At 35.9% G+C, this 576,716-nt stretch overlaps 1 long non-coding RNA gene across 3 annotated transcripts; it reads right to left on the bottom strand.

The window, feature by feature from the left end:
* Nucleotides 1–109,061: 109,061 nt before the first annotated feature.
* Nucleotides 109,062–490,307, bottom strand: LOC309631156. Of its 3 annotated transcripts, none has more exons than XR_014246106.1 (4): nucleotides 469,330–490,307; nucleotides 446,715–446,769; nucleotides 327,451–327,502; nucleotides 109,062–109,742 (listed from the first exon to the last, which is right to left on the bottom strand). It is a non-coding gene; the product is annotated as an uncharacterized lncRNA (long non-coding RNA). The 3 variants fall into 3 exon arrangements; XR_014246107.1 differs by lacking the exons at nucleotides 446,715–446,769; nucleotides 469,330–490,307 and adding exons at nucleotides 415,570–415,695; nucleotides 415,888–416,426; XR_014246108.1 differs by lacking the exons at nucleotides 446,715–446,769; nucleotides 469,330–490,307 and adding an exon at nucleotides 415,570–415,877.
* Between the last annotated feature and the right edge of the window lie 86,409 nt (nucleotides 490,308–576,716).

Genomic DNA, 576,716 nt, shown 5'->3' with positions numbered 1-576,716 from the left:
CATTATTCTAAGTGAAATAAGTCTGACACAGAAGTACAAATACTGCATAAATTCACTTATATGAGGTACTTAGAATAGTCAAATTTATAGAGACAGAAAGTAGAATGGTGGCTGCCAGAGGCTGGAAGTGGAAAGAATGGAGAGTTATTGTTAAATGGGTACAGAGTTTCAGTTTGGGAAGATGAAAAAGTTCTGGATGGTGGTGACGGTTGCACAACAATGTGAATGTACTTCATGCCACTGAACTGTACACATAAAATGGTTAAAATGACAAAGTTTATGATTGTATATCTTACTAACATAAAAAAATCAATCTTAGATTCAATATGATTCCAATCATATCCATATAGGATCTTTTGGTAGAAATTGAAAAGCTTATTCTAAAATTAGCATGAAAATGCAAAATCTAGAGCAGTCAAAACAATTTCAGTAAAGAAGAATAAATTTGGAGTATTTGATTTACAGATTTACTATAAAGCTACAATAATCAAGCTAAGGTGGTATTGGTATAAAGATAAACATATAAATCATTGAAGCAGAAGAGAGAGTCTAGATATAGATTTCTAACTAAGGAAGCCAGGTAATTCAATGGAGAAATGATAGTAAATTCAAAGAAAAAGGAAAATTAAGGGTGCATGGAAGACCTGAATATTCATATAAAAAAGGAAATAAATATTGACACTTACTTTGATCCATGTAAAAGAATTACCTCAAAATGGATCATATTTAGATCTAAACAAAAATGCTAAACTTATATAACTTCTGGAAGAAAACAGGGAAGAATATCTTATCCTTATCTTTTCCTTATCTTAAGGAAAGCAAATATTTCTAAGATAAGATATAGAATATAGAATATTAACCATAAAAGAAAAAAGAAAGAAAAAAGTCAAATAGGACTTTCTCAAAAGTAAAAAATTCTACTCTTTGAAAGGTATTATTTAGAACATGAAAAGGCAAGAAAAAGACTGGGGGAAAATATTTGCAGAACACATATCTGATAAGTAACTTCTTTCCAGAATATATAAAGAACTCTTAAAACTCAGTAATAAAAAGACAAACATGACTAAAAATAAAATGTACAAAAGATTTAAAAAGCAGATATATAAATTGTACATAAACATCATAAAATATGCTTACTATTTCAGGTTGGTAAAATGCAAATAAAATTCTCAATTAGGTAACATCACAAACTCACTAGGATGGGCAAAATAAAAAAGACTACTAAGACCATACTAACTGCTGGCAAGAATTTGAATTACTGATACACTCACATTGTTGATGGGAAGGAAAAGTGGTATAGTCCTTTTGGAAAACAATTTTACAGTTTCAATTTTTTTTAATGTTAATCATATATTTACCAAGCTACTCATCAAACCCACTTCGAGGTATTTACCCAAGAGGAATAAAAACATATGTCCCTACAAAAAATAGTATGCAAATGTTCATAGCATCTTTATACATAATAGCCAAACAGTTGCAACAACCAAAGAGGCTGTCAACTGAATGGAAAATGGAAAAATGAATTACAGTATATTCATACAATGGAATAGTACTGAACACTTTAAAAAATGAACTACCGATAAACACAAATGGATGAATCTCATTAGTGTTATATTAAACAAAAGAAGTCAGACATGGAAGACGATATACTGTATTACTCCATGCATATGATATTCTAGATACAGCAAAACTAAAATGACAGAAAGCTGATCAAAGATTGCTGGGGTCTATGGTGGAGGCAGAGGATTATTGGCAAAGAGGCTCAGGGGAACTTTTCATGGTTAAGGATAAATTCTACATCTTGACATAGAGACATATTGAATATACTAATCAAAATCCAACAAAGTATAAACATAAATTAAGAGGCTTTTATTGTATGTAAATTATACCTTCATAAAGCTGAGTAAAAAGTAAAAATTTTTGTTGTGCTTGAACACACATATATCTAATAAAATTATGTTGGATGCAGGGTACTGATTAACACAAATGCAGAATAATGGTAACTGGGACGTAAGAGGGACAAATAGAGTTCTTCGCAAGTCGTGGTAATTTTCTGTATATGCATCTGGGTACTGGGTACATATAAACTCATTTACTTATTTTCATTTATTCATTTGTATGTTTATTCTAAATATTATGCTGTAGGGATATGCTATATATATTCTTTTGTACATATGATACATTTAACAGTGAGAAACAATAAAGAAGTAGGGAACTAAAGAAAAAGATTACATAACCTTCTAGAGATGGATCATATGACAAAACGGTATTATTTAAAGAAAGAACAAATTGTCAGGAAGACAGCAGTACCTCCAAAAACTGTTTTAGTAGGAAGCGTGGTATGGCAAATGCAGTACTACTCTTAGAAAGCTGGATTCTAGGACACTTCCTTGAATTCTACTAGGAGTTTGGAAGAGGGAAGAGGAAGCACAAATCTTACAGAGGTTGCTGGCTGTCAAAAAGAGAAGTAAGGCACCACAAGAGAAATACCCAAGATTTTTGCTTATCCAGGAAATCAGAGGTCTAAAAGAGCAAAGTACCATAGATTTATAATTCAGCCTGATTGCATATGTGCAAATGTGTTTTGTAAACAGATTCAGGTTACTATAATTTTGAACTGTCTAAAATTCATTTACACTTGCCTGCATTAGTTTTCTTTCTTCCCACCCATAGAAGAATGTATACATGAACAGAATAAATAAGTGATTAGGAATATGCATGTCTCTAAAACTCATGGTTATTCATTCAATACGTTTCATTTATATCATGTAATGACAATTATCAAAGACATCCAGATGTAAAAATCTCCAGATCTTTCTGTCTACATTATAGTTGATCATCTTACTAAAAATGAAAAGACAGAAAACAAAAATAAAGTCAACAAACAAAACTATTCAGTAATATCACATAGATCAAAAATGTCAAATAGCTTTCATAGATCCATTTAGAATGACTGCATAGAGTTCTGTTTTGAGACAGACTCTGGTTCAAGTCTGCGTTTGGGAACAAAATCTCTTATTAATAGGTTAGGAATGTCTGCCCTTGGTGGAGAAAGAGAAAGAGGCATTGCATCTGCCAGGCATTACCATCTTTATTGTAGGCGATTATATGACTGAAATCAAACAGTTTAAAAGTAATCATTTAACAAACTCTCCCTAGACATCCCCTACTTCCAGGTGGGAACGTATCCAATAAATTCTTAACCAGTAATTTGATGAAAGTTATGATTTCCTTCCTTCCTTCCCTCCTTCCTTCGTTCCCTCCTTCCTCCCTCCCATCCTTCCTTCCTTCCTTCTTTCCTTTCTCTTTCCTTCCTTTCTTTCATTTATTCATTCCTTCATTCACTTAACAATTATTTATTGTACTATGAGGGAAGTTGGATATGGGGTTATGAACTAACCAGATATTGGTCTAGCTGACATGAAGCTTAGAGTGGATATGGTAAGAAAATAAAGAGCTAAACAAGCAAATGCAAAGGAAAGCAATCAGAAGTTGTGATTAGTATTGTCAAGGAAAAATATAAGGCACAGAGATGTAGAGTAATGGGGTAGACTCCTCCAGATAGGACTTGAGCGTGAGAAGCAGCCAGGGGAAAGAGTACTCCAGCCAGAAAGAACAGTCCCTGGGAAGATTCTGTGAAGGGAAGAAATTGGAGGCTTGAGCAATGTGAAGGAGGATGGTGTGATGAAGAGATCTGTGCAATTTCAGATTTTTATACTAAAAAGTTCTGTGATCTTGGCTGGAATGTTGAACTTCTTATGAGTCTCAATTTTATCGCATACATATTGAGAACAAGTTACTAGGTAATCTCAAAGATTCCTTGAGATTAAAAACTAAAATATCTTCTATTCTATAAAATAGTTTGTCATCTCTAACCTAATAAAATCTAGTAAAAACATAGTCATTGCAGCTGTGATCGGAAGCATTCAGTAAAATAATGGAAATTTGGTATAGATGTTTTTTCTTAGATTTAACTGAAGGGAGCTCTGTGTACTTTAAAGAAATTCAGAACATGTAGAAAGGAAAAACAGTTTGTTTTTGTCTCACAGTGAAAATAAGAACAGAATTAAAAAAGCATTCTGACTTGCCACTCAACCAAACCAAGGTTAAGAATGTGAGAAACAATTAACAAGTAATTAAAATTAAAGAGAGTTTGGGAATATATTCTCTCATAATCAGAGCAAAAAGTAATGTTGCACAAATATTTGGAGCAGAATATGAAAATCAAGCTTCAGAATCTTATTCAAGTGATCTTCTCTGCCACAGTTTACCAGTCCAGCAAATGGGTATATGCAAATGTATATTTCTTTTTTAGAGAATCATTTTGTAACTATTTTTTTTATTATTATGATTTACAGAGTTTTAAGTCTCCACTGGATTCAGGATAGAAGGGGTGGGTCATTAGGTTTTCTGCCTCAAGGAAATAAGTCTCAGCATGCCACCAGCAGAGCTCAAATAGTGGTAATAAGGTCATCAATTATCTTGGCCTGGGCATACTTTGAAACCCTGGGAGGTGAAACTCACACCCAGAAAAAGATACATTACCTTTCTAAGGGATTAAGCAACATCATCCAAGACAGGTGGTTTGAGTGTCTGTCCAATATGGTACAGGAAAATGTCTCAGAAGAATTAGATAATGAAAACTAACACTCCATCCTCTGAGAAGTGGAATTGTTTAAATGCCCTTAATCAGTACTTACTTCTTGTACACCAAAACAAGATTTACTCATGTTGATACGTATTTTTAAAAAATTAATTTGCTTAGTTAGGTTGCCTTTATTGATATATAAATAGGTATAACCTGCATGATAAATACACATGCAAGCACAATTTTAAGGCCAAACAAACAGATATAACAAGCAAAATAACTTTCAGAGATATATACAACAAGAAAAATTAAATTCATTAAAACAACAAATTAAAATACCATCTTCTAGAGCCACTATCCTAAGACATAACCCCTTGGAGACAGACCAATGTAAATAAGTGGGCTCTATACTCTGCCCTTGGATTCTTCCAGGGCAGGGTGGTCAGAATATTCCATAAGGGTCTTGTCAAGAAGGCCAGTTTACTGGGGATGCACTCTGGCCAGTGGGATCTGTCCTCAACTAATTAGTTGAGAGGTAGTGATTTCCCACAGGGGTCATTGTATCTACACACAAACTTTCAATACTTAACACCACACCACTTACATGTCCTTAACTGTTTGCACACATAAATGCTTTACTTAGCTTTTGCATCAGTGCACTCTGTCCTTAGAGGGATGCTTGGCTTTAATTCTATCTCATATAGTTAACCTCAAAGGACCAGGAACTTGCTGGTAGATATGCAGAGGTACGGTGAATTCTGCTGGTGCTGGCTTGTGAGAGTAGAAAATGAAATTTTCAGGAACTCTGTAAGCCAACTGTTAGATACCACCATTATTAACTAACTGATTACATAAACATTTACTTCAATAAATTATATTAAAAACAAAAGTAATAAATACAATTCATCAATTCCTAATTATTTTACTACATTTCACTATTATCTATATTCTTGAGATTATTTAAGTGTATTTTATCTGTATGGTGAAAATGCTGTAAAATGATATGCTACTAGGCACCACTTACCAGCTCTGTGTTCAGTGATGTCACATTAATAGCTTGTAGTTGACTGGGGTGGGTGTATTTACATGACAAAAATCAGCTAACATTGCAAAACAGAGCACCCATCCTCCACCCCCTTCCCCACAGCCTCTTGTTAAAGATTTACCAGCACACCATGGCAAACTGCTTTGTACAATAACTTACCTAGGGATAGACCATCAAAAGACTTTAAACATTACCTGTGATAATAACACTGACATCATCAGTACAAGGTCATGTGCAACCTCTTTCAAGCAACCATGGATGAAGGGTTGATGAGTAGAGAGATCTAGTGTGTATACAGAGCTTGCTATGTGAAAGATGCTCCACTTACATCATCTCCATCAAGCCTCACTGCAATCAGAGGTGGCACATTCCCATTTTACAAATGCATAGATTACAGTTTATAAAGGCTTATGATATTCTGAAGGTAGAGTGGTGAGAAGTGGTAGAGTCTGGATCCTCAACCAGGACAGACTTCTTGAGCAGTAACTCTTTTCCACATGCCACACACAGAAGCTCAGGGTACTTAACTCTCATCAAAGTTCAAGACCTAGGAAATCAGTAACCTAAAATCCTCATTCTGTCTTAGAGAATTTGAACACACATGTATGTATGCATCTGAAAAATCAGGAGGGAGCAGACATCACGTGTCCTTCTCAAGAAAGAAACAAAAACAGATTAAGTAATGAACAAATACTCAAAGCTTCTGGAGAACACAGAAGATAAGAGAAATGCTAAAGAATTCACCTTCAAATATATTCTATTACTCAGAGGATTAAATGACAGGAAACAAAAAACATACAAAACTATTCTCATGCCAGAAGGATTTGATAAAAACTTTACATGTATTTGTAATTTTTCATTTTCCTCCTATGGTTTTATTATACCTGCTATAAACAAAAGAAAATTGTTCATATTGAAATAATGCTGAAAATACCATTCCCCAGGGAGTTGGTACTAATGCCTATCCTTTACTCTTTACAGAATAAGTATGTAACAAGCATTCATACTAAATGCCAATGTACTTGGAAACTGACATGTTGATTATCATGTTTGGATATTATTCATTTTATTTATCTTTGAAAGTACAAACAAGCAAGCTCATTCTATAAATATTATCTCCATTGGAGAGCTACTGCTAATAAAAAAAATCTACATATTTTTGGCTACCAAATCCACTGAAACTCACTGTAAACATACAGTACTCATTATAATAACATTTTTTCAGTACACACAAAAGACTATTGGGAAGAAGGGAGAGGCAGTGTGGGGAGGGGAGTGGATGGGGTAAACCAGTGGAAAGATGCAATTAGAGCTGTGTTGGCTTGGCAAAGCCCTATTGAACAGCAAGCTTGGATTTTTTTTGTCAAACCACTCCAGGCTCCGTGGGGGGTCCCATGTCTGTTAAGAGGGTTTGATTCCAATAAGCAGAGGGAATCAATAGGAGGGAAATAAAGATGTAAAAAGAATTACCAAACTAAAACCAACATGCAAGTGCACACACAGGCATAACACACATAACTCTGGGTGGAAAACGCACTCAGTGGGAAATATTTGGTCTCGCAGGAAATATTACCTTGACTTTGTGTGCCCCATTTATGGTAGGAGCAAATTAAGAAATCATCAAAAATAGTAACCTGAGATAATATACACTGGGTTTAAAAGTTGGAAGCTTTCAATTGATATTTTAGCACTATGTTGTTCCAGCTACGATTATGGTTCAAAAAGAAAGGTTATCATAATTAGCTGTACGATTGTTTAAGCATGCTCATTGGGGGCTCACTAAATTGTATTTTGAAAAAGATATATGCCCAAAATGAAGTAGAATGGTCAACTTCTGCCATTACAATGGCAATATCATCTTCGTCATAATTGCCATCATCACTATCACCATCATCAAGAATATCATCTTCAATATCATCACTAGCAATTACTGAATGTCACTGAGCCAAAAAAAAATGTGGTGTGACATGTACCTGATTTTTCCTTGCATGTTTGCTTTTTAGGGGAGCTGGAAGTTTTATTCAGGTTGAGAGACAGACACCCATTGAATTGGCACAGGGATTGGTCTCATTTTTGGATACACGTTACAATCACCTGCAGGAGGTTTCACAAAATACCTCTTAAATTTTAAAGCTAGCCTGCTTTTTTAGTAGCCACATGAAGGAAATAACCAGCATGGTGAAGAAGAAGAAAATTTGTTGGATTTTGAATTTACTAGAGTGTGCAACTAAGGTATTTCCCCTACCTTCCCCTGAGTGGTACCCAGAACTCCTTTGGAGCTTTTTCAGGTGAATGGTAGGTCTGCCTCTTTTTCACTTTTGTTCTGCAACTTGAATCACATAAAGTAAGAGGTAATCACTCAGTTATTGACATCATCAGGTAAGAGAGAATCAAGAGTAGGAATTCTAGTAATAAGATAATAGAAATGTTTTTCAGAAACAGACTCACAGACATAGAGATCAGATTTGTGGTTGCCAAGGGGAAGTGGGGGAGGGAGAGGGATGGATTGCAAATCTGGGGTCGGTAGATGCAAACTATTACATTTAGAATGGTTAAACAACAAGGTCCTATTGTACAGCACAGCGAACTATATCCAATCTCCTGGGATAAACCATAATGGAAATGAATATTAAAAAAAGAATGTATATATATGTGTAAAACTCAGTCACTTTGCTGTACAGCAGAGATTGGCACAGCATTGTAAATCAACTAGACTTCAATAAAAAAAAATAATAGAAAGGTTTTTAAGGCTTTTTTCATATTATGAGACATAATAGGCATCATGATGAAAATGATATACCTTATATACTTTAAAGCTTTATAAATAGTTACTAAACTCTATTAATAATTACAGTGATAATGATTTATTAGTCTTAAGAAACAGAGACCATCTAACACAATCAATTTAAATAGTTAAGCATAACATGTGAATGCATAGGGGTGGCAGGGTGATGGAGATGGGATTGCTGAGAACTTTTGCTTTCTCTGGTGTTTGACAAAAAGCACACTGGTTTCAGCTAGCATTTTAGTGAACAAAGCTTGGATTCAGCAGCGTCCTTAACTGGTAGGTGAGTGCTCTAAGTGGGTATTCTTGACACCCTGACGAAGTGATATTTTAAAAATGTCAATCTGAAGAAGCTAATCCACTGGTTAGAATTTCCCTTCTGCAAAATCATTGTAAGCCCTCTGCTAACGCCTCTCTTGTCAGTGCGTGCTTCCCACCCTTTCCCACAACCTTGTCATGCACACATGCACACATATAAACTCCATGCATGAAATGCTGAGCACTGGGCCTGGCTCACTGTCACCACCTCCAAACAACGCTTCCCTCTGCCTTGATTAGCCAGTCCTTGCTTCTCTGATCTATATGGTTGACTCTAAGAAAGCATCATCTCCTGTGTTTGGCATATGGTTAAGGAAAAGTTTAATCATCCATCCCCCTCTTTACTGTTCCTAGAAATTTGTTTAGGTATGTCTAGAGTTGATATTTGTTTACCATTCAGACCTATCTACTGGAATGCAAATTCCCTGAAGGTAAGAATTCTGTATTATTCATGTAGTTTCCCAATGTTTAGCACTTAGGCCTTAATAAATATTCACTGGAAGACTGAATAAAAGAATGTCAAAGATATACACAAATAATATTTTTAACAATTAAGGATCTGGGAATAGAGAAAGAACATTGGGAGTTATGATTAATTCATGGAATATTATTCCATCACTAATCTTATTAATATCTTCAGTGAATGACACACTTGAGGGTGATGTCATAAAGTCAGAAGTCTAAGAAATATTATAATCTAGCTGGAGAAACAATATATATTCATTGATAGTTACATTAAGAAGCCATGTTGGATAAAATATTATTAAAGAAAAATTAAGAATATATGTATCTCTTTTTTCTATGCTTATATCCTTTTCCATTTCACTCTATATGCATTTGTTCAGTTAATTGTGGTCAATGTCAACTTTATCAAAGCCAACTGCATAAGTATCAGAACAGTATGGATATCACCACTGAAATCAGCATTTGACCAGTTATCCAAGTGGCACCATTGCTATACTTTATTTTATCATATAATAAAATGATGATGATGGATGACAACTCTCATTTTGGAAATAGATATCTAACAAATTATAGGTCAACAAACAAATTATTTGGTTCATTTCTTTTGCTCATAAAATTGCCTGAACCAATTATTTTCTCCTTTTGTAGGAATGATATAAATCATAGACTCATATGTAGAATGATAACATCACCTAGTCTAACATTCACATTTTACATATGAAGAACTGAAAGCCAGCAAAGTGACAGGAGGACTTGTACAAGGTCACACAATGGGGTGAAACAAAGGTTAGAACCTAGAGTTCTCTATTTCCAAGTGAATATTCTTTGAAGATGTTTAGAACATTTTAAGGAATGAATCCAATATAATAGACATAGTACTGCAACTAAATCATTTCAGGTTCTTTCATGGACTATCTATTTTGGTTCTATCATTAAAATAAAGCACTAATTTGATGAATCGTCAACCCTGTCTTAATATCTTAGGTCAAATATGATCTTTTTTTGTGGAAGTCTATTAATATAACAGATATTTGACATAAAAGGAATGGCAGCAGGAGGGCAGTCCTCAGTTCCTCACAACCTGCTTTTCAGAGAATATGTCCTTGCCCTCAGCAGCTTCTGCATGGGAGTTGGGCTAGGGAATTCAGTTATTTTGGCCTCAACAGATTTGATCACGAGTGGACACTTAAGGAAAGAAAGTTTTACTGGCTAGGCAGAGTGAATTGTATTTTTTTAATTGATAACTTAAACGGAGATGACGGTCCTGTTCTGGACTTCTAAGGTCCTGTGGAGTTAAACAGAGAGATGGCATCATTTATTCATTAACTCAGCAAACGTTTATTGAGAGCCTGCTATGTGCTAGGCACTCTTTGAAGCAAATGGGACACATCAGCATATAAAAGAGATAAAGGTCCAACCCTTGGGAGCTTAGGATCTAGGGGAGAGACAGATAATAAACCATAAACTTAATAAATAAGACATGATGCAATATATATGAGAAAGTGAGAAATCCTATGAAACAAAGAAAATACAAACTGAATAAGGGGTGACATGATTGCTGGGGCAGGGATGAGGTGAGTCACAGTTTTCATTTGGTAAGATGACATAAGAACAAAGACTTTGAAAGATATAAGAAAGTTTTATCCAAGCAAATATATAATGGAAAGAGCTTCAGGCAGAAGGGACTCCCAACAATAAAAGTCAGGCTGGCATGTTCCAGGAATATCATCAGCAAGGAGTCCAGGGTAATGCAAGTGGAGAAAGCAAGCAGGAAATTGCAATGATGAAACAGGGAGAAAGTGGAGGACTTGTGCATCTAAGACATTCTGTGTAAAATCATGACAAAATATTCCTCATATAAATCGAGATTATGAGACTGCAGAGAAAAATATTTGGGAAAAAGGAGAATGAAATTGATTTGCAGAGAGAGGTTAAGACCTTGTGACCCCAAAGAGGGGAAGTTGCTGTGAGTCTTGGCAACATTTTCCACAACGTGTATCTTTCAGAGTACCCACTAGTAAACCCCTTTATTCACCAGAGTTAGCTGGAGATGGTTTGCAATAGAACACCTTGGATTAGATGGCATTCGTTTTAAACAAATATGACAGAAACAGCTACTTTGGCGTGGGTTTTCCACATTCAGTAAGTATATATCATAGCAGCATTTTATATCAGGACAAAGGACAAAACTCTAGAGTGACATTAATGTTAATATTCCTTGATTGTTCAAAGTAGAGGTGTCTAATATCTTGAATATATATATATATATATTTTTTTTTTTTAATTTTATGTATTTATTTATTTATTTATTTATTTATGGCTGTGTTGGGTCTTGGTTTCTGTGCGAGGGCTTTCTCTACTTGCGGCAAGTGGGGGCCACTCTTCATCGCGGTGCGCGGGCCTCTCATTATCGCGGCCTCTCTTGTTGCGGAGCACAGGCTCCAGACGCGCAGGCTCAGCAATTGTGGCTCACGGGCCCAGCTGCTCCGCGGCACGTGGGATCTTCCCAGACCAGGGCTCGAACCCGTGTCCCCTGCATTGGCAGGCAGATTCTCAACCACTGCGCCACCAGGGAAGCCCCTTGAATATATTTTTAAAAGTAAAATTTTAAAAGTATTTTGCAATGGTAAATTTGGATGGACTATTAACCATGAGAGATATGACTGCTTAAAGCAACAAAAATTTATGTATATTAAAATAATAGTTTCTGCATTAATATTACAAATACATTTATGATACAGGCTATAATCTTGGCAAAGACAGTATATTTAGGCAGCTCTGATCCAGGATGGACTAACTTTGTGAAACTAATGGTGATGAAGGAGGCATAATAGGACAAAATGACTAAAAATCTGTATTAATGCTGAAATAATAAAAATAAACACTGGGAAAAACGTAAACCCCCTAAAAGAAATATGAGCCATAGAAGTAGTTGCCTTCTGAGATAAGAACAAGTCAACCAATAAAAGAGAAAGATAATTAAATTAACTAGTTAATTGAGAAATAACAAATTGGGACTAAATAGTTCTTAAGGTCCTGTCTGGTACAGGTGTCTACGTGACACCCAAGCACAGTTACCAACTGATTCACCAAAACCTTATAGGAAGGTTCTTCTCTAGGACAACCAAATGGGTAAAAAACCAAAAGAGTAAAGCCTCAAAGAACAGAAAATGGATAGAATCCAGGGATTATGAGACGCTGCTTGAATGAAAGAGCATTTGAAATACTTGAAGAGCCTCAGTACCTCAGCCACTTAGAAGACATGCTGATATGCCACCAAGAAATCTCAGCCCTCTGTGTTGAAAGAAAAATGACTGAAAAACTTGACCTTTATTTTTACAGCCTATAGAATTTTTTAAAGTGTAAGGGGACTGCAAGATAATGTAAAACAAAACAAGACAACCACAGAACTCCCCCTATAACAATAAGAAAACTGTAACTCAGAGAGATTAGTGAGTCTTGTTCAAGGTCATACAGTTAGTGCCAGAGCTGAGATGTGAACTCTGGTCTCTTGACACTCACTGCAGAATTACTTAGCTTCCACAGCAATTCCTTAGCTTCTACAACAATTCCTTAGCTTAAGAGCACACACCTCACACAAATCCTTATCACTGAGTACAACTACCCCTTAGCTACGTCCCTGCACCCTGTGGCTTATACAGAAAGATTTTCAATGTGGAGAATGGAGAAAAGTACACATTTTTAAATTGGAATTCATCGTTTAAAATTCTGAAATATAAAAATACAAAAGTCACAAAAGAAGTCACAGATGAACATTAGTTGGAATCCCATCATGAGTCTTGGCTTTAAATGAAGGGAATTCCCCCCAAAATGTTGAGAGATGACTCTGGGATAGAATTCTGAAACCTCTCAACTTTTTTGGGCTGGGAAATTTGCATATGCAATTACTACATTTATATGCCTAATTACCCCACAGGAAGGCACATATGCCAATTGGCCTTTGAAAATGTGTTAACTGCACACACAGAAGGGTGGCCCTTTAGAATGTTGGCCCTAGGAATCTAATCGTTAAGAACGGGTCATGTGAGTCAGAGTGGGCAGAAAAAATGGTCCATTTTGAAGCAATCTGAGCATATCCAGTTTGGATGCACACAGGAATTGACTGATACACAAGTAGATGAAAAATTGGGTTTTCAGAAAGTACTTTCGAAACCAGCGGAATTCGCAGGGAAAGCATTTCAGGCATTAGCTAATTGGATTAGCTGTGGTGTTTTCTGTGGATTCTAAGGAATTTATAAGCTATAGATTAAAATCGTCACACCACTCTGGTCACAGAGGTGAGGAAGATTTTTTCTTGTGTTAGTAAACACTCAGTCCTGTAGACTATAAGTATATTCAGCTCTCTACTTCCTCTAAAGCAGATGGAATATATTCCATGGAGTTTGGAGTGTATGCCTTTTTTCTCCTGCGTTTTGTAAACAAAAATCCTTGGAGAAAACAAATCATAATTTTGAATCCTTCACTGTGGTAGAACAAAGATTGCCTGTTCTCCCAGAATTGTGTAACTTCCTCTCTGCAGGAAACAATGGGGTATAATCAGTTTCCTTGTTTCTCAAGCCATTTCCTCAGCGCAGGATAACCCTATTTAGCAGTCTTCTCTCTCTGCCATGCAAAAATAAGGATTTGAAGATTCCTGCAGGGCCAGATGCAACCCTTGGAAACATACCAAAGATTACAAATCACTAGATCCCTTAGGATATAGGAGTAGAACAGGTTGGGGGCATGAACTCCAAACATGATATGGGCTGGGGTCCAAAAATACCTGATTCTAAACACTCTCAAATTCCACAGTGGGGAGTTTACTTTGGACTCTTCAGATATCATTTAGGTGGTTTTTGGATTTGCCTAAGCAAGTCACAGACACATTGTATCAATTAGATCATTGAAAATAAAAAAGGGAGAAACTGAATGGTGTTTTAATATTCCTTGCCTTTGAAATACTCAGTGTATTGTATAAATACCTTTTTGTAGTGACTTTATGTACATATATTTTGTAATCCATCCTCCTAGGGGATATGTCTTTTTAGATGAGGACTCAAAAGTACTTTACTACCCACATCATCAAATCTTATTCATCTAACTATAGTAATTAAATATAAGTGAATTTACAGGTCATCAGAATGCTATTTTTCGAATTTCATTGCCTGATTAATCTCAAAAAAAGAAAACAAATCTGAAACAAGTATTGAATGCACAAATACTTCCATTAGTACTCTTTTATAAGGGCATAATGGAATGATAGGCAACACTGTTCTGGGAATGTATAGATCTAAAGTCTATGAAAATACTAATGGCTACCATTGCGCCTTATTCCAATCCATGCTCAACTCAAATTCAATTAATACTTTTTACCATTTGCATCCCATGCATGAATCTCCACTGAGAGACATCTTCCTGACCACCACATGGAAAGTAGTCTCCCTGCCCCTATATTCTTACTGTCACTACATCTAGTTCCATAGTGTTCCCGGTACTTTTCTGGTTCTCAAATTGTCTTTCTATTTTTATTGTTTTGCCTTGGATCATCCAAATGACAAGAAGTTCCATAAGAATAAAAGCAAAGTTAATACTTTTTTGTTGCAACACCCTCACCACCTAGAACAAAGCCTGATACATTTTATTTACTCCATGAATATTTGTTTAATGACTCCATTGAACATCTAATACACGCCAGGTAATTTTTAAAACATTATCTCATCAAATCCTCAACACAAACTCATGGGAAAATACAGTAGTCCCCCTTTATCCATGATTTCACTTTCCACAGTTTGAGGTACCCATGGTCAACTGTGATCCAAAAAATATTGAATGGAAAATTTCAGAAATAAACAATTCATAAATTTTAAATTGTATGCCATTCTGAGTAGTGTGATGAAATCTCGTACCAGCCCACTCCTTCTCGCCCTGGACATGAATTACCTTTTTGGCCAGTGTTTCCTGCACATTAGTCACTTAGTAGCCTTCTGTTTTCAGATCCACTGTTGTGGTATCGCAGTGCCTGTGTTCAAGTCACCCTTATTTTACTTAATTCTGGCCGGAAAGCACAAGAGTAGTGATCCAGCAATTCGGATATGCCAAAGAAAAGCCATAAAATGCTTCCTCTAAGTGAAAAAGTGAAAGTTCTCGACCTAATAAGAAAAAAAAAGACTGTATGCTGAGGTGGCTAAAATCCTTGGTAAGAACAAATCTCCTATCTGTGAAATTGTGATGACAGGAAAAAGAAATTTTGCTAGTTTTGCTATTGTACCTCAAACCGCAAAAGTTATGGCCACAGTGCATCATAAGTGCTTAGTTAAGATGGAAAAGGCATTAAATTGGTACAAGGTATTTTGAGAGAGAGAGACAACGTTCACATAACTTTTACTGCAGTGTACTGTTATAATTGTTCTATTTTATTATTAGTTATTGTTGTTAAACTCTTATTGTGCCTAATTTATGAATTAAACTTTACCTTAGGAATGCATGAATAGGAAAAAACATAGTATATATACGGTTTGGTACTATCCAAAGTTTCAGGCTTCCACTGGGGGTCTTGGAAGGTATCCCCTGCACATAAGGTGGGGACTATTGTACTGTAAAAGGAGGCTGAGACTCTGAGGAGGTGAGCATTGTGTCCAAACTGGCATAGCTAATAAATAGAGGAGATGGGTTTAGTTTTCGGTCCTACTACAAAGACTGTTTCTTTCCACTACATGCTGTTGACTCTATTCTGATCTGTGTCAAAATTATAAAGGTAGCCCTAGATAAATAATTTATTGTGGCCAAATATTAGTTATTTATTCAAAAAGGGAAGGCTTTGGACTACACATTCTTTTACGCTCTCCGAAAACTGCAGAACTCCATGACTTTATTATTCCTATATTCTCCATGCCAACTATCATACATTTATTTTCTAAGGGACAAACATACCTATTCAAAGTGCAGGCATACACTTTGATTTTTTTCAAAATGTATTAAATGTAAAGTGTTTTAATATAAAAATTGTTTCACTGTATTAAATTTTGTCAATTCAGAACTATTCTTCTGAACATGACTAAAATTAAATTTTGTCAAAACAAGCAGACTAAGAAGAGGAGGCAATGATTCTGAGAGACTCAGCATCAAACTTTTAAGGAAAACTTTCTGAAATTATATGAATGTCAGAGCCTATTTTTTGTCCTCTCAGATGAATTTGAGTTGAAATCAAATGCAATCCTATAAGAGCTGTACTATTTTCTTCATTTTTCAAGTATGTTTTTGCCAATGCTGTTTGATCTTTTAATGACTCCAGTTTTGGGGGGTTTTTAAAAATATTTATTTATTTATTAACATCTTTATTGGCGTATAATTGCTTTACAATGGTGTGTTAGTTTCTGCTTTAGAACAAAGTGAATCAACTACACATACACATATATCCCCATATCTCCTCCCTCTTGCGTCTCCCTCCCACCCTCCCTATCCCACCCCTCTAGGTGGACACAAAGCACCGAGCTGATCTCCCTGTGCTAGTGGCATGGACATATATACACTACCAAATGTAAAATAGCTAGCTAGTGGGAGGCTGACTCCAGTTTTTAAAGAATGGTTAGACCTAAGAAATCAAAATACTGGTTCTTTTGGGAATTCTCTTTGCTGAAAAGAACTACCAAAATGCAAATCAGTTTGCCCTCTTGGCTTTAGTTAAACTCTTGTGTAAAGGAAATATACAAATTTCAGTATAATTCATGATACTCTATGAAGTCTGGAATAAAGTTTTTAAAAGTAAATTAGAAGCAATTATTGATTTTTAAAAAGCTCACTTTATCCAACAGTTTTCTCTCTCTTGCTCATTTCCTTATGTAAAAGAATTTAACCAAAGAAAGTCAGCATTCTAATTCAATTTCTCCTCCAAAGTATATAATTTTATTTTGTCATAATGGCTGCTTTTATTTCCAGGGTCAGATTTTATTTAAATTTCAGTCCATTAGGAACAAAAACTTGCCATTTTCTGATAAACAAAATCAGCAGGGGAGCCTCTTCAAACAAGAAATGTGTTTCCATCAACCTTTGTTTTATTTGATCTAAATGACAGGTATATACCACTTTTCCTGTGTTTACTTTGAAAGATTCTGAAAAAATGGGGGTGACATTTTTAACAACAAAACTAGCAATCACCCCAGTAGTCCTGTGACAGGCAGATGGAAGAAATGATAAAAAGATGTAATCCATTGCTTTAGACCACCAAAGAGGCCTAATATGAGTCATTAGCTGAAAACCGTTAATTTTCTTTTTTCCCTATTCTGACTGTTGTTTGTAGAAGTGTTCAACCTCTTAGGAACTGGAACATTTAAACATTTCTTGCTATTTTGCAAGAGGGAGGCCAAAGCATTAACAGAAGGGAATTAAGGAATGTGTCATTATATCGTTTAAGAAATCTGAGTGATGTAGGTAACATTTTAGAGGTTCTTAGATTGAGATTGATAATAGCTAATAAAAAGAATGAACACCAGTAAAGCACAGTTAAGATTATAAAAGGTTTTCACAAATAGTATCTCATTTCCTAGACATCCTCACAAAAAATTACGAGTCTCAGACAGTCAATCATGTTGAAAATAGAGAACTAAAGTCCAGGTATTTTGATTCCAAATTCAAGACTATCTTAATCCATACAGACTAATAGAAAATATTATGATATTCTAATCTAACAGGGATAGAAGTAATCACTTCCCCCCAGTTTGCTCTGCAAAACAACAGTTTTCTAAGATACTAAAAGTTGTCAATTAAAGGGTAAAGGAAAGGATACATGGATATAGATATTTAGATAGATAGATAGATAGATAGATGTATATATTTCATGCAGTGCTTCTTCAAGTTATAACGATCAAGGGAACTTTTACTCTGAGGATCTCTAAAAGTTAACCAAAGTTAAAGAAAACTCTTGATTAATGAATGCTATACGAGAATCTCTACTCTTGTGGACCACTCTCCCCTACCCTCCACATCAATGATATATCATATCAATGATATAGATGTAGATAGATACAGAACAATAGATACACACATTTATGTATGTATATACATGATATATAACTATATAGTTACGTATAAATATATACGCATTTTATATATACACACATATGTATTTATACATTACATATTTATACATATGTATATATATATTTCTTCTCATTGAGAAAATTTATAGATTTATTGTGGACTGGCTTTTTTGCAACCAGTTTTGAATATGTGAATGTTTCCCAGTCACCCTGATATGACAGGTAATTAGTAATATACTTCAAAGCACTGTAAATCTTAGTGCTTTTTCAGTCAATAAAATTGTGTCAATTAGTGTCAATGTTTGATTTAGGCATGTTTACTTTAACAACCTATAGGGTAGTTAACCAATTCTTTTTTATAATTACATGAATCTGATTTGAAACAATGGTTTTAAACGTGAATTCATGAGGGTAACTTTTGTAAGATAACAAATCGTTGGTTTAATTATGTGAGTCAAGATACTGAATATCATGGCAATTATAAAAAATTCACTGTATATACTGTATTACTCGAGTTCTCAAAAGACCAAATCCAGCCTCATTATATCTTTAAAAAAACAAATCAAATAAGTTATTCCCATAACTGAGATTACTTCTTATGTACAGAATTTTTTTTCTCATTTTATTTATATTCAGAGATGATGCAGAGATTATAGGTGCCTTGTTTCTTGAGATCAGAATAAGGACAAAATGAAACCTTTGTAGAGAACTGTAAAGGAGTTACCCAATTTGCAACTCTCTTTTTCAGACCTATCTTGTCATCCAAGAGATTACGAAGATATTACATCAAGCAACTAACATTTGATTTCCACTTCCTTTTCCACAATACATACAGATAGCACTTTAAATATGAATAAATCAAACATTATACATTTAGAGGGAGGTGTGGATGAAACCATGATCTTTTCTTTCAGCTCCATATGCTCAGATTGTTTTAAAAATCAGTTCAAAGTTCTGTAATAAGTCAGGCCGTCGCAACTTTTGAACGGTAAAATTTATGGTTTTGAAACAGACTGTGGAAAGCAACTAGACGGAAAAATAAACTTTCTCTTAGAAGTTTATAATATGTTGCAAACAGGAAAAAGTGGAATCCTTAAAATAAGTTGAAAACAATTTCGAATACATCATTAAGTATCTAGACAAACTCATAGATGATCACAACAGAGTCTAAGGAATTCAGGGATTTGTGGGAAATCCACACAGTTTTGCCTTTAATGGTACAAAATATATTCATGCTAGAAAGACTGTCCTAGTTAGGGTAAACACTAAATAATTACTGTCTTGTAGTCCACAGCATCTGAATACCGTATTTTACCAGCTGGACCATAAAAACTAGATACTAGATCAATAATCAAAATTGTATGAGGACCACTTCTAACATTTCCAAATAATTTGAAAGGATGATGTGGTTGAATGTATGACAGCTTCCCACAGGTAACTCTGTAATATTTTTTTAAATATAGAGAAAAGTAAATCAATCCAATTATAGCATATACAGTTGACCCTTGAACAACAGGAGTTTGAACTGCAAGGGTCTACTTATATGCAGGTTTTTTCCACTAATTACGTACTACAGTATTACACGATCTGCGATTGGTTGAATCTGAAGATGCAGAATCACAGTCCAGAAGGGAGGGCTGACTGTACAGTTATTCATGGATTTTCAACTATGTGCAGAGGGTCAGCACCCCTAACTCCCACATTGTTTAAGGGTCAACTGTATTTTCAAAAATATAACATTGCAAGTGTTATAACCCAGTGGTGCTGAACCAGGTATGATTTTGCAACTCGCTCAAAAACGTGGCAATGTTGGAAATTTTTTGGTTGTCACTATTATAAAGTACTAATAGAATCTAGTGGGTAGAGGCTAGAGATGTTGCTAAATATCCTACAGTGCACAGGACAGCCCTCACAGCAACGAATTATCTCACCCAAAAATGTCACTAGTTGCCGAGGTTGAGAAACCCTGACCTAAACAAAGACCACTGGTCAGGTAAATATTTAGTTGTACACAAAATTTTCCACAAAGAAATTACGATGTCTTGGGCAAAAGTGCATCAGTGAAGTAGAACATACATACACACATATATCACCATTCAAACAAAATACCAATGAGAATTGCCTATCAGAACTCGGGACAAGAATGAAGTTAGGTGGAGTACGGTCTAAGACTGGGAGACATCAGTGAGCCCTTGCTTTCCCCATGCAACAATTAAAATCCCTTATTCTCTAAGCCAAAGTTAAGGCTTGAGCTTTAAACAACAACAAAATTTCCCCTGCTCAATCTCAGGGAGTGCACGTACTTCATGCTTATTCTTTTCCCTTTCTAAAATGGGAAATGGCTTCCATTCTTGCTGCACTTTGTTGGCTGCCATTCACACTTTAGGGTTTTTAATGCAATATGATAGATTTATTTTTAAATGCTCTGAGTTTGCTTTTCAATTTAATGATTTGTTACATTATTTACAGGCTAATTTAGTGAACCTACATAAGATTAATTTCATGGTCTTTTAGGACACGTGACAAATCATTAAAAAGTGATAAAACCAGGCAGCTGAAAAACAAATGGCTTGTGACATATGAATGGAATCCCCGGTACTGTTTATCAGTGCATGTTTTTGTGAAATTTGTTGTAAAATCTACCGCAATACTAGCTCAAAATTGAACATAAGATTGTACAATATTTGAAAGTAAGATATCTGGATAACTCAATAGACCAAACAGAGTAATGAGCTTATTTTTAAAATTAGAAAAAAAACTCTGACATACAAATTAAAAAAAAAAAGAAAACTACAGTCTTTAGTGTCATATTTCTTATAAGAAATAACTGACAAAACTATCTTAGGGGAACTTATTTTTAATTTGAAAAGAGCAAAATTCTAAGTGCACTTTTTATCCAGCTTGTGTTTCAGAATCTAGATAAGGTCCATGTTAATAAAAATAAAGTGTGTTTGCAATAAAGTTAGATTCTGCAAGAAATGCTTTGGGGGAAAGAGGGAGTGTTTGTTGCATATGGTTAAATCATCTTGTCTTCTATGTAAATATAGGGAATGTCTATGGGTAGCCTTCTGGCATGTTTGGGGTAATTATTTGGGTTGCTATGCTGGGGTAGGAGGAAGAATAAAATGTATTAATCTATATGTTAAAAAAAAAAAAACGGTGCTGCATTACGAGTTTTATGTTCAAACATGTTTGAAGCAATATATTTAACACACATTCCCTAGACCTCTTTTAAGCATCTAATGGGTGTGAAGTACAGTGACTATCCCAGTATTCCCAAGGCTGAGGGACTTACCAGGATGCCAGACAAAACCAGGATAGTACTAAGCAGCAGGACTGATTGCTCACCGTAGTCTTAGTACTAAATGTTATGGAAGATTCCTGGCACCTCGGTAACTGGAATTAGACGCGAAGCCAACGAGATGTAACAACTATAGTATGGAATTGGATACGTGCTCTAGGAGAGTGTATCAGTAAGAGTTCCCTCGAGAAACAGAACCAATAGGAGATAGATATAGATCACATAGACATAGATGATATAGATACAGGTAAGAGAAGATTTATTATAGGAATTGGTTCATGCGATTATGGAAGTCCCACAATCTGCTGTCTGCAAGCTAGAGACCAGGAAAATCAGTGGCGTAATGTCATCTGAGTCTGAAGGACTGAGAATCAGGAGGCTGATGATTTAAATCCCAGTCTGAGTCCAAAAGCCCTAGACCCAGAAGCGCTGATGTCTGATGTCCAAAAGCAGGAGAAGATGGATGGCTCAGCTCAAACAGAGAGAGCGAATTCACTCTTTCTTTACCTTTTTGTTCCATTCAGGCCCTCAGTGGATTGGAGGGGATGCCCACCCGCATTAGTGACAGTGCACTTCTTTACTCAGTCTACTGATTCGGAGGCATGAGAAGCCCGAAGTGGCCGGGCGGCAGTCTTAATTTTCAGTTCAATGGAATCATTGCTGTGTCTCCGGGTGGAAGAACTCCTCTCTCTGCACTAAGACTTCTGAGCCAACAAACCATAAATTAGAGGCAACAGAGAGCAAAAATTGTGCTAGTGGATCACTAGTGGTAATAGTGAGTGGGGCCACTCCTATTTCCACCCCTTAATTCCTGGACCCATGAAGCTGGGCTACTGGAGAAAGAGCGCTATATGTTGGATGCTGATTCAGATTACATACAGCCTTCGATGGAGTTTACTCCTTGCTTTGGTCGGCATTCCCAAGCAACCTGACACCGGGAAGACCAGGCCCTGCAAGCTCACACTATCCTTAATTGTTTCACACCCTGTTAAACTTCCTCTTAACATTTTTTTCAATTTTCCTCCATCATTTGTACTGACCATGGATCTCCTGTAGGTATTTACACACATTGAAAAAGGTGATTTATTTATTAACTCAGTCTACCAATTCAAATGCTAATCTCTTCTGGAAACATCCTCACAGATAAACCTAGAAATAATGTTTTACCGGCTATCTGGGCATTCATAGCCCAATCAATCTTACACATAAAATGGGTTTTCTTATCTAGGCCTGTGTTCTGATATACCATAAAGGCTAAAGGGCAGACCTATTTGAACTGCAGCCTAGGTCAGTTAGACAACCTTCCTTAGTCTGTGCTTTTCTCAAAGATGACAGCTGTAAAGCTGATACAAAATGTCTCCTCCAAATCCACCAGGTGCTATACTTCTTTCTTAGAGGTAGAATGTGTGAGGTTCAGCAATTTATTTTTCTCTCTGTGGCAGGAATTCCAATATGACCTAGCCCACTAGATGCAATAAATCTCACAAAAGTGGCATGCCCCTTAATTTTCATAGGGCTTACCTCCCACCCTATGGCACAGAAATGTCTCACTAAGGCATCATATCCATCTACTATGTGATATCATATTGATAGAACCTGGTGAGCAGTAAGTTGCACATGCCATGACCCAACCAGGCCAGCTAACCAACTCCAAATCCCCATCCTTGAGGAGCTTTTATCTGCAACCACTTCTGTATTAAATACTATATCAACCAAAGTTCGCTTTCAGATGACATAGATACTGCAGCTATTTTATTCAGAAAAGCACTTAAGATTCAGCCAATTGAATATTTACAAAATAAGTAGAAGGAATAGAAGAGCAGGCTATATGTTGAGAGTATGGAAATGATTCCCACTACACTGGGACTAAAGTGATCCCCAAGGAGAGTGGATAATTCTACCACGATGAGGAACCTGGAAAGTCAAATATTTCAGCTTCAACTTGTGGCTCCAGGAACAGGCTACCTAAGCTGTAACCTAAGGATCACAAAGCTTCTAATGATGCTGTTGGCTCCAGAGTCAAATCATATGAGCCAAACAAATGGATATTCCCACTGTACTCAGTTACAAATAAAATCTCATGGGAGTGCTTTGTTTGAAAGGACCTGATCATATTCAGACCGTAGCCAAGAGAGAGGCTGGGAGATGCAGATTCTACTTTTCAAGAATCTATAGCAAGAAAGGCAAATCAGAAAGAAATAGGACAGGTCTAAAGCCAATCTACTGTACCTAATATAATGAAAGAATGGTTTATCATGCATTTGGGGTTCTAGTAATAAACATATAAAAATTTTTCTATATTAGGTATATATTTCTATGTGATCCTAAAAGAAACTCAATTAGCTAATCATTCTTTAAATTGTATGTTCTGTGTTGAAATTATTTTTTTAACCATCCACAGATTCAATGTACTCCCACAGAGCTTTTTCAGACTGTAAAAATAATCACTGACCTAGAAAACTTTTAGAAAATGTGAAAGAGGAAAATATCAGAGATCGAGTACATACAGATAGTGAAGCATAGTCATGGAAAGCCAAAAGCCAACATTTTGTTAAATGGCAAGAAAAACATGTAAGTTACACAAATATCTGACAGAAGTCCTGCTTCTAGGGTTATCATATTCGAAAATGCATTACAATGACAAAGGACAAAGACACTTTCTGGACTTTTTCAATAATACAAATTGGTACAGAGAGGCCAATGAACTGCATAGTGACACAGGTGGTGCCTGAACGCCAGGCTTTGAATACAGGTAGTTTTACTTCAGACACCATCCACATTACCACTACAGGCAGACCTTGTTTTACTGTACTTCTCAGTTATTGTGGTTTGTTTTGTTTTGTTTTGTTTTACAAACTGAAGGTTTGTGGCAACCCTGAGTCGAATCAGTCTATTGGTGTCATTTTTTCCAACACCATTTGTTCACTGTTTGTCTCTGTGTCACATTTTGGTAATTCTTTCCTATTTAAAACTCTCCACCAGCCGAAAGATTATGACTCACTGGAGGCTCAGGTGATGGTTAGCATTTTTTAGCAATAAAGTATTTCTTTATTTTATTTAAGGTATATACATTATTTTTATACATAATGCTATTGAACACTTATTAACACTATGGTACAGTGTAAACATAACTGTTACATGCGCTGGGAAACCCAAAAACTTGTGTGACTTGCTTTATTGTGATATTCACTTAATTGTGGTGGTCTGGAACTGAACCCACAATATCTCTGAGGTCTGCTTGTATACTACTTCATCTGCAGGATTATTATGTTGTACCTGTGTTAGGGTACACACAGTATTCATAGGAAATGTGTGAGCATTTAAGAAAACTATGGAAATTTTCTAAAACTTTTTCAAATGAATTTCCTTTAATCACCTTTCATCCTCACTTAAATTACTATTTCATATTTTGCATCCCCACCTTCTATTTTTCACGAAGTATCAAAGGTGACCTTAATTCTCCTGCTTGAAACCACTCGATTAGTTCTCTTTGGCATCAAAATAAAATTCAAATGTCTAACTTTACAGCTCTACATCAGAAGTCATCAAACTACAGTCCCCTGGACAAATCTAGCTTGCTGTCTCATTTTGTAAATAAAGTTTTATTGGAACACAGCTGTGCTTACTTATGTATGTATTGTCTAGGACTGCCTTCCACTATATACGTTGATTGAGTAGTTGCGACAGAGACCCTATGTCTTCACTAAGAATGAAATATTTACTATTTGGCTCTTTACAAGAAAAGTTTGCTGACAATTGTCCTATATTATCAGGCATCTGCTTATTTTTCCAATCTACCCTTCACTCACTAAGTTCCAACCATGTTTGTATTCTTACCATCGTCGGAAACAATTAATTATTCCCCTCTTTGAACGTGCTGGTTCCACAATCTAAAATGAGCTGGACTCTTGCAGGACTAGTTCTCTCTTTACCTTGAAGTCACTTCTTCAAAGGAGTCTTCATTGATTTCCCCTGTTATTCTCTGTCTTTGTTCCCTTCACAGCATTTATTATAACTTGCAGCCACCTTACAATTGCTAACATCTTGATATATTTTCTTTATCAAATATCTATCAGTCTGTCCATCAGTTAACCCACCTTATTTTTTAACTTTTTATTTTGAATAATTATAAATTCACAGGGAGTTGTGAAAGGTGCAGAGAGGCGCCATGTGTCCTTTACCCACTTTCTTTCAGTGGTTACGTCTTATATAACTACAGTAAAATATCAAAACCGTGGCACTGATACAAGGTGTACATAGTTCTATGCCACTTTATTACAAGTATAGAGTCATGTAACCACCACTGCTATCAAGATACAGAACTATTCCATCACCACAAAGATCTCCCTCATGATACCCCCTTACAGTCACACCTACCCCCTCAATATCCCCCCACACCATCTCTAACTCTTGACGACCAGTAACCTGTTCTTGGTTTCCATAATTTTTAATCTACCTTAATTTTTGATGCATGTTTTTTTTTTTTTTTTTTTTTTGGTTGCACCGGGTCTTATTTACTTATTTATTTTTATATTTATTTTTGGCTGTGTTGGGTCTTCGTTTCTGTGCGAGGGCTTTCTCCAGTTGCAGCAAGCGGGGGCCACTCATCATCGCGGTGCGCGGGCCTCTTCACTATCGCGGCCTCTCTTGTTGCGGAGCACAGGCTCCAGACACGCAGGCTCAGTAGTTGTGGCTCACGGGCCCAGTTGCTCCGCGGCATGTGGGATCTTCCCAGACCAGGTCTCGAACCCGTGTCCCCTACATTAGCAGGCAGATTCTCAACCACTGCGCCACCAGGGAAGCCCTGATGCATGTTTTTTTACTTTATTTTGATCTGTCTCCTCTACCAGAAATTACGGTCTAAAAAGGTAGGGACTTAGTTGTATTATTTTCCCTGTCTTACTCTTTCTTCTCTACTCTTTAGAATCCAAAATTGGTCTCTTTTGAGGTTATCTGATAGATTTCCTTAATCCAATTTCAATGTTCTATTTAAAACCAGGGCTGGTTTTTTTTTTTTTTTTTCTTTTTCTTTTTTTAAAGAGGAACTCTCAATCAATTCAGTGTCCTGCCAAAATTTTCAAAATGGCTATTTTTATTAATAAACACTCTATTATTCACTAGCAATAGGCAGTGAACATTATACGATCACGTCGATCAATGTACTGGAAAAAAATGCACCATAAATGAAACAATAAAGTTAAAGGGGCAACTATTTAAATATGCAGAGAATCATAATGTTTTACAAGAACCCTATCATGTTACAGTGTTTTGAAAGTATTATTTATTTGTAAAACTTGCATACTTTGTGAATAGCTATGTAAAATTAACAGCTGGATGGAGTTTCAGAATCGTTTACCAACCAGTCTTGTTTCAAACAATTGCTCCAAATGCATTTACTTGATTTTTAAAAGAGCTTCTGACAACTTTGTGAAGACTTTGAAAAGCATTTTATTCAAAAACAATTCTCCTAGGACTGCATATGATTTCTGTGTTTATTTTATCTGCCTTTTATTGACAGTGTATTTTTGATTCAATTGTTGACTTCAGAAGTATTTACCATCCCTTGGAAAAATGATTTGCATCACAGCAGCCTCTTTAGCTGTTAAGACTTCAACTGCCCTGCTACTTAGTTGTCTCTTGACATCATCTTTTGTGTCTGAAATCAGGGCCATTTGAAATTGGAATGATTGTAACATCATAACTCAGTAAAAAATTGGAGGAAGATGTCAATTGTGTTCACCAGCCATTAATTCTATTCCTAGTCTATGCTGCATTTATAAAGCACCCATTGCTTTATCCCAAGGATCACTTACAAATTGTATAAGCATCTTTATTTTCCTCAATAATCCTTGTGAAGATGTAGACACTGAAGTCCTAACAAGCACTTAGGTTATAAGCAAGTTCGTTTTTTAGCAAAATAGGATACAAAAGTCCCAAAGTAACTCTTTATCCTTCGCAAAAATATTTTCTCTTATTCAAATAATAAAAAAAGAAAATACTTTGCATGTAAATATATATATACTCCAAGAAAAAAAACTGATAATATTGCACATAGTTTCATTTAGGCAATTTTGACAAATATTATCATGTAAAAAATTTTGACTTAGTAAGAACTATGACAAGAATGTCTGCAAGTGAGATCCATCATAACTTTATGAAAAGAGCTTAAGTATAAAGTAGGACTGTGTAGAAGCCATACCTGATGGAGACATTATAAGGTAAACTTCATTGTCACCTATTAATGATTTACAATAAAAGCAAAAACATTAATAATATATGTATTAAACACCATTAGGTAATGTTGCTATTACCATTTCTTTTGAATACACCATTAAGCCTTAGGAAGATTTATAAGCCCTATTATTTTTTTCCAATGTGTTTCTAGTAAAATCTTATATTTGTTCAGGTGAAATATCTGGAGGAGAAAAGTCTGGAAGGTTCCAAAGCTAAAGAGAGAGATAAGTGAGAAAAGTATCAACTGAAAGATGAATGATATATCTAAAAATGTTTCTGAACTGACACCTTACTCAAATATTTTGGCCAATTTTTGTTTTAATATCTATAGAAATCTGTCGTTTAACTGTTCAAAAGGTTTTTCAGTATTGCCTGTTTTCTATCTAATGATGTAGAGGTAAAATAATGTTTCCAGAGTTAGAAATAAATGATATAAAATTCTTATCCTTGACACCAATTTTAGCTTACTGACTGTCAATCTGACTTCTAATTTGGAATACTAAAGTATGGGTTTGGGGATCATCAAGATACACTTAAATATCAATTCCAACATTTTCTGGTTAATTGATATTGGTCATATTGCTGATCAACTCTGAGACATACTTTTCTTATGAGTAAAATAAGAATATTAAACTTTGCTCTCTAGAAATGATTGATGTTTAGATTAAATGAGAATATGTATATTCACAAATACTAGATGCTCAATAAAATTTCCTTTATTTTTCACATATCCTTTATCATTTTAACATTCTTCTCTGGATGCTTTCCCATCACCACTTCTTTAATGTTAATATTCTTGAAAATTTCTACCAGTCTTTTAGAATTTCTTAATCCTGTTTTTTACTCATTCTGCATTTTCTCCCAGAAAATCTCATATATTTCCATGATTTCCATTACCAGTAAAGGCCTAAGTCCCCAATACAAACATCTCTCTCCTAACACCAGCTCTCTTCTGATCTTTAGCTCCTTATTTCCAGCTATCATCTCTAAATGTCAGAAGGCACCTCAAAATTGTCATATCCTAAAGCGCAGTAATGGTCAGATCGTCACTCCCCAAACCTGCTCTTCTCTCTCTAGCCTGCATCTCAGTTGTTGGAAGCACCATTTTCTCAGTCAGCAAAACGTTTCAGAAACACTCTCCTCTTTGTCCCCTTTTCACTCGATTATCAGTTTGTCCCAGTCCCATCTCTGATTTATTTTTTCCTGTCCCCCATCCATGTCACAATTTCAATCATCACCTCAGCACCCATGATATACTTCCTGTGAATGAGTCATCAGAAATGTTTACCAGATTTTTATTCTTTTAACAATGCCTTTCCATAATCTGCCAAGTAAAATTGAAATACAGAAGACTCCATGTAGTTTCTCTCTCATCTTCGTCTTGGGAATACCCTACGGACCAGAGCCACCATTTGCTCTTCCATTTCACTAAATATATTGCTCCCTTTTCTTTGTAGGTAATAAGCCCTATTCATCCTTCCAAGATAACTGAAGTATAAAAGATTTTCTATTTTGGAAAGCCTTCATGATATCTCACAAGCAAAATTAGTTTTATCTTTCTTTGTTCTCTATAATAGTGGTTTTTTGACAAATTTGGATTATTGCCCTTTTCCAATCATACCGTACCCACTTGTCTATAGTTTTATATAAACAATAAATGCTACGTTTTCCCACTACCTGGGCAGCTCCTTGGAGTCTTGGACCTTGTTCACTTGTGAGTTACCTTTGTAAACTCTACTCTGGAAAAATAAGAAGCATTTATCATGTCGATTTATTGAGTAAATGAATGAATTATGTGGTGTCCTCTTGGTCTGACACATAGAGGTACAAAATAAAGGTTGATTGACTTTAATTAAAATAAGAAACCATGGAGAAAACCAACAGCTTCTTATTGTACATAGAACTTTATGTCCTAGGTGCTGATTACTGCTTATTTTTCAATGTGTATTTCAAACCTAATATATTATAAGCTTGTATTTGGGTGACAAATAATTGATTATCCCTAGAAAATCTGGCATATGTCTCAGAACTACACTTTACAAAATATTTACAAAATAACCAATATATATTAAGCATTTATGGATCTGAAGATAGCCTTCTAAACTTGTCAGGAATATTTCTCTTGTGAATATTTATACACCATTGTTTTTCAACTCAAACACTGTATAAGCAAACTTTGGAATCTCACATCACTAAAGAAAACAGAAAAATTCCAAGCCGTACAGAACTCCAATGCTTAACCCTCCTTCCTGCAGCCCCAAACTCCTCATATGCTGGCTTCCCAAAAGTAGCTCTAAAAAGCATCACTCTCAAAACAGAATGAATAATTTAGCACTCACTGTTATACGGGACCATCATCTATAGCAGATGTTCAGCGATTTCAGGAGCAAGAAATTGCAGTGAGAGGGGTGGGCATTTTAAGTGGATTAATTTATTTGGTTATGAGTTAAGTGTGTATCTTTACTATCTTTTATACAAAGTCTTTTTCTGTGCTTCAACTTCTATTCTCTCTTGTGCCAACTGGCTGTCCAAATCCTTCAATTATGATCTATGTTAATCTAGTTTGTTTATGAAAAGATAAGTGCCCTGCAGACATCCATAAATGCATTTGAACATGCCCTGGAAATTTTTATTTTCATTATTTCAAAAATGTTGACACTTGGTTTTTATTTATGACCTTGATTTTATCTCAGATGTGGGCAGATTCTATGAGGATGAGACAAACAGGTAGGATAACTTGTGCATTATCAAATAGGACATAAAAACATTGAAAATATTCAGGAAAAAATAAAAAGTAATCTATTACAAATTCCCTGCAGCTCTGGGAAAGACAGAACATTTAACATATCCTTTTAGGATATGAATTTTTATTTTATGGGTTAATCATAATAATTTTTTCCTTTTTTTCTCTTTATACAGATTTCAGAATTCTCTTTATTCATTTTACTTATCAAATAGTGTTTGCTGTGATCTAGATCTGATTCTTTAGGGATACAAACAAAAATCTCCAGCTGCACAGGGCTTGTATAATATTTAGTGGTGATAACAGATAATAATAAATAAAGTAAAATATAGAGGGTTTTTTTTTTTTTAAGTAATTAATTAATTTATTTATTTTTCACTGTGTTGGGTCTTCGTTTCTGTGCGAGGGCTTTCTCTAGTTGTGGCGAGCGGGGGTCACTCTTCATGGCGGTGCGCGGACCTCTCACTATCGCGGCCTCTCTTGTTGCGGAGCATGGGCTCCAGACGCGCAGGCTCAGTAGTTGTGGCTCACGGGCCTAGTCGCTCTGCGGCATGTGGGATCTTCCCAGACCAGGGCTCGAACCCGTGTCCCCTGCATTGGCAGGCAGATTCTCAACCACTGCGCCACCAGGGAAGCCCTAGAAGGTTTTTTGTTAGTAATAAATGCTACCTATAAATTGGTGTCAATGTAGTCATATAAAGATTTCCCTACGTTTCCCATTTCAACCTTAAAACGTTTAACATGCTTTCACTGAATTTTTCTTAATTTTCCAAATACTATAGGCTTCTCTCTATGTTCTTTACTTTTATCTGTGATTCTTCAGCTACTGCAGCCTATCTTTCTCTAACAATTTCTCTCTTTAAATGATTTGTGTTCCACTGGCAGCTCTGTGCTAAAGAAAGTGATATATCCTGATGAAGCCATTAAGCACTGTACTACAGACATTAAGGGGATGATATAGGCATGATTTCAATCATGCAAAAGGGAACTACCCTAGTTCTGAGACGGAAAGCACCAGAGAGCTTAACCCACTCTAGTCTACATTTTCATTTCATTAGATTCAGATTTGGGGATGTCAGAACAAATTAACACTTTTTCCCCCCACAAGGCAATCACTGTAAGTATCATCATTAGATTCATGTTGAGCACCTGCAGGGAGAAGGGTTGGGGCTCAGAATATGCAGCACACTGGAGAGAACCAAAGTACAAATTGAGGATAAATGGGTTGATAGTACAGAAAATATGTTAAAAGAAGGCTGAACTTTTCACTCTGTGCTGTCATGAAGATTTCGTTTAAAAATTGATGTTACATAGAAGTCATAATATTGTTCCCAACTTCTGTTCCCCAAATTATATTTAAGAATCTGTTTAATTACCTCAATATTCGATTTTCTTAGGTATATCATTGTAATTTGCTTTATGCAATAGAGCCTTAAAAGGAATATGTATTTTTGGTAAATCAAGTTTTACATTAAGAACAGTGAAAGACAAAGGTCTATGAGGAAATGTGATTGCTAACTGCAAAATTAGAATAATTGTACTTTAATTTGATATTATTGTAGGGATGAATGTGAAATAATAGTGTTCAAGACACTTCACTTGTATTGTCTCTTTTGCTAAGGTTTGATTTTTTTTTTCATTGAAAAACTTCTAGATTATATTGTACATGGTATATGTATCATTTAGTGTAAATGATATCAAATTAAGTTCTGTAAACCATATGATATTTTGGTAAATGATTCATAAATCCTGTCTAACAAACAGATGTCTGCCTTTAAAGAGAGCTAGTCCAATATGAAAAAAAAATAATAATTGCTTTAATTTCTTTAGCCAGTACTTACTAGCATTTTATCAAAACCTATGTTTTTCATAATGACAAATTCTGGATAATGGAATGTATATCTTTTAAGCATAAAACAAAAATAAGCATTTGAAATTAAAATCACACCAAAATATAAAATTCACCTATCTTCTTAATGGTAATTTAAACTGTGTGAACACTAAGCCACAGACTTTCACCACAAATCTCCTATTTTCTCTGAAAAAAATATTGAAATACATTTCAATATTTTATTGGTGCCCTAGGTTCGTATTAATAATGCCAATTATTTAACTGAGCTACATTAGCATGAAGACCTCAGGGCCTGTGGGCTATGAAGGGCCATGTGCCTCTACCTAAAATCACACTGAGCTGCTCAGCTTTAAAGATTTGAGAGCCTGCTTTTCTTAGCTTATTTTCCCATCTCTTCCTTCTCATCATATTGAAAGCTTTTAGTTTTCATTGCCATTTCTGCAGCAGATAAAATATCTCCTTTCTTTGTAGTTATTAGACTAAATTAATGTGATCTTGGAAAGTAAAACCAATCTCATTAGAATTAAGTGTAAACTAAGCATAGATAGACCTTTGGGTGAGGATCCTTGGGTCTTCTCTTTAAAATATATAGAGATGATGAAATTGCTTTGAACCAATCATTTTGTGTGTGTGTATGTATGTGTGATATATTACTAATTTGACTTATCTTAATAAAAAAGAGAGGTCATTATCTGGAAAACACAGAAATTAGAACACATGAATTATAATTAAAAATCTATCAGAATTTAAAGCAGCACTAAGTTCTGATAACTGGTTGATGTGTCAAACTTGTTTTCATATTTACTCTTTTGAAATTATTAGTTTCTTTTTTGATAGGTGATATTTCTCATACAGGTGAGATAATTTTACATGTGCTTAACACCAGACTAAATGATTTTCTTTTTGAGAGGAAGGGACCAACATAAGGAATGGGCTCTTTCATAATGAACTTAAATGCTAACTGGGGAACGGGGAACTACATAAGTGAAAAGTTGAATAGTAACACCATTAAGAGTCAGTGTTTTGAATTACAGTGTGGGAATTTTCTACTCAAAGTGTGATCTGTGGCCTAGCAGCATCTGGTTCACTTGGCAGCTTGTTAGAAATGCAGGCCTGTAGGCCCCACCCTACATCTATCAGAATTTGCATTCTCATAAGATTCCATGTAGTTCATATGTTCATTAACATTTGAGAAACTTTTTCATAGTAGATCATTATAGATCTATTCTGACTATGAATACTTCCCCGCTACATGGAAGATGCCATGCTAACTGTAGTAGAAACACAGGAAGGAGTATACATCATAAGAGGCTCTTGATCTCAAAATCCAGATAGGGGTAACTCGATATCTAAGCACAGGAAATACACACCTAGGGAGACTGTTTGGGAGATAGGAAAGGCTGCATGATCCCTCAAATAATCTCCCGGTGGTAAATTCTTGATATTCTACTAGGTTTAAACTCTTTTCTTTGAGGAGAGAACTCTTATTACAGCTAAAATGTGCCCTAATTAAATTCCACTTCACCTTTCTAAATTATACCAGTCTTTCAAAGCTGTTTGTGGTCCTTCTCCTCTTTGAGATCTTCTTCAGGCAACTCAGTTGGAAGGAACTCTCACTCTTTAGAAGCCCCAAAGCAAAATCCTATCTGGTTTGGACCACTTTTTTTTAAGCTGATTTTCTTTATCACAGTGCTAGGTAGGGTTAATTGCTTGTGTAGGACTGTCTAAATATGCTTATGTGTATCTAATCCTACAGCATGAACCAGATTGCAAGATCTTTCAAGGGAGCAGCCACAGCATATGATTCTTTGCAACACTGTCAGTTTTTAACACAGTGTCTGTCTAATAAAGGCTTGAATAAAAGAGCTGAGAAGAACATATAATACAGGACAGCATGAGAAACCAGACACCTGGAACTGGAGGCTACAATGAAGAAGATGGGGTTCTATCGTTCTCTATTTTGTGTAGTTGTGCTCAAGAGTACTAATAATCCCACTCTTCCTAGAGTTCTTTGGAGAAGCCTGCAAGAATGCCATGAAGGGAGAACATAGCTATTGATTTACCTAGCAACTGTGGAAGCATTCAAGGGCTAAATGTAATTTTTGTACCTCTGTTATTGGCCTGCTTTTCTTTTTATCCATCCCCAGGTGAACTCTTACTTGCTACTCTGGACATTCCCTGTATGCTTTGGCATCAATCTTTGGCATTCACTGTTATTTCAGACAGTAAATCCTTCTCAAAATCAGATTGAGAAAAATTAAGAAGCATCCTGGACAATTTACCTTGAAGTCAAGTGGATGCTGTGGTTTTCTAAGGCAGAGCAGCCAGGATCTTGGCTAGCCTAGTTTAAGGGCCAGATGAGGTGGGGAGAGAACAAGACTAAGTAGGATGAAAGGTGTCCTTCTTAACAGCAAGACTTCATTCAATTTACCCCTTCCCTTCAGTGGCAACAAGAAAGCATGCAAACTTACTAAACTCATCATCCAGAAACAAAAATGAAGTATGTCTGTAATTTTCACATTAAATCTAGTTGGATTTTCATTGCTCACATCTTTGTGCACTGTAGTAAAAGTAGTAAAATTTTTTTTTAAAAGTAGTAAAATTTTTAACTTGATTGACTATGTGATATAAGGAGTCAGATTCTGATTCAGTCACATTCCTGGTTGGGCAAATTCCTGTCTTCTATTTTAGCTAGCACTTAAGTGTGCAGAGTAGCACCTGAGGAGTGTATAAAAAGGCAGACCCTTTGGTCCCAAGTCTCAGTCATCATAATTTCGTAGGTCTAAAAAAAAGTGTGCATACTTGAACTTTTAATGGGAACTGTTTGTTAACTCTGATGTGGAGAAAGACTCTCTTATCTTTGTTACAAACGAGCAAAGTCAAAAAACATGATTTGAGCTGCCAGCCAATTCTTTAGAAATCAGCTTAGTCGCTTTTCAAATGCTTCTTTTTCCTTTCACAACTTTCTCCCTTTCTCCCTTACTCCTGAAATGAGCAGCAAACAAGGTAAAATACTCAAGCATTCAGCCTGTTCATGTGTATTCAAAAACAATCTACTAAAGAGGGTACCCATACGGCTCAGTTGCCAGGACAGTCCCAGTTTATGCCATCTGTCCCAAAAATGCATTTTCTATCATTCCCAAAGGGTCCAAGTTTGAAGAATGAGTCACATGATCACCCTAATCCTGTATTAACAACTACAAGTGAGGGGCATGGAGAAATGCATTTGTATCTAAATAATTCTAATTTTTGCAGTAAAGATCATAAATGCCATTCAAAAAGTGTTTTTTTCAAAATGAAGGGATTATATAACTTTTAAAAGGGTCATGGTCTCCAAAATGTATTCTTAATAATAAATTCTCCACTCTGATCCTTTTTGGGGGGCATTAGGAAAACTATGTAATGTCAACAACTAAGATAAAAAAATCTAATGTCAATAAAATGTCAAAACATAAATCTAAAAATAATTTAATTTAAAATAAATGAAACCATCATTTATATAATTCCATTAGGTTTTTCTGCCAGACCCTAATTCGAAATGTGTAAATTATTAACCACATTACATTGTATGCAGTTCTTCATTTTTCACTAATACGTGGCTGCCTAAACTTCTACAGTTGCTATAATTTTTCTTGAGAATTTATAGAATTTTAATATTAGATTACATGAAAAAATACTCACTAGATTTTTTTTTTTAACCTTATGTTTTTACTCACCCTGTTCAACTACTAAAAATCAATTTGTTAAGAGTGAATAAGCAGCTAGAGAAAGCAGGGAACTCCGCTGCAGCTGCTACAAACCCAACCTTCTGAAAATTGGAAATCTCTTGCAGGATCTTCAGCTTCCATACTTCAAAACCAACTGGGAAGCAGACTTGCACTATAAATGTGTACCTTTTCCTCTTAGAAATTCAGGGACCTGTCATTAAGAGACTCTTGTGATTCTAATTTTACTTAAGAATTTCTAAAAGCCCTGTGCTAGCCTTCAGGACTTTTCTATCTGCCTGTCTTTCTACCCGCCTGCCTACCTATTTATTTTGCAATCCATCACCCCAAATTCACTTACCAAGGATCCTGAATATGTCTACCCACTGTGAAGCAAGCCCTTCTGCCTTGGTTCCCCCATTTAAGCTGACTTCACTCCTCCACCCCTTAGCATGATGTCTCATCTTAAATGCCTGAATCTGGCCATCACTCCTCCACTCTTAGGAAACAGGACAGGAGAGCACCACATTCACTCAGGTACAACTAGAGATGGAAGCACTGTTTACCAAGATCTGGTACTTAAACATAGTAGGAGGTGGCACTGAAAGTCAACTCCCCAAATCTGTTTGTGCGGCTGAATCAGAGTTGAGCTATACCAACCACAGCAGTATCAGTGGAATGGAGATAAGAACAAGGTGATATCTGCTAAGAAGATGATTTTTTAGAAAATAAAATGTGTTCTTATGTTGGAAGAAGAGGCTAGTTCATTCTCCATCTCTAGCACCTCAGTTTCAGTGATTTCCAACATCAGAGAATCAGGGTTCGTCTGAAGCCCATGCTCCCTCAACCTGCTTTCAGATTCCTCATCCTCCTCTTCGTCCTGTGTACAGAGATCTATCCTATGACCTATATTCAGTCTCAGATTACACTCAAGGATCTCTGGGCTCAAACTCCTGCTTGTGGGATGGTGAATCTTACATGACTTGTAACCATCACCAGCTTCTTGGACCAAGGGCCACACTTAGTTCCATGGGAACCAATGCAGTCACCACCTTCAGGCTTGGATTTTAACTCAATCCACTGATTGCTTGGGTTAAAATAGCCAAACTACCTCCTGGAAGATAAACTTCACTGCTGCTTGGATTAAAGATTACATATACTTGTGGAAATTCCAGATTTTGTAAAAACCTATACCACTTTCTCTGTGTGTAATATTTAAATGTATTGGGTTGAACGTCCCAACTTTCACCAGTATTGGTTAAAAGAATAAGATAGGATTCTGTTCAAACTCATCTTCTGATCAAAGCTTGAGGCAAGTCTAGAAGGAAAATTAAGAGCTTTGTCTATTTCTCAAGGCTGCTTGAAGGGTGTTTCAAGCAGCCTTGAGAAATAGACAAATTAATCTATTTAAAATCCCTGTCATATTTTTAGATCATTAGTTTCCTTGACATGTTAAACACCCAATGTAAAGATCTCATGCTAATTCAAATACCACAAAAACAAATCAAATCAAAAATCAAAACTGGGAGGGAAGGGAGAAAGGTCATAACATCCTCAAGCAGAAGTTTTCTAATATTTCAACAAAAACTTGTTTGAATCTTAAGAATGAATAATGTTTCAAACTCATTCACGTTTCATGAAAAACTTTTAGTTGGCACTGAAAATAATTTTCAGGAAAGTATGAATTGTCAGCTGATCATTCTACATGGACTGCTATATTTTGATAATAATGTTCATGAGGATCTGTTTAAAAGATAATCAGTGTGCATTTATATAAACGGTGATCAGGGCTACCATTTAATTTGTGCTAGATCTCAAAAAACTGTGATCTTCTATAGCATATACCACCTTGAAATCCACTTGCAGGGGTTCTTCTGTGGATATACTTACAAGCAAAATTTAGAGCAACTGAGTTCGTACCTAAAAAGTTTACCTTAGGCGGGAGGTTAAGTTGCACTGAAACTTTACAACACATTGTCTGTGGAAGCAGAGAGTGACAGAACAGAGAAATAAAAGGCCACTAATGTATGTGTAATATAATACCCCAATGTTCATTGCAGCACTATTTACAATAGCCAGACATGGAAACAACCTAAATGTCCATCAAGAGGAATGGATAAAGATGTGGTACTTATGATTCAGTATTAGAGAGACATTTACATTTTTTATTTCATTTAATCTTTGTGAATCATCTATCCTCCACAGATGAAGGAATTGAGCCTTGGAGAGACCCTGTGATTCACTCATAGAGCTGGAATGAGTCAGGCCAGAGACTTGTAATCTGGCTTTATGTGTAAAATCTAGATACCTCATTAATTAAGTATCTCATTACATAAGTTTGCATTTGTTTGTTTATTTGGGGGCCTGTTCGTGCCTGGGAATCTAAGTAGAGCAATATTAACAGGTATGTATACAAGCATCTAATAGAAGCAACAACAACAACAATAACAATAACTAAAAAAAGAACGAGTGGTAGTGATGTAAATCAAAGGAAAAGTACAGGGACTTCCCTGGTGGTGCAGTGGTTAAGAATCCGCCTGCTAATGTAGGGGACACAGGTTCGAGCCCTTGTCCGGGAAGATCCCACATGCTGCGAAGCAACTAATCCTGTGAGCTACAACTACTGAGTCTGCGCTCTAGAGCCCGCACGCCACAACTACTGAAGCCCACACGCCTAGAGGCCGTGCTCTGCAACAAGAGAAGCCACCGCAATGAGAAGCCCATGCACCACAATGAAGAGTAGCCCCCGCTCACCACAACTAGAGAAAGCCCACACTTAGCAACAAAGACCCAACGCAGCCAAAAGTAAATTAATTAATTAATTAAAAAAAAAAAAAAAAGGTAAAGGAAAAGTACAAAAGATAAATCAGGACAGAAGTATACCAGAGCTTTCACTCTGATGTATTATATTTAAATATACTAGTTGAATTCAGTGCAACACTTTCAAAAAATACCTATTCTAATTCAGGCAAAACTCAGTGTCCATGGCTACTAAAAACGTTTTCAAAGTAAAGTGCTAGATCTCAAAACTGTGATCTCTTGTATCCAACCTTGAATTCTACTTTTGTAGGAGTTCTTCTGTGATTTTAAGTAGGATATAATTACAGGCAAAATCCAATAATCCAAGTTTTTGTGAGTGGGCAAAGCTACTGAAAAATACTTTTAGCACAGCACTCTCTGATAGGGCTTTCTGCAACAGTGGAAATGTTCTATATTTGCATGGTCTCTATTTGGCTACTGAGCACTTGAAAGGTGGCTAGTGGAACTGAGGAACGGATCTGCTAATCTTATTTAGTTGAATGAATTTCATTGCAATAGCCACATGTGGCAAGTGGATACCATATTGGACAGCGTAGGTGTAGAGCCTTGCAACTCAGTAAGTGATCTAAGGACCAGCAACACCACGATCTCCAGGGAGCCTGTTAGAAATGCAGAATCAGGGATCAGGGGGCTCTGAATCAGAATGCGGATGAACAAGTTCTCCAGCTGATTCTAAGGCACTTTTAAAGTTTGAGAAAGAGCAATCTAACAGTATTGTCTGTGTTGCACAGTTTCAAAATTTATTAGAGAAAACATCAGAATAAACCACGATATCCATTTTAAGGGTAAAGAGTCTGTGGCTATATCTACTGAGGACAAAATATTTCTATCAACCTCACAAAGCTAGGCAATGAGTTGATTTCCAAATATCCAGATGTTTGGCATTATGTTTCCAAAATATAAAGCCCCATCCACCTTTCATACGAAAATTTGCCTCCAGATGTCTGGCATCATATAGGTGCCAGTATGTCCTTCAGAACTGCTCATGACTAACTTGCTCACTGTACTCTTGTGAATTTCCATGATGATCTGCAAAGAGAAACAAGTGCTGTTTTTCCAAAATGTTTTCTGTTATAAGAGGCAATTAAACTCATTAAGGGAAAGTGGCCACCGAGGTGTAGTGTTGTGCTTCTCTGCTTTTGCCATTTCTTACACAACAGACCAGAAACCTCAACTCCCCAGAGGATAAGTACTAACACGGACTGAAAATGGAGAACAGATTATCTCCATCTAAACTGCATCTTTTCCCGTAATGTATTAGTTTCGGGGGGTTTTAAACATAGGCAGCTGTAAAGTAGACAACTTGTAATATATTATCTCCAGCAGTCCATTGGCGAAGAAAAAATACTTCTATCCTGCTTTCATTAATCTGCTAACATAGATTGTTTATTCAGTTAGTTTATTTGACTTCGGAGGCATGGGAAACCAAGCCTGCTTCTAATAAAGTGGAACTGAGCAAGGAAGTTTCAAGCAGAGGAAGTTGGAAGGATGATGGTATACATGACTGGGGAAGTGTCCGTGTACCCTGGAGAAGAGTGAGCTGTGGGTTAGCTCATTGGAGGACTCAGCCATGGAGACGGGTTCACTGCATGTGTGCAGTCTCACACTCAGCTGACCTCCAGAGTTGCCTGCAGGTCTTTCTGTTTCCCTTTGGTCACCCTCTTCTCCCATTCGCCACAAGCAAATTCAGAGCTTTAACTCTCTCAAGCTCCCTTCCCCAGGATCACTGCTATCCTACTCTTTTTCGAAGCCATTAAGTGAGAATTCCTAATTCTCCCACCCTTGTTTGGCTTCTTCCTTTTCCTTTCCTGCCCCTGTCATTCCCATACTGGGTTCTCCTAGGAGCATTTCCTTAATAAATCACTTGCACATTAACCCTCTTCTCAAGGTCAGCTTCTAGGGACCACCAATTAACACAACCACAGTCACAGGCCTTTGCAAATGGTATTTCCTCTCCCAGAACACTCTTCCCCTCAATTTTTGTCCTTCAGATAGTTTCTGACCTTGCAAGTCTTAGTTAACATCATTTTATTATTAAGGCCTTCCCTGATCACCTAATTATCAAACGCCCTATTTTTTTAAAATTTTTTTCAACTTAAAAAAAATTATTTTTATTGGGATAAGAACAGTTAACATAGATCATAACAGATAGTTCAGTGCACAATACAGTGCTGTCACCTACGGGCCCGACGTTGTACAGTAGATCTCTAGAACTTACTCATCTTGCATAACTGAAACTTTATACCCACTGATTAGCAACTATCCATTTCCCCCTCCCCCAGCCTCTGGCAACCACCATTCTACTCTCTGCTTCTATGAGTTTGACTATTTTAGATACTTCATGCAAGTGGAATAAATGCAGTATTTATCTCACTTTCTGTGACTGGATTATTTCATTTAGTATAATGTCCTCAAGTTTCATCCATGTTGTTGCATGTAGCAGGATTTTTAAACAATACGTGAGTTCCTCAAAAACTAAAAAGTAGACTGTCTTATGATCCAGCACTCCCACTTCTGGATATTTACCCAAAAGATCTGAAATCAGGCTCTCAAAGAGATATTAGTACTCCCCACAGCCACTGCAGCCGTATTCACACTAGCCAAGAGGTAGAAACAACCTAAATGTCCACTGATGAATGAATGGATAAAGAAAGGGTAGTATATACATAAGATGGAATATTATTCAACCTTATTTATTTTTATCATAGCTCTTGCCATAGGTTGTAATTACTTTTTGTCTCTTCATATTTTTTTAGTGAGAATCTCTCATACTAGACTGAATTTCCATGAGGGGAGGCATTATGTTGCTTTATTTGTAGCATCTTACATATAGTGGACATTCAAATATCCACTGACTGGATAAATTAAAGACTTCTAGTTTTAAAGGAAAGAAACACAAGTTGAGTTCACAATTCCTAAAGAAAATCACTGCATAAACCATAAAACTTTTTGATGCCTAATTATCCCCACAAAGCGTCTATCCCCATTCTCTGGTAGGCATAAAAAAACATAAGGTGTTTACATAAAGGTGATCATTTCAACATATGCTCACATAAGTCTGCATTTTTGTATAATGAATATGCTACAGTAATGAAGTTTTCTCAATTATTTTCCATGTTAAACTTATCAGGTGGCTGATTTTCGTATTTTAATATTCCCTATGTTTTTTTGATTTTTTAATAGTAGAAATCTACAAATCTGTTGTGATGGGTTGTTTTTTCTCTCACATTATAATTTCAGGGGAAAAGAGCAATTAATTACTGGTTCTAAATAAAGGGGAAAAAAAACATAAGTTCTTTTGTAGATTCTTTTAATAAAGGAGTAAAAAATAAGTCAATGTTAAAATTTAGTGTCAGATAATGGCATATGCCATCTTGTGGGTGCCTAAGAAAGCACCTTAGCTAGGAACTGTAAGAAGTAAATAACTAAACAGGCAACAGAAAATCGAAGGATAATGAAGTGTTCACCATATAAACAATTTTTGGTAGCTTTCTAATATACAATTTATATTCATATGTATTTCAATAAACAATTTCTGCCTCTTGTGCCTTTCATAGAAGATGTATTGAATATGTTTCTACTGAATAAGTTATTTTTCATTTCTAGTGAAGCCTAGTCTGTTCTTGTCTTTGGCCTGCCTCTCTTTTTTTTCTTTTTTTTTTTATTCTTTTGAACACTCACTCCAGGCAACTAAGATTCTTAAACCTGTACTTAGAATTTCTAAATTTTTCCCCTAGTATCATATTTACCGTTAAAAGTTCATTGCTTACATCCATTTCTAGGTCAGATTCATGTTATAGGTAGATTGATTCTAAGTATTAAATATAGTAGTTTTAAGTGCATCCTTCAAAACTGCATCTCTACAAGAACAAAGACATGTTGTACCAAAGACTTTTTAGATTCTCATTGTTTTCTACTTGCAATATCTGCATTGCAGCTCTTATCTACCCATTAACAAGAAACTTCTGGAAATTGATGTGGAAATTCTATACAAACATACTACATATATTAAAGTACATATTATATATATTAAATATATTGTGTGTATACATACATACATACATATACACATATCAAGCTAAATTTTTAATAATGAACCAAATAATAATTGATGTTACAAGTGTCAATTTTTATATCTCAATGTAAGAGTTCATTTCCTTTGCTGATGCTAATCTAAGATAAAATAATATATTAAGATTTTAAATTTGATTAGAAAATACATTAGAAATTACCTCAAATGGATATATAATATCAAATTGCATTAAATTCTTTGCTTTCCTAATTACTTTATAACCATCAATTTTAGAAAATAAAGCTTATTAATAGTTGAATAACTTTTTTATTATTATAAATCCTAATGATACAAATTACCACACTGGATCAAATCAAATGATCCACCTAGCCTAGTATTGTAACTTACTCTAATTACTATCATAGCATTTGACCTATGATACCTACTCAATTGATATTAATTGAAGTGGTAAAATCTTACATGGGGCACTGGTCAAAAACACTGTCCTTTATAAGATATATCAAGATTCTTTGGGTTGCAAGTAAACTGAACAGACTAAAATATGACTGAGATAGGCAGCGATTTATTAGACCACATAATCTAAGTCAAGTAGAACTGGGTTTAATGAAATCATCAGGTCACTGACTCCTTTCATTTTTTGGTTCTGACTTCTTCCGTGATGTATTATTCTCAAACTTAATGTGGCAGAAGGATGGATAATAACACCTCTAGGCCTATAATATACTAGGTTCAAATCCAGAGAAGGAAGGAAGGAAGGAAGGAAGGAAGGGAGGAAGGAAGGAAGGGAAGAAGAGAAGAAGGAAAAGAAAACATGTCTTTTTTCCAACAGTCAGATCAAAACCATTAGCACTTAATCTATTTTATTTTCTACTCTCAGCCATGAAGGAGTAGCCCTCCTGCCATAAACTACATAATTGGACAAAACATATGAAATAATTATAAGAGTTTTATTAGGGGGCAGTGCAGGATTATGATTTCTTAGAGAAGGGAAATCATTAGGGGGAGCCCCACAATTGCCCTGGCTTTTTCTGTGGTGACACTTTCTGGCCCATGGAATACAGAATAAGGAAAGCCAACAGGGCACATTAGTATCCAGGAGGTGAGAAGACATAGAGATCAGAGTTTGAGATTACTGAGGTGGCTGGGTTTTGTGGTGCAGTGTACTTCAGAGAAGGGAGCTCTGGAGAAAAGGAACTCCAGAAATCTGCAAAGGCTACTCTTACAACTTTGGCTAACTACTAAGCCTTGCATGCTCGGGGTAAAATTCCACAAGACCAACCAAAGAATCATTACTGGTGAAAGAAATGCCACCGGAGAATGAATAACTTCTAGGACATCATGAGCTGAATAAATAGCTAATTCACACGTGCTTGGAAACATTTAGTTCCAAAGGCCAAAGCGAGAGACCTTCTTACACACTCTGGACCTTCGGTAGAGATCCTAGAAATGTCACATCCTAGAAGCAGCAGGGTAATTTAGTCCAAAGAGAAAGGCTAGTCTGGATGAACTATAATAAAGAAAAAAAAAAAGAAGTTTCAAAAGGATCAGGCTAATCTGCAAGTAAGTTTACTATATGCTGTAATAACATTCAACACTTCATTAAGGAAGACAATCCAGACATATGATAATATAGACTCTATAATAACCAACATCAAATCAAAAGTTACTAGATATAAAAAGGACAGGAAAATATGACAACAAGGTGGAAAAAATCAATCAATAAAAGCCAACTGTAAATGTCAGAGATGACAAAATTAGAACATAAGGGTTTTAAAATAATTGTTATAGGGCTTCCCTGGCGGCGCGGTGGTTGAGAATCTGCCTGTCAATGCAGGAGACACAGGTTCAAGCCCTGGTCTGGGAAGATCCCACATGCCACACAGCATCTAGGCCCGTGAGCCACAACTACTGAGCCTGCATGTCTGGAGCCTGTGCTCTGCAACGAGAGGCCGTGACAGTGAGAGGCCCGCGCACCGCGATGAAGAGTGGCCCCCACTTGCCGCAACTGGAGAAAGCCCTCGCACAGAAACGAAGACCCAACACAGCCAAAAATAAATAATAAAAATAAAATAAATAAATTTAAAATTATTTTAAAAAATTTTAAATAATTGTTATAAATATATGCAAGGATTTAAAGTTTAATATTAAAATAGAGAGAAAATCACAAATAGCAATAGAGAAACATAAACTGTAACAAGGAATAGAATGGAAATTCTAAAACTTTACACTAAAATATCTGTAATGAAAATGTCATTGGATCAGCTTAACATCAAGTTTGATTGCAGAATAAAAAGTGGGTACATTTAAGTAAAAGAAAAAAACTATCCAAACTTAGGAGGAGAAAACAAAAAGGCTGAAAGAAATTAGCAATGAAAACCAGGTTAAAAACCCATGTAACTGAAGTACTAGAGGAGAGGAGAAAGAGAGTTAAGGAATAAAACATAATGCTTGAAAATGTTTTAGATATGATAAAAACTATAAACCCAAAAATCTTAAGAATGCAACTGGGATAATCACAAAGAATAATATACCAAAGAAATTTTTGAAAATCAATAAAAAGGAAGAAAAATCTTTTTTAATATTCACTAGATTGCTTTATTTTTTAGATTCCACACAGAAGTGATATGATATAGTATTTGTCTAAAAATTAAAACAAACTAGTGAACATAACAAAAAAGAAATACACTCACAGATATAGACAACAAACTAGTGGTTATCAGTGGGGTGAGGGAAGGGGGAGGGAGTGAGAGGTACAAACTACTATGTATAAAATAAATAAGCTACAAGCATATATTGTACAACACAGGGAATATGGTCAATATTTTATAATAACAATAAATGGAGTATAACCCTTAAAGATTGTGAATCACTATGTTGTACACCTGAAACTTATATAATATTGTACATTTACTATACATCAATTAAAAAAAAGACATGAAATCCAAAAAAAAAATCATAAAAGCAGATAGTGAATAAAAGACACATATCTTACAGGGGAACAACAGTAAGAAAACCAAAGACTTTTCCTCAGAGACAATGCAAGCTAGATGATAACACAATGGCAACTTTACAGTGCTGAAAGAAAAAAAAAATTACTCTAAATATCTAAATTTGACAAAAAAATAAACACTTCAAATAAGAATAATTATCTAAACAAAAACCAAAACCATGCGTCACTGGCAGATGAACACAGTAAGAAATGCTAAAAGTAGGGATTTAGACAGAAGAGAAATAATTCCAGACAGAAGTCTGAGAAAACACAAAGAAATGAAAAGCACAAATAGATGGCTAAGTTGAAAGATAAATATTTTTCCCGGTAGTTTCTTAAGTTCTTTCAAAGCTAATTGACTGTTGAGAGCAAAAATAACACTACCCTATGAGGTTTAAAACAAAACAAGAAGGAAAATGTATAATGTGATAGGACAAAAGATGGGAGAGGAGACATGGGAGAATATTGTTAGGAAGGCAAAAACATGAACAGACACTTCATAAAAGAATATATATATATATATATATATATATATATATATCTAATTGGTCACAAGAAATAGTGCTGAATATCATTAGTCATCAGGGATATGCAAATTAAAACCATGAGATTTTATTACACTCACACTAGAATAGCTAAAATTAAAAAGAGTTTCACCACACCAAGTGTTGGTGAGAATTGGGAGCATACAATAACACAAACTCTTTGGAAATTTGTATGGCATCTTCTTGTAAAGTAAATCATACACTTATCCTAGCAATTCCATTATGTGATAATGGAATAAAGATAAAGATAAAGGAAAACATATGTTCACAAAACTATTGTAAAGAATGCTCATACTAGTAGTTTATTTATAAAGTGGTAAAATCTTACATCTTTATTTATAAAGGCCCCAAACAAGAAACAACTCAAATGTCCCTCAACAGAAGAAATAAAACATTTGTGATATATATTCAGCAAAAAAAGAAATAAATCGGTGAAACATGAAACACCATAGATGAAACTCAAAAATGTTATGCTGAGTAAAAGAAGACAGAGAGCAAATACAATACGGTTTCATTTATCTGATAACCTAGAAATAGATTAACTATTATGTGCTGATCTAGATGACCTAGAAACTTGTCAGAACTATTCAGAAAAGACAAAAACATTAATCTACTGATGAAATGAGAAAACTGGTTGCCTCTTTTGGGGGCTTGGAATGGATTGACCAGAAAACACAAAAGGCATTTTTCTGGTTGATAAAAAATTCTATATTTTGATAAGGGTATGAATTAAATGGTATATGTAACCTCCCCCTCCACTCTCTCTTCCTCCTTCTCATTCTTTTTTTCTCCTTCTATAATAAGGAAGAACAAATTTGACTCCATATTGGATCTATTTCTTTTACTTTAATATTTGTATTCTGCTGCTTTTGCTACAAGTTAATCACTAAAGGTATGTTGCCTATAGCTTAAAGCATACAAAATGGCCCATTTCTAGGAACCTTGCCTCCCATGCCTGAGCATTCAGCTAAAATACCTTTGTTCAGCTCACAGGAAACATCCTGACCAGGCCCACCTGTGAATGGCTGCAGGAAAAAGAAATTAACACATCTCCTCTGGAGTCTGGTCAGAACCAGGAATATTTGCGACAACTTCTCTCCTTTCTTACTTTACCTCCTCACTTCCCCCTCTTTGTTCCATTAAAAAAAACTAGCATCCAAACCCTGGGCAAATGTTTCTTTGGGACACTAGTCCACCTTCTTCTTGGTCTGCTGGCTTTCCGAATAAAGTCGCTATTCCTTGCCCCATCAGCTCTCAATTTATTAGCCTATCATGCAGCAAGCAGTGTGAGCTTGGACTGGGTAACATTTCTTCTTCTTTCTCTCTCTCATTCTTGCTCTCTTCCTTTCTTACAGTGAAGTAGAATAAGATGTTAATTATTGTTCCTGTTAATGTTTGACTTATTATTATGAGTAATATGCCAATTGTATCTACCTTTTCCTCAAGGTAATTTTAAAAGAATATAATATTTTAGGGCATAACTTTTAATTCATGGTAATCAAATTATGCATGTGTCTATTCCATGACTTATTTAACTCTTATAGTTCTGAATAGCTCTCCATCTGTCATCTTTGTTTACCTAAGAAGAGCATTAGTTTCTAGAAAATTGGGAAATCTTTTTAACGTTTTGCCTTTAATGCAATGAAGTATAAGGAGTATGAAATTTCCAATCATAAATGCTTACAAATATTGATTATAAACAATAAGTAATCATTTTACTTCTACTATATGGTACTACGGAAAAAACAATGTTATGCCTCTGTCAACTGTGCACTATTGGATAGGTCACTACTGGTCCTTTTCTCCTTCGTTTTGTAAAATAAATATGTTTAACTAAAATATTTTTATGGCTCTAAACTTGTTATGAATGCTGTTCATTATAGCCTTATTTATATCTAAAAAATAAAGCAATACAGAATTAGAAGTTATTTTATCAGCAGGTATATCATGCCCGACTTATCTTACTTGCTCTCAAAGCTCCTACTGGAGAGCTTACATTTTATGCTGTTGCTTTTGAAATTATGGGTCTTCCCTGCTAAACTATAAGCCCTATGAGAACAGGAACTGCATTCATCTTATTAATCATTGTATCCCTGACATCTAGTACATTTTCTGGTTCATAGTATGTAGGTAAGAATAATACTTATTGCTACTACTAGCTTTTTTTTTTTTTTTTAATATTTTATTTATTTATTTATTTATTTATGGCTGTGTTGGGTCTTCGTTTCTGTGCAAGGGCCTTCTCCAGTTGCGGCAAGTGGCGGCCACTCTTCATCGCAGTGCGCGGGCCTCTCACTGTCACGGCCTCTCGTTGCAGAGCACAGGCTCCAGACATGCAGGCTCAGTAGTTGTGGCTCACGGGCCTAGATGCTGTGCGGCATGTGGGATCCTCCCAGACCAGGGCTTGAACCCATGTCCCCTGCATTGGCAGGCAGATTCTCAACCACTGCGCCACCAGGGAAGCCCCTACTACTAGCTTTTAAATTATGCCCTAATTGCTCAAAACTGTATGCGAGGGGCTTCCCTGGTGGCGCAGTGGTTGAGAGTCTGCCTGCCAATGCAGGGGACGCGGGTTCGGGCCCTGGTGTGGGAGGATCCCACATGCCGCGGAGCGACTGGGCCCGTGAGCCACAATTACTGAGCCTGCGCGTCTGGAGCCTGTGCTCCGCAACGAGAGGCCGCTACAGTGAAAGGCCCGCACACCGCGATGAGGAGTGGCCCCCGCTTGCCGCAACTAGAGAAAGCCCTCGCACAGAAACGAAGACCCAACACAGCCATAAATAAATAAATAAATAAATAAAATAAATAAACCCAAAGTTTAAAAAAAAAAAAACAAAAACTGTATGCGAGGCATTTTGCTAAGTGCTTTTAGGACTGCCATGTTTCACAGTTCCAGGAAACACTTATTTACATTTTATTCTATGTATTCTATCGTCTACCTAAATTAAATATTCATGGTGACCCTTGGAGTCTTTCAACACATTGGCCTTGATGAACGTTGTATAGAGCTTCTCATTTAATCCTTAATATAAACTTATGAGTTAGATAGTAGTATTGCCTTTCACTGGAGAAGAAACTGAGGCGCAAACAGGTTAAGTAAGTGTCCATGATAATTCAATAACAAGTAGAACCAAAATGTGAACCCTGGTAGTCTGATTCTGGAACTCTTAGCTTCTACCTAACACTGCTTCCCTCATATACTGTCATGAATAAACAGATGCCTTTCACTTTTACCATCCTTAGGCATACATTATCCTTACCCACATTCAAGCAATCTCATGCTTGTTTCATTTGCCCCTCAACTCTCCATGTGTGTCTAGTTTCTAACTTTAGGCAGAAGAAAACACATAAAAAATAACAATGTTACTTAATTATCTCAGGAATAGGTTTCTTAGCCAAGGGCTGAAGGGCAACTTCACAGGTTTTTCGGAATTAATACCAATTTTATTTTCTACTTTTGAACGAGTTAGTTTCTCCCAACAGAACAATGACATGCCTGGCAGGGCTGCACCTCTTCAAGCCTGTGCTTTTTCCTTTTAGCATAGAGAAGGGGAGGATCAGGAATCTTACAGCAGTCCATTCGTGGAAACTTCCTTTCCACATTTTGTACACTAAAGAAATTCCGATAACCATCAAATTTCCAGATATTTCTCCAAACAAATTTCCTATTAAAAATATGCCAAGCTGGGCAATTTATTGACAGGGGAAATAGGGAAAGGAAAAATACACAATCTTCTTGTCAAAAAAGGACACATCAAGACAACAGAGCAATTCGTTCCTTTATAAACATAGTAAGAAAGTGAATTATAATAATGATATACGTTTCTACAGAAAGCATATTAGCACTCTAAAGAAATAGCTGGATTCTTCCTTTGCACTCCATGTCTCATCCTGTGCAATGTCAAGAACAGAACAGGGCAGCATGAGGGAGCATAAAAAGATCCAGGCGAGTAGACACACGACTCACTTTTCCCATAAAATAGACTACTTTGTGGTAAGTGTTTTATTACAAATATTAGAGATACCAGATTGGATTGCAGCTGGACCAAGAGGTTTTTAGTTCTTTGTGTTTTTTTTTTTTTTTTTTTTTTGCCTCAGGCTTAAATTAAAACCTGGAGGGAAACAGCTTCCACCCATTCCACTCCTCTGGTCTTCATAAACTAAGAAGGGAAGAAGGAAGAAGCATATTTGGAAGGATTACTTTAAAAACATCAAAAAGTTATCACGAATGGAACAAGAAGTTCTAAAAAGGAGAATATTTTTTCTCATAGAAGCATCGGGTGGAATCTAGTTAAGCAGAAATTAACAGTCTACAATCTTTTAAAGAGTAAAGTGTTCATTCATTCATTCAACCATTCAGTCAATGTTTACTTAGCATCTGTACAAGGTAATGTGGATAGTATGGAAATGGATGGCTTGCTGTCTCCACTCAAAGAACTCATTTTCTAGTGGAAATTTTTATGGACCAAGATTTTGAAAATGATATAGCTATGACTATCTCATGTTCACAAATTCATTAATTTATATTTTGGTTTAATGCCCAAGAATAGTTATTGTAATGGAGTACAAAATGCCATTCTTACCTCTCAAAATAGTATAATTACACATTATAATATTATAAACTTTGGGAAAATTATAAAATATTGACTTGTCCTGTGGTTATTGGTATAAGTAATATCTGATAGTATAAAAAGCTCTAAGATGTAAAGAAGAGAAGCCCTAGATCCACCTAGGATAATTAAAGAAGACTTCCTAAAATATTGTGAAAAGAAACTTGAATAGGCTCAGAATTTGAAATCATGTAAGGAAGGGCAAGGAGAAGGTCCATGTTAGGACTCATTTCAGGCATAGAGTCACACAGTAGAATCAAGGGGATTTGAAGAATAACAAGTTGTCATAATTACCTCAAGAACATACTGTGTGTGTATCATTGACTAGAAAATATATTCTCTGAGCCCAGGTACAATTTCTGTCTTATTTCCTACTTAATTTCCAATAGCAGCACAATACCTGGCATGGAATGCCAGGCTCAATAACAGTTTGATGAATTATAATGAAGATGATAATGAATAAGGACAAGCAAAATTTAATAATCTTTGAATTATAGGGAAGGGGAAAATTATGGTGAGCTATAAAAGCAAGATGTAGAATTTCAGACTTCATGTATTAATAGCAATAAAATAGAAGAATGTCATGATATAATCAAAGTGAACCTTTTGGAATATTAGTCTGAAGTGATGTATAACTTACAACAATAGGGATGAGATTCTATAAGTAGATAAAGGAATATTGCCAACTACCATTCTTTATCATACTTTATCATTGTTACACAATGTTCTAGACTTTAAAGTCTAGAATTAATGAAAAATTAAAACCACACATTGAAGGCCTCCATTTATTTTTGTAATATCATAATTGGCCCAGGAAGTCCTTATATATTGGAAATTTTGTGAATGGCTGCAAATGTCCATTTCCTATGGAGAGAGGGTACATGTTTTGACAGATTCTCAAGGAAATTGTTACCCCAAACAATTTAGGAACATCTGTGTAAATTAAACAAAACTTTAAAACAAAAGAGGATATGCCAGTGTGTAGAATGCCAGCTAGAATATTACTTCCACTATCAAACTTGCTTTTCCCTACCATAGACAGAATTATTTTCCTATATATTTAGATAGCTATTTGTTCATAACTTTATTATAAAAGTTATTACAATTTATTTTTAGTTGGTTCATGGAGTTGCTATCTGCTAGCTTTTCCCATTATACTGAACTCTTGAAGAAAAGGAAGTTTGAGTTATTTATTATCTAAACCCAGTATCTAACACAGAGCTGGCCCCCAAATCTGCCTTTTTATTTAAGGTACTTCATTTAAACAGCCAATATTTTTTAATGAACATTTTTATGACCTATTAAGAGTCACAATACCTTGCTTCCATATGGATGCCATTCAGAATCTGTAGGGCATTTCCACTAAAGGAAACAAATTTTATCAACACTGTGGCCCGTAAATAGCACTGTTATCTGCCATGTATTATAGGAAAGAAAGCCCTTTCATCAAATCTCTTACATTGTGATTTATCCAAACCTAACTCTGGCGGAATTGCTTTAGGGAAGACTTCATTCCATTTATAGTCTATGTTCTCAAAACTCTTTTTGTTTTAGTCTTTATTCCACATCATCAGCATACTATCCTAGTAATTCTTGGATCCTAATTTTAGGTCTTGTTTGCTAGGCTCCTCTCTACTCAACCCTTCTGGTTTTATCCTAAGCTTCTTTGCATTCTAGGTAAGATTGCCTATTTCCTTGGCTTCAGTTATTATCAATAAGCTGACAGTTCTCCAACCTATAGTCCTAACCTTAACCTTTTTCTTCAGTGCCAAGTTTCTACTGCTGCTTGATTGATCACTTTCTCCCAGAACTGCTCCTCTTCCAGTGTCCCTTGGCTCAATAATTCCTCCATGACACAGTATCTTATTGCAGCCAGATATGGGATTCATTCTTGAATTCTCCATCACCCACACCTCCCCCATTCAACAGGTCAAAATTCAATGTTGATTTTCCTCACAACGAGTTTGCTGCTTTTGTTTTTTACCACTAGCATCACCTAAATCTTTTCCTTCAAGCTCTCCTTGCTCAGTGAATGTTATCACCAACTTTAGCCAAAACATTAGGAAACATCCTTAAACTTTTCTTTCTCTCTTACGTAACTAATTCTTACCAAACCCTATCAACTTTAGCTTTAGAATTTATTCTGAATTTGTTCAGTGATTTTCATATCTGCTAATACCACCCTTAACTAGAACACCATCATTTCTCCTCCCCCGCCAACACAATCCATTCTATGCACATTAGTCAAAATCTTCGTAAACAACTGAAAACAGCTACCTGTAGAAAGAGTAAAAAGGAAAACATTTCAAGCAGAAGAGACAGTATTTGTTAGGATCTAAACTGGCAAAAATGTCAATGTGTTTTCAGAACAGAAGAAGGGAAAATGTTGATGTGCACTGAGAAGTGGGGAAAATGACTCAAAGTGAAGTGAGCAATGAAACGAGGGGCCAGTTTGCACAGAGCATTGTAGTTTCATAATCTTATTTATTACCTTAAGACATCATTCTTGTTACCAGGAAGAAAATGGATTATGAATGAGGAAAGGGCAAGAAATTAAGTGGAATTAGTTAGCAGGTAAGAGATGATGATATCAAAGAAAAGGTTATGGATGTTGAAATAAGGAAAAATGCCTGGAATTTAGATATACTTTGGAGAATAAACAGAGTTGTGTGGGGGACTGAATATGAGGTGTTAGGGAACAACAGAGAATGACTACTATAGTTCTGGCTTGAGCAACTGGGAGAATATTGGTGCCATTTATGGAAGTAGAGAAAGATTTCAGAGTGGGAACATTACAAATCAAAGTTCCAGGGCCAAACACATTAAAGTCGAGATACTATGAGACATTCAGTTGAAATGTCATAAAAGTGAAGAGTGAATAAGTTTCCCTCTGATTTCCATAGCATCCTGGTACAATCCTATTACCAGGTAAACAGAAGAACTAAGAAATGTTCTGGTTAGGTTCTGAGCATATGCAGAGGTGGCATGCAGAGCTTGGGGGTAATTATCAAGATGATATATAGTAATTATTAACAACCAAAATTTGAAACTCAAATTGCATTTCTTAGAAAATAAACCTTACAATTAAACAAAGGAAATTAATGCATGGTGAATGGTTTTAAGGTAACAATCTAGCAAGTGAAACTGACACAGTCAACTATAAGGCAAGACAAAATGATCATTCTAAAAAAAATAATAATAATGCTTCAGTTACATAACATGTAAGGCCAATAATGTAACCAGTGTATTTCCTGATCTACCCCAGATATGGTCATAGCTCCCATTAGAACATGATAATGCTGATAATAACAAGAGGTTTCCACCAAGGTTTAGGATTCTGAGGCCTATATAAGAACAAATGAGTTATTTATCTTAAGTAACTGAAAATAATGTAAGCAATTTTGAAGGAGGGGTGAAGTATTACACTTGAGGGAACTTGGAGATCAGAATCAGTTAAATAATAACACATATCACACTTAGGAGAGGAGATGAAATCACAAACAGAAAAAATAAAATTAGAATCCAGAAAGAAGAAGAAATCATAGTGAATACTCTGTACAGATCACATGAACAGCAGTAGGACACTGGCTATTATAGCTTTGACACACACCTGCCTTCCTCCGAAGCAGTCATGGCCATTTGTGCGGCTACTGGAAGCTAGAAAAAATAAAGCCTGTTCATAGTAACTTGGGAACATCCATTAACTGAATAATACCCATACCCTTCCTCAAGCTCATTTCAAACGGATGTATTCTTGGACTTCCCTGGCATTCCAGTGGTTAAGACTCCGCGCTTCCACTGCAAGGGGCACGGGTTCAATACCTGGTCAGCAACTAAGATCCCGCATGCCAGGCGGTATGGCGTAAATAAATAAATAAATAAATAAATAAATAAATAAATAAATGCATGCTATTTAAAAAAAAACAAAACCAAAGGGATGTATTTTGATCTGGGTTTGTGTAGCACACAGGACTATGGTGTGTGGAGTTAAAGATTCTTTAAAATTACATGTAAGAGAGAAACAAAGGTTCTAATCTGGTAAAGCTGCAGGATGATGCCCTAAAATAATGAGATTAGTGTCAACTGGGAATCTTTTAAAAAACATGGGTACTTGGGTTCCACCCATACAGAATCTGAGTAAATCACCCTGAGACATACCACTATGGCTAAAAACTCCTGAAATGGATTAATGAAATAAAAGAAGAGTCTATGCAGATTTCTGGGCATTTAAGACATTTTGTCCTAATATAATTCAACCACCTTATAAAAAATGGTTGTATAAGAAAGAATTTTGAAGTGTTCTTTCTTGCCTGCACTGAGTACTATCTTCAATTTTAGAATTAAATGTCTATAATCTTAACACATGTTAACCCTGGAGGTTTGTTTTAATGTGCCAGCTGCATGATCTGGAGTATACTAGTCAGGTTAAGTGGGACCATAAATGAATAAACAGATTCTAAAACCCAGATTTGGGTTTGAGCAAGGGATGAAGGAAAGGAAATTTTTTTCTTCTTCGTACTCTTCTTGCCTCCTTTTCCCAGTGCTACATAGACAAGAAGTTGGAAATATTATAACTTGACCAAGAGGAACAGAAAAACCTAAGCAGAGGTGCAAAAACACAAATAAATATTGCTTTTATACTGAAGATACTGTTAAAAGACTGTGTAAAAAGGAGGGTTTCCTAAATCAACATAAAAATTCAAATTAGCAGATGGGTGGTTGACTTCTCAAAATGGATTACTGAAAAAGAAATTTTAAGATTGAATCTACAGTGAAGTAATATAGAATTAGCAGAATCTTCAGAGAGACTGATTATTTTACAAAGAGTAATGCACTATTGAGAGAGAAACGCCATTTCACTTTGTCAATCCAGAGCTGCAGGGAAGTTTCTTCTTTTAAAGAAAGAGAGGAATAAGCACCCATTGCTTTATGTATCTGCAGGTCACAAGTGCACGATCATGACCACAGATGTGCTGAAAGTTAAAAAAACAGTTGACAGATGACTTTTTTTCCAACAGTCACATACGCACAGAAATGATTAAACAGAGTGTTACTAGACATATCCTCTCTATGGACAAAAGCTATATCCTTATATTCAAAAAAGAGATTGGGAAAATCTGAATAATTCAGTCAAAACAACATATTTATATAAAACACAGGCTAAATTACATAAAAGAGACCACTGGATCAACAGATGAAGTACCTAAGTTCTTGTTCCTAATTAAGCCACTAATTATACATACAAGACATTCAAACCCTGTGGCCTGGGGCACAATTTTCTCAACTAAAAAACAAACACTTCGGACCAAGCAACTTTAAAGATCTCATCCAACTGTAAAAGACAACAGGAGATTGCGAAAGGGAGGCATCATGGCCTTGTTGGTGAGGACACTAAGCCTAGAGTCTTACCTCTACCACTGTTAACAATTTATCCCACTTTGAGCAAAACACACAAGCATGCACGCATGCATTCATTCATTCATTCTTTCCACAGGTATGTGCAGTCGCGCAGTCGCCTGCTATACCCTAGCAGTGTGTACATCGCAGTAGGGGAGAGAGATTAACCAACAATTAAACAAGGTAATTACCAATTTGTACAAATTTTTAAAAGCCAGTGAATGGGGCTTCCCTGGTGGCGCAGTGGTTGAGAATCTGCCTGCCAATGCAGGGGACACGGGTTCGAGCCCTGGTCTGGGAAGATCCCATATGCCGCGGAGCAACTAGGCCCGTGAGCCACAACTACTGAGCCTGCGCGTCTGGAGCCCGTGCTCCGCAACAAGAGAGGCCACGATAATGAGAGGCCCGCGCACCGCGATGAAGAGTGGCCCCCGCTCGCCGCAACTAGAGAAAGCCCTCGCACAGAAACGAAGACCCAACACAGAAATAAATAAATAAATAAATAAATAACGCTAATTTAGACATGTCATATTAAAAAAAAAAAAAAAAGGCAGTGAATGGAAGGGAGCACTTTGTGGGAAGCCTCTCTGAGGAGGTGAGATCTGAGGGAGAAGGAAAAGCCAGTCCACGGGCAAGCTAGGGGAAGAGCTTTCCAAGCAGGGAGGACGGCAAGCGCCAAGATCCAGAGGGGGAAGGCTTGCCACATGCTGAACAAGAAAACCCTAACCTGGGCCTCAGTTTTTCTATGGAGTAAAATGGAAGAGGTGAGCTAGGTCAATGGCTTTTACCTAGGGAGAGTTCAGATAATACAGACTCCAAGGTCTCACCCCAAGGTATTGAATCAGAATTTTGGAAGGGAGGGCCAAAAGAGCTGTATGATTTGAAATCTCAAATTATCCTAACGTAGTAGAGTTACAAACTAAATGGCCTTAAATGTCCTTTTTTTATCTCCAATATTTTACAGCCCTATAAATAATTATTTAATTCTCTATTTAAGCAAGCACACATAGATTGCATCCACATTATAATATATATATATATATTTAACATGACAAGGCACTAAAAAGAAAGAGAACCCAATGTTACAGAAAGCACAGAATAATGATTTATAAATTGTCTGGATCAATGTTTTATTGCAGGGGGAAAAATCAAAGGAATCTAGGTATCTACTTGCCTACCACCCCAACTAGAAGGTAATCTTTACAAGGGTATCCACAATTCACTCCTAGAAGAGTGCCTGGCACATGGTACTTCTTCTGTATGTGGCTGTTGAATAAAATATCACAATGTTGAACACAAATCATAGAAGAGTTCATCGATTTGCCCAGGTGTGTACAGTGTCAAGGGAGGGGGGATAGGGAGGAGGCACAAAGACACTCAAGTCATCCAACTCCTTGTTCCTTTCCCTGGTTTGCAAACTGAATCCCAAAATTCTAAGAAAGTCAAGCTTATTTACTGGCATTAATGACATTGTTCATCAGCCCCTCACTCATTAGTTTAACAGAAATGGTCAATACATCATAGACCATCCAAGATTCAAAATGTACAAATAAAGCCTTAGAGAAAGGCTCTGGAACCAATATATTTATTTGAAGAGTTGATATTATACCTGGGATTTTGCAGGATTCTGAGTGAGGTGGTGGGGAAAAGGGGAGGCCAACAAGCATGGAGCAAAATCCTTGACTTCAATGAACTGAAACTAGTGAGTAAAAGCCATACTTTAGCAAAAAGACAGAATTTATACTCTGAAATTACATTGAGAAGAACATAATTAACAGCTAATGTGTATGGTACAGCAAATACCACAATTTCCATGTTTAGGAGAATGTGATTTAACAAATCATTGAAGATATAGAATATGAGGCTGTGATTCATTATTTTAGGCAAGCAGTAAATTTCTAGGTTAGTTTGAGCCTGAAGAGAAATAAAACAGGGCTGGTCATGATGCTTTATGTTTGACCATTTGGAGTAGATAGCAGACATTTGGCTCATGCCAAAATGTCCTTGACATTTGGTCCTGTCAAAAACCACTTGGAATGGACCAAATATGCTCATGGATGTTTTTGACAGGACCAAATGTCAAGGACCTCTTGGCACGGACCAAATATCTTATGGACGTTGTGGGGAGGACCAAATGTCTTATGAGGACGTAAATGTAATGTAGCTAACTTCCTCGTGTTCTGCCTATCTTCGAATCATACGCTTCTCTTAAGTGTTCAACTGTGTATTCTTCATTCATTTCCCCCCTCTTTTTCAAGACTAAAGTGTAACCTTTATTAAAAAAGAAAGTTTCTAATGTGTCATGTGATCGATAGAAGAACCTTCATTTTTTAAATTAGTCTAAGGCTATTTTCCTTTTACTGTTGTATAAACAGGGAATTGAAGGGTAAAATAGTTAAAACTTAATGCTATAGTGCTAATGTGGCTTTTAAATCACGTCAGCTGCAATCACTGCATTATAATTAACAATTTATTGAACCAGCAATAAAATGAACATCACATTACTTCTTAAAGCAGCAGAATAAAATGGCTAATAAATAGCATAAGCCAGACAAATTGCAGAGTAATAGAAATTTTCTTAAGATTTATGGTGTGCAGAAAGATGGATGTGCTATTAGTAGGAGCTCCAATACTTGACAAAATTCTTTTACAAAGACATTGTTGCCATGCATGTCAGAGTTCACAAGTCTAAGTGGTTTATCCAAATTTTAGCTCTCTGCTCTTACAGTGGAAAATAGTCATTACAAGGTTTTGAAACTGCAAGCAATGTGTACATTTGCCAACATTCAAACTGCTACTGCCAAAAAGATACTAAAATATTTTATAAACTGTCAAATAACAAGTCTGCTAGCTTAATCTGAGTCTATTTTATACTATACAGACTGTAAAAACTATTACATTAATTCGCTTCCTGCAAAACTTTTAAAGAGCAGAGAACAGCCCAGTACAGGCTAAACAAAATAACTGATTTTTACCTTTTGAACCCTCTGACTATGTCATACTTCTGTTGGGAAAGCAGCATTGTTTTCCTGAAATGCAATCACACCTCCCTTAACAATCAGCCATAATAAAGGAATCTATGAAATAAAGTGAGATCGCAGAAGCAGTCAAATTAGAGTCATGCTCTATGTCTCAACACTACAAAGGAGAGATATTGATGGGGAAATAAGATATTTTCAGTGTTTCTGCTGATAATATGAATTGTGATGCTTTGTTTCTCACATGGAGTACTAAGTTCATAATTTAGATTAAAAAATTAAACCTTTTATTTTGTGACAATATGCAATAACAATTAGCAATACCTTTTAATGAATTTTTCTTAAGTTTTAATTTTAAAATTAGTAGTAGTAGTAATAGTAGCAGTTATGGCAGTATTAAGCAGGTTCAACTTCCTACTAAAATGTGGAGAGAGTTGGCTCCTCAGATTTTTGTCACTAATTAGTTTATTCAATAATGAGGATCATTTTTTCATATGTAAAGTGAAATATATTTATCAAATATCCCAGATCAAAATCTAAATACTTAAAGTGAAATGTATAGTAATATTTGTACTAACTACTTGCTAAACACGACTGCTGTAGTTAAATTGCATAACACTTTCTAATAATGTGTTCTTAATATGTAACTGTAGGAGTTAATAAGATAAGAGGACTGTTACCATCACAGAGGAAAATATAATACAAGGCTAAACTTAAACAGAAAAAAATCATTCCTACATTCGGAAAGATGCACTGAACTGTTAATGTGATATCCCAAAGCTCCCATCCATTCCATATTTTTTCCAGTTAGATTCTGGGAACAAAGGCTTACTGTTTGCCTTGTAACCTTTCTTGGTCCCTAGAACTATGGCATATATGAGGTGCTCACAAGATACTTCACTGAATGAATATTTCTTTTGTGAGACAATCCTCCTTGGGCTTCTCATACTTTGTCTTGTCTTATGAGCAGAGGCACTGAGTATCTTTCCTTCAAACTATTAGTACAGATAGTGGCTCCCTTAGGAGTGATGGGCTGGCATGCTTACTATTCAACATAAAAGATAAAGTTCCCTAAGCTCAAGGTTCCTCTCCTGTATTACAACTGACTGTGCACCATACATCTGAGCCTCTTTACGTTTTCCTGTGGAAATTTGGAATTAGGGAACATGTACAAGAAAATCCTGATGGTCTTGCTACTGCTATTACTTTGAGTAGTAAACTGTCTCTTTTTTTTTTCTTAACATTTTTATTAGAGTATAATTGGTTCACAATGGTGTGTTAGTTTCTGCTTTAGAACAAAGTGAATCAGCTATACATATATATATATCCCCATATCTCCTCCCTCTTGCATCTCCCTCCCACCCTCCCTATCCCACCCCTCTAGGTGGTCACAAAGCACAGAGCTGATCTCCCTGTGCTATGCGGCTGCTTCCCACTAGCTATCTATTTTACATTTGGTAGTGTATATCTGTCCATGCCACTCTCTCACGTCATCCCAGCTTACCCTTGCTCCTCCCCACATCCTCAAGTCCATTCTCCACATCTGCGTCTTTATTCCTGTCCTGCCCCTAGGTTCTTCAGAACGATATTTTTTTTAGATTCTATATATATGTGTTAGCATACGGTATGTGTTTTTCTCTTTCTGACTTACTTCACTCTGTATGACAGACTCTAGGTCTATCCACCTCATTACAAATAACTCAATTTCATTTCTTTTTATGGCTGAGTAATATTCCATTGTATATATGTTCCACATCTTCTTTATCCATTCATCTGTCAATGGACACTTAGGTTGCTTCCATGTCCTGGCTATTGTAAATAGAGCTGCAATGAACATTGTGGTACACGACTCTTTTTGAATTATGGTTTTCTCAGGGTATATGTCCAGTAGTGGGATTGTTGGGTTGTATGGTAGTTCTATTTTTAGAGTAGTAAACTCTCTCTTGTCTCTGAATCAGGCACCTCATGTCGTTGGCCAGAAAGTTACAGCCTAAATAGCTAATTTGCAAGTAAGGTAAAAACCTCAAATCTTTCACGGTTGTTGACAATTTCAAGAGGAGACAGACTAAAACATTTTAATGCAAATTAGTCCTTACTTAAAGTCCCTACCTTAAGGTCCTTAACTTGCTTACAATTGTAGGTTAGAAAAGTAAACTATGCAAATGCAAATAATACAGAGCAAAGAGAAAAACAAGCCACATGAGATCTATAAATTCTGCACGATTATCAGAGGAGGAAAATATCACATGTAGAGTGATCAGAAAAGCTTCAGAAAAGGGATGATATTTAAGGTCAAATTGAAAAGATGTGCAGGATTTTGAAAGGTGGATGGAAAGGAGGGAAAACAAAATGCCAGTCCCCTCTAAGGACACACATCTGAGAAAATTTCAAAGACGGGGGAATATGAAAAACGTTGGCAATGGCAGGGTGTCTCATTGGCTGAAGAGTGGTTAGAAACAATTAGATAAGAGGTTCGGAAATACAGGTAAGGTGATGTATGTAAACTGCAAGAAGAGTTTAAACTGTTTTCAATAAATTTGGGAAATAATTTTCAAATATGACATGTATTATTACTTTTATTTATCTCCTAGAAGATTAGAGAAATATGTCTCGTTTAAGTACTACAATGCTAGGAAGTCAAAATTAAACTCATATCTTGTGTCTGAAGGCCCATTATTCTACAGTAGAAATCTTTATTTTTTCTTTTTTAACCACACAACTTTGTGCTAAATAAAATGTTAGTAATTACCATAATAAAAGCTAGTGTTTCTCTGATAGAAATAGGGAAATATGACAGATCCACACGTGGTCTTTTCTCTCCACCTCTGATCCTTCACCTCCCACATAACTTTTTGATTGCTGAGGTACTTATAGAGAAATTTGGGTTTTCAGTATACAATTTAAAGTCACTAGGATACATATTAGGATTTGACCCAGTATGTGGTTTTGGCCTAAGACATCATGTCAATAAACTCAGCACATAATATTCACACCAAAATACATATTTTTAATCTTGTCCATGGCTACATCTGCCCACCGCTAAGTAAATAAGGAAAGGCACAGCCAAACATAAGCGCATACATCCACACTAAACTATAACTCTTTTTCTGCTCACTTAAATATACTAACTAACGAAAACTAAAATAATTTCAAAGAATCTAAGAACTGATCATTGAAAGTACTTGGGATATCCCAAAGTAAATTGCTGATGCCCACGTGTAGCTCCCCACATTCTTGATCTATTTTTATTTAGTGCGTAACTGTCAATTTTTCGGCAGCTTTCAAGTAATATATGGATTTATTGATAATAATTAAACTCAAAATGCCAAACACTAGAGAATTTCATTTCCTAAATTATTTGCTTCAACTATTTTGAAAAACAAAATGGCTACTGTGCCTTTTCCTAAAGACTTAAAGTGAATTTTGGCTTTGTGTTTTCATTCCTTATACTCTAATTCAAGCACTATTATTTATTGTCTTCTATCAAACAACATTTGGTAGAGATTTTCTTTGCTAATTGGATTTATCACTTAAATTTCTGATGAACTTTCAAAGCCAGGATACCGGTGAGAAACTTACCAAATACAAACAAGTAAAGTCAAATATGAGGTGGTTAATAGGATTCTTCTTTTATATTGAAAAACAATTTTAATTATACAGAATGGAAGAGTGTGATCATAATCAAACCCAAAAATCTAATTCAAGATTTACAAAATAATGATCATGATGAATAATGATTCCTGCACCTCTAATAAAAACAACAGTAGCCCTAAAACATGTATTAGTATACTAACATGTATCAGATGTGCATCTTAAATTACTGTACTCCAAACCAAATTCAGTCATGATACTCCTTGAGGGAGGCTGGTACACTGATTTTGTAAATATTAATTTTGCTGCTAACCAAAAAGAAAGGTTGCCTATTTAGCTTGCCTAGATAAAGGACCTTGAAAAATGGAAAGAAGTCCCCCTACACATAAATAAACACACCCACACACATACCCCTTCTAATAGATGGGACAGAATAGGACAGAGTATCTCTCCCAGGTTCTTTCACTGACAACTGATGACCCTGATATTGCTGCTAGGCTTTTCAAGCAAAGATCAGCTTCAGGTATTCCAAAATTTCTAAAAGCCCCACTTCCCCAGAATAGAGCTACATTTTACCTCTCTGACAGTGACCAATCATCCTTATTTGTCTGGGACTGAGGGTATTCCTGGAACAGAGAACTTCACTACTAAAAGCAGGAAAGTCCTAGACAAACCAGAACTACTTTGTAGCACTACTTTTAAACATAGCCCAAGAACAGCCTCTGGGGTACCTAATAAGGCCTAGAGATACTTGAATCATGCCAGGAATAACTTTCATCAATCACCATTTCTACTAAATATTCTGGAAAACTTTTATCTGTTTTCTGCATCCAGTAATAAGTCCCTTGTTCAAGAAGTCACTTATCAAAGATCTATTTCCTGGGAGGACCTTCAAGATAGCGGAGGAGTAAGACATGGAGATCACCTTCCTCCCCACAGATACATCAAAAATACATCTACATGTGGGACAACTCCTACAGAACACCTACTGAATGCTGGCAGAAGAGCTCAGAATTCCCAAAAGGCAAGAAACTCCCCATGTACCTGGCCGTGTGGCAGACAGGGTCTTGGTGCTCTGGCTGGGTGTCAGGCCTGAGCCTCTGAGGAGGGAGAGCTGAGTTCAGGATGTTGGATCACCAGAGACTTCCTGGTCCCATGTAATATCAATGGGTGAGAGCTCTCCCAGAGATCTCCACCTCAATGTTAAGATCCAGCTCCATTCAACAACCAGCAAGCTCCAGTGCTGGACACCCCATGCCAAACAGCTAGCAAGACAGGAAGACAACACTACCCATTAGCAGAGAGGCTGCCTAAAATCATAATAAGTTCACAGACACATCAAAACACAACATCACATGTGGTCCTGCCCCCCAGAAAGACAAGATCCAGCCTCATCCACCAGAACACAGGCACCAGTCCCCTCCACCAGGAAGCCTACACAACCCACTGAACCAACCTTACCCAATGGGGGCAGATATCAAAAACAACGGGAACTCCGAACTTGCAGCCTGCAAAAAGGAGACGCCAAACACAGTAAGTTAAGCAAAATGAAACGACAGAGAAATATACAGCAGATGAAGGAGCAAGGTAAAAACCCAACAGACCAGACAAACAAAGAGGAAATAGGCAGTCTACCTGAAAAAGAATTCAGAGTAATAACAGTAAAGATGATACAAAATCATGGAAATAGAATAGAGAAAAAACAAGAAACGTTTAACAAGGACCTAGAAGAACTAAGGAGCAAACAATGATGAACAACACAATAAATAAAATGAAAAATTATCTAGAAGGAATCAATAGCAGAATAACTGAGGCAGAAGAACGGATAAGCGACCTGGAAGATAAAATAGTGGAAATAACTACCATAGAGCACAAAAAAGAAAAAAGAATGAAAAGAATTGAGGACAGTCTCAGAGAGTTTTGGGACAACATTAAATGCACCAACATTCGAATTATAGGGGTCCCAGAAGAAGAAGAGAAAAAAAAAAGGGACTGATAAAATATCTGAAGAGATTATAGTTGAAAACATCCCTAATATGGGAAAGGAAATAGTCAATCAAGTCCAGGAAGCAGAGACTCCCATACAGGATAAATCCAGGGAGAAACATGCCAAGACACATATTAATCAACCTATCAAAAATTAAATACAAAGAAAAATATTAAAAGTAGCAAAGGAAAACAACAAATAATACACAAGGGAATTCCCATAAGATTAACAGCTGAGCTTTCAGTAGAAACTCTGTAAGCCAGAAGGGAGTGGCAGGATATACTTAAAGTGATGAAAGGGAAAAACATACAACAAAGATTACTCTACCCAGCAAGGATTTCATTCAGATTCTACAGAGAAATTAAAACCTTTACAGACAAGCAAAAGCTAAGAGAATTCAGCACCATCAAACCAGCTTTACAACAAATGCTGAAGGAACTTCTCTAGGCAGGAAACACAAAAGAAGGAAAAGACCTACAATAACAAACCCAAAACAATTAAGAAAATGGTAATAGGAGCATACATATCGATAATTACCTTAAATGTAAATGGATTAAATGCTCCAACCAAAAGACATAGAGTGGCTGAATGGATACAAGAACAAGACCTGTATATATGCTGTCTACAAGAGATCCACTCCAGACCTAGGGACACATCCAGACTGAAAGTGAAGGGATGGAAAAAGATATTCCATGCAAATGGAAATCAAAAGAAAGCTGGAGTAGCAATTCTCATACCAGAAAAAATAGACTTTAAAATAAAGACTATTATACAAGACAAAGAAGGACACTACATACTGATCAAGGGATCAATCCAAGAAGATATAACAATTGTAAATATTTCTGCACCCAACATAGGAGCACCTCAATACATAAGGCAAATACTAACAGCCATAAAATGGGAAATCGATAGTAACACAATAATAGAAGGGGACTTTAACACCCCACTTTCACCAATGGACAGATCAACCAAAATGAGAATAAATAAGGAAACAGAAACTTTAAGTGACACATTAAACAAGATGGACTTAACTGATATTTATAGGACATTCCATCCAAAAACAACAGAATACACTTTCTTCTCAAGTACTCATGGAACATTCTTTAGGATAGATCATATCATGGGTCACAAATCAAGCCCTGGTAAATTTAAGAAAATTGAAATCAGATCAAGTATCTTTTCTGACCACAATGCTATGAGACTAGATATCAAGTACAGGAAAAAAAAAAAGTAAAAAATACAAACACGTGGAGGCTAAACAATACACTACTAAATAACCAAGAGATCACTGAAGAACTCAAAGAGGAAATTTAAAAAAACCTAGAAACAAATGACAATGAAAACACGACGACCCAACACCTATGGGATGCAGCAAAAGCAGTTCTAACAGGGAAGTTTATAGTAATACAATCCTACATCAAGAAACAAGAAAAATCTCAAATAAACAATCTAACCTTACACCTAAAGCATTTAGAGAAAGAAGAACAAAAAAATAAACCCCAAAGTTAGCAGAAGGAAAGAAATCATAGAAATCAGATCAGAAATAAATGTAAAAGAAATGAAGGAAACGATAGCAAAGATCAGTAAAACTAAAAGCTGGTTCTTTCAGAAGATAAACAAAATTGATAAACCACTAGCAAGACCCATCAAGAAAAAGAGGGGAAAAATTCAAATCAACAGAATTACCAATGAAAAAGGAGAAGTAACAACTGACACTGCAGAAATACAAAGGATCATGAGAGATTACTACAAGCGACTATACGCCAATAAAATGGACAACCTGGAAGAAATGGACAAATAATCAGAAAAGCACAACCTTCAGAGACTGAACCATGAAGAAACAGAAAATATAAACAGACAAATCACAAGCACTGAAATTGAGAGTGTGATTAAAAATCTTCCAACAAATGAAAGCTCAGGACCAGATGGTTTCACAGGTGAATTATATCAAACATTTAGAGAAGAGCTAACACCTATCCTTCTCAAACCTTCCAAAATATAGCAGGGGGAGGAACACTCCCAAACTCATTCTACGAGGCCACCATCACCCTGATACCAAAACCAAAGATGTCACAAAAAAAGAAAACTACAGGCCAATACCACTGATGAACATAGATGCAAAATTCCTCAACAAAATACTAGCAAACAGAATCCAACAGCACATTAAAAGGATCATAATCAAGTGGGGTTTATCCTAGGAATGTAAGGATTCTTCAATATACACAAATCAATCATGTGATATACCATATTAACCAAGTGAAGGATAAAAACCACATGGCAATCTCAATAGATGCAGAAAAGCTTTCAACAAAATTCAACACCCATTTATGATAAACACTCTCCAGAAAGCAGGCATAGAGGGAACTTACCTCAACATAATAAAGGCCATATATGACAAACCCACAGCCAACATCGTTCTCAATGTTGAAAAACTGAAACCATTTCCACTAAGATCAGGAACAAGACAAGGTTGCCCATTCTCACCACTATTATTCAACAGAGTTTTGGAAGTTTTAGCCACAGCAATCAGAGACGAAAAAGAAATAAAAGGAATCCAAATCGGAAAAGAAGTAAAACTGTCACTGTTTGCAGATGACATGATACTATACATAGAGAATCCTAAAGATGCTACCAGAAAACTACTAGAGCTAATCAATGAATTTGGTAAAGTAGCAGGATACCAAATTAATGCACAGAAATCTCTTGCATTCCTATACACTAATGATGAAAAATCTGAAAGAGAAATTAAGGAAACACTCCCATTTACCATTGCAACAAAAAGAATAAAATACCTAGGAATAAAACTACCTAAGGAGACAAAAGACCTGTACGCAGAAAATTATAAGACACTGATGAAAGAAATTAAAGATGACACAAACAGATGTGGAGATATACCATGTTCTTGGATTGGAAGAATCAACGTTGTGAAAATGACTATACTACCCAAAGCAATCTACAGATTCAATGCAATCCCTATCAAACTACCAATTGCATTTTCACAGAACTAGAACAAAAAATTTCACAGTTTTTATGGAAACACAAAAGACCCCAAATAGCCAAAGCAGTCTTGAGAATGAAAAACGGAGCTGGAGGAATCAGACTCCCTGACTTCAGATTATACTACAAGTCTACAGTAATCAAGACAGTATGGTACTGGCACAAAAACAGACATATAGATCAAAGGAACATGACAGAAAGCCCAGAGATTAACCCATGCACATATGGTCACCTTATCTTTGGTAAGGAGGCAAGAGTATAAAATGGAGAAAAGACAGCCTCTTCAATAAGTGGTGCTGGGAAAATTGGACAGCTACATATAAAAGAATGAAATTAGAACACTCCCTAACACCATACACAAAGATAAACTCAAAATGGATTAAAGACCTAAATGTAAGGCCAGACACTATCAAACTCTTAGAGGAAAACATAGGCAGAACACTCTATGACATAAATCACAGCAAGATCCTTTTTGACCCACCTCCTAGAGAAGTGGAAATAAACACAAAAATAAACAAATGGGACCTAATGAAACGTAAAAGCTTTTGCACAGCAAAGGAAACCATAAACAAGACGAAAAGCCAACCCTCAGAATGGGAGAAAATATTTGCAAAGGAAGCAGCTGACAATGGATTAATCTCTAAAGTATCAAGCAGCTCATGCAGCTCAATATCAAAAAAGCAAACAACCCAATCCAAAAATGGGCAGAAGACCTAAATAGACATTTCTCCAAAGAAGATATACAGATCACCAACAAACACATGAAAGGATGCTCAACATCACTAATCGTTAGAGAAATGCAAATCAAAACTACAATCAGGTATCACCTCACACAGATCAGAAGGGCCATCATCAAAAAATCTACAAACAATAAATGCTGGAGAGGGTGTGGAGAAAAGGGAATACTCTTGCACTGTTAATGGGAATGTAAATTGGTACAGCCACTATGTAGAACAATATGGAGGTTCCTTAAAAAACTAAAAATAGAACTACCATACGACCCAGCAGTCCCACTACTGGGCATATACCCTGAGAAAACCATAATTCAAAAAGAGTCATGTACCACAATGTTCACTGCAGCTCTATTTACAATAGCCAGGACATGGAAGCAACCTAAGTGTCCATTGACAGATGAATGGATAAAGAAGATGTGGCACATATATACAATGGAATATTACTCAGCCATAAAATGAAACGAAACTGAGTTATTTGTAGTGAGGTGGATGGACCTAGAGTCTGTCATACAGAGTATAAAGTAAGTCAGAAAGAGAAAAAAAATACCATATGCTAACACATATATATGGAATCTAAAAAAAAAAAAATGGGTCTGAGGAACCTAGGGGCAGGACAGGAATAAAGACACAGATGTAGAGAATGGACTTGAGGACACGGGGAGGGGGGACAGTAAGCTGGGGCGAAGTGAGAGAGTGGCATTGACATATATACACTACCAAATGTAAAATAGATAGCTAGTGGGAAGCAGCCGCATAGCACAGGGAGACCAGCTCGGAGCTTTGTGACCACCTAGAGGGGTGGGATAGGGAGGGTGGGAGGGAGACACAAGAGGGAGGGGATATGAGGATATATGTATACTTATAGCTGATTCACTTGGTTATACAGCAGAAACTAACACAACAATGTAAAGCAATTACATTCCAATAAAGGTGTTAAGAAAAATAGTAAAAAAATAAATAAAAACAAATATAAATTAAAAAAATAAAAGATCTATTTCCCTGTCTTCATGGATCCTCCTACTTCCAGCTTTCATTTTGCCCAAGCTGGTCCTTTTATGTCTTTCTTCCCAGCTTCTAGGAGCTTTCTTGCCATTTGCAAAAAGTCTATACATAGGAAAGCATCTAACAGACTCATTCATAGTAAGGTATGTCTGCTCACAATCTAATACATTTCCCAGCAAACACTGAATTTTAAGAGGGAAAACCTGTTGCAGGGATAAACACTGAAACTCCAATTATCTAATTTCACATATAAGAAAATCAAGTTCGCCACGCTCTCTCTTTATTCCCCTGTCCTGACTTTATCAAATATTCTTATATCAAGGCCTCCTGATTTCCCTATTTAGTGGTTCATTTATATCCCAGTCATCAGGCCAATCCAGGCTTTGGTGCTACTGTTTTAAGCAGACTCAAAGTCCATTCCTCATGCTTAATCCCCATTACAGCAAGGCTTATTGTTTTGTTCTTCCTGTTAGGCTGACCCTACTGTGATGCCCCATTGCAGGCCTTTGCTGTCCTACCTAGTGCTCTAAACTGACAATCGACAAATCATACTCATTTGCCTTTTTGGAATTCTGATGAGGAGCTATCTGTGCCTATGTGCTGAAGCCCAGTTCATAGGACTATTACCCACAGCATATTCATGTTCTCATAACTGATATATTCTTTTCAAAGAATACACATCTGCCTCGTGTTAGTATTCTTTGATCTGAATCTGACCCTAAATTCCAGGGCCACATTTTCAAACTTGGGTTTTGTGTACATACTAAAGAAAAATGCTGAATATCAGGCTCCTGGTGCTCTTAAATACCACACACGTGTACCACCAAATCATGTTTAAGAAACCTATTGTATCATCTTGAACCATTTGGACCAACCAATTGTTAGAATTGTAAAAATTCTGGAGTTTTATTAGTCACTGATTAAGGTGCTTGAATGATGAGCTAAACTTCCATTACTCAGATGTGGATCCATTCAACTATCCAATTCCAGAAGTATACCTGGTACAAAGATGAAAGAAACATTACGTGCTCTATGTCAATAGCTCACATTTCTGTGCCCATGCAGACATCACTAATCAATCACAGGACACTAAACTGCTGGGTTTAGATAAGGTCTTAGAGTCCTTTTGTCCACATCTCTCCAGGCAGCCACTACAAATCAACTAAACTTGGCAGCTAAGACAAAACCTATCTGCCATTCTTAATCTAGTGGCATGCTTCACCTTTCTAATGACCTACCCTACTGTGAATAAATCATCATGCCAGGCCAGTGGCTGTAACAGCTCCCTCCATGATACTCTGAGGATGGAGATATTTCTCCAAAAGCTGCATGCCTTCCCCTTTATGAATTCAAAAATGTTTCTAAGCTCTCTCTTCCACCATTCACTTTTAATCATCTAATTTACCCAGTGTCACAGTTTTCTAACCAATTACGCTTTACCCAGATTGCCTTTTCTGCCAATTCCATCAGAAGGAGAAATCACCTAGAAAACCTACCCAGATACAAATTTGATGTTTCCTCAAGCCCACCTCTTGGATTTCTCCTTTAGCTTCTTACTCTATAGAACAGAAGCAAGTAGCAGCTTTCCACCAAGCCTGACACAGACTCCAGGGGAAAAACACTAACTCAGTTGCTAATGACTATGAGTAAGAGAGATCAGATGAATGCCAAAATAGGACAAAGGATATGGGCCAAACTGGTACTACATAGGTGCCACATTTACCTACTAATGAGGCTGATATCGATGTCTCTCATTAAAAGTCTTAATTTACAAAGCAGCTTAGATCACTTGGGGGGGGTGTGTGTGTGTGTATGTATATATGTATGTGCACTTATTTATATTACAAAAATAAGTATTCTAGAACTCCTTGTACTAAAATCACAGTTTGATTTATACATCATTATGGATTAAATATATATACACTACATGAAGTAAAATACCAATGACATGTCAAAATAATTATACATATTTGTGAACAAGTATCCCTCTTCTGCATCTGTGTAGCTGAAAAGAATGATGTGAAGCTATCATTTCCAAAAGGATTTATGAATGTTCAGTAGTTTCAGTCAAGAGTTTTAAATTTATATTTAAGCTAACAAGCTCCCCAGTGCTTTTTACTTAAAAACATTTCCTGCTGTATATTTGAGTTCTGTGATCCAGGTTGATCTGTCTCCTGAGACCCTCATAATACACTTCGTAGGTGTGGTTCTACTGATCAGTTCGTCTCCCATTAATAGCTCCTTTCACAAGTCTAGTCCAACTAGCATCAATTTTTACTGGCTATATTTCAAAACCCAATAGATAATAAACCTTTCCTCCATTGTATTAAATAATAAGTATGATTCATAAGTGATTCTGATGAACCTTCTAGACATATCTTTAGGGAAATTACAAGTCAGTCTAATATCCATTCCAAAGGTGACTAGTATGACTGGCTGGTAGATTTTCATTTTTGTCTTAAGTTTAATAAATCATTTGCTAAGCATTCTGCCTGACAACCTCCTGACATACATAGACACACAAAGAGAGAGAGGTCTTTAAAATTTGCTTTCCTCTTTTTTGTGTTAAGCTGTATATCATCAAATGGTGTGAGGCCTAGGTAAAAAAATCCTCAGGAATTGTTATGGTTCTGTATGAACGCTGAGAAAACTTGTATAAGCAAAAACTGTTGCTGCTGTGAGTTAGCAAGTGACTTTGGTATTCTTCAGACTTATCTTAGGTCGATAGGACCCAAGTACACCAGGAAGCCAGATGTGCTCAGATGATCACGAAGATGAGGAAGTGAGGAACGTCCCATGTAGCCTTCAAATAGTGGAGCCCTGTAACCTCCTGAATCCAGAAGCTAATAAGTGCCACAGAGAAATCTAATCCAGATGAAAATCATATATCTATCTTTTTATCATTATATTTTACTACCTTTAGATGACATATTTGAAAACAGGATAAGAACACAGGAAAGGAGATACATTTCAGTTTGGGATTCCTTCTGGAATGTTCCTGCATTTTAAGTGAAAATGCCCAAGGCAAACATGTGGTAAGTTTACCAGATGGGTGCATTTTTAAGACTGCAAGCATAATTAGTTATTCCAAATCATCTGCCTAACTGATTGGCAACAGGATATGGTTGAAAGCTCAATGAGAACTGAAGCAGAAGTTTGGATCTGTTTGGAAGACTATGTGTTTTAGGTCAGACTGACCAGTATTTGACTCTCAAGTCTGCATTTTTTTTTCTTTTCTTTTTTTCCTTAACTGTGTAAACATAACATAAGCATCATTTTTTCATCGATAAATATCAGAATTAAATGTGATGATGTGAGTTGTGTCCAGCTCTCTACCTGGAATATTTCAGGCTCACTACAAATGTTAGTTTCCTCTTTTCTCTTACTCATGTCTCATCTTCTATAAACCACTTCATCGCTCTGGGCCCATTTATTTATCTAAAAAAAGCAAGCCTTAATTTGGATGACCTCAAGTTATTCCCATGTTTGAAATTCTATGATTCTATGCTGTACAACTTTGGATAGATGTGGTTCATCTAAGCAGTGGTTGTATCAGGCAAATAAAACCAATGTGTTGTGAAAGACAATGAGGAATGATGAACTAAAGAATACACAGATTTGCCTAAAACAGTAAAAATTTTAAAACTTTAAAACGGTGTATCTGCCAAACAGAACTTAGTCTTGGGTCAAGCATAAATTTTTGGGTCAAAGGTTTCCAGTGTTAAATCTAAAGCTTTTAATATCGATCTCTATCATCCTATCAGCATCCCAGGTTGTTGACAGGACTGACAGAGAATGGATCAATCGTAATTTTAAGTCAAACTAATTAGTTACTGTCTGTATAAGAATTTTTCATGAAAGTTGTTATCTCTGGAAAAATATACTTTTGAAACTACCCAGATTAGCCCAGAAAAGATAGGAGAGCTGGGAAGACCAAATCAGAACAGAACCAAGCAGAGTGTTTGTTTCTAGCTATACTGTGCTTTGGCTGTGAAGAAATGACCTCTCAGCATTCTACTGAGAATCATGACTTTATGGCAGACGTGTTTTTTCCCTCCTCTCTGCCATGAATATGTCTGAGAAACCGCAGAATAAAAATGCAAAATAACAACTATATTTAGATACACTCCCACACAGACTCTAAAGCTTAATATTTCACTGAACACCACATAGAAAGACTGAATTAATATCCATAACTCTTCCACATCACTCATGCTTCAAAGTTCTGTTATTATAGATTTCTTTGGCCTATACAGTTGCAAAATTAGCTAATGACAGTAATCTTTCTTTAACATTCAATTGTACTTCTTAAGAAAAAAAATGCATTGGATTTATTTCTCTTTTGACTCTGTATATTCACAGAATTTTCATTGATGTTGCAATAAATGCCAAATTTCTATCAAATAAAAACTAAACATGAGTGATTTTTGGAACAATTATTTATAATTCAATTCTAAGTATCATAAGATAATCATAAGATCAAAATCATTTATGATCTAGTCTTTTCTCAACTCTATAACTAACTAGTTAGATCATATTGCACAAATCATTTAACTTCTCTGACCCTCATTTATTCTCTGTAAAATGCGGGGTTGGTGAAAGTGACTTTGAAGTTTATTCTGATTCTCACATTTTGTGATTCTTAATGGAACATATCTCCAAACTGATCATTGAACAGAGCTCCCAAATTATCAGAGACTGAAACCAGACAAAATTGAGGAAGGCTAATGCATCTATAGCACAAGAACTTGAACCCTTATAGCTTTGCATCTTTATGTCATGCAAATATTAGACTATTTCTTTTTATATGAAATGAGAAGCAGAAATATTGAAATATAGCTTAAATTGGAAAAAGTAAATTTCTATAAGAATATGCATTAAATGTTATCAGAGATTATCAGTGGGTAAAGGTACAAAATAGTTTCCCCCCCATCTATAAATATCAATTAAAAAATTATTTAGCCTTGACTACCAAAATTAGTCTCAAGTCTGGGGAATGTTTAGAGAAATGTCATTAATAATAGGCCCTACATTATCATACAAATAGAATAAAATGTAAATTCTTATAAATTAAGTCATATTTCTTAAAATCATCTTATTATTCTATATTTTTTAAGTTAGTGTGAAACAACAGTAAAAACAAACAACTTTGAGCAAACTTTTTTCTACATTGTCCTGAGGTCAAATTTCTAGAAAGGGGTGAAACAGACTCTAAAATTCTAGCAACACTAAGGAGTATTCTAGAACTGCTAAACAAATCTCTATGTGGAATTTTATGTTTTTTGTAATTAAGGCATTGTTTTAAATACATACCAGTGTTTGAACATCAATGTTTTCTTATTGAATCAGATCCTACTTTAGATATGTAAACAAGACTCTGTCATTTCAAGGAACCACATTCATGCATTCACTGATTCATTTAATAAGCACTTATAAGCACTGTTACCCTTCACAGCATTGGGTGTGATAATATCCATGAGTTCTCTTAAATTACTGCTCATGAGATTTATAATGTTTTACAAGGACAGTGCCCTGACAGTGCCCAAATAGCAGTTCATTCTTCCCAAAGAATGATGTTTAAATGACCCTCCCTTTGCCACAGCTCAGAGGAGAATTCTGATAAATGGCAAAGAGAATAGAGTAGCAAACAGTGATGTGTCTTGGGAGAAAAAGAGACAGAGAGCCAAAACAGTTCTCAATTTTCTCTTACTTATAATGGAGGAAGTCACAATTTTGCACAGAATATTAAAAGAAAGGAAATGTGGCGTAGAAATCAATCTATTAAAGACCTAATAATAAAAGACTGTTCTTTGAGCAAGTGCATAAGCAAAGCCTAGGGCATTTTCTCAATTAGTAATAAGGTCCTTAATGCAAGAAGCAGGTATTGCAGCCCAGATGCCATAGTATGGCATAAAACAAAAGATCACTTAGATTTTACCCTGACATACTCTTTTTTTTTTGTCTTAGATGATCTTTAGTGATGAGAAAGTGAGAATTTATAAGAAAACAAAATGAATGACTATATGTATATATAAATATAGACTGAAGGAGAGTTTAGGGTCCATTTTTTTCAATATATAATTTTGTCAACCTCATAAAGTTCCATTTTATAGCAACTGTCATGACCTTATAGGCTCATGGGAAGCAACTTTTTGATTATTATACTCAAGATTATGGTGCCATGAATGGGTATATCAGATAGGTAGTACTTCTTACTGAATCCTACAAGTTGGGAAGGAACATGATAGATTAAGATAACATTTTATGGCATTTGGATAGATGATGCAAGAAGGCCTAAGCCCTATTCTTCCAATCAATCCTCCTAAATGGAAGTTGCTGCCAAGGCTATACACTTAAAAAATCATAGCAAAATGATAGAGATATTTTTATTTTATTATTAGCCTGGTCAAGGCCTGATGATCATGATTCACCAATTGTCCCAAAACCCAAACAAGACTCCCTCTCTCAATTTACTTAACCAACTGCATAAAGGAAGCAAGAGAAAGAAAGAAAAGGGCAGCATGTAAGTGTGTGACCCTTTCGAATATATTGATTCTACCTACTGGTTACCATGGTCTAATTGATATCTTGCAATGTCATTCTCCTCTGGGGATTGGCATGGACAAAGGAGTTGAATTCTTTCTTTCTCTTACTGCTTTAAAGAGATATATTTAGGTATAGATATACTTTAACTGGTATTCTGCTAGATAGCAAAATTATACAAAATAATACATTGTGATTTCCTGCTCACGTTCTGGTCAATTTTGAAAATCTAGTGAAGCTATTATTACTCCACTTTATTAAAATTCCTTGTATATTTTATAATACATAGAGCAGGAGGTGCGTGTTCAAATGACCAGACAAGTAACATAAGTGTGTATGGAAACAGGGAATGAGAGGTCTGGGGAAAGCTTGCCAATTTTCTGCCATATTCAAAGAGGATACATATTACTCAGCTTCAGCCAATTGCTGTCATGTGAAAATGCTAAGTATTTTCATATCTTTTCATTTTTAAGAGAATCTAGAAATCAACATATTTTATATAAAAATTCCATGTTTACAAATATAAACTTATTCAAATTAAAAAATAAACACTATGCATGCCAAACAGAACTATAATCCACATATTTAATTTTAGAGCTAGATTATAGATGATGTTTAAAAACTGTGTAGTGAATTAATGACAGTATGTTCTATGGATTCTTACTAAACAAGATATATTAAATAGAAGAAGAATTTAAAATAACTGGATCATATGACTTTCTCTGAGGTATCATCAAAGAATTATACTGATGATGATGATATTATAATTTAGATAAATATGTTTGAGTGTTTTGCACCAGTTTAACAAATCAGCTTAATTCTGTAGTTCCTATAAGCACATTCAGGTAATATTATAAAGATGGCTAATGTTTGACCACAAAACCTGTGAATTCAGTAAATTATTGATAATATGTCTGGACTAGATATTTTTATATGCCCAGTCTAACCATGTTCTCTGCAACAGAGAATCCCAAATGTTGGTCCTCGAATCAATACTGGAATAGGTATAATGAATTACCTGGAAAACTATGAAATATATACATTCTCAGGCTCCATGTTGAGTAAATCTGATAGTATATCTGGAAGTTTTGTTTTGCTTTGTTTTGTTTTGTATAAAGTTCTCATGTGAGTCTGATGGGAGCCATAATTAGGATTCATAGTTTTAGAAGAAATATAAGACATCTGCCATGAACTCACAGACCTGATGCCTCCACAGAAAATATGAAGTGAACACATATCAAAACATTAGGACAAATAAAAGCTATAGTATCACATTATATCACCATATTTAGCATAGACAATACTTAGGAATTCAGAGTGAGGTCACTATGATCAGGAATGTCTGCTTGGACTACATGGAAGTGGGGTGGATTTTTGCATGGCTGTTTGAATGTGGGTATGTGAGGTGAGAGTGAAAGAAATTTTCATGTTACAGAAACATGTCTGAGAGTCTCTGAGCATAAATGAATATTAATATGTTAATAAGGTAGTAAGAAAATCAATCCAGGTGAAGAAGGAAATCTTGTTTGATAGTTTAGAGACTTTGAAATTCAGAAAGTGGTTTAATTATATTAAAAAAAAAAAGAAAAGAAAAGAAAAAGAAATAACAGGCCAAAATGGAGTCACTTGTGCTAAGTCCAACATCAGCAAACCAAGGCTTAATACATGACCTAATTTGCAGTTTTGGGCCCTCCCAAGAATTTGAATCTGAAATTACCTGCGCAGCACTAGTGAGGTAATCTGTCTGACAGACCCCACCTTCTCCACAAAGGAAGGTGACCTTGCCTGAAACAATCCATGCTTTGCTAAAATAACTTCCTTGCTCTGCCTCCTTCTACCTATAAAAGTCTGCCATTTTATACAGCTCCTTGGAGCTCCTTTCTATATGCCAGGTGGGATGCTGCACCATTCATGAATCATTGAATAAAGCCAAATAGATCTTCAAATTTACTCAGTGAATTTTGTTTTTGTTAACAATTACATGGTAGGAGGTAGTATTTGAGGACAATGAAATTGGCCAGCTTATCAGGACAGATTCCAGGATCATGAACATGTAGATTAAAGGAAAATAATTTAGAAAAAGGGAAATAGAAGAAGTTTGGTTCAATTTTCAGATGAAAGACAGGTGACAAGAATGGGTGACTGATTTTATTTAATATTTAATAAAATGGAAGTTATGGTTAATTTAGCAGCCTGTACATATGGACAATGGTTTTTCTCTATGAGATTTTCTTATACCAATCTCAATATTTTTGTGTTTGTTTGGAAATTTCCACAATATTTTTGAAAACTATTCTAGTTTGCAGTCTAGTCAATAGACACCAATAATGGTAATGAAAGTATCAGAGGGAGCACAAACCTGCATACACTTCTGGGGATACTGCTGACATGCCTAAAGAAAGCAACACTGAGGAAGAGGCGGGCTATACCACCACCCCTCGCACATGTCCATACAAGACTTCTCTTTTCACTTATTTGCAACTTCCGAAAAAAACTGGCTAATGTGACCTAATCTATCTCTCCCTGGTGGTTGTCTGGCTCCTATTAGAGGATCCAGATGAGCAGTTGTTCCCACTGCACATTGTGCGGAAGTAGGAAAGGTGTTCACTTCTCAGCAATTCCCAATTTACAGGCTGCATCCTCCTGAGACTGGAATATTTTCACCTCTGGGGGTGAGATAATCTATTGAAGAGAAAAAAAAAAAAAAACTGCCTTTACTAGCTATCTTTCTTAGATTTGCATTCCCATTGGAAACTCAAATATTTCTGTGCTCCCTCCTGGTATGGTGGATTTCTCCTTCACAGTAGGGGAGTACTGAAGTTTTCTGTACTCACTGGTGGTCTATGGGTCTATGAATGGGTTGGTTCAATTCTGCACACTCTCTCTATGGGAAACCCCAGAAGGAGAAATAATTAAATTATAAGATTGAGTCTCAGATTCTCATTTAATCCATGCACAGAGAGGAGACCTATTTGAAGGATCTTGACATTTTAGATAGTCTTTACTCTTTTCCTCCCCCACCCCCAATGCAATGATTACATTACGTAGTGTCCCAAAACAAAGCTTAAAAAATTATAAATGTTTCATCTATTTGATTGTTTGTTATTTGGTGATAAATACTCAGCTGAAAATTTAGGGGATGGGTTTATCCTTTTATCCCTCTGTGCTACCTTCTTGTTAAAAGACTTTAATCCCAGTGCATGGTAATTTTACCACAAGCAATCATTAAGTCTTCATTACAGTTTTTCTCAGTAAACCCTTTCACTAGGCAAACATGTATTAAGGGGCTACCATGTTCCAGGCCCTGTTTTAGGCATTTGGAACACACCTCTGAACAAACGAGACAAAGACACCTGCCCTCATGGAGCTTCTATTCTATCAGAGAGAGGATGACAACACATAATAAATTAGCTGCAAGTTCATAGAAGGTAGATATTTTTTCCCAGCCTTCTTATGATGAAAGTATTCAAACATAGAAAAGCTGAAAATTTTTGCAGTATGCACTCATAAGAATTCTTTATTTAACATACAGATTCTTTAACACTTTATGGTATTCGTTTTACCATGTATGTATCCATTTATCCATCCTTCTGGAAACAGACTTTTGAATACCATATTTTGGTGCACTGCTCAAATGTTTTCTGACCCAATCTTAGAAGATTTTCTTCTTAGTAGGAGGGGATATAAGAATATTGATGGTCTAAATTGGAATTATAAATATAGGATAAATATAAATCATAATAAGAAGAATATAAACAAGAAGACTAATAGAGAAAAGCTGGAGAGAAAATCAGCTCCCCTCCTATATCAAGAGTACCATCCATAGCTACAAATATGGTTAGGCTAGACTGAGCAGCCATGAAGGTGACTTCAAGGAGGAGAGCAGGAATATTGTCAAGCAGCCAGTAACAATCCCTACATTCCCATCTCAATGACAAGGACAAAAATTTGAGCATGCTTCTGGGATCTAGAGAAAGGGGCTCTTTTGAAATTTATCCCAGAGTTATGTCTTTGAAATGGATACTCTTAAATGTTGAGCAACAGCAGTGCTCACAACAGAGGTAGATTAGGACTGGAGAGTCAGACGGATCTGGCCACATAATTGGCAATTCTGGACATTTGTTTGAACTTCAATTTCCCAAAGCATAAGGTTAGAATAATAATGCTTGCCACAGGAAATTTGTTTAAAATTAAATGGGATAAAACTATTAGATAACAGTTAATGCTTAATAAGTAGTAGCTATATTAATATTGTTATTACTATTACTAAATTCCTATAGAAAAATCACGTAGTCCGTAAAAAAAAATCCACTGATGCTTAGAAATCCCTGAAGACAAAGTACCCATAGAAAACCTTCCCTCATTATCCATGGGAGTTCCAGGACCCGCTGCAGATACCAAAATTAGAGAATGCTCAAGTCCCAAAGATGGCCCTCTGTATCCACAGTTCAGTAACTGCAAATTCAAACAACCTTGGATCGTGTTGTACTATACATATTTATTGAAAGCAATCTGTCTATAAGTAAACCCATGCAGCTCAAGCCCATTTTGTTCAAGGGTCAACTACATTTTAAGGATAAAAAAAGTCATGGTTAAAGACTGGACCACAGCTTCAATTAGATTGGGCTAGATACTGGTCCCACCATTTAATGATTATGGGGTCTTCTGCAAATTACTTCTCTGTAAACCTTGGATTTCTATCTGTAAAATATTATCTACCTCAAAGTTCTTATTGTATACATTAGACATACACTGTATCAGAACTCTGTCACTGTGTCAAAAACTCACTAAATGGCACCTATTATTCTAGACATACTATGTTAAGTAATATATGCTGCATCACCCTATGAGAGTGTCAACAATTTCTCATTAAAGAAACAACCTAGTTCAGCTGCCTAAAGAGCAATAACTGAAATAACAACAAAAAAGACATTGGATCATCAACAGTGTTTTAACGTAGGTGATTGTATTTTGAAGTATTTTTCATCTTAAAGGAAAATTAAATAAGGGTATGTTGGAGCCTCTAGATAGATTTCACAAAATTTCTTCATAAATACTCAATCTTAGATCTATTTTGGGAAAAATCTACATTACGTTTATTACCTAGAGTTTAAGTGTAAAGACACATTCCATTTGCTTTCAATTTTTTTTTTCCAGTACTTTGGTCCATTATATCTGGTTTGCTTATTTTCTTGAAGTTATAGAAATACCAAATTCCAAAAATCTAAATTGCAGGTCATACTATAGTGGTTTGGTGGTAGTGTTAGCAGCAAATGATCATTATTAACATTTCTCTTTTTCACACACACACACGGAGTTTATTTCTATTTGTGACACTTACTCTTCTCCTTACCATGTCAGAAAAATTATCCCCAAAATCGAAAATAGGCAACGCACATATATGCACACATATACCCTTATGTGCTATGCTGGTGCTGTGCTGAGCTTGACTGTTTATTTCATTTATTTTTCATAAGGTACAGATAGCAAGGATGGAAGCTTTTCCTGATGTCTATAACATTTTCTTTAAAAACTGACTTGAAAACTCATTGCCCAGATATGTCTATAGCATACTCCCTCACTTCATGAAGGTTTCTGCTCTATATGTCACAATGTCAGCATAGTCTTCCAGAACCACCTTATTATATTCATTAAGTACCCCACCACAGCATTTCTTACCCCCTTACTCTGCTCTATTTTTATACATTCATCTTTTAAACACAGTTCTTCCTTCCCATGTCCTTTATTATTATTCAACTCTTATTCGGCAGGATTTCATTGTCAAGTCACTTTTTTCAAGAAGACATGGGTATTGTCTCCCTGGAGTTATTTATTGTTGAAAACATCTGCTTGTTGCCTTTTACTTGAACAATATCTTAGCTAGTACAACATATAGGAAGACATAACCCATTCTAGGATTTTTTGTTTTTTGGATTGTGATGTCTCTTATATCTGTTTTTTATTTTTTTTCCTAACCAGGATCCAATGAAGTTTTTTGTTGTTGTCATTTTTTTCTTTTTAATATACCAGTGAGTGGAGCTTCCCTGGTGGCGCAGTGGTTGAGAATCTGCCTGCCAATGCAGGGGACACGGGTTCGAGCCCTGGTCTGGGAGGATCCCGCATGCCGCGGAGCAACTAGGCCCGTGAGCCACAACTACTGGGCCTGCGCATCTGGAGCCTGTGCTCCGCAACGAGAGGCCGCGATAGTGAGAGGCCCACGCACCGTGATGAAGAGTGGCCCCCGCTTGCCGCAACTAGAGAAAGCCCTTGCACAGAAACGAAGACCCAACATAGCAATCAATCAATCAATAAATAAATCTTTAAAAAAAAAAAGAAATATATATATATACCAGTGAGTCTCAAACTTTAATATACATATGAATCACCTGGGGATCTTACAAAATATGGATTTGGTAAGTCTGAGGTGCAGCCTGAGATCTGCATTCCTAATGAGTTCCTAAGTCATCTCACTTTAAAAAAAATTCAATTTAACAAAAACAAAAACAGTTCACCCTTTTCTCCCACCCTCCACTTCTCTCCTTTGGCAACTACCAATCTGTTCTTTGTATCTATGAGCTTACTTTATATAGCTATAGTTACAGATACAGATATAGATCCCACATGTAAGAGAGATCATGCAGTATTTGGTTTTCTGTCTGACTTTTCACTTAGCATATTGCCCTTAAAATCCCTCCATGTTGTTGCAATGGCAAGATTTCATTCTTTTTTGTGGTTAAACAATATTCCATTAATATATTCCATTGATATATATATATATACACACCACAATTTCTTTATCCATTCACCCACTGGTGGACAATTAGATTCTTTCCATAGCTTGGCTATTGTAAATAATGATGCAATGAACATGGGGATGCATATATTTTTTTGAATTAGTGTTCTTGTTTTCTTTGGATAAATACCTAGAAGTGGGATTTCTGGATCATATGGTAGTTCTAGTTTTCTATTTTTGAGGAACCTCCATACTGTTTTCCATAGTGGCTGTGTCAATTTACATTCCCACCAACAGTACAGGAGAACCTCCTTTTCTCCCCATCCTTGCTAACACTTATACCTAGACTTTTTGATAACAGTCATTCTAACAGGTTTGAGGTGATATCTTAAATGTGGTTTTGATTTGCACTTCCCTGATGATTAATAGTGTAGAGCATCTTTTCATGTACCTGTTAGCCATCTGTATATCTTCTTTGGAAAAATGTCTATTCAGATCTGCCCATTTGTTAACTGGATTTTTTTTGTATTAAGTTATATGAGTTCTTTATATATTTTAGATATTAGCCCTTTATCAGATAAATGAGTTGCAAATATTTTCTCCCATTCAGTAGATTGCCTTTTTATTTTCTTGATAGTTTTCTTGATGATTTCGATCTTATATTCAAGTGTTTAATCCATTTTGAGTTAATTTTTTGTGTATGGTGTAAGATAGTGGTCTAGTTGCATTCTTTTTCATTTTTTGTGTATGGTGTAAGATAGTGGTCTAGTTGCATTCTTTTTCATGTGGCTGGCCAATGTTCCCAAACACCATTTACTGAAGAGACTGTCTTTGCTCCATTATATATTCTTGGCTCCTTTGTAGTAAATTAACTGCCCATCTATGTGTGGGTTTATTTTTGAGTTCTCTATTCTGTTCCATTGATCTATGCATCTGAATTTATGCCAATACCATACTGTTTCAGTTACTATAGCTTTGTAGTATATTTTGAAATCAGGAAGCACAACGTCTCCAGCTTTATTCTTCTTCTCAAGATTGCCTTGGCTACTCAAGTTTTTTTATTCCATATAAATTTTAAGAGTTTTTGTTGTGTGAAAAATGTCCCATTGACATTTTGATAGGGATTGCATTGAATCTGTAGATTGCTTTGGATACTATATAGACATTTTAAGAATATTAATTCTTCTAATCTATGAGTATGGAATATCTTCCCATTTATTTGTGTTTTCTTCAATTTCTTTCATTCATGTCTTTAGTTCCCAATTTACAGGTCTTTCACCTTCTTGGTTAAATTTATTCCTATTATTTTATTCTTTTTGATGGAATTCTAAATCAGATTATTTGACTTTGTATTGACTGACTGTTTTATAATTCTTTAGGAGCAGAAGTCAGCTTGTACATTGTTATCTAGAGATATGCAAATAATTCCTGTCTGGTGGAACAGGAAACCCCAAATGTATAATTCCCTGGAAGACATTAATAAGCCAGTTTTGTATATAATCTGCAAATGTATCATAGTGTTACTTTATATCTAACTTCTCAAATAGTATTTGAACCAGTTTCAACATTTTACTGGTCCCTTCATTAATTATGAGTTGAACAAAATCTTTGCCATGTGCTGTTTTTATATTTGCACAAGTCATGCTTTTTGACCTCTTGAAAATCTTCCTTTAACACTTGTACATATTTATTACAATGCCCCCAAAGTCAAGATCTGCGGTTCTCTGCTTCTTTTGCAATATGGCCTAAAAACTTGTCATTGTAACTCCTCATGAAGCTCATAGAATTAAAGTTTTGAGAAACCCAAGCAGTCAAATGAATAAGTAAATGCTAAATAAATAGCGTAAGGCTGAGAAGATACTCTGGTTGGAAAATCACATCAACTTGTTTTGCTCAAATGACAGTTCCATAAAAGCATAGATTCTGTTATCCAGATTGCTACCTCCATTCCCATTTTTTCTCTCCAGTGCTATGGACTCTAACTTTTTAAAAGTCTAGAAGTCATCTTTCTTAATTACTCACTTTATCTCAATATACATCTATTCAAATTAATCTAATTATTTTCAACTAAAGAAAGCTATGTTTTCTCAAACAACTAGATTAGTTAAGAGCATTCCCCAGTCATTCAATCTAGAAACAACCTTAGCCACATTTGTTCATGGAGCAAATATTTATAGAGTATAAGCATGGGCGATGCATCATATTGGGTTCTACGGGTATACTGGCATAAAAAATAGAAAGAGACATTGAAAAAAATATATGTATATACTCTTGCTATTTACTAATTATTAAAATTAGCATTTTGAGGAGAATATTCAAGATACTAAAATAAAATAGCAAATAACTCATGGTGGGAAAATAATTTAGATAAGATAATCAGAAAAGGCCTCTCTGAGGAGAGAACATATGAATGGATAACTAAAGTATAAGAAGAAAATAGACTTGAGAAGGACATTTTCTCAGTTCTGGGAAAACTTGAGTTTGACTGAAGAATTGTATAATGCTTGACATGACTGGAGATTGGTGGGCTAAAGAGAAATGTTGCTAGGAGGGTAAAGAAGTCTATTAGGTGTGTATATGGACGCCATATGACTTTCAAAAGTAGTTTATCAGAGAATATTTCTTGAAAATCACCAGTGTATATGACATGGTTCAAGGTGCTAGGGATATAAATAATGAATGAAAATATATATGATATGATATGGTCTCAGATCTTATGGTGTTTATAGTCTACTCTAAATAAAATATACCAAAATTCTTGATGCTCAGTGATCAAAGCCAAGCAAATCAGAAATGACAGAATTTAAGCAAGACAACAAACCTAGGAGGTAGATATTTATCTGCATTTTACCAATAATGAATAATGTTAAATAAAATCCTTAAGGTTACATACATAATGAGTGGCAGAGCTGGAGTCAGAATCCAGATGAATCTTGATTCCAAATCAAACAGTTTTGTCTGCTATGCCATGTTGTTTCCCTAGATCTCACACACTTCTCTATGAAATGGATTTATCTATACCAAAGAAAAAATTTAAAGCTATTGAAGTTCTTAAAACATAACATTATGGTATCTCCTACACATTGTGGAATCAAAGGAGGTTTGCAGCTAGACAATGTAAATGATTGCAGACGGCCCCGTGCCTGCAGAATTACTGCTCCTGTATGTGGTCAGTGCGGGGCATCTAACATGGCTCACGAAAAGTAAGAACCACTATAGCTGGCATCTCAGGTTTCCAGGATCAGGGCCAATGATTTTGTTCTATACTCCTGCTTATCTTTTGCTCTATATTCTTATTTTAAGTCAGAGCCACACGTATCACGATTAAAAAAAGGGAAGACTATTGCTATACAAACTGTGGTCTACAGACAGTAACAGGAAACTTCTTTAAAATGCAGAATACAGATCTTTTGAATTGGAATCTGCATTTTGAGAAATCCTCAGATAATTAGCATGTATGTTAAACTTTGTCAAACACTAATTTAGAGATCTGAAAATGGCCTAGTTGCATTTAGAGTATACAAGCCGCCTTTTTCCCCCAAATCCTGTCTTTGAAATACCACTTGCTAACCTCTTCTGTAAGGCTAACCTTGATTATAACATTCCTTTGAGACAGATAATATGCTAATTATTCAAACTGTAAAAATAAAATATAGAATTTAAGGAACGTTTCATCTTCATAAGAGAAATACAGGAAGCAAACAGGAAGAAATCATTTCTGTGGTTTATCAAATATGCCTGGCTGTAATTTTTTCTACTTTGTACATTTATTTTCCCTGAAATTCACTTTTATATTAAAACTAAACCTATGCACAGGTAAAGTCAGAGGGTTTCCTCATTTGGACCAATAGAAAAAAGCTAGAAACTTCCCTTTGAACACTGGTATATCAATTCAAACCTATAACTAAAAATTAGCTAAGAGATTCATAAAAGATCAGGGGTTTATTCTCAATATTTTCCACATCATTGTATTTTCAGAGTAGAATGGAATGCGAATGCAACCTCATTTAATTTTAACATTTAAACCATATTCTTCCTTCATAAGACCGTGAAAAAAAAGAACAACTTCCCACATACATCATCTGTAAGAGGACATGCTCATTTTGGGTGCCTTTTTGGCAGTGACTGCCTACGTGATGTGATGGGGAGAATAAAATTTCCTATTTGCTTTCTCCACAATATTGACTTTATACAAGCTGTTTTCAAATGTAGTGTTTCCTGGGACTCAACCAACAAAAGGTATAGAATTATATATTTGTTCTTTAGCTCTTTAATTTATGTAAATAAAACATCCTGAAGCTTTTAGCTTTACACACCTCAGCCAACTTTGGTTCATCTTACAGGTAAGTATAAACATAGGAGATAGCACAATTTTACTCAACTCATGGTAATCTATGATTGCTAGGGAAGAATACGGTTGTTAAACTGAACCAGCCGTTCAAAGTAATCAAACCAAATAAATTCCTAGAATATTCCATAAGAGTAAAATGGTTTTCTAATCTGCACTGAGATCCTATTCAATAAGGTCATTTTATTATCAAACTATAAGTTTGGGAACAAAATATTGTATTTTAACACGGTACTATGAGTATTTTAATTCTGTTAGGACCAAAATAATGATAAACATGGATAATAGTAATAATAATCCCTTTCCCCAAAGAGTCCTAGAAATCCTAATTTACTGACTGGTAGCTACTTTCACTAAATAGAAATCCAGTAATTTAATAATCTTAGCATAGCAGTTTTCACTAAAGAAAATTAACTAATTCATTATTGCTTATAATTTGCTGAGGCATAGCTGCCATATTTGTAAAATCAGCAGGTCCTGAAAAAAATACAAGTTTTTAAATGAATGTTCAATTTCCCCCAAACACATAAATGATACAATTACTTAGCTCCCTCTAGTGCCAATTTCTAATATAAACTTAATAACCATATTCACCGTGCAATTTTGGAACAAATTAAAATTTTACTTGGCAATAAGTAACAAGTAAACTTTCAAAGGTTTAGTAGATTGGGATCAGAACTAAGCAAGATTTGGCTGATGACACTGTCATAGGTAGGCTCAAGGCTGCTGTTAAAATGATGGTATTTCTTTGCAAATTTCATTTTATATGTTTCAATTAAAAACAAATAAACAGTAGTAAAAGAATGTTGATAAGAGAATTATGGCTTACAGTGGAACATCTTTGTATTCCTCAATTCAGCCGTAATAATCTCATTTAATTGGTGGCTTGTAGTTATCATTATTTAAACAAATTATAAAATCCAAGAAGAAAGACACCTCAATGTTTCCATCAAGGTATATAGAAATAAAATTTAATTTCCAAGTGTACATGAAAACAGAGCAGGTAGAGCATAAGAAGTTTTTAAAATCCTAATAACCAAAATATTTAATTTAATAAAATGACTTACACATATATTTCCTTAGGATTTCCCTTAGACTAAAGCATATAAATTAAAATTTTTACTTCCAACCAGAAGTAACATATACACCTTTTAATAGGTAAATCACATTGTGTTGAGTACATTTGAAGACAAGGTGACACAATTTGGAGGAAGAGAGGAAATAGTCATAGATAGAATTTCACTCAATAAAAACCTGCAATAAAACTAATGAGTTTCACAAGGAAACTAAATTTTTCGCAACAGTTTATGTATTTATTTGTTTATTTTGTAATATAGCATAAGGGTTAAGAGGGACAAGAGCAAGGATTCTGGAATCAGATGATACGTGTTTGATAAACAGAACTGCTAACTGTAAGTCTGGGTAAAATGTAGATATTGCTTCCTATTAATAGGGTTGTTACGAAAATTATACAGGATACCGTATATGTGAAACACAACTGAACAATGACCACTAATAACTTTTTTCCAACAGTTGGTAATAAAAAAAAGTTCACAGAAAAAAATAATATATAATTGAATTATAGTTGCAGTCATTGAGAACATAAACTTCATTCTTAACTGCTTAGAAATTCCTAAGAATTAGCATTGTAAATTTTATCTGGTTTTTGTTTAAATAAACTATTTTGTGTCCCAATAAAAAGAGAAAATTTCTTCTTAGAACAATTTTTGACATTTTTACACTAAAAAATAAATAAAAATGATAAGCTGTCTTTTCTCTAAGCTGAGTATAAAGATGTTGCAGAAAAGATTTTGGAAAATGTTTTTATGTATCTGCAGTTTGCTGTGCGTTTACAAACTCAGTGAAGAACATTTTAGAAATATTTTTAAATATTTCAGAAATTAGAATAAATAAGTAAACATAGTATTATGACTATAGGCTTCTAAACTTTTTTATTTCTAAATCTTAACAGATAAAGCCTAGTAACTATCTATTGCAACCTAATTAAATGAATAATATTTTAGAATTTCGTGTTTCCTCCTCATCCTTGATTCAGTGAAAGAAACACTTATAAGTTCCCAGAAAAGTGAAGTTTTTCTTCTCACTTGTTGAAAACTAGACAGTAGCTTTCCCTGTATATTTTCAAAGAGGTAGTTATTTCCTTGTCTTATTTACTCGTAGCCACAATCACTTGACCAATTACACTGTCCACTGTTCTAATTCCTCCCTTCTTTTTTACTCAGTAGATATGGGGGGTGGGCTTTCAAGAATGAAACTAAATCTGTATTTTTTAAAAAATCTTCCATTATTTAGAACTGGAAATACATGTTAGGTTTATTTTCCAGTGGAAAGCTGAAATGTGATTTTTTTTTTATACTCCTGGGAAATTTAACTCCCAGAGAAGAACCATCAACTCTCTCCAGGCTCAAGTACATTGAATGTACAAATTCCTAGCAAAAGAAAATTCATTTAGGAGAAAAAGCATCTTTAACGTAAGAGCAATCTCTTCCATTATCCCTGATTTTTAGCCTTAAGAAATTTCAGATCACTTAATGTTGAAAATGAATCATTTAATGAAATGAAAATGATCATTTAATGTTGAAATTGAAGAAAATATAAAGAACCACAGTAAAAAAAGAAGGCCATGCCTTTGGTCAGAGGCTGTTAGCAGAATTAAGTAGTGGGAAGATAAATTCCATGGGTACCTATAGTAAACTATCAATAGATTGCTGTATTCTCTATCTCAGCAGAAAGCCAGGTAATCCCAGTCTATCTATGGATAGACTAGACATCAACAGCTAATGAAGTGACTACATTTAATCAGAATCACCCGTCAACCAAGTCCCACTTTTCTTGGTCCACCCACCTTGTCTACAGAGTATGGTTTTAACTATAATCAGAACCTTTCATAGAAAAAGTTCACTTTCATTTATAGATATGAGCCACATGTTTAGAATTGTCCTAATTAAACAGTAAGTTATTGCCCAGGAAATAAATCTACTCACTGAATGTTTAGAGGGAAAATTATATATTTTCTGGAAGAAAATAAATTTTACTTCACATTTCCAGGTTTTCTTTGAGACCTCTATTATTGAAAATACAGTTAAGTATTATGTATATAAATAAGAATTATGCTTTGAAAACATATTTGGGGAGCCCATTTTCACAGTCTTCTTCTGTCACTGGTTCAAGCTTACATCACAAGAAGTTGAATGGAACAGAATATGGTCACTCATTTATAGCTGGATTACAAGCTAATAGTAACAGCAACAGCAAAAGCAATAAAAATAGCTTTTTTGTCTCCTGTTCTCAGAGCTTTCTTTGTATTAACTCAGTCCTCCCAATAACCTTAGGATTTAAGTATTATTATTATTATCTCTTTTACAAATGAGGAAAATGAGGTACAGATCAATTGAGTCATTTGATCAAGTCTACAAAGTAGAAAAGTTCTGAAAAACTTAGACAATATGATTTCAGAAATGGAGCCTTTAGCTGAGTGAGCAGTACTCTGTGACATAAAGGCCCTGATTAATAACCCAGCAATGATACAAATTTACATTTCTTTGACAATTGACAGTTTCAAAGTGATGTCAATCCCTTTATCTCATTTACTCCTCACACATAACTCTTAGACAAATACATCTGTCATATCACTTTTCTTAAAAATGAAGAAACAAGTGGTTCTGTGACTTTCATAGATCACACTCCTAAAGGTCTGAGGAGTAGGATAAAGAACAAAGGTGTTTTTACTCACAAATCACTAGCAGTTCACACTTGCAACCATAAAGTTGTGCTATTTTTAATTCTATTAAGGGGTTATCACTTTGAAAACCAGAGAAATCTACTTTTAAATGAACCTTCAAATCAAAATGCTTAACATTTAAATCTTAGCCAAAGCCCATAAACCAAAATGTTTCCAACATATAATGCTTTCGTCTGTTCATAGCAGTGCCCTTTCTAAAAAGTTACCCCAAAGCAAGATACAGTAAATAAAGTTCCTTCCGAGTATATGATTTTTATGTAGTTTTTTCACATCACAAGAGCAACATCAAAAATGAATCTCTCTCTAAATGCTTTCTGAATAGTACAAAAGTTAACCTAGGTAACAAAACAACGATCTTATTAGCAACTAATTGTATTTCCTGTGCTTCCAATGAGTTTATCTAATGAGCTGATGGATATTGAAATTATAAATTCAATTAATTATACCCATAATTATAAATTATACCCATAATTTCTAAAATATGTACTATTTTTTCAATATAGCAGTAACACCTGCTGCTAAGTACAAAAATGATTAGCCACAAAGCAACCTACTATAGAATATCAAAATGCATTTGCCCAATGAAGAACTAATGGGAATTATGCAGATTATATTTCCTTTCCCGCTGAAGGCAACCAAGCTTCACATCAATAGCAAAATGAAAATATAACTCAAATATGAAACAATATATACACAGAGATGTAACCAAATCTATTTCTGATTATTTTTAGACATGTTTATTTTTCATGTAATTATTTGGTAATGGACTGAAATAAAGGTTTATAGCATTTGGTGGGTACCTGAATAGCTCGAAGTATTAATCAACTAAGAATATTATTCTGATACTTTATACCAAAACACACATTCAGAATTATAATGTAGATTGTGTGTGCTAACGGAAGCCAATTTTTTACAATACCTTATCATAATTAGATTTATTCTGTAAGTTTCTTTTAAGTGCTATTCTGCTGATAACAAAGAACTCAGAAGAATAAGATAGTAATGCACTTGTTTGATCAACTTTGGGAAGTGAAATGAATGATCTAAATTTTTCTGTAGTACTAACTGCTAAATAAAAATCTACTTTAAAATTATTTCTTTAGAAATTCTGTGATTGAACAATTCATTATAAAGGTAACTGTTTTGTAGTAGATGCCTTTCCTCTGCAGACAACTTTATTCAAGAGGAATGCAGGGATGAGACATTACTTTGTCTCCCAACCACCATCTTTTTGTAGATGAGCATCACTGGATCTTTTACAATAAAATATCTATTTTCACTCTGAGCGACTGGCAAAGAAAAGAAAAAGCATCATTTGAAACTGAAGATATTCAGCATACATTTAAATTTAGTTTAGATTACTAAATTAGATATGTGTTTCTATTGTTGAAGCTTCAGGACATATTTGCAAATTTTAAAACCGCCACCTAATCATTTTGCTGAAAAAGCAGCAATAGCCGGACACTGCCCAAATCACAAAGTCCCCTGCACAAACTCTGAGAACAGTCTTGTCTGCATAATCTTTCCTTATGCAACAGCAGGGATAAACAGATGGGCCATACCATGTTTTTAAATGCCTATAGGTTTGGATTCTGTTTGAAAAGCTGGCAAAATTTTTTCTAGAAAAAAAATGACAATTCCATTGAATGTCATTATGATCATTTAGTCAATGGTAGAATGAAAATTAACCATTCTCCATCAAGTAAACAAAAAGGATTGTAAGATCAAAACAGTTTGCAGAGACTACTACTATTTTCGTATTGTTAAACCATCAAAATAAACGGATATAGAGAAAAGTGTTGTTTTTTAGAATTAGAAAGATAGAGGACACAAAAGATAACAGAGCAGTGTCTTCTGAAAATATGACAAATAATTTTATTTATTGGCTAACTGTAATCTCCTCCTCTGAACTGTATTGAGTGATTTTCTGTTTGTATTTGATATGGACATTCTACACATTTACTGTACAAATTTGCCTAACTAATCTTACATTTAAAAGTATTTGGAAATCTAAGAACTAACCAATTATAAATCACCAACCTTGAAATGTACAGTTGACTAGTAAGCTTAAGAATGCACTATGAGGTTCAACTGAATCTCACTAAACACCAACATAATTCATTTGATTGTGAACAATCCACTCCAGCAATAGGAAGTTTTACACTCATTGTACAGGACAACTTAGATCATTTAAATACATTCTTAATAATAAAGGCTGACTTTTAACTAGTTTCTACAAACCAACTTATTGAATAGCAGTTGCTGCATCAGTGTATTGGCTGTTCAATTTAAACTCTTAAGCAAAAAGTATTCTTTGGTTTAAGCCAACCCACGGAGGACAAATCAGCCAGATGGCCATGGTGCCGATTCGGCAAATACTAAACTGCTTACTGGAATGAGTCAACTGCAGAACTGATTAATTGATTTAGTCACATATTCAAAACTTTTGCTTCTTATCCCATTAAAAGTAGCACTAATGAGCGGTGGCTACGACCTTCCAGTGAGAAGCCACAAGTTCCACAACCCCTCAGTATTTACCACCCAAATTTAATCTTTTTAATGGACACCTTAAAAGGGATCTGATAGAAAATACTAAGAGCTGCTCAGATACTAAAACACTTAGGGAGGCTTTTGATTAATGTTGCATGATTAATCAATTGATTAATATAGTTTTCAATACAGATGTTAGGACACTGTCTACTTTAATCAACCATTCTGAAAATAGTGAAGATAAATGCCATACTTTTGTGTCTGCTTAAAAAAAAAAATCCTTTCTTTAAAGGTTGTTAATTATGACATAAGCCTTATTTACCACACTCAAATTTTATCTAATGTTGACATTTTTATACATAGGAACCATTAATGAGATAAGTGGGATCCTTTTGGCAAAGCCATATTTTAATCTCTTTAAAAATAATTTATTTAGCCAATTTATGGACATTTTCTTTAATGAGAAATTAGTTTAGAATGATGTTGCAAAATGCATTAAAATCTTAAAGTTTTATTATTATTTTCCAAGACTGTTTGTAATTTGTGATGATGCTTTCCACCACACTAAAACTGAAATCTTTATTCTAGTCAAAAATAATCACCCTGTAATTACTGTGACAAACTGCCCAAGCTGTATCATCGTGGCCATTCCAACTAATGATATTGTATTAGAATGCCTAGCAATAGACTTCAAATGGAAAATATAATTATGTGCATTAGTTTGTCTAAGCATTTATAAGATCACATATCCATCAGTTTTCAGGTCTCATAAAGAAAACCATACATCACTGTCACTGTGAGTTTTGTTATTGAAAGCACAGGCCTTTACAAACTGAGCTTAAGATGTGTATCTTAAATTTCACTTGTTTTGTGGACCACTAAAGTCCCGTAAGTTAAACCAGCATAATTGAGAAGAGCTTTTCCTCGGGTGATGGAGGAACTCTGTGGCATAGACCCCTTCACACTCTGACCAAATGGAAGATTAGCCAACCCGAGACAGCTTAATCTAGCTTTTCCACACCTCTTAAATCTGTGGGAGTCTGATTTGGCATAAAAGACTATGGAAAGGCTTTTGGGAAAGGTATCAAATTAAGGTTTCATACTGTTGGCTCCACTGCCCTGAAAGAAATTAAGAGGGAAAAAAATCACACAAAACAAAATGTAAGTGTGAGTTGGGTGGTGGAGAGGAACAAAGACAGTTCAACGAATAATGTGTAATAAACTTAAATGTATTTATAATGAATGATAGCGTTAAAAATACTGTTAATTAATTGACTGGACTGGAAATATGGCCCTGACTCTGCACACAACAAACTTTGCAACCTTGGGAAAGTTGTTCAGACTCTTTATCTCCCAGTGTTCTCAGTTGTCAAATGAAGAGATAGATGGATCCCTTGATCCTCTCTAGTTTCAACTTACTAAATGATATGAGTCAAGGCTCAATTTAGAAAATATTTGTTCTATTAGTTCAAATGAAAAAATGCATTAAAAAGCGAAACCTACTTATGGATAATCAAAGAATTAATTGGTTACAGAAAATAATCTATCAATAGGTGTATGACGTTCCTCTCCTACCAGGAATAATTGTTACAAAATATTATACCCCATGTGCTCAAATTAGAATGCTTTAACTTCTCATGCTGTGTGTTCATTGTATGTAGGAAGTGATAATTTGTGTGTGGTTTCCTCCTAAAATGTGTCACCTGTGTATGATGCTGAAAATGTGCTCAAATATATTCTAGCATCTTTAAATCAGACTTATACTAGATCTGAAATGAGAAAATTCACCTCTATATCATATGTCTAATAGAGGTGAGTTTCTCAAGGGAAGCAATATTGACATCTAGGACCAGATAATTCTTTATTGTGGATGCTGTCTTTTGTATTATAGGATGTTTAGCAGCATCCTTAGTCTGTATCCATGAGATACTGGTAGCACCCCTTCACCATGCACAGTCATGAAAATCAAAAATGTCTCCAGACAGTGCCAAATGTTCCTGGAGGAGGAAATCTCCCCTGGTTGAGAGCCACTGTCCTGGTGGGTAAGTGACTAGTAACAGTACTATCTTGACCAAGGAAAACAGAACGGTCTTACATCATAAATACATGGACTTTGACATAATTCCATGGTCATTTATTGATTTTGTTTCACCACCTTGTACCAAAGCATAGGAAAAGATTTAAGTAACACAAATATTTTCTATTGCTGGATTTCAGGATGTTCTTGAAGTCTTGCCTCTGAGAAAAATTTTAAGTAGGAGTGATTACTTAACAAAATTTAAATCTCACTGGGAAGAAAAGGTCCAAGTCAAAAAAGACCGAAAAATAATAGATAAGGTAAGATTTGTTCCATCCACAAAAAGGCAGGGTTCCTTTTTTTTTTTCTTTTAAGAGCCAACTGATTATCATGATTGCACAGCTCAGTTAAGGTCGTAATAGCTTCATGTATGTTTATGACAATTGCCAGTTGTCATAAACATACATACATATATGTTTATACTTCACGTTTTAAATCAATACATCATCTTGATAAGTTAGGCAATACCTTTTCTATTCTATAGATTAGAAAATTTAGGCTTGGAAAGGTCAATATTGCCATTAAGCGGTGGAACTAATATTCAAATCTAGGTTTTCTAGCTCAGTAATACGTGATCTTAATCTTACTCTTCTCTGCTAGGATATTTTATTAAATTCTGCTTTTATTTTGTACAAATATAAATTGTACGTATTAAGTGAAAATATGGGTCAGTTCTATTTACTTCAGTTGTCTTCATGCCAAAAGCTAAGAAATAAACGGTTTTACGGTCGTTTTTGTAACATGATTTGCCTTGATTCATAAGTAGACAAGAATAAAGAAAAATTAGTCAAATTTTTTTACTCTTGAGGCTATTAATCCACCAGTTCATGGTCTATAAAAATGACGCTAAACTCTATGAAATACTGCCACACTGAAGCCATTATTATTAAATCCCCAAATTCCAGAATTTAGTTTTGCATTTCCCTGAGGTATTTATCCAAAACTTCATTTTTTGACTTTATGAGATCTGGCAGGGTTGTGGGCCATATAGAACATGACAGTCATCTTAAGACTCCATGTCAAAGAATTATGTCTACCATTGTAGAAGAACATTCATTTTCTTCAATAGGAAATGTCACTATTCCTTTGAAAATCTCATGCTATGCTAACATTAAGTAACACTTAGCAAAATTCAGCCTACATAGTATTATTTCCATGTTTTGGCGCTGTATACATTTGTCTATGCTTTCAACTCAGAAGTTGAGCAATATTGATTGCTGTATTTTGGTGCCAGCATAGATTTAAGCCATCCAAACAAGACTGTGTATTTGAACTGACAGAGAGTAAATGATTTGCATCTGGCATAACTGATGGTGGTGTCAAAACCTTGGAAGATAATTCACTGGTAAACATATTCCTCTGGATGCCTAGCCACACATGCCCAATTTCCTATTAAGGGATAGAGCCAGATCATTGTCAGAACAATGAAAAATATTTCATAGAGATAAATATTTTGTCTGAAAAGTACAATATAAATTATGAAATATTTTATTTTATTCACAAAATAAAAATATGAAAATATTTTTCATAGAGATAAATACCTCTATAAATATTTTATAGAGATAAGTATCTCTATAAATATTTTATAGAGATAACTCAAGAGATTTTGCTCTTAACAGAAAACAGGGGTGGGGAAACGTGGTAGAGTTTTCCTCATTGATGAGACAAGGTAATTTTTTAACCTTCATTGCAGAAATTAAATTTCATGTGAAAATGGCTTTCTGACAACTGTGGAGTTGATGAACTAGTAAGAATAATCACAAACAGCAAGCTAAAAAAAGTCTAATCTACAATTCCAAGATGTAATTGGTGGAAAAAAATACTTGAATCAAGCCAGGACTAAAAAAAAAAAAAAAATGACAATGAAAGAATACAGCTTTAAGGCCTTAAAACATGCTTGAACTATCCAGACCTCTTGAAAGAAATAGCTGTAACTCTAGATACTGTTCTCAGTTCATGATAAGCTTCCGGTTCTAGCAGTAGTTTTATGTTAGTAGCCTTTTGGGATACACAAGCTCAATGGAATGCACATATTTTAATCTTTCTATTTCAGTTCTTGAGGAATTTATACATGTACTCAATCTGATATTTGCAAAAGGTATTTTCTCCAAATGATCACAGAACTGAGTTGAATTAAGTACTCCATTGAAGAATGAATATATGCCATATGTAGGGAATCAATTTCAAAATAATTCAAATTAAATACATCATCTTGCTATTAAAATATATGCATCATAATTTAATCTTTCTTTGGTCATGTAGGTGACCTTTCAGGATCTTGTGGCTTAATCAAAATTAGCTATTAAGCACCTACTCTGGTATAGACTCTGTGCTAGGTAATGGACATGACATAAAGATGACTAAGATATGATTTCTTTCTCTAGCTCATGGTTCAGACAGGATATATAAGAAATTTACTTTAAAAAGAATCGTGATGGTGTAACACACTATTCAAATTGATATGGGCACAGATTCAGCCTGGGTCATTTCAAAGAATGCTTCACTGTTAAGGTGAGGATGAAGATGATTGTTATGGACTGAGTGTCTGTGTCCTTCCAAAATTCATATGTTGAAGTTGAACATGTGAAGATAGGTTTAAATGTGACACATTATTTTCAAGGGTCACATTTGTGTGGCTGGTGTCAATTAGTTATTATGATGAAACTGTAAACAATGATGAGGCAGCCTTCTAATGTGCCTGTAGCTAGAGATGGAGCCTGTAAGGAAGTACGTAAGGTTAAATGAGATCACAAGGCTGGGACCCTGATCCTATAGGATTTGTGGAAGTACGTAAGGTTAAATGCAATCACAAGGCTGGGACCCTGATCCTATAGGATTTGTGGAAGTACGTAAGGTTAAATGCGATCACAAGGCTGGGACCCTGATCCTATAGGATTAGTGCCCTTTTAAGAAGAGACACCAGAGACCTTGTTTTTTCTTTCTCTATCTCTCTCTCCTTGGCACACAAAGAAGAGATTCTATAAGGACATAGTGAGATGGTGGCTGCCTAGAAGTCAAGAGAAGAGGTCTCATAATGAAGCCTAGCTTGCTGGCACTTTCATCATGGACTTCCCAGTCTCTAGAAATGTGGAAAAAAATGAATTTCTTTGCTCACGTCACCCAGTCTGTGGTGTTTTGTTATAGCAGCCTGAGCAGACTAAAACAGTATTTCATGTGCAGTTTGAAGGATGAATCAAAGTTTGCCTCCACAGAGGGAAAAACAAATGGAATTAGAAACAAGAGGATGGAGAGAAGGAGCAAATGGAGAAAGGAGAAGAGATAAAGAATGAAGCAAGGACCAGGAGCAGTCTGAGCAGAAGAGCCCTGGGAAACAAAGCAGGGCCACACACATACACTTGGTCAGAGGTAGAAAGTGAGGAATATGGCATGTAATTTTTTTTCTTTTTCAATCTTTTGAGTTAAGGCAGGTAGGGATAAATAGATGAAGGAAATTATAAAGGTTTGAAATATTTGCCACAAGGAAAGAAAAAGTAAACTGAACACACATCAGTGACAACCAAATGGCATTATTAGGGTTAGGCTGGGGTCAGAAACAGGTTACTAAGGGCCAATTAGATTCTGGTGGTGGTAGTGGTGGTATTTTCCATGTGGAACAAAAGTGGAGTGAGCAGAAGATCGGATTGGCCAGGTATGGAAGACTGACAGGGCAGCTGTGGCAGAACCAGGAAGTGGGGCTGTTGACACAGCAGAAAGAGGACTGCTGGCTAACCCAATGACTTGGGGGTAGTAGCAAAGAAAACTGAAGTAAAGCAAGAGAAAGGTTAGAGAGAGATTGGGAAAAAAGAAGAAAGGAGGAATCTGAATAAAGGATGGAGGAAAAAGTGAGAGATATTATTTTATAGAACTAGAGCCAGAGAGAAATTTTGAATGAAATGAGAATTTGTTTTAACTTGATTAAACACAGCAGAGACTAGTGAGCTCTCCAGCATACCATTTTTTTTTTTCCTTCTGAGTACCATATAAATCACGGTTCCCATATGGCCAATGCAGTATGGGAAGAACTTATATAAGCCACATTTAAGAACGGCACCCCCTGCAATGTGATTCTCACATTCTTTGCCTTGCTATGGTGACCTTGGAAACCATGTGCTGAAGACACAGAAGCACAAGATGGAAGGAGCTTCAGAGCTACTTACAGATCAGAAACACCTCTTTTGATCAATGTTGCTTTAATTAATACAGGAAGAAATACAAACATATTTGAGATATTCAAGTGGAATTCATCTGCAGATATTATAAGAATACCTTTCAATTTCTACAATAGAAATACTATCAACTGATTTCACAGGTACTCTAGTGATGTCATGACTACACACATCTCATTTGGGAATTGCTGTATGACGTTTTCATACGAGATCTTTAGGGGGTTTAAAAGAGGGTACCTATGATGACTATGAACTGTTTAACCAAGTATAATGACATATTTATCGACAAATACTTGTTGATTTTTTAACTCAGAATGCACATACATATCTTCCTAAAACAGTCCTTGCCTTCCAGGCGTCCCTCCAAACGAGGGTGGGAGCTGAATTGTGAGTGTAGAAGAAGGGATTCAGTGAGGCAGAAGTTCTGAGGAGAGATTTATTTACCTCAGCTCCACTTCTAGCTGCTCTGAGTAGAATTTCTCCCCTTTCTGTTCTCACCACGCCTTTGAGTGACATAAACAAAGCCACTGTGTTAAATCAAAACAAAAAACTGCAATAGTCTCACAACCATTCTTACTTTTAGCCCGTTAAGTGGTTTCCTAAGGGTATTTTACAGCTTGTTCCTCCAGATAAAAGGAGAGAACATTTTTTTAAAAAGCAGCCTCCAGTCCTGAGGAAGTGAGGGAGGGTGTAGCTTCAGCCAGAAGACTATTTGTGAACTTCAGAGAGGAAGACAAATTCTGCTGACAAGGGGCCAAGCAACAAGGCAGGAGCTGAAGAGGACAGTGTACTTTGAAAAGAACTCGTGCTTTAGAGCCACTCAGATCTAAGTCAGTCACCTAGTTCTACTGTGTTCTCTATTAAAGGCTGTTGCTTTAGGTAAACTAGTATTCTTCCCTGAATTGACATTTTTCCTCTCTAAACTGTGCAAATATAATATCCACTTCACATACTTGCTGTAAGAATTAAAGGTCATAAAGGTAAGCAATGCACAGAGCCTAATAAGGGACTTACTAAAAAAGAGAACAACTTGATTAGCCAAACAAAAGATATTTGAGCACCCTACTATATGTGACACCAGCTTCTTTAAATTAGCAAGGAAGTGTTAGGGAAACAGACTGATGATATATGGGCATTCACTGTACTATCTTTGCAACTTTTCTGTAAATCTAAATATATCCCCCGCAAAAGCATAATAATATATTTATTTTCCATGCAGTTTGCCAAAATAATTTACTGCTAAATGTGGAACCTGAAGTGAAATTTTGCTAAGACTTGAGTACAGGTGTTTCAAATAATGCTCACAGCCAGTAGACTTTTAAGTCAGGCCCAGACAAGTTGGAAACAACCTGTTTGGGTGGGGGTAGTGGTGGGAGTAGGGGGAAATCTCTAGAATTTACTACAGATCCATAATCCCTTTATCTGAAACTTTTCTGACCAGATGTGTTTTGAAACTCAGAGTTTTTCAAATTTTAGGAAGGAATTACAAAATATTCTATATGAGGTCTGGAGCAGCACCTTGTATTTGATCACATTAGTGATTCTGCAGTGAAATTATGAATATTCAGGTAAATGAGTTAAAGAATGTAAATAGCCTCACATTAGGTCAGGGTCAGTTTTTGCTACCTAATGGGGCATTTATTTCAGCTTTCAGAGCTTTCAGGACTTGGGTTTCTCAGATAACAAATTATGGATATATTTACTAAGAAAAATCCCTAAATTATCGCCAACCAACCTTTGCTTCTTTCCTCACCCTGTACCCCACATACAATTTCTTATCAAGGGAGTGGCTTTCACCTCAGAAGTAGCAAGAAACATACTCTATTTACAGATTTTTATAAAGGAAAACATGAAACATAAAAGCAAAAATCATGTTTCCTTGTGCCATTATGACAACTTTGTGTCTTTTGTCTTCCTGGGATTAATTACTCGTCTCCTCCCCTTGCGTCTCCCCGCCTTGCATCTACTTCCTAGATGTGTCACAGACTTAGTCAAGCCTCTCTTGCTATAATGAAGAGGAAAAACAAACAAACAAAAAAACCACATCACTATATTTTTCTGAAATTAGACTTTCATTGGAGACCATCTTATTTCCCCAACCATTAAAGAATACTTCCTTAGTCTCAATTTTTTTTCTTTGATTTTTGATCTCTCAGTTAAAATTGGTGAGCCAAATGAATATTTCAATTTGAATAATTTAAAAATGTTTGATTCCAGCCTTCTTCATAGATAAAATTAATTTCGAAATAGCATTATTGAAACCAGGCATTCTTTCTAAACTAAGAATTCCAGATGTTTTTAGTCGCTGCCTATGACATTTCCACAATCAGAATAAATTGTGTTTCCCGAGTAATGTAATAGATAGAAGTGCTGAATAAATCTCGTGCAGTTGAGATGACAAAATTAACATGCTGATGACATTTTAATGTTTCAATATAATCAAGGGGGCATGGATCATGCCTCCACCAGTTCTAATATAATTCTATTCTTTAATCTTTTTCCAAGACAAAATAAAATATAGATAGATTTCAGAAAGTATATAAGCAGAGTGTGCTTCAGTCTTCAGGCGAGCTGTTTAGGATGCATCTGAAATGCTATTTAGGTTCAGCTTTGCCAGTAGATATTTTACCAAAGCAATTGAGTTATATACAAAAATCCTGGATTGATTAAAAAAATATTTTGTTGTTCCCTTTCTGAAGGTTGCTGTTGACGCTTCTGCTACAATTACCATATTTAGGCAGAAAATTTGCTGATTTAAACAGGGAAATCAATATATTTTGATTGGATCCCATAAACAACTGCTATTCACCTAGTCTCACAAAAATATATAAACAAATAAATACATACATACATAAACTTCTTAGAGGCACAATAAGAAAAAAAAGACAAATAACTGGTAATCATAAAAATATGAAAGGTACATTTTTTTTCTAGCAGTGTAATGCAAACTGAAATCTTAGAGCCCAATTCTTCCCTGGAGGAAACAATAACCTGACTACACAAGTGGGTTAAAGATCCGTGTTGAATGTTGAAAAAGTTGGATAGTCCTTGCTCAGTGGCATAGGAGAGGAGAAGAAAAGACAACAAGATGGAATGGCAGTACTTCTTTCCTCATCCTCCCCTGGAGAGGGTGGTGATGACAGGCTAAATGAGAACAATAAGCAGTGATGGCCTTGCCAGGAGTCAGGTGTAGATGGAAATGGATGACACAAGATAAGTGGTTTCTTGGCCACTCGTGTTCACTATAAAACAATTAAAGAATGAAGACATTGCTAAACAGTAGTTTTCAATCTAATATTTAATTGTACACCTCTTTATTTTTCAGGCAAAATCTCATTCAAAGACATACTATATTAAACTGATAAGAGAAGAACTCCCTGAGTAGAGCAGGGGCCTACCGGTTGGCACCGATGTGGTTTCCTAGAGGACAATATTAAACTTGCCACTACAGATTCACCTAAAAACATGGAAGAGGCACAATTTTTCCCCAAGATTATATTTTTCTATTTCAGTCACTGCCAACAAACTGATCTCTCTAAGACATATATTGAAATACATACAATTTTTCAGTACTTCTACCTTTCTTATCTCTACCCCAATTCGGAGGATGACAACAAGGCCATTTATGCCAGGCCCCTGCTTAACCTATTTTCCATGTGTTCTCTGTGTCAGAGTGGATGATTTCAGCTGCAATTAAAAGAAACCCTATTCAGAGTGGCTTCAGTTATGAAGACATTGATTATTCCTGCCCTTGCATTAGGGCATGTCCAAGCTGGACAGGTAGAATGGCTTGGGGACGTCATCAGTGGACTTAATTCTCCCATCTCTCTGGTTTATTGTCCCATGCCTGTTTCTCCTAGTAGTCCTAAGATGGCTGGCAAAAGTAACTGGGGCTCCTCTTGTTCATCTTTAGCAGGAAAGAGAAAGAGAGAGAGGAGGGGGAGAAAGAGGAAGAGGAGGAGGAGCAAGGGAGCAAGGGGGAGGGGAGGAAGAAAAAAGAAAGGGAAGAGGAGAAAGAGGAAGAAGAAAAAGAAGAAGAGGAGGAGGAAGAGGTGAAGGAGGAGAAGAAGGCAGGGAGAGAGGGAGGGAGGAAGTGGAGAGAGCAAGTCTCTAACCATCTAACCATGGAATATAAGCCTTACTTAGTCTTGTTGCCCCAATCTCAGAACAATTTACGGTTGGCAAGAGAAGACCAAGAGTCAATTGGCTGAGGGAGAGGAAGGGGGCATTGTGCGAAGGCATCTGTGTGATTCTACCACTACTGAAGTCTGTCCTGACAACAGAAGTCTGTCTCACAATCCCAAATCTGGTGGTCTAATAGAATAATCCACGTTTAACTGCCAAGATAAGTATTCAGAGAGGCTGAATACTGAACCTGAACAACACCTCTGGCAGCAGAGACTGGATTAACATGGCTATTTTGTTTCTGTCTCAGCTAGGGGGCTTTATGAAGTATATCAAGTATATCATTCGAAAAAGTGGGCTTTAATGTCACACACAAGGGATCCAAATATGTAACGTACAATTGTGTTCATTTCTCTCTCTTTCTCTCTCTGTCCCCTGAGATACCTTGAAGGAATGAGTGTACTCATACGTTGACCCTCACAGTAAAGGGCTGAGAAATCTCCAGAATGTACTGTTTTACACCAACAACTTAGCACCCATCCCAGGCATCTACAAAAGCACTCCAAGCTGTCAGTTGCTTTAGCAGACTGACAGCTCTAAAAACCTCCCATAAGCTAAGATCTGAGGTTCCTTGGTGGAGGTATGGTCAAAGGATGTCTCTCTTCCAATCTTGCTTATTGAATTTGCAAACTCCATAGCTTTTTCTGTTAAGGAAGCTGCTGAAAAGAGAACTGTTATAGAAATGAGATAAAAGAAAAGAATGAAAAAAGTTTAAAATAAAGATAAATGTAAGCTAACTTTTCATTTCAACACATTGACAAAAACTAAATATATTTTTACTGAAAAATTGGGGGAGGGTCTGTTTTACATAATTTCTAACCTCAGAATACTTCTAATCACTATTGCAGTTGCCTAATACTTTACTTTCACTAAGAGAAAAGTAGTAATTCAGAGTACTCTGAGCTTGTTTCAATGATAATGGTACAACTGTTCACTTTTCTTTCATTAAAAAGTGAATTATTAGTGCATTTCTGTTATTAGGGTCAATGCAAGTTGAATTTTTGATGGGGACAGAATTTCTTATGGTTACTGTCATTCTTTCAGGCACCTTCAAATAGAGTTCTGAACTGTCCAAGAACCCCACTGCATAAAACCATATAGATCTCTGGACCTTCTCAAGCTTCTGTGCCCCCTAAAATCAATTTGTTTGTGTGTACTCTTTCTGCTACGTGATAATATGTGTTTAGGGATTAAACTTAATTATAAATAAATTTTTAAATAGTAATTTCTAAAACTATTAACATAAGACCAAGGTAATACATTGCTCTTCTGATAAAATGTAATGCCTTATCAAGACAAAATGTAGAAATTCCTGGATGGCTCTCCAACAAAAATTTTTACAGTAGACATTTTAGAGATATTTTGGTAGGAGAGTGAGAAAAATATTTCAATAGACACATTCCTAAAATTATGCCACTTAAGCATTGCCTACATTGTCTACATGTTAATCTGGTTTACAAAAGAAGATTTCAAGATGATTACTCTCAATTCATTTTTACATTTCTTATTCAAAAAAGCATTTTGAATATTGGAAGGAGTATTAGATTTGGGGGCTCTTTAGTCTCACACTGGTTGCAAGATTTTGGCCAAAGTATTTGAAATTTTTAACTTGTCGTTTCCTTGTAAATGGAATTAGTGACCCCAGGAGGGTCTTACTGTATGGATTAAGTAAGAGAGTAAACAACAAATTCAAATACAAACATGCCTCAAGGGGCAAAGGGGTAAGAGCACATATAAAGAAGTTTAAGTCATGGTTTCCAGTCAAGAAAGAGACATTAGACACAAACTGGGATATTTTGAGAAGGATTTATGTGACACAGCCTACAAGACAGCCCACAACGATCTTTGCCTCACTGTATTCTTGTGCTTGTGTAGTCACCTCTTATATTGAGCCGATGTGTTATCCAATGAATCCAATAGGATATGGTAGAATTGGAGATGTGACATCCGAGGCCAGGTCATAGGACATTGAGTCTTCCACCTTGCACTCTCTTGGATTATTCACTCTGGGAAAACTAGCTGCCACGTTGGGAGGATACTCAGACCAGCCTATGGAGAGTTCCATGTGGCAAGGAACTGAGGTCTCTTGACAACAGCCAGCATCAACTTGCCAGCCATGTGGGTGAGCCACTTTTGAAGCAGATCTTCCAGCTCCAATCAGGCCTTCAGATGACTATGGTCCTTGCCAACACCACGACTGCAACCTCACGAGAGACCCTGAGCCAGGACTACCTGTCAGGAACTGTGCAGGGTCTAAGATTTTACCCTACTTGCCAACTAACACATCAGCCTGCCTCATTTTCATGGATACTTGCACAAGACACAATGTTCCTGGGTTAGAGAGAAAGAGCTTTATTATTCAGAGCAGGAACAATAATCACAGTATTAGCATTTTCTTGCACTGGTTTGAGTCTTAATTCCCACAGAGCAATGTGAACAAGGCCAGGTGACACCTGCACTTACAGAGGACTGCATTACCTGACAGGAACCTGAGCTTACAAGTCTTTTATAATGGACAGTAAGGATGCCTATATTTGCTTAAGTGAGAGACAGAATATCTCTCTACCAAGGCAGATCACTCTATAAACATACTTGAAAAGAGAGCTTAGAATAAAGGCAATCAGTGATTTTCTCTCAATAAATGCAGAAATGTGAGGGAACCATGCTGTCTTTCAAATCTACCCAGCTAAACCACACCTGAATTCCTGACCCATAGAAACTGTGAGATAAAAATTGTTTATTACTGTTTTAAGCTTAGAGTTTTGAGGTAATTTGTTACACAGTAACAGATAACAAATATAACTGGTTAACAAAGAAGGAAAAACCTAACTGGAAATCAGTAATTATTAAGTAATAACTAACTGCTAAGGAATATTTAGGGACTCTAGGACTAGTGGCGGTAGCATTGTTACCACACCAAAAACCGAAGAGATGATGGAGGAAAAGCTCACTGAAACCAGAGGAAAGCAAGAATCACATAGAAGAGACCATCATTCAATGAGGAGTAACCTTTAGCTAAGGCAGGAGACCTTCCATGGAGTTCATCCAGGAGAATAAATACCCTGACTTCTATCTTCTTTTTTTCCCCCCATTTACCCACTGGCTAAAACCAAATGGACAGCAGAGGAATGGAAGTCCTGTTGATGTCATTCATACAGGTGAGCCCCCCAGGCAGAGAAGGACAGAAAGTCAATCTGGGGAGCAAACAGAAGATATCCAGTATAATCTGCAAATAAGAGAGCTAATGCATACCTCTTCTATCAGGGAAAGTTCCTACTCAGTACTAAATGGTTGTTTTGTGGTTATTCAACTGGAAATGCAGGAATTTGAGAAGCATCACTGAGGGTAGGAGGTGGAGGGAGGGACTTGAACAACGGGCAAAAGTGAATAAGCGACTGCATGGAGACTCTGCCCAGGGTCAGCAATAGAAAGTCTTACTATGTAAACTCATTGCAGTCAAGCTCAACAACACTCCCTCTGCCCACCTTGTGTTCTCCTCGGTGTCAGAGCCAAATGTGGAGACGTTAGATTCCCTCAACCCAAATTCCTGACTGGGTTTCAAACCTTCTCCATAGGCACGACTTATAGATAATTAAAACTCTTTTGCATGTTGTAATTGGATGCAGGCTACCAATAGTCAACTTGTGGTATAGGTAAAAGTGCTTTGTAAATTATCCCATAGAATGCAAAATAAAGTGAAACACTGTGAATCCTATTTACAAAAAGACCATTTGTCAATTTATAAAAGTCTTTAAAAGCACTCAATGACTTTGCACGATTTCCAGGAATTCAACAACACTGGATTTCTAACTAGTGTTTAAATTTAATTTAGACTTACTTGTATCTACAATTCATACTCAGGATAAAAGGGGTTGATAGATTTATTAAATCTACCAAAATTCATTAAAATTTTACAAGATATACTAAGACGTAACTACAAAGTAGAAACCATACAATTCTCTATAAAACAAATATGAATAGTTTTATCATTCTGACCAATAATTTAGAAAATATATAACTCCATCCATAAAAAGGAGATAATAATTTTAATGTAAAATAGGATTTATTAATTAAAAAAACTATTAGATTAAGATAATAATAGGCAACAGGATATTAACTAATAATTCACCGAATAAACTAAACCAAAAAATAAGCAAAAAAAATGGTCAACATGCTTATAGTCAAATAAATACAAAAAGGAAAAGATAAAAACATCAATTAAGTAAACTTTTGGTTGGACTACATGTTAATACAGACTTTCTAGAATGCTCTTGGGCAATGTGTAGTAAGAATTTTTTAAAAGATGATTTAATTTGATGTAAAATTCCATTGATAGAAATTTATTTTAAGGAAATAATCAGATATTTGAGAAAGATTTATATAGAAGGATGCATATCAAATAATTGTTTTTGATATTATATTAACAAAATATTAACAAGTATTAACAAAAGTATTTGGAAACATCTCAAACACCAGTTAAAAAATGATATATCAAATTCCCATATACCCATAATTTTGAATATTGCTTGACTATTAAAATGAGATATTCAAACAGATTTTCATAATTTTGGGATATTCTCACAATATGATAATGAAACAAAATAGAGACAAGATTGTATGCTGTATGATTGCAAGTATATTAAATATTCATGTATATATGACTGAAAGGAAATATGCCAAAATATAAATATTAATTAGAAGAGGATATCAATGTTTAGAAGGATTATAAGTGATATTATTTTACTCTTTATACTTTCTTTATTTCCCAGTCTTTCCAGTAATTATGAATATTATTAACTTTTCAAATGCTCTTTGTCCTTATTTAAAAAGCCCTAATGAGCAAATATTGGCCAAGTGAATAACATAAATACACACTAAAATACCTTCTACGTACTGTCAAAACATCCTCCTAACCTACTATTAAGAGAGGGGTTTTATAATAGAAATTACTGTGTACTTTTTTTATGACTCTATTACTAAAGGTCATCAATCATATCTGTGACTTTTCACCACACAAAAGAATATATACAATGAATTCAGGCCAAGTGATTACTAACTTGTGTTTTAGAGTAACAATTCATGCCAAGTGATTGGTAACTGATATTTTAGAATGAAAATTCAGGGAATTCAAAGTGATAGGTTTCACTATAATTGTAACTTGGCCTTTTCCACCTCATGAGTGGATTGGCCCTTAAAGTCCTGCTTAAACACAAGCTGAAGGATGTGTAATCATCATAGGGAAGGGTTTGTAGACAGCACAGTCTTTACTATCTTGGAAGAGGGAAGGAAGATAAAGAAATATGTTTGTGCTAAGACAATTCTTCTGCACATCTTTGTTTCTTTGATGAAATGAAACGATGGAAGGATATTTTCATTTTATATTACAAACACAGTAAGACCTGAAGGCTGCAGAATCCTTGACTTTCGGTTTAATAATCTTAGGTTTCTATAAATCTCTTAAACACTAGTCATGGTAAACTTTTCATAATACTCAACAAACAACTACTTGAAAGTGTTCATTTCAATTATCTAAGGAATATTTCCTATTTTGTATATCTGATTCACTAATAGCACAAAACACAATTTGATCAACTCTTACCTGAACTGTTTCAATAGGCCCTTAAGTGTTGTCTCATTCCCTGCTTTGCCTCATTTCTTCTCCATGTTGACTTCAACATTACTTGCTGAAAAATAAAACAAACATGAATTATGTTTTCCTTGCCCTCAAAATCCCTTAGCATGGCATTCAAGGTTCTTCAGAATATGCTTCAGCTGACCTCCTTGCCATTTTCTGTACATGCCATGAATATTCCCACCTCCACAAGTTTATATCTGCTCTCCACTCATATTCCCCCTGGAATCTTGTAGGACTCTGCCTATACTTCCAGCGTCACACTTCACTCATTTTCCCATTTTTTTCCCTCCTTATTCTGTTTTGCCCTTTAGATTGCCGGCAGTTAAGATACTTTTTCTTGAGTTCTCTATCTTGGCAGGATTTTCCATAGCGCTTTGTATAGAGTTTGCTTTTTCTAACTGTTGAATGAACAAAAGGCCAGCTGTTGACCAAACTCAAAATTCTATTTCAAATGTGTATGTCGATCACTGCCTGTATGATTCTCCATGTGTCTGAAACCTTGGTTCTGGAGAGTCACTTTCCTCTGCATTGCTGTGTACCAGTGTGGTATCTGTGAGGTTACCATCTTTCCCCATAACATTATGACTCTAGCACCTCCTTCAGATACTCTATCTAATTATGACTTTATACAAATATATTAACTCATGGACATTTTAAAAATAATTTCTATGTACCAGCTCTTCCAAATGCGGACTAAAGGAATTGAAAAATAATCATTCTTCATAAATCTGTCTCTCCTTCCTTTCTCCTTTGAACAAATAATTACTGTGCAACTCCTAGGTTCCAGGCATCGTGCTAGGTAGGCACCAGGGACATAATGCCCAATAAGGCAGATGCAGTCCTTGAGAGGTGATGGACCTCTCAGGCATGCAAAAGCAGATACGAGAGAAAGACTTTATTTTGCATTCACTGCAACTGCATTAAGTGCTAGGAAGAAATAGATTCTCTTAGGGGAAAGTTTATTTGGAAAACCTACCAAATTGGGGTAGTTAAGAAAGGTCTTCAAAGAAAGCTCACATTTCAGCTGAGATTTACAGAATGGACAGCAATCAATGCAATAAAAATCAAGCAGGAATTATCCCAGCTAGAAAGAACAAAGGCCCCAAGGTTCTTGCACTAGAAAGTGCAAAGGCCCTGAGGTTGGAAAAGACATGAAGAAATGGAAGAAGGCCAATATGGCTAGAATGCAAAGAAGAAGTAGGATTTATCCAAGAAAAATGAGGCTGCAATACCTCCCTGAGAGTTGCTCTATTATTGCTATTAATGATAAAGAATGGATGCAGTAAGACAACAAGGATTGTAGCCTGGTGACTAATTCCAGCCGACTTCCACTTTCTTAGCATGATAAATGAGAACAGAGCCTTCAGATAGGACATCTCTGCATTTCCACATCCTTGACCAACCAATCCTGCACAAAGTTACTGGGCCAGAAGTGGGTGCGGGTAGCTTTCAAATATACATCTTCCATCTTGATTTAGAAAACCCTGTTAATAGATTCTTTATAAAGAACCCATAGCAAAGAACTTAGATTCCTTCACTTGAACTTTCAAATTATTTTCATAAAAAATGGAAGCAGTAGAAAGAAGAAACTAGTAAGTCAGAGAATTATAAGGTAGAGACCCTTAAAAGAGAAGAAGCACTGCAAATTTTAAAATCCAAGCAAGTATTAGCCACCACAGAAATAAGATTGTAACTCAGGCAAACTAAATTTGATTAAAGGAAATACTTTTTTTCTTAATGTGCTTCCTAGTAACCATTTATTTCTCTCACTTTTTAAAAACAAATTCCAGAGTTGCTCAATCTTTAAAAGTTTACAAGTATATTAAAATTAGCCTTGCAAAAATATTTTATGGAAAAGGCTTTGAAAATGTACAGAAAAGTGCCAATCATTAAAAGGACTCAGGGGCTTCCCTGGTGGTGCAGTGGTTAAGAATCTGCCTGCCAATGCAGGGGACATGGGTTCAAGCCCTGGTCCGGGAAGATCCCACATGCCGCGGAGCAACTAAACCTGTGCACCACAACTACTGAAGCCCACACACCTAGAGCCCATGCTCCACAACAAGAGAAGCCACCGCAGTGAGAAGCCCTCACAATGGAACAAAGATCAGTCTCTGCTCGCCGCAACTAGAGAAAGCCCGTGCACAGCAACAAAGACCCAACACAGCCAAAAAAAGGTCTCACCAATACAGAATGTCTTGTTAATATGAGTGATCCAAAAACTCATAAAATATACTGTTTACATATAGAAAGGATGCTTTTTGAAAGATATAATTGCTTTTACATTGAAGTGGCCCTTGGTAAAAAATGGTCTACTTAGATATCTTTGAAAGCACAAACAAAAATTTTACAGCCATATATTTTATTACAGTGCATTTACATTAACATGTATGAAGAGTCATTCTTTACTTCATTATTTTGATCTTTTCCAGATAGAATATGCTTCTCGAGAGAGAGAAAATATAGTTAAGGCTAGTAATCCTGGCTCTCTGTTAAAAAAATGCTAACCTTACAAATAAAGTCACTCCACCAACATTGTCTTTACATCATTTATAGCAATATTATATATGTGTATTTGTTGGGTTATATAAAAGTGGCAGATCAATGAAAACCCAAATTGATAACAGTATCTTTCTCCCGTGTGGGGAGGACTGAGAGAGGATGGAGATGCTCTGCTCTAGAAATTGCCCTCTGGTGATATCCTTAGCCTGCATGTAATTCCAAGCATATTTGGATAAATCAGGGTCTAGTCATCCAGATGAACACCCAGGTCACAGCAAACACTAACACCTAATTAATAGCTATGCACAGAGCAACCAGCAATACAGTTATCTGATTTTTTTTTCACCTCTCTTTCTATAAGACCTTGTTAGCGTTCATGTACATATGAAACATGAGATGCAGAGGTTAGACCATGGAGATTCAGGTTTGATGAAAAGAGAGGAGAAAGGAGGAAGGGGAAAGCCAAAGCAAAAAAGGGAGGAATGGAAAGGGGCAAAGGGATGAATAAATTATGGCTAGAAAGACAATGATAAAATATAGCCATGAGGAAGATAAGAAAATGAAGAGAGGAAAGTGCGGGGAAATGAAATATAGCTGTTGAATCCGAAGTTCAATTAAATGTATTTCAATGAATAGTCTTCCATTGTCTTCTAGCTCCAAATTAGTCAAATTCACAATAATTTAACTTAGGCGTGAGGTAATATGGAGTTTAATAAGTTTTACATATTTTGACCATAACATCACTTTCAAAGGTAGCATCTAAGCAAGTGACATTATGTTTATAATATTCAGAAATAATACAATTCAAACTCACATATATCATTTAAAATGTACTCTAGTTCTCTTTAAAAAAATGACGGTTGCAATAGAAATATTCAAGATAATGTCATATTTCCACACCTCATCCTCTCGGATTCTTTCTCCCTATGCTAAGTTATATTTTATTGAACCTATCTTTTCATAACATTTGTATCTGGAGATCTAGTTGCCTCTTCCAGTTATATTTAAAAAAAAAACTTTTTGTTTAAGAAAAGATTTTGTCCCAAGTTTTCAGAATAGATTCCAGATTTTAACTAAAGTAATCATTCCTGAGCTCTGTGATATAAATGAGATTCTTTTCCTCCTAAGTTGAAAAGGATCAGCAGTTAGACAAAAAACAAAACCAAAAACAGGTTCAAACTACAAATGTGGACTTCAGTTTCTCACAATGTTATTTGGCTACACTCTGAGGGATGTGTCTCTTACTATAAATTTAAAAGACAATGTGGGATATATTTTATTTTCTGGGTAAGAATTCCTAAGACAATCAAAAACAAGTTACAACTTGCTACATTGTGATAAATATGTGAGTCAAGTTCAGCATCCTTTTAGCTTCCACCCACCCTCATCAACTTCCAAATGCACGTGCCACTGGCAAAGTCCCTCCATGGCCGCTATTATGTGTTCCCTATAATTTAATATCTTTTGTACACTGGTTAGACACTGCTTGACACAAATATCTATACATAGTCTATGGAAGAGATCACAGAATTCAGGGTCAAGCTGCTAATACTACTAAGTACTGCTAATCACTCTGAATATAAAGGTCTTAATTCTGGATTCTAATCCACTGCCAGAATAAATTATTCTGGGAACGAGTCTCAGAGATATTCTAATAGCACTGCAGTTATGTGAATAGTCCTGAAGTCCATAGGAGTCACATACTTCTGTTTTACTTTTCAAAAATATGTGTAAAATTCAATATATATTGTTCATATAAATTCATATATATTTATGAATATTTACAATTCAGTATACATTTAAAATCACTTCCGAAAGAGAGATGACTTTGATGGTTGCAGGATACACTTTTCCTGCAACTGATACGTATTAAATCATTATAAATGACTTTTATTCTAGGATAGGGTGCACTTTGTCTTGTAACATTTATTGCTAATTTCATTCTTCACATCCCACTCATTAAATATCATTTGTAGCATAAAACACTAGGGGTTTTAGGGAATATAAAGTAAGCTCTTTTTATCTTCAAATTCAACATAAAGTAATTGGGTAAACAAGACGTCTGTGAGCTATTTCAGCTATAATACGTATTCATTCATCCAATAACATTTATTCAGTTATGACTATCTTTTGTATGCTGTTAGATGCTAAGGACAAATACAGAGATAGGTAATATTTACTAAATGGTACTGTGAATGTGTGTTACATGAATTCATTTATCTACTTCTCACAACCACCCTATGAGACAGGTACAATTTTATATTCAATTTTTTTTGTAAATCAGAAAATAAGGCACACGATGGTGAAATGCCTAGGCCTGAATCCCCTAGGCAGTAAATAGTGAATCTGGGATTCAAACTCAGGAAGTCTTTTCTCAAAATCTACACCTTTAGCAGCTATATGTTATTGCCCCCCAAATACAAATAAAAGGGGGGCAATAGCATGCGTTCAAATTTACAACCTTGTTGGAACGCTGTATCTGCAAATATAAACAAATTTACACCTATTGCAGATAGGAAGTGAACAATTTTGGAACAGCATAAACACAACTGAATTAGAGAATGAAGTATAGTACAGATGGCCCGTGGATTCCTTCAGAGCTTGAAAACTCTTTCTGGGAGTAAACACTTGAATTTGGAAGGAAACACCTAAATGTCTAATTTGAAAGGACAAAATTGCCCCCAAAATCAAATAGAGGGACAGCACAATCTGGAAGTTACCCGGCACATCCAACAACACCGGCTGGGATTGCACCCGGTAGAGCAAAATTCCTGGGCTGAAAATGAATACTTACAGTCCCCAAATTAACTAAATTTACTATTCCTTACTCATTAGACCTCTGAGTTGTTGTTTTTAATGGCAAAGCTCGTCACAATTCAAGGACGTATACACTAATCGCTAGTGAAATACAAATGGATAAATCATGAAAGACTTACTTAGAGAGTAACGTTTGAAACTTGGTGTCTTCAGTAAAGCATTAACTTTGATTTACTAATATAGTCATCTCATGTTAATTGAACAGTACTATTAGGTATATACAAGATATGAGTTAATTATATGTCACTTAAAACAATTATATTGAGGATACACAATAATGGATTCACTATTGGCTTATAGCAGGTATTATTAATGCATCCTGAGGCCAAGGCCATTTGCAGTGACAACTGTTCGTGGAAAGTTCCAATGCAGAAAAGGAGTTATGATCTGAGATCATTTAATACTCCTTTTCCCTCAGTAAGTCAAAGTTCAACTTTATGTTTGTGAATCTCCCCTCTTTCTCTAGCCTTTTATAATCTTTATATTATATGGAATAACTTTTACTTTACTTTATATTCAAGTGTTTCATGTACTTTGAGATATTTCCATCTACTACCTTTAACATAGAAAAACAAACACTAGATCTTAAGGATTCACTCATTTATGCTTTGGAAAAGGAAGTTATAGATTTCTGGCATAGCCAGGGAGAAGCCATTCTGTGGTAGGGCAGCTAAGCAATCAAATTTATTATGTCGTGACACCTTTTTAATCCCAGGACTCAAACTGAAATTTTCCCCAATAATGATCTGTTATAATTTGCAGCTACTAAAAATCATATTATAAAATAATATTTGAGAAAAAGTATACTATAAAAGAGTATATATATTTTACTAAGACACTGTATACATATGTATGACAAATTACCAAAAATTCATATGCCAAACATCACCAATTATTAGATTTTCATATCAGAATTACTAATAGTAACTTTCTTTCCCAGCTTGGTCCTTTAGTATTTTAAAAGATTTTGTATTCACTATGAGATACACTTATATTTCACTAAAATATTATTCTTAAAAACCTATTTAGTTCTCATTTATTTGCATTATTTGTTATGCATTGTATGTAGAATTATTGAGTTGCAATCTCTGACTTATTTATTCCTTCAGACCATCCTCCACCACAGTGAGCTAATATCAAGGTGCTGTCAGCAGGGTTTTTCTAACTACAGGGGGGAATCCATCCATTTAGTGGTCAATTTTTTGTGAAACTTTTTTTTTGTTTTACATGTATGAAAATATGTTGGTATGCATGGTAAGATGTATTTCTTACTATGGGACTAGGTCAGGAAAGTTTGAAAATGACTGCACTGAAACAACCTATGTAAACAGAGGAAGAAACATAAGTACAAAGGGATTAAAACAGCTTGCTCTAGAGTTCACCTAAGCAAGAAGTGGCAGAAACAGGAGCAATATCATGTATGACTGTCAAGTGTTTATCTTAATCATGCTGCCATAGGGTGCATTATATAAATCAAAGAACAGCAGCTAGCTACAATAACTGTACCCCATATTTCAGAACTTTTTATCCTTATCACTCAGCAGCATTCCTTAATGTGGCAAATATGGAGCACTCTAGAAGGAAAAGAAGGAAAATATAATTATTTACATAATTAACTCGATTACTTTAACATTGTTTCTAATCCCTATAAAAAACAATGATACCAAAAAAAATCTACACTTTGCCTCCGTTAGTATCAATTAGTAATATAGTCATTTCTCAATTATATCATTACCTACCATGCATGTATCCAATAATCTAAAATTAAAATCCAGTACGCTGTGCCATTCTCATTAAATGCCTTACATCTAATCTGTTGCACTTGAGCTAGTGAAGGATATTGTTTTGGAAAGGTAATTAGCAATATTATTCCTTACAACATTCTATCTGCTACAGTAGAGAGTTTTAGAAGAAATCAGCATATATTCTAATTGAACTATTCATTTGACATAAGCATTCGCACTGATACTGTTAATTATTATCTGCTTTAACTGGTCAATTAAAACTGTAAAAAGGATGGCCAGTGTGAGAGTAGTGTTTTTAAAATGTTGTCTCCTCATCATTTAACTCCAATAACTTAACAATATCACTTTCACCAAGTGAATCAAATGCTTCAAATGCACATATCTTTCTTAAAATATTAAAAAAAACAACAAGTAATAGTCTGTGTCATACGGTGACAAGTACAGTTCAAAGTGCTATTATCACTGTTCTCGTGGTGATAATTAATCCTTTAGTCATTATCATAATGAGAAACCATGTTCAGAAAATGCTGATTGAAAAATTCAGATATCAAACACAAGTCACTCGTTGCCTATCAGCCAAATTGATTCTTACACTTATGGCAGATTAGCACAGAGCCTTCTAAATAATTTATCTAGCCTACTACAAATTTTTCTAGCCTCCTTATGTTTCACTTCATGATTTTTTAAGTGGGCTGCTCTAACATGAAGCACCAGCATTACACTTTTATTTCTTAATTTGTGATGGAACTTTCATCCTAATCAGAATCATTTCCTGATTTTGTTCTTAATATTGTCTATACTTCATCCCTTAACTGAAATAACTGGAATAAGTTTGCAACTATCTATGGTCAATTAAGTCTGAAAACTTTCAAATTTTTAAGTATAACTTCAAAAGAACCAGTAGTCATTTTCACATTGCCCAACGAAAACCACAAGCAAAGTTAGTATTTCAAAGGAATCTAACTCTGACTTCATCTAGAAGGATACAGATACAGAAAAAGATGCTGGTTTTTTCCCCAACACGCAGAAACTCTAAGCACTACACATTATTAAGTGTGAAATAGTTTTAAATGAATGTTGATTTTTATCTCAAATTTCAGTCTTACATAGACCCACTGGACATTTCCATGAAGATGTCCTGTAATAGCCTGAGGATACACCCAACTGGCCCAGTTATATCTTAATCCTGCTTGCCCTCTTACCTCACTTTCCCCAGTATTTCTCAATTTCGAAATGTGAGTGTTATATTGAAATCCATTTTTTGTCCTTGGCAATCACACCCAACTGGCCACACACACATGGCTTCTCCAGCTTCAGTCATGTGTGTAAGACCACACACATACAACCAGTAGTCAGGTTACACTGCAGCAGCCCTTGACACTTTTTTCTAAGATCCCACTGAGTCATGGGTGGCATCACAGAATAAGAAACAGAGAAAAAGTGTGCATTCAGAGTGCAGCACTAATAAGAATAAAACATGGGTGGCTTGGAGCAAGGGGTAGGTATGTTCACAAGACAAAATTTCAAACTCCCTCAAAGGTGATCGTACATAAGCTTAACTACACAAATATCAATACTATTATACCAACAGGACCATTCTAAAAAGAAAGGAAAAATTAAAAGAAAAAAGGAGGAAAGGTAAAAAACAAAATAAAATCATTGGTTCGGTTATACTCCCTGAGCCAATGAGAAACAAAAATTCTATGGTGTTTGACTGATGGTTCCAGCATCAGGAATCAGAGCAGCATAAATCATTGTTGGAAGATTTCATATTCTTAAGCTTACCATCCTTTAAAGATCTCTGCATGTTAACCAAAATTATAATTATTACTACACCAGAATGACAGCAATATCACCAGTTCAGGCAAAGCATCATTCATAGGAATTAAGGATTGAGATCATTGCTTCTCTCTGAGCCATTTCTCTAGGAATACTTTTACAATTCAAAGACTTGTTCAATATGCCTGTTTATTATCACAATCTAATAGTGTTCTGTGTCAGCTTGTGGATTAAGAGTGTTATAAATTGCATTTACATCTTTAATCAAGCTGCCTAGGTTACTGATTACTTAATAGTAAAACCTATTTCCTTACTTACATGGGATATTTAAAATCAAGTTTGATAATAGCTATTGCTCTCTCAAATATGCTGACTCATCAACGCTGACCACCCATGCAACTGGAATTTCAAATTTGTGGAAATAAGAACTTGAGAGGGGTTCTCTCCAAGTTAATAGTAACTTTTCATATTCTAAAGATTCCTTAGTTCTCTATTCTAGCTGTCTTTTGCATGTAGTCATGTATTAACATGGGACAATTTTGACAGCCCTTTGGCAAGGCAATTGGGAACTGGCCATTCTACCTCTTGGGTCAATAAATTCTGCCCAAAACATCCTGTCAAATTCAGCTAATGGATACGTAGAATATGTAGAGTTGAGAAGACTGTCAAACTGGACAGCTGGGGAATCATTATGTACGGCCATCATAACCAATCAAAAGTCTGGAAGTGGGGCTCGAATTATTGGCTGCTATTATTTAGATGACTATCTTCCTCTGCTACTATTAAAAATATACAGACCGCATTTCTGTTCTTCATCCAATGTCTTGCTCACCTCTGGACATTTTCACAGGCTATTCCCTAAGCTGACAATACCTAATATCCTTTTGCTTGTATTTGCTCCTTTTCCTTCTAGTGATTTCCCGTTACCTATTTGATTTGATTTTCTTTTAAAACATTATACCCCATATTTCTGAAGGGCATGGACACACTTAGTACACTCTCACAGAGAGTCAGTGAAATTCTCCTAACAGCTCTCAGTGTAAGCAAAAAATAATGAACAGTTTGCCAGAATGACCATAATTCGCACAAATAAGTAGGTGAGTTGATGAACATATAGTGCTTTTACTCTTCTTCTCTCTTTCTATTCTGCTCTCTTCCTTTCCATTTCTTTCTTAGTCCTTTCCCTTCTAAATTAGTCAGTCCCAAAACCTCTAGGTGCAGCAGAACAACTTACTGGTGAGTGGATGGAGAAGGGATATGTGGGTAGTGGTCCAGAACAGGTTGTGGGTGCCTAAGCAGAGTAAGGAAGGCATCCACATGGAAGGGCAGTCTAATCGGAGATGCCAAATGTCAAGGAGGGTAGACTTACAGAACATAAGCCCATCATTGAACATTGGAGGCCAAGCTGTGTCAACAGGGGCTCCATGCCAGGGAACAAGTACAGTGCAGACAGTAGTAGTTGGTGTACCTACAGTGGTTTAATCAAATAAGTATATTTGAGGATAACGGGAGGCGGGTTTCTCATTGTAGAACTGATTTCCAAATATGGAAAAGTAAAAAACTAGAATAAACCCTGTGGTAATAGATTGGAATTGGAGTCGTTGGTGGGAATACACGCATACACATATACACGTGCACACATACATACATATGCCATATATATATATATATATATATATATAGTTATATGTTGAAAATATAGATGTAAATCTAAAAGATATATATTGGATATAGATCAGTGACAGATATCAACATAGTATATGTGAAACACATACAGAAACATTCTCTAGCTTCCTCCACTGAAGGATCTGAGAGCAGTGATACCCCAATAGCAACAAGGAATTACAGAGAAACTGGGCCTTGGCTTCTAAATATCACTCACTATTGAAAAAATAAACAGAGCCCCTTGGAAAAAGGGCTGTTTCCAGTACTGGAGCAGGGAAAGTGTGAGATAAGCCAAGATATCTTAGTCTGCCAAAAAACAACAAACAAAAAAGAAGTACTCAGATAATGATGGGACACAGAAACTAGCTTGAAGAGCTCCCACTAGACAAGTGAAGGTAAGTGATAGTGGTTGATTAGAAGCCGTTGAATAAAATAGAAAACCATGAGTCCAAACACATATGAATAAAGGAACAAACAAACAAATAAATAAGGAGCATATTACATACTTTGAAGTACTTTCTCCACAAAACATTTTTTTTTTAATTCCAAAGGTAAAAATGGTGAGGAGGACTTGCAAGATTTGTAAAGACTCCTCTGAATAATTGTGCAAAATCAATGGTGAAATGCATGATGTATGCTTACTTCAGGAATTCTGACAACACTACTTTGGTAAAGCCATAAAATGAATAGCGTAAGTAATAGAATGAACAAAAAAAATGTGATCTACTCAATAGAATGTAGTGAGAAAATACAGCATTGATACTTTGATATTCCTTTCAGTGTTATATAATCTAGATATAATCATGAAAGCCAATCCAAATTGAAAAACATTCTGCAAAATTACTAGCCTGTAATCTTCAAAAGGTCATGAAGGTCAAGGGTTGATGAACTGTTTTAGGCTGAAGGAGGAGACTAAGGAAATATAATAACTATGTTTCTTGACGCTGACCTGGATCCTCTGAGAATTAAATGGCAATGATATATCAATGTTAAGTTCCTGATTTTGATGGTTGTATTGGTCATGTAGGAAACAAATACTAAAACATTTAGGGGTGAAGAGACACCAGGGCAGCAATGTACACTCAACTGGCACAGGAAACAACCAAAAAGTTATGTGTACCATACTTGCAACTTTTCTGTAAGTTTGTGATTAAATAATTAAATCAATAATTAAAAATTTTGTTAGGGAACTGAAGATAATCAAGCACTGATTACACTATATCAGTTTCCTGGCACTACTCAGTCTTGTATGTGCCACTGCAAATCCGCTTACCACATTGCACTGAAAAAAATGTGTGTAAGTAATAGTTCTCCTGTGATCTACTCTATGATATATATTTATGGCTCCACTGCTTAAAAAAGTTGATAGCTATGGTTTAGTAGACCATGTTTTCATCATAGTTGGATTATAAATAATCAACCTTGGTTTGTATTCTTTTTTCCATAGAAGAGAAAAGTTTTGACATGTATTAAAGAAGATAGAGAAACGGGAAGCAAGTCTCAGTGCAGAACAAAACACATATGCATTCCACCAATGCACAGAGTAACTGCACTGGTTTCTTAGAATTATTCAGAGAATTCTTTCCAAATCTTGCAAGTTCTCTGTGACATCTTCTAGAAAATAGGTGGATAAATCATTTAAAATTATTTCTTAAAAGGGAGTCAAATGTAATAAACGAATCCCCCAAACTTGTAAACTATGCTGAAAATTTTCTAAGAAGCTTGTTTTAGTTGCACCATACTGATCAGGTAATGTTTCCACTCTATTCTTCTTTTTGCTAATTGGCAATCCCTAAGATTCCTAACTTTACTGTTTATGGTTCTTTCCCTTGTTTATCTTGTTCAAAACTCTGATGCAACTGGGGCTCAAATTGACTAGAACTCATATACACAGGAAAAAAATATTAATTTGCCTTTGGGACATGAAATAATCTTATAACTTTAATACAAAATTTTAATAGTTAGCTGCATTATGTATCCTTCTTCAAATAAAAATATAGTCAAATAAAAATATATATATATATCATGTTTTATATAAATACTATATACGAAATATCAAAACATGCTGAGGGTAGGATAACTTTCTCTGCTTCCCATTACATTTCTCACCTTGCAACGAGTTAAATAATATGGTTTGATAGGTTCAAGAATGGAACGTTTTCTGTCTTGTATGCCTGTTGCTTATTTTAAGTTAAACATCTTTAATACCCTGATTTTCTCACTGCAACTGCAGTGGATTGAGGAAAGATTTACAAGCTTAAAACTATATTCAAGTCTAATTTTGAGTTCAGTTTCAGTTGTCTCCAGCCCCACCCCTACCTCCTGCATTATCTCTTCTCGTTTCCATGGACTATTTTATTCTAAGGTACTGTGTAATATTAAATTACAATAATAGCAATCAAAGTCATGGGGAGCAAAGGATTTTCGATTGCAGCCCATGCTTGGCTCTCAATAGCCGGCAGAAAGAAAGCCTGAAAAGCTCAACGATTCAGAGAACTTGCCAGCAGACCCCATTGTCCTTTCAGTTTCTAATGACACTGAAGTACTTCCATGATTAAAATTTAAAGGCTTCCCAGTAACCAAGTAATTTGCCCAGAACTCCTTATCTAGCACTCACCAAGAAGACTATGATTTTAATATACTATTAATCAAGCTCCAGCCAAGTTTACCACTGATACTTTCAATTACAGAGAGACTAGCTTCATCGCTCTCAGTATGTATGGATGAGGGGAATTTTTTTTTTTTCTGATTAGTCAGTTATCCAGCAATGAAATAAACAGCAAACATGGTTTAGACACACATTACTAACACATTAGTTGTAGATTTGCCAACAACAAACCAAAACACTGTAAACAATTTTAAACTATTAATCATTTCTAAGAATGATTACAAGTCTGAATCCCTTGGTGTTCACTGCTAACAATGAATTATTAGTATTTTAAAACCTACACTCATTAAGAAACATGCTGAAATATGCTTTACAATAGAAAACTCAACTAAGGAATTTATTTCAAGAAAATAATGATGGATATATGCAAATATTTCTGATTCAGTGTTGTTCATAACACCAAATATTTAGAGCAACATAAATATTTAAATAGAAAATTGATTATATAAATTATGGATCATCCCCCCCAAAAACTGAATATAAAAATACGTTTAAAAACTTTTTCTTAATGAGAAACATTTTTATTATATTAAGTGGAAAAAAAGCTGGTTTATTTTGTTAAAATATATGCAAGTACCAAAAACACAAACAAAAAACCTGTAAGTATAATCATTTACATATGACCAGTCCTTATCTTTTGATGATCATGAATCATAATTATTTCCTTAATTCTGCATTCTCAATATCAAATACACATTGCTTTGCAGCCAGATAAATGACATTAATTCATCTCATTTTGCAGTTAAGAATGCACCTACACAGCCAAGGAAAAATGGAAGTATGTTGTCCTATCTTTTTTCCTTCAATGTTTGTATAGTATCATAATGACCATTACACTAAACTACATAATTCTTTACAAAAATAAGATCTGGATAGCTATTGTATAATAGTTGATGTTTGTGACAATAATGTAGACTCTACGTACATGTGGCTTAGTGAATGGTGAAGATGATCACCAAGTTACCTTGGTAAATTCAGTAAAAAAAACAAATTATAAAAATGTTGTTGATTTATTTTTTTCCATTCAATTTTTGATTTTCTACATGGGAGAATTATTTTTTAATAAAATTAAAGCCAAGGAATTTTACTATATGTCTTACATAAAATATAGGATAACTCTATACAGTAAGTAACTACGTGGCAGTACTGTTTGCGAGTGAAAATAAGATGAAATTAAAAATTGGCTGAACCTGCATAGCTTGAGTTAGAAAATTTGATAATTATATATTATCTTATATTTTGTTATAATATAAATTAAATTTTGATTATTTATACTGACAATGATCCATACAATAATACAAGAGAAAAATTAATTTTCTGATAAGGGTTTTAGCCAAAGAAATGAGCAACATCTAATTCTGGAGTCATATGATCTTATTATTTTTATGCTAAGTTGGAAAAACAGTAATGTAATTACAAAATCAGGATTTTATAGGGAGAAGTTATTCATTAGTACGTTACTGATAATAGCTTGTATTTGTATAAGATTTTACAAAGGGCTTTTAAACAAATTATTGCAAATAAATCTCAGAAAATAATCACTGAACTTTATATTAATAACCATTTTACAGATGAGAAAATTGTTCATCAGACAGTATGTGCGAAAATGTTCAACTTTAATAATGAGAGGCAAGCAAATAAAAACATGCTACTTTTAATTTTAACCTACAACATTAAAGATTTATTTTTTTATTGTTTTGATGACAATATCTGATACTGTTAGAGATGTGGTAATCTAAGTTTTCTCGCATATCTAGGGAAAAGTACAACCATTTTGGAAAGTAATGAAGCACAGTGTATCAAATTTCAATGTATTCATACCATTTAAGTAAATAACACCACTTCTGAAAATCAGGCCTAAAGAATTCAACTGAAATACAGGAAGCGTTGATGAGTAAAGATGTCCACTGCTTTATTATCTATAACTAAAAGAAAAGGATACAACTTAATATGTAGTAACATCAAAATGAGCAATTAAATTTTAAAACCATAAATTTATTAAAATTATATTAATAGTGATTTTTAATAGTGAGCCCATTTTTCATGTTATGTAAGATATTAGTACTTATAACATGGTGATGTTTTTAAAAATATGTAGAACAAAGATGGAATAAGATGAATAACTTAACTATAGTTATTCTGCAAAAGTGATATTGAAGGTGATTTTTACAATACTTCTTTGTTGTAGTTTTTAGCTTTTCAATAGTGGGAAAATGTGTTTTTAAACAGGAAACATAAAATTGATTGTGTTTTAAAACTGTGAATTACCTAAATATTCACTGAATTTACTTTACATGGAGCTTGATTTGGCACTATTTATTCACTCCAAAGCAATTTAATTTCAAGATGACTGAGACCAACAAAGAGTTAAAGTAAGATTTTCTATAAATGATAATTTAAAATACTTCAAATATTTGATTTAATTTTTCCATAAATGTCAGGTTTATAGAAATCATATTTGGAAAATTTTAAATTTTACCATGGAGCGAAAAACTGGAAAACAATCATTTTGCAGTTTTAGACATTCATGATGCTTTTAATCTATATGACTACAATGATTTATTACCCAGGTGTGACCAGTAACTTGGATTTTAGAAATATTCTGCAGTAGAGGATTCATTAGTCCTATTGCAAGTAGACTCACTTTTAAGATCTATTTAGGCTGCGACAGGCACCTAAATGAATTTTATTTGTTTTTCAAAGCTATAGTCTGAGATTAATAATTTTCTTTCATAATTAAATAATAAGAAGGAAATAGAATGACACATTTTAAACAAATATAAATACACTTTTCATGTGAGCATATATACATGTATTTAAAACATGTAAATGCATAATTGTCAATATTCCTTAACACTAAGGAAACACCATGAAAGATTTCTTGGACTTTTCTAATGAATTCTATACAAAGTAAAGAAAGACTTATTTTTCTGTGAGCTTTTGTTTGACATTATAACAATGTACAAACACCTGTATATAATAGTAGATGAAAAATCCTTAGTTCTAGTGATTAAAAATGTCCAAAAAATAGATTGGAATTAAACTGAAGACATAAAATCACAGATAGTTTGGGCCACTTCCAAGGAAAAAAATTGCAAATTTTACAATTATTATTTTTATTTTTATTCCTTTAAGATACTGGTAACTTTACCTGAACACCAAAAAATAGATCTCTGTCATTTCTCAGGTGATTTAATTATGTATCCTACACTTAAACTCTTTTATCCAGATCTTCCTTTAAAATGTAATAACTAGCTATTTAACTATTTAAAAATATTCTCCATCTCTAACTTCTTAGAAAGTTAGAAGATTATCAGAAGCTACCAAAAGAGGCTACAAATGTGTTTTATATCTACCTTATATAACAAATAAGTAATTACACAAACATGAACACAAATATTAAGTAAGTAGGAATGAGGACCTGTGACCTGAAAAACACGATAATTTAGTTCTATTTTTTCTATTTCATAATGAAAACTCCTTTCGTATTTTACATATGTACTTGATTAAGACATATTCAAGCTGGATATTTCACAAAAAATTTGAATCCCCCTATGAACTGAACCTTCACCAGTATGCAGATTTACTCTTCACGAAGGGGAATTCTCAAGTTTTAGAGTGCTAAGTAAATCTTACAATAGAATATTTAGGCAATTGTCTACAGTCTAAAATAACATTGAGCTTCACTCTGTATTACCTTCCCCAAAATGCACAGCATTAACCAATTCTTTTCTGTCAACTAGCAATTTTTGGCAGATCCCTTTTGCATGATTCATGAAGGACCAGTAAAAGGCTAATTGTTCAAATTAATTTGCGTAAATGACTAAGCAAGAGATAACAAAATTACATCTGCACTTGTTTGGCAAAGATTCAATAGCAGAGGCCCTGTACTGCCAGCTGCTTCCAGACAACACTCTTGCAGAAATTAAAAGCTACAAATATTAATTAATACACTTTTTTGGTACGTTAATTTGCACTGAAAGGTTCCGGAGTGCAAAACTGCTGAGAAGATGAACCATGATAATTAGAATTAATGGGATGGATGCATGTTTTTTGCAGCTGAAGTTTTAAAAACCCGTGAATGGAACTGGGAACTTGAAACTGACATTCCCATAAATCTCTATGATAATGCAGCTATTAGTATTAGAAGGATTAAGTACTATGGCTCCAGAGTTATCCATCACATGACATGTTATATCCCATCTGTCATTGCAGTAGCTAAGACATGATAGCTGTCCTTGAGGAAGCTGTATGAAAAGCTTTGGGAATTCAAGGAATTGTAGTGATGACTGTCAGACTACAAAACGAATAGCTCAAATCTCTGACTTCCAAACAAATAATAGCCGGCACTCTGTATTTGTCAGCTTAGTACTTTGCAAATACCCTAACCCTCATATCTATATTTAAGTTTAGTTAGGCAATCTGTATTATAGATAGGTCAGACAGGAAAAAAGAGTAGTAAAATATCACATATTTTATCTTTAATTCATGTATAACTTTAGGAGTGAGTTCCCTGTAGAATAGTTTTTACTGATTGCATTATTAATTATACATAGAACAAACTAGGAAAATCTTACTGTTGACGTACTAGTAAATATGCTGAAATCGTTCTTGATGCAAAGTGACTAAGAAGGGAAAATTCAATGCTAAGTCAAACACTGGGCCTTCAGTTTTATCTATTGATTTAAAAATTTTATAGTTCAATAGCTGGCAATAAAATAGAATATCACTTTCAACATGGAACTTCACAAATAGTGCTAATGTATGCTACACAACTAGACATACAAATGGAGAAATTTACTCTTTTCTGCTTAAAAAATACAAAAATGGAATTTACATTGCTTACAGAATAAATGCAACACAAATTAAAGGACACAGCATCTCAAAGCTAGGAAGTAACTGTTTTACAGTATTCTACTTTGACACTTTCTAGGAATGCTGTAACCATCTTGGAGTTCTGCATTTAATGAGAGGTTATGGGTAAATAAAAAGGAGTTTTAAGATTTAAATATATATAGTATTTAGAAAATAACATGCTTTAAACCAGGCTGACCTTCTGCACATGGGTGAAGGGAAAATTCTAGATCTAAGAAAATCTCTCCTCATTGATACCCAGAATTACACTCTAACATGTTTATTCATTTTATTGTGTGTTTTTTAATGCATATTCCTTGGATAGCTTTCCCAGATACTGTCTTTCTCTAAAATTTTGTGGAAAATTGTATGTATTTTTCTCTTCCTCAAGAAACGCCTGATTGCATTATTATACTATATTCTCAAAGGCGTTAAGACCCAAGTTTAAACTCAAGGCTTTGATCTCTTTTATAGTGGATATAATATAAGCATTGCCAGAAAAGCAGTACTCGAAATTGCAAACAGTCATTTACTGTTCTTGGAAAGAGATTTCTATCCTTCCTTGATAACAGTGTACAAGAGGACACTGATGTAATTTCAGGCAGACAGAAAGAAATGTCCACAAGTGGAGAACAAGGATGCAGAATCAGAAGCCTGAGAACCCCTGGGTAAACCTTGCCTAGCTTAGAGTTGTGCTTAGGTCTTGTGTTTCTTTTGAAGAATAATAAAGAACACAAGTAATTTACTCAGGGGATAAAAAGGTCATGCAGTAACGTAATAGTTTTAAGTATTTGGTAACTCACTGTCATAAAGAGACTATGTATTTGACTTTATAGAGAATGTCTTAATGACAGGTTGATGAAGCCTGATGAAACAGCTCCAAGTATGGAATCAGAGAATGTTGTTCAGGGGATAAAGTAAAACTCAGTCATTTGCCTGCTCCAAATCACAATAAAAACATTTCAAATATTTTTTTCCCCAACAGAGGAGTTTATAACTGTAAAAATAGTTTATTCAGATATATTAATCTTTTTTGTAAATTATTTAAATGAGCAGCTAATAGGCAGAATAAAAGCTTTTTTTTGTCAGGATGGAGAAGGCACATGTCAAGGTGTTTGCCTACTTAACTGATGAAATCTATGCAATAGATGCATAACTATTTTCTATAAAAAATAGTTTTTATAAGTCTTTTATAAGACTTGTGGGCGGAAAATCACTTCTTAAAATTGTTAAAATGTGTGCTGTTTTCTAATTTCAGAATCAAATGTATATTTTTAAAATACTTCATTAATTTATCATTTTTGTGTAAAGTTAAGATGCATCTATGTCTTTAATACTCATAGTTGATTTGAGCCTATTAAGGTACTTGTCAGAGTAGTTCAAACATTTTATCAGAGGGCACACAACATTTTCTTCAGTCGGTAATGAGTCTCTACACATATATGTAACTTCAGAACTACACAGGCTCTACTATTTTGCAGATGCCAGCTTAGCACAGTGCCTGACACAGAATAAGCTGTTGTTTTATTGGGGTAGAATTATTGATGCTTGTCTAAACATGACATTGCCTGGAAAAATGTTAGTCATTTCTATTACTACCTAAAGTAAGTTAATATATCAGGAAACAGCATGTATCACATGCAACAATAACCCAATTTGAAGAGATGCCTATGACACAGAAAAATACACACAAATATACAAAGAAAGCAAGTACCATGTTGATAATTTATTTTCTTTGGGCAAAGTGACCAAAGTTGAGAGAAAATATCTCTACCACAAAATAAACATAATTAAAAAAATTAAGGTCAGTATTTTGTAAATGATCAAATTCCTGTCATCAGTATCCAATTTCTATTTTACTTTTAATGCCCCATGAAAAAACAATTCAGAAGTAAAACCAAGGAGACTTTTCTCACAAAAATCTTAAGGGGGTATAACAGGTTTCCTGAATCCATGTTTTCATATTACAATTTCATAAATAAAACAAAACACATATACACAGCTTTACCCCACTTGGAAGCTCAGAGGCACACAGGTAAAGGACAAGAAGGTTCGACACTAAGCCACAAAGCTATTTGGGTTCCTTCTTTTCCTTTGTTTTTTTCCTTTCCTGCCATGATCTGAGTCCCTCTGCTTGCAGGCAGCAGGAGAAAGCCTGTCATCTCAGAAAAATATTGAATACCCAGGAAGTTATGTGCCAACCTTGCACAAGGGGCCATGTTAATTTTCTCTATATCATTAGAAATTGGACATTTGTAACTGAGGGGTCAGGTTCTAAAAATCTTTAAAATTGAGTCAATTTAACTACAGTATTTTAAAGAGAATACCCATGAAAGCTTCTAGTTCATGTTCCCGCATCTGGATTCTTGGTTGTTCATCTACTTCTTGGATCTACAAGCTAGCTGGAGTTGTTTTTTCTTGGTTTGTTTTTATTTATATTTTCATTTACTTGTAATTCTAAGAAACTTAACTAATACATACTGCGCCATATTCCCTGGGGTCAGCAACATAAAGGGACCACCCCCGCACCCCCGGGTTAAAATCTTGGCTTCAAAATAAGGCACATGATCTTTACAACCAATTTTAAGAGCAAAAATAATAATTTCCTATCAAATACCTTTCCTTAAATGAATAAAAATACTCACTTTGCTATACTTAAATATCCTAAGACGCAAATCATGTCAATAAAAGATGGAAAACACCTTTGAATATGAGTTGCACCAAGTTTTATTACATGCATTTAAACAAAATATTCAGTTGATTAAAATATATTTGAAGAATCCCATTCACACTTGATTCACTCTTCTGCCTGCCTTTACCTCAGGGTAGGTATGCAAGTTTTCTTTTTCTACCTATAACTCTCACACCAACAAAATAATGCTGTCTTTAGGATGTGATTTTATGATCCTTAAATTCTTTATTGCATTTTCTATGATATATTATGAAATGTTCTTTGATTAAGCAAAGTCAATGTCCCATAAGATTTATTATATATACCCCCATAAATGATATCTTAAAAAATAAAGACTTCATTATCCCATTAGTGAATAGGAAAAAAAAAATCACAATCATTAGGAAGTCAAATGCTACCTTTGAGATTTGGGCAATGAAGTTACTTTGAGGGAGAACATCTATCATGAGAGAGACCATTTCTTTATGTGAAAAGCACATAGAATCTACATGGTAGAAAAGTTCTTTACTCATAAGGAAGCCAGAAAGAGTAGAATCCATTTATTTGTAAGTCTATTTCTTGAACCCTTATTGTTTTGGTTTCTTAAATCAAATTACTGAAATTGGTACTTAGAAATAAAAAGATAGGTTTCACACACAGTCACTAAGGTTATCACTCCATGGAAGAAAATGTCTGACATGGCTATGTGTAAATTGTATAGCATATTAAGAATTCTGACGTTATGAGAAGAAGTGGCATTTTAATGCCTACTAATTTCTTGGAAAACAGTCTAGCGAAATTATGAAAAATACGACGCTTTAAAATTCTCCACCAACATGAGGTTATGTTAGAACTTTAACAATCAAAATATCTAATGTTCAGTCCAGGTAGAGAGACTAGCTGTAGGATACTAGATGGAAAGGCTAAAAAGGTACCATATTTCTTCAATACAATGCATTGTGACTGAATGATCTGCCATGATGCCTTTGGCAACTGTTTCTCTGAAGTTCAGCTTACAAAAGGAAAATGAATTAACCCTGTTTACCACTTACTGGTAATAACTCACACTAATCTTGCCAAGGAAAGATCTGCTATCAGGTTTCCAATAATCTTAGGTTTTTGTCATCCTAACTCCTTTCAAAGAAAAGCTTTCATTCTTTGAAAGAACATTAGAATAAAATCCCTTTGGAGATAACTTTACATTTCCTATTCATAAGCCCCAAATAACAGCACTCCAGAGTAATAGCAGTGGCCTAATAATTCACCACATGTCTGACCACTGATTACCCTTATTGAGAGAAATACACTTAAGATCAAGTATAGGTTTCTAAAGCCATGTGGCAAAATGGAAAAATCATTGTTCTGGAAGAAGGATTCCTCCAATGGTTCTTGGGTGATCTTACAAAAGTCATTTAAATTCCACTAGGCTCAGTGTATGCATCCAACATATGGGGCCATGCAAACTGTATATTCTAACTACCTCAGTAAAATCAGTGTAATGAAGAGTGAAAGTTGATTTTATCCATTCAAAAGAAAAGACAAACACACTAAATAACTTGCTACTCCCATCTACTGGAATAAATAACTTAATTTACATATGGATTGCTCTTGATTTAGCAGTGAAGGTGGGGCTCAAAGAAACAAACCAAGTGAATAAGCATGTCCCTGTGTATCATTTCATTTAACAAGCATTAACTACAGTGGTGGCTGACTTTCCTTTTCTGGGCTACAAAAGTGACTTTACGCTGCACTGCTTCCAAAAGAGATTTACACAACCAGGCTTTACATTTTTATCACGTGGAAAGCTGTCAGAAGAGGTTTGAAATCGCAGACTGTCAGTGAGTGGGCAGGAAATAAGTGATCTTATTTTTTAAAAGAAATACAGTGCATGGACAATTCAAAAGGGAAATAAGGAAAAATAAAGGTAAGGAAAGCAAAGACAAGGGGGGAGTAATAGGGCTTTCAGTTATTGTGTAGCGTGTTGGAAATAATAAGAATTCAATCAGATATTTTTAACAAAAATTTTTTCTTAAAGTACTAATAGGATAAAATGAATGACCTTTTGTTCATATTTACTTATTCTTTTTTCCTCTACATTGGTCCACCATCCTTCAAGGAAAAATGGAATATCACTGACCAAAAGCCAGGGTCTGGCTTTCTCAACAGTATTTGTGCCTGGCGACAGTTGCATGCTTGTCACATTTAGTCTATCTCTAAGCTTCTTGTAGAAATATGAACAGATATCGCTGTACAGAGCCTTAGAAAGACAAGAGTGTGATTCAAATTGTCCTTTTTATTCAACACCTTCTTGTGAGTAGAACTAGCTAGAAGCAATGCAAGCTGGGATTAAGAAACATGACCAGCTGTCCAATGGAGTCAGACTCTTTGAAACTAGTGGTATTTTCTCTGAGAAGTAATTGAAATAAACAAGAAATTTATCCTTTGCTTCAGCTCAAGGAATGGAGAAAATGCATATTGAGAAGTGAGAATAGAGGATGAATTGGTTTAAAAAAATAGAAGAGACGTTCTGGTAAGGGCAAAAGAATGAGCTGAGAGCGCTTAAAGACATTTTACAGTAAATATTTTGGTAAATTATTATGCAGTTTTATTTCGGTTGTTTTTCAATTTTGTCTAGTCTATCTGCACTTCCAGCAATGAAGTGATGATGACCAACTGGATTTGAATTTATACAAACTGTAAAATACCAGCTTTAGATATCATAGGAAATAGGTTATGTTTTATATCACATAAATATTCTAGTGAAAAAAAAAAAAGCATTGTATTAGTCTGCTAGGGCTGCTATAACCAAACACTGCAGAGTGGATGGCTTAAACAACAAAAATTTACTTTCTCACAGTTTTGGTGGCTGCGAGTTCAAGATCAAGGTGCTGGCATAATTGTTTTCTCTTGAAGCCTCTCTCCTTGGCTTGGATGGCTGCCTTCTCACTGTGTCCACACATGATCTTGCCTCTATGCACACACATCCTTGATGTCTCTTCCTCTTTTTAAAAGGACACCAGTCCTATCAGATGAGGGCCTCACACTTATGTCTTCATTTAGCCTTAATGATCTCATTAAAGACCCTATCTCAAAATACAATCATATCAGGGGTTAAGGCTTTAACATATGAATTTTGTGGGGACACAGTTCAATCCATAACAAGCATCTGGTAACTACAGGAAACTTTTTATGTATTCCCTTGTTATGAGGAGATTCCTTGTTCCTTATTCGTCTCTTTAAGATAAACATCGCTAAGATTTAACTTCCCTTTGGAATTAATGTAGCTATACTTATCAGGGCATTTTTAGAGAATGTATTAGAAAAAAAATTTTTAATTCGAAATAAGTTGTTGATCAAACCAGTAATTTTAAGTAAGTGATCTAATATGAAGGCCAAGAACACTGTCTACTTTGGTGCACTATGGAAATGCCTCACCAGTCCAACCAAGCCACACTGACATGCCAGTGCAGTGACTTTACTTCAGAGCAATATTTTTGAAGGAAAAGACCATACCTCCTACATATAAATACCAGAAAAAATTACCTGAAGTTCAGAAATAAGCAATAGATTACTAGGTATTCTTTTATTGCTTGGTTTTGTATTTATTGGTCAGTTTTAAAATTCTGTAGGAACAGAGGTTATTTGTAGATTTTTGTCAGGGAGAGATGTAAATAATTTCTGTCCAATGAAGGAAATAACCCCAAACGTTACCATTTATGACCATATAAGACATTACTCGGTTTTATATCTAACCCGAGAATCTTACCCTAATATTTCTTTTTAAAATTAACTCTATACTCACCTCATCAAATGTCTTTTGAACTGATTTAACTTGACTGGTTCACTCATTAATTAATGGGTTAAATAGAATCTTTGAGAAATGTTCATTTGATATTTGCCTCAGAGGCATAAATTTATTTTCCTGAAAATAATACTTAAACATAACCAATAAACATGTATTCATTGATTAATAGCTTACATTGGCATATTATAATAAACAGTCTAATCTGGAAACTGAATCCTTAATAGGAACTATAACACCAAATAATGTGTAGTTTAATTTTTAAATTACTTTTCTTGTTTTTAGAGAAAAATAGAGAATTGGAAATGCAAGAAAAGCAACAGGAGGATTTTAAAAAATCTTTTATTTCTAAGTTTGTTGATTGTAAATTTATGTATGAAAAGGTTGTGCCTATTGCTGAATTTCTTCATGGTTTTCCATTGTTAATATTAAACCAACACATGTTGATTAATTCTCTATGTGGACATTGTGAACATATATTTATAGAAATACTGTTGGAGAGTATGATTTCAGTCCATGGTAGTTTATAGTAAAGGAAACCAGGTTTAGTCCCCAGTGGCTAACGTAACAGATAAGGTACTCTATGGTTAATTTGGCTAGAGTCCCACATTAACTCTAGGTATTTTTCAGGGAAGAAAAAGCACAGTAGTTTTTACCCAAAGAAATTTAGCTTAGTACCATGGCAACAAAGGAATTAGCTAGCTGGATTGTTGGAGGTTATATAACCATGAATGTAGAATACTTTTGACCTAGTCCCACTGAGTTGATTTTTCTGTCTTTGCAGAATTTAATATTTGGGGTCAGGAATCTTTCCCATTGTGAAGTCTTCCTTACTATGGACCTAGGCTAAATTAAATGCCCCTGAATCCCTATGCCATCCTTTAATTGCACTTAATTTCATATACTATATACCTCTTTTTATGATCCTGTTTACTCCATGAGCTCAATAAAAAGCAATTATATTTGTAATTCAACTAATTTAGTGTTTGACATCTGTATATTAAATAAGTAAAATGGGATAAAATATATTTGATTGACCAGCCAAAGTGAATTAACTAACTTGAAATAAAAACTTGAGTATGCTCAAAAATAAAAGGACCTTATGGAATGTATCTACACACAAAAAGCAGATCTATAAGCACAAACATTAACACATGAATTATCAAAAAATTTCCCCCAAATAACTGCTTATCCAACAGAATTCAACCATTTTGCTTCTTTTCAAATCTTATTGGGAGTATAAACACAGTCTCAATCTGAATCAGTCTGAATCTAATCTAAACTCTACACCTTTAACCGGCAATTACTACAATGTAGATTTCTCTATTGTCGCAGCTATAATTCTGTAAAGCATTTATTTTTAAATCATTGAGACTTCTTATAGTTATTAGCATAAAAAAGTTATAGAAATATTTAAAATATCCCAAATATAACATTGAGTTTTATTTCAAAGGAAGGTTTTGTTGCACATCTAAATGCTGGAAAATAAGGCATATAATAAAGAGCCTGGTAGACCTTTTACTTTGACAATATCACTGAAAATGGCTATAAAAATCTGAAGGAAACCCTGAAAGATTACCTCTGAGGCGGATGCAGAATCCATTTTGTTTTAAAACTGACCCTGAAGATGTGTCAAAACATTTGTAATATCCACAATGAAGAGTCAAAGACAGGGCTGGCAGATTTCTCAGGCTCGAAGTAAAACATTCAGTTTAGTGATTCTACTTATTTCATGTGATGGGGTTGAAACCAATGTAGAGAAAGGGTCTTTCATTTTCCTTTATTTACACCTATTAATTGCCATTTTTAAATTATGAAAAAGCATAGTTAACCTATACAAAAAAAGTATTTGTAACTGCCAGACTAGTTCAAAGAAACACCAAATGCCTCCCTTTCGATCATGAAATAAGGAAATACAAAAGAGTTAATTTTTTCAATGCTTCAAAAAAAATTCCATCTCAATCATAGGAAAGTCTATCTGATTTGATCTCCTTCTAATGTAAGCTAAAATGTAAGTTATTCTCACACCTCAGCAAGAATGTATTTTAAGAACAGACATGTGAGATAAAAATGTCAATAATATATTCATCCCTTGTAGTCAGATGTAGCCTTTTGTAGTCCAGTAATTCAGTTAGGAAAACAGATTATGCAGCTCAGGCTTTCTGAATGTCTTACCTTCTAAACTTCATAAAAGCTTGTTTTTAGAGCCTAGTAGTTATAGCTATTCAGAAAGGACTAAACCTTTTCTGCTTCTGTGATGTGTCTGTTCTGTTAATTCTCATTACATTTTTATAAGCATATCTTATTTTAAATGATGCATCTTTTCACTTTTCTTAGAAATCAATCTCAGGAAAGATACTCTGTTATAAGTGTAACTCAAATATGTAGGCAATTTGTTCCTTATTGGAATAAAATATCTACCAACAATTAGCAACTTTTATATCCTGTTACCAATCTTACCCAAGACATCAGTCAAAGAGTTTGTTCCCTAGTCAAGAAAACACTTTATTTATTGGCTCTTATATATTCTGGCATGTTTCAAAGACTTTGGTAGCTGTCTCCTTGTAATATTTCAGCTTTTAAGCTGCTTCCCTGCCTCACTGAGCTCACATAAGATACATCTGAAAGCTTTAGTACAAATTTACTTCGAATAAAGTCTTCAATTCATTTTCATGGCACCAAAAAGACAGCTTTAATAACTGCAATGACAAATAAACTGGAAATCATTCCAGGCCTTTTCACTTAACTGACAAGTAGAACACTCTCATAATGAGCCGCAGGTTTTACGTTTTCTCTTTGACCATAATAGCTTCATTTAAGAGCGTCAGACCCTGACACTTCATCATTTATCTACATTATTTCTCATCTACTTTCAAATAAATTATGGAATACTAGACTGAGCACATAAAAACAAAGTGACTTGTTATCAGTAAACAGAAAGATAAATTGTCCAGAAGTTCCTCATTTAGTTCCCTTTAAATTTAAGGGCAAGTTATTGGGTGCACCTTTTTTAACATCCAATGTTTGCATTTTTACAGCCATCTTATTTCTCTTGCCACTGGCCTCTGTGCACTCATCCAGAGCCTGATGTGGAAGGCATAAAGTAATCCCATTATCCCGAGGTTTGCCGCTAAAGTACAAAGAGGCAGGAGGGGAGGAAATCAAATAAAAAAAACTTGGAAAGAGATTTCTCCACATCTATAAAGACCCCCATCCATAATACATCTTGTCATACTAGGAAATGTGACACTTCCAAAGTAATGAACAGTGCAACTGTAACTCTTTTAGCCCTTGGAAATATAGCACTGACTTTAAATGGATGGGGGAGTGCCATCTCTTCTCATTGAATCATCCCCCTCCTTTTTTAACCATATAGAACTGGAGAAAATAAAATCACTATCAGATTGTATTTCTTTTTAAAACTGTTGGCCAAGTTAACAGAAATCCTCACATCTCTTATTTCTTACTTATTTGTTTGGTATTAACTTTCAAAGACTTACAGAATCATATCAGATTAAGAAGTACAAAAATCAGTATTAAAAAACACTAAACCATCAATTTTTGTATGTGTGGTAGTACCTATTGAAGTCTTGGATGTATGCTGTATTTATCAATGAAGGGAGTCATAGGGTGATTGTGTATTAACAAATTTTCAATGATTTCAGCTATTCTGAAATTAACTCTCAAAAAGCATACTTTTTTGTTTTGTTTTTCCTAGCTACTCCAATCAATTTGGTCATAATACCTTTCAAATTTAATAACAAATTATATGGAAATTTATTCACAGGTGACTTAACATTTATAGACCCCCCTACTCTGAGTTAAATCCTGATACAGGGAATTACAAGTGAAAGGATATATTCCATTATTTGTCCTCAAAGAGCTCTGAGAAAAAGGTTTCTCATTTAATTTTGACATGCTATTTAGCTTCTGAGATTCAACAGTGCTGAGAATAATTTAAGGAGTTAATTTATATTTCTCTATATTTATCTGTTGAGGGACTCTTCCGAGTTCTAGTTCCTGAAAATATGGTAAAATAATATGGTCATCTGGCTCCTTCTATATAACCCAACCCTGAAGAGGTTCTAGAAAGAGAGGCTGATGGATCTGTCAGCCAGTCAAAGTCATAGAGAGGTTGGTGGATCAGTTGGGGCAAAAGAAGATAGTTAGTGCTGTGTGTAAGTGGGAGAGTGACAGAGGTGGGGAGGTAGAGGTAGAGAGAATAAAAGGCAGAAGAACCTGGAGTAGAAACAGTATAGATAGGATCAATTTAGCTTTTTTAAAAAGTAAGGGAAAGAAAACAGGTACAGTGCTGGCTTTTTTAAAATAACAGTGTCTGGGTAAATGTACAAATTATCCCTTGACGGTTCCTTGGCATTCCCCTACCCCCTAAAGTCACCAAGAGGGACAAAGGTCAGGACATGGATTTTTCCCCCATCCAGAACTACACAACCCAGTAAAGGTGACTAATCCCCAAAGGCAATATACACTTACAAAGAAAAGCAAAAAAGACGTCTTGAGAGCTCAATAAATACAAGAGAAAGACAACAAACTCCAAACCTATAGGATGAAGCTGATTCAACAAGCATTTAAGTACTGTCAAATAGCAAAGGGGGATATTGTAAACCTGAAACAGGAACAAAACATAATAAAATATAACAACCATAACAAGTAGGGGTTCTGGGCGTGAAAATATCCATTAAAATAGACAACTCAATAAATAGTTCAAATAGATAAAACTGAAGAGCTAGTCAGTGAAATGGAACATAACATGAATCTCAGAAGGATTTGAAGGGGAGAGTGGTAATAAAAGAATGAAGATAGACATGGAAGAGTTAAGTTGCACTTCCTAAAAATCCAAAAAGGGTAAAATAGAGAGATGACAGGAAGCATTTAATAAATTGATATAAATTCACACACATGCACAATATACCTCCATAATAACAGTTACAACTGATTTATAAGATTCAAGGAAATGAATGAAAAATGGAAGCAAATTTATATAAAGTAATATTCTTACAATTTAATATGCTTAGAAATGTGAAAGAACTTTGTTTAAACAAAGTTAGTAATCATACCAGCCCCATGTTTGTGAGGTTATGATTCATACTGTACTTATCTTTATGTTTTCAGCCTGAAGAGTAACACCTGGCTCTTAGTGTTTAAATAAAATAGATGAATTTAAATTCTTCTTAAACCAACATTATAGATGAATTGGTATCATTATTAAAGAATTAACTCTATTTTTGTTTGTGCCAAGATTATAGAAACTAAGTTTGTCTAGTTGCTCTTCTAAGGGGGCCAGATACAAGGGTCCTGGAATATTTTCTAGATAATGTAACACCTAAGTAAATCTTAAGAGTAGATATATATTCATAAATTGGAAGGCTCAATACTGTTCAGATGTCAATTTTCCCTAAATGAACCAGGATGGAGTACAGAATGTTTATTGATTTTCATCAACAGGCTAAGGCAATAAAAAGAGGGAGAAAATTTTTTTACAAAAAATGGTCCCTGAAAAACTAGATAAATATATAGGACAACAAAAACAAATCAAAAACTTTGACCCATAGCTCATACCATACCAAAACCTTAATTATAAATAGACCATAGACACAAATATAAGAGCAAAACTATAAAACTTTTAGAAGAAAACACAAGAGAGTTAGAGATTCAATAAAAGAAAAAATATGAATAAATTGGACTTTATCAAAATTAAAAACTTCCCCCCATGAATAGACACCTTTAAGAAAATAAAAAAGCAAGTCACACACCAGGAGGAAATATTTGTAATACACACACACACACACACACACACACACACACACACACATATATATATACACACACACACAAACACACACACACACACATATATATATATATATATATATATGGAAAAGAACTTATATTTAGCCTATGTAAACAACTGTTCATGGTAAGTAACAAAAAAATAATAACCCAATAAAAATGGGCAAAATCCCTTAGGAACTTCTAAAAGGAAGATAAATTACTGGCTAATAAGCATAAGAAAATTGCTCAACATTTTAGTAATCAGAGAAACAAATTAAAACGGCAATAAGGCATGTATACACTGATGTGTATAAAATTGATGACTGATTAAAAAATTAAAAAAAAAAATGGCAATGAGGTACCACTACACACCCCCTAGGATGGTTAAAAAAAGAAAACGACTGGCAACACCAAATGTTGGTGACGATGTGGAGTCACTGGAACTCTTACTAATTGCTGTGGAAGAATAAAATGTTTCAACCACTTTAGAAAACTGGAATTTTCTTATAAATTTAAATACATACTTACCGTATGACCCAGTTATTCTATTCCTAGGTATTTTCCCAAGATAAATAAAAACTTATATATATGCAAGTAGAAAAACTTGTACAAGATTATTTGAGTAGTAGTTTTGTTCATACTGTCCACAAAATGACAACAACCCAAATATCCATCTACAAGATAATGGATAATCAAACTGTGATATATTCATACAAAGGAATATTGCCTCATGGTAGTAGCAGCAATAGTAGTAGTAGTATAACTACATGAGTAAATCTCAAAAACATCTTGAATGAAAGCAGGTAGACACAGAAGAGTACATACTGTTGGCTTCCACTTATATGAAATTCAAAAACAGGGATAATCAGTCTATGGTTTCAGAAATAAGAAGAATTCTTATTTATAAGGTATGTGAATTGACTGAAAGCGGATGTGAAGGAAATTTCTGAGATGATGAAAATTAGTTATATCTCTTTCTTGTTGTACCAAGGTGTACACAATTTGTCAATAGTCATTGAATTTTACACCATATGAAGATTAAGCCTTAATAATAAAAAAAATACAAGGAAACTTCTTCCTAGTTTGGTGATAATCTCATGGGATGGGTTTAACAACAGACTACACAGAGCAGAAAACAGGATTAGTGAACTCAAAGAAATGTCAACAGAAATTGTCCAAACTGAAGTACAGAGAGAAAACAAATGGAAAAAAAAAAAAAAAAAGAATAGATGAGAAGAGTAGGTGAAACTCAACCAAAAGATCAGACAAACTTCAGATTCCTAGAACAAGAGAAGGATAATGGCACAGAAAGAAAAATGAAGTAATAATCTAACGAATCAAACCACGGATTCAAGAATCTCAGTGAATTCCATAGGATAAATATAAAGAAAACTACTCATAGCCAATTACTAAGAATCAAATACAAAGATAAAATTTGACAAGCAACCAGAAGCAAAAGAAATTACTTTCACTGAAACCACATCCTGATGGCTGAATACCAACCAAATTTTGGCAGCTAGAAGACAACAGACTGAAATATTTAAAGTACTAAAAGGGGGGGAAAAGCTATTAATCTAGAAGTATATATTCACCAGAAATATGATTTTAAGATGATGGTGAAATAAAGAAGTTTTCAGACCAAAACAAATCAACAAAAGACTTTGTACCCCTCACACTTGCACTCTTATATTATATTCAGTCTAGTGATAAAAGCAGGTTCAAAAATTGTAAATACAATTTTTTTCGAATTTTATTTTACTTATTTTTTTATACAGCATGTTCTTATGAGTTATTTATTTTATACATATTAGTGTATATATGTCAATCCCAATCTCCCAATGCATCACACCACCACCACCACCCAGCCCTGCCCCTGCTTTCCCCCCCTTGGTGTCCATACATTTGTTCTCAATATTAACTTATATTAGCTACATTACTGAGTACCTGTGGAGTACCAGGCAGTCTGCTGCATGCTCTCATTTAATCCTACTGGCAGCCCTATGAGAAATTATCTCCACTACATTATAAACTCATTTTCATAAATACACTCACACATATATTGGTAGGAAAAAATATATACTAAATTTGATTCTGATTGGTAAGATAATCAGTATTTTGAAGTTAACCTCTGTTTGCTTTTGAATATTTTCTACTTCTCCCCATCGTAAACATATTAATATTCTGAAGACAAAAAGTTAAACACTAATTAATCATTTAGAATTTTATATGTATGATCTAATCACAATTATTTACCACAGACAGTGGACAAATTAACTTATAAATTTCAGGTATATGCAGGAAGATCATAAAACCAAGCGTGCTTTATAACCTAGTAGTTATGTAGTTTTCAGATTCTTTTGATTTGTGAAAAGAATCTGTATAGAAGTAGATTTCTTTTCATAATGCCTCTACCATTAACAAGAGGAAGTTTGTTCCATTACTTTGAATCTGAAAACTACAAACATTACTTTCAAGGAATTAATTAAGGTCTCATAACTTGATCTTTTAATTTAGGTACACTGACATAAGGTGTCCACAGATGGTTCACTCAGTTGATCCATGGTTGGAACTACAGGACATGTATTGTATGTGAAAACAAGGGAAAAAATGACATCAATTTTCTACTCACAAAAGATAGCAGTCTTTATTTAAACAGCTCAGTGTAAAATTAATCAAAGAGGAGCAGAGACACTAGTAAGCAAGATGAGCCAAAGTTTTATGCAAGATCTATATCATTCATCTTCTATCACTCCCAAGTGTCTAATAAAGTCCTTGAAAATCAAACATTTCTGAGACGTAGTGAATAAATAAACCCATGAAATTTAAATGACTATAACATGAGGCTCAATTATAAAGTTCTATAAACGTACATCACTGAAGTTCTGAGATGTGGGTTCAAGGGAGTCTTCCAGAGGAGGTGAGATTTCATCAAAAGAACCTCTGTATGCTCTGAGGTTCTAAAGATGACAAATGGATCCAAAGTTTCAGAGAGGGCATAGACTTAATACTAAAGTTTCTGTATGCTGAGAGATGTGAACGATTTAAAAATGAAGCAGCGCCTCAAAAAAGCCCATGCTCAACAACAGGATTCCTGTTGGAAAGCTTTAGACTTCCATTCTCAGTCTACATTCAGCACTTACTCCACCCAAATTGGTTCACTTCTATGTCTTATTCATGCATAACTACGCAGCCAACTCCATTCTCACTAGATAGAAAACTCTTTTGAGGAGAAAGACGTTCCGTAAACATCTTTGCTTTCTTCATATTCCCATTTGTAATGCCTGGCAGGTTACTTGCTGAAAATGGGCATTAAATAAGTAATAACAGATTCTGTGGAGGATTCAGCCTCCCCTTTTTGTAGTATATAAAGTAAGAATATGACAGGACAGGACTCATGAACCTAGTATATTGATCCCAACACCTAATACGCCAACATTAAAGCTCTATTTCATGTCATGCACTTAGCAAATCTCATCCTTCAAACTTCAGCCAAAATACAGATATATGTAATATTCTTATTAGAAAGTATTTAGCTTTTTTCTGGCTTTATTGAGACATAGTTGACATATAACATTGTGTAAGTTTAAGGTGTACAATAGGATGGTTGGATACACTTGTAAACTGTGATTAAGTAAGGTTAGTTAACATATCTTTCACCTCACATAATTACATTTTGTTGTTATTGTTGTTAGGGTGAAAACATTTAATATTTACTCTCATAGCAAATTTCAAGTATACAATACGGTATTGTCAACTATTATAGTCACCATGCTATACATTAGATCCCCGGAATTTATTCCTCTTATAACTGGAAGTTTGTACCTTCTGACCATCATTTCCTCACCGCCACCCACCCCTAGCCCCCTACTCCCCAGCCTCTGGCAACCACCAATCTACCCTGCTTCTATGAATTCAGCATTTTTAGATTTCACATATAAACAAGATCATACAGTATTTGTCTTTGTGTGTCTGGTTTAGTTCACTTAGAATAATGCCCTCAAGGTCCATCCATGTAGTCACCAATGACAGGATTTCTTTTTTACCCACTGACAGACAGGTAGGTTGTTACCATGTCTTGGCCATTGGGAATATGTTGCAATGAACATTCGAGTGCAGCTAGCTCCTTAAGTTAGTGATTTCACTTCCTCTGGATATATTCAGAAGTGGGATTGCTAGATCATATGGTAGTTATATTTTTGATTCTTTGAGGAACCTCCATACTGATTTCTATAGTGGCTGCTCCAGTTTACATTCCTATCAACAGTGCATATGGTCTCCCTTTTCTCCATATCCTTGCCAACACTTATTATCTCTTCTTCTTCTGATAATAGCCATCTGGCAGGTGTGAAGTGATATCTTATTGTGGTTTTGATTTGCATTTCCCTGATGATGAGTGATGTTGAGCACATTTTCACGTACCTGTTGGCCATTTGTATGTCCTCTTTGGAAAAATGTTTATTCAGGTCATTTGCCCATCCTTAAACCAGATTATTTGTTTCTTTTTTTTTCCTATTGAGTTGTATGAGTTCCTTGTGAATTTTGGATATTTACCTCTTATCAGAGCTGTGGTTTATAGATATTTTCTCCTATTTTGTAGGTTGCCTTTTTATTTTGCTGACTGATTATTTTATTGTGCAGAAGCTTTTTAGCTTGATGTAGTCCCACTTGTTAATTTTTGCTTTTGTTCCTTGTGCTTTTGTGTCATATCCAAAAATCCTTGCCACAGCCAATTTCCAGGAACATTTTCCCTATGTTTTCTTCTAGGAGTTTTATGGTTTCAGGCTTTATGTTTAAGTTCTTATTCCATTTCAAGTTAATTTTTGTGAGTGGGGTAAGTTAGGAATCCAACAAAATATTTTTTTTTACATAGCAGGTTTTCTGATATCTGGCTCTAAATTATTTTTCTCTATCATAATCTAATATGTGACCATAACTGTATCCACATAAGATAAATATGATAGAAATCCACTACAGCCTTATGCTTGACTTAGAACAATAATTTCTTTAATACTATTTATACTTTTAAAAAATCTTGGTTGATAAGAGGAACCAAATATTCAGTTTATTATTTCTTTCTTTATTTCCTTAATTTTACTTGTCTAAAAATACTTTTATTGCATCTTTACTATAGATATAAATATTCAGTGGCCTTAAAAAACTTTGGATTAGCTACTATTTTCTTTCATCTTACTATTTTTTCCATTGATACTGTTTAGAAGTCATCTATGATTAATTTTTTTTATTCCACTTAAGTAATCTTTCTCTCCTCTTTTTTCCTCTGAATGGTTTTAAGATTTCTCTTTGTCTTTGGTTTTCAGTAGTTTTCCTGTGATAATCTAACTGTGAATTTCTGTTAAGATATTGCTTAGGATTTAGCATGATCCCTTGAATCTATGAATTAATTTTTAATAAGTTTTGGAAAATTCTCAGCTATCATCATTTGAACGTGGATTCCAAATAAAAGTATGCTGGGTCTAATGATTGTGCCTTCTCTGTTTCTTACTCTTTTTTCTACATTGTCTATCTTTTTGTCTCTCCATAATCCACTCTTGATATTTCCTCCTTATCTCTTTTAGATATCTCCAGTTCTCTTTTATTCACATCTACTCTGCTGTTAAACTATCCATAAACTTCTTTATCCTGTCTTTTACAATTTACGGCTCTAGAATTCATATTTGTTTAAGCCTTCTTTTTGTCATTTTACATTCTCTAAGATCATTAACTTCTATTTTTTAAAATGACTTTAAGTATAGTAAGCATTGGTTTTTAAGTCTGTATTTGATACCTCCAACATCAAGAGCCCCTACAACTCTCTTTCAATTTTCTCCTTTTTTGTACTGGTTCTCATCCATATTTCTTTTTCTCTTAGGTTATCTTTGATTTGATGCTTGACACTGTATTTGATAACTTACTTGTAGATATAATTTGAAGTCTAGGCTCTTGTATTGCTCTGGTTAGACACCTGGGGGGGAACTAACATCCGGAATACCTTAATCCAACTTGAGCAGTAATTTTCTGGGCCACTTAAATGACTACTGGATGGGCTAAAGTCTGTATGATGCCTGATTTGCTTCCAGTTTACCTTGTCTTCTGGTGGAGCTATCGGTCCCAATTTAAAGATAAGAGGATATACCAGGGTCACTATCATTGTGAGCCTGCTATTCTAAATTGTGGTTCCTGGCCATGAAAGGATCGAAAGAAGTACTCAGCCTTCAGTCACCTCTTTAGGAATTTGCAAAGGTCCCTAGGGGAAAAGCAACCCAATGCTATGGACTTTCATCTCCTCCTGGATCTTAAGCTGAAAACACTTCACATCTTTTAGCTCTCTGATGCCTTCAAGCAGACACTTCTAGCAATTATTCCATCCCCCATCCAGTTCTAGTGTCCTCAGTGAGAAGGTTGCTCAGTTTTTACCTAAGTTGGCACTTGGAGAAGGGGAAGTCTCCACACAGAATTTTAAGGACAGATACTTGGGTAGTTCAAAGTGGCAGGGATTCAACTAAGGACAATTGAAATGGATAACCAACAAGGACTTACTGTATAGCACAGGGAACTCTGCTCAGTATTACGTAACAACCTAAATGGGAAAAGAATTTGATAAATAATAGATACATGTATATGTATAACAATCACTTTGCTGTACACCTGAAACTAACAAAACATTGTTAATCAACTATACTCCAATATAGAATAAAGAGTTAAAAAAAAAGTTTATAAGCAAAACACAGCCCATAGGAACTTGAATTAATTGGTGAAAGATATTTAGTTTTTAGTGATAGAATATAAAAAGCAAACATATTAACAAACAAATAAAACTGATTTTTTTTTTAAGCTGATTGTGCAGGCTTCCGAGGACTTAAGAAATTGCAACTGGTTTCTGAGGCACTAACATAAACATCATTTCTCCCTGCCAGAGTAGTATGCTCTGGTTAGAAATGTGAGTGCCTTGCTTATATCATGAAGCTCTCAAGACACACACAAAATTTTTAGTCATACATTGACCTTAAATATGACTTGCTCCCTGAGCTCATGAATGACACAAGGTTGACTTTCACAGAAAAGCAGAATTTAGTTGCTAACACTTGCTCGTGTTTGTGGATAAACACAACTTTTAAGAACATAAACATTATTTCGCTTGATTGAAACAGACGATACAGGAAAATATGGCACTGTTTTGCTTTTTCTTTAACTTCAAAATAGTTATATTCAAATTTGGGAGGCAAATCTCTAGCAATTGTCAAATACATTCTGAGACACTGTATAATAGTTCCAAGGTTTGAAGCATCCAATTGTGCAAAGTAATCAAATTAACCAAATGATTATATTATCAAATCTCTTTTCACTATGTCTGGATAGCTTTCTAAGGATGGAGACCAGAATCATTGCTTAGTTTTGTATACGATGAGATAAAAACACATCCTTACATATAAATGTCTTTGATATAAATGAAACATAAAGGTTTTTTAGTTTTACTTTATAATTCAAATTCAAAACAACACACATATTAAAGTCCATCACAATAAAAAACATACATTTTAATAAGATACACCAGTTTTTAAATATTGTACTCTGCAATGTATAAGAGGTTTTGTCCTATTGATACCACCCAAACAATTATAGATAGAACATTTCAGAATACAGATGCATTTTGGGATTGCTAAAAGAGGCATCAAAAAATGAATACACAATCTGTTTAAAAATGAAATAAAACCTATATATCACTTAAGAAAGTTTGAAATGTCCAAAAAAACACCTATATATGATAAATGTCAATTGGTTTTGAATGTTCATTGTGTATCTACATTACAGTAATTTTTATTAAATATCTATACATTATTTCAAGCAGGAAGAATAATCTATTTGTGATTTAGCTTTACATTCAAATATTTCTGTAAAAAAAAAAGGATGTTTAAAAGTTAATTTTGACTATCTTTCATCTACAATGTAGAGTCTAAGTATAAATCCTTAAAATAGTGCCTTTATATGTATCTTTTAAGAAAATGTATACAGGCATGTAAGGTTTTAAAGTAAATGAATGGAATAACTTTGTGAACAACTTGCAAGTTACATTAAAGGAGAGTACTTAGTTATGAATATATTAAATCAATTCACACTTTGTACTCTTTATGACTGAAATTATGTAATGTTCAGCTCTGTGTGTGTGTGTTTTACTTGACTGATACCCAAATGAATGTTGCATTGATTATATACTATCCTTTCTAATCCTCTTAAATCTAAATGTAAAATAACACACATACACATACAATATCCATGTCTCAGGAGTACCTTGGGGTGTGTAATATTTTCAATTAAATTTGGTACACAACAAAACATTTTTTAAAAGCCTCTTTATTTTTTGACTCACTTTTAATTATGCAAGAGTTTAAAATGAGCAGTAAGAGGTAATGTAATCAAGCAATGACGTTATGAAAATCTGGGCATGCATTAGTTTCCATAGCTGACATGTTTCTCCTGCCCCTTCTTTTTTTGAAACTGTATATCAACTCATATTTTCTAAAACAACTGATGGGCTGTATAGGTCTGTCTTCTGAAGTGATGAGTTAGAGAATGTTGCAAGAGTACTTGCCAAATCATAGTACCATATTAGTTCAAGCATGATGAAATTGTTCATTTTAACTATAATCATGTAATTCATCAAAATACTACTAGAGCATATCATTCTCAACTATTACACTGATAAAGCACTTTATTCTAACAGCAACAAATGCAGAGAATTATTTTTTATGTTATCTACCCCCGAAAAATAATTGTTTTGAATCTGGGCAGGTCTTGCCTCATATACATATTTTTTTTGTTGTTAAAATTATTCTTTTAATATACCAAAATGCAATGTAATCATGTCTCTCTCTTTTTTTTTTTTTTTAACATCTTTATTGGAGTATAATTGCTCTACAATGGTGTGTTAGTTTCTGCTTTATAACAAAGTGAATCAGCCATACATATACATATATCCCCATATCTCCTCCCTCTTGTGTCTCCCTCCCACCCTCCCTATCCCACCCCTCTAGGTGGTCACAAAGCACCGAGCTGATCTCCCTGTGCTATGTGGCTGCTTCCCACTAGCTATCGATTTTACATTTGGTAGTGTATATATGTCCATGCCACTCTCTCACTTTGTCCCAGCTTACCCTTCCCCCTCCCCGTGTCCTCAAGTCCATTCTCTACGTCTGTGTCTTTATTTCTGTCCTGCCCTTAGGTTCTTCAGAATCATTGGGTTTGTTTTTTTTTTTAGATTCCACATATATGTGTTAGCATACAGTACTTGTTTTTCTTTTTCTGACTTACTTCACTCTGTATGACAGACTCTAGGTCCATCCACCTCAATACAAATAATTCAATTTCGTTTCTTTTTATGGCTGAGTAATATTCTATTGTATACATGTGCCACATCTTCTTTATCCATTCATCTGTCGATGGACACGTAGGTTGCTTCCATGTCCTGGCTATTGTAAATAGAGCTGCAATGGACATTGTGGTACGTGACTTTTTTTGAATTCTGGTTTTCTCAGGGTATGTGCCCAGTAGTGGGACTGCTGGGTCATATGGTAGCTCTATTTTTAGTTTTTTAAGGAACCTCTATACTGTTCTCCATAGTAGCTGTATCAATTTACATTCCCACCAACAGTGCAAGAGGGTTCCCTTTTCTCCACACCCTCCCCAGCATTTATTGTTTGCAGTTGCCTCATATTTTGATAAAAGGAAAATTTCAACATGCTTTCATGTACTGACTTGAATGTAGTTGTTTTACATTTGAATAACTCCAACTATTAAGCATTAAAATATGTCAGGGTGTCTGGAACTGAAATGGTATATTTCCCACCTGACAGTTTCTTCATTCTCTTTGATGAATACACAACAAACTGGGAGAGTAAGCAAGCAAGCATCCCCTTAAGTCATAAATCAAGAAGATCATGCAAACCTACAATCTTATCACCCAACAATCCTTTCTTGAAATTTCCATTTGTCATCAGAGACTACAAACTTTTCAAATAATGTGTTGGAAATCATACTGCACTAGACGAAAACCCTATTAATTGTCATTTATTCAAAAAGAGCAAAGTGAGGCACAAAAAATGATCAATTGGTAACATTTTTGTACTTTATAGTTTACTAAGACACCCAACTTTTGTGTATTGCTCATGGGATTATTTACTTCATAAAATAAGAACAATTAACTACCACTGAAACAATAATGTAATGACTAATAATACTCACGTATTTGTATGCTGTACTTGAGCACTAGAATATGAGTATGAAAATGTCCCTCCTTTCTTTCTGAAGATTGGATTATCTGCACCACAGGGCCAGGCATAGAGAGCAACTTTATTAGAAGAGAGAGTTACCAATACTGGAAGAAATTCTGGTTGCTATCTGTGCCACTGAATCTATCATTTCCTTGTAGGTTTCTTTTGTCTTGTTTTTAGGTTTCATGCTTGTAAATTAGTGTTCTTCATCCAGTACATGTTACAACCTTGGAAATCTTCAGCTTGGTAGATTTCCAAGGCAGATGAATTCCACAACCCCCACTAATTCTGATTTACATGGAGACAGGAACACAGTTGGCAACATTGTCCTTGCCCTCATCCCTCTTTTCCATACCCCATTGTAAGGACACTCTCTTTTTGGAGTTCTGGAACTTCATGAAAAACACCTTCTACTCTCAAAAACTGTGATCAAGTTTTTTAAAACATGAAAATTAAACTTACAAACTGAAATATTTGGAATAAAATTAAACAGCCCAGTGCATGTCACTCAACAACAAAGCCACTTTCCATACTCTATGATCTGCCTGATATGCTCTTCTCTTGACTGTCTACTGACCAGTAATCTCCTACTCATCAATCTTAAAATATGTAATATCTTGGATGTAAAATAAATATATGAAATTTTGCTCTCTTCTGGTTCAAAGTATCAAGAGTAAAAATGAAATACATATTTCTTATAATTATACAAATTTTAAAGATTCTGCTGAGTGCACTAAGATCTAAACAAACCGACTTCCTAAAAGTAAAAAGAAATGACACTGATATTTTCAACAGTACTTGTATAGACGCCAACAGGTACATGAAAAGATACTCAACATCACTAATCATCAGGAAAATGCAAATCAAAACTACAATAAGATATCACCTCACATCTGTCATAATGGCTATATCAAAAAGACAACAAAGAACAAGTGTTGGGAAAGATGTGGAGAAAAGGGGACACTTTTGCACTGTTGGCAGGAATGTAAACTGACATAGCCATTACTGAAAATAGTGTGGAGTTTCTTCAAAAAGTTAAAAATTAAACTACCATACAATACATCAAATCCACTTCTGGATATTTATCTGAAGAAAACAAAAACAGTAACTTGAAAAGATATGTGCACCCCAATGTTCATTGCAGCATTATTTACAATAGCCAAGATATGCAAGCAACCTAAGTGTCCATAGATACATGAATGGATAAAGAAGATGTGGTATATAAATATAAAATGAAACATTTCTCAGCCATAAAAAAGAAAGAAATCTTGCCATTTGCAACAACATGGATGGACCTAGAGGGTATTATGCTAAGTGAAAAAAGTTAGACAGAGAAAGACAAATATCATATGATTTTACTTATACGTGGAATCTAAAAAACAAAACAAATGAAAATAATAAAACAGAAACAGATTCATAGATACATAGAACAAACTGGTGGTTGCCAGAGGGAAGGGGGTAAGGATATAGGCAAAATAGGTGAAGGAGATTAAGCGGTACAAACTTCCAGTTATAAAATAAATAAGTCACAGGGATATAATGTACAGCATAGGAATAGTCAATAACATTATAATAACTCTGTATGGTGACAGATGGTAACTAGACTTATTGTGGTGATCATTTCATAATGTATAAAAATATTGAATCACTATGTTATACACCTGAAACATAATGTTGTATGTCAATTATACTTCAATTAAAAAAAAGTATTACTGTAAGTTTATCATTTCAAAACTTTCGCTGTGGTCAATTGAGTGTTAGCAATTAAACTATTATTTGAAAAAAGGTCTGTTCCATACTAAAAAACTTGCCTACTCTTATCCTATGAATACTGTTCTTACCTTGTTCAAGACTATCAGCCTAGGCTTTCATAGAATTTCTTTGTCTGTCTGTCTGTCTGTCTGTCTGTCTGTCTGTCTGTCTGTCTATCTATCTGTCTGTCTATCTATCTATCTATCTATCTATCTATCTATCTATCTATCTATCTATCTGTTCTGGAATTTAACAAAGCACATACAAATTTCTTATCAATTTATCTGAGTATACAGTTAGAAAGATCTCATGTGGCCCCAGTTTAAACACACTGTGAATTCACAGATTCTCCATTTTGAAGCTAACTTAAATAGACTGAAAGCTGTAATTCATTTACCCTTGACAAAACATGGCTCCATACAGCCAAGGGGGAAAATGTTCACCACAAAGGATTGTAAAAAATGAAATATTTATTGAAAATCAGTAATTTGGCCATTTCCATGCATGGTGAGTGACATATGTATTGAAATTTCCTTTTCAATACAGTTCCTTAAAAAAAAAAAAAAGGTAAATGTGAAAACTATGTGAATATAGGATAAGATACAAAATAACCTCAAATCATGGCCTAGTTTATTCTTTCTAAGGGCATTATTCCCTATTTTACCTGTAGAAAAGAGAAAGCATTTTGCTAAATCATTACTAAAAGTTTCTATTCTACTGGGATGTTTCCTTGAGAAGTGAGTTTTCCTATGTAATGACTAAATCTGCTTCTATAGCCTTTGCATGTTAAATGGATCAGTATGAGTCTTCTGATTACAGTAAAATTTCAGAATTCTCATCCCAGAATTTTTATTGGTTTATGGTATGTCTCTCTCCTTTCCCACTCCCAATTAATGCACATATGTTTTTGTAATTTTGAATTAGGAGAAGAGTATTAGCAGTTAACAAAAAAAAAGAATACCTAATATGTAAAGATATTTTAAAGGAGACACACAGTGTTATCACTGTCTCAGGCCACAATATAGAAGACCTGAAGTCTCCAAATACTGTTATTTGATTCTTTTACAAAATTTAGATGAGGGTGTTCTCTTTACTTATATACTATAATATCTACTACTTTGAAAGTATTATTTAGTATAAAATGCAATCCATTGGTCCTCTGCTTTTTCCCACAATATCAACAGAAAAGAGTATAATATAATAGTAATAACATTTCAAATACATACAAATAATAAAATTAACTTTTATTAACATATGGTTTGCTCTGTTGCATAATCATCTGTGAACCATAAGAATTAGCATCATTTACTAAGCCCCTGGCAGATATTCTTCTACCTTTCATGTGTTAAAGCACTTTCTACACATAAGAAGAAGGTGTAAGAGCTTTCTATGGACCATAAAATGTAAAAAGAAAATTCATTTTTTCCTGAAAAATAAGTATTTTTTGAGTTCCTAAGAGCTAAAGTTATGGTAGGACAAGCAATGTTCCTGTCACTGAGATTTCACATTCTATTGGGGAGCCAGAAAAGAATCAAATTATCAGCTGTCTAAATAAGGTAATTTCCAGATTCTCCTTAAGTGTGCTGAAGGAAATAAATCAAGTGATATGATAAAGAAGCAGTGGAGAGGACTTCTTTGCATAGGGTTACATGTGATTTGTTAGCTAAGAGGTGAAAGATGTGAAGCCATTTATTGTATAATGACTGATAACCTACAATCTGTTTTCTCCAAGGGGCCAGAGGACTCTGCCTTTACTAAGTCAATAAGGAATGTGTCTATGAAGAAGAGCACTGACAAATTTGAGAAATTTGGTAAAGGCTACTGTCCATCCCCAAGCCAGGCTTGATATTAGGACATGCTACCACTGAATTAGAATATAGAATTTGAGAAGAGCAGGGACTAGGTGGAAGAACTTAAGCAACAAGGGAAAGGTAAATGAAACTATTTAAATGAAGAGTAAGTCATCAGTCATCTTAATAAACAGAAGCAATCAGAGTATTTTGACCTAAGAGACCTATGACAATGGCTAGTACATCTTGATGTTCTGAAGGTCAATATAGATGGATAGTCAACTAGGATGTTCTCGATTTGAATAATAATAAGCATAATCTTAACTATAATAGAAAAGCTGGTGAAGAGAAGCCTCACCTCAAAGGAAAATCATGGTCTTCTTTCAGTTCCTAGATCTAAGTTACTTCTCATATCCTGAGCCTACTGATTAAAGGGAAGTTGGCATTCCCCTTGAGGAGATTCTGTAATACAAGTGCAGGATGTAGAGTAAATACAGCACTTTAATGTCTCCCCAAGGAATCTGAGTCTATTTAACAGGGAAACTGTGCACTATAGAAAAGGGAATACCCAGACTTCTTAAGGAGTATAAGACACAGGATCTGAGCTGACATAATACAGAAGGACCTGAAATACCATCAGTGTCCTCCTTTTATCTGGGGCTACATGAGTGCTGGGCTGAGTCCATCTCCTATTGATTTCAGTGGGCACTCAGACCCACCTAGTTGTTATTTCCTTAATCCCTGAGTATGAATTCCATCACCCAGAAGCAGCTGCCTGACAGAAGAGAGCAACAGAATATAGAGTAATGTGCTTAGAGTTCAGTTTCCCTGCTCAAATGTCTCTGCCACACCATCCAAGGGCTTAATCCATTGTCACGGTATCACACACAGCATTGCCCCAGACTCAGAACTCCTATCACTACAGCAGCATATAATGAGATAATTGTGAGATTCTTTGCCCTTACCCTGTACACAGCTGCCCTGATAAAACAGTGGAATTATATATTGAAGGCTCAGCTAACGCGCCAGCTCAAGAACAAAACCTTGTAAGCCTGAATGGCAGTCCAATATGATGAGGTCTATACACTTAACCAACAGCCAATAATCAATAGTTAGAACATAGAGGAACAAAGAATTGGAAGTAGGAATGTCTCTTTTCATCACCTCTCTAAGGGACACATTTGTGGAGTTTATATTGTTACAACAACCTTAAACTCTGTTTTAGAGGGTCTTTCGTTTCCAGAGGGTCGGGGGAGCTGATAAACATTTCTGTTGTAGGACATCAAACAAATTGATCTAAACTGGAAGCTATAACTATATACTTCGGGCTCTTCATACAATTTGACAAGTGGGCAAATAAAAGCACCCTTATACTAGCTGGGGTAATTAACCCTGATTACCATGAGGATACAGTAGCAACTGCACAATGGGTAAGGAAACCACAATGGGTAATTGGAAACCATGAATACATTGAAGGTTCTTGGATATTTCCATGCCAAGAGACTGGTTGGATGATGGTGTTACTTACTTAGGTGGACAAGACTAAAAGAGGAACAGGTTTTGGTGGAAGGTTAAGAATCAAAATTTTTGTCTTAAGTACATAATAGAAATCAAACGCAACATCAACTGGGCAGTTGAAAATAAAAATCTGGAGCTCAGAGGAGAATGCTGAGATAGAGCAATTTATATTTAAATGATATATAAATGTCATGTAAGGCCACAGAAATGCATTAGGTTACAGAGGGTGATAGTATAGACAGAGAAGAGAAGGAAGAAAAGAATTAAGTCCTTGGGAAATTCTTAAATCAGAGGTTGGTAGAAAGTGACAACTAGATTATGGGACTTAAAGGATATAGCCAAAGGAGTGGCAAGTACATTACAATGAGAAGTCACAGGTCGAATTGTACTGAATACTCATAAGAGGTCAAGCAAGTTTAGGAGATAAAGTATCCGCTGGATTTGACCACATGAAGGTTGTTGATGAGTTTTTTAGGAATAATTTCCATACAGTGATGGTTACAAAACAAGATTGAAAAGGGTTGGTTAGTGAATGGGAAGCAAGGAAATGGAGGCTGTGAGAGTAAACAATTATTTCAACATGTTTATTTCAACATGTTTTACCATGAAAGGAATGGAGAAATGAGGTAGTAGCTGTAGAAGGATGCAAGGTTCAAGATTTCTTTTTTTTTTTTAGTATGGGCAATGCTAAAGTATGCTTGTATACCCATAAAAATGATCCTGGCGAGGTAGGTGTCAGTGGGGGGAGAGCAAGAAAGGAATTGATAATGGAAGAGGGAGCTATTGAAAGCAGAGAAGGCATGGGATCCAGAGGAATACTAAGAATGCAAATATTATGGAGCTAGGCTTCTAGTGAGAAGATGAGGTAATTTGTTTCTGATTGTTTCTATTTTTTCAACCAGGTGTGACTGAGTAAAGGCAAAAGTGGGAAAAAATTTGGCAAGAAAGAGGAAATTATAGTTTTCTCGAAGAGTAGGAAAGTGATTTTGCCTCAGAAATATAATGGGATTAAGCATACAGTACCCATATAAGGCTTATCCATGACTAGCCTTTGGCCAATACTTCTGGTGTCCATTGTGACACTGATCGGTATGTGACTGTTTTACTGGTTGATGAGAGAGAAAGAGAAAATAATTGCTCTGTAGAGTGATTGCCGTCCCCACCAAATTTCAGTTGCTCTGATGTAGATTTGGAGAAGTAGGTTTAAATTTGGGCTGGGCCAGGAGTATAGGGTGGAAAGAGTGGAGTAAGTTTTTAGGGTATTTTCAAGTGAGTGGTCATAATGATTGGTCATAGACTCTAGCGTAAGTGAGGTAAGAAACACGGAAGGAGCTGTGTGTTGACAGATAATAAAACAATGATATGGGTAAACGGTCTGGAGTTCTTAAAAGTTGCTACAGCAGGAGTATTAAAGTAAGGAAGTAGAAAAATAAGATGTGGTGGTCAGAAAAGAAAATGCTTGAAATCAAGATTTTGCTGGTAATGTGGTTATTGGCGATAACATAGTTTTAAATGGGACACCTAAAAATGAACAGCTGAGTGTAGTTGAAACAACCAGTGTGGTTTTACAGACAAGGAAATTCAGGAGCTAAGAGGCCACGTGGTGGGATGGGGCATCAACATGGATGCTATTGAGAATGACAAAGAATAGAAATGAAATAAAAAAGAACTGACACAGCAGCTAAGTTTCAATGAGGAAAGAGCTTAACATGAAGAAAATGGCAGCCATAAAAGACACAGACGGTAAAGATGATGATACAAGCATCAATGAAACTGAAGTTGCTATTCTTGATCCATGTCTTGTGGTGTTCGAGGAGGAATCAGGAGACAAAGGTAATGAGAAACGTGGAGGTACATACCTAGGGTGACCTTATATCTTGTTAGCCTGGGACTATCCAGGGTTATGCCTGTTACAATAGCATAACTATTACCAGAATCCACTTCTACTTTCAAAATTGTTCCAAATTGGACAATATATTATTTGGTCACTCTACATCTACCACACTTCCAACCCCTCTGTTATATGTTCCTCAAAATACTTGTCTAGATTTATCTTTACCTCATGCTCTACAGAAATCGCAAGTCTTCACAACACCCATATTCCTCTATCCTGGCTATTCAGACAGGTGAATGTTTGCATTCTCTGTGAATTCTCTCACTGACCAAAATAGGAACTGACTACCCAATGACTCCCAAATTTCCATAGGCTAACTGGTATAGGATTGGTTGCTGCACAGGAATCCCTAGGGAGAAATCACAATTCAGCAGATCTGAAGCAGGTGCTGGGAAACTTATTTAAAACGCCTTGATATGATTCACGAATGCTACCAAGTTTGGACAGCACTCAATTCTGACTTTAACAAGCATAAGGAAAGTGTGTGTGTGCCAGTGTGTGTATGTGTGCGTGTGGTGTTGAAAGTCACAGGAATTTCCGTTTGAACAAACAGCACTTCACAGTTGCACTCTTTGAGTTCTCTGACTAAAGAATCCTAAAATTGAATAGTTGGGATTTATAAGGTACCTTAACACTTTCAGGGCATATTCTAAGTCTGGCCTCCTTAAATTCCCTTTGACAAATAAACCCAGTTATTCCAATGAGACTGTAAGCCCCTTGTGGTTCTTTAAAATCCTGAAAAACATTTTGTTCTGAACCTTGCACATAGCATGTATTTAATAAATAAATAAATAATTGATTGAATCTCTGCTTAGATTATGTGGAACTGAACCGTCTGTCAATATTTCTTTAGTTCTTGGACTCCAGTGGGGTTCACGAGGCTATCTTTTCCTGTCTACTGCTGAACAATACCTGTCTTCGGCCAGTATAGAGTGGGATTTATGATTCATCCTTAAGACTAGAATTTCTTTCCATTTGTGACTGCTTAGCCTCCAAAAAGCACAGTGTGTTCTCCAGTTAATTTTTAAGTATTTTCTCTATCTTTCTATTGGCAGTTTATTCAATTAGTAAGTAATGCAATGTGGATTTGGATGTTCCTTTATTTTTTCCAAGTAGGATACAACTTTCTAATAAAAGGTCCAAAACAAAAGACAGTTTTATAAATATTGCACATTCATTTAATAAACATTCAGTAGATATAAAATCAAATGCATCATTGTGCATTTGAACTATATCTAATTTTGGCTTGCATGGTAGATAACACGGTAAATGGAATTTGTCATCATAAACGTATTATTATTTAATCAAATGAAAGTTTTGGTTTATCTTGAGCCAACTTTATAGTGGTTTTAATACACAGGAGCCATTCTTGACAGATATGATGAAACAGATTTATCACTCTCGACAAATTATATTGCAGAATGGCCTCTCATGACTGCCCACAATAGAAACCGCATTGCCATATTCAACAGGAATGTCACCTGTGATTCTGATTTTATAACCTTGTTCAGTGGCAGTCTAAAACTGCTTTTCTGGGGGACTGTAGTATACTTGGAGTGTGAGATGGTTATAAGAATAATTGTGTGAATGAAGGAAACCTGTAGCCCTTTAAATCAAACTAAGTAGTGCTTTATGAAAGTGCTCAGCAAATCAATCTAAATCCAAGGGTAATAAAACCCTAATCAGGTAGTAGAAAAAATAATAGGTTGTCATGCATGAGAAAAAATAGGCAATCATGGAATGTTTTCTTTAATTAGGTCGTGTAAAGTGGAGGAACTGAGTAGGAACTGGCAAGACATTCATCATGAGCAAGGTGGGAAATTATTTAGATGACTAAGGAAGGAAAATTGCATGTGATACACTTAGATTTGACTGGACAGAAAATTAAAGATTTTTTTTTTAAAGTATATGTACTATTTTGCTGGTGATAACTATTGACAGGTGTGGGACTTTTCAAAGCTTAATTCAGCCAGTTAGTCATCTAGTTTGCTAAGTCCACATATGTTAATTGTTTTCTAATGATTTTCATTTCAGCGGGGCTCCGGGCCACTGGATGTGCTCCTCTGGCATTCTTACTGCAAAACTGTCTCTCACCTCCAATGGAATTTGGCTCCTAATAAACTTGAGACTGACTCTTAAGCACTTCTCATTTTCTTCTTAAACTGAAAGGAGTAATTAATACTATCTGAGATTGTTAGTACACTGCTCTGTACAGGGATACTGTTACAAATTACCAACATCAGTAGACAGAGTCCTTGTTAGACACCATCGCCTTTACAGCTAAGACTATAAAATATGTATTTTTTTTAAAGCCTTAATTTTGGGAATGTAATGACATGATTTCAAATATTTGCAGTATTGTGACAACCACCTCAGATAAAATTATGTTTACCAAATTAAATCTGAGAACTCAGCCTTCACCACCCCAAATAACATCATTAAACAATAGAAACATTGTTGGTCTTTATTTCTCCACTATGTAAAGTCATTTCTATGTCCCTAATGATACTTCTAATTAAAGACAATATGAGTATCTATGTGGTACTCCTCCATTTCTTTTTATGTCAATCAACCATGCAGAGGGAATACATATATACCAAGGAAACATTTGACGAAGTTTAGTTTCCATGAATTGCAATCATGACTTTCATAAGTTAAGAGGTGGCAAATACCAGCAGGCACATCTAAGACATCTATGGACACAATCTCATTTGTTAAGTTCAGATTTGACCTGAGAATCTTTTTTAATCAGAGTGTCAGCCAAATCTCCCTGACCCACTTCAGAGGTCAGCTTGCACTACTGTGGACAGTTCCAGTACTTACCAGTGGCTTTCTACCCCAAGCATCTCTTTCTAAGGAGTCTGCTTGACCAGTGCATGGGGTAGGCCAAGTGTTAAAGACCCAAGAGCATGTCAGAGAAGCCACCCTCACTCACTGAGTGATGAAAGTCGGTGTTAACACCCAGATTCCTTACCCTTCACAGTGAAAAGTCTGACCCATTCTGCACAATGTTTTAAAGGGTCTCCAGGAGGACTGAGTCCCAGTGGCCTTCGGCAATAACTTCACATTAACTTAGCCACTGTTAGCTTTTCTCCTTTCACTTTCTCACTTAATTTGCCAAATAAGATACGCATCTCTGGGTCTATTTTTGGGTGACTTTTCAACACAGCACTCTGGGCAGAGATTACCAATCACCACTGTTGCCTGTGAGATGGGAATTCTCTGGCAATCCAGCAGTGGGTACTGGCAACACTATATCCTGATTTCTGCTGCAGCAGCAACAAACCAAGCATTGTTTTATTAGTTTACTTCCTTCCACTCTGAACTGGCCATTTCTCTATAATTAATTACAAGACCAAATTATTTTGAGGCTTTTCATTTGGCTAGGCACAATTCAAGGTACTCTACTTATGAATCAGATGAAAGGTACCTTATAAACAAGTCTTCACCCTGCCTTTTACAGGCAAATCCCTGCTAAAAACCCACCTCAGAGGATAAGTTTTCAGAATGACAAATTTTCCACTACTTTAAATTGTAAAAACCTTATTATTCTTTAGTTCTAAAATTGACATCTATTTTTTAAAATAACTGGAAATTCTATTTAAATGGAGAGTTACTTCAAAATTCCACATCATCAAACATTTTCTCTTAATTAATTATATATGCTGTTTAGCTGCTTTTGTTAAACACTTTTGTACCTCCTGTGAATTGTATAATTGAGATTATGCTGAAACATAAAATGAAGAATACACTTAAAAACCCACAGAGATCAGTAAATATAAAATAAACCAATAAGACAATGCATTTTGGGTGACATGATGCACAAAATTATTATTTCATAGACTAGCAAAACAGAGTACACTGAGAGGAGATTGTAACAAAATAGATATCTATTATAAATGGGATTATGTCACAATGTTTGACATGAGAAATCCACATAGGCTCTTTAAGATGTAAAGAAATCACTCATAAGCCCAAGGTAAAGATAATGAAGTTCCAGGTACAGTTGGATTTTCGTAAACTATATTTACATGTCTAGGGGCGTGCCTGAATTCCAAGATGGGCAGGCTTTCCTGAAACCCACTTACACAGTATAGCTACTTTTGTTTTCCACAATATCTTGCCCTAATACATTGGTTCTTAAAGTTTAAATTCCATCAGAATCACCACGGAAATTTTGTAGAAATGCACATTCCTAACCCTAATCCCAAAAATTTTCACAAAGTACATCTGGATGGGGCCCAGTAACTTGTGTTTTTCCAAGAATTCCCAGTGATTCTGATATAGACAGTCCACAGATCAAATTTTGATAAAATCTAATCTATTTGGTACCTAATAAATTCTTCTTGTTAAATTTAAATGCTCAAACATATTGAATATAAATAATTTTAACCTTGCTTAAGAAGGAGGCCATAATAAAAATAAGATGAATATACTACATAATTTTCCATGATTACACTAACCTATTGACTGACCATCAGTGGATATAAGAACAATTAAGCTACTTCCTGAGGAGCAGATTCTCATCAGCCTACCTGAGATTTGCAGACAATTTAAATCACCTGGTTTGGTCCCAGGAACATGTACTGTACTCCATTACCTTCAAGTAATATGAAATGAAATTCATACTTGCATAGCGTTCATATTTCCATGTGCTGCCTGGCTGGATGTTGGCATGAGCTCCACAAGGTCTGTTTGATTTAGTGGTTCAACAAGCCCGCCAAAGAGGTCCTATTGCCTCTCTTCCACCCATGAAGAACCAACCTACAAATCACTTGTCAACCACTTTGATCTACCTTGTTTCAGGTGGTTTACTCTCTGTCTATTATTTCTGCTAAGAGACCCGTGAAAATTAAATACAGACCTCACTGATGCTTGACTGACCCAGTGCTCCATCATAACAGCAGTGTAATAGCAATAAATCATTTCAACTTTAATCTATTGTTATTGATGAATGTACAATTATTTGTCATCTAATATGCTGAAAATGATGACCAAAAAAATAGATCAACTTTTTTCTTCTTCCAAGTGCGGCATTGATGGATTGTATCCCTAAGCTGTTATTACACTTATAATGTACTCCTTTGCACTGACAGCACAGCTAGTTTTTTAATCATTCCATAGTAATCAACTTAAGACAACATAGCAAGACTCATAACTCATGTTCTTTTCTTTTTTGGCAGTGATGGGAAATGAAAATGTTTTTATTCTTTTGAAATAATTCTTACCTGACTAGGCTGAAGATTGCTTTAAAATTGTAAATAACAGGCTGTTTATTGAGCTGGAACTGAAACGTGACATATTAAAATGTCTCTTTCCAAAGGGGGAAAAATTATTTAGGCTTGAGTGGAATGAGACAGTAAAAAAAAGAAAAAAAAAAAAAAAAGGTTTTTTTTTTTTCTTTTAACTGGTTCATTGCTAAGTTTACATGTTCAGGAAATGCTTTAGTAAATTCTATGTTATGGGCAAAAATGCTGTAAGGGAAAATGACAATGTTAAAATAAGAAATAATAATTGCTCTGAAAGCACTATTCTATCTTCCTGCAGGTGTTTTTCCAACTCTTTTCATTTATTATGGTTCAGTTACTAGCTCAGGTGGCTGGTAATTTTTGTGTGATGAAATATACAGATTAGAAAAAGTAAGTGATTTCATCAACAACTGACTCAAGATAAAGTTTCCCTGTAAACCAACTAAATATGCATAGCTAAGTAGAAAGCTCAAAATCTTGGGACCAAAAATGAATTAACTTTAATCCCTCTGTTCTTATGACATGAAAAAATATTCTTGAAAATTCCTGTTAAACATTAATCTAAATCTCTGTTGCTCCCATCTATTCATGGGAATGATTTCCCCACAATTAAGAAGAATACAAAGTGGCACTGCTGGGTCTAAGGGAACAAATCTTTGACTCTCATACAGGGCCCAGCTTTTATGTTCTTAACTCAGGAACTGGTTAGAAAAACAGCCACATTCTTAGATTCTCAAAGATACACAGTTGGGATATATTGTAAATAAGGAATAGATAATGACTTAATTAAATATAATGTAACACAGTGAAATTCAAAGTATAGTCTATAGGTCAGCAGTACAAACAGGACCCTGGAAACTCGTGAGAATGCAAATGTGTAGGCCTCAGCCCCCTGAATCTGAATCTCTGGGGATGGGGCTCACGGAACTGTTTTAACAAAGTGTGCATTGGACCTGATGAATACAGAATTTGGGAAGCTTGAATTGAATAAGGCTTCTTCTCTTTGTGTTATTTATTACCAGTAAAAGGGTCCAAGACAGATATACGGCAGGAAGATGCTTCTACTCTAGACCAGCACCAGGTGGTCATTGAGGGCACACCTCTAAATCTGCATCTTGGCTTAAAGTCCTCTGCATATGTGACCCAGGGAAAGTCATTTACCTTTGATCTGCTTCAGTTTTTCCATCAGTAAAATGGAAATAAGCATAGTGCCAACCCCCATAGGGTTGTTGAGAAGAACAATTATTTAACGGATGTGAAGGACTCAGTGTCAAGCATATAATAAATACTCAATAAATGTTAGCTATTAATGTTATTCTTCACTCATATTTGGAGAATATTTTAGAGGAATTGAAAATGTCTGGGCGAGGCCAGGGACTTGAAAAAAAAGTGGGCAATCAATATTATGTATTAAATAATGTTTTAAATCTTCAAAAGGCCAATTTGAAAATACTGTTTTATTACTGTTATATGGTTGGATATACACGAAAAATAAAAAGAAAATAATTACCATTCTCTAATTAGGCTTGTCAAATTTCTGGCTTTCACAAACAAAACAAAACAAAACAAAACAAAACAAAACAAACTGGCATGACATTTCAGGATTCAGATCATTACTACACATTGGTTTTCCACATCACTTAAAGGATACAGTATTCTAGTCTTAACCTAGTCATTACTTATCTGTTTTACCGTTCTCTGATATACCTGTTCAATCTAAAATGTTGCCTCTGTTGAAGAAAAATGATAAGGGTTTTAAGAGGTAAGCTTTATAGTGACTTGTTGCTATTAATCTACTTTTGGGGCAAAACCCCAGGCATCTAGAAAACAGTCAAACTGCAGCCTCATGAATCTTGAGTTCACATGTCTTCTACTAACAATGTGTCCCTGGTATGGAGGGGAGCAGGAATGAACAAAGAATTGAATATTCTCAGAGGGAGTGGAGAGTTCTAAACTGTCAAAACTAAGAAAAGTTGTTTTCTGCAATAGTAGGAGACAACCAAGGACTCTCATGACAGGGAAGACTTCACAATAGCTCACATGCATTAAATAATAGTCATACCTGACCCTGTTCTTCTTTTACCACCCCATGATAAATGTATAGTGTGGTGTACAATCAATGACTTTCGGAAATTATATTAATCACTGTGCAATATTAAATATTCATTTGCTTTATTCTTTAATAGGTCTTTCTCTTTAATCACTGTCACTTCCATTATTATTCTCTGTGATGTTCATACTTTCTGGATGGCAAAGACTTGTTTCCGGTGCACTTTCAGTGACAGCATCGAAGATGAAATTGTCCCTTGATTTAACCCCCCCAAAAATCATATTCCTTATTTAATCCTAATAATTATTGTAATATTGTAATTATTTGTAATATTGTTGGAACTGTTTTTAACTGTATTTTTTAATCATCATGCAAACTTTCAACTGATTTTCTATGCCTCTTCCCAGCTCTGTTGTGCAATTATTTATACTAAGTTTTCTCCTAGCCTTAGAATCCTTTGTAAGATTAAATAATACTTTGCAAATGGATTCCTTTTGTCATGTTCTTCCCATGCTGATAATATCTTTATTTATTTGACTTCATTAGTATAAGCCACACTACTCAGCTTATTATGTGGAAATTTTATTAAGATGGGGATCATTGAAGATAAGTCAAAAAACCTAATGCTGTTCATTGTAGCTGCTTCCTGGCACCATTCTTGTAAGTCTAAAGTCCTTAAATATACAAATAAATATTATGTTTAGAAGGTAAATGAACAGAGACTGTAGGATGTTTTCTCTTTTCAATGCCGTATATATAATTGCACAATGGTTTTGTTTCAAATAAAAGTTATTTGGAAACATAAATTTCTAAAATTCACTTGATAATGAATAGATAAACAGAATTTCAGAATTTCCTTATCTTTCATTTTCAGTATAACTGAAAATATGTCTGGCTAGTATAAGAAGGATTTAATATAAAAAAGATGCTAAGTAAAATGACTTTTATCCAGGATAAATCATTGGTTATTTGCCTACATGCTCTTAAATTTGGTCTGTTCTTAAATTTCTTTTAAAATGCTGTTCCTTAGTGATCAAAATAGAAAATGAAAGAGGCTTAATTATTAGTAAGTTATCATAAATGACATATATCAATTCATATACAGATGGTGAAAACAGTCAGTGAAAGTAAAGAGATAGAGTGCTTAAATAGGTATTCCTAAATTGTTGGATTCTTAATAAACTCTGCCAATGTTTTGGTAATATGTAAGACCTAAAATATTTCCAAAAATCTTCAAAATATTAAAAAGAACTATCGTCAGGACACTAAAGTTCTTAGTCTTCATATCCTTCTGCAGAATTCACTCTATAAAAACTCCTAATTCACAAAATAACAATAATTTATTGAGAATTTATTTGCTCTGGGTCAGGTGCTCTTCTGAGTGCTTCATATCAATTTGACATGATTATTCTTATTTAATGTAACTAGAAATTAATGTTTGAGATATGAACAGTTTCCCCACTGTTATTAAGAGGCCTAAACTGAACTAAGAGGCAAGATATATCTACTTCAACAGCTATTGCACTGAAGACTGTATTTGTACTCCAAATACTCAAAACACTTTGCTACATGTCCCAGGTACCCTTGCAGTTAAACTGAGGCCATATGTCTGTCTCTAGTTACTGGACTATGAATGGAAGTGATGTGTGTCTCTTATCACCAAGGCAGAAAAGAAAGTGTGCAACCTACATGCTTCTTTTTGTTAAGGCTAGTTTGGAGGCATCTTTCAGATGGTGAAATTATAAAAAGTTAGAAGTCCACCTGCATTAGTTTACTAGGGCTGCCCTAACAAAGTACCACAAACCAAGGGGCTTAAGCAATAGAAATTCATTGTCTGACAGTTCTGGAGGCCAGAACTCTGTAATCAAGGTGTCAGTAGGGCTATGCTCTCTTTGGAGGCTCTAGGGAAGGATCTGTTCCACACCTTTCTCCTAGCTTCTGGTAGCCTTGGGCACCCCTTGGCTTGTAAATAGCCATTTTTTCCCTGTGTCTCTTCATATCGACTGCCCTCTGTTTCTGTGTCCAAATTTTGCCATTTTATAAGGACACTGGTTAAAGGACCCACTCTGATGATCTCATCTTAACTTGATGGCATCTGCAAAGACCCTATTTTGAAATAAGGTCACATTCTTAGGTACAGGGGTTAGGGTTTCAACATACATTTTTTTTTTTTGCAGGGGCACAATTCAACCTATGCCACAACCCAACGTGCATTACACATGAAAGCAAGAAATCAACCGTTATTATTTTAACGCACTGAGATGTGAGGGTTGGGTTTTGTTTGTTACACCACAGGATAGCTTCTGTTCTTAACTCATTCTGTACTATACCGACTTATTCTTTTTTTAAAACAGATATTTATTTATTTATTTATTTATTTATTTATTTTTGGCTGTCTCCGGTCTTAGCTGCAGCACACAGGATCTTCCGTTGCAGCGCACGGGCTTCTCTCTAGTTGCGGCACGCAGGCCCTCTAGTTGTGGCATATGGGCTCCAGAGTGCGTGGGCTCTGTAGTTGTGGCATGCGGGCCCTCTAGTTGTGGCACACGGGCTCCAGAGTGCATGGGCTCTGTAGTTGCGGCAAGCGGGCCTAGTTGCCCTGCAGCATGTGGGATCTTAGTACCCCAACCAGGGATGCAACCGGCGTCCCCCGCATTGCAAGATGGATTCTTCACCACTGGACCACCAGGGAAGTCCCATATACTGACTTATTCTATATTATAACACCTCTGAACAGTTTTCCTTTTCAGCGTTTCTATTCCAATACTATGGCTGCTTAGCTCAGTTGAATAAAACTATCTATGGGCAATATAACAAATTCTGATACATAACATTAGTTAAACCCCATATCACTCTAAAATACTTGCCCTGGTCATTGGATATACACTATATGATTTTCCTCACTGGCTACTATTAATGGTCAATATTCCCTTCAAGCCTCATAATCAACTCCAATTCGCTTTCACTTTCTTTCTCTTTCTTCCTTAAGAAAATGGCAGCCACAATGATTAAGGGAACTCTACGGCTCTGTGAAATGTACATTAGAATAATCAGCATAAAGTCCTAAGTTTATACATGGAACTATAAGATTCTCCATAATATGGCTCCGGCCCACTCCATAGCCCTCTCCTCCTCATACCAGATAAGGCAGACATACTGTACGATGGGAAACATTTCATATGAACGTTTTTCAGATTCATATGTCTTTGCTCATGCTGTTTTCTGCACATAATTGATCCACCTCACCCCACCCCCATCTCTTCTAAATGTACCCCTTAAAAAAACTCACATATAATTAAAGAATCAACTTTGAAGCATTTCCTAATCCTTTTAGGTAGACATTGGTAGATTAGTTAGGGTAGCATTTCGTTGATTTAATAAATTTTCCTATAATGTCAGAGAACTGATATGTTCACGTGTTAGTCCAGTCACAATGTTCTTGATCAGGGATGATTCACGGACCCCAGATCCTTCCATCTTGAGGCACTACCTTCCTTACTGGCACAGGCAAAAGTTAAAGAAAGAGGAGATGGCACATTGATGTAGGAAGGCCTGGAAAGTGCAGCCCTTTGGGGGAAAACATCTTTTCTGACAACTCTGTATTAGTGGTCAGTTAGCTCTCTCTTCTTCACTTGGTACCTAAGTCTACTGAGCTCTCACTGCCCCTTGTACATCACTTCTTTTATACTATCTACGGTACTAGATTACATTCCGCATTCTTTTTTTTTTTCACGCTTTTCTCTCCAAATAGATTCTTAATTTATTGTGAGACTAAAAATGCTTTGGTAATTGTGTTTTCTCAGAGTCCAGAATTTTACCTGGCACAGGGCAGGAACAAAATAAGTGTATATTTCACTTAATTACTCAATTAAGCAAACTTGCTCATTTCTGCTACTATTAGTACTTTCACTGTCCTGATTTCTGGTATCATACAATCAAATACGATTAAAAGAAATCAAATTCATTTGTAATACTCTGATTATTTTCTCTAGTTCTAAAAGGTAGTTAGCTAATGTTCATAGCTAAGCTTCTTAAGCACTAGGCCTAAAACCCTTAGTCAAATCTAACATTGCTGGTGGCATCTAATTGCTCAAGTGTTCAAGTAATAGAATGTGGAAACATATATTTTGTATTAGTAAAGTCTCATAACATCCAATTTGGTTATTACTACCGCCAGTGATTTGACACTCAATATTATTTCTAAGAAGTTTATATGATAATGAATTTCTCTTATGTTATTTATTGCTCAGAATTGTTTGGGCTGTGGCATTCACATTGATCACGAAATAACAAAAACTAGTGAACTATTTGAGGAAGTAAATAGGAAGAAGGTAAGTCTGAATATGCAGCTGCATGGAACTGCTCATATTAAAATTTATTTTAAAATTTTATGATCGGTTTTGATTTCATTGTGTATAGTTCCACATTTTATTTGTTTCCACATGTGTTAGCTAAAATGAATTGTTGTAATTAGTATAAATTGCTGTATAAGAGAAATAAAGACGTTAAAGCTATCTGGAGGCCACTATAGCTCAAAATTTGGTCAGGAATGTCCCAATTCCTCTTCTCCACATGCTATCATTAAACTTTACACATTTACTGAACAGAATTTTTAAAGAAACCCAACAGCAAAGTCAACAACATTAATTCTGGATTACAAAGCTCACCATAAAATTGTATCAAGATAGCATATCTATTGTCATTAAACCAATAATATTGAAATATTTGTGAACAGTTGTTTTATAAATTTGAATTATAGCTACCCGAATTCTCTATTGCTCAAAAACAAAAAAAAACAACTCAACAACTCATCTTTTTTATAATGCTCTCAGTGCCTTAAATTCCAGTATAAACTCCATAACCACTTACACATATATGCAAACAAAAAGCAGATGTGGCTTTTCAAGCCACAAATTCTGATGGGCAAAATATAACTTGATTTCTTATATTAACTTCATCTTTACTTTCAAACTGTTTTCTCAGTAGTGGTAGAAAAATCAATTAATTAATATTAGATAAGCTTGATCATTTTTTTTCCAGCCATTTCAAGTTTAAATTCAGCCAATTAAGATTGCTTTTTTCTTTTTCCTTTTCCACGGGCTGGATAACTTCGGTATCCACACTTAATTTGATTGTGACCTCAAGAGAAAAAGTCTGATCAGAGGTGAGTTTCTGTCCATGATGGCCCTGCTGAGTTGTAAACTCCTCGCTACTTCCCAGCTGTCATGACTCTTCCACACCGGCAACAGCTTTCCTGGACACAGTCTCCACTGGCCTCCAATTACACAGCCCAACCTGATATTTTCTAGCATCCTGGCCAGCTCATTTGAACTCTTTCTCACATCCTGCAAATGCTGTATTCTTCTCCACTTAATGGGTAATGGAAATATTCCCTCGCCTACCATCCCAGTGTTCCATATAGGATGTGGACCACATAGCCTTATGTTCCCACAATCCATAAAACTGTCACGGTGTTTTATCCCACCCCAAATTCAGCCTGGAATTCTGAGCCTAGAGCCCGTCTTCAGAGACCCTCACTCTATGCCTACCAATTCTCAGCAGTTAAACCGGTTCTTAGATTTCACTGTATTCCAATCATCATCACTATTTATACAATAAATGTACTTTTGTTACTATTTATGTAAAACAGAACTAACATATCCAGTGAAAAACTCTATCAACTTGGTCAAACGAAATGGGCAATGAGAGTGTCGATGGGTCAGCTTGCAAAGGGGAGGTGCTGCCCAGCACTGGCCACAGGTATGCACACCTGTCAAGCTGACCCAAGAATCTCATCTGCCTCAAATATTACACGTGAGGCCATTACACATTTGGACCACACAACCGATCATCCCTAGACTGATTTTAGACTCATTTAAATAATATTCCGACAAGCTACCTTCTTAAACTGTACAGGGAATATACTGGTAGACAAGCACACATTTTATTGTATATGAATATATTAGCATATTATGTACATCATGCACTCAAGAGTTTTACTTACATAATTCCACATCCTCAGTTCTCTTTATGTCAGAACACTCACAAGAAAGGTTTTTTTCCTGAATCTACAAGACTGACCATGAAGTGAATTTAGTTAGGCAAGTGCCTTCTTACATGGGGCCCCAATGTCCTTTCCTCAAAATTCTACATTATGCATGTTCTTCGTCCATAATGTTCCACCAATCTCCAAGCTTTGTAAATTTTTTAAGTGACAGCTGCAAGTGGAGTTGCTCAACAATAAAGGATCTTTGACTATAACTCCGGTGTATTTACCCAATTTACTGCAAAGCTTGTTATTGGCTGTTTACAAATATTTACCTAAGGTTTATCGTTATTTAGCACAAAAATATCTAAAACATATAAATGTGCTTAACTTGTTTCCATAGTGAGACGGTACTTGTTAGGGAAGCATAGTCAAACACAGACCCAAAGCAGTTGAGGCTCACATCACAGAGGCGAGTCATCTGATGACAAGCAAAGCAAAAAGGAAGCATTGTGAGGGTGGCAGAGAAAGCCTGGGTATCTCCATACCTGTGTAAGTACTGTGCATAAGTACCTCATACTCAACTAGTGTCAGGCATCAGTCAGGTATTATTGATTCCACACAGCTGAGTCACACAGAATTCATTCTCTCTGGGACTGAGCCAGAAACAAGGTTTATTAAGTCTTACATCACTTTATCATCAAGGTTAACTCCTCACTCTAAGGGCCATTAGGAGAGCTTCATTATTAGTTTGTAATTTTGTATGTTTTAAGTGGAATGACATTATTTTGCCCAAGTGAATAAAATGAAGTTCAGTAATTGTAATTGCTATTGCCAGACCATAGCGAACCTCACAGGACTTTCCAAAAGTAAAATGACAATGCATCATCATCAACCTGGCTACCATCCTGCCGCGATGATTTCTGGCATATTTCCAACGTTCTTCAACAATTCTTGGGTGTCCCTGCATAAGATATATGGCGTGTCAAGGTCCAGATTCATTACCTTTCTACTTTTTTTTTTTTCCTTCGGTACAAGATAATACTTCATCATTGACTCATTTTTTAAAGGAGTCCTCCAGTTAAAAATATATCAAGATCTTACCACGAGATTTCTTGACACTGTCTCGTTATTATAGAAAAGAGTATGTTCAAGGAAACTAATGGGTAGTAAAATGGCCAAGTGACGAAGCACGGCACTATACATACAAGAATGGACAGCACTGACATAAGATGATAAGCTGGAATACCTGAACGTTCGTGGGGATTTAAATTGTATTCGGTTAAGAAAAGTGCAGTTGAGAATTAAGAACCAACACATTACAAAGAATCTGAATATAACAAATTCTTCATGCCTTAGGCCAACATTACCTGGTTCCTGTCCTGAGAGATAATCTCATCATTTGATGCTTGTTCCTTTGCCCATTCCCCTGCCTATTCCCTTGTTTCATATTTTTCCATACGCATGCAGTACACAAAATAGACAGACACAAGAACACGCTTGTCACCAGCCAACCTGACCTCCCTCAGTTTCTTGACTACTTTGTATTCTTGTACACCACTGGGGTTTTGTTCTTCTAGTACCCTCCACTTAAAACTGCTTTTCTTCCCTTACTCCTTGCTCTAATTTAGGGCCAGAGTAGATCTTGTTCTTCCAGAAACATTTGGTTCGCAGTGAAAAAGAAACTGAACTAGAACTAACTTAAGCCAAAATGTGGATGCCACACGTGATAGACCACTTCTCACAGAACCACAACATAGTCAAGTGGTTAGGACACGGTTCTGATGAGGCTATCACAGAAGAAGGTCCATTTTCCTCAATTATGGTAATGAGATTTGAAACCAGCCTTAAGCAAACTCTGCTTACACTCAGCTAGATGATCTGCTGTATCTGCCTGTGGAGTTGGTATCAATGAATTAACAAGCTTCATAAAAGCAGCAAAATCCTTTTCAGAACAGGCATGGAAACTTTATTCATCCTTCTTCAAAATGCTCAAAGAGAACTCTGAAGAACTCTGAATGTCCTTGATTTGCATGTGCTCAGCCTTTGGTATAGTAGAAATATCTACTGAAATTTTTAAAAAGCAACAAGTAACTTGAGACCAGTAAGCTTATGTCCATTTAGTTTGATTCAAAGTACAATGTGCTTTCAGAATTTCACAGTTAAAGGTACCACGTAATACATCTAGTTAGCCTCTTGGCACTGCACATGAGGAAACTAAGGTTAGGTGGGTTTAGTAATTTATTTAATTAAAGATACATTTCAAAAGCAATATGTACCTTTAAAGGGGTCCATACGTACTAAGACAGAAATTGGACTCTAGAGGCAATTACGTAGTTGATCAGCCATGGTTAGTCTCTGTACAACATATTAAATACTCTTACCCTAGTTTATCTTCTTTAAAACCATCATAATAAACATACTTCATAGGACTATTATGAGAGATATAGAATAATACCAGAGACTCATAGCTCAATACACGGCACAGAACAGGCCACCAAACAACTTCTCTTTCTACTTAACTCATATTAGGTTGACTTTATGATACTACTCTTACCTCTTTTATGCATTAGATAAGTGTACACCATATACCACTTTTCACTTATTTTTATATTACAGTTGAAAACATGTAATATTATTTTGCAGGTATGTATGTACATGTTTTACATAAATGTTATGTTCCATTCTGTACCTTGCTGTTTTTATCTAACAGCATGAATTGAAAATCTTTTCACATAGATATATATATTTTTTAAACTACGGTGCAGTGCTTCATAGTATATATATTCTAAGATTATTTGGCCAGTCTCCAATTTATGGACACTTAGTTTTAGATTTTTTAAGTTTCTTGCTCTTACAAATTATAATCCAACAAATATTTCATATATACCTTATCGTGCAAGATTCTTCTTGAATACATACCAAATGTGGAATTACTGGAACAAAGGCAATTAGCTATCTCTTGTTAGGTAACAAATTATTTCAAAACTTCATGGCTACATACAACAATTATTTATTATCTCTCATGGTTTCCCTGAGTCAGATATTCAAACAAAGCACAACAGGGATGGCCTGTGTCTACACTGTGATATCTAAGGCCTCAGCGCTCTAGTTGTCAGGGAATGAAATATAGATGTTACTTTTGATCTTTTGGAAGAATGTCATCATCACATTGGGGGAAACATTTTTGGAAAATTCCATACACAATAAAAGAAAATGAGCATTTAAATTTCAGTAGATATTGCCAAGTGTTTTCCAAATTGGCTTTACCATTTATGCTTCAAATGGCAGTTATATCTAGGTAAACATTTTGACTTCTTAATGCTAAAAAAATTTTTTTAATGAAAGATGTTATGCTCCATCTATCTCAAGCAAGACAAAGAAACAGAACTTGTATTCAATTAATTAGAGTATCTCTGGGTGCTGAGAGAGAGACTTTTTCTTTTTTAAACAAAGCTCTCAAAATACAGATAGGCTACTTAATATTTTTATGCTTCAGTTTTCTTATTTGTAAAATTGAGATAATTAATACAATCTCCCTCAAAATAATGTTATAAGACTGAAAATTAACTAAAATATTTTATGCAAAGTCCTCAGCATAAGCAACTAATGCTTACAATTAGCATTCTATATTCATAATTTTATCATAATAACCAATTTTATAATTATTCTCATTATCATTTTTATACTTTTCCATTTTCTCATGCAAACTTTCCAAAAGAAAAACTTATATCACCCTAATTTCCCTTTGATTGCCTTTAAATCTGCAACCCACTATAATCTGATTTCAGTCATATAAATATTTTACAAAAGATAATTTTGCTAAGAACATTATCAACCACTCATTTTCTAAATTAAATAAGCAATCTTTAGTTTTTACAGATCTCTTTGCTGTTTTGACACTAGTCATTTATTTTTCTTTTTAACATATATGGGTGTATGTATGTACATAAATGTGTATGCATGTTTATTCCTTCAAGAAGTATACAAGACAGTTAAATTCACTTTGTTAAACACATGCTTAAAATTAACATTTAAATATAAAATTAATATTTGAAAGCTATTAGAACTGTACCTAAATATACTGAGCACTATAACTGCTTATTTTTATAATTATTTGCTATTATTACTAGAAATAAAGTAATTTATTGTTCATGGCACAATCCATAAAAGCCAAAAGACAATGGAGTGACATTTTCAAAGTGCTAAAAGAATTAAAACAATCAACACAACACAAAAATCTATATCTGGCAAAATTATCTTTAGAAAATGAAACAGAAATCAAGACCTTCTCAGAAGAAAAGAAAAAGAGAGAGAGAGAGAGTGTTCATTGCCAGAAGACCTGTACCACAAGAAATTTTCAAAGCAGTTCTTCAGCCTTTTTAAGATTCTTTTCCCATATAGGTCATTACAGAGTATTGAGAAGAATTCCCTGTGCTATACAGTAGGTCCTTATTAGTTATCTGTTTTATATATAGTACTGTGTATATGTCAATCCCAATGTATATGTGTAACTTACTTTGCTGTACAGCAGAAACACAACATTTTAAATCAACTATACTCCAATAAAAATTTAAAAAATAAAATAAAATTGTCTCTCTTCTATTCTCTCCTTCTGGGACTCTGATAGAGTCCTGTAAACCATGTCTAAGTACTTAAAAGGTATAAATCAAGTTAACAAAGAATTAAGTAGAAAAATTTTATCCTCTGAACCTTGAAAATTATACCTTCATATTGACATAAATTTAAAAAGAAATGTGAGTAAAGCTATGGTTTTTATATGACTTAAAGTTGTCAAAACATCAAAGACAATGGAATTTAATTATTATTATGCAGGTAGGGATAAAATAAAATAAATAAAAGCAGTTCTTCAGGAAGAATTATGATACCAGACAGAAATAATAGTTGGAGATGTCAGTATTCTACTTTCAGTAATGGATAAAGACTATCCAGAGAGAGAACAATAAGACAATTGGAATAACATTAAAAACCAACTAGACCTAACAGTCATAATGACAACACTCTATCCAACGATAGCAGAATATGCATTTTTCTCAAACACACGGGAGACATTCTTCAGGACAGACCATATGCTAAGCCACAAAACAAGTCTCAATATAAAAAGATTGAAATCATAAAAGTATCTCCTCTAAACATAATGAAATGAAACTTGAAATCAACAACAGACAGAAAATTGGAATATTAAGAAATATGTGGAAATTAAATAACACATTCCTAAATAACCAATGGGCCAAAGAAGAAATTACAAGAGAGATTAGAGAGTACTTCGTGACAAATGAAAATGAAGGCCAAACATATCAAAATTTACCAGTTGCAGAGAAAACAGTGCTTAGCAGAAAACTTATATAAAGAGCCCCAAGGAGAGTACAAACATGGTGTCAGACATATGGGAAGTCTAGCACAGTGGCCCAGGCAGGTAGAGTCAGGAAGCTGGGCAGGCGAATTCCTCGAGCTGCAAAGACCATAGCTCTAAAGTGAGATGTGTGAACATTCACTGTGTCCCCTGGCTATGGGCTTTTGACACTTTCATACTGAAGTGGTACAGGCCTACTGGTTCAGCCACATCTCATGGTTCTCTAGTCTTCCATCTGGGCAGGAAACTCACCACGTATATCAGAGGGGCAAGTTGTATCCTTGCAGTGAATTGGAAGTCTCATTGGTGGAGGGAAATCTGGACCATCAGGATTTCTCTGGATAGAAATCTTGAGCTCAGGGTTTAGATTGCACTGTTTAATATGGTAGCCATCAGCCACATGTGTCTACTGAACACTTGAAATGGGGCTAGTCAGAATTGAGATACGCTATAAATGTAAAGTACACAATGGGTTTGAAGACTTAGAGTGTAAAATATCTCATTAATATTTTTATATTAATTACATGTTGAAATGATGTTTGGATATAGTAGGTTAAATTCAATATAAATTTTAATAATATTAATATTATTAATATTCCAATATATTATTAATATTCCAATATATTATTAAAATTTCTCCTAAAAAAAAAAGAAAACTTATAGTTGTAAATGTCAACATATAAAAAAGAAAATCTCAAATCAACAGCAAACTTCACGTCTAAGTGATCTAGACTAAAAGAGCAGACTAAACTAAATCCAGAAGGAAGGATTATATTGGAAAACCTGGAGCTGGTACGTTGTCAAAGAATATGCCGATTATGACCCATTGAATGAGGAGCACAAGCCATCCACATGAAGATGGCAGGCAGCTCCCTCAGCATCCAAGTTCCCACTCTAGGGAAGTGAGAACCCAAAAGGTATTTTGACTGAAGGTGCTGTTTCAATACAGTCACACAAAGGTAATAAAGTCATAGTTTTATTACTTACAGATACCAGAATAGAGGCGCAATGAGCCAGGGGAAGGGAGGTCTTCTGCCCCTTCCCCTGGTCACTAGCAAGCAGGAGATAAGAGAGAGGGTAGCAAGCACCTATTACTATAAGGTGGTTGGGGCAACAGTCACAAATTTTTCATGGGCTCCAATATAAGTGGTTATTTTAAAAGGTACCTCAGGAAAAGCAAGGTGGGAACTGTGCTGGGAATCCTAACCTTGGGTCCTTATCTAAATGTCCAGATTCTGGGTATGAGCAGCGTTGTCATACTGTAAAATGACCAGAGAGCAACTCGGAACGGCTTTTTCCATCCTAAGGATATGATAAAGATTAGCGCACACATAAACAAAAAAGAAAACAGGAAAACAATATAAAGAATCAATGAAATCGAAGTTTGTTCTTTTAAAAGATCAACAAAATTGACAAACCTTTAGCTAGATTGATTAATAAAAAAAGAGAAAAGATGCAAATAACTAAAATTAGAAATGAAAGTTGGCTCATTACTACTGACTTTACAGAAAAGAAAAAATATTATAAGGGAATACTATGAACAATTATATTCCATTAAGTGAAATAACCTGTATGAAATGGACAAATTCCTAGAAACACTCAAACCACCAAAATGGATTTCAAGAAGCAATTAAAAATCTGAATAAGTGTATAATAAAGAAGGAGACTGAATCAGTAATTTAAAACAAAACATAATTTTCTAACAAAGAAAAGCCCAGGACCAGATGAATTCAATGGCAAATTCTACCAAACATTTAAAGAAGAATTAAAACCAATTCTTCTGAAACTCTTCCACAAAAAGAAGAGGGAAGACTTTCTAACTCATCCTATGAAGCCAGCATTACTTTAATACCAAAGTCAGATAAAGACATCACAAGAAGAGAAATGTACCAGCCAATATCACTTATGAATATAGATGGAAAAATTCTCAACAAAATGCTAGCAAACTAAATCCAACAGCATACTGAAAGGAGTACAGACCGCAACAAAGTAAAATTTATCTCAGGAATGTGAGTGGTTGAACATATGAAAATCAATCAACGTAATACACCATATGAATGAAGGAAAAAAAAATGATCATCTTGATTAAGTCAGAAAAAGCATTTGACAAAAACCAACACCTTTCATAATGAAAATACTCAGAAAACTAGGAATAGAAGGAAACTTCTTCAATATGATAGGGGGCATTTATAAAAACTCACAGCTGACAGTATACTTAGAAGTGAAAAAAAATGAAAGCTTTCCACACTGAGATGAAGAATAAGAGAAAGATGATCCCCATACCACAGTTACTGAAATTTGCATTGGAAGTTCTAGCAAGAGCAAATAGGCAATAAAAAGGAATAGAAGGCATTCAAATTGGAAAAGAAAAGGTAAAACTATCTCTTCACAAATGGCATGACCTTATATATAGAAAATCCTAAAGAATCCTTAAAACAGCTATTAGAGCTAACAAATGAATACAGCAATGTCTCAGGGTACAAGATCAACATGCATTAAACAACCTGAAAAGGAAATTAAGAAAACAATTCCATTATAATAACATAAAAATGCAATTCTTTCCAAATAATTCCAGAGGCCAGTACTACCCTGATATGGAAAACAAAGGTATTACAAGAAAGAAAACCATAGACCAATATGCCTCATGGACAAAGCTACATAAGTATCCAGGAAAATACTCGCAAATCAGATCCAACAACATAAAAAAAAAGATAATACATCAAGGTCAAATGAGGTATATCTCTGGAATACAAGGTTAATTTAACATTAGAAATTAAATCATGATCATTCAACATGTTACCAAACTAAAAACACCACGCACCCAACACAGACGCTAACAAAAACATAATCATCTTAGAACAAGTGTTCAACAAAATGTAGCATCCATTCCTGAAAAAACTTATGAGCAAAGTAGAAAGAGGAGAGAGTATCCCAATCCTGATATATGGCATCTAGAAAAAAACCTACAGCTATAATTATATTCAATATTTAAAGACTGAATGTTTTCTTCCACAATCAGGAAGAAGAAAGGGATGTCCACCATCACCACTTCCTTTCAATATTTTAGTGGAATTTCTAGCCAAAGCAATAATGAAAGTAAGAGAAATAGGAGGTATCCAGGTAGGAAAGACAAAATTAAAGTTGTCTTTATTCACAGATAACATAATTGTCTATGAAGAAAATGTGGGAGAAACACCCAGAAGCTACTATAACTTTTACGTGAGTTTAGTAACATTACAGGATAGAAGATCAATATACAAAATAATTGAATTTCTATGTCTACAACAAACAATTGAAAATTGGAATAGAAAATACCAGTTACAATAGATTAAAAAGTATAACATATACAGAGATAAATGTGGCTGAAAATGTGCGAGTTCTGTACACTATACACTACAAAATTTTACTGAAAGAAAATTTTTAGAAGACCCAAAGAAATGGAGAGACAAATTTATTCATTGGTCAGAAGACTCAAAAATTTTAACATGTCAATTCTCCCCAAATTGATGTATAGTTTCAACATAATTCCAATAAATATTCGAGAAGGATTTCTTTGCAGAAATTGACAAGCGGACCTTAAAATTCATACCTGTTGTGACTTTCTTAAATTAATACTTGTTAAGTAAATCCCCAGGGTGTCAGATGGTAAGCTATGATTCAACAAAAGAGCAAAAGAAATTGAAATAGAGGAGTTTATTATTCACAGGTCCTGGACTTACACGTATATGGTAACCTTGAGAGGCCACATGGGGAGATCAAACAGGGTGTAGGCAGAGAAAGCAGCAGGAACCAGAGCAAATGTCTTTATTAGGGTACATGAGTGGAGTGCTTTGGTATTCCCAGGCTAAGGCCAGATTGGTCAATTCAAACCAGAAAGAGAGGGGTTTTGGTAAGCTCCATAGGAGTCTTATCTAAGGGCACACGAGAGGAAGGCCCTCAGTCCATGGTCCTGTGAGTAATAAGTCAATTATACCTCAATAATAAAAAAGAAATGAAATAAAATAGCCAATAGTCCAGAATTAAGGCATGCAGGTATTGTACACTCTTCTCCCCTCAGCCGATGGTCAATCAATAGCTTTCGACCAACGCTGAGAGTAGTTATTAAATACATAATGCTGTTTATTGGGCACTGAGTAAAGCCACGGAGAAGGTCAAAATATGGCCTTAGACTTCAAGGGTCATAAAGTTTAATTTGAAACATAATTACCAATCTCAAACTATATTAAGTAGGGATATACAAAATCATTGACTTGAAGATGTCTGAGGAAGAAAAAATCATGAAAATGGAACATAGACTATGGTTCCCAACCAAATAAAAACAGAAACAGAACAGTTGTGTTTTGTTATTTCACTATGTATCTAAGTAATATTTGGCTGAACCAAGAATTTCTTGGCTAAACAGAGTCCTAAAACCACCAGACTGTAAATCCCTTTCATTATTCTCAGTTTACAGATCAATATACAGTAAAACTGAGACAAGTCTCTCCTCCTTTCTACGCCTGTGAATTTCTTTCACATCAACTTCTCCCAGTATTCTGGCTTACGGGGTTTCCTGAAACCATTTTTCAAAAATTAAGAGATGTTATCCATGGTATTCTGTACCCCACCCTCACTTTGACCTTCACTCAGATTCCAAACTTGCTCTAGATAGAATGGAACAGAAAATCTCTTTATCCCTCCTCATTTTCCAGCTCTTCTTGCCACACTACCAATCCTATAATCCTGAGTTTGGTAATGAAGTAAGAGGAAAGCTGTGTTCAAGTGATAGTGGAAGACTGGTAGAGCAAAACTGAAGAATTCCACTGTTCAAAATCGAATTTTTTATTTGATGCATGAAAAGAGGCACAACTGAGTACAGCTATGTATAGTTTCATAAAATTATCACTTGACAAATCAAAATGAGGGTAGTGGGCTTTGGAATCAGGTATATCTAGGTTTAAATGACAGATCTTCTAATTTGATCCAGATAACACTAGACAATTTATTTAACCTTTAATTGAACCTCAGGAAATGTGGATAATAATACCTAAATAATAAATTATTATGAAGTTTAATACAGCAAATTAATTGTTATATAGGAAATATATTAAAAAAAAAAGAGATTCTATGCTCTTATTTTTGGGTGGACGGAAAGGAACATAGTTACCTATCTTATTTTACATATGTGGAGACTGCATATTTTATTCAGCAAGCACTTACTGATAAACTATTCTTCTTATTAACACTGAGTTATATATTGGGCACAATACAAAGTGTTTTCAAGTAAAAGACAATAATAGCTAAGGTTGCCTGACTGGAGCAGACACCTCCTTTTCCCAAAAATCTGAGTCAAATTGATCAGGGGATCAGCAGGTGCTAGCCACCAGCATTCTCAGATAATTTCCTGTACAGATGGAACTCTCGTTAAAACTATCTTCTAGCTAAGTGCTATCTTTTTATATCCTATATCCAAGGCTGTTCTCACTCTTGTACCATAAGAATGTTGAAGAGCAGGGGGGCTGGGTTTCCCTCCTGGAGGATTATTCCACTGAGTATCCAACAATGCCATAGCTCCAATTTGTCTTTTTTTTTTGGATTAAAAGGCAACAAGAGACCATTTGCCTCTCTTTAACTGACCCTTGAATTATATTTCCCCAATAAAGCCAGTTACTTACCCATATTACATGACACTGTAATATTTGCTTTTGCTGACCCTGCCATATAAATGTATAATAAGGCATGGCTTCTTTACTCAATAACTTAAAATATTTAGATAATATGATCTATGATATGTATTAAAGACATTAACATATTCTACTTAGAGAAAAATACTCAATATTTTAATTTTTGAGAAAAAGCAATGCTTGATTTTTAGAGTGAATCTCAGGGTCCCTTGGTAATAAAATAAGTAACAAGCAAGTTGCTGTGGCAGCTGGGGATGAATAAGCTATATGTGATCATGGCCAGTATCTCTGCCTAGTTGCTTAAGCTTATTTGGGGTTCAGGTATAATTTAGAAATGATAGGGATCATCTTAGTTCTCAGTGTCTTGTAAGTCAGTGTGACCTAATAATGCCTGCTGGTATCAGAACAGCGATAGGGCTGCATTTCAACTGTTACTCAAAGCAGTAGCTTGGACAAAAGGCACGTCTTTCACCACACTCCAAATTCTTTTACATTCCGGCTCCCCCCACCATCACCAATTGCTGAAATAATCCATATCTTATAAGAAACAAGAATTTATGAGGAGGCATGGGAAGAGCGGGCCTCTGAGCAAACCCTTTCCTATAATTTGGAATTACTTGCCCTTATGCATGTCTGTCAGGTGATTTTATTATCTTTTTGCGGAAACTTGGCATCTTGTGACCTACAGCACCTCCTCCTCAGTCCTGGAAAAGTCTTAAGCTGAATTCAACCATGTCCACCCAAACATCCAGTATCCTCAAAAAAGGAAAACAATAAAAGTATCTTGTATGCCATATCCCAGATCTCTCTGACTAATATTAGAAAGGTTTCTGTTGGTTGCTTCAATCCATAGATTAAGAATAATACATAATGTCAGACGAATTATAAAGTCACTGCCTAAAATGAGAAGAAAGGAATGCAGATATTACCTGGTTTAAAATCTATATCTCCACTGAATAATTAATCAGAACATATTTTTTTTAAGGGAAGGACATCCCTTTATCTTAAAAAGAAGGAAGTTAGAATAAGAGGATTGGACAGAAAACTTCACTCAAAATGGATCATGGATCTAAATGTAAAAGTTAAATGTATGTAAGTCTTAGGAGAAAACATAGGAGTAACTCTTCATGACCGAGGATTAGACAGTCTTCATGTAACAACAACAGTAACAAAAATTAATTCAACTTCATCAAAATTAAAAACTTTTGCGCTTAAAAGGACACCATCAAAAAGTGAAAAAACAACCCAGAGAATGGGAGAAAATACTTGCAAATCATACACCTTAAAATGGACTTGTATCAAGAATATATAAAGAACTCATAATGCAACAATAAAAAAAGACAACTCAAGTGAAAAAATGGGCAATTTGAATAGATATTTCTCCAAAGAAGATATACAAATGGACAATAAATTCATGAAAAGAAGCTATCATTAGCCATTAGGAAAATGTAAATCAAAACCACAATGAGATATCACTTCACATGTACCAGGACGGCTATAATCAAAAAGACAGATAACACCAGGTGTTGGCAAGGATGTGGAGAAATTGGAATCCTCTTACATTGTTGATGGGAATGTAAGATGTGTCATCTGCTTAGAAAATCTATTTGGCAGTTCCTGAAAAATGTTAAATACAAAGTTATCATACGATCCAGCAATTCTACTCCTTACTATATGACCAAGAAATGAAAAGATGAGGATATGTACAGTCACACAAAAACTTGTACAAAAATGTTTATAGAAGCATTATTTACAATAGATAAAAAGTATAAGCAACCCAAATATCTATGAACTGATGAATACACAAATAAAATGTGGTATATCCAGATAATGTAATATCATTCAGCTATAAAAAAAATGAAGTACTGATACATGCTTCAATATGAATAAACCTTTAAAACATTATGCTAAGTGAAAGAAGCCAATCACAAGGGACTATGGATTATATGATTCCATGTATATGAAATGTCCAGAAGAGGCAAATATATAGAAACAGGAAATACATTAGAGGTTGACAAAGTCTAGGGGATTGAAGAGAAATGGGGAGTGACTGCTAACAGGTATGGGATTTATTTTGGGGATGGTGAAAATGTTCTGAAATTGACTGTGGTAATGGCTGTACAACTTTGTGAATATAATTTACAAAAACATTAAATTGATCACTTTAAAAGTGTAGATTATATACTTTTAAAATTACACCATAATAAAGCTGTTAAAAAAAGTCAGTAGATGTCATTTGAGTAAGTGACCAATGACAATCTTACTCTTACTACAATGTCAAGTCAGAACAGAAAGCACGGTCCACCCTCTAAGAAGAAACCAAAAAGGCCTAATCTCTAGGATTTGACCTAGATGCTGCTAACTTATTCAGAAGTAACAGAGCTTGAGCAAGTGAGGCAGCTTTCCGAGAAGATATGTCCAGGGTTGGTAGACCGGCACATCAACAGAATCTTTGCTTAAAGTGCTTTAACTACCCCTAGAAGGAAAAGAGAGTTCCCAGATTTCTTCCTGTTAAGTTCTAGAATAAAATGTAGACAATCAAAAGGCTTTAAAATTGCCTAAGTCAATCAAATCATGGAGGAGCAGAGCAGTTATACCACCAGAGATGGATAAATTTACCACTGAAAGTAACAACATATAGATAATGCTCAAGTAGACATCATGGGAAATGCATTTGCCAATATGAAAGGGAAGCAGATTTTTAAAAATGATCTCCAGCCAGGAGATCTTTTTTTATGATCTCCAGACATTACTGACAATGTAGAGAAGGTCACTGGCTGTCACTCTATGACTCTTAGATGATAGTCATCATTATTATTAAATGTATTTTAAAGGTAAGGGGCTCAGAGGGAGCTTGGTATATGTACATGTAGAAAGATGCCAAGTTGACAGTTATGGAGATGTTTGATGTGCAAAATCTAAAAAAAAAATATTCTCTCTCCTGTAAGGTAATTTACATTATAATGTGTAGTATGCATTTTTTAGACCTGATTCAAAAGTTAATAGTTACATATTTTCATTACATTAATTACTTGGAGATAAAGGGAATGATTTAAAATATGTATTTACATACATATGCCATCAGGAAGTGTATTGAAATGAGCTAATTAAGTGAATACTAAAGGGAACTGATTATAAACATTGAAGAAATTATCAAACAGAGCTTCATCAGGAGAACATACTCAATCTAAAAAGAAAATCTTTCTTTTGTTATTAAGCTACTGGCAAATTTTACCATAGCTATTCTACAAGGAATTATTGAGAATTGATTATTATTCCTTATTGTACACTTTTAAAGATAACCTGTTTAAACTAAAGACACAGTCTACCTAAATCGGAGTTGTTTTTACTCAATTATTTGCACTTTTTTTCTTGGGGGAATTTCAGTGGGGTTTTCCCAAGTAACTTGATTCACTGGGCCCACAGACAACCTCACCAGTTTTCTACAGCAATTCTCATTTTTCTTAAAATCATGACCCATTTGATACCTTAAAAACAGCAACATTAATTTTAATTTGTCATATTGTAGGGTATAAATTGACTAAATGTTAATAGCATTCTTTTTGAGTAATCAGTTCTACATGATTAACCTAAAAATTACCAAAACATTGTTTATTCTTCATTTGTATCTGAAGAAAAAAAAGCATGATGAGTCAGAGTTGGATTAATTTACTCTCTGATTTGTATTAAAACTTGCCACTATGATTCATAATCACTTTACTCGATATTTATCCTGACAAAACAGCTTAATTTTGAAGGCAGCTCATTGGAAAATAATTCAAGGCCAAAAGGTATTCTATGTCATAACTACATACAATTAAGTTGCATGGAAAATACCACTCTAATTTTTCTTGCTTCTTCCCTCTTGAATAAAAAAATGGGCAAAATACCACCTTTGAAACCTTGTAAGCACTCTCCTTTGAAGACTTTTTCTTTTAAATAGAATCAAACTAGGTAGCTTGTGGTTTTAACACCATCTAGTGGGCTTCCTTTGTGACAGCAAGTGAAAACTAAAGAGACAAAGAAGCAGGACACAGGCCATTGTACCTTCACAATTGAAACTTCCCAGGATTTTCCTTTGAGGGTACATTTAATCTACTGAGGGGCTCACATTGAAGAAGACACCTAGTTTTTGTGTTCCAGCTAAAAGAAAAAAATTCTTAATGTGGCAGCTCTTCTTCAAAACAAAGAAACTGAGAAGTGACCACACAAATACTTTTCTCTCTCTTTTAAAGTTGTTCTGAAAGTGCGAAAACACCTTCAAAAGGTCACCTTCAAAAGTCTAAAATGATAGTGTTGCCTTAAACAAATAATTCTGACCGTAGACTATTTTGCAATACAACATAAAACATTATAGCTAATGAAAATAAGATAGTGGAATGTTAAAAATACCATCTTATTTCAAAAGAATTGCTGTATTAACAGCTGTGTTAAAATCTTAAAATAGTTAATAATTTAAAGGGCATATTATAAATAACAATTGGGTGATTTTAAACTCACTGTAGCAAAAGATGGAATACAGCTACTTTACATTCTTCTAAAGTTGCCTGGCATTAAGATGGAAAAGGAGGGAACATAGTCTGTACATATTGAATGTCTTACATTACATATAATCCTTGGCACATACTATAACAACCTATATATTCAAACCTGGCTTACCAAAAACATTTTCCCTGTTTTCAACTCAAAGAATCGAACCTAGTCTAATATAGACTTTAAAGAGCTTAGATCTAATTCAGTTTCTACCATAATTTACTTAAGTGTGTGTGTGTGTGTAGTATGTGTGTGTATATGTGTGTGTATATGTGTGTGTGTGTGTGTATTCCATTCTAATGAAATCATTTTCCCTCATATTACCAATGAATTTCTGGACACTAAATCCAATAACGTTTTAAAAGTATCATTCTTCCTAATTTTTTAAAAATTACTTGATACTTCGAAAATTGCCAAATTTTAAAAACTTCTTTCTTTCCTGTTTCCTGGTTTCCATGAAAATATGCTTTCCTGAATCTCCTTAATGTATATTAAATGAATGAATAAATGGTGTTCTAAGAGATTCTTAAGCTCACCAAGTTCTCAAAGGTAGAAAGGGGCAGGGATGAGAGTCAAACTCAAATTTACTAACTCTAAGTCCAGGTTCCCTCTGGCTATAACACGACCGCCATTTGCGTGGGAAAAGAGAAGACAGGGGTTTTTAATTTCATAGGAGGATCTCTTTATCTGTTCTTTCAGTAAATATTTACTAAATAACTTCATATTTAATCACTGTTCCAAATGCTTTTATGTATAAGATTTAGTCTCTGTTTTTCACCAATTTATAACATAGTTTTGAATAAAGCTATGTACACCAATACCTGTAAAGTAAGGCAGTATATGATAAATTTCACATAAGTATTACAGAATTTTGAAAGAGGAGAGTATCTTTTATACAAGTAATATGCCAGAAAATTCTTGAACAATCCTGCTTCAGCCCACCCAAGGACTTTCTTTACTATTTTCTATGTGTGAACTTTGCCTTCCCTTGAGAACATTTGGACTTGCTACACTGTCACCAGGAGAGCATCATACAGCAACATCTAGACTGTCTGAATCCTATAAAGGTCTAATATCCAGTTGTTCTTATACGGAAGTGGGACCAAAGCACAAGATGTTTTATAGTCTTTATGCCTTGCACTATGTTATGAGAGTGCTATTTGGTAAATTCTCTAATACTAGTCAGAGGAAATCTTCTACTCTGGGCCCCAAGTAAGGAAGGAAAAATATTAGTTGGCAAACATCTTAGATATGAGACACAAGTCATCCCAAATGGAAGGTGCAGTGAGCATAGTGGTCAATCAGTTCTGCTTAGACTTTTGAAACTGTTCAAAGGGAAAGAACTATCAGAGGGATGAAATATATCTGATTATAACTTAAGGTTACCTTAAGTTAAAATTTATCTATTTTTTAAGTCCTTCTGAATAATGTCTATTTCTTAACACTTTATTTTTTTCTTACTGTCTTCTATAAAGAGCTAATTAAATAATGTGGGGCCTAAAAAGGAGAAAGGTTTCTTTTATGCCACCCCATTCCCCAATCCTTTAAAACATCCAATTAAGAAAGGACTTAGAAAAGGTGATTTTTAAAAAATAAATCCTAAAGAATAAGATTTTGATAGGCCAGAGGAAGTAAGGAGGTGCTATAGACTGAATGTTTGCATACCCCCAAATTCATGTGTTGAAACCTAACCCCCAGTATGATAGTATTTGTAGGTGGGGCCTTTAGGAGGTTATTAGGTCTTGAGGGTGGAGTCCTCATGAATGGGATTAGCGACTTTATAAAAGAGACCCCTGAGAGATCCCTCAACTCTTACACTATGTGAAGATGTAGCAAAAAGACAACCATCTGTGAACCAGAAGGTGAGTCCTGACTAGACACTGAATCTGCTTGCACCATGATCTTGGACTTCCAGCCTCCAGAACTGTGAGAAATAAATTTCTGTTGTTTATAGGTCACCCAGTCTGTAGGATTTTGTTATAGCAGCCCAAAAGGACTAATACAGAAATTGAGGATCTGAACAAGATGTGAAGTTTGCAAAGCTCATTGTTTTGGGGAATGCCCATCAGATGATATTGAGGCTTTGTTTGTTTATAGAAAAGATATGAGTCATGTGGTAGGAAATATAGGTTATATCCAGGATAGGATGTGTAATATAAGGAACCAGAAGGATTTTGAAAATATATCTACAGGTATAGTCAGTCCCTCAGTAAGAGTGTGGCATGCTCTCAGATACATTTCAGGAAAATTTGGAGAAAAACGACTTGGCATGGAGCTATTGCAGAAGGAAAGACATGAAAGGAGAGAAAACTATGAGAATCAGTTGTCTAAGTACAATAAGCCTGGTATAAGCAGGTCATAACTGAAAATAAGGAAAATCTTTGGGAATGAAAATGATGCATATGACATCTATGAAAAAAACAAGAAATTAAAAGGACTGACAACTCTTCCGGAAAGTGAGGGGTGAAGGGGAGAGAGGAGCAAGAGGGTTCAAGCCAAGGATGAACAGCAGAAAGGAAAATACAATTAACAAAAATTGGAATGTCAGGAGTCAAAGCAAGTGTTGGAAGAAAAAGGGATAAAGATAAAATAAGATTTCTTAATCTTGAGATGCTGCTTGGACATCTATTTGAAAATGTCCTGTAGGAATTTGGAATTTCCAAACTGTATTACAGAAGAGAGATCATGGGTTACCGTGTGTGACCCCTTTAAGGGAAAAGAGTAAGAGGATTTAGGTAAAAAACAAAAAGAAGAAAAAAAGCTAGCAAAGAAATAGCTTAGAAAGTTCATAGACGTTGAAAGAGGGTCAAAGTAGTACCAGTAGGGAAGGCCCCTTTTTCAAAACATGAATCAATGATTATTTCAGCAATATTATAAGTAGATCTTCATGATCAAAATTTAAATTTCTGTCTAAAACTGTCAATTATCTTTCATTACAAATTACAAGTAATTGGGTCAGTTTAGTTAAAAAAAACAAACATTGAAAGAAAATGTGGCTTTATTCTAGCAATGATTCTTGCCAAAATTACTTTCCTTAGGATTCTAGCTATTCTCGAGCTGAAAGTAACTTACACATTACAATTTAAAAAAAAAAAAAAAACTATACATTCTATCAATAAAGGAAATAAAACTTTTTAAAGACATTGATTCTAAGCTGTAATTCTAATTTTAGAAAAATATTTGGGTTTTAACTGCTTTATTGTACCTCAAACAGAAGATTTCAGGAGCAAAATCACCTTCCTGCATTCTAGAAAAGTAAACATATTTTAAAGGTCATGATCTCTCTCAGAGTTACTGAAACATTCCACCAGCAACATAATATTCTTTAAGTACTGTGGCCTGTACCAGTACCAGACACATTACAAATGTTATTTTATAGCTTAAGATATCATGTAAATATAATATTTTTTCAATTAATTTTTGCCAAGACATCATGTGCCTGTCCATTCATTGAAAAATATTTATTGAGCACTTAGGATACATCAGTGAACAAACAGAGAAACACCTTTGCCCTCTCATTAAACATGGTTGAAGTTCAGACAATAAGGTTGAACCCAAACTATAATTTGACCCTATGAAATGTGGAGCATTTGCTGTTAAATTTGTCAATGTTTTTATGCTCCGTATGTGTAAAAATCATTTTTTTCCCTCTCAGAAAATCCATCTTTCAAGTGTGAGGGAAACCAAATGACCTTTACTCCTGTCTACTTTAATAATACTTGGATTGTTAATTCTCACTAAAATGTCCCATGTCCCACTCTTCAAAAGCAAACATACTTATATTTTAACTAAGATTACAACAAAAGATAAAAGACAGATAAAATTCCAAACGACTGACCATTGAGATTCCATGTCTGAACTTTGTCCTTCCTGGAGGGACCATAGATTTTGCACTTAATTAAGTAGTGACTGAGCAATGGATTAGTGTTCTCAATGATTTTCTGATTTAGTTGACTAACTGAAAATTTCCACAGGGCAGAGCACAATTTACTTGTGTGCCCCAATTAGCACTGCTAACTGGGGCACAAAATTGGCATAAAATTGGACCCTGATTTTGCATTAGCCACCATTCAGAGAATAGCAAATAGCCAGAAGACTCAAAGGGAAGTCCTTAGTATCTTTCCTTTTCTTATTTGTTAAACCACATAGTAGCCCAGTGTTAATTTATAAGAAAGTGTATAGTTTGTGGACTACTGTGGATTATCAAAAAGGATGTGATTAATTAAGAAGTGTATGAGGATTGAAAGCCTAATACTGATTGAGAGATATAAGGGCAATGGAGGCACTGGGAATTCTTTTCTAGAAGTTCTTGAGTACCAAGCTGAAACCCAACAGCAGCTTTTTTTTTGTAGACAAAAATACATTAAAATGTTGTAAGTAATTTTGTACCTGAAAAAGAATTCATATTTCCGTAGATTGTTTGTAAGGCCCATGTAGCCACAATAACATTTTCTATCTATGCATCACAGGTCTTCCCTGCCATTTTTATAGTCTTTCAGAGGCCCATAGAGCCGTATTTAAAGAACAAGACTTTTTAACACATTTGTTTGCCATTTGAAAGCCCAACATTTTCTTTAATCTAATATTGCATTTTCCTGCTATTTATTCATTTAATAATAGGTTTCAGTACAAACACATAGTAATGTTACCAAAAGGGCAAGTGCAGTAAATAGCCTTATGAAGGAAAGTCTGTGAGCTTTTCATAATGCAAATTGGGAATCTTGTTAAAATATGACTGTGCATAGGACCTTTACTGAATGAAAACAGCTCTTCTTCAGAAACCCATCTTGACTTTGCTTAAATTACATTAGAGCAAATGACCAGTTGGGCTCTTTCATTAGCCTCTACCCTGTACTGCCTCTCCTCTGTAGATTGCTGCAGGCACCAAGCCAGTGCTAATACAGGAAAGTGGTACTCATGAATGCAGGCAGAGTAAAAATGAAGCAATAGGTTTAAAATTATTTTGGTTTAGGAAAGAATACAGGTATGACTCTGCCATGGCCTCCAAAACTTACCAACCATCTTACACAACTACGACACTAACATATTGTCTCCACACTAGTAGAATGAGAGCTCTGTAGCCCTTGACCAGCCTAGGTAGTACACTGATATTCTATTGTACACACTTTTTTCCATGTGACGGATAAAGTTTGCAATCGTTCACACTTCTGTTAAAATTGCCTCAATAACTGTCAATTCTAAGTTGAATTTCCATCAGCAAAATCATATAAAATATTTAGAACACTTTGGGCTTTTGTTACCAAAAATATAATTCAGTTGAAAGAGCTCTTAGATGAATTCAAGGCAAGATGAAGATGATTCATTATGTTTGATGTATTGCTCTAACGATTTTGGACAGGGTAGTTACCACTTTCTTCCTGCCAAGAAAATAACCCATAGAATCAATAAAAAGAAAGGTAAATAAATAGTAAAATTTAGAATACCCCAATACTGTAATATGCTGGTGTGTTAACCACAAAACTATAGTATAAAGGTTAAAGGACAGAAGTATTAAAAATAACTATAGCTACAGTTTTTGATAATGGATACACAATATAAAAAGATGTTAAAAACTGTGACATTCAAAGTATAAAATGGGGGGAGTAAAAGTGTAGGATTTTGTATGTGATTGAATTTAAGTTGCTATCAGGTTAAAACAGACTTTTATATCTATATGATGTTTCATGTAAGCCTTAGGGTAACCACAAAGCAGAAACCTATAGTAGATACACACAAGATAAAGAGAAGGGAATCAAAGCATATGACTAAAAAATCATCAGTTTATAAAGAGAAGAACAAAGGAACTATGAAACATCCAGAAAAAAGTAAGATGGCATTAGTAAGTTCTTACCTATCAATAAATTACTCTAAATGTAAAAGGATTACATTCTCCAATCAAAAGGTACAGAGTGGCTGAATAAATTAAAAAATTGGGACCCAGTTATATGCTGCCTACCAGAGACTTACTTCAGCCTTTAGGACACACATAGACACAAAGTGAAGAGATGGAGAAAGATATTCCAGACATAGGGAAAACAAAAGAGAAGAGGGGTAGATACTTACATGAGAAAAAATAGATTTTAAATCAAAAACTGTAATGAGACAAAAAGGTCATTGTATAATAATGAAGGATGTCAGTTCAGCAAGAGACTATAACGAGTGTAAATATATATGCACTCAACATCAAGGCATCTAAATATATTAAATACTAACAAGTCTAAAGAGAGAAATAGACAACAGTACAATAATAGGAGAGGGCTTCAATACCCCAGATTCTATAATGGACAGATCACCCAGATAGAAAGCCAATAAGGAAACACTGGACTTGAACCAAATGAATTTAACAAACATATACAGAACATTCTATCCAATTGAAGAAGAATACAAGCAAACCTGGAGTTATTGTGGGTTCCATTCCAGACCACTGCCATAAATATTGCAATAAAGTGAGTCACATGAATTTTTTGGTTTCCTAGTGCATATTAAAGTTACGTTCCCACTATATTGTAGTCTATTAAATGTGCAATAGCATTATGCCTAGAAAATGTACATATCTTAATTAAAAATACTTTATTGCTAAAAAATGCTAACCATCATCTGAGCCTTCAGTGAGTCACAGTAGTAACATCAAAGATCACTGGTCACAGATCATCTTAAATATAATGGTAATGAAAAAGCTTGAAATATTGTGAGAATTAATTACCAAAATGTGACACAGAGACACAAAGTGAGCAAATGCTGTTGGAAAAAATGGTGCCCACAGACTTGCTCGATGCAGGGTTGCCACAAACCTTTGATTTGCTTAAAAAAAAAAAAAAAAGGCAGTATCTCTGAAGCACAGTAAGGTGAAGCAGAATAAAACAAGTACAGACATCTGTACACATTCTTCTCAAGCACACACAGAATATTTTCTAGGATAGATCATATGTTATGTCATAAAACAAGCCTTAGGAAATTTAAAAATATTAAAATCATACCAAATATCTTTTCTGACCACAAATGGTGTGAAACCAGAAATCAATAAGAGGAGGAATATTGGAAAATTTACAAAAATGTTGAAATTAAACAACAAACTCCTAAAAAACCAATGTGTCAAAGGAACAATTGAAAAGAAAACATCTGGAAACAAATGAAAGTGGAACTCCACCATAACAAAACTTATGGCGAATAGCAAAAGCAATTCTAAAGGGAAATTCTAAAGGGAAATTTATGATAAATGCCTACATTTTTTTTTTTTAAAAAAAAGAAAGAAATATCTCAAATAAACAACCTAACTTTACACATCAAGGAACTAGAAAAAGAAGAACCAACTACGTCCAGAGATAGTAGAAGGAAGGTGATAACAAAGATCAGAGCAGAAATAAATGAAATCAAGTACAGAAAAACATTAGAAAAGATCAAGGAAACTAAGAGTTGATTTTTTGAAAAAATAAAAAGAATTGACAAAACTTTAGCTGGACTCACCAAGAAAAAAAAAGAGAGAGGACTCAAATAAATAAAATTATAAATGAAATAGAGCATATTACAATTGATACCATAGAAATACAAAGGATCTTAAGAGAAAACTATGAACAATTATATGACAACAATGGACAGGCCTTGAAGAAATTGATAAATTCCTAGAAACATACAACCTACCAAGACTGAATCATGAAGAAATAAACAATGTGAATAGATCAATGAGTAAGAAGAAATCCCAACACAAAAAAGTCGAGGACCTGATAGCTTTACTGGTGAATTCTACCAAACATTTAAGAAGAATGAATGCCAATTCTTCTCAAACTCTTCCAAAAAGTTTGGGAACACTCACAAATTTATTTAATAAGGCCAGCATTACCCTGATATCAAAGTCAGATAAGGATACTACAAGAAATATATAGGCCAATATAGATGCAAAAATGCTCAACAAAATACTAGAAAACCAAATTCAAGGGCACATTAAAAGGATCTTACAGCATGATCAAGTGGAATTTATCTTTGGGGAGGCAAAAACAGTTCAATACATGCAAATCAACAAATCCTATACACATCAATAGAATGAAAGATAAAAATTATATGATCTCAGCAGATGCAGAAAAAGCATTTGACAAATTTCAAAAACTTTTCATGATAAAAAGTCTCAACAAAGTGGGTATAGAGGAAACACACCTAAACATAATAAAGGCCATATATGACAAGCCCAGAGCTAATATCATACTTAATGGTGGAAAACTGAAAACTTTTCCTTTAAGATTAAGAACAAGAGAAAAAAAAGATCAGGAACAAGACAAGGATGCCCATTCTCTCCACTTTTATTCAACTGGAAGTCCTACCCAGAGCAATTAGGCCAAAAACAGAAATAAAAGGCATCCAAATCATAATGGAAGAAGTAAAACTATCTTTATTTGCAGATGACAGGATATTATATATAGAAAACCCTAGAGTCAACCAAAAAAAACATTAGAACTAATATCAAATTCAGCAGTTTCAGGGTACAAAATCAACATACAGAAATCAGTTACATTTCTCTACACTAAAAATGAACTATCTTGAAAGAAATAAAGAAAACAACTTCATTTACAATAGCACCTAAAACAATAAAATATTTGGTAATAAATTTAACCAAGAAAGTGAAAGTTCTACATACCAAAAACTGATGAAAGAATTTGAAGAAGATACAAATAAATGGAAAGATATCCCATGTTCATGGATCAGAAGAGTTGATATTGCTAAAATGTCTATACTACCCAAAGCCATCTACAGAGTAAATACAATCCCTATCAAGATTCCATTTCACAAAAATAGTAAAAAGAATCCTGAAATTCATATAGAACTACAAAAGGCCCCAAAAACCATAGCAAACTTGAGAAAGAACAAAGCTGGAGGTATCACACTACCTGATCTCAAACTATATTACAAATCTATAGTAATCAAAACAGTATGGTACTGATATAAAAACAGACACATCGATCAATGGACATACTAGAGAGACCAGAAATAAACCCATGCAAATATGTCAGCTAATATTTGATAAGGGAGCCAAGAATACTCAATGGGGAAAAGATAGTCTGTTCAATATACAGTGTTGAGAAAACTAGACAGTAATATGCAAAAAATTGAAATTGGACCCCTATCTTACACCACTCACAAAAATTAACTCAAATGGATAAGGACTTTAACATAAGACCTGAAACCATAAAACTCCTTGAAGAAAACACAGGAAGAAAAGCTCCTTGACTTTGGTCTTGGCAAGGATTTTTTGGATCTGACACCAAAAGTGCAAGCAACCAAAACAAACAAACAAACAAAAAAAAGTGGGACTATATCAAGCTAAAAAGCTTCTGCACAGCAAAATAAACAATTAACAAAATGGAAACGCAACCTACAGAATGGGAGAAAATATTTACCAATTACATATATAATAAGGGGTTAACCTTCAATATATTTAAGTAACTCATACAACTCAATAATAAAAAAAAATAATAACATTCCAATTAAAAAGGAGGGATAGGATCTGAACATTTTCCTAAGCAGACATACAAATGGTCAACAAGTACATGAAAACGTGCTCAACATGACTAATCATCAGGAAAATGAAAATCAAGTCCACAATGAGATATCACCTCACATCTGTTAGAATGCTTATAGACAGGAGATAACAAGTGCTGGTGAGGATACAGGGAAAAGGGAACTCTTGTGCACTATCGATGGGAATGTAAATTGGTACAGCCACTGTGGAAAACAGTATGAAAGTTCCTCAAAACAATTAAAAATAGAACTACCATATAAACCAGAAAGCCCACTTCTGAATACATATCTGAAAGAAATGAAATCTATCCTGAAGAGGTATCTGCACTCCCATTCATTGAAACTTGATTCACAATAGCAAAGACATGGAAACAACCTAGGTTGTTCATTGATAAATGAATGGATAAAGAAAATACAATGAAATATTGTTCAGCCATAAGAAAGAAATCCTGAGATTTGTGACTTCAAGGAGAGACTGTGAGGGCTTTTTGATAAGTGAAAATAAGTCAGACAGATAAAGACAAGTACTGTATGATTTTACATGTGGAATCTATAAATGCTGAACTCACAGAAGAAGAAAGTAGAACAGTAGTTTTCAGGGGCTGGAGGTTAGGGGAAATGAGGAGATGTTAGTCAAGGAGTACCATTGGATAAGGAAGAGTAAGAGAACAAAAAAGGAGAAAGATAAGTGGAAGGGGAAAGATGACAGTGGCTTTATTTCCACCATGGAGTCATCTATATCTAGTCATGCCTGAAAATTAACCCACTCTACAAGCCAAAGATTGTCATTAGATATTACAATGTCATCTCTATTTTATTTCATAGCTTTTATCAGTCTTGGTGATTTTGTCTATATTTGAGTTTTAAAATCACCTCAGTTTAACTTGAGAAGTCTGAAAATTCCCCTTTTCAACTACTGAGTGACAACTAGAATTAATTTTGTTAATACTTCTGAATAGCAATTCAAACATCACTAGGACCCACATTAAATACATGTATCTGTTATATAAAAGAGACAGCAAAAGCTTTTCTGAATTCAAAAGGAAAGTCGGAACTGCCTACTGCTCTCAGGCTGTCTACCTCTAATATAAAAGTTGCTTGATTTCGTAAGTTTTGCCAATTACATCAATTTCCACTCCAGTTATTATACCTGTATAATATTATCATTCAATAGCAATCAGACATGACTGTAACCTAAAGAAGATGATGAAGTTCTAGTGACTTCATACTAATATCTCTTTGCCTCAGTAATAGCCACAGACTTATGGTCTTTGTGACAGTTATAAACATATTTCATTTCTCAGTTGGAATTCATTATTATGTAACTTTTTGTTTGATTTAGTTTGCTGTCAGTTTTAAGCTCTGAGTTCAATTTTAGTACTTCTGTGTTTAGCTGAGCAAAGGAAGTCTGGAATCTTACTAATGAACGTTTTGATTTTGCTGCTTGCCCTTAGGCATTTATAATATGCTTCCATGTAGTTCATGAAATCTGATCCTTGCAAAAATATAAATGAGAAAGCTAGACACGTTATTATCCTTATTTTACATATGCTAGAACTGAGGCTAGGAAAGTCACTTGGCTCTTAGGTGACCTACTTGGAACTAGAATCTTGTCCTACTCTTGCAGTAGCATACACACTCAATTCGGATTTCACTAAAATTAAAAACTTCTGTTCTATAAAAGACTTTGTTAAGAGAATGAAAAGACAAACCACAGACTGGGAGAAAAAATCTTTGCAAAACTCAGATCTGATAAATTACTTTCATCCAAAATACATGAAGAACTCTTAAAACTCAACAAGAAAACAACCCAATTAAACAGTGGGCAACTGTTCTAAACAGACACCGCCACAAAGTTATACAGGTGGAAAATAGAATATAAAAAAGATGCTTGAAATCATATGCTGTTAAGGAGTGGCCACTTGAAACAATGAGATACCAGTACACACCTATGAGAATGTCTAAAATTCAAAACACTGACCACGACACATGCCAGTGAGGACATAAAACAACAGGAAAATTCATTCATTCCTGGTGGGAATACAGAATGGTATAAGCCGCTCTGGAAGCTAGCTTGGAAGTTTCTTATAAAACTAAACACACTCATCACATAACCCAGCAATCATGCTCCATGGTATTTCCCCAAATGAGTGAAAACTATGTCCACATAAACACTTGCACCAAAGGTTGATAACAGCTTTATTTATAATTGCCGAAACTTGGAAACAACCAAGATGTCCTTCAATAGGGGAATGGATTAACAAATGGTGATACAGTCATAAAATGGAATATTGATTAGAAATAAAAAATAATGACCAACTAATGAGAACCTACTGTATAGCTCAGGGAACTCTACTCAGTGCTCTGTGGTGGTCTAAATGGGAAGGAAATTCAAAAAAAGAGAGGATAAATGTATACGTATCTCTGACTCACTTTGCTGTACAGTAGAAGCTAACACAATATTGTCAAGTAACTCTACTCCAATAAAAATTTTTTTAAAAAACTTGAAAAAATAAGGAATGACCTATCAAGCCACAAAAAGAAGATTCTTAAATGCATAATACTAAGTGAAAGAAGTCAATCTGTAAAGGTTACATATGTGATTCCAAGTATATGACATTCTGGAAAAGGCAAAACTATAAAGGTGGTAAAAAAAAAAAAAAAAAAGAAAAGATCAGTGGTTACTAGGTTTCCATGGAGAGGGAGAGACAAGTAGATGGAGCATAGGGATATTTTTAGAGCAGTGAAATAATCCTATATGATGCTTTGATGATGGACACAGGTCACAAAACGTTTGTCAAAACCCATAGAATAAACAATACAAGTAGTGAACCCCAATGTAAACTATGGATTTTAGTTAATAAGAATGTATCAATAATGGCTTGCCAATTATAAAAAAATATACCACACTAATGCAAGGTGTTAATTATAGGGAAAGCTGGTATGTGGGGTGGGGGCAAAGTGATATATGAGAACTCTGTATTTTCTGCTCAATCTTTTTAAACCTAAAACTGCTGAAAAATAGTCTATTAATTAAAAAAAATACAAATGTGTCAGAAAATATATATAGCACAGGTCCTTTTAATTTTCTGTGAAACTTGTTTTTACAGAATTAGTAAAAGGGAGCCTCTGATTCAGATCGAAAGATGAAGAGATAGATTCGTGATCTTTCTTCACCAAAGAATCCCCAAATCCTTTACTCTTAAGCTATTCCATCTAAAATGGTTAAAAACAAAAACTGAAATCTAATGCACAATGAGCACTAAACGCAGCCAGTCATCACATGTATGACAAGTAAATGTGTATAAGTGATGTCCACGTGCATTTAGTGCTGAATGCGGCACAGAATTTTGATTTGGAACTCCTACCTATTAAAAGTATAACAACACAAGAATAAGGACTAGCTGTATCCATATGCAAAAACACATATATACATTCAAACACATATATAAACTTATGAATGCAAAAATGCACACTATCAATGCCTTTGAGCTGAATTTTCCACAGGTAATTTTATCTGAATTATAACTATTATATACATACATGAAAATGGTAGAACTGAAGCTTTCTCAGACCTTTTGGAGGTGAGATAATATCTACGTCTATTTAACTTTGATCATGAAGCCCTAGGAAAAGGATCATGTTATCTTCCCCACTGAGAATGACGGTAGGAATTTTATCAGTACCCCTCTCAAATAACAATTAGCAATAATAATAATGGTAATGTGAGAGCCAGTTTAAGCTGTAATGATACCCTAGATGAAATAAAAATCTGCCACCCTCTCTATCACTGCGTTCAGCCAGCCTGCTAATCAAATACTGGCAGCATGAACTGGAGTTTAAATAGCATCATTATTATGATTTAAATGTAAGTTCTTGTGAAAGACTGACAACCTTGGAAAGTAAAGTCATCCATTTATCCACAAAATAGGCAGCGCACTTGCAGTGACAATACTTGCTTCCCCTTCACTGACCTGCCAAGCAGTTTGAACTCTTTTCCAAAAGACCACATCTGGTGAGAAGAGAGTCTTAACCCTTAGGGATCAAATGCCCACATCATCAGAACTAAAATAACAGTGCTGGCAAACTGGAGCCATAAAGATCCCTATGTGCTGTTCTCAGAAGACCCACAAATGTTCCGGCTACTGCAAGTGTCAAAAAATTGGTATATTATACTTCCTGTCTCAGGAAAGTTGCATATGATAGAATTTAATTAAAGATGGGAGGTATATTGCAGCCTGCATTCCATCTCCAAATGTTACCATGTGAGAGACTTTGAGGCTCTATTATTCTATAGGAGCTTGGTGGGAAAGATCAGTGTAATCAACTAGCCTTTCTTTACTCTCTACTTTACCAGTCTACCCACCTTCTTTTTTAAACCTCAAAAGTCACGAAGGACAACATAAGCAGGTTAAAGTATTGCTAATCAAATTTTCATTACACTTTCTCTAATTGATCTTCAGCTAACATCATCCCACACTGTCATGTTCATCGCAGACTTCCTTTGAGCTCTCATGATACCCCATAATCATTTTAAGGCCTTTTCTTTTTTCTCTGAATCAGCAACCTCAGGAAGAAGATTCTCTTTTATTGGGACAAATGACAGCTATATATACAATAATATAAAACACAGATTCTGTTTCTGAGCCCTTTCTGATAGACTATTCTATGTGCTTTATTGGTGTACATTCATTCAGTTCTCAAAATCTCCATTTTACTGATGATACAAAGGAGGTCACTGCACAGAGCTGACAATTGGTGGAGCCAATATATAGAGATAGCAGTCATGTTCTTCTTCCACCCACCCCCAACAATTTAAGAAGTATAACACCAAGTCCACAAGATGTCCAATACTACATGAATTGTCATCAAATTCCATTTGATTCAAAATCAGGTTCAAGGGAAACAGATCTTTTACCCATCAGGGTAAATATGTCCATAGTGAGAATCTCCCCCTTGCACTATTTGGCTTCTCTCTCAATCCACTGCAGACGTGTATTTGATAAATGACTAAAATCTAGGGAGAATTCATCAAAAATCATTATTTCAAAAAATCATTTCATATCTAGAAATACAATTCACATACAATAATAAAATCAGGGTGGGATAAGTCAGAAAGAATCTGCCACAAAAACATGATAAGTTCCGCGTATAACTAACACCTATTTCCCTCTGTCCTAGCCCTTCATGAACTACCTTCAACTTCTTCAACCAAAAACAAAACAAACTTCACTGATGCCACCATCAAAACACACACATACATACACATAAAATTATGAACAGATATTTCAGATGAGATTTTTTAAATTAGACAAGTTATAAATGGCTGTAATCAGTAAATTTTCTGATAGAGGGAGGTGAAATAAATGTCATCACTTAACCAAAATATCCATGGCAAATACTGTTAACTGACTGTATTGGTCTTTCCTATCGAACTGTTATAGGGTGTCAGAATCATTCTTAAGAAACTCTCCATGCAGCAACATCTGCAATTGAATTGTAAAATGAATTTCATTTCCTATATTTCCTGAGAAAGAATACTGTACAAATTTAACTATTAGTGGCAAAGGAATTATTACATGATCCCCAAATACAGAAGAAAAATGACATGTATTTCATTCTGCTGTGCCTCTTTTCAAGATCATCTGTCACAATTAACTATGTGGCATATTGGGCTGGGCAGAGGGCTCAGCAGTAACCCTCATAGAACACTGCTTCTCACTCACATGGTTTTAAAGTGGTGTATTTAAAGTTTGCTACCATGTTCGGCTGTCAATCAGCCTTTATTTTATTTTTTTGCATGTCTTCTTTATTTCCCTTTGTAGGAGAAAAATATGTTAATTCTCATTGAATAAATCTGCCAGCTTTATTTTTCAAGAAACAAGCTCCCTTCTGGAGATGTACATTAAAGGGAAGCAGAAGAAAATCTAGGAAACTGAACTCTAGAAGCAGTCTGCCTGTAACTGCAGTAAAGCAAGGAGTTTGCTTGTACTGCAAAGATTCTGTGTGGAAAACAAACACTTAAGTTTCAATACCACCCTTTTATGAAACAAGGAAATATGAAAATAAAACTATTCCCCATAGGGATAAAATCTCAAGAGAAACATCTTGAAATTCAATTTATATTTGTTGAAAATTCTACATATTTTGAATGGAAAACATGTTGAGAATGGCCCTTATCTTAAACCTAAGACTTGAACCTAAACTCTGCCCTAATGTCATCAGACCTACTAACATCTTTCCAAGAATTATACTACTTTCATTTGGTGCTGGATTAGTTTTAAACAAAGTAATTACATAGAATTGATTATTGTTCTGGGAGGCTTTTTATTTACGTTTAATAACTTTGTAAGAATGGAATGCACGTTATATTAAAAGCCTTGATTTTTTTTCCTCTCCATATGAAGCTAAACACGTTTTCCTACCCTAAATGACAATAAACCTGGTGAAAACTGGCTCATCAGGAGAGGAGCTTATATGACAGTTAAATGATTGAGGTAGTGGTGGTGACACTGATAATGAGTCTCAACATTTTTGTATCAGCAGTCTCCTTTCCTCTCACCTTTCCACTTAAACTTTATTCACATTGCATTGCGAGGGAAATCAGGGTGAACGGTATTTTTTTTTTTTTTTGATTCTCAAACAAACCAACAATTTCAGATCATTGATAGGAAGCTCAATTCTCTCAATTTTTTTTCTTACTCAAAGAATTTCAGAGATGGAAAAAGACTTACAGGGTGTCTCGTGAAGCCTCTTATTTCACAACTTAAGAAACTGAGAAATAAAGAAGATGAGGGCTTTCAACAATGTCATGCAATTGAATAGATGTCTGACTCCAGATTCCTACTCCAGTATAATTTTTATTAACTTCTATCATAACTGAAATATTTTGTCTTTTTTTTTTCCTAGTGAGTTTATTGACTTCTCTATTCATTTCTTTCTTTCTTTTTCCCCCTACTTGTATGAAAGAGCTTCCAGGCATATGTATAGTTATTCACTCATTAAATGGAATCTTTATGGAACATAGCATTCCAGATTGTGAGGACTGAGAGATAAAACATAGCCATGAGAACAGTATGTTCTTTAGAGATATTATACCATTTTAAGCTAATGTAACATTAATAGAGCTATTGATTGTCAAGAGAAAATGACCATTAATCTGGATCTAAAAATATTAATCAATCTTCATAGCAGAGTAGACTTGAGAAGAAATGTGGGTACCTTGTCAACATAGTGAACCCAGGTACTTTGGGTTTTGAGAAACCTATGGGAGACCTGCTAAGCTCTTCTTAATTAACAGAAGTCCCATGTGGATAAGAGGGATTCTCCACGCCATCCTCAATGTTCAGTGAGCCTGGCTTTACCCTGGATATCTCTACTTCAGAGCCCAACTAAGCCCAGCAAGAAAACTGATTATTCACTCAGGCTACTTATCAACCCTCAGAAATTCTTACCAAAGGCACTAACGTTCCTTAACTGCCTCATTTCTTAGAACCAGCTTCACCTTTCCTCTCAGACCTCAGTTCTCTTTTTATTACTTTCTTAAATAACATCTGATGGTCTTCAAACTTTTTGGAACAGACGTTCCCTACTTAGGAATATTTACTTATTTATTGAATAATAATAACTTATTTATAAATTATAATCTTAATAATGACTTGTGCATAAGTAAAATATATACAAAACCCAGACATCTTTAAAGGTTGAAATGATGATAAGATAAACAATATTTTATATAATTTCTATTTTAATTTTCTGTTAACAGGGCCAGTAGCTTTGTGCCATCACAGATATTATTAGCCTATTTTAGTGAGAGTAATGTGACTGAATTCATTATATTATTTGTGAAAATATTTTCAACACTTTAACGAGATAGCAATTCTTGATTCAGTTTATTCCCGTCATTGATTTTAATGGCTCTCATAGATTTTAATCACTCTCTTGTATCTTGCAAGAATACATAGATGGACATAAAAGAAATGTGTCAGTATTTGCACTTTCTAATTATATCCGTTTTTCAATCTTACCTACCAGTTATGCAAAGGTTATTTCTTTAAATTTATCTAGTAGATTTCCACTCTCCCTGAAGTCAGCCATTTTTTTCTTTACAAACTAATTGTAAATTATAGCATTTTTATATTATAAAATCCATTCAATATTCATTAAACATTTTCACTTGGTGGGTTTTAAAATGTCGTAAGTCTCCAAGTATTTAATAGAAATCATCATCATAACTAATAGTAATTGAAAATTTCCCAATGTCAGGCCGTCTCTTAACTTTTTCTATCGTGCAACTTTGTGAAATAGGTACTATTTCTGATCTCTATTTACACATGAAGACATGTATAAGAGATGTGATAGGTGACAGCATTTTTCACGGCATCTTCTAATAACTTTCCATGCTATCAGGACTCTTTCAGAAAATTGTATTTCCTCAGTCATGTACTGTATCTTGAAGGAACAGCAAAGCATAAGAGAAAGTGTGTGCATGTTTTAAAAACACCTGTTATATACTATAGTCTAAAAGCCACCTATCTCCCCAGAAAATTGCAGCAAATTTGGTATACTTTTTTCTCTATAAAATTGAACATTAGCTTTGAAAACACTTTTACACACTTGGTCACAAAATAATGAAGAATTCCTGTGTATAATAAAGATTTTCATGGTCACTCTCAATCTCTTCACATAGTAATATAAAGATTTTATCAAAAACATAATCCCAAATCCACCACACCTGGCACACAAGAACTGCAACTGGTTGCAATATCATGAGAGCAAACCAGAGAGAGAAGGAGCCACCAACAAGATGAGCTCCTGCTTCTCCCTTTCCACCTCTCAAGACAGACTCCTAACACACCAACCCAGTGTTAAGCCATACAGAAATGCTGAACTTTTTTCTTATTTTTAGATTAAAATGAATAAAGTAGATGTTTTAATGGTTTACCTTTATATTTTAGCCTGCACGGTGGACTTGTCCTGAACTTGTCCTACCATTGGAGGCAGAAATGTGTTGCTAATGTCTATTGTGGATGATGTGAAGAACTCTAGAACCAGATGATCTTTTTCTGGAGCCTCTAGAGGTTTTTTGAGGTCCAGAGTCAATTTGCATCCCCTCAGCTGCCATGTAAAGGAAATTAAACAGCTCACATAGACTACACTGAAAACCAGCTTTCTACTTGCAGAGATAAAATGAGAGGGGAATGGCTGGGGAAGGATCCAGCCTCCTCATCTCATCTTGTGTAAGGATCCAGGGTATTCTGAAAGAAGATTAGACTGAAAACATATGGCACCCTTTTCTCTGAGAATAAAAATGAATACTGAAAAGATCCACATTTCAAGAGATGCAGATTTCCCCCCCCTTTTATTGTGACATAGAATAGCCGCAGGATCTCGGCAACTTCATTTTATCTATTGTACCTCAGTTTCCTTAACTGTAAACTGAGAATGTTAGTTGCAGCTCAGTGATTTTCAAACTTTATTTTGCCAGCAAAGCCTTTTATTACATGACATCCTAGGTGACATGATAAACATGGATAGGAATGAGGTCCCCAAGCGCCTCTTTTCTCCCTCACGGCAGCTTGCAACAAGGTCACTCTGGGGAACCTGAAAGTGCCAAAGAACACAATTTGAAAAACACCAAAACTAGGTCTCAAGGGCCCTCTGTAGCTCTAAGACACTGTGATCGATGAGTCAGGAAACCTAATTCAGTTTTATACTTTCTCCTTGCCTCAACAGACGGTGACTCAATATTATAAAATAGGAAATTTATGTAACTCTGTCACTTAAAGGCAGAAATATTGTAGTCCAGACAATTCTACTGAAATATTTTCATCCACATGGAATTCATCCTCAACAAGGTCACTGGGGTTATTAACTAGACCCTTTGTACTCAACCATTTCCAAGTAAGTTAAGTCGCTATTCATTAACATTTCTCTTTCTTGTTAAATAGCACCATTAGAAATCACCAATAGATGAGCGCTCAGACTACACTTCTCTTGATGTGTTTTTCTTATTTTTGCCTTGCTTTTTGAGGTCAGCAAACAAGCCAAAAGCCCAGGAAGGCACAGAGGCAATGGGGACATAGCTATATAAAGAAAGCTTTCATTAACCTTGCTGACCCACCATAATTTCAAATGTCAGCAGCTAATCAGAGACTCAACTGACATCATCAATGGATGGAGAAGAGAGATATCCTGTGGGATCAATCTTTTCTCTTAGTCTGAAATATATATTTATAACGCCACGGGGTTACTTTTGCTCTGAAGTGATGGTGGGAAAATTTCCCTCTACTATCGAAATACATGCTTCTAATGCTGAAGTTAATCATTAATTTTGATGGAACAGTAAAAACATTTATTTAAATGTCAGAATCTGACTACATTATTGGCTTCTCTTCTACTAAATTCTCTCATGGCATTTTGACAACATGGGCAGCTGTAATGTTTGGCTCACTAATCCAGAAAAGAAAAGGTAAGCTAAACTGTATTTTTTTCTTATAAAGGATTTCTCTCCATGAATTTTATTTGTCTCAATGGGAAAAATACAGAATAAAGTATTCTTAATTACCTCAATTGCTAAAATTTCTAATGTAATAAAATATCAAATAATTTGTCCATTCCCCCAGAAGCACCCATTGCAGACACATAGCAAAGAATGTAAATGAGCTCAACCAAATCCAAGAGAGCAGGTGAAACTTTGCCTAAGAAAAACAAGAATTTACAATCTGAATTTTATTACATTCATACCTTATATAAAACTTATATTTAAAATGGGTTTCCCTTGGCAAAATCATTGCTTGGACCATCACCGACCAAATGGTCCTAGCCAAATACACAAATAAACATGAAATGATACCCCAAGTTTTCAACATGTATAACATAAAACTCCTGGTTCCTACAAATTATTTTAGATCTCAAAAAACTCATAAAATAAATATTCTTCCTGACTCAAGACTCTTGTTTATTTCATTAAACTCAGGTAATCGTGTCCCCATTCATCAAAAGCGGAGAGAGACTATGGGAGCATAAAATAAGCACCTTTACATTTAATTCAATCCGATTCATCTCATTTAATAACTTTTCCCACACAACACTGTAAATTAAAAACTATTCCCTAAAGATTTGATCAGTAAGGTGACAGAAACCAGGAAGTAGGAATCTGAAATGCATCCTGGGCTCTTAAGGGTAAAATATCAATGTGTGAAACTGAGAAGGAAGAGTAAAACCGACAAAAAAAATTTGAGGAAATAAGGGAGAAAAATTCTATAAATTAAATTTAACCACCAGTACCTGTAACCATCAGCACCTAATTTTCAAGGTTAAAAAAAAGGTCTCTTATAATGCAGCATAAAAAGTTTATACCTAAAGCTGTATCTTCAGTTGTGAGAGGATGCTGGTATAATCACAATCCACTAACACGTTAATACTAATCAGTATCTTTAATTTTTGTCAATTCCTTTACAATAAGCCAGGAATGAGTAAGCTGTTAATGTACCACAAAATTACTGCTGGACTAACTGTTTAAAATTAGATTCCACGTTTTGCAACAGGTATAACTAGGCAGTGGTTCCTTCTGTACAGTTTCAGACCAGTGAAAAAATGAGTCTATACTCATTTTAGCTTCAACTGATTTGGAAAATCCAAGTTACTGATTTTATCATGGAAATTTTTCATCACACAATAATAGCCTAGCAATGTTCTTGCAGTCTGAGTTCAGAATTTGCCTCTTACAAACTTTGTAACCTCATGTGAATCACTCAATATCCCTGGTATTTTTATGGAGATCAGAATAACTTCATAATTTTATGTGAATCACTTAATTTCTATGAGATTATTTTGAAGATTAAGTAAAATACAACAAAAGGCTCTAGAACACTTGCACACTTCTGCTCTCACTCTTTGAATCATGTGCTTACACAAACCAGCTTCTACCAGATGTGTAGCTTTACCATGGATGGCTTAATTAAATATGATAAAAAACTGATAAACTATGGGTGTAAAAATTACCTAATTGGGTACAGAAGAGACAAAGTTTGGGGGAAAAGTCTGGGGAAAAAGTATAAAAGTTTGGGGAAACTTTTCAAGATAATACTTCACTCATATCATATCACAGGTATATTTAAATTTGTGACTCCTTTAAAGAAAAGCAGACTAGAAACCACAACTCATTTATCATAGCACTTGTTTATGCAAGAAAGTTAATTTCCAATCCTAATCAGCAGGCTTAATACTTCAAGGAAGGACTTAGGCCCTACATTTAAAAGATTACTGAATGGATGTGCCCAGTTTGAACTAATATTAAATTTTTAAGGTATTAGGTATTATTTTTTATACCTCCTGACTTTTCAACTAACTAACCACTTTCAGGTTCTAATATGTTTGTATAGAGGGATTTTATGTACATATATAGATAAATAGAGAGATAGGAAATAAATACAGATTTTTCTCTCACTGTACACACACATGCATGCATACATACAACTACAAAGTGTTAAATCAGTTCTGAATATTTAATATTAGTTCTGAATATTTAAATATGTGAAATAAAGTCCTAGGATTCTGGGAATTTAGTGCATAAAATTTCAGGTTTTCTAAGCCAAGTCATTCATTTTGTGCTATTGAAACTGAACAACCTCCAGGCCCAAGATGAGGTGCCTTATGTAAAGCATGGAGAAAAATATAAGTGCATATAATAGCTTTCTCTTACGGTCATTCAGATGTTGTGATTCCCAGCTTACTCCATGACATGGTTTTGTTCTTACAAATCTGAAGGTCTTGGCTCAATTTCTTCATATGTATAAGACTATAAAATATTTGGCATGCTATTAATTTACAGACAGAAAGGTCAGTTTAACAGAAAACAAAATTACTGAAATTAATAATGTAATTTATAGCATATTCCTGGTATACTTGGAAAAGATAGCTTTTATTTCTTCCAGACAACTGTACAAACTTAGTGATTTGGAGAAACATTTTGGGACAGAACTTGGGTGCTCTCAACATTAAAAGCATATCTTAGGGACCAACTCATGAACAATGTCCACTTTCCAAGGTCGAATTTCATTTCATTTGCACTTAAATGAGTGCTATGCATTTTATTTATAATATCAACCATCTGAACTTAGGTGCAAAAAATTAGAGGTTTGGAGCATAGTCCCGATTTCCAGAAGCCTTTTGCTTTACCATGAGTATATCTAATCGTCTTCTTTTTCTATTCAATACATTTTGAGTCTCTCTATACAGAGAAGGCTGCAATCAATTTAAATGTCATATTAAAAGCTAACCTAAGCCACTATTTTATGCTAGTGTACAGCATTATGCTTGATATATAGTAGGCTCATTTTTTAGTAAATGAATGAATAAATGCATCTGTTTATACAAATAAGATGCATGGAAGCAAAATCCGCCATTTGTTCGTGTCCTATTTCCCAAGGATGACTTCCTACAGCATTTATGTATTAACCATTCTCCTTTCTGTTTAGTGTCTCTGCGATCTTAAAATTCAATTAAATTTTTTTAGTTTTATGTATTCTAAGCTAGCAGTTGTTACTCTTTTTCTGGCTAATGTTGGCATTAATTTCTGTATATAATTCATTCTGTCTTCAAAACTCCATTGAGAAAGACTCTTATAGCCCTTCATTACCTACAACTTATTTGGGCATTAACATTTCTTAAATTATCCTTTAGTGCTGTTGTGCTGGTGACTCATAAGTTTGTAAACAAACACATTTGTTCTATATATGTTTATGCTTTGCCTTCTAAACAGAGTGAATATAAACCTAGAATCTTTATCATATTCTCAACAGGCTTTGATGATACAATTAAAATACAAAGTAACCAGAAGTTAAATTATCAGTAAGAGTCATTTATTTTGCATTTTTATTTTAAAGAATACTTAAGAGAATTGTGATGAATTAGCAGTGACAAACTACTTCTTGCAGGCTGATTTTGTGTGGAGAGTTTAATTAAACATTGCAGCTGTTTATCTCTATGGTGATTAAATTTTCATATGTAAATTACATGTATTAAGATCAAGATACTTATGTAAATGTCACTTGCCTTAATGTTCTGCGTTACTGTTATTAACATCTAACCATCACTTTATAATCTTCTTGTATTGCAATCTATTGGCATGGCTACATTTTTAAGACAATTAGCTTTGGAGCCTAAGAACAAACAAGTTTATTTTGTATTTTTTCCACAGTCTAAAGTTTATCACACAATCTAAATGTGTTTAGAGAACAGTAAAATCCAAAACATTTAGGAAGAACACCTATCTACTTCCAAATCCCATTCCTTCAAGAATGCATTTTATATATCACCTAAATGTATATAAACAGATGATTAAGAAAAAAATACCAACAAACAAAAATAATGCATTTTCAAAAAATAGACAGTAGTAACAGATATAGCATGGCATATATTTTGGAGTGGCTATGTGGGTATTATCAGTACTTTAGAAAAAGGAAGTCACTTCATATCACCTCCATGTAAAGGACTTGCTCGGCTTTTGCTTTCCAGATTAGCTCTTCACCCTCTGGGTAGAGGAAAGGGAATATTTAAAGCAAGGTTGCTGGGCTTCCCTGGTGGCGCAGTGGTTGAGAATCTGCCTGCCAATGCAGGGCGCACGGGTTCGAGCCCTGGTCTGGGAAGATCCCACATGCCGCGGAGCAACTAGGCCCGTGAGCCACAACTACTGAGACTGCGCGTCTGGAGCCTGTGCTCCGCAACAAGAGAGGCCGCGATAGTGAGAGGCCCGCGCACCGCGATGAAGAGTGGCCCACGCTTGCCACAACTAGAGGAAGCCCTCGCACAGAAACGAAGACCCAACACAGCCATAAATAAATAAATTTATAAAGCAAGGTTGCTAAGAAAACCTTCAAATAACAGTAATGATCCTCACATTGCTCAGCATAGCTCCCACACCTAAATCAGCACACTTTTTAAACCATTAGAAATTTGATCTCTAAGTGGAATGAAAGAGAGTAGCTTACTAAATGGAAGTCACTCAAAATGCCACTGGCAATTAAAAATTATTTTTTGCAGATACTAGAGATGGGTGTGAATTGGCGAATATGTCACCTTTGTGAAAATATTTGTGCTAAGTCTTATTATCCACATTTAGATTCTCCCTACTATAGCATATTAGGTTCTATCTTCATATCTGAATTATAACAATAATCTGTTCTATATGGCTCTAATGAGATTCTTCTTATTAATCTAAAAATAAAAACAGAAGAATTTTTTCATCTTTACTTGATGAGTATAGCTATTTACATCAATGGACTCCAAACAATCTAAATGTTGACCTCCTTATAATGTATCCTAATATATGTATATTATCATAAATTATAAATGTTTGCCAATTGCTACGTTATACATCGGTAAAGCTTTATTTTCTGTATATAATATACAATACAAATAGAAAGAAGTTCTAATACTTCCTTTCCACATTACATGGGATCACTTTACACATCCACTTGGGTGAGTACTGCACATATTTCAGTGTACTGGCTTGGTATATAAGCCATCTCAGGTCTTCTTAGAGCTGTTTAGCATTTCCCTGCTTACTGGCTTTATCAATCCCAACCCTTGCATCTATATTTTAGACATGTTATGTTTACAAATTATAAGAGGATAGGGACAAGAAGAGGAAGTGATAGATGTGAATAAATCTGTACTACATTCTCCTCTTCTTAAAAAAAGGTCAGCATCACAGTATAAGGGTGATTATGAACTCTAGTATGACACTAAGTATTTTTCAAAGGATCATATGTCTATTTTGTTTATGTGGAGTGGTCTAGATCATTTGAGGTACTGATAAATATTTGTCAGAATACTGTTGAATATTCAGTTCCTATCACTCTTCACACAACTTTCAACTAATTTATTCTCTCATTTTTTTTGGCTAAACAATAGACATTTTTTTTTCTTTTCCACGGCTTTGGAGGTTGAGAAGCCAAGATCAAGGTGTCAGCAGATTTAGTTCTTGGTGAGGTCCACTTTCCGGACTTGCAGAGAGCCATCTTCTGGTTTTATCTTAACATGCTGGAGAGTTCTGGTCTCTCTTCCTCTTTTTATAAGGGTACCAACCCCTTCACGGGGGCCCCATTCTTATCATGCTTATGGCTATATACTTATAGCTCAACTGAGTTCTATACACTAAAGCTGTTCAGCTTTTTACATGTCAATCATACCTCAATAAAGTGGTTTTTAAAAAATTAAAAATGACTCAGGGAAAAATGCCCATGATACATCTAAAAAAGGCAAGTAAACAAAGGCTTTGGGAATCAGTCTGTGGTTTTATATGTCTGTGCATATGTACCTATGGTACAGTTTAATAGTTTTATAAAATTGCTTCTCTAAACAAAAAGAACCATCTGAAGCATAGAGGGGGAAGAAAAGGTTATGCCTGATATTAAAAAAAATCCAAAAGAACGGAGTGTTTCAAGGTAGAAAAAGTGATCAAGTCAAAGGAAGACTGGAGTGCCCGTGGACTTGGCAACATGGAAGTCATTGGTGGCTTTGATAATGCAGTAAAGATCAACACTCATTGGACCAGGAGTAAATGGAAGGTGCATAAGTGGAGACTGTGAGTCTTTCTAAATTATAAGATACTTGAAAAATAAATGGAAGAGAAAGGGCAATAAATGGAAAGTAACATGGGATTCCGGGAAAGAATGGTTATTGTTTTTTCAGATGGGAATGGTAAAGGACTTGTATCCATCATGGCTGGGTTTGGTTGTGACACTGCTATGGACTGGATCTTTGCTTCCCCCCAAAGCTCATAATTTTGAAGCCCTAACCCTTAAAGTAATGATATTTAGACATAGGGCTTTTGTGATTGTTAGCTTCTGCCTAAATGTAGTCAAACAGATTCCTTATATATTTTGCCCAGTTTTATAGTTTTTTCTTAAGCTGTGAAGGTTAATCCTTAACCGTTTACTAGATCATGGAGGAACATAATATCTTGATGTTGTATTCATCACTTTCCAAACTCAAGTTTGTTAACATTTTCCATGATGGTTTTAGATTTGCCTATTTAGTCGAATAATTTCCCTCTTTAACCAAAATTATTTGGTTAGGTTTTATTTTACATAGTTTGTTATTACTCCTCACACAGCTTCAGAAAATGTATATTCTATTCATGAATTTTTAATTTGATTTATCCTACCCCTAAGAGATTGTTTTATTTTGCTTTGATTTGTACTCAAGTCTATTTTATGTGGTACACACAGAGCTACTCCAGGTCCTTTGCGATGAATGTTCACAGGTATAAATCTCCCAGTTCTTCCACTTTCAGGTTTGCTGGCTACATGAAGAGTTCAAGTCTTTGAGAGATTAGAATGGTTTCTCAGAAAGTGAGGGTGCTTGTGGCGGGGTAGGGGACGGGCACAATGTGTTTAAAAGAATTGAAGAGGCAGCAGAACATGGTGAGAGAGCAGATCCTGGAGCCACAGAGCCAGGGTTCGAACCTTGTCTTGATCAGGTACAAACAGACAGCCTCAGGAAATTCATTTAACCTCTCTGTATCTCATTTTCCTTGACCGGCAAATGGGTAATAGTAGTAGTACAACCTCTTTTGTTTATTATAAGAATTAAATTAATTTATAAAACACTCTGAACTGTGCCAGGAAAATAGTAAGTGCTATGTGTTTGTTAAATAAAAACAGGGATTTAGAAATCATAAGGGAGGAATAAGAGGGCTTTAGATTTTTGTCTTTCAAAGAGAATATAGCTAGATTTTATTTCACCAACCTGAGACTATTTCACTTTCACGAGCAAATTTAATCTGGCCACATTTTTTCTTATTATTTATGTATCTGAATTAAATAGAAGAAATTTCATTATGCCTCTTTTTCTCACCTACTGATTCAGAACTTACCCATTCTATTTTTAGTCTTTTACTGGATATTTTAGGAGATGACTCTCCATGAGTCACCTGCATTTCTACATATCCTGTAAGCAGAGCCTTTGTTCCAGACAATCTCACCAAGGATGTTTGTCTAGCAGACAGCTTCTGAAGATAGACATAGTGTCTCCCTTTGGAACAAGTGGCAGGTTTGTTTTCTGTCCGTAATAGATACTGTCTTCCTCTGGAGCAAAAGTCAGACTGCTTTCCTGTCCACTATAAAAGATTCAGGTTCTCTAAGCTTGGGGTTTCTTAGCTGTGCACGAGGCCCTCTACCACATGTGTGGCATCTACTTGGCCCCTTCACATCATCTTCATGGGACTGGGGGTGAAGGTGCACTGATGCAAACATAAAGCTCATGCTATTTGCTGCACCTTGAGTAAATAAGTCCTTGGCTTCTCACTCAGGAGTCTCACGTCTTCTACCAGCATCCGTAAAACAGAATCTGACGGGCCAGGATTAGGGTAGAACGAGAGAGTAAATCATCCAAGTGCAGGGTCATGTAGTATATTCAAATTTTGAAATTTTGTTCACCATGGAGCTTTTGCATTAATTTCCTGTCTTTTAAAATACTGCTTTAAAGTATTACTTTATATTCATTACTCAGCTTTTTGGCACCTCCTTAAACTTTCTGCCCAAAGTGAGTGCAACGCTCGCTCCTTCTAGTTCCAGAACTGCTTCTGAGTCAAGAAATGCCCATAGGAGAAATAAGTGCTACCAGCAATGTTGATATAAAGAGTCTGGTGAATAGAAAACATTAGAAATTGATACAATTTTGGCTCTGAGGGCGGCCCAACCACCGAAAACTGAAAGTAAATGTCTCTTACTTCCTGGTGTGGAGCTGTGCTCGTCCCTCCCCACCCCGATACCTTCCAACACTTCTCATCGGACCTCTGCTGCTTTAAGGGGAAAGATTTAAGAGTAGCACTAACATCTCCTTGCCCCAAAGAAGAACAAAAGTCAACCACACATATCATAGCATACTGGAGAGCTGGGGGGGAAAGGAGGGACTCAAACTTGTATAGCTCTACTGATAGAGGTTCTCAAGTTAACATCTTATCCAGCCTTGCAGGTTAGTGAATGCCTAGAATCAGCTACTGGGGTTTGGGCAGAGTCCACCATAGCGAAGGGAAGCTAATGTAACCTTGTGGATGAGACCCTTTGGGTTGATTCAACATATTATTGTTGTGGCTTCAACTGCTAAATATAAAACCGCTGTTAATATTTACACATCTTTACTGTACATGCTCATAAGTGGTGGAGGGGATCATCCTGATGGGGAAAAGCCACATGCTGGCTTGTGCTAGAACCTTTGGAACCCCACGACCCTAAAACCTCTTTGAGCCATAAGTCTCCATCACTGTCACTGATGATTTCACCAAGTGAAAACCCTGGCAAATGGAGGGAGCTTACACGAGGAGGCAACACTTTGATGCTGGACTCACTGTCCTCTTGATGTAGCTCAGCTATTAGTTTGCCACTGGGCTCTTGTGGAAACTGAATGTATGACACATGGAAATCTGTCATTCTCCATCCTGATATACTATTTTGGGGTGGGTCAACTCGGACTCAACAGCAACAAGGTAGGAAGGGCCTAACTAGCCACATGTGTCAAAGGGAAATGGTGTATTCAAGAGCACAGCCACCCCTGCCCCAACACCATCCTGGCTCTACATGGAAAAGGAGAAACTGTCCTTTTGGAGGAAGCTTTACCCTTTGCTATGTGAAGCAAAACTACTGGTTCAACGGAACTCTTGATTCACAGATAGTCTCCTAAATACCTGTGACATAATCTACACTGATGATTTAGCTAAACTGAAAGCCCGTGATGTGGACTGGGCAGTCTCCTCTCTAATTGCCAGACATGCAGAACAGAAGCAGATGTTGTCACTTCCAAAGGCCAGAACTCAAGGTTGTTCTCATAGCTCTGTTCTTCGCTTTAAAATTTTTACAGCTATATTGACTCTTGGGTTATTGCCAAGAGCCTGGCCCTTTGATTAGCCACTTGGAAAGCTACAGACTGTCAGATTAAAGCTATCCCTCTCTGAGTCCACAAACTATAGAGAAACACATTTCAGCTGCTGTCAGACTACTTGGGTCACTTGTGTGGGCATCATAGAAAAGATCTATTCTCTAATAAGACCAACTAAAATCAAGCTCCTGATTGAGTCTACACTACCTAGATTGTTACTATTGCTGCCCAGACCCACTATAGCAGAATGGCAACATGCCCACTATCATAGACAGGGCATAAAGTAAAGGACTCTATGATCTCTGAAGCAGAGGCTATCACTGCATGCCAGACCTGTGATTCCTACCAAAAGCTGACACTTCATTGTGGTGAGGGAGGTCACACTGCATTTTTTCACAAAGCACAGGGATTTGCCCCTGCCCACTCCTGGGGGATTGACAACATCAGACTTTTAAGCCTTCTAAAGGTTATTGTTGCCTCATCACGGCTAGACATTTTTTCAAGCTACAATGTTGCTGTTCCAGTCTAATCAGTTAACTCAGGGTATACTACTATGACCCTTGAAACAAATTTTTGCTATATTTTCATCTCTCATTTGCATTCACTTGGTATAACTTTTATAGCAAAACAATAATGGGCTGATAGTGAAGGTGTTTGGTGGACATGCCACTTTCCCTACCATCCACATGAATCTGGTATTCTTGAGCACTGGAATGACCTCCTCAAAACTGAACTCAAAAAAGATTTCTGACTCTACCTTCCTCACTTCCTCTTGCACCACAAACTTTCACAGGGCATTTTGGTCAAGAAAAGGATGATATCCTCTCAACCACTTCCTAGTCAAAAGTCAGGACAAAAGAAATAGGAGGTCGTTTAGATCGATGCTGAAAATTTGGGATTCCAAACTGACCATTCCAGGGCATGATGCTTCTTCTTTCCCCCGCTGGAAACCCCAGTTCAGATTACTTGATACTATCTACTGGTAGCAACACAGCCAAAAGGGAGCCTAGGAAATTCTAACTTAACTCTGGTTTAGCCATTTGGATTTTCTTGTTGGATTGAAATGATCCTAGATCATAAGAATAATGACCACTGGTTTGAGTACACTGTTTACCATGTAACCCATCGCTAGCCCATGTGGGACAAAGCAGAGTAAAAATGTACCTCAGTAAGTTTTATAAAAATGCTCCTATTCCTCCTGCACCAGATTTTGTGGCTCTGTAAAAAGAACAATGACCTTGGCATGTGAAGAGGGAACACCTTCAGGAATCAGGAGGTATAGGGGAAAGAGAGAGAGAGACCTTAATGAACTTTGCTTCAAGGGATGAACTGTGGAGATTTCCACACAAAGGAGAAAGTTCTCCCCTATATCAAACTGTGGCAGCAAGGTCTACTGTCTTCTACTGGATGTTTCTGACCATGGCATGACTGTCATTCTCTTAGACATCTATCAGAAATAGCAGTGAATGGTCCAAGCTCCCACAAAAAGCACCTGTAAACATCTCTGAATGTATTCCCCACTGCACTTCCATAGCCATCACTCAGACGTTCCATGGGAAAAGTGAAAGTCATCTGGCTGGTGGTGTCGACAAACAGTACAAATTAGATTATTAGTACCTCCTAACAACAACCACCACCAACCAACTGGGCTCAGTCATTGCAAATGAACTGGGGTCCTATAAGGCCTGCCTACCAACTACTTGGGAAAACTTATTGTCAGCCTGTACCCCTGGTGTACCTCCAACTTATACAATTTTCACATTATGCACTTCCAAACAATTATCAACAACACTTTATTTCCATGTTTACCCTGGAACTATATTGCTTTTGTGGAAACTGCTCATTAAGTTGCCTCCCTCCTGAAAACACAGTCATTTGCATCTTACGAGTGGTCATAAAATATTTTCAAGTATTTAAGAAAACACCCCAGTATATTATGTAGCCTCAAATGACTGTGGAGATGTCCTCAAAATAAGACTACTCTTCTGGGAGTGCTTCCCAGAAGGATGAATGACTCATTACTTACGTACATTTGGAAGGCAGTTATCCCTTTTATGGGAATAATTCAATTAGAAAAAGTGATATAGAATTTGTCCCTGACTTTAGCTTAAGTGATCAGTACTACCTTGGCCTTAGAATTCTTTCAGGTCAGTCTCAATTTATTGGTCAGTGTTGTACGGGGTGCTAGAGTAGCCTTAGATCTCCACTTTATGGGCTAAGGTGGAATCTGTACAACCAGTAATACATTCTAAAGATGAATGCCTCCAGCTAAGTGGAAAAGTCAATACAGAAACTTAAGGAGAAAGCCATCTGGTTTTCAAGTGTAGATTGCGATGGTGTAAGAGATTTATTCAGCTGTTTGTGGGCATGGTCAAGATTAATACTGCAGTGGAACTCATCCTGCTGCTTGATAGTAAATGTAAAATGCTTCATGAGATGAACTGAGTAAATTTTGTCCCAGTCATTGTCAGATAAATTGGAGTAGTCACTGGTATGGTGTTTTGAGGGAAAATGTTCACTTGTGTAGACATGAAGAATGTATGCTGTGGAAGACAACTCGTCTGGGTCTCTCACATTCTGCACAAAGAGTCCCTTATCTCTGACCCAGAAATGTCTTCTGCCAGCATCCATGAAATTGGAGCAAGCTAATTTGTTAGCTTGCAAATCAGGTAGAATCTTAGACCTTTCATAGTCTTTGAAAGTAATCCTGAGAGCAACCATTAAAACCTAAGCAAATTGGTATAGCTAAAAAGCCTACAGATGGACTAAAATGAAATTTTTTAAAAAGGTAAAATATTCTAAAAAGAAGTCAGAAAACAAAGAACAGAAAAATAAGGAAATGAAGTGGAGGGGATAAGTAAGCAGAAAACACACGATAAAATGGTAAAACTGAATCCAACAATATCTAACATTGTATTAAATATTAATGTAGAAAACACTCCACTTAAAAAAAAGAAAAATGTCAGGATCAATAACAAGCAAGATCCAAAGACATGCTGTATATGAGTGTTTCTTGGCTTTTCATGCCCTGTTCACTTGCATATCTATGTTAAGATCATGTGCCAAATTCCAGGAACAAGTCTATTAGGATTTTATCATCCTTCCAATGCTTTATAGTTAATGCTATTTTTACAGTATTGAATCATTCCAACAATAACTGGTAATCACTCCATTTATTTTTATTTTCTTTCATATTTCTAAATAAAACATAATTTACATGACCCATAAATATGCTGTCTACAAGAGACCCACTTCAGACCTAGGGACACATACAGACTGAAAGTGAGGGGATGGAAAAAGATATCCCATGCAAATGGAAATCAGAAGAAAGCTGGAGTAGTAATACTCATATCAAACAAAATAGACTTTAAAATAAAGACTGTTATAAGAGGCAAAATTGGTTCAAGATGGCTGAGTAGAAGGACGTGCGCTCACTCCCTCTTGCAAGAGCACCAGAATCACAACCAACTGCTGAACAATCATTGAAAGGAAGACACTGGAACTCACCAAAAAAGATACCCCATATGCAAAGACAAGGAGAAGCTGCAATGAGACGGCAGAAGGGGTACAATCACGATAAAATCAAATCCAGTAACTGCTGGGTGGGTGACTCACAAACTGGAGAACAATTACACCACAGAAGTCCACCCAATGGAGTGAAGGTTCTGAGCCCCACATAAGGTCTCCCAACCTGGGGGTCCAGCAATGGGAAGAGGAATTCCCAGAGAATCAGACTTTGAAGGGTGGTGGGATTTGATTGCAGGACTTCAACTGGACTGGGGGAAAGAGAGACTCCACTCTTGGAGGGCACATGCAAAGTAGTGTGCACATTAGGACCCAGGCGGAAGGAGAAGTGAGCCCATAGAAGACTGAACCAGACCTACCAGCTAGTGTTGGAGGGTCTCCTGCAGAGGTGGGGGGGGTTGGGTGGGGGGGCTATGGCTCATTGCAGGGACAAGGACACTGGCAGCAGAGGCTCTGGGAAGTACTCCTTAGCATGAGCCCTCCCAGAGCCTGGATTCTGACATTGGCCACACCAAAGAGCCTGTAACCTCCAGTACTGAGTCATCTCAGGTCAAACGACCAACAGGGATGGAACTCAGCCCCACTCATCAGCAGACAAGAAGATTAAAGTTTTACTGAGCTCTGCCCACCAGAGCAACACCCAGCTCTACACACCACCAGTCCCTACCATCAGTAAGCTTACACAAGCCTCTTAGATAGCCTCATCCACCAGAGGGCAGACAGCAGAAGCAAGAAGAACTACAGCCCTGCAGCCTGTGGTACAAAAACCACATTCACAGAAAGACAAGATGAAAAGGCAGAGGGCTATGTACCAGATGAAGGAACAAGGTTAAAACCCCAGAAAAAACAACTGAATGAACTGGAGATAGGCAACCTCTCAGAAAAAGAATTCAGAATAATGATAGTGAAGATGATCCAGGACCTCGGAATAAGAATGGAGGCAAAGATCGAGAAGATGCGAGAAATGTTTAACAAAGACCTAGAAGAATTAAAGAAGAAATACCTAGAAGAATTAAAGAACAAATAAACAGAGATGAACAATATAATAACTGAAATGAAAAATACACTAGAAGGATTCAATAACAAAATAACTGAGGCAGAAGAACAGATAAGTGACCTGTAAGACAGAATGGTGGAATTCACTGCTGAGAAACAGAATAAAGAAAAAAGAATGAAAAGAAATGGAGACAGCCTAAGAAATCTCTGGGAGAACATTAAATGCACCAACATTCATATTATAGGGGTTCCAGAAGGAGAAGAGAGAGAGAAAGAACCCAAGAAAATATTTGAAGAGATTATAGTCAAAAACTTCTATAACATGGGAAAAGAAATAGCCACCCAAGCCCAGGAAGCGCAGAAAGTCCCAGGCAGGATAAACTTAATGAGAAATACACCAAGACACACAGTAATCAAACTGACAAAAATTAGAGACAAAGAAAAATTATTAAAAGCAACAAGGGAAAAACGACAAATAACATACAAGGGAACTCCTATAAGGTTAACAGCTGATTTCTCAGCAGAAACTCTACAAACCAAAAGGGAGTGGCATGAGATATTTAAAATGATGAAAGGGAAGAACCTAAAACCAAGATTACTCTACCTGGCAAGGATCTCATTCAGATTCGATGGAGAAATCAAAAGCTTTACAGATAAGCAAAACCTAAGAGAATTCAGCACCACCAAACCAGCTCTACAACAAATGCTAAAGGAACTTCTCTAATGGGAAACACAAGAAAACAAAAGGACCTACAAAAACAAACTCAAAACAATTAAGAAAATGGTAATAGGAACATACATATCGATGATTACCTTAAATGTGAATGGATTAAAAGCTCCAACCCAAAGACACAGGCTCAACGAATGGATACAAAAACAAGACCCATATATATGCTGTCTAAAAGAGACCCACTTCAGACCTAGGGAGACATACAAACTGAAAGTGAGAGGATGAAAAAAGAAATATCATGCAAATGGAAATCAAAAGAAAGCTGGAGTAGCAATACTCATATCAAATAGACTTTAAAATAAAGAATGTTACAAGAGACAAGGAAGGACACTACATAATGATCAAGGGATCAATCCAAGAAGATATAACAGTTATAAATATATTTGCACCCAACATAGGAGTACCTCAATACATAAGGCAAATGCTAACAGCTATAAAAGAGGAAATCAATGGCAATTCAATAATAGTGGGGGACTGTAATACCTCACTGTCACCAATGGACAGATCATCCAAAATGAAAATAAATAAGGAAACACAAGCTTTAAATGATACATTAAACAAGATGGACCTAACTGATATTTATAGGACATTCCATCCAAAAACAGCAGATCACATTTTCTTCTCAAGTGCACATGGAACATTCTCCAGGACAGATCACATCTTGGGTCACAAACCAAGCCTCAGTAAATTTAAGAAAACTGAACTCATATCAAGCATCTTTTCCGACCACAACACTATGAGATTAGAAATAAATTACAAGGAAAAAAATGTAAAAAACACAAACACTTGGAGGCCAAACAATACGTTACTAAATACCCAAGAGGTCACTGAAGAAATCAAAGAGGAAATCAAAAACTACCTAGAGACACATGACAACAAAAACACGATGATCCAAAACCTACGGCATGCAGCAAAAGCAGTTCTTAGAGGGAAGTTTATAGCAATACAATCCTACCTCAAGAAACAAGAAATACCTCAAATAAACAATCTAACCTTACACCTAAAGGAACTAGAGAAAGAAGAACAAACAAAACCCAAAGTTAGTAGAAGGAAAGAAATCATAAAGATCAGAACAGAAATAAACAAAATAGAAAGAAAGAAAACAATACCAAAGATCAATAAAACTAAAAGCTGGTTCTTTGAGAAAATAAACAAAATTGATAAATCTTTAACCAGACTCATCAAGAAAAAGAGGGAGAGGACTCAAACCAATAAAATTAGAAATGAAAAAGGAGAAGATACAATGGACACTGCAGAAATACAAAGCATCTTAGGAGACTGCTACAAGCAACTCTATGCCAATAAAATGGACAAGCTGGAAGAAATGGACAAATTCTTAGAAAGGTCTAACCTTCCACGACTGAACCAGGAGCAAATAGAAAATAGGAACAGACCAATAACAAGTAATGAAAGTGAAACTGTGATTAAAAATCTTCCAACAAACAGAAGTCCAGGACCAGATGGCTTCACAGATGAATTCTATCAAACATGTAGAGAAGAGCTAACACCCATCCTTCTCAAAATCTTCCAAAAAACTGCAGAAGAAGGAACACTCCCAAACTCATTCTATGAGGCCACCATCACCCTGATACCAAAACCAGACAAACATACTACAAAAAAAGAAAATTACAGACCAGTATCACTGATGAATATAGATGCAAAATTCCTCAACAAAATACTAGCAAACAAAATCCAGCAACACATTAAAAGGATTATACACCATGATCAAGTGGGATTTATCCCAGGGATGCAAGGATTCTTCAATATACGCAAATCAAGCTATGTGATACACCTATTAACAAATTGAAGAATAAAAACCATATGATCATCTCAATAGATGCAGAAAAAGCTTTTGACAAAATTCAACACCCATTTATGATAAAAACTCTCCAGAAAGTGGGCACAGAGGGAACCTACCTCAACATAATAAAGGCCATATACAACAAACCCACAGCAAACATCAATCTCAATGGTAAAAAACTGAAAGCATTTCCCCTAAGATGAGGAAGAAGACAAGGTTGTCCACTCTCGCCACTATTATTCAACATATTTCTGGAAGTCCTAGCCACGGCAATCAGAGAAGAAAAAGAAATGAAAGGAATACAAATTGGAAAAGAAGAAGCAAAACTGTCACTGTCTGCAGATGACATGATACTATACATAGAGAATCCTACAGATGCCACCAGAAAACTACTAGTGCTAATCAATGAATTTGGTAAAGTTGCAGGATACAAAATTAATGCACAGAAATCTCTTGCATTCCTATACACTAACAATGAAAGATCAGGAAGAGAAATTAAGGAAACAATCCCATTCACCATTTTAACAAAAAGAATAAAATACCTAGGAGTCAACCCACCTAAGGAGGTAAAAGACCTGTACTCAGAAAACTATAAGACACTGATGATAGAAATCAAAGATTACACAAACAGATGGACAGATATACCATGTTCTTGGATTGAAAGAATCAACATTGTGAAAATGACTATACTACCCAAAGCAATCTACAGATTCAATGCAATCCTTATCAAGTTACCAATGGCATTTTTTACAGCACTAGAAGAAAAAATCTTAAAATTTGCATGGAGACACAAAAGACCCTGAATAGCCAAAGTAATCTTGAGGGGAAAAAATGGAGCTGGAGGAATCAGACTCCCTGGCTTCACACTATACTACAAAGCAACGGTAATCAAAACAATATGGTACTGGTACAAAAACAGAAATATAGATCAATGGACAGTATAGAATGCGCAGAGATAAACCCATGTACATATGGTCACCTAATCTATGCAAAGGAGGCAAGACTATACAATGGAGAAGAGACAGCCTCTTCAATAAGTCGTGCTGGGAAAAATGGACAGCTACACATAAAAGAATGAAATTAGAACACTCCCTAACACCATATACAAAAATAAACTCAAAATGGATTAAAGACCTAAATATAAGACTGGACACTGTAAACTCTTAGAGGAAAACATAGGAAGAACACTCCTTGACATTAATCACAACAAGATCTTTTTTGACCCACCTCCTAGAATAATGGAAGTAAAAAGGAAAATAAACAAATGGGACCTAATGAAACTTAAAAGCTTTTATATAGCAAATGAAACTATAAACAAGATGAAAAGACAACCCTCAGAGTGGAATAAAATATTTGCAAACTAATCAACAGAGAAAGTATTAATCTCCAAAATATATAAGCAGCTCATGCAGCTCAATATTTAAAAAACAAACAACCCAATCCAAAAATGGGCAGAAGACCTAAATAGACATTTCTCCAAAGAAGACATACAGATGGCCAAGAGGCACATGAAAAGCTGCTCAACATCACTAATTATTAGAGTAATGCAAATCAAAACTACAATGAGGTATCACCTCACAGTGGTTAGAATGGGCATCATCAGAAAATCTACAAAACAACAAATGCTGGAGAGGGTGTGGAGAAAAGGGAACCCTCTTGCACTGTTGGTGGGAATGTAAATTGATACAGCCACTATGGAGAACAGTATGGAGGTTCCTTAAAAAACTAAAAATAGAACTATCATACAACCCAGCAATTCCACTACTGGGCATATAACCTGAGAAAACCATAATTCAAAAACAGTAATGTACCACAGTGTTCATTGCAGCACTGCTTACAATAGCCAGGACATGGAAGCAACCTAAATGTCCATCGACAGATGAATGGATAAAGAAGATGTGGTACATATATAGAATGGAATATTACTCAGCCATAAAAAAGAATGAAATTGGGTCATTTGAAGAGATGTGGATAGACATAGAGACTGTCATACAGAGTGAAGTACGTCAGAAAGAGAAAAACAAATATCGTATATTAACGCATATATGTGGAATCAAGAAAAATGGTAGAGATGAACCAGTTTGCAAGACAGAAATAGAGACACAGATGTAGAGATCAAACGTATGGACACCAAGTGGGGAAAGCGGGGGTGGGGGTGGTGGTGAGATGAATTGGGAGAGTGGGATTGACATATATACACTAATATGTATAAAATAGATAACTAATAAGAACCTGCTGTATAAAAAAAACAAAATTTTAAAAAATGAATAGAATAAAATATAAATAAGAAACAAAAAAAAGAAGACTGTTATAAGAGATAAGGAAGGACACTACATAATGATCAAGGGATCAATCCAAGAAAAACATGTAACAACTGTAAATATATATGCACTAAACATAGGAGCACCTCAATATATAAGCCAAATGCTGGGGACTTCCCTGGCCGTCCAGTGAATAAGACTTCGCCATCCAATGCAGGGGGTGTGGATGGGTTTGATCCCTGGCCAGGGAGCAAAGATCCCACATGCCTCGTGGCCAAAAAACCAAAACAAAACGGAAGCAATACTGTAACAAATTCAATAAAGACTTTAAAAATGGTCCACATCCAAAAAAATCTTTAAAAAAAGTATATCTATATAAGCCAAATGCTAATAGCCATAAAAGGGGAAACTGACAATAACACAATAATAGTGGGGGACTTTAACACCTCACTTACACCAATGTACAGATCATCCAGACAGAAAATTAATAAGAAAACACAAGCCTTAAATGACACATTAGACCAGATAGACTTAATTGATATCAAAAGGACTTTCCATCCAAAAGCAGCAGAATACACCTTCTTCTCAAGTGCACACGAAACATTCTCCAGGATAGATCACATCTTTGGCCACAAATCAAGCCTAGGTAAATTTAAGAAAACTGAAATCATATCAAGCATCTTTTCCAACCACAGCACTATGAGATTAGAAATCAATTACAAGGAAAAAAAAAACCCATAAAAAAACACAGTTACATGGAGGCTAAACAATATGTTACTAAACAATCAATGGATCATTGAAGAAGTCAAAGAAGAAATTGAAAAATACTTAAAGATAAATGACAATGAAAACACAACAATCAAAAACTAATGGGACGCAGCAAAAGCAATTCTAAGAGGGAAGTTTACAGCAATACAATCTTACCTCAAGAAACAAGAAAAATCTCAAATAAATAACCTAACCTTACAACTAAAGCAATTAGAGAAAGAACAAACAAAACCTAAAGTTAGTAGAAGGAAAGAATTCATAAAGATCAGAGTAAAAATAAATGAAATAGAGATGAAGAAAGCAATAGCAAAGATCAACAAAAGTAAAGGCTGGTTCTTTGAGAAGATAAACAAAATTGATAAACTTTTAACCAGACTCGTCACGAAAAAAGAGAGAGGACTCAAATCAATAAAATTAGAAATGTAAAAGGAAAAGTTACAAAGGACACCAGAGAAATGCAAAGGATCATAAGAGACTACTGCAAGCAACTATACGCCAATAAAATGGAAAGCTTAGAAGAAACGGACAAATTCTTAGAAAGGTACAACCCTCCAAGACTGAACCAGGAAGAAATAAAAAATATGAACAGACCAATCACAACTACTGAAATTGAAACTGTGATTAAAGAACTTCCAACGCACAAAAAGTCCAGGACCAAATGGTTTCACAGGCAAATTGTATCTTTCATATTTTTAAATGAAACATAATTTACATTATAAATATCTTGTACTTTTGTTATAACTTAGGTTATTACTCAGCTTCTTATAATTTTTGCTAAATATATACATGATGTTCTTGTGGGAAGATTCAGTTTATAACAACTTTTTTGTTGTATAGGAATGCTGTTTTCTGTATATTAACATTTTACAAGTAGTTTATTTTTCCAATTTTTCTCTATAGTATCTCTTGATTCCCTAATAAGATATTCATATTATCTGAAAATTATGGCAATATAGTTCCTTCCTTTGTAAGTCTCATACCTTGTTATTTTTTTCTTCACTTAATCAGCTGTCTATAAACCCTCCAATATAATAACTATAAGAACTATGATTTTAAACATTATTTTCTTATCCTTCAATACATCATGATTGCTGCTTCTTTTTAGTCATCAAAAAGGAAATGTAGTGTCAATTTTGGTTCACAAATTTATTTAAAAGAGAAAATTTCCACATATTCCAAGAATATTAAAAATTTTTAAATCATATATGGATATTGAAATGCATCAAGTGTTTTTCATCAGCTATTTTTAGAATCATATATATTTTTCCTTTAATTTTTAAGTGAATTATTTTGAGATATTCCAAATATTGAAACTTCTTTGTTTCCCAGGGGAAAAATAACCCACTTTGCCATAGTGTATTTTTACATATATTTTTTGGATTTTGTTTACATTTTTGTCTCTGTATTCAGAAATCAGGTCGCCTATGCCTTTCTTTGTCATAATGATATTAAGACAACCGTCTCTTGTAATTATTTTGAGTAATTTCCTTTTCTTTCTATTTTCATGAAAACTGACATAAAAAAACTATTTGTTTCCTAAAGGCTTAGTGATTCTTAATTTTAAAGTTATCTGGGTCTGGTGTTTTGTTGTTATACGTCTGAGCAGGGTGGGTTGTGGATTACTACCTAATGATTATGTTCTTTAATTGATAAATATGTATTCCTATTTTCAGTTTCTTCTGGGTCATTTTTTACTAAATTGCACTTTTTCCTAGAAATTGTTTATTTGGTCTGAATTTTCAAATAGTTAAAAATATTTTCAAATATATTTGGTCTAAATTTTCAACTACTTCAAATATCATAAAATTTTGTATGGTATTTCATTTTGATTATAAATAGTCTGCCATAATTATATCATCTTTTTGGGCACATGGATATTTGCTATATTTGGGTTACAATTTAACAGTAGTTACTTTGCTTGCTCAAATTCACTCAAATAATTCTAGCTTTGGCTATTGGGATCTCTTTCAGATGGCTCATATGTCCCTTTGACATACAACCATCATTTTGGTTTTTAAACATGTCCTTATTTTCTGGCACTGCAAGATGCTACAGGATCATACTGTGTATTCTCCCTGCCCAACCCTAGATTCAGCCATTTCTCCAACTGGAGAAATTGTTTCTTCTACTGGAGAATGGTATTAGAAACCAAACACAATGTCTTTCTTTTTATTTCACTTCTTGAATAGAATTTTAAGCTTACAGATTTTCAATCATTTTTTTCCAGTTAAATGTATTCAAACCATATTCTAACCTCTGAGAGACTGCTTTATCAAACTTAAAATGTTGATGTATAGTAATTTTTATTATCACTAGGTTCTAAATATTCCCTGTTATCAGAATATATTATCTGATAAATAAATTTAAAAGATTTTAAAATTTTCTAACATGTAAGTGCTTTAATTTTCTTCTCTTTTTATTTCTAATTTTATTGCATTATGGTTAGAGAATGACATTTTCACAGTAATAAAAATTAAATATTGCTTGAGATTTGCTTTGTGGCCTACTTGTTAAAAAATTTTTGTTTTGTTTTACCTATGCCAACTTTTCTTTATGTATTTGGAAACAATGTGCATATAAATACTGCATCATTATCTCACCCTGGTGAATACACTTTCTTTGTTTTTTATTGTGTATTGCAGTCCTAATACTGATTTTACTTTAAGGTATACTTTCATTAATTTATCTACCTGATTTCTTTTCTAAACATATGATTGAAACTTTATTATCTATATTGAAATTCTATGAATTTAAAGCAAAACAGACTTAATGTCTTTATATTTATTGTAATTCTTTAATTACGAATTTATTTACAACTAAATAAAATTTTTTGTTCTCTACTTGCCATGCTTTTTCTTGTTCATTTTTCCCTGTTTCCCAGCTTTTATTTTATTAATGAAATATTGCTTACTCTCTCCCCAGTAGTTTGTAAGTTCTGTATTGTATTTCTGTCCTTGTCGTGCTTAATCTTAAATTTTAACATGACTATTTAACTGAGTCTAAAGATAATCAAGATCCCTAAATCCTATGGAACAATATTTATGTTTCTATGCTGGTTGCTCCATTCTCTTTTACATCTGTTCTCCAATATTTTGTGACCCATTTTACACTCTCCAAAGGAGTCACTATTTCTATTACATAATATAATTCGAATTCAATATATAATATGTTTATTAAATCAATGTTCAGAAAAGCAAATTTATTCTTTTGTGTTTCTGAATTATATCTTTCCAACTTGTATGTAATTTTGATAATTCCTTGATTATACTCTCCCATTCTATCTGTTCTTTCCCTTTGGAAATCTATTAGACCTGCATTGGACCTTTGGGTTATATCTCGCATGAATTTTAATATCTCTCCTTAATTTTAATGTCTATACATTTCATTTCTAGAATCCAAGATTATTTTCATATCTACCTATTTCTTTTCCTTAGTTTCATTTCTATATTCAAGATCATTTTTTAAAATATGTACTTTTTTATATTCTTTTCTTAGGATTTATAGACTTTCCTCACATCTCAATCATAAGAAACATACCAGTTTTATAATCCCATACATGTTGTATCAGTATGGATAATCTGCTGTTTATCTTGCTGGAAAATCTAATTTATTTTGGTTGTTCTACCTTGGAACACTACACATGTTTGCAATGTTATGTCTCCATATTTATTTTGTGTTAATTATGTCAAATGACTCAACTATCACCAGCATGAGACCATTTTTTGTATTATTTTGGGTGATTCATAGACCAATGGGTACAGTGAATACAGGCATACCTCAGAGAGACTGCAGGTTCATTTCCAGACCACCACAATAAAACAAATATCACAATAAAGCAAGTTGCACAGATTCTCTGATTTCCCAGTGCACATAAGAGTTTTGTTTACACAGTACTATAGTCTATTAAGTGTGCAATAGCATTATGTCTAAAAAAAACGTACATACTTTAATTAAAAACTACTTTATTGCTAAAAAATGCTAGCCATCATCTGAGCATTAAGGGAGCTATAATCTTTTTGCAATAATAGCATCAAAGATCACTGATTACAGGTCACCATAACAAATATAATGAAAAGGTTTGAAATGTTGCAAGAATTACCAAAATGTGACACAGGAACACAAAGTGAGCAAATGATGTTGGAAAAATGGCACTGACAGACTTGCTTGCAGTAGGGTTACCACAAACCTTCAATTTGTAAAAAATGCAACATCTGTGAAGTGCAATAAAGCAAAGCATAAAAAAATGAGGTATGCCTGTATTCAATATTTGAAGCCTATATATTGTGCAGACCAATGACTATATAATTTTGCATCTGGAGGATACGAAGTTTAATGTTTTTTCTACCTAGAAACCAGGATATTTATCATTCGATCATTACTTTTGAACACCCCAGATTTATGCAACAGTATGTATTCCATCTCCCTATTTTTCATAGGCCCAGGATTTTGTTTTCTCTCCTTCTTGGCACATTAAAAAACATATCTTAGTAGCTGTGAACTTTAAAATAAAGAAGAATAATGACAAATCAACCAATTCCAATAAAGAAGAAAATAACCATAGTCAAGCAACACTACCATGCTCTATTAGATACTCCCTGTTCCAGATTCTTTCCATAGTGCATCCCATTTAATCATGACAACAGCCTTATGAGGTAAAACTCATTAAAACCAATCATCAGATACGGAAATTAAGTCTTAGAGATGTTAATGAAGTTAAAATAATGACAGATTTGAAATTTGAACCAATATCTAATTATGAAGTTGGTCATTTTAAATTACTTCTCTAAATTTCAGAATAGCTTTCTATTCTGAAATTCAGGAAAACCCAAAGAGTATTATCTGTAAAAACTGACAGGATTTGGATTATCTAAATGAGGAGTTTCAGTATTTTAGGAGGCACAGTGGAGAAATGATACTTGGTATACATAACCTGGAAAACTATTTTAATTGTATATTTCCCAACTTAGGAAATCAAAACTATTATACAGCTCAAGATCATAGTTCTTTATTTAATTTCATGACAGTTATTTTTAGCAAAGAAAGAAAATTTAGCATTCTCTTTTCTGATCTTGCTGGGGTTAATTTTTGTATCTTCCTTATACACTGAGATTTTCTTTTCTCCTCATAGTTTTATAAGACATTTTGGTTTTGTAACATTTTGTTAGGTTTAGTAACATCTAATTCTAGATTTAAATCATCCCTTTCACCAGAACTTTTAAGAAAATAGTCTTCTCATATATGCACCTTTCCTGGAGTTTCAATCAATATGAACTGTTTACATCATTTATAATTTACTCAAATATTTCAAACTAATGACATTTGTCTCTTTCACTTTTTGTATGTAGATACCATTATAGTTGGGTTAATGGATGAAATACTCCTTCATAATATAACATACCTCTATTCCAGAATGTTGACTGGATTCATTCTGTTACTTGTATTCCTCTTGATTTTCAAATAAGGATTATTAATTTTTTTGTTTTCTTTTGTTCCTACCCTCATTTCAGAAAAAATGAAGATGAATAAAGTATCTCTTTCTAACACTAAAAAAATAAATGAATAAAAATAAATTACTTCTCTACATTGAAGAATAAGGCAGGGTAGTAGTTCTTTAACATACATACACTGTTTTATTTTGTTTAACAAATTGATAAAGTATCTAAAAAGTCAAATAATATGTAAAATAGTATGGCTTTTATTTTAAATTAATAATTTACTATAACTCATGGTTCTATGACAACTAAATTTTTTTCTCTTAGTTGATTCACACAGATAATCTCTTGCTGCTTTTTTTTTCTTTACTATTATATACTCCATATCATTAAATGTGGTAAAGGGCCCATAGACGTCATCTCTACAAAATATATCTTTCCAAAACTTGTCAGTCTATTACTAGAAACTAACTGTAATCTCGGCTTTGTGACATGAATAATTGGAGAATGAGCAATACCGTGTTGTTCTGTGAGACTGACTTAAGTCAGAATTAATCTGAGTCATTTGTGTAGCTCAGTTCTGTGTATGCATCTTCACAATCCATGCTCATTATAGCGAGACTGATATAAATTAAGTACCAAAGATAGAAGACTTATTATCAGTGGAAATGCAATTCTTGGAGTCACACATCTCAGTAATTAGTAATAATAAGAAAAGTTCTTAAAAAAAAATCACACACACACGTTTGTGTTTGTATATGTATATGCGTATGTAATATTTTAAAGAATTCCCATATTTTCTTATTACTGTACTGGAACTTTTGGTTCTTTTCCAATATTTATATATAGAATATTTATTGTTAATTTTTATATTCTCCAATGAGAAAGAAAACTTAGTTGGCCCGCACTGTTTCATTTCTCGTAGGCTTATAGGGAACTATAACAATGAAAAATAGAAATAGTCACTTGCAGATTCTCAGCAATTACCAAAAGTTAATTAGAATTATTACAGTAACAAACATGCACCCATAATGTTCTTGTTGATAAATTTTAACTACATGTAATAAGGAAATCCAAGACTGAGCCAATCTCATAAATTGTTTTACACTATGTGAATGCTTTCTCTGGCTGGTCAAATTAAATATTGATAGACTGTCCTCTCAGAAAGGGTTAGACAAAGACATTTTATTTGTCTCAAAGCCTAAACGTTAAAATACAGCCTTCTAGAAACAGTGTGTTGGATCAGTTAAGCAATAAAAATGAACATAATTACTTGTTCCCCATTCTATTCTCATCTGATAAAGAAAAGAAATAATAAGATGGGACTGAGACCACACTGGGTTGTCAGTCATTTCTCATGTTATAAGTGTCAGTAAATATTTTAATAAGATGTTTAGTTTTCTTTCCAAGCAAATAAGTTAAATGAGATTTTAATGGTAATTAAAAATAACTGAAGACAAGTTGTTGCTTTTCCTGAGCATAAATTTTACTCTCAACATTGTGTTGTGTCACTGAGAGATTTCGAAGGATGTGAATGATAAGGGCCCTTTCTCCAAGAAGTTTATAAATGTCAGGAATATCAGATTGATATACATAAAATAATTTATATTACATACTGTAAACACATATTAATACTTTGTTTCATCATAACTACTAGTAAATATGCTCTCAAATAAGAAGCTATATTAGTGTAAGAAACTTTTATAGTTAATAAGAATGATATATAAACATGGATTCTAGATTATGTTTATTTTTTATGAATATTCCCAAGTATTTCTGAAAACTTCAAAGTACAATTCATTACCATGTTAAAGAAAGCAGTATTGCTTCATATACCATCAAGCAAACAAATATATTAATAAAGGCACATTAAGTGAGAAAGTATCTAAAAGTTTGAATGCCTTTTTTCCTATTAGCTATAGTTGAATAAAGTAAAGAAGGTTCAAATAAGCTTCATGGTACTTGTCTATTTCTCCAGTATCTTACTGTTCTTTAAACTACTATTCCACTTTCTTCTAATTCCAAAGCTAAATCAGTATTTTAAACCTCACTCAGTTTGTGGAACTTGGTTATGACAGACCTGGGAAATGAGTACCATTACTAATTTTTATACCATGCATCTTTACTTTTTAGCAAGCTAGTTCAAGACTACAAGAAAAGAGGTGATAACTTTATCTCTAGCTGAGATGGCACACAGAGCTATGACTAAGTTAAATGAAAAATCAGCTTAATCGATTAATGATTATCATCATCACCTCCACAATCCTTGTCATTTTATCTGTATGCAATTTTTAGCTGGAAGGAACTTTGTGATGATCTATTAAGCTTTGTAAATCTCCAACATAAAATTTTAAGTAGGTTCGGTATTCAATATTTTCTCCTAGTATCTTTAAATCATACTGTACTGTGCCTTATCCTATAGACTTAGATGTTCACTATTTATTTTATAGAGAGGTTTTGCATTTGCATATTGAGTTTAGCAAAAGGTAACAGAGTTCCAAAAAACTGAATTGAAGACTGGAATGTGTAATGTTTACGTGGTCATGTTTTCTCCCTTGCTTTCCTCAGGTTTGCCAAGATGTATATGAGGAAGCGCTAAGTAGAGTAGCGATAGGGAAAAGATAAATCACAATCTCCTACTCTCACCCTCCTTAGTCAAAAGTGAGCTTTACTCTACATTTGCAACATCATGGGTGCTTCATCAGCCTTGTCTCCCATTCCTCTGTGGGGATATGTAGTTACACCTATGGATATAGGTAGAGGAAGGTAGTTTAGGTGGGCAAGGATAAGGGTTTAAAAGACAGCCTCAGAACAGAAACGTAGGGATGAGGGCAGAAATAAAAAGGGAAGCACAAAGTCCTAATAGCCTGATACTCCCTTACCTTTTCACCTTCTCCCTCCCATGGCCAGCTTTTATCTTTATTCTAGGATTAAAAGTATCAACACCCCACTGTTTAAGGGGGCTTCAGACTCTCCCTTGAGCCAACCTTTAACATTAAGAGAATTAGGTAGCCATTAAGGCCCAATAGCCAGTATTTCCACGAAGCTTGTTGGTGGCTTAAAATTTTGAGATTTTAAAACTATCTATCTTCTTTATCTTTAGATGAGTAAACTACATTGAATGTATTTTATATGACTTGAGAAATTCCAACAAAAGTATTCATTTAGTACATGCTATGGGTCTTCCAAAGAAGCTCTGAAGTAGTGGCACCACAACAAAGAACAAGGTACCATCTACATCATTTACGTGCTTTAAATATAGAAAAGAAGACATACACACCTAAAACCATTCTAGTTAAATAACTCTCCCAATAGAGACTGTATTGTTAAATAAGTGGAAAAAATATCTGAAGGGGGAAGAGAGTTGTCTTTATTTGTAATGAGTCCTACATTGGAAGGAAATGTAGATTGGAATTGACAGTAGTGAATGGCAAGGCAAATGGAAGCATTCCAGGAAAAAGCAGGGTAGAGCATCTAGGTGGAGAAAAAAGCATAAAAAGATACACTGGGGTGAAAAGGAGACACTCTCTAGTGAGGAACAAAAATCATTCTCAAAGCAGTTCAGAATTAAGGACTCAGGAAAGATGAATTTCAATAGTTAAGATGGAATCAGACAGACAAGACAGACAAATTGAAGAGTTCGGCTTGATAAAAAAGAGAAAATGTTTAGAGAAGCACCGTTTCTCAGAATGGTCTCTCCAAACTGGATGAGATAAACTAGAGAAAACAAAGGCTAGACTATTACTAGGAAAATATTCAAACCTTAGAAACCACAGAGATAAAGGATGTCAAAGAAGATAGTGTGATTAGCAATGCAAATAGCAAAGAAAGATTTAATATGATAAAATCTAAATAGAAATACTTTAATTGTCTAGAAAAAATATGCTGCTTATCTTTAAAAAAGTATAAAGAGAATAATTTTTAGATTCTAGATTGAAAAGAAAGTAGTGATGGGGTGGAAATAAAAAGAAGAGGTAATTTCTAAAGAATTTGGAATACCGGAAGAAGAATAAAGAGAGAAATGAGCAGAAGAAATATTTGAACAAATAATGGCTATGAATTTTGCAAAATTATGATTATGAACAAACCTAGGAAGGTCAGAGAACATCAAGAAGTCATTCAAAGAGAAGGAAAATGATAAAGTTCAGAAACTTGGATCTAAAAAAAAAATGTTAGAAAAGGAATAAATGAAAGTAAGATTTAACTTTTTAGTTTCCTTATTTTTAACTGCTTGAATAGATAACTGTTATGTATTAATAATGATTTAATAATGATTTAAAATATTTTAATATTTTAAAAAATTAATAATTTGTCATTTGAATAATAATAAATTTTATTTGGGTTATAGCTTATGGATAAGTGAAATAAATAACAGCAATATTATAAGGAATAAGAAGGAAAGGGAATATTCTAAGTTATTTCTACTATCAGTGAAGGGGTAAAATGTTATTTGTGAAGGGGTAAAATGTTATTTGAAAGTGGACATAAATTTATTTTAAAAGTATTCTACATACAGGGAATATAGCCAGAATTTTATACTAACTTTAAATGGAGTATAATCTATAAAAATTTTAAATCACTATGTTGTATGCCTGAAACTAATACAAAATTGTAAATCAACCATACCTCAAAAAGAATAAATAAAATAAAATAAATGCATTCTACAAAATCTATGGCAATTACTAAAAAGAAAAATTAAAGTATAAGTAACATTAAAAGAGTAGAGAAAATGGAATCATATAAAATTGCTTAATTAAAATCACAGAAAATAGAAAAAGGAAGAAACAAAGAACAAGTACAATGAATAGAAAACAGTTATACTAATCCAACTGTACCAATAATCATGTTAAATGTGAATAGTCTAAATACACCAATTAAAATACAGAGACTGATGGAGTGGCTAAAAAAGTATGATCCAACTATATGTTTTTTATAAGAAACTCAGTATAAATATAAAGACATAGAATAAAAGTAAAGGGATGGATAGAGATATATCATGCTAACACTAATCAAAAAGAAAAGCTGTGGTAGTTATATTAATCTCAGACAAAGCAGACTTTAAAACAAGGAAAATTATCAAGGATAAAGAGGGGCATTAACTAATGAAAAGGGGGGTGGGGAGTCATTTCTCCAAACAGACATATCCTTAATGAGTATGCACTTAACAACAGAGCACCAAAATAGATGAGGCAAAAAAATGATAGAACTGCTAGGTGAATATATAAATACATTATTATAGTGGAGACTTCACAATCCATCTTTACCAGGAATTGATGGGTACTACAACTAGACCAGGAGTAAAGGTATAGCTTAACTGGGCAGTACCATCCATCAGCTGGGCTTAATTAACATACATAGACTATTTCATCAAGCAACAGCAGAATATACATTCTCCTCAAGGTCACTAAAATATTATCTGCCATATCAGTAAACACAGGATGTTGCAGCCATCAAGTCACCACATTACAGCTGCCCCTATGGCGAGCCATAAGGGCACTCAGGATGGAAATAAAGAATGCCCACCATCTAGCAGTCAACTTCTGCAGCCACCCCAACAGTGCACCCTGAGGAGACTCGGGATGAGAAAACACAAGATACTGGCCCTAGATAGCTGAGGTGCATATCAAAGGAATGATTTCAGTGAGCCCAGACTCTTACATCTTCCCATACATAGAAAAGTGCTAAATTCTTCAATTGGAGATATCTGGTTTTCTTTTATTAACAGTAATATTTTGATGTTCCGACTACCTGGTCTTTTGTTGGTTGCAAAAACTCCTCTATATCCTGCCCCACCCCTTGCCTCTTTGGGACAGTTTCTCAGCCTTATCTGAGATACTGTGTTCTGGGCTTGAAGTCCTCAGAATATCTGCTGAATAAAAATATAACTCTCAAATTTTAGGTTGTGCATTTTTTTTCAGTCGACAGTCACATGAAACATTCACCAAGACAGACCACATTCTCAGCCATAAAACACATCTGAACAAGTTAAAAAGGAGGGATCATACCATGTATGCTCTCAGACCAAAATGGAATTAAACTAGAAATCAATTACATAAAGATAGCTGGAAAATCACAAAATACTTAGAGATTATACAACACACTTCTAAATAACACATTGGATAAGAAAAAGTCTTAAGAGAATATTAAAAATATTTTGAACTAAATGAAAATGAAAATACATCTTATCAAAATTTGTGGGATGCAGCAAATATAGTGCTTAAAAGAAATATATAGCATTGAATACATTTTTTAGAAAAAGAAAGACATAAAATCAATAATCTAAACTGCCACCTTAGGAAACTAGAGAAAGGAGAACATTATAAATATGAAGATAGAAAAAGAAAGGAAATAATAAAAATTAGTGTAGAAATCAATGAAATTAAAGAAGAGAATACAGAATTTTTGTTTTTCATTTTAAAAGCTAGTTTGTTGGAAAGTTCAATAAAATTGATAAAACTCTAGCCAGGCTAACCAAAGGAAACAGAGAAGGCACAAATCACTAATAGCAGAATTCAAAGAGAGGCCATCACTATTGATTCATGAACATTAAAATGACAATACAGGAATATTATGAACTACACTATTTCTACAAATCTGGTAACTTAGATGAAATGAACCAATTCTTTGAAAGACATAATCTACCAAAATTCATACAAGGATAAATAGATCATCTAAATAGGTCTATATCTATTTTTAAAAACTGGATCCATAATTAACAACCTTCCAAAATAGAAAGCACCAGATCCATACGGTTTCTTTAGTGAATTCTCCCAAACATTTAAGAAAGAAATGATACCAATTCTTTACACTCTTTTTCAGAAAATGGAAGCAGAGGGAACACTTCCTAATTCATCGTGTGAGGCCAGCATTACCATAATATCAAAACCAGGTAAGACATCATAAGAAAGGAAAACTACAGATAGGTATCAGCCATTAATATAGATATAACAATCTTCAACAAAATATTAGTAAGTAGAATCCAACAATGCACAAAAAGAATTTTGATTTAATTTTGATTAAAAATTCAGAAAAACCCCAAGCAGGATAAATACAAACAAATCACATAGGCACATAAGGATTAAACTGCTAAATATTAGAGAGAAAATGTTCAAGCAACCAGGGAATATAAAAGTTATTACCTAGGGATAAATATCAATTATGAGATGAATTTTCAACAGTCACTATGAAAGTCAGAAGAAAATGGAATATGTTTTAAGGTTAAAAAAAGAAATATCCTGCCAACCTAAAAGCTTATATTGAATAAAGATATTCTTTAAAACAGAAGGCCAAATAAAGATGTTTTCACACACACACACACACACACACACACACACACACACACACACACACCCCATATCACCAGCAGGCTTAAACTGTAAGAAATATTGATAGGAATTCTTCAGGCTATAGAAAATTATCCCAGATGGAAGCATGAAACTGTAGGAAGGAGTTAAGAGTATAAGAAATGCTACTATATAGGAAACAAATCAAAATAAATTGCTTAAACAATATAATTATTTAAAACAAAAGTAAAAGTCTTGTGGAATTTATAACACATATAAAACTAAATAGATGTCAATAGCACAATATGTTAGAAGTGGGTAAAGGCAGTTAAACTCTTATAAGGTTTCACATTGTTTGGGAAGTAGTAAATGTCCTGATTTAAGGTAGATTGAAATGAGGTAAGGCTACTATTTTTAGTATCCAATATAACCACTAAGAAAATAATAAAAGATGGCATAAATAAAATGCTGATATAGGGGAAAATGGAATAAAAAGTAGTTGATTAATCCAAAGTTAACAGAGAAATAAACAAAAAGGAGCATATGGGAAAAAAGAGAAAACAAATACCAAGATGGTAGAGTTAAATCCAATTAAATCAAGAATTACATTAAACATATATAATCTATCAACATTTCAGCTAAAAGACAAACATGGAATTTAAGAGGGAAAATTTTCTTTTTTTTTCCCTTTGGCTTGCAATATGTTTACTATAATGTGCCTAGAGAATTTTTCTTTTGTCTGTTTCTTCTTTTTCATGTTTTTCCCATTTTAGCTTTGTGGTGATTCTTGCATTTGTCACTTCAAGTCTTTAGCCTGGTCTTGGAAAATTTGTAGCTCTAATTTATTGAGTTCAGGGTTGTTGGGGTTTCTAGAATTTTTATTGTAGAATATCGGAAGGGAGGGAGCTGCACAGAGGAAGGGTCCAGATATCTGCACTGGGTGTCCACATATGTCCTTGGCTGAGAGCTGGACTGTACAGGTACTGTACAATCTCTGTGAGTTCTAGCAGAGAGTAGTCCCTGGGAACAGAGTAACTAACCATACTAGTTTTCCTGGAACTGAGGGAGTTCCTAGCACATGGGGATTTCGGGTTTTAAAACTGGAATAGTCCTGGGCAAACCAGGATGAATCTGGTCATCCTAACTGGGATGTAGAAAGCTGTAGAGAGATATCAGAGCATGTGCAATGCTGGAAGACATTGGAACTCAGGCAGAGTGGAGATGTCTCACCAAGAAAATTCAGTTGAGATCCAGAAAAAGTTATAGCTCAGAAGTAAGGATTACAAATTAGACCCAGGGTCATGTAATAGAACTAAAGAAGAATATTATATAGATAAATTCTAACACAGTCTTAACCCAACCTTGACAGAATCAATAGTCAGGCAGTAACTGATACAACTGCCAGAAGAAAATTGAACACCTAAAGGAAGAGAACATATTCCATATTCACTGTAACATAATATCCACACTGTTCAGAATATACTTTTAAAAATTCCCAGGCACGTAAATAAGCAAGAAATTGTGACCCCATAATCAAGAGAAACATTAATTAATAGAGACTTTAACACAAATGTTTTGAATTAGCAGATGACACAAATGTTTTGAATTAGCAGATAAGGACACTAAAAAGTAGGTCACTATGCACCATGATTTCTCAGTCTTGGCACTGTTGACATTTGGGACCAGATAATTCTTTGTTTTGATGGCTTTCCAGTGCATTGTAGGATGTTCAGCATCATCTCTGGTCTGTAAGTACCAGATGACAATAATGACTCCCCCACTCAAGTTGTAACACCCCCAAATGTCTCAGACATTGCCCAATGTCCTCTGGGGGGAGGTGGATTCCCCCCAGTTAAGAGCCACTGCTATACACTGCAAATGGAGTGATTATCAGGATATGTAGTTAAGTGAAAAAAAGCAAACTGTAAAATAACATGAATTGAATGCTCACTTCTTTGTGAAAAGGAAGAGGATATATAAAATTTATATATATTTGAATATACTGAAAAGATAAACCAAAACTGATTATGATGGTTATTCTAGGGAGAGAGAGGGAACAAGTTATCAGAGACAGGAATAGAAAGTGAGACTTCTCCAAATATAACTTGCTTCATAGTTTTAACATTGGAAACCTAAGTATTTTACATTTTCAAAAATATAATTACATGAAAAGAAAATAGTACCTAAACTTCTTTAATGGAAATAAACAAATTCAATCATATATCAGAAGGCGGAATTATTTCAAGTGACTTTATAGCATAGTATTTTGACTGTATTTTGCCTAGAGGAATACAGGTCCTAAGCAAAAATGGACCTATAAAAAAATCTTAAAGTTTATCCTCTAGTCTGATTGTAAATATTAGTAGTAGTAGTAGTATTTTGAAATCAATTTAGAACATTATAGGATAACGGGAATAAGATATCTAAGGTTCTGACTCCTTACTCTGAAAAATGACAAATAACATGAAATCATTAAATATTTAACTCACCTTCACTTTTACAAACACTGTGTCAAGGTAACTGATAACTTCTCGTAGAAGACAGAAAGTTTTAATCAAAGAATTCTAGCTAATATATGTTGGCTAAATTATATGATTATAAAATCAATATTTTGCAACCCTAATAAAATAATTACTTCAATTAACAATTACCAACAGATGAAACATTAGATGAGAGGCTGATAGAAAGCTTTACAATATGGAAATCAGTCTTATATAGTTGAACATGAAGCTCAAGTTTCTGGCATTAACTCCCATTTATATGGCATACTAAAACAACAAAAGTTAAATGACACTAGGGAAATAAACAGACACGTCCAAAATGTAAAATATTCTACAGAAAAACTAATTGCCCTGTAATAGACAATGACAGGATAAAAAAGGAGGGGTGATTTTTATAGATTAAAGGAGATTTAAGAAGGTGAACAACCAAAAGTGAGTATGGCTCTTGTCTGGATTGTGCCTAAAAACAAACCAGTTGTAAAAAGACATTTTTAAGATAACTAGAGCCGTTCAGTGATGTACAGAATATTAGGCAATCTTAAAGATTCATTTAAAGTGTTTGTCGGCATTATGGTTACATAAAATCTATGTATTACTTTTAGAAACACATACTAACATATACACAGATTAAATAGCTCGATTCTGGGATTTGTATTTAAATATGACACTGAAGGGAAAAAAAGACAAATGGAGCAGATGAGGTAAAATCTTGATAAATGCTGAATCTGGATGATGAGTATATGTGCGTGCATTGTACTATTCTTACTACTTTCATTTATGTGTGAACATTTTAACAGAATAATAAAAATTATATGATCATCTCAATAGACACAGAAAAAACTTGCAACAAAATTCAACATCCTTTCATGATTAAAAACTCTCAACAAATTAGGTACAGAAAGAATGAATCTTAACATAATGAGGTCCATATATGGCAAGCTCACAGCTAACATCATATTTTAGTGAAAAGCTAAAATTCTTCCCTCTAAGATCAGGAACAAGACAAGGGTGCTCACCCTCACTGCTTTTATTCATCATTGTGTTAAAAATTCTAGTCAGAGCAATTAGGCAAGAAAAAGAAATTTAAAAAATACAAACTATGAAGAAAGGCATTAAATTACCTTGTCTGAAGATGACATAATCTTGTATCCAAAACCCTAATATTATATATAAAATCCTAAAGATTCCTTACACACACACACACACATGCACATGCACACACACACACACACAAAAAAACTGTGAGAACTCATAAATGAATTCACAGCAGTTTCAGGATAAAAAAATCAATATACAAAAATCAGTTGTGTTTCTGTATACTAACAACAAATTACCTGAAAAGTAAATTAAGAAAATAATACCATTTACAATAGCAACAAAAAGAAAAAAATACTTAGGAATAAATTTATCGAGGCAGTGAAAGATTTGTACCCTTGGAAATACAAGACATTGATGAAAGAAATTGAAGAAGACACAAATAAATGAAAAGAAATCCCATGTTAACAGATTAGAAGATATAATATTGTTAAAAACGTCTATACTACCCAAAGCAATCTACAGATTCAATGCAATCACTATCAAAATTCCAATAATATTTTTCACACAAGTAGGAAAAAATCTAAAATTTATATGGAACCACAAAAAAACCCAATTAGCCAAAACAATCTTGAGAAACAACAAAGCTGGGGGCGTCACATTTCCCGACTTCAAACTATACTACAAAAACCATATTAGTCAAAACAGTGCAGTACTGGCATAAAAACAGACACAGAGACCAAAGGAACAGAATAGAAAGCTCAGAAATAAATCCATGCATATATGGTCAACTAATCTTTAACAAGGGCACAAAAAATATACAATTGGGAAATAATAACCTCTTCAATAAATGGTGCTGGGAAAACTGGAAATCCACCTGTAGAAAAATGAAATCAGACCCATATCTTACACCACTCCCAAAAATTAACTCGACATGGATTAGAGACATAAATATAAGACAACCTACAGACTGGGAGATGATATTTGCAAACCATACTTCTGATAAAGGTTTAAAATCTAAAATATATAAAAACTTCTACAACTCAATAGCAAAACAACTCAATAAATAATCCAATTAAAAAATGGACAAAGGACCTGCACAGACCTTTTTCTAAAAAAGACACACAAATAGTCGACGGGCATTTGAAAAGGTGGTCAACATCACTAATCATCAGAGAAATACAAATAAAAACCACAATGAGATATCACCTCATACCTGTTAGGAGAACTATTACCAATAAGTCAAGAGATAAGTGTTGACAAGGATGTGGAGAAAAGGGAACACTTGTACATTGTTGATGGGTATGTAAATGGGTGAAGCCACCATGTATGGAAGTTCCTCAATAAATTAAAAATAGAACTACCGTATGACCCAGCAATCTCACTTCTGGGTATATATCCAAAGGAAGTGATATTAGTATCTTGAAGAGACATCTGCATTCCCATGTTCTTTGTAGCATTAGTCACAATAGATAAAATATGGAAACAACCCAAGTGTCCATCGACAGATGAATGGATAAAGAAAATGTTATACATATAATTCAGCCATAACAAAGAAGGAAATCCTGTCACTTGTGACAACATGGATGAACCTAGAGAACATTATGCTAAGTGAAATAAGCCAGATACAAAACGACAAACACTGTATGATCTCACGTACACGTGGCACCTAAAAAAAGTTGAACTAATAGAACCAGAGAGTAGACAGTGGTTGCCAAGGGGTAGGGGGATGGGAGAAAGGGGGAGATGTTGGTCAAAGGGTATAAACTTTCAGTTATAAGATAAATAAGTTCTGGGATCTAATGTATAGCATGGTGATTACAGTCAAAACTACTCTATTGTATACTTGAAATTTTCTATGAGAGTAAATCCTAAGTGTTCACCGACACCCCCCCACACACATACACACAAAGGTAACTATGTGAGGTGATGGATGTATTAAGTTGATTGTGGTAATCAATTCACAATGTATAAATATATTAAAACATCACATTGCACATCTTAAATAAAATCACACCGTACAACCTAAAAAATAAGCAAAATATAAAAGAATGTTTTCAAAGACTATTTCATCACGTAGGAAAAATGATCATGGCATGAGAAGCTATTATATATGGCCCAATTTTATTACTTTTCTCTGGGTGGTATCATTATACATATTTTTTTCTTGAAACATGTCTTTATGTGTTATATTTTATATTAACATAATCATAAAAATGCATATAATTTAAAGGAAAAATTCATGAAACCATGTATAAGCCCTGTACTCACCTGACACAGCTTTTACATCTTTGTCTGCTATGCCACACCTTTGATTATTTTAGCTAAGATTAACTTGTCACCTTCCCATTAACAGAGCTGTCAGAAATTTCACCTTTGGTATTATCTACTCTAGTATTTCAACATGTCTGATTATCATCATTATTAATAATTACAATTTTGTAGAATTTGATAATTTTAAGTCACAACACTATTCATTCAGCAAACATTTACTCTGTCTGGTACTTGCTAGACACTGTTCTAGACACTGGGGCATAAAACATTAAGAAACAGAGTCCCTGCTCTAATTGAGTTCAGAATCTCAGGCTACTGAAAAAACAAAGGAATGACATAGTCTTAAATGTATGTAACAGCAATGTCACCTTGAAACAAGGATTAATATGACATTTTCAGTCCTACAAAATATTCAATTACCAAGACAAGTTATATGAAGTCCCAACATTCAACAATTTGACCAAGTGTCATTTTCATAGTTCCAACCTACTGATTTTCTCAGACTTGTATTTTTTAGAAATGAAGCAGAATTTTGAGGTCATTTGTTTAATTCATTTCTTTCATAGATGATGAAACTGTAGACCAGAAAAATGATGACTTAGAATCACAAAGCTCATGAATTAGGAGTACAAAATAGATATTTTGCATAAATTAAACCAAGGGTTCCCTTTCTTCAGTTATTGGTAGTGTAAAGGAAGAACCAGATGCAGACAAAAAAGCATATATCCTAGAATTGCCATAACTTACAAAAGCCATTAGTCTCCCAATATTTCCATGCATATTATAAACAGACTGACTCTTAGATCTAGTGCTCAGAGCTGGGGAAAAAGAAACTGAGTAACACATACAATATGTGTGTGTGTGTTTGTGTGTGCGTGTGTGTGTGTGTGTTCACGAGCACACATGTGCCTATAGGGGTTGGGAGGAAGGGGTACTTCTGTGTAAGCTTTATCAGGATGCTGTAGGTGGATAGTGTCTAACCAGAGGAACTGTAGCTGGGGAGGAATGGACAGCATGTGAGGGAATGACACATGATAACACAGCTGAAGTAATTACTGAGTAAAAAAAATCTTAAGAATTATGGGACACACATTCAGATGGCATTAAATTGTGTGTGTTTGGTTGGTTGGTTTTTGGCCCTGCCGCATGGCTTGCAGGATCTCAGTTCCCCAACCAGGGATCAAACCCACACCCCCCCGCAGAGGAAGCACGGAGTCCTAACCACTGGACCTCCAGGGGATTCCCATTTGGTTGTTTTTTTTTTAAATCAAATCTCTCCAGCAAAGTCCAGCAGTCATCTCCTACAACCACCCCCAGCATCAACAGGCTGCTAGAGAACATATTTTGCAAATGCTGTGAGTGTGACTGTCCTCCTTTTCCTCATGGTTTATATAACTCATATATGAAAGCAAAAAGCTAGAGCCATAGAAATACAGATAATTATGCTGGTAGTTTAAATGCTATTCTTTGAGTAGTTGCATGTACAATAACTCAGAATTCTGAAATTTTTATGTAAGTTCAGATGCAGATATAGCCAATCTAATATGAACCATGCTGCTTAGAATATTAAACTTTATATGTGGGAGAGAAGGAAAATTGGTGAACAGGTAGCCAGACTCTGTCACTTTTTGTGAGAAAAGATGGATAGCTAACTACAGCCACACATTGTAGCTATAACTGGTTATCATTTCCAGTTTTCAAACATGTTTATCTCTAAGTTAAATGCTTCATAATATTAACATAATTTTAAAAAGTACATTTAGTTTTTCTCAGCACTCTTTCCTTTAGAAAATTCTGCGTAAAGACCCTTCCACTTGGAAAGTTGTTTTAAGTTTCTTTCTTATTGAATAACTAAGAAGCTAACCAATTAATTAATTCAACAAGTTTATTAAATAGCAAATGTGGAGCAAGCATGAAGTGGGGTGTTGGCAATGCAAAGGTGAATGAAAGAGATATGGATCCCTTCTTCCCATACATCCACAGTCCTGGGCTACACTAATCACATTATTATTTATAATGCAGTTGTTCTCATTCTTACTAGAAAGGTTTTATGCTAGGTAGTTGCTAATGCCCAAATTAGAAAGTGTTACTTAATTCTTCTTTAAAATATTTGAGATATGTGTGATTAATAGGATTAACTCATTTTATAGATAAGAAATCAAGCAATTATTTTAAAGAACAGCAAGCTCTTGGTAAAGTCAGAAGAGAGGTATCTTAAAACTCATTTCATGGGCTTCCCTGGTGGCGCAGTGGTTGAGAATCTGCCTGCCAATGCAGGGGACACGGGTTCGAGCCCTGGTCTGGGAAGATCCCACATGCCACGGAGCAACTGGGCCCGTGAGCCACAATTACTGAGCCTGCGCGTCTGGAGCCTGTGCTCCGCAACAAGAGAGGCCGCGATTGTGAGAGGCCCGCGCACCGCGATGAAGAGTGGCCCCCGCTTGCCGCAACTAGAGAAAGCCCTCGCACACAAACGAAGACCCAACACAGACAATAAATTAATTAATTAATTAATTTTTTTTAAAAAGCCAACGTTTTAAAAAAAAAAGTAACTTCAAATTAAAAAGGTAGCCATTAAAAAAAAAAAAAAACCCAGTTCATGTTTTATTGAATTCATCAGTTTAACATGTGTATTTGTTTCATTCATTTTATTTCCATTTAGTCTATATTTTCCTGATAGTCCACAATGAGCAATCGGATAATTATAAAATAAGAAAAAAATGAAAAAATTTTCTAAACATAATATACATTAGGAACTTAGAAAATGAAAAATGTGTGATACAATATAAGAGAAAGAACACCAAATTTTAGTGATCAGGAGGTCAGGGTTCCAGCATTAGTTAAAAAACTGAATTTATTCAAATTATAAAAATTTATAAATGTCAGCCTTCTTGTATATAAAAACAGGGAGAGTAGTACCTACTTTGGTGAGTAGTTTTGATGGTCTAATTTGTAGTTAAAGTACTTGATAAACTTTAAATTTACATACATTACTATAAACTAAGTATGATTTTGAGTATATATCTTATGGATGGCATAAAGTTATGTTTTAATTCATGCTGAAGGTATTTTTTCTTTTAATTTATAAGCTCATATTTTTTACATTTTTGTTATAATAGATATATTTAATTAAAAATAGATATATTTATTATTATTTGCTATTTTAATTCATGTTTTCTTTTGCCCCCGTATTGCTTTTCAAATTTTTTATATGATGTTGCCTGTTTTTTGTTTTTTACATAATTTTATATTAAACGTAATGTAACGGCACCCTCTCTGGCCCCCAATAATGTCTTCATTCATAGCTCCTAATTTCCATTCTCCTCTCATTTGTCTGAGTTATGTCTTCCAGTAAATTTTTTAGAAGAACAGATGGACTGTGTAATTCCTGAGCCTTGTACATTAGAAAATGTCTCTTTCCCTTGCTTTGTTATGTAACGTATATGCTTTGTAGCTAAAAATTCTCTGCCTATTGATTCTGTAGATTTTCTTGTTCTTGGTCATTATCAAGTTTTTATTCTGATACTTGGTGATATCAGTCATTTGCCTTGTGGATTCAAATCTTTAATAAATCTTTAATTTAAATCTTTAGGGCATCTTCTCTACGATTACCTTCACTAATATAGTTTTCTTAGGCTTTCTTATGATTTTCTTGATTTGTCATCTCTAGCACTAATTATGATTACTGAAGTATTTCTGCTCTTTGCTATTCTAATAAGCTTTAAGATTCTGCCAAGTCATTATTCTTCTCTTAAATTTATTGCCTTGCTTCTTGTGATTCTTTTGGTTTTCTAAATTGCTTATATTCCTCAAATGCTATTATGACTCCAGACTTTGTAATTTAACATTGACACGTTTCCTGTAGTAAATTATCTAAATTATTCTCCTTCCCTACTTTTATCACACTATCTCCATACTCTTTTTACATTTTCCCTGTAATCTATTGCCATAAGTTCCATGTTGTTCTTCAGCGTTACTATTGTTACTAGTACTACTTCTCTCACTGCTACCACTACTATTACAACTAATACTTTACTCCTGTTACTAAAACTGTAAATTAATATAATTTTTCTAGAGTGCAATTGCCAACATGTATCTGCAGTTATAAAATTATTCAAAAATTTAACCTAAAAATATTTAAATATGCACCAAAAATTTCTGGAACAAAGCTATTGATGGTAGTGTTATGAATAATATTAAAACATTGGCAACATTCCCAAATAAGCGAATGGCCAAATAAATGCTAATACATATATTCACCTACTAGAGTATTAAACATTTGATTACACAGAAAATTATTATGATCTAAGGCCAAAAGATATAAAACTATATATACAATGTGGTCACTGTATACAAATACAAACATATATATATATATATATATATATATATGCATATGTATTTTCTCTGTATAAAATATAATTATTTGTAAAGATACTCTTCATATGCATAAAAATACTGGATTCAAACAGACCAAGATGGTAAAAACAATTATTGCAAGGAAGTATGGAAAGAGGAGATTGTTGGTGACATACTGTTCTTTTCTATGTGTCTACTATATTATTACAATGAGCATGTGCTTTTTACTTACATTAAAATAGTATTAATAAAAAGCAAATCTATATTGTAAAACTATCAAAAAAAAAAAAAACCTTTATGGGTTGAGTTACATTTGTTAAACAGGGAAAATATCCAGTAGAAAAAATAAATTTGAATGCTTATAAAGCCCTTGGAAAATAACATTTTTACAAGAAAGATGTAATTTTTGAGAAGATAGTGTTAAGTCAGACTAACCTCAGGGCATGCTCAGAGCAGGGAGGTATATGTTAAGACTGCCTTCCTTATACCACAATCATGCCAATTTTGACACTGGAATGGCAAGCTTTTTACTTTAAATGATTATCAATTTCTTTGTAAGCATTTGAAATTATTCCCTTACATTATAATAAATTTTAATCAAGCTATCATACTTGACTGCAATTTTTTGTTGTTTACTAGAGCTAATGTTACTCTTTTGGCTGGTGATATTGCTTTTGTTTATTAGACAGTCTAGCATTCCCCAAACACAGCAGTAAAGTGAGCCGGATATCTGTCTTCTATAGCAATGTTTCATATCTAAAAGATTTTGTGCTTAAGTTCAGGGGTAGTTTCATTTGTGTAAAAAGTTATTTTATTGTTGTTTTTGAACCAATTAGTGTTCATTCAAAAATTTCCCTAATCCCTAGAATACTTTGGATATTTCACTTATGACTTTGAAGCAGAGGTAAGTTTTCCCCATGGTCCTGGAAAACCAGTAAACTAATGACAGAAGATTGTGTTTGTGTGTTGATGAGCCCTGTGACCTCAGAAGCTTAATTTGGTTCAACTGTCCATTATGACTTAACAGAAGCATTGAGACAGGTTTCTTGAATCAACAGAAGAAGCCACAGTTGGGGAACCTGAAAATCCACAACGGGAATGTAACAATTTTGCAAGCTAACACCTTCCTCTTTAGGACTAAAAGAAAAAAAAAAAAAAAAAAAAAAATGGTTCCTCTGAAAACTCTTCAGAAACAAAATGATCCAACGGGCTGGTGATATAGTTAGCAGCAATTGTTTTCTTGTGCTTGCTCAAGACATAAAACCTCAGAATATTTTTAGCATTCTATTACCACATGAGGGTGCTCTCTCCCCAAATATGTGCCTGTAAAGTGAGCAGGCCTCAGCCAGGAAAGACAGTTGTTTTGCTGTTTCCTTCCATATGCATTTTGGAAGTTGTGAACGGATTTTTTAGAATAAACATGTGTGAGAAGGAAAAAAAAAAAGTCTAGACCTAAACACAAATAGGCATATACACTATACAAACCTTTAGAGTATGAATCAGGCACACAAAAAGATAACTTTGATTTAAAAATGTGGATCTACATAAAGGTTTACAGTGTTAGGCAAAGCAAGATCCATGGACCACCTATAACATGATGGTAGAGGGAGGCCAAGGATATGCGCTCATTAAATATGCATGACTCTGTGTTACCTGACCTACAGATTCAGAATATCTAGAAGCCAGGCCCAAGAATCTATAGTTATATTTTGCGTCTTGGGTTTTTCTCATGTACCTTGAAGTTTAAAAAGCACTCGCGTGAAATCATTTAAAAATGATTACTATTGTAAACACTGACATATATGTGAATATTTAAATCTAATAATACAGATGATTCTTTGACAAATGTCATCAATACTTGGAAGCAGTTCATCACAAGGGAATTTTATCTGAAAAACAAGTGAAAATTTTCAACCAACATTCTCACAAACTTTACAGATATAATAAATATAACATCTGCTCTCTGAGACAACAGAGAATATGAATTTTACTCATCTTGCAAGCTCATTGACTTCTTTCTCTTTCCTTTGGACCTAGTTCAGTAAATAAAAAATAACTCCATGTTTCAGCATGTAAACTTCACACCTATAAAATCAACTGATGCTTGCCATTTTCAGAAAATGGCCTGAAGTTTAAGAACTAATTTATAAGGTAGAAATTTGTCCTATAAAATAGAACTGTAATTATAATTGTATTTTCTGTGGAAAATGAATTTATATTGGAGAAAAATTAAAACTTAGGTTAAGCAGTAAGTAATGGTTGGTAGAAATGTTAATCAGCATGGTCAGCTCTTGATCTTTTAAAGATCTGAAGTTATGCTTATAATCCAAAGGCCTGACTTCACGCATGGAATTTTATGTCAGAGAGAGGAAAAAGTACTAGAAGGGAACGGGATAGTAACCGAGCTCCAAGCTCAGGAAAATGTTGATGAGTATTACATTCAATTAGGTGGTCTCGAGGATCAAAATTTATGTCCATAGAAATAAAACGGGCATATTTATGTGAGATATATATGTACATATATAAATTTTATATAAATCTAATCATATATGTACCTTCACATATAGCTACTCACAGACATATTTGTGCATAGAACTATGCGTATTAGTAAAAATTACAGAACATTAGAACTCAGATAGGATCTACCAACTTCACCTTCCATCCAGCACACATCTTATTTTATAATTTTCTAAATAGTTAACCATCCGTGGTTATGCTTGAGTGCTCACTAGAAAAGGAAGCTTCCAACTAACCATTATGGATCATGTATCACTTTAAATAGTAATTATATAGAATATTAATGATAGTGTTTTAAACACTAAAACTGGATCAATAATTTTCACCCATTACCACTAGTATTTTCTGAAGCTACTCGTAATAAGTTCAGTTATTTTTTCATCTAACACCTCAAAAATGTAAAGTATGCTAATTTAATTTAACTTCACTAATTTTCTTCTCTATTATACCTTCGGTCCCTAAATTATTGTTTTAAACTTTTTAACACTATTTGTTAGAACTGATGTTTTTTTCCAGTGCCTTCTTCAAGGACAGAAATGCAAAATAAAAAGTTTGTGCTGGTACAGAAGACAGAGGATTTTTATCTCTTAATCTGGACCTCATTCCTTTAAACTAAGATGTTTTTCTTTCTTAGATGTCTCAGCAAGGATGAACATTTTACTTGGATACGTAGATTCTTCATCTTTTTCGCAGTAGCTTTATTTAGTCATTCTTTAATTTTTCCCACATGCAGGCATTCATTTAAAAGTAATTTCTGCGCACCTACTATATACCAGCACTATTCTAAAAGTAAGGGATAAAACAGCAAACAAAACAGGCAGAAGTCCTTGACATTGTGAAGTTTTAATTTTAGGGGAGAAAGATAGATGATAATAATAACAAATATATGTTATATTGTAATTTAGAAGGCAACACATGTCATGGAGAAAAATTAAGTATGTAAGCAAGTTTGGGATTAAGGGAAATTAAAAATTTTTAAATAGAGGAATTAGGACAGTCTCACTGAGAAAATAATATCCAAATGAAAACGTGACGGCTATGAGCGAGTGAACAACAAAGGTATCTTAGAGAAAAGCATTACAAGCAGAGTACAATGCCTCTGAGACAAGAGCGGGCCTGAAGTGTGAAAGGAAGAGACAGGGGCCAATGCGGGGGTAGAGAATCATGTTAAGTCTGCAATGTAATGGGATAGGAATGACTTGTAGACGATTCTAGAGACTTCAGAATTCTGAGTGAGAAGGGGCTTGATTGGAGGATTTTGAGCTGAGAAGGGACAGGTTTCTATTTAAATGGATTAATCTGACTACAGAGTTCAAAGTACACAGAATGTAGCAAGGGTGAAAATGGGAGGAGAGGAGGCTATTGAAATATCCAGGTGAGAGATTATGGTAGATTGGATCAAGGTGGAATAACTGAGTTGCTGAAAACCTAGGAATTCTGGAAATCTTTGGACACATTTTTCTGACTATATCTGGAGTGTCCGAAAAAGTAGAGTCAAGGATGACTTTAATTTTTTGTCCTGATCTACAGGAAGAACTGAAGTGCCATTAATTAAGATGCAGAAAACTGAAGGTGGTGCAAGTTCGGAAGAAAAAATTAGGAACTCAGCTTAAGTATGAGGTATCTGCTAGAAATTCAAGAGGAGAATGCCTATGCAAGTGTGCTACTGGATATATTAATATGGAGTTCAGAGACAGGTGTAGACTTGAGATTTAAAATTGGAGAAGTCCCCACACATGAGGGAGCCAATGCTGTCAGTCAGCGATCACTTACACAAGGAAAGAACGGAGGTGGAATAGGAAGTACAGACACTGAAGCTCGCTACCGCTGAGACACAGGGAGATGAGGATTACCCAGTAAAGTAGACTGAGGTGTGGTTTGCAGAGCAGGGGGAAAACAAGGTGGGCGCTATCTCCTGAAGCCAACTGAAGAAGGCATTTCAAGGAGGAGGTGTATCAGCATAGCTGGTTTTATTTTAGGTTGAACACAAGCGAACTCACTGCTAACCACCTTGTTCAGTTCAACCCAGAGTTCTATCTAGGCTGTCAAGTTAGTTTGAATCTTGAGTCTACAATTCAAAATTTCTCAAGGAATTCAAGTGTATGCCCTGAAAAAAGTTGTCCGTTAAGCATCACCTTAAAAGAAATTCCTCTTAACTCTAGTTAGAGTCATCAAATCTGTTCAGATTTTAATTCTGACATTGCAGCTTTGTGTCACCTTAATAAGCTTGCCTTCTATGAGTTCATTCATTCAAGTCATTGATAAAAATATAAAACATGACACATCTCAGCATATAATCTTCTGATTTTATGAAATGCCTCAAGAGATCCCTCCCGAGTTGCCATCTATTTAGTAATTATATTTTAAGTAAAGGTATTGACTCAGCTATAAATCCACATAATTGTTCTAAATCTTGAATTCAAAGGTATTCTTATTTCAGTTGTAAAGGCACAGTATTTTTGAACTTGAAGAGACCTTGAAGATCAGCTAGGCAAATTACCATCAGGAAAGACAATAAAATGCCTTGAAGTTAAATTCTTTTGATATGGTGGTCTAATTAATAAGTATTTTGCCATTATTTGTTCTTCTCATAAGCTGGCTCATTATAAAACTGTTTTCTTAAGCACTCCTAAACCACTGGAATCCACTGGGGATCCATTATATAATTACGTCTACCCAAAGATTAATAAGTGCCCTTGTATATAGTTTCCAGGACTTTTTTTTTTTTCAGGTTTTTCTCCTAGAAATCCATCTGTTCATAACCTCAATTGTTGTCAATGGTAGTTTTTTTTCCATTCCATGTATAAATACTTTCATTTCTTTAGAATGAAATCTATATGGGCTGGTGTGCTTAACCAGATCTAAGGATATTTAGATTATCTTTTTAAACACTTCCTATTTCCTGTGATTAATTCAGTGGCTGCTGGTCGTTTACTTATTTATGCTTTGGCTTTTTCAATTTGAAGTCTATCATCCTTGGATTTTGCATTTGTCATTGTGATTTGTAAAGGTTTTACTATCTATATTAATATTGTCCAATACAACTTTCTGCAATAATAAAAAATGTTCTCCGCTTACATTGAAAGACAGCTTCAAATACAATCAGAAATCTAACTAATGCAACTGAGGAAGCAAATTTTCATTTTTATTTAATTTTAATGAAATTAATTTTATTAAAAAAAATTTTAACATCTTTATTGGAGTATAATTGCTTTACAATGGCATGTTAGTTTCTGCTGTATAACAAAGTGAATCAGCTATACATATACATACATCCCCATATCTCCTCCCTCTTGTGTCTTGCTCGCCTCCTCCCTATCCCACTCCTCTAGGTGGTCACAAAGCACCGAGCTAATCTCCCTGTGCTATGGGGCTGCTTCCCACTAGCTATCGATTTTACATTTGGTAGTATATATAAGAAGTCCATGCCAATCTCTCACTTTGTCTCAGCTTACCCTTCCCCCTCCCCGTGTCCTCAAGTCCATTCTCTACATCTGCATCTTTATTCCTGTCCTGCCCCTAGGTTCGCCAGAACTTTTTTTTTTTTTTAGATTCCATATATATATGTTAGCATACAGTATTTTTTTTTTCTTTCTGACTCACCTCACTCTGTATGACAGTCTCCAGGTCCATCCACCTCACTACAAATAACTCAATTTTGTTTCTTTTTATGGCTGAGTAATACTCCATTGTATATATGTGCAACATCTTCTTTATCCAGTCATCTGTCAATGTAAACTTGGGTTGCTTCCATGTCCTGGCTATTGTAAATAGTGCTGCAGTGAACATTGTGGAACATGACTCTTTTTGAATTATGGTTTTCTCAGGGTATATGCCCAGTGGTGGGATTGCTGGGTCATATGGTAGTTCCATTTTTAGTTTTTTAAGGAACCTCCATACTGTTCTCCATAGTGGCTGTATCAATTTACATTCCCACCAACAGTGCAAGAGGGTTCCCTTTTCTCCACACCCTCTCCAGCATTTATTGTTTGTAGATTTTCTGAGGATGGCCATTCTGACTGGTGTGAGGTGATACCTCATTGTAGTTTTGATTTGCATTTCTCTAATGATTAGTGATGTTGAGCATCCTTTCAACATGAAATTAATTTTAAATGGTTGTATATGTCTAGTGGTTACCATATTTAACAGTGTAGATCTTTGTTCCATCTCTGAATGTAGTTCAGTAAGCCCCTTAAGTTAGTTCTAGTAATTCAAGGACACAAATATTTGTGGGTTTAAGACAGGACCTACAAAGCCAAAAGCCAAAGGTGCTAGACAGATCACATAAATGAGCAAAAGAGTCTAGTAGTAACTATGGGAGACTAAAAAATATATAATCATTCTGTAAAATAACAGTAACTACGCCAACAAAAAGGGCCAATGATTCAGCCAATTGTAGCTATGCTAAGATACAAAACCAGAATTGCCAGACTTAATTTTCAAGAGAAGCACAAATCCAAATTTTAAGTAAAATTTCCCAACTTTTAAGTGTTGACAATATATTCAAATGTTCATAAAATATTACACATGCCAAATAAGACATGCCTACAAATTGCCTGTTTGTGATAAATTACCTAAGACATCTTTACAATACCCTAACAGGTACAAATTATGCATGTGTGCCCATCCTGATCGTGTGCCCTATTTCTGGTTCTCTTACACAAATAATAATAGGATTAGCTAATCTAAGATTCTCTGCAACCTCACCCATTCATTACAGAAGACTCCCACTTTATCACTTAACAACAGTTTCTGATTAGTATCTCATAAGAACTATTTAAAAGACTCAATAAGATGTAAATATTCATAAAAGCTCTCAATTCTGATAAATTTCTCTAAAATGTACTGAGACTTAGAGTGTTAGTAGCCATGACAGTTTGAAGCTTGCAAGTCTTTCATCTCCAAGTTTCAGGTTCACCTCAGAATTTAATTTCAGACAGTTGAATCGCAGAGAACAAATATGTATATAGCAATTATTTTCTTACAATGGATAAGGCAGGCATACCTGAGGATTTGTTCTAGGTATTCCTAGGGAATGTTACCAACAAACAAAATGGAAAGAGAAAGAGTTAAAACTAAATTAAAGGCATGTATGACTTCACCTGCTTTTTTACTATTTGCTTAATAACCCACCTTATGCATGAGCTCTCCCAAACATAATCCCATAATTACTTAGCAAACAATCATTTATTAGAACAACTATGTTCACAGTAATGCACCAGGCACTAAGGAGGAGCACTGGGAAATGTAAAATATTGTTCCTGACCTCTAGAAGCTTAAGATGTTGAGAGAGAATCTAACATGAAAGTATCAAGGAACATATGAACAAGAGCAAAATAATGTAGCACACAAAATACATGTGAGCTAAGAAGTTTTATATTTCATTTGTTCCTTATCTAATAAAATTGATGGGATTTTCTTGTAATAATGGGCAGAATGTTGGCCAACTGTGTTCCACGAAAAGACACTGATACCATTCCACAGTGGGAATACTTAAAGTGTAAAACATGAACACTCTGTAGTAAAACTTTCATATACCCCTAAAACAATTGGTAAGTTAAAGCAAAGTTATTAACTAGAGTTGTAACATGTACTGTTTCCTTCAAAAATTAAGTGTAAATTAAATCTCTAAATTTATTTGCTCATAATAGAAAAATTTAAATAAAATATGAAAAATATTCTTATAAATGTGAGAGAAAAAATAGTGTACACTTTCTAGTTAAAATCTCTCCAAACATATATCCTCTCTTTATTAAAATATCCATTTTGATTTGCAATTTATTTGCTTTTATCCAAGACAGCCTCTCTGGGCCTGTTTTCTCATACTAAAAAATAAAAACAAAGGGACAAATGATCTCTAATACACTATCCTAGATTTGGTACCGCCATCCTGAAATTCTCCTCAAAACCATGGGAAAAAGTGCTTCATGGGAAGAAGTTAGTTCTATACTGGCGTTGTGAAGGAAGACAGTGTATCACTCAAAATGTCTTTAGCTTTATTTTCTCACTGGTTAAAAGTCTAATGGCAGGAGTCAAGGGCAAAATTCTGCAAATGCCACTAACACCTACACTTAATTCTAATTGCTCACTTACTATTTCAAATAGTGTTTGTAAGTGTACGTCACTTTAACAAAGGGGTGTAAAATTGATGCGGCCACCTTCACTCTACTTAATACTTAACCTAAAATAGGAAACCGTTTCACCAGTGCATAAGAACACCCAATAAAGGTTACAAAAAAGCTCACATTTCTCCCTCCCTGAAACCATTATATCTTCTTGTTTACTGAGAAAGGGAACATCTCAAGTTCAAGAAACAGAATACTGATATGGATCTAGTGACTGAATCTTTACTTTCAAGATAAACTCCATTATGTTTAATTTAAAAAAATAACTACTACTGGCAAATCTCCTAAAAATCACCAATTCCTTCACCTCCTAAAATAAAAGTTTACTTCTACTTGGGTCTCTACCATAAAAAGCAAGGGACTTCTCTGAATAAGTCACTTCAACATTCATACAAGGTGGCCCTTTCTAAAGACTGTACTCTTTTGCTTGACTTATTATTTTAATAAATAAATTATGAAATATAATTTTACTAAGGAAATTGAGAATAGAGTCAATATTTATTGTAGCGCTGCACTTTAATCAGATAGACTGACCATGTAGAAACGATTAAAATACCAATATTTTTTAAACCATCTCAGATTAATTCAGAGGTTATTCATTATAACCATATTTTCTTGGCAAAATAAATGACAAAAGATAGCACTGCAATGTACTACATTGTTTTATGATAAAATGATATTGGGAGTTTCAGTTCTTTTATTTTTATTGAGTCTTTAATATTTTTGTCTAATATCACCATTAACATAGGTTGGAAGATACACCACAAAAAGTACCTACCAGTTCCACAAACTCCTGAAAAATCTCAATGTACCTCTCTTACTTACAACCCTCTTCTAAGAGTGTCCTTACATGGAGATGATCTCAGAATTCCACCTAGGTGATTTGCCCAGCGATGGGATTTTGATGCCAAGGCAGCGTTTTATTACCCAAATTTTCACCCTTAAGATAAACTCCAGAACAGTCAATAATAAATAAATACTAGTGGTGATTTTCCTGAAATGACTCCTGAGTTTTCCTGACATAAGATTTACACTGGGAAGGTATTATATTTTGTGAATCTTTTACCTAATTAGATGCTCTCTCCCTGAATTTGGAATATAAGACACACAAAGTAGAAGTTGTGTAATATAATGAACAAATTTGAATATATACAAAAAGAGAAGGCAATAAGTAGAATCTCTGAAACAATAAAAGCCAACAAGCTTAAGTAAGCAGAAGTCTTAAATAAAGATATATTACCACAAAGGAAAAGAATTAATCAGTTTCCACGGTAAGAAGTTGAAACAAAGTAATTTGTCATCAAAAAGATGGAACACTAGAGTAGTGAAGAATGCTCTCTACTGAGGTAGTTCCCCAAGATGCTTTACATCTAAACATTTCATTTCTTGAGAAGGATGACTACTAAATTTGTTTTAAACTGTGTGCCAATATTTCATGGGGTCTAATAAGATAGTTTACTTTCATTGTTTTAATTCTGTGTCCATCTTATAAACACTTCCAGTCACCTAAGCTAACTTGAGTAGGTCTCTGTTCTTTGTCTCTACCTGTCTTCCTTGAATTTCATCTCCATTTTCATACTTCTTAATCCTTCATGGGAATCAAATGTTAATTATTATATTGAAGTGACTTTGTAATTTGCACTACATTATTGCTGTTATGATTCTGTTTCTAAACATATAACATTACATATTTGAGAACTAATTTTATGTTTAGTTGTAAGACATTGATAAATCTTTGAAGTAATGAATATACATCAAAGTAGGTTTTTCTTTGATAATATTTTGATTTTTCTTGCCATAGGATGTTTAATCTAATTACCAACTAAGCCATAGTAATTATATGTTCAATAGCAATCTTCCACCAACCACGTGGATTTGCTTTTGACAAACCATACTGGCACCTAAACTGCCTAAACTGATACATAATAATGGACAATATGAAAATTATTTATTTTCTAGATTAATATTTTACTAATTGATTCTTTAATGCATCAAACATCTAACATTTTCAGTAAAAAGTAGATGTAAAAGAAATTTAAACCAGCTTAGATTTCCCTACTTGGTTATGAATGTTTTGTTTTTTTTCCACTACCATTCACATCTTTCAAGTAAACATTCGTTTTCTTCTTAATTCATTCTGTCTACATTTTAAAAATGCTTACTATACACAAGGTGCTGAAACGTATGAAGAAAAATGGTTTGCGATTAGCTTTCTTTGCCCAGTAGTGGTTCCTTTGTGTTCTACTGCTGCTAAGGCAACAATACAAAATGTATTTTAAAATTTAGGAGTTTTGACTTTTCTAAAAGGGTAGAAAAGAATTATCACAATATATGTGTATCTAATTCATAGTCTAACTTTTGAGAGAAGAGGAGAGGAAGAAAAGGAAATATAATAGCTTATCCCATGTAATCCGAAGGGTCCCCAATCCCTTAGACCTCACTCCATGCCTTTTGCCTCCAGATCCACCTAGAAATCTGAAATTTGGAAAAATAGAGAGATAGTTAAATAGGAAAAGGGTTGTAGAACAGACAGCTTGATTATAAAGGGGGGGGGGGAGTTTTATCCAAAATTGTTTTTACACATTTTAATAACAGAAATCAGAATGTAAACCCTAAAAAAAGAAGCTTATCTCTTTCTTCTCTCTTTCTCCTCACTTCAAGCTCTATCTCACTATTAGATATATGGTTCAAACATCACTAACAATCAAAGAAATGCAAATAAAAATATCCCATTTCCAGCCAATAAAATTGGCACCAATCAATAACGTGTGGCATTAGCAAGAGGGGATTGGCATTCTGATACATTGGGATGGGGTGTAAAATGTCACTGCTCTTTTATCAGAAATCCCAAAATATATCTGTTCTTTCTTCCAATAATTCTACTTCTAGGACTTTTTCCTAATTATTTGCCTTTTCAATAAAACATCTAGATTCTAGTAGTTAAAGTGAGTAAATAAATGGCTGCAAAGTTTGCCTGTATTTTTGCCTGTGAATTTTGTGGAGAAACAGCTTCAACTGGTGAGCATGCTTTGATATGATAAAGTATGTTTTCTGAAGTAGTAATTGCATGTGGTAGCTTCATGTATTTTAGTCCTGGAGATTCTACTTAGCATTCTTCACGAGCATTCATCTCTGTAACAATGGTTAGAATCTTTTTTTGTTGTTGTTGTTATTTCTGAGATATACATTTTAAAGTAATAACTAGAATTATGACTTATAGCATTATACCAGAACATATAAGATTTTTAGAAATTTCATGTAATGTCTGAAACATTTATATTAACATATTTCCATACAAATAACCCAATGAAAAGTTTAGTATTAGTTGTTTTGTTTGTTTGTTTGCTTTATACTGCAGGTTCTTATTAGTCATCAATTTTATACACATCAGTGTATACATGTCAATCCCAATCGCCCAATTCAGCACACCACCATCCCCACCCCACCGCAGTTTTCCCCCCTTGGTGTCCATACGTCTGTTCTCTACATCTGTGTCTCAACGTCTGCCCTGCAAACCGGTTCAACTGTACCATTTTTCTAGGTTCCACATACATGCGTTAATATACGATATTTGTTTTTCTCTTTCTGACTTACTTCACTCTGTATGACAGTTTCTAGATCCATCCACGTCTCAACAAATGGTTAGAATCTTAATAAGGAATTTCACTAGTCCTACTACTAGGAGGCACAAGAAGGGGACTCAAAGTTCCCTACGATGGCTGGTAAAGATCATTCCCATCAGTGGACTAAGAAATTTCTGTAAGTTTATAGCAGCCTCATTCACAAATGCCCAAAATGAAAAACACTCTGAAATTTCCATCAACAAGTAAATCAGACAAGTAAATTATGGTATATTGAAAAGACAGACTGCAATACAAAAATAAAAATAAACTACAGTGACATAAAAATGGATGAACCTCCCAAGAATTAACTTGAAAGAAACAAGTCAGATATCCACATGCAAAACTCATACTGTATTATGTATATAAATTTTTTAATAGGCAAAACTAATCTGTGATATTGAAATCAAGATAGCAGTTAAGAGAGGGATAGTCAACCAATGACACAAAATTCCTACAGTTAAACCAGAGAAATTCAGCCTCAACATCCAGAGCTTTCCAAAGTCAAATTGGTGTACTAAACATCTGAACTGTTGTCAAATATCTGTATCTAGGGATTTGTAATTTCCTAATGATAAGAGTACCAGGAGCATCTTTTTGTTCTAATATTTGGTCTTTGACCCTGCTTCCTGACACAGAGCTCCTAAATCCCTTGGAATTTCCTGGCTAATAGGAGTATCTTTTGTTCCAGTGAGATAATTCTTGGTAGGTTCCTAATTGGGACTGTTCGTCAAAAAAGACCAAGTCATGATTAAAGGCTTGGAACTTTTAACTCCATTCTCCAGAGAGGACCTGGAAATTAAGTTATCACAATAATGCCTACGTGATAAAGTCACCATAACATTTCCCAAAATACAAGTTTCGGAGAGCTTCTAGGTTCTTGAACACATCTACATGCTAGGAGGGTGACATACCCCAACTCCATGGGGCCAGAAGCTTCTGTGCTTGGGACCATTTGGCACCTCATCTTATGTCTCTCTTCATCTGGCTGTTCATCTGTATTCTTTATCATATCCTTTATTAAATAATAAACTGGTAAACATAAGTAATCATTTCCTTGAGTGCTGTGAGCTGTTCTAGCAAATCATCAAATCCAAGGGGAGGTCTGATGGGAACCTCCAATTTGTAGCCAATGTGGACAGAAGTTGTGGGTAACCTGGGACCTCCCATTTATGACTGACATCTGAAATGGGGGGCAGTCTCATGGGACTGAGCCCTTAACCTGTGGGGTCTACAGTAACTCTGGTTAGTATTAGAATTGAATGGATTTGTAGGGCACCCAGCTGGTATCACAGAAAAATGCTTGGTGTGGGGAAAAAACCACACATCTGGTGTCAGAAGTATTGTGAATGTGATAGAATGAGAGCAAAGGAGAAACACATAGTAGAGAGAAGTGAGTTTTTCCTACTGACTGGCTAAGAAGAACTTGCTCATGTACCTTAAAATTGATTTTGGTAGATATTAAATTACTAGAGTAATTAGAGTCTACTGGATACATTTAAATAATATGGCATTTTATTCTAAATATTAATAATTACAATATACCAGAAATTTCATTCTTTGCAAGTATTTAAACTTATGATAAAAAAGATGCTAAATTAAGATGTACAAAGGAATAAATAATTTTTAAATTTATGAAAATAACTCCTCTGTCTGTGGTCTATCACTAAATTCAAAGGGAATAAAGGCGTGGCAGGTATGTTAATAAACATTAGTTTCCTTTAGAATTTCCTTCACAAATTTTTAATTTTTTCCTTATTATCTTCAGATTATTTCTTAATATAAAACATAATAGAAAAAGAATTTCTATATAATCTGCAAAAATTTTTATGGGACATATCATTTATGAAAAGATCCTCTTGATATAAACCCCTTCTTATTGAATGTTAGAGATATTTTCTTCACCCAAATAAATTCTAATTTCCCCTTTGATAAGACTATCAAAGCCAACTAATTAAGATCATTTTATTTTCCTTTACGACTTGCTTGTTAGAAAGCTCAGAGCTAAATTTAGTGCTTAACTCTTCAGTATAATAATTTCCTCTTTCATTCACTACTCGACTTTGGATTTTCTAATTTTTATTTAATTTTTTTTGTTTATCTCTTATTTTAATCTAAGTTAAATCTCTTAGAAGTAAATGGTTGCATTGCATAGTGGTAAGAACACACATTTTGGAGTCAGACAACCCCTTTAACTCTTCTCCTCCTTCTGGAGAAGGAGATACATGGTCTTCCATCCTCATTTAAGCCAAGTGATAGACACCCCAAGAAAACTACTTATTAGGATTAGGGTGCTTATGAGAAAGGGAAAGGCACCTCATTCCCCAGCAAGAGGCTCATTAGAGAGCTCTAGATGGGGTAAGGTGAGAGAGCTCAAGAAAAAACTCGAATTTAGGAGCAAACAACAACATAGAGAATGTGCCTACTATTCATACTGAAAGGCCTAAAAGCACAAAGCTGGCTAGAGGACTGTCTGCTTGGCAGGATGAAAGAGGAGTCAGAAGTCATGCAAACTGTCTCCCACAGTTTGGTTAGACACAGATGCACAAGTTTCCAGTGGGCCATGTATATGCTTGCAGAAGGTAGCAAGCATAAGGCACCCTTAATGGACTCTGTCAAAGAGAGAGCTCAGTCAGGGAAAAAGAGCATGGCAGTACAACACCAATGGTGCACGAAGACCTCACAGGGAATCTCCCGAAACCTGCAAACTTACTCCAGGTTTCAAATATCTGCCATAATCATGATGATTAAAGACACAAAATATCAACCAAAAGAAAATCACAGAGTCACAGAGGGCATCAGTGAGGTTCAAACTCTTTGTTCCTCTTTCTCTAATCGTTCCTCCCCACTTCCTGCCCCAACCCTAGAAGGAGAGAAAATGGAGGTGGGAAGGGAAGAGTAGGTAGAGAAAAGTGATGAAAGAGTAGATCACCCCCTCCCCACCATCTGGCTCACCGGTGGTTTTTGTTTGTTTGATGTTTTGTTTTGTTTTTAATTATACACAGATCATGCCTAAATTAATGGGAGCTATGGGATCTTTTTGAGATGCCATCTAAAGACAGACAGGGGAAATTTGATAGATCTTGCTTAAATGTTCGGTGAGGAGAAAAATAAAGGAATTTCCTTTGTACTTGTTTTGAGTTCAGTCTGACCAACTTACCATGTAGACAAGGTCATGTTACTCAAGTCTCCAAGGCCAATGATAATGCACCCTCCCTAAAGAATTCTTCACAGTTTATGATATGAAAAGTGATATAAAAGATGACTTCAGCTTAAGCTTTTATAATATCAAAGACCACTAATATGAGGCATTTATTCAGTAAGATTTGCCTAGCAATAAAACAAGCCACCCACACAATTTCCCATTAACAATTAAACATTCTGTGATAATTCTTCCACCCACCCTCCACCCAGTTTTGCAAAGTGAAAAAATTAGTCTTATAATAATATGTAAGTACATTTCCATTGATTTAAAATCTACCATTAATTAACTCTGCCAGTCACATGAAAAATGATCTTTCTGCTAAAAGAAAAGTATTTTATTCAAATTCTTACATTAACTGAGCTATAAAATGAGTTTGGCTTTAGTTCTTTGTTCATTGGATCTCTTTTCTGATTTTGTGTTCTCCATTTACATCAAGGGTTTTTTTTTTTTTAATTGTTTTTCCTAAATATCTTTTGACTTCAACAAGCTACCGCATATTGCTCATCAGTATTCAACATTTCTCTGTCTCTAAGACCCCAAATTGTAAACTCTCCTTCTCACCTCACTCAGTCACAGCTACTAAGTGTGGACTTTTAGTTCTCATCACAAATTCTAGATGTTTCCTATTTTCTTAACTCCAAGTTCATCCCATCTTTTATCATTTCCCTTGCCTTTTTAACAAACTCTGGCATCAATGTCGAAAATATTACTGGGTATTCACTTCTACTGAAGCATTTCACCATTTCAAATACTCTTTGCCAGTCCCTAGGTCTCAATAACCCCTACAAGCTGCATTCTCTGTTCTATCTCTGGGGCTGCTGATTATTAGTGGAAAAATCACATAACTATACTAATGAGATTCACTACAAATCCAAGCTCCCTCATCTCAACTTAGTGCTCATTACTGAATGGTATATATATAATTTATTCATTTGCTGCTCATACTAAAGCAAATTTATAAGGATGGCTATTCCAGGCTTTTTCACTAGCCTTAATTCCTAAACACAACCCTCACTGTTTTATTGTAAGCACATGATGCCACACCTTAATTTCCCAAGAAATTCTGAATCCAATGTGAAATATCTCCACAACTTTATGGGACCCTCCTTTCTTTCTTCCAATCTTTGAAGGAGCGTCTCCCTCAAATTTCTTTCTGACCAGGTTTCCTCCCTCCACCTGTCATTTTGATGGCTTCTCTTCTTACTTACATCTAAGACTTGCTCTATTCGTTGTTTTATTCTCTTGTGCTTCATTTTCTTCTTCTTTGTTAGCACACTGACTCTCCCAAAACAAATGTTAGTTCTATGACCCCTCAAGCTACTCTGTTCTTTATCTTTCTTTTCATCATTTTGAAATCTTCACAAATTATTCACCTTCACAGCTTCTAATTCCCCTTCAAGTATACCATACACCATAGCAATCTGGTTCTCAAACTCACCAATCTAACCTAAACTAGTTCTTCAAAGTTCAACAATGACAACTTAATCTTTGCATCCTCTGATGCCTCCCAGTTTTCTGGTCTATGCCTGCTTTGGGCTGAATGGCCTCCTCCCCCAAAAAGACACGCTGAAGTCCTAACCTCCAGTTCCTCAGAATGTGACCTTATTTGGAAATAAAGTTTTTACAGAGGTAATCAAGTTAAAATGAGGGTGGGCCTTAATCCAACATGGCTGGTGTCCTTATGAAAAGGAGAAATTTGGACACAGAGAAAGACACACACACACAGGGAGGTTGATGCACAGGGAGAAGATGGCCATGTGACAAGGAATGCCAAGGATTGACGGCAAACATCACAGGCTAGAAGAGGAGGGGAAGAATTTTTCCTTAGAGCATTAAAGACAGTATGGTCCCACTAAAAACTTGATTTCAGACTTCTAGTCTCCAAGTCTGTGAAAAAATGAATTTCTGTTGTTTTAAGACAACCAGATCTTGGTACTTTGTTACAGCAGCCCCAGGAAACTAATACAATACCTTTCTTTGGCAGTCTATACTGTGGACCATCCTGCTTTAAAATTCTCTTCTATCTTGGGTTTCAAAGCCATTATAACAACCTGATCCTCACCCCAATTCTCAAATACACTCTATTCTCTTCTTCTTCACTCCTGAGATTCTTCTATTTTTCTTGCTCTCAAACTTCTCACTCTAAAATCTACTGCTCTCTAAAATATTACTCATTTGATTATCTATGTCGAAATTTTCTAATTCATGCAGCCTCTCCTTAATAGTCCAGCCAAAAAGGATCGTACGGTCCTTTGTATTTGTAAAATATTTCATTTTCATCTCTCTGCCAGCTTTCACAGTCTATATTTCTTCTCTGCATACAGCTATATTTATTACTTATTCTAAACCATGGACCATCAAACTTTTTTTTAAAGGGACAAATAGTAAGTATTTTAGGCTTTGCAAACCATATAGTGGTTTAGCCAGCTACTCAACTGCACCGTTGTGCAAAAGCAACACAGATAATACATAAATGGAGGCACAAGTGATGCTAGAAAAACCTTATTTACAAAAAGAGGCAGCCATCCAGCTGACCATAATTTACCAAACTCTGTTCTAAATTATAAATTTATCAAACACAGAAGTTATTTTTTATTCTTTTATGTATACCCTGCAAAACTTCTAGCATTTGTCCTTCATACTGCAAATCATCAATAAATATAACTTGAATAAAACTGACACAAAAATTCTCATGTACCTCCCCAATTCCCTTTCTCTGGATGTCAGCATCTAAAATTTTAAAAACAAAATGCATAACCAACCAGTTTACAATCTGGACAGATGACTGAAGATTTTCAAGGACACTAAACACCACTTAAAGCTTAAGTGGACCTCTCTTTAAAATATGCCAGTCTATAATAAAAGAGCCTACATTTTGCTTGGGATATAGGAGAAGTTTCTTAAAATACGAATAGTACAAGACAGGATTAGCTGATATACAAGTGCCATAATTATTCTAAGAAGGAAGTAAATGCCAAGGGATAAAGTATTCAAGGAAATCATAATAGAGCGGATCATGTATAAACTATCTACTGTTTTACATTATTGTTATTTATTGTTGTATAACAAACCATCCTCAAACTTAGTCGCTTTAAACAATGGTTAATTCATTCTCATGATTCTGTGGGTTGACTGGGCAATTCCTCTGCTGGTTTCATCTGAGCTCATAGATGAGACTGCTTTCAAGATGGAGGACTGATTGACCAAGAAGGACCAAGAAGTTGGTGCTGTTTCTTTTCTGGGGCACCTTGGTTCTTCTCCACATGGCTCTCATACCCTAGAAGAATAGACTGGCTTCCTCACAGCACGCTGTTCCCAGGGTTCCAAGAGGGCAAGGGTGGAAACTGCAAGGCCTCTTTAGGTATGGGTTTCAGAATTCATACAAGATCACTTCTGTTTGCATCCTACTGGTCAAGGCAATTGACAAGGCCAGTCCCGATACCAGAGGTGAAGAAACAGCCTCCACCTCTTGGAGGAAGGAGAGGCAGGTCATATTGTGAAGGAGTATGGATACAGGGAAGTGTGATTCATTGAAGCCATGATTTTAATACTCCTCACCGTGATCCTTAAAGGGAGGCAAATTTGACTGGCATTGGAATGTTGCACAGAGGAGTAGTGGGAGAAAATTAGACAAAGATAAAATAGTAGAAATTGGCAAATGCTAAGCTAAGGACTTCACATGTACCCTATTATAGTGAGAAGTCAGTGGATATTCAAGCAGAGAAGTTCTCCTCCCTCACAAATAATCCACATTATGAAAAGGAGGTCATATCTAATTTCAGTGGGGATTTTTTGTTTGTTTTTAATTATCAAGGGTGAGGGTAGGAGGGGCAAAATGATGATGTCTGGCTTCACTAAAAAGGAAATGACCTTAAATCATAGCACACAGTAGGGCTTTCTAGTTGAGAGACCTTCCTGATGATGCATACGTAAGCCTTGAAGTTACTGAAAGATGCTGAAAGACTGTCTTTAAAATTAATCAAAACAAGATCTTTTCATTTACTTGTGATGCCTTTATTCCATCACAAACCTCAGGAGCGTGAGGAAAAAGAGAACTAAAGGGCTTCCTAACTTTCAAGATCTTATTATTGTGAGATTTTCAGATATTCCTTGCCATACCCTTACTTTCTATTTATTTGACCCTCCATCTCCAAACTGACAGAAGAAAATAATCTTTCCTTCACTTCACTTTCCATTGTGGACCACAAGTCTCAGAATATGTTTAATTCAAACTATCTGGTGTAGTTATTCGAAAACTCATAGGTAGTAGCTTTGCTCTATGTGACTCATAAATAATAAACTGTACTGGAGAATGTAGCATAAAGATGAGGAATTCCTGCTTAAGGTAATATCCACAGCATGCTGTGAATCAACCACTTGGCCTGCTCTTTTTAATCTCTAATTTTATACAAAAGCAGTTTTTTCAATTAAAGTGGCTACTATGGGGAAAAATCCAAAGTCGTATAATTTAGTGGCTGCTGTTAGAAAAAAAAAAAAAATAATAATGTCTCCCTGTTTCACACTACATATAAGTGTACTACTGCTTTGAGACAGGAAAGGACCTGATATATTTTAAACTTATTGAAACTACATGTCAGCAATTCAGATATCCTTTTTGAATGGTTATGCCAGATTATATACATAAACTTCTGTAGATAGCCCCAGGCTGTCTAAACACAGTATTCTGAGCAGTAAACAGCACCAATAGTGAAAAGATTTGTTGACATTCCTTGCTGGTTGCCACAGGGATAAAACCAAATTGAAATCCTCAAAATATGAAAGACCACAGATATTAACACTCAAACCACTCAGTCTGAATTCAAGACAGACCTACTTCTATAACCTTCCAGGTGTTCTCAGTATGTCTGAATCCTAGTGTACTTCACAACACAGAATTATGTGTATATGTACAGAGGAATTGGTAAGTTAGCACTGCAGTCGTAAAATGAGGCTATAACTTCCTATTGATTCAGGTTAAAGACCTATATTTTTTGGTTTAGTTTTCATGTGGATTTGAAATGAAGCTTGTTTATAAAGATTATGAATGCTTTGGGGGGAGTGGTATATTTGTATATATATGCTGTAGCAGCCTTTACCAGGAAAATATATCCCTCTTTTTTCTCTTTGTTTTATTTAACCTATCAAAAAGGTACAAAGGAAAAACACTTGCCCAGCTCATTGCACAGCGTGATGCCTTAGAGGCAAAACATTTGAAGCTTATATTAGGCTTCGTTTTTATAAGGTAACTAATGAAATTGGATATTACCTGGCTCCTCTGATAATTCACAGTGCTGAAAAATAGAATCATGATATTCAAACAATACTAAAATTCAGGAGGGAATAGATAATAAATAAATAAATAAATAAAATAGGGAATAAAAATAAACGCCATGCAATTATATGATCTAATATCCACCAGGTATTAAAATCCAAAAATCTTAAGAAAAGCCTAACAAATTTACCTTGCAAAATACAGTGTAATGACTAATTTATATAAGACAATTAATTTTACTTCAGCTATCATGCTTAGAAAACAGATGTCATTAATCACACATTTTTAATTCCATTAAACTTGTGTCTAAATCAGTCTTTTCTTACAAACTTCAATATCCTGAATGCCATAGAAAGTCAAGTGACAGATTGCTCTGTTTCATTCAAAGCGTCAATCTACAAAGCTACACGTGAGGATTTTAGAATTGTGTTGGTTGATGATGTACACACTTATATTTATAAGCACTTTCTGGAGTCACATAACTCTTATGTAGAACACAAAGCTGCAAAGATGAGCTAATTTAAGGACCTTTACCAGGACATACTCTAAGAGAGTTTAAAGTCACCATGGCAACAAGTTACCAACCCTTAACAACCTGAAAGATGAATATTTACTCAACCCACTAGATACCCAATATGCCTTCATTGTCACTTGGGCAGGCAGTTCCTATTTGCCAGTTACATCACCCTCGCTGCTATTTCTTCAGTTTCTCACATCTCTGTGTCTTGCCCCCATCATCCAAAGTACCCCCTTTTCCTTGCCAAACACTTAAGCAGTTCTTTTTTCTCAGTTTTAGTTCCGTGCTGCATTTCTCTACAGATTTATTACTCCTCTCTATCCATCTTAGAGGCATAAATTCTTAGCTTATTAAAATAATAGTAATAGTTACAATGTGTTGAATGTTCATACTGTGTTATATACTATGCTTATTTTTCTCCATATGTCATCGTGTTTAATTTTCATAATAAACCTGTGAACCCAATAGTAGCCTGGATCTCTGGGTCAAATCCTGACTCTGCCACTTATTAGCTCTATACTCTTGGATAAGCCATTCAACCTCTCTGTGCTTCACATCTGCCATCTGAAAATGAGAGTCATATATCTACTTGATGGGGTTATCATGAGAATTAAGTGAGTTAATACATGTAAATCTCTCAGAAGTGTATCTGGCATATAATAATAGCTGACATATACTGACAGCATAATAGTATCTCCAATATATGTGAGGAAATGGGTTGGGAGACATCAGGTAATTTGCCAAGATCTTATCACTAGAAAGGGTGGAGATAAGATTCAAATGCTGATCTCTTCACTACTAAATCTTGGTGCCTTCTAAACTGTGTTGGTTTTTTCCCTTGGGCAAGTCTTCTACTGCAAACACACTTTCATAGTAGTTTATAGTTCACAAAGCTCTTTTATATATTTGTCTTATTTGATCTTCACAATTCCTACAGGTAATACCAGCCCTATTTTCCTTTTTTTTTTTTTTTTAGGTGAAGAAACTGAGACTTACAGAGACTGTATGACTTAAACCTGGTCTCACAGAAAGGAATCAGTCCCGATTTGGGATTCAGCATTTCTGATTCCTTGGCTCAAATTCTGTTACAACATTTAGGAAGCAAATAGAAATAAATGAATGAATGAATGAATGAACCTATCTTTGTCTCACTTCCTCATCTGTATAACAGGAATCACATACCTATTTCACAGGGTTGTAGTGATAATTAAATTAATCTCTGTAAAGCTCGAAGCACAGCGCCTGGCACATAGTAAGAGCTAATTAATTAATTATAGGGTCCAGGTAGAGGAATGAAAGAAACAGGAGAAGGTGATTTTTTTAAAAAGCAAGGTCCTATACTATTTTCAACAGATATAATGTCTAGGCAGAGAATGACCATCATTGATTTATCTTTCACAATTTGTTCTGCAATTCATCTAGAATTTATTTCTGCATATGATATGAGGCAGGGATAAAAATGTACTTTTTCCTGTATGGCCATCCAACTGACCTAGCATCATTTATTGAAAACACCATCCATACCCTACTGTTTGCAATGAAATCGTTGTCATCAATTTAGTACCTTATATATGTAGGTCTATTTCTGGAATTTTACTTCCTGTTTGCTATTTGTCTATCCTTTGGCCAATACCCCACTATGTAACATAGAGCAGATTTATAAAAGGCCTTGATGTCTGACAAAGTAAGTCCTCCAATTTTGTCATCTTCTTCAATATTGTCTTGAATATTCTTTGCAATTTTTATTCCCATAATAAATTTTATAATCAGCTTGTTAATTTTTCACATAGTCCTCCTGATATTTTTATTGGTATGTCATTGAATTTATTGACATTTCTATAACACTGAGTTTTTCAATCCATGAAAAATACATAACATAAAACAGTATACCCTTGCATTTATTTAAGTTCTCCTCAATTTCTCTCAAAATTATTTTGTGGTTTTATGTTCATTAGATTTATCCATAGATATTTTATTTTTTGTACATAGTATTGTATTTTAAAAATCTAATTATTTGACAGAAGGAATATAATTAATTTTGTATATGTACTTGTATCCAGCAAAATTGCAAAATTTACATTTTAAAGTTATTTATTTACAAGTTATTTTGCAGTTTTCAACACAGAATCATGTCATCTGTTAATTATGACTTTTTTTTCTTTTTTTATCTCATTCTCAATTGCAAAGGAAACATTTTCAGTCTTAATCATTCAGTTTGATGTTTGATGTTTGTTTTTTGTAGCTACAATTTATCAGATTAATGAAGTTTCCTTCTATTCCTAATTTGCTAAATTTTACGTGAATGGGTGTTGAATTTTGTTATGTAGTTTTTTTACTTAGGTTGAGACAGTTAATTTTTCCCTCATAATGTGTGGTGAATCCCACTTAGTAACTTTTGAAATTTTTAACTATCTTTACATACCTGAAATAAACCCTACGTGGTGATGATCTGACATTATGTTAATAAGAATTTTTATGTCTCTGTTTATGAGAAATATTATCCAGAAATTTTCAGTTTTATTTGGTAATTTCTATGACAGATTTTGGAATCAGTTTATGCTGACCTTATAAAGGGTCAGAAAATGTTCCCTATTTTCAAGTAAAGAATGAAAGATTTTAATGCTTTTTCTTTAAATACTTAAAATAATACACTGGTGAAGGTATCATTTTATTTGTGAAATTAAAGAAGGGACTCAACTTCTTTGATGGATAGACCATTCAGATATTTAATTTCTTCTTTTGTCACCTTTGCTAAGTCCCTCCCCAAGAGATTTATCCATTCCTTCTAAATTATGACTTTTTTTTTTTCGTAATTCTCTCTTCTCTTTTTGATATCAATAGGACTGTAGATGTGTCTTTTTTTTTTTTTATTCTTGATATTGGTAATTTGTGATTTCTCTTTTTCTTGATCATTCTTGTTGAAGTTAAGCTTTTTATCAATCTTTCTATATAACAAACTTTTGAATGTTTATTTTCCTTTTCATTGAATTGTACCTTTAATTTTGTATTATTTTTTTACATTCCTTAGGTTTGCTTTGTTTTTTGTGGTGGTTTTTGTTTCTTTCCTTTTGGTTCCTAAGATAGAAGGTTATATCATTGATTGTACAGCTTTTCTTCTTTTCTCACATATGCAATTAAGACTATATATTTCTATTTAACACTGCTTTTAATTCAGCCCACACATGACCATTGAGTTTTAAATATTTTTTAACTTCTGTTTTAGCCTTTTTGATTCATGGATTCTTTTGAAATATACTCCAGGCAGTTGAATTTTCTCTATTTACTTGGTATTGATTTCTAGCTTAATTCCATTAGATCAGAGAATATTCATTAATTAATTTATATTCTTGGAAATGTGTTGAGGCTTTCTTTTTGGCACAGAATATAGTCAATTTTGCTAAATATCCCATGGGCATTTGAAGAGGATGCAAATTCTTCTATTGTTAGATGCAATATTCTATCATTGTCAGCTGCATATGACATGTTTTCCTTATTGTGGTCTTCAGATGTTCCATATCATTACTTTTTTTTTTGTCTGCTTTTTATATCAGCTTTTGAAAAAGGTAAGTTAATGCTTCCCATTATGATTGTGCATTTGCCTATTTTTCCTTTTAATTCAGTAAGTTTGCTTTATAAATTTCAAAGCTATGTTATTGGATGCATACATATTTATGATTGTATGGTTGTAATATCATTGCATTGGAATGATGCCTTAATCATGAAATATCCTTTTATCTCTAATAATTCTTTCTTTAAAGTCTACTTTGTTTTTTTCCTTTTAATTCAGTAAGTTTGCTTTATAAATTTCAAAGCTATGTTATTGGATGCATACATATTTATGATTGTATGGTTGTAATATCATTGCATCGGAATGATGCCTTAATCATGAAATTTCCTTTTTTCTCTAATACTTCTTTCTTTAAAGTCCACTTTGTTTTTCTAGTATAGCTTTGGCTTCTAGTATAGATAAACCTGCCTTCTTTGGGTTAGTAAATGAATGGCCTAGTTTTTTCTTCCCTTTCAAGTTTTTGTGTCCTTATATTAATGTATGAATCTTATAAGCAATATATAGTTATGTTTGGTTTTTTATCCAGTGTTAAAATCTGCCTAGTCTATTTTTACTATGGTTTCTGACAGAGAGCTTTATCTACTACCTCACTATTTGTTTTCCATTTGACCCATCTGTTTTATGTTTTTCCCTCCATTATAGCCCTATTTGCATTTAATCAAATATTTTAACAGTATTATTTAGGTATAACTGATATATAACAAAGTGCACATAAGTATGTGATTTGATGTTTTCATGTATGCATATACATGTGAAACCTGCACTACAATAAAGATAATGAACTTAGCCATAACCCCCAAATATATCTTAGCGCCTTTACATAACCCCTCACTCCAGCCCTTTGCCTCTTTTGCTCCTCTATCCCCAGGCAACTGCTGACATGCTTTCTGTCACAATATGTTAGTTTGCATTTCTTAGAGTTTTACGTAAATGGAATAATACAGCATATATTTTTTCCTTTTGGTCTTGCTTCTTTCCCTTAGCATGATTATTTCGCAATTGTAATTATAATTATTCATCAGCATTGTAGCATGAACCAATAGCCTATTCCTTTCCATTTATACCATGCCATAGTCACTTATTGATAGGCATGTAGAATTTTCCTGTTTTAGAAAAAGACTTGTGTGCAAGTCTTTGTATGCACATATGCTTCTTTTCTCTTGGGTAAATACCTAGGGGTATAATGCCTGAATCATATGGTAGGTATATGTCTAACATTTAACACATTTTAAAAACTACCAAAATTATCCTAGGTGATTGTCACGTTTTACATTTCTATCTGTAGTGTACGAGACGGTCTAATTCCTTCACATCTTTGCCCAAATTTGGTATGGTCAGTCATTTTAATTTTAGCCATGGTAAAATTATGCAGACGTATTTCACTGTAGTTTTAATTTGTATTTCCCTAGAGACCAAAAATGTTTAACAACTTTTCATGTGTTTGCCATCAGTATAGCTTCTTTAGTAAAGTTTCTGTTCAATGTTCTCCCATTTTTATTAAATTGTTTTCTTATTATTGAGTTTTGACAGTTTTGTATATATTATAGATAGGAGTAATTTTAAACCATGTTTTTAAAATATTTTCTTACAGCCTGTGACTTGCCTTTTCATTGTATTAGCAAAGTCTTTGGATAATGTATAATTTATCAATTTGTTTTCTTATGGATTTTGATTTTGGTTTCATCATATATCTTTGCCTAACTCAAGTTAACAAAAGTTTTTCTCTTATTTTTTTTTTTTACTAGAAGTCACAGAGTTTTAGGTTTGACATTTAAGTCTGTGATCCATTTTTGAGTTTGTTTTTGCATGTGTTGCAAAGTATTGATTGAAGTTCTTTTTTTTTCTATTTCTTTTTGCATCCTGGCACATCTGTTGAAAAGACCACTCTTTGTCCTTTGCACATTGGTTGAAAATAAGTTATCTATACATGTGTGACCATTTCTGGACTTCCTACTGTGGACTTCATTAATCTCTATATCTACTCTTATGCACCTAATATCTGAGCATTATTACTGCAGTTTAACAGGAAGTTTGAATCAGGTAAGTAAATCTTCCAATTTTGTTCTTATTTGGAAAATTTTGTAGGATATGCTAGTTCCTTTGTGTTTCCATATATATTTAAAACAATTTGTCAATGTATAAAATGACTAGCTGGGATTTTGATTGAGATTACATGGAATCTACAGATAAATTGATGAAGAAATGTCATCATGAAACTAATGTAAATTACTCTTCTAATGTACAAATGTATGACCTCTCCCCATTAATTTGCATCTTCTATAATTTCTCTCAACAAATATTGTAGCGTTTAGTATACAGGTCTTCCAGATTTTTAAAATTCATTCATAAATATAATACTTTATATTTTTATATTAGTATAAATGGTATTGCTTTTTAAAATTTTAACTTTCATTTGTTTATTCCTAGTCTACAGAAGCATAATTAATTCTTATATTTTGACCTTAAATTCACTTATTGTTTTCTGGAACTTTTTGTATATAAACTTTAGAAGTTTAGACAACTGCGTAATCTGCAAATAAAAGACAGCTTCACTTTTTTTTGCATCTAGCCTTAGAGTTTTCTTGGTAGGACACTTTTAAACTCTAAATTACAATAGATTTCTTTAGTTGCATTCTTAAGGAGCATCTCCAAGGACTGCTACGTCTCTTCAAATCACTGAGACTGATGGTTTCTGTTTGAGCCCACTTCCACTGCCTCCGGTCATAACTTGTGCAATCTTATGTCCCTTCTCTTGAGAAACACAGTGTTATCTAATATTCAATATCTGAAACCCATTATAATTTTAATCTTTGTTACCCTACCTTGAAACAAAGCAGAGGTATCAAGTATTCCCCTTATATAACATCTTCTTTTTAGAAAAAAAACAAAAAAGATTTCCTCTGTTTGGTCTCTCTTCCAAAGCCACAACATCACACTGGCTTAAAATAAATCCCTTAAACATTATTTGTTTTCAAACTAAATTTATATAAAGTATCATCTTCCCATCTAACATAGTATAATTATTTCATTCTTAATTATAAAAATGACTCCATGGTATTACCAGTTGGTAGCCTGATGCAAAACTTTGTTATACAATTTTGAGGGGATTTGTATATTTACATTTGGCATTCACATTCAATTTCCAAGGCTTATTATCCTCTTTGCATTTCAGGTAACTGTAGGTAAAAGTGATCTCTAAAAATACAAGCTTTTTCATTGTTTGGGAGTAATTGACTGAAATCAGGTAACAGTTATTATTCTGTCAAGACATTGATATGTCACTGGATGAAAAATATTTCCTCTTTAGTCTTCTATCGTATTCCTATCTGATACCAGTGAAGGCAGATATCAGGTCCTCATCAAAAAGGTCTTTTAAAGTCAATAACTAGCAAGAGATACAAATCTCCCTGTTCTCCATTGATGTCACCAGTTCTCAGAATCAAAGTTCAGAATAATTTAAGAAAACTTATGTTAATCTTGGCTTCTTTAAAAAATGTAAATATTACCATGGATAATTGTGGAAAAAATTATATAGGCAATGTGCATGAATCAAGTATGTGTTGAATTTGGAGAAGCAGAAGCTGTTTTAGGAGTCATAACATCTAAGTCCCTGACCTAAGACTACTTTGAACAGGTTGTTTGACATAGAGTGCATTAAAACCTTAGTGATTCTATCTATAAGAGGAAAACTTTTTTGTGATGTTCAAATAAGAGACAGAATCTTAAAAGACACTACAAAAATTATAAAGAAAAATATAAAGTCAATATAGACTCACTATTGCTAGCTATAATTTGTGATCCAAATTATGGTCCTAATTTTCTTCCAATCTATATCATGGATGTAAGAATAAGATAAGTATTATCTAGTCATTATGAAAAAAGGAGTTAAAATATGTTGCAATTCAGAAGAAGAAAAAGGGCTTGAATGCTATCTATGTATTTTAAAAAATAGAATCTGAAGGCAGCACCCTCATTAATGGCTTTGAGTGATGAAAATATGAGAAAAATTCAGGTGTGTCTTTGATTCCTGTCCAAACATATCTGGTGCTTCCTAAGCAAGCATAAAATTAGAAGTATTTTAAGTAAATGGTATATGTAGCAATCACAATTCATTCTCATCCAACATTAACTAAAATAAACATCAAATCAGAAAGCTTGGAATACTGTATACAGAAATCAATACATAAGCAAGTGAAGCTTCCAAATAAAGTTAAAACACATTTTTCATACTGAACTTTACAGCTTTTGAAATGATACTTTTCCATTTTATCAATACTTTCCTGAATAAAAGAATTCTATTTTTCAGGGAACATGCTGTCAGTAGAAAAGAGAGAGTACCAAAATGGGGTCACAAAATAAAGCTCAGGCCCTGGTCCAGGTCTATGTCCTTTCATTTATGATCCATGAGATCCTTCCTCAGTAAAGACAAGTCAGATCAGATCACAGAGTATCCTCCTCCAATACATAACAAAATAGAAAAATCAAGAGGATTCAGATGAAATATACTGACAGCACTGTCTAAAGAAGGAAGCACAACCTCCCAACATATTCTTTGAACACACTGGCCAAAAGGAAAAAATAGAGATGCTAGTGTATTTAAGCATCACCACTACTCACTCATACTCCTGGCTATTCTTACAGAACCCAATTTTGAGAGGAAATAAAATAGAAATATAAAAGGAGTCTGAGGAAATAAACTCTTGAATCTGAGGAGTAATCTCAAGAGTATTATGAGCGCAACATTTCATTAGATGTGGGAGTTTCCAAAGGGTTTATCACCTTTATAGACTGAAAGAAAAATAAGATCATGAAAAAAAATGATCATAAACATAAAAACATAATTATTTTCAGGGCTGTGGTAGTTTTTAAATATGTCCATAAATTCTTGGATATTCCTTCTCCTTGAGTTATCCTATACCTGTCCCACCATTGACTGTTGTGCATATCTAGGGGGCAGATTATTGCTCTTGTTAATTCACAGATCTTCAAAGCAAAAGAAACTAAACATGGAAAATTTTACCTAAGCACATACACGCAAGAACGCTTCATCCATACCTGGACCTAATTTAGATACCAACAACTTGGACTTCAAACTGAGGGTGTAAAAGGATGAAGATTTAGGGGTCCTGTAGGATGTAAGTGCATTTTGCATAAATATTTAGAGGTCAGAAGCCTGACTATGGTGGTTCTAAATTATGTACACAAATAAATTGATTCTCCTTCCTTTGTAGAGAACCCCTGTCCCTTGAGTGTGGGCTATTAGTAATGACTTGCTTTTAATGAATAGACTCTGGCAGAAATGGTGGAGTATGACTTCCCAGTGTAGGTCAGGGCGGCATCCGGGCTTCCGTATTTCTCTTTTTCAGATTTTCACTTGTAAAAAGCTATCTGCCTTGAAGTGAGGACACACTATCAGTCCTGTGCAAATGCCCATGTAGTGAAAAACTGAGGTCCCTTCCCAAGAGCCAGCAAGGAACTGAAGCCTCTTGCCAACAACCACATAAATGAGTTTGAAAACTGATTCTATAGCCCCAGTCAAGCCCTTGGCTGTCTGAGTAGAGAACCTCATAATTCTTTTGAGCATTGGCAAAGTACTCAGAAGACGTTAGCCTTAGTAGAAGGACAAAATTAGCCCCAAACATTATTCTGCTACCATTTAACAATGCTTAAAAGCCATACCTGAAGACTCAAGCTGATTCTAATTAATTTAACTATGTTCCAGAACAAAGATCAAGAATATTGATAGAAGTGCAAAAATAGAACCCAACAATGTAAAACTGATAATGTCTAGAATCTAATAAAATTTTTAGAGAACCAAAGAACCAGTTGTCTATAATCCACAACAAGGAAAAAAACTTAATCAATCAAAATAATGAACAGATATAGATGACAGAATTAGTATACAAAGACATTAAAGCAGTCATTATAACTATATTTGATATGTTTAAGAATTTAGAAAACAGATTGATCATGTTAAATATAGACATACAAAAGACCCATATCAAACTTTTAGAGGTGAAAACTATAATTTTTTTTCATGATGTTCTGAAATCTTCAAGAAAGAGCTATTAATGCAGGCATTAATTTGGGTGTTAAACTTTTTTTTTTTTTTGGCACATGTAGAATGCCATTTATGTTTTTCAAAAATACCCACAAAACAATACCATAATCAGTTGGTTCTGCTACGATGTTTGTTTTTAGAACAATTTGTTATGACACAACTGATATATTAGAAAACAATTTGAGCATTAACACAAATTTCATGATTGCTTATGTGCAATTTCATCCATGAGAAACTAGGCAAAAACAGGAACTCAGCTACATGGTAATCCACAAATCACAAACACAGACATGAACATCAAAATCCACCAGCTAGGGCTTCCCTGGTGGCGCAGTGGTTGAGAGTCTGCCTGCTAATGCAGGGGACACGGGTTCGGGCCCTGGTCTGGGAGGATCCCACGTGCCGCGGAGCAGCTAGGCCCGTGAGCCACAACTACTGAGCCTGCGCGTCTGGAGCCTGTGCTCCGCAACAAGAGAGGCCGCGATAGTGAGAGGCCCGCGCACTGCGATGAAGAGTGACCCCCGGTTGCCACAACTAGAGAAAGCCCTCGCACAGAAACGAAGACCCAACACAGACAAAAATAAAAAAATAAAAAAAAAATCCACCAGCTACCTATGATCTCTCAGATGAAAAAATATAGTAGACAGGATTAAAAGCCAGTAAGATGTTGCAGAAGAAATACTAGAGAACTTGAAAATATATGAATAAAACATACATAAAACAAAACCCAGAAACAAAAAAGACTGAATACAATGAAAAGAGGATCAGTTCTGTGGGACAATATCAAGTGACCTGATCTACATGTGAAAGGAGACCCTTAACAAAAGAAGAGAGACATAAAACATATCTTAAGAAAAAAATTTCAAATATGTCCCAAAAATTTGGTGAAAATAATAAACCCACAGATCCAAAAAGCTCAACAAAACTCAAGCAAAAGAAATAGGACAAAAAAAGAAAGAACTACTAAAAAAAAGGCACATCATAAAACCAATGATAAAAAACAATCTTACATAGTCAGACAAAAAAAGACACATGTGTACAGAGGAACAAAGGTAAGAATAACAGATGACTTCTCAACAGAAACAATCTAATCTGGAAGACAGTGGAGAAACATCTTTAAAGGATAGAAATAAATGTCAATCTATAATTATTTATTCAGCAAAAAATATATTTCACAAAGGTGAAACAAAGGCATTTTCAGAAATGCAAAAGCTGAAAGAATTCATCACCAGCATACCTATGCTATAAGAAAAAGTAATCAGTCAGGCAGAAAGAAAAAAATACCATATGCAAATCTGCATGTAAATAAAGGAATGAAGAGAACTGAAAATAGAAATTACATAATTATAAAATTTGTCTTATTATTTAAATCTCTTTAAATGGTAATTGACCATCTAACCAAAAAAAAAACAATGTCCTAGGCAGAATATTGTACCCTCCCACCAAAAACATGCACATTCTAACCCTCAGAACATGTGACTATGTTAGGCTACATTAAAAAGAAGAATTAGAGTTGCAAATGGAATTAAGGTTGATAATCAGCTGACCTTGAGATGGGGAGATAATCTTGGATTATCCAAGTGGGCCCACAGTGATCACAAGGGTCCTTATAAGTAAAAAGGGAAGGCAGTAGAGTGAGTGTGTCAGACTGATGTGGTATGAGAAAGCCTTGATCAGCTATTGCTGAATTGCAAGGGCACCAAGATCCAAGGAATGTGCCAGCCTCTAGAATATGGAAAAGGCAAGGAAACAGATTCTCCCCTTAAGTCTTCAGAAGAAACACAGCCCTACTGATACCAGGGTTTTAGCTACTGAAATCTATTTTGGACTCCTCACCTCCAGAACGATAACATAATAAATCTGTGCTGTTTAAAGGCATTAAGTATGTGATAATTAGTTAAGCAGCCATAGGAAACTAATACAATAAGCAATAGAAATGTATTGTGGGGTTTATAACACATGCCAAAGTAAAAAGTATGAAAAGTAGCATAAATGCTGGAGGGGAGAAATGGAAACATTCTGCTGTTAATTTCTTATATTATATCTAAAGTAGTATATATCACTTGAAGTAGACTGTGATAATTTAAATATGTATAATACAAATCCTAAAATAATACAATAAAGAATTAGCTAAAAAAACAATGAAGGCAATATGGAATCACAAAAATACTCAGTACAAATGGAGAAAAAGAAGGAAAGAGAAACAGAAAACAGATGAAACAAATAGACAACACACCACTATTGTAGCAAAACCTAGCCTATATTGATTAACACACCAGTTAAACTATCATTTAAATATAAAGCAACAGATATTGTCACATATGCAGAAAACCTTTATGTTATGTTTATTAATCATTTAAAAGAGCTCTCTGAAATAAAACCAAACAACTTAGAGATGAATCAAAATAAAATTTAAATTGGAGAAGGTATTACAAAAACATTAGGGCTGTAAATAAGGAATACTGCTTTAGAATATTAATATTATAAATCTCAAATTAAAAATAAGAAAAAATCGATTAATAGAGGTGTAGAAAAAGAAATATGTGTAACTGAAAATGTCTTCATTTTATCAATAGTGGAAGTTAAACTATACCACATTTAAGGTAAACTGTGTTTGGCTTTAAAAATGAATTTCTGTATTTATAATCTTTTTAATATAGAAGAAAATTAAGGTGTTTTTTATTAAGTTCATTAATTCTTACATTTTCATATCTAATTATTTTCATGTTAAATTTAGTTTAATATAATTTTATTAAAATAACATGCAGAATAAAATGTCAAAATCTCAGAGTTCTATCAATTTATCCCTCTTCTTATCCATGTGTGCAGTCTGTGAGGGACAGTCTATGAGTCTATGACTGAAGCCTGAAACAACATCCTTCTACAATTGATAATTAGGGCAATTTTCTTTACATCTTCTTTTACTTCCTATGTTGCTGTGGTTTTCTTACAAAGAACATGTAAAATCACTATTTGTAAAAATATCATTTAATCTTAAATGAGTTACACTGTTCAGACTCATGTTTTTTAAAATATTTTTTACCTACAGAGGGAAAAAAGGAATCACAAATATCTTTCTAAAAGATGGTATGTAATGCTTATATAAGAATATACGAGAAAATGTAGTGTGAACTAGAATGTTGCATGTAATAGCTATCATTTTTACCAAATTAATGCTAACATTTCCAATCTGCCATCTTCTCAGACTCATTCTCCTACACCAACAAACAAAAAACCCCACCAACAGGCTGATTTCTTCCTAAAACTTAAGTGAATTACATCACAGCTTATGAGGTAGCTCCATTTACTTTATTATTTTATACTTACTAAATTGAAATATAACAAATACACAAAAGTATCTAAGTAAATTCAAAATTACATGTTATTATATATAGAAATATACAGCTCTAGTAATTTTCTGAAATTGAACATACCCATAAAACTTCTACCCAGAACAAAAAAGAGAATATTATATCAGCATTCCCATAAGCACCCATTATGCTCCCTCCTATTCCCGAGTCCCCTCCCCAAAGAGATTCTGATTCCCATTACCATAGATTAGTTTTCTGGGATTTTGAATTTATAGAATAGACTCACAACTTATGTATTCTTTTGTGTCTGGCTTACTTTACTCATTATATTATTTTTTGACAATCATTTTGTGATTATGATTGTGAGATTAATCCATAATATTGCTTGTAGCAGTAATCTGTTTTCATTGATTTATAGAATTCAATTGTATGAATACACAAATTATCTGTTCTACCTGTTGATGGACATTTGGGTAGTTTCTGGGTTTTAACTATGGCAAATACTGCTGCTATGAACATTTCTGTATATGTCTTTTAGTGTGTGTATGCATGCATTTCTGTTGGGTATATAACTAGAACTCCTAAAATAAGTCAATGTTAGGTTGAATAGGAAATGCCAAAAAGTTTTCCAGTGTGGTTTTACAAGATAGGTTCCCAAGGCCATGTATGACAGTTTCAGTCTCCCCACATTCCTGACACTTGGAATTACAGTCATTTTCATTTCAGTCCTTATGGATGATGTGTACTGAAACCTCATTGTGGTTTCAATTTTGTATTTCCCTAATTACTAATTAGTTTGAGCCTTTTTCATGTTTACCAGCCATTTGGATAACCTGTCTTGTAAAGTGCTTGTTCAAGTGCTAACTTCTTATCTACTGGAACGTTTTTCCTTTTCTTGTTGATTTGGAAGAGTTCTTTATTCTGCATATGAAATAGCTTCACTTTGAAATTAAAACAGTTATAGGCAAACCAGAATTCTTTTATTTGAGTTTATTTCAATGTGATACTAAGTAACAAAAATAACCTTAACAATTGTGTCTCTCCATATAAAGAAGTATAATGACAGTGATGATGGTGGTGGTGAAGATTGATATATATATATATCTACACACACACACATACATCAGGGAAGACAACTAACATTTATTGAGAGCATGTTCTATACTAAGAGCTTTATATTTTCCAATAAACATAAGAGGCACATATATTATATATTTTACTTCTTAAAGAAGTGAGATAACTTGCCCAAGGTCACATAGGGAAGTGGCACCATGTGTATTGCAATGAGAACCTCTCTGGTCATGAATACAAGATAACCTAAAGCACCAGAAGAGGACACTGTGAGGCTTTTGCATCCAGAAGAAAGGTACCAAATCAGAAGATCAAGACTGAAAAAGAAACTGAGTGTTTTCTTTTATTTGGGGGAAAAATTAATTTTTGTTCCATTCTCAGATGTCATCGCACTCAAGTGTTATTTGTTAAAATTATATTAGAAAGCACCTCACACACAATAAGTGTCATATAGTAGACACTCAGAAAATGTTTCCTGGATTAAAAACCAGAATTTTAATTTCACTTTCTCTATAAGTGCAGAGAATTTCTAAATTGTTAATGCAAAGTGTCTTTATTCAAGTCTAATAATGAAAAAAATTAAAATATTGCCTATGTGTTCAGTGTAAAATAAGCAGGCAGATATTGTACAATGTAATGCATAGTTTTGTAACACCTTTTTTTCTGTAAAAGAAATCATTTGATGTAGATTTAAACCTGAAAAAGAATTCACTGGCACAGTATTTGATGAAGGAAAGCTGACTTCTTTTTTCTTTTTTAACAATTCACACCTGCAGACAAAATCTTTCCAAATAAGTAAATCAGGTACCCACTCCAATCTCAAGTAAAAGAAAAAAATTCACACTCTAAACTAAAATTAATATGCTACAAACTTATCCATAGATTTACATGCATATTAATACACACTGACACACATAATCTGAAAGAAATATATTTGCCGTGTAAAAATCTAAAGTGAATGACCTTACCTGCTTCTTTTTCCCTTCATCTACCATATATAACTACAGTTTGGGCTATTCCTTACGTATCTCAGATATAGAGTTCTTTCCCCTGTTTCCTGACGTTTTCAGGATAAACCAATGTGTCGCAACTTCTTTCCAGAATCTGGAGCTCACATCCACTTTTAGGAATTTGACCTATGCCAATTTAGTTTTTCGCAGAGAGTCAGATTCCCTTTGGAGAGAGTAGGCAGTTCCCAGTGGCTGTAGGTAATTGAGAGCAGAGGTTTTCCTTCCCTACAGCCTCACTAGCAGGTAGAACTAGAGTGAAAGCAAGGTCAGGGCCAATTTTCCACACATGTAAACACTTTACAGGCACAAAAAATATATAATCTGTATATAAGCTCAATGTAGTTCCCACTTTCTATCTTCTTCTATAAGCTCCTCTTCTAATATAATTGCTCAAAGGCAGGTGTAAGACTATACTAAAGAAACAATAAGTTCACCTTTCAAATTACTCTAGGAGATAGATCCTCTTTTAAATGAGTAGAATAGGACAGAATAGAGTTTTGACCTAGAGCCCTTCTCTAAAGATTCTTACTTGCCCAGATTCATATAACCTATTTATGAAGACTTAAGTGCTGGTACAAAAGGTCTAATTAACACCAGATATTAAAAAACATTCATTTTACAATTGAAAAATTATTTTCAATATACCGTGTTAACCATGTATATCTCAAGGACAAACTCAGTAATGTTTGTGGCTTTTGCTTTAGCTGCTTCTAGAATGTAGATGCTTAATCAGGATACTTCACATGCTAACAAACTGCACCACAACAGAGTCTAGCCTCAAGTATGTAAAGAATATATAGAGAGAGAATTCTCAATCAAACAAATACGGTGGCCACAGAGATTGCACGGGTGTGATTCCTTGGTAACCCAGGAGTGTCTGGCAGGTTCTGCCACAGCACTGTTAAGAAACTCAAGCCTCGAGGTCCTGCTGTGACCAGAAGTTTGGTGGGTGGCTTATTTGTGCCACAATTGCCCTCCCTGTGCCATGGTCCCCGTCAGAGCTAGGTGCTTCCGATGAATTCTCTTGTTGAGCCACTTCTGTGATCTCTGCATCAGGCCTACTCCCAGTGACCCACTCCCCAGAACCTCCCAGGCCTAACTATTCCAAACATATCTTCGAAGGAAAAGCTCAAATCTCAGCTTTTCTAAAGTCAGAGCCAGGACACGTTCCTTCACTCTCTTCCCACAACTTCCTACTATTATTTCCTCCTGTCCTTTAATACCAAAGATCTCTTGCTTACATATTTCTTGGACAGTGAAGCTTTATTGCAGATAATGGGTTCATGCATTTAAAGAACAAAAAAGGTTTAATTACAACTTTTTTCCCCAACAAAAAGCTTGCATTTTTTAGTCAATTTCTAATTTTTTAACCCTTAAATGCCACAGGCTGTTTATTCCCCCTTTCCTAGACAGAAGAGAGTGTTGCCAAGAGAGACCGGGAATTTTGAAATGACAGTGAGTTGTTTACCTTCTTCTGAGGGGAAAATGCTAAACGTGCTTCAATGGAGAGACCTTTTCCTAAAGGTGAGAAACAGAATTTTCTGTGAGACCTCTGTCTTCCCAGTAGAGAAAAGCGCAGGTTTATTTTCTGAAGGCATTTTCTACATCATGATGTAAATGTTAGCTTATGTGTTGGGGTATCTTGCTTAAGAGTCTAATTTAGAAATTATAGGAAATGACCTCCATCTTTATATACAATTAATGTGATTAATATAATGTAATATAATATTACACAATATAGGCTTGGAACTTTAGGAGGAAGTAGAGTTGTTTTGCACTTTGTTCTTGTTTTTCACAGAAATGTATTCGATACAAGTTATTGAAACCATATTTGATGTGATAGATGCTGTTGCAGAAACTGGATATTCGACGGCAAACAGAGTGCCCTGCCTTATGGAGCTCACCCTGGAATTACTCAAACCACACATTGTTCTATAACTTTTTTCCCCATTAAAAATATGTAATGTTCGGGAAGAATTTCAAATAATTTATGCAGATACTTCTCCCGCCAGAAGGGGAGCTTAAGTCATCCCCTAACCCCTCCTGAATGCGGGCTGCCCTTAGTGATTTGATTCCAAAGAATAGCGTTTGGAAAGGGGAAAAACAAAACTTCACAGTGGAGAGACCTCAAAAATACTACTTTAGCCTGCGATCAAGTTTAATTTCATCATCAATGAGTTATGTTGATCCCATGAGCCCTTGATATAATGTGATAAGAACAGCACTTTACCTCAGTAGTCTTCCTCCCTAAAAGCCATAACCCCAGTCTAACCATGAGAAAAGCATAAGACAAATTCCAATTGAAGGGCATTCTACAAAATATCTGACCAGTACTCCTCAAAACTGCCAAAGTCCTCAAAAACAGGGAATTCAGAGAAATTGTCACAGTTTAGGGGCACCTAAGGAGACATGACAACTGAATATCCAGTTCCCGAATGGGATCCTGGAGCAGAAAACCACATGAGGGAAAACATAGTGAAATATGAATAAAGTATTGAGATTAGTTAATAGTAATGTATCAATACTGGTTCCTTAACTGTGTCAAATATACCATAATAATGTAAGATGTTAACAATAGGTGAAAGGGTGTGAGGTAGGGGAAATCTCTGTACCATCACTGTAAACATTTCTCTAAAAACTATTCTAAAATAAGGCGTAGGTTAAAAAAATTTATACACAGTTGACCCTCGAACAACATGGGGGTTGGGGCGGCCACCATCCACGCCCTCGAAAATCCATGTATAACTTATAGTCAGCCCTCTGTATTCCAGGTTCTGAATCCACAGATTTAACCAACTCTAGTTCGTGTAGTACTGTTTTAGTTACTATTAAAAAAAAGTCTGCTTATAACTGGACCCACGCATTTCAAACTCATGTTGTTCAAGGGTCTACTGTGTGTGTGTGTGCACGTGTGTGTACATGTATGTATGTATCCCCAGGTAGTTATCATTTCCAGTACTTCTTATTCCTTTGTATAAATTCAGGTATCCACTGGGCATTGTTTTCCTTCTCTTGAGGACTTCCTTTACCATTTCTTGTAGTTCAGGTCTACTGATGATGACTTTGTTTAGTTTTGTTTGTTTGTTTTTTGTCTATGATGGTCTCTGCTTCATTTTCATTTTGAAAAATCTTTTCACTGTGTAAATAATTATAGGTAAAAGAATATTTTTTCTTTCCATTCTTTAAAGATGTTGCTCCACTATTTTCTAGCTTGTATTGTTTTGATAAGAATTCTGCCACCATCTTTGTTCCTGTGTATGTCGTGTTTTTTCCCTCCAGATGTTTATAATATTATCCCTTTATCACTGGTTTTAAGCAATCTAATTATGAGGTGCCTTGGTGTAGTTTTCTTCACATTTTGTGTTGGGGATTTGTTAAGCTTTGGGATCTGTGGGTAAAGTGAGTTGAATGATGGCTCCCCAAAAGTTATACCTACCACCCAGAAGTTGTGAATGTGACTTTATTTGGATAAAAGGTCTTTGCAGATGCAATTAAGGATCTAAAGATGAGGTCACACTGAATTATCTTTATGGGCACTAAATCCAATAATAAGTGTCCTTATAAAAGACAGAGAGAGATTTAAGATCCAGAAGTTTATGTTAAGATGGTGGTAGAGATTAGAATTATGCAGCCACAAGCCAAGGAATGCTGCGAGTCAATAGAAGTTGCTTTGGAACTTCTTTTAGAACCCTCAGAGGGAGCATGGCCTTGCTGACACCTTGACTTAGGACTTCTTTTTACCGTCTTTTAAGCATCAAGTTTGTGGTAATTTGTTATGACCGCCCAAGAAAACTAATAGTATGGATTCATGTGTTTAATCAAATTTGGAAAAATTCCAGCCATTATTTCTTCAAATATATTTATTCCCTTATTCTCCTTGTTGGGGACTTTGATTACATGTATATTTAGCCAACTAAAATTTCCCCGAAGTTCCCTAATGCTGTTTATTTCAGTATTTTTCTCTCTGCATTTCATTTTATATTGCTTCTATTACTATGTCTTCAAGTTCACTAATATTTTCTTCTGCAATGTATAATCTACTATTACTCTCATTCATTGTATTTATCTCAGACACTGTAGTTTTCGTCTGTAGAAGTTTATTTTGGATCTATTTAAAATATCCTATATATCTCTTTTTGTATATTCAATCTCTCCTCGTGCTTCTTAAACATGTGGAATATAATCATAGTAACTCTTTTAATGCCCTTGCCTTCTAATTTGATCATTGGTGTCATTTCTGGGTCAGTTTCAGTGGTTTTTTTTAAGTTGTCACTATGAGTTACATGTTTTCTATGTCTTTGCATGCTGATAATTTTGACTGGATGCTACAAAGTGTGTCTTAGTCTACTAAGGCTGCTATAACAAAAATACCATAGGCTCTGTGGCTTAAACAAAAAACATCTATCTCTCACAGTTCTGGAGGCTGGGAAGTCCAAGGTCAAGGCACTGACAGACTTGATGTCTGGTGAGGACCCACTTTCTAGTTCAAAGATGGCCATCTTCTAACTGTGTCCTCAGATGGTATAAGGGGTGAGGGAGCTCTCTGGGGTCTCTTTATAAAGGCACTAATTCCATCATGAGGGCTTTGCCCTCAGGTCCTAATAGTCTCCCAAAGACCCCACCTCCTAATACCAGCACATTGGGGATTAGTTTTCAACATATGAATTTTGGAGGGACACAAACAATCTATAGATTTGTGAATTTTACACTTCAGGCACTATTTTTTTTTTTTTTTAATTCCTGTAAATATGCTTGGAGTTTGTTCTGGGAGGTAATGTAGTTACTTTGAAACAATTTATTTGCATCCTGCTTTTCTGCTTACTTAGGCAGGACCAGAGTGGCATTTAGTTTTAAGTTAATTTTCCCCAGGACTGAAGCAATACCATTCTTGGTACCATAACCAATTCTTCATGCATTACGAGGCTTTCTGCTCTGTTAGGAACAGTCACCCTTCTTGGCCCTGTGAGACCTTCAGCTACTCTCTCTTCTCATACTTTAGGATGTTTCTTATCCTAAAATCAAGTAGTATCCCCAGACACATGCACTGATCAGTATTCTGCTGCATATTCTGGGGGACCATCTGAAAATGAGCTCTCTCTCTCTTCACATGTCTCTCCTATCTGGTACTCTGCTCTGTGATCTCTTGCCGACTTGGCTTCCCTGGAATCATAGTAAAGTCCCCTCAACTTAAGAAAGCCACTGCACTTAATTTAGGTCTGTTTTCTCTGTGCCCTGACTTGGAAACGTTCTCCAGGCAATGAACTGGTTTAGTCAGAGGGTCTACCTCATTGGTTTCCTATCTCTCAGGAAAGGCTGTCCTTTGACTGGTGTCCAATGTCTTGAGTGCTGTTGCTTCTTATATATTATCCAAATGTTTTTGTGGTTTCAGGTGACAGAGTAAATCCCATTCCATTTTTCTCCAACTTGACCAGAATCAAATTTCTCCTTAACTTCTGATTGCACGCCAGACATTGTAGATAAAAACATTTAGCGTCTCCAGAGGAGGTCACTTTCCCCAAATATAAATTTTCCTTTGGCAAGGAGAAGGGGCAGCAGCACATCACTTTGATGCCGTTGAGGGTGGGGTTTACACTTCATTAGAACTGGCACACTTTACTTTTTCCCATTGTCCGAAGGCATAGTACTTCTGAGGTTTCAAAGAGAAGCTGAATATTTTTACCAAGTCCCTCTGACTTGGCAGGACATGAACTCCAAACTATCTTTGTATGCCTAGAAGCTGCTAAAGGCTTTGTACAGCTCTTCATCCTCCAAGCTATACTTTTCTGCTGAGTTCTTTAGATTATAATCTTACATATGCAGTTTGGGAGTCAGTTAACTATTTGAAAGAAATTTTATGCAGATTTTGGGATTCCCCTCTCTGTGGCTTCCTCTGACATTTTTCTCCTCAATTTTCAGCTTCCCTTGCAAACTCCAACAGTGCTCTCTATTTCCTCAGTCCAGTGAGACTGCTGCTTACTGCAGGCTTCATCTGTACCCAGAGGATCTGAGAGATGTCCTCAGGGAAAAAGCTTGGTATAGATTGAACTTACCAAGTAGTTTCCCCTTCTTTCAAGAATCAGATCCTTTCTAGTTTATCCTCCCTACTTTAGTTGTTCTTCAGTGCCTTCAAATACTTGCCTTTTATATTTTGTCCAGCTTTAGTAATTGTTACTGGCAGGAGTTTTAGTCTGTTACTTTGCCATGACAACAACCAGTACTCTTTCTGATATTTGGAAAGCCTTTAGAAATATCAATACTTGGGCCTCACTCCAGACTAATTAAATCAGAATATCTGCAAGTAGGGTCCAGGCATTCGTATTTTTAAATTCTTTCCAAGTGACTCTAATATGCATAGAGATCTGAGAACCACTGGTCTAGATTGACTAGTACTGACAGCTGGCTTGGATTTCTTTAATCCAAATAAAAATCCCTGTGGTCCTAAGCTTAGAAACAAATTTAATTGCAAGAGTTTTAGTGGGTGGATAAAGAGCTCCTAGTCTTGAAGAGCAGGAGGAATTTCTTGCAGGAGTATCCTTTCTTTCTCTCTAGCTCCAATGCATTGATGGCAATTCCACAGAAGCTCATTCCCCTTATTTACAGTGAGCTGGACTCAGGGTAATCCCCACAGCTATAACTGAGAGGAGAAACTGGTAGAGCCTTTTTCCATCCCTTCAATTAACCCCTCAGACTTGCCCACTGCTCACTTCAACTTCTAACACATACTACCTCTGATATCAGGGCTATTCCAGAGTTCTGACAGGAAAAAAAAAAAAAAAAAATTCCAGAAAGTATTTTAACTATTGATACGTGGGATTTCAGGTTTCTTGGAAATAGGAAGGTTGGAATTCCAAGCAACCCCTTGGCTTTATCACTGCCAAAATTTTCCTTAATATTAAAGCCTTGTGATTAGATTCTTAGTAGGTTTATATCACATTTAGAAATTTACTCTTAATTTTATATTTCTTGTGTAGTTGTAATAAGTGTGTGGCTGAATATGAAAGGTACCAGTATAATGACCTGGTAGTTTTAGGCTACAAAGCAGAACATTTTGGTTCAGGCCACGACTTTTATTTCCATTGAGTTTACAATATTTCCTCTGCCTCTCTTCAAATCTTAGAAAAAAAACATATAGGTCAAAGTGGTTAATGGTCTTAAGTGAACAGTCATGTCAAATAATTCAATACATCTTGATGGTTAAGTCATAAATCCTCAGGAATACATCACGCTATTTTGCCAACTTCCTTCTCCCAAAGTAGCTTACTGGGGATAGCCATCTCTTTCTTTGCTGTGAAATGTCCATTAGATTATCTACTTTATGTGAGACATGACTGTTTAAAACTTAGAGTTTTCCCTTAAGAGAAAGACAAAAATCTAATTGCCTCACTATTAAGTCACTGGCTACTCAATGATTATTACCTTCTGAATTATAGGTCTTTATTGGCATTAAGGAACCATGATCTTTGGGAAACACTTCATTTCATTTTCTATGAGTGAACAGTAAGCCAAAATGCTAAAATTCACACTTACATCTCTTGGTAAATCATAACCCAGTGCTGAGAAGCTAATCCTAACAAATACTTTTCCTTTTTCATCATTTGCATGATTGAATAAAATTTTGTATCCTTGTCTCCTTAAAATATAGTTTCTTTCTCAACTAAGACAATGACTGCTGATTCATCCAAGGCACTCCAACTTTTATTGCAAAAGCCCAGAAACTTATCAAACAACAAGAATTTGGGGGAAAAGCCAGAAAGAGGCCAGGAAGAAAATAAAATAAATGGAAAAGAAATAAACTTGTGATGAAATTATAAAAGAAATTCAAGATTATTTAGAATAAAATTCAATTAAAGTTTGGTACCTTTTACAAGTATTTGAAATATAATTGCAAGTTCACTGATATCCTATACTCCATCTTCACTGAAAACAGGAAAAAAAATATATGTTTAAAATTAGTCCATGGGGACTTCTGTTAGACAAAGGGCATAATCTCTGCTCAATAGGTAATTAGCAAATAAATGATACTCAAAGTTATCCAGCATCTGGAGAGATTACTAAAAGAGTCTGCAGAAAATCCCTGCCAGAGCTCCTTTGGCAAAGGGCATCCTAGGTGCCTCTAATGGCTGTTTTAGACACATTCACGAAACTGCCTCTTAAAGACTTTTCTACAGTATAATACAAGCGCTTCATGACTTACAGAGGATAACATATGTTTAAAAGGAACTTCACTGACACCTGCTGTGTTCAAACCACATAGCTGAGAGAAAGTAGGGAAGAAGTAAGAGTAAAAGGAGAGGAGATAAGAAATAATTTTTAGAAGAAAGAAACAAGTGGTGAGAGAGGGAGGGAGAGAATCAAGTCCGAGGCATCTGAATCTCTAAATTTGCTATTTCAGGCACTGATATAGCTCTAAATGAATAGTTACGGCCCTGTCCAATGGGTATTATAAACCCCTCAGGGATTTTTTTCCTTTTTAATCAAAACACTCTTTGATGTTTTTGCAGGCAAAAAAAACTCCTTGAGATAAACTCTAAGAAAAAGTATGGTAAGTCTCTGGAACCTCTTTAACTGAGAAGCCTGACAAATTGAATTTCCACCATCACCGATAACAAATTGGATGAAATCAGCTTATTTCAATCAGTGGTGCCAATAGACAGAATCCCTTTGCAGTGACTCTCCTAGGCTCTTCATTAGAACACATTGTTGTTCCAGGAAGAAACAGCAGAGCATTTGCTTTCACTCTAATGAAGATAAGAATGATCATTAAAAAGATGAAACATTTCTAGCCCAGGGTAATATATCTAAACTAAAGAGCATGGGCATGAGATCAAGCCATGGAAGTGTTGTGCCTGCCTCAAAATTGAAAAATGACGGATGATGACAAGAGAAATCATAAGAAAAATAAAGAGTTTATACCAATCTAGAAAGTACCACAGGGCACTTGAAACAGCTAAATTGTGGCCTCTGATCAATACAATAAAATGCCATCAATAAACTAAGTGAGCCCCAGCCCTCACAAGACACACAGCTTATAAACTACACCCATAAGTCATCTCAGGCTCTACAAAGGGCACTTCCCTCAAGAAGCTGAGTGTGTGTATTCATTGCAGGCATAAGCATATTCTCACACAAAATTTGATAAAATCTTTCCATCTTTTGGCCAAATATAATTTTGTTACTTGTTTTATAGAGAGAGGAAATTTTAATGTCGCCCTCGACAGAGATCTAAGGCAGCCCACAGGATAAATTAAACACAGAGTAATTTTAAAAAACAAAACCCACTTGAAAGAGTTCCCAAGTAAGGTGGTCATATATGTAGTATTTCACACAGCAGCAATAAAGGAATTTTATTGGATTAAAGGTCAAGGCTCAGCTGTGGAAATGCAGTTTGATACGGAAACTTACGGACTCTGATGTAAAAGGTTTCCATATCCCCTTAGTAGAGCACTGGCATGTTGAATCTTCAGTGAAATAAAAAATCCCTTTGCATTGGGAAAGAAGGCTAGATTGAGTGTTAGGAGGCTGGGAGTCCAGTGCTGCTCTACAATGACTTATATACATGGTCTAAATTAGGTCATGTCACCATTCTGAGCTTTAGTCTTCATACGGAAAATGAGAAGGTTGCATTGTATCTCTTCCAGCTAAGATTCAAAAGCACATTTAAATCTATGGCTTTAATAGAACAGCAGAACATACATAGTCAATTTGCCATGGTGTATCTTATGCTGCTAGAATCTTAGGAGAAGTCTGAGGAGGCAGCACAGCAAAAGTGATGTTAATAAAAGAGCTTAGAAATTTAAATGCAAGGTCATCCTATCACTTCATAAATTTCTATTTCTTACTATTCCATGTATATATTATATAAACTCTCCCCTATATTTTTTTTCTCCCTTGCAACCGTCATTGTCATTTAAAGGCTTTAATTTCCTTCCATATTTTCTTCATTAAGGTTGCACTTACATTGTAAGAGTGAATTAGGAGGTATCCTCTATAACATAGAGGAGGTGTCCTCTAAAGCTATAACTGTTCCTTCTGTAAGACATATGGTTGACCAGAGGACACTCATTGGATTTTCTTTCAGGTAGATCCTAGGCATTTCCCCAACCTATATGTAAGATTTGAAAAACAACTTAGAATCCACTAAAAGGTTTTTATGCATTTTGGAGTCAAGTAAGGAATCAATCTGATTCACAGGCTTACTGGTCATGTGACCTTGCTTAAAACTCTGGGCGTGGCCAGTAGATAGGGTTGCATGGTGGTGAGGCTGCTGTCCTGGCCCTACAGTCAGGCAACCTCTAGCAGGTCTTCATGATGGAGACCTGCTCCTAACAGGCTCCAGGGCTGGGTGGAGCTTCTGGTGAGGCTCCCCAGTGGGATGAGACTCCTGACAGACTATACAGTTGGCACCAAGAGAGAGAGAAAGAGAATCAGAGAGAGAGAGAGAGAGAGAGAGAGAGAATGAGAGAGAGAGAGAGAGAGAATGAGAGAGAGAGAGAGAGAGAGAGAGAGAGAGAGAGAGAGAGAGAGAGAGAGAGAGAGAGAGAGAGGATGCTGTCCCATGGCGGAGGTGTAGCAGGATGTGGAGTTCATCTCTTCCCACAAACGCATCAAGAACACATCTAGGAACGGAACAATTCTCACAGAGCACCTGCTGAACACTAGCAGAGGACTTCGGACACCTAAAAGGACAAGAAAGCTCCCCATGTAACCAGGTAGGATGAAAGAAAGAAGAAGGGAAAAGGAAGAGGGAGGAAGCAGGATGGGACCTGCACCCCCGGTGGGGAGGTGAAGGTGAGGCAATGCTCCCGCATCTGGGGAACCCCCCTCACCGGCGGGGAGATCAGCTGGGACAGAAGGGGAGCCTCAGGGGCTTGAAGGAGAGCCCAGCAACCAGTCTGTGGCAGGGCAGACAGAGTGAGACCTACACAGATGGTCTGTGCCACAGCCCTGTGCACCCCAGCCTGAGATGGGCGTCTGCCATTGCACATGGGAGCTGGGGGCTGCAACATGAGGTTTGGAAGCAGACCTGGGGAGGCGACTGCTGTTGGCCGTGACGAGACAGCCTGAGGGGACAGGAGTGAGGAGCTCCACAACGAAGAATGTTTGTGGAGGAAGCGTGGACCTCCAGAGAAGCGAGGAGCCATTGTTGAGTGACGCGCAAAGGGCAGGGCTGCCGTTTCAGCCTCTCTTCTCACGCGCTGGCCCCTGCCTCCACGGGCACTAGGGAGGGCTCCCACCGGAGCTGGCTCACAAGCCCCTGCCATCGCCTCCTCCACACCCCCACCCCCAGCCTGGGCAACACACTCGCCCTGATCGCTGCCTGATGGGCTCTCGCATTCAAATCGCTACCCCAGCACCCTCCCGACTGAGCAGCTTGCTTGCCCCGATCCCTGCCTTGGCTCCTTCCTGCCTGATGGGCTCCTGTGCTCCAGCAACCTCTGGAGCAGACTCCGGTGGGAGAAACACACACAAAGGTGGGGCTGAAACCACAGCTGAGTCCCAGGGGCTGTGTGACTAAGGAAGAAGAGCTAAAATCTCTCCTTGTGGCTGCGCAAACCGTGGAGTTACACCTCTGCTGATGGTTTCCTAAATTCAGCACCTATGAAACATCTGAAAGGAAAATAAGTGCTCCTGCAGCTGGGCCGTGTCTCTGTCTCACTTTAGCAACTTTGGGCTTTGTGGGCATGTACACTTAGGGGTTGGGCCAGGACAGAGTCTGAGCTGCCTCTAAAGCTCCCACAGTGGGTCCAAGTGCACGACTATTACAGTTATGGGACCTGAACTCAGTGCATCTGTGCCAGTGGCCTGTTGAAAACAACACCTGACAGTCACCAGGACCAACTGCTGGCATACCCACAGTTAAGGCAGGACTGAGAGCAGTGCCAACAACGGTGTACTTTGTGAGTCTGCACAACGGGTGAAAGGGGCCACAACAGAGCACGTTAACAGGTGAACATCTCCAGAAGAGGAATACTCAGTGGTTTCTCTCCCAGTGGGAGTGCTCCAATCCCAGCTACCTTGCATCACAGATCAGAAACACTGTTAAGAAACAGTTATGAGGGCCTCCACTCCAACAACTAGAAAGCAGACCTCACCCCTGACAGGGCAGTGACAACCATAGAGCAAAGGGGAGGCCCTGCTCAATATCCAGGGCAGGCTCTGGTCACCACAACTCCAATCAAAACCCCTAACAAGGGGATAACGGCACAAGCCTATGGAAAAACCACACCCATGAGGGGGCAGACATCAGAAGCAAGAGGAAATACGATCCTGCAGCCTGTGGAAAGAAGAAATATTTAACATCTAATATCTCAGAAAAAGAATGGAGGCATGGATAGAGAAGATGTAAGAAATATTTAACAAAGACCTAGAAGAAAGAAAGAACAAACAGAGATGAATAATACAGTAACTGAAATGAAAAATGCACTAGAAGGAAAGCTGGAGTAGCAATACTAAAATCAGACAAAATAGACTTTAAAATAAAGATTGTCACAAGAGATAAGAAAGGACACTACATAATGATCAAGGGATCAATACAATAAAAAGATATAGCAATTGTAAATATGTGTGCTTCCAACACAGGAGCACCTCAATATATAAGCCAAATGCTAACAGCCATAAAAGGGGAAATCGACAGTAAAACAATGGGGGGGAACTCTAACACCCCACTTACACCATTGGATAGATCATCCAGACAGAAAATTAATAAGGAAACACAAGCCTTAAATTACACCAGAGAGACTTCATTGCTATTCATAGGACATTCCTTCTGAAAGCAGCAGAATACACTTTCCTCTCAAGTGCACAAGTAACATTCTCCAGGACAGACCACATTTTGGGTCACAAATCAAGCCTTGGTAAATTTAAGATAATTGAAATCGTATCAAGCATCTTTTCTGACCACAATGCTATGAGATCAGAAATCAATCACAGGAAAAAAAAAAAAAAAAAACACCTGTAAAAAACACGAACACATGGAGGCTAAAAAATGTTACTAAATAACCAGTGGATCACTGAAGAAATCAAAGAGGAAAAAAGAAAAGAAAAAAAAAAAAAACCTAGAGATAAATGACAGCAAAACACAATGATCCAAAACTTATGGGACGCAGCAAAAGCTGTTCTAAGAGGGAAGTTTATAGCAATACAATCTTACCTCAAGAAACAAGAAAAATCTCAATAAACAACCTAACCTTACACCTAAAGCAACTAGAGAAAGAAGAAGAAACAAAAACCAAAGTGTAGAAGGAAAGAAATCATAAAGATCAGAGCAGAAATAAATGAAATGGAGACAAAGAAAACAATAGCAAAGTTCAGTCAAAGTAAAAGCTGGTTCTTTGAAAAGATAAAAAAAATTGATAAACCTTTAGCCAGATTCATCAAGAAAAAAAGGGAGAGGACTCAAACCAATGTAATTAGAACTGAAAAAGGTGAAGTTACAACTGACACCACAAAAATACAAAGGATCATAAGAGATTACTACAAGCAACTGTACACCAATAAAATGGACAATCTAGAAGAAATGGACAAATTCTTAGAAAGGTGCAACCTTCCAAGACTGAACCAGGAAGAAACAGAAAATATGAACAGACCAATCACAAGTAATGAAATTGAAACTGTGATTAAAAATCTTCCAACAGAAAAAAGTCCAGAACCAGACGGCTTCACAGGTGAATTCTATCAAACATTTAGAGAAGAATTAACACCTACACTTCTGAACTGCTTCCAAAAAATTTGCAGAGGAAGGAACACTCTTAAGCTCATTCTACGAGGCCACCATCACCTGCTACCAAAACCAGACAAAGATATCACAGAAAAAGAAAATTACAGACCACTACCACTGATGAACATAGATGCAAAATTCCTCAACAAAATACTAGCAAACAGAATCCAACAACACACTAAAATGATCACACACCATGATCAAGTGGAATTTATCCCAGGGATGCAATGATTTTGTCAATATCCACAAATCAATCAGTGTGATACACCACATCAACAAAATGAAGAATAAAAACCATATGATCATCTCAATAGATGCAGAAAAAGCTTTTGACAAAATTCAACACTGATTTATGATAAAAACTCTCCAGAAAGTGGGCATAGAGGGAACCTACCTTAACATAATAAAGGCCATATATGACAAACTCACAGCAAATATCATTCTTAATGGTGAAAAACTGAAAGCATTTTCTCTAAGATCAGGAACAAGACAAGGATGCCCACTCTTATCACTTTTATTCAACAAAGTTTTGGAAGTCCTAGCCACAGCAATCAGAGAAGAAAAAGTAATTAAAGAAATCTAAATTGGAAAAGAAGAAGTAAAACAGGCACTGTTTGCACATGATATAATACTATACATAGAAAACCCTAAAGATGTTACCAGAAAACTACTAGAGCTCATCAAGGAATCTGGTAAAGTTGCAGGATACAAAATTAATACACAGAAATTTCTTGCATTCCTATACACTAAAAAGAAAAGATCAGAAAAAGAAATCAAGGAAACAATCCCATTTACCATCACATCAAAGAGAGTAAAATACTTAAGAATAAACCTACCTAAGGAGGCTAAAAACCTGTAGTCAGAAAACTATAAGATACTGATGAAAAAAATCAAAGATGACACAAACAGATGGAGAGATATACCATGCTTTGGATTGGAAGAATCAGTGTTGTGAAAATGACTATACCACCCAAAGCAATCTACAGATTCAATGCAATCCATATCAAATTACCAGTGGCATTTTTCACAGAATTAGAACAAAGAATTTTACAATTTGTATGGAAACACAAAAGACCACAAATAGCCAAAGCAATCCTGAGAAAGAAGAACAGAGCTGGAGGATCAGGCTCCCTGACTTCAGACTATACTGCAAAGCTACAGTCATCAAAACAGTATGGTACTGGCACAGAAACAGAAATATAGATCAATGGAACAGGATAGAAAGTCCAGAGATAAACCCACGTACCTATGGTCAACTAATCTATGACAAAGGAGGTAAGAATAAACAATGAAGACCATCTATTCAATAGGTGGTGCTGGGAAAACTGGACAGCTACATGTAAAAGTATGAAATTAGAACACTCCCTAACACCATACACAAAAATAAACTCAAAATGGATTAGACCTAAATGTAAAGCCAGATACAGTAAAACTTAGAGGAAAACATAGGTAGAACACTCTTTGACATAAATTGCAGTAAGACCTTTTTTGACCCACCTCCTAGAGCAATGAAAATAGAAACAAAAATAGACAAATGGGACCTAATGAAACTTCAAAGCTTTTTCACAGCAAAGGATATCATAAACGAAATGAAAAGACAACCCTCAGAATGGGAGAAAATATTTGCAAATGAAGAAACTGACAAGGGATTAATCTCCAAAATATACGAACAGCTTATACAGCTCAATATCAAAAAAACATAACAGCCCAATTAAAATTGGGTGAAATATCTAAATAGACATTTCTTCAAAGAAGACATACAGATGGCTAAAAAGCACATGAAAATATGCTCAACATCACTAATCATTAGAGAAATGCAAATCAAAACTACAGTGAGGTATCTCCTCACACCAGTCAGAATGGTCATCATCAAAAAATCTACAAACAATAAATGCTGGAGAGGGTGTGGAGAAAAGGGAACCCTCCTACACTGTTGGTCAGAATGCAAACTGGTACAGCCACTATGGAGAAGAGTATGGAGGTTCCTTAAAAAACTGAAAATAGAACTTCCATATGATCCAGCAATACCACTCCTGGGCATATATCGAGAAAACCATAATTCAAAAAGATACATGCACCCGAATGTTCACTGCAACACTATTTACAATAGCCAGGACATGGAAGCAACCTAAATGTCCATCAACAGAGGAATGGATAAAGAAGATGTGGTACATATATACAATGGAGTATTACTCAGCCATAAAAAAGAACAAAATAATGTCATTAGCAGCAACATGGATGAACCTAGAGATTGTCATACTGAGTGAAGTAAGTCAGACAGAGAAAGACAAGTATCATATGATATTGCTTATATGTAGAATCTTTAAAAAAGGGTAAAAATGATCTTATCTACAAAACAGAAATAGAGTTACAGATGTAGAAACCAAACTTTTGGTTACCAGGGGTAAGGGGTGGGGAGGGATAAATCAGAAGATTGGGAATGACATGTATACATACACCACTATATATAAAATAGATAATTAATGAGGACCTACTGTACAGCACAGTGAACTCTACTCAATACTCTGTAATGGCCTACATGGGGAGAGAATCTAAAAAAGAGTGGATATATGTATATGTATAACTGATTCACTTTGTTGTACACCTGAAACTAATACAACGCTGTAAATCAACTATACTCCTATAAAAAATTTTTAAATAAATAAATAAATATTTAGAGTAAAAAACAAAAAAAAACTTTGACTCTGTTTTATCATGTATAAAATCTAAATAAAATATCTACTCCATAGAATTATACATTTAAATTAGTTTTGTAATATATTATGTTTACTCAATACTTGCTAGTCTCCTAAACCCAGGACAATACCTACCTTTTATTTTAAGAATAACATTAAAGAATCTAATTTCATTGGAGTGAAGTCACAGTCAATTCTTAGGACTGCCAAATAACTTTACTACTTTGAGGAAAATCAACTGAAGCAGCCTTGGAGAGTCAGCAAAACCCATCCCTCCTCCTGGAAATCAGCTAGAGGTAGACTCAGGAGAGTTGTCCTTGAAGTAAAGAACAGTTCGTTATATGTACTTCCATTGCATTTGAAGAGACTATCTACAAATCTAAACTAAGCCAAACTGTTTGAGAGGTATAATTCATTACCAATTAAGAAAAAATGGACTTTTGATGCAATCAGTTCAAATTAACACAGAATGCCTATTCTTCCATTTGATTTAACATCAATTTAGCAACTGGCAGAATGCATAACCTCCAAATTTACAAATTAACTTTGATCCAAGGTATTTGTCTTTTGAATACAAAAAAGGAGTTGACCTCTTCCACTTTAAAATGTATGGAAATTATATAAAAATCAATGCACCAACAGCTTGTTCTATTAATCAAAAATTTTATGTCAAGATTCAGTCACTTAGTTTTTAAGTCAGAGGAGGCACTTACAATGCATGTTCTGACAGGTTGAAGTTAATACAAGCATCCAAAGCTATCTGAAATTCCATCATGCAAATACTCATTCTGATGACTTCCATAAAAGGGAGTAATTCTGAAAAATTACTATCATAATTGAAAAGACATTACAGGGAATGTGCATGTATGCACTAGGAAAACATTCAAGTTACACAGGAGATCAGGGGAGAGAATGCTTAGTAGCAAATAGTCATATCTCAACCATTTTTTGATAGGATCACATCTTGTGTTTATGTGTCTAAATACACTGAATATTAGGATGCACTATTATCTTTCCTACATATTAAGGATGAGGATGCATTTTCTCTTGCCATCAAATATCACTCGAGCAATTCTTCAGCCAGGAAGTAACTAATCTTAATTGCATTATTGCTTATTTCTTTTGCTAAGATTTATCTGTATTGATCATGTTGATTTAATACATGCATTTTTATATCACGCTTTATTCGTTTCCGTGTAGAGTAAAAAATTCATGTCCAGTATTCCACAGTATTGTTGCATACTGCACACAGAATAGGCCCACATAAGAGTTTGTTAAATGATACATAATTAGGTAATTAGTGTTTTTCATACTTTATATTCTACAGAAATTCGTGGCAGATGTTATATATGTGCTTAAATATATCTTAGTGATATTTGGGGAATTGCTTAAGGTTTTGTGATGGACTGAGAATAAACTGTTTTCCCATTTAAAAAAATACAAGATTCAATACTTTTTCAGGAGCAGAATAGACTCAGATGATCTAACTTTTTTAGATCATTATGGTTAACATTAGTCAAAGACTTATCTAGATATAATCAATAAATTATTTTCTTACCAATGCTAAATTATTTGAGGACTTCTAGTTGCTATTTATATAAGAATGAAAAGAGCTCAGATATTTAAAATTAACCTGTTTGGGTTCAAATCTTGTCTCTATCACTATCTGTGTGAACTTCAGCAAGTTACTTAATGTGTTTGCTCTTCCTTTTCTGATTTATAAATTGGGGATAATAGCATTACCTCATAGGCTTGTTATGAGGATTAAAAGAGTTAATTTTGGAAATTATTTAAGTAGTGCTGGGCAAATACTGATCACTAAATGAATATTTATGAAAGGAAGGAAAAAACAAAGGCCATCTTAGTAATAGGAGAAACACTTATTTAATTAAAAAGTTGTTTAAATATCCCAAACATATTTGCTTTTCTTTAAGTGCAAGATAGAGGATGCATAATATGAGTTCAACTGGCAAGGACCTGAGTTTATGAAAACTTGGCTTTAGAACCTAATGGAGAAGTTATAAAATGCAGATATCCTAAGGAATACAGAAGCAGGATGAAATTTTTTGGCAGGGAACGATATTTTGGTTACCAAGGAAACAGAGGTAAATTCAATTGGATGTACTTCTCCATTGAGTTTAGTTTGAGTGGAGTTTGTTTTGGGGGTTGAGTGGTATAAGACAGAAGTTCCATTGTATTAAGTAAGCATTGGAGAACAGACTTAAATGGAAAAGCTAGTTACTGAAAAAAAAAAATTGTGGCTCTGTAGCTAACTACAAAGCAAACCTTGACACTTTTGCTAGTAGAGTCAGAGAGAGCCACACTTATCAGTACTCCTTACATAGAAATTAAACAGAGGAACACAGCTGTTAACATGAAGCCAATAATTTACTCAGCTGAAGTGACTATCATTCCTCTGTGACTTTAGGTTTGTCTTGATTCTTATTTCAAATGGCATCACCGTATTTTGTGTATTTTAAGAATGAGTTATGTAAACCATGGAATAATGAATATTTTCATTAAAATAATTTCAAAACAACTATATTCAATGTTTATGTGTTCAAATGCCTGCAAAGAATGCCTAGAGAACCTTGGTTGGCAATGCTTAGCTATTAAATAAAATATGTGTGACACCTAGTGCGAAAACCCTTTAACAGCACACAAAATAGACTAGAGGTCTAGAGATACACATCTCTGACTATGTGTCCAACTTACTGCACAGCATACTAGTAGAATTTTTGGTGTGACAAAGTCATGAATTCTACTTATTTTGACTATTTCTACTAATATCTTTACTAGGCACTTTTATGATAATCTTTTAATGTAATGGCTACCTCTAGTAAAGTATATTAGAAATTAAATAGTTTGTGAACATAAATGCTAATACAACAGGATCTATTAATTTACTAATCTATAACTGTATAACATGAGCAGCTCAAATTTACAAATAATAACTGGGATAATAACTTCTAATTCTTTGTATCACTTAGGATGTCTTTGGTTGCAAGTAACAGAAGAGCATAATACAAATTATTTCAAATAGTAAGGAAATGTGTTGTCTTTTAAGAATGTGAAAACATTAAACATTTTCCAAAAGCTTTCTCTCATCTCATTGGCCACATCGCTGTAGAGTATCCCTAAAAAGAGGTTCTCAAAGTGTAGTCTCCACCAGCAACAGTGGGAATCTGTTTGAAATTAATTTCTCCAACTTCACACAAGACCTACTGAATCAAAATCTCTGGGGGTGGGGACCAACCATCTGCACTCTAACAAGCTCTCCCGGGTGATTCTGACACACACCCAAAGTGCAAAGCACTTCCCTCAACCAATAATGGAAAAATGAAAGATTACTACAATTTGTTTAACCTATCTGAATACACAGCCTGGAGTTTAGGATAAGGGCCTTTCATGAGGGATAACTGAAAACAAAACAAAACAGTATTCTGTTAGCAAAGAGGATATCAGAGGATGGGTATGTGGAAGGGTGAGTGGATAAATGTTGAGAAGGCAACATTTTCACATTCCTTTGTCATGGAACAGTAAAAGCAGTAGAAAGACCTTGAGCTTTCGAAACCAAACACATTATTTGGAAACCAAATTCCACCCCTTAGTGGAAAATGGCAAGTTATTTCATTTCTAGGCACCTCGACTTTCTCATCTTAAAATTTGAATAATAATGCATTTCTCAAAGAGATTTTGTGACTGGGATATAGTAAGCAATGAATAAACTATAATTTCCTATCACAATTTCATCTGAGCTATTAATGTGAAAGTTTAGCATTTTCGTGCTTTATTTTTATTCCACTTCTGACTACCCAGTTTAGATGTGTTAGCAAGAGTGCCTCAAATTGCATTTGTTTATTATTTCTTTGTACAGTAAGAATGCTACCTAAAAATTAACAGGTTATTCCTTCTGCAAAAGGATTTTTTATTAAAAGCTGGTTCATCTAATGGATTGGGTACTAGATTTCAACAGACTTTTGTCTGAACATTTGGAACAGGAACATTTTATTGTTTTAAGTGTAGACTATTTTCCAACATTCTATCAAGAACACTAGTTATTAGGGTCACCAGCTTTAGCAAATAAAAATGCAAGACACCCAGTTAATTTTGAATTTCAAATAAGCAAAGAATTATTTTTTAGTGTAAGTGCAGGCTCACCTAGGAAATATTGTGGGTTCGTTTCCAGACCACAACAATGAGGTAAGTCACACTGGTTTCCCAGTGCTTATACGTTATGTTTATACTATACAGTAGTCTATTAAGTGTACAATAGAATTATGTCTAAAAAACAATGTACATACCTTAATTATAAAATTTATTGCTAAAAAATGCTAACCATTATCTGAGCCTTCAGCAAGTTGTAACCTTTCTGCTGGTGGAGGGTCTTGCCTTGATGTTGATGGCTGCTGACTGATGAAGGTAGTGGTTGCTGAAGGCTCGGTGGCTGTAGGAATTTCTTAAAATAAGACAACAATGAAGTTTGTCACATTGGGGTGACTCTTTCTTTTAGAAATTATTTCTCTGTAGCTTGCAATGCTGTTTGATAGCATTTTACCCACAGTGAAACTTCCTTCAAAACTGGAGTCAGTCCTCTCAAACCCTGCTGCTGCTTTATCAACTAAGTTTATGTAGTATTCTAAAACCTTTGTTGTCATTTCAACAGTCTTCACAGAATCTTCACTAGGAGTAGATTCCATCTCAAAAAACCACTTTCTTTTCTCATCCATAAGAACCAACTCCTCATCAGTTAAACTGTTACCATGAGATTTCAGCAGTTCGGTCACATCTTCAGGCTGCACTTCTAACTTTCTTGCTCTCTCCACTACATTTGCAGTTACTTCCTCCACTAAAGTCTTGAACCCCTCAAAGCCATCCATGAGGACTGAAATCAACTGCTTCCAAACTGCTGTAAATGTTAATAATGTTGACCTTTTCCCATGAATCACAAATGTAATTAATGGAATCTAGAATGGTGGCCCTTCCAGGAAGGTTTTAATTTACTTTGCTCAGATCCATCAGAGGAATCACTAGTTATGGCAGCTATAGCCTTAGGAAATGTATTTCTTAAATAACAAGACGTGAAAGTCAAAAGTACTCCTTGATTCATGCACTGCAGAATGGATGTTGTGTTAGCAAATCATAATAACACTATTACATCTCCATCAGAGTTCTTGGGTGACCAGGTGCATTATCAATGAGGAGTAACATTTTGAAAAGAATCTTTTCTTCTGAGCAGTAGGTCTTAACAGCGGGCTTAAAATATTCAGTAAACCATGTTGTAAACAGATGAGCTGTCATCCAGGCTTTGTTGTTCCATTTATAGAGCACAGGCAGAGTAGATTTAGCATAATTCTTAAGGTCCCTAGGATTTTCAGAACGGTAAATGAGCACTGGCTTCAACTTCAAGTCACCAGCTGCATTTAGCCCCAACAAGAGAGTCAGCCTATCCTTTGAAGCCAGACATTGACTTCTCCTCTCTAGCTATGAAAGTCCTAGATGGCATCTTCTTCCAATAAAAGCCTGTTTCATCTGCACTGAAAATCTGTTATTTGGTGGAGTCACCTTCATTAATTATCTTCCCTAGATCTTCTGGAAAACTTGTTGCAGCTTCTACATCAGCACTTGATGCTTCACCTTGCACTTTGATGTTATGGAGACGGCTTCTTTCCGTAAACCACAAGGACCAACCTCTGCTGGCTTCAAACTTTTCTTCTGTAGCTTCGTCACCTCTCTCAGCCCTCGTAGAACAGAAGAGAGTTAGGGCCTTGCTAACGCTCTTCAATATAAGGGTTTAAGGGAATGTTGCGACTGGTTTGATTTTCTATCCAGACCACTGAAACTGTCTCCATATTAATAATAAGGCTTGTCGTTTCTTGTCATTCATGTGTCCACTGGAGTATCACTTTTGATTTCCTTCAAGACCTTTTCCTTTGTATTCACAACTTGCCTAACTATTCGGCACAAGAGGCCTAGCTTTTGACTGTCTCACCTTTCAACATGCCTTCCTCACTAAGCTTAAACCTGTCCAGCTTTTGATTTAAAGTGAGAGACCTGCAATTCTCCCTTTCACTTTAATACTTAAAGGCCACTGTAGGATTATTCCTTGGCCTAATTTCAATATTGTTGTGTCTCAGGGAACAGGAAAGCCCAAGGAGAGCAAGAGAGGTGGGAGAACAGCAGTCAGTGGAACAGCCAGAACACACACACGATTTATGGATTAAGTTCACAGTCTTATACTGGGCATGGTTTGTGGTGCCCCAAAACAATACAACGGTAACATCAAAGATCACAGATCACCATAACAACCATACTAATAATGAAAAGGTCTGAAATATTATGAGAATTACCACAATGTGACACAGAGACACAAAGTGAGTAAATGTTGTTGAAAAACTGGCACTGATAGACTTACCCGACACAAGGTTGCTACAAACCTTCAATTTATAAAAAACACAATAGCTGTGAAGCACAATAAAACAAGGTAAGCTTGTGTACCCCAAAAACTATATGGAATGTATTTATACTAAAAAAAAAAAAAAAAAAATCATTGTTTATCTGAAATTCAAGTTTAATGGATGTCCTGTATTTTATCTTGAACTCTGCTAATATTTCCACTTCTCTATCGCATGGTCCCACTACTGAGATAAGCTATGGGAAGCAGCTAAGAAGATTTATCAGTAAGTTTAATCCTCTCACAATCATAAGCACAAATAGTGTCACTTCATGGAGGTTTGGTTTACTTAGTTGTGAAATTAGGCTATTGGACTAAAGGATATCTGAGGTCCCTATTTTCTAAAACTCTAATGTATACGAAGTTTCACTGCACTTCTGGGACCATATGAAAAATTAGATGAGGCCTTATTTTAAAAGCTATAAAGTCATATACAAATATTGGTAATGGTGATGATAGAGCAACCTATTATATTAAATTATATGTCTGACTATAAAACTATTCAAAGCCTTCTTATATATTTATCTTTTGTTAAATATCCCCGCCAAATATTGTCACAAGAGAAGTCAATGTAAGTGATATCTCTGAATTTATTCTACTTATATTGCCTATAGATATTTATAAGTTAGGCCTTGTGAAAGCTTTCTACCTTAGAATCCTTCTTAATTTAACAGAGTAAACTACATTTATCTGTTATCAACAAGTCTCGTAACAATCCATAACATATGTGTTGAGCAAATTTGCTTCTTGTAAAACTGTTTTCAAGGAATAAGTAAAACACGGTACATAAACAAGAATAGCTGAATAATCAACATATAGTGAATTTTATCAAGAGGTATATTCTAACAATAATATAATTAGGTTAACACTGTGTTTTAGCTATTTCTTAAATATGTAAGTGAAATTGTTTTTTTCCTCTATTTATGTTAAAACTTATTTTGAAAATATAAGTTGCTTTCTTTTAAAATAAATTTATTTATTTATTTGTCTTTTTTGCTGCACGCAGGCTTTCTCTAGTTGCGGCGAGCGGGGGCTACTCTTCCTTGTGGTGCACAGGCTTCTCATTGTGGTGACTTCTCTTGTTGTGGAGCATGGGCTCTAGGCACGTGGGCTCAGTCGTTGTGGCTCGCGAGCTCCAGAGCACAGGCTCAGTAGTTGTGGTGCACGGGCTTAGTTGCTCCGCGGCATGTGTGATCCTCCTAGACCAGGGCTCAAACCTGTGTCCCCTGCATTGGCAGGCAGATTCTTAACCACTGTGCCACCAAGGATATTTTTTATAGCATAATTATAAATTGCATATTTTTCCCTCTTTCTACTATATTAGTAATGTATATCAAAGCAATGAAATAAAAATACAATAATTTTTACATTAATAAAACAAAGATCTGTTTGTGTGTATATTTTGTATGCTACAAAGACAATTAGGGATAACCAGCTTAGCAAACTTACAGCACAGAAATTATACAGAGTTAAAAGACACATTAGCATTCCTTCTCTATTCTGGTCATATAATCTTTAAAAAATTGATCCCACATCTTAATGTTCAAAAAAAAAGCCTCATTTTATTAATATTTTAAGTACGAATTTTCTTCAGTGTTACAAGTTGGTTATGTTTCTAAAGCTCATTCACTTCTGCCAACTACTGGCAAAATAATGTAGGTGATATAATATTTATGTATAATAATACTTGATTAAAGAAAAACTTTGGTTGAATACAAGTAATTAAACAAAACAAAAAACAGAAATAAGAAATCGATTTCAATTTATAACTTACATGTTTAAGAAAATAGGTTTAATTAAAGAGATAGAAAAATTAAGGCAAAAGTTTATGAAATAGATTTTATTTTAGATTTATTGATAGATTTATTCATTCAATTATTTTATTTAGATGATTATGAAATTGCTATTTTTAAGGTCAAACGTTATCAAACATCAGTAATTTCATGTGATTCAAACTAATGGAATGCTTTCAAATGCCTTGGGAGTTGAAACTGGTTCTTTAATTTTACTCCAGATATATAATTTATAGTTTCATACATAAAGATACTTACTGCAGCAAAAAAATAATTAAATAATTGGAAGCAGTTTTAATGTCCTTTAGTAGGAACATAGTTAAGAAAACTATAGTTCATATATACTATGGAATATTATTCAATACTTGAAATAACTGTTATATAATTTTTATAATACTTTACAATGGAAAGTCTAAAAAAAGAGAAGCAAAACTACATATGTAATATAATCTCAACTACTATATAAATGCATACATCAAAGTATCATCGGTGGACTATTTATGAGATTTTGCTGTATGTCCCAGATTTTCTGCTATAAACATCCAATCTTTTTTTATGATGGATTTTTTTTAATCCATTTTTTGAAACCTTATGATTCTTCTCCTCTCCAATGGAACATGGAAAGAAGGGACCATGTGTTAGTCCCACATGAAGGCTTTGCAAATTTCTTCTATCTTGCTTGCACTTTTGCCCTCTACTGTGGAGGCAGGTGCTCAAGTTAGGAGCTATCTCTTCAGCTTAGGTCTCGCACTGAGAAAACACGCCAACTTGACTCACAGCCTGCAGCAGAGCCACCACAGCTGGTCTGAAGATCCGTGGGTTAAAATAAATAAATATTTATTGTTGTAAGCCACCAATATTTAGGGGCTAATGCTATTTGATCATTATTGCCATAAAAGTGGATTCATATAGGAGAAAGATCAGACATTAGCACGATTAAATTTGGGGTTGTCTAGTAGATATCCAAGTGGGAATGTGGTATGTAATTATACATACGAGTCCTACCTGATCTTTGGGAAACACGCACTGCCATTCTCTGGTATCCAAGGCCTCAGATACCAGATATGGCCTCTACTGTGAGGTTTTTCTCTACACCTTCCTTGGCCTCCTCCCAGATCTCTCTGCCCTTCAACTTTCTCAGCTTTCATTGCCTATTCACTTCTCATCCTTCTTCCCTGGCCATCTGCTTTCTCCATAGTATATAAGAGTTTGCAGGGTCAGGTGGCATGCTCTTCTAGTGCCATGCTAGGTGAGACTTCTCTAAGAAGCTTTCAGGTTTCTTGGGCTACACCTAGGAAAGTGAGGCATAAGGCCCCTTTATCCCTCCCTAGATGAATCCATCAGAACCCCCTGGGATCTGACCTCTAGGACTGAGCAAGCATGGTGATTTTTATTCCTAAAACTCTTCATTCCATTTGCTTACTGGAATTTGAATTGGGGTAGAAAACCCGCAATTAAATATATACCACCTAATATTGTACTTTCATAGTCTATAAATTCTGAAAGTTGCCAAGATCCTTACAATCCTTACAATCAAACAGCACCGGGCATGTAAATAAAGCTTGTTTTAGATTCATAACTATTGTGTCCTTTAAATTTCAAGGACTTTTTGAATTTAAACTTAATAACTTGTTTTTGTTTGTTTTTGTTTTTTTAATAAGGTATATCTTCTTTCTAAGTGTTATGGTCACTTGCAGAGACAGATGGACCCTCACCCAAAATTTGGTTCCGATGTTGAGGCTGATAATGTCACACATACACCAAGAGGGTATAAAAAGTTTTAGTGCTTACATAATTGAGGAATCTGGGAAGAGCAGGGCAAACCTCTCAGGCAGGTATGAAATGGTCTGAGAGGGCAAGGAAAAGAGACTGGGCACCTAGGCTTTCTTATCAGCTGGTCCAGATGTGGGCAATTAGCTGATCTGGCAAGGGGAAGAGAGAGGGGTGAAGATTAAAAGCTATTAGGAAACATTTAAAAAGGGCTCTGGCCTTCTCATTACACTGAGGCATTGCATGTAGGAAGGTCTGGAAGTCAAGTGAGAGCAGTGACAATGGGGACAGAGGGAGGTGATTTCTTAATATCACCTTAACACCTCAAATTGTTGTTTTACTTGGTCAGTATCAGCATTAGCTAAGGTTAGGCTTTTTTTTTTTCTTTAAACTAATCAATACATCAGTTTTGAGGACAAGAAAAGAGAAAAAAGGAAATAGGAAGAAGGAAACTAACATTTCGTGAGCTTGTAATATATTCCAGATGCTGCAATATACATGTCAAGAAATTTATTGAGATATTTGTATTTTATTCTAAAATAATTCGCATATTTTTCTCTTCTCCTCTCCCAACTCAGTAGTAACCACAGCTATCATTTCTTTGCCTAAGGGACAAACTTGTGTGGAAAGTCCCAAAGAAGAGTTGTATGAAAACAATATTCTTTTCCTGGATTTTGCTTTTCAAGGTCTAAATTGTAAGGATCAACCTAAATCATATCCATAGGAAAAGGGAAAGAGGTGGGTGCCCTAGGAGGTGCTCAGAGGAAGAGAGGCGAGTCTTCTGGGAGCAGAAGGAAAATAAGAATTATGACTCTGGGGGAAGGGCAGCAGATGCTCAAAGGTCTACACACCACCACCAAGGAAATGCTGGCTGTGCCAACAGCTCCATATTTGCAGGTCTTCTTAACAAGTCATGACTTGCTATAAATTTAACAAACTTAACAACCCAAAAATCATAACAATCCCATTTTACAGATGAGGGAACTGAGGCTCAGAGAAACTGCACAATTTGCCCAAATTAATATGATTAGTAAGAGTTAGTACCAACATTAAAATTTAAATCTATCTGACATCGAAGATTTTTGCCTTCATCCTAAATTATGTTACCACCCAGTAAATTTTTTTTTTCTTTTTTGGATATTACTGGACAAGATTTAGATGAGTTTACAAAGAGGATTAAAATGAAAACACAGTGTGATATTAAGGAGAGAGATTGTCTGAAGAGGAAAGAGTTAATCTTAAATGGCAAAAGCCAAAGGAAATTCAGGGGAAGCAGGACTGCTGATTTTTTTCTACTTCTGCCCAAGAGGGGTACCCAGGCAGGATGCAGGCTGGTGGATGGACTTGGCTTGGGGACTGAAAAGATCGGAATTACATGGTAAAGTCTGATAACCTGGAGAAGAAAGAGCCAAGGAATGAACAACTAAGGGGCAAACAGACAACTCAGGGATACAGAAAATGTAAGTATGGAGTCAGTCCCTGAGGAAAAAGTAAAGGGGTACAAAACCACCTGGATGGGGTGGTAGCAATAATTGGAACAAATCAAGGGGTCAAAGACAATGGAATAAACCTTCTAAACATAAATCAGATCAGTCACTCAACTGACTAAAACATTTCAATTGCTGCTAATTGCCCTTTTGATAAAATCCAAATTTCTTATTTTGGTATAGAGGGCCCTTCAGGAGCCAACCCAGTCTATCTCTATATACTTATTTCTGTCCAATCTACCCTTACTCTTGCATCTACTTTTCGTTATTGGCCATGCTTTGTCGTGGACTTCACAGTTGCTATTTCTGTCATGTGTAATATCTTCAGCTCCTCAGTCTATAATAGCCTAAACTCCCTAGTCTAAGTTCTATCTGTTCTTCAATTATAATAAAAATTGCTCACTTAATCAACTGTTCAGTACATTCTAGACATTATGTAAAGAATTTAATGCATTATAGCAGCCATTGAAGATAGGTAGCTTTCGCATGTCATGGATAAGAAGACTGAGATTCCGAGAGGTCAAGTATTATATACATCGCCCATAAGTTACAGAGCATGGATTTAACCCATGCCCTCCTGACCCCCAAGCCCTTAAATACATGATAAACCTATTAATGCTGCTTTTAAAGCACAAAATAAACCTCACCTATTCTGAATAAGAAAATGTATGAGACCACAATCAACGTCAAGTTCCCACTGGATTGTGTGTGTCTCATGAGCAAAAACATTAAACAAACACAGTCCATTTCATCTGTAGAGATTGCCACTCAGACTGGGGAACAAATCTTCAAATCCATGATGTAAACCTCAGAAGAATCTTTTCTCCTAGATGTCTTAGGAAAGATCTTTCTATTGTCCATGAGCATAGTAAAGGCATAAAAAAGGTGACTCTTAGAGAATGTGTATCTACTCTTGGTTGTAGACATCTTTTCTATTTCTAATTTAAATAATGAAATAACTATTTAAATATAGATATTAGAAGACCATTAAAATTAAGTGAGACAAGCTATGGTTTTCTGTTAGATATTAAGATACATATGGAAGTCTTCTAGTGCGCTAGACTGCTGCTCTTAAGAGTGTGCAAGTGCAAACTCTGATGAAGATAATAACAAGCCTACAACTGAAGATGCAACTAAGGCACAGGAAGAGGCTTTCAATGGCATCACAATTATTAATAGTTTTTCCAAGACTTCTCATCATTGGATGATAATACTGCACTTCCTCTTAAAAAGAAATTTTAAAAGCATAATTTAGCATTAGGTTCCAGAGTAATTTTCATTTGATAAGTGGTTAAATTTTGAATTATGAATTTCCCTTGAACTTAATTTCATATTAGATCCCTCCTGGCCATCCTTCCCTGAACTATGCCCCCAAAGTAATCACTATCAATGTTTATAGAATCATATAATTTTTAATAATCACTTACGAAAAGTCCCCTGTTTTAAATACTGGGAAAACAAGGCCCAGAGAGGCTATGGGAGAATTTTAAAGTATAGCTGGGGGCCAGTACCATACTGTTTTAATTACTGTAGCTTTATAGTACAGTTTGAAATCAGAGAGCATGATATCTCCAGCTTTGTTCTTCTCCCTCAAAATTGTTATGGTTATTTGAGGTCTTTTGTGTTTCCATACGACTCTTTAATTTGTTCTCATTCTATAAAAAAATGCCCTATTTGGATAGCGGCTGCATTGAATCTGTAGATAGCCTTGGGTAGAATGATCATTTTAACGATATTAACTCTTCCAATCCATGAGCACCGTTTATCTTTCCATTTGTTTATTTTATCTTCAGTTTCTTTGTGTCTTATAGTTTTCTGAGTACAGGTCTTTTACCTCCTTAGAGTTATTCCTAGGTATTTTATTCTTTTTCATGCGATTTAAATGGGATTATTTTCTTAATTTCTCTTTCTGATAGCTCATTGTTAGTGTACAGAAATGCAACAGATTTATCCAGTAATCCCACTCCTGGGTATTTATCCTAAGAAAATGAAAACGCTAATCTGAAAAGATACATGCACCCTTATGTTCACTGCAGCTTTACGATAGTCAAGATATGGAAGTAACCTAAATGCCCATCAACAGATGAGTGGATAAAAAATATGTGGTATATATACACAATGTAATATTACTCAGCAATAAAAAAGAATGAAATCTTGCCATTCATCACAACATGGATGGACCTAGAGGATATTATGCTAAGTGAACTAAGTAAGAGAAAGACAAATACCATACAATTTCACTTATATGTAGAATCTAAAAAACAAAACAAGTGAACAAACATAACAAACCAGAAACAGTCACAGATAACAGAGAACAAACAGATGGTTGCCAGAGAGGAGAGGGGTAGGGTAATGAGAGAAGTAGGTGAGGGAGAATAAGAGGTACAAACTTCCAGCTACAAAGTAAATGAGTCACCAGTATGAAATGTTTAGTGTGGGAAATATAGTAAATAATTATGTAATATCTTTCTATGTTGACAGATGGTAATTAGACTTATCATGATGATCATTTTGAAATGTACAGAAATACCAAATCACTACATTGTGTACCAGGAACTAACGTAGTGTTGTAGGTCAATTAATTTTGTAGCTATATAGAGGATGGATGTTCACTAAACTTATTGTGGTAATCATTTCATGACGTATGTAAGTCAAATCATTATGCTCTACACTTTAAACTTACACAGTGCTGTGTATCAGTTATTTTTCTGTAAAACTGGAAGAAAAAATATAAAGTGCAGATTACCATATTTTAACAAAAAAAAGTATAGCTGGGGGTGGAACCAAAGGTCCCTCATCTCCATCTACTATATTAAGCCACTAAGTACTAAGGGAGGGTAAGCTAGCCTTATTTCCTACATCGGGTAACATTCATTTAAATGAAACTATAAACAGCCCTCAAATTGCCAGGATCTGAATTAGATACAGTAGATAATAAGTGGCATAAATTTTGCCACTCCCCACAGAAAATGTAAATGGTTAAAAACAAACATGTAATTCAGGCAAAGAGGCTATCAGTTTCTATATGGCAATATTTTCCTTGTTCTGCCAAGGGTGACAAATTGACACATAGTAAATAGGATCAGTGTTAGTGAGCTGTTAAGCACTGCTGTTTATTTTTTTCTTTCTTTTTTTTCCTTTTTGTTGATAGAGAATCATCTAGGCATCGAACTGTTACACTAACACTGGAATGGCAAGCAGCAATTAACAAGCTGAAACTGAGTCACATATAAACAAGCTTCAGCTTCTATTTTCATGAAAAAATACTGACAAAATTAATTTTTAAAAATGTTTAGCTCCTGGGCTTCCCTGGTGGTGCAGTGGTTGGGAGTCTGCCTGCCGGTGCAGGGGACATGGGTTCGAGCCCTGGTCTGGGAAGATCCCACATGCCGCGGAGCAACTGGGCCCGTGAGCCACAACTGCTGAGCCTGCGCGTCTGGAGCCTGTGCTCTGCAACGGGAGGGGCCGCGATGGTGAGCGGGCCGTGCACCGTGATGAGGAGTGGCCCCCACTTGCCGCAACTAGAGAGGGCCCTCGCACAGAAACGAGGAACCAACACAGCCAAAAATAAAAATTAATAAAAAAAAAAAAAAAGTTTAGCTCCTCCTATTAATTTTTTTTCTGCCTTATCACTCAGACCTTCTTGTCCCTCCTACAGATCCAGCACCTAGATTCACCTCTCTCATAAGAGGTATGGTTTTCTTCTTTGAGGGAAAAACAGAAGTACAGGTGGCTTTAGTTGTGTTACTATCTAGCCCATTATTTCAGCATAATTGTGATATTTAGTACATAGATTAATCTGCTTTCCTTCATGGATTACCTTTATTCATTTTTGTATTTTATTTGCTCATCAAATATAATTCTACAAAATATGATTTTCTTTGGATTTATTCCCTACCAGTTTGAGAAATTACAATATAATTTTTCAATGCCATGAAATATTATGTGACTAATTCATGTCCTGCTTTAAAACGTATCGGCAGGTCATGGTAGCTAACAAGAACCTCTGACATAGTTTCCTGGAGAATTTTGAAAGATTTCATGTCTATTCTGAAGTGACAATCTAAATTATTATTGCTTTTTTTTAGAATTGCTTCTCAAACTTTAATGTATATAAGAATCATCTGAGAGCTTGTTAAAATGCAGATTTCTGGGCCCTACATCTTGAGGTTCTGATTCAGGAATGCCTGGCCTGGGGCCTGAGGTTTTGCATTTCTAACAAGCTCCCAGATGAAGCTAATATAGCTACTACTCTGTGCCTTCAGTTTCCTGGAAAAACCATTCAAATGTCCTTTTAAACATACACAACAAATGGACACTAAAATCCATCCCTGCACATTGTGAAAGGGGATATTCGCCATTTAGTTCACATCATTAAATCTGTTAAATAAAATATGACATTTAGGAAATGGTAGCATAGTGGTTTCCACCAAATATATCACATGATGATCCTCTCCCACTGTAATTATGCCTCCTTGCTTGAAAGTCACATATTTGTACAAGAGAAAACAATGACTTGTGCAGGAAACAAACCACTATAGAGCTCCACCTGTATTAAAACAGACATGTTTGTGGATTCCCATTATTAACTATAACTGCCCCCAAGGCTGCACTGACTCGGCTCCTCATTTCTAACATTTTACAGACTGAGTTGATAGGTTTATGGACAAATCTGTAGGCTATAGAACAGCAAGAATAAATAATAAATAAAATATAAAAAATATCTATGTGCCAGCCAAGGGCATGAACATTTCAGAGAGAAGGGCTTTAGGTGCCATGGCTTAAGGAATGCCTCAGACTTCCTAGGGAATGGTGATAATGTATTGGTTCTGCCCATTTCTAATCTAGGAAGACATTAAGGAGAAGTTGGAGCTTTCTGGGTGAGCTTAATAAGAGAGGGTTGACTAATGCTGAGGAAAGAAGCACACCCTCTGCTTTAGAAAAAGAACCAATTTGTTTTGATCATGCCCATCTATCAGTAAAATGTTTTTGAGCACACACCTAATATATGCACATTTATTTATTTCAAAGTATTTATGCTCACCATTATAACCTTATTATATATAAATACTATGAAACACACACTAAAAATATTTTTGAAAGTTGAGATAAAGATGAAATAAACACATTTAAATGTCTTACTTAGAAAAAGGTTTATCATTAGCAATATTATCTATAAATCCATATTTTAAATGGACTTACTGACAATGTCAACTTTTTGAAAGACAATGTGTCAGTACAAGTAAATAATTATTTTTTTAGCCTCTTAATGTGGCCAAATGTCCATACCAGGAGTAGGAGAAACATTAGCTGTACCAGCTTCTCATCATTTGCCTATGTTTGCATATTATATTCATTTGTAGTTCTTTTGTGGGAATCTTTTTAAGCTTTCCCTTTAAAGCCCTAGATAGAAATTCTCTCTTTTTTCTCCAACTTCCTTCCTTACCACTCTTGGTATGTGCATCACTCTTCACCCAAATTATGATCAGTTACAGTCTGTGTATTTGGGGGCATCTTTTACTCCTTATTCTTCTCATTACTTACCATAGTATCTTAGCCATAGCAAGTGCTTAATAAATATTTATTTACTAATGAGTGATAGAGGGAGAAAACACATCTTTCAGAGGAAAGCATGCTAAGGGACAGAAGAAGCTTTTCATTTTCAGTTAGGAATCCAATCTACTATATTTCTCCTTTTATAATAAAGCCTTTAATTACAATTAATTTTCAGCAATAATCACAAGAGTGTTTTTCTATGAATCTTTTTGCCATGCCAACAGGATGATTACTCATATTCCACTAGAAATCTGGCACATCACATTACTTTCACTTATTTTTATAGCGTGTAAATTGTCTCACATCTGATAAGTCGGCAACAGAACTCCTCCCTAGAGATGGACTAAAATAATTCAGGAGAAGGCAAATGTCTTTAAATCTAAAAAATTTTCGGAAAATATCTGCTTTGAATGTTACAGAAAGAGGATAATTAATGTACATTAGCTGGTCTCTTTCACCAGTGTTTCAATATATATCTATACCTATAATTCTTGTGTTTCATGAAAGCATTGATTTTTTTACATAAATGTATTAAAAATACTAGCTTTGCCAATAGAAATGTCAACTATTTCTCAAAACATCCCTAACATCACAAGCTAGGAAACTTTAATATAAATGAAATATAAAAAATGTTGAAAAAAATCTAAAATGACATACAGTGACTCTCTTGGAAAATAGCGATAGAATCAATGAATTCACATAAACATGGCCAAAGCAAGCAAAAATAGTTGCTTAAAAAAAATCAGAAGCAATGTTCCACATGCATCAAATCTCCTTTCCTCTGAAAAATCTTGTACTATGAATGATTGGGTTTCTAAGTTTATTATACAATTTTCAGTTAAAAGAAAGTTATCAAAAATTATTTTTCATCTAATAGTTAATTTAGACATGGCAAACTTAAAGTTCTCCAAAAATGTTTTACGATGGTTGTGCTGAGGACAGCTTGGGACTCTACTTACTTGAAATTCACCTATGTGGTAGGGAGTCAAATAGCCACAGGTGTCCCTTAGAAGTTTTATTGAGGTCCATTAGCATTTATTTCCCCTCCATACTTATGTATTTTCCATTTTTAGCAGATCTGTGGGCACACAAAAGCATTCAGTGCAGCATGTGCTTCTAAATCCAATTTATATTTAATTTGGAAAAAAAAGATTTTATACTTTCCATTTTTAATGCCATTCTAATGAAGAATCAACACACCAAGTGAAAGCCCAACTGCTGATGTAAGTTGGGAGTAAGATGTGACTGTAGTTTATGTTTGCTTTAGAGAGCAACTGCTGCCAGTGGTTGTGAAGGTTAATGCAGGGGTGCATGAGACCACCAACATCCCTGACCTCTGCTGCTGAACTGGTAAAGGAGCATGACGTGGATAAAGAGATGAACAAAGGACTTTATCCATAGGAATCCCAAATGCTCTGGAATACAACGACTGGTAGAAGATCACCAAAGACCTCACTCAACAAAATATGGTTCTTTAATTCTACCACCTGCATATAATAACAGATCCTAAATAACACTCAATTGTGACACATATTAAGATTCTAGAGTCTTTTTTTTACCCTTCACATTCCTAATGCTCCCAGACAGAATCAAGTGAACTCTCTGGAATCCTGAATGACCCTGAGTTATTTGAGAAAGATATAGTCCCTAGAAGAGGTAAAACCACCATAGCTCTGAGCATGCTAGGAGGGAAAATATGAAGATATTAAATCTAAAGACATATCCCTGCCCTTTAAGAGAGTTTTGTGATCTACACATAGACAGACACATATCATGCATTCTAAATTTGTGCCATTACATAAGGTGACAGACAAGGGCACATGACATGTCTTTTTAAACCTTCAATCTCAATCATTTAATTGATTGACAACAATTATGTCTCTCTTAGAAGGAATCATTAATAAGAAAGTATCTTAAGTATTCAGAGTCAAGGCATTTTTAAATGCTGGAATCAATACCCACATACTCATGTACACACACATTAGAAGAAAAAATAATCAAAGGGTTTTTTTGGGAAAGAATATGAAAATGTGAGGAAGTCTTCACAGTAGATATTTCTAGCCTGTTATCATTCCTAGTTAGTCTTTGAAACGTTCTCACTTAATCCTGGAAAACACTTTACAGAGAGCTTCAAAACCTAGTTGCAATTTGCCTAACTCAGAAAAAAATAAAATACAACACCACCAAAGTAAAGATTTTTGCTGTGGGAAAACATAGATAAAATCAAAAATCATAAAAACCTGTCCGAATGATAAGCATTTCAACTGTCAGCAATACAGCAACTTCTACCTACATTCAAATGAGACCCTTGAGAGCTTCTGTGGGGCATACATGAAAACTAAAGCAGTTGTTCCCAATCCCTGCAGAGAGAACAGCAGCTGTGGAATCTTAGGAAGAGGAAGACTAAGAGTAGCCATGGTGGGAGCAGACAGAATCCAAGAAAGAGCGAGCTTGGTTTTCCAATAACCTATAATCATTGATACTCACAGTGTGGTCCCTAGGCCAGCAGCATCAACACTACCTGATGTGGTAGACAGAAAAATGGGTCCACAAAAATGCCCATATCCTAATCCCTGAAACCTGTGAATATGTTGCTTTACATGGCAAAAGAGACTTCTGATTAAGATATGATTAAGTTAAGGGTCTTGAGGTGGGAAGAGTATCTTGGATTATCCAGATGGGCCCAATGTAGTCACAAGGGTTTTTGTAAGTGAGAAAGAGACAAGAGAGTCATGGGTCAGAATCAGAAAGAAATCTGAAGATGGTGGAAGGGGCCACAAGCCAAGCAATGAAGACATCCTCTAGAAGCTGGAAAAAGCAAGGAAACATATTCTCCCTTAGAGCTTCCAGAAAGAGGACACCTCGATTTTAACACATACAGATCTGTTTCTGACTTCTGACCTCCAGAACTGTAAGGTAATACATTTGTGTTGTTTTAAATCACGGAAGATTGAGGTAATTTTTCATACCAGCAACAGGAAACTAAAATATCTGGGAACGTCTTAGCAATGTGAACTCTGAAGAACTCTCCAAGGCTTGCTAAATCAAAAACTGAGGGGAGGGACAGCTGTTTTAACAAGCCCTCCAGGTCATTCTGTGCACACAAATGATGACAACTACTGTTCTATATCAAATCATCTTACACACTGAGCTTTGCCTAAATATACAATACACGATATGCATTTTAATATCAAGCTATGTCATACAGAAGAAATGAATCACAAAACGAACCATAAAATTATGATTCAGGTATGCATTGTTTATCTATTTCTGTGTAATAAATGTGTTTATCTATTGCTATGTAATAAATTACCACAAACTTAGCTTGAAACAACACATTTATCTTACAGCTTCTATGGGTCATGAATTTGGGCACAGTTTAACTGAGTCCTCTGCTTCAGTCTCTCTCACAAGGCTGCAATCAGAGCATCAAGCAAGGCTGAGGGCTTATGTGGAGGTTCAACTGGAGAAATATTCACTTCTAAACTTGCATGAGATTAGCAGAATTTCAGTTCCTCAAAGGCCCTTGGACTAATGGCCTCAGTTCCTAGTAGGCTGTTGGCTAGGGGACTCATTTTCTGGCCATTTAGGATTGCCCAAAAAGGTAAGCTGCTTCATCAAAGCCAGCAAGGCTCTTTATATACTATCAAGTATATATCAAGTATATATGTATATATATTTTTTTTTTTTTGCAAGTTCATATTTTATTTCCAATACATTTGGAGCTTTGATTTTTGTGTTTTTGTAAGGAAGTTTTCACTTAATTCATTGAAAGCGCTTTCGTGCTGAGCCCAACAGGGGGCCTGGGCCGGTCCAGACTCTTTGCAGCCCTCTTGCTCCCACCCCAGACCCCCAGTGCTGGGAGCAGGGTGGCTTCCCTCTGCCCACTCTGCCCTCCCACCCCCTGCTGCATCTCTCCGTACAGAACAATTTTAAAAATGGAAGCTAAGACACAATATACATTGGACAGGCATGCACACAGGCGTCTGCTCCAAGACTATAGACTACAGCTATCAAGATGGAAGTTAGAGCCTCTTGTAAGCCAATCATAAAATTGAAATCCCATCACCTTTGTTCTACTCTGTGGGTTAGAAGCAAGTCAATGGGCCAGCCCACATTTGAGGGGAGGGGATTATACAAGGGTGTGAATACTAGGGGGCGGCTATTGCTGGAGGCCAGCAAGAACCTGCCTGCCAAGGCCTCAAAATAATCAATAAGATGCCACAATCAAATTAAAATATTTCAATATTTTACTAGTGCTCCTTACTATTACCACCTCTTCTTCCTGCCTTTACGGATTCTTTTAGGAAAAATCATGTCAAAATAAAAGATTCCTAGTGTTCTTCCAGTAATTACGTTCCTTCTCTTCCTCAGATTTCCCCTTAAGACTCAGACTTGACAGTCATCCCTCAAGACATTATACTATGTCATTTGAGCCTGACCCTGTATCTTTGGTGTATGATCTACCGGGCATTAAATATATTACCAATAAATGCGATGAGTCTCATGTAAATACATGAATAAATTAAAATATTATTTATAATCAAGATGAAATCTTATACAAAGATCCAGGGATACCACATTCAGAATCATATTCAGTAGTAACATATTTGACTTATAATCAAATGCCCCACTACTTAAAACAAATACTCTAGTCATTGAGATTAAAAATGTTTGAATCAGCATGCATTTTCATAAGGGAACTCTTTTCTATTCTCTCAGATCCATATCCTTAAACATTTCCAAATGCTGACAGAATAATTCATCTTGTATGTAAACCACCAGAATTCTTATTTCCTATTTATATATCCACTATATATTTAGTAGTAATTAAAAAATACATATAGTTTAACAAAAAAAAATACATATAGTTTAGAATGAAATTGAGGTGGTGTGCATAAATTGTTTAAAAAAAGATAGAGGCACCACCCTTACAGGCTTTATAACTCCCTATAACCTTTGGAAAACCACCTAAGCTTCCGTACCTTGTCTAAATCTTGAAGAGCTACTATAACTAGAATGCTATCTGAAGATTTCTCTTTGTGGCTTTGGAGGGTGAAAGAGGGCAGATTGGATTATCCTTGAAATCTCCTAGTTCCCCCAATACAGGCTGATGTGTGGTCTTTAAAATACTTTCTAGACCTTGTAAAAATCACATGCATAAATCACGTGGTGTTCTCAGTCAGCCCACCTACTGAGGCCATGTTTGGAAATCATGATACAAGGATTAGCCTCTAGATGGGTGCCCCAGAAGGGCTTAGATCCTGTATATAATGTGTAAGAGAGGGGTGCCGCCCCTTCACTAGGTTGTACAGTGGGAGAAGAACTGCTTAATTGCTGACTGATTGTAATATTAGGACCTTTTCTCTAGATACTTTTTATATTGTTTAATACTGGGGCAAATTTGCCTCCTTCTTCTCGGTCCACAGTCCTGAAATGGTGCTCGTTATTAGGGACCAAGGCAAACTCCCAAACATCACATATTCTAAGAATATTTCTAACAGTGCTCCACTGGGCAGTATAACTAACAGAAATAAACACACACAAAAATCAGTGTATTCCTCTTTAGCTAAAAAACTGATGACATTTGGACCCTTGGAACAGAGATACTGGGTTGGCCCAAGTGTTCGTTCAGGTTTTTCCTTGACATCTTACAGAAAAACCTGAACGAATTTTTGGGCCAACATAGTATAAACCAGATTATTTTCTTATTTTGATAAGAGATATAAGCAATCAACTTAACTCCATTAGAAGAAAATCAAACCTTTATGCTTTTAAATGAGTAAAAATAGGATCACATGTTAACAACTCTTGGAAAAATTATTTTTATATTACTTGGCAATTATGCTTGGTGGGGAAACTAATTTACAGCATGACTCTTTTAATAGCAGCACTTAATTTGATCATTACAACAGGACACAGAATCAAGACCAAACTACAGCATTGGAAGTTCTTATTTTAGGCATTTCGTGCCAAATGAAATACAAACATCACCTAGAGGAAAAATGTTATAGTCCTACTGCATGTTTTAATGTACATAATAAAAAAACTGAAAGTTCAAATGATTCCAACATTTTGCAATTAAGCGAGAAACTTTAGAGAAATGAGTTGTTGGAAAGGAAACACAACTGTAGCTATTTATACCCTCTATGATATTGGCACTTCTTTTTCAAATGACAGGACATGTAACACAAGTCAGTCTCCCTCAAATAGAAATAAAAGTCAAATTGAAAGTTTTTAACAAGCCTGCCAATATGAAAGTAATGGAACAGTACACATTTTCCTTCTTCCAGGAGAACAAGCTATAGAGAACTTCGGGGAATGCAGTTCCAAGAGCAAAATACTATAACACACACACACACACACACACACACACACACGCACGCACACACACACACACACACACAAAAGCACAAAAGGCTGAGATGTCCCAACATCTCTGCCCCAGAGGATGGCTAGAATTTTCCCCAATTCTGCTTTCTTATTACTTCTCTGAGGTCCTGTATTAACTTTTGCTCGTTTATGCCATGGTAGCAAGTGTTTCAGTCTGAATGACTTGACACAAGAAAGTTTACTTCTAATTTCTCACTCCTGTAATGTGTTCTACAACTGTTCTTTGTGTACTCTTCCCTCCAAGATCCTGGATAAGAAGCAGCTGCTGTCTAGATATTACCCTTCCCAATGTAGAGAGAAAAGAGCAAAAGTATAGCCTCACAGTTGTCCTTAAGGCCTCTTCTTGAAAGCAGGACACACCACTTCCGAAACCAGTCACTGAAACAAGCTTGATGTCCACAGGACAGGGATGCAGAATCCAGAAAGAAGGGAAAATATCGGAAAATAATCAAACTTACCACAGATCACTACACCCAAATAAATAACTTGATATCAAGAGTGATTAACTTTTGGAGAAATGAGTATAATTATTTTTGATGTTTTTTAGTTAAAAATTTTTTTAAAAAGTGATCAGCTCAGACTTTCTTTCATTATGGCCAAGAGAAGAATTGGAGTTGAGAGTTTAGGTCTTAAGTATTCTTCCGACGTAGAAACACCTTCACCTTCGTCAGGGTGCAGAGTGCATTTTAGCAAAAGTGAGTCAGCTCCCCTTGGCTCACTGTCATGACATCTATTTTTATTACCAGAGTTTTACTATGAAAGTAATATGTGCTCATGATAAAAAATTCTAATAGCAATAGAAAGCAACACAGCAAATTTTTAAAAGCCCACTACATCCCTTAGTCCCACTCCCCAAAGATACTCATTGCAGACAGTTTCAAATATCATTCTAGAAATTGTTCATGCATATACTCTTTGTTTCCTCATTTGAAAACTAATAATAATAACACCACAAATGATCTTTGCATCCAATGACTTAAAAGATATAAAACATTTAGAAGAGTAGCTTACACATAGTAAATTGCTACTATTATTATTTTTGCCAAGCACTGTTCTAAGTGCTTTGCATGTATTAACCCACACACCCACATACACACACACACAAACTCCAGCACCGAAACACCACCCCCACCATCACACACACGTGCACCTAAATTATTACTTAACAATATTATCTTAGAATAGCTTTCCATGTTAACTCAAATACCTCCCACTCAGTTTTGAAAGGCTATGAGTTATCCCATTAAATGTGTTTAACTTGATTTATTTAAACAGAAATCTTTCTTAAGGATTTTCTTTTTTTCCATCATAAAAACACAGAAATGAACATGCTTGTGCCATAGCATAAATTCCTAGAAATGGAATCACTCAGTCAAAGCTATGCATTTTTAATTTTGAGTGATTTTGCCAAGTTGTCCCTGAGATGGTCACTGGGGCTTTTACCAAGGCCCTAATTACCTCCCTCATTGAAATTAGGCATGGATATGTGATTTACTTTGGCTAATAAAATGTTAGCAGAAATAACATGCTATATATTTCACTATAACCCACCCTCCTCTCACCACAGTGAGAGAAAATGTTCCAAATAGCAGCTGCTCCATTGGTTTGTTCATTTAGTGAGGACAACGCAAAGGAGAGCTCTTTCCCTGCTGATCTGAGAAGGGCATGTAGTGTAATCAAGAAATAAACCTTCCCGTTTTAAGTCCTTAAGGGTTTCGGATTGTTCGTTTTCACAAACAAGTTTGTCAAAATATCAGTAGCTATTACAATAGACTTGCTCTTTATAAGAAATGACAATTTTTTTTTTACACTTGGATTCTTATTCAGGGAGAGTCAAATTGTAAACAGTTGCCTGTTCTAGGAAGTAGGAGATGACTAGGTATTAAAAGGTATATCTGAAGAAAGCATGTTCCAAAGAGGATAGATTACTGTTAAAATTATTCAAAACATAATAGTTTCCTTCTCTGTGATTACTTAAATTTTAAAGAAAACAGGTCTCTCAGTAAGTTACAAAGGGCAGTTTTAAGGTTGATGTTTCTTTTTTTACATGATATTCACTGCATATCATAAAACTGAGACAAATACTTGTCACTTAAATCTATGTAGGCACATAAAAATCAACTATAAAGTTTTACTGGAGTGCCATAATCATCAATGGAACTAGAGTCTGGATTCCATTTTCTGAATATGTGGGACAACATTACATACCAATTCTTCCAGTCATATTTATGACAAGCTACTTTCTGTATATTTTTCCTAGACAGAACCTTGTAAACCCAAAGATGATATACTATGTATATAGCTAGACAAATTGAGAGAAGAAATCTCAAAGTGCTTCACTGTTTTCCCAACTGAAATAAACTGCCCCCATTCAAACACTATTTCTGATCCGAGTGGAGAAAACCTGAGTGCAAATATATTAGGTCCAGGCCCAATCCCAACAGCAGTTGAGTTTTCTTAAACAGAAGTATATTGCTTCATACCTCAGAGAATTACAACATTCCCGATTTTTTTTTTTCCTGAGCTTGTTTATGACTTCCATGAGCGCCAGAGAGTCTCCTTCTGCCCTCCAGAGGTGGGCAGCTTGATCCTGTTCATGATACCATCTGTCCCATGTCCCCACCAAAGGACAAGAGCCATGTAACCTTCATGTACCTTTTGCAACATTTCTGAACAGCACCATTGTGCACTTCTAGTCATTCTGGTTAAACTTTGTAAAACTGTAATTGTTCTCATAGCTCATTTCCAATATAGCTGAGAGATTAGAGGAAACATTTATTTCTTGGATGAATTTTTTGAACAAATAAGGATTTTGTCCAGATATTGCCTTGAGGTCTGCTATAGGAGAATGTCAATCTGATGGTTGGGCTGAGGTGGGAAGGGAGGCCTACCTTAAGAGTCTCTGCTCAGGCCACCATTTTATTCAGCTCCTCAGATTCCATGCTGAAAAAGAAATGTTTAAATTTTGTTAAAACTCAAATTGGAGACTCAAGGAAAAAAAGTCCATGTTCTAACATGCATGAAGCAAAATAAATATTTCATGATGTTAAAGGAGTTCATGTTAAAGCACTTTTCATTGTAAGGTTGAACCGATCAATTTTTAGTTTTAAATTCTTACATACTTTACGTAATGTCAATAAAAGGCCAGAGAACACATATGGATGAGAACTTATTTGTAAATCATATACCACTTTAAGACTATACTTAGCTTTTGCTAGAAAAAAAAATTAAAAAGTTATCCCCATACAGCTTTGCTTACAAACATATAACTACATAACATCTTAGACTTAAAGGAAAAAAAAAAAAAACTACTGTAGTAATTGTTTCCCTTTTGCATTTTCTAAGCTTTGATTTTTCCAGTAGATCTCAAATTGAAGTGGGTATAATTCCTATAACTTATATACATAAACATATCTGTTTATCTCAAATGTGTAATTGATTCTGTTACCACTATTCCAAAATAAATATTGGTTTGCTAAATGCTGCACCAGAGACCATAAGAAAAATACATAATATATTGGTTTTACATTACCAACTTTCAAAATTATTGTTCAATTATTTCTTGGCTTTATAATGGTATACTTTACTGAATCAATTAGAAATTAGAGGTCTTTTCTATTTAAATTAAAGTAAGCAAAGGCCAATTTGCATATATATGTACATATATATACACACACATGTATAAACTTTGCTTCTTTTGTGGTAAAATTCTTAGTGAAGCTATCTAATATAACAGGGGAGGAACACTTTTTATCATACATACTATATGTGTGTGTGAACTATAAAGGATTCTTGCACTTTTAATTTGCAAACTTTTTTAACTTAAAAAAATTAAGAGACCTTCAAGATGGCAGAGGAGTAAGACGTGGAGATCAACTTCCTCCCTGCAAATACATCAGAAATACATCTACATGTGGAACAACTCCTACAGAACACCTACTGAACACTGGCAGAAGACCTCAGACCTCCCAAAAGGCAAGAAAATTCCCACATACCTGGGTAGGGCAAAAGAAAAAAGAAAAAACAGAGACAAAAGAATAGGGACGGGACCTGCACATCGGGAAGGGAGATGTGAAGGAGGAAAGGTTTCCACACACTAGGAAGCCCCTTCACTGGTGGAGACGGGGGGCGTGTGTGGGGGGAAGCTTCAGAGCCATGGAGGAGAGTGCAGCAACAGGGGTGCAGGGGGCAAAGCGGAGAGATTCCCGCACAGAGCATCAGTGCCGACCGGCACTCACCAGCCTGAGAGGCTTGTCTGCTCACCCGCTGGGGTGGGTGGGGGCTGGGAGCTGAGGCTCGGGCTTCGGAGGTCAGATCCCAGGGAGAGGACTGGGGTTGGCTGTGTGAACACAGCCTGAAGGGGGCTAGTGTGCCACAGCTAGCTGGGAAGGAGTCCGGGAAAAAGTCTGGACCAGCCTAAGAGGCAGGAGACCATTGTTTCAGGGTGCATGAGGAGAGCAGATTCAGAACACCGCCTAAACGAGCTGCAGAGACAGGTGCGAGCCACGGCTATCAGCGTGGACACTAGAGACGGGCATGAAACTCTAAGGCTGCTGCTGCTGCCAACGAGAAACCTGTGTGCGAGCACAGATCACTATCTACACCTCCCCTCCCGGGAGCCTGTGCAGCCCGCCACTGCCAGGGTCCCGTGATCCAGGGACAGCTTCCCGGGGAGAACACACGGCGCGCCTCAGGCTGTTGCAACGTCACGTCGGCCTCTGCTGCTGCAGGCTCGCCCCGCATCCGTACCCCTCCCTCCCCCTGGCCTGAGTGAGCCAGAGTCCCCGAATCAGCTGCTCCTTTAACCGCGTCCCATCTGGGCGGGGAACAGATGCCCTCAGGTGACCTACACCCCAGGAGCTGTGCGAACAAAGAAAAGAAAGGGAAATCTCTCCCAGCAGCCTCAGGAGCAGCGGATTAAATCTCCACAATCAACGTGATGTACCCTGCATCTCTGGGATACCTGAATAGACAACGAATCATCCCAAATTGAGGAGGTGGACTTTGGGAGCAACTTGTAGACTTCGGGTTTGCTTTCTGCATCTAATTTGTTTCTGGTTTTATGTTTATCTTAGTTTAGTATTTACAGTTTATTATCACTGGTAGATTTGTTTATTGATTTAGTTGCTCTATTCCTTTTTTTTTGTTCCTTTTTCTCTTTTTGTGAGTGTGTATGTGTATGCTCCTTTGTGTGATTCTGTCTAAATAGCTTTGCTTTTACGATTTGTCCTAGGGTTCTCTCTGTCCATTTTGTTTTGGTTTTTTTTTTAGCATAGTTTGTAGTGCTTGTTATCATTGGTGGATTTTTTTTTTTTTTTTTTTGGTTTGGTTGCTCTCTTCTTTCTTACTTTCTTTTTCTTTCTTTTTTTTATTATTTTTTAATTTTTTATATTTTTAATATTTTTTTATTTTTTCTTTTTAATAACTTTATTTTATATTCTCCCTTCCTTCCTTCCTTCCTTCCTTTCTCTCTTTTCTTCTGAGACGTGTGGCTGACAGGGTCTTCATGCTCCGGCCAGGTCTCAGGCCTGTGCCTCTGAGGTGGGAGAGCCAAGTTCAGGACACTAGTCCACCAGAGACCTCCCAGCTCCACATAATATCAAACGGTGAAAGCTCTCCCAGAGATCTCCATCTCAACACTAAGACCCAGTTCTACTCAATGATGAGCAAGCTACAGTGCTGGACACCCTATGACAACTAGCAAGACAGGAACACAACCCCACCTATTAGCAGAGAGGCTGCCTCAAATCATACTAAGTTCACAGACACCCCAAAACACACCACCATACGCAGCCCTGACAACCAGAAAGAAAAGATCCATCCCCAACACCAGAACACAGGAACCAGCCTCCTCAACCAGGAATCCTACACAAGCCACTGAACCAACCTTACCCACTGGGGGCACACACCAAAAAAAAATAGGAACTACAAACCTGCGGGCTGTGAAAAGGAGACCCCAAAAACAGTAAGTTAAGCAAAATGAGAAGACAGAGAAACACACTGCAGATGAAGAAGCAAGGTAAAAACCCACCAGACCAAACAAATGAAGAGGAAATAGGCAGTCTACTTGAAAAAGAATAAGAGTAATGATGGTAAAGATGATCCAAAATCTTGGATAGAATGGATAAAATACAAGAAATGTTTACAAGGACCTAGAAGAACTAAAGAGCAAACAAACATTGATGAACAACACAATAAATGAAATTAAAAATTCTCTAGAAGGAATCAATAGCAGAATAACTGATGCAGAAGAGCGGATAAGTGACCTGGAAGATAAAATAGTGGAGATAACTACCACAGAGCAGAATAAAGAAAAAAGAATGAAAAGAATTGAGGACAGTCTCAGAGATCTCTGGGATAACATTAAACACACTAACATTCGAATTAGAGGGCTCCCAGGAGAGGAAGAGAATAAGAAAGGGACGGAGAAAATATATGAAGAGATTACAGTTGAAAACTTCCCTAATATGGGAAAGGAAATAATCAAGTCCAGGAAGTGAAGAGAGTCCTATAGGATAAATCCAAGGAGAAACATGCCAAGACATATTAATCAAACTATCAAAAATTAAATACAAAGAGAAAATATTAAAAACAGCAAGGGAAAAATAACAAATAACATACAAGGGAATACCCATAAGGTTACCAGCTGATCTTTAAGCAGAAACTCTGCAAGCCAGAAGGGAGTGGCAGGACATACTTAAAGTAATGAAAGGGAAAAACCTACAACCAAGATTACTCTACCCAGCAAGGATCTCATTCAGATTCAATGGAGAAATTAAAACCTTTACAGGCAAGCAAAAGCTGAGAGAATTCAGCACCACCAAACCAGCTTTACAACAAATGCTAAAGGAACTCCTCTAAACAGGAAACACAAGAGAAGGAAAAGACCTACAAAAACAAACCCCAAAAATTAAGAAAATGGTAATAGGAGTGTACATATCAATAACTACCTTAAATGTAAATGCATTAAATGCTCCAACCAAAAGACATAGACTGGCTGAATGAATACAAAAACAAGACCCATATATTTGCTGTCTACAAGAGATCCACTTCAGATCTAGCGACACATACAGACTGAATGGGAGGGGATGGAAAAAGATATGCCATGAAATGGAAATCAAAAGAAAGCTGGAGTAGCAATTCTCATATCAGACAAAATAGGCTTTAAAATACAGACTATTACAAGAGACAAAAAAGGACACTACATAATGATCAAGGGATCCATCCAAGAAGAAGATATAACAATTGTAAATATTTATGCACCCAACATAAGAGCACCTCAATACATAAGGCAAATGCTAACAGCCATAAAAGGGGAAATCAACATTAACACAATCACAGTAGGGGACTTTAACACCCCACTTTCACCAATGGACAGATCATCCAAAATGAAAATAAATAAAGAAACACAAGCTTTAAGTGATACATTAAACAAGATGGACTAAATTGATATTTATAGGACATTCCATCCAAAAACAACAGAATACACTTGTTTCGCAAGTGCTCATGGAATATTCTCCAGGATAGATCATATCTTGGGTCACAAATGAAGCCTTGGTAAATTTAAGAAAACTGAAATCATATAAAGTATCTTTTCCAACCACAATGCTATGAGACGAAATATCAATTACAGGAAAAAATCTGTAAAAAATACAAATACATGGAGGCTAAACAATACACTATTTAATAACCAAGAGATCACTGAAGAAATCAAAGAGGAAATAAAACAATACCTAGAAACAAATGACAATGAAAACACGATGACGCAAAACCTATGGGATGCAGCAAAAGCAGTTCTAAGAGGGAAGTTTATAGCAATACAATCCTACCTCAAGAAACAAGAAACATCTCAACTAAACAACCTAACCTTGCACCTAAAGCGATTAGAGAAAGAAGAACAAAAAAGCCCCAAAGTTAGCAGAAGGAAAGAAATCATAAAGATCAGATCAGAAATAAATGAAAAAGAAATGAAGGAAACAATAGCAAAGATCAATAAAACTAAAAGCTGGTTCTTTGAGAAGATAAACAAAACTTATAAACCATTAGCCAGACTCATCAAGAAAAAAAGGGAGAAGACTCAAATCAATAGAATTAGAAATGAAAAAGGAGAAGTAACAACTGACACTACAGAAATACAAAGGATCATGAGAGATTACTACAAGCAACTATATGCCAATAAAATGGACAACCTGGAAGAAATGGACAAATTCTTACAAAAGCACGACCTGTGAGACTGAACCAGGAGGAAATAGAAAATATAAACAGACAAATCACAAGCACTGAAATTGAGACTGTGATTAAAAAATCTTCCAACAAGAGCCCAGGACCAGATGGATTCACAGGCGAATTCTATCAAACATTTAGAGAAGAGCTAATACCTATCCTTCTCAAACTCTTCCAAGATATAGCAGAGGGAGGAACACTCCCAAATTCATTCTATGAGGCCACCATCACCCTGATACCAAAACCAGACAAAGATGTCACAAAGAAAGAAAACCACAGGCCAATATCACTGATGAACATAGATGCAAAAATCCTCAACAAAATACTAGCAAACAGAATCCAACAGCACATTAAAAAGATCATACACCATGATCAAGTGGGGTTTATCCCAGGAATGCAAGGATTCTTCAATATACGCAAATCAATCAATGTGATACACCATATTAACAAACTGGAGGAGAAAACCCATATGATCTCAATAGACACAGAAAAAGCTTTTAACAAAATTCAACACCCATTTATGACAAAAACCCTCCAGAAAGTAGGCATAGAGGGAACTTACCTCAACATAATAAAGGCCATGTATGACAAACCCACAGCCAACTTCATTCTCAATGGTGAAAATCTGAAACTATTTCCTCTAAGATCAGGAAGAAGGCAAGGTTGCCCACTCTCACAGCTATTATTTAACATAGCTTTGGAAGTTTTAGCCACAGCAATCAGATAAGAAGAAATAACAGGAATGCAAATCAGAAAAGAAGAAGTAAAGCTGTCACTGTTTGCAGATGATATGATACTATACATAGAGAATCCTAAAGATGATACCAGAAACGTAGTAGAGCTAATCAATGAATTTGGTAAAGTAGCAGAATACAAAATTAATGCACAGAAATCTCTTGCATTCCTATACACTAATGATGAAAAATCTGAAAGAGAAATTAAGGAAACACTCCCATTTACCACTGCAACAAAAAGAATAAAATACCTAGGAATGAATCTACCTAAAGAGACAAAAGACCTGTATGCAGAAAATTATAAGACACTGATGAAAGAAATTAAAGATGATACAAACAGATGAAGAGATATACCATGTTCCTGGATTGGAAGAATCAACAACATGAAAATGACTATACTACCCAAAGCAATCTACAGATTCAATGCAATCCCTATCCAACCACCAATGGCATTTTTCACAGAACTAGAACAAAAAATTTCACAGTACTAGGACAAAAAATTTCACGGTTTGTATGGAAAAACAAAAGACCCCGAATAGCCAAAGCAATCTTGAGAAAGAAAAATGGAGCTGGGGGAATCAGGCTCCCTGACTTCAGACTATACTACAAAGCTACAGTAATCAAGACAGTATGGTACTGGCACAAAAACAGAAATATAGATCAATGGAACAGGATAGAAAGCCCAGAGATAAACCCACGCACATACGGTCACCTTATCTTTGATAAAGGAGGCAAGAATATACAATGGAGAAAAGACAGCCTCTTCAATAAGTGGTGCTGGGAAAACTGGACAGCTACTTGTAAAAGAAGGAAATTAGAACACTTCCTAACACCATACACAAAAATAAACTCAGAATGGATTAAAGACCCAAATATAAAGCCAGACACTATAAAACTCTTAGAGGAAAATGTAGGCAGAACACTCTATAACATAAATCACGGCAAGATCCTTTTTGACCCACCTCCTAGAGAAATGGAAATAAAAACAAAAATAAACAAATGGGACCTAATGAAACTTAAAAGCTTTTGCACAGCAAAGGAAACCAAAAAGAAGATGCAAAGACAACCCTCAGAATGGGAGAAAATATTTGCAAATGAAGCAACTGACAAGGGACTTATCTCCAAAATATACGAACAGCGTATACAGCTCAGTATCAAAAAAACATAACAACCTAATCCAAAAATGGGCAGAAGACCTAAATAGACATTTCTCCAAAGAAGATATATAGATTGCCAACAAACACATGAAAGGATGCTCAACATCACTAATCATTAGAGAAATGTAAATCAAAACTACAATGAGATATCACCTCACAGCAGTCAGAATGGCCATCATCAAATATCTACAGACAATAAATGCTGGAGAGGGTGTAGAGAAAAGGGAACCCTCTTGCACTGTTGATGGGAATGTAAATTGATACAGCCACTATGGAGAATAGTATGGAGGTTCCTTAAAAAATTAAAAATAGAACTACCACATGACACAGCAAATGCACTACTGGGCATATACCCTGAGAAAACCATAATTCAAAAAGAGTCATGTACCACAATGTTCACTGCAGCTCTATTTACAATAGCCAGGACATGGAAGTAACCTAAGTGTCCATCGACAGATGAATGGATAAAGAAGATGTGGTACATATATACAATAGAATATTACTCAGCCATAAAAGGCAACAAAATTGAGTTATTTGTAGTGAGGTGGATGGACCTAGAGTCTGTCATACAGAGTGAAGTAAGTCAGAAAGAGAAACACAAATACCATATGCTAACACATATATATGGAATCTTAAAAAACAAAAAAAAATGTTTCTGAGGAACCAAGGCGCAGGACAGGAATAAAGACGCAGACGTAGATAATGGACTTGAGGACGGGGGAGGGGGAAGGGTAAGCTGGGACAAAGTGAGAGAGTGGCATGGACATATATACACTACCACATGTAAAATAGATAGCTAGTGGGAAGCAGCTGCATAGCACAGGGAGATCAGCTCGGTGCTTTGTGACCACCTAGAGGGGTGAGATAGGGAGGAGGCGAGCAAGACACAAGAGGGAGGAGATATGGGGATATATGTATATGTATAACTGATTCACTTTGTTATAAAGCACTAACTAACATACCATTGTAAAGCAATTATACTCCAATAAAGATGTTAAAAAAAAATTTAAGAATCATCTCAAAATTATTTCGTCATTTATGAAAAAATGACTGAATAAGCAATTATTCACAAGTAAACACATGACAGATTTTTAAATGGTTTTTGAGAGGTACACTGTGTTTTGCTCTCCATCCTAATGAATGTGTGGCCTTTGATATTATTCTGTACCTTCAGCCTTGAGTTCTTTGAACATTCTCAACTCAATTCCATATCTCCTTTGTAGAAGAATTTTCCATAAAAACACAAAATGAAAGTACAAAAGCAAACTTACTAATGATTGGAGAATTGAGAGTCAAAGTAGTGAAACAACTAAAGACTCACACTAATTTACAACAATTTCTGGGCTTAAGATCAGGTCTTTAGGCTTCAACTTTTGTGGGGTTTTTTGAAACAAATAGTTTGGCTCCCAGAATAATCTGGAGGCTTCTGTTAGAATGGCATTGGGTTAGAAATTCTAGAGATTTTTTCACATAGAACTTCTTATTAAAAGACAAAGAACATGAAAAAAGTAATGATTTCATAAATCTGCAATCTTTATTATAAAATCATTATTTGTTTTGCTAATTTCCCCATTGGGTTAAAACACACTTGTGTTAATTAGTCATCTGCTGCCTTTACTTCTGCTATCAACCTACTGAAATAAAAATCATACAACCTCACAAATTCATTCAACTTTAAAACTCATTGCCATAATTTCAACTGGACTTTCACACCTGCCTGATAATCCTGGTTTTCTTAGTCAACTCTCTTTTCTAATTTTCATAAACACTATTGAAAACTTCCATCCTACCACCTTTCTCACATTATCAGAAAAGCTCCTAAAAAATCATGGGACATACTAAAATGATTTGGGGGTTTCTACTATACATGATATGAGGGCTGAAACCATTTTTATTTGAATGGTTCAGTATAGAATGGCCTCAGCAGGTTGGAGGACTAAAAGATGGCCTAACAGCTAACCGGGTAACACTGACACATCAGATGAACATATCCCTGTTTCATTCTCTTCATCATTTTCATCACTGCAGGAAAAGTAAAAATACAGTTCTCACCATCCTTAAAATAAGGTCAATTATCTAACAAACGTGGAGGGTGATTATTAATCAATCATTCATCAAATATTGAGTGCCTGCTACTATATGTTTCATGTGTAATTTCTCAGTCAAAATAGGTTTTACTTTCACTGTAGGAGGAAAAAGATTTCTCAGGTTGTATTATATAACTCAAACACTTCTATCCAATATACTCTTTTTCTTAATAACTGAAACTCACAGAGTTGATACCATTGACCTATACAGGTACTCTATTCCTCTTGTCAGCATGGCTAGTTTTTGAAGAAAGTGTCTCCAACAAATTTTCCCTACTTCAATAATTGCTGTCACAATGGGATATATCCATTTGTCCCTCGGTATTCACAGGGATTGGTTCCAGGATCCCCCTCAGATACAAAATATGGTGGCGCTCAAGTCCCTTATATAAAATGGCATAGTATTTGCATATAACCTACACACATCCTCCCACATACTTTAAATCAACTCTATATTATTATAATACCTAATAAAATGTAAATGCTATGTAAATAGTTGTAAATACAGTTGACCCTTGAACAATGCAAGGGTTAAGGGTACCAAACCCTGCACAGTCGAAAATTCTCATATGACTTTAGAGTCAGCCATGGTTCCACATCCATGTATCCAACCAACCATGGACTGTGTAGTACTGTAGCATGATTTATGAAAAAAATCTTGGTGTAAGTCGACCTGTGCATTTCAAACCTGTGTTTGTTCAAGGGTCCACTGTACAATGTAAATGCTCTGTAAATAGTTGCCAGTATGTGGCAAATTCAAATTTTGCATTTTGGAACTTTCTGGAATTTTTTTCCAATACATGGTTGGATGAATTCATAGATGCAGAACCCACACATATGGGAGTCCAACTGTATGTGACGTGAAACTAGATGCTACCCTAGATTAGGCTGGATACTACTGTCAAAGTCATATAAACAATTACTACAGCAATTTTTTAAATGTCTAAGACATTACATGGTTAAACAAGCATATTTGAATACAGGTCCCCTTTGAGGGAATGTTCATAAACTCTACCCAGTGTTGGGAGTGTCAAATCAATGTGATTGAATCCTCTTACAAAGCTGAAATACAGGATAAATCACTCAGCTCAGGGTGCTTCTTCAAAGGACAGCAAGCAACTCTCCCAATATGTTTATTTATAGATGACTGCACCACTGACACCACTATGTTTCTATGTGATTGGTGGAGCAGGTTCTCTTTCTTGAAGAAACTTCTACCACTATAAGAAATTTGTAGTGTTGAGAAAACTGACCAGCAGTTAGGTCAATTAATTATTACCAAATTAATTATTAATTAAATGACCATATGATAAGTTGAGTAGTTACTAATTTCTGTTATATAAAATATATAATAAAGGCAATTTCTACCTTTTTCAAGCCCTGTCACCTCATATTGATCCAATCTTACCCATGTACCTTCTAAGTAAAAATGTTAAATGAAGGAAATTTCTATGTAGGATATTCACCTTGACAAAATTCAAGACCCTCAACAATCAAAGTTAGACTTCATTACCCATAGATTATAAAAATTAAGAAAATTAAGTTACATTTTTTACATGTATTTTTTAGATAACTTGTATCTTATGAGAGAAGCCCAATCACTGAGCTAATCAAAAGGAAGTGCATGATGAGAAGAGGGGACTTTAGACCATGTTCACCACTGAGATGGGCCTCACAGAGGTTAGGTAAGTGGGTGTCCTTCCCAACAACAGGCTAAGCAGTGCTAATAAAGACTACAAGGTGGGTGAAGCATCAGAAGCCACTCCAAAGACAAATCCACAAGTCTGGATCCAACCCGTTCGTGTTGTTCAGAGATTGGAGGCAGGCAGGTAGGCAAGAGTCAGATTGAGAGATGCCAACTCCCAATCCCAGTCTACTGGAACAAGCAGACTACTGAGGAGAATCAGGAGTAGGTTAGTAATACATGCAGGGGTAAGTGAGTTGTGTGGTCAGAAAGAATAAATCCCTACAGAAGCAGAAAAGTTTAGTGAGGCTACAGCCATCCTTTTTTGGAAGGAATCATAATTACTTTGTTGTGTTTCTTGATAAAATAGTAATTGTAACCAAATTTACTGACAGTAATGTATAGTATAGTATGGTATATTGCAAAAACAGCAGGGATCTTTCTGCTACTCTCTATATCTATATCTTTTACAATGTGACTTTGCAGCTTCTCACATCAAAAGCTAGAGTCCATTTTCCCTTCTCCTAAATCTTGACTGGCCCTTAACTTGTTTTGGACAGGGAAATGCAGCAGAAGTGACGGTGTGCCAGTACAATCCAAACCCTCAAATGCCTTGCTTGCCTCTGTTCATTCTCTTGGAAACCTGAGCAGCCACCGTGAGAACAATCCCAGGCTATCCTGCTGGATGATGAGAGAATACATAGAACCAAGATGAGCAGCCCCAGCAGAAGCCATTCTAGACTAATCAGCCCCCGGCTGACCTGGCAGCTGACTGCAAACACAAGCTCAGCTGAGCCCAGCCTAGATTAACGACCAACAGGATTATGAGCTAAAAAATTTTTCAATGGTTATTATTTTAAGACAGTAAGTTTTGTGATTTTTTTTTTTATGGGAAAAACTAACTGATGCAGAAATAATTGGTTCCTAGAACTGAGGTGCTGCCATGACAAAAATCTAAAATAAGCACCTTTGGCAGTGAGCACTGAGCAGAGGCTGGGAAAATGGGAAACAAACTCTTAGCAAATGCTGGGAAAAAATAAAGCAAATTGTTATTGGAGGTTAAAAAAATGGCAATCTGTGTTTTTTAGAATAAAATAATTGGCAAAAGAGCTGCCTACAGGAACTTGAAAGATAGCAAATGTATATAATTAACTTCTGATTTTGGCTAAAGAGATCTCTACAGAATGTTGAAATGTCAGCTGGTTGGTCCTAGCTGCATATACGTACAGGAAGAAAGAAATGGGCTAAATAAAGAACTAGCCAGTTTGCAAGGAGAAATTTGAAGGAATTTAGAGGGGACAAAATTTTCTGGGATATAAAGGAATTTGTCTCTTATCTTTAGTCTTCCCAGCCAGTAAAAATTCTCAAAGTAAAACGAGGCCTGAGGACAAAGATTTATTCAAGAGTGTAGCTCCAAAACCCTTTTTTGAGAAATCTGAAAGAATATGTTGTCAAATAGACTCTCTCAAATAGACAAAACTGCTCCTCAGATTCTTAAGAGCATGGTTTCACAAAAGCCCAATTCCAAAGTGACAGTAAAAAAGCCTATATAGAGACACAAATCTTAAAAACAATCATGGCTATGGCTTTTTAACAAATGGAATAGGCACAAATCAAACTCATATTAAGTCCACATGACTTAGAGGAAATTGTATATGTAAAAGTGACATCAAGCTTCATTAAGAGAGAATGACTACTCAAATTACAAAAGCCCTCTGGACACCCAACTTTCTACAATAAGGAAGCTGTCTAAGAAAATTTTTCGAAGGGCTAAGGAAGGAAATTGAAAAGGAAAGATGTTCTAGAGGAAGGAGCCAGGAGCCCAGAGGGTAGAGCCAAGAGCCACGAAAAACAAATGGGGGAACATTATGTCCCAAGGAACATAATCTTGCTTTAATCAAAGAGTATTCATTATTCCAAGGTAAGGAGCCTGACAATATTCCCACCTAGATTTTAAAGTTGCTGTGGACCAGTCACTGCTATGTATCTCTCATTTTTTCTCTTTTAGAATGGTAGTGTTTATTGAATTTACCCTATCCCCATATCAACAGTTTACATCAGATGTTTGTAGGACAGATAACTTTATATTTCATGAGTCTCTGGATCAAGGAAATCCACATATGATAAGTTTCATCTGGACTTTACATGGATAATTTACATTCTAGAATTTAAGTCTGATCCCATAGTTCCATGGCATGACTTTTAGGGATACTCAGATAAGGAAGAATATATTTTTCATGGGAATGGATGTGAAAATTGTAGCCAGAAGACAAACTGTGGCAGATTCCAAAATTGGTAATACTCAATCATTCCTCCCTGTAATCTATGTTAATTGAAATGTGACTATACAGTTTTTCTCTTTAAGAGATTGGTTCTTATTTCTCATTGTCTTGAGTCTGGGCTGGACTTGTGACCAGACCAGCTTTGGTCAATAGAATAAAGTAAAAGGGGTGATGTACTAGTCAGAAGCTTAGGACTCAAGCAAGCTTTGTTTACCACTTGTTCTCTCGGAACCCTGCTCAGCCACCAGGTGAATAAGCCCAGGCTGATGAGCAATTGCATGGAACAACAATGAACCATCATAGCTGAGGCAATTCTAGACTACGTAGCTCTAGCCAACTATGTAGCCAGCTGACTACAGATTCATGCCTGGACCTGGATGAGTCCAGAAAACCATACAGCTGAGCCCATCCCTATTTGTTGACTCATAAAATCGTGATCTAAATAAACAATTGTTCTTGTAAGCCACTTGATTGTGAGGGAATTTGAGATTCAATGAGCATGTCTCCTTACTTTGGGCATATCTCCTAACTTTTCTCAGTCGTTCTTCTTCACCCAAAAAATGGTGAAAAAAAGAGTACCTGCCTATTATGTTAAGCACTTAGGATAATACCATGTATACAATAAACGTTCACTTATTAGTGTTACCCTTATTAGTGTTTTTAAGGAGAAAGCAATGGGTCTTCACCAATATTATATCAATAATAATAAATCTTGTTATAAACCTATGATCAGGCCACTATGCTTGGCACTTCACACATTATCTTTAATCCTCACAACAAAACTCTAAGTAGTTATTTTGATTTCCTTTTTACATATGAGAAAATCAAGTAATAAACATGTTGATTAACTACTTCCAGATCTATGATCAAGACAGTCATCAAGCCAGGGTTTGAAAGTCATTCTGAATCTTTCTATTATACCATGACCTCTGTGGTATATTAAATAATGGTCCCAATTCTCTCCCCTGTACTGTTAACATTCATCTGTTCCTTTATGATCGCCTTATAGTAGGTGGCCTTACCCCTTGTGACTGGTATTGGCCATGTGACATGCTTTGGCCAATGATTAACAGATGTGACATGAGTAGAGGCTTGAAATATAATTAGGCATTTCTTCTTGTCCTCTTGTGCTCCTGTCATAGCCATGAGAAGAACAATCCCCAGGTAGCTGCTCCCCCTCCAGTTGGGTACTCTAAAGGAGAAAAATGGAGCAGAGCGGCCCCAAATTACAGATGAAGAACAATTACAGCCAATTCACAGGCTACAAGTATGTCCTTTCTTACAAGAGCAAGAAGTACTGAGTGTTGTTTGCCATGGAGATTTTTGTTGTTGCATGTTGCCTAGCAAAATCTGACTGACACAGCTTTCTAGAGTCTTCAAATGTTGAATAATATAGCAATAATGAAACATTTCATTGCCTGAAATATTCTATAATCTGGTGGAGGTAGACAGAAGATAAGTGAATGCCAACCAGAGGGGGGAAAACAGTTCTTTCATATGTGAGATAAAATTTTAGTCTCAAGTTTGAGCTATTTTGCTTAGGAAATTATGGATAGATATCTTGTGAGAAGTTTAGATTCCTAGTTCTGAGCGATAAAATATGCTTATGCATGGAGGAATTGATTCAGTGGGTCTGGGGTTTTCAAACCCCACGCTTTCCAAATAAAGGTTTGGTACTTGACTGACTCCTGGGAGATAACCTCTAAGCCTTTGAAAGGTTCGGCCTCAAACAGTGTCTTTATTTATCTGGTGCCTTGGGCCAATCTAGATAGTTTATGGTGGGGGCTTTTGGGTCACAGGGCATTAGTTTGACTTTTAGAGGAACTGGAGACTAAGATCAACTATATGGGCACTCCTTGTCTACATAACTAACCCCAGATTAAATCCTGGACACCAAGTCTTGGGTGCACTTCCGTGCTTAAGAAAACCCATACATGTTGTCACATAATGTTGCAGGAAGAATTAGATGCTGTGAGACTCCACTAGGAAAGGCCACCTAGAAGCTTGCACCTAGTCTATCCTGCACTCTGACCTACATGCCTTTCACCTTTGCTGATACTGATCTGTATCCTTTCAATTTAATAAACCATAACAGATTTTCTGAGCTCCATGAGGTCTCCAAGCAAATACCTGAAACTAAGGGTGGTCTTGGGGATCCCTGACAACAATATTATTGGCCTCATAAATTCTTGAAACCAGATTACTTGCCAGGCAAAGGAAAGAGAGCAGCAAATGTATCATGTAGGTATGGTTACTAAATCCCTAGTGAAGGGTGCTGCAACATCTCTAGGAAATCCCTCTAAGTATCCAAAACTTGGCTACCAAGTAGCAAATCTTGGTAGCCAAGCTCTCCTTTTCTTTTAATAATATTGGTCCTGAGGAAAGTATACTTCTGGATTAGATAAAGACTGTCCTGGGAATGGACAGCCTCTGGTATAACATTAGAAACATCTGGTTCTCTGAGTGCTGTGAAATCTGAGCAATCTAAACATAGTGAAACTGTTTAACTTCCTAAAATGAGACCAATATTTCAATAGCATTTGATCATTCGTTATTTGATAGATACAATTCAATGAAGATAAAACTGAGTCCCTGAGTCACATTATACGTTGGGGATGGGGAGTAGGACAGATAATTTTCCTTTTTGGCAAAAAGTTCAAAGACTCTAGATCAAAAGGTGCCACATCTGAGGGCTTACAAGCTGGAAATGAAAGACTACAGACTCAAAATTTTATATTCTTCTAGAAAGCAGAAGACTGAAGAGGAAGGCTCTCAAAATTATAATGGCATACTTATTGCCAACAGAGAATTTTACACACAGCAAAACTATCAAGACAGTTGGAAAAAACAGTATGTGTCAGAAACTACATGTGGCCTTTAAAGCCTAAAAATATTTACTGTCTGATCTTTTGCAGAAAGAGTTTGCCAACCTCTGTTTTAGGAGAACAGCCCTTATCTTTGCCAAGGGAGGTAGGGGTAATAACTAGAAGGCAGTGTAAGGGGACTTTTGAAGTTCTAATGTTCTGATTCTTGATATGAGAACTACTTACACTAGTGTTCAGTAAAAAAAAAGATCATCCAGCCATACACCTATGGTATGTGCTTTTATATATGTATATTACATTTCAAAAAATGTTTGGGTGTGTATAAATGAGTATGTGTATATACACACATATACATATATAAGGATCACCTCTACCACTACTTTATTCTATACCACCCAAATCTTTCACTTGGATTATTACAATAGCTTCCTATAGATTCTTTACTCCCTAGAGTTGATTCTCCCCACAGCAGCAAGAGAACTCAACAAATCTGTTCAAAATCTTCCTGTGGCTTCTTGTCTCTCTCTCCAAGCAAATTCTGAAGAGCTTGCTTATGACCTACAAAGTTCTGTATGACCTACGTCTCCTCTCCTTCCTTGACCTCTGCTCCTGTTATTCTTCTCCTGTTCATTTCAATCCAGTCTGAAGGTCCTCCTTGGTTATCCTTACTAATGCCAAGCATAGCATATTTCCACATCAGGGTCTTTGCATGTACTACTTTTTCAACCTGCAATTCTCTTTCCTTAGATATTTTCATGACTCACTCCTCACTTTATTTTTGACTCTATTCAAATGTCACTTTATCAAAGAGGACAAATAGGAAGAATGTTATTCATCTGCACAGTTACACTCTTTCTCTTTACCCTGCTTTATTCTTTTAATAGAACTTACTTCTACTATACGTAACATAAATATTATATTTGTGCTATCACCTGTCCCTCCCCATTAGAATGCAAGCAGCATATTTGTGACTTATCGGTTTTGTTCACTGCTTATCTCAATACCTAGAGTAGTGCCTGAGACATAGCAGGTGATCAATAAATATTTACTTTATTTATTTATTTTTGGCTGCATTGGGTCCTCATTGCTGCACGCAGGGTCTCTCCAGTTGTGGCGAACGGGGGCTACTCTTCCTTGCGGTGCGCGGGTTTCTCATTGCGGTGGCTTGTCTTGCTGCGGAGCATGGGCTCCAGGCATGCGGGCTTTAGTAGTTGTGGCATGTGGGCTCAGTAGTTGTGGCGCACGGGCCTAGTTGCTCCGTGGCATGTGGGATCCTCACGGACCAGGTATTGAACCCATGTCCCCTGCACTGGCAGGCAGACTTCTCAACCACTGCGCCACCAGGGAAGCCCCTAAATATTTATTAATGGAGTATAAATTTGGATGTGGTCGTGGAATGAGGATCCCTATAAACAGTAAGAAAATTTAGAGGTCTTAAAAAAAAAAAAATTACCAGATAGATAACCTGCCTCTGTAGAGCATAGGTCCCTCCTGCATAGATATGTGAGATATGTGGCTTCTGCAAAACAATAACCCTGGTTCAAGCTTTGTCTCTGCCACTTCCTAGCTTGGTGATCACAGTCTCAGTTTCCTAGGCTATAAATTGGAGATAGCTGTAGCAGCTACTTCATGATGTGGTTGAAAGAATCATATGAGCAAATCCATATAAAACACTTGGTTTAGACCTGGTACAAGTAAGCACTAAATATATACTAACTGTTTATTATTACCATTACTAGGATTAGTCTAGTATTGACTGAAAAGTCAATTTAAGATGGATGATAATGAGGCAGAGAATACTGGCTTACACATTCATATTCTAGGCTGAAGCAGTAACCAGGATAAAATAAACTGAGGTCAGTTCTGGAGGAGGGGTGAGACTGAAGGGAAATGAACAATAATAATTAGCAGAGATCAAAGGAAGTTTGAGAAAAGGAATGAAGTAGAGTAGAAGGAGGTCAGCCAGGAAAAACAGACTCTAGCTAACAAGCTATAGAAGGAATTACTAGCAAGGTGGTCAGAAAGCTGTCACCAACTACCGGTAGAACCAGACTGCAGTGAAAGAAAGAAGCTGAGCTGGCTAGGCACAGAAGTTAAAAAATGCCTCTGGAGATCAACTGAGTCAATATTTTGTTGATTAATTTTAAAGATAGTTGCTCAGTATTTCTTAATTCTGGGCAATGAGAAGAGGGTTGAAAAAATAAAAGGGAAGAGGGGAGCTTCTCCCACTTGTGACCAAATTCTCCAGTTAGTAGATTTGACCATAATCCTAGTGTAATCCATTTTCCAAGCAAATTTATTGACAACTAACTGCCAAAAAATTGAAGTAAAAGTTCCAGTATGAATATAGATATACATATAATATATGTACAATTTATAAATTACTAATAATTTAACTTAAAACAGTTAATTGTTTTAGGGAGGTAGAAAATTAATACATCAAGGAGCATCCAATTTTCTAAAATAATGTTATATTTGCCTAAATATTTCAAAACTTCTATCTTCCTTGAACTTATTAATATTTCAGAATAAAGTGAGTGTTAGAGAAAAAGGGGGACATCTTACTTTTCATAAAACCAGAAAGAAAAACAATGGCAATACAATTACAATATTGTGAATTCATAGTGTGAGATGCCCAATAAAGTATACTTCTAAAAAAAATCTGAGATAAATTTGTTTCCTGCTACCATGTAATATATTGCACTTACATAGTAAAAAATATACCTGTTTAAATATAAAGATTTTTACATAGAGATATTATTTCAGCATCATAAATGCTGAATTCCCAAATTGTCATTCAGTTATTGAATAATTTTAAATAAAAAGGGCCAATTATCTAACATGGAACTCACTTTCTTCTCAAAGTAATTTTCCATACTATTAGTTTTATATCACAAGTGATACAGAAAATGCTTGACACTATATATCATTTCCCAGTATAGTTTATAAAAATTCAAACTAACAGAAATTACTCAAATTTTGGTTAATCCGTTACTTATTTGAAAGCTGGAATGTATTTTCCAGTTTAACTACAGACTATGTTCTACACAAACTCTTTTCAAATCTAGTTGACTTGACAAAAAAATAAACAAAACAAATAACTAACTTGCAATGCTCTCTTCTGAAATAAAATGTGAATCTGAAGCCAGTGGATGCATCCATAAAAACTTGAGGATCTGTCTGAACAGATAACAGCAAGCACATAAGCTATGGTTTGACTTTTCCATCTGCATTAGTGACTAATCCACACTGCATATGACATTGTGGAAAGAGTAGTCTGAACTGTCCCATGTGTTCTCATATTCTGGAGAAGGAGTGAATTTGATATTTAATCCATAACTCATTCTTGAGAGTGTAACACTATTTATGTCTGCCTCTCTAATACACACACACACACACACACACACACACAGAGCTGTATGTACATTTAACTAATTATATGAAGGAATACATCTGAAAAAAGGTCCATTTTATAAAAAGCTAAAGATCAAAACCACCCCGTCAATATCAAAAAAGCTCATCAGCTTACCTGGATTTATCACCACTGGTTGTTATCATAAAACCCTTTGCACAGATAACCATTTTCTGAACACAAATAGCAGATTCATCAACCAAAACATCTTTAGTCCAAAGTACATCTGAATAGATCTTTCAAGAAAATCTGCAACACAGTCAAGGCTTGTGACTCCTAAAGAGTGCAGCAACTGATAGTTAGGGTTAGTGAGCAAAAGCCTTCCGGTTTCTGGGTTTTCATCAGAAATACACATACCTATCACACTAATACATTGTGAAGAAAACTAGAAAAGAGTTCCACATGAGTTTACCTTGATGACTTAAAATGCTATATAAAAGTATATATTATTGTACATATGTGCCACATCTTTATCCATTCATAACACATATATATGGAATCTAAAATAAAAATGGTACTGATGAACCTAGTTGCAGGGCAGGAATAAAGACGCAGACATAGAGAATGGACTTGAGGACACGGGGTGGGAGGGGGAAGCTGGGGCAAAGTGAGAGTAGCATCGACATATATTCACTACCGAATGTAAAACAGATAGCTAGTGGGAAGCAGCAGCATAGCACAGGGAGATCAGCTCGGTGCTTTGCAATGACCTAGAGGGGTGGGATAGGGAGGATGGGAGGGAGGCTCAAGAGGGAGGGGATATGGGGATATATGTATGCACATGGCTTATTCATTTTGTTGTACAACAGAAACTAACACAGTATTGTGAACCAATTATACTCCAATAAAGATCTATTTTAAAATAAATGAATAAATAAAAAGTATATTTTAGCAAAGAACTGAATGCTGTACTGTCTGACCTATTCATGCGAATTTGTACATTCTTAACTGAAGCTAAATCTAGCATTAATTCACTGGACCCATTTTGTATAAAGATTAGAAAATATTTCAGTTATATATATCATAACACATAGTTTATTTACTGAGACCTCAAGGTACATTCTCATTATGAGGCAGTATGGTGTTTATAGGTATTATTTAAGCATGATCCCTAATTGTCTGTTTCCATGAATATGTGGCCTTAAGTATTCATATGGACAGAAGGAAGAAACTTTATATATTAGCCTATTGGAATTACATCTGGCTATAGGGAAATTCAAGAAGCATGTATTAGTTGTCAATGACTAACAGAGTAGTTATTAGGCCTGCTTATATTTTAGGTACAGATTTTAGATTTTTCTTAAAATTTAGATAGTGCTCTGGTTCCTAACACAGTCCCATTGCAATCGTTAGGCAAATGAGTGTCATTATACTTGATTTAACAGAAAAAGAGGGTGTCCATTTCTTTTGTTGCTATTATTGCTTAAGGTGAACCTGACATGATATCTAAAAAGGTTTAGCCAGATGTGAAGATGATCAAAAACCTCAGATGAAAATGTCACCCCTTATCTACGTTAGTCAATCCGTACTCACTGCATAGCAAGAGATGATCTGTTATAGCTCAGGTGGGGAGTAATAAACGGAAGGAGACTTCATCTCTACTGCCCACCACTAACTAACCAGGGTTTCTGATGCATCCCACTCCATTTGTAAACATAACATGTTCTGGAACATTAAGAACACCTATGAGCAAAAGTGGTGTTCCTCAACACTGTCCCTTACTTCCCACCTGCTCATATACAGTTTTATTATGTCAAATTCAAAAACAAAGTCATTCTTGCCATTTATCTTTAACAATTCACTCTACTTTATGAGTTGTAAATTAAAATCTAGAGAACTTTACCTAAAAAAATGTCACCGATTGCCCAGAAACCCAAATCTTTACTCTGAAGTTGAAGAAAAATGGGTACTTTGTTAAACATAATTCATTAAAAAAAAAGAAATACCTAAGAGGAAAATTCAAATTATATCTGTTTCACTTCTTATTGTATGCTTATATGCACATGTTGTATATATGTAATTTTGTCCAATTACTAAAGTTTCTGAAACTCTAATTGTGTTATTTATTAAATTGATAAATGAATTGTAATCAGCAGAATTTTTTGAGGAATAAACAAACAAATGCATGTAAATCTCAAAGGAAAAAATTGCCTAAGTTTGGGGAACAATTCCAAAATAAAACCAAAATTGGGAAAGGGGGAGACAAATGAGACTATGTAGGATTTTGCTAGTTCTTAGTAACCCTAAGATTGTTGATCAAACACAGAATTCTCCACAACAGCATAGAAAAGGTACTAGGAGTTTTATACTTTTACATGGAAACACATTTCAACAGAGAGCCGTGCAAAATGCCTTTCTGATCAATCAAGGGTGGAAGTCAACTATACTCTAAAAAAGAGGAAATATATAAAAAAGAAAAATCCAAAGTAATTAGAAAAGGTTTTCAAATAATAACATACTTATTATTTGTACTCTTCTACTTGACAGTACCATGTTAGATTAATTTACTTTTTATCACAATATGTTCCATGCTACATTTACCCTCAGGAAGATGACATTGACATACTAACTTTCCTTGAGAATTAAGCTTCTGTAACTTTCATTTAAAGGTGTCTCAAGCTTTTGCTTCTTAGTGTTTTATGTCTTTAGTTTTTGTAATTTCACTTGGTTAAAACATTATATATATTATTATTTATACTAAAAGGATATTATGAAGATAAAAATCTATAAAGCACTATCTACTAACTACTTTTGATACAGAAGATTTAAATAATATTTAGACCACAAAGTAAACAAACCTTCCTAAGGACAATATCTATACATCAAAAAACATGAACAGTTTACATCCCTAGTAAATTAAAAATGCTTGAAAGGACTCAGAAGAAATTAGTTTAGGACTATGATAAAGATTTCATTTCATGGTCTTATTCATAGACGGTAATAAGAGTTGAAAACCATTTTCAAAAATAAAAGCAGATTCTATGAATATAGGACTAAAATACTAACAAATTAAAAAAAACTGGGGATAGATTATCCATGTAACTTCCATCACTGAATTTTTCACCTTACAGTTGAGATGACATTTCACTGACAAACCTTAAACACTGTAACATTCACTTAAGGAAAATCATAGAAGGGGACTTCCCTGGTGGCGCAGTGGTTGAGAATCTGCCTGCTAATGCAGGGGACACGGGTTCGAGCCCTGGTCCGGGAAGATCCCACATGCTGCCGAGCAACTAAGCCCATGTGCCACAACTACTGAGCCTGCACTCTAGAGCCCATGTGCCACAACTACTGAGCCTGCGTGCCACAACTACTGAAGCCCGTGTGCCTAGAGCCTGTGCTCCTCAGCAAGAGAAGGCACCACAATGAGAAAACTGTGCACTGCAACGAAGAGTAGCCCCCGCTCGCCGCAACTAGAGAAAGCCTGCATGTAGCAAAGAAGACACAACGAAGCCAAAAATAAATAAAATTAAATCTTTGAAAAAAAAATCATAGAAGTATTTCATAATTGAAGAAAGTCATTAAGCAAAAAATAAATATTTCAGCATCAAATTTTGTTAAGGTTGACTTCTGAAAACATTCTGAAGGTAATAAATATTTCTTTATAAAAATATGTAGAAAGAAAACATAATTTATGGTAAAGATGAACTAATACTAATGAAAGTTTTTCTCTTAAATCCCCGTCAAATAAAATATTATTTTCAAGACCTATTAAGATAATTTAAGACAGAGGAATCAAATATTCCATATGGGATGTTCAGGAAGCACAGTCATTCTTTAGAGCATGCCAAGACAATATTCTAAGTCAGAAGAGATGCACACAAAATGTGTAAAAGTCTTCCATAGTACCCAAATCACAACAAATGAATTGCTAAAAAGTATCTGATTTTCAGCACGTCTTAACCCCAGCGCTCATTTCCATTTTCTCTCTCAGGCAGGGAGCTGGCTGTAACCCATGCTGTTCACAACCACAAGTTCTTTATCCCTAAATAACCGAATCCTCAAGAGAGCTGCAGACAGCAGAAGACAATTTATTTAGAGAACTATTATGTGAGGAAGAAAACAAGTTGCCATTTCCAATTTGGAACATAATTAGGCAGACAATAGCCTCCTGACTGATGCTCTTTGTTCACTTTGGATATTTATGTAGGACAGTAATTGGAGTGTATTTTCCTGTTTGATTTCACATTGTCTAGGAAAGGGTTTCTCATGCTCCATGACTTTCTAGTTGGATTCAGAAGAAAACATCTTGCAGCTACTGCCCTGTGCCATGGCCACACATCACTGCCTTCTAGACACTGTCAGCTGCTGAAACTTTTCCTTTTAATTCTGCCAAACAGCTGAGGTAACAGGACTGTCGGACGGAAAAGGTGGTGTCATTGGATTTGGGTGATTGAGGGCTTTCTATTATTGGGAAGCATTGGAAAAGTCAGCCACTCTTTCAAACAAACAAAAAATATTGACATATATATTCCAAAATTCAATTGATGTAAGTATCCGTACATAAATATATCAAAGCATTTGGTCAATGACATTATCAAGTAAAAGATAGTATTGAGACCCATTACATTTCCAAAGAGATCATTTCAAGAGGGGATGGGGACAACTACTTCCATATATATGCAGATAAAAGCATTTTTCCTTATCCTTTGCCTGTGAACTGTCTAGCTACTCATGTGGGAAAAATCTTCATTGGCTGCCATCACACTGTCCAAGTAATAGGCAGTGGGGCAAGGGGATAGACTCATTTATTACTTATTCAATACTATGAAGTAATTACTAAGAAACTTCTCGGATCCAAAGCACCTCGTTTGTATATTGAGGATACAACTTTAAATAAAAACCCAGCATATATATTGAGTAACTACTTTGACAAGCTGATCAAACCTCACAACAAATTTATGAAGTAGTTATTATCCTCAGTTTTTATAAGCTAAAATTGGAATTTAAAACTTAGTATTTAAACCAAGTAATACAGCTATTAAGAACTAGATTGACCCTTTTGTTCATTTCCTCATTTATTTCACTGCAGTATACTTTCCCCAGATAAGTCAGTGCCTCAATCTTACACACCCTGATTTTGAAGAATTAAGAATACTTTGGATTCTCTGTAATAGTATCAGGTTTTCAAGATAGTTTGAGAAGTGAATAAGATATATCTATAAGCACCTGAACAGGGCTAGGCATATGTCTACATTCAGTGGACTGGTTCATATCATGCTTGTAAGCCTCAGGAGAGAAAACTGCTTATCAGCAACCCTACCAGATATTATGTAGACAAATCACCACCATGGTAATGTCTAGCCCTCCATGCCTCATAATCTGGAACGTGATGAAATTTTATAAGTTTTATGCTATATAATAAACCCTGATATAATCAGAAACATATTAAACCAGTTCAATCTTCTATTTTCTAAGATGCATTAAATGTTAAGATCATTTTCTAATAACTTTTGCTTTCCAAGTGTTTGACAAGTTGTGGACTTTAAAACTTGATAATATATATATTTTTTCATGTTTAATATTGGATACATTATTCAGAATGGGATATGTTAGGCTACAATAATAAACAGCCCCCAAATCTCAGTTGCTTAACATAGTCAGTCTTTTTTAAACACTTTTTCTTTCATTTTATTGAAATATTTGACATATTATTGCATAAGTTTAGGGTATACAACATGTTGATTTGATTTATATATTGCAGTATGATTGCCATTGTAGCAATAGCTAGCACTTTTATCACTTTACATAGTTATTTCTTTTTTGTGGTGGGAATAATTTAGATCTAGTGTCTTAGCAAGTTTGATGTTTATACCACAATATTGTTGTCTGTAATCACTATCCTATATATACTGGGTTTTTTGGGGGGTTTTTTTCCCACATATTTTATGCCCATCAGAGCTTTGGTAGAGGCTCTGTTACTTATCACCCTCATTCTAAGATCCAGGCTCACAGAGCAGCTGGTGTTTGTAACATTGCCATTAGCCATGGGAGAGAGAGAGCATGGCCAATCTTGCACTGGCTTTCAGAGCTTACAAATAGTGTAGCATATACCGTATCTCTGCTCATATTTCATTGTTCAAAACCAGTCACATAGCCATGCCTATTTATAAGCATGGGAGAAATATAATGCTACCACTTGCTCAGATGGACCAGAAATATTTGATAAAGAACTCTAATGACTAAAAAGCCTGCTTCACGCTTTTTCCTGCATGTAAATACACTCACCCTCGCCAAAGGAAACAATCCATGTGGTCATAGTTTCAAGCTTAAAGTCCAGAATCTCCAGATAATGCCTGATGCCTCTTCATCAGGTCCAGTTATAGCTCCTCTTGATCAGCATGAAGTGTAAAAAAAACCAAAAAACTACTATACTACTTTCTAACATACAGTGTGTTCATACTTTGACTCTGTAATTTGGTCTTTAAGTTACAGGATGCTAAAGAGGGATTTGACTAGTCTAGGAAAGGAATGAACATCACCTAGATATAGATATGGTGACATACAGGACCTTGTGTCCTCCCTTATTCTAGAGATGGTGATCATACTTTTGATCATATGAGGGATATGTGTCATGTTAATACCTTGATTTGTTGTTGGTAGTGGTAGTGGTGGTCAGAACTTAAAATGTGGGTGAAAGAATGTCATGGGATGCTGAGATGACATATGATTGGACTGTGCTGGATTAACTGCTGTCAAGTCAATATCACCATCATCGCCTTTGATGGTCTTCTCTGCATTGCAGAGAGACTAGTACCACATTCCTCAGAATCCTTTTTCCTGTATGGTGTCCTGTAGGGTTAGATTCTGCCACTGCCAGTCACCTAAGCGAACTTTGGAAAATGAAAGGGAAGAAAATATTATTCAGTGGAGGCAGATGCAGCCAGACATATGAGCAGGTATCAGACGTGAAGTTTGCAGGTATCTCAAGGTGAACTTTTGCAAAGTATCCACTTCGGTGCTAAAGGCAGCTGACATAGCTGATAAGGCCTCTTGGGAATCACTCACTCTCACTTCAGTGCAGTTGTCTGATACAATCATATGGCACTTCTTAGAGGACCTTGAGCTCTGCAGCAGCTCTACCACAAGCTCTTGAGATCCACCACTTCCATTCTGCAGGCTAAGCAACTTAGTGACAGCTTCTGCCTTTCTCTTCTCTGGCATCCCACAACTGTGGATGTCTCTAATTCTGTGTATTATCAAAGACAGGTATAATGGCTTCTGTTTTTCTGAACAAACACTGACTGATACCCTGAGTAATACTGAAAATCATGGGGAAGACATCTGACATGTACCACAGATTACATTCTATGGCTGTTCAAGAAATAGATCTATTTTTTTTTTTTTTACTATTTAAATACCTGTAAGAAGAACTGCAAGTATTATAATAACAAAAATTTAAGTATACATTTTTGTTTATATTGTTATTTTTATGATTCAGTTATCAATAGTATTACATTGTCAGGAAAAATATTTTTATGAAATCAACCTAAAATTTCTCACTGAATCTCTAAGTATAAACCCACAAGAAAGAAATGGGTAATATAGATTTGTTTTTATTGCTTTTAATTCATCTGAAACTCAGGCAGAAATAATTTTTGAATTACTTAAATGCTAATGTTTTTGTTTCAAACAAAATAAAGTCTGTTAGGAATGATACAAAATTCTACTTTTAAGCATTAAGGAATCATAGATGAGGGATATAGAGTTTCAAATTATCCAGCATCTTTCACAAATGACATGTCTGAAAATCTAACAAGCAGCTGTCACTCTTAACAGACTATCACGTCCCTATTTAGTTTCTTATTTGTCTCTGTCAGGCTGATCCATGGGTTTAGTCCCCAAGTCATCAAAATGAGACTTGGCATTGATCACTGAAATTTATGATACTTTGAAAGATCGCACCTGATTAATGGCATAGCCACACTTTATGTATTTTCATAGCCATACTCATTCACAGTCGGTGCTGGTAGCATGTTGAAATTGTGGGAGGGCTTTTAGATAAACTGGAGATTGGCATAAATCCTGGATCTCTATCTCTTTACAATCAAAAAGCCGCCACATTTCTTTAAGGAGTACCAAAGGCTTGAAGTATGTTTCACCCAATAGATGCTTCACTTTAGTAACTTTTGAAATGGATTTAAATCATTAGACTCCTAAAAGTTTAAAAACTGGCACTATTTTATAGATTAAGTCTTGTTCACCAATCCCACACTTTTGCTTCTTTTCTTCCTCTGTGAGCGCTGTATTAATGGATTAGCACCCTTGAGCCTCAGTTTCCTGTGTGCAAAAGGGAGGTGTACCTTTCAGAAGGTTGTTATAAGAGTAAGTGAGGGACTTCCCTAGTGGTCCAGAGGTTAAGACTTCTCCTTCCAAGGCAGGGGGTGCGGGTTCAAACCCCGGTCGGGGAGCTAAGATCTCACATGCCACATAAAACAGAAGCAATATTGTAACAAATTCAATAAAGACTTTAAAAATGGCCCACATCAGAAAAAAAAAAAAAAATCTTTAAAAAAAAGAGTAAATGAGATAGTCCTGTAAGTTACACAGCCTGTACTAGGCATTTAGTAGCTATTAATAACATTACCTATTAATTTGCTCAATTATTAAGTATCCTATAATATAAACACCAAATAAAGATTAAATAAAATAATTCATATATAGTCAAAGGTCATCAAACAGTTTTCTAACTTTCCCTATCTCAATTTCAGGTGTTTTTTTCCATTTCCAGCTTAAGAATCCATATTATTTCATGGCTTTCATATTGCCTCAGTAAATGTGGACTTAAGTGACCACATGCACAACTCTCTTAGGTGGTCTTTTTGCCCCCCACAACCTAAATTTGGACTAAACTTTGCTCAGTCTATCACATCTAAGGAGACTGCAGTCCAGGTTGGTATGGCCCTAGGCAAATGAATGCAAAAAAACACAATAAATACCTAATGAGGAACAAAGTAAAAATCAATTAAGTGAATGTGAACAAAATTCTTGGAAGTGATATCCACATTCCTTGAGATTCCTTTTTATCAATATTTTATCAATATTGGTCCCCTCATTTATGTGTGTCTAGCTGAAGTTTTCCTTCGTTAAACTACTGCTTCCCACGGTAGTATGTAGACCTCCCAAGCAACTCACATGTGGGAAATTTGAGGTCTGTGCTCACCTGTCTTCTCCGCTACATTCCATAAAATATGAGCTCACCCTCCACAGCTTTCAGGAGCTTTTGAAGTTCTCTTCATGTATCCTGTCATGCTATTAAATTGTTTTTCCGTGTTATTTTCCTTAAATAAACTATATTGTTTCGCCTGTAAAACTGCCAAAGCACAAAGGAATGTCTCTAACAAATTTCAAAGATCCTTATTTTCATCATACAGAAATAATTCGAGTCCTTCTAAAGTTAACAAACTTAAAAATTGAGGTGGGAACGAGCACCTACTAGGGTGCCTAACTTCCATACCTGGAATATTTATTTTAAGGTATCCCTTTCCTGTTCATATCAGATTTCGTATTTTTCCACAAATAATTTCGGAGCCTTGCCACCTGACTTATTTTTGATGATAGAAAACAGGTTACCAGACCCCGTGGATAAAAACATCCTACAGTAAAAAGGGAAACAGATGGTAATTCAAAGTGGCAGTTACATGGACACTATGGGCAATTTAAAGCAAAACATTTCTGATTCATGACTTATCTTGATCATCTTGACAAAGGCTAAAAATGCAAATAACTGGAGGTGAGAGATTTTCTAGACCTGAGTGATAAGACAAAGTTAGAACCCTATCCTTCTTCTAAAAAGTACCTGTTTTAAATGAGTATTTTTCTTCAGCTCATGTAAATAAAGCAGATGTGTTGCTTAAGAAATTTTGTTCTGCCTTTTGTCAATGATTACAGATCCCATCCCTGAAAACAGAGCCTGCACAATTCAACACTGTTTAGTAGACAGTTTATATCTGAAACTTTTCCAACAGGAGTTATCATGGCAGACAGAAAACAAAATAAAATATAAAATATAAATTTTGAGACTGGACAGACCTGGGTTCTGATTTCATATATTAACTGTGTTGTGCTTAATGTCTACAAACCTCATTTTCTTCATCTTAAAAATGAAAATAATGATCATTATTTTGCAGTATTAGGATTTTTAGGACAAGGGAAACAATGTTATTTTCCTTCTATCAACCTTTCTTAACTCCTCACCCTTCCCTTACTGCTGATTTATCTGTTATTCTATTCCCTGACTTCATCATTTAGATATTTTATAATTGTAATCCTCAAAATAGCCCTCTGAAGTAGGTAATTTTATCTCCATTTTCAAAGGGGCAAATGGGAGTTTATAAAGATATATCAGTCAGAGTCTAGTCAGGAAAATAAATACCACTCTAGGTATTTCCAGCAGAGGGAATTTAAACTTGGGAATTTATTTACACAGGTGATGCAAAAGCAGAAAAAGCTCTCAGGGGTAGCTGAGAGAACCTAGGAATTAGCACAAGAAAAAAAAAAAAAAGATACACCCTTCCTCCCCACCCAGGGTTGGAGGTCAAGAGGAAAGACACTCAGAACCAGGGCCATCCTGTGTGAGCTTCCTCAGGGAGCTATTAAGAGGGAACTAAAACCTTAGAATATGCAGCCACTGCTGAAGGTACTGAAGTGAGAACAGGAGAGGTACAGTTACATTCCTGAGGTCAAATAGCCAGTAAGCAGAAGATAAAGGATTGATCTCCAGATCCTTTTAACTCCTTTCTTACGAAATGAATAAAATTTTATACGTGAAAAGGTTTATAAATTGTAATTCACAATAGATATTTAAGGTAACCTAATACAATTTTAAAGAGAAATTTTGGAATTCCCTTCAAAAAAGAAATCAGAAATAATCCTTGGAACTTACAGTGAGAACTTACTCAACACTGTTTCCTGGAGTGATTCCATCTATTCTAATGGCTTTGGGTCAAAATCAGGCCTTTACTAAAGGTTTTTTTGGATTAAAGTGAATCCAATGGGGTTTTGCCATGGTTTTCATTATGTTATCTTTTCAACCAATGGATTTGACCATGAATTTTCATTTCCAAACACAAAATCAGAAGACTAGAGGAAATATAGAGTAAGATAGCAATTTGAGTAGATCTTTGTTTGTTTAGTCATATCCGTGGTTGAATTAAATTTTTGCAAAAAAAAACAAAGTAGAAATGTTTGAAGCTATGGACAATAAAATTGGACTTCTGAAATGTGGTTCACATCCACCTATCTCCTAAACCAAAATACTGAGACAATAAAGGGCTTTGCAATGAAAGATAGTCAATCCAGTGTGTATCAATCATTCATATATTTAAATTGGTAGTGAACACAGCAAACATGTTCAGTGAGTAGTCTTTATTTCCGCAAAGTAGGAGCTGCATAATGGATGGAAAAATAAAGAACTCACGTTTCAATACTTGAAACAGCACAGTGCTAGAATGCTTATATGTAGGTAAAGTTTTCAAAGCATTTTTTGAAATTGCTGATCAAAATACCCCAAACTACAGCTGAACTTCTGCCATCAATAAAGGGCTGTGCTGCAACTTCATTTCACAGTTTTTGGGTTTCACAGCCTTTAGGCAAGCACAATTCATACCCCTTACTATGCTTGAAAAGATCCATTTCAGCAACAGTTACACAAACAGAGAAGCTAGCACGCATTGTCCTCAAATGCTACTGTGTTTAACCAAAAAAAAAAAAAAAAAGCCTCTGATTTTTTAAAGTTCTACATGGCGCACCATTGGGAATTGCATATGAGAAATTTCAAAGCATTGGTATCTACAAGCTTTGAAACCCCATAAGTGTTAATATTGTCAGTGATCTGAAATTTAAGTAACTTTTCACATTTTTCCAACTAATCTGAGAATAAGAAAGAATATTTTGTTCTATATGCTTTGTAAATGATGAAAGCAGCTGGGTTTTGTATGGAAGGCAAGTAGTTGTTTGAGCTGTGAAAAAAGGATAGACAAAACTAGAAAAAGTAACCAAGAGCTATAATCATGTGCATTATGACAGCAAAATCTCAGTGAACTTCTTTCCATTGGAAATAAAAGGTATCATTTTCTTCACAATAAATTGGCTAAAATATTACTGTTGACATTAGGAAATTCTAGATTTAAATATATAGGCAGTTCACCTTGAAGGACTATTTAAGATTTAATTACAGATAAAGTTTGTAGAAAAATCCCTGGATTCAGATCATTAGAGAAGAAAAAAGTACTATTAGGTTAGGCATAACACACAGTAGGGCCTATAAAATCCTGAATAAGATAAAATTAACTTCTTCCTTGTCAAGGAAGACAATACCAAAAGGCAAAAAAACACAGAAGAAAATAATTATTGCAACACAAATAAACAAGTGCATTACCAGTAACACTTTTATTATATGATTTTGCAGGTAAAGCCAATTTGGGTTTTCAAGTGATGAAAGTAAAACTGCAGCTGTAAAAGAGTGCTGGGTGGGGATGATTTTATTAGTTGAGACTGTTAGAATTAGTGCTTGCCCTGTGGTCTTACGATTGTTTTAGGATTGGCATCTCCTTCCCCTCCCATCTGCATGGCCAATGTGAGTCTTATCCAGTAATTCAATGTCACCTCAAGTACGTAATGTTACCCGATTCCTCCTCCAATCTGGGGCATGTCACTGACCTCTTTCTAATTGTAGGTATAGTGTGTTATTATCTTAGTTACTGTATGTCTCTCCACCTATACAGTAAACTCATGAAAAGCAGGAACTATTTTGATAACCTCAGTACAAAACACAGGACATGGAACATGATTTACTAATTAACCATGTGAAAACTCTCTTTATAGAAGAGAGACTGGTAAAGAATGAACCTTTCTAATTTGCCAGACCTTGTTCTACAACAATTTTTAGTTGATGAATTTTGTTTCATTTCAGCCTAAATTTTAAAATACTGGTTGTTCATGTTAGGAAAAACCCAGCCTCCAAAATTTTTAAATGAGGAGACCAAAGTCTAAAGTCATTATCTTTGTCAGTTGCTAAATTTATATAACTGAGTAGACATCAAATATTAATGGAAAATTATGTTTAACTATTATTTAAAAAATGCTGAATATATCATAATGCTAGAATAAATCCCCTAAAAATGAAAAGCAAAGCAAAAGGAGACTGCATTAATAGAAAAATAAACTATTCTAATCCTTTACATTTTATATTGATTATTTACTTCCGAAGTTTGAAATTCTAACTTTGAATCTATAGGCTTCTCAGTATTTGAGAGTGCCTGATGAATTGTGTTCTTAAAGAATGTTCTTTTGGCTACTCGGGATAATAATGCTTAGTTTGTTCAATTCCTTGTGACTCCATCATTGGTAATGCATCATCACAATGTCACCTTGCCTGTCAGGCTCAATAAAGGAGGGATGAGCATGGGCACTTAACTGCTTTCTCTCTTGCTGGAACTGGCAGCTTTTATTAAGAGTTAGTACACATGGGCATGATAAGCCAGGGGAGATGTCTTAGTCTCGGCGTATATGCTGTACCTGAAAAAAGAACTTTGATCTTCAATTCTGACATACTTCATGGGCATAATGTTCCCTAAAAATTTCAAAACAAAAACAAAACCCTCCCAACTGGGATTACTGTCATATAATTTCTATATCTTGCTGGCTTCAAAAGACTGAATCCTTTAACACGCTATTTCAGTCATTTTAAAAATAAGAGGATGGAGCCTTGGGATGATTGCCCCACACAGAAACTCAGCTGGACAATGATAAAGCTTCTGAAATTTAACAAGAAAGTATCCATGCTTTGCATAGCCGCAAAATATCCATTCAGGATATAAGAAAAAGAGAATACTCCCAGTGAGATGTCTCTCTGAACTAGTTATTTAGCTAGTTATAGCCTGATGAGAACTAGATAGTAGTTTTCACATAGATTTTGTTTAAGGTTTTACTTGAAGGTCAGAGTTTGTACCCCTAATTCTTACTGTGTCATAAATATCTATACTTGCTCAATGGAGTAAAAAGGATATAGAGTTTGGGGAAAAAAACTGACCATCACATCCAAAAATTCAGAATCCATGTCCAAGTAATGATAGAAATAGCCATTTCTTCATATTTATGTAATTATATGTGTCTATATAGATATGTAAATATCACTAATCAATATATAACTGTAATAATTTCATGACTGATCTCTCCCAGGCAATCCTGTAAATAAAATGGTTCACATAACAAGAAGAAAAGATGTGGAAGGGAAATGAGGGGAAAATAACACTGGAAAGATCCCAGGACAGATAGTCTGAAGATCATGGTTCTGGTCCCAGCTTGATGAGGAACTGACTGGCTTTTGATTTTAGTTAAGACACTTAACCATCTGGATCTATATTCTCACATATAACATGAAGATGATGACTGTAGTCCAGATCTAATATGCCATGACTTGGTGCTACTAAGAAGTGTGAGAGAGGTATTTCTCTCTTTATTCTAAGAATCAGTGAACATTAAAGTAAGGTAGAAGTGCTCCAGAGTTAATATACTTGCCTAAGTATAAACTATGAACCTGTCACTTTCTCACTGGGTAAGTTGGTAACTTAGAACTTTATACATCAGCCAAATAGGTATAATAACAATTTCAGCTTCCTAGGGTTGTTTTCTAAGTTTAAATGAGAGAATACACATAAAAAACATAGCATGGTGACTAAGAAATAGGAACAGTTCAATGAATCTTAGCAGCTATTTGTAGTAATACTAATGGTAGGCAAAGACATAGTAGTAGCAGCAGCACACCAAAATCAAGTCACATTAAGGAGAGAGAGAATGCCTTTAAGGTTAACAAAACTTAGTCAGAACCTGAGTGAAGATAGGAACATAATTCACAAAAGCAGGTGTTATACCAAAGCAAGATTATTCAGCAATAGAAGCATAGGTACAGAACAGCCACTGAAAAAACACAGGCACTGACCAAGTAAGCACTATCAACATGAGAGGTTGTGTCAGATACATATGACTATAGGTCTATCAGACAGGTACATTCCTATCAAAGGAAATGACATATCAAGTTATGAGGTCCTGATGACATTAAAACTCAAAAAATTGTTAAACAACACTTCTTGTGATTCCAAAATAGTCAGACAACTATCTGATAATTTTTCTTTTCATGTATTTATCCATATAGAGAAAATGTAATAATCAGGCTAACAAGAGAATTTGTTCCTTCTGCCTGATACATTACTTATTGTGAATCCACAATCTAACATTCTGGACTTCTACTTCAGTCTCTGTGAGTGATGACAGCAAGAGACGGCACCTGAGTTTGATCAAGACTTCAACATCAAAAAGTAGAACAGTTTATGCTGTAAAGTCAGACTCTGGCCTATATTAAATTCATTTAAATGCTGCTTTAAAAATGTTCTTAGAATTTGACCACTTTTTTTTTTTTTTGGACACCCAAACTTCTTTAAGTGTGATGTTTTTTCCTAATACAATTCAAACATCATACAACCCATTAGCCTATTAGCAAATCATCACCATAAAATATATATATAATATGTATAAATATATAGTAAATCTGTATCCTACTTTATGTCTTAATTTAACAACAGAAATCAATGCGTTACCCAATACTAAGTGCTAAGTGATAAAACAACAAATCAATATCATTCAGAGAATGATGGGGGATACCTAAAAGACAAATACTTTTGAAAGAAATGTTTTTCATGTATGGCAAAAATGTTATTAAAAGGAAAAGGACATATAAATTCATAGTATATGAAAATCTATAATTATGAAAAAACATGATAAAACATGCACATGAAAACTGACTGAATTAAAGTCTCATAACACGGTGGACTGAAATATAGGCTTCTACCTCATTCCAAGCACTTAAAAATGCTGAATAAAATATAACAATTAAACAAAAGAAAAAAATCATAGGTGACCTTGAAAGAAAAAAAATGTCTCGAAGTCAGAAGAGCAAAGCACATAAGGTAAAACTTAAATAAGATATCTAAAATATGAGATGAGGGAAATATAATATCTAAAATAAGCCCAACATGAAAAGAGCAGGGCATTACTACATAGACAGGGACAAAGGACATGGTCTTGGTTCCAAAAAAGCCACAGAGTTGGAACTGTAGTCCCTAACTGAGGCTTGGATCCTAGGAAACCTTTTCTCTTAATGAAAATGGAGTTATAGAAATCACACCCTCAGGCCCAGAAAAGTCCTAAGTAAGTTTTTGTGTCTGACTAGGATTCCAAATATATTTATAAATACTTATATATTTATATTTATACATATTTATATATATTTATACTTAAATTAAAAATAAGCTTATTAAAACTAAGAGCTTGTTTAATAGTTTAACATCAAATAAATTTTGATTCAGGAAGACTATATAAACTGGAAATTAGATATAACTATATTATCTAGGAAGCAAAAGAGAAAGAAGGTAGACAATAAAAAATAGGAATTGCAGAGGCTTAAATGAGAGGAACCAATTTATGTTGCATAAAAGTTTCAAGAGAAGAGAATAGATTTAATTGGAGCTAGGCAAATTTCAATAAAAGCTAAAGAGTTCCCAGGTGAAAGACATGAACCTTGGATTATATAAACAAAATGAGTCCTGATTCTAAGAAATAAATATAAATCCAGACCAAGATACACTTTATGGTGAAAATGAAGGATATACATATATCCTTTAAAAAGGATATACCTTTTTAAAGATAGGTAAAAGTATTAAAAGAATATAAAGTTTTAAAGAAAAAAATTCATCACTTACAAAAGAAAATTTTATAACAGCTTGTTTCTCACCAAAACTGTAAGATGACAGTAGAAAAATATCTTCACACTGCTGACAAAAAAATAACATTAGACAAAAATTCTAAAGTTCCAATGAAATAATATCAAATATTAATGCAAAATAAAGGCAGTTAAGAGAGAAAGTGAGATCATTTACTTGTGAATGCTTACTCAGAGATTCTGATTGAAAGGTAGAGATAAACTGATTAAATGTAAACATTAAGACAATGGAGCATGTTAAAATTTTAAGATGAATCACTAAATAATGAAAAAATAATTTCCAAACAAGTAGAAAGGGAGAAATAAATGAATCAACAATCCAATAGAAGGTAGAAAGGTGGAAAAAACAAGCAAGAAAAACATATGGTCAGAAAACTACTAGAGCTAATCAATGAATTTGGTAAAGTAGCAGGATACAAAATTAATGCACAGAAATCTCTGGCATTCCTACACACTAATGATGAAAAATCTGAAAGTGAAATTAAGAAAACACTCCCATTTACCACTGCAACAAAAAGAATAAAATATCTAGGAATAAACCTACCTAAGGACACAAAAGACCTGTATGCAGAAAATTATAAGACACTGATGAAAGAAATTAAAGATGATACAAACAGACGGAGAAATATACCATGTTCTTGGATTGGAAGAATCAACATTGTGAAAATGACTCTACTACCCAAAGCAATCTACAGATTCAATGCAATCCCTATCAAACTACCACTGGCATTTTTCACAGAAACAGAACAAAAAATTTCACAATTTGTATGGAAACACAGAAGACCCTGAATAGCCAAAGCAATCTTGAGAAAGAAAAATGGAGCTGGAGGAATCAGGCTCCCTGACTTCAGACTATACTACAAAGCTACAGTAATCAAGACAGTATGGTACTGACACAAAAACAGAAATACAGATCAATGGAACAGGATAGAAAGCCCAGAGATAAACCCACGCACATATGGACACCTTATCTTTGATAAAGGAGGCAAGAATATACAGTGGAGAAAAGACAGCCTCTTCAATAAGTGATGCTGGGAAAACTGGACAGGTACAAGTAAAAGTATGAAATTAGAACACTCCCTAACACCATACACAAAAATAAACTCAAAATGGATTAAAGACCTAAGTGTAAGGCCAGACACTATCAAACTCTTAGAGGAAAACATAGGCAGAACACTCTATGACATAAATCACAGCAAGATTCTTTTTGACCCACCTCCTAGAGAAATGGAAATGAAAACAAAAATAAACAAATGGGACCTAATGAAACTTAAAAGCTTTTGCACAGCAAAGGAAACCATAAACAAGACCAAAAGACAACCCTCAGAATGGGAGAAAATATTTGCAAATGAAGCAACTGACAAAGGATTAATCTTCAAAATTTACAAGCAGCTCATGCAGCTCAATATCAAAAAAACAAACAACCCAATCCGAAAATGGGCAGAAGACCTAAACAGACATTTCTCCAAAGAAGATATACAGATTGCCAACAAACACATGAAAGGATGCTCAACATCATTAATCATTAGAGAAATGCAAATCAAAACTACAATGAGATATCATCTCACACTGGTCAGAATGGCCATCATCAAAAAATCTACAAACAATAAATGCTGGAGAGGGTGTGGAGAAAAGGGAACACTCTTGCACTGTTGGTGGGAATGCAAATTGATACAGCCACTATGGAGAACAGTATGGAGGTCCCTTAAAAAATTAAAAATAGAATTACCATGCAACCCAGCAATCCCACTACTGGGCATATACCCTGAGAAAACCATAATTCAAAAAGAGTCATGTACCACAATGTTCACTGCAGCTCTATTTACAATAGCCAGGGCATGGAAGCAACCTAAGTGTCCATCGACAGACGAATGGATAAAGAAGACGTGGCACATATATACAATGGAATATTACTCAGCCATAAAAAGAAACGAAATTGAGTTATTTGTAGTGAGGTGGATAGACCTAGAGTCTGTCATACAGCGTGAAGTAAGTCAGAAAGAGAAAAACAAATACAGTATGCTAACACATATATATGGAATCTAAGGAAGAAAAAAAAAAAAGGGTCATGAAGAACATAGTGGCAAGATGGGAATAAAGACACAGACCTACTAGAGAATGGACTTGAGGACACGGGGAGGGGGAATGGTAAGCTGTGACAAAGTGAAAGAGTGGCATGGACATATATACACTAACAAATGTAAAATAGATAGCTAGTGGGAGGCAGCCACATAGCACAGGGAGATCAGCTTGGTGGTTTGTGACCACCTAGAGGGGTGGGATAAGGAGGGTGGGAGGGAGGGAGACACAAGAAGGAAGAGATATGGGAGCATATGTATATGTATGACTGATTCACTTTGTTATAAACCAGAAACTAACACACCATTGTAAAGCAATTATACTCCAATAAAGATGTTAAAAATATATATATATATGTTCAAAAGAAAGCACAAAATAACATAGACATAAGGCCAACCCTAGCAGCAATTACAGAAAATTTGTTATCAAATTCAACTCAAAGATTGAAGGACAGACTCTCAAATTAACAAGAAGAGCAGAAATTCAATTGTAATCTGACCATAAAACTAGTCAGAATAGACTAGACTATGCTGTGATAAATTAACTCTACATCTCAGGGGCTTAAAGAAAGAAATTGTTATTTCTCCCATGAACTTGAAATACACTGGTCAGCTATTCTCTATCTATGAGACACAGTCACCACACCAGAGGTCACTATGGCTCACTGGCCAGGTCTGGTCACAATTGAAATGAGGCTGGAATAAACAGAGATGATATTCATAATTTTCTGAACACTATCACTTTCACACACATTTAAATGTAACTCAAATATTGAAAAGAAAGGGATAAAACAACATACAACTGGCAAATATTAACCAAAAGAAAGCCAATATACTCATCTAAGAACTATGAAATTGACTTTAAATTAGAAGAAATCACTCTTAGGAAAAAGAAACAATTTACTAGGAAGATACGATAAACCTTTGTGTGTGCTTAACAAGACAGTCTCAAAATACATATAGAAAACATAGAAATATAAAGAAAAACTCAGTAAATCCACTAACAGAGATTAAATACATCTCTCTCAGGTATGTATTAGTAATTATATACACCTAAAATATACTTGGATATGCATATTTTATGTATAGTTAAAGGTTTTATTTGAAAGACAGAAAGTACAGAGTGCACATAAATGACACAATAAAAAATGATCTAATAGATGTGCATTTATACACGAGACCACATTTATAGAATGTACACTCTTCCAACACACATAAAAGTTACAAAAATTGACTATGTACTATCTGTGAAACAAGTCTAAACAAACCCAAATTCCTGATCAGACCAAATCCTCTTGCCAAAACACAATGGAATTAGAATTTTAAAGTCTATGCACAAATACATTTGAACATTTAAATAATATCTGTAAATATTTCTTTGGTCAAATCACAATGTAAATCAAAACATTTAGAATTGAACAATAATTAAACTACAATGAATCAAAACTTGTGGGATATAGTTAACTTAGAATTTAAAGTTTTCAAGAGACATATTTGTGACCTAAATACTGGATTAAAAATATTAACACAAAAAGTGTGAAGAGAGCAAGCCCAAAGAAAATAGAAGAAAGAATTAGTAGAAAGTATCAGTAAAACCAAGAGAAGTCTTCGAAAAACACAAATAGAAAGATCGATTTAGAGACGAGGCAGTTCAAGATGGCAGTGTAGGAAGATCCTGAACTTACCTCTTCCCACAGACACAACAAATCTGTTGTGTCTACACAACGGATTACATATGGAACAATTCCATCTGGGAAGGACTGAAAAACTAGCTGAAGAATCCCCCCGTAACAGAGGATAAAGGGGCCACATCCAGACAGGTAGGAGAAACATGTGAAAAATGTGGTCTCACCAAAAACCCCACCCCCAGTGTAGCGACCTATAATCAGGAGGGATCTCATGAATATGGAGCTTCTCCCTGAGGAGTAAGGAGTTTATGCCCCACATCACAGACCCCAACCCCTGGGTCTTGCACCAGAGATGAGCTCCCAAAACAACTGGCTTTGAAAACCAATAGAGCTTGCAGGCAGAAGGACCAAAGGACCACATGAAACAGATTCTGCTCTTAAAAGGACTTGCGTGCAGACTCATTCACCGGGCAATCTAGCACAGAAGCAGCTGTTTGGGAGGCACCTAGACCATACATGAAGAAGATTTATTTGTTAGTCTTAGAGCACCTACTAGAACATCAGAACCTGTTGGGACTCTCTCCAGGGAGACAGGTGATGGCCTGTGCCATTTTTGCATTCTCCCTCTACCTTGCTAGCACAGGCAATAGCAGGCACCACTTTTATACTCTCCCTCTAACTTGTTAGAGTAGATGTGCCCCACCGCCGTGCCACTCCCACAGCCCTGATAAAGCCAGCTGGCCCAGTGCCCTGGCCCTAAGCTGCTGCAGTGTCCCCCCCACCCCAAGTCAGCTGGCACATGCAGCCGACATAGGGGATGCCCCTTGACCACCTGTCTCTTGGTGCCACAGGTACTGCTTTTCTGGGTCTCATGGATCTGAAACAATTGAAGAGACAGCTCTTGACACCATCAAAACCTGGGCCCTAACAAGAAAAAAATCAGGCTGCTTGGACAATCACAAAGGCTCAAGAAACAACCAGTGACTAGGGAAAGGTTAAATGATAAGGTTCATCTCCCACACAAGGCCATTCCTTCAAGACTGTGAGAGAGAGCACTTCCACTTAATACATAGAAACAAACACAGAGAACCAAGCAAAATGAGGAGACAAAAGAGTATATTCGAAACAAAAAGCAAGATAATCCACCCCAGAAAAAAAAAAACAACAATAAACAAACCCTTAATGAAACAGATAAACTGTTTACCAGGTAAATTCCTTAAAATAATGGTCATAAAGATTCTCACTGAACTTGGATGAAGAATGGATGAACACAGTGAGATATTCAACAGAGATTGAGAATAAAATAAAGTACCAAACATAAGTCTCAGAGCTGAAGAGTATAATAACTGACTGAAAATTACACTAGAGGGGTTCAACAGCAGACTAGATCAAGCAGAAGAATGAATCAGTAAACTGGAAGACTGGACAGTAGAACTCATCCAAACAGAGCAACAGAAAGAACAAAGAATTTTAAAAGGTTAAGATATATTAAGGGACCTATGGGACAAAATCAAGCAGAATAACATTTGCATATAGGGATCCCAGAAGGAGAAGAGAGAGAGAATGGAACAGAAACCTGATTTGAAGAAATAATGGCTGAAAACTTGCCTAACCTGGGGAAAGAAACAGACATCCAGACCCAGCAAGCCAAGAAAGTTCCAAACAAAAAGAACCCAAAGACATGCACATTAAGAAATACTGTAATTAAAATGTCAAAAATTAAAGATAAAGAGAAAAATCTAAAAGCAGCAAGAGAAAACAACTTTTTATATACAAGGGAGCCTCCATAAGACTATCAGCAGATTTCTCAGCAGAAACCTTGCAGGCCAGAAAGGAGTGACATAGATATAATCAAAGTGTTAAAGGGAAAAAAAGTCCACCAAGAACACTTTACTTGCCGAGGTTATCATTCAGAAACAAAAGAGAGATAAAGTTCATCACCACTAAACCAGCCATACAGAAAATATTAAAGGAACTTTTTTTTTTTAACATCTTTATTGGAGTATAATTGCTTTACAATGCTGTGTTAGTTTCTGCTGTATAACAAAGTGAATCAGCTATATGTATACAAATATCCCCATATCCCCTCTCTCTTGAGCCTCCCTCCCATCCTCCCTATCCCACCCCTCTAGGTGGTCACAAAGCACCGAGCTGATCTCCCTGTGCTATGCGGCTGCTTCCCACTAGCTATCTATTTTACATTTGGTAGTGTATATATATCAATGCCACTCTCTCACTTCATCCCAGCTTACCCTTGCCCCTCCCCATGTCCTCAAGTCCATTCTCTATGTCTGTGTCTTTATTCCTGTCCTGCTCCTACGTTCTTCAGAACCTTTTTTTTTTTTAGATTCCATATATATGTTAGCATAGTTTTTCACTTTCTGACTTACTTCACTCTGTATGACAGACTCTAGGTCCATCCACCTCACTACAAATAGTTCAATTTTGTTTCTTTTTATGGCTGAGTAATATTCCATTGTATATTTCTGCCACATCTTCTTTATCCATTCATCTGTCGATGGACACTTAGGTTGCTTCCATGTCCTGGCTGTTGTAAACAGAGCTGCAATGAACACTGTCGTACATGACTCTTTTTGAATTATGGTTTCTGACTAATGGGTATATGCCCAGTAGTGGGATTGCTGGGTCATATGGTAGTTCTATTTTTAGTTTTTTAAGGGACCTCCATACTGTTCTCCATAGTGGCTGTATCAATTTGCATTCCCACCAACAGTGCAAGAGGGTTCCCTTTTCTCCACACCCTCTCCAGCATTTATCGTTTGTAGATTTTTTGATGATGGCCATTCAGACCGGTGTGAGGTGATGATACCACACTGTAGTTTTGATTTGCACTTCTCTAATGGCTAGTGATGTTGAGCATCCTTTCATGTGTTTGTTGGCAATCTGTATATCTTCTTTGGAGAAATGTCTATTTAGGTCTTCTGCCCATTTCTGGATTGGGTTTTTTGATTTTTGATATTGAGCTGCATAAGCTGCTTGTATATTTTGGAGATTAATCCTTTGTCAGTTGCTTCATTTGCAAATATTTTCTCCCATTCTGAGGGTTGTCTTTTGGTCTTGTTTATGGTTTCCTTTGCTGTGCAAAAGCTTTTAAGTTTCATTAGGCCCCATTTGTTTATTTTTGTTTTCATTTCCATTTCTCTAGGAGGTGGGTCAAAAAGGATCTTGCTGTGATTTATGTCATAGAGCGTACTGCCTACATTTTCCTCTAAGAGTTTTATAGTGTCTGGCCTTACATTTAGGTCGTTAATCCATTTTGAGTTTATTTTTGTGTATGGTATTATGGAGTGTTCTAATTTCATTCTTTTACATGTAGCTGTCCAGTTTTCCCAGCACCACTTATTGAAGAGGCTGTCTTTTCTCCATTGTATATTCTTGCCTCCTTTATCAAAGATAAAGTGACCATATGCGCGTGGGTTTATCTCTGGGCTTGCTATCCTGTTCCATTGATCTATATTTCTGTTTTTGTGCCAGTACCATACTGTCTTGATTACTGTAGCTTTGTAGTGTAGTCTGAAGTCAGGGAGCCTGATTCCTCCAGCTCTGTTTTTCTTTCTCAAGACTGCTTTGGCTATTCAGGGTCTTTGTGTTTCCATATAAATTATGAAATTTTTTATTCTAGTTCTGTGAAAAATGCCATTGGTAGTTTGATAGGGATTGCATTGAATCTGTAGATTGCTTTGGGTAGTAGAGTCATTTTCACAATGTTGATTCTTCCAATCCAAGAACATGGTATATCTCTCCATCTGTTTGTATGATCTTTAATTTCTTTCATCAGTGTCTTTAGTTTTCTGCATACAGATTTTTGTCTCCTTAGGTAGGTTTATTCCTAGGTATTTTATTCCTTTTGTTGCAACGGTAAATGGGACTGTTTCCTTAATTTCTCTTTCAGATTTTTCATCATTAGTGTATAGGAATGCAAGAGATTTCTGTGAATTTTGTATCCTGCTACTTTACCAAATTCATTGATTAGCTCTAGTAGTTTTCTGATAGCATCTTTAGGATTCTCTATATATAGTATCATGTCATCTGCAAACAGAGACAGTTTTACTTCTTCTTTTCCGATTTGGATTCCTTTTATTTCTTTTCTGTCTCTAATTGCTGTGGCTTAAAGGAACTTTCTTTAACTTGAAAAGAAACGGCACTAATTAGTAACAAGAAAACATATGAAAGTTATAATTTCACTGGTAAAGGTAAATATATAGTAAAGTAGTGAATTTATCACTTTAAAGCTAGTATGAAAGTTACAAGGGGCTTCCCTGGTGGCCCAGTGGTTAAGAATCCACCTGCCAATGCAGGGACATGGGTATGAGCCCTGGTCCGGGAGGATCCCACATGCCACAGAGCAACTAAGTCCGTGAGCCACAACTACTGAGCCTGTGCTCTAGAGCCTGCGAGCCTAACTACTGAAGCCCATGCTCTGCAACAAGAGAAGCCACCGCAATGAGCAGCTGGCGCGCACCACAATGAAGAGGAGCCCCCACTCGCTGCCACTAGAGAAAGCCCACGCACAGCAACGAAGACCCAACACAGACAAAAATTAATTAATTAATTAATTAGTTTTTAAAAAAACCAAAGTTACAAGGCATAAGTAGTAGAAATAACTCTATAATAATTAGAAAATGGATACACAAAATAAAAAGATGTAAAATGTAATATCAAAATAAAACATGTGGGGGGTAAAAACGTAGAGTTAGAGTGCATTCGAACTTAACTTGCTATCAACATAAAATACACTGTTATATACATATAAGCTGCTAGAGATGAGCTTCATAATAACTGAAAAGCAAAAATCTATGGTAGATACAGGCATATCAGTGATAATGCAGGTTCAGTTCTAGACCACAGCAGTAAACAGAATATCACAATAAAGTGAGTTAACACGATTTTTTTGTTTCCCAGTATACATAAAAGTTGTATTTACACTATACTGTAGTCTATTAAGTATGCAATAGCATCATGTCTAAGAAAACAATGTACATACCTTAATTTAAAATTACTTCATTGCTAAAAAAGTGCTAACCATCACTAGAGCCTTCAATGAGTTGTAATCTTTTTGCAATAGTAACAAAGATCACTAATCTCAGATCACCATAAAAAATATAATAATGAAAAATTTTGGAATTTACAAGAACTACCAAAATGTGACACAGAGACATGAATTGAGCAAATGTTATTGGAAAAATTGCACCTAGACTTGCTCAATGCAGGGTGGCCACAAACCTTTAATTTTTAAAATGCAATACCTGCGAAGTGCAATACAGTGGAGAAGCACAACAAACAGAGATAGGCCTGTACACAAATCATAAAGAGAAAGGAAACTAACTATGCATAACACTACTGCAATTCATCAAACACAAAGAAAGCAAGAGAAGAAGAAAGGAGAAGAGAAAAGCTACCAAACAGCTAGAAAACTCAATTAACAAAATAAGTGCATACCTATCAATAATTATTTTAAATGCAAATGGTCTAAATGTTCCAATCAAATGACAGAGTGGCTGAATGGATAAAGAAACAAGACCCATCAATATGCTGCCTACAAGAGACTCATTTTAGATATAAGAACACACATAGACTGAAAGTGAAGGGATGAAAAAAGATGTTTCCTGCAAATGGAAATCAAAAGAAAGCTGGGGTACCTATACTTATATCAGACAAAAAAGACTTTAAAAGAAGGTCTGTAATGAAAGACAAAGATGGGCACTACATAATGATGAAGGTGTCAATCCAGCAAGAAGGTATAATATTTGTAAATATTTATGTACCCAACATAGGAGAATCTAACTATATGAAGCAAATATTTATATATCTAAAGGGAGAAATTGATAGCAATACAATAATAATAGGGGACTTTAACACATCAGTGGATAGATTACCCAGATGCAAAATCAATAAGGAAACACCTTATTGATTATAAGGTGTATAATAAAGGACACTTTAGGCCAGTTGGACTTAATAGATACATTCCATCCAAAGCAGCAGAATACACATTTTTCTCAAGTGCACATGGAACATTCATTCTCCAGGATAGATCATATGTTAGATCATAAGGAAGTTGTATATGATAGTTCATAAGCAAGTCTCAATAAATCTAAGAAGACTGAAATCATATCAAGCATCTTCTTTGAACAACAGTGGTATGAAACTAAATCAAATACAAAAATAAAAGTGGAAACATCACAGATGTGTGGAGATTAAAGAACATGATACTGAAAAACAAATGGGTCAACAAAGAAATCAAAGGAGAAATTTTAAAATACCTCGAGAATACAAATGAAAATGGAGATACAACATACCAAAATCTTTGGGGTGCAGCAAAGCCAGTTCTAAGAGAGCTGTATAGCAAAACAGGCCTACCTGAGAAACAAGAAAGATCTCAAAAAATCTTATCTTACACTCAAAGAAACTAGAAAAAGAACATATAAAACCCAAAGTTAGTAGCAGGAGGGAAATGTAAACAATTAATAAACTGAAACTTCAACTAAATAGAGTTGGAAGAACAGAAGGGGGAACTCTCATGCCCTATGAAAATAACAAAGCCTAACAGGAAGAAGAAAGACTCCTCTTCTTGCTTGGGAAGGACTCAGCCAATGAAAAGCTATGGACTCTTTGTTTAATAAAACCTCCTATCTTTTTTTTTCTTTCCCTCTCTGTAAAAGTGTTCTCCTTCCCTTGTCATGCAGGGACTTGCTCACAGCTTGACCCCAAACTGAAATTCTCTGCTGATCCTGAATAAACGCATCTTTGCTGGAGACAGTCTATTTGTTTCAGGTCTACAGAAATAATACAGATCAGAGCAGTAATAAACGAAAGAAACAAAAAAGACAATAGAAAAGATCAATAAAACTAAGAGCTGGTTCTTTGAAAGGAAAACAAAATTGACAAACCTGTAGCTAGACTCACTAAGAAAAAAGACAGAGGGCTTAAATAAATAAAATCAGAAATGAAAGAGAGGACGTTACAACTGATACCAAAGAATAACAAAGGATCCGGATACTACACACAATTATACACCAAAGAAACATACAATCTTCTAAGATTGAATCAGGAAGAAAAAGAAAATCTAATACACTAATCACTACTAAAAAGATTGAATCAGTAATAAAAAATTAAAAAAAAATTGCCAACAAATACAAGTTCAGGACCAGGGAGTGTCAATGGTGAATTCTACCAAAAATTCAAATAAGATTTATTACCTATTTTTCTCAAATTCTTCCAAAACTTGAAGAGAAGGGAACACTACAAAACTCATTTCACAAGGCCAGCATTACCCTGATATCAAAACCAGACAAGAACACCCCCCCCCAAAAGAGAAAGAAAATTACAGTCCAATATCCCTGATGAACACAGATGCAAAAATTCTCAACATAATTAGCAAGCTGAATTCAACAATATAAAGAAAGGAGTATACACCATGATCAAATAGGATTTATCCCAGGGATGCAAGGAAGGTTCAACATCTGCATATCAATGTGATGTCACATTAACAAAGTAAAAGATAAAAATCATTTAGTAATTTCAGTAGATGCAGAAAAAGCTTTTGACAAAACTCAACATCTATTTATAATAAAAACTCTCAACAAAGTGAGTATAAGAAGGAGTGTGTCTTCACTTAATAAAGCCTGTATATAGCAATCCTACAGCTAACATCATACTCAAGGGTGAAAAGCTGAATTTTTTTCTTTTATTATCAGAACAAGATAAGGATAAGAAAAATGGCTCATCACTTTTATTCAGCACATATTAGAAATATTAGCCACAGCAAATAGGTAGGGGAAAAAAAATCATACAATTTGGAAAGGAAAACGTAAAACTGTCACAATTTGTGAAGAACATGATTTTATACACAGAAAACCCTAAAGAATCCACCAAAAGACTGTTAGAAACAATAAATGAATTCAGTAAAGTTTCACAGTAGAAAATCAACATATAAAAATCCGTTGTATTTTTATACACTAACAATGAACCATCAGAAAAAAATTAGGAAAAAAAGCCATTTACAACTGCATCAAAAACAATACCCAGGAATCAATTTAACCAAGAAGGAGAAAGATCTGTACACTGAAAACTCTAAGATACTGATGAAAGAAATTGAAGGAGGCACAAATAGATGGAAACATAGTCTGTGCTCCTGGATAGGAAGAATTAATATTGTTAAAATGTCCATATTACCCAAAGCTATCTACAGGTTCAATGCAATCCCTATTAAAATTCCAATGGCATTTTTACTGAAATAAAATTTAAAAGCCCTAAAAATTGTATGTATCCGCAAAAGATCTCAACTAGCCAAAGCAATCTTGAGAAAGAAGAACAAAGCTGGAGGCATCATGCACCCCGATTTCAAACTGTACTACAAAGCTACAGTAATCAAAACAGTATGGTAATGACATAAAAACAGACACATAGATCAATGGAACAGAGTAGAGAGCCCAGAAATAACCCTTTACATATATGGCCAATTAATTTATGACAAAGCAGGAAAGAATATACAGTGGGGAAAGGACAGTCTCTTTAATAAACGGTGTTGGGAAAACTGGACAGCCACATGCAAAAGAATGAACTGGATCACTATCTTACACCACAAACAAAAATTAACTAAAAATGGATTAAAAATTTGAATGCAAGACCTGAGACCACAAAACTCCTAGAAAAACACACAGGTGGTAAGCTCAACTTCATACTTGGTAATATTTTTTTTAGATCTGACTCCAAAGGCAATGGCAACAAAAGCAAAAATAAACAAATGGTATTACATCAAACTAAAAATCTTCTGTGCAGTGAAGAAAACCATCAACATAATAAAAAGGCAATATACTGAATGGAAGAAGATACTTGCAAATGATGTATCTGATAAGGGGTTAATATCCAAAAAATATAAAGAATACATACAACTCAATAGTAAAAAAACAAATAATCCAATTTAAAAATGGGCAGAGAAACCAAATAAACATTTTTCCCAAGAGGATATATGGATGGGCAACAGGCATATGAAAACATCACTAATCATTAGGGAAATACAAGTCAAAACCACAATGAGGTATGACCACACACCTGTCAGAATGGCTATTATCAAAAGGGCTAGAAATAACAAGTATTGTCAAGGATATGGAGAAATGGGAAGCCTCATGCACTGTTGGTGTGAGTGTAACTTGGTGTAGCTACTATGGAAAACAGTATGGAGGTTCCACAAAAATTAAAAAATAGAACTACCATATAATCCAGAGATTCCACTTCTAGGTGTTTACCTGAAGAAAACAAAAACACTAATTCAAAAAGACAGACCCACCTCTATGTTCATTGCAGCATTATTTACAGTAGCTAAGATATAGAAACAATCCAAGTGGTCCATTCATGGATGAATGGATTAAAAAAAGATGCGGCAAATATATACCATCAAATACTACTCATAGCCATAAAAAAGAATGAAATCTTGCCATTGTGACAACATGGATGGCCTAGAGGGTATTACGCTAAGTGAAATAAGTCAGACAGAGAAAAGACAAATACCATATGATTTCACTTATATTTGGAATCTCAAAAACAAAACAAACAAAACGGAACTCAGATACAGAGAATAGATTGGTGATTGCCAGAGGGGATGGGGGTTAAGGGGTGGGTGGAAAGGGTGAAGGGGACAAGAGGTACAAACTTCCCAGCTATAAAATAAGTCATCAGGATGTAACGTACAGCATGGGGACTATAGTAAATAATCTGGTATTGCAAATTTCAAAGAAAGTAAATCTTTGCTAATAAAGTAAATCTTAAAAGATTTTATCATAAGAAGAAAAAGAATGTTTTAACTTTGTATGGTGATAGATGATGATCATTTCTCAATTCATACAAATATTGAATCATTATGTTGTACACCTGAAATTAATATAACATTGTAGGTCAATTATATTTCAATAAAAAACTTAGAAATATTACTGGTTAAAAAACAAAAGATACAAAAATTATTAGGGATTGTAAAGATAGATTTATAAAGACAGATTGAAAATACCATGAAGAACTTTACAAAAACGTAAATATATTGAACATTCTTTCAGAAAGATATAAATTACCAAAATTCACTCAAACTAATATAGAAAGACTCAGAAGATATATAAATACATATGGAGAAAATAGAATTACTAGTCAAAAATCTACTCATGGAAAAGCACCCTCAATTAATAAATAATTCATTTCTTATGCAAATTGTTCCAAATTATGGGGGAAAAAAGTAAAAGTGCTCCCAAATCATTTTAGGATTCTAGAAAAACCTTGCTTTTATTTACTTATTTATTTTTATTCATTTATTTTATTTATTTTTGGCTGCATTGGGTCTTCACTGCTGCATGCAGGCTTTCTCTAGTTGTGGCGAGAGGGGGTTACTCTTCGCTGTGGTGCGTGGGCTTCTCCTTGCGGTGGCTTCTCTTGTAGTGGAGCACAGGCTCTAGGTGCACGGGCTCAGTAGTTGTGGCTCACGGGCTCTAGAGGTCAGACTCAGTAGTTGCGGCGCACAGGGCTTAGTTGCTTCGTGGCATGTGGGATCTTCCCGGACCAGGGCTTGAACCCGTGTCCCCTGCATTGGCAGGCGGATTCCCAACCACTGCACCACCAGGGAAACCCAAAACCTTGGTTTTAAAACTGGACAATAACAGAATAATAAAGGAAAAAAACAGGCTAATAAAAGTTATAAGCACATATGCAAAAATCCTAATTAAATGATTGGTAAATCAAGTTATGAAACACATTTTATGATGAGAAGGGTTTACTCAGTAATAAAAGAACATTTTAAATTTAGAAAATCTATTAATGTAATTTTCTACTTCAAGCTATCATATGACCATGTACTTATCTCAATAGAGAAAAAGCATTTTAAAAAAATCAAACTTTTAATTTTGATTCAAAACTGATAGTAAACTAGTAACACTAGGGAGTTTCCCTAGGTATTTAACACCAAAATATAGTAAGTATCACACTAAATGGTGAAATTTTAGATTTATTTCATTTAAATCAGGAACAAAGCAATGGTGCTTATTACAACCTCTATAAAACATTGTATTAATTATATTAAAGAACCAATGTAAAGGAAAAGAATATTGAGGAATTTAAAAAATAGGAACAGGAAGGAGAAATTGCCCTCATTACTAGATAATATGAAGGTGCTCTTAGAAAAATTTTTTTAAATCTCCAAACAAAATTTAAATCTAATGAGAGAATTCAGTAAGTTTAGATAAAAGATAAACACATGAAAACGTCTCTTATTCATCAGAAGATGTATTATTAAAAGGAATTCCACTCATTAGTAGGACAAAAATATATAAAGTACCCAAGGGTAGATTAAACCAAGTAATTTTTGAAAAAACTTTATATTTAAAATGAAAAAAAGAGCATCTGAATAAATGTAGAGAAATATCATTTTCACAAAAGGGAAGATTCAGTATTGTAAAAATGATAATTCTCCCTAAATGAATCTATATTTAATTTAATACCATTTGCTACACTACAGAAACTTCTGAAGAATTTGAGAAGCAATTCTGAGTTTACTGTGGAAAACAAAGGGCAAGTAGAAGCCCAGATGAGTTTAAAGAATAAAAATGGTGGAACATACTCTGTAAAATATTAAGCATTTGTATACAGCTAATCTAAAATATGTATATATATATACTTTAATTTATAGTATATAGTATATTTAGATATTTATATAATTATACAATGCATATATTAATTATGTACTATATTTATATATTATAATTTATTTAAATAAAATATTTTATTTTATTATATTTTTAAATGTATAATATATAGTTTGCATATGTAAACTATAGTGAATGTAATTAAATTTTTTAGAAACTGAATGGTTGAAAAGTGACACTGAGTAGTAGTTAAATGATTAAGAATTGGCACATTAAAAAAACCTACAAAAGGCAAGTTATCCAAAAAAAAAAAAAAAAAACGCATGAATAAAACAGGTAAAATATGAGAGAACATTACAAATCAATTAGAAAATGAGTGATAGATGTATTAGTCTGGATCTAATCAGGAGCCAGCAAGTACACATAAATTTAAACATGGGAAACTGATGTACATTTATCTCTCGGTACCAGCAGGGAATTGGATCCAGGACCCACCACGGATACTAAAATCCGTGGTTGCTCAAGTCCTATAGTCGGCCCTCAATGTCTGTGGTTCTGAATTCTAGGATTCAGCCAACCTTGTATCATGTAATACTGTAGTACTGACTGAAAAACATCCACATGTAAGTAGACTCACACATTTTAAACTTGTGTTGTTCAAGGTCAACTAGAATTACTTTTATAATAGAAGAGTAACTATAAAAGTTATTCTGAAGATACTTTAGAGCTGAGGGAGAGTACCCCAGGAAGAACAAACTTGGAATGAAAGTTCCCCTCCTATAGTCAGGGGTTCAGAAGGTTTGCTTGAAGGCTACCTGTCAGAGAGGTCCACTGGATTGCCCAGGCCAGAGCAGGCCTGAAGCATGTATAGTGTCTGCCTCTGAACCGTCTGGGAAGCTGGTCACTAGACATGGGCCAGATTGGAGCAGATGCCAAGGGACTGAGAGCTCTGGGCACATAGATGAGCACCAGATTTCCCCTACACTGACCGGCCATGAAGCAGGAGCAAAAAGCAACAGAAGGAAACACACACAGAACCAGAGAGAGGAGTCCCCTTCCTATTGGAATGCCCTTCAAGGACCATCTCCTGACAAAGCTTAATGCTGTGCCTGCCTATTACAAAGCAGAAATGTTCCTGATTCCATTCTTTATGACTGAACAGGTACTAGCAAATACTGAATCTTCACAATTTGAAATAAATACATATGTAATATTAAACATTTGAATACTAAATTCAATATTCAGAAATTGACTACTCAAATCAAAAAATCATAAAATATTTTAAAATTAATTCTAGATGGATTAAACACCTAAAATTTAGAGAAAATTTATAAAACATTAGAAGAAACTATAAACTTTTTAATCTGGCTAAGAAAATAGTTTTAAAAGACACATAAAATGAAAATTTTGATGAAAGACTGTTAAGTTTAAAATTTTTTGCCTAAAGGACCCATTAAATAAAATTTGAAACAAATCACCAATTGGGAAAAGATATTTACAACTCATAACTGACAAAGTTTTAGTTTCAAGAAAGAAATTCTACAAATAAGAAAAGGTTTACTAACAGAATATAATATAAAGAATTTAAAGAAGAAAAAACAACAAATGAGTCAATAAACACATGAAAACATGTTCAATCTTACTACTTTTTAGGGACTGCTAATTAAAACACCAATGAAGTACAATCTCACACTCATAAGAAAAAGTTGAAAGGCTGAAGTTACAAGTATTTGATGAGACTTTAGGAGAGGAGAGCTCTCACTGAATGTGATCATAAATTGTTATGTTCACCACTAACAGCAATTGGCAAAACTGTCCCAATATGTGTAGGTACACATTCTAGAAAAAAACTGTCATGCATGTGTAAAAGAAAAAATGATGATTTTCATTTCAACATTATAACAATGAAAAATTAGAAAACAACCTACATATATATCTACTAATAAACAAATTATTGTACATTTATATGAGATGTTATGTATCCATTAAAATAGTGTATCAAATCTGTATGTACCAACAGTGAAATATCTAGAAAAGAAAAATCAGTGAAACAGAAAAATCAAGTTTCTAAAGAATAACAGTATGATAACAGAAGTCTTATTTGTAGATACATATATGTATCTAAGATAGCAAAAACAAGGTATTTAACATTTACATATGTAAACAATGTAGACTGTTTGGTTCATGGTATGAGAAAGACACCCAGTTATATGTATGTAGGTAGGTAGGTAGGTAGGTAGACACATAAATTGATAGAAAGAACATGGACAACAAATTATCCCAACAATATGGATTGACTAGTTTATTCCTTTCTATATTTTGAAAGCTATTTTTCTCATGTACTAAATTCCAATATATGTGTTGATATATTTCTCGGCTTTCCATTTCTTTTCTTTCATCTTTCAGACCCTGCAGCAATACTGCACACTTTTAAATACTATAGTTTAATAGCAAGCCCCAATTTTAAGTAAATATTTTTCCTTGTTTTACAAAATTATCTGAGCTAATCTTGACATTTTCTCAGGTGGTCTTTTTCTTCTCTACAATTCTTTAAAGAATAGACTGAACCAGACTCAAATCCATCAGACATTTACAGAGCACCTACTGTGTCAGGACTGGCACCAAGTGCTTTCCAAATGAAACCAAAATATCTATAGACATGTATTAACATTTTAAAGACTCAATTTTAAAACAGAGTGCAAACCCTGGAGGCAAGGAGAAACAACTTTGGAATTCCTTATCAAGGAAAAAGATGTTTATCTTAAAGACAAATTTCAAAGTCCACTCATATGATTTAGAAGCTTCCTTTCATCTTGCTCCATGGTTCTCAAAACGTTAGTGTACACAAGAAAACTGTATGCCATTACATACAAACTTTACTCATCACTTTAAAGGATAGTTTTAACTATACATGAGTTTTTACCCAATCTGCTGACTTTAGAATCTGAACCTTGAATAAGTTACACTGATACTTTATAATATTAAGGGCTCAATTTTGTGGTATACACTATGAGGGAGAGGAGTGTTGTAGAAAACCAAATAGAAGAATGTATAATTAGAGTTCAGTTTCTTGACTTAGCTTGAGGTAAGAGTTGGACTTTCCAAATAAAGGAAACACCCTGAGTGATGATACACAGGCAGGTATACGGTAAAGTACTTAGAGATCTAGTGTATACATACATACGGTTATACAGGTTGGGTAGTGGACAGTACAAGAACGTGCACTGACATTGTAGTCCATGTGAATTGTGCAGTGCACAAGGAGTGCAGCAATATCCAATAGACTTAATTACTTGAAAAATAATGTGATATTAATCTCATCTAATTAGTTAAGTAAGATGGCCAATATCAAAGAACTGTAAATCTTAAGACTGGAAGAGAGACAGACAAATAAGATGTTGCTGACATTTTCAATTTACACAGTGTACAAATCACGGGATCACAGCCACAGAAATAGTAAATGGTAGAAACGTTGACTTCTAATATTATTCTATAAACAGTGATTGGCTTGCCCATGTTTTCTCTGAAGAAAATGTCCTTTGTTAGTGGCCAATATTTAATCACGTCATCTTTCTACCACTTACCAGCTATTCACTATTAGACTAAGCACAGTTGACCCATGGGCTAACAAGCATCTAACTATGTGTCATAGAAAGATAAGCTGAGACTATCAGACACTCAACCAGGAAATTTAGTTACCAAGAACTATCTACATATTTTCCTCTCCATTTTTTACTTCCCAGTTTTTAAACACTACACACATAAGCACACATATTATAAAATATAGTGTGTGTATATATATATATATATATATATATATATATATATATATATATATACACACACATATACATTTTTTTTTAATTAGACAACATAACTCCACTATTTAATAACCAGAAAAGCCTGGAATCTCAGTGGCTTAATACATAAAGGTTATTTCCTGTCTGTCATTATATGTCCTGTGGCTCTCTAGGGCAGCTGCTTTCCAAACAGTGATTTAGGGATCCAAGCTAATTTGATTTTGAAATGCTGCTATCTCAACATGTAGATTACAACATCACTCAGCAGAGGAAATGAGAGGTATTGAATTCATACTTATCCTGAAGGGCCTTGATCTGCTCATAGCTATCTGGTCAGAAACAGTCACACTGTCAAGCCTAATTCGAAGAGGGCTGAGAGGTCTTCCCACCCACTAGAAAGATGATGAGACCCAGATACAGTGAGCACTAGTCATATATGTCACCTCTACACTCTACATGCCACAAACATGTATGTAGGGTTGAACAAATAGTTATAGAGGGAACATCCATGTACCAACAGTATGAAGAACACTGCCTACAGCACCAAAGGGTCCAGGATGCCCTTCTCAATCACAAGATTCTCCCCCTTCACAGAGATGACCACTTTCCTGGTAGGTAATCACAAAATATGGCCATAGTGACCAACTGACTTCAAGGTTATGAGCCAAGTGAAACATATTAGTGTTAAACTCAATTAAACTTAAACTTAACCAAGTTATTTTCTAAACTGATATAATATTTCAGTTTATTTTTTAATTACTGAACAAATTTTTGATCACAATTTCTTACTGGCATTTAATACGCTATTGTTATACAAAACCACATTTTCAATTTACGTTAAAGATTATAATATTATAGATTAAACATAAACCTTATCAAAGTATACCTTAAAATCCTGACACTACCTCAATCATTTTAGTATTTTGTTTTAATTGTAATAGAAATGTGTAAAATCTAGGTGGGAAATGTGTGAAAATTGGGTAAAACTTACATGGCGATTATTTAGAGATTTTATATATATATATCCTTTTTCCTCTTTTTTTTTCCAGTTGCTTAAATAACTTGGATTTAGATTTACAGTGTGTTTAAATGAATTTCCTGTTAATATTATCTAAAGACAGTACCCGAAAAGTGAAAAGATAAAGTAGCATCTAACTACTCTCAGAGAAGCATTGAAGAGGGCACTAAGTATTTAGATAGAATGGTATTTGATGATAAATAGGAAAAAGGATTGATAAAAATAAGTTATTGAGACATTGTTTAAAGTTTCCAATAATTTATTTTTATGAATGAAGACTAGCCTTACTTATTTAATGCTGGTTGATATTCCTCAGCTATTAACCCTCTCTGGAAATTGCCCTTGCATGGAGAAAGCTAACTTGCCCAGGTCATGTACTCTTCTTGGGCCAGCCATCATCCGGTGACTTGTCCAAATGAAAGTGTCAAGGCTCAGCCCCTTGGCTCCAACTGAGCACAACTCTGAAGGGCCATCCCAGCTTCATAGTCTCCATTACAATTCTCACTCTGCCAATTCTGTTTCTTCCCCTTCCCTTGCACAGATATTGCTCTCATGGGCACTCCCTAATAAACTTCCTGCATGCCAATCTTTCTGAGTCTGCTTCCCAGGGTATTCAACTTGCAATAGCCACTTCAAAATTAGCAACATTTATACACACATGCACAATTTATTTTAGCAACATAAAAAGTCTGTTAGGAGAAAAATTTAATGCTTACCTTGAAAAAAAAAAATCTGTGCATTAATGAAAGGGCCAGTTTAGTATACACATGGTGAGAAGAAAGCTAAACTATGGCTAGATAATTGTGATTAGTCGGTGTATGTTAATATTTTTCCTAACCTAATGTTCTGTGTATTTAAATAAACTCATTAATAGAATCTGCCAAGATAAAAGGGAGATTAAAAACACAACTGGCCTAGGGAACAGAAGAATAAATGTAAACACATTAAACTAGACTGCTTTGCCATGTTAATTAAGAAAGAACCCATTAGTTAAAATAACTACTTCTTATTGAGAAATTTAGTTGGGTAATTAATTTTGTATAGTATAGAATGCATGCCTATTCTGTGTATTTTTGTTTGTTTATCCCTGTAAGTTAAAATGCATAAGGTCCTTGTGAGTATTAAAGGAAGATACCAAGAAATTATTCTAAAACATATTTGCTCAAATATAACTAAACCATTTTTCAGGTGAGAAAAGTGCCTGTAAAGGTCTTCAATGCCACTGGTCTTTGTAGGACATCTAATTCCATGTTCATTCCCCAAGATGGATGGTAAATAAATTGATATCGTTAATGGTTTAGTTTCTCTCTGTAGAAGTCTTCCTTGAATTTTGGAAGGTAAATAGAAATAACCTGAAAAGTTTTCTATTTCTGCTTTAGTCTCACTGGTTGTATGGACTAGGGACTGGCAGAAGGTGAGAATCGTGGCGGTGAGGGACATGGGAGCATTCTATAGACGCTGGAGCAGTAATAGTAAAACAGCTTAGTAATGGGCTAGTGCAACTGACCAGAATGCACACAAGCATGGAGTCACTCAAACATCCAACTCTCTTACTGACTGGAGGTAAGATATCAAAAACCTCAAGAAGAAAAAAGATGAATGAGTAAACACCTATCTTCTTGGCTGACTAGAATTAGTATGCTTTATTGTTTTGGTTTTCGATTACAGGTCAACTAGAAAAACATGCGTATCTCCATATCACTGTGGCCAGCTTGATCTCACAGTGGTGAATAAAGAAGGATTACCTACAAATCTGACTGGATTACAAATCGATGAGTTCAACTCTGCCTCTGTATCTTGCTAGCAATCTCTCTTCACTGAAGCTCCCCCTGTGCTTTTGGGAAAACCATGTGGGTGCCAGAGAAGCCACAACCTAAGCTCTGCATGCTATTCCACAGCTGCTCTCAATGGTGTAAAGGAGAGGCAGAGAGCACCCGTTAGGGAGGAGATGAACAGGACGTTTTACTAGCATAAAACAGCCACCTTTTTGTCTCCTTCTGAGCTGACACTTACACCCTTTCTCTTGCTGCTACACCATCATTCACCTTTTACAAAGTCCTTTTTGCTGTAGTTAATATTAGAATTTTATCTGCACTTAAAAGTTCTGAAAATTAATAATAAATAAAACATCTTGAGAAGTGAAATTTATGAATATCAAGCCTATAAAAACTACATATTGATTCCTAGCCTCTTTTCTTCTTGGTTTTACTATTGCACAAGTTATTCCAATTCATAGTTTAAATCAGTTAAGAATCTATGATGGCTAATTTTATGCGTAAGATTGGCTGGGCCTCAGTGCCCAGATACTTAGTCAAACATTATTTTGAATGTTTTTGTGAAGGTGTTTTTTTGGATGAGATTGACATTATGTCAATGGACTTTGCATTGGGCAGTTTATCCTTCAAAGTATGTACAACTGACCCTTGAACACGTAGGGGTTAGGGGCGCCGGCCCTCCACAAAGTCAAAATACATTTATAACGTGTAGTCGGCCCTCCATACATGCAATTCCTTCATATCTTGAGATTCAAGCAAACTTGGATCCTGTAGTATTATACTACTAAAAAAAAAAAATATCCATGTATAAGTGTACCCACACAGTTCAAACCCATGTTGTTCAAGGATCAACTATGCGGTTGGAGGGTAATCTGCTCTTCTCAAATCAGCCTTACCCAGTTAGATGAAGACCTTAATACAACAAAGAATGACCTTTTCCACGCAAAAAGGAATCAGGCCAGCAGACTGCTTTGGGACTCAAACTGCAACATTTCCCTGTGCCTCTAGCCTGCTGGCCTACCCTGAAGATTTTAGACTCCCAGAATCACGTGAACCAATTCCTTAAAATAAATCTCTCTCTCTCTCTACACACACACATACACACACACACACACACCTATCCTGTTAGTAGTTATGTTTCTCTGGAAAACTCAAATACAGAATCCAAATTCAATCTCAGTTACCTTGAAATTAATTTTTTTTTTTATCACCAATATTCTCTTTCATGGAATATTTGACAAGGTGTATGTATAGAAATCCTGATTCTGGACTGGCATCTCTGCAAGATAGCAGCAGAGAGTTAACTGAACAGATACAGAGATAAGCATCACAAAGATATGCATTGCTCAATATTTTTAAATTATATTGATGCTTTTTAAAAAACTTTTTTTTCAGTTAAAATAATTGTTCAAAAGGAGTTAATAAAAATCTCATTATTTATCTTTGAATTATTTTAAGCTCCTAATCTCTTCAAATTTTTATCTAGTTATGTTTAATATGACAGAACTATTTTTATTAACATCAATATCTATAAATTGCTCTAAATCTACATTTCCTGTATATTTGGGCAGTTCCTATTTATCAGTATGATAGGTGGCCCATTTGCAAATCAGCTGGTTTCTCCATAGTTGTCATAATATAATAAAATTAATGTTGGACATCATATTCTTAAGTAACCTGGCTGATTAATACAAGGTGATTCCAGGCTCCCAAAATAATTAATCAACACAGGGATTAATGTCTATGTCCTTCTACATGGACTGATGTCTGTGCAATAAACCAGTTATGAGAGTAACCATTACTAAGAAATCATGTACGATAATAAATATCAAAATCTCATTTTTTTTCAATTTTCAGTTCTCAAAACCTTTGAGTTCTTTCATTCTATCTAAATGCCAGTCTGTTTTGATATAATCTTTAGTGGTGAGAATTACAGATAACTTTCAAGACAGTTCTACTAAAAAACAAACAAACAAGCAAAAAACAAAACAAAACAAAAACAAAAAACTTCTCTGCCCCTAACCAAAGGAATAAGAGTATTGCTCTTGGCCCTGAGCATTGGCGATACTTGATTTTATGTGTCAACTTGGTTAAGCTCTGTGATGCCCAGTTGTTCGGTCAAACAGTAGTCTTGCAGTGAAGGTACTGCAGATGCGATTAACATTTACAATCAGCTGACTTGAAGTAAAGCCGATTACTCTGCATAATTTGGGTGGGCCTCATTCAGCTGAAGGCCTTAAAAGAAAAGACTGTTTTCCCAGAGAAAAATGAGAATTCCTCAAGACTGTAACATGGAAACCCTAACTGAATTTCTATTCTGCCAGACTGTCCTACAAATTTCAGACATGTCAATCCCCACGACTGCATAACTGTGTGAGCCACTCCCCTAAAATGAATCCTATTGGTTCAGTTTCTCTGGAGAACCCTAACTGATACAAGCATATACAAATCTAATGTAAATTATAAAATCTAATATCCACTTTTACCTCAGTTTTAAAGTTAGAAATCCCATGGAGACTTTATTTGCTTTACTTTTTTGGCCAGTAACTCTGGAGTATACGCTCCCGTAGTTACTCTTATAACCGGCACAGGCTTGAAATATAGTAGACACTTTTTTTGTCTATTTTTTTTTTTGCAAACAACATCCTATTCTTGGGTGAGCACACTATTTTTGATTTACTTTATTCCAGAAGAAGAGTGGTTCTGATTTACAGTTGGCTTAAAATTGGTCTTTGGAGTTATTTGAAGGCCAAACACCTAGACACAAGCTCATTCTATTAAATAAAAAGCAAGGCCTAAGTGTTAAAAGATCTAATCATAATCTGTGTTTCACACAGACTGAAAAAGAGCCAAGTTGCAAACCTGAGAGTAATGAGTTTGAGGAGAATTTCTTAGCTACTCAACCTAAAATGTCTTTCTATCTATATTTTATCGATTTCAAATGGATAAAAGCTAGATTAACCATTAAATTCAAATATTTATTATTTTCACTATAATGTTCTATGTTAGACGACATAATCCCAAAGATCTTAATCCCAAAGAAGTTCACATCGTAATCCCAGAACCTCTGAATAGTTAGTTACCTTACATGGCAAAAAGGGACTTTATAGACATGATTAAGTTAAGGATCTTTAGATGAGAAGAGTATTCTGGATTATCCAGATGGGCTCAATGTAATCACAGAGGTCCTTATACAGTATGTGAAAGAGGGAGACAAAAGATTTAGAGGCAAAGGAGGAGATGTAACAAGGGAGCAGAGTTCAAAGTGGCATTGCCACAAGCCAAGGATTGTGGGTAGCCTCTAGAGGCTGGAAAAGACAAGGGATGTCATCTCCCCTAGAGCATCCAGAAGGCAGGCAGCTCTGCTGATACCTTGATTTTAGAAATATAAGACCCATTTTGGACTACTGACCTCCTGAACTATGGGGTAATATGTGATATTTTAAGCCACTAAGTTTGTGATAACATGTTAAGCAACAGAAAACTAATACACCTTCTTCCCTTAGACAGGTCTGAATTTCTGTATCGGTCTTAACCCTGTCATAAAGGATACCTATGATTCCAAATTTATATAGTTACCTCAAGATAATCTTATAAAAGATCATTTAACTGTATATTAGCTTCTTCGCTGTAAGTTCCCAAAGCAGATATTCTGCCTTTGAAGAACGAGTCCCCAACGTATTAATTGCCCATTTGTTTGCTTATCTTTTCACAGCTGCATTTGTGAGTACAGAGACCATGTCTGCCTGATTCACAACTAAATCCTTAGCAGAAGCTCAGTGCCTGACATACAGTACATGCTAAATAATTTTTTTTTCAATGAAGACCTTTTGCTTTACCCTTAAAGAAAGAGAAGGGAGCTGGAACATACATTTCTTTTTAAAGTAAATAATGATCTAGGAAAAGAAAGGCTGAGAAACAATCAGGTCAGTGTTCCCAAGGGCCTTCTCTTATGTGAATAATTTTTGCTAACCTAACTCAGAAGTTATTCCTCTCACATTATTTAATATATTGATTAGAATTCAACCTTTGTCAAGTTACTTAAATTTTCTGAAACTGTCTCTTTATCTGAAAATGAGGATAAATGAGATAGGAGCATGATTCTAGACTTCCTGAAATCTGGGTTATAGGGGAAGGGAAGAAGCTTGTGAAAGTTTTAATGTAAGGAAACATGATAAGCAACATGATAAGCACACCTGGATGGTTATACAACAATCATACTTATTGAACATATAAAGAAATTAGCACCATTCCTGGAAAACTGCAAGCACCATATATGTGTGTGTGTGTGTACACACATATACACGTATAAAAGCCATTGTCTCCATTATCATCATTAATAAGGGACCTCTGGGAGATTTTTCTCATATTCCCCTATAGTTACCTAGAAAATGAATATTAGTCACTGCTATATAAAACATCAATGTTCCATTGGCACTCTGACCACTCTCATCTTCCTCAGTAGCTTGCAAGGTAGACAACATTCATTGCTCTCCATGTACAACTGCCTCAATTCAATTATTTAGATCTGTGTATAACAGCTACAGATTTCTCCTCATATGCATTCACACAGCCCTTTCTGGTTGCACATAAAAGCACAGATGGATATCATGGTCCAGGAACAGCCCCATAGGCTTAGACAGGCCTAGCGTAATCAAGTCTCACAAACAAGCAATCCTGGCACACACCAACACTTCCTCAGTATTCCTCTCTCAAACTATTTGAGGCATCAGTGGTGTAATAGATGGGCTTATTGATATAAATAAACTATATACATATATCATGTTGAACTCTTAGTAATATAAATGATATGGCCTCTAGGAAAATGACATTTCAGAACTTCCAGTTTGTAGAACCTAGATAAAAGGCCATTTCCCCTTCTCTGACACATCACTTAATACAGAAAAAGAAGCTAATTGCTTCTCCACTACTCAACAACTGCTATGATGAAGGACATTGAGAAACAATGTATTTAGTTATTATAATAAATCTTAGATTTTAAAAAGTCATTGGGCATCATGGGATCCTCAGCTTTAATCATGGGTTTGATTTTTGCCAGGACCTTCCCAAGAACCTAAGAAAATTACCTGAGCTGATGAAAAACAACTCCTCTAGCAACAGTGCTTTTGATTTTCTAAACCACAAGCCCATAACCAGAAAAATCATAATCAGATTTTATCATAACCAGAAAAATATTTATCCTCAAATGGCTTCATTCATACTCTGAATTCATTAACAACAAACCATGTCAAATGTAATTTTGCTTCATTTTGCTTCATCTATCAAAGGTTTTTCTGACTTTTGAAAGGTAATTTTAAAATTAATTATATACCTAATACAGACAATATTGACTAAAGGTACACTGCTTCTCCATAAAGGTTTAATTTGCATCATTTTTCTTTTTTATCATAAATTTTTTAAATTATATAAAATGAAATATTCCATATGATAAGGAATTAGCACCCTCTCCCATCTTTTACCCTTCCCAGTTTTTGAAATAATCAGAAACACTTAGATTTACTATAGCTCTCTTTCCCTAGATTTAATTTTGCAGGAAGGAGGGGAAAACTATCATTTTCTTCATACTTAACATATATCTAGCATGTTTTCACCCATATTCTCTCATTTCATCCTTGTAATTACTCTTTTATAGGAGTACATGAGAAGTAAAGTAACTCACCTCCCTAATGAAGTAATATACCAAGATTCAAATGATCAAAATCAACTATTCCCAGGGCCTCAGAGAAAAGACCAGGCCAAGATGAAAATAGGCAGCAAAGAGAGACAGTAGTCAAGTCTGAGTTGTCTATTAATCTCCCACGGAGCTCTGAATCAAGGTTTGTTCACCAGCACCAGACCTTCAGAGAAAGCAGCTGCCCACTCTGAGAAGGAACAACACACAGCAGATGGGCTCCTCTGGTGAACATCTACTCCACAGTGACAGTGTGCAGACATCATCTCAAACAGCTCAGATTACTCAGTCTGTCCGGACCCTGGGTCATGGTCAAGTGAAGGAGGACTATACAAGGAAGAAAGCATTCGGAGATGGTTACCAAAAGCAAGCAGGTCTCCTATGAAACTCTGAACTCAGGCCCCATGAAGACAAGTTCTGATTAGCAGGAAATAGTACCAATTTCCTTCCTGAAATTGATGTGGCTTTTTGCCACATTTACAGCACGGAACAGGCTGGCTGTCCTCTGTTCTTTGATTTCTTTTCCTACTTGGCAGTTCCATTTCCTCCTGACTCAAATGTGCTTCCTCTCTTTGGGAAGGAAGGCACAGTATGCCACTGAGCCAACCCCAGAAGAATGTGTGCTTTGGGTTGTTTTGCCAGCAGTGGGCATGGTCTGAGTGAAAGAGGGGAGTGGAGGAAGAGGTGGGGCACGCACTGCTGGCTCAGCTTCTCTGCTTCACTTATAATAAGTTGCATGACCTTGGGCAAATCATGCTGGTGTCTCCCACTCTGCATTTGTAGAAAATGAGAGGGGAGGATGTGATAACATTATACCTACCAAGCAGAGGTGGCTCATACCATGGGCTTCCAGAAGTCTCTTCTAAGCTGAAGTCCAAAATTGACTGTCTACTGTGTTCCAAGATCCTTGTTGATCATCTTGTATATAGTATCTCTATTCCTCACAAAATCCTACATGGTAGGTGTCACTAGCCATGTTCTACAGAGAAAAACTCTCAGAAGAAGGCTGAATAAATTGTAGTGGTGGAGCTGAAGTCTTTAGTCCTTGGTCTACATGAATCCCAAACTTGTGTTCTTTCCTTTGTGCTCTGCTGCTTTCAGGTCTACGATTTATAGTGTGTGATCAACATTCCCTGTAATTCTTTCAGGCTGAAAGCAGTCAACCATGTTTCATGAGCAATAGTCTTTGATAGTTGAATATGCACAAGAGGAATTTTGTGTGGCAATTAAAATTACAACAAAGTTAATCAGACACATATTTAATGATATGTATAACACCTATTGTGCTACACATCATTAGGCATAAATGGTAAGCTGGTTCATAGGAATGAAAGTAATTATTTTTACATTGCTGAAGCAAGTGTGACTATACTCAGACAGGAATTAAGATGGGATGGAAAAAATTTTGGAATAAAAATAATTATTTCCATTTATTAATTTATTACTGATATCCAAGCATTGTGCTAGGTGTTTTACATGCATTATCTCATTTAATCCTCTTATTAACAATGTGAGAAAGATATTATTAGTAATAAATCTTTTTACAGATGGGAAGACTGAGGCTTAGAGAAGTTAAGAAAATTTTCCTAGTACTAGTTGGGATAACATACCAATCCAGGAGGTGACCTACAGTCTTCCTTTTATATTCTTGTGTCCCACAGCCATCTCAGAAAGAAAGAACCACTCCTTCCTCTTTCTCATCTTGTCAGCTTTGCTCTAAATGTGAAGTGCTGTCTTGCTTTCAACCAATTTGGCCTTACAATAATACTGCTTGTTTATACCTGAATTACTAATTGTAAAACATGAGCAACTCTTCAATGTCCTTTTTCAAAAGCACAGGTCCATGGACTTTTTATCAGGAGGGAAAACAGTGGAAAATGTATCAGTAAGGACAGACTAGCTTGTGCTGAGGTTTTGGTAACAAACCAAACCAATATTTCAGTGGCTTAGAGTTACAAATTATGTTACCTGTCCCTCACTGGATGGAGGCTGAGAGCAGTCTCTAAAGAGAACAGTTCTGACCATCTCAAGAGAAGAAAAAGAGGACTGCAAAACCTTAGCTCTTTCCTTCTCCACATTACGTTCCACAAGTGAGCTGTGGGTCAGCCAGAAGCCATTTTCGATCAGAACTCCAGGACTTCAGTAGACAAAGAAGAAGTTTTCTTACTGATTAAAATAGAGAACCATAAAGGGACAGTTCAAAGAAAACCTTCACTAGATTTAAAGATTTGCTTGAAATCTGCCCTCTCTGACCTGAAAGGTAAATTAAGGTATCCCTTAACTCTGGTCCATTCTCTTTCCCATCTCTACCCTTTCTTCACCTCCACTGCCTAGAATCCTGAGACTAAGCAAGCAGAGACTGTTGAGATATCCTGGTGATCTATACTGCAGTGCTTTGGGTGGCCTCTTACATATTAACAGAATTTATTTGCAAAGCATTTTATTCCTTTAGTGGTGGAAAATTATGTACAGATTTGTGAAAACTGTTTGTGCCCTAGGATGTGCCCAATCACAATGTTTGGCTTGAACCAAATGCTGCAAGACAGAGAACTAGATGGTCGATGATAGGTATAAACATTGACCTGATTAGTTTAGTGCATGCATTGATACTAATAACTAAGTACCAAGGGGTCATGAATTTTTATGCCAATAAGTTATCAGAGTAATAGAATACTTATTAAGCTTAACACCAGGAAGATTAAGCAGCAGGGACCAACTTCCTTTCTGGTCAATCAGCAGTATTAAAAAAATGTATACTGAACATTGCACAGTACGGAGGGAGTGGTCCTGAGTCAGAAATTTGAGGACTCAAGGTTTCTATCCCCATTAGGTGATATGACATTTCTGAATCTCAATTTCTTAATTAAACAGTAAGAATAAATGAGGTATATCTGAAGTCCTTAGGAACCAGAAGCCAGCATTGTTTCCTCTTTGGGTTTAAGTTACATTGCAAAACCTTCCCTTAATTTTGGTACGTGAAAACATCCAGGAAAAGGATGAGGAATGGGGGATGGGGGAGAAATACTGGTGCTCCCATGCTGATACAGAATTTCACGTTTAAATGAGAAAATAATGAAGATGGTTTTGCATCACAAGGATCCAATCAACTAAGAAGCAGTATGCAGCACAGATGAGTTAAGACGTTTTAAATGTCCCTACAAGAGTTGGGTCAGTTGGATGCGTTTGGCTTCAACTTCCTTGAAAGTGTTTTTCTTTGTCCAGGGAGGATGGCTTCAGACTGTATTTAGAGACTGTGAGTCACTGAGACCTAATGGGAACAGGCTCTCCTGACCTTATGGAAGTCTGTCACCTCTAGTCCTAAGATGTGGAGACTTTTCTGCTTGAGCTGAGGTCCTTGGTATCAAGTGGTCTCTCTTCCTTTACCTTCCCCTCCTTGCTTTATTCCAAGTTCACTTACTTTCTTTGATCTCCCCCTCCAAATTTCCAATACAAATCTCTTTCTGACAATTATGTTCCCACTCCAGTGTACCACCATTCTGACCACTGCAATGAAGTGTGACCGTACTGATTTCCTTATGGCCAACTCAAAATATCGATTCTGCTGAGTCAGTTTTCCCTGCCCTAAAACCTTCCAAGCTCAGAAGATTTGAAACCATGGTGGGAAGTGAGACTGGGAACAGTTGGACAAGCTGTCCAAGCACTAATCGTGCTTATTCATGGAGGAAAACAGATGGAAGGAGACAGATTCCTGAACAGGATATAGTTGATGGGGCAAGGACCAAGTCTACTGAAATTAGTTGCCGATTTGGAGATGGGAGACCTGGTTCCACAGCCTACCACGGAATAACTTGCTTAGCTTATGCAAGATGTTTGAGATCTGAATTTCAATTTAATAATCAGCAAAATTAAGATTTAAAAAACTTACTTCTTAGGGTTCAGGTTAAAAGATACAATCAATTTGAAATTATCTATATGTTTATTACTATAATTACTATTGTTGCTGAATATATATCTCATTGTCTAACACATGACAATAATGGACAGAGTAGAATACGTTGAGTCTTAGATAATTTTGAAAGTCTGACCTTGACAAGAAAAAAGCAAGAAACTTGCCCAAGAAAAATGCTCACATTACAAAACATAGCCCACAATTTCAAGAGCACACAGACCCTTTTAAGTCCAACCATGGATTTCCAGAATGAAATAAAACAAATAAAAATGCCCAAAGATATGAAAAGCTTAACTTTAAGTAGGAAACTGCTGGAAAATTATCTTCTTGTAAATTACTATATCTTTATTGTATGATTTGTTCCATAGGATATCTATTTATTGCTCATTTTTAATTATTAAAATTCACAAATTCCCCACAAAATAATTAACAGGTAATTAAGTAAGAGTGTGGCTGAAGGAAGAATAAGATTTGTTTTGATTATTTCATTTGTTTCTATGGAACCTGTTTGGAAAGCCATGTTGGCCAAAGCATCGTATTTTGGAAGATACTCCCATCAACTGAGAATGTACATATGTGTGTGTGTGTAGAAAAAGAGAGATCATTAAGATTATATATAATATATACATATTATATATGAACATATGTGAGTATATATATATATATGTGTGTGTGTGTGTGTGCATAGAGAGAGATGTATGAAATGTCTAAGACTAAACGTCTAAATCACTTAGAATCACCACCTCTCTATTCCCTCCAGGTACTAAGGAAGCATCATCAGAGAGCCAGAAATCCCTTGACCAATATTTTTTTCATTTTTCTAGATATAATGAATTGCTTTATAAGTTTTCTACTCTATTGTCAGAATTATGATACTGGAAAGGATTTATTTAATTCACTAGATATTTGCCAATCATACACTATGCTAGAAATAGATTAATAGGGACAGAGTAAAGCATGAGACAAACATGTGAAGGAATGAACTGTACTTGGAGTGCACAATATAACAAGAGTAGTGCACACCTTTGTTGTACTGAAAAGGAGGTAACTGACACTGCCTGAAAGGGATCAAGGGATGCTTCCCAACAAGGTGACCTGGAACACAGACATCTGTCCTCCAGTAAAGACAGAAGAAAAGGGAAGAAGGATAAAGTCTTTCATAACGTAAGATTATGTAAGGAACAACAGAGTTTGGGAGGTACTAGATGAAATAAGTAGTGCAAGGAAACAGTTCTTTCACCTCAAAAAAAGAGAATTGGATTACTAGCTTATTACCTTTCTTGATGTATAGCCACAGAAAGAGCAGTTCCTTTTTCTTTAGCACCTCACCTTGACTCTAATTCTATTCTAGATGGAATAAGGACCTCTTTTCTAATGTATCTGCTTTGGGTTTATCTGTTTGATTTTATAAGGGACCTTATTGTTAAGACTGGTAATAAATATCCAGTGATGGTCTCCCAATTCATTCATTCAGTAAATATCCATTAAACATCTACCCTATGGTGGTTTCTATCTATGAAGGTAGTCTTTCCCAAGACCCACTTTCTTCAAATGACTACACTTCTTTGGGATTCCAGTTCCTCCACATTCTGGGGAAAAATTCTCTAAACTTATTTCTCTATTCCTCTAACACATCTATCCCTCCAGCTAAAATTGGTGACTCTGTCTCTTGGTTTCTCCAGCTCTACATTAGTACTGCTGTCAACAACTTCCTTCCCTCATCACATTGACCTGTGCAAAACTTTGCCTTCATTAAGTCTCACTTTCTCTTCTACCAAGGAGAATTTCCAGAACAACCCAACCAAAAATAAATTTCCCTTTCAAATATACCACCTTGAATCTTAGTTACTGCTGAAATATTTTCTCATCTTTCCTACTAGATCTTAATCATCTTTGGAATTAGAACCACATCTTACACTTTTTTTTTTTTTTTAATCCCTTATGGTAGCCAGTGCAGTGCTTTGCACACTCTACTTCATGTTTAATAAATAAATGTTTAAATTTTAGATTGAATCTCCACATTCTATTCTACCAGAGGTGTTTGAATGGCATGGATAAATATTGAAATACCTTTAGGTTAGATTAAAAGGATATGGAAGGTCAATGCTTAGTCCCAGAACTGCTTGACCATTATTTTATCACTTTCTTTTTAATTATAAGAGTTTCAAAATGATAACCAAGGTTTCAAGCATGAAACTATCTGAATCTTATTTCTTCTGCATAATTTTAGCTTTGCCAGAACTCTGATTATTTCCTATTTCTAGTCTTCAGCACATTATTACTAATATCAAGAAGTTTTTATCTCCAGATTACACTGCTCCCCCCTGCCCTTGGCAGTGTTAATTTGAGCTATATAAAAATCAGTAAAGAAGTTCTTACTGTTATGTTTTTCTATCTGCTGTGGGAAGAATTGGCACCTAAGGCTATGTCTACATTATTTATACCACTTTGATAGATTAAATCTTAACTGTACCATAGAGCTTTTAAAGACATGTCTGTAAATGTTTTAGGATTCCACAGGTGTTCATCCTGACTACAAACAAAGACTCCTTTTTGTGGTTGAAAAACAAACTTAAGATGTAACAGTGTCCTGCAAGCCATGGTTTCTGCTTAAAACAGGTCCTTGACTGGACATGTCAGATTTGTTACTCTTGACACATTTTTGGAGTTCAACAAAGTAACCTACATCAATGGAAACATTTCTGTGATCCTATACTTCTAAGATTAATCTCTCTGATGGTGACATTTCATAAAGGAACTATAATGTTGGAATTCTACCAATGTGACAACATCCTCAAGGACTTTCATCTTGAAATGTCCTCAAGCACTGAAGTATTCTTAAAAGTGTTTCATTCTTTTCTCTGCACTGTTACCAACTCTATGGTACAATTTTGACACATTATTAAAGACAAGAGCTTTATTTTTGGAAATTATTGTTCACAAGACCCCTGAGGATTTTTTTCTTCTGTTTATAACTCGAGGATCTGATTCTGTTCTCTGAAACTCGGGACTTGTTAGAGTTCCTTTTCAAGCAGGTGGTAATTTCATTAGCTTGCCCTGAAAATAATTATAATCACCTTTGATTCAGTGAAAGATAAACCTTCTCAGCTAGCTAAGGTCCACATCAGTGCATAGCATTGATTTACTCAAAATTACAGAAGCTGTAAGATAAGTCATTGAAATATTTAACAAAGAATAAGGAAAAGCATAATGATAATTATAAGGTATATTTACACTCAATTAAACCCAAAGAATTTTAACACCCAGTCGGCTTTCAGGAATCACACAGGTCAAAAAGGGATCAGGGATGTATTCTCTACAGTGCCCCCCCAGACAAGCAGAAAGGAAAACCATTCTCAGAAGAGCGAAGGGAGCGGCCAAGGACATTTTTGTGGTATGTGTTAAAAGGAAGAAAATCTTCCTTAGCAAATTGCGATAAAGGTGCAGCACTTAAGTGGAACTTTAAGCAAGGGCATTAGCAGAGAGTGAGAATTCCAACAAATAGTAATGAGGGTCTTCATACCTGATTTTAAAGTCACAAGTATAACAATTTTAAGTCAAAATTATGAAACAACGCATTTTTAGTGAATTCTAGCCTCCGTTTCTGCTCCCTCCACCTGTTGCATCCCCCTTAAAGAAACCATTTTTATTCATTTTTTGGTTTTTCTTTCCATTTTTAATATAAGGAAATCCATATATTTACACATATATGTATAATATATAAACATGGCTGTATTATACAAAAATATGGCAATTTGGCCACATTTCCACTCCATCTTAAAGGAATGGCAGCATACTATAATGCTGTTCTGTTCTGTTCTGATTTTTTAAATTTTAATCAGTAGTTTATAGAGATAAAATTTTTGTTTAAGATGGGAGAAATAACAGCATATTTGTACACTGAAGGGAATAATCCAGGAGACAGCAAAAAACAAAATTGGTGATGGGAGACAGAGGGGAGAATTATTGGAGTGACTGGCTTTAGATAGGAGCATGAAGAGTTCATCCATGGGAACAGACCAACTTCCTAGTCAGAGTGTGGGCACAGATGCTGGTAGGTGGGTGGAAATGGGATGGGACTCTATGGGACTATCAGTAGATTGAGTAGAGAAGGTGTGAAAAAGTCATGTAGAAGAGACGACAAGGGAACAAAGCAGGGACATACTGGATGACTGCCTGCCAGCATTAAGGTGGTACTTGAGTTAGGTTTATTGTCTGCAGAGCCTTCTTACATTAAACTCAGATAAGGTACACTTATGTCAGGAAAATACTTTCTTAAAATCGATTTAACTTTTACCTAAAAGTGCAGTGCTTATCCTGAGTCATAGTATGTACAACTAATAGTCCTAATGTTACTGGTTCTTCCCAGTGGAGATTTTTTTTTTAAAGACTAAGCACTGGAGTAATCACATAAGTCAAGTTGATCAGGCAGAGATGATCTGATTTTTTTTAACCTAATCTGTCCTCACAAATGGCTACCTAAGCTTCTTGTCAGGAAAATCAGTTAGCTAAATGACATAAACTATCATGTATTAAGTATGTATATCATGAGCCTACTATATGCTATGTTTTATATCTCAATATTACTGGGAGAGAAAGAAAAAGAAAGACTAAAATATAAATTCTAAGATTCCAAAAGCTAGTTTAAAATACTTCTAAACTTAATCAGAATATTGAGCTCTAAAGTTTGTGTGATAACTATAGTCAAGTGAAAATACTTCTGTAGTCATGAGATTTTGATTCCATTAAAAGAACGAGATTTATGTAATACCATTTTCCTGCATTGATTTTATATATTCTTGATGGTAAATAAAATGGTTATGGTATACTGAAAAAAAAATTATGATATAAAGATTGTAATCATGTTTTCCTCAATAAGATAACCAAACTCTAATTGAATTTTAATTTTTCAGGTGTCATAGTTTCTAAGTACAAACTCAGTTGTATATTGAATTCAACATTTCATTTTTCTCCGACCCTACTTTGTTTTTTTACTCTCCCATTTTTCTTTTCCTCAGATATTACTATGGAAATTTCCCACCCTGGAACAGAGAGAAACAAGATACCTCTTATGAATGCTGAATTTGAAAGGTAAGGAGAAAAGACACATATAAATGGAGAGAAGTTTTTAAAAATATTCATCAGTGGTCCTTCGGGGTCCATATTAGACTTTCTTCACATTCCTCCATTTTCTCTAAGTGCCGTACTTAAGCTTTCTAAATCAAATAATCAGAGCTGTCAAACACAATAGGTATTGTTTCGCTATATCATCAGAGAACAAAGAACTTCAGACTCAGGAGAATGGTCAAGCTAATCAGGGATCAAACGATTTCCATTCTGACTCCAAATCTAAAGACTCCTATCTGGGCTTCAGAGGATACTGTGCATTCTACCCCAGATCAAGAGATTTCAAAATACCAGTAGTATCTCATTTTTCACCTATTAACTTATTCTTAAGTATGCCAATGTAGAAACTAGATTGTTGGAAGACCTAGCTAAGCTGTTTAATAGAGATAATACTAGCTACATGTGACTATTTACATTTATACTTAATTAAATAAATTTTACAATAAAATTAAAAATTCAGTTCCTCAATTGCACCAGCCATGAATCAAGTGTGCAATAGCCATAAATGACTAACAACTACTGTATTGAACATCTCAGATATGCAACATTTACATCATCATAGAGTGAAAATTAACACTGGAAATTAAAAACTTTTTAACTTCTATTTATCTAAGAATAAATCACATTGTTAGAAAAATATTTTTAAACATATGAATACTTAATATCACATACGATGAACCAAAACTGTAGATACTGTTAAACAAAGAGAAACATATAGTATTAAGTGAAAGTACCAGAGTGGAATACAAATAGGAGTAGAATCCAGAAAAATATAAGCACATTAAAAATATATATATATATATAAAATCAGAAATTAACAAAGGAAAATAAATCCACAATAGAGATAATCAAAGCCAAAGATTGGTTCTTTGAAAATATTAATAAATTTGATAACCAACTAGCATGAGTAAAAATGAAGAAAGGATGACAAAACAAATTGACAATAACAGGAATAAAAAAGAGGGGATAGAGATCCTATAGATTTTTTTAAAAGGAGATATAATCAAATTTATGCCAAAAATGTTAATTTCAATGAGCAGTAAAAGTCCTTAATAACACAATTTACCAAAATTGACAGACACCTTATAAATCTGAACATTATTCTGTCTAAGAAAGAAAGTGAGCCATTTAAAATTTTCTCACAAACAAAACCCCTAGCGCAAACAGCTTTAACAGCGAATTCTTCCAAATTTAAAGAAAAAACCCCAATATTAAATTTGTCTGAAACAGAGGAAGAGAACTTCTCCAACTTTCTATGAGGCCAGCATAAATTTGATACCAAAACCTGACAAGGGTATTACAGGGAAGAAAAGTTAGACAGCAATTTCCCTCATGAACACAAAAATCCTTAATAAAATATTAACATATGTAATCCAGATGTATATTAAAAGGATAATTTCCAAACTGTTTCACTCTTATAAATGTAGGTTGGCTCAACATTTGAAAATCAATCCATATGTTTTAACATATAAATAGAAAATAAGGTGAAAAATCATAAGATCATCTCAATAGATGAAGAAAATTTATTTAATAAAATTCAACTCTCATTCATAATAAAAATTACATTTAACATTTCTTGGAGGTTCTAGCAAGTGCCATAAGGCAAGAAAAAAAATTGGAAAGGAAGAAATAAAAGTGTTATTTCAGATCAACTGGAAATCTCATCTACTTCTGGTCAGAGTAAAAGTTGGTACAACCCCTTTGAAAAACTCTTTGAAAAAAAGAAGTTACAAGCAACACCAAAGAAATACAAAGGATCATAAGAGACTACTACAAGCAACTATATGCCAATAAAATGGATGACCAAGAAGAAATGGACAAATTTTTAGAAAAGTACAATCTCCCAAGACTGGACCAGGAAGAAACAGAAAATGTGAACAGACCAATCACAAGTTCTGAAAATGAATCTGTGATTTTAAAACTCCCAACAAACAAAAGTCTAGGACCAGATGGCTTCACAGGCAAATTCTATCAAACATTTAGAGAAAAGTTAACATCTATCTGTCTGAAATTATGCCAAAAATTGCAGAGGAAGGAACACTTCCAAACTCATTTTATGTGGCCACCATCACCCTGATACTAAAACCAGACAAAGATATCACAAAAAAAGAAAGTTACAGGCCAATATCATTAATGAACATAGATACAAAAAACCTTAATGAAATACTAGCAAACCAACTCCAACAGTATGTTAAAAGGATCATCATCAAGTGGGATTTATCCCAGGGATGCAATGATTTTTCAACATCTGGAAATCAGTGTGATACACCACATCAACAAAGTGAAGAATAAAAACCATATGATCATCTCGATAGATACAGAAAAAGCTTTTCATAAAATTCAACATCCATTTATGATAAAAATTCTCCAGAATGTGGGCATAGAGGGAACATACCTCAACATAATAAAGGCTATATATGACAAACCCACAGCTAACATCATACTCAATAATGAAAACCTGACCATTTCCTCTAAGATCAGGAACAATACAAGGATGCCCACTCTCATACTTTTATTAAACATAGTTCTGAAAGTTGTAACCACAGCAATCGGAGAAGAAATTAAAGGAATCCAAATTGGAAAAGAAGAATTAAAACTGACACTGACACCATTTGCAGATAACATGATACTTACCAGAGAAAATCCTAAAGACACTACCAGAAAACTACTAGAGCTCAATGAATTCAGTAAAGTTGCAGGATACAAAATTAATACAGAGAAATCTGTTGCATTTCTATACACTAACAACGAAAGATCAGAAGGAGAAATTAAGGAAACAATCCCATTTACCTTGGCATCAAAAAGAATAAAATACTTAGGAATAAACCTACCCAAAGAGGCAAAAGACATGTACTCCCAAAACTATAAGATACTGATGAAAGAAATCAAAGATGACACAAACAGATGGAAAGATATACCATGTTCTTGGATTGCAAGAATCAATATTGTCAAAATGACTACACTACTCAAGGCAATATACAGATTCAATGTAATCCCTATCAAATTACCAACGGTATTTGTCACAGAACTAGAACAAAAATTTTTTAAATATGTATGTAAACACAAAACACCTCGAATAGCCAAAGCAATCTTAAGAAAAAATGGAGCTGGAGCAATCAGGCTCCTTGACTTCAGACTATACTACAAAACTACAATCATTAAAACGGTATGAGACTGGCAAAAAAAACAGACATATATATCAATGGAACAGGATAGAAAGCCCAGAAACAAACCCACAAACCTATGGTCAATTAATCTATGACAAAGAAGGCAAGAATATACAAAGGAGAAAAGACAGTCTCTTCAATAAGTGGTGCTGGGAAAACTGGACAGCTACATGTAAAAGAATGAAATTAGAACATTCTCTAACACCATATACAGAAATAAACTCAAAATGGATTAAAGACCTAAACGTAAGACTGGATACTATAAAACTCCTAGTGGAAAACATAGGCAGAGCACTGATATAAATCACAGCAATATCTTTTTGGACCCATCTCCTAGAGTAATGGAAATAAAAACAAAAATAATCAAATGGGACCTAATTAAACTTAAAAGCTTTTGCACAGCAAAGGAATCCATAAAAAGACAACCTACAGGATGGGAGAAAATATTTGCAAAAGATGTGACCAACAAGGAATTAATTTTCAAAGTATACAAACAGCTCATACAGCTCAATATGAAAAAAAAATCAAAAAAAAAAAATGGGCAGATGATCTAAATAGACATTTCTTGAAAGAACACATACAGATGAACAAAAGGCACATGAAAATCTGCTCAACATCACTAATTATTTGAGAAATGCAAATCAAAACTACAATGAAGCATCACCTCACACTGGTCAGAATGGCCTTTATCAAAATATCTACAAATAATAAATGCTGGACAGGGTGTGGAGCAAAAGGAACCCACCCAAACTTGGTAGGAATTTAATTTGCACAGCCACTATGTAGAATAGTATGGAGGTTCCTTAAAAACTAAAAATAGAGTTACCATGTGCTCCAGGGATCCCACTCCTGGGCATATGTCTGGAGAAAACTCTAATTCAAAAAGATACATGCACCCCAATGTTCATTGCGCACAATTTACAATAGCCAAGACATGGAAGCAACCTAAATGTCCATCAACAGATAAATGGATAAAGAATATATGGTTTGTGTGTGTGTCTATATATATATATATATAGAGACACACACACACACACACACACACAGTGGAATACTACTCAGCCATAAAATGAATGAAATAATGCCATTTGCAGCAACATGAATGGGCCTAGAAATTATCATACTAAGTGAAGTAAGCCAGACAGAGAAAGACAAATAGCATATGATATTGCTTTTATGTGGAATCTTAAAAAATGATACAAATGAACTTATTTACAAAACAGAAATAGACCCATAGACATAGAAAACAAACTTATGGTTACCAAAGGGGAAAGGGGGGAGGAAGGATAAATTAGGAGTTTGGGATCAACATATACACACTACTATATAAAATAGATAACCAACAAGGACCTACCATATAGCTCAGAGAACTATACTCAATATTTTGTACTAATCTATAAGGAAAAATAATCTGAAAAATAATATATATCTGAATCACTTTGCTGTACACCAGAAACGATCACAACACTTTAAATCAACTATACTTCAATAAAAATAAATAAATAGAAGTAAAAAATTTTGAAAATCAATCCATGTTTTAACACATAAATAGAAAATAAGGTGAAAAATCATATGATCATCTCAATAGATGAAGAAAATTTCTTTGATTAAATTCAACTCTTATTCACGATAAAAATTATATTCAATATTTCTCAGAGGTTCTAGCAAGTGCTATGACATGAAAAACAACTGGAAAGGAAGAGATAAAAGTGGTATTATTTCAGATCAACTGAAACTCTCATTTATTTCTGGTCACAGTAAAAGCTGGTACAACCCCTATGGGAAACCCTTTGGAATGCCCACCAAAACTACATAAATGGAGACCATACAACTCACAATTCTACCCCTTCTAGGTGTACACCCAATAGATTCTCCAAATGACATTTACAAGATTGTTTACAGAGCACACTTTTAACAGTAACACCTGGAAGATTGCTCAATTGTTCATGAATGGATAAATTGTGGTATAGTCACATAATGGAATACTATATAGTAATGAGAATAAACAAATGGCAATTGCATAGCAATATGGATGGATCTCAAAACAATGTAAAATTAAAGAATACATACAAGGGCGCATACTGTATAATTTTAGATACATAAAATTCAAAAACCTGCAAAAATTAATCTATGGTGTTAGAAAACAGTATATTACCATTGGGGTGATAGTCAGTGGATAATTACAAAGGCTAAAACAGTAACTTCATAAAAGAGATACCTCTTAGATACCACTTTAACCAAAAGATCAAAGTTTACCTAGCCATAATTGAGACAAAATAACATCATGTTGCCTCTTGATATGATTCATTAAAAAGGACATATCACTTCTGTGGTTTTAAACCAAAAATGCAAAGCCTTATCTAAATAATAAGGAAACATCAAGTAAACTCTAAGGGATATTCTACAAAATGCTGTAAAAATGTCAATTTAAAAAAAGACAAAGGGTGGGTGAGGAAATGTCAGACACAAAAAAATGAGAAAAAGATGACTACTAAATGTAATGCATTGTCATGGATTGGACACTCGACTAGGGGATGGTAGAAGGGGCTATAAAGGACATGTTGGGAACGATGAACAATTTAAACATGACTATGGATTAGATAATAATGTATCAAATTAAGATGTTAATTTTCCTAATTTTTACAATATGTTTTATATGAGAGAATGCCCATTTTCCTAAGACATACATACTGAAATATTTAGGGGAAAAGGAACATGATGTTTCTAACACATCATTAGAAAAATATTCCTGTATGCACACATATGCACATATTTATATGTACATGTACACAGAAAATGATAAAGAAAATGGGGAAAGTATAAGCAATTTCTAAATCTGGTTAAAAAATTTAGCAGGAGTTCCTTGGATTATTCTCAAATCTCCTTTAAATGTGAAGTTACGTCAAATTAAAAAAATAAAAAAAGGACTGAGGGGTGTAGGATTTATTCATCTTCTGCAGATCTGTGTGATGGGGAAATCAGGTTTCAGAGAAGTTTTAAAGGGCCAGAAAATTGATCATTCAGGATCCAATTATGATAATGTTCAAGGAGGCTAACTCATGTTAACCAAGCTCATAAGAAGCTGATACACCAAGTAGGATGCCAGTTTATTACTTTAACAACAACAACAAAAATGCTACAGCTAAATGGGATGTAAGACTTGCATGAGCATAGCTATTACATTTTTCTTCTTGGCAGATGTAGATGGAAAATCAGTTATCAGAGGACTGCCTTGTGAGCAGGGTTTAGAACATGCAGAGTTGGATGAGCACATCAGGTGCTTAATGTTCAGGTACTGAAAATTTTAATATATCTATTTCTACAAACATTCTCTTTCACAAGGAGACATTTTACTTCTAAACTGCTTTTTTGCCTAGGGTTAATTATACATTATGCTTGATTATACAATTAAACTGAGTGTCAGGAGGGTCTTGCTTAGATCCAGCCTACAGATTATATATATTTTAGGCTCTTGTCCAGTCTGAAAAATCAGGACTTATTTTCATGATTGCTAAAAATGTCCATATATATTTTTTTACTAACACATGTAGAAGAAACAAAGTCAAAAGTGAAAGCTTGAACTGATGAATTTTTTGGCAAGACATTTTCACTAAATATAGAATTCTGGGCTGACATTTTCTTTCCATACTTTAAAAATCTAATTTGTCTTCTGATCTTCATTGTTTCTGAAGAGTGGTCAGCCACCCTTCATATTGCTTTTTCTCTGTGTATAAAGTATTGTTCTCTGGCTCCTTTCAAGGTAATATCTTTACATCACACTTGGTAATACGGTAATTGTGCTGGGAAAGGGTCAACTGTACTGCTTCTGCACCTATTGAGATAATTATCTTTTTCCCCCCTTTATCCTGCTAGATTTGATGTTCTAATATTTAAAGATTTTTGCATCTAAGTTCATAGGGACAGCAGACTCCATTTTTCTCTTCTTATAATGTCTTTGCCTAGTTATGGTACCAGGGTAATACCTCCTTCATAAATTGACCTGGTAAGTATTAACTTCTATTCTGTTTCTGAAGAAAATGTGTAGGATTGGTATTATTTCTTCCTTAAACTTTTGATAGGATTCATCAGTGATGCCATCTAAGACTGAAAATATTTCCACAAGGAGAATTCCTATTACAAATTCCACTCCATTATTAGCTATTCGTTAATTTTTTTTTTCTTGAGTCAGTTTTGCTTGTGTTCTTTTAAAAGAATTTTTCTATTTCATCTGAGTGTCTTTCAAACGTTGGCATAAAAATGTCATATTTACTTATCAAAATGTTAATGGCTGGAGACCCTGTACCAATGCTTCTTTGATTCCTTCTGTCAGTAACTGTGTTTTCTATTTTTCTTGATCACTCTAGAGATTTATAAAATTTATTGATTTTTTTCAAAGAGCCAAATTTTATTTTCACTGATTTTCTATTTTCCATTTTATTATTTTTTTTATTTACAGTTTCATCTGTATTATAGCCTCCATTCTATTTATTTTCGGGTTAATTTGTATTTTTCTAACTTTAGGAAAATGCTTAGAACACTGATTTTAGACTTATTTTTTTTCTAACAAAGCATTTAATTCTATATATTTTCCTCTAAGCAACTTCTTTAGCTGTGTCATAGTTATTGTTTTAGTTGAGTCATAAAGTTATTGTTTTCATTTTCATGAAGTTCAAATCATTTCTAAATTCATATGGATATTCCTTTTGATCTGTTCTTTGACCTAAGGCTTTTATAAAGAATGTTTTTCATTGTCCCATATTTTAGAATGATCTAAATAATATTGATTTCTAATTTAATTCAGTTTTGATCAGAGAACATATTCTAGGAATAATACTTTCAACGTTATTAAAACTTGCCTTGTGGACCAGAATGTGGTCAATTTTTATAAATTTTCCCATTTGCACCCAACATATATTCTGCTGCTTTGGGGTAAAGTACTCTTAAAAATAAAGAAAAGTTGGTTTGTAGTGCAGTTTTAGCTTTCTAAATCTAAATCTGACTTTGTCTATTTGTTCTATCAATTACAGAGAGTGTATAAATGAACTAAAATTTGTGTATTTCTCCTTTTCTATCAGTTTTTGTTTCACTATTTTGAAGCCTTGTAATTAGATGCATACATTTGGGATTGTCTTTTTGATGCACTGACTCCTTATAAACGGTCTTTTTATTTATAGTAATATTCTTTGTTTTAAAGTCTGCCTTTCTGATATCAATACAATCACTGCACCTTCATTATGATCGATATTTTCCTGGTATCTTGTTATTTGTTTTATCTGTGTTCATTCTCTTATTTTGTTTCTTCTTTTCTCCAGCCTTCTTTTAGGGATGAATATATATTCATATTTCATTTTATCTCTGCTATTGGATTAGCTATACCTCAATATTTTATTTTTAGAAGGTTATGGAGAATTTACAATAAGTTTCTTTAACTTGTCAGAATCTACCTTCAATTAAGATTGTATTATGTTATGTGTAAGATCCTTACAGCAGTATATTTCTAATCTTATATTTTCTTCTATGTATATTTAAACCACACATTTTAGTTTTATTTTTTTGCTTTAAATGGTTATCTTTTAAATTAGAATGCCCCCCTCAAATAATAATTACCAATGTATGTTCCAATTCTGTTGCCCTTCATTCCTCTATTTAGCTTCAGTCTGAAATCATATGCTTTCAGCCTGAAGAATCACATTTAGAATTTCTTATCTTTATCTTATTGTCTGGAAAATTTTTTATCTTACCTTTTCTTGGAAGGACATTTTTGCTGATTATAGATATCTATGTTCACTTTTTCCTTTAGCATTTTGAAGGCACTATTCCATTGCATTAAAAATAATGCAAACAGAAGACAAAATCTCCATTCATTCTTATTTTTGTTTCCTAGAATATAATGTGTCCTTTCTCTTGCTATTTTTAAGATTTTTTTTTAAATCAATGGTTCAGCAATTTGATTATGATTCTTGGTGAAGTTTTTGTTGTATTTGTTCTTTTTGGAGTCATCATCACCTTGGATCTGTGAATTCATCCTTGTCATCAAATTTGGAAAATATAGATCATTATTTCTAAATACTTTTTCTGCCTTCTTATCTCCTTTACTTCTGGGACTCCAGTTATATATATGTTAGATCAACTGCCATTGTCCCATCCTGAGATTCCATTCAATTTTTGCAAACTTTTTTATTCTTTTTGCTTCAGTTTGGATAGTTTCTTTTGCTATGTTCTCAGTTCATTAATCTTTTCTTCTGCAGAGTCTATCCTGTGGTAAGCCCATCTAGCAAATTTTCATGTTAGCTATTCTATTTTTCAGCTCTAGAGGTTCCATTTCATACAGTTTTAACTTCTCATTATGGTCATGTTTTCATTTAAATATTGAGTATATTTTTAATAACTTTTTAAAGTTCTTGTTTCCAAATTCTTTATTTTATCTTTGGCTATATTTCTATTAACTGATATTTTTTTCCTCTTTATGAATCACATTTTATGCTTCTTTATATGCCTACTAACTCTTCAGTAAGAGGCCTGATGAATACTGTTATTTAATATCTGGATTTTATAGTGTTACTTTAGAAAGTTTCAAATTTAGTGGTAAGAAGCAGTTAAATTACTCATGGATCAGTCTGATAGATCCATGATACGTTTTTAAGATTTCTTTTGGCTTGTTTAGAGTAATCTTTACTCAAGTGTAGCTTGGACCTACTTCCTGGTATCCTACATAATGCCTCAGGTGTCCAAATAGATCTCTTTATTCTGCATGATGGAAACTCCCAACTTTGTGTGAGCTCTGGGAATTATGTGATTTATAAATCCCTTGATATTTGTTGTCTCATAAGGTTTCACTCTGCACACACATCTATCACCATTCAGCAACAGATTGAAGGCAAGCCTATGCATATTTCAAGAACTATTTTTCTAGAACTCTTTTTCTTCATAGTTTCTAACTCTTTGATACTCTCTGTTATGTAAATTCAAGTTTGTTCAACCTCTCCAAATTCTTCCCTCTCTACCTCCTGAACTGCCCCCCTGTACTATGGAAAGTCATTTCATCTAAAAGCCAGAAATATCCATCTAAAAGCCAGGAATATCTCAGAGCACACCTCAATTGTTTCCTTCTCTTAGAGTTCACAGTTCTGTATTGTCTGTTGCCCAGTATCCGAAACCAGTTATTATATATTTCATCTAATTTTCTAGTTGTTTACAGTGGTAAGGCAGGACTAATACCAGTTACTTCATCATGGCAGAAGTAGAATTCTGCAAATTTTAACATATATAATAATGTTAATTCTATATAACCTAGGATCTTTCCAGTTCCAGAGGGATTATACATCTTTTCTCGATTACTCAGCCCAATGGAAGAAATCACAGATTATATGGTTAAATCTTCTCAACATTTAAGACTTGTTTCCTCACTACCACTTACAGCTGATATATTGTACTTGAGTTTCCTGGCTTATTTTTTCTTGATGGTATCTTTCAAACCTACTCATTTCCTTTTCCACTCCCACTTTAAATATAATCATCTCGGGCAACTGCCAAAATCTCCTGTTTTTCTTAACTCATCTTTTTTTTCACCATATCACAAGTAATTTCAAAATTATAATTCTTCAAATATCACTTCCACCGTTCAACTAGCATATTCAATTTGATCAACAATCTAGACTGGCTCTGTGGCCTACAACTTCAAATAGCATCTGCCTGCCCCTTCACAGAATGTGTACATGTAGAGCATAAACTACTAAGCGGGATTAGCAGACATTTATTCAATCATTCATTCATCCAATACTTCCAATATACCAATTACTTTGTTATGCACTGGAGATTCAAAACTAACAATTCAGCAGGGGACCCAAACAAATCAATATTATAAATATTGTGATAGTACAATACAAGATAAAAATATCCAGAGTAAGTTTTACCACCCTATATGTGGCAGTCAGTGAAAGCTTCACAGTATTAATGGCTATGTTTAATCTTAAAATATGAGTAGCAGTGGAGAGGGCATTCCAGGCAGAGAAAATAGTATGAGAACAGGGACACAGAAGGGAGATCTAGCATGATGTAAGTGGAAACTGCAGACAGTTCATGTATTTCATGAGCATTAAGTCAAAGGCAGAGGGCAACAGATATGTCCAGAGTACATGCAAGAGAAAGTTCAAGGAACCAATTATTTACTACATTTCAAAGCTTAGATTTTAACAAGATGCTGAAGGATTTTTAATCAAGAGAGTGATATATTCAGATTTTTGTTTTTTAAAAAAAACCTTTCTGGATATTTTATTGAAGATAAAAAATTAATAGGACAGGAGTGGAAGCAGGCAAGTTGTTGAGAGTCTAAGCAAGTGATGGAAAGTCTGAACTATGCTAGTTGTATATGACGATAAAGAGAAAGGAGTGATGGTAAACTTAACACTATGTAGTAATTTATAGGACATGAGGGGTGAAGGTATAACTGAAGTACCTAGGTTGACTCCCTTTCTAGATGTGGTAGCAACTGAGTGGATAATTGTGTCATCTACTTCAGATGACACAATTAACACAAAAGGAAGTGCATACTGAAGGGTGGTTTAAAAAATGATTAGTCACAGTTTGTTTATCTGGACATCTGAGGTACCTACGACATAGCCAGTTGAAAAGGTCACATATGTGATTAGACATAAATCCAAAGTATATTTATATAAAACTTAAAAGCTATCACCCCACAGTAGGTAGCTGAAACTATGAGAGAGTAAAATACCCAAGAGACAATGTGCGAAGTAAAGAGAAAGGCATCAGCATTTAGAGGTCAGGCAAAGGCATAGAAGCACCATGTTTCAGCTAAAGTAAAAATAACTTGGCTATAAAACATCGCTCATATTTTTATTCCACATTCTCCTAAGGTAAGGGATATAAAATACATACTTCATTAATTAAGGTGGCCCTATATTGGCTTTATCCCATGATGTAGTAGATAGCTGATCCACTGATGCCCTTGAAAACTCAGGTAGTTGAGGTGTACCTCTTAGCATTTCAATTTTCCACTCTGTACTCATCCCTAAAACTGCAAGGTTCTTGTCTCAAATTCTTAGTGGTCTCTTTAAATTCCCCTCTCTTCATTTGAGGTACAGTCAGAATACTCCTTACTCCTTCCCTCTTGGGAGAAGATGTGACTCAAAACATGGTGAGAGCTTTAAAAGGCATTCATTTGACTCTTGTCCTCCTTTGGAACTGATTCTTACCTCTTTTATCATGTGGTATCTAGTGTTTTCTTGGTGCCTGTTATAAAGCTACTGTAACATTAAAGTATACGTCTGTCTCTCCTACAGGAGCATGAGCTCCGAAATGAGAAGAGTGATTTTTTTAAAATCTTTGTATCCCCAGTTTTTATCACAAGGTAAGAACTGAGAAAACAGTAGTGTTAAAATGAACATCTAGAAGTGAAGGAATGGCATATGAATAGAGTATGATATCTGGTATCTTGTTTGGTGGATTCAAAGCCCCCCACTGGAGAAAACCATTTTAATTATTTGGGGCAGAGAGATACAGTGTCTCTCAAATTCAGAGAAAGATTAAATTGTGTTAATAGAGATATATCTTTTAATTCATTGATTTGAAGCTGAAAGGGATCCCTATCAAAAACCTCAAAACTCAGATCTATGAATGGACATTACAAAAAGGGATATGGGCTCAGAGTTGAAAAGGGTGACTGTAATAATTATACAAAGATGAAGACAATTCACTTGATCTTCAAGGCATAATTCCAGGAGTCACTCTTGCATACAGTATTTTGTTTTATTATAAAAGGAGATTTTTACAGATTCTTAAGTAAAATTTTTTCAAACAAAACTTTATATAACCAGAATCTGTCTATCTTTAAATAAATGCTTTGAAATATTGGCCCATGTCTAGGGAAAAGTACTAGATGGTATAAGCTTTATTTGATGAAAAAGTAAACAAAAGTTATTCCTAAATTCAATTCCCCTCCAAATTTCTAGACTACCACACACAAGAATGCAGCCTACTTTTTCATAACTAAAATCTGAAATAATGATATCTTACTCAAGAGACCAACATAGTTCATTTTTCATTCTGATGGGTATCTCATTTATTAGGCACAAAATTCATGGTGCTCCAGTGCCAAGAATTACTAAGCAACAGAACATATGTAGGCGGATGTGATGTTTGCATATTCAAACAATATGACATTTACACCAAGATCAGAAGTATATTATATTTGAAAGAGAGTAACAGTAACAGAACAAAAGGTAGTAATATTCTTTTATTTTATAAGGTACCATTCACAAAAGTAACTCCATGATCTTAAATAACACTCTCCTAGAGAAAACAAGCAAATCCAGAGGGACATTCACATCTCCCCACGTTTAGTTCCTCCTAAACGCCAGAAAGTAAAACATACTGCTTGAAGCAATTTTTGTGCCTTCTATAGCATAACACCTATTACAGCGTGAATACAGGAACTGCCTATCAGCCTGAGCAGAATACTAACTATTTTACAGCATCGAAATCAGGAAATATTCTGGAGTGTTCTACTCAAGACATTTCCCTAGGGACCCTGGAACTTGGCAACTTTCTCTGATAGGCAGCTACTTCTGTTCCCATGCTCTCTCTCTGCTGAATACAGGAACCAACGATCAAGACAAGGTTGAATGTCTGAATAAACGTAACTATTTCCTCACACGGGGAAAATAAATTCCCAATGCCAAATATGTGAGCCAGCCCCGTTCATACTGATGTGTGGTTTAAGGCAGTGACCTCAACACAGTGTCGCTTTGAGGCAACCACCCACGTGCCCATTTCAGTTGTACAACTTTTAACACAAATACAGACTTATTAAAATAAGTGAATGAGGAAACATTTTTAAACGAAAATCTCCAGAACACGTCACCCAACAAGATGGGTCATTCTGTAAGCATTATCAATAATACTTAGTGAAACACAGTATTTTATACAGGCTAAAATTCCATGTTTAACAATAGGTATACATATGCTTAAAACATCAAATATTCCTTCATATTCTTTCTAAATGTCCTCAGCTGATACTTTTCATGGTTTCTTGACAGAGGTCATTAGATTTCTAGATAGAAGAGCTTCCTCCGGCAGTATTTTGCTACAATGATTTCTCCACTAAACTTGTTTTGAAAAGAGTTAAAGGTTCTTGAAGAACTGTACCCCTCCTTCCTTCCCAGTGAACGGATTTTATAATGACTTTTATAATTTGCTTAAAGATTTAAATATGCCAGCTACATTTCTTGAGGGATCATTCCCTGTTCATAACCCTCAGGGAAACTGCACCTAACTACTGAGGGTGGAAAGCAACCTTTTTTCCTGTACAGGAAGATTCGAGGTTCATTATAAGCATGCTACTATCCTGTATTACACTGGGTCCTAAACTGGGGATTACAAAAGGAACAAGAAAATAAAAACCTAGCAACAACCGCTGATAATTTTTTATTTTTAGAACTGCTGTATGTTTGCAAATCACGACTGTTGACAACAACCCTATCTGTAGAGATTTCCATCAGTATGGCAGGAATACGGTAGCTATCATCATATGGAAAGCTGATGCGTCACTGGAATTTGTTAGAATGAAGCTCTGTGCACTTTCCCCATGTGCTCCTTGTTATTTGAATTGATTTCTACAACTGCGAATAGTGGACCTATAGAAGGATCTCTCACCTCTCCTGAATTTAGATGGACCTGACAGTTATATCATATAAAAGATGTCCAGTATATAAGAATTTGCTCTTCAGATTATTTTTAAGTAGTAAACTGAACCATTTTCAAATAAAGACACCGAGAGTTAGAAGCGGAAGAGGCCATTCTGAAAGCAAAGCAAAAGTATACTTGAACTACTCTCAGAAAAATATTTCTATTTTATGATTAAATCTCCAGAAATGTTCAATAACATGATAATAATAGCAATACAGGCCCTCAGTTCCCCCTGAATAAAGAGTTCCAAACGAATAAATAAGTAAAAGACCATTTGCAACAAACTTACCCGGGTCGCTTATTTCTGCGCTTCATCCGAGATTTCGTGAATAGAGGTCGCAAAGATGAGCCCTAAGTCTGAATTTTTAAACAAGCTTCTACCACCATTTTGCTGCACCTCAAGTTCTGGAAAACACTAGATAAAAATTTGGAAACCAGAAATTAATCTTATCAGTTAAACTATTCTAATAATAATCACTTGATTTTAGATTCACTAGCCCTTCTATTTCTTTACCCCCTGGGGGGTGGGTGTCTCCCAGTGACTCAGGTCTCCCACTTGCGGAAGAGCAGCACGACCTTGTCCTTCCCCCACCCAGCAAAACCTCACCTGCTCGGAACCCCACTCCTCAGGACCCTTCTTTCCTCAAAGCGCTGGTTTTTATAGTCCCAGGAACCAGCAACGCCAGCTCACATGGAACTTGTTAGAAATGCAAATTACTGAGCCTCTCCGCAGACCTTCAGAATCAGAAACTCTAGAGGGGGGCATGGCAACCTTTCGTTTAACTAGTCTTCCAGGTATTATGAAGTGGGCTGCTGTTTGAGAAGCACTGCTACAGAAGAAGGGCTACGTTAGTAGGAGAAAATGTATCCATCTATATTAATTCCAGATGTCATCTCTCACAGATAACATTTGCATTTCACAGAGGCCTTCTAGGCTGAAGTAAGAGTAAACAATTAGGGTGAAAGAGTTCAGGTGCCACAGATGCGAAAAGGGAGCGACTCTGAATCTGAATCATGGAGGCCTGTTAAAATTACAGCTTTTAAGTGACTTACTTTACTTTGTGCTTGAAAGCACAGTCTAGAGAAATAGGTCTCAACCCTGTTTACCTTGAACTCTCTTCAGGTGTTTTGTTTTTGTTTCTGTTTTTGTTTTTACCTTAATTTAATTTCTGGGGCTGGAAGCGCCCAGGTGAATCTAATATGTAATCAGGTTTGCCGTGCACTAGCCTTGGTCCCGGGAGTCTCACAATTCAGCCTGCATCAGAATAACCTGGAGGGATTGTTACAGGAAGGACTGCTGGGCCCACCCCAGAGGTTCTGAGTCAATAGGTCTAGGGTGGGGCAGAGAATCTGCATTTCTAAAAAACTTTATTGGGGCTGGTTCTGGGAGGAAAATCTGAGAATCACTGCAGTGACCCTTGCTATCAATTCCATTTGCCTAAAGCAGAGGAATAGGTTGCGAGTCTACAGCCACAACATTTGAAATGCAGTCAGGGTAATATTTAAATTCATGAATTTGTAAGTTGTCTCATTCACTCCTGCAACAAATGTGGTTACATGTACTCACTAGGTCCACCATCTCTTTCATAAGCACAGCAAACACTGAGATCAAAAGGAAATTCAGTTTAACAGTGCAACACTTCACTTTTTCCAAGGCAATTTATCTAACACCTTCACTTTTAAAAGCAAAACAATTCCCTGGAAAGCAAAACAGATCCTACCTAGTACAAAATCCATGCGGTCAAGAGAATTTCCTTTACACAGAGGGAGAGCACGCCAGGTGCTTCCTCTGAGTCAAATTACTCCTAATTTATTTCAAATTCCAATTGGGTTGATAATCTGATTTCTTGGTGTGCAGCAGATTAAAATCAGAAAGTTGCAGGCTGAGCAACTGATACAGGAAGCAATAAATGAAAGCTAATAGTTTAAAAGCAGAAACAAAAAAATGATAAAAAGCAAACAGAGGAAGTTAAGATTTGAAGAACTTCAGGACACTTACATTTAAATGCTCCTTTAAAGTAACACTGAATTCCTAACAGAAACAGGTGCATCCACACAAATGTAAGCAGCTGGGTGGAAATGTATTAAGAAGGGAGCTGCTCAAGGGCAAGGAGAATAACCTCAACTCACGGGATGCATCGACTATTGGTAAGACACTGCTCTGGTGCTTTTCCATGAACTAAATTAATCTAATTCTTATTATCACTCCTGTGGAGTAGTCACAATTACCTTTATGCTCACTTTATAGATAAGGAAAATAAAGCATGGAGAGATGAAGTAATTCACCCCAGATCACATGGCTGAAAGTGCAGAGAGGATACTTGAACCTCTGAGAGGGCTGTGCCCCAGAGTCCAAGTAGTTGACCACCCCCCTACCCCCTACCCCCTACCCCCACTCCCTACCCCCACCCCCTACCCCCTACCCCCACCCCCTACCCCCACCCCCTACCCCCTACCCCCACCCCCTACCCCCACCCCCATCCTATCACAGCAGTTTGCTATTAACTACTCATCAGCCTGAGTAAGGCAGTAACCATGGACTGTGTTTGGGGAGACGGGAGTACAAGGGACTAGTTAATGATTTTCTATTTTTAAAAATTATAATATGTTAAAGAAGACAATGTTTGGTTCAAAAGGGGACCTTAAATGTAACTGGAAGAATACTTGGACTATGTGAGACTCTTTAGTTATTGATCAAATTAGTCTTTATCTTATGATTTTAGCAGTTCTACGCTACAAAATGTGTCTCGGGGTGGGGGGGGGGAAATCATTTCCAGAAACTTTGCTAAGAATTTTTGAAGTTATATTTTCAGAACTATTGCAAAACAAATTAAAAGATTGCTTTTTTTTTTTTTTTTTCAGTAGAGCCATCCAGAGCCAAATAGATACATAGCCATTGTGATTGTCAGCCAACAGCATGCAGACTCCATGGGAAATAAAATAACCATCCAAAGAACACAGGCTTCTGTTTGTTGAATTAAAAGAACAGTTCTATTAGCTCTGTGGCAGAGAGAATTAATAAACGTCTGGTCCTGCTGTAACATTCAGCCAGCGGAAAGCCACTTTACAAAGCCTGCAGCATTTCTAACAGTATATTTTTAAACGTTTGTTTGGCAAATTAAATGTGAACATTCCAATCATCAGGACAAAATATTTCAGTTAGTTTCAAAAAAATAAAGTTACAGTTAATTAAAAGTTAAAAATTTTGCTGACAATTCTTTAAATTCTTTCGATTTCTAAGAGTGGATGATTTTCAATGTATATGGGAGAAAAAAGTCATCTGTGGCGAACCTACTCTTATTTGGAGGATGTAAGATTCTTAAGGGACTAAAAAGAGAAATAAGAGTTGGATTGGATTAGTTTAACCTATGATTCAGATTTCTCTGAAAGTCCCAAATCTATCCATGTTTGTTTATTCATCTCACTGTCCCAAGTGAATGAAACTAATCTTTAGATTAATGCTTAGTGTCATTTATGTGAAAATAAACCCTTGGTATTTCTATTGAGAAGGAGGAGGCATTACTTGGAAAATTATTCTGGCCAAAGTTTTCTCTGTCATTCTCCACGGTTAAAGCATTTTTTAAAGTGCTATAGAAAATCTAAAGATGCTTTCCTGAGGAAAATTTGTGCTGTCCCTTCAGTTTACTCTTTTTCAGGAATGATTTTCTTCTGGGTGAGAATACTGCTTCAGTTTTTTCATCTTATTAACATAATGACATCTCTACCTAGTTAGCATTCTTCTGGTCTTCCAAGTATATGAAGCTATATTAAGCCAATAACATATAATATTAGCATATAAGAAATTACAGTGATTTTAAACTGATACTACATGAACTTCTAACTAAAGTTTTCTAGGGAGGGGAAAGTTTAAGGGATACACTTATTCTCAGTTCTAAATTAACACATAAGGTTCACAAGAAGCCTACATATGTGAAGTTCATTGGCTTAATTTCTCATGTAATAACTCACCTTCCCTGAATTGTACCCTCAAATGCTTTGACCTTGAATTCACCTAATCTCCTTATTTTAAAAAGTCACATGCCAACCACCTCTATATTTATTTAAAAGTGACTACAGAGAGCAGTATTCATTACATTACCTTGTACCTCCTACATAAAATCCAAGACTATACCTTTTTCCTTAAAACCACTTCTTCATTAAGGAATTTGAATCTTCCCATATTTCTCTTTTTGCCACAGACACTAGGAAACTCCGAGGCAAAACTAATGCTCGGTGATAGCAAATATATGGGACTTCATGGTCAGAACACTAATTTGTGTCCAGGATATTGACTTAATCATTGTTACTTACTTTTGGCATATACGTCTTTAGGTCTTTTCAAAAGTGTTTTAAAAACTCAACATCAGGGCTTCCCTGGTGGCGCAGAGGTTGAGAATCTGCCTGCCAATGCAGGGGACACGGGTTCGAGCCCTGGTCTGGGAAGATCCCACATGCCGCGGAGCAACTGGGCCCGTGAGCCACAACTACTGAGCCTGCGCGTCTGGAGCCTGTGCTCCGCAACAAGAGAGGTCGCGATAGTGAGAGGCTCGCGCACCACGATGAAGAGTGGCCCCACCTCGCCGCAACTAGAGAAAGCCCTCGCACGAAACGAAGACCCAACACAGCTAAAAATAAATAAATAAATAAAAATAAATTTAGAAAAAAGTATCTATAAAAACTCAACATCAGTATTTTTTTTTTTTTAATGGAATTATAGAGTATGTCTCTTTTGTCTTCAGTTGTTTCTGTTTGGGATATCAATCCATGTTGCTGTGTGCACTGATTTTTTTTTTTTTTTTTAGCTACTTTATTTATTTATTGATTGATTGATTGATTGATTGGCTGTGTTGGGTCTTCGGTTCGTGCGAGGGCTTTCTCTAGTTGCGGCAAGCGGGGGCCACTCTTCATCGCGGTGCGGGGACCGCTCTTCATCGCGGTGCGCAGGCCTTTCACTATCGCGGCCCCTCCCGTTGCGGGGCACAGGCTCCAGACGCGCAGGCTCAGTAGTTGTGGCTCACGGGCCCAGCTGCTCCGTGGCATGTGGGATCCTCCCAGACCAGGGCTCGAACCCGTGTCCCCTGCATTAGCAGGCAGATTCTCAACCACTGCGCCACCAGGGAAGCCCAACATCAGTATTTTTTATCTTTTATGTAAAGTTACAGGTAGAATGTTTTTAAGAAGTTTTACAGGTCAAGTTATTTTAGCTATTATGATGGACCTTCAAAAATGCATTTTTCTCTGTTATATTTCTTTTATTTTGTTCTCTAGAAGTATAATCAATAAACAAACCCTCGCTATCAATCTCCAAAATATATAGTCATATTTCATTTTCAAAACTAAACACCTCCTGTGATGAATTACAGTCATTAGCGAGATGCTTGTACAGAAACTTCAAACCACTCGGAAATGACTGAGTAGCTGACAGAAAAGGTGGGAGGAGGCAGAAGAGTTTCTGTTCCCACTACTTTCTGGTTCTCAAATGTAAATATTTCTGAATCTATGCAGTTCTGCTTGACACTCCATCAAACTAAACTTTTTAAAAGTTTCCAACATTTTTGTTGCTGCTGTTTGATTTCCAAACGAGGAGAGAAAAGACTTTTCTCTCCACCTCAAGCTTTTCCCCAGTACCCAAGGCCGGATACTCTGCCAACACAACCTTATCATCCAGTGTGTGGACAGATCCAATCTTGAGAAGTTAACACCAAGAAGGATGCATTTTACATCTATTAGCATTATTTTATGAGAAACCATGTCATCCAAATTTAGGTTTTAATTAAATCAATGGCCAGGATCTTAGAAGGAAAGCAAGATGAAATGCTGGTCTATCACCACACCACCAAGGCCATGAGATAAAAATTAACTTAACCAGACTTTCCACATTGGTTCTAACCAGAGACCTCAAGATTTCTGGCTATAGAAGTAGGGTTAGGCAATATACAGAGGCATTAAATTCTGGTTTCCCAATCATCAAATTATCCAAAAATTTTAAGTGCTCTTCTGCTTGGAAAAAGTCATTCTAATTTCTTTTCAATTCTTTCCCCATGAAAGAATTTTCCTCTAGCTAGCCTCTTATCTCCTTCCCCAACCTTAGCCCAACCTTTTTTTCTAACTCTTTCTTCTAGTTCAGTAATTTTCAAACTTTAATGAACGTAAGAATCACCATTGAGGGTTTAGTAAACACAGATTGCTGGTCCCATCCCCAGAGATTTTGATTCAGTAGATCTGGTGTGGTACCTGCAAATTCCTGATACCACACATTGAGAATTATGGCTAAGGACTATCAAATCCACCAGAGAGAAGACAGAAATTCCCACCTCACTTAGAGAAGCAATTTAGATGAGTTTTTTTTAATTAATTTTTTTTTGGAGTATAGTTGCTTTACACAGATGACTTTAATGACCTACAGTAGGAGCTGGCAATCCACTGTTTTTTACCCAATCTTAGCCAATTTGATCATTTTCTACATATGGCACAGGGTTGCCAGATAGTAAAACCATATCCAAAGGCCCTGCCAAGCTTCTTAGGCCTGGCTGTTTTCCTGCAGTAATCCTTGTAATCCTTTAAATAAAAATTATTTATCAGGACCTCTCTCCCACCTGCCACTAACCACTATCTTACACTCCCTTTTTATACCCATCCCCCTTAACTCCTTTGCCAAACTAGAGAAGGTTACTATATTATTCAATGTCACAAGAATTTATTTCAAATAAAATCTTTGTGTGTCTGAATGATTCTGCATGTGCTAGTTTGATGTAAGCATATAAAACAGTGAAAGGCAAGTACCGAGCTTCTCAGATATGGGACTGAAAAAGACAAAGGTAAACTTTTTTATCAATACATCTCTATCTCTTTTTTTGTATTGGTAAATAAATTTTTGCACTTTTCTTTTTATTCTTTTTAACACTTTATCCCAAAATTCAACACTAAAAGAACCATGCACTGCTAGAATTTTCTGAAACACTCATGTATTTATTGAAGACACGTGCTGTATATTCATGGTAATAAGTATGTTAATAAGTCTGGGGTGAGAGGAAAAGGGGAGCATTCATGGATAGACGTTTTATGGAAAAACAATGACACATGGAAAGGTAAGATAACTGCCATAGAAAGATACAAAGCAAGTGTGCTAGGGAAGACCAAAGAGGAGAGAGATCACTTCTGACTAGAAATTTGTTAGGGAGTATATAGCAGTTAGTATTTGAGATGGTTCTTCAATAGGAGAAAGAACAGGCCTAAATATGTAAGGGGCAAACAGAGTTAGATGGAATGCATTCCCAAAGAGTCATTTCCAGTGACCCAGTCAACATTCCCATGCCATTCCTATCACTGTGGGCTTAGTGTTTTTCAAGGAAAGACAAGATTTTGGATCAGAATATTTGAGTCCAAGTCCTTAGGCTAGTATAGTGTCATTAATAATAAAAATAAGAGACTTCCCTGGCGGTCCAGTGGTTAAGACTCTGTGCTTCCACTGCAGGGAACGTGGGTTCAATCCCTGGTCGGGGAAGTAAGATCCCACATGCCTGCCATGCGGCGCAGCCGAAAAATAAATAAATAAATAAATAAAATAAAAAATAAAATACCAGGAACTGACAGTAATAAAAGGGAGAGAATATTAAAAAATAATAATAATAAAAATAAATTTTCATGGGTGCGATATATATCTACGAAAAGAGTTTTGCAGTCTGCAAAGCTCTATGCAAGGGCTTCCCTGGCGGCGCAGTGGTTGAGAATCTGCCTGCCAATGCAGGGGACACGGGTTCGAGCCCTGGTCTGGGAAGATCCCACATGCCGCGGAGCAACTGGGCCCGTGAGCCACAATTACTGAGCCTGCGCGTCTGGAGCCTGTGCTCCGCAACAAGAGAGGCCGCGATAGTGAGAGGCCCGCGCACCGTGATGAAGGGTGGCCCCCACTTTGCCACAACTAGAGAAAGCCCTCGCACAGAAACAAAGACCCAACACAGCCATAAATAATTAAAAAAAAAAAACAGCTCTATGCAAAGGTCTTTAGGGGTTGCAGCCCACTTATTTGGGCTGTCCAGTTTTGACATGCATTTTCAGACTAGACCACTCATCTTAGTCCTGCAATTAGAAAGAGACTCAGTTGCCTCTGAGCTCAAGAACTCATGCAATGAGGATCTAACTACACTGAGAACACTGTGTCATCCTCTGGCTGTGGCACACAGCAGCAATTCATACCTAAGAGGCAACATAAAAAAGGAAATAAAGCAAACCACGCACCCTCGGTTCAAATTTCTGGGTCTTCTGCTTCTGGCAGCTGCCCTAACTTATTCTTTGATCTTCCAAAGTCTTCTTGAACTTTCGACCTTCGTGGAATTCACGGGTTGGATTTATTGCTTTGCCTGAGCAGTCACAGCCAACATTTTCTTTACAGAGCTCGCTAACACTCCAAATACGGTCTAACTTACCCAGCTACTGCGGACTTCCTTCCAATGGCTTAGATTTCTAGATTTCACCCTTGGCCAACTCTGCGGCCTGATAGTTTCCTTTCCCTTATTTCCCATCTTCAAAATGGCAGTTTACAATCATTCTCTTGAAAAAAATGATTCTGTGTTGTACAGGCCCTAGGTGCAATTACATACATATTTTTACAAGGTAAGAAGAATTATGCAAAAGTACACTTTCCAAATCTATTATCAATATACAATTTAAACTAAAAGGAAGAAATTCAAGTCAGATCACAAATATTAGGTCACTTAAGTGAGGTGAATATTAGATTATCAAAATGACAACTGCTAGTTTGGCAAGGCCAAATTAACAGGAAGTTCAATGTAAGGCTTCAGAAGCAAGAGCTGTTTAGCAGGTTGGAAGGAAATCAATTAAAAACTGGAAGGAAAGGCTTGGAATCAGAGGAACCAGCTGATACCAAAGACCTGAAAAGGAAGTAGGATCAAGATGATTATAAAAGCAGATGACTTTTTGGTGTGGCTCATCTGCTACTAATGAGCTGTATAAACTCATCTGTCATGTCTCCACTGGATCAATTCAACAACAGTCCTCTTTGCCTACAATCTTGGCCTTTCTGAACCCTGTAGCAAGATACATCTTTCTAAATGCAAATCTGATCATGCCATTTCCTGGCTTAAAGCCTTTTAAAGGTACTTTATCACTTTCAGGACAGAAGCCAAGATTCTTAATTAGGCCCACACAACTCTTCATGATATGGTGTCTGCCTCTCTCTTATACCTCATCTCACTACATCTCCAATCCTCTCTTAAACTCTTTCTCCTAACATATATTTGTTAGACTAAAGAATTTGTAGGAAAAATGGTCTGCATACAAATCCTGGTTCTTCCGTATACTTAACTTTAGGGCAGTTACCAAACCTACTCTGAGATGCCCTTCCTTACCTTTAAAAATGGGTCCAATGTGATGATAATATCTGCCATAGATGTTTTGGGGGGAGAATTAAATGTAAGATAATAAAGGGTCTACGTAATACCAAGTGTTTAATAGATGCCAGTTCTTGCTATGTTTCTAGCCCACAGCCACCCAAGATCTGTAATTGTTGAGCCATCCACACACTAACACCGTACACCTATCTAAGCACTTACCTCCTCTCTGCCTTACTAATACATTTTGACACCTAACCCAGGATTCATCTCCTTGAGGAAGATTCTTTGATGTCTCTTAAGGGAAAGAAGCTGCTCACTCTTGCTCCAACAAGCTTGCTCTGTAGAGAGCATTCAAAATTTGATCTCTGCAGAGGGCAATCAAAACCTGATTTGCAAGTATGCCCCTTCCTTGAGTCTGGAGCTCTTTAGGGCCAGCACCTTGTCCTTTCTCTGCATAGCCTCAGTGCCAACTGACTGCTGAGTTCTTGGTAAACGTAATAAGTTAAAAATTGGATGAATATGTGTTCAGACAACAGATAGATGCCAACAGTGATTTAACCTTAGAATAGAGATAGGAAGTAGATATGAATCCAAGTGTCTTTCCCCTCACCCTCCCAGACTTTATTAGTATTTGAATGAGAAATTCCCAAATGTATCCTTTTTTCACAGTTTAGAAGGTATATCAGACTTACAGTCCATACATGCTGGCAGAAGCCATGTCTACTCAAGTTTATACTGGTCCACATAGTAGAAATTACAGGTAGACTTCGGGGGAAAAGGTTCTTAATAGCTCGAGGGGAGAAAAGTAACATAAAGACAATCTCATGGAACTACCTCTTATAAGCCAGGGTATAACTAACATGACAGATGAAATGTCTAAGTTTCATACTATTTTCTGCCTTTCCTTATCAGCAAATTAAAATGTGAATTTAGTAGCTGCAACAATGAATTAATCGTACTGCATTCACCTTTACAGGCTTAGAATCAAAACCTTTTGACACCAATTTTCAAATTTATGGAAATTTAAATCCCCGGAGAGCTCTTTTGATCTGCTCCAAGTACCAGAGACAATTCCAAATTCTGGTGGTATCTCTGAGGAATATCTGATCTCCTTAGAAGAGGGACTAAGGGATAAATCATGAGTACTGGGAACGTTTGCAAAACATACACATTGGCAAGCATTTCCCCATTATTTCTTAGAGGAAACAAAAAACAGAGGAGGACAGAAGGGAGTATAGATAACACATTTTATATCTGGGTGATGTGATTAGGGGACATTGTTGCAGAAAAGAGACCAGCAGCATCAGCACCACCTTTGGCCCAGGAAGCAACACGATGAGAACAAACAGAAATCAGCAGCTGGTGAACAGAATGTGTCTGTACATGGCATGGGACAGGAGATGTCTGACGGACGGCATAAAAACAGCATCTGAAACTCATCTTTCCACCTTTTCCATGCCAACAAATGAACTAGATTAACAAGACCAGGATAATCATGCCCACCACTGAATTCACAGTTGGGAGAAGAAAATCAATTTAGGTTAAATGATTGGACTGGAACAGTTTTCTACTTTCACTACCCAAAAGCCAATAATATTTAAGATGGGAGACTAATACATTCATTTATCCCACAAACATTTATTGAGCACCTATTATTTACCACGCACTATACTTGGCAGTGGAAACAAAGATGAGTAAGATACAATCCCTATCTTCTAGTAAGTTAGTCTTGGAGAGGATACTAATATGAAAATACATAAGTGAAATATTGTCTCAGAAATGATATTATAGAAAGACAAGGGAGTATGGAGCAAGGAAGAAAATGATTATTAATAATTGGCTAGTGATAGTATTTACATAGACTTTCTACAGGAGGCAAGGCTATGGGTCTTGATATGTGAGTGGTGCCAGCCTTTAGATAATACAGAATAAGCCATGAAAGCAAATATAGGGAAATATAAAAAAAACAACAACAACAAGAAACTGAGTTCAAAAAACTTCCATTTATCCTACATCTAATGTCCTGTGATTTCTGATTTGCGTTTTCAAGCTATTCTTAAATCACTGTCTCTTTTTTCTACCCTAAATTCTGAGGCACAAAAGTTACATGAAATATATATATATATATATATATATATAAAATAGGCTTTAGGCACACCAAAAGAATCCGATGCCTTTTTTGAATTAACAAACTTAATATTTCATGTAAACTTAGACTCCAGTCTGTCCTAGATATTTTATGCTTATTTATGATGCTGAGCTGTGACTTTCTAGTTATTCATGTGATATTATTTTGGCCGTTCAAACACCATAGTAAGCCTTGAATATAAGAACCATAGTTTCAGTCACTTTCCAGCTTGTCCAAAAGGTAGTTCAGTTTTATGTCCACTGTAGGAACTAGTTAATGAATGAATGAATTTTAAATGAATGAATGAACTATGCACAGAGTGAATTAATGAACCAAGAAAGGTATGGAGGGAGAAATAATCAAGGTCCAAATCAAGGGAGAGAGGCCCAGGACAGCTCCTTTCTGAACAGTTGGCAGAATGGTGAATAAAAATAACTGTAAACACCTTCGATTTGTCTCCCATGAAAACCAGTCTTGAAAAATTGTCTTCCTACACATCATGAACTCTGTCTTAAAGATACTACCTACAGATAAGCAGAGAGGTCACAAAGTCTCCCCCATATGCATTTTCAAGAATACCTGCCCCCTCTTTAACAATTTTAAGGTGTTATCTGTCTTCTACATGATCACTAGAATGAAAACCCTGCTTTATACATTTCCAAATTACACTATATATATGTAACCAAAACTGCCCTCAAGAGAGGGAGAAAATCAAAACAGACTAAATTACAATAGAACACCATACATAAATGATATTCTAGGAGAGCTATTCATAACTCATATCATGAAGGGTTAGTTTCCTAATACATAAAGAGCTCTCAAAACTCAATACAAAATAAGACTAACATCCTAATAGGAAAATAGGCAAAGAAATCTTTCTCTACCTTCCTTTTTCCTGTATTTCCTAGCTTTGTCTATTGAGAGGACCTAGAAGCAGTGATCCTAAGTAACAAAGAAGACAAGTGTCTTCTAGATATTACTTTCTAAATGCCATTCTATACTAAAAGAACCAAAACTCTTTGGAGAAAGGATTAAATCTTGGATTATGACAGGGAAAATATAAGATGATCCTGTAACATCTTTTTGTATCCAAAAGTAAATAAATACTCAATGCCGGGAAAATGTCAAAAGAATACAAGAGTCAGCATGAAAGCTTTCCACTGGCCAAGTCTGGAACAATTTGAGCATCGAGATAAATATTAATAATTGTAATAGGTAGTAATCCTTTGAGTAAAATAAAAATTTATGAATTCAAACTGCTATAAATACTATGGTGGATTTGTCTTATATCAACTGGACTAATCTGTGACTACATGTCCCAGAATTCCCTTTCCTCAGAGTTCTGAGTTGGCCTGACCCGGAAGTGATATTTTGCACAAGATCTGTAAGATGGAAGTAAATGAGCAGCAGTATTCCTTATGACCAGAAGGTCAGTTGAAAGAGCACGATGCCGTTGCAGCCCACTCACGTTGTTACTTATCTTGTCTTCTCAGGTCGGAGCAACCACTAGATCTTTGGCCTCAGCCTCACTGATGCCTGGCCAGATGCATGGTTAGCTCCATGGTGAAGGACACTGGCTTCTCCTGCAGGACACTCCATAATCCAACTTGGAGGCTTGGAGATGATGAGAGCGCATTCTCCATTGGACTCTATTCTATCTTCACTAGTTCCAATTCATCCTTGCTTCCCTCATTTCATGTCCACTGGCCCTCCACGACTGCCCGCCCAGTGAGATTCCAAGTGCAGCTCCAGGCACAGAAACAAAAGGCTCACAAAACTGTGTAATCAGCTCTCATTCCTGCATCAAGTGATACCCCTATAATAAATCCTTTGTTCTTCTCTGCTCAAATCCTGATTGATAGAAATACATGAATGAATGAATGAATGAATGAACGAATGAATGAATGAGAAGAGAGCTTTATGGGTTAGTGAAAATCTCAAAGTGTCTCCCCAAAAGATACTTGATTGTTTATTAATTAATGAGCACGAATACTTATCAAATGGCTTTACTGTGAAGAAGCCTGGCATAAAATGTGCTAACCAAGTAATGAAATTTAATATCACTAGTAATGAAACAAATTGACATTGCATACCTGCTGATATGATATAAGATAAACACAGTAACATTTTGAGGTAATCCCGCTGAAAATGAGAAAATATCAGCAAATCCAAATTAAGGGACATTTTACAAGTAACTAGCCTATAACTTTCAAAAAGTCAGGTCATGAAAGACAGGGAGACAGAGGAACTGTCCAGCTTGAAGGAGACTAAGGACCATGACAATCAAATACAATGTATGACACTGTGTGGACATCAGAAAAAAAATTTGAATAGAGTCTGAAGATTAAATGATTATAATGAAATTAATTTCCTAATTTTGTATTATGACTAAGTAGGAAAATACCTTTGTTTTCAGAAAATACACACTTGAAGGATATCATGTTTGTGTCTCATTCTCAGATAGTTCACCATATATAGTGATATAGATGTTTGTGTATATTTACACATATCTTAGATTTATCAATTGATAATATTTACACACACATGGAGAGAGAGGGAGGGAGGAAGAGAATGAAAAAGCAACTATGCTAAAACATTAACAGTTTGAAAATATGGATAAAAAATATATAGGAACTCTATTTTTTATACTGTTTTTGCAACTTATCTATAAATTTGAAATCATTTCAAAATAAAAGTGAAAAATATATATGTTATAGGGGAAGGTTAGGAATAGATATAGAAATAGAGATAAAATTATCTCTTATTTCAAAATATTCATAGCCTCACTCATATTCAGAAAAAATGCATATACAATATCTCACCACTCAGATACATAAGGATAAAAAAAATACTGTTTATCTATGTTTTGGTAAAGATCAGGGATAGCTGAATGACCTGGGTATCTTCTGTGTACGCTTCTGGCCCCGCTTCTCTGCCCTGCTCTGTACCTCAGCTAGCTAACCTGTGTGAACAGCATCCACGGTCTCGTTTGCCCTCTGGCCACCTGTCAAGTTTGGGCAATAGGTAACAACAACAAGACATCAGAAGGAGGGATGAGAATGTGGTCTGAATATTCACCCTCCAGACTTCCTCTCTGAGGGTTTGCTTCTGGCTGGCTACTTCCTCGACCAAAGATCACAGCCCATTTAAGGAGGTCCTTCTCACACATCCTCCTCTCTGTCTTTGGTACCAGTAAGTGCTCTCTCCTCTTGCCCTCTCAGGTCTAGTGGCAGTAATCCCATCCCCTTACTAGCTCTGGGATATTACAGCATGTCTTGGGAGTTCTCTCTATCCTGCCCATATTTTGTAAACCGTTCATTTACCAAATACCCAATTGATCCATCTATTTCTAGCTAGGCTCCTAAGGATACAATGTCATCCTCAAGAATTCTAGTTGTAGTAAAACAGTCCAACTTCAGTTAAGGGAAACTAAGCAATATCTATTAAAATTATAAATACACAGACCCATTGGCCCAGCACTTTCATATACAGATACTCATTTTATATATGTACCACCGCATTGTGAAATGACAAATATTCATTGTAGCTTTGTAACATAAAATATTGGAAATTCTCTAAGTATCCATCAATAGGAGAAAGTCCTAAAATGGAATGTTGTATAGCCACTAAAAGAATGAGACAACTCTTTATATATGACATAGAATGATCTTCAAGGTATAATACAAAAGAAAGAAAAGTGTAGAACAGTGTATTAGTATGTGTGTGCGTGTGTGTATGTGATTTATATATCTACAAGCACAATGAATAGACACAATCACCATATCCACATAGGCTTGTGTGTACTATATACACATGCATTATGGCAGAAAGGATGATACAGAGACTATTAACAGTGGTTGTGGCTCGGAAACACTGAATGGCTGAGGGTGGCAGGGGAAGTGCCACAGGTAAAAAACTACTAACCTTTATTTTGGAAGCTTTGAGTTTTATACTACGTACATGTGTTATCTATTCACAAAATAACTAAAATTGAATTTTGCCTGCAGAGTGCCTATGTGGACTTCTTGTAAAGTACATAGCAAAAGAAGAAAGCCGTCAGGTGAAGTCACGGGTCAACTTCAATTCGGGCTGTTTTAATAAGAGAAGTGCTGAGGCGTCGAAAATATGAACCTGTAAATAAGGGGTTGAAGTTGACTACCTGTGATGGGACTGTGGAAATAAATCAGTCACGGGGCAGGTACCTCTGGGTATAGCTTGGCGGTGCAATGCCCATTTTCTAACATGTGCATTATACAATTTCATGTATAGCTCAGTGTATTATTGATTCTATGTGGAAATCACAAGTGAGGTAGGAAAGGAGGAAAAAAAAATCTAATATATGGAACACTGAACTAAGATATATTTAAAGTCCAGAAGATGGTGGTCCTAGCACCGTCCAGGGAAAAACCATCCATTCAAGGCAGGATATCAGCTGATAGCAGGCACTGAATGGGTTGAGGAAGTAGAAAAGGTATGAGTGTAGAACACTAAGTAATGAGAAGAGGGTCAGTTTTCTCAGTGGGAGGAGGCTGGCATGAGCAAGGCAGTGTGGCAGAGTCCCAGAGCTGAGCATAATGACATTCAGGCAGGGGATTAACCTAGCAGGGAACTGGAGCATGGGGCTTGTTGAAGTGGGTAGGTAGTGCCTCATAGACACCCGGGTCTAACAAGGCATGCCCTCTAATGGCAGTGAGACCACACTGCAGGCCCCCTGCTGTCTTCTGTAAGTATTGGTGGGTTGAGAAACGAACAACAGGACAAATAAGAAAAACTGCAGTGGGCCTGGGTCCAGAGACGAGCTGTATCCATAATTCCAGAAAACGGACTGTAGACAAAAACCCATGAAATGTGTCTGCAGATGAGAACAAATGGAATGTAAACTGCACCTTGCAGTATGGGTAGGATTCAGATAAGAGAAGACAAGCAGGACATTTTCTAGGCCCAATAAGTAGTATGTTTATCATTGCTAATTGCTCTGAAAAGGTTTATTCTATGTAGTAAAGAGCTTATAGTCTTATGTTTTGAAATTTCTCCTTTCTCTTCCCTGAATTTCTTTTACACACTTTTGTTTTTCTACCTCTTGGATACAATCAAGGACCCAACTGGTTAAAAAGCTATAAGAGTAAAACTTTATTATTCTTGCATCAGGAAACAAAATAAGTGTTGCAGTTACGATCAAAACTAGGCATAGTTATGGGAGGATATGCAACAAATAGGTGCTCTGTATAAACAAGCATTTTTCCCCTCTGAGTTCTTTCTGTAAACAATTCCAAAGTTCATTTAAGAATGCTTTTATGACATTTTTTCTAAGTCTTAAGAAGATAAACATAAATATACCTGAAGAAGTACAAGATTTAAGGCCACTAATATTTTATGACTGGCCAAGAAATTAAATGATTTTTCAGATAAAAGAAAAAACCTACAAAGTAAATTAAAATTACAGCTTAATGCCCTGGAAGATAAATTATCTGTGCGAAGCCACGGAGACAGCCAAGCCCACCTGACCACTGCAGCCTGCAGATGCCCTTACTACAATTTCTTGCTCCAGTCCCAGTTTACAAAAATATGAATCAAATTCAATATTCAGTTTGAACACTTTAAATAAAGAGACAGGGACCTTTCCATCCATACACACCTTTTTTTTTTTTTTAAACATATAAACACCATCTCCTGATTTACAGTCTCTTTGTTGAAAACATTTCTATGATTACCTGGGATGCTGGAACCTATTGACAGAGTAAAAGCAAAAGCGAAGTCTCAAAAAAAAAAAAAAAAAAAAAAACCGAAGTCTCAGAGGAACTGTACTCAAAGCAGAGGTGCTAAAAATAACCTTGGTGTCCTATCTTAGCCTTCTCCCATTCATTTATAGCTATATCCAGGAAACCTGCTGCCTAAATGGATATAACGGTTCAAAACCTACCAATGCTTCAGCAAAAACTGCATTTTGATCTGTGAGTGTCACCTTCTTTTTTTAAAAAATTTTATAGGCTTATTTTCCTCATGACAGTTTCATTGCATTTGTTGGGTTGTAAACCATGTAAAGCTCAGCAATAAAATGACTGCAATCTGTACAAGTAATAGCAAGCATGTCTCACAAACAAGATAAGTTGTGCCTTGCCAATATTGCTACACTTCATAAATATGAACTCAAGTCTGTTTTGTGTTTTCTAGATCAGTAGCATAGTTTTATTTTAATTAAACACAACATATAAAATATTCATTTATGAAACAAACATCATTGTTTTAAAAGATTCTATTAAATTAAATTATACTCTTGCCATAATGCCATGCACAAAGGAACCATTCTGAATTTTAAGTGGATTGATACAGTTCAAGCATCCATCAATAAAAACTATATTAGGAACACAGTAATGCTACCATGAATAAATGAGCTATTTATATTTCCTGATAATGTAAGTGCTTATATGAACTCATTCCAATTTCTAAACACTAGGCATTTCAGCTATGGTGGTAATTAAGAAACTATATTATCTACAAAGGAAAGGTAGATGCTGCCAGAGCCATTTCATACAGCAGATTTTAGTGTTTCATTTTATCAATGACATAATTTGGTGCCACATTTTATTAGATCAGATCCGGCTAACTTTAATAAACCGAAAGAAGAGCTCTTGAAGGTGATTTCTATACAAGACCATGCTGTGTAAACAGCACAGAGCTAGAAATGAACAGATCTGAGTTTTGTTCTTAGCTCTGATACTAAATAGCTATGAATCAGTTGCCTCTTTGAAATCAAAAGGAACCATGTACACTAAATTTCTAACTTGCAGATTCCATCACTGTCTCCCAAACAGGGATGGATACAGGTTTTGTGGGGTCTGATTTATATAAACCAGGAGACCTTTTAAGAAAAAGAGTATAAAATTACAAATACAAAAATAGGTATGAAAGTGAATATACTTTGACTGAAACAGGAAATCACAGTAAATAAGAAATCTCAGCAAAGATCTCTTTTGAGGTATCTCTACATAAATTACCAGAAATGATTATGTAGATATGCTTCTCACCCTCACCCCCACCCATTTTTGACAAATTCCTGTGCTCCAAGGTCCAAGGCAAATGGCTGCCTTGGAGATTCAGCCTCATTAAACTAACAGTAAACCTGACACTACTCCCAAATGATCCGTAATCCTTATCACACATTATGAATTAGAAAGACTTCACCCGAATTCTACCTTTAGGATCGTCCTATCTGCTCCATGAAGGTTAACCTAACGCATTATTTTTCATCATTCCTCCTTCTTAAAACCCATAGTATCAATACTTACAATCTACACCACACAACATATAATCTACAAGCATGTCTTAGAATGTCCACCATTGCTTCAAACATTGTCCTAGTGCACAGAAACTGAGGGCATGAATTTTCTTCTTATGCCCCACTATAAGAAGGGTTGTTTTTACAACCAAGTAGGTTGTCTTAAAAACTAGTTGAGGGACTTCCCTGGCAGTACAGTGGTTAAGACTTCGCCTTCCAATGCAGGGGGTATGGGTTCAATCCCTGGTCGGGGAGCTGATATCCCACATGGCTCTCAGCCAAAAAAACTAGTTGATGCATTTCTCAACTAAAAGAAAAACTGTTATGTATTGGTGGTACAGAATATCTTTAACTTAAATCTTATCTTCTCAAGTCATACCGTTCAGGTACATTTTGACTTCTCATTTCTATGAATACTAAAATTGCAAAATGTTATCCTGGATTCAAGTCATAGAAAATTGAAACTTTGGAAATAATGTTTTACCTTATTGTGCTATAATGGATTGAGGTGCTTTTAGGTGCTAAAGAAATATTTCCTTTAGAGTACACCACTTTGAGAATAGCTCTTTCAAACATCCAGTCTCAAATCTATTATAAATCTCACTTACTCATAAAACAATTAACTCACACTTCATGTAAAAATGTGACACTTTGCTGAATCTTAAAGGGTTCACCTACAGTTAACATATTTTTACAAGAAAATTAGCAAGACCCAGTGGAAAAAAAGAAAAAAGTAAAGAGAAGAGCAAGCTTTCCCCCAAAACTATCACAAATTCAGCTGCTCTACTATAAATGGCATTTTCAATGATAAAAAGAGTATTATCAATGTGCTTGAAGAAAACTATATGCTTACTTGTTTCTTTACTCATTTGATAGTTTTGTGGGTGAGGCAAATTTGTTTTTTAAATTACAAATAAGTGCAGCTTCTGCCTTTAAAGGATTCCCATGATTGATCTTCAGCTCAAGTGCCAACATATGGTTCCCCTTGCTATGGTTGACAGAGAAGGCCTTCAGGGCATAAACTGAAACCTGGTGGTAAAATAATGATAAACCTAAATATTTCTGGATATGATACAAGTAGAAAATGGGCATGTGAAAAAGCAGAAAAAGGAAAAAGAGGTTGGGTTAGAGTAGAAAAAAATAATGTCACGTGACAGAAAATGAATCCCCAATAAAGAAATGTACATCAGTCAGAAGTTCTTGGTGACAGGGACATCCAAAAAGTCTTTAATATCATGATTGTTTATATTCTAATTTTAAATTATTTGCTCCATAGTGGCTATGATATTATTTCTTCTATCCCTACTATCCTTGTCCTCCATTAAACTACCTACCAAACCTTCAGTAAAATCTAATACATATATAAATATCTCGTATAAATGTTCTTTTGGAACAATATGGAAAAGGGTCAACATTTAACATTTTAATTGCATGAAGAAAAGAGCTGCTACTGGAAGTGAGAAGCAAGTAACAATGAAAATGTAACAGAAAAAGAAATTGGAAGTAGATTTGGTTGGTAGAATATACACAACTTAGAGTTTAGAAGTCTTGAGGAGGGCATTATATCTAAATCTCAAAGACAGTTTGGCAGGTTGTGCTCTCCAAAGATGACTGCACCAATATATCCCATCTCACATATGTGCTGTTCTTACAAAGTGGCATGATATTCCTCTCCTGAGAGGCAGAGGTCTTTGTTCTCTCTCTCTGAATATGCATCAAACTTAATGAGTAATTTCTAAAGAGCAGAATGTGGCAGAAGTAATGCAACATAACTCCCAAGGCTAAGTCATGAAAGGCAATGCAGTTTCTGCCTGGCTTTCTTTACTTCAAGACACTTATCACTGGAATCCTGTTACCATGGTGAGTGGAAGCCCAGGCTGCACGGTGAGATGAGAGATAGATGTTCCAACCATCAGCTCCAGCTCAGGACTCAACTGACAGCCAGGATCAACCACGAGCTATGTGTGTGAGCAAGCCTTCAGATAATCCCAGACTCCAGCCTTTGAGTCCAACTGAGATTATGACATGGCAGAATAAAGAAAAGGGCTTTCCATTGTGCCCTGTCCACATTCCTGACCAACAGAATCCACAGGCAAATTAACTGGTGGGTATACACCACTAAATGTTTTTTTTTTTTTTTAAAGAAATTCACGTTCTTTTATTTATTTATTTATTTATTTATGACTGTGTTGGGTCTTCGTTTCTGTGTGAGGGCTTTCTCTAGTTGTGGCAAGTGGGGACCACTCTTCATCACGGTGCGCGGGCCTCTCACCATCGCGGCCTCTCTTGTTGCGGAGCACAGGCTCCAGACGCGCAGGCTCAGTAACTGTGGCTCACGGGCCCAGTTGCTCCGTGGCATGTGGGATCTTCCCAGACCAGGGCTCGAACCCGTGTCCCCTGCATTGGCAGGCAGATTCTCAACCACTGCGCCACCAGGGAAGCCCCACTAAATTTTGAGGTAAGGTTTTACAGAGCCATAATACTTCCATTTGGGCACCATTACATCACATTCTTTCTGGTCAGTCAGCCTACTGACTAACTCTTCCCCATCTCTAGAGACACTAGAAATGGAATTGAATGGAACTGCAAATTGGTGTAATGGTAGACATTAAAAGAATTAACATTGCATCTTGAGATGTAAAATATTAATAATGTTAACAAAATGAGAGCTGGAAGCAGTGTAAGCACTACAGGGTGGGTGGATAGGTGGGAAGGAAGCTACAATTTTATCTGTTCATTCAATTAACAAACATTCAACTAAGACACAGAAGTAATAAATAGATTTAGTTGTCTTTGTTTATCTGATTCCTCTATGAGGACTAGTTTTCCAAGTAAAATAATGGGAAGAATCAAGGAACACATCAGTTTATTTGGTTAACTTAATCATGTTAAAGCACAGAGGTAGCGATAGAGAGAAGAAAATTTAGTATCAACCTAACGTACTTGTAAAATACATAAGAAAAGGGTGGGAACATGTTTATAAAAAGTATGAAAAGGTTAATAACCTTACTATATAAAGAACAATACAGAAATTTTCATAGGATAATGAAAAATCCTAGAGAAAAATAGCTAAAGGACATGAGCAAATAATTTATTCCAAATAGCAAGAACACACATGCATGCACACACACACACACACACACACACACACACACACACACCACACCACACAATATACCCTCACTAATAAAGAATGGCAAATAAAAACAGTGAGGGGAAAAAAAGTAATATAGTGATGGGACAGCTCTCCAATAATAATGGCAGGAGCAAAAAGGCTCAGTATTTCTAGAAAGCAAGTAATTTGAAAATACTCCTTAAACATGCCTATAACTTTTGGCAAGTAATAACACTTCCAGGAATCTAGATGAGGGAGAAGAAAAACATGTTCATTGAAGCATTTATAAGTATATTTGTACTATGTAGAAAGTGGGCAGGGCCAAGGACCTTCCCTCCGGTGTGGAAGGGGTCATCCCGATGCTTTGGGCCACAGCATCAAAGGAGCTGTTCATGTGAGCTGGCTGGAGGCAAGAGCAGGATGACTGGACTTAGAAATCTGAGTGCTAAGAGAACAGATATCTCTCAGTACAAAATTAAACAATGAAGGAATAAAATTCCCCCAATAAGACTTTCTCTTCTCTTCTCTGGGTCCAAAGTTTTTGGATTTATTAATGCTAATATGAATTTATACCAAAAAGCCCTCCAGTTCAACATCTAAAAGGAAGATTTTTTTTTTTCTTAAATATCACCCAGGAGGTGAGTGGGAAGATTCAAGGAGATTGCACCCATCCAGATTTGGGAGACTATTTGGCTTGAATAAATCTCTTGTCTTTCAAGAACAAGTAAACAGGAAAACACCAACCATAGCGATAGGGACCTCTAAAGAATCAACAAACCAGAGAGAATGGAAAAGCATTTTTCTTATAGAATAAACTTTTATATGATAAATGTATACATTTAATGAAGAAAATTTAGAAAATATGGTAAATGTAAAAGAAAGTAAACTTCACCATCTGCACCACACCAGAAAAATATGTTACCACTTTTAGGAATACCAGAAGCCTGGAACAGACAAATTTTTTTAAAAAGCATCTATTTACATTGTAGTCTCAAATTCTTTTAGGAAAAAAAAGAAAGATTAAATAATACAAGAAGTAAATATAGAGTATTTATAAATAAAGAGGTAACAAGATATCAGAAGATATTATATATATATATATATTTTTTTATATATATAAAAAACAAAGCATAAAACAAATTAAAAATCCAAGTAAAAGAAAAGAGAAACTAGTATTTAAAATGGAATTTCAAGCACTAAAATCAGGCGCAAGCATGCATAAATCTTTCTCACAAATACATAGCATCAAATTGAAAACTTTTACACAATACAAAGACAAAAAACAAATATACAAAAAGAATTAATAGAGATGAGAGAGGTTTCTTGCCAAGATACAGCAAAAGGGACCAGATTTACCCTTTCACGTGAAACAACAATAACAAAAAAGCCAGACAAAATATATGGCAAACCTCTTTACATTAGGAATGAAGGTGGTGTGATATCTGAGAAATGGGACTCTTTCAGAGATGAGTGCCACAATTGCTCGGTTTACTGTCCTAATAAAGTTTTCAGACTGAAGCACAAAAAGGCGGAAGGGCTGAGCCCAGCAGACTCCCTGAGTTAAGGACATGGAGCTGAGAGTCCAAGGAGACGAAGGCAGGTAGAATTCACAAGACAGAGTACTGAAGAGGAGAGAGCTGCACATAGAGAAAATTCCAGAGACCTGTGAATTGTCCCCTGTAGGTACTCAAAAGAGTACTGATCAACATAAGCATGTAAAGAAACTACCAAAGGCTGGGGAGAGAACCACCTGAAATAATTTGAGGAAATAGTACTTGGCCAGGAGTTGAGCCTATTACCAGTCAATCTGGAAAAGTTCATGATTCACAGGATACTTGATCATGTGCTCACAAGGGTCTTATATCAATAGTGATCAATAGTGGGGATTTAACTCTTAAGTAACACTGCTCTGGTCCCACCTAAATAATGTTAAAAAGCGAGACTGGAAAGGATAGAAATATTTTTAAGTAACTTAACTGTGTCTAAGAACAGAGTTCAAGAATTTTTACAGGAATACAAAAATATAATGCACCCAAAAGGTGAAATTAGCAATATCTATCCCCCAAACAAAAAAATTTGCATGAAAACAAGCAGAGAAATACAACTCATAATAAAGAGGAAAATTAGTTGAAACAATATAGACTGACACAGATCTTAGATTTATCAGACAAGAATAATCTAAAAATTATTACAACTACATTCAATTTGTCTACAAAGTTAAGTAGAGAGCTAGACCACACACACACACACACACACACACACACACACACACACCCCAAAAATGAACTTTTAGAGATGAAAGCTACAATATGTGAGATCAAAAATATACTGGATACTGGATGGGAAGTCACTCTACAAATCCATCATCACTCTGATACCAAAACCAGACAAAGACACCACAAAAAAAGAAAGTTACAGGCCAGTATCACTGATGAACATAGATGCAAGAAACCTTAACAAATATTAGGAAACCAAATTCAACAACACATTAAAAGGATCATACACCATGATTAAGTGGGGTTTATCCCAGGGATGCAAGGATGGTACAATATCCACAAATTAATCAATGTGACACACCACATTAACAAGTTGAAGAATAAATATCATAAAATCATCTCAATAGATGCAGAAAAAGCTTTTGACAAAATTCAACATCAATTTATAATAAAAACTCTCAAGTGGGTATAGAGGGAACATACTTCAACATAATAAAGGCCATATAATACAAGTCCACAGATAACATCACACTTAACAGAGAAAAGATGAAATCTTTTCCTTTAAGGTCAGGAACAAGACAAGGATGCCCACTCCCACCATTTTTATTTAAAAAGGTATTGGAAACCTTAGCCACAGCAATTAGGCAGGAAAATAAATTAAAAGGCATCCAAATTGGAAAGGAAGAAGTAAAACTGTCACTACTTGTGGATGACATGATTTTATATATAGAAAACCATAAAGTCTACAGCAGAAAACTGTGAGAACTGATAAAAAAGTAAAGCTGCAGAGTACAAAATTAATATACAATAATCAGTTGTATTTTTATACACTATTAGTGAATAATCAGAAAGATAAGTTAAGAAAACAATCCATTTACAATTGTGTCAGGGAGAATACCTAGGAATAAATTTAATCAAGGAGGTGAAAGATCTGTACATGGAAAACTGATGAAAGAAATTGAAGGAGACACAAATAAATGAAAACATACTCTGCTCACAGATTGGCAGAATTAACATTGTTAACATGTCCATATTACACAAAATAATCCTTATCAAAATTCCAATGGCATGATCTCACGTATATGTGGAATCTAAGAAACAAAACAAACAAACAAAACAAAATGAAAACAGATTCATAGATACAGAGAATAACTGGATGGTTACCAGGAGGGAGAGAGTGGTAGGGTGGGCAAAATAGGTGAAGGGGATTAGAGGTACAAACCTCCAGCTATATAATAAATAAGTCACAGGAGTATAATACGGAGAAAAAAAAGAAGAAAAGAAAAATGGGATAATGCCACATATCTCTTAGAGCTGTGGGGAGAATTAAAAGCTTATGTTTATTTATGCAGTGCTGGCTCCATGTGGATTGAAGACTTCCTCTATACATGGTTAGTCACATGGCTTGAAGCATGAGCACCTTGGCTTGAATTTCTAGTTTCTCTACTTCTTATCTATGTAAACGTGAGGTTAATTAACTCTTTTTCATCTCAGTTTTCTCATCTGTAAAATGGGGATAAAAATAGTACTCACAGCATATGATTATTTTAAGGACTAAATTAATTAATATGTGTAAGTCAGAACAGTACCTTAGAACTTCATTCCACAAAATGTAGCTGTAATTAATATTAAAAATTAAATAAAACTATCCTCCTGACCAAAATAATAATAATAAAACTGCACTGAATGGGACTAACAGCAAACTAGGTATTGTGGAAGGAAAGGTTAGCAAATTTATAGACAGAAATAGAAACTATCCAAAATGAAACACAGAGAGAAAAGAGAATTTTTAAAAATTAGCAGAACTTCAGTGAACTGTAAGACAACTTCAAATGGCTCAATAGATATATAATCAGAGTCTTCAAAGATAAGGGACAAGAAGAGGGAAAGAAGAATGTTTGTAAAAATAATGCCCCAAATTTCCAAATTTGATAAAAATTATAAACCCACAGATCCAAGACACTCAAAAAATCCATGGTTTAGAAAGATGAAGATAACCACACCCAGCTACCTCACAATCAAATTGCTCAAAAACAGTAAGAAAAAGTATATCTTAAAAGCAGCTGGAGAAAGAACATATTACCTGGAGAAACAACATTAAGGGAGATAGCAGATTTTTTGTCAGAAACAATGCAAGTAAGAAGCCACAGAGCAACATCTTTAAAGAAAACAAGTTTGGGTGAATTCTATATCCAGAGAAAATATCTTTCCAAATAAAGGTTAAATAAGGACCATTCAGGCACACAGAAGCTAAAAGAATTCCTCACCAACAGTCCTGCACTATAAAAGAGACTAAAGGAAGTCTTTTAGGCATAAAGGAAATGACACCAAATAGAAATATGGATCTATGCAAACAAATGAAAAGCAACAGAAATAGTACCTTCCTCTGTAAATATATTAGATTTTTTTCTTATTGTTTACATCTCTTTAAAGATAATTGATGGCTTTTCTTCCAAAAACGCATAACCTCTATCTAATTATGAGAAAAACATCAGAAAAATTTCAATTGAGGGACATTATACATAATATCTGACCATATCTCATTTTTGAATTTTATATCTAAAATAAATACTGTTTCAAATATGTGCCTTGAAAATGTAAATTTAACTCCAATTAGAATGAAAATACTCATACATTTTGCACAAAGAGAGGAAAAGAAAAATGAAAAAATGTATGGTCAGTATAGAGGAGGAAAATGTGAAAAAATAAGTAGCAAGGAAGCATAAGAACTATGACATAATTAAACCAAGAAAACAGAAATAAAATATGCATATCTGATATGCACAGTAATTATAAACAAATTCATTTCCCTCAGTGAAAGACAGAGATTCACATTCACTTTAAAAAATGCAATTAGATTCTACCTATATTTTTTATACCTAAAATAAAATAGCTCAGATTATTCAAAGCAGTCAAAGACATGTAATTCACATGCAATGAAAAAAAATTTAAGTTTTATTATATAAAATTCTAATTCAATTAGAAAATAGAAATAAATATATAAATATGATTGTTTTATTAATAAAGTTTATAAGCAACATTAAAGAAAATCATCACCAAGTGTTACATATCAAATACCATAGAAAAGACTGTGAAAGCATACAAAATAATAATGATACAAGGGAAAAATAGAATGAGAAGCAAAACAAAAAAGAAGAGTAACAAGGAAGAGAAAGGAAACAAAAAGGAAAGGAAAGGGAAAGAGAAGGAAAGAAGGGGAGGGAGGAGAAGGACAGGAGGAAAAGGTAAGGCAGACAGAGAATGAGAAGTATGTCGTTGAAAAATACAGTAACAACAAATGTCTAAAATATTTCCATCTCCCTCCAACGGGCAGAAAGAGAAAAATAATAGGAAAGAGGAAAAAAATGAATAATTGACATAATTAATAAAATTGAATGATTAGATAAAACTTTACCCAAAAGAGAATGTGCCCTTTTGCTAGCAACATGAAATAATCACAGTTATTTTCCTAAGTATAAAGTCTAAAGAAGTCATTCTTCTCAAAAACAGAATAATACAGTTCATGTTCTCTCAACACAATACAATGAATCCAAAAATTGATAATCATGTTAATATTTTAATATGTATTATATATTACTTTTTAATTCATAAAATAAATATTCTCTGAGCATCTTTTATGAGCAGCAACTATAAGGACTCTGCTGTTAAGAGTATTTAACATTCCCGGGCTTCCCTGGTGGCGCAGTGGTTGAGAATCCACCTGCCAATGCAGGGGACACGGGTTCGAGCCCTGGTCTGGGAAGATTCCACATGCCGTGGAGCGGCTGGGCCCATAAGCCACAAGTACTGAGCCTGCGCATGTGGAGTCTGTGCTCCACAACAAGAGAGGCCGCGATAGTGAAAGGCCCACGCACCGTGATGAAGAGTGGCCCCCACTTGCCGCAACTAGAGAAAGCCCTCGCACAGAAACGAAGACCCAACACAGCCATAAATAAATAAATAAATAAATAAATAAATAAATAAATAAATAAATAATTAAAACGGAGATTTCTTTTAAAAAAAAAGAGTATATAACATTCTAGCAGGGAAGAAAAACAATACACACACGTTTAAATTATTTAATTTTCTCTTTCGCTTTTCTGAATATAAGGCCCTTGCCCTGACTCTACCCCCAAAAAGTCAACCTTCAGGCTCTACTGGTTATCTTGAGTGTCATTTTGTTGTCTCTATTCTTTCATCCCTACTGCAAGTTCCCCAACCCTGCAGCAATTTAACAGCTCAGCTTGTGGAAATCAGTTCACAGAGTTCACCTGAAATAATAGAAGTTATTTGTTTCTGTCATTATGGTTTTGATGGAGCCAAAGGAAGGCACATGTAAGACAAGAAAAATAAAAGCTATGCACTCTCCAATCCCAGAAAAGGAAACCAAGAGCTTGCAAAGGAGCTCCAAACTGGGCTCTTATGTAAATACTCCCCCTTCTGGGCTTTGGTCTAGAGAAGAGGAGGTTAGTTAGCACGGTCCACACCAAGGGCAGGGGATGATCTTACTCCATCCTGTTCTCCCTTTTCACTCTGGGAAGAGGCTTATTTTCAGGCTGCCCTGTAACAATCTGGGCACAGATACATCATCATGTGCCCCGGGAGCTCAAGAAGATGGTCCTGAGGTTCAGCTCTTCCTGGCGGCCCTCGGTTCCTACGTGGTATAGAGAGAACTCAAATCCTGGCTTGCGGATCTTACCAAAGAGGTCACTGTACAGTGGGCAAGGTGACTCTGAGCAAAGACAGTCAAATGATGACCCAAGCCAGAGCCTAAAGTGGAAGACACAGGTCCACTGGAAAGTAGACAGCATCACTGTGTGAAGTGGGTCAACTCAACCAGGCAGTGGTCCTGGGAGCACTGTCTGAGCCAAAATGATAGTGAATGAGATACAAATTCCTAGCTTTCAGTAGGAGCTTTAATTAAGACCTACCCCTCAAATTCATGTCTATAGAAATTCACACAGAATAAAATTCCTTTCTAATTTCAGAGATTCCTAGGAGCAAAAGTCCCTACAAACAATTTCCTTCCTCTTGGTCTACACAGTTGTTCTCTATAGGCAGATATTGCACTGGAAAGAGGTATTTAGTGTTGCTTGCAAAGACTAAAAAATTCCTAACTGACTGGTATTGTGCCTGTTCAAAGTTAAAACAAGACAGTGAATGCTACAGTAAGAGTGAGAGAGACCTCGTGTTAACAAAGTTCATCATTGCTTTCAATTGTGATAATGTTCTTAGATATAAAAATTGTGGTGCACGGTTGGAGACTGGTTTTGCAATTGAAATCATGGAATAAATTTATTCTGAAAATCAGGGAAGTAGAACTATGGCTGTTATACCATCTTTTGGTTACAAACCACTCCATCAAGTCTCTCCAACATATAACATATTTACACCATCACAAAATTATCCAGTGTACTAATCATGTGGGCTTGCCAAAGGAAGGACCAACAAAGGTACTAACAAAGAAAGGTACTTGCCTGAATATCTGTGCAATAGCATGGACGTAAGCCATAAACATAAACTGTAAGCATTCACAATTGATATTGAAATGACTTATAGTCTACTTACGAATAACATTTTTTTACTATTACTTATTTCCATAATTACAATGCAGCTAGATAAATAATAACATTGACAATAAACTGTCACTAAAGACCAAAGGGAGACCAACTCCTCTATTAGATAAATATCAAATGATAAAATATATTGGATTTAAATTGTTTTTCCTTCACTAAATTAATCAATCTCCATCAGTGAATGAAAACACTTCTCCATTTCTAAAATGTACAATCATGGTTGAATGGTTAAAATAATAAACCTATAATGTCATTTGGGATTTCCTAGTATCAATTTAAATCTCACTGATTACAAGGTTTATCAGTGCCTAGCACATACTAGGTACTCTAATAAAGAAAATTAACACCTTGTAATTGGATAGTTTTTTAAAAATTACAAAGCACTTTCACATACCACATCTCCCTAGATCTTTCTAACAACCTTATGCCATTATAAAACAGAAATGAACCCTTCACACTACAACTGTGTGAAGGTTTAAGTTCAAAAGTTGGTCTACAAAAGAATGCCATTTATGATAGAAATATAAATAGGATCCACAAATTGGTAATTGTTCTAGGTGGCTGACGAGTATGACATATAAACTAACATACACATGACATTCCTAAAATGAGGGGTTAAATCGAAATAGCTGAGCATATGAATAAATAAATAAGCCATACTGGACTTCCATACTGAAGTTTTAATGAATCCAAACACAGGGCTTCTCTCTCATAATAAAGCTCGTTGATATTCCATACACTCAATCATTTCATGGTCACAGAGTATGTGACCAAATTACATGCAAGAATGAATGGGCCAGATCATACTCACCGTAATTATAATTTAACACACTTGGAAGACTGTACTTGAAGACTCAAATAGAATTAAATAACTGTATAACTGTATATTTTAGCAGAAAAAGTGTATATGGTATGATCTAAAAGAGAAATGTCTAATAACAACTAGAAATTTGATTTTAGAATAACGATTCCTTTGGTTCTGGGGTGTTCATGTTATTAGTGCATTATTTGACCTCAGTGCATTATTTGAAATGAGACCCCGAGGATACGTTTTCCTGACTCCAAGTCCTTTGACCATTTCACTGACCCATCCCTACCTCTCATAAGATGCATTAAATTCCATTATGGACACAGTATTCATCTTCAACTCTGTTATATCTTTAGTCATACAACGAAGCTTTGATAATGCTTTGTATTTTGTTTCCTATAATCTTCTGACAATGCTGAGTAGGCCGTTGATTTTTTTTTCTTTCTGGCAGCAGCGGACCTTTTAAAATGGCATATAGATGCCAAAAATGATATCGTGTTTACAAAGTGTACCTGATGGAACTCACTTCCTCAAATTGTGAATGAATGAAACCTGGATTTGAAATAATCCTATTATCATCTCATCTCTGCATAGCATTCTATGATTTTAAAGCATTTTAACTTATATTATCTAAATTAATACTCACTAAAAATATGACTTCAATTTTGAAAAATATATATTTTAAGGAAAGGTTAAAGAAGTTGAAGTTATTTCACTCAGTGTAGAAAATATTAGTAAATATCTAATTTCTGTCTTCCATTCATAAAACAATTTTAGAAAGAAGAGTGTCTGTTCCCCTGCATCCTCACTGGAAGAATGAAAAGAAAGCAAGCAGTGGAGTGAGGAGTGAACAGAATAATAGATTTAGCTTATTTTAAAATTACATGATAGTAAATTTTATAACCTTTCAATGTTAATTTCTTTAAACATGACTATTCAAACAGCATTTACAAAGTACTTACTGTTATGCTTGCGGTAGAGACTCAGGTATGGCCTTCCCCTCAAAGACTTCATAGGCTAACATAGAAAACAGATATGTTAACAAATGTGATCATTCCGTGGGACTGAAACCTTAATGGAAATATGTAATATATGTAACAGTAATGTGGAATACACAAGAGCTATCTGTTAAGTCGGCTTCAGTTCAAAGGATAATTTTCACTGAGGAGCTAACATTGAATCGTGATGAAGGAATCAAGATTCACCAAGTAGAATAAAGCCTAAGAGTATCTGAATATAAAAGGTTTGAGATTCAAGAGAGAAAAGTGAGGCATAAAGTTGTGTAACTCAGCAACCGTAGGGCTTGATATAATGTTGTTGCTGTTGTTATTTTTCCCCTAGGAATCTAGGGGGAAAAAACAAATTCAGATGCTATTCTTAGCTTGAAGCTCTCTCACATATCCTCTTCAGGATTTGTACTTTGGTTTGATTTTTAAAGAATAATAATAATAATAATACCTAAGAACTGAAAAAAGCTCCCTGAGTAGTCTAGAAATTAGTCACTAATTCTTTTGTAGTGACTACTTAATTCTATTCAAAACATAGGCATACTGCTTTTAAAAATTAATAATGTTTCCAATAACACACGCAGTTTACATCACAAAAAAAATAAATCTGTTGGAGTTTCTCTAATGAAAAGGCCAATGTTCTAAAGATAGGTTAAAAAATAAATTTATCAACTTCACAAATCTGAAATACCATATCCCATAATCAACCACTGTTGATGTGTTCATTACAAAGTATCAGTTGACAGTGAACTGATAGCAGTGAATATTATCATACTGAAAAAGTTAGAAGCTCTACTTTTTAAAAAAATAACATTCGCTATTGGCTCTATTTATCAATTTTTCATTCAACACATTTACATTTAATTATACAGTAGGCATTGACCACTCATATTAGTAAATTATTGTAACTTTTGCCACTTTGGTGGTGTGGCTAAGTTTATATTTTCTGCTAATAAGAGCCTTAAGCATGACCAACTATGTAAATGTCTAAATGACTATAATCCAGTGACCAATGGGTTAAATAAGCAGCCTTTATAAGGACACACTAACCAGTCATCCATTATGTTTAGAAACAAGAAATAGAAAATAAGGAGATTATTAAAGGTATTTACTTATTTTAGACTTAGCTCATGAAAAAAAAATGTGAAATGGATGATTGGCAGAGGTGATGAAGTTGTCCATGACTGAGGATATTAAGACCACAATAGGCTTTCTAAAGTCAAAGAGCAAGGGAGGAGGCAAGATGGCGGAAGAGTAAGATGCGGAGATCACCTTCCTTCCCACAGATACAGTAGAAATACATCTACACATGGAACTGCTCCTACAGAACACCCACTGAACGCTGGCAGAAGACGTCAGACCTCCCAAAAGGCAAGAAAATCCCCACGTACTTGGGTAGGGCAAAAGAAAAAAAAAACAACAGAGACAAAAGAATAGGGATGGGACCTGCACCTCTGGGAGGGAGCTGTGAAGGAGGAAAGGTTTCCACACACTAGGAAGCCCCTTCGCGGGCAGAGACTGCGGGTGGCGGAGGGGGGAAGCTTCAGAGCCACAGAGGAGAGCGCAGCCACAGGGGTGCGGAGGGCAAAGCGGAGAGATTCCCGCACGGAGGACTGGTGCCGAGCAGCACTCACCAGCCCGAGAGGCTTGTCTGCTCAGCCGCCGGGGCGGGCTGGGGCTGGGAGCTGAGGCTCGGGCTTCGGTGCTAGCCAGGAGGGAGTCCAGGAAAAAGCCTGCAGCTGCCGAAGAGGCAAGAGACTTTTTCTTGCCTCTTTGTTTCGTGGCGCGCAAGGAGAGGGGATTCAGAGCGCCGCCTAAACGAGCTCCAGAGACGGGCGCGAGCTGCGGCTATCAGCGCGGACCCCAGAGGCGGGCGCGAGCCGCGGCTATCAGCGCGGATCCCACAGCAACAGGGGCACAGAGGGAAAAATGGAGAGATTCCCGCACGGAGGCTCGGAGCCGAGCAGCACTCACCAGCCCGAGAGGCTTGTCTGCTCAGCCGCCGGGGCGGGCTGGGGCTGGGAGCTGAGGCTCTGGCTTCGGTGCTAGCCAGGAGGGAGTCCGGGAAAAAATCTGCAGCTGCCGAAGAGGCAAGAGACTTTTTCTTGCCTCTTTGTTTTGCAGCGCACAAGGAGAGGGGATTCAGAGCGCCGCCTAAACGAACTCCAGAGACGGGCGCGAGCCGCAGCTATCAACGCGGACCCCAGAGACGGGCAGGAGATGCTAAGGCTGCTGCTGCCGCCACCAAGAAGCCTGTGTGCGAGCACAGGTCACTCTCCACACCGCCCCTCCCGGGAGCCGGTGCAGCCCGCCACGGCCAGGCTCCTGTGATCCGGGGACAACTTCCCCGGGAGAACGCACGGCGCGCCTCAGGCTGCTGCAACGTCACGACGCCTCTGACGCCGCAGGCTCGCCCTGCCTCCTCCGTACCACTCCCTCCCCCCGCCTGAGTGAGCCAGAGCCCCCAAAGCAGCTACTCCTTTAACCCCGTCTGTCTGGGCGGGGAACAGATGCCCTCAGGCGACCTACACGCAGAGGCGGGTCCAAATCCAAAGCTGAACCCTGGGAGCTGTATGAACAAAGAAGAGAAAGGGAAATCTCTCCCAGCAGCCTCAGAAGCAGCTGATTAAAGCTCCACAAACAACTTGATGTGCCTGCATCTGTTGAATACCTGAATAGACAACGAATCATCCCAAATTCAGGAGGTGGACTTTGGGAGCAGGATATATTAATTTTTCCCCTTTTCCTTTTTTTGTGGGTGTATATGTGTATGCTTCTGGGTGAGATTTTGTCTGTATAGCTTTGCTTTCACCATTAGTCCTAGGGTTAGGTCCGTCCGTTTTTGTTTTTGTTTTTTTTTCTTTTTTTACTTAAAAAAAAATTTTTTTTTCCTAATAAATGTTTTCTTAATAATTTTTTCCTTATTTCCTATTTTTAGAAATTAAAAAAATTTTTTAATAAGTTTTTTCATATTTTTTATTTTTTAAAATTAAAATTTTTTTTCTTAATAAATTTTTTCTTAATTTTTTCTTATTTTTTATTATAAAAAATTAATAAATCTATTTTTAAAAATTAAAAAAAATTTTTTCTTAATAAATTTATTCTTAATTTTTTTTTCTTATTTTTTATTATAATAGTTTTATTTTATTTTATTTTATCCTCTTTCTTTCTTTCTTTCTATTTTTTTCTCACTTTTATTCTGAGCCGTGTGGATGAAAGGCTCTTGGTGCTCCAGCCAGGCATCAGGGCTGTGCCTCTGAGGTGGGAGAGCCAACTTCAGGACACTGGTCCACAAGAGACCTCCCAGCTCCACGTAATACCAAACGGCGAAAATCTCTCAGAGAGCTCCATCTCAACATCAAGACCCAGCTTCATTCAACGACCAGCAAGCTACAGTGCTGGACACCCTATGTCAAACAACTAGGAAGACAGGAACACAGCCCCATCCATTAGCAGAGAGGCTGCCTAAAATCATAATAAGGCCACAGACACCCCAAAACACACCACCAGACGTGGACGTGCCCACCAGAAAGACAAGATCCAACCTCATCCACCAGAACACAGGCACTAGTCCCCTCCACCAGGAAGCCTACACAACCCACTGAACGAACCTTAGCCACTGGGGACAGATACCAAAAACAAAGGGAACTACGAACCTGCAGCCTGTGAAAAGGAGACCCCAAACACAGTAAGATAAGCAAAATGAGAAGACAAAAAAACACACAGCAGGTGAAGGAGCAGGGTCAAAACACTCCAGACCTAACAAATGAAGAGGAAATAGGCAGTCTACCTGAAAAAGAATTCAGAATAATGATAGTAAAGATGATCCAAAATCTTGGAAATAGAATAGACAAAATGCAAGAAACATTTAACAAGGACATAGAAGAACTAAAGAGGAACCAAGCAACGATGAAAAACACAATAAATGAAATTAAAAATACTCTAGACGGGATCAATAACAGAATAACTGAGGCAGAAGAACGGATAAGTGACCTGGAAGATAAAATAGTGGAAATAACTACTGCAGAGCAGAATAAAGAAAAAAGAATGAAAAGAACTGAGGACAGTCTCAGAGACCTCTGGGACAACATTAAATGCACCAACATTCGAATTATAGGGGTCCCAGAAGAAGAAGAGAAACAGAAAGGGACTGAGAAAATATTTGAAGAGATTATAGTTGAAAACTTCCCTAATATGGGAAAGGAAATAGTTAATCAAGTCCTGGAAGCACAGAGAGTCCCATACAGGATAAACCCAAGGAGAACCACGGCAAGACACATCTTAATCAAACTATCAAAAATTAAATATAAAGAAAACATATTAAAAGCAGCAAGGGAAAAAAAACAAACAATACACAAGGGAATCCCCATAAGGTTAACAGCTGATCTTTCAGCAGAAGCTCTGCAAGCCAGAAAGGAGTGGCAGGATATACTTAAAGTGACGAAGGAGAAAAACCTACAACCAAGGTTACTCTACCCAGCAAGGATCTCATTCAGATTTGATGGAGAAATTAAAACCTTTACAGACAAGCAAAAGCTGAGAGGGTTCAGCACCACCAAACCAGCTTTACAACAAATGCTAAAGGAACTTCTCTAGGCAAGAAACACAAGAGAAGGAAAACACCTACAATAACAAACCCAAAATATTTAAGAAAATGGGAATAGGAACATACATATCAATAATTACCTTAAATGTAAATGGATTAAATGCTCCCACCAAAAGACACAGACTGGCTGAACGGATACAAAAACAAGACCCATATATATGCTGCCTACAAGAGACCCACTTCAGACCTAGAGACACATACAGACTGAAAGTGAGGGGATGGAAAAAGATATTCCATGCAAATGGAAATCAAAAGAAAGCTGGAGTAGCAATTCTCATATCAGACAAAATAGACTTTAAAATAAAGACTATTACAAGAGACAAAGAAGGACACTATATAATGATCAAGGGATCGATCCAAGAGGAAGGTATAACAATTGTAAATATTTGTGCACCCAACATAGGAGCACCTCAATACATAAGGCAAATACTAACAGCCATAAAAGGGGAAATAGACAGTAACACAATCATAGTAGGGGATTTTAACACCCCACTTTCACCAATGGACAGATCATCCAAAATGAAAATAAATAAGGAAACACAAGCTTTAAATGATACATTAAACAATATGGACTTAATTGATATTTATAGGACATTCCACTCAAAAACAACAGAATACACATTTTTCTCAAGTGCTCATGGAACATTCTCCAGGATACATCATATCTTGGGTCACAAATCAAGCCTTGGTAAATTTAAGAAAATTGAAATCGTATCAAGTATCTTTTCCGACCACAACGCTATGAGACTAGATATCAATTACAGGAAAAGATCTGTAAAAAATACAAACACATGGAGGCTACACAATACACTACTTAATAACGAAGTGGTCACTGAAGAAATCAAAGGGGAAATCAAAAAATACCTAGAAACAAATGACAATGGAGACACGATGACCCAAAACCTATGGGATGCAGCAAAAGCAGTTCTAAGAGGGAAGTTTATAGCAATACAAGCCTACATCAAGAAACAGGAAACATCTCGAATAAACAACCTAACCTTGCACCTAAAGCAATTAGAGAAAGAAGAGCAAAAAAACCCCAAAGCTAGCAGAAGGAAAGAAATCATAAAGATCAGATCACAAATAAATGAAAAAGAAATGAAGGAAACAATAGCAAAAATCAATGAAACTAAAAGCTGGTTCTTCGAGAAGATAAACAAAATTGATAAACCATTAGCCAGACTCATCAAGAGAAAAAGGGAGAAGACTCAAATCAATAGAATTAGAAATGAAAAAGGAGAAGTAACCACTGATAGTGCAGAAATACAAAGGATCATGAGAGATTACTACAAGCAACTCTATGCCAATAAAATGGACAACCTGGAAGAAATGGACAGATTCTTAGAAATGCACAACCTGCCGAGACTGAAGCAGGAAGAAATAGAAAATATGAACAGACCAATCACAAACACTGAAATTGAAATGGTGATTAAAAATCTTCCAACAAACAAAAGCCCAGGACCAGACGGCTTCACAGGAGAATTCTATCAAACATTTAGAGAAGAGCTAACACCTATCCTTCTCAAACTCTTCCAAAATATTGCAGAGGAAGGAACACTCCCCAACTCATTCTACGAGGCCACCATCACCCTGATACCAAAACCAGACAAAGATGTCACAAAGAAAGAAAACTACAGGCCAATATCACTGATGAACATAGATGCAAAAATGCTCAACAAAATACTAGCAAACAGAATCCAACAGCACATTAAAAGGATTATACACCATGATCAAGTGGGATTTATTCCAGGAATGCAAGGATTCTTCAATATATGCAAATCAATCAACGTGATACATCATATTAACAAATTGAAGGAGAAAAACCATATGATCACCTCAATAGATGCAGAGAAAGCTTTCGACAAAATTCAACACCTATTTATGATAAAAGCCCTGCAGAAAGTAGGCATAGAGGGAACTTTCCTCAACATAATAAAGGCCATATATGACAAACACACAGCCAACATTGTCCTCAATGGTGAAAAACTGAAACCATTTCCACTAAGATCAGGAACAAGACAAGGTTGCCCACTCTCACCACTATTATTCAACATAGTTTTGGAGGTGTTAGCCACAGCAATCAGAGAAGAAAAAGAAATAAAAGGAATCCAAATCGGAAAAGAAGAAGTAAAGCTGTCACTGTTTGCAGATGACATGATACTATACATAGAGAATCCTAAAACTGCCACCAGAAAACTACTAGAGCTAATCAATGAATTTGGTAAAGTAGCAGGATACAAAATTAATGCACAGAAATCTCTTGCATTCCTATATACTAATGATGAAAAATCTGAAAGTGAAATTAAGAAAACACTCCCGTTTACCATTGCAACAAAAAGAATAAAATATCTAGGAATAAACCTACCTAAGGAGACAAAAGACCTGTATGCAGAAAATTATAGGACACTGATGAAAGAAATTAAAGATGATACAAATAGATGGAGAGATATACCATGTTCTTGGATTGGAAGAATCAACATTGTGAAAATGACTCTACTACCCAAAGCAATCTACAGATTCAATGCAATCCCTATCAAACTACCACTGGCATTTTTCACAGAACTAGAACAAAAAATCTCACAATTTGTATGGAGACACAAAAGACCCCGAATAGTCAAAGCAATCTTGAGAACGAAAAATGGAGCTGGAGGAATCAGGCTCCCTGACTTCAGACTATATTACAAAGCTACAGTAATCAAGACAGTTTGGTACTGGCACAAAAACAGAAATATAGATCAATGGAACAGGATAGAAAGCCCAGAGATAAACCGACGCACATATGGTCACCTTAACTTCGATAAAGGAGGCAAGCATATACAGTGGAGAAAAGACAGCCTCTTCAATAAGTGGTGCTGGGAAAATTGGACAGGTACATGTAAAAGTATGAAATTAGAACACTCCCTGACACCATACACAAAAATAAACTCAAAATGGATTAAAGACCTAAGTGTAAGGCCAGACACTATCAAACTCTTAGAGGAAAACATAGGCAGAACACTCTATGACATACATCACAGCAAGATCCTTTTTGATCCAGCCCCTAGAGAAATGGAAATAAAAACACAAATAAACAAATGGGACCTAATGAAACTTAAAAGCTTTTGCACAGCAAAGGAAACCATAAACAAGACCAAAAGACAACCCTCAGAATGGGAGAAAATATTTGCAAATGAAGCAACTGACAAAGGATTAATCTCCAAGATTTACAAGCAGCTCATGCAGCTCAATAACAAAAAAACGAACAACCCAATCCAAAAATGGGCAGAAGACCTAAATAGACATTTCTCCAAAGAAGATATACAGATGGCCAACAGACACATGAAAGAATGCTCAACATCATTAATCATTAGAGAAATGCAAATCAAAACTACAATGAGGTATCATCTCACACTGGTCAGAATGGCCATCATCAAAAAATCTAGAAACAATAAATGCTGGAGAGGGTGTGGAGAAAAGGGAACCCTCTTGCACTGTTGGTGGGAATGTAAATTGATACAGCCACTATGGAGAACAGTATGGAGGTTCCTTAAAAAACTAAAAATAGAACTACCATATGACCCAGCAATCCCACTACTGGGCATATACCCTGAGAAAACCATAATTCAAAAAGAGTCATGTACCAAAATGTTCATTGCAGCTCTATTTACAATAGCCAGGACATGGAAGCAACCTAAGTGTCCATCATCGGATGAATGGATAAAGAAGATGTGGCACATATATACAATGGAATATTACTCAGCCATAAAAAGAAATGAAATGGAGGTATTTGTAATGAGGTGGATGGAGTTAGAGTCTGTCATACAGAGTGAAGTAAGTCAGAAAGAGAAAAACAAATACAGTATGCTAACACATATATATGGAATCTAAGGGAAAAAAAAAAAAAAGGTCATGAAGAACCTAGTGGCAAGACGGGAATAAAGACACAGACCTACTAGAGAATGCACTTGAGGATATGGGGAGGGGGTGGGGTGAGATGTGACAGGGTGAGAGAGTGTCATGGACATATATACACTACCAAATGTAAAATAGATAGCTAGTGGGAAGGAGCTGCATAGCACAGGGAGATCAGCTCGGTGCTTTGTGACCACCTAGAGGCGTGGGATAGGGAGGGTGGGAGGGAGGGAGATGCAAGAGGGAAGAGATATGGGAACATATGTATACGTATAACTGATTCACTTTGTTGTGGAGCAGAAGCTAACGCACCATTGTAAAGCAATTATACTCCAATAAAGATGTTTTAAAAAAAAATAAAAATAAAAAAAAAATAAAGTCAAAGAGCAACTCAAACTGTATTTCAACAATAAATGGTCATATGTCAAAATATTATCGGTGGCAAAAGCTTTATGTACCTCTACAAGTAAAATGCGTTTTCCCTTCTCTGCCAGCTTTTACAATTTTCTCTTCTTCACTGGATTTGGGCACTTGATTATCATGTGTCTTGGTGTGGTTGTCTTAATGTTTCTTGCCCTTGGAATTTAGTCAGCATCTTGGATCTGTGAGCTTATCATTTTTACCAAATTAGAAAAAAAAAGAAATGGCCATTACACATTCAAATATTTTCTCTGCCTCCCTCCCTCCTCCAGAGGCCACTTGAAATTGTCCACAGCTCACTGATGATCTGTTCACTTATTTGTTGTGGCTGTCCTTTTTTATTTCCTCTGTGTGTTCCTTTGTTGGTCACTTCTATTGCCATGACTTCAAGTTCAATCATCTTCCACGATGTCTAACCAACCGTTAATCCCATCCAGTGTATTTTCCATCTTACATGTTGTATTTTTCCTTCTCTAGATGTTTGATTTGGATCTTTTTTCATACCTACCATGTCTCTACCTAACTTTGTAAATATATGGAATAGTTATAACAATGTTCATTGTCCTTTTCTGCTAATTCTATCATCTGTGTCAGTTCTGGGTTTGTTTTCAATAGTTTATTCTCCTTATTAAGGCATCTTATACTTCTGTAGCTTTGTGTACCTGGTACACATCTTGCTGGGTGATGAACAGTTGAACAGTATACTACAAGATTGCTGCAGATAGGTCACACAAGATATGCAGAAAAATGATGGAGCATTTTGCTCTATGAAGCTTATTGATTATCTTTTTTTTATAAATTTATTTATTTTATTTACTTTATTTTTGGCTGTGTTGGGTCTTCATTGCTGCGTGCAGGCTTTCTCTAGTTGTGGTGAGCGGGGGTTACTCTTTGTTGCGGTGCGCGGGCTTCTCATTGCAGTGGCTTCTCTTGTTGCAGAGCACGGGCTCTAGGCATGCGGGCTTCATTAGTCGTGGTGCGCATGGGCTCAGTAGTTGTGGCTCGTGGGCTCTAGACCGCAGGCTCAGTAGTTGTGGTGCATTGGCTTAGTTACCTCACAGCATGTGGGATCTTCCCAGACCAGGGCTTGAACCCGTGTCCCTTGCATTGGCAGGCAGATTCTCAACCACTGCGCCACCAGGGGAGTCCACTTATTGGTTATCTTGATGTAAGTAGTCTCAATGGAATGCAAAAGAAACATACTCCTGATATACTGTTAAGAAAATAATGTCAACGGTAACTGCATGCCATCACATTCAATCTATGATGTATCATAATTTATCTAATAAATACTTTGTAATATATATTTCATTTATATCCATTTTCACTATTACAAATAACATAATCCTGAACCTCCCTTTGCATCTTGATGATTTCCCCAAATTCATAGTTGAGGTATTTTAAATTCAAAGATAATGAACATTGTAAAGGCTTTGAATACACATTGCCAATCTCTCCTCTTCTCATGAAGATTCATTTAGAATATTTTATAATTCTTTTTCTGGTGATAAGATGTAAATGAAATAAAAATTATTTATCTTGAATTTTTTTTTTTTTTTTTTTTAATTTATTTATTTTTTTGGCTGTGTTGGGTCTTCGTTTCGTGCGAGGGCTTTCTCTAGTTGTGGCAAGCGGGGGCCACTCTTCATCGCTGTGCGCGGGCCTCTCAGTATCGTGGCCTCTCTTGTTGCGGAGCACAGGCTCCAGACGCGCAGGCTCAGTAGTTGTGGCTCACGGGCCCAGTTGCTCCGCGGCATGTGGGATCTTCCCAGACCAGGGCTCGAACCCGTGTCCCCTGCATTGGCAGGCAGATTCTCAACCACTGCGCCACCAGGGAAGCCCTATCTTGAATTTTAAGTTAAACTGGGGGTCTCAATCTAAACAATCCGTTTCTATATACTTGCTTTAAAACCATAATTCCTATTTAAAACATTTATTCTTTTATATACTGGAATAGAGTCAGGTTTTTTCAGTTCTTTTTGTGGAAAAATATTAGAAAAAAGTGATGATTTAAGCACATTATTTGTTATTTTAATTGAGTCCATATACTATGCATCCCTGACTGAATGGAGGTGAGCTCTGAGCAAAACATACACATTCTGAATTATCTGAGTTACTAGATAAACCTGCAATTAAAACTACTTGACCAGAAAAGCATATACTATAGTATTATCAGGATAAAAAAAATCCTGTGTTTATTTACATCTCACAGCAATAACAATCAAAGTTATAGTCAAATAGCACACTGCCTGGCAATTAATGGGTGTTCAATAAATATTTGTTGAATGAATTAAAAGCCAGTTCAGGAGGAAATAAAATAGACCATCACGTTCCCTCTTGTGGATGAAGAGGCTGTTTTGCAAGGCAGTCCAAGAATCAATAGTTAAATAATTACTTTAGGATTTTAGTAAATTTGAAAATAAACTTTAAAAGTCTAAATTAGGTTTTGTGTTGGTTTGTCTCTAAAGTGTAATACCTTGCTTTCTAAAATGAACCTAGGAAAATGTATTTTTTTTCCAAAAAAGCCAAATATTCTTTAGACACCACAGTTTATCTTTAATACATAGTTATCGAATAAGTGTGGTTCCCAGTAATAACCACAGTTTCATCTCTCCTATTACAAATGTTCATCCAACATGAGCATTTTTTAGGCTGGTCAAAATCAACACCTCTATTAAACAGTGTTTTCCTCCAGTCAATATTTTTTCTCATTCAAACATTTACTTTCAGCAATCCTAAAACTCCAGAGATCTAAATATAGGCAACCTCAACCTGAAAAAATTCACAGCTAAAATTAACATATACTCTATGCCAATCTGTGCACCAGCTGTGGATTAAAATGTGCTGAAAAGCAGAACATTCTGTCTCTCTTCAGTGATCAAATAGTCTCCTGCAGCATGTACCACTCTCCATTTAATGGGAGGAGGTGGTGTGGCAGGAGAGAGAAGAATCTAGGTAATTTTGTTTAGAGGTATCCAGAGGTGCTGAAAACTACTTAATTTATAGTTATGACCTGGATCTTTAAACAAAAACCTCTGGGACTACTAAATAGGGACAGGGAGAGGAATGGTAACTGAGCTAGATTCTTGGAAGGAGAGTATCTTTCTGACTTTTCTGAACTGCTTTCATATATGTTTCCTGTTTATTTTCTGGCAAACATTTAAAAATATCTGTCCAAATGAGGTCGCAAATGAGGTAGAAATTCCTTGTAACTGCACATTTCCAAGGAAAAATGACAGATTTATTATAGGGGCAAGCATTAGCCAAAGAGTTCATGTATTATTTTAAGTCTCTTGAAAAATGTGCATGCATATTTACATGAATACAGTATTTACCAATACAAATTATTCTAATATATATAGCATAAAATTGCTCAACCTTTTTTTCTAGAATCCCATAGATCACAAATTCTTTGCTTATTCATTCATTTTAAATGACTTTGAAAACTGTACAGGGATTATCTAGCAGGGATGTCTTACTTAAAGAGACTGGATGCTAACGGGACCTGCTTAATAGATCAATGAAGCATAGCGTCAAAGGGAAAAAATTTTTCTTAAAATTGTTGACTGCAAATTCGTGCTGAATATTTTCTCAGTATTTTGCAGAATGGTCATATTTTACTAGAGACTTTTGTCTAGTGGCAAAACAATTTGTTTTACTTATTTAGCTCCTCAAAGTTTAAGTTCTGTTGTCTTCTAACCACTTGGCAAAACAGAATAGTTGCAATCCTAATCAGAGTTTGTATTATTTCATTTTAATGAACAATAACTTATATTCTTCACCATAATTTTATAAAGACAATGTACATGAATGCTAATTAGATTGCTAAATTTGGAATAATTATTCACTGAGAGTCAAAAGGAGAATCTTACACTAAATGAAAAAACATATTTAAGGAAAAATATTTGTACTTATGTGTGTCAAATTAAAACATGTAGATTCTTTATCTTTAGATAATGTACAATTTAAAAGGTAGAACTACTGAAAATCAAAGCAATATAAGTAACATCTTAATTATTTTTAAACAGGATTTTATACTTTTAAAAATACTCATTTTTATTATCTCATTTTGAACTTTACAACTACACTTTGATATACAAAAGACAGATACTATTCTTAAATTATAGAGAAGGAGACAGACATAGAAATGAAGTAATTTTACAAGCCTTAAAACTGATCTCTTAGTGGGTTTTTCTTCACATTTTTTTTTTTTTTTACTTCAAACTGATACACACGTGCATACTCACATCCACTGAATTACAGCGAGATAGCCAAATAAAAATTAGACTCAAACTTGTCATGTATCTTGAAAGGATCAGAAAGCAAAAATTGCTATATGGATTAAAATAAAATGAGACAGGCAATCAGTTCAACTAAAATCAAAGCACGGAAAAAGAGGGAAGAATGCATAAATGATTGGAATTTTCAAAGTGGCTGTCTTTCTTTCCTCCCAATACACACACAGACACTCACACACCCCTAATCAGAAATCTAAATGGGAATTTCACCAAAACAAGGTCACGCCAAGGAAGTTAAAAGCATCACAGTATAGGTTAAGAACCACTTGATTATAAAGTATAATCAGCCCATTTCAACTGACCTTTTAGGCATGATCAGAGGTTTTATCACTGAATTTCACAGTTTTTTTTTCCCCAGCCAACTTATATTCTCTATCTTTGACTAACTTACAAAAGGATACATTATTAAATATGCCATGTCACAGCTACCATTTATGCTAGTCTTTTGATGGAGAGAGTACATAACACTCATCTTAATGGAATCATATCAAAAAAAGATCAGACTTTCTGTTAAATTCAACATCAAATCTCCTCTCAAATAACTAGTTACAGTTTTTTCATTTAAGTTTCAAGTATTGGGTACTACACCTAATCAGAAATCAGAGACAAACATTATTGATTTCAGAGAATTTGCTCTGAAAATAAAAGCAGCCAAATGTTGAGCTCAATTAAATAGTAGCCTATATCACCTAGGGTTATGAAAGTCCCATTTGCCTTCACATTTTTATCCTACAACACCTCATGGTGTCTTAAATGCCCAGCAGATCTAAGATTCTGAAGGTCACTGGAGAAATTCCAATGTTATCAGCATACACATTAACACATCTAACACATCTAGTGCTTATCAGCTATCAACACCTCAACTTGGATTCAAGTAATCAGTTAAATCAGTTACCTAGCAGGGGATCTGAGAGAGTAAAATATAGGACTTGTACATTTTAATTAAGAGGAAAATGTGACAAACCGGCTCTCTTGTGAGGTAGGAAGGGTAGGTAGAATTCGGAAAATAAGAGTGAAGGGCAACCAGGGATTGACAGGGAGAGACTAACCACTAGAGGAATAAATCACCCTCTTTGCTTTTTCCAGCTTCATGAAAAACTGCAGGTCTAGGCTCATCCTTGGTTCTAAACCAGCCATCGCAATTTTTGCAATAAACTGACAGATTCAATATTTGATTCTTCAAATGTGCACGCAATCCCAGCATCTACTCCACCACACATATAGGAGATTGTGGCGCTGCCGTGGGGCTGTTAATTAAAGGGTTTGCACTTCAAGGTCTCCGACACGTAGTGTACCAGAGATGGGGAGGGGGCATTGCCAAAGTGTGATACCTGCCTCAGTTTCCCTGCCAAATTCTTTGTCTTTGAACAAAGCTGAAGCTCAGGCCTATTGTGTCCACCACCACTGAATGCTGGGTAAAAAGAAGAACAGGAGAGGAACACCCCCACCATCACATATTGTGAGAAGCAAGAAGTTCGACCCGTGAGCAAAAAGGGAGAGTCTTGAGCCAGCAGGGCGGGTAATTGGTGTCTCCCAGCCAGGGAAGGCACCAGAGTCTGTACTTCAAAGAATATCCAGGAAGGCCATTCCCCTGGACGAGAAACAGAAACATGAGAAGAGTTGCCTGCACAGTCTCTGATTTATTTAGATTTATTCTGCCTAGAGGAGTCTTTCTCTGTTTTTTTTTTTTTCACATTTATTTTTTTCTTTTTTGTAAGTAATTCATGTTAACTGGAGAAGACTTGGAAAACATACAGATGAAACTATACATCACCTGAGATTCTACCACCTGGAGATAATCACTAATAACATCTTCATGTATTTCTTCCCAATCTGTTCTTTTCCTCTGCATATATAGGTGTAGATAAAAATACAGAGATAGAGATATTTTGCCTCACATGGTACATATAGTTGCTTAATTCTCTTTATCTCTCAATGCTTTGTTGTGAATATTTTCCTAGGCACCCAGATTCTGTAACACGATTTCAAGGCTACAGGGTCAGGTATGGTGTATGGTACGCTGCCTATGGATGCTGATAACCCACAGAAATTCACAGGCAAACTGATACTGACCAGTTCTTACAAGTCTCCTCCTTCAAGTGTTGGAACATTCTGAGTCCTGACTCTTTGCCAAGATGAGCCACCCCTGGGCCAAGTCCCCAGTATGACACCACCTGACTCAGTATTACACAGCCTACACCTGCCTGAAGCCTATGACATTGAACCTTTCTGGAAAACCTTTCTGGAAAAAGAAAACATCTGCTCAATGGTCCACAACCTTTGAACTGCTTGCCCTGGACTGCCTGGCCGCCTGGGCCAGAGTCAACGACTCCTGCGGCCCCATTTCTTCAGTGCCACCTGCTCCTGTTTTCCTTCCTGACTGTCCTTGTGGGTGAGATGCCAGCACATCCTCTTTCTAAGCCCGTTTCTATGATGGGCGGTGTACAGAGGGAGTGCTGATGAAAACAAACTGTCATGCATTATATTATCTTGCCTGGTGATCCCTGCACTGGTATGTGGATTTCAGTCTGGCAGTACCTGATGCAGATCTCACAAAGAGAGGGGATCTTGTTTGGCCTTTTGGCGTATTCATTCAACAATGATCATAATTTTTAATTCTCCTGCTCCACCAGGCCCTTGCCCTAGGCCTCAAGGCTCACCGCACTGGCCCTCCTTCTCCAGTCCACACAGCGTCCATTGTCCCCGGGTAGGTCCTCTACGAATGGTTTTGTACCAGGTTCCCCCGACGTTCGACCTGCGTGCGTGGGGCGACGGGCGAGGGGATGCCCCGTTTCCTAGGAGGAGGCGGTCTCTGAGCATGTGCAGATTTAGGCATGCCCTTCGGGGCTACAGTGATGGCCTGCCTGTGGGGTCCACTGGGGACCGCTGCGTGGACCGCTGGGGACCGGCTCACAGAGGCTTCGCAGCACCACCCAGTCAACATTTTTGTTTGTTTGTTTGTTTTGAAGTAGAGTTGATTTACAATGTTGTGTTAGTTGCAGGTGTACAGCACAGTGATTCAGTCATACATATATATTCTTTTTCAGATTCTTTTACATAATAGGACACATTTACTGAGCACTCGCTGTGCGACACGATCCTGGTCTTTAGAGAACATACATTCCAGAGAAGGAGATTGAAAAAAGTAAAGAAAATGGAAAAATATAAGTATAAAAAATGCTATCAAGGAAACCAACGAGGTTGAGATAGAGAAATACTTAAAGTACCAAGTTTAAAGAGACAGTCAGAAAACACTATCCTGAGAGGTTTCCAGCACACAGGGGAGACTTACTTTCCTCAGATCTCAAACATTTAAATTCTTCCCCTTACTATTTTCTGCAGTACCTGATACCTTACAGGCTAGGATCCTTAGGACTTGATCATTTCAGTCCACGTGTCCTTCAGCACCACCAATGTCCAGTGTACATTACTTCTCATTAAAATATGTCTATTGCCACCTCACTAGAAGTGTTTAAATTCCTGTAGTGAATGAGTTAAAGGATTAAACATGATCAAATGCATTTTTTTTCCAGCCTGCAGCAGTTCAATACATAAATTATGTCTTTGATCCTGGCAACTCTTTAGCAACTAAAAAGATGTTTGAAATAGGAAAACAGGAAATGCCACAGAGAAATGTGTCTCTTTGTTTCTTTGGAGAAAAATCTTTCCATCAGAGATGGCACAGTAGTGAAATATGCCAGTTTAAGAGTCAGCCAAACCTTGGAACTGAATTCCAGCTCTACCACTTGCTTTAGTGTGGCACGTGGAGCCTCAATTTCCTCATCATAAAATGAGAATACAGGACACCAGGCAATATAACTCTAAGAATCAGAAATAATATATGTAAAGCATTTCACACAGTGACATGTGACACACAGCTATCGATATCACTACTTAACAACTTTGTGATGTATGAATCCTCATCCCCACTGTATCTATACATTATCCTCGTATTATGCTCATCATGCTCAGGGAAGTTAAATAACTTGCCCAGAATTAGAATCAAGGTGAGGATTTAACTCCAAAACTCTGCTCTTAACTGTGTTTTAGAACGCTGGGAGGGACTCAGATAGAGCATCTTAGCAGTTTCCATAAGCGGTGTAAGGCCACCAAAAGGAACACGTGGCAGATGGAATATTCTTTGGTGCCAGGATGTACCTTAACGTGAAGAACCAAGGCAATGTGAGGGCTGGGAGGACTGATTTGCCTGCAACTGCAGTAACTCAGGGAAGCGTGAGCTCAAGGAGCAGCAAGCAAGAGGGCAGGAAGGATAAGGAAGGTGGGACCCAGCAGATCAGGGGCTGGTGAGAAGCATCTCCTATAGGGGGTCCCAAAAGAGGACCCATATGCACCAAACACTAATGAAGGGACCTAATTCAGACCACATTTCAAATATATTTTACTTTTTATGCTGGGAAGGCTGTTTTACTTCAAAATATTTGCCCTGAGGTAGCAGTGTGCTGACCAGCAGCCTGGACTACGCATAGGTCAGCAATCTTTTCTCGGATGGAAAGGGCTGGCACAAGAGAAAATTACAGTGCTCCAACCACGAGATTGAGCCCTGGCCAGAAGTAAAGAGCAGGACCCGCAGCAAATCTAAGCCTTTGGGCTGAGCCGACACGGGGGCAGGAAAGAGAAGAGAAGGGGTGCAGCAATGCAAGCCTCGCAGGGAATGTATCTGTAGCTTTGCTCATAGGCTTCTTCACAGCAAAGATATTGGGGGAGCAACAGGGAAGCCCAACAACCATGACTACATCAATCGTTTGCCTGAGAGTCTTACTTCCAAGGCTCTTCAGACAGAGGGAGTGAGGCGTTTGGTGTATTCCCTGAGGTAGTCAAGAATCCTTCAGGAACAGGTAGGAGATTGAGTCTGCGTCTGGGAGACTGAATTGCACATATCCAGAAGTGTTGCAGAAAACAATAGGGGGAAATGAGGCCTAAATAGGCCTCACTTTATTCAGCATAGGTGGATATACTTACAAATAGACTTTCAAACAGGGATCTGGACAGTACAGTACCTCCAGCACTAAGTAGAGAGATGATCTCTGGAAAGGTCTTTTAGACTAAGATTATTATATACAAGTAACATTGGCAGAGGGTCCATTCCCTGCAGCACAAGGTATTGAACCCCAGAGGTTAAGAAAGGAATGTGAGACACTACATGTTAGAGTTTAAAGTCTAGATAAGGAGTTATGAGGCATATACATCTGTCTTGAGTATTGAGACTTTGGATATTAGTATAATTATGGTAGGAAATCAGAGCAAGAATATGAAGAATCCTGTACTGACCTATTGTGGAGACTTCAAGGTTCTTAACTGGCTTCAGCACGGATATGTCTCCTGACATATACAATACTCTGAAGACAGAGCAAGCCACAGAGGATAAGGACGTGGGTGTGCCTGATAGGGGGTATAAGAATCACATGTCTGTGTGCACTGGAGTGGAGGTTGGCGGGGGCAAGAGTGAAACCAAGTGTCTTTCTATAATGTTTAGTAAGAGAGTGGGATCACCAGGTGAAAATATCATGGATTCTTTCTAGGTATTAACTCACCTTTGATACTGAGGATGTTTTCCATCCATACGATTGTTCTCCACATATCCTCTTGCCTGCTACTCCTTTTCCCATGATGGATTATGGTTCCTGAAGCTCTTTGACATAGCAGACTGCCCAGGTGAGCCTTCCTAGAGAGGGCCCATGATGATTATGATAGTAATGCCATCTATGGCAACAACAGCTACTGTTACTGCGGTAGTAAAAAGTCTATCGCTACCGCCACTCTTTGCTGTTATTACTGATAATGTCATTGACAACATTACTACTGTCACCGCTACTACTCATACTATTATAGTTACTACTATTACTAGTACTACTGTTAACTACTATTAACCTCTACTATGATTAGCTTCAAGTAAGCATCTTCCATATGCCTGACAATATATTTACATTTATTTAATGGTACTACAATATAGATAATATCATACACATTTAACATTTAAGGTGGTGAAGTGGCTTGGCCAAAAGCATCCAGCTATTAAATATTTGAACCAGATTCCAATCCAGATTTTACAGATTTCAAAATTCATGCTGTATCCAATCCACCATGCTGTCTCCCTATGGGAAAGCATCTTAGAATGCTCATTTTAATATCTTATATTTACAAGAAATCATTTAAAATTATTTATATTTTAGAATATTTAGAAAATTACAGGAAGCGCAGGACAAGAACTCCTTTTTTTGAGCCACTTGAGAGGAATTTGTCAGCCTGATGCCCCATCATCTTTTATGTGTATTTCCTACGAATAAGGTTATCAGTCTCCTCATAACCAATGCAATGATCAAAATAAGAAAATTAACATTGATACATTACTATCATTTAATCCTTAGACCCCATTCAAGTTTTGCTAATTGTCCCTATAATGTCTTGTATAGAAAAATGAATTAGCTCAGAATTACATGTTACATTTAGCTATCATATCTCTTTATTCTTCTTCACACTAGAATTGCTTCTCGGTTCTTCCTTGATTTTTATGACCTTGATGCTTTTGAAGAGTTAGAGAGCAGTTATTTTGTAAAATGTCCCTCAGTTGAGGTTTGTCTGATGTTTCCTCATGATTAGATTCAGGTTATGTTTTCTGATGAGAATATCACAAGAGTGATGTCATGTTTTCCTAATTGCATCCTATTAGGTGGCACACAATTTAGATTTATCCCACAAATGATGATGTTCACTTTGATCATTGACTAAGGTGGTACCTGCCAGGATTTTTTTCTGTAAAGTAAATCTTCCTAGCCCCCCTTGTAATTAATAAGTACTTTGTAAGGAGGTACTTTAAAACCATGTAAATTTCCTTTTTTTCAGCAAACTTTCCATTTACTCATGATTTCCTAACTTACTGAATGTAATATTCTGTTACTGTCATTATTCATTTTGATGCTGAAATTATTCCCAATTTGTCCAGTGGGAATCCTTTCAGAGTGGTTTCTGGATCTTTCTGACATGATCTAATCATCCTGTGACCTTTTGTTTGTTTGTTTGTTTCTGGAACAAGAAAGATCTTCTAGACTAATATATTCCCTGCCTCAGTTCTAGAATCAACTATTTCTCCAAGGAGCCTAGGTTTCTTTCAGTGGAGAATGACCGTAAGAAGCCACGATCTGAGCACTAGGTCTGTTCAGTGTTGCTAAGGTTTTGCTGCTCCCAGCCTCTCAGTAGACAGAGCTAGGGAAGGTATATACAGGTGTGTGTGTGCACGTGTGTGTAGGTACTTAATTTACATTTATGTCTATTTCTTTATGTATCCATATGCATTGAAAACTTCAGGGTTCATTCTAGTTTTACTCCTTTCCATATTTGTAGTTCTCTTCTGATACTTGGATGGCTTTATCCTTAACATAGTTACTCATTTCATCAACCCCCTCAATATAACCAGTCCCCCATCTCCAGTCTTACACAGATGCCCTCCTCACCTCACTTAGGCTCTGACTCATGCTAGGTTGCCCCCATGACTTATGCAGAGCACACCTCTCCTCTCTCAACATCTGATATACCCGGTAAAGCAACTTATTCAAGTATACATATACATGTCTATAACTTTAAATAATTATGGTCTACATTTTTCTCAGTGCTTTTGAAAGAGTTGATTTAAGTAGCTTTATATTTAGCTTCTTTTAAAGAATTATTCTTCACTGTAGTACATATTCAGTTACATTAGTCTGGGGCAGGGGTTGGCCCTGTGGCCTAAATTCTGCCTGCAGCCTCTTAGTGTAGAATCCAGCAAGCTAAAAATGGTGAATAGGTTTTTACAGTTTTTCAGAGTTGGAAAATATAAATAAATAAATATATATATATATTTTTTGAAGAGTTGGAAATATATATATATATAACAGAGACCATACGTGATATGGAAATCCTTAAGTATTTGCTATCTGGTCCTTTACAAAATATGTTTGCCAACCCTGACCTGGGGTATCTGACTGCTCTGTCACCTTGGCTGACTCATTTACCTGGAGGTAGTGACATAAAATGAAATGTTTGTGAGCTGCTTTAAGCCTCAAGGACTCTAAATAAGTTGCAAAGAACCATTGAAATTGCCATCTTACCAAAACAGAAATAATGAACAACTTGAAAAATCATCAGTGAGAAGAGGATAGTTCTAACGATAAAATCTAAGTCACCCCACTCCTCGTCTTAGATTAAACCTGCCAAGCTCCATTAGCCTCTGATTTGCATGGCCATTAGCGGAAGGCTGGGCTCCAGCACTATTTATTTCAATCAACATCCTCTTATGTAAACTCCTAATGCTTGATTATATGAGTTTGTACAAGTACAGAATTAATTGAGTATAACCCGTAATTCAAATTCAACATTAAGTCCATTTTGAACTAAAATATGATTGATTGCAAGAATTGCAGAACCCTGGAAGTAGAGTACTTCAACAGAACAGGGTCATTATTTTTGAGTTACATGCCAAATATTAACAGAGTGGGAGGGCCAAATTGCCACCTTTGGACTATTGTAGTATCTGCTTATTAATGAACCTTGTGTATTTGGTTTACTGCTTTGTATTAGAAACCCATAAGCCTGGTTTCTTAGAGGCAAAACTGCATTGTCTGCATTGTCTGGATTAAAAGAAGGAAATCTCATTTGTGTTAATACAAGGATAAGAGGAATGGACAGAAACAGTTCCAAAGCCCCACTAACAAAGGCACGCGTCACATAGTGTCCTTTCTTCACTGACAGAAGAGAAAGAAAAGCTGCATTCATCATTGTTTACCAATTTAAGTGCATCGATTCTATTTTCCACATACTGTGACTTCCCTGCCTCAAAAAAAGAAAAGAAAAAAGAAATCTCTCCTTTCAAAGAAAGGTTTTAAATAGCTACAGTCTGTTTTTGTTTTTGTTTTTTTGTTTCCTTTCTTACCCAAGTAGTGCCCAGACAGTTAGAGGTACATAAAGGAAAGGTAATGTGAGGGGGGAAAAGAAACAACAAAATATAAACGATTTTCACAGTGCCATGAATTCATATTCTATTGATACTATTAGTTTATATTCCCACTTAACAGCTTGGGCTAAAATGTGGGTTCCAGTATGATGCTGGTATTAATTGCCTTGAATAATTCAGGTTTTATCACTCTCCAGGGCTTCTCTGGAGCTGGGCTGCTGGAAGCCATATTTGGTACTTTGGAACCCCCATCTGATGATTCTCAAGGCTGCAAACTACACGGTGAGCTACCATTACTTGACTTGGTAAGCTGGGAAAGCCAGGACAGAGGAGAAATTGGAGAACGTTACCCAGTTCAAGAAACCAACTGGTGTTCAGTGTGTTCCATATACACTAAGATTGGAATCTTACCTGGGTTTATGGATTACTGTTATATGTGCTCTTCTTTAACAAGGCTAGAGAAAGCTCTAATTGCAGTTTTTGTTTTCTTTGGCGCAGGAGAAAAATTCTGAAGCTGCTGATGACTTGAAATAGGTCCTGGAGAGAATAAAGAAAGAAAATTAGAAAAAAATATATATATATTTTTAAAATACCTCACTCAATTGCCTTGTCTGCGTAATAACATTGAGCATGACTGTCACTCTGAAGACATATTAGCTCATTTAGGTAATTAGTGTGAGCAGCATGTTTCCCTACTTATTCCATTCAATTATAGGGTTCTCACTTTGTCATTACTGGAGTGTCTTAATGTGACTTGTAATTAGTGTAATTACAATCCAATGTTAATTATATCTGCCACTTAGACATAATTTTATATAGTAATGGTCTCTAATCTCAATAACCTTATTATGTTGTTTATTCAAACAGGAATTAAGTCTTCTTTCATGCGTCAAATATGGAGATTACAAAAAAGTACTGCTTGTGTCATTTTGGTAGTTATGACAAGGGAATCTCTGAAATAGCGAAATCATATTTGAGACAATGTCTGCATGTGCAAACAATTACAGCAGTTCCTCCCTGTTTCCAGAAATATGCCTGTGTATCTCCAAATAACTGTGCGCAGAGGCAGTTTGAGCCTTGACTTGCTCATGAATTCTGGGAAGAACTAATGTGTATATATCTAGAAGCCTATCTCAGTGGTTCAGTTTATTAGTATACCAAATACACTCATGGCTGACCATTTCATGGACCATTGCTCTGAGTAACTAACCATTGTATACAATATAATAATATCACCTCATATTTGAAGAGCACATTATCTTTTAAAGTGCTTTTCAATATATTATTTCAGTTAACCTTGAAAACAACTTTGCGGAAGTAGCAATGGCAGGTATCAGATCATTTGAATAGACTGGGAAAATAAAATAAAGACCATGTTCACTTAGCAAGGGTAGTGTTGCTAATCAAAAGGCAATTTAGCAGAGCAGTTAATAGCTTGGGCTCCAGAGTTAGATTTCTAGGTTTTGAATCCCAGCAACTCCACTTAGAAGTTCAACACCTTTGTGCAAGTTCTTAACCCCTCAATCCCTCAGTGTCCTCTTCTGCGTAACAGGACTAACAACAGTATCTACTCCAGAGGGTGGTCACAAGGATTAGAGGGGCAATATAGAAAAAGCCTAAAACAGTTCTTGGCACAAACTAAAAACTAAATAAATACAGGCTGCTATTATTGTTACTCTCAAAGGCACTCTCGTCTCTTGATTTGTGACTTGAAGTTTTTTCCCATAAACCACATCATTTCCTTATAGATTTTCTTTTGCTAATTACTAATTAAAGGTTTGATCTATACACTGCATGGTTTTGTGTACATACAGTATATTCATTTAGAAATAGATAACCCTGACCCAGGACTATTTAATAAAGCTGAAATTAAAAATCCTTTGGCTAACTCAGCTGTTATAAGAATACAATACTAGTATGAAGTTCCTTGGGAAAAGATTCAGTGGTTTTATTACTCTATACAAGCATAAACACTTCCTATTCCTGACATACTCAGAGTGGTACTTACTTGTGACTCTAGAATTTCATGAATCCTTGAAAACTTAACAGGGTCAAATGCAATAGCAAATGTGAAGTATTCTTTACACTAACACCTACAAAAATGTTAGTTTTATTTATTTAATAGATCTCAGTATCTGTATTTTATATAAATTTTTTTAAAATAAATTTATATATTTATTTATTTATTTTTGGCTGTGTTGGGTCTTCGTTTCTGTGCGAGGGCTTTCTCTAGTTGCGGCAAGCGGGGGCCACCCTTCATCGCGGTGCGCGGGCCTCTCACTGTAGCGGCCTCTCTTGTTGCGGAGCACAGGCTCCAGACGCGCAGGCTCAGTAGCTGTGGCTCACGGGCCCAGTTGCTCCACGGCATGTGGGATCTTCCCAGACCAGGGCTCGAACCCGTGTCCCCTGCATTGGCAGGTGGATTCTCAACCACTGCACCACCAGGGAAGCCCAGTATCTGTATTTTAAACAAAATATTGTCAGAATATTACAATTTACAAATTTGCCTATGGAGCTTTTTCGTTTCCCTTAAGCTCAGGTTATTTTCCTAATTTTCCAGAAACAAATAGCTTGCGTACCAAGTTTTGAAGTGATTTGGCCTCTTTGGACATATGATCCCTTCTCTGACGAAGCTGGCAAAGGTGGATATTCCCATAATCCATTCAGTAATAAACAAGAAGATGGTTTTTGCTGCTAACTTCTGTCAGTTAACAACATCATCAAGGCACCAACATATAGTATCTGGCTATGGATTTTTAGACCATTTTTAAAGTTCTCAGGTAGGGGAAATATTAGCTCTTGAAGTGTGCTCTGAGCTCAGAGAAAGCTAGGCCTGCTGGAGTTTATAGCAGTATAATAAACACAACCGAATGGGAAATCTTTGGAATGTGCACTACTGCCAGAGAACTAGTCATTAAATATTAACTAGCAACTCTTCTGACTTTTGTTTTATTTATAATTATTTACATGAAGTGTTGGGACATTTTTGCCAAAGAGACAAAGAACACAAAAAGATGTCAATTTCTCCATCTTTCAATACTTCCAGTAACTACAATGACCCAGGTTTAACCTTCAGTTAAATGTGTGGATGAATTCTCACTTCCAGACCAAGCTTTCGCAATGAGACATTAGGTTTTAATGTTCTCAACTGCACAAAGATGGCAGCCACTTCAAGCTGCACTTGGGTGAAGAGCTCTCAAGCCCTCCAGCCGCTGCCCATGCTCCAAATTAGACAATGCTGTCCTTCAGACTGCTTCTCCTAGGGTTCCAGTTTCCTCCACTATTGTCTGGAAGCATTTCTCCAGAGTATTACTGGGGAGTGGCTGAAAATGTGGAGGCAGCATTCCCATCAGGAAACTCCCACACTGGGGGCAGGAAGCCAAGGTACGAAATGTCCTTGGTCAGAGGTTAGTGACATACTTCCATTCTTTTTTTTTTTTTTTTTTTTAATTAATTAATTTATTTATTTTTGGCTGTGTTGGGTCTTCGTTTCTGTGCGAGGGCTTTCTCTAGTTGCGGCAAGCAGGGGTCACTCTTCATCGTGGTGCGCGGGCCTCTCACTATTGCGGCCTCTCTTGTTGGGAGCACAGGCTCCAGACACGCAAGCTCAGTAGTTGTGGCTCACGGGCCTAGTTGCTCCGCGGCATGTGGGATCTTCCCAGACCAGGGCTCGAACCCGTGTCCCCTGCACTGGCAGGCAGATTCTCAACCACTGCACCACCAGGGAAGCCCCGTACTTCCATTCTTGATCCCAGAACTGGCTAACTTTGTTACCTTTAACTGGTCACTTGACCACCTTACATCTTACTTTTCCCATCTGAAATTAGCTCCCCTCCCAATCATTTTCCTGATATTCTATGAGGACAAAATACAAAATTAACTCAAATTTATTGAATACTGTATGTTTCGAGAAATAAATATGAGTTCCTAATAATGATGATGATTTCATAGGTGAGGGAGTTATCTGAGAAGCCAAAACAATGTTTGTTTAAACTGAAGGCAAGAGCTTGGAAGTTTTACATAAGTAGACATTTTAAGAAGAGGTACAGTAGGGCTTTGGAATCAAACAGCACTGGGTTGAAATCCAGACCCCACTACTTCCCAGCTACGTGACCTTGGGCTAATCATTCAACCTCATTAAGATATAATCTCTTTATCTGTAAAGTAGTTACAATAACAGCATTTGTGAGGGCTATCGTGAGGATTACATGAGGTAATGAATCAGCAGGTTCTGGACTCAAAGCATGGCGACTGTTATTTATTAGAATACGCCATGGTGAAGAACATCAGTTTTATGCTACTTGTGATAGGAAACAATAAGAAGGTGTTAAAATATGATATGTTTTATATTTTCAGAAGATCAACTCTGTGTTGAAGAAAATGGAGTATAGAATGGTAAGAGGCTACAGAGGGAAAACCACTGGAGGACTATTGTCCTGATAAAGGAAAATGATATATAATACGTGGATTTTTGCAGTGGAAATGGTGACAGGTGAAAAAATTCAGGTTGTATAGGGGACGTCCCATCAAGCTGACTCTGATGGATTGGATGTGGGATGTGAGAGAAAAGAATCCAGGTTTTGAGCCTGAAAGTTGGGTGGATGGTAGTGTGATGGAGCAGATACTGTGGTGTGCTGCCCAAATCTTTCCCTTCTACATTCAGGAAAGGCACTCATTCCTTTAGCCTCTGGGAATATTGGCTGCTGGTTGTTCATAGCCAAGTCCCTCACCAGAAATTGCTTTCTGGGGAAAGTTGCAGCCTTGTCCAAAGTTGAAAATCCTCTTTAGAGACAGCCCCTACCCAAACAATGGTTGATAATGGCCTAAAAAGTCTTGGCCCCATTAGAATGTGGGACAAAATTCAGAACAATTCTAAAATGCCGCCCCAGCTATAGAGCTCCCTACAGACACATCTGAAGCCTTTTTGTGTAATGCAGCTCAGCTTCTCTCACTGCCCAATCTTTTTTTTTTTTTCCCATTTAAAAAAAAACTTTTTATTTTGAAATAATTATAGATATACAGGTATTGCAAAGATAGTACAGAGAGGTTCCATGCATCTTTCACCCATTTTCTCTCAATGGTTACGTCTTACATAATGATTAATATAATATCATAACCAGAAAAATCAATGTTGGTACAATATGTGTATATTCTTATGCTGTTTTTTCAAAGACATAGCAATAGTAATGGGTAGATTCCTGTAACCACCACCACAATCAAGATATAGATTTATATCATCACCACAAAGATCTACTGGTGTCATCATTTTACCACTCTGAATGAGTGTAGAAACCTTACCCCCTGTTATGGACTGAATGTTTGTGTCACCCCAAAATCCCTGGGTTGAAATCCTAATCCCCATCTCACTACCCAATCTTGCTTCTTACTCCCTTACTGGTGTTATTCCAGAAAGTCCTCCCAATAACCTCCTTTACACAGATCTCTGCTTCAGAGTCTATTTTAAGGTATCTGACTTAAAACAATTCGGGTTTGTCATGGTCCTTACAAGCAAAATCTAAAATGAGATTTTGGACTGGATCACCTGTTGGCAGGCTGGAGATGAGAATCCTGACACTGATAGATACTGATAGCTAATGTGGCATGCTATAGTGGTGCAATTGTTAAAATTGTTATAGATGGTGACCTGGGATGAAATACTGGTGGAAGGAAATGCACTGCTGGGACACTAGATCAAGTAACTGAGAGGTTCAGGACTATGACGTTGGATGACCATTTCTCAAAACTGTCAGTTAACTGGACAAGTTAATGAAAGTTTGAGGTTGACCGATTACCAATTTAAAAAAAAAAATAAAACATAAAAGCTAGGGGACATTTTTGGCAGAATGTAAAGAGATATTCATCAATCAAATCTGAAGGGCAGAAAAGGTGAGTATTAAACCCATAATTAGAGTGGAAGATTGGCAGAGCCCCAGAGAAGATGGAATTCCCAACCACAGCAAATCTGGTCACCATAGTCCAGGTTCTGATTGAAAAGGTGTAGGATCCTGAGAGGTAGGAGGGGACTATACGGGTTAATGTACTCAAAAATCAAATTCCCAGGATTCCCTGCAGAAGTGGCCTCTCCTCACTGTTAAAGGTGTGTGCCCCCTCTTGCTTAATAATCACACAAAGGTATCTATCTTGCAAGACAAGGGGGGAGGAGGAAGAAGGGGAGGGGGAGGGGGAGGATGAAGAAAGTAGTATATGCTGAAGGACCTCCAGGACCTAACCAGCATATCCCAACAGAAACAGAGAAAGTATATATAGGAATAGATTCTGAGAATGCTGGGATGGCGGGGGGTGAGGGGGTAGGGAGTGGTGCAGAATATAAGGCCGGAAAAGGGAGAAGTTATTGATAGGGAAGCACTATCCTGTGATAAGATTTAATACTATATCCATATTAGTCAGGGTTCAACATGAAGCAGAACCAATAGAACTGTCTATCTACCACACACACACATATGTACATCTATATCTATATAGATATATATATAGATACAGATATAGATATAGATACAGATATTGATGTCTTTTTAAATTTTTTTTTAAAAGAATTGACTTACACAATGATGGGGGCTGGTTACGTGTATTTGAATTCATAGGGTAGGCCATCAGGAAAGCAAGAACAAGAGCAAAATGAAACTCTACCAGCACAGGCCCAAGCTGTCATCCATAATTACTTCCCTCTCTATGGAAGCTTCATCCATAATTACTTCTCTCTCTTTAAAGATCTGCTTTAAAGGTCTTCCAAATGAATAGCCTCCTTTACTTAAAGTCAACTGTTTAGGAACGTTAATTACATCAGCAAATTTCCTTCACAGTAACACCTAGATTAGTGTTAATTGAATAACTTGGGACTGTAGCATAACCAAGTCAACACATCAGAAAACTCATAACCAATCGTTTCTTAGCTATGACACCAAAAGCACAAGCAATAAAATAAAAAAATTGGATAAATTTAACTTCATTAAAATGAATAACTATGTGCTTCAAAGGATACCATCAAAAAAATGCAAAAGACAACCCTCAGAATGGAAGAAAATATTTACAAATCATATATCTCAAAAGCAACTTGTATCCGGAATCTGTAAAGAATTCTTAAAACTTAACAGTAAAAGAAAACCCAGTCTAAAAGTGAGCAAAAGACCTGAATAGACATTATGAGTTTCTTGAAGATGATATACAAATATTGAAACAATTGCACACTATGCTTTGTTATCCATTAGTATCCTAGCTCATTGTCATCACTGTTTGCCTGATCGTAGTCTTTTGTTCAATGAGAAAAACTTTTACTTTCCCCTGGACACTTATTGCCTGTCCTTAGATTGTGATGGGTTCACCTTGCTCCCCACTCCAACAATCTCATCCAGAAGCATCAAAGCTCACCATGAAATTTTACCACTCTTAGATTAGCTAGCTAGGATGTTATACACTTTGGAAACCACCAGTGATAGAAATCTCAGCTCATCGGTATCTTGCAAACCTTGAACCTCATCTTGTTTCTGTGAAATCCTACTTTCCCTACCCTTGTCAGAAATATACAAAATCCAGAAAGAACTCCAAATCACATTTCATGACACCTCCCTCTTCCCCTATGATTTTCTTTTCATCTATTCCGGTGAGAGTTTTCGTCTGTTGTACCCTGCTCAATCAAGCTATTTCTCTAGTAAACTTTCTCTTCCAGGTAAATCAGAGTGTTATCTTCCCTTTCTAAATGTTGATTTTTTTTCTAAATGTCCTGCTTATATCCTAAACAAATACAAATGTCTAAAAATGGAATAGTGACATGAAATCCTGAGGAAGAGGAGACCTATAGATTTTAATATTGGGAGGTTTATATGTTAATGATGTGGTAGGAAAATTGCTTTGATTTATGTTTATTTGCCTCATAGACTTTGTCAAAATATTAAATAATCAACAGTTTTAGGGAATTCCCTGGCAGTCCAGTGGTTAAGAACTCTGTGTTTTCACTGCCAAGGGCCCAGGTTTGATCCCTGGTCAGGGAACTAAAATCCTACAAGCAAGCTGTGGGGCAAAAAAAAAAAAAAAAATTTTTTTTTGTTTATTGAGCACCTATTGTGTGTACCATAGTTGTAAGTGTTAAAGAATCCTTGAGTTCATAAAATTTATTTACAGTTTAGTCAGAGAGAACAAAGTTTTATGAACAAAAGTAAATAAGTGTAGCCCCATATGTGGAAAATAAAATTATATCAAGTCAAAACGACAACTCACAGAATGGGAGAAAATACTTGCAAATGATGCAACCAACAAGGGATTAATCTCCAAAGTATACAAACAGCTCATGCAGCTCAACGTAAAACAACAACAACAACAAAAACAATCAAAAAATAGGCAGAAGATCTAAATAGACATTACTCCAAAGAAGACACACAGGTGGCCAAAAAGCACATGAAAAGATGCTCAACATCGCTAATTATTAGAGAAATGCAAATCAAAACTACAGTGACGTATTGCCTCATACAGTCAGAATGGCCATCATCAAAAAGTCTACAAACAATAAATGCTGGAGAGGGTGTGGAGAAAAGGGAACACTCCTACACTGTTGGTGGGAATGTAAATTGGCACAGCCACTATGGAGAACAGTATGGAAGTTCCTTAAAAAACTAAAAATAGAGCTGCCATATGATCCAGCACTCCCAATCCTGGGCATATATCTAGAGAAAACCATAATTTGAAAAGATACATACACCTCAATATTCATTGCAGCACTGTTTACAATAGCTAAGACATGGAAACAACCTAAATGTCCATCGACAGATGAATGGATAAAGAAGATGTAGTACATATATACAATGGAATATTACTGAGCCATAAAAAAGAATAAAGTAATGCCATTTGCAGCAACATGGATGGACCTAGAGATTATCACACTAAGTGAAGTAAGACAAATACCGTATGATATCACTTATATGTGGAATCTAAAATGATGATACAAATGAACTTATTTACAAAAGAGAAACAGACTCACAGACTTCATAAACAAACCTATGGTTACCAAAGGGAAAAGATGGGGGGGGGTGGATAAATTAGGAGTTTCAGATTAACATATACACGCTACTATATGTAAAATATAAATAATCAAAAAGGACCTACTGTATAGCACAGGGAGCTCTACTCACTGTTCCGTAATAACTTAATGGGAAAAGAATCTGAAAAAGAATGGATATATGTGTATGTATATCTGAATCACTTTGCTGTGCAACTGAAACTAACACAACATTGTAAATCAACTATACTCCAACATAAAATAAAAATTTTTAAAAAAGCATCAGAAACACTGTGTTCTTGGTCTGGACTCCTTAGAAACTTAAGCAAGTCACATAATTCTTCTGTTTTCCTACACACTAAAATTAGAGATCATATCTACCCTGACTATCCCACAGAAGGAAATAAGATAATTTGTGGGAAATTGCTTTGAAATGTAAAGTACCATATAGGGTAAGGTATTAAGTTAAATAGCAGTACAATGCACCTTATCACAAAATGCCCATCCTTGAAAGAGACAAGTGTTTAGGAATTCAGGGTCAGAGAAGGCTTCACAGAGGATGTGGGACTGCTGGAAATACATGGTATTTAGATGGGCAACAGTAGGGCATTGGACAGGGACAGGAGGTGAAGTAAAAACCTAATGTAGCAAATGCCCTCTTCCCACAGATACGCTCTTACTTAGCAGGGCAGAAGAACTGTGGAGAGAAGTAGCAGAAATAAAGGTTACAAAGGAGGATGAGGATCAAATGTGGATAGTAAAGTCATATAAGGGACACACACACATCACATAGAAATATATATATGTATATATAACAGAAAAATATATACATATATATGTAATAGTACAAACTTTAGAATAGACAAATAAGCAAAATGAGAAGAACCGTTGCCCATAATCTTACCATGCAGAGTAAACCTCTGGTAATTTTGTCTTGCATCCTTCTAGATATGTTCCTTGTTTATGTAAAACACTTTCTCCATAATCTGTGATTTACTGTGTGTATCTTCAGCATGTTGTGGTATCTGGTAGATAGACAGTACACACGGAATAAATCTTTACTGAACTGAATGGAAGCTTTCTGACTCATTTCTGTATGAAGTTTGGTTAAATGTTTTGATTTTTCTCTTTAAAATTGAAGTTTGAAATGATTGGGTTTTTCTCTTAGGGTTTATTTTGCTAAGCTAAAATCATTGAAGTAACATCTACGTTGCATTTTATCAACTCTCCTTCTGATTATATTGATGCTGTGGTTGAAAACCAGTCATTTGTATTGACTTTGAATAATTATATATTGTTCCATTCCAATTTCTTTAAAGTACAGGTTGCTTCATGATTGATCTGGGGAATTAGGCAGCTACAGGTCAGTTCCTTATGTGGGTAGAAACCTAATGGGTATTTTCTTATTTTTTCTTACTTATTAAACAAACATGTAGTTAACATTTTTAGAAAATGTATAAAGTATAACAAAAAAGTTTAAATCTTTTATAATTATATAACCCAGAGGTAACCATATTAACAGACATAAGTGGAATAAAATGCATTTTAGACTTGAAAAAGTATAGATTGATAGACATTGTGAAATATGTTTTCCTCTCAAGGCAGTAGCAGTATAGTCAGTGGGTTCAGAGTTAAAGCATTAGGTTTAATTAATTTATTCTCATATCCGGCATTCATATATATATATGGTTGTTATCCCCACGTATCAGATAGATAGATATAGATATAGATATATAGATACAGATATGGATATAGATATCTATCTGTTTAACAAATTTAACAAATTCCCTTCCTTTAGTCCCTCTGCAAGAGTACCAAACATGGGCTTCTGAAAGTCCCAGGTCTTTACCTATTTGTTTGACAGGTACATCCAGATTAGCCATTATATTAGAAAATAATCAGAAAACAACTACCTCAAAAAGATAATAAATAAGAATGGCTTATTATTTTCACACTGTTTGAATTTCTTGAAGGCACCTGTGAAAAATGCAAAGATTTACCCACCCAAAATCTCCCTCTAATTGCAGATTATGAAGAGATCTGAGAAACGGTACTTCTGGGACCTTTTGAAATCTCACCATTCAGGCAGCTGCCTTTTCTTTCAACCACAAAACTGACCACAACAAATGCATTCCATTTCAGACAGACTCCAAAATAATCAGGCATCCCTAGAACCAATTAAGAATCCTGCTTTCATTTTTACACTTTGCCAGAAACAATCCTATGGTGGTTCAAGGCACAGTTCCATGTGTATCACATTTCATAAATCTTTTTATATAGCTTAAATAAAATTTAAATGAATATGAGAGGCATTCTAGAAGAGGAAAGAAATAACAAAATATAAAAACAAAATTTTAGGAATATTTAGAGGGGGAAACAACTGTCCCAACTACCACAATTTCCTAATGAGATTAATAGGCCAATTGTACACATATGTATGCAAGAGGACATGCAGATACGTAAGGGCAGGTATCATATACATACATATAACAGCTTAAACTCTGTCCCATCACTAACTGATAGATTGGTCTCTTTTTCACACTGTGACTGCCTATTGTAGTCAATACTATTTAACTTTCCATGGCAATCAAAGTATGTATTACCTTGCCATCCTTGAAAAACGATAGGTCAGTGAAAATATTCTGAATTCACCACACTCTAAGGAAGCTCCAGATCCCTAAGAAAGGAAGACAGTATTAATAATAATGATAACTAGTGTCTTAATTGCATTGTGCTAAGTGTTTAATAGATGTTATCTCTTTTAATTCTCCCAGAAACACTATGCAGCAGATGATAATATCATCCTTACTTTACAGATGGCAAGACTAGGGACCAGACCTTTTAAGTAACATGGACAGGGTCACAAAGCTAGAAGTGGTGGAAATAAGGCTGAAACCAAGCTTTTAAGTGTGATGCAGAGTTGCCTCTGTTGAGAAGAGAAGGCAAACAAATCTCTATTATGAACTATCCCAGAGCAACATAGATGGCCTCCACCTAAAAATAATCAAAATACTTTTAAAAATTCTTACAAAAAACAAAAAAAACTACTTGTGTTATGATGAAAGTACTACGTTTTGCTTACAGCCAGTGTATTAACTTTGCTAGCTAACTTCAAAAACTGGAGTTATACATGAGATATATGCTGACTGACTAGATCTCCAAATACTTTTGAATCAATGGTTTTCAAACTCAAAACCTTAAGGATTATGGCTCAGTAAGAACTTTCACTGTTTCCCCTTCCTTCTTTCCTTCAGCCAGCCAAAAAAAAAAAATTTATAATTTTTCTTCTGTTTCTCTCCTTTATTGGAAGCACAGAGTCTTAACCACTGGACACCAGGGAAGTCCCAAAATTGTATTAAATGCCCTTTAAAGTCAGACACTGTTAATTACCTGGGCTGCTTCAATAAACAAATCAAGATCTCTGCTCTTAAGATTATAATCTAGTGGGAAAGACAAGAGAATAAAAAGCAATTTCAATTCTGTGTAAAAAGGTATGATAAGCTCTAAGTATGGATAAATTAGCTGATATTTAGGAGGGTGTCCCTGACCCAAGCTTTTCGTAGGAGAGACCATAGAAGGATTTATGTTGAAAGTCATTTCTAACCTAAGAACCAAAGATAATGACCAGTTAACTAGTTGATGTGAAAATATAAGGACAGCTAAAGAAATCAGAGATGATATCTGTGACATAAAAATCAATTAGAAAAACCAAACTCTCAACGTAAAACCAGCTAAACACATAAACAGGCAGTCTTCAGAAAAAGAAATCGAAATAGACAATAAACATATAACAGAAATGCATACCCTGACTCATAATTAAAGAATGCAAATCAAGACAAATATACAACCATATTTCACACATCAGATCAGCAAAATGTAGAGTGCGATGATAATGCTAGCAAGCTCATATATTTTGAGCAAGAATATGAAACTGTAAGGAGTGCAACAAGGCAATAGCTATGAAAACTATAAATTAAAAATGAAGGTACCCTACCATCTCAGTCCTAAGAAATTAATACCACTGCTACACTTACAAGAATTTGTTCAAATATGTATTTTAAAATGTTCATTAAAACATGTTTGTAATGGCTAAAGCTGAAAATAACAAAAGCAACTATCAGTATAATTCTGGTTAAATAAGTGTTGGCAAGCCCACTTGTTATGCGCTGAGTTGTGTCCTCCTCTAAAATTCACATATTGAAGCCCTAACACCCAGTACCTCAGAATATGACTGTAGGACCTTTTAAGAGGCAATTAAGTTAAAATGGGGTCATTAGGGTGAGCCCTAATCCAATGTAACTGGTGTCCTTATAAAGAGGAATTAGGACACAGACAACACAGACAGAGAAACCACATGTGAAGACATAGCAAGAAGGTGGTTATCTGCAAGCCAAAGAAAGAGACCTCTGCCAACAGAGGTCAGAATTACCAAAACACATTGAAGGAAGGGCATCCATGGAGCTGGGGCTTAGAGCTCTGGGGAGGAAGCACCTCTGGGTTGATACTGGTGCTTCTAAGCTAGGAGGAAGAACCCTGTGGATCTGAGACACAGAACGATGGCCAAATCACCCCTTAGGCAATGTGGGCACAGTGCCTAGGCCCAAAGTACTTTTCGGGTACCATGAGACTGTTCTGATTTGTTTTAAAATCAGAAGAATGAACTTTTAGGTCAATGAAAGTGTTTTTATAAATAACATTAATGTATTTGCCTTTATACTAATACCATCAGAAAATATAGTTTTAAAATTTTCTTAAGGTAGAAGGAACCCACAAAGGCATAACGGTCCAGGACCCACAAAAATTATAATGTGGTCCTTCCCAGATTTCTAAGAAGTGGCTGCCTGAGGTGGTACTTGTGTCTCTGAGGGGGTAGAAAGGAGCGAGTTGTGGGCGTGTTGGAAAACTGAAAATTGGAATCAACTGCCACTACTGAAATTAACTGCTACTATCAAAAGAAAGAAGTGATGCTGGAGAGAGAGACAGAACAGAAAGAAAATAGGAATAGGAATAGAAGGAAACAGGAATAGAAAGAAAATAAGGAGGACACTCTTAGTCCTCCAGCCTTCCGTTCTCCTTCTTCTACCCCTATTGGCAGAGATTAATGGGGAATCAGGGAAAGAGGTGGACAGCACATGGAAAGGAAAAACATGGTCTACAGAGTTCCAGTTCCAGCATCATAAAGGAGTATAGAAGGGTAGGTCTGAAACTGAGAGACAATAAATTACTGGCACATCCACATAATGGAGTAATATACAACTATTAACAAGAATTAGATGATTCTGTGTGTGTTAATACAAACAATATCCAAAATATACTATGACATATTAAATCTAAATGCACACTGGTAGTGAGTAAAATAGAATAATATATAATAATAAATATAGATATATAGATAGATCATTAGATAGATAAATATTTCAATTCCTCACCCTGCAAGAAACTCAACAAAACTTTCAGTGGTGGTTAAATTTAGGGAGTTTGACTAGACTGAGGATGGTGGCTTTCATTTTTATTTGATTCTTTTTGTATCATGTGAAATTTTCTTAATTTGCATTTGTAGCTTTGTTAGTTTGCTTTAATATCAAAAGATGTTATTTGGATAGTTGGGTTATACCCCTTTCTATTTCCTTTTTAAATCATGTGCATTAAAAATTAATAACTACTATTTAATGGTGATAAAGTTCTAAAAAACATTTTTCAGGAATCTTTCAAAGAAATACCTCTATTTGGTCTTCTCTGTGATTTCATCTCCCATCTGTCTCCTCATATTCTGCTCCAAAGAAATTGAACTCCTTTCAGCTTTTAAAACATGTCTCTATCTCCTCTTATCAGTCCCTTCTTTAGCTAACTCCAGCTTTCAAGTTATTTAAGTTAATACCACTTTCTCAGGAAACCTTCCATGATTTCTTGTTTAGTTCATTTGACCAATATGTGTTTTCAAAGTCCGTGAACTTTTTTCTTGTAACATTTACTACACTACTGTTTTGCTATTTGTTTAATAACAGTTTTCTTTATTAGACTATAAGAAGCACTGTGACAGCAGGGGCTGTACCTTCCTTGTTCGCCTAGAAAATTGACTGGTTCTCAATAAATAATGGGGTGGGTTATGGATAGAAGAATGTAACCACCATATTATAGAACTATGTACTGATAAACTAAAATTACTTTATTAAAAGCATGAACTGAGCATGGATTATTTTCTTTTTTGTTTTGTTTTGTTTTAGAAAATTAAGATGGGGAATAGTATTTCACATTTTTAATCAGAGCTTTTTTATGACATTTTATTTACAAAACAACTCACACTTTGGGGCTCACAAATTTTTTCATCCACGTAACTAATTCTAAATTTTAATGGGTATTTATGCTCGTGGGTTAACCTCAATGCATAAAACTACAACAATTTATTTATTGATTGGCCCTAATACATTCAGTTTAGCAATATAAACGCTCTGGTACCTTTTAAAATTTAGATGGCCTTTTTGAAACAGTATGCAAATTAGTTCTCAATTATTTTAATATTATCAGTAATTTTTAAAATTTTTATTTATTTTTATTTTTTAATGTAAAATTTATTTTATATTGGGGGTATAGTTGATTTACAATGTTGTGTTAGTTTCAGGTGTACAGAAAAGTGATTCAGTTATACATATACATATATCCATTCTTTTTCAGATTCTTTTCCTATATAGGTTATTACAGAATACTGAGTAGAATTCCCTGTGCTATACAATAGTTCCTCGTTGATTATCTCTTTTATATATAGTAGTGTGTATATGTTAATCCGAAACTCCTAATTTATCCCTCTTCCCACCTTTCCCCTTTGGTAACCACAGGTTTGTTTTCGAAGTCTGTGAGTCTTTTTCTGTTTTGTAAATAAGTTCATTTGTATCATCTTTTAGATTCCACATATAAGAGATATCATATGATATTTGTCTTTGTCTAACTTACTTCACTTAGTACAATAATCCATGTCCATCCATGTTGCTGCAAATGGCATTATTTCATTCTTTCAAAAAATGGCTGAGTAATATTCCATTGTATATATGTACCACATCTTCTTTATCCATTCATCTGTCAATGGATAGTTAGGTTGCTTCCATGTCTTGGCTATTGTAAATAGTGCTGAAATGAAAATTGGGGTGCATGTATCTTTTTGAATTATAGTTTTCTCTGGATATATGTCCCAGAGTGAGATTGCTGGATCATATGGTAGTTCTATTTTTAGTTTTTTAACTTAAACTCCATACTGTTCTCCACAGTGGTTGTATCAATTTACATTCCCACCAACAGTGTAGGGGGGTTCCCTTTTCTCCACACCCTCTCCAGCATTTATTGTTTGTAGACTTTTTGATGATGGCCATTCTGACCTGTGTGAGGTGATATCACATTGTAGTTTTGATTTGCATTTCTCTAATGATTAGTGATGTTGAGCATCTTTTCACGTGCTTTTTGGCCATCTGCATTTGTCTTTGGAGAAATTTCTATTTAGATCTTCTGCCTATTTTTTGATTGCATTGTTTGTTTTTTTTGATATTGAGGTGCATGAGCTGTTTGTATATTTTGGAGGTTAATCTCTTGTCAGTCTCTTTGTCTGCAAATATTTTCTCCCAGTCTATGAGTTGTCTTTTCATTTTGTTTATGGTTTCCTTAGCTGTGCAATAGCTTTTAAGTTTAATTAGGTCCTATTTGTTTATTTTTGTTTTTATTTTCATTACTCTAGGAGGTGGATCCCAAAAGATATTGCTGTGATTTATCTCAAAGAGTGTTCTGCCTATGTTTTCCTGTACGAGTTTTAGAGTATCTGGTCTTACATTTAGGTCTTTATTATATTGAGGTAGTTTCCCTCTATGCCCACTTTCTGGAGAGTTTTATCATAAATGGGTGCTGAATTTTGTCAAAAGCTTTTCTGCATCTACTGAGATAATCATATGTTTTTTATTCAATTTGTTACTGTGGTGTATCACACTGATTGATTTGTGGATACTGAAAAATCCTTGCATCCCTGGGATAAATTCCACTGGATCATGGTGTATGATCCTTTTAATGTATTATTGGATTTGGTGTGCTAGTATTTTGTTGAGGATTTTTATCTATATTCATCAGTGATATTAGCCTATAATTTCCTTTTTTGTGGTATCTTTGTCTGGTTTTGTTATCAGGGTGATGGTGGCCTTGTAGAATGAGATTGGGAGTGTTCCTTCCTCTGCAATTTTTGGAAGAGTTTGAGAAGGATGGGTTTTAGCTCTTCTCTAAATGTTTGATAGAATTCACCTGTGAAGCCATCTGGTCCTGGACTTTTGTCTGTTGGAAGTTTTTAAATCACAGCTTCAATTTAAGTACTGTGATTGGTCTGTTCATATTTTCTATTTCTTCCTGGTTCAGTCTTGGAATATTGTACCTTTCTAAGAATTTATCCATTTCTTTTTTTTCTTTTTTCTGGTTTTTTTTTTTTTTGGTTGTGTTGGGTCTTAGTTGTGGCACATGTGATCCCTTCGTTGAGGCATGTGGGATATTTGGTTGTGGCTGTGGGCGTCTCTCTAGTTGTGGTGCATGGGCTTCTCTCTAGTTGTGGCATGTGGGCTTCTCTCTAGTCATGACGTGCAGGTTTTTCTCTCTCTAGTCATGGTGTATGGGCTCCAGGGCACATGAGCTCTGTAGTTTGTGGCACGCGGGCTCTCTCGTTGAGGCACTTGAGCTCTACTTCTCACGCGCAGGCTTAGTTGCCCCACCGCATGTGGGATCTTAGTTCCCGACCAGGGATCACACCTGTGTCCCCTGCATTGGAAGGCGGATTCTTTACCACTGGACCACCAGGGAAGTCCCTGTCCATTTCTTCTAGGTTTTCCATTTTATTGGCATACAGCTGCTTGTGGTAGTCTCTTATGATCCTTTGAATTTCTGTGGTGTCCATTGTAACTTCCTCTTTTTCATTTCTAATAGTATTGATTTGAGTCCTTTCCCTTTTTTCCTTGATGAGTCTAGCTAAAGGTTTATAAATTTTGTTTATCTTTTCAAAGAATCAGCTTTTAGTTTCATTGATCTTTTCTTTTGTTTTCTTTGTCTCTGTTTCATTTATTTCTGCTCTGATCTTTGTGATTTCTTTCCTTCTACTAACTTTGTATTTTATTTCTTTTTCTTTCTCTAGTTGCTTTAGGTGTAAGGTTAGGTGGTTTGAGAATTTTTTGTTTGTTTCCTGAGGTAAGACTGCATTGCTATAAACTTCCCTCTTTAGAACTGCTTTTGCTGCATCCCAAAGGTTTTGGATTGTTGTGTTTTTGTTTTCATTTGACTCTATGTATTTTTTATTTCCTCTCTGATTTCTTCTGTGATCCATTGGTTGTTTAGTAACATATTGTTTAGCTTCCACGTGTTTGTGTTTTAAAAATTTTTTTTTTTCTTGTAGTTGATATCTAACCTCATAGCATTGTGGTAAAAAAAGAGGCTTAATATGATTTCAATTTTCTTAAATTTACCAAGGTTTGCTTTGTGGCCCAGCATGTGACCTATCCTGGAGAATGTTCCACTTGCACTTGAGAAGAATGTGTATTCTGCTGCTTTTGGATGGAACGTTCTATAAACATCAATGAAGCTCATCTGGTCTAATGTGTCATTTAAAGCCTGTGTTTCCTTATTGATTTTCATTTTGGATGATCTGTCCATTGATGTAAGTGGGTGTTAAAGTCCCCCACTATTATTGTGTTACTGTCGATTTCTCCATTTATAGCTGTTAGCATTTGCCTTATGTATTGAGGTGCTCCTGTGTTGGGTGCATATATATTTACAATTGTTATATCTTCTTGGATTGATCCCTTGATCATTATGTAGTGTCCTTCTTTGTCTCTTGCAACAGTCTTTATTTTGAAGTCAATTTTGTCTGATATGAGTATTGCTGTTCCAGCTTTCTTTTGATTTCCATTTGCATGGAATACCTCTTTCCATACCCTCACTTTCAGTCTGTATGTGTCCCCAGATCTGAAGTGGGTCTCTTGTAGACAGCATATATATGGGTCTTGTTCTTGTATCCATTCAGCCAGTCTATGTCTTTTGGTTGGAGCATTTAATCCATTTACATTTAAGGAAATTATCAATATGTACGTTCTTATTGCCATTTTGTTAATTGTTTAGGATTTGTGTTGGTTGGTTTCTTTCCTTCTCTTCTTCTTTTGTTCTCTTCTCTTGTGATTTGATGACTATCTTTAGAGTTTGTTTGAATTGTTTTTTCTTTTGTGTGTGTGTATCTATTGTAGATTTTTGGTTTGTGGTTCCAATGAGGTTTCGATATAGCAGTCTATATATATATATATATATATACACACACACACACACACATATATATATATCTACCAGATTGTTTTAAGTTGCTGGTCTCTTAATTTTAAATGTGTTTCCAATAACCTGCATTTGTACTCTCCTCTCCTCATGATTGCTAGTTTTGATATCATATTTGTGTGTGGATGGTTCTCTACCTTTACTCTATATTTGCCCTCATTGGTGAGCTTTCCTATACATAATTTTCTTGTTTCTAGTTGTGGTCTTTTCTTTTCCACCTAGATAAGTTCCTTTAGCATATGTTGTAAAGCTGGTTTAGTGGTGCTGAATTCTCTTAGCTTTTGCTTGTCTTAAATTTTGATTTCTCCATCAAAGCTGAATGAGAGGCTTGCTGGGTAAAGTATTCTTGGTTGTAGAATTCTTGTTTCATCACTTTAAATATATCATTCCACTCCCTTCTGGCCTGCAGAGTTTCTGCTGAAAAATAAGCTGATAACTATATGGGGATTCTCTTGTATGTTATTTGTTCCTTTTCCCTTGTTGCTTTAAATATTTTCTCTTTGTCTTTAGTTTTTGTCAATTTGATTAAATGTGTCTTGCTATGTTCTTCCTTGGGTTTATCCTGTATGGGACTCTCTGTGCTTCCTGGACTTGTGTGAGTGCTTCCTTTCCCATGTTAGGGAAGTTTTCAGCTATTCTCTCTTCAAATATTTTCTCAGGCCCTTTCTCTCTCTCTTCTCCTTCTGGGACCCCTATAATTACAAATGTTGGTGAGTTTAATGTTGTCCCAGAGGTCTCTGAGTCTGTCCTTGTTTCTTTTCACTCTTTTTTTCTTTATTCTGTTCCACAGCAGTGATTTCCACCAAGCTTTCTTCCAGCTCACTTATTCGTTTTTCTGCCTTATTTATTCTGCTATTGATTCCTTCTAGTGTATTTTTCATTTCAGTTATTGTATTGTTCATCTCTGTTTGTTTGTTCTTTAAATCTTCTAGCTCTTTGTTAAACATTTCTTGTGTCTTCTCAGTCTGTGCCTCCATTCTTTTTCTGAGATCTTGGATCATCTTTACTACCATTACTCTGAATTTTTTTAGATTGCTTATCTCCGCTTCACTTAGTTGTTCTTCTGGGATTTTATCTTGTTCTTTTGTCTGGAACATATTTCTCTGCTATCTCATTTTGTCTAACTTTCTGTGTTTGTGGTCTGTTTCTCAGGCTGCAGGTTTGTAGCTCTCTTGCTTCTTCTGTCTGCCCCCTGGTGGGTGAGGTCCAGGGGTTAGTGCAGGCTTCCTGGTGGGAGGGACTGGTGCCTGCCCACTGGTGGGTGGAGCTGGGTCTTGCCCCTCTGGTGGGTAAGGCCATGTCCAGGGGTGTGTTTAGAGGTGGCTGTGCACTCTGGATGACTTTAAGCAGCCTGTCTCTTGATGGGTCGGGCTGTGTTTCCACCCTGTTGATTGTTTGGCCTGAGGCGTCCCAACACTGGAGCCCATAGGCTGTTGGGTGGAACCAGGTCTCTGTGCCAAAATGGCGACCTGCAGGAGCACTCACGCTGATGAATATTCCCTGGAGCCTTCGCCACCAGTGTCCTTGCACCCACAGTGAGCCTTAGCCAATCCCCACCTCCCCAGGATACTCTCCAAGACAAGCAGGTAAGTCTGGCCCAGGGTCCTATCGAGTCACTGGTTTGCCCTGGGTCCCAGTACATGTGAAAGCTTGTGTGTTCCCTCCAAGAGTGGAGTCTCTGTTTCCCCCAGTCCTGTGGAGCTCCTGCACTCAGGCCCTGCTGGCCTTCAAAGCCAAATACTCTGAGGTCTCCTCCTCCCAGTGCCAGACCTTCAGGGTGGGGAGCCTGACTTGGGGCTCAGAACTCTCACTCCTATGGGAGAATCTCTGTGATGTAATTATTTTCCAGTTTGTGGGTCATCCACCCAGTGGGTATGGGATCTGATTATATCATGAAAACACCCCTCTTACCATCTCGTTGTGACTTCTTTGTCTTCGGATGTGGAATATATTTTTTGGTAGGTTCTGGTCTTTTTTGTCGATGGTTGTTCAGCTGTTAGTTGTGATTTTGGTGTTTTTGTGTCAAGTCCTTCTATTTTGCCATCTTGTCTCCTCCTTTTACCTAATATAAAAGGTAATTTAAAAAATAAAAAAAAAGGTAATTTTATATTTTAAATTACCTTTTAGCAGAGATGTAACTGAACACAAGTTCACATGCCCAATGCACAGTGATGCCAAACAATTCCGAAACATTTGTGTTTGCAGCAAGAAAGCAATTGCCAGTAAATTAAAAAATACTTACAATTTGTTGGGATTCTTATTCATATCTCTCTTTCCTTCTAAGATTTCAGGAGGCCTATTGATGCTCAAAAATGGTTTCAATCAGAGATGAGACAAAGTAAGATGTTTATTATATCTGAGTCCAATCAGAAAATGCAAATCAGACAGTAATTTGAATAGAGAAATTTAAAATAAAGAATTATTAACAGGAGATTAAAGTAAATAAAGAATTATCTAGAGTAGAGTAGAGTTAAAGAGAAATATAAAGACTAGAGGAATAACAGATATAGGTAATAGCCACTACTCTTAGCCCTAGGGCTGAGATAGAATGACGAAGGGGTGCCTGCCTGAGTGATCCCATGCCTTCCTGACTAGAGGTGAGACCAAGACCTTTCTGGAATGAACATAGCCAGGCATCTCTGGATGGTGGGAAACTTGCTGGTGGACCTTCCTGGAAACCTGCCCTCTGAATGGTAGGGGAAGCCATCCTCAGGGAGGTGCTGCATTTTAGAACTTGATATGAAGTCACATAAGAGTTAATCAGTGAATGGATAACTTTATTTACAATCCTGTGATGATTTAAATGACAAAAGAAAATATATGTGAATGTCAGTAATCGCAATTAAAAGTGTGCTACATTTACTAAGCATTAGCATGACTTGCATGTCTACCATGTAGTAATTGACCTAATTCATCATCTCATTTTGACTTGACACTCAGGTTCTAACCTCTGCAAATTTTCACTCTAAGCAGAAGATGCAGAGCCAGATTGGCAAAGAGTGATGTCAGAGTTCACTATCTCGGGCCTCTTAGCCTTGTTCAATCAGCATTTACCCCTGGACCCAGCCTGACACCCCTAAAATCATTATATAAGGTTATATTCCGTCAGTGCTCCCATAATCCCAGGGCAAGAGAGGCCCCGATTAAAACTGGGGACAAATGCTTGGTGTGTTTGAGCTAATTAGGTACTGACTTTTAGCCTATGACAACTGACCATCATAATGTACCTATTGGAATGCCCTGAGCACAACATTTTAGAGGAAGCCAGGGTAAATTGGATTCTTAATGGTGCATTTAACAGAAGTCAGTCAGTAAAGGTTAACATTATCTCAGTATGCACTTTTAAATTGCAAACAGTTTTAGAGTGACCATTTCTATAACAGACTGGACTGACATGCCAAACAATGGGCTTTTGGCCTTCCTAGCAGATGGGCCTGCTTTGGTTTTGGTCCTGAATACAGCATTAGTTGAAAATGCATTCAGTTCAGAATAGAATGGCAGTTTTTTGTGGAAGAGCTGCCTATTGTTTGATTCAAACAAAGAATCTTTTATCTGGTGAGTGACTTGTCATCTTATGTCGATGTAAGCTATGTAAAAATGACTTTTCATTAAAGCAAGTTTAGTGTATTTGCAATTGTCTTGGTCAGATGGGAAAGTTTCTGGCTGAAATAGTGAATTATATCCTGCGGTTTATGCAATCCACAAATTGATTCTATGTGGTAATGCAAAAATAATAATAATAATGAAGTTTTTTTCTTTTGGCTCCGCAGAATAACTCTGTCAAGCAGCAATTTTTGGACACACCAAAGAAAATCCATTAATTGTACAAGTGGCAGAATTTACCAAGTTATATGGAGACTGTATACATGTACAGTCTCAAATTCCTGAATTTGGCTCACTCTGGATTAAAAATAGCATTGTTAACTTCATCCAGCTTTTTGCACTTTCCTATAAACTATTATATATAATCCTCATTAAACCTTCCAGTGCTGCTTCCATCACCCCAATCTGAACATCCTCCTTGCAAATAAATTGTATACCATTTCCCCATGCTCCAAGCTATCTTGTATGCACAGTTCTTATGTTGCCTAACTCCCTCCTGTCTACTACTAACAATATATCATTCTTTTGGCTGAGAACTTCTAAGCTGAACAAATAAAATGGAGAAGGTCTGGCATACTGTAGTACAGCCCTGTGGACAAAAGCTATAGCTTTCCCAAGCACAGTAGTAATACCCTTCCTTGATCATTTGAGAATCCTACAAAATTCTCAGTATTTCTTGTCCTATATGTGCTCCTTCATCATTGATGATATTGAGGAATGAGGGAAGCTGTTACAAAGATCACTCCAATTTGACCAGTGTTACCATTTCGTATTATTCTAACTTGCCAAGCAGTCCCCCTAAGGGCCATGGGGATATGGAGAGGACCCACCAGAACCATCTCAAAAACGTGTATCTCCTTTATCATTAGCCTCTGGAGGCCAGGGGCCCAGAGATGACCTGATCATTTCCCGGGACCTCAAGAACTTCCATCCTCTCAAGCAGCTCAATCAGCCACAGGTAATGTGCTATACATCCATCAGGTGCTACACATTTCACATAGACATGATTTTGAACATCAGAACACCAGAAGTCATGAGGTGGAAAAAAGAAAGATGGTGGAGAAATATGGTCAGTCACGATGTGATTTCTCCATGAATTTATCTTCATGGTTTACCTTTGTTTTTTGAGCCTATCGTAACAAATTTGTAATTTTTACACTGTCATAGAACACCAGAATGTTGCACACATTACATAATTAACTTTGTTTTCTTTTATATTTCCTATTTTATATCATTTCAATTCCAATTTTTCTCCCTCCTCTGATGTTTAATGCTCTGTTTGGAATTTATGACGAGAGACACATTATAACATAGGAATCATATTGTAATATGAGATGATCACATTTTCCTTACATCTCTCTATTCCTTGGGTTAAGCTACTAGCCTGAATAAACGCCCTGTCCCAGAAAGAGAAAGAATCCCTGAAGGAGACAAGTTCTAGACTTTTTCCTCTGCTCCTTTTAATATTTATCTATAATTATGTCTCATTCTCACATTGTGATCATAAACTCAGTACAGCAGTTCATTCCCTCAAACATATTCTTCTCACCCAAAGTGACCTGATGTAGTTAAAACATACCTAGCTCCATAAAAAATTCCTCAAAGAAGTAGATCTTTGATGTGAATATCAGCACCTGTTAACAACAGTTGGATACTGGAGAAAGTTGAAGTTAAGGTAGTTTCTTAGAACACTGGATTATACAACGTACTACAAATCTACTAATACTGGCTCTGATGCATAACTGATGAATATTTCTTTTTATCTTCCATAAATTGCTTCCATCTCCATGGTAAGAATATCTATTTCTTTGGTTGATCCACAAAAATATAATTAAACTGCAATTCACTCACCTTCAGATAAAGCCCTTTAACCAGGACAGACTGAATTACTACAGGTATTTTAAACTGTTTCTTCTAGTTCAATGGTTCTCAAATTTAGGGTTCATCAGAATCACCTGGATAGATTGTTAAAACACAGATTTCTGGGTTCTATTCCTAAAGTTTCTAATTAGGTAGGTCTGGGGTAGGACCCCAGAATATAGAGTTCTAACTAGTTCCCAGGTGATGACGATGCTGGTTTAAGGTTCACAATTTGAAAACCACTGGTGTAGTATGTAAGCAAAAAAAAGGGTTAAGAGCAAAAAATTTAGTGATATTGTATTTGGTATGTGCAAATTCTAACAACCGTGATAAATTTTGCATGGCTTAGTGATTTACGTACTTGACTGACAAACATAAACCACGTAGTAGATTTAAATTTCATTGTTAACTAAAATTACAAATTGTTCTGGGTAGTCTTAGATCTCTGCCTACATTTTCACAGGAAAATCATCAGAGATTTCTTCATATTCCTCTTTAGGGTACCCTCTATAATGTGATTATTTTATTTTCTATTGTCTTGCATTCTGTTTGAATTTGCCAACATAAGCCTTTTTTGATTTTAAAGAATCCTGGTTACATGGGTGATTGTGAAATCATTTTGGAAATGATGACCTGTTTTTATCCTAGCTGTCAGCTATAATACTCTTAAGATAACACGGGCCCTTAACAGGGAAAGAGACTGAAGGCAACTGGGCAATCAGTTACTCATCCTTGCACACATCCCATCCCACTCTGAAATTGTACATCCCAGACATTCTCCTCTCACACAACTCTCAAAAGGCAGTTCTCTTACTTATCAATTCAATGCCTTCTTGAGGTTTTGCAAAATTCTTATCCCAGTGTTCATAATATCATGCCTCCCAAATGTGATCCTCAGAGCTCATAAGGTAACTGCTAGAGAGTTTCCCCTCCCTCAATCAAAGGAAAGTAGAATTAGAGGCTCCAAATACTTTACCCTTTGGTCAGAGCAGTCTCAAAGTTTGCGAAGGGAAATTTCAACCAGAATGATTCTCATTCTGCTATAAAATGAAGAGGAAATCTCATTCCATTTTCCAATTACTAATTGTAACACTTCTTTAAAATATCATTGATCAAATAACATGCCAAGTTAGGGTCATATTAAAACTTTTTTTTTAAAAAGCACTACATAATTCATATAATTGTGTCAGATGGATAGGTAAAGTTATCTTGTAGTGAGGAACTGCTATTATCTGCCTTTGTGCAGATGAATGTAAAATATGCAGCACCCATATTAATCAATCTTTATTTTGGGAATACTTAAAGATAGATATTTAATTGAAGGAAACTTGGAAAATACAGAAAAGCATAGGGATGAAAAACAAATTGTCCACCAGTTCCATTTAGAGATGAATATGCACTTTATACGAAGATATAAAAAGAACGAGGTTAAAGAGTCCAGAAGAGAATATTTTATTGGAGAAAGTTGCTGAGTTCTAGGTTATCTTCCTGCTAGGGGAAAGGAAAAGAGGTGCTTCCCTTCTATCACAAGAAGTGAGAGGACTTTGAAAGGACCTTGTAGCATTTGTTATGTATTTCCTGAAATGTGAATGAGCAGAGGTGACTGGTGTTTGAACCCCACCTAAGAAGAATAAATGCAGACGTTTGTGACCGGAGGTAAAAAAGATAGCAGTGGGAGCAACTACATTCTATTTAGTATGGCAAGGATGCATGGGGTCCCTCATGGCCCAAGTGGATATTGCAGGAGGGAACTGGGCTGGAGATCTCTTGAAGGAATCTCCACAATAAGAGGCTGCAGGAGGTACCATCAGGGGCAGGACTTGGGAGGATACTGTTGTGCCCATGTCAGAGAACTACACTACCCAGAGATTCCCCAGGGCCAACATCCAAAGAACACCAAACAAGTTCCAAAAAAGAGACTGCTTTGAATATCCACTAATCTCAAAGTATGTCAATGCCAAGCCATAAAAATACCTGTAAAGTAACAACTTTCCTGTTCCTCACTCTTCTCTTCCCCACTCTCCTGGAAGGATTTGAGAAAGCTTGGCTAAGGAGATGTGAGGCGAAGAGAATGTTGAAGAAGGAGAGAGTGGACCACACCTATTTCCCATCAGAAGTCTCTAGAATCAGCATCTCAGAAGAGCAGTATCTTTAACTCTAAATGTAGTTCAGAGTTTCTACTGTGGAAATGGTTATTTCAATTATTAAAATTAGATTGCAATGAAAAGTGAGTAAAGGAATTTTTATTATAAGAATGTGACCGTAAAAATCATGAACCACTCCTGGATTTCATCCAAGGGATGGGGGAAAACTAGCTTACACAGAGAAAAAAGGAAAATGTTGCTTTCTCTTAATCCCATTGGAGTCTTGCTCTTTTAGTGTAATGATAACATATATATTTCAATATATGGTTGTGCCAAAATCTATTTAACTAACTTCCTAACTTGTTTCTAGTGTATCATCCTTTCTTGAAAATTACTATAACTTAGACACTATTTCCTTTCTCTTCTTAATTTTAATGTCTTATCACATTGATAGTCAAATTCTCTCTTATTTAAAAAAGACTAAAAATCTTATTTAAATATACTGCCCAAAATGTAAACATAATAGATGATCAATAAAGATATGTATGAGTAAATGAATGAACAAAAGCCCATTTCTTCATGCTTTCTCATCACAGGAAAAAAAATAACAAAAGGAAACATAATTCGAAAAGATACATGCACCCCCATGTTCACTGCAGCACTATTTACAATAGCCAGGACATGGAAGCAACCTAAATGCCCATCGGTAGATAAATGGATGAAGAAGCTGTGGTACATATATACAATGGAATATTACTCAGCCATAAAAAAGAACAAAATAATGCCATTTGCAGTGACATGGATGGACCTAGAGACTGTCCTACTGAGTGAAGTAAGTCAGACACAGACAGACAAATACCATATGATATCACTTATATGTGGAATCCAAAAAAAAAAAAAAAAAGATACAGAGGAACCTATTTACAAAACAGAGTCACTGATATAGAAAACAAACTTATAGTTACCAAGGGGGAAAGGCAGGGGGAGGGATAAATTGGGAGATTGGGATTGACATATAGACACTACTATATATAAAATAGATAACTAATAAGAATCTGCTGTATAGCACAGGGAACTCTACTCAATACTCTGTAATGGCCTATATGGGAAAATAATCAAAAAAAAAAAAAAAAGAGTGGCTATATGTATATGTATAACTGATTCACTTTGCTGTACACCTGAAGCTAACACAACATTGTAAATCAACTATACGCCAATAAAATTTTTTTAAAAAAGAAACAAAATCTTCTCATTATTACCTAATTTTAAAATAAGCACTCAGTCTTCCTCATTTTAGAGCCCTTTCATTCAAATCTATCAAAAAATTAAGGTGTGAACTATTTTCTAGGGATTCTAGAAGTATAATCAGTGCTCTGTCATAGCTGTGTGATAAGATAGCATAGGAAGAAGCTTTCTTTACTAAAAGATAACATTAAAAAAATCCAAACTAGGAGAAGAGTAGGGGGTCAAACAGTTAAAAAAGTAAGAATGGTTTAACAGTACTAGTTTTTAGACAAAAGTAGATGAGGGGTCATGGCCAGAGTGAGACTCTTAAATACCTGCTGTGAGAAGGCACAACTGAGCAAAGTAAATACTTAAGGTCTTAGGTTATTCCAGAGTCACAGAGCCAATAAGCACAAAGGAAAAGATGAGGCATGGGAACTAGAGTAAGTGCTAGTTACAGCTAGGAGTGTTATAAATCAATTCTCCTTGACGACCCAGGACTGTACTCCCATGACAGTGACTTTGTCAATCTCAAATGTTACAAGAATGGTGGTCTGATACTCTAGCCTTTTCCGAGGATGCCAAGAAGCAAGCACATAGGCTATGTGGGATTCAGTCCTCCCTTCATCATTATGCATTTGTAAAATCTGTTTAAAATTAAGTTCAGCAGTGGACAGCAAGGGAGGAATGAAGTAGAGGGAATGACAGTCCCAAGTGTGAAAGAAAGGGTAATGGCAGGAAGAGGAAGGGGATAAACAGTCACACACCAAGGACAACTGCCTTGGCAACACCTTTTCCTCTTCCTTCCAGGCCAGACCACCCTTAAGCTCTAGTCCCCCACCCCTGCCCCCCTCACCCTCCCAGAGAGCCAGATATTCCCAAACTGAGGAGTTCGGCTAATTGTCCAGTTCAGGTGATCAATTTACAATTCCTAAAGGAAAACTGTTGCTACAAAATCATGCAAATCCAGAAAGAACCACTGATAACCATTTAGGATGAATGAATAGAAAGTTATTGCAGTCAAATTTGGATCATTTCCAACATTTTGACTTTGTTTCTTGAATTACAAAGAGAATTTTATGACACTGGAAGGCACAGAGCTTTCTCCAGCATTCTAAGCATCTTCCTATCTTTCTTGTTCCCACACGTTAAATCAGCAGTGCATGACTTACAATTTGACTTGCTTCCTTTTTTGCAAAGTCGTCAGAACTTGACTCCATTCTTGAGTGACCTTTTTCCTCTCTCTCAGATGCTGATTTAGGCAACATTCAGATCACTTTTATTTCATCTTGAGAGATAAAAATTTGGTTGCCTCAGGAGTGGGAGAACTTAATGACTGTTTCAGTAAAGCATTTACCAAGTGAGTATTCAAAGCCATCTGAAATAGTTGGCACAGTTGAACAATAAATGGCATTACTTTAATAAACTGGGAGAGATTAAGACTGCCCCATTGTGCCTAGCAACTATTAAACATTATGTTCTCTCTTAGAATCTAACAATGTAATGTCTGTTTTATTCAGCATTATGTATTGTTTCTTAAAAACAGATCTTGATATGTGTATATGTATAACTGATTCACTTTGCTGTACACCTGAAACTAACACAACATTGTAAATCAACTATACTCCAGCAAAAATTTTTTAAAAATAACAACAGATCTTGAGATGAATTGTGTGAGTAAATTGAGAACATTTATATGCATATATTTATACACACACATATATACACATATATGAAAAATTATACTTAAAAAACGGATGCCACTTTTTAGATCTAATCAGCTGGCCAATCCACAAAAAGATAACCATGTCTCAGAATAACCAGGTTTCATATATCTGTGAGTATACAAAACAAAAACAATATAAGAGAATAAAAAATGATTCAGGAAAAACAGAATAATAGATTGTTAAGAGCTTAGCTTTGGATTCAGAGGAAACTCTGCCTTGTGCAAATAAGTTTTTAACTTCTCTAGGCTTTAGAGGTAAAAATGTACCCTTTAGATGTAAAATCAAGAAGATAATAGCAGCTTCAACCTAGGGCTAGTGTGACAATTAAATGAAGGCTTGCAAAATGTTTAGCAAGTAACTGCCAATTAGTGAATACTTAATAAATGTTAGTTTTCACAATGGCTGATCAAGGCAATAACTCTACTTAGTTTTAGACTTTGAATATGATAAATGAGGCCATATGTTAGAGTTTCAAACATAGGTTACTACGGGACTATTAATCCAATATCAACCTTTCTTTGGTCTATAGTTTCTAAGTTATTCACTTTTCTTCTTGGTTATGTTTATTACATTTATTGGACATCAGAATTTCCATGAGCTTGTACAATTCAGATAGGATGCTATCTCTGGCATACACAAATCACACTACATAAAAGAAAAACAGCATTATACAGAAAGCATTTTCTTTGCTATGCGAGTATGTGTATGTATGTGTATGTGCACACATGCGTGCACACATATAAGTATGTGATGAAGACAGGGGGGCATATAAGGATTCATACTCATTGTTAGAATTTGATGTGTCACTATAATCCTGTAACACGTTTTACAATTACCAGTGGCTAAAATGACTAATATACTTGATGACACAATGTATATCATTTACTTGGTTCCTTGTACTAAAAGTTACAAAAAAGGTTAGGGGATAGTCATTAGCCAAGAGAAGTGAGAAAAGAGAGCAAATGTTCTTCTCTGGACATCTCTCTTCTTTTGAGACTGTAAACGGTGGGGTGAGTTTTCTTGAATATTTTGCTTTTGGGATGCAGATTTTAAGTTCATCACACTCTCAAGAACCCACATCAATAGCATTGCTTATATGTTACATGAGAATTTTCAAAGACTCTTAGTTACCTTGAAGAACAAGTAACACAGACCAAGATTATCCCCTAAACCTATTGGTATAAGACAAACAATAGGTAAATCAGAGGGAACTACCACTTCCCTTTTTTCCATGGAGGTCTAAGCATCTCCTGCTCTTCTACTTGCATCTATCACTGGCTCCCCTCCAAAAAGAAAGATCTGATAATCTGATTGGTAGGCAACTGAGGCATTGGTTGGGCTACATTTTACTAATATGTAAGATTAATGTGCCTTAGTGGCAAAAATCCATGGTACTCCTGCTGTCTTGATTCCTGTGTCCGGTGCAGTAAACATTAACATTGGGTGGTTGCAGGGGCAGGAAAACCGTTTTATCCCTTCTTGTCCATCTTTAAGCTGGTGAGTAAATGGACTCAAGAGGGTCCAGTCACAGGTCTCTCTCCCTCTACAGACATTCTTAAATATAAGAATCCCAAAATTGGGGACAAGAAAGAGTCTTTACTGAGGTTTTTGAACCCAACCTACACTTTCTTAAAGTTAGCAGAAAGTCTTGCCTTGGACTAGATGAAGGGGGAGGTAGGGCTGGGATAAGGAGAGTGTGTAACGCACTTCCTTAGCCATTGCTGAAGCAGTAATTTGCTTTCCATGCAACTACTGCCCTTTAATTATGCAGTTTCCTTTACAAAGAATTTAAAAGAGAGAAGGGATGAATAGTAGGGTTAGAATAAAGTTCACCTTAATCTCTTAACATGGGTGAAGATATCTAGAAAGTTCTCTAAAAATGTGATGATATGGACTGAAGCTGAACTTCACAATTAATAGAATGCAAGGGTTGCAGAAATATATATATATATATACACATATACATATATAAAATAAGTTATGTAATATATACACACACATACACATATATTTCTGTGTATATATACACATATATAATAAGTTAATGACAGTCAATCACTGAAATTAACTATAGATCAATTAAAGTAATATTACATATAAAAATCAAGGACAATCAAGCTAAAATCCCTGGAATATTAAGTGATGGCTATTTTGTGATCATCTACTAGATTTTAGGTATTGCATTTAACTTGTGGCCATCATAAACACTTCAGAAATTCTCAACAATACATTGTGAAAAACTTAAGCAATCTGGATGTTCCCAAATGTTTATTCAGTTCTCATCCATTGTTCTAGCTTCATGTGGATATACCATTGAATCAGGAGGTTTTCCTTCAAGAACCATGTTTTTTATATTTATTCATTTATTCATACTTTGCTTTATTGCAAAAAGGATATGAAGCAACAGAATACATGACTAATTACCTGAGAGGAAATTGCTTGTCCTGAGATTGATTAATTTGCCTTTCTCTAAAAAAAATGGATTTTAGAAGATTAGGAATTTTTTAAAATGTCCATCTGCTAAAATAAGGAGAGAAAATAGAATTGTACACTGATACTTTCACTTGATCATTTAATAATCATTCAATTCACTTTTACTTAATTCCTACTCTGTAGATACATGGCATTATAATAGTATTATTTACATTGATGTGATGTCTAAAATATTTCAACATTAAGTGTCTCATTTGTTCTTCCAAACTGAAGAAAATGATCACTCCCCCCCATTTAATATCAGCAAAACCCCAAGCTTCAAAAATATTGAGTAAATTGTGAAATCACAGTCTCTTGTTCAGCAGTATAGCTTTTCTTCTATCTCCCTCTCACATGCTCTTAAAAGTGTAGGAACTCTGCTCCACTCTGCTCTCTCTCCTGTGTAAGATCTCTTTATAAAAAAAAATATTTTTCCTATCATGCTTGATCAACGGTAGAAAATAATTTACTTTGTAGAAATTTGTTCAATTTTCTATCACTAAGCCCCTAGGTTGCTAGGGTGATGGCTCCTTCCAAGAAAGTTTTCACAAATTTCACAACTCTCTTCCTTTTTCAAGATGTCTCAGTCCAACTGCCATCAAACTTGGCAGAATGGAATCACCTCCAGCAAGTAAAATAGCTCGCTATTTAGTTATTACAACATTCAGTGCTTTTTTGCCTATCACAGCCTTAAGCCTTTCCTGGAAGGTAAGATTTTTCTCAGTTTGGCAACGTGCAGACTCGTAAAAAGAAAGCAACTGACAGAACTTGTGAAGAAAAGAAACAATGCCTGAGGTTCTTCAAGGATGGGAGGTCATGTCTCAATTACTCTTCTTCTATCTCTGATAAACAAATATAAAACCCAATAAAATAAAATTTCCACCTCTTAACCAAGCCAAACAGCAGTGCAAAAGTATTATGTGGGAAAAGTTAAACTAACAGTTAAAACAATTGATAGGTAAAGATAATATTCTTATCTGAGAATTCTAGAGAACATCTGATTGATAAAAATGTGAGGCTTGGAAGATCAAAAAATGAGTACTGACCATATAACACAGCAGTCAAATAAACTTGCTGAAGAGAGGAAAAATACTTAGAATTAGCCACTGTTAGGGTAATCACATGTCCCAGTTTTCCTGGAACAATACTGGTTTAAACCTTAAAACTGGTTTAATTAATAAATTACATCCTGCTTACTCTCAAAGGTGTCCTTGTTCAGACAAAATATTATATATGTGGCCACCCTCATCAAAGAGGATGAAGCAACCTTATTCAGGTGCACTGTAAAAAAGAAAAAAAAAAAAAAAGAAGAACAGAGGGAGTGTCTCCGAAGACGGGGGACACACCATTCTCTTTATGATAGTTCATTACAAAAAGGCACATGCAATGGCCTCAACCAATGTATGTTTATTTATAAAATTGAGCAACAACCCACAAAACCGTTTTGAATTACTTAGTGGAAATCAAAATCTTTCATCACAGAAATAAAGGAAAGCAGAGAAGGGGAGATAAAATTGGCAACATCCTCTGAAACTCAAGCTGAAAACCATGTTTCAGCAAAGGAAACACAGAATCCTTAACCAATGCCATGGCACATAAGAGCCTTTCCACATGCCAGACAAACCATTCTAGCAAGAATCCTAGTCCAAACTGGGATTGTGAGTATATTTGTATTTTCTCTACTTTAAGAGAAGACTAGCAGAATTTTTCTTGTAAATGTAGGGATGCATAATCACATGTTGTTTTACATAAACATGTATTCCAATTTACATAAATTTGCATCACATTTTCCCCCAAAACTAGCTCTGAATATGTAAGACAAATTAATCTGTGCTCTCTAATATAATTGTGTTCAAATATGAGATCCAGGGGCTACCACAAGAGATAGGCTTACCAGAGATGGCAAATGGCATTTCTCCAAAGCTCTTTACTGAAAAGAGATGATAGTTATAGGTTAGATAAAACTTGGATATTTCCAGAAATTAATTAGAAACATTCAACAAACTGTTGATGAAATAATCCCAAGTTGGAAGAAGTAGACGGAATACCTGACACCATTTATTAAGGATTAACATTAGTTTGCCTCTTTGCCAACTTCTTTATAGCCCTGTTCAATTCCAGTTCTTCAAGTTTGTTGCTCAAGAATGAGAGGTTTTAAAATAAAGAGAAATAATTTTTTTCAATCTGTATTTTAACAAAAGGATACAGGAAATAATAATAATTCTTTTTAAAAAATTATTATTATTATTACTAAAAAGCAGTGGCATTGTTTAATTTCTGACTACCAATAAAATATTTCAGGACTGGTTCTTTCTCCTTATTATTAAATGTAAACAACAGAAGGGGAGAGAAGTAGTCTTTTCCTTCCTGTCTTTCATAAGCTAAACTGCTTCTTGGTAAATAATTATTTCTGTGTGTAAGATAGTCTAGTAGTGTGGCTTGTTTTCTAAGTGTGTTATAAAAAATAGGATTTCCTTTCATGAATATGAGATGCACAGTGAAGTCCTCTGTAACCCTCAGCTAAAAACCTTTCATGTACCACACAGGTGTGGGATTCCTAGTTCATTAGATTAGATCCATAGTCGGCAACTCTGGTATCTTAACATGCAAAAGAAACTTTCTGCAGGAAAAAGAAAAAGTGAGAAAATGATGAAGCCGAAGTTTGTGAACTAGTCAAAAGGCAGCAGAGATTAAAGTATCTCATTAACACATAAATCACAACAATTGCCTATTCAATAGCTTCTTATATCCCCCCATTACCTCAAAATAAAATCAAAATTTACTAGGACCCACAAGACCTCACACAATCTGGCATCTAGCTTCAACTCTGGTCTCATTGCAGTCTTCCCCTCACTTACCCCACTCCCTCAACACAAGCCTTCTTGCTATGCTTTAAACATGGCAAGCAGGGCTCTTTGTGCCTCAGGAACTTTGCTCTGGTTTTCAATGCTACCATGAATTTGGGGAGAGGAAGATTGGAATAGTTCAAGTTAAAACACTATCAAGCTCTCCATTCCTACCAAGGTTTAGCCATTTTTCTTGAATGAACCATTCTCAGACTGTCACAGGCCTTTGATTAATTTCTGAGAAAAAGAAAGTTTCCAAGTTCTGAGAAAGTTGATTTTGACAATTTGTGCCGGTGTTCTCATTGCTTTATGGAAGACTGGTTTGGGGAAGGAAGTCTTTACTTTGCCATTTTGAAAATGCTTTTCTGGATATTCTTCTTTAGAATTCACTAAAAATTAATAAGTGATAGGTTGTTAACAATTAGTTGCATGTGATTTCTGAAGCTATAGTAGTAGAATTTTTGTACTTTATTTAATATTAAACCATAAAATTTAAGTTTGTCTAGATAGATTAGGTTAAATGTATTTATTCTACAAGTTTGTATTGGGTCACTGCCATGAATTAGTCACTATTCTAGGCACTGGAGACCTGGCAGGAATGAGGAAGTGACATTTGCCCAGAGGTCCTAATGAAATGATGGAATGGGCCATAGGCTTACCTGAGGAGAGATAATTCCAGACTATCTACAACAGATAAGTTTTACATTTGATAACACAAATAGGTTGAAAGTAAAAAGATAGAAAACTATATACTGTGTAAACAGTATCCAAAAGAGAGCTAGAGTGATTATACTAATATTAGATAAAATAGACTTTAAGGCAAAAAACTAGAGACAAAGAAAGACTTTTTTTTTTCACTGATAAAAATGTCAATCCATCAGGAATACATAATGATTTAGAAGATATGTATCAATATATGCACCTAACAAGAGATCCAAAATACACGAAGCAAAACTGACAAAACTGAAGAGAGAAATAGACCATTCAACAATGATAGTTGGAGGCTTCAATATCCTACTTTTAATCATGGATAGAAACACTAGGGAGAAAATCAACAAAGAAACAGAAATCTTGAACAACACTATAAACCAATTAGACCTAATAGACATTGATAGTATAGTATAGACATTCCACAAACAACAACAGAATGTGTATTCTTTTAAGTGCACATGGAATATTCCCCAAGATAGAACATATAATAGGCCACAAATTAAGCCTCACAAATTTAATAGTATTAGACCCATACAATTTATAACAACAGAAGGAAATCTGGAGAGTTACCATTTGAGAAAAATAGTAATATTTTTTGTTTTAGAATATTTACTTGTCATAATATGTTACTTACGTTAACAGGTAATAGATTTATTACTGTTAGTTTTAAATGAATTAGTAAATACATATTTAAAATTATTCTCAGTTTTACTTTCTAACATAGAGAATATTGATAGATATAATCACTTAAATAAAAGTTCTTTGGGAGTCCTTAATAATTTTAAAGAGGGTTCTGTTATCACAAAGTTTGAGAAGGCTTGATTTAGACTAGTAATTTGGAAGATATGTTCGGGATCCACCACAATAACCACTGCACTACAATGTTCAAGCAACTGTTTGCAGAGGCTACCTTGTGGGAAAGCAAGCGGGTCCTGGGGGAAAGAACTTCATCATTCTCTATACTTCTAGTCCTCTGAAGTCGCAGAAGTGAGATATAACAACTTATATTTGTGGAGTTAAAAGGAGTGCATTGAGACTGGAGTGTAGAGAAAGTGTGTGATAGCGGAGAAGGAAAATAAGAAAAAAGAAGTATGCCGAAAGAATCTATCTTTCAAGAAAGATAGGACAGATTCAAAAATCTATAATAGGAGGGAATAATAAATGCATAAAAAAGTTATCAACTAAGTGCTATTCAGAGAGAGAGAGAGATCACTTTATTGTCATCTGGAAGTCAAACTCATTACAACATTCCCTCTTGAGATGCAGAACCGAACCCACCGAAATGTTATTAACAATCTCAGCAATTTCAAAATATGTACTCTTATGTAATCTATGGATATTATTCAGCTCCTTCAAAATGAAAATTCTAAGGCTGAAGGTATTTTTAGTCTAGGCAAGTGAACAGAATTTATGAATGTGCAGTTCTACACCCAGAAAGCAATTCCCATGAGTTAGAAAAGGAAAAAAAAATTACTTCAAATAAAGCAATGTGCTGCCCCCCACTCCCATCTCCAACTCGGTGGGTTTAGGAATACCTAACCCCTACTATTTTTTAATCTTCAGCAGGGATCTCATACCTAACAGCTGCTATTTAGGTAGCCCCTTATGCTATGAAATTCAAACCCTCATTTTATCTCCTTTCCCTACAGCAAAAATTGCAATATCTCACACCCAAGCTCCAGCTGTCAGATTCACACACCATTTCTATTTCAATGGCTGGAATAATCCCTTGCTCCCTTGTTTTCATTGAACAAGAATGTGCCAGCTTAAAAAAAAAAAAAAAAAAAAGGAACAGGGAAAAGGCATTTGTCTAAACTCAAATACTCAAAGGGACAAAACAGCTTGAAGAAATATGATGCTTTGTAACAGGCATTTTGCATTTGAAGCACAGTTTTTCTTTTCTTTCTTTTTTTAAGACATATATACACTCAGAAACGTATAAATATAGATAGAAGGACATGAGACTCTGTAGACTTTTCTTTTTCAGAAAGCACTATATAAGTCAGAGAAGATATACACACATACCAATGCCAAGAAACTAGACAATGTGAGCATATCTATGGCAACCATTCTTAAGTAAAATTTTCTTTTTAAATGAGAGAGGAAAAAAATGGTAAGTTCTCAGTCTTTCTTGTCTTTTATGATACTGGCAATCTATAGCATGGTAGTTATTGCTTAATATTTACAGAGTTAGAAATCCAAATTCCAAAGCAGCCTTGAAACCAAGGTGCCCCTAGTGTTAGTTAAAATAAGCAATCCCTGAAGGCATCATTTCAAAATGGACACACAGATGCAATCTCAGCTGTCCCTAGCCTGAATGAGCAGAGTCAGATGATCTCTGCTGGGAGAACAGAAGCTCTAAAAGAGTCTGATGTCTGACTGTGCATGAAGGAATACATAAAGAGAAGAGCTCAAAAAAATCTCTTACGTGCTTCCTAAGATCTGTGGTACTGGCATAACCATGTGAAATCAAGAATGACCTTCTAGTCGTGACAAAGCACAGAGAGATGAAGGAGAAAAGTAAGAATTCTCAGTTAAAAAGAAACAGAGAATTTTAAAATCAACTATAAGCAAACAACATAAAAATCAGAGTTATCTAATAAATTCTTCTCTCAAGATGATTTTTACCAACATCATTTTTCCATTCCTAGTGCCTTGGGCCTCATCACCTCCTGCCCATGGAATCATTTCCTTCTGGCTCTCTGGCTGGCCTGACTTAAATGTCCCAGCCCACTGAAGGACACTCTATTTTCTCTTCCCATGACTCCTTTGTTCTAAAAGCTTCCATGGGCTCCCTATAACTTCAGTCCAATCATGAGTCTTTCATAACTGAGTTCTGTTTTAGCTAAACCAAACTCATGTCTTTAAGCTCTTGAACAGCTGAGGCTGTTTCCTCACCATTCCTCCCCAAGGCATCCTCTCCCTATGTTCTCAAACACACCAAGCTCATCCTCAGCTGAGCATGTTAAGAAGCTAGTGTCATTTTCCCTTCACTAAATGTTGTCCCCCCTCCATCAAGCCAAATCATGCCCAGCTTCTGGGTTCTGCTCAGTGGCCATGAGGCACATCCTGACAGCATCAACCCTCATTAACTTGCCTGACATCTGGAGGGATGTTTCATTATATTATAGATAAGAACAAATGAGCTTCAGTATCAAATAATTAGGTTAATAATAAGGGACTGTTTTCTAAATATAATATCTTAGATATTGAATTAAGACCTGAGGGAGTCTGAAATCATTCAAAAAGCAATTACCACAATTACTCTTAAAAACAAAGTGATGACAATCACAGGAACAAATGTATCTAAAAGATAATAATAATAACCTCTCTTTGCTATTGCAAGTACCAAACACACACGAGATTATCTCTCCTTTCCCCCTTAAAAATTGTCTTCCTATAATAAATACTTCCTAACTAGAAACAATTTTAAAACAAATATTGAGGAAGGAACCCTAATAGGCTCTGTAATTTTTTTCCCTTTACAATGGAAAACTTTACCTACATTAGAACACAGAATGAGTCTTTACTTCTAGAACTTAAAACTTTAAGCTAAATGAAAAACAGCTAATGTTTTTGCTTTAAGGTAGCTTGCCAACTTTAGAAAAATATCTTCAATTCTTCAAACAGATGGCAAAGCCACCTTTAAAATATATTAAGCATGCTAAAATAGATACAAACTGATAGTTCTACTGCTGATAAACGCTGCTGTGGACAACCGAATGCCTCCCATTCTGTTTCAGTAATAAATCACTTTCCTGACTTGAGTTAGTAATGAGATTTTTAATCATGTGGATTGAACATATCCTCCAGTTAATAAAAAACGTATCACCTCCTTTTTATCTTTAATAAAAGATTTGTACACTGCTCAAATGATCGGTATTACATTTTTAAAGAACCTGAGATTGATGTTTTTCAATTCTCCTTTCCATTTTTCTGGGCTTTTATAATTCAAAGGTAATATGCCCTGTAATTAATAATTCATAAGGTAATTTTAAGGCTTTTATTCAGAAACCTCTTTCCTATTGACTTTAGAATGTATCATAAAAATGCAGGTATTAGTATCTTGGCAATTCTCAGCTCTATACAGATGAGGTCCTTGAATTTAAACAACTCAAGATTGGTGCTTCAAAAATCAGGACACATAATTTTGAACCTTAAGGTAGAGAAAAGACAAATATCTTTTTAAAGTGCGATTTACACCATTATATTTCTGTCAACTGACAATTAACCATGACACATTTGTCTTGTTATTCAGATAATTGTCAGGATTAATTTTTTTCTTTAGCATGAGAATTATTTTGAGGAATAAATCAAGGGCAAACAGTTCTGTTTGAAAATGATTTTTTCTAACTATAGCTCTAAATGTGCATTTAAGCATGTGGAATCTCTGAAAGATTCATTCAAAGACACTTTTACCTGAAAGTAAAGCTTTGCTTCTCTCATTATTATTTTTCAGCCACAACAAAGTAATATATATGAGGAAAGGAGCACAGGAAAATAATCTTCATTTTTTTTTTCTTTTCTAAATATTTTCCTGCATAATGTTTGGGAAATTTATTTGGTGAGAGGGTATAAGGGTGTCACTTATCCCAGATTGTTAGGAAGTGATTCTTACAAGGGCACACACAAGAGTCTGCCAGCATTTACTAGCCAGTAAATTTCAGTCTATTCTCATAAAGCTGCCAGGCATCAAAAAAGGATGATTATGCATGGCAAAGTGCATTGTAAATATAAACTGCCACAGAAATGTGGGGTTATCATCATCTGCCAAATACCTCACATTAGCCTCATGGAAACTTGGTTGAGTAACAGATGGAAAATTATGAACCTATTACTACTGATTAAAGAACAATTCAATGTACAACAGGACACTGAATAAGCAATGACCCACTTGTTTAAAAAAATAAATCATGGCAACGAATAAACAACACATCACTATCCCCCCACTAGTTTGTAAACAAGATCAGTTGTGGACTCACCCTTGCATTCCTTGAGCAATTCACAAGACCTGGAACACATAATAAGGCTCACTTGGTGTTGGTTTAAAAAATAATATCTGAGATACAGAAAGCAAGAGCTGACCCACTGGAACATGCCAAGAAAGTACTTGGAGTCTATTCCTATAAAAGAAAACAGGCCCCATTCCCTCCTAATCCAGACACTGTGACAACAGTTCAGATAAAACTAATAAATCTGAGTCATTCCTCTACTGTTACAAAATATGGCTAGTAATCAGTTTCTTTCCTTAGGTATAAACAAAGCTTGAAACCAGAGTAAATCAAAATTTATATACAAGGAGGAAGCTGAGGAGCTGAAAAAGTCTTTTCCTGCCCAAGAACGAAAATCTAAGATGTACAATGCTTAGATCAAGGACCCACTAAGGAACTCAATTAGAGACTTAACTGTTAAAGATAAAGGTACATGCTAACCTTTAAATATCATCCAACTAAAGGAAGCACTATTCTTTTATTTTTAATAAATTTATTTATTTATTTATTTATGGCTGCATTGGGTCCTCGTTGCTATGCGCGGGCTTCTCATTGCAGTGGCTTCTGTTGTTGCGGAGGCTCGGGCTTCAGTAATTGTGGCGCGTGGGCTCAGTAGCTGTGGTGCACGGGCTTAGCTGCTCCGCAGCATGTGGGATTTTCCCAGACCAGGGCTCGAACCCGTGTCCCCTGCATTGGCAGGCGGACTCTCAACCACTGCGCCACCAGGGAAGCCCCAGAAGCACTATTCTTTACTTTTGATTTAGATTTGGTATGACAGGACAAGCAAAGAAAAATAGTTTACTACAGCAAAATATAGGATATTAAAAAATCTATGCACAAAATTTTCAGCTACACTTCTTGAGGAGTTGTTATTTTTATTCTCTCGTTCATTCATTCAAGGTGGCATACACTGTGATAAAATTTCCCATACAGAGCAAAATAAGCTCCATGTCCTCAATAGGTTTGCAGACACACCCAAGTGAGACACACAAATGAAGTGGTATGTGTCCTAGGGGGTTACATATGTTATATTAGAAACGTATGGTAACAAGGGGCCACAAAGAAAAGAAGTCCATTCTTTGGGAAGTGGGAAGGTGTGGTGGGGTGTTCAGGAAATATTATAGTAAAGTGAGTGTTGAAAGATGAGTAGGCATTCGTCAAGGGGCTATGAATATTAAGAAAGCCATTCTAGGCACATGGAGGAGCAAGAGCAAAGGAACAGAATAAAAAGTATGATTGCGCTCTGGCTTAAGTGTATGGTGTTGGCTGTAAGGAGGCAAATGCTGGAGAGGCCACCAGATCATGAATTAAGTTAACCTTTTCATAAAACTTGGATTTTGTTCAGTGAGCAATTTTGAGTCATTAAGGAGTTCAGCAGGGGAGTTACATGATTGGTTTTCCATTTTAGAAAGACCACAGCGGAAACAGCATGGAGGATAGATGGGGAAGGCAGATTCTGAGAATAGTTAGAAGGTTCTGGAAATAATCGAGGTGGTGGTTAATGAGGCTGACCTAAAGCACAAGCAATAGGGATGAATATATAAGGAGGCAATAACTAAAGCAGGAAGTGACTAGCTTTGTGGAAGGAAGGAAAGGGCATAATTTTAGGGTAAACTTGTAATTCATTCTTTGGTAACTAGAGGGTGATGTTGTTCACAGAAATGGGAATGGAGGAAGAAGCGTAGGTTTGGATGTAGGGGTAATTCCAGTTTTTTTACATGTAGCATTTGACTTCCTAAGGCCAGGGTGTAAAAGTCCAGAAGACAGTTTAAATGGACAGGTCTGGAGCCCAGGGGCCGAGCTGGGGAAATAGATTCAGGACTCCTGTGAGAAACAGTTGATGCCTTAAGCGTGAGTGAGATAACTATGGGGAATATTTCTTTGCATCAGAATCACCTAAGTTTATACTTAAAAGTACATATTTCTAGGCCCTTTCACAAATTTATTGGATCAGAGTCTTGGGTTTGGGTCCCCAAATCTGTATTTCAACAAAATTTTCAAGGTATTCTGTTGCTTACTAAAAGTTGATAGCAGGGATTTTTCTTTCTTTTGTTCATTGCTGAATCTCCCATTCCTTGAAAGAGTGCCTGGCCCATAGCAGGGTCTCATAAATATTTGCTGAGTGAAAGAAAGAAAAAAGAGCTAAGCACATTTCAAATACATCTTATTTCCTACTTATTCCTTAAATAAACAATTTATCTTTTGCATTGTAGAAATATACTCCTACAGGCTTAGGAATTTTTTCCCATGTACTCTATTCATTAAAAAAACTATGCGTTTTTCCCTCTTTCCCTAATATTATATGTGAATTACTAAGGAAATTGTGGAAAATCCCTTCATGGAGCCATTTCAAATTATATACACTATTTTTACTTTTTAATGAATAAATACTTGGAGACATGAAAAAGATCATGAAACCTTAAAGAAAAAGATCATGAAATCTTAAAATTCCTTTTAAGGCTATAGTTATCATCTGCATAACTTTTACTGTTCTGTATCTTTATCTTCATTCTTTATCCTTTTATACCATATATTAAAAAAAACCTATAATATTTCTTAAAACTTCAGTTGCTAACCTCATTGCCCCTGACTGCAGTCTCCAAATTTCAACTCCACTTTTTCTCTTCTTTTAATATTGCTTTTCATGTTTCCTTTTCTCTGGCTGATTTTTTTTCTACTCATTTCAAATGCTCACCTGCTTTCTCTGCTCTTGAACTCAAATGGGTTGTTAGCAAAGAGATGAGAGACCTCTGTAGCTGCTGGAGGGGAGTTCTGAAGCGATGTGGATTGTCTGGCTTCAGTCTACAGGTCACCTCGGACCAGCAGGAGAAGACATTAGACCTTCAGTTCCATGCACAGAAGCATTTTGTCTGCAAGCCAGCACCTCAGTGATAGCATAGACACAGACTAGGGACATGCTGAAAACTCTCCGCATCCCTACTTCATGTTCAGTGGACACAAAGAGAAAAGAGATTCGCTTTTGAAAGATAACATAAACTTCTTGAAAAGTAAAACAAACTCAGAATCCTCTCAGACCCCAGGTAACTCATTTTCCAAGCGTCATCCTGGCCAGGCTGCTTGACCCTGCTTATTCGGTGGGAGTCCTTGGGGGCATCTTCTCTGATTGTATCCAGCTGCAGTATAATGGCCAGCTGTCCTCTCAGCCTCTGATCAGGACCTTCCAAAGGTCTAGTCAGAAACTCCTGGTGAGTGGTATATGGCATCAGAGGCCTGAGTGTGCTCCAATTTGTCACGGTACTGATTAAGTGGATACATAACAGATGGTATCTTGTTTTAGATGGAGATGAGTAGGTGAGAAATTGGCTACACTGAATTTTTTTATTAAAAAAAAGAATGGGAAAAATAATCTGCAGCTGGTATGTCATTTTTACCCCATAAGCACAGTTTTCTTTCATTCCGTCATAAGAAAGAAAGAGAAAGAAAACTCAAATTCTCTCAGTTTGGGGGAAAACTAAGAATGTGGTTTCCTTCTGTTATATGAAGTTAGGGTTAGAAATTATTCTTTAAAAAATTTTTTTAAAGTCATGTGTGTTTATTTTTCCTTTTTTTTTTCTTTTGAAACGGACAGCAGCAGAATAAAGGAATTCTTTGTGCAATACTTCTCAAAGTGAGGTCCCCAGATCAGCATCATCATTATTACTTGAGAACCTGTTAGAGATGCAAAGTCTCAGGCTCCTACACCAGACCTACTGAATTAAAAATCTGGGGTGGGGAGGGAGATGTGGTTCAGTAATAAATATTTTATCAAGGCTTCCAGGTGATTCTAATGCACATTAAAATTTGAGAACCACTGTCTTCGAATACTGAAAACTAACTGTACTGATAAGAAGACTGTTAATTTAAAAAAAAAACAAAACTTTCAGCATCAAAGATTTATCAGTCTTATCAAAGATTTATACAGCACGAGGAAATGGAAGCACAGAGAGGCAAAGGAACTTGCCTGAGCTTACACAGTTTGCAAGTCGCGAAGTTGGGATTTGGACCCAGGAAGTCGAGTCCCAGAGTTCACGCTTACAAGCACTGCTTTGGGCTGGTTGGTTTTCCCAAGTGGTGCTCAGGAAGCTGACTCCATCTCCAGACTTAGGAGTGGGATATGTGGCTTATATACAAGCCATCAAGTTTACCCTCTCCAAAATTTCCATACCAGCCACCCTCTCCAAAATGTCAATAACATAAAATCGAACAAACAAAAAGCAGTGTACATCCATCATAGCATATCTCTATCATCTTTTTAAGATATTATCCATCGGTAATGATTGCCCAGATCCATCAATTTACCAGGGGTTTGAAGACAGTGATATTCTAATTTTATCATTACTTCTTCATTTAACAGATAGAATAGTGTTATAAAGAGACACTTACTTTCATCAACTCTTTGGTTTCCTTTAAGTATTACAGTTCTTACAGAAAAGGCAGAATAAATGCTTGATTATTTAGCTTTTCAAAATGATGAGTTTGTTCCCTAGAACCCTCAAATATAACTGAGTTTTTTAAGTATTAATATAAACTCATGATATATATATTTAAAGTTGTTCAGTCCATTGCAGTTGTTTTCCAAGCTGGTGCACACATTTTTCCATCTTTGTTGAGTGGGAGCTTTTCAAACTGGCTCTGAGTCTTCTTGACATAGATCTACCAGTCTTTGAAAGCATCTCAGTTTTCTATGATAGCAAGATGTTCCAGGTTTATCTTATAAGTTCCCTGCCCTAAACTCTGAAACACCTCTTTCTTCAAAGAGTCTTGGTTCCATTTAGTGGGAAAAGGCATTTAGAGACCATAATCTGAGCACTAGAGATGCTATTGCTACTGGGTTGGTCATTGTTTCCAGGCCTTTTTGGTGGACAACGTTGGGAAATATTTTCTTAAGAAAACATATATCATGAGTTCATATAGATGCTTCAAAAATTTTTTAACTAAACCTTATCAACCTTCAGTCTGAATCTCTCTCCAAACAACCCCAAAATTTGAGTTCTCAAAGACACCGATGTAATTACTCATTTGATTAATTCATAATATACACCCAACGGACTCAGAATAACACCACTGTTATTAATTTAAAAGTCACTACTGAAAAAAGTTTAGTATTATTTTTAAGTTCTTTTGACTTAAGGGCATTACCCCCCTAGGAATACACAACCAAGTTAATGCATTATAAAATCACTTACAGTACTTCCTCTCTGTGTGAATATTCTGTTTCTGAGCTGTCCAGAAATATAGCCACTAGCCAAATGTGGCTATTAAAAGTATAATTCAGGGCTTCCCTGGTGGCGCAGTGGTTGAGAATCTGCCTGCCAATGCAGGGGGCAGGGGTTCAAGCCCTGGTCTGGGAAGATCCCACATGCCGTGGAGCAACTAGGCCCGTGAGCCACAACTACTGAGCCTGCACGTCTGGAGCCTGTGCCCCGCAACAAGAGAGGCCGCTACAGTGAGAGGCCCGCGCACCGCGATGAAGAGTGGCCCCCGCTCGCCGCAACTAGAGAAAGCCCTCGCACAGAAACGAAGACCCAACACAGCCAAAAATAAATATAAATTAATTAATTAATTAATTTTTTTTAAAAAGTATAATTCAAATTAGTTAAATAAAATATAAAATTTACTCAGTAACACTAGGCACGTTCCAAGTGTTCAATAGCCATACGTGGCTAGAGGTTACCATACTGAACAATGCAGTTGGTGAGCATTTTCATCACATAGAAAGCTCTATTGGGGAACACTGATTGCTAGGTACATGGTTAAAATCATTTATTATCTTTTTATTTTAGTTTTTAGAAATTTATTTTATATTTATCTTGTTTTGTTATTAAGTGAAGACTTATATAATTCCAAAGACCAATCTACAAACAAGATATATTCAAGGAAGTCTAGTTTCCCTTCCTGTCCCCTCTAACCTATTCTCTCCCTCTTCCTATAGGTAAACTTTAAAAAAATTTTGTTTCGTTTATCTTTTCATTGGTTTTATTTTTAATGTGCACATATATACATCCATATGCATATATATAATCATAATTCCCCTGTTTTGATAAATGGTCACATACTAATTATTATTTAATTAAATAGGATTTTCTATTACTTACAATATAAAGCATGCAGAATAACATAATCATTTATCCTTTAAAAGTAAATCAATGCTAAATTGCCATAGTAGTCTTTTTTAAAGAATCCCCCTGTAGAGGTGGAGAGACCAATGAGACACTAAGTCCCAGGAAAACTTAGCGTTGTGGGGCATTTTTAAACAGAATAATTTAAAGCTCAAGTTCACGATCAAAAATAAATTCTGACTATCCCAAGTGGTGAATGAAGGGCGCCATGTGTATTAGAACACAAGAATGACCAATTCAGTCTGAAAGGATGCCAGAGAGTGGTACTAACTTGCTCTCCAATAAGAAAATTTCAAATCCATTGGATTGGTTGCCAGAAAATGGAATTCTTTTTAAAGGGTGGAACATGTTCATATTTCCTTAGTTTTTGTCAACAACTTAACAGCTGTGTTCCAAATGGACTGAAGTTGAGCCAAAATATTGTCTGGCAGCCCTGAAAACAGAATCTGACAATAATTGATTTTCAGAGCATTCACAGTATGAATCCCAACATTCCACAGTCTGGAGAAATTGGCGAGACAAGGGGGAGGTGAACGTAGATCTTTATCTTCTTAATACTGTAGATGGTACGTGACCAAAGAAAATCTGAACAAGAGATTATCCCCATCATTGTGCTCCATTTCTTAGGACAGAGTAAAATATCTATGAGATAATGAAATGTCTTTCTACCTGGATGTTTTCTACTGCTCTAGGAGGTGCCTTGGCTACCACTGTGCCACTGCCTTTATGGGTGACCCAAGACAGTATGCATATAAACATGATTTTCCCCATATGGAAATTTTAAAAGATCAAGTCTTACATCTAATACTGAGGAAGATATGGAATGCAACTCTCACAAGTTCTTGGAAACCTGTGATTCTTCCAAGGAGAAATAAAGGAAATGTAAAGTACTGAAAATATCTCTTTTAGAGATGCTCTCCAGAGTTTTTGAAAGGCATTGCAAACTAAAAAGTAGTCAGTGACAATTCAGCAATTCAGTGTGGGGAAGAGGGTATGCAACTAAGACTAACTTCAGAACACTCCCATAAATCTTATCAATGCCCACTTTCCATTCTAAATTTTGTTAGAGAGCAAGTCAGCTGACTGAAGGTACCTGAATTTCTGCTTTAAATATGTACCCAGATCTCGATTTAAAAAAATAACAAAAAAAACTTTGTCTACTAAAGAAAAAAGGGATCTCATTTCCTTAGTAAACAACTTGGGACAAAGTTAATTAATCATCATGGCCTCTGGTTTTAAAATTTTAAACTTTCCCCAAATGTCCAGACACAGCTATATGCAAATATTTTCACTCTGCCTCACTTGCTCACCATAAATATCTACCTTCTTGAAAAATACTCCCTATATAAATGTGAATGAGATTGTAAGTTTTAACACTATGTACTAACTTTTTGAACTCTCTTGACTTACTAGCCAATATTCAATTAATCTGGAAAACTGTATGTTGAATCTCCTGTTCATACTTTTGGGGTTTTTTTAAATCTTTTTTTTTTAAACATCTTTATTGGAGTATAATTGCTTTACAATGCTGTGTTAGTTTCTGCCTTATAACAAAGTGAATCAGCTATACATATACATATATCCCCATATCCCCTCCCTCTTGCACCTCCCTCCCACCCTCCCTATCCCACTCCTCTAAGTGGTCACAAAGCACTGAGCTGATCTCCCTGTGCTATGCGGCTGCTTCCCACTAGCTATCTATCTTACATTTGGTAGTGTATATAAGTCCATGCCACTCTCTCACTTCGTCCCAGCCTACCCTTCCCCCTCCCTGTGTCCTCAAGTCTATTCTCTACATCTGCGTCTTTATTCCTGTCCTGCCCCTAGGTTCTTCATAACCTTTTTTTTTTTTTTTTTTTTAGATTCCATATATATGTGTTAGCATATGGTATTTGTTTTTCTCTTTCTGACTTACTTCACTCTGTATGACAGATTCTAGGTCCATCCACCTCACTACAAATAACTCAGCTTCATTTCTTTTTATGGCTGAGTAATATTCCATTGTATGTATGTGCCACATGGAAGCAACCTAAGGGTCCATCGACAGATGAATGGATAAAGAAGATGTGGAACATACTTTTAACACTTAGGTGGACCAACCAGTGGGAAAAAAATATGCTTTATTTACCTTTAATAAGGTATAAATCTCTAGTGAAAAATTTATGAATTGCAAATGTGCAATCACAAAGACTAAGAAGTTGACTAATTGTAGCCTAATAGACTATAGACTAATTATTTGAAAGAAATTAACAATAGACTAGTTAAGTGGACAAAAAAAGTTAAAAGAAACCTCAAAGGTCATCTTGTTCAATCTTCTCCCTCAGAAGAGGGAACTAAGGCTCTGAGAGTTTGTGTGTCTCACCAGTAATTTTCTAGTACATCAGTGGCAAAATCAAACTAGATCTGTGGGTTCCTGCTTACCTGCCCAGAACTATTCTCTCTCATAGCTTCAGGTGCATTGTCTTTAATGAGAAGGTACCAAACTTCTTCCTGTTCAAAACAAACACAATAAACGATCATCCTAATGAGGGTGTTCTCTCCCAGGATCACATCCCCTTTCTGATTCACATTTCCTGATCTGGTGAGCACCCACTCTCACTGCTGGCGTCTCACAAATCTGGGATGGTTTAGATGACCTGGGCTGGAGGTGGCTGGTTCACAAAGCTTTAGCTCCATGGACCTGTTGAAGGGCTCTAATCTCAGGCATATAGCTTTGCTTGCTGCAGCCAAAAAATATGCTTTTGTCCAGTCAGCATTCAGGAAAGGTTTGCCTTTGAGTCACATTTTTCCTCTGAACTTTTGTTCACCCACTCTACTTTTAATCATTATTTAACATTCATTTAACACCTTCTGTAATAACCTCAATGGGAAAATAATTTGAAAAAGAATAGAAACATGCATATGTGTAACTGAATCACTTTGCTCTACACCTGAAACTAACACAACATTGTTAATCAACCATACTCCAATATAAAATAAAAATTAAAAAAAATTATGTGGTAGAAATATGGAGAAAATTCAGTATTTTAAACACAACTTGCTAAGAATTATATATTATATATAAATCATGGCAAATTTCGGGATGTTCTTCTGTGCCCAATTTTTTTTTTTGTATATATGTCTTAAATTTCAGAGAAATGATTACCTCTCCCTTTCACCATTAAAAATAATCATCGCAAAAAACAACAAAAAAACCACCTTCAATATTTCACCTCACCACATACCACTCGGATATTTCACGGAAAAATGATTTCACTTAAATACTTAGAAACAGCATCAATAAACCCAGTAGCAACTACAATATTTTGAGCATTTATTGCATGTCAGGCAACTTGCACATTCTGTCATTTAATCCTTAGGACATCTCTTTAAGACACACTATGAGGCAGGTATTATTAAACTGATTTTACAGATGAAGAAGCAATCTCAGAGAGCTTTAGCAATTTTTCCAAAGGAAGTGGAAGATGCAGGGCTCTCTGACTCCAAAAGCTCTGCTCCTAATTGCTACTCTACACTGGCTCCAGATTTAAAAGTACCATCTTGTCCATTTCACGTCCAACAGCTGGATCACAGTTTATGAGCAAAGAACTGGGAAATTAGAGCTGTATAGAACATGCTTAAGAAGGAAATAAATCGATAACTACAACAGCAAGTATACATAACTTTTTAAGTAATCTCACCCTCTTCTGATGACTTACGATCTTGTACCTCTTCTTAAACAGAGAACATAAAGTCTGTTATAATCCACACTCCATGTACCCCCCATGTAATCCCCCTAATTCCCCGTTCAATACCCCATACCTTTTCTCTCTTCTAGCAGCATCTCTCACAGTCTGGTCTTTACCAAACTACTTTAACATAATTTCTTTACCTTCTTTCATGTTTTAGGTTCCTCAAGTTTGCTTCCCTTTTAAGCATGTCTTCTAAAACTAGGAATCTAAGTTTCTGGCCATTATTGACAGAAACTTTCAGATAATATGTTTCTTTTTACAAAAACTCAACAGAGAGAAGCTATAAAATAAAAAAGCAGTTGGAAGAGTTTTACTGAAGTAGAAAATTGTAAACCAGCATCTTATTGATCCACATTATTCAGACATTTCCCTTTTTTCCTAGCTTTTCTTTCCTTTGTCTATGTTTCCCCAAAGAAAACAAAAACTCAAATGACTCCAGCTTATTAATAATTGAACAAATGATAAAAAATTCCTCCCAGAAAATGTACCCTCAAACTGCCGTTAAAGGATAGTGACATGCTCTTTGTTCTGTTATTGCTTCAGTGTCATGATATTAAATGTGGGCAAACTTTGTTCAAATAAACATATCCTCAAAGGATTTAAAGAGTATCATTTATCATATAGCTATGGCCATTGTGATTCATAGCTTTAAATGCATCAAGCAGATAAAACAATATATTTTTATCATGAATTTAATAAGATCATAGGGGGACTTTCCTGATGGTCTAGTGGTTAAGACTCTGCACTTCCAATGCAGGGGCCGCAGGTTTGATCCCTGGTCGGGGAACTAGGATCTCACATGCTGCACAGAGAAATAAATAAATAAAATAAGATCATAGGACTTGATAGAACTGGGAACAGATGCAGAACATTCCCGTCTTCCCTTCAGATGCATCTATTGCTCCTAGATTGGCCGGAATGAAGCCTATTATCTACCAAGAAGAGGTAGATTCTAATCAACCTCTTGAAGTAACGTATCTTAGGACTTGGAAACCTTACCCCAGATCACTTCTCTCTTTTCTTCTCAAGGGAGCTGGACCGTAATGAGTAACTATTCTCAGGAATGAGGAATCCTCACTTGATATCTCTCATGAGCTTTTTTCCAGTTAAAACTACCTCAGGCTTTGTAGCTTTTTTTGATAGGTCATTTTATAATCTCTATACAAAGTTTTATATCACTATTAACATCATGCCCTCCCTTCCAAGTCCCTGAACTCTTGCAACTGCTACACAAATATCAGTTCTCATAGCAGGTACACAAGGCCAGAATCAATAGGAAAATGGAGAGACTCTCAAAATCATCTGTATAAGTCAGTGAACTAGAGACTGAATCTGTATTGAGTCCCATGCAGTTTTCTCTTCTCAAAGAGACAACACAAACTCTCAGGAAAAAAAAAAAGAAATAGTAATTTAAAAAAAGAAGAAGAAAAAGAAAGGCTCAGAAAAAGCCAATAACTTCTTAAATCCACTGACACAAAATTATAAACAAATGAAATTGAGAGTGATCGCCAAGTACTAGTCACCATTTCAAGAGTCCCAAATCTTGATTCTAAACACATGAATGCGATCATGCTAAGCGATGTGGTGGAGGCAAAATCAGCTAAGCCAAATGAATGAGAATGGTGCCAAGAGCATTTAAGAAATCAGAGAAAAGGGTTCAAGAAACAGTCCTGGCAACATAACAGAGAGAGGACGTAAAGACTGCAAATGTGAGGAATATGCTGTGACCACCTGTAAGAACACATGCTGCACTGTTCTGGGGAGGAAAAGTAGAATTTTATCATTCTATGGCAAACAGAGGCCCCGAAAGACACTATCTCCAAAGTAGAGGGTTGGGTCCTCAAAACAGGGAAGAAGCATGAATCCCGGTACCTGATTTGCCCTGAGGCTGAAGGAAAAGGAAAGAATGTACATCTTGTTCAACTAGGTTCTAATACTGACACTTGGCTTGGGCTCCTCTCCCTGGGCTGTTCCATTAACTGTCCTTCAATGTAGGGCGGTGGCCTAAGATCAAAGAACAATGCAGTTTAAGTTCATTTATGCAACCCCCTCTGTCTGCAGTTGGCAGAAAGCAATATGGGTTTTGAAAATGAACAAATGGGATTGAGTCAGAGATTGTTGAATTGCCAGGAAAGCAAGAGGAAGAACTAAATCTATTGATTTATTTTAAGGAATGGCAGGCTTACAGATATATTTTTTTTTAAAATATTTTAACTTTAATTTAAAAAATAACTTAAAAATCCTTCAGATTATCACTTATGATAAAAAATTAACAAGAGTAGAGTAATGAGGTTCTTATATTATGAGAAATATTTAAAGGAACAGTGTAGGTAGTTTGCCTTCCTTTCTCTAGACATCAAGAATTAAAAATTTTATGAAAAATTTTATGTTCAAATATGAATACATTAATAGAAAGATAGATGAATAGATGATGGAAAAATAGATATAAAAATTACAGAAAAATCTGTCTGAAATGAGTCATGGAAGGACTTCAAGATCGTGCCTCTGCCATTAATAAAACATACCAAAAGCTTTCCAGAAATATGAACGGAGCTCTTAGAATCTGGGAGGAAAATTTTAAATTTTCAGAAAAAGAAAGAAATTTTGGAGTCTCTCCTGGCCATGTTTCTAGATACTCAAATCCAGCTATGCCAGTTTATATCATGGGTCACAGTGGAATCATAAATTTAGCATTTTTCAGAGTTGAGTGGAGTCAAGACTGGTAGTGTGTTCATCCTGTTGAAATATGAGCCAGGGAGCCTGCTTCCCAGGAAGTCTTTAACCCAATAGAATGTCCAGAACCCACCTGTCCTAAGTGCTCTCAGCATGTGTATCTTGGCACCTCCTTCCAAAACAAGTTTTTTTTTTTCTTTTTGTTAAACAAACCTATCAAGGGATGGATTTTAACCCAAACAGGACATGGCAATTAGGAGATAAAACTAAAGCTTGGTTACTATATAACAGGAAAAGAAAAGAAAATAAGGTAACATGTTGTGGTAGATAGATCCTAATCCCTGGAATTTGTGAATGTTACCTTATGTGGCAAAAGGGACGTTGGAGACATCCTTAAATTAAAAATCTCGAGATGAGATTATTCTGGATTATCCAGATGGGGCTTAAATGTAATCTCAAGTATCCTAAATGAGGGAAGCAGAAGGAGTTTAACCACAGAGGAAGAAGACAATATGACGATGGAAGCAAGGTGCACCAGTGGCTCTGTGGACAGAGGAAGGGGCTATGAGCAAAGGATGTAGGCAGCCTCCAGAAGCTGCATGAGGTGAGGAATGCAATCTGCCTTGGAGCCTCCAGAAGGAACCAGCTCTGCCTACACTTTGACTTTAGCCCATTGAATCTGACTTTGGGTTTCTGATCTCCAAAACCATAGGAGAATAAATTTGTGCTGTTGAAGCCACTAAATCTGTGATCATTTGTTACAGCAGCAACAGGAAAGAAATGCATGTGGCGATCAAGAGGATGGTCTCCAGTGTCAGGGATATCTAAATTAGAAAACTCTCTCTGACCTATTGACCTTGGGACTGGATTTAATTTCCAGAAGCTCCAACTTCATCATGTTCCGAGCAGATAATGAGATGATTCATGGCAGAGTTTAAGCACAGATTATGACACAGAATGTGTGCAAATGGAAGCTAATATTATAGGAAGGAAAGGAACTGAAGATTGTTGAATCCAACTAGGTCCCAAGCACTTTTTAGCCCCTATCTCATCCAAGTCCCATGACAATCCTGGAGGAAAGTATATGCGTTCTAGATATTTTACAGATTAGCAACTGAGATTCAGGTTCAGATTAAATCATTTGCTTAGCTGGTTATTAGTCTATTTTTATCCCCCAACATTCACTCTCTCTCTCTACTGATATTCGGACAATAAAATCCTTCACAGTTTTTTCTTCAAACCAAAGCAAGTTCAAGATGAATGTACCAAATGCAGTTTATAAAAAGAGTGCAGTATCAGGAGTTTGGCAAACCTAGGTCCTCACTCCCTCCTCTGTGACAAATTAGTCAGACTTCTCTGTGCTTCACTTTCTTCACAGGTAAAAATAAATTAGTTAAAAGACTGATGATGAAATAAACATCTGACCTTTTTTGTACTTTCTAAACAGATCTAATAGTGGAATTTTTAATCAACTATTTTTTTTTACTTAAGATCTTTAGATTCATCAGCAATTTTTTGCCAACTTGATTTTGCAGAATAAAAAGACTCTATGAACTCTAATTGAATTGTAACATTTTGACTGAAATGTAACTGTATCATTTCAATAAGATAACAGAATTTCCACCCTAATCTTAGAATGAGTAAGAGTCTTTTTTCTTTTAAAAATATACATTAATAAAGGGTTGGGGAAATTAAAAGAAGAGTATTCCCTGGTCTTTATAGTAAACAAAGTGAAAGTCTCTATGATGACCACAAAGACATTTTTAGAGGATAACAAGTTAATTGTATACAATTGTATAAAAGTTTATTCATAGACTTACCAGAACCATGTCTGTTTCTTATGGGGGCACAGAGATAGTTGTAGGATATGATTCCTGGTTTGTTCATAATTAGACCCTCAACATAGACACGATTCATATCTTCAGAATATCCTTTACCATGGCAACAGAGACTATTCAGACTCTCCCTACTTTCTAAGGATGCTGAAGGATTTAGTCTCTACGAAAAGCAAAGTGGCCTAGGATCAGAGGACTTACATTCGGCAGCCTGGATCTAAAGATGACTTGAGTTCACTTCTAATTCCAAAATGCTTTGTTTTCATTGTCTGCTTACTAATCAGTTAATTTGCTTTATGCTCCACTGGCAGGGTGCTTAGTAACTACATGCCATTCCAGAAAACTGTTTTATAGATAAAAAACTGAAGAGAGGCGAGGTGACTTCTCTCACCTCAGCTGGTCACCTGCAGAACAAATATTAGAACTTAGGAATTCCAAATCTTACGCCCACTCTTCTTTTTCCCCACAGTCTGCAAACTACAGCAACCTTTACACAAAGGCAGCAAAGTGCAAGTGTTTGGATAATATGCTGCCTGTAACCTAAAATTTCATGCTTATGAAAACTGTCACGGCTGGTTACCCAGAGGAAGTAGTACTTGTTTTTCCATTTTATTAAAGAGGTTAGCTCAGTTTCTTTTTAATATAGAAGAAAGTAAATGATCCTCAAAAGTATTCTATAACTTGTACGGCTTGCAAAGAATCATGGATCAATGAAAGGGCACTAATCTAGGAGTCAATCCTGACCCTGTGATTACTAAGCTGTGCAACCTCTTTCTAGAATCTTAACTTCTCTGAACAGTAGTTTTTCTCATTTATAAAATAAAATCTACTCCACAGGGTTGTTTTTAAAGTCAAATAAAAATGAAAACACTAGTTATTATTACCTTTTTTATTATGGTGGGTTAGGCATTCTGCTAACCATTTTATGAATTTCATTTCATTTCATTTTCACAGTCACCCTAAGAGGTAGATTCTATTATCATTCCCATTGTATAGGTCAAAAATTAACCTTGAGCGCTTAAGCTACTTGCCTAAGGTCACACAGCTAATTTCAAGTCCTCTTCACCAGTATATGTAAGCATATTTAAAAACATGAAGCATGGGGCTTCCCTGGTGGCGCAGTGGTTGAGAATCTGCCTGCCAATGCAGGGGACGCGGGTTCGAGCCCTGGTCTGGGAAGATCCCACATGCCGCGGAGCAACTCGGCCCGTGAGCCACAATTACTGAGCCTGCGCGTCTGGAGCCTGTGCTCGGCAACGAGAGGCCGCGATAGTGAGAGGCCCGCGCACCGCGATGAAGAGTGGCCCCCGCTTGCCACAACTAGAGAAAGCCCTCGCACAGAAACGAAGACCCAACACAGCCATACCATACATACATACATACATACATAAAAAGAATGTAAGCAGACAAGAATAGCATTAAAAAATAAAAAATAATTAAAAAAAAAAAAAACATGAAGCACTATAAAATATGAATTACACATTCTTCTGATTGTCCTTAAGACGGCTATAGGGGATAAATTGATATACATGCCTGCTGCCGGAGCTACCTCTGGGATAGTAAATTAGGACAAGTACTTGCTTTCCCTTCCTTCCTATTCCTACACTTTCAGCAGCTTAGGGATGAAAGAAGACAGCTGATGAGAAAGTAGATGTGTTAGCTAGTAGGAGACTGTAAGCTCCTGAAGCGAGGGCCTATGATGTACCTCTGTGTTATATTCTCTGCTTAGTGTTGCATACTGAGTGCCTTGCCAATGCCCTGCTCAGAGTGATGTTAATAGAATTTGTTGGGTGAGTAAACAAAATTATGAATATATGCCTACCAGCACAGATTTGAGGTTTTTCTACAGGCAACCTACCCATAATACTAACAACTATCACTAAGAACATATTGATGAGTGTGACTGAGACAACAGACTGTGTACACAATGTGTACATCAAACTCTGCTTCCATGTCCTCCAGAACTGGGGTCCCCAACCCTGGGGCCTGTTAGGAACCAGCCACACAGAAGGAGGTGAGTGGCAGGCAAGCAAGTGAAGCTGTATCTGCCGCTCCCCTTCGCTGGCGTTACTGCCTGAACACCGCCCCACCCCCACCCCCCACACCACCGTCCGTGGAAAAACTGTCTTCCACGAAGCCAGTCCCTGGTGCCAAAATGGTTGGGAACCACTGCTCCAGGGCATACAACCAGACCAGACTTTTCAATCTCCCCTGCAGTTGTATGGGGGCCTGAGACTTCGATCTGGCTAATAATAGGAACAAGAGTGAGCTACACCATCTCCAGGCCTGGCCCTCCAAACCTCACATGCAATTCTCTCTTTCTTCTCCTGCCAGCTAGAGACAAAGAATCCAGTGGTGAAATCCAAAAACCTAGGATACAGTGCGGCCACTACATATATATAACATATATATATATATAAAACATATATATATATATATATAGTATCCATTCATTCATGAACAGACATTTAGGTTGTTTCCATATCTTTGCTATTGAATGGCAATGAACTTAGTAGTGCAGATATCTCTTCAAGATATTAATTTCATTTCCTTCAGACATATAGCCAGAGTAGGATTGCTGGGTCATATGGTAGTTCTATTTTCAATTTTTTGAGGAACCTCCATACTGTTTTCCATAGAGGCTGAGCCAATTTATCTTCCTACCAATGGTGTATAAGGATTCCGTTTTCTTCACATCCTTGCCAACACTTGTTATCTTTGACTCTTTGATAATAGTCATCCTAACAAGTGCGGGGTGATATTTCATTACCGGTTAGTCATGTGTATGTCTTCTTGGGAAAATGTCTATTCAGGGTCTTTGCCCATTTTTTTAAATTGGGTTACTTAATTTTTTGCTATTAAGTTGTATGAGTTCCTTCTATATTTTGGATATTAATCCTTTATCAGATATATGGTTTGCAAATACTTCTCCCATTCTGTAGATTGCTTTTTAAATTTTTTGGATTGTTTCCGTTGCTATGCAGAAACTTTTTAGTTAGTTTGATATGGTCCTACTATACTTATTTTTGCTCTTGTTGCCTATGTTTTTGGCATCACGTCTAAAAACTGCCACTGAGATTTTTGGAGCCATTGTTACAGCAATTTGCCTACCTTTCTCTTTTTCATACACTCTTTAATACATTCCTAGACTGCATTCATGTGACTTACTTTCCCCATTCATTTCCTATTGTTATTGTTTACCTTAATAAAATTTCACATATATAAAAATATTTAGAAAAGGGAGGTGAGCAAAGAGAACATCCTAGGCCTCAGAGATTCAGTCATGGAAGCTCATGAAATAAGTCCTGCTTGTTATGATTTCTGATGTTCTTTCACACAAAAGCTAAGGTGACAGCACTTGGAAACTTCTTGGTCTAGAAATATTTACAGGTTTATAAAGAGAGACTACAAAGCTAAAATTTCCACCTAGGTACCAAATGTTGAGATATACAAAATCAAACATGAATATCAGTATTAAAATTCATTCATTTTGTTTCAGATAAAAAGACTTGGCCTACAAGAGCCTGTGGTTCCTTTGGACAGGACTTTAGTTAAAAAGATAACTTGGATTTAGACATGATAGCTTGGGAAGGGACGTGACAAGATCTTTAAATATTTTAAGCAATTGTACATAAATCCCTGGCACAGGGAAGACCATATTTCTTTCTATCCTTTATGATGTTTTATGATTGCTCTTCTAATAATTTGTGTGATATTTCCCAGTTGTCAAATGTCCCTGATTGCCAGTGATTAAGACTAAATGAGAAGATCACACTCCTCCCCCAGGTGGTTGTTAGGAAACATCTGAATCAGAGTGATTTGTTTGGTGAACTCTCCCTAGCAATCTGGGGTTTACATAAATAAACATTGAATACACCCCACACTAATACATTTGTTTGCACTGTGGGTTCTGATCTAAAGGATCTACTTTCTTTATGGTTTAGCAAATGATAAGCATGTTCAGAAACACAAGGGCTTGGATTTCAAGATTCATGGTTTTACACATACTAAATAAACCAGATCTGAGCTACTGGAGAATGTGGGCATTTGAGCTTCATATATGTGAGAACAACATAATTCTTAATGATGATGTCAGTCACATTTGAATAGGGAAATATTCAGATGTGTCTTATTTTTTGGTCCTATTAAAACATAAAAACAAAAACAAGAAATAGTGTTCCACGAGGTGATTAAGAAGTAGATACCATGAGGGTAAATAAAGGGGTCACAATGTAAGGCTGTGTCTGTCACTGTACCTGGCACAAAGGAGGGGTGCCATACAGTGATCTACTTAGTTCAATAATAACACAAAAATCTAAATTCTAGCAAAATACATAACTAAAACTTTTTGGGATCTTTGAGGTAGATTAAAATAATATTTTTACTGTTTTTCAGATACTTGTAGAAACATACCACACTCTGCCATGCCTACATATCTTTGCGTTATGTTTTTCCCTCCTCCTGGAAGGCCAACCTCCTTTATTTTTTAGGTAAGTCATTTCTTAATCTTCAAGTCTTGCTCCAAGAATCACCCCCCTGGCATAGACTCCTCTGACCCTTACAGACAGAACCAAAATATCTTTTGTCTCTCTTCCATAGCACGCTCCACTAGCTCTAATTTACTTATTTAATGACTGGCGTCCCCTTTTAAAAAGCCAGAGCTCCTTGAGAGCAGGTACTTGGCACTGTCCATCTTTGCATCCTCAGAGCCTAGAAAGTAGTACTATACTTACTGTGTGCTCGATAAAGGCTTGATATCTCCATGAAATGGTTCTCAGAGTATAGTTTGTGAATACCTGGGAGTTCCATAGCCCTTTCAGAGGGTCTGTGAGGTCAAAACTATTTTTATATTAATACTAAGGAGTCATTTGCCTTTCTCACTGTGTTGACTTTTGCACTGATAGAGCAAAAACAGTGATGGGTAAAATGATTAAGTTCAGAGCATAAATCAAGTCAATGGCAACAAACACTATTAGTAGTCATTATATTCTTCACTGCTACACACGTGCAATAAAAAAAGTGCCAGTTCCACTTAGGAATGTCCCTGAGGAGGCAATAAAAAAATATTAATTTTATTAAATCTTGACCCTCAAGCCACATCTTTCTAATACTATATGTGATGAAATGGCACAGTTGGATTAAAAGTACTTCTGCTGCATTCTTCAGTCCAATGATTTTTCTCAAGGAAAAACGGTTGCATGGTTGAGCTGCGAGCTGAACTAGCTGCTTGCTTCCTAGAAAGAACTACTGACAGGTAAACTATGATTATTCAGACTTGGGAATTTGGCAGAAATTTTCACCTGATTGAATAAAGTAAGCCCGCTACTTTATGGAAATAACTGAGAGTATATGTTGCAAGTGATAAAATTCAAGTTTTCAAGTGAATGTTAGAATTTTTGAAAACTATCTTTCATTTTGTACTTGACAGCTCCTCAATGCTTAAACTTTCCTGATGAGTTCGGGGTGATAAAATGTGTCAACATTTAGAGATATGCTTATTAGTTCTAGCATCCTCAAAAGCAGATGCTAAAATGAGTTTAGACACTCAAAGGAGTTACTGGAAATACCTCTGAAGGGTAAAGGGAGAGAGAGAGCCAGAGAAGGCAAGGAAAGCCTTCAGACCACAGTGCAGATCTGACACTTGTGAAGGAGAGAGGAAGGAACATGGATGGGGCTGGGAGAGTTTCAGACTGCAGTGCAGTTCCAGGAATGTTTCTGCCAAGCCACTAGCAAGTTATGGAGCCAAAGTCACCAGTTTAAGGATGTCTACATCTTGCAGGGATGGGATGGCATTAGTGCTTTCGCCTACACTCATTCCTTAGCTGTGATCAGCAATCCGAAGCATGACTTTTGTACAAATGTTGTTTCATACATCCAGAAGGACAGCCGCAAATGCTGTTAGTCAATTATATTCCCTTCAGTAGGATATCTCAGCAGTGCATTTTCATGCCCATCAGAATCTGTATAAGTCAGTGACTGGATATTTTCCAAATGACGAATGCATGTTTTTACACAATCATGCATGGATAAAATATTCACCTACACTGAGTACAAAAAGCTCACTGATATGACCTATGGTTTTGGATTCCACACTGCAACAAATTTAAGTAGTAGTTAATATTTAAAAACCGCCATTTGTTGGGGTTTGATATAGTATCAAACAGTAGTCATAATCACCTGGCTATTAATCGTAATCAAAAGGCTATTATTTTATTGTCCAACCTCATTTAGGTGTGTGGCCAGATTTTCTTCATATACTGTACTTCAACAAAAAGAATATATCTCAACAGACTGAGAAGCAGATATGAGAATACAGATATCTTCCGTTATGCCAGATACTAATGAGATCTGCAAAAATGTAAAATAATGCCACTCTTCTCACTAATTATTTTTCTGGAAAATACTTTTTATTAACATATCTTATTTAGGTTAGCCTGTGATGGATTCATTATTGTTATTTTTTAAATAAATTGATCAATATTTTGAAAGTTTCTCAGATTTAGTTTCTAATACAATAAATGTAAATGGATATTACCCATATTAAAAAAGCTCTTTGAGGCCCTCAATAACTTTTAAGACTATAAAGTAGACCTGAGAGAAAAATGTTTAAGGACCACAGAATTAAGGAACCATTACATTCAGGTATGAGTAGTGAAACAAAGTCACTATACCATGAAAGAAGGCAGAAAACACAGTGGTTAAGAGAGTGGCTCTAGAGTCAGAAAACCGGAATTTGGATTTTGGCTTCAATATTTCCTAAAGAGTGTCTTTGGACAAGTGAATTAAGCTCTTGAGCCTCTATATCTTCATATGCAGATAATAATATCTACTCTATAGGATTGTTGTAAAGATTAAATCAGATAGAATACTTTCATTTTAATGGAGGTAAAGCAGCAAAAGTTTGATAAAATTTAGTCTCTTCTAGTTATTACCGATAATGTTATTCCACTGGTAGTAGTTTTCTCTATTAGGAAAGCAAACACTCACTCTTCCTCCTCAGTGGTATATATTAAATTATCCTTGAATACTCTACATCAGAACCATCTAAAGTGCTTATTTAAAATGCAGAAAACCAAGGTATCAGGTTAATTCAAGTCTTTTCATCAAATGCTGCTGGAAGAACTAAATATCTGTATGGAAAAAAAGTATGAATCTCAGCCTACTATCTCATTACACACACATATATACCACACACAAATTCAAATTGATCAGAGTCCTAAACTATAAAACTCTTAGAAAAAAATATAGAATACCTTTGCAATTTCATGGAAAGAAATATTTCTTGAAACAATATCCCAAAAGTACTAAGTATAAAAGAAAAACTTGATAAGTTAAACTTAAAACTAAAAATGTCTACTTATCAAAAGCAATCTTTTAAAAATGATAAGCTACATTTTGGGAAAATTATTTATAATATGTATATCTTATAAAAACATATTCAAAATATATAAGGACACAAATATCAACAATAAAAAGACAAGGAACCCCATTAAAAGGTTCAAATGATTTGAACAGACAATTCAATGAAGAAGATATTACAAGTGATCATTAAATACATAAAAACATGCTCAACATTTTAAATTAAATTAAAAAAGTAAATCTAACAATACCAAATGTTGGTGAGGATATGGAGCAACTGGAACTCTCCTGCATTACTATTGAGAGTATGAAGTGATGCATCCATTATGAAGAAGAGTCTTTGGTGTTTTATAAATTTAAATATATATCTATCCTATGAGCAATTTCCCTCCTAGGTATTTACCCAAGAGAAACAAAAACATATGTTCACAAAAAGAAATTTATAAGAATGTTTATAGCAGACTTATTCATGGTAGTCAAAAACTGAAAACAAACTAAATGTCCAGCAAAGCAAAAATAATAAACAATGTATGGATTATTCAAACAGTGGGATATTAGGTAGCAATTTTATTTTATTTATTTATTTGTTTGTTTATTTATTTATTTATTTATTGAAGTATAGTTGATTTACACTCAATGTTGTGTTAGTTTCTGGTGTATAGCAAAGTGATCCAGTCATATGTATATATATGGTTTATTATATATTGAACTATATTGAATATAGTTCCCTGTGCTATACAGTAGGTCCTTGTTTTTTATCTATTTTATATATAGTAGTTTGTATCTGCCAATCCCAAACTCTTAATTTATCCTTCCCCCATACCCCTTCCCCTTTGGTAACCATAAATTTGTTTCCTATGTCTGTGAGTTTGTTTCTGTTTTGTAATAATTTCATTTTTATCATATTTTAGATTCCACATACAAGTGATATCATATGGTATTTGTCTTTTTCTTTCTGGCTTACTTAACTTAATATGACAATCTCTAGGTCCATCCATGTTGCTGCAAATGTCAGTATTTCATTCTTTTTATGGCTGAGTAGTATTCCATTGTGTATATACATACATATATATATATATATATATATATATATATATATATATATACCATATCTTCTTTATCTGTACATCTGTTGATGGACATTTAGTTTGCTTCCATGTCTTGGTTATTGTAAATAGTGCTGCTATAAACATTGGGGTGCATGTACTTTTCAAATTAGAGTTTTCTCCAGATATATGCCCAGGAGTGAGATTGCTGGATCATATGGTAACTCTATTTTTAGTTTTTAAAGGAACCTCTGTACTGTTCTCCATAGTGGCTGCACCAATTTACATTCCCACCAACAGTGTAGGAGGGTTCCATTTTCTCCACACCCTCTCCAGCATTTGTTATTTGTAGACCTTTTAATGATGGTCATTCTGACCAGTGTGAGGTGATACCTCATTGTAGTTTCAATTTGCATTTCTCTAATAATTAGTAAAGTTGAACATCTTTTCATGTGCTTATTGGCCACCTGTATGTCTTCGTTGGAGAAATGTCTATTTAGGTCTTCTGCCCATTTTTTGATTTTTTTTTTTTGTCATTGAGTTGTATGAGCGGTTTGTATATTTTGGAAATTAAGCCCTTGTCAGTTGCATCATTTGCAGCTATTTTCTCCCAGTCCATAGGAGGGGAGGAGAAGGGGGAGGAGGAAGAGGAGGGGGAGGAAGGGAGAAGGAGGAGAAAGACGATGATGAGAGCAAGTATCTGGGCCTAACTTCAGATCTATTCAATAAGAAGTTCTGAGGATGGGATCCAGGAATCCATATATTCTACAGGCCTCTCAGGGGATTCTGCTGAACTCTAGGATCTTGACAGGTATTGTCTTTGTCATTCTTCTTACAGCTGTGGAAAACCCTGGTTTCAAGTGAGTAGGTCAAACAGGACTTCTATGTCTCAGGCCTTCCTTCAGGAATCCCCCAGCATGGGTCTCCTGAAGCACTTTCTATCAAATCATTCATAAGATTCTCATAATTTTCTACCCTGACCGCATATTTGCTTTTAAAAGTCACATCCTATCTCCTGTATGGATTATAAACCAGAAGCTCAGGTCCTCTCTGAAATATCTTTCTTGACTTCCTACAAATGTTGCTGTGATGAGGTGTCTGGGGAAGTTTTCCCTCTCTTAACTCCCTCTGCCGTGAAGCTGGTACTTATGGAATTGCCCTAAGGGCAGCCACAGCCCATTAAATACCTGAGGCACCTGTGACAGGAGCTCTTCTGTCAGAGGGAAAGCCCAGGCAGGGAAGGGTCAGGAGCCGTCCAGCTTCAGCCTCAGAGTGAGTCACTAGGATCACCAGGCTGAACATCTAGAGGGCAGCCCCGGGCCAGGCCTAGGCCACAGAAATGTGAGGTGATTCTGGACTTTTCTAAGAAAGTTCATAAAGCCAGGAGCTTAGGAAAGCAAATTGGACCATCGTTCCCAGCATGCCTGGCTTCATGACCAGGCTCAGCCCTCCACTCAAGAAAATGGGTGTAATCCCGTTTTCACAAAACCTCTTCCCCAAAATCTAACGCAAGGGCCCTCCTGGCACCAGGTGTTAAATCAGGTGAAATGAAGGGTTCCACAGCCTCTAGCCAGATTTCTGCAAAGAAAGTCACGTTACTGACAGAGATAGTGAAAATAGAGGCAGCCTACAAAACCTGAACAGGTTTTTGTCACATTTCCTATTGAAAGGCAATTATGCAGTCTCCAAAAATTGAGATCCAAGATTCTGTATAGCTTGAATTAAACGCTGAGTCACTCGTTCCATTGATCGCATGTTCTAAATGGCTGGGCACAGTTCCACTGAGAGTAACAAAATTGCATTTTATCCATGGGTAGCAGAGTCAATAGTTGTCAAAAAGTTTTGAGTGCCTATTATATGTCAGGCACCTGTGAAGCAATGTATGTGAATGATCTCACCTAATGTTATAGCAAACTAATAATGAGGCAGAGACTATTATAATAGCCATTTTACAGATGTGAAAACTGAGGCTAAGAGAAGTTAAGTAATAGACTAATGTCAAATAGCCAAGCCATATTAAAACCCAAGTGGCTTTACCCCATGAGTCATTCATTCCTTCAACAAATTTATCCATTGAGTGAATATTTATTAGACACCTATTACATGCCACATACTACTCTAGGCACTGGAAATATAATGACAATTGAGACAAATTCCCTACCCTCATGGAGCTCATATTCCAGTGCAGAAGAAAGAAAATTAATGAATAAAAATATTTCTAATATAATAAACAGTATTAAGGGATAAAAGTGATAGTGTGTATTGGGTACAACTTAACAAGATAGAAGGGTCACAAAAGGCCTCTTTTCAGAGGCATCTTTGTAATGATACCAGACCAAAGGTAGGAAAATAGCCAGGCACACATTTGCAAGGGAAGAGTCCCCAGGTGGTGAAATGCCTACAGTGAAGGCTTGTCACATTAAAGGAATGGGAAGGAGGCAAATGGGACTATAAGTTAAGAGAGGAATGGTGGGAAATGTAGTGAAAAAAGGTTCCCAGGGGCATATCTTGCAGAATGCTGTGGAATATTTTATTCTGAGGCTGATCAGGAGCCTTGGAAGGTTCTGAGCTGGGGAGCGGATGGTCTGCCTGATATGCGGGGAGGGAATCAGACTTCAGAGGTGAGCTCAGTCAGAAAGGAAGGAGGGAGATGGGTCAGGAGACCACTGCAAGAGCTCAAACTAGACATGTGGTGGTGGCAGAAGTGGTCGAATTCAGGATATGATTCAGAGAGAACCCAGGGATTTGCTCAAAGATTGCATATGCAGTGTGAGTCAAGGATGACAGTGATGCTTTTTAACTATTATAGTGTACCCTCTCCACGTGCTCACCAAGGAGGCATCAATATTACTATTTCCACCTTCCAGGAAAAGGGAATGAGAGTTGAGAGAAAGACCCTCTCTAGAGATGAGCAAACTGCTGTCTCTAGAAAAGCCAATGAATGAGTAGCTTTTGTAGCAGTAGTGTCTTAGTATGGTGATAAGAAAACTCAGGGTGGTTATAGTACAAGGAAAATTAGACCAAGTGTCAGGAGAAGTAGGCTCCAATTCTGACTCAGTCACTTAAGGAGAGTGTGACCCCAGCCAGATGCATGAGCCCTCTGGTTTCATTTACTTTAACTATGAAATGGGCATAAGAATTAATGTCCTACATACTCATGAGGTTGTTATGAAGAACAAATGAAATAAAGTAGATGAAAGTATCCTAAAAACTCTAAAGTGTAGAATACTGAAGGACATAAGAGTTCTTCCTTTCCAGATTTAGTAGGTCTGTGTCTTGTTAGTCGTGAAGTTAACTTCTATTACGTATACTTCATAATCTGAATTTTAATGTATCTGAGATTGGGACTTGTCTGGCGGCTGGAAGCTTGCCCTTTCAGCTACAGGAAAAAAAAACAAAAAAACAAAAACCTCCACACTAATGTTTTTCCATGCACATGTTACTTTATTTCCCTTTCCAAGCTAGGTCAATTGCTCTGTGTTCTAATATCAGCTCTGCCATCTACATCTTCTTGGTAGCGTGCAGCTATTTTGCTTATATGAAAAATATGGTTGGAAAATTGAAACTAACGGAAATTGCAGTGAAAAGGAAGATAGAATAAACAAAAGACATAAAATGTTCGAGTTTTAAAAGCCAAGTTAGAAGTTTTAAATTAACTTGAGGAATTACAGGCTCCACATTCAAAGAACACTGGGGCTAGGAAATTACACAGTGAGAACACATTAGACAGTTCAGGGGATTGTCCACTCAAGCACGCAGGAATCTGAGTGTTTCCTGATTTAATGAAACCAACTCACAACCTAAACCCATTAAAATATCAGATATGATTCACTTTCCATCTCACAAGTAACTGACATTCATAGCAATTCCTAGGAAGTCTACACCAGTGCATAAGTGAAGTCCAGTGGACTGACTTCCTTCTCCATAATTCTCAGTGGTGTACACTTCTTCTTAGAACTCTCACTATATGAACATTGCCTTCATATTTGGAGTTTGTTGATATAGTTTTCCTAAAATTTAAAGGGTTGGAGATAGTCATCTTGATCCCTGCACTTTTAGACTTACTGCTTGTATCCCAACAATTTTGTGAAGAAGTTACTAGCAGAGAGAAAAGGAGTGATTCTGCTAGCTGTTATTGAAACAAACAGATGAGGACCAGAGAGAAGAGTCCCTGATTTAGGAAACACAATACACAAATAACCTTTCCATGCCTCCTGATTCTGCGTAAGTTGCTCAGTTCTTCTCATTTCCCAGACTACCCCGCTGGCACTAGCCTCCTCACTTGTCTTCCTACTCATGTCACTGCCATTAAATTACACCATGCAGGGCTTCCCTGGTGGCGCAGTGGTTGAGAGTCTGCCTGCTAATGCAGGGGACACGGGTTCGAGCCCTGGTCTGGGAAGATCCCACATGCCGCGGAGCGACTAGGCCCGTGAGCCACAACTACTGAGCCTGCGCGTCTGGAGCCTGTGCTCCGCAACAAGAGAGGCCGCGATAGTGAGAGGCCCGCGCACCACGATGAGGAGTGGCCCCCGCTCGCCGCAACTAGAGAGGGCCCTCGCACAGAAACGAAGACCCAACACAGCCAAAAATAAATAAATAAACAAATGTGGGGTTAAAAAAAAAACCTCAAAATCTTACGAGGGGACAATCTGAGAGTCTTTCAAAAAAAAAAAAAAATTACACCATGCATTAGCCAGGCTAACACACACACACACACAACACAACATAGGTGGTGGCACTGTATCATAGGGGAAGGAGCTGTGGAGCTTCAAATAAGTTTTAGTTTCAGGTAGGAAAGAAAAAGGTGAGCAGCTTACTCTAAGGACAAATACCCACCAGTCAGGGCGTGGCAGAGAGTGCTAAGGGCCACCCTCTCCGTGTGCTCCTCCACATTTCTGACTCCCGTGCAGTTGGACTGGACCAGATAGAGGAGTGTGGCCAAGACAAAAACGGGCAGGGAAGCTGTGTGTCATGTGTCCCGTCTGCCTCTGGAGCATCCAGCTCAGTCTTCCATGTTCTTTCTTTAGCAGCTGGAACTGAAGGACTGACCTGACAGAGCCACCTGATTCTCCTGTTGGAGAAGAGCTGCCTGACTTCCACAGGACTTTGTGTGAACAGAAGTAAACTTTTGCTGTGTAAATCCATCAACATTTGGGACCTCTTTGTTTCAGTAGGTACTGTTAATTACCCTGAGACAAAATGCTTTTCATGACAAATTACATGTCATCTTGTGGTGTCAGAGCCAGAACCAATAGCTGAAGCACATGAATCTGTAGCGCAAACACAAATAAAAAGCCAGGGTGTAATACACAAATTTAGTTACATGGTAGGAATTACAAGTTGACCAACTTCTATGATGTTTCCCATGCCCCCAGCACCTCCTCCAACTGTTATAACTGCATCATTTTATCTGAATTTATATATTTTGGTCAACAAGTCTCTCTCTTTTTTTTTTTTTAATTTTTATTTATTTATTTATTTATGGCTGTGTTGGGTCTTCGTTTCTGTGTGAGGGCTTTCTCCAGTTGTGGCAAGCGGGGGCCACTCTTCATCGCGGTGCGCGGGCCTCTCACTGTCGTGGCCTCTCTTGTTGCGGAGCACAGGCTCCAGACGCGCAGGCTCCGTAGCTGTGGCTCACGGGCCCAGTTACTCTGCGGCATGTGGGATCTTCCCAGACCAGGGCTCGAACCCGTGTCCCCTGCATTGGCAGGCAGATTCTCAACCACTGCGCCACCAGGGAAGCCCTCAACAAGTCCCTTTTTAAAAAACACTTGCAGGGAAATTGTTGCTTTTCCATGGCTTAGTGTGACTGAGTTGGTTCTGACTGATTTGTTCTTAGCACTTATCTGAGAGTAAATGTACTGAGAAAATAGGAAACTGAGAGATGAAGGAAGGTAGATCTTTTAAAACAGCAGGGAAATGGCAGGTGAGGTGCCTAAATACAAGTGTCTTAGGGCAGGTTAAGGGTGTACTAAGACTGCCAGGGTGTCCCTAAGTGGAGGGAAGGAGAACAGAGAGGGTTTATAAAAAGAAGTCCAGGGTAAATCTCACAGGTTTCAAATTTTTGCTTAGGGCCATCCCTAAGAAATGGAAAGAGCCATTCTTCTTCCATCTAAGTGTTAAGTTTCCTGATTCCTATTCCCAGGTGGTCTGACAATGCATGTTGCAGTCCATGCACATAGCATGAATTAACTAAGCTTCTGTGGGTTAACCTGACACCCTAATCGTTAATCAACACACTGCTCCTACGACAGAACACTTACCAAATTTCAAACAAACAGTTCTGGAATACAACTTTTTCATAAAATTTGAGATTGTTTATGCATAAAATCAACCCATATACTTCCTTACCACCACTAAGACTAAATGGTTTGGAGGGGAGACCTTAAAGATGGCAGACGATTAAGACGTGGAGATCACCTTCTTCCCCACAAGTACATCAAAAATACATCTACATGTGGAACAACTCCTACAGAACACCTACTGAACGCTGGCAGAAGATCTTAGGCTTCCCAAAAGGCAAGAAAATCCCCACATACCTGGGTAGGGCAAAAGAAAAAAGAAAAACAGAGACAAAAGAATAGGGACGGGACTTGCACTTCTGGGAGGGAGCTGTGAAGGAGGAAAAGCTTCCACACACTAGGAAGCCCCTTCACTGGCAGAGACGGTGGGTGGGCGGGGTGGAAGCCTCGGAGCCACGGAGGAGAGCGCAGCAACAGGAGTGCAGAGGGCAAAGCAGAGAGATTCCCGCACATAGGTTCCCGGCCGACAAGCACTCACCAGCCTGAGAGGCTTGTCTGCTCACCCGCCGGGGCGGGTGGGGGCTGGGAGCTGAGGCTCGGGCTTTGGAGGTCAGATCCCAGGGAGAGGACTGGGGTTGGCTGTGTGAACACAGCCTGAAAGGGGCTAGTGCGCCACGGCTAGCTGGGAGGGAGTCCGGGAAAGCTCTGGACCTACCTAAGAGGCAAGAGACCATTGTTTTGGGGTGCCTGAGGAGAGGTGATTCCTTCCCTGTCTGCCCACAGAAAGCAGCGCACTGCCTAAATGAGCTCCAGAGATGGGCACGAGCCACGGCTATCAGCTCCGATGCAAGACACGGGCATGAAACGCTGACGCTATTGCTGCAGCCACCAAGAATCGTGTGTGTAAGCACAGGTCACTATCCACACACGCCCCCTGCACCCCATGCCCCGAAAGCCTGTGCAGGCTGCCACTGCCAGGGTCCCATGATCCACAGACAACATCCCCAGGAGAACACACCACATGCCTCACACTGTTGCAACGTCATGCTGGTCTCTGCCACCGCAGGCTCGCCCCGCGTTCCAATTGTAACTACCGTACCCCTCCCTCCACCCAGCCTGAGTGAGCCAGAGCCCCCTAATCAGCCACGGCTTTAACCCCGTCCTGTCTGGGGAGGAACAGAAGCCTGAGGGCAACCTACACGCAGAGGAGGGGCCAAAAGCAAAGCTGAAACCCAGGAGCTGTGTGAACAAACAAGAGAAAGGGAAATTTCTCCGTGAAGCCTCAGGAGCAGCGGATTAAATCCCCACAATCAACTTGATGTACACTGCAACTGTGGAATACCTGAATAGACAACGAATCAACCCAAAATTGAAGCGGTGGACTTTGGGAGCAACTGAAGACTTGAGGTTTGCTGTCCATGACTGACTTGTTTCTGATTTTAATGTTTATCTTAGTATAGATTTTAGCGGTGTTATCATTGGTGGATTTGTTTATAGGTTTGGTTGCTCTCTTCTTGTTTTCTTATTACATTTTTATTTTAATAATTTTTAAAATAATATTATTTTATCTTATTTTATTTTAGTTCTTATTTTATTTAATTTTTAAAATAATAAAAAAAATTTTTTTTTTCTGTTTTTCTCACTTTTCTTCTGAGCACTGTGGCTGACAGGGTCTTGGTGCTCCGGTCTGGTGTCAGGGCTGAGCCTCTGAGGTGGAAGAGCCGAGTTCAGGACATTGGACCACCAGAGACCTCCTGGCCCCACATAAAATCATTCAGCGAGAGCTCTCCCAGAGATCTCCATCTCATTGCTAAGACCAATCTCCAACCAATGGCCAGAAAGCTCCAGTAGTGGATGCCCAATGCCAAACAACTAGCAGGACAGGAACACAACCCCACCTATTAGCAGAGAGGCTGCCTAAAATCATACTAATTTCACAGACACCTCAAAACACACCACCAGACACAGCCCTGCCCACCAGAAAGACAAGTTCCAGCCCCACCCACCAGAACACAGGCACCAGTCCCCTCCACCAGGAAGCCTACACAATCCACGGAACCAAACTTACCCACTGGGGGCAGACACCAGAAACAATGAGAACTGTGAACCTACAGCCTGCAAAAAGGAGACCCCAACACAATAATTTAAGCAAAACAGGAAGACAGAGAAATATGCAGCAGATGAAGGAGCAAGGCAAAACCCCACCAGACCAGACAAATGAAGACGAAATAGGCAGTCTACCTGAAAAAGAATTCAGAGTAATGATAGTAAAGATGACCCAAAATCTTGGAAATAGAAACGTTTAACAAGGACCTGGAAAAACTACAGAGCAAACAAAAAATGGTGAACGACAATAAATGAAATTAAAAATTCTCTAGAAGGCATCAATGGCAGGATAACTGAGGCAGAAGAATGGATAAGTGACCTGGAAATAAAATGGTGGAATAACTACTGCAGAGCAGAATAAAGAAAAAAAGAATGAAGAGAATTGAGGAGAGTCTCAGAGATCTATGGGACAACATTAAACACACCAACATTCGAATTATAGGGGTCCCAGAAGAAGAAAAGAAAAAGAAAGTGTCTGAGAAAATATTTAAAGAGATTATAGTTGAAAACTTCCATAACTTGGGAAAGGAAATAGTCAATCACGTCCAGGAAGCATAGAGAGTCCCATACAGGATAAATCCAAGGAGAAACACACCAAGACACATATTAATCAAACTATCAAAATTTAAATACAAAGAAAACATATTAAAAGCAGCAAGGGATAAGCAACAATTAACATACAAGGGAATTACCATAAGGTGAACAGCTGATCTTTCAGCAGAAACTCTGCAAGCCAGAAGGGAGTGGCAGGACATATTTAAAGTGATGAAAGGGGAAAACCTACAACCAAGATTACTCTACCCAGCAAGGATCTCATCAGATTTGACGGAGAAACCAAAACCTTTACAGACAAGCAAAAGTTAACAGAATTCAGCACCACCAAACCACCTTTAAAACAAATGCTAAAGGAACTTCTCTAAGTGGGAAAGAGAAGAGAAGGAAAAGACCTACAAAAACAAACCTAAAACAATTAAGAAAATGGTAATAGGAACATACATATCGATAACTACCTTAGATGTAAATGGATTAAATGCTCCAACCAAAAGACATAGACTGGATGAATGGATACAAAAACAAGACCTGTATCTATGCTGTCTACAAGAGACCCACTTCAGACCTAAGGACACATACAGACTGAAAGTGCGTGGATAGAAAAAGATATTCCATGCAAATGGAAATCAAAAGAAAGCTGGAGTAGCAATTCTCATATCAGACAAAATAGACTTTAAAATAAAGACTATTGCAAGTGACAAAAAGGACACTACATAATGATCAAGGGATCAATCCAAGAAGAAGATATAACAATTGTAAATATTTATGCACCCAACATAGGAGCACCTCAGTACGTAAGGCAAATGCTAACAGCCATAAAAGGGGAAATCGACAGTAACACAATCATAGTAGGGGACTTTAACACCTCACTTTCACCAATGGACAGATCATCCAAAATGAAAATAAATAAGGAAACACAAGCTTTAAATGCCACATTAAACAAGATGGACTTAATTGATATTTATAGGACATTCCACCCAAAAGCAACAGACTACACTTTCTTCTCAAGTGCTCATGGAACACTCTCCAGGGTAGATCATCTTGAGTCACAAATCAAGCCTTGAAAAATTTAAGAAAACTGAAATCTTATCAAGTATCTTTTCCGACCACAACACTATGAGACTAGATATCAATTACAGGAAAAAAACTGTAAAAAATACAAACACATGGAGGCTAAACAATACAGTACTAAATAACCAAGAGATCACTGAAGAAATCAAAGAGGAAATTAAAAAAATACCTAGAAACAAATGACAATGAAAACACGATGACCCAAAACCTATGGGGTGCAGCAAAAGCAGTTCTAAGAGGGAAGTTTATAGCAGTACAATGCTACCTCAAGAAACAAGAAAAATATCAGATAAACCACCTAACCTTACACCTAAAGCAATTGGAGAAGGAAGAACAAGATACCCCCAAAGATAGCAGAAGGAAAGAAATCATAAAGATCAGAGCAGAAATAAATGAAAAAGAAATGAAGGAAACAATAGCAAAGGTCAATAACTAAAAGCTGCTTCTTTGAGAAGATAAACAAAGTTGATAAACCATTAGCCAGACTCATCAAGAAAAAAAGGGAGAAGACGCAAATCAACAGAATTCAAAATGAAAAAGGAGAAGTAACAACTGACACTGCAGAGATACAAAGGTTCATAAGAGATTACTACAAGCAACTATATGCCAATAAAATGGACAACCTGGAAGAAATGGCCAAATTCCTAGAAAAGTGCAACCTTCAGGGACTGAACCAGGAAGAAATAGAAAATATAAACAGACCAATCACAAACACTGAAATTGAAACTGTGATTAAAAATCTTCCAACAAACAAAAGCCCAGGACCAGATGGCTTCACAGGCGATTTCTATCAAACATTTAGAGAAGAGCTAACACCTATCCTTCTCAAAATCTTCCAAAATATAGCAGAGGAAGGAACACTCCCAAACTCATTCCATGAGGCCACCATCACTCTGAAACCAAAACCAGACAAAGATGTCATAAAGAAAGAAAACTACAGGCCAATATCACTGATGAACAAAGATGCAAAAATCCTCAACAAAATACTAGCAAACAGAATCCAACACCACATTAAAAGGATCATACACGATGATCAAGTGGGGTTTATTCCAGGAATGCAAAGGTTCTTCAACATATGCAAATCAATCAATGTGATAACCATATTAACAAATTGAAGGATAAACACTATATGATAATCTCGATAGATGCAGAAAAAGCTTTTGAAAAAATTCAACACCTTTTATGATAAAAACTCTCCAGAAAGTAGGCATAGAGGGAACTTACCTCAACATAATAAAGGCCATATATGACAAACCCACAGCCAACATCATTCTCAATGGTGAAAAACTGAAACCATTTCTTCTAAGATCAGGAACAAGGTAAGGTTGCCCACTCTTACACCTATTATTCAACATAGTTTTGGAAGTTTAGCCACAGCACTCAGAGAAGAAAAAGAAATAAAAGCAATCCAAATCGGAAAAGAAGAAGTAAAACTGTCACTGTTTGCACATGACATGATACTATACATAGAGAATCCTAACGATGCTACCAGAAAAGTACTAGAGCTAATCAATGAATCTGGTAAAGTAGCAGGATACAAAATTAATGCACAGATATCTCTTGCATTCCTATACACTAATGATGAAAAAATCTGAAAGAGAAATTAAGGAAACAGTCCCATTTACCACTGAAACAAAAAGAATAAAATACCTAGGAATAAACTTACTTAAGGAGAAAAAAGACCTGTATGCAGAAAACTGTAAGACAGTGATGAAAGAAATTAAAGATGATACAAACAGATGGAGAGATATACCATGTTCTTGGATTGGAAGAATCAACATTGTGAAAATGACTACACTACCCAAATCAATCTACAGAACCAATGCAATCCCTATCAAACTACCAATGGCATTTTCCACAGAACTAGAACAAAAAATTTCACAATTTGTATGGAAACACAAAATACCCCAAATAGCCAAAGCAATCTTGAGAAAGAAAAATGCAGCTGGAGGAATCAGGCTCCCTGACTTCAGACACTACTACAAAGTTACAGTAATCAAGACCATATGGTACTGCCACAAAAACAGAAAGATAGATCAATGGAACAGGATAGAAAGCCCAGAGATAAACCCATGCACATATGGTCACCTTATCTTTGATAAAGGAGGCAAGAATATCAAAGGAGAAGACAACCTCTTCAATAAATGGAGGTGGGAAAACTGGACAGCTACATGGAAAAGTATGACATTAGAACACTCCCTAACACCATACACAAAAAGTGAACTCAAAATGGATTAAAGACCTATATGTAAGGCCAGACACTATAAAACTCTTAGAGGAAAACATAGGCAGAACACTCTATGACATAAATCACAGCAAGATCCTTTTTGATCCACCTTCTAGAGAAATGGAAATAAAAACAAAAATAAACAAATGGGATCTAATGAAACAAAAGCTTTTGCACAGCAGAGGAAACCATAAATAAGATGAAAAGACAACCCTCTGAGTGGGAGAAAGTATTTGCAACTGAAGCAACTGACAAAGAATTAATCTCCAAAATATACAAGCAGCTTATGCAGCTCAATATCAAAAAAACAAGCAACCCAATCCAAAAATGGGCAGAAGACCTAAATAGACATTTCTCCAAATAAGATATACAGATTGCCAACAAACACATGAAAGGATGCTCAACATCGCTAATCATTAGAGAAATCCAAATCAAAACTACAATGAGGTATCACCTCACACCAGTCAGAATGGCCATCATCAAAAAATCTACAAACAATACATCCTGGAGCGGGTGTGGAGAAAAGGGAACCCTCTGGCACTGTGCTGGGAATGCAAATTGATGCAAACACTATGGAGAACAGTATGGAGGTTCCTTAAAAAACTAAAAATAGAACTACCATATGACCCAGCAATCCCACTACTGGGCATATACCCCGAGGAAACCATAATTCCAAAAGAGACATGCACCACAATGTTCATTGTAGCTCTATTTACAATAGCCAGGACATGGAAGTAACCTAGGTGTCCACTAACAGATGAATGGATAAAGAAGATGTGGCACATATATACAATGGGATATTACTCAGCCATAAAAGGAAACAAAATTGAGTTATTTGTAGTGAGGTGGATGGACCTAGAGTCTGTCATACAGAATGAAATAGGTCAGACAAAACAAATACCGTATGGTAACACATATATATGGAACCAATAAAAGGTTCAGATGAGCCTAGGGGCAGGACAGGAATAAAGATGCAGACGTAGAGAATGGACTTGAGGACATGGTGAAGGGAAAGGGTAAGCTGGGACGAAGTGAGAGAGTGGCACTGATATATATACACTACCAAATTTAAAGTAGATAGCTAGTGGGAAGCAGCCGCATAGCAGAGGGAGATCAGCTTGGTGCTTTGTGACCACCTAGAGGGGTGGGATAGGGAGGGTGGGAGGGAGATGCAAGAGGCTGGGGATATGGGGATATATGTATACATATAGCTGATTCACTTTGTTATACAGCAGAAACTAACACACCATTGTAAAGCAATTATACTCTAATAAAGATGTTAAAAATAAATAAATAAATAAATAAATAAATAAATAAATAAATAAATAAATAATAAAAATGGTTTGTCTTCATTGCAAATGTCTTTGGATGCCCTTTTGAAAATTTACATTTGTTTCCTTCTTTAGGTTGTCCCTAGAATATTTTTTCAACCTGATTTCATCACTTGAATGCATTTTACAACTTAAGTTCTAGAAAGAGACATGATGGAGGAAAAGGTCGTATCATGGGTCAGAATGTTTTATAGGTTAGCAAGGAAATCAAGTTGTGATACCTAGCAAATATCTGATGGAGAAGGAAAAGCTTATCCTTGATAGAACGTCAATGCCAAAATCTCTCTAAGGATTGCTGCCAAGACAGGAAGAATCTAGTGTAAAAGTTCTTTGGGAATATCTAGGAGGAGTTAAGCAATTTTCACATACTGAGGTGGCACACGGATAACCGGCACTTGAGAAGCAAGAAGACTGCACATGAAAGCAACTGGAAAATGCTTCCTCTTGTGTGACTGCTCCAACAGAATCACCAGAAAGAGCTGCTTTCTATGACTAAAGTCAAATCCAGACAAAAATATAAAGGAACGCTGCGGGAGATGGCAGAGTTGACATGGGGACACCCTTTTCGAAAATTTTCAAACCCACCCACTGCTACATTCATGTTGCTACCATAGGAAGAACCTCACCTCCTTAATGGCAGGAACCCAAGTTTTGAAATGGACAACACACACCTTTGAGAGAGCCCCCCAAACCAAGACTCCATTGTGTTTCTAAGTTCCAGGCTTATATGAATAAAAGCAGGGCTGGCCCTGAGCAAAGTCAGGAGTTTCTGCTTCTCCAACACTTCTTCCTACCACCTCTTTTGAGCCTGACACAGCACCACCAACTATTTCTCTAACCTAACTGTGAGGGATTCAGTTAGATGCCTCCAGTCATCTAAGGTTTCCACTGCAACACCTGACTATATTTGGGTAAAATTTGCCACATATAGTCAAATACGGGCTATGTACTAAAAGAGGCAACCAAAGAAGATTATTAAACCAAGTTTTACAATTGCCCTGTGAGTGAAATCGTGACACTTGACTGTGTTCTTTATTTACCAGTTTCAACTTCTTCCCTGGATGATAGTTTTAAGAACAATTCAGGAAAGACTTTAGGGTTTTCCTTTGTGTCCAGGACTCTTCTTTCCAAAATAAGCCTTCTCTTTCAAGCATGACACTGATGTGGCAGCTATTAACGTCTCTCCATTACTGTCCTTAGAAATTAAACTTTCACATCCCTCGTCTCATTTATTCAGAATACTAGTCTTTGACGTTATCGTGGAAGTGAGTTATTCTAATACCTTTGGTCAGTTGAAATCCATACATCTTCTGAATGTCATTTCAATTGAACTAAATTAATAAGGTAGGCATTAATGGCTTACAACATGTAAAGAACTGATTTGGGAGAGTGGGATAATATAAAGAAAATATTAGCTCATCTATGCCCTAAAGTAGTTTACATTTGGGGTGACCAGACACACACTAAGCAAATAGTTTACTAACCTAGACCAGCCTGCATTGAACAACATACTCCAAAAGTATCTGTTGCATGAGTGAATGAAGAACAAAGAACTGTTTGAATGAGCAACCCAGATATCAGGGACAGCAGAGAAGTACCTAAGACCTTGTTATCACAGGATGAGTAAACCAAATTATCCGGAATTATGAAAGTGTATTCCCATTGCAGAGCACCCTTTCTACCCTAAGAAGTAACTGTGAATCGTTCATGGCTACCTCTATAGGTAGAGACTTAAAGTTGAATGCAGGGAAGTCACATTTCCCTTCCTTTGGCATAGTTCTCCATCCTGAATCTATGCTGTCTGCTGAACAAGGCCTTTGGAAACCCCACCACCCCAGATTACTTTTGGGTCCAGAGAAATCTCTTTGTAGTGCATCAGTGTGACTATAAATTGAAGACTAGACAAAATATACAGAGTCCCCTACTTACAATGGTTCAACTTAGGATTTTTCAGCTTTACAATGGTGCAAAATTGATACGCATTCAGTAGAAACCACACTCCAAATTTTGAATTTTGATCTTTTCCTGGGCTAGCAATATATTGTAGGGGAACAAAATTTGCTAACCCAAAATGTGTATTTGGCATGTTGATTATTTTGAGAAAAAGAGTCAAGGCCCAAAAGACTCTAGAAGAAACTTTGGCATTCCCCCTAACTGCCTAAAAGAATTTAGATGGAGGGTATGTTCCCAGAACAGAGCTATCACCAGAGATATCTGCAAGGAATATGGGGAAGGTGTGGTGGGAGAAACTCTACAGGGCCTAGAGTTCAGAGTTTACTCTATGTAGCATTGTCTCTGCAGGGCCAAGCAAACATTCATTTACCAAACATTTGCTCTTCCATCTCCGTGTGAATTGCCTTCCTCCCCTTTGAAGTCCCAACCCCTACCTCCAACACCCTCTTTAGTCTTTAGCTGAAGATGGTACTTAAGGTGAAGGTTTCAGCCATTTTGGTGAATTACTCAGTTTTCCTGGGTCTCTCCCATGTACATACATTATCAAACTTCTGTGTGATTTTTTTCCTGTTAATCTGTCTCATGCCAATTTAATTCTTAGACCAGAAGAACCTAGAAGGGTAGAGGAAAATTTCTTCCTCCCAGACAGTACTCTCAAGATGCTGGGCAGTGGCACTGACCATAGCTCCCAGTCAGTCATGTGATCACGAGGGTAAATAACCGATACATTTATAACATTCTGTACACATACAACCATTCTGTTTTTCACTTTTGACACAGCACTCAACAAATTACATGAGCTATTCAATGCTTTATTATAAAATAGGCTTTGTGTTAGATGGTGTTGCCCAACTGTAGGCTAATGTAAGTGTTCCAAGCATGCTTAAGATAAGCAAGGCTAAACTATGGCATTCAGAAGATTAGGTGTGTTAAATGTATTTTCAACTTAACACATTCTATGATGGGTTTGTTGGGATGTAACCCCATCTTAAGTTGAGGAAGATCTGCAGTTAAAAATACAGTCTACTTGGGTGCTGGAGCAATGAAATGCCTCTCAGTTACCAAGAGAACATCCTGCATTGGGCAGCGTCATTGGAGATGCTATCTGCCATCCGAATGGTGACCAGAGCTTAACATAGTCTTTCAATAATATAAATGCTCAGCTTATCCCAGAGAAGTAGTATTATGTTGTTTACAGTTTTGTGTTCATATCCATACTGACCTGAGCATAGCATCTCATCTTTTATCTGATTACATTAATGTCTGTAAAGTTCAAATTAAATCTAATTGCTCAGAACTTGACTATAGTAAACACTCAACTTGGGTTGGGACCAGTTGAATAGGAGGTGGTAGCTAAACGCAGTGTGTGAATGAATACTTTCCAGTCTGACTACAAACATGCTTTCCTTTAATGCCTATCTTCTCTTGGAGGGTTTCTTAATACTATATTTTTGTGGTATTTGTTTATAACTTCCTTAATTTGTCCTTCATTTAATTTTCCTATGTTGCCTTTTCATCCCAATGAGGTTTTCCTATATGCATCCTCTAATTTCTTCATGCTACTGTCACTGAAATGCTTTGCATTGTTTCTTTCCCTGAGTGTTTACGATTTTCTTTGTTGTACAGCTTTTGGGCCTGATTAACTATTTCCTTCAAACAAGTTATGAGGTCTTATTCTCCATTTACTTTCTGATATTTCTTCCAAAATCCATGAACCCTATTTCTAAATCAGTCATCAAAATCAATGAATAGTTCTTGCAGTCTAACCCAAAGTCTTGGAACCAAGATTTCTACAACATAATCGGTCTAAACATTTGCCCACACTGTTTATTGATGAATCATCATGATGGTTTTATGGTTCCATGGGAAGTTTCTATAGCTCTTCTTTTCTAGATTTTCTCACATGCACTGAGGTTCTTAAGAAAATCAATTTAACATATTTAACATATCAAGCTAAGCTTGCCCATCTGATATGAAATTTCCATAAACTAGGAAATGTCTTCTAGACTTTAGAGCTATGCAGATTAAAACTTCACACATTTTGATCTGTAAAAAGATTAAGTGGTCACATAACTTCTTGGAGTCTTCAACAAGTGCGGAATGTTGATTCAAATTGTGCCTTTAGGGAAAGAGAATTAGACTGGATGGGGCAAGGGCCACCCTGGGCAAAGCTGCTAAGAAACGTCCAATGAACTTGACATGTTCATAGCCCTGAAGCTTCTCTCCCTGGGAACGTTAAATATCGAACAAAGGAAGAAGAATATTTGGCATCAGAGAGCATACCTCCCCAGACCCTCTTCTGTTAGCAAGTTAATTAATGACTTATTATAGGCCTAAATCTTTACCCCACTCTAAGGAAAATAAAAATAGTAAGGATGAGGGAGTTTAAGATACTTTTATCACTCTCTTACCTTCCCAACCTGTGGACTAAGAGGTGACAAGGCAGGGCCCAGCAACAATTCTTGAGTTTGTAGAATTGTAGGAACTACCTGATTCCTCAAATTTATAGGGATTCTGTGATTACCCAAAGAGAAAAATTAATATAAGGTAACATCAGACACTATGTGAACATAAATATACCCATACAAAAAATAAGATACTGTTAACTTTATGAATGTTATTATAATGACAGTAAAATGTATTTTAAGATATTTTTAATAGAATGGACGGATAACAGTAATCTAAGATCTTTATGAGTGTCTCCTTTGAGCTCCTTTGATCCAGGGTCTCAAAGGCAGAGAGAGTGAGCTTGCTTTGGAGGAGAAGAAGGGAGAAATAAGAAATTCATTTAGGTGTGTCTAGAGACAAGATCCACCAAATTGAGAAGCGGGGTTGTAACACATAAGCAGGTAGGAATTTTTGTTTTTAAGTTTAAAACAGCAAATTAGCGCTGCTTAGGTTTTGGTAGGAAGTAAGGTAGGAGGGGAGCAGAGAGACATTATCTGTGTTCATAAACCTGGTTTCCAACATACAGATAAAAACTGAGCTTATCAACTGGAATTCATTCTGACAGTGCTAGAAATGGATATTATTATACTTATGTGCTGTGTCAAAAATTTGCAAAAAATTCTACCGTTCTAAGCAACACATTGCAGAAAATGTGACAAAACAAACAATATGATTTGCTTTCTTTGTATTCATACGATACTGGCTACCTTATTCTGTTTCCTACTGTTTACCATTTAAATAAAATTTGTAGGTTGATTCAGCTGACAGAAATCATAAGCCAAAGTAGCATGCTTTTTAATGTTCATAGTCTTGTTTTATGGACTTGTATTTGCCTATTAGGGACATTCCATTTTTTAAAATAATTATTCCTGGGGGAGTGGTAATAATGATTATGAGAGAAAATATTTTTTGCAAGGAGTATGAAATTTGAAATCTTCAGAGCTAGATCTGTGAGACTCAACAGAACTTAGAATGGGAAAAAAACTGTGTTGATGCAATAGGAAATTATATAGGAAACATTTCTAGAGAAGCAAAATGGGGGTAGGAAATAAAGAGCAAACTCCAGACTGGTGAGAGCACAAGGTCATTCTAGCAATGCATTCTGCCCCCCACACACATGCACAGGCGCTGTCAAATTCAGTTAGAAAGAAAGATTCCACCATTCTAATTAAAAAAACCCAGACTTTCAATGGTGAATTTCCAAGTTATTTTCCCATGGTTGTTGTTACAAAGAGACAAGAAATATTTAAAACAAGCAAAAATTTGACCACGCCTAACTTATCCAGTTGCCTCAAAGTTGTATTTCCTTGGGACCAAAACAACTGGGTGAAAAGTACAGCATGAACTTAAACATAAAAACAGATCAATTTAAGTGGTCTCATGTCAGTAACCAATCAGTTTGACCCACATTTAAAGTGAGTTGACTAGATATTTTGTCAATATGGAGATGACAACAGATGCTTTTTATCTTGACAAAGATATTGTCATGTTTTCTATATGATCCCTGCTAAATCGCTGTAAAGTATTGTTAAAGAAAGGGGTATTAAGGTAAGGGCCTGTGATATTTCTTCAAAGGACCATGGAGTAAACTATTAAATGTCTGAGAGAAAATCAGTCAGATCTACAGGAAAACGTAATATAGAAATGTGGGAATTAATACTGGAGCAAAGTAATCAGTTCATCCCCCCCTACAATTCCCTACTTACTGGAAAATGAATAATTTAACTGTTATTTCAAAACAAGACCATCTTAGTACCATGTTATTAAAATATTATTTTAGAGTATGGCAAAATCTGTGGTTTTGTTCTTATTCCAGTTCTTCTCCCTTTGGCTAGAAACTTTAAAAACAGAGATAGTTATGTCTGTGAGATTGAGGAGATGTGTTATAATCACATGCACATTAGCTGTTTGGAACTACTGCAGTCAGAATGAAAAGATGGCCAAACTAGCAAGGGGTTGGTGACGTCAAGTTAAAAGACACAAGAGGAGGCCAGTCTGTACTTTAATTGCAAAGTTTCACATATATTAAAAAGAAAACAGTGGGCAAGATCATTGCTGTGGTTTTTATTAATCTGAAAATATAGAAGATGGAAAAGAGCAATGGTGATTTGAGAAATCATATGAGTTTCTTTGGATTTAATAATTATACTTGCTAATTTACACACTTGAAACTAATATTGTAAGTCAACTATACTTCAATTTAAAAAAGGCAGAAAAGGGAAAGAAAAAGAGAAGTCTCTAGGTAAAAAAAAAAATTGCACTTACTAATTTTCAAATATTTTAAATGAATGAACAATCAATCACCTTGCAAATATCTTTGAGCATCTATGATGTCAAGGCTCTTAGGTTGTGGAGATGCTTACTAGATCAAAGAGCCATATACGAGTGTGTGTATATATATATATATATATATATATATATATATATATATTTGTTTATAATATATATATATATTTATAAAGATCTGATAAGTGGAAAATATAAAAATATATAAGCTGCAGGGCTCTGTAATTCTCACTTTGTAATCAACCAACAGTATGACCTTGGGAAACTTATTTAACCATTTGGTGACTCAGTTTCCTAGTCTGTAAAATGGGGGAACATTTGCCTTAAAAGTATATTATGAGGATCAAATGAGTTTGTATATGTAAATCAACTAGAATAGAGTCTCACACACTGTAGGCCCTATATAGGGTTGGCTTATTTTTGTTACAGTGACAACATGGAGAAGAGAGTTTATATATCCTAGAAGTTTGGTTAGACAGAGCTGAGTCAGTTCAACATGGGCTAAAAGGAGAGGTAGAAAGTGAACAGTGAGGAGTCAGAAAGGATATTACAGGCACTGAGAACAGCTTTTGTCGGGTGCAAAGGTGAAAGGTATAAACCCCTGGTATGTTTTATTTCTAGAGCTAAAGTGAGGGGAAAGGGAAGCAGTGATATGAGATCAGACCAAAAAGTTAGGGCCAGATCATGAAAGGCCGTGAGTGCCAACTAAGGCACTTGTACTGCATCTTGTGTGGTTGACGGAGAGACACGAAACACATCTAATCAGGGAAATGACATAATCAAATTAGATTTATTTCTGGAAGTGAAAAGATTGATTTTAGAACATCTTAACCGGAAGGTATTGAAAGATCATACGTCTATGACTATTTCTGAAGTTAGATGACTATTAAAGGTTAATGTATAAATAAAAAATTAATTCACCAAGTCTAGCTTATCAATAAATGATAATTTAATGCCTTTATCTAAGTGCTTCCTATAGCAAGAATCCATGGTGAATGATCCTGGGAACCACTGTGACCATAATTTTGTTCAAATCTAATGAAAAGGGTTAGTAAAATAGAATCTATATGAAAAATAGCAAAATGTGGACCAAATACTAAGCAGAGTGCTCAATCACTCAATAAAATTTATAGGCCACCCACCAAATGCATATATAAACCCTTTTCATGGAAAGTAAATCACAGCAATGTTATCTGCCATTGACATAATGCTGTATAAGCTTCTTTCACTGCCACTACTCCTTTTCCTATTAATGTTAAAATTTCCATCTTCTTGGAGAGACTGGACATTCTATTCACTGAGAAAACACTTTTAAGTTGCTTGCTATATGGCAGATACTATTCTAATTGCTTTATAAATATTTGCTCTTTTAATCCCTGTAACAGTTTTGTGAGGTAGATGCTGTTTTTAATTCCATTATACATACTAGGAAACTGAGCCATAGGCATGTTACAAAGGTCACAATACAGAGCCAAAATGTGAACCCAGGTAACCTGGCTTCCAAGTCTGTGTTCTTAATCGCCCCACTTACTCTCACGTATGGAAAATTTTTATTCTGGAGGGAATCTAGGTAACTTTGACTATTCAGAAAAGGCAACATTTCCTCTTATTATTCTAGCACTATTCTAGCACTGATACAGATGTCTGTAAGATGAAAATAATTCAGCTTGTTTATAGATTTCAAAACTGAATGAAATTGTCTCTAAGCTGGCTCTTCCATTTGCTTCTCTGTAAGCAAAGAGACTACTCACTGACTTGAAATGAACACTCTTCACTCTTCCCTCCTCCTTATGTTAATGCCTCCTCTCTGCCCTGCCACTAATTCTGCTGAAGAGACAACCCTGCCTTTCCTTGGGTAAACAAGACTTAATGGGAAACCTGTTTTTACAGTGGTCATTGCTGGCCTTGCTTTCTTAAGACTCCAGTGCTCTCTCTGTGTTGATATCTAAAGGACCCACAGAAGGTTTAATCATTTCTGGATGAAATGCCCACCTCCAAACAGAAGATAGGGAGATTGGGGGCTTCCCTGGTGGCGCAGTGGTTGAGAATCTGCCTGCCAATGCAGGGGACACGGGTTCGAGCCCTGGGGTCTGGGAAAGATCCCACATGCCGCAGAGCAACTAGGCCCGTGAGCCACAACTACTGAGCCTAGGCGTCTGGAGCCTGTGCTCCGCAACAAGAGAGGCCGTGATAGTGAGAGGCCCGTGCACCGCGATGAAGAGTGGCCCCCGCTTGCCGCAACTAGAGAAAGCCCTCGCATAGAAACGAAGACCCAACACAGCCAAAAATAAATAAATAAATTAAAAAAAAAAAAAAAGAAGATAGGGAGATAGTACATTATAAACAAACTATAAGCCAACCCAGGCTTCATGCCCAGAAAAGAGCTACATATAAATAAATGTAATAGACAAAGGAAGGAAGGAAGGAAAAACAAAGAAGGAAGTAAGAGGAAGGGAAGAGGGAAGGAGGGAGGGACAAAGGGAGCTGGGGAGGGAGAATTCGTCCACCTACCTGCAGAGACTGTGAAAAAATGACTGACTATGCAGCCATGAGATGAAAACTCCAATCTGCTCCTCTAGACAGCCTCAGGGCTGCTAGAGAGCCTGGACAGAATCCTTACACAGAGAGCGCTCACTGAGGGCTGCTGCTGCTTCTTGGCCGCATTCAAGAAGGAAGCAAAAGACCAGGGCCAGATGCTGCTTCCTTAGAAGGGCCCTATGGGAAAATCAATGCTCTAAGCGCCTCAGACATAAATGACTATGGATATTCCAAGAGAATGATTTTCTACTGGCCTACTGGCAGCCAGCGCAGATGGCAGATGATGAGTCTTGGTAATTGTCTTACCCACCGTAGGAGTAGTAGTTTGCCCTCCAAGGAAATTTTAAGGAAACCCTAATTAAACTATGCAAACTGCCTAAAGGTGGCAACTGTATCAATGGCCTGGGAGGACTCTGTGTAAATGAGAAAAGACCAGAGTTTCTAAGTGTTCTTATAAACATCATAAACAGTAAGGCGATAGCAGTGCTGAGGCTTGCCACCCTTAGCACCCTTCTTCCTTTACAACCTTTTAGGTGCAAAGATTGCAAAAAAGAGGCCCATAAACATCTCCTTAATAGGCCCTGGGTATATTGCATATCACTAACAGTAATTACTGTAACTGCTGTAATCTGAGCTCACGGAAATGGCAGGAGCATTTTTTAATTACTTTATTAATGATTTCTGAGAATTTATTCCAGTGCAGAGATCCCAAGTTCAATAGAGAGGAGGCTTCCACGTTAGCCAGATCTGCAAAATGCAGCAACATCTGATGCAGTAGTCCAAAATTATTCTCCTGTGCAACCATGTTTAATAGGGAGAAATGCAGCCCAAAGTCGATGACATCACTGCTTATCAGGCTAATAACTGTGACTTCACCCAATTTAAACACACTGAAGACACCAGTTGCAGAGGAGAGGTATTTTGTAGCACATCTAATTGGCTATTGACAGGTTGAAGAGCTTGAAGTACCAGTTCTAACACACCCTTAAAGCAGTTAGGGAGAGCAGCTCTTCTCAAATTATCATAATCCTGAAAGGTTCTGAACCTATCTAACACTTTCCTTAGGAGAAGCACAGAGTCCACTTCCATTATTAGCCTGTTAACTGCTACCATGTCCTTCTCTATAGAGAGAGTAAATAATTGTTGTGTTTATCATATAAAAGATGAAATGGAAATATAGACAGCTCTCTTATTGAGTGTTATGTTTGCTGAGAGAGGTCATGTTTCTCTAGTATCTTTTATTGTGAAGTTCTTAGTGTCTACATTTACATTTCAAAGGGCAGGGGTATCAGGAGAAGAGGGGAAGTATTTAGGGAGGGAGAGAGAGAGAGAGGGAGAGAGAGGGAGAGAGAGGGACTATACCTGCACACATAAGATAGAACACTGAGCAATCAAAAAGAAAAGTTTGTGTGTGTGTGTGTAATTATTGGAATGATCTAACTCTGTGTAAGTATCTGATTGATTTCATCTAAAACTGTTGTCTGAACACTTCTGAAATTATAAGCACACCTATACAATAAAGGTAAAAAGGGGAGATTACCTAACCACACAATGTACTCAATATCTATCATTAAATTTCACAAATAGCTTTATAAAATTCTAACCTTATTATCCTTATCATTCTCTATCATGACCAAGTAGAGAATAAACAAAAAATTACCTGGAATTCAAACACTGAAGATAAATTTCAGCTACATCGAGAAAATATCTAAAGTACAAACAGCATTTTAAAAGGAATTGGTAAAGCTATTTCTTTTTTGAGAATATATTATATGGTACCAGAATACAAATAGAAAACAAACATTTCTTTTTTAATGTTTTGCCCTAAGGAGAATATCACATAAAATATTTTCTCACCAGTGTTTGTAACATGTTTGAGAATGTTGGTTTGAGAACTGAAAATATAATACCACTTTTTGATCTTTAATCTCAGTTTCATGGGCTTGGTCATTGTAGTTCTCTCAGGGATAAAAAAAAAATTAGTCTTGGATCTCCTTGGACAGAAATATTTCTGAACAGGAAATAATATGCCAGAAAATAAATGCATTCAGGAACATTAGACATAATGTTAAGAAGTCTCTTTGCTATATTCTTTCTTGCAAGGTCACAGCCACTTAACATTTATTTAAAAAAAATTTTTTTAACATTTTTTTGGGAATATAATTGCTTTACAATGTTGTGTTAGTTTCTGCTGTATAACAAAGTAAATCAGCTATACATATACATATATTCCCATATCCCCACCATCTTGCGTCTCCCTCCCACCCTCCCTAACCCACCCCTCTAGGTGGTCACAAAGCACCAAGCTGATCTCCCTGTGCTATGCGGCTGCTTCCCACTAGCTATCTACTTTAAATTTGGTAGTGTATATATATCAGTGCCACTTTCTCACTTCATCCCAGCTTACCCTTTCCCCTCACCATGTCCTCAAGTCCATTCTCTACGTCTGCATCTTTATTCCTGTCCTGCCCCTAGGCTCATCTGAAACTTTTATTGGTTCCATATATATGTGTTACCATACGGTATTTGTTTTTCTCGGTCTGACCTATTTCACTCTGTATGGCAGACTCTAGGTCCATCCACCTCACTACAAATAACTCAATTTTGTTTCCTTTTATGGCTGAGTAATATCCCATTGTATATGTGTGCCACATCTTCTTTATCCATTTATCTGTCAGTGGACACCTAGGTTGCTTCCATGTTCTGGCTATTGTAAACAGTGCTACAGTGAACATTGTGGTACATGTTTCTTTTGAAATTATGGTTTTCTCGGGGTATATGCCCAGTAGTGGGATTGCTGGGTCATATGGTAGTTCTATTTTTAGTTTTTTAAGGAACCTCCATACTGTTCTCCATAGTGCTTGCATCAATTTGCATTCCCAACACAGTGCAAGAGGGTTCCCTATTCTCCACACCCGCTCCAGGATGTATTGTTTGTAGATTTTTTGATGATGGCCATTCTGACTGGTGTGAGGTGATACCTCATTGTAGTTTTGATTTGGATTTCTCTAATGATTAGTGATGTTGAGCATCCTTTCATGTGTTTGTTGGCTGTCTGTATATCTTATTTGGAGAAAAGTCTATTTAGGTCTTCTGCCCATTTTTGGATTGGGTTGTTTGTTTTTTTGATATTGAGCTGCATGAGCTGCTTGTATATTTTGGAGATTAATCCTTTGTCAGTTGCTTCAGTTGCAAATATTTTCTCCCATTCTGAGGGTTGTCTTTTCATCTTATTTATGGTCTCCTTTGCTGTGCAAAAGCTTTTAAGTTTCATTAGATCCCATTTGATTATTTTTGTTTTTATTTCCATTTCTCTAAAAGGTGGATCAAAAAGGATCTTGCTGTGATTTATGTCATAGAATGTTCTGCCTATGTTTTCCTCTAAGAGTTTTATAGTGTCTGGCCTTACATATAGGTCTTTAATCCATTTTGAGTTCACTTTTTGTGTATGGTGTTAGGGAGTGTTCTAATTTCATACTTTTCCATGTAGCTGTCCAGTTTTCCCACCTCCATTTATTGAAGAGGTTGTCTTCTCCATTGATATTCTTGCCTCCTTTATCAAAGATAAGGTGACCATATGTGCGTGGGTTTATCTCTGGGCTTTCTATCCTGTTCCACTGATCTATCTTTCTGTTTTTGTGCCAGTACCATATGGTCTTGATTACTGTAGCTTTGTAGTAGTGTCTGAAGTCAGGGAGCCTGATTCCTCCAGCTCCATTTTTCTTTCTCAAGATTGCTTTGGCTATTTGGGGTATTCTGTGTTTCCGTACAAACTGTGAAATTTTTTGTTCTAGTTCTGTGAAAAATGCCACTGGTAGTTTGATAGGGATTGCATTGGTTCTGTAGATTGATTTGGGTAGTGTAGTCATTTTCACAATGTTGATTCTTCCAATCCAAGAACATGGTTTATCTCTTCATCTGTTTGTATCATCTTTAATTTTTTTCATCACTGTCTTATAGTTTTCTGCATACAGGTCTTTTGTCTCCTTAGGTAGGTCTATTCACAGGTATTTTATTCTTTTTGTTTCAATGGTAAATGGGAGTGTTTCCTTAATTTCTTTTTCAGATTTTTCATCATTAGTGTATAGGAATGCAAGAGATATCTGTGCATTAATTTTGTATCCTGCTTCTTTACCAAATTCATTGATTAGCTCCAGTAATTTTCTGGTGGCATCTTTAGGATTCTCTATGTATAGTATCATGTCATGTGCAAACAGTGACAGTTTTACTTCTTCTTTTCCGATTTGGATTCCTTTTATTTCTTTTTCTTCTCTGAGTGCTGTGGCTAAAACTTCCAAAACTATGTTGAATAATAGGTGTAAGAGTGGGCAACCTTGCCTTTTTCCTGATCTTAGAGGAAATGGTTTCAGTTTTTCACCATTGAGAATGATGTTGGCTGTGGGTTTGTCATATATGGCCTTTATTATGTTGAGGTAAGTTCCCTCTATGCCTACTTTCTGGAGAGTTTTTATCATAAAAGGGTGTTGAATTTTTTCAAAAGCTTTTTCTGCATCTATCAAGATTATCATATGGTGTTTATCCTTCAATTTGTTAATATGGTTTATCACATTGATTGATTTGCATATATTGAATAACCCTTGCATACCTGGGATAAACCCCACTAGATCATGGTGTATGATCCTTTTAATGTGATGTTGTTGAGGATTTTTGCATCTTTGTTCATCAGTGATATTGGCCTGTAGTTTTCTTTCTTTATGACATCTTTGTCTGGTTTTGGTTTCAGGGTGATGGTGGCCTCATGGAATGAGTTTGGGAGTGTTCCTTCCTCTGCTATATTTTGGAAGATTTTGAGAAGGATAGGTGTTAGCTCTTCTCTAAATGTTTGATAGAAATCGCCTGTGAAGCCATCTGGTCCTGGGCTTTTGTTTGTTGGAAGATTTTAAATCACAGTTTCAATTTCAGTGTTTGTGATTGGTCTGTTTATATTTTCTATTTCTCCCTGGTTCAGTCCCTGAAGGTTGCACTTTTCTAGGAATTTGGCCATTTCTTCCAGGTTGTCCATTTTATTGGCATATAGTTGCTTATAGTATTCTCTTATGAACCTTTATATCTCTGCAGTGTCAGTTGTTACTTCTCCTTTTTCATTTCGAATTCTATTGATTTGAGTCTTCTCCCTTTTTTTCTTGATGAGTCTGGCTAATGGTTTATCAATTTTGTTTATCTTCTCAAAGAAGCAGCTTTTAGTTATTGACCTTTGCTATTGTTTCCTTCATTTCTTTTTCATTTATTTCTGCTCTGATCTTTATGATTACTTTCCTTCTGCTATCTTTGGGGGTTTTTTGTTCTTCCTTCTCCAATTGCTTTAGGTGTAAGGTTAGGTGGCTTATTTGAGATTTTTCTTGTTTCTTGAGGTAGCATTGTACTGCTATAAACTTCCCTCTTAGAACTGCTTTTGCTGCACCCCATAGGTTTTGGGTCATAATGTTTTCTTTGTCATTTGTTTCTAGGTATTTTTTGATTTCCTCTTTGATTTCTTCAGTGATCTCTTGGTTATTTAGTACTGTATTGTTTAGCCTCCATGTGTTTGTATTTTTTACAGTTTTTTTCCTGTAATTGATATCTAGTCTCATAGTGTTGTGGTCGGAAAAGATACTTGATAAGATTTCAGTTTTCTTAAATTTTTCAAGGCTTGATTTGTGACTCAAGATGATCTACCCTGGAGAGTGTTCCATGAGCACTTGAGAAGAAAGTGTAGTCTGTTGCTTTTGGGTGGAATGTCCTATAAATATCAATTAAGTCCCTCTTGTTTAATGTGCCATTTAAAGCTTGTGTTTCCTTATTCATTTTCATTTTGGATGATCTGTCCATTGGTGAAAGTGAGGTGTTAAAGTCCCCTACTATGATTGTGTTACTGTCGATTTCCCCTTTTATGGCTGTTAGCATTTGCCTTATGTACTGAGGTGCTCCTATATCGGGTGTATAAATATTTACAATTGTTATATCTTCTTCTTGGATTGATCTCTTGATCATTATGTAGTGTCCTTTTTGTCACTTGCAATAGTCTTTATTTTAAAGTCTATTTTGTCTGATATGAGAATTGCTACTCCAGGTTTCTTTTGATTTCCATTTGCATGGAATATCTTTTTCCATCCACGCACTTTCATTCTGTATGTGTCCTTAGGTCTGAAGTGGGTCTCTTGTAGACAGCATAGATACGGGTCTCGTTTTTGTATCCATTCATCCAGTCTACGTCTTTTGGTTGGAGCATTTAATCCATTTACATCTAAGGTAGTTATCGATAGGTATGTTCCTATTACCATTTTCTTAATTTTTTGGGTTTGTTTTTGTAGGTCTTTTCCTTCTCTTCTGTTTCCCACTTAGAGAAGTTCCTTTAGCATTTGTTTTAAAGGTGGTTTGGTGGTGCTGAATTCTGTTAACTTTTGCTTCTCTGTAAAGGTTTTAGTTTCTCCGTCAAATCTGAATGAGATCCTTGCTGGGTAGAGTGATCTTGGTTGTAGGTTTTTCCCTTTCATCACTTTAAATATGTCCTGCCACTCCCTTCTGGCTTGCAGAGTTTCTGCTGAAAGATCAGTTGTTCACCTTATGGGAATTCCCTTGTATGTTAATGGTTGCTTATCCCTTGCTGCTTTTAATATGTTTTCTTTGTATTTAAATTTTGATAGTTTGAATAATATGTGTCTTGGCGTGTATCTCCTTGGGTTTCTCCTCTATGGTACTCTCTGTGCCTCCTGGACTTGATTGACTTGTTCCTTTCCCATGTTAGGGAAGTTTTCAACTATAATCTCTTCATATATTTTCCCACTTTCTTTTTCTCTTCTTCTTCTTGGACCCCTATAATTTGAATGTTGGTGCGTTTAATGTTGTCCCAGAGGTCTCTGAGACTGTCCTCAATTCTTTTCATTCTTTTTTCTTTATTCTGCTCTGCGGTAGTTATCTCCACCATTTTATCTTCCAAGTCACTTATCCATTCTTCTGCCTCAGTTATTAGGCTTTGATTCCTTCTAGAGAATTTTTAATTTCATTTATTGTGTTGTTCATCTTTGTTTGTTTGCTCTTTAGTTCTTCTAGGTCCTTGTTAAACGTTTCTTGTATTTTCTCCATTCTATTTCCAAGAGTTTGGATCATCTTTACTATCATTACTCTGAATTCTTTTTCAGGTAGACTGCCTATTTCCTCTTCAATTGTCTGGTCTGGTAGGTTTTGACCTTGCTCCTGCTGCATATTTCTCTGTCTTCCCATTTTGCTTAACTTACTGTGTTTGGAGTCTCCTTTACGCAGGTTCCAGGTCCATAGTTGCTGTTGTTTTCAGTGTCTGCCCCCAGTGGGTAAGGTTGGTTCAGTGGCTGTGTAGGGTTTCTGGTGGAGGGGACTGGTGCCTGTTTTCTGGTGGGTGGGGCTGGAACTTGTCTTTCTGGTGGGCAGGGCTGCATCTGGTGGTGTGTTTTGGGCTGTCTGTGAACTTAGTATGATTTTAGGCAGCCTCTCTGCTAATAGGTGGGGTTGTGTTCCTGTCTTGCTAGTTGTTTGGCATGAGGTGTCCAGCAGTGGAGCTTTGTGGCCATTGGGTGGAGCTGGGTCTTAGTGTTAAGACGGAGATCTCTGGGATAGCTCTCGCCGACTGATATTACATGGGGTTGGGAGGTCTCTGGTGGTCCAATGTCCTGAACTTGGCTCTCCCACCTCAGAGGCTCAGGCCTGACACCAGGCCAGAGCACCTAGACCCTGTCATCCACACAGCTCAGAAGAAAAGGGAGAAAAGAAGAAAGAAAAATAAAGAAAGAAAGAAAAGAACTAAAATTAAAAAGTTATTAAAATAAAAAAGTAATTAAAAAAAAAGAAGACAGCAACCAAACCAATAAGCAAATCCACCAATGATAAGAAGCGCTAGGAACTAATCTACGATAAACATAAAAATCAGAAACAATCAGTCACAGACAGCAAACCTCAAGACTACAGTTGCTCCCAAAGTCCACTGCCTGAATTTTGGGATGATTCATTGTATATTCAGGTATTCCATAGATGCAGGGTAACTCAAGTTGATTGTGGGGATTTAACCCGCTGCTCCTGAGGTTGCATTGAGAAATTTCCCTTTCTTTTGTTTGTTCACACAGCTTTTGGGGTACACCTTTGGTTTTGTCCCCACCTCTGTGTGTAGGTTGCCCTCAGGCTTCTGTTCCCACCCAGACTGTATGGGGTTAAAGCAGCAGCTGATTAAGGGGCTCTGGCTCACTCAGGCCAGGGGGAGGGAGGGGTATGGAATGCGGGGTAAGCCTGCAGTGGCAGAGGCCGGCATGATGTTGCAACAGCCTGAGGTGCACCGTGTTTTCTCCTAGGGAAGTTGTGCCTGGATCATGGGACCCTGGCAGTGGCAGGCTGCACAGGCTCTGAGGGGCATGTGGATAGTGACCTGTGTTTGCACATAGGATTCTTGGTGGCTGCAGTAGCAGCATTGGTGTTTCATGCCCATCTCTGGTGTCTGAGCTGTGAGCCGCGGCTTGTGCCTGTCTCTGGAGCTCATTTAGGTGGTGCATTGCCTTCTGTGGACAGACCAGGAAGGAATCCCCTTTTCTCGTGCAGCCAGAAACAATGGTCTCTTCCCTCTTAGGCAGGTCCAGACTTTTTCCCGGACACCCTCCTGGCTAGCTGTGGCACACTAGCCCCCTTCAGGCTGTGTTCACACAGCCAACCCCAGTCCTCTCCCTGGGATCTGAACTCCAAGGCCCGAGCTTCAGCTCCCAGCCCCCACCTGCCCCGGCGGTTGAGCAGACAAGCATCTCAGGCTGGTGAGGGCTGGTCAGCAGTGAACGTCTGCGTGGAAATCTCTCTGCTTTGCCCTCTGCACCACTGTTGCTGCTCTCTCCTCCGTGGCTCCAAAGCTTCCCCCTCGCCACCCCCTGTCTCCGCCAGTGAAGGGGCTTCCCAGTGTGAGGAAACTTTTCCTCCTTCACAGCTCCCTCCCAGAGGTTCAGGTCCCATCCTTATTCTTTTTTCTCTGTTTTCTCTTTTTTCTTTTGCCCTACCCAGGTACGTGAGGAGTTTCTTGCCTTTTGGGAAGTCTGAGGTCTTCTCCCAGTGTTCAGGAGGTGTTCTGTAGGAGTTGTTCCACATGTAGATGTATTTTTGATGTATTTGTGGGGAGGAAGTTGATCTTCACGTCTTACTCCTCTGCCATCTTGAAGGCCCCCCCCACCACTTAACATTTATAGAAGAGCTAGTTCTTGAGCATTCATGGATCATAGGGCATTTTAAGTTTCATAAATTGAAACCAAGAATAGTCAGGCAAACATAATTTATTCAGTTTCTCTGGTTAAACAATTATTTTCTAAATATGTTAAGAAGAACTCTGCACTGGTCACCCATAGGGCAAAAAGTGGAAAGAAAGCTATTTTTACAAGGCATGTTCTTCAGGAGAATGAGAAGACAAGCCACAAGTTGGGAGAAAAGATTTGCAAAGAATACATCTCGTAAAGAACTATTATCCAGAATATATAAAGAACTCTTAAAAGTCAACAATAAGAAACCAAACAACCCAATTAAAAATGAGCAAAATACCTCAACAGACACCTCATCAAAGAAGGTATACAGGTCGCAAGTAAGCACATGAAAATATGTTCAACATCATATGTCATTAGCAAATTAACAGTGAGATACTACTCCACACCTATCAGAAGGGCCAAAATCCAAAGTACTGACAGCATCAAATGCTGGCAAGGACATACAGCAACAGGAACTCTCATTCACTGCTGGTGAGAATGCAAAATTGCACAGCCACTTGGGAAGACAAAAATAGATATACTCTTACCACACAATCCAGCAATCACACTCCTTGGTTTACCCCAAAGAGTTGAAAACTTATGTCCACACAAAAACCTGCACACAGAGACTTAGAGAAACTTTGTTTATAATTGCCAAAACTTAGAAACAACCAGGAAACATGTCCTTCAGTAGATGAATCGATAAACTGTGGTACATCCAGGCAATGGAATATTATTCAGCACTAAAAATTAATGAGCTATCAAGTCATGAAAAGACATGAAGGAAACTTAAATGCTTATTACTCAGTGAAAGAAGCCAATCTGAAAAGGCTACAGACTGTATGATTCCAACATTCTGGAATAGGAAAAACTGTGGAGACACTAAACGGATTAGTGCTTGACAAGGGTTGGGGAAGAAGGAGGGATGAGTATGTGGAGCACGGAGGATTTCTAGGACAATCTATTCTTTACAATACTAAAATAGTGGGTACATTTCATCATAAATTTGTCCAGCTTCATACAATATACAACACCTAGAGTGAACCGTAATATAAACCAAGGACTTTGGGTGACAACCATGTGTTCTTCCACTGTAACAATGCACTACTCTCATGTGGCATGTTAACAGTGGGGCAGGCTGTGCATGTGGGAGGGCAGGAACATTTGGGGACTCTCTGTACTTTCAGCTCATTTTTGCTGTGAAGCTAAAACTGCTCTAAAACATAAAGTTTATTAGTTGAAAAAAAAGCATGTTTATGTTCCCTACTCTTTTCTTTGTTAAATGTGAACAAGTTCATGTAAGTTAAGTGTTTTCTTCAATCTAGTCAATTTTGTAACATTTTCCTTATTTTTAACCGTTAAGAGAGAAGGAGAGTAGAGGGATCCACCCCACCTCAAGGCTGACCCTTGCATGGCTAAAAACAGACCTGTCCACAGATTCTCCTTCAGGCTTGGGATATTATTCCACCGGAGACGCCTAACCTCACCAGCTTCTATAAGATAGAAGCATTAGCAAGCAGTAGTATAGCATCAGGGCTGGTGATTTTGAGCGATGCTGCCTTGGTGCCTTGACTTTGAGCCTATTTGTTGCTTTCTAGCTCACTGAAAAGTGTGTATATGAATTGACTTCACTATGGCCAGAGAGGCGGGAAGATGGACAGCTGAATTATTGACAATAAGGGTCTTTCCCCTACATGCCCTTTATAATAGAATTATTCTTCTAAATTGGTTACTTGTCAAAACCACCTTAACATATATCATATTTTTCTCTTATGTTCTAATTGGTGGCAAGGTAATTCAGTCATGATGCAGATACTTTGGAAACATATGGGATAAAAAGAGCTGGAAAGAAATTCAGAGGTTATTGTGACTTAGTTGAAATTTATGGTCAAATAGTTTTGATCCTCAAAAAGACAATTTATGATGTCCTGGTACTAGGAATTTAGTAGCTGAGAATAACTTAACATTTCATTACCATTTTTATTGCCATTTTGGAAAGCACGTCATGAACTCAGAACAGCAAGTCAACCTCATTTATTGAGCATCGCTGCATAAAGAGCCCAGCATTCTACAGTGTGGGGAGAATACAGAAGACGTGGCTGCTCATATATCCAAAATCCGTCTTGCAGATGCTTATAATCTTATGATGATTTGAGATCCCAACAAAGTTGTGAGTATGATCGCCTCCAAAAGGAGGCTGTCAGTATTTAAAAGGACAAAAATAGCTAATGTCATCTCACTATGAGGAAGGGCAGGCTACAGAACCACGCATACAGAACCACATAAATAACATGTACAGGACACACCATAATGTTAATGGCTGCTATCTGTTGTAGTTGAAATACAGGTGATGTTTGCTCTCTCTATGCCTTTCAGCGTTCTGCACATTTTCAATATTGAGCATGCATACTGTCTTAATAAGGAAAAGAGATTTTATGTTTAAAATAAAAGGGAAAATACAGTTCTCATTGTTATGAATCAAGATAAAAGCATACATAACCAGTTTTAGTGATTTGATAAATCCCAGAAAAAAACACTTATTAGTGAAAGAATATTAGAATAAAACAAGAAAAAAAAATAATTGGAGAGAGTTGTAGGAGAGAGAGAGAAGAGAGAATTATCTCGCCTTCCCTGTAAGTAGCAAGAATATGGGATTGGCACGGAGTTATCAAATGCCTGGGCATGCGCGCGTGACTCCCACCCCTTGGTCTGCAAACCGAAGGGTCAATTATAATTTGAGCCAGAAGGGGGCAGCAAGGAGCTGTTCCTGAAAAACAAAAAACAAAAATATTCCAAAAATACTCCAGAGGCCTTTAGACTGGAAAGGGGAGGTAGTGATACGGTCAGCCAGGGAGTACACAGAGTGAGGGCAAAGCCAAACACGGCCACGGAGAGGGAACCGACGGAGACAGGTGTCACTCCAGCAGCCGAGAACTGAAAGCAGTCAAGGCAGCATCGGCCAAAGCTGAATTCTGTGGCAGGTTTAGGTACCAAGAGAGAAACATCTAGAAAGAGAGAAACAAATATCTAAAAAGATTGCTCCATGGGGTGGGATCTAGAGGAGGAACAAAGTCATTATTGTTTCAAGTGTCAGGAGCCAGTGGGGCCCCATCTAAGCTGCTGATCAACAGAGCTCTAAATGAAGCCTCTAGACGCACACACACAACTCCCATCTTGAAGTCTCTCAACCTGCGTGCCCACGGAATCATGTGATAGCCCTACAGGAATGGAGCATGTAGTTTACCTGTACATGTGAACCAGGGACTGAATTTAAGGGCACAGCCCACACTCGGTCATATCCAGCCACACTCACAAAATAAATCCTCCTGATTATCAGCCATGGGACAGATTTTTGAATCTGGTTTAACTCTAACCCTTTCTCTAATGACCAACCTTTTCTTTGGGAACTAGTAATACAACAGGTTTGCGTTAGATAGACTTAGAATATTCGTCTTTTACTACCCCGCCCTGGAGAGGAATTAGCTTTCTTTTTCTTCCTTTCTCTTTCTCCCTGCTGAGTCTAGAGGCGGTTTTGTCCATAGGTTAGGAGCACAGATCTAGAATTCAAATCAAAGTATGTCCAAGTGCAAAGCCTAACCTTACTGTTGCATAACCTCTCTAAGTCCTAGTGTGCATATCTTAAAAACAATCCAAATATCAAGGAGTGGTGAAGAACAAATGATATAATCGATTTACATAAAGCATTTCGTAAAGTGCCCAGAACAGTGTAAATTCCCTGACAAAACTAACAAAACCCAAAGCACGGTGTCTTTTTATGGGACTCATCAAAACACAGGCTTTCATACACCTTTCCACCCCTCTATTTTTCCTAGGACATATTTTAAGTATTTATAATTGCTGTCTAGATTGGTGATAATTTCCATTTCACAACTATGCCTGAAGTCCTCTCTAAATGGTTCTTAAATGTATTAATTATGCAAAATTTCTCACCTAACATCAAAAAAGGCTAAATTTCAAATGATTTCAGAGTAAATGGAGGGCCAACTATTGAATAAAGAGTCTCTCCCAACCAGTGATAACAATATGCTTATTTGAAACTAGGTCATGAGGCTGCCCAAAAAAAGGAGGCCCTGAAATGTCTCTGAAGCCAACAGGCAGATGTTTCTTCATGAAAAAGGCAGAATCCACCATGGAGGATGGGCTAAATGTAGGACTGATAGAATACTCTGAAACTATATTCTCTTGCCTTTAAAAAATTACTGAACTCCTTGTGGTCCTTTGGCTATAAATTTGATGCTGCTGACAAGAATATCAAGCCTATCTGTATAGATAGTATGAGTGCAGGATAATGGCCGGAGAGCACTTTGGAAATAAAAAGTGCTAACACCTTCCAGAATGTTCCTCAGTCAAGAATAAAAATCCATCTTTTAAAAGCTCAAATAAGTATTCCACTGTGAAAACAAAGCCTCTGGGTCAATTTAATATCACCGACAAAACTACAGCTGTAATATGAGTAGTTGAAGGAACAATTTGGATTTACTCAAATATGTGCCCTTAGAAGGCAATAAATAACTTTATCATTTTGACAGGTAAGTCACCTGAGGTGCTTTAAACAGAAATAGGACACTGTCTTTCTGAGTGAATGCTTTCATCTGAAGACTTCTCTTCTTATATCCACAGCACTACCTTGAATTCAAGTGACACTTGTTTTCTCAAAATAGAAAAGAGCCTCCATTTTCTTGTCTTTGTTTGCACTAATGTCGAAGGAGTTGATTTTCTTACATGACGCAGCAGGACCCAAAAGTCTCGACAAATTATCACAGCCCGGCAACAGGCAAAAGTAGGGGGAATGAACTCTGAATTCAACATCAAGGTCCATCAAAAGACTACAGTAACACGTTTACGGGTTTGCTAAGAAACAAACAGAAAAATCTTTCCCCCTCACTTCACATCTTCAGCTCTGCCGAGGCAGGCTCAAGGAGCACTGTGCCATAGGTAACTTGAGGACACCAGGGACAATTTAACTGAACACAGAATAGAACCACTGACATTCGTGGACTACCTCACGTCCTTTCCAAGCAGGTTCACATGTATTATCACACACATCAAATACTATTTTCTGCTTTTGCAACTGAGGAAACTGAGACAGAGAGAAGTTAAATGTCTAGTTCTCCGTTATGGTATCCTGTTTATTCACGTCAACTCATAGACAGAAGCATCCAGCCAAGGGTCAGAGACATCATCCAAAAGGCATTTGCAGGTTGGAAATAGGGAATCTGAAAGTAATTGAAACTGCACAGTGTTCTCATTCCTGCAGGGTTTCTGAGGAACCTTGATATTTAAGAGCAAAGGCCGAAGACAGAATGATATTTAACCAGGCAACAATGTATTTGTGAAGCCTTGACCTAACTGTATTTCTGGACTTTCTGTGCTAGGGGGACCAGCTCCATTTTTACCCCTGTGAATTCTTCCTCTTGTAAAGTGGGTGTGTTTGATGACAATGTAATTGATGATATAGATGACAAGATATGAAGTTTACATGCTATTTTTGTAAAATATTTATGTCACTTCATTCCTACCAGAAATAGCCCATGTCTTTTGCACAGAACATCCAATTTGATACAGAAAACAGGTGGCAAAAACAAGCTAGTTAGGAGGATTCCAGGAGAACTCCAGGCACCTAAAAACTCAGCAATATTATCTGCTAGTGACCACAGTTATACCAAAACTAGTATTTCAAGTATTCATTTCCCCTCAGGTATGCCAAATATCTAACATGATTTGCATATGTATGATATTAGCTACTTAAATTGGAATCTCAAAAGCATTATAATGGTGAGAACCAAGAAGAGGCTTTGTGGAGTATGATTTGTCCAGTTTATAAAACCTACTTTAGAGGCAGTTTGCTTATGAATGAATCTACTTTGTGGAGGCCACCTCGGTCACATCACATTCTATCAATCCAAATAAAATGCTATAAAATGAGGGCTGGCAGCATTCCATGGAAGAGTGAAATTGCACCCAGCCTTTATTTAGAAGTGGTACTTTGGAGCTCCTTTAAAATGTCTTCTCAGAAAAATCCACCTCATCATCCAGCTGCATCTTCTGTTTAAGCTCCAGAACACAAGAGATCTTTGAGGTGCTCACGTGTACCATGCTGTTTCCTGTCTCTCTGTGTAAGAGTTTGCCTAAGCTGTTCCATGCAATTGCTGCCTGGCGCCCAGTTGTTTGGTCAAGTGGCCCGTGGGGGGCCCTAAGCTGACATGAGCCCTTTACACAAGCGCAGAATCATAAGTAAATGTAAGTGCCTAGTAGGACTTCCCTTGTGGGAAACAGTCTCCGCAACTTCCCAGGGCCTTCCGCTTATACTCAGAGCTTACTAAAACCGCTGCTCTTTGGTTTGAATTGAGCAGTCTGGCCTTAGCCTGGGAGCCCCAAAGCACTCCAACCACGGACCTTAATAAAGGCATGTGCCCCAGTCCTGCTGCGCTCTCTGCCTGCATCTTACCTTGACCTCCCCATGTGGCCCCTGAGGCATAGCATGGACCTGTGAGTAACCATCTTCTCTGTTTCAATTCCTTGTGCTCTCTCTTCCAACAGTGGCTCAGCCTCTACTTAACAAACGTTAATTTAACAAGGTCAGGACACTCTTCTTTTGCTTAATCTGTTCTTTTTGACAGATATGTCTTTCTTCTGCTTGCTTCTACATTTATTATCTTCAGTCATCTTGTCTGAAAACAGATTCTGAGTTGTGAGGAGAAAGTCTATTGGGAAGTGCCCCTGCAGGGAAGTTAAGACAGTAGGATTGGGCAGAGAGAACTAGAACTGCACAATAAAAGCCTCAGAGGATTGCAGGGGGAGCTCTGGAGCTAGGCTGGACCTTTAGCACTTTCTTGCCTTGAGGCAAGACGGCTGGGCTTTTAATTATCCCCCATTAACAAGTCATGGGATGCCAGTGTTTCCATGAGAGGGCGTGACCTTGACCCAGGCAACTGTCTTCCGATGAAGGCAATTCCTTTCAACATTCCAGCACTGAAAGAGTGCCCCAGACCTGAAGGGAATGTACATGGTTCACCACAGCATCCACTATACCTGACCACTTATTACCCATCCTTTACGGCTTGAGAGCTGTTGCTTCCTCCGAAAAGTCAAGACGGCTTTGCAAGCATTCCCCAAGTTCTAGAGAAGACAAATGTCTTGAGTGATCCCATAAGCCTTCTACCTACCTCTGCCATTCTTACTCTGTCACACCATAATTATCCACCAATTTCTTTACCTCCCTCACTCGAATGTGAACTTTGAGGCTTAGGATCTTTCCTTGCTCACCTTAGTATCTCACAATCCCAACATAGAACTTAACACACAGCAGGGGCTCCATATATGTGGTTGAATAAATGAATAAGTATGTGCTTGACCCTGCTCTATAAGTCCTTTTTTCATCTAATGAAACTGTAGTTTGGGGCACAAATGGGATGTCCAGTGGTTGTGAGATGCATTAAAATGGAAAGTTGAGAGAGTACTAAGATATGTCAATGTTTACTTTTTAAAAAACAAAGCAAAACACATTCAAGGTAATCCCTATAATAACGTGGCTCTCTATCATTTGCATTTCAATATGTTCCCTTGGGTGGGAGGAAAAAGGGTGAGCACCTAATAGAAGAAGTGGGGTGCACATAATACCAAATCCTAGGCCATCTATTCTACAGCCTCTAAGGAACAGCCTCTAATAGTTGTGGGGATTGCAAATTACTCACGAAGCTTTTAAGTTTTCCTTAAAAATCTTGTGCGTTTCCTGGAAGTGAACTGGGACTTCAAACATTAGCTTCCCCTCCTATCACAGTGAAGAATCCAGAAGTGTGAAGAGTGCTGTTTTAAGAGTATTTCAATTTTAGCCACTAGTTTCAACATTCTACAGTTTCGAGGCCTTCATAGAAGCAGAGAAGTTTTAATTCCTCATTGCACCTTTCCTTTTCAGGCAAGGAAAACAGGCGAAGACAATACCATGAGGGGAAGAGGAAGGAGCTATTCCAGGAGCTCAATAATACAGTCCTTTTCATTTTCCCAAAGAAACACAGAGACAGAGGGAGGAAGGATGAAATGAAGTTGTGCTCTTTCTCTAAAACAAATACTCAAAGGTATACTTCTTATAGGAAATGTGGTCTGCACGGAAAATGAATTTTGAGGAAAGCAGTGCTTTGCTTGCAATGTATTGCAAGCTCTCTCCTGACTGAGCTTCCAGCTGCCCCTGGGTCATTTGGCTAATGGCATATACCTCATCTCCCTCTAAGTGGGCAATGACAATTCTAGTTAGTTTTTCTTCAACTGACTAACTGTGTTTAGACCAAAGTAGAGACAGAATGATCTAATTATGAATGTTTAAAGGCATTATTAAGTGCTTTGCTTTTCTACCAAAAAAACAGAGTTGAGAGTTCTCAAGTGGGACTAATGAAATCAGGGTTTTGTTTCTGGCTCTGCTGCAACTCACTGTGGTATGAGGACATTCTTTCATCTCTCAGGTTCCTTATCTATAAAATTAGAGGGCTGGACAGCTTGAATTTTAACATGATCTTTAGGTTCTGTGACTTCAGAGAGGCTGTGATAAGTGCTGAGACCCTGGAGCTAAATGGCCTGAGCTCAGATCCAAATGTGCCACTCCCAGCTGTGTGAACTTGGGCAAGTCATCCCAATATTTATCTTACTGATGTATGAAACGTCTTAATATATGTAAAGAATGTAAATGCTCCTTAGCCTATTGTAACTGCTGTGTAATAATATTCCACTTATTAACTAGTAATCTTTAAAGAACTTTATAATAACATAGATTTGTTTCCACTATAGGTCAAATAAGAAGTGTTTTTCTGTTGTTGTTGTTTTTTACTATAATATAAAAAGTCAACAAATTGTAAACTTGCTCTGTGTACTCAAATTGTGAAAAAGAATTCACCAAATGTGGATTCCACCTATATATTCTCTGAAGAGTCTGCTTAGAGTCTCCAAAATTATGTTAAGTTGTGGCTTCTATAATTGCCCTCCTCTGCCACATTCTAGGTCCTCCTTTCAGGTGAATGACTTAAGAAATTGCCTTTTTCAACTTGCCTTTTCTAAGAAATTACCCATTTCCACTTGGGCCATCCCAAATATGTTAATAAATTTTAAAGGCTGCTTGATTACATGTAAAAGATCAATATATCTATTTAAAAATATTTTTTACCTAGTCCCCTAAAAATGTGGATAATAGTGAAAAATTACCAGAAAATGTCCAGAGTTCCCAGATTATAGCCTTTACCTATAATAGACCCAGCATATATAGAAACCATATTACTGAAAGAATTTCACAATCTACAGTAGCCAACTGTTAGCAGGGCTGCCAGAAGCAATGTGTTCCCTTCTGAAATTACATGCTTATTGCTCATGTTGTTTTATTTGTTCTAAAGGTTAAACTTTTTGCTGCCCTTAAGATGTTATATGTCATTCTTTGAAAATCATATGCAAAAAATGCTGAATTCAGGGTTTAATTTCCATATAACTTACTAGTAGTAGGAGAAAGAGTCATTCTTTACATTCCGTTCTCTCAGTGAAGAGATCATTTAGAAACAAGAGCATCTACTTTTCTAAACAAGGGAGTTATTTCCAACCTGGGGCTCATATGTTTGCGAATAAGCCAAACATTTAATGGTTTTTTTACTGAGCCAAGAACCATTTGAAGTGTGGTCTAAAACCAAAGGACAGGAGAAAGGAGTAAAAGAGAATTTTAGCAACTGACTTTAACTAGAAAGAAAAAAGTAAAAATGCTCAAACTGTGGCCTTTTGGAAGTTATTTTAAATCTACCCGAACAACAAATGTCTTTCAGGTGACATGTAAGAACCTGTTGAATTCAGAATTTATCCAAATAGCTCTCTGGGCCAAAACGAACAGGTAGACTCGTTTCAACTCGTCCTTCTTGTGAGTATTTCTGAAAACATACTTTCAGAAATAATGACATATTTTAGCACCATCCTTCCCTTTTCTGAAACGATTAAGTTATTATAAGCTAAGTACATATTCTCTGAATTAATAATAGGCTATTTTCAAAGTCAACAGTCTTGTTAATTTGCATGAGTTTCTGTTTCCCTTTGGAACACACACATTCTGGATGTTTCCCAGCACTCTCCTGCAAACATATCTTCTTCTAAATTACCCTTTCCATAGAGCTGGGGGTTCAGCAGGCCCAGTGCAAGGAAAAGAAAGCTGTTCTTATTCCAGGGGTGGGGCGGTACGGAGCTATTGGAGCTTGTCTTAAGGTTTTTCTATTTTTGTAAATACTGATTTTCAGCTGGGGCACAGTTCATTTATTCCACCCTCTCCCCCCCGGAAAATTGCGAATGACAATATTTTATATCAAGACCATATAAGCCACACCATTATAATACAGAATCTAGGATATTAATGCTTGAAGGAATTGCTGATACTCTAGTTCATATGTCTAATTTTACAGATAAGAAAACTGAGTTATAGATAGACTAAACATTTTATAGCTTAATAAAGAATAAGATCTGGAACTTGGGTCTCCTGACTTTCTCTCCTATGGTCTTCTCATTGTGTCATTTTGCCACTCACACCTTGGTGTTTGTTAAACAGTTTAATTATGTGTCAAATCTAATTTTATATCTCTTTTGCCAGGTAAAACCAACTTTCTATGTCTAATGTGATTAACCCATTAGCTATGGTGATTCTGTCTCCCTAAGAGACAGAACTACAAAAAGGGGTAGTTGTATGATATATTTCCATCATTTAATTCACAGGTGACTCTACCAGCTGATATCATGTTCAACTGTCAATGGAGAATTAACATCACTTTGGACAACTTTTAATTTTAGGATTTGGTCAAATGGATACAGGAAGTCAGTTTGGGGGAATGAATGGAGTAAAGCAGTCTCCAATGACCAATGAGTTTATCAAAATGGAGTAGTCATGTGGATCAGAAAACAGAAGTGCAAATGTATATCAGAAACTGGAAACAGGCAACAAAAGACTAAGACAGACAAAATGAAAGTACTACTTTTCTAAGTTCTTTTCTCCTTGTGAGGAAGATGCTGGTCAGTCTCCAGAGCTCAGTGTCAGTTCCTTCCTCTTGTCCAAATTTCTTGAAAACTTTTCTCAGTAAACATTATCTGGTCATATACAGCTCCCCCAAACCCCAAACCCAAATCCAGAAATGTTGTTCCAGGAAGGATATAAGGAACAGTCAGGAGCTTTGTAGATCAGTTTCTACTCTTGTTGGAAGCAAAAATAGCTATGGCATCTTAATAAAACACACAGATGGTGAACTGGGGGCAGTAGAGCTTAGACAGAGTAAGAAGGGACTCTGGCAGTCTGTCTTTTTTCTGACTGGGGCTATCTGGGAACCTGGCACATCTTGTTGCCACCTGTCTGATACTTTAGCACCTGGAATTGAGGGGAGCCCTGTCTTCCTCTCCAGACATGCATTTGAGACCTGTTTTCTGCCATAGCCCTTTCTCAACTTCTTGCTTGTACTTCCATCCTCCTTTCTCCATATCACACTGGAGACTTTAACAATTATGCTAGACTCCGACCTCATGTGCTCTTGTTGTCCAAATCCTACCCTTCATGCAAGTGAATTAGAATGGCCATTTATATGTTTGGAATTGAGTTCTAAAGTTGTCAAACTTCCCCTAAGACTGCCGTTCCCATGTCCATGTTTATCCCAAACTCCTCTCCTCTCCAAATTACCTTTCACACTCAGTATGTTGTGGACCCAGTGTATTGACACAGCATGAGAGTCTGGGGATGGAAAACTGGCTTAACTTCCAGCTTTCACAGATGTGGTTTATACTCTTCACAGATGAAGATCATAACCTCCCTTAGAAAAGCTGGCCATTGGCCAAAACTCTACCTTTTTTACATGATGAGAGCTATCGAATACCTTTAGACCAATGGTCTTCAAAAGGGAGTGCAAGCACAACACTGGGTGTGTAGCTGGTACATTGGACCAGATATGGAAGGAAGTATTAAGGCTGCCATTTGTATCTATTTTTATTTCTTCCTTTTTATTATCTATTCTTGCAAACTCTGAACAATGTACATAGAAGATTAGTATAGTAGTATCTGTGCATAATTTATAAATAAATAGGATTTTCACTGATAGAAGTGCATGAACAAAACTTCTGTAGACGACTACCTTATTGGAACAAGCACTGGGTCACCTAGAATAAGTAAGCAATAAATC

This window comes from Balaenoptera borealis (assembly GCF_965194805.1).
Source record: "Balaenoptera borealis genome assembly, chromosome: 6".
NCBI lineage: Eukaryota > Metazoa > Chordata > Mammalia > Artiodactyla > Balaenopteridae > Balaenoptera > Balaenoptera borealis.
Note: the sequence above shows the minus strand (reverse complement) of the source record. Positions and strands in the feature narration are given on the sequence as shown.